General features: G+C 32.5%; 81 protein-coding genes, 3 long non-coding RNA genes, 6 other non-coding genes and 1 pseudogene across 133 annotated transcripts in view; 50 read left to right on the forward strand and 41 right to left on the reverse strand.

Annotated features, from left to right (window-relative positions):
* Positions 1 to 6,008: 6,008 nt before the first annotated feature.
* Positions 6,009 to 9,278, reverse strand: LOC101206648 (WAT1-related protein At5g07050). Its single transcript, XM_004151492.3, has 7 exons — positions 8,969 to 9,278; positions 8,743 to 8,805; positions 8,279 to 8,395; positions 7,929 to 8,169; positions 7,657 to 7,818; positions 7,384 to 7,535; positions 6,009 to 6,406 (listed from the first exon to the last, which is right to left on the reverse strand). Exons 1-7 carry the CDS (start codon positions 9,178 to 9,180, stop codon positions 6,178 to 6,180), a joined length of 1,176 nt encoding a protein of 391 aa, XP_004151540.1. The 5' UTR covers positions 9,181 to 9,278; the 3' UTR covers positions 6,009 to 6,177.
* A 10,981-nt stretch (positions 9,279 to 20,259) lies between these two features.
* LOC101204518 (transcription termination factor MTERF5, chloroplastic-like) lies at positions 20,260 to 22,188 on the forward strand. 3 transcript variants are annotated; one of them, XM_031886433.1, is made up of 2 exons: positions 20,260 to 21,523; positions 21,870 to 22,188. In XM_031886433.1, exon 1 carries the CDS (start codon positions 20,388 to 20,390, stop codon positions 21,507 to 21,509), a length of 1,122 nt encoding a protein of 373 aa, XP_031742293.1. In that variant the 5' UTR covers positions 20,260 to 20,387; the 3' UTR covers positions 21,510 to 21,523; positions 21,870 to 22,188. The 3 variants fall into 3 exon arrangements, with proteins under 3 accessions (XP_031742293.1, XP_011655533.2, XP_004135534.3); XM_011657231.2 differs by having other exon boundaries at positions 20,260 to 21,521; positions 21,755 to 22,188; XM_004135486.3 differs by having other exon boundaries at positions 20,261 to 21,521; positions 21,875 to 22,188.
* A 2,089-nt stretch (positions 22,189 to 24,277) lies between these two features.
* On the forward strand, positions 24,278 to 26,924 carry LOC116404132. Of its 2 annotated transcripts, none has more exons than XM_031886391.1 (2): positions 24,278 to 25,647; positions 26,497 to 26,924. In XM_031886391.1, exon 1 carries the CDS (start codon positions 24,811 to 24,813, stop codon positions 25,492 to 25,494), a length of 684 nt encoding a protein of 227 aa, XP_031742251.1. In that variant the 5' UTR covers positions 24,278 to 24,810; the 3' UTR covers positions 25,495 to 25,647; positions 26,497 to 26,924. The 2 variants fall into 2 exon arrangements, with proteins under 2 accessions (XP_031742251.1, XP_031742250.1); XM_031886390.1 differs by having other exon boundaries at positions 24,279 to 25,647; positions 26,451 to 26,924.
* Positions 26,925 to 27,936: 1,012 nt separating this feature from the next.
* On the forward strand, positions 27,937 to 31,357 carry LOC101219264 (transcription termination factor MTEF1, chloroplastic-like). 2 transcript variants are annotated; one of them, XR_969599.2, is made up of 3 exons: positions 27,937 to 29,168; positions 29,327 to 29,369; positions 31,290 to 31,357. XR_969599.2 is itself a non-coding variant. In XM_011657232.2 (2 exons), the coding sequence occupies exon 1, from the start codon at positions 28,032 to 28,034 to the stop codon at positions 29,154 to 29,156; it is 1,125 nt and encodes a 374-aa protein (XP_011655534.2). In that variant the 5' UTR covers positions 27,937 to 28,031; the 3' UTR covers positions 29,157 to 29,168; positions 29,327 to 29,506. The 2 variants fall into 2 exon arrangements, 1 of the variants encoding a protein (XP_011655534.2); XM_011657232.2 differs by lacking the exon at positions 31,290 to 31,357 and having other exon boundaries at positions 29,327 to 29,506.
* Positions 31,358 to 31,705: 348 nt separating this feature from the next.
* On the forward strand, positions 31,706 to 34,048 carry LOC101202822 (transcription termination factor MTERF9, chloroplastic). The gene is made up of 2 exons (XM_031885802.1): positions 31,706 to 33,670; positions 33,815 to 34,048. The coding sequence occupies exon 1, from the start codon at positions 32,534 to 32,536 to the stop codon at positions 33,656 to 33,658; it is 1,125 nt and encodes a 374-aa protein (XP_031741662.1). The 5' UTR covers positions 31,706 to 32,533; the 3' UTR covers positions 33,659 to 33,670; positions 33,815 to 34,048.
* Positions 34,049 to 38,724: 4,676 nt separating this feature from the next.
* LOC101223093 (protein MIZU-KUSSEI 1) lies at positions 38,725 to 39,944 on the forward strand. Its single transcript, XM_004135313.3, has one exon. The coding sequence runs from the start codon at positions 38,988 to 38,990 to the stop codon at positions 39,705 to 39,707; it is 720 nt and encodes a 239-aa protein (XP_004135361.1). The 5' UTR covers positions 38,725 to 38,987; the 3' UTR covers positions 39,708 to 39,944.
* A 1,813-nt stretch (positions 39,945 to 41,757) lies between these two features.
* Positions 41,758 to 45,722, forward strand: LOC101222857 (carbamoyl-phosphate synthase small chain, chloroplastic). 3 transcript variants are annotated; one of them, XM_004135312.3, is made up of 11 exons: positions 41,758 to 41,902; positions 42,095 to 42,309; positions 42,399 to 42,531; positions 43,072 to 43,160; positions 43,246 to 43,306; positions 43,408 to 43,475; positions 43,592 to 43,720; positions 43,805 to 43,914; positions 44,038 to 44,385; positions 44,493 to 44,658; positions 45,445 to 45,722. In XM_004135312.3, the coding sequence occupies exons 2-11, from the start codon at positions 42,165 to 42,167 to the stop codon at positions 45,492 to 45,494; spliced, it is 1,299 nt and encodes a 432-aa protein (XP_004135360.1). In that variant the 5' UTR covers positions 41,758 to 41,902; positions 42,095 to 42,164; the 3' UTR covers positions 45,495 to 45,722. The 3 variants fall into 3 exon arrangements, with proteins under 3 accessions (XP_004135360.1, XP_031741441.1, XP_031741440.1); XM_031885581.1 differs by having other exon boundaries at positions 41,815 to 41,902; positions 42,098 to 42,309; XM_031885580.1 differs by lacking the exon at positions 41,758 to 41,902 and having other exon boundaries at positions 41,990 to 42,309.
* Positions 45,723 to 46,074: 352 nt separating this feature from the next.
* Positions 46,075 to 52,256, reverse strand: LOC101222616 (protein ZINC INDUCED FACILITATOR-LIKE 1). Of its 3 annotated transcripts, XM_031885578.1 has the most exons (18): positions 51,990 to 52,256; positions 51,688 to 51,950; positions 51,311 to 51,351; positions 50,994 to 51,054; positions 50,786 to 50,888; positions 50,559 to 50,661; positions 50,386 to 50,439; positions 50,189 to 50,251; positions 50,030 to 50,079; positions 49,867 to 49,942; positions 49,310 to 49,525; positions 48,764 to 48,851; positions 48,378 to 48,463; positions 48,167 to 48,274; positions 47,463 to 47,507; positions 47,275 to 47,363; positions 46,878 to 46,921; positions 46,075 to 46,482 (listed from the first exon to the last, which is right to left on the reverse strand). In XM_031885578.1, exons 2-18 carry the CDS (start codon positions 51,836 to 51,838, stop codon positions 46,391 to 46,393), a joined length of 1,470 nt encoding a protein of 489 aa, XP_031741438.1. In that variant the 5' UTR covers positions 51,839 to 51,950; positions 51,990 to 52,256; the 3' UTR covers positions 46,075 to 46,390. The 3 variants fall into 3 exon arrangements, with proteins under 3 accessions (XP_031741438.1, XP_004135359.1, XP_031741439.1); XM_004135311.3 differs by having other exon boundaries at positions 51,688 to 52,256; XM_031885579.1 differs by lacking the exon at positions 51,990 to 52,256 and having other exon boundaries at positions 51,594 to 51,689.
* Positions 52,257 to 61,640: 9,384 nt separating this feature from the next.
* On the forward strand, positions 61,641 to 70,779 carry LOC101203785. Of its 2 annotated transcripts, XM_011657233.2 has the most exons (12): positions 61,641 to 61,790; positions 62,701 to 62,793; positions 63,428 to 63,562; positions 64,379 to 65,284; positions 65,517 to 65,607; positions 65,680 to 65,753; positions 66,454 to 67,441; positions 67,526 to 67,824; positions 68,703 to 68,809; positions 69,318 to 69,462; positions 70,059 to 70,211; positions 70,324 to 70,779. In XM_011657233.2, the coding sequence occupies exons 1-12, from the start codon at positions 61,752 to 61,754 to the stop codon at positions 70,456 to 70,458; spliced, it is 3,165 nt and encodes a 1,054-aa protein (XP_011655535.1). In that variant the 5' UTR covers positions 61,641 to 61,751; the 3' UTR covers positions 70,459 to 70,779. The 2 variants fall into 2 exon arrangements, with proteins under 2 accessions (XP_011655535.1, XP_031740900.1); XM_031885040.1 differs by lacking the exon at positions 61,641 to 61,790 and having other exon boundaries at positions 62,701 to 62,810.
* A 2,213-nt stretch (positions 70,780 to 72,992) lies between these two features.
* LOC105435554 (transcription termination factor MTERF9, chloroplastic-like) lies at positions 72,993 to 75,165 on the forward strand. The gene has a single exon (XM_011657234.2). It carries the CDS (start codon positions 73,069 to 73,071, stop codon positions 74,542 to 74,544), a length of 1,476 nt encoding a protein of 491 aa, XP_011655536.2. The 5' UTR covers positions 72,993 to 73,068; the 3' UTR covers positions 74,545 to 75,165.
* A 3,102-nt stretch (positions 75,166 to 78,267) lies between these two features.
* Positions 78,268 to 82,682, forward strand: LOC101222377 (protein S-acyltransferase 18). The gene is made up of 9 exons (XM_011657235.2): positions 78,268 to 78,439; positions 78,554 to 78,667; positions 79,178 to 79,498; positions 80,278 to 80,346; positions 80,434 to 80,505; positions 80,590 to 80,718; positions 80,904 to 80,984; positions 81,080 to 81,259; positions 81,980 to 82,682. Exons 1-9 carry the CDS (start codon positions 78,398 to 78,400, stop codon positions 82,502 to 82,504), a joined length of 1,533 nt encoding a protein of 510 aa, XP_011655537.1. The 5' UTR covers positions 78,268 to 78,397; the 3' UTR covers positions 82,505 to 82,682.
* Positions 82,683 to 83,101: 419 nt separating this feature from the next.
* LOC101203540 (protein translocase subunit SecA, chloroplastic) lies at positions 83,102 to 93,447 on the reverse strand. Of its 2 annotated transcripts, XM_011657236.2 has the most exons (20): positions 92,852 to 93,447; positions 92,546 to 92,618; positions 91,069 to 91,275; positions 90,819 to 90,922; positions 90,546 to 90,725; positions 89,247 to 89,465; positions 88,309 to 88,422; positions 88,108 to 88,221; positions 87,738 to 87,905; positions 87,188 to 87,363; positions 86,951 to 87,017; positions 86,635 to 86,781; positions 86,375 to 86,470; positions 86,222 to 86,290; positions 85,936 to 86,037; positions 85,602 to 85,853; positions 85,450 to 85,517; positions 84,780 to 84,897; positions 83,970 to 84,209; positions 83,102 to 83,558 (listed from the first exon to the last, which is right to left on the reverse strand). In XM_011657236.2, exons 1-20 carry the CDS (start codon positions 93,257 to 93,259, stop codon positions 83,403 to 83,405), a joined length of 3,078 nt encoding a protein of 1,025 aa, XP_011655538.1. In that variant the 5' UTR covers positions 93,260 to 93,447; the 3' UTR covers positions 83,102 to 83,402. The 2 variants fall into 2 exon arrangements, with proteins under 2 accessions (XP_011655538.1, XP_031741248.1); XM_031885388.1 differs by lacking the exons at positions 92,546 to 92,618; positions 92,852 to 93,447 and adding an exon at positions 91,784 to 91,934.
* A 591-nt stretch (positions 93,448 to 94,038) lies between these two features.
* On the reverse strand, positions 94,039 to 99,518 carry LOC101203295 (protein transport protein SEC23-1). Of its 2 annotated transcripts, none has more exons than XM_004135481.3 (6): positions 99,307 to 99,518; positions 98,502 to 99,190; positions 96,440 to 98,260; positions 95,401 to 95,517; positions 94,810 to 94,881; positions 94,039 to 94,582 (listed from the first exon to the last, which is right to left on the reverse strand). In XM_004135481.3, the coding sequence occupies exons 2-6, from the start codon at positions 98,961 to 98,963 to the stop codon at positions 94,445 to 94,447; spliced, it is 2,610 nt and encodes an 869-aa protein (XP_004135529.1). In that variant the 5' UTR covers positions 98,964 to 99,190; positions 99,307 to 99,518; the 3' UTR covers positions 94,039 to 94,444. The 2 variants fall into 2 exon arrangements, with proteins under 2 accessions (XP_004135529.1, XP_031741544.1); XM_031885684.1 differs by having other exon boundaries at positions 98,502 to 98,945; positions 99,307 to 99,517.
* Positions 99,519 to 100,222: 704 nt separating this feature from the next.
* On the reverse strand, positions 100,223 to 103,185 carry LOC101203058 (probable receptor-like protein kinase At5g24010). The gene has a single exon (XM_004135480.3). The coding sequence runs from the start codon at positions 102,918 to 102,920 to the stop codon at positions 100,419 to 100,421; it is 2,502 nt and encodes an 833-aa protein (XP_004135528.1). The 5' UTR covers positions 102,921 to 103,185; the 3' UTR covers positions 100,223 to 100,418.
* Positions 103,186 to 106,365: 3,180 nt separating this feature from the next.
* On the reverse strand, positions 106,366 to 116,141 carry LOC101202823 (ABC transporter B family member 4). 3 transcript variants are annotated; one of them, XM_031886296.1, is made up of 13 exons: positions 115,915 to 116,134; positions 114,765 to 114,822; positions 113,669 to 114,040; positions 113,050 to 113,104; positions 112,536 to 112,711; positions 112,127 to 112,348; positions 111,489 to 111,727; positions 110,885 to 111,410; positions 110,057 to 110,330; positions 108,683 to 109,557; positions 108,011 to 108,277; positions 107,650 to 107,913; positions 106,366 to 107,242 (listed from the first exon to the last, which is right to left on the reverse strand). In XM_031886296.1, the coding sequence occupies exons 3-13, from the start codon at positions 114,011 to 114,013 to the stop codon at positions 106,580 to 106,582; spliced, it is 3,906 nt and encodes a 1,301-aa protein (XP_031742156.1). In that variant the 5' UTR covers positions 114,014 to 114,040; positions 114,765 to 114,822; positions 115,915 to 116,134; the 3' UTR covers positions 106,366 to 106,579. The 3 variants fall into 3 exon arrangements, with proteins under 3 accessions (XP_031742156.1, XP_011655539.1, XP_031742157.1); XM_031886297.1 differs by having other exon boundaries at positions 107,134 to 107,242; positions 107,584 to 107,913; positions 115,915 to 116,141; XM_011657237.2 differs by lacking the exon at positions 114,765 to 114,822.
* A 4,785-nt stretch (positions 116,142 to 120,926) lies between these two features.
* On the reverse strand, positions 120,927 to 122,666 carry LOC101222140 (acyl transferase 4). Its single transcript, XM_004135309.3, has one exon. The coding sequence runs from the start codon at positions 122,432 to 122,434 to the stop codon at positions 121,100 to 121,102; it is 1,335 nt and encodes a 444-aa protein (XP_004135357.1). The 5' UTR covers positions 122,435 to 122,666; the 3' UTR covers positions 120,927 to 121,099.
* A 2,151-nt stretch (positions 122,667 to 124,817) lies between these two features.
* On the reverse strand, positions 124,818 to 129,961 carry LOC101221745 (peptide chain release factor 1). 2 transcript variants are annotated; one of them, XR_004216793.1, is made up of 12 exons: positions 129,498 to 129,961; positions 129,254 to 129,360; positions 128,339 to 128,437; positions 127,852 to 128,035; positions 127,696 to 127,744; positions 127,525 to 127,603; positions 127,380 to 127,454; positions 127,205 to 127,282; positions 126,944 to 127,102; positions 126,750 to 126,845; positions 126,404 to 126,664; positions 124,818 to 125,192 (listed from the first exon to the last, which is right to left on the reverse strand). XR_004216793.1 is itself a non-coding variant. In XM_004135308.3 (11 exons), the coding sequence occupies exons 1-11, from the start codon at positions 129,649 to 129,651 to the stop codon at positions 126,464 to 126,466; spliced, it is 1,281 nt and encodes a 426-aa protein (XP_004135356.1). In that variant the 5' UTR covers positions 129,652 to 129,960; the 3' UTR covers positions 126,150 to 126,463. The 2 variants fall into 2 exon arrangements, 1 of the variants encoding a protein (XP_004135356.1); XM_004135308.3 differs by lacking the exon at positions 124,818 to 125,192 and having other exon boundaries at positions 126,150 to 126,664; positions 129,498 to 129,960.
* Positions 125,192 to 126,743, forward strand: LOC105435555. The gene is made up of 2 exons (XR_969600.2): positions 125,192 to 125,861; positions 126,214 to 126,743. It is a non-coding gene; the product is annotated as an uncharacterized LOC105435555 (long non-coding RNA).
* A 529-nt stretch (positions 129,962 to 130,490) lies between the features above and the next one.
* On the forward strand, positions 130,491 to 132,799 carry LOC101221514 (chaperone protein DnaJ). Its single transcript, XM_004135307.3, has 6 exons — positions 130,491 to 130,648; positions 130,732 to 130,824; positions 131,910 to 131,940; positions 132,143 to 132,169; positions 132,247 to 132,379; positions 132,460 to 132,799. The coding sequence occupies exons 1-6, from the start codon at positions 130,583 to 130,585 to the stop codon at positions 132,512 to 132,514; spliced, it is 405 nt and encodes a 134-aa protein (XP_004135355.1). The 5' UTR covers positions 130,491 to 130,582; the 3' UTR covers positions 132,515 to 132,799.
* A 178-nt stretch (positions 132,800 to 132,977) lies between these two features.
* On the reverse strand, positions 132,978 to 137,860 carry LOC101220807 (tricalbin-3). Its single transcript, XM_004135304.3, has 8 exons — positions 136,785 to 137,860; positions 136,083 to 136,324; positions 135,808 to 135,826; positions 135,184 to 135,389; positions 134,924 to 135,033; positions 134,707 to 134,805; positions 133,456 to 133,921; positions 132,978 to 133,354 (listed from the first exon to the last, which is right to left on the reverse strand). The coding sequence occupies exons 1-8, from the start codon at positions 137,576 to 137,578 to the stop codon at positions 133,266 to 133,268; spliced, it is 2,025 nt and encodes a 674-aa protein (XP_004135352.1). The 5' UTR covers positions 137,579 to 137,860; the 3' UTR covers positions 132,978 to 133,265.
* A 1,904-nt stretch (positions 137,861 to 139,764) lies between these two features.
* On the reverse strand, positions 139,765 to 143,225 carry LOC101221039 (60S ribosomal protein L3-2). 2 transcript variants are annotated; one of them, XM_004135305.3, is made up of 6 exons: positions 143,096 to 143,225; positions 142,072 to 142,162; positions 141,479 to 141,589; positions 140,844 to 141,148; positions 140,290 to 140,699; positions 139,765 to 140,189 (listed from the first exon to the last, which is right to left on the reverse strand). In XM_004135305.3, exons 2-6 carry the CDS (start codon positions 142,154 to 142,156, stop codon positions 139,934 to 139,936), a joined length of 1,167 nt encoding a protein of 388 aa, XP_004135353.1. In that variant the 5' UTR covers positions 142,157 to 142,162; positions 143,096 to 143,225; the 3' UTR covers positions 139,765 to 139,933. The 2 variants fall into 2 exon arrangements, with proteins under 2 accessions (XP_004135353.1, XP_031742245.1); XM_031886385.1 differs by having other exon boundaries at positions 142,072 to 142,158; positions 143,096 to 143,143.
* A 1,382-nt stretch (positions 143,226 to 144,607) lies between these two features.
* On the forward strand, positions 144,608 to 149,627 carry LOC101221274 (tRNA pseudouridine synthase A). 2 transcript variants are annotated; one of them, XM_011657238.2, is made up of 10 exons: positions 144,611 to 145,040; positions 145,934 to 145,990; positions 146,873 to 146,950; positions 147,293 to 147,346; positions 147,730 to 147,812; positions 148,158 to 148,257; positions 148,427 to 148,489; positions 148,616 to 148,834; positions 149,061 to 149,121; positions 149,247 to 149,627. In XM_011657238.2, exons 1-10 carry the CDS (start codon positions 144,807 to 144,809, stop codon positions 149,354 to 149,356), a joined length of 1,059 nt encoding a protein of 352 aa, XP_011655540.1. In that variant the 5' UTR covers positions 144,611 to 144,806; the 3' UTR covers positions 149,357 to 149,627. The 2 variants fall into 2 exon arrangements, with proteins under 2 accessions (XP_011655541.1, XP_011655540.1); XM_011657239.2 differs by lacking the exon at positions 146,873 to 146,950 and having other exon boundaries at positions 144,608 to 145,040.
* A 320-nt stretch (positions 149,628 to 149,947) lies between these two features.
* On the reverse strand, positions 149,948 to 154,787 carry LOC101220569 (bromodomain-containing factor 2). Of its 2 annotated transcripts, none has more exons than XM_004135303.3 (7): positions 153,833 to 154,785; positions 153,292 to 153,369; positions 152,460 to 152,703; positions 152,085 to 152,175; positions 151,532 to 151,667; positions 150,811 to 151,152; positions 149,948 to 150,370 (listed from the first exon to the last, which is right to left on the reverse strand). In XM_004135303.3, the coding sequence occupies exons 1-7, from the start codon at positions 154,430 to 154,432 to the stop codon at positions 150,167 to 150,169; spliced, it is 1,695 nt and encodes a 564-aa protein (XP_004135351.1). In that variant the 5' UTR covers positions 154,433 to 154,785; the 3' UTR covers positions 149,948 to 150,166. The 2 variants fall into 2 exon arrangements, with proteins under 2 accessions (XP_004135351.1, XP_031742244.1); XM_031886384.1 differs by having other exon boundaries at positions 150,167 to 150,386; positions 153,833 to 154,787.
* A 1,860-nt stretch (positions 154,788 to 156,647) lies between these two features.
* On the forward strand, positions 156,648 to 163,830 carry LOC101223094 (probable ion channel POLLUX). 2 transcript variants are annotated; one of them, XM_011657240.2, is made up of 12 exons: positions 156,649 to 157,337; positions 158,460 to 158,528; positions 158,612 to 159,238; positions 159,526 to 159,708; positions 159,792 to 159,851; positions 159,939 to 160,142; positions 160,726 to 160,974; positions 161,745 to 161,843; positions 161,959 to 162,153; positions 162,273 to 162,365; positions 162,531 to 162,803; positions 163,111 to 163,830. In XM_011657240.2, the coding sequence occupies exons 1-12, from the start codon at positions 156,747 to 156,749 to the stop codon at positions 163,324 to 163,326; spliced, it is 2,859 nt and encodes a 952-aa protein (XP_011655542.1). In that variant the 5' UTR covers positions 156,649 to 156,746; the 3' UTR covers positions 163,327 to 163,830. The 2 variants fall into 2 exon arrangements, 1 of the variants encoding a protein (XP_011655542.1); XR_004216967.1 differs by lacking the exon at positions 163,111 to 163,830 and having other exon boundaries at positions 156,648 to 157,337; positions 162,289 to 162,365; positions 162,531 to 162,672.
* Positions 163,831 to 168,792: 4,962 nt separating this feature from the next.
* LOC101219382 (phospholipase ABHD3) lies at positions 168,793 to 178,079 on the forward strand. Of its 2 annotated transcripts, XM_031886186.1 has the most exons (15): positions 168,793 to 169,147; positions 169,238 to 169,327; positions 169,776 to 169,837; positions 170,574 to 170,674; positions 171,223 to 171,312; positions 171,862 to 171,984; positions 172,743 to 172,820; positions 172,906 to 172,944; positions 173,636 to 173,721; positions 173,872 to 173,920; positions 174,498 to 174,554; positions 175,135 to 175,265; positions 176,023 to 176,106; positions 176,524 to 176,593; positions 177,435 to 178,079. In XM_031886186.1, the coding sequence occupies exons 1-15, from the start codon at positions 168,891 to 168,893 to the stop codon at positions 177,870 to 177,872; spliced, it is 1,755 nt and encodes a 584-aa protein (XP_031742046.1). In that variant the 5' UTR covers positions 168,793 to 168,890; the 3' UTR covers positions 177,873 to 178,079. The 2 variants fall into 2 exon arrangements, with proteins under 2 accessions (XP_031742046.1, XP_004135346.1); XM_004135298.3 differs by lacking the exon at positions 172,906 to 172,944 and having other exon boundaries at positions 168,794 to 169,147.
* Positions 178,080 to 178,146: 67 nt separating this feature from the next.
* LOC101222858 (WEB family protein At1g75720) lies at positions 178,147 to 180,750 on the forward strand. The gene is made up of 2 exons (XM_004135477.3): positions 178,147 to 178,288; positions 178,439 to 180,750. The coding sequence occupies exon 2, from the start codon at positions 179,742 to 179,744 to the stop codon at positions 180,552 to 180,554; it is 813 nt and encodes a 270-aa protein (XP_004135525.2). The 5' UTR covers positions 178,147 to 178,288; positions 178,439 to 179,741; the 3' UTR covers positions 180,555 to 180,750.
* An 882-nt stretch (positions 180,751 to 181,632) lies between these two features.
* On the forward strand, positions 181,633 to 184,334 carry LOC101220338 (nifU-like protein 2, chloroplastic). The gene is made up of 4 exons (XM_004135302.3): positions 181,633 to 182,015; positions 182,097 to 182,190; positions 182,400 to 182,710; positions 183,887 to 184,334. Exons 1-4 carry the CDS (start codon positions 181,926 to 181,928, stop codon positions 184,076 to 184,078), a joined length of 687 nt encoding a protein of 228 aa, XP_004135350.1. The 5' UTR covers positions 181,633 to 181,925; the 3' UTR covers positions 184,079 to 184,334.
* Positions 184,335 to 185,028: 694 nt separating this feature from the next.
* On the reverse strand, positions 185,029 to 190,661 carry LOC101219620 (ATP phosphoribosyltransferase 2, chloroplastic). The gene is made up of 12 exons (XM_004135299.3): positions 190,429 to 190,661; positions 188,634 to 188,927; positions 188,480 to 188,539; positions 188,257 to 188,370; positions 187,945 to 188,010; positions 187,738 to 187,845; positions 187,535 to 187,618; positions 186,155 to 186,256; positions 185,905 to 186,018; positions 185,750 to 185,830; positions 185,527 to 185,646; positions 185,029 to 185,415 (listed from the first exon to the last, which is right to left on the reverse strand). Exons 2-12 carry the CDS (start codon positions 188,874 to 188,876, stop codon positions 185,320 to 185,322), a joined length of 1,188 nt encoding a protein of 395 aa, XP_004135347.1. The 5' UTR covers positions 188,877 to 188,927; positions 190,429 to 190,661; the 3' UTR covers positions 185,029 to 185,319.
* Positions 190,662 to 193,281: 2,620 nt separating this feature from the next.
* Positions 193,282 to 197,138, forward strand: LOC101219862 (probable magnesium transporter NIPA4). The gene is made up of 9 exons (XM_004135300.3): positions 193,282 to 193,845; positions 194,230 to 194,286; positions 194,647 to 194,737; positions 194,814 to 194,974; positions 195,088 to 195,215; positions 195,298 to 195,435; positions 195,699 to 195,791; positions 196,384 to 196,489; positions 196,764 to 197,138. Exons 1-9 carry the CDS (start codon positions 193,692 to 193,694, stop codon positions 196,871 to 196,873), a joined length of 1,038 nt encoding a protein of 345 aa, XP_004135348.1. The 5' UTR covers positions 193,282 to 193,691; the 3' UTR covers positions 196,874 to 197,138.
* A 1,626-nt stretch (positions 197,139 to 198,764) lies between these two features.
* LOC116403949 (transcription termination factor MTERF5, chloroplastic-like) lies at positions 198,765 to 202,180 on the reverse strand. The gene is made up of 2 exons (XM_031885899.1): positions 202,133 to 202,180; positions 198,765 to 199,724 (listed from the first exon to the last, which is right to left on the reverse strand). The coding sequence occupies exons 1-2, from the start codon at positions 202,178 to 202,180 to the stop codon at positions 198,765 to 198,767; spliced, it is 1,008 nt and encodes a 335-aa protein (XP_031741759.1).
* Positions 202,181 to 202,272: 92 nt separating this feature from the next.
* Positions 202,273 to 205,889, reverse strand: LOC116403869. Of its 2 annotated transcripts, none has more exons than XM_031885721.1 (3): positions 205,453 to 205,889; positions 204,008 to 204,071; positions 202,273 to 203,869 (listed from the first exon to the last, which is right to left on the reverse strand). In XM_031885721.1, the coding sequence occupies exons 1-3, from the start codon at positions 205,785 to 205,787 to the stop codon at positions 203,711 to 203,713; spliced, it is 558 nt and encodes a 185-aa protein (XP_031741581.1). In that variant the 5' UTR covers positions 205,788 to 205,889; the 3' UTR covers positions 202,273 to 203,710. The 2 variants fall into 2 exon arrangements, with proteins under 2 accessions (XP_031741581.1, XP_031741582.1); XM_031885722.1 differs by having other exon boundaries at positions 204,013 to 204,071; positions 205,453 to 205,887.
* Positions 205,890 to 206,969: 1,080 nt separating this feature from the next.
* LOC101220099 (protein EI24 homolog) lies at positions 206,970 to 212,227 on the forward strand. 2 transcript variants are annotated; one of them, XM_031885036.1, is made up of 12 exons: positions 206,970 to 207,183; positions 207,327 to 207,392; positions 208,205 to 208,355; positions 208,878 to 208,930; positions 209,221 to 209,349; positions 209,451 to 209,514; positions 209,707 to 209,771; positions 209,882 to 209,964; positions 210,793 to 210,869; positions 211,014 to 211,129; positions 211,572 to 211,681; positions 211,801 to 212,227. In XM_031885036.1, exons 1-11 carry the CDS (start codon positions 207,059 to 207,061, stop codon positions 211,636 to 211,638), a joined length of 996 nt encoding a protein of 331 aa, XP_031740896.1. In that variant the 5' UTR covers positions 206,970 to 207,058; the 3' UTR covers positions 211,639 to 211,681; positions 211,801 to 212,227. The 2 variants fall into 2 exon arrangements, with proteins under 2 accessions (XP_031740896.1, XP_004135349.3); XM_004135301.3 differs by having other exon boundaries at positions 206,973 to 207,183; positions 209,707 to 209,792.
* A 3,324-nt stretch (positions 212,228 to 215,551) lies between these two features.
* Positions 215,552 to 217,956, reverse strand: LOC101222378 (transcription factor TCP8). The gene has a single exon (XM_011657242.2). It carries the CDS (start codon positions 217,643 to 217,645, stop codon positions 216,032 to 216,034), a length of 1,614 nt encoding a protein of 537 aa, XP_011655544.2. The 5' UTR covers positions 217,646 to 217,956; the 3' UTR covers positions 215,552 to 216,031.
* A 7,028-nt stretch (positions 217,957 to 224,984) lies between these two features.
* Positions 224,985 to 226,894, forward strand: LOC101219144 (serine/threonine-protein kinase-like protein At5g23170). Of its 2 annotated transcripts, none has more exons than XM_004135297.3 (2): positions 224,985 to 225,753; positions 226,071 to 226,894. In XM_004135297.3, exons 1-2 carry the CDS (start codon positions 225,212 to 225,214, stop codon positions 226,528 to 226,530), a joined length of 1,002 nt encoding a protein of 333 aa, XP_004135345.1. In that variant the 5' UTR covers positions 224,985 to 225,211; the 3' UTR covers positions 226,531 to 226,894. The 2 variants fall into 2 exon arrangements, with proteins under 2 accessions (XP_004135345.1, XP_011655545.1); XM_011657243.2 differs by having other exon boundaries at positions 224,986 to 225,753; positions 226,068 to 226,894.
* Positions 226,895 to 229,556: 2,662 nt separating this feature from the next.
* Positions 229,557 to 233,928, forward strand: LOC101218905 (zinc finger transcription factor YY1). Its single transcript, XM_011657244.2, has 6 exons — positions 229,557 to 229,851; positions 230,314 to 230,372; positions 230,983 to 231,182; positions 231,620 to 231,709; positions 232,810 to 232,953; positions 233,183 to 233,928. The coding sequence occupies exons 1-6, from the start codon at positions 229,766 to 229,768 to the stop codon at positions 233,714 to 233,716; spliced, it is 1,113 nt and encodes a 370-aa protein (XP_011655546.1). The 5' UTR covers positions 229,557 to 229,765; the 3' UTR covers positions 233,717 to 233,928.
* Positions 233,929 to 234,759: 831 nt separating this feature from the next.
* Positions 234,760 to 238,417, forward strand: LOC101218667 (ubiquitin-like domain-containing CTD phosphatase). Its single transcript, XM_004135295.3, has 6 exons — positions 234,760 to 235,222; positions 235,578 to 235,710; positions 236,617 to 236,731; positions 236,850 to 236,913; positions 237,472 to 237,634; positions 237,894 to 238,417. Exons 1-6 carry the CDS (start codon positions 234,963 to 234,965, stop codon positions 238,143 to 238,145), a joined length of 987 nt encoding a protein of 328 aa, XP_004135343.3. The 5' UTR covers positions 234,760 to 234,962; the 3' UTR covers positions 238,146 to 238,417.
* Positions 238,418 to 240,414: 1,997 nt separating this feature from the next.
* Positions 240,415 to 244,959, forward strand: LOC101218435 (ubiquitin-like domain-containing CTD phosphatase). 3 transcript variants are annotated; one of them, XM_031884969.1, is made up of 7 exons: positions 240,415 to 240,774; positions 241,132 to 241,276; positions 242,144 to 242,258; positions 242,379 to 242,442; positions 243,086 to 243,251; positions 243,467 to 243,750; positions 244,732 to 244,959. In XM_031884969.1, the coding sequence occupies exons 1-6, from the start codon at positions 240,515 to 240,517 to the stop codon at positions 243,710 to 243,712; spliced, it is 996 nt and encodes a 331-aa protein (XP_031740829.1). In that variant the 5' UTR covers positions 240,415 to 240,514; the 3' UTR covers positions 243,713 to 243,750; positions 244,732 to 244,959. The 3 variants fall into 3 exon arrangements, with proteins under 3 accessions (XP_031740829.1, XP_031740828.1, XP_004135342.2); XM_031884968.1 differs by having other exon boundaries at positions 244,594 to 244,911; XM_004135294.2 differs by having other exon boundaries at positions 244,608 to 244,911.
* A 572-nt stretch (positions 244,960 to 245,531) lies between these two features.
* On the reverse strand, positions 245,532 to 249,168 carry LOC101218194 (uncharacterized protein At4g06598). Of its 3 annotated transcripts, none has more exons than XM_031885484.1 (4): positions 248,921 to 249,168; positions 247,117 to 247,840; positions 246,371 to 246,573; positions 245,532 to 246,241 (listed from the first exon to the last, which is right to left on the reverse strand). In XM_031885484.1, exons 2-4 carry the CDS (start codon positions 247,818 to 247,820, stop codon positions 246,021 to 246,023), a joined length of 1,128 nt encoding a protein of 375 aa, XP_031741344.1. In that variant the 5' UTR covers positions 247,821 to 247,840; positions 248,921 to 249,168; the 3' UTR covers positions 245,532 to 246,020. The 3 variants fall into 3 exon arrangements, with proteins under 3 accessions (XP_031741344.1, XP_031741343.1, XP_004135341.1); XM_031885483.1 differs by lacking the exon at positions 248,921 to 249,168 and adding an exon at positions 248,668 to 248,875; XM_004135293.3 differs by lacking the exon at positions 248,921 to 249,168 and adding an exon at positions 248,668 to 248,862 and having other exon boundaries at positions 245,532 to 246,217.
* A 124-nt stretch (positions 249,169 to 249,292) lies between these two features.
* LOC101222141 (cleavage and polyadenylation specificity factor subunit 3-I) lies at positions 249,293 to 253,114 on the reverse strand. 3 transcript variants are annotated; one of them, XM_031885481.1, is made up of 6 exons: positions 252,961 to 253,114; positions 252,625 to 252,813; positions 252,413 to 252,510; positions 251,945 to 251,990; positions 251,725 to 251,874; positions 249,293 to 251,068 (listed from the first exon to the last, which is right to left on the reverse strand). In XM_031885481.1, the coding sequence occupies exons 2-6, from the start codon at positions 252,772 to 252,774 to the stop codon at positions 249,431 to 249,433; spliced, it is 2,082 nt and encodes a 693-aa protein (XP_031741341.1). In that variant the 5' UTR covers positions 252,775 to 252,813; positions 252,961 to 253,114; the 3' UTR covers positions 249,293 to 249,430. The 3 variants fall into 3 exon arrangements, with proteins under 3 accessions (XP_031741341.1, XP_011655548.2, XP_031741342.1); XM_011657246.2 differs by having other exon boundaries at positions 252,625 to 252,785; positions 252,961 to 253,113; XM_031885482.1 differs by lacking the exons at positions 252,625 to 252,813; positions 252,961 to 253,114 and adding an exon at positions 252,226 to 252,283.
* Positions 253,115 to 253,150: 36 nt separating this feature from the next.
* On the reverse strand, positions 253,151 to 253,224 carry TRNAR-UCG. Its single transcript has one exon. It is a non-coding gene; the product is annotated as a tRNA-Arg (tRNA).
* A 798-nt stretch (positions 253,225 to 254,022) lies between these two features.
* On the reverse strand, positions 254,023 to 259,618 carry LOC101217957 (multiple organellar RNA editing factor 4, mitochondrial). The gene is made up of 6 exons (XM_031885485.1): positions 259,427 to 259,618; positions 258,713 to 259,342; positions 257,680 to 257,777; positions 257,539 to 257,604; positions 255,245 to 257,400; positions 254,023 to 254,537 (listed from the first exon to the last, which is right to left on the reverse strand). Exons 2-6 carry the CDS (start codon positions 259,327 to 259,329, stop codon positions 254,526 to 254,528), a joined length of 2,949 nt encoding a protein of 982 aa, XP_031741345.1. The 5' UTR covers positions 259,330 to 259,342; positions 259,427 to 259,618; the 3' UTR covers positions 254,023 to 254,525.
* Positions 259,619 to 263,429: 3,811 nt separating this feature from the next.
* On the reverse strand, positions 263,430 to 267,252 carry LOC101221902 (cleavage and polyadenylation specificity factor subunit 3-I-like). The gene is made up of 6 exons (XM_011657250.2): positions 267,094 to 267,252; positions 266,753 to 266,921; positions 266,538 to 266,635; positions 266,165 to 266,210; positions 265,945 to 266,094; positions 263,430 to 265,352 (listed from the first exon to the last, which is right to left on the reverse strand). The coding sequence occupies exons 2-6, from the start codon at positions 266,900 to 266,902 to the stop codon at positions 263,715 to 263,717; spliced, it is 2,082 nt and encodes a 693-aa protein (XP_011655552.2). The 5' UTR covers positions 266,903 to 266,921; positions 267,094 to 267,252; the 3' UTR covers positions 263,430 to 263,714.
* Positions 267,253 to 267,312: 60 nt separating this feature from the next.
* On the reverse strand, positions 267,313 to 267,386 carry TRNAR-UCG. Its single transcript has one exon. It is a non-coding gene; the product is annotated as a tRNA-Arg (tRNA).
* An 863-nt stretch (positions 267,387 to 268,249) lies between these two features.
* Positions 268,250 to 271,433, reverse strand: LOC101217718 (multiple organellar RNA editing factor 9, chloroplastic). The gene is made up of 6 exons (XM_004135291.3): positions 271,186 to 271,433; positions 270,708 to 271,085; positions 269,919 to 270,016; positions 269,778 to 269,843; positions 268,987 to 269,639; positions 268,250 to 268,551 (listed from the first exon to the last, which is right to left on the reverse strand). The coding sequence occupies exons 2-6, from the start codon at positions 271,070 to 271,072 to the stop codon at positions 268,540 to 268,542; spliced, it is 1,194 nt and encodes a 397-aa protein (XP_004135339.2). The 5' UTR covers positions 271,073 to 271,085; positions 271,186 to 271,433; the 3' UTR covers positions 268,250 to 268,539.
* Positions 271,434 to 272,813: 1,380 nt separating this feature from the next.
* On the reverse strand, positions 272,814 to 275,647 carry LOC101221674 (multiple organellar RNA editing factor 1, mitochondrial). Its single transcript, XM_011657248.2, has 4 exons — positions 274,437 to 275,647; positions 273,651 to 273,748; positions 273,509 to 273,574; positions 272,814 to 273,397 (listed from the first exon to the last, which is right to left on the reverse strand). The coding sequence occupies exons 1-4, from the start codon at positions 274,802 to 274,804 to the stop codon at positions 273,015 to 273,017; spliced, it is 915 nt and encodes a 304-aa protein (XP_011655550.1). The 5' UTR covers positions 274,805 to 275,647; the 3' UTR covers positions 272,814 to 273,014.
* Positions 275,648 to 275,884: 237 nt separating this feature from the next.
* Positions 275,885 to 281,848, reverse strand: LOC101221433 (multiple organellar RNA editing factor 4, mitochondrial). Of its 2 annotated transcripts, none has more exons than XM_031885108.1 (7): positions 281,590 to 281,848; positions 281,132 to 281,491; positions 280,248 to 280,345; positions 280,107 to 280,172; positions 277,431 to 279,969; positions 276,984 to 277,072; positions 275,885 to 276,392 (listed from the first exon to the last, which is right to left on the reverse strand). In XM_031885108.1, exons 2-5 carry the CDS (start codon positions 281,476 to 281,478, stop codon positions 277,781 to 277,783), a joined length of 2,700 nt encoding a protein of 899 aa, XP_031740968.1. In that variant the 5' UTR covers positions 281,479 to 281,491; positions 281,590 to 281,848; the 3' UTR covers positions 275,885 to 276,392; positions 276,984 to 277,072; positions 277,431 to 277,780. The 2 variants fall into 2 exon arrangements, with proteins under 2 accessions (XP_031740968.1, XP_031740969.1); XM_031885109.1 differs by lacking the exon at positions 281,590 to 281,848 and adding an exon at positions 280,796 to 280,935 and having other exon boundaries at positions 281,132 to 281,270.
* Positions 281,849 to 282,605: 757 nt separating this feature from the next.
* Positions 282,606 to 284,200, forward strand: LOC101217091 (transcription termination factor MTERF6, chloroplastic/mitochondrial-like). 2 transcript variants are annotated; one of them, XM_031885048.1, is made up of 2 exons: positions 282,606 to 283,252; positions 283,614 to 284,200. In XM_031885048.1, the coding sequence occupies exons 1-2, from the start codon at positions 282,794 to 282,796 to the stop codon at positions 283,623 to 283,625; spliced, it is 471 nt and encodes a 156-aa protein (XP_031740908.1). In that variant the 5' UTR covers positions 282,606 to 282,793; the 3' UTR covers positions 283,626 to 284,200. The 2 variants fall into 2 exon arrangements, with proteins under 2 accessions (XP_031740908.1, XP_031740907.1); XM_031885047.1 differs by having other exon boundaries at positions 282,620 to 283,252; positions 283,339 to 284,200.
* Positions 284,201 to 287,128: 2,928 nt separating this feature from the next.
* On the forward strand, positions 287,129 to 290,517 carry LOC116403976 (transcription termination factor MTERF9, chloroplastic-like). 2 transcript variants are annotated; one of them, XM_031886049.1, is made up of 2 exons: positions 287,129 to 288,001; positions 289,378 to 290,517. In XM_031886049.1, exons 1-2 carry the CDS (start codon positions 287,189 to 287,191, stop codon positions 289,723 to 289,725), a joined length of 1,161 nt encoding a protein of 386 aa, XP_031741909.1. In that variant the 5' UTR covers positions 287,129 to 287,188; the 3' UTR covers positions 289,726 to 290,517. The 2 variants fall into 2 exon arrangements, with proteins under 2 accessions (XP_031741909.1, XP_031741908.1); XM_031886048.1 differs by having other exon boundaries at positions 287,130 to 288,818.
* Positions 290,518 to 290,963: 446 nt separating this feature from the next.
* On the forward strand, positions 290,964 to 294,224 carry LOC116403950 (transcription termination factor MTERF9, chloroplastic-like). The gene is made up of 2 exons (XM_031885900.1): positions 290,964 to 290,981; positions 293,265 to 294,224. The coding sequence occupies exons 1-2, from the start codon at positions 290,964 to 290,966 to the stop codon at positions 294,222 to 294,224; spliced, it is 978 nt and encodes a 325-aa protein (XP_031741760.1).
* A 3,219-nt stretch (positions 294,225 to 297,443) lies between these two features.
* RPL5 (ribosomal protein L5) lies at positions 297,444 to 299,845 on the forward strand. The gene is given in 9 exon segments (NM_001280730.1): positions 297,444 to 297,467; positions 297,701 to 297,770; positions 297,874 to 297,965; positions 298,155 to 298,281; positions 298,366 to 298,445; positions 298,530 to 298,646; positions 298,972 to 299,106; positions 299,219 to 299,388; positions 299,506 to 299,845. Coding segments are annotated over 9 exon segments (909 nt in total). The 5' UTR covers positions 297,444 to 297,464; the 3' UTR covers positions 299,621 to 299,845.
* Positions 299,846 to 300,369: 524 nt separating this feature from the next.
* LOC101217329 lies at positions 300,370 to 301,313 on the forward strand. Its single transcript, XM_004135290.3, has 2 exons — positions 300,370 to 300,647; positions 300,857 to 301,313. The coding sequence occupies exons 1-2, from the start codon at positions 300,481 to 300,483 to the stop codon at positions 301,089 to 301,091; spliced, it is 402 nt and encodes a 133-aa protein (XP_004135338.1). The 5' UTR covers positions 300,370 to 300,480; the 3' UTR covers positions 301,092 to 301,313.
* LOC101221198 (ion channel CASTOR) lies at positions 300,576 to 307,088 on the reverse strand. Of its 2 annotated transcripts, none has more exons than XM_011657253.2 (13): positions 306,594 to 307,088; positions 306,405 to 306,476; positions 305,646 to 306,260; positions 305,279 to 305,461; positions 305,026 to 305,085; positions 304,759 to 304,962; positions 304,353 to 304,601; positions 303,727 to 303,825; positions 302,896 to 303,090; positions 302,675 to 302,767; positions 301,901 to 302,164; positions 301,397 to 301,643; positions 300,576 to 301,158 (listed from the first exon to the last, which is right to left on the reverse strand). In XM_011657253.2, the coding sequence occupies exons 1-12, from the start codon at positions 307,020 to 307,022 to the stop codon at positions 301,425 to 301,427; spliced, it is 2,682 nt and encodes an 893-aa protein (XP_011655555.1). In that variant the 5' UTR covers positions 307,023 to 307,088; the 3' UTR covers positions 300,576 to 301,158; positions 301,397 to 301,424. The 2 variants fall into 2 exon arrangements, with proteins under 2 accessions (XP_011655555.1, XP_011655554.1); XM_011657252.2 differs by lacking the exon at positions 303,727 to 303,825 and adding an exon at positions 303,573 to 303,671 and having other exon boundaries at positions 300,581 to 301,158; positions 306,594 to 307,087.
* A 1,078-nt stretch (positions 307,089 to 308,166) lies between these two features.
* LOC101216854 (U5 small nuclear ribonucleoprotein 40 kDa protein) lies at positions 308,167 to 310,678 on the forward strand. Its single transcript, XM_004135288.3, has 2 exons — positions 308,167 to 308,395; positions 309,220 to 310,678. Exon 2 carries the CDS (start codon positions 309,251 to 309,253, stop codon positions 310,283 to 310,285), a length of 1,035 nt encoding a protein of 344 aa, XP_004135336.1. The 5' UTR covers positions 308,167 to 308,395; positions 309,220 to 309,250; the 3' UTR covers positions 310,286 to 310,678.
* A 7,326-nt stretch (positions 310,679 to 318,004) lies between these two features.
* On the forward strand, positions 318,005 to 324,989 carry LOC101216623 (cysteine synthase). The gene is made up of 10 exons (XM_004135287.3): positions 318,005 to 318,413; positions 318,837 to 318,946; positions 319,191 to 319,248; positions 319,811 to 320,074; positions 320,944 to 321,081; positions 322,910 to 322,961; positions 323,063 to 323,142; positions 323,431 to 323,490; positions 323,712 to 323,792; positions 324,567 to 324,989. The coding sequence occupies exons 1-10, from the start codon at positions 318,177 to 318,179 to the stop codon at positions 324,657 to 324,659; spliced, it is 1,173 nt and encodes a 390-aa protein (XP_004135335.1). The 5' UTR covers positions 318,005 to 318,176; the 3' UTR covers positions 324,660 to 324,989.
* A 4,836-nt stretch (positions 324,990 to 329,825) lies between these two features.
* On the forward strand, positions 329,826 to 333,762 carry LOC101215260 ((+)-neomenthol dehydrogenase). Its single transcript, XM_004135283.3, has 4 exons — positions 329,826 to 330,099; positions 330,193 to 330,454; positions 332,932 to 333,114; positions 333,204 to 333,762. Exons 1-4 carry the CDS (start codon positions 330,053 to 330,055, stop codon positions 333,606 to 333,608), a joined length of 897 nt encoding a protein of 298 aa, XP_004135331.1. The 5' UTR covers positions 329,826 to 330,052; the 3' UTR covers positions 333,609 to 333,762.
* A 3,016-nt stretch (positions 333,763 to 336,778) lies between these two features.
* LOC116403839 lies at positions 336,779 to 339,314 on the forward strand. The gene is made up of 2 exons (XR_004216717.1): positions 336,779 to 338,978; positions 339,071 to 339,314. It is a non-coding gene; the product is annotated as an uncharacterized LOC116403839 (long non-coding RNA).
* Positions 339,315 to 339,574: 260 nt separating this feature from the next.
* Positions 339,575 to 340,046, forward strand: LOC105435556. The gene has a single exon (XM_011657254.2). It carries the CDS (start codon positions 339,599 to 339,601, stop codon positions 339,785 to 339,787), a length of 189 nt encoding a protein of 62 aa, XP_011655556.1. The 5' UTR covers positions 339,575 to 339,598; the 3' UTR covers positions 339,788 to 340,046.
* Positions 340,047 to 340,371: 325 nt separating this feature from the next.
* Positions 340,372 to 341,801, reverse strand: LOC101215502 (protein FAM136A). The gene is made up of 3 exons (XM_004135284.3): positions 341,583 to 341,801; positions 341,359 to 341,496; positions 340,372 to 340,854 (listed from the first exon to the last, which is right to left on the reverse strand). Exons 1-3 carry the CDS (start codon positions 341,709 to 341,711, stop codon positions 340,675 to 340,677), a joined length of 447 nt encoding a protein of 148 aa, XP_004135332.1. The 5' UTR covers positions 341,712 to 341,801; the 3' UTR covers positions 340,372 to 340,674.
* A 16-nt stretch (positions 341,802 to 341,817) lies between these two features.
* On the forward strand, positions 341,818 to 343,366 carry LOC101215017 (shewanella-like protein phosphatase 2). The gene has a single exon (XM_004135282.3). It carries the CDS (start codon positions 341,853 to 341,855, stop codon positions 343,119 to 343,121), a length of 1,269 nt encoding a protein of 422 aa, XP_004135330.2. The 5' UTR covers positions 341,818 to 341,852; the 3' UTR covers positions 343,122 to 343,366.
* Positions 343,367 to 343,916: 550 nt separating this feature from the next.
* LOC101220965 (serine/threonine-protein kinase BIK1) lies at positions 343,917 to 345,508 on the reverse strand. Of its 2 annotated transcripts, XM_031885523.1 has the most exons (4): positions 345,095 to 345,508; positions 344,796 to 344,926; positions 344,597 to 344,717; positions 343,917 to 344,477 (listed from the first exon to the last, which is right to left on the reverse strand). In XM_031885523.1, the coding sequence occupies exons 1-4, from the start codon at positions 345,477 to 345,479 to the stop codon at positions 344,083 to 344,085; spliced, it is 1,032 nt and encodes a 343-aa protein (XP_031741383.1). In that variant the 5' UTR covers positions 345,480 to 345,508; the 3' UTR covers positions 343,917 to 344,082. The 2 variants fall into 2 exon arrangements, with proteins under 2 accessions (XP_031741383.1, XP_031741382.1); XM_031885522.1 differs by having other exon boundaries at positions 344,597 to 344,926.
* Positions 345,509 to 346,106: 598 nt separating this feature from the next.
* LOC101220731 (4-coumarate--CoA ligase-like 1) lies at positions 346,107 to 348,971 on the forward strand. The gene is made up of 6 exons (XM_004135468.3): positions 346,107 to 346,898; positions 346,990 to 347,571; positions 347,784 to 347,982; positions 348,063 to 348,208; positions 348,347 to 348,414; positions 348,498 to 348,971. Exons 1-6 carry the CDS (start codon positions 346,356 to 346,358, stop codon positions 348,742 to 348,744), a joined length of 1,785 nt encoding a protein of 594 aa, XP_004135516.2. The 5' UTR covers positions 346,107 to 346,355; the 3' UTR covers positions 348,745 to 348,971.
* A 2,366-nt stretch (positions 348,972 to 351,337) lies between these two features.
* Positions 351,338 to 355,278, reverse strand: LOC101214779 (ranBP2-type zinc finger protein At1g67325). Its single transcript, XM_004135281.3, has 10 exons — positions 355,104 to 355,278; positions 354,639 to 354,684; positions 354,206 to 354,321; positions 353,499 to 353,772; positions 353,121 to 353,191; positions 352,609 to 352,660; positions 352,401 to 352,510; positions 352,234 to 352,258; positions 351,975 to 352,126; positions 351,338 to 351,695 (listed from the first exon to the last, which is right to left on the reverse strand). Exons 1-10 carry the CDS (start codon positions 355,110 to 355,112, stop codon positions 351,693 to 351,695), a joined length of 858 nt encoding a protein of 285 aa, XP_004135329.1. The 5' UTR covers positions 355,113 to 355,278; the 3' UTR covers positions 351,338 to 351,692.
* Positions 355,279 to 357,621: 2,343 nt separating this feature from the next.
* LOC101215733 (non-specific lipid transfer protein GPI-anchored 1) lies at positions 357,622 to 359,083 on the reverse strand. Its single transcript, XM_004135285.3, has 2 exons — positions 358,598 to 359,083; positions 357,622 to 358,087 (listed from the first exon to the last, which is right to left on the reverse strand). Exons 1-2 carry the CDS (start codon positions 358,950 to 358,952, stop codon positions 357,873 to 357,875), a joined length of 570 nt encoding a protein of 189 aa, XP_004135333.3. The 5' UTR covers positions 358,953 to 359,083; the 3' UTR covers positions 357,622 to 357,872.
* Positions 359,084 to 367,362: 8,279 nt separating this feature from the next.
* Positions 367,363 to 368,693, forward strand: LOC105435557 (probable methyltransferase At1g27930). Its single transcript, XM_011657255.2, has one exon. The coding sequence runs from the start codon at positions 367,474 to 367,476 to the stop codon at positions 368,326 to 368,328; it is 855 nt and encodes a 284-aa protein (XP_011655557.1). The 5' UTR covers positions 367,363 to 367,473; the 3' UTR covers positions 368,329 to 368,693.
* Positions 368,694 to 369,285: 592 nt separating this feature from the next.
* On the reverse strand, positions 369,286 to 376,668 carry LOC101214536. The gene is made up of 5 exons (XM_011657256.2): positions 376,285 to 376,668; positions 376,018 to 376,121; positions 375,281 to 375,394; positions 370,774 to 370,857; positions 369,286 to 369,647 (listed from the first exon to the last, which is right to left on the reverse strand). The coding sequence occupies exons 1-5, from the start codon at positions 376,565 to 376,567 to the stop codon at positions 369,591 to 369,593; spliced, it is 642 nt and encodes a 213-aa protein (XP_011655558.1). The 5' UTR covers positions 376,568 to 376,668; the 3' UTR covers positions 369,286 to 369,590.
* A 1,518-nt stretch (positions 376,669 to 378,186) lies between these two features.
* LOC101214298 (alpha-ketoglutarate-dependent dioxygenase alkB) lies at positions 378,187 to 380,540 on the forward strand. 2 transcript variants are annotated; one of them, XM_031885042.1, is made up of 7 exons: positions 378,187 to 378,442; positions 378,545 to 378,742; positions 378,837 to 379,146; positions 379,313 to 379,451; positions 379,598 to 379,664; positions 379,783 to 379,904; positions 380,056 to 380,540. In XM_031885042.1, the coding sequence occupies exons 1-7, from the start codon at positions 378,336 to 378,338 to the stop codon at positions 380,193 to 380,195; spliced, it is 1,083 nt and encodes a 360-aa protein (XP_031740902.1). In that variant the 5' UTR covers positions 378,187 to 378,335; the 3' UTR covers positions 380,196 to 380,540. The 2 variants fall into 2 exon arrangements, with proteins under 2 accessions (XP_031740902.1, XP_004135327.1); XM_004135279.3 differs by having other exon boundaries at positions 378,188 to 378,442; positions 378,545 to 378,696; positions 378,782 to 379,146.
* Positions 380,541 to 382,450: 1,910 nt separating this feature from the next.
* On the forward strand, positions 382,451 to 383,227 carry LOC105435558. Its single transcript, XM_011657258.2, has one exon. The coding sequence runs from the start codon at positions 382,686 to 382,688 to the stop codon at positions 382,989 to 382,991; it is 306 nt and encodes a 101-aa protein (XP_011655560.2). The 5' UTR covers positions 382,451 to 382,685; the 3' UTR covers positions 382,992 to 383,227.
* A 1,469-nt stretch (positions 383,228 to 384,696) lies between these two features.
* LOC101214055 (chlorophyll a-b binding protein 7, chloroplastic) lies at positions 384,697 to 386,239 on the reverse strand. Its single transcript, XM_004135278.3, has 4 exons — positions 386,052 to 386,239; positions 385,725 to 385,951; positions 385,023 to 385,537; positions 384,697 to 384,901 (listed from the first exon to the last, which is right to left on the reverse strand). Exons 1-4 carry the CDS (start codon positions 386,105 to 386,107, stop codon positions 384,884 to 384,886), a joined length of 816 nt encoding a protein of 271 aa, XP_004135326.1. The 5' UTR covers positions 386,108 to 386,239; the 3' UTR covers positions 384,697 to 384,883.
* A 19,197-nt stretch (positions 386,240 to 405,436) lies between these two features.
* On the forward strand, positions 405,437 to 407,407 carry LOC101213808 (F-box protein At1g67340). Its single transcript, XM_004135277.3, has 3 exons — positions 405,437 to 405,863; positions 405,956 to 406,118; positions 406,288 to 407,407. Exons 1-3 carry the CDS (start codon positions 405,613 to 405,615, stop codon positions 407,020 to 407,022), a joined length of 1,149 nt encoding a protein of 382 aa, XP_004135325.1. The 5' UTR covers positions 405,437 to 405,612; the 3' UTR covers positions 407,023 to 407,407.
* Positions 407,408 to 410,670: 3,263 nt separating this feature from the next.
* On the forward strand, positions 410,671 to 412,428 carry LOC101213251. The gene is made up of 3 exons (XM_011657259.2): positions 410,671 to 410,702; positions 411,049 to 411,346; positions 412,117 to 412,428. Exon 2 carries the CDS (start codon positions 411,062 to 411,064, stop codon positions 411,335 to 411,337), a length of 276 nt encoding a protein of 91 aa, XP_011655561.1. The 5' UTR covers positions 410,671 to 410,702; positions 411,049 to 411,061; the 3' UTR covers positions 411,338 to 411,346; positions 412,117 to 412,428.
* A 1,381-nt stretch (positions 412,429 to 413,809) lies between these two features.
* LOC101212846 (REF/SRPP-like protein At1g67360) lies at positions 413,810 to 415,566 on the reverse strand. 2 transcript variants are annotated; one of them, XM_004135272.3, is made up of 3 exons: positions 415,407 to 415,566; positions 415,041 to 415,271; positions 413,810 to 414,555 (listed from the first exon to the last, which is right to left on the reverse strand). In XM_004135272.3, the coding sequence occupies exons 2-3, from the start codon at positions 415,269 to 415,271 to the stop codon at positions 414,046 to 414,048; spliced, it is 741 nt and encodes a 246-aa protein (XP_004135320.1). In that variant the 5' UTR covers positions 415,407 to 415,566; the 3' UTR covers positions 413,810 to 414,045. The 2 variants fall into 2 exon arrangements, with proteins under 2 accessions (XP_004135320.1, XP_004135321.1); XM_004135273.3 differs by having other exon boundaries at positions 415,041 to 415,307; positions 415,407 to 415,556.
* Positions 415,567 to 421,377: 5,811 nt separating this feature from the next.
* On the reverse strand, positions 421,378 to 425,154 carry LOC101212611 (cytochrome P450 78A5). Its single transcript, XM_004135271.3, has 2 exons — positions 423,244 to 425,154; positions 421,378 to 422,197 (listed from the first exon to the last, which is right to left on the reverse strand). Exons 1-2 carry the CDS (start codon positions 424,156 to 424,158, stop codon positions 421,595 to 421,597), a joined length of 1,518 nt encoding a protein of 505 aa, XP_004135319.1. The 5' UTR covers positions 424,159 to 425,154; the 3' UTR covers positions 421,378 to 421,594.
* Positions 425,155 to 428,818: 3,664 nt separating this feature from the next.
* On the reverse strand, positions 428,819 to 434,790 carry LOC116404052. The gene is made up of 4 exons (XR_004216980.1): positions 434,560 to 434,790; positions 434,148 to 434,236; positions 429,686 to 429,756; positions 428,819 to 429,561 (listed from the first exon to the last, which is right to left on the reverse strand). It is a non-coding gene; the product is annotated as an uncharacterized LOC116404052 (long non-coding RNA).
* Positions 434,791 to 436,387: 1,597 nt separating this feature from the next.
* Positions 436,388 to 441,729, reverse strand: LOC101212364 (ELMO domain-containing protein A). Of its 2 annotated transcripts, none has more exons than XR_004216488.1 (9): positions 441,532 to 441,729; positions 439,660 to 439,769; positions 438,651 to 438,719; positions 438,162 to 438,277; positions 438,001 to 438,055; positions 437,718 to 437,838; positions 437,524 to 437,571; positions 436,896 to 437,097; positions 436,388 to 436,817 (listed from the first exon to the last, which is right to left on the reverse strand). XR_004216488.1 is itself a non-coding variant. In XM_004135270.3 (9 exons), the coding sequence occupies exons 1-9, from the start codon at positions 441,632 to 441,634 to the stop codon at positions 436,704 to 436,706; spliced, it is 831 nt and encodes a 276-aa protein (XP_004135318.1). In that variant the 5' UTR covers positions 441,635 to 441,729; the 3' UTR covers positions 436,414 to 436,703. The 2 variants fall into 2 exon arrangements, 1 of the variants encoding a protein (XP_004135318.1); XM_004135270.3 differs by having other exon boundaries at positions 436,414 to 436,817; positions 437,003 to 437,097.
* A 7,553-nt stretch (positions 441,730 to 449,282) lies between these two features.
* LOC101212121 (putative caffeoyl-CoA O-methyltransferase At1g67980) lies at positions 449,283 to 452,963 on the reverse strand. Its single transcript, XM_004135269.3, has 5 exons — positions 452,797 to 452,963; positions 452,424 to 452,512; positions 452,148 to 452,292; positions 451,230 to 451,361; positions 449,283 to 449,744 (listed from the first exon to the last, which is right to left on the reverse strand). The coding sequence occupies exons 1-5, from the start codon at positions 452,848 to 452,850 to the stop codon at positions 449,460 to 449,462; spliced, it is 705 nt and encodes a 234-aa protein (XP_004135317.1). The 5' UTR covers positions 452,851 to 452,963; the 3' UTR covers positions 449,283 to 449,459.
* A 6,141-nt stretch (positions 452,964 to 459,104) lies between these two features.
* On the forward strand, positions 459,105 to 462,279 carry LOC101211875 (60S ribosomal protein L17-2). Its single transcript, XM_011657260.2, has 7 exons — positions 459,105 to 459,208; positions 459,304 to 459,340; positions 459,476 to 459,516; positions 461,166 to 461,396; positions 461,483 to 461,585; positions 461,677 to 461,744; positions 461,837 to 462,279. Exons 1-7 carry the CDS (start codon positions 459,206 to 459,208, stop codon positions 461,903 to 461,905), a joined length of 552 nt encoding a protein of 183 aa, XP_011655562.1. The 5' UTR covers positions 459,105 to 459,205; the 3' UTR covers positions 461,906 to 462,279.
* LOC116404215 lies at positions 459,817 to 459,946 on the forward strand. The gene has a single exon (XR_004217150.1). It is a non-coding gene; the product is annotated as a small nucleolar RNA snoR74 (small nucleolar RNA).
* LOC116404216 lies at positions 460,085 to 460,214 on the forward strand. Its single transcript, XR_004217151.1, has one exon. It is a non-coding gene; the product is annotated as a small nucleolar RNA snoR74 (small nucleolar RNA).
* On the forward strand, positions 460,448 to 460,575 carry LOC116404214. Its single transcript, XR_004217149.1, has one exon. It is a non-coding gene; the product is annotated as a small nucleolar RNA snoR74 (small nucleolar RNA).
* On the forward strand, positions 460,736 to 460,863 carry LOC116404217. Its single transcript, XR_004217152.1, has one exon. It is a non-coding gene; the product is annotated as a small nucleolar RNA snoR74 (small nucleolar RNA).
* A 1,158-nt stretch (positions 462,280 to 463,437) lies between the features above and the next one.
* On the forward strand, positions 463,438 to 464,307 carry LOC101211317 (probable signal peptidase complex subunit 1). 2 transcript variants are annotated; one of them, XM_031885354.1, is made up of 3 exons: positions 463,438 to 463,594; positions 463,669 to 463,701; positions 463,825 to 464,307. In XM_031885354.1, the coding sequence occupies exon 3, from the start codon at positions 463,825 to 463,827 to the stop codon at positions 464,104 to 464,106; it is 282 nt and encodes a 93-aa protein (XP_031741214.1). In that variant the 5' UTR covers positions 463,438 to 463,594; positions 463,669 to 463,701; the 3' UTR covers positions 464,107 to 464,307. The 2 variants fall into 2 exon arrangements, with proteins under 2 accessions (XP_031741214.1, XP_004135313.1); XM_004135265.3 differs by lacking the exon at positions 463,669 to 463,701 and having other exon boundaries at positions 463,439 to 463,594.
* Positions 464,308 to 466,892: 2,585 nt separating this feature from the next.
* Positions 466,893 to 471,267, forward strand: LOC101211067 (nuclear pore complex protein NUP54). The gene is made up of 9 exons (XM_004135264.3): positions 466,893 to 467,523; positions 467,618 to 467,671; positions 467,818 to 467,877; positions 467,989 to 468,099; positions 469,695 to 469,760; positions 469,834 to 469,920; positions 470,083 to 470,184; positions 470,568 to 470,717; positions 470,902 to 471,267. The coding sequence occupies exons 1-9, from the start codon at positions 467,101 to 467,103 to the stop codon at positions 471,016 to 471,018; spliced, it is 1,170 nt and encodes a 389-aa protein (XP_004135312.1). The 5' UTR covers positions 466,893 to 467,100; the 3' UTR covers positions 471,019 to 471,267.
* Positions 470,251 to 484,439, reverse strand: LOC101210818 (mannosyl-oligosaccharide glucosidase GCS1). 2 transcript variants are annotated; one of them, XR_004216621.1, is made up of 24 exons: positions 483,942 to 484,439; positions 483,750 to 483,823; positions 482,938 to 483,189; positions 482,426 to 482,600; positions 481,773 to 481,859; positions 481,556 to 481,624; positions 481,337 to 481,433; positions 480,797 to 480,879; positions 479,942 to 480,049; positions 478,889 to 479,010; positions 478,643 to 478,750; positions 478,489 to 478,562; positions 476,148 to 476,273; positions 475,942 to 476,009; positions 474,991 to 475,140; positions 474,853 to 474,903; positions 474,646 to 474,702; positions 474,118 to 474,267; positions 473,935 to 474,026; positions 473,585 to 473,694; positions 473,428 to 473,491; positions 473,036 to 473,194; positions 472,832 to 472,899; positions 470,251 to 470,765 (listed from the first exon to the last, which is right to left on the reverse strand). XR_004216621.1 is itself a non-coding variant. In XM_004135263.3 (23 exons), exons 1-22 carry the CDS (start codon positions 484,239 to 484,241, stop codon positions 473,050 to 473,052), a joined length of 2,562 nt encoding a protein of 853 aa, XP_004135311.1. In that variant the 5' UTR covers positions 484,242 to 484,439; the 3' UTR covers positions 472,699 to 472,899; positions 473,036 to 473,049. The 2 variants fall into 2 exon arrangements, 1 of the variants encoding a protein (XP_004135311.1); XM_004135263.3 differs by lacking the exon at positions 470,251 to 470,765 and having other exon boundaries at positions 472,699 to 472,899.
* A 1,830-nt stretch (positions 484,440 to 486,269) lies between these two features.
* LOC101210576 (uncharacterized protein At3g27210) lies at positions 486,270 to 488,954 on the reverse strand. Its single transcript, XM_004135262.3, has 3 exons — positions 488,494 to 488,954; positions 487,690 to 487,767; positions 486,270 to 486,748 (listed from the first exon to the last, which is right to left on the reverse strand). The coding sequence occupies exons 1-3, from the start codon at positions 488,702 to 488,704 to the stop codon at positions 486,384 to 486,386; spliced, it is 654 nt and encodes a 217-aa protein (XP_004135310.1). The 5' UTR covers positions 488,705 to 488,954; the 3' UTR covers positions 486,270 to 486,383.
* Positions 488,955 to 498,319: 9,365 nt separating this feature from the next.
* LOC101220493 (receptor protein kinase-like protein ZAR1) lies at positions 498,320 to 502,650 on the reverse strand. Its single transcript, XM_004135467.3, has 2 exons — positions 500,941 to 502,650; positions 498,320 to 499,320 (listed from the first exon to the last, which is right to left on the reverse strand). The coding sequence occupies exons 1-2, from the start codon at positions 502,445 to 502,447 to the stop codon at positions 498,683 to 498,685; spliced, it is 2,145 nt and encodes a 714-aa protein (XP_004135515.2). The 5' UTR covers positions 502,448 to 502,650; the 3' UTR covers positions 498,320 to 498,682.
* Positions 502,651 to 509,024: 6,374 nt separating this feature from the next.
* Positions 509,025 to 513,085, reverse strand: LOC101210332 (proteasome subunit beta type-5). The gene is made up of 8 exons (XM_004135261.3): positions 512,942 to 513,085; positions 512,458 to 512,583; positions 512,247 to 512,376; positions 511,600 to 511,706; positions 510,518 to 510,652; positions 510,316 to 510,419; positions 509,604 to 509,704; positions 509,025 to 509,501 (listed from the first exon to the last, which is right to left on the reverse strand). Exons 2-8 carry the CDS (start codon positions 512,572 to 512,574, stop codon positions 509,377 to 509,379), a joined length of 819 nt encoding a protein of 272 aa, XP_004135309.1. The 5' UTR covers positions 512,575 to 512,583; positions 512,942 to 513,085; the 3' UTR covers positions 509,025 to 509,376.
* A 10,576-nt stretch (positions 513,086 to 523,661) lies between these two features.
* Positions 523,662 to 528,616, forward strand: LOC101210079 (U-box domain-containing protein 45). 2 transcript variants are annotated; one of them, XM_004135260.3, is made up of 6 exons: positions 523,662 to 523,894; positions 524,425 to 524,508; positions 525,149 to 525,334; positions 525,500 to 525,607; positions 525,999 to 527,176; positions 527,582 to 528,616. In XM_004135260.3, the coding sequence occupies exons 2-6, from the start codon at positions 524,458 to 524,460 to the stop codon at positions 528,360 to 528,362; spliced, it is 2,304 nt and encodes a 767-aa protein (XP_004135308.1). In that variant the 5' UTR covers positions 523,662 to 523,894; positions 524,425 to 524,457; the 3' UTR covers positions 528,363 to 528,616. The 2 variants fall into 2 exon arrangements, with proteins under 2 accessions (XP_004135308.1, XP_031741795.1); XM_031885935.1 differs by lacking the exons at positions 523,662 to 523,894; positions 524,425 to 524,508 and adding an exon at positions 524,770 to 524,788.
* Positions 528,617 to 528,688: 72 nt separating this feature from the next.
* On the reverse strand, positions 528,689 to 531,381 carry LOC101220262 (annotated as a pseudogene).
* A 1,421-nt stretch (positions 531,382 to 532,802) lies between these two features.
* LOC101209836 (OVARIAN TUMOR DOMAIN-containing deubiquitinating enzyme 4) lies at positions 532,803 to 536,156 on the forward strand. Of its 2 annotated transcripts, XM_031886218.1 has the most exons (6): positions 532,803 to 532,939; positions 533,178 to 533,299; positions 533,465 to 533,505; positions 534,473 to 534,571; positions 534,840 to 534,929; positions 535,085 to 535,517. In XM_031886218.1, the coding sequence occupies exons 1-6, from the start codon at positions 532,915 to 532,917 to the stop codon at positions 535,170 to 535,172; spliced, it is 465 nt and encodes a 154-aa protein (XP_031742078.1). In that variant the 5' UTR covers positions 532,803 to 532,914; the 3' UTR covers positions 535,173 to 535,517. The 2 variants fall into 2 exon arrangements, with proteins under 2 accessions (XP_031742078.1, XP_004135307.1); XM_004135259.3 differs by lacking the exons at positions 534,840 to 534,929; positions 535,085 to 535,517 and adding an exon at positions 535,701 to 536,156.
* A 2,312-nt stretch (positions 536,157 to 538,468) lies between these two features.
* On the forward strand, positions 538,469 to 548,083 carry LOC101209590 (urease). Of its 4 annotated transcripts, XR_004216973.1 has the most exons (20): positions 538,469 to 538,629; positions 538,806 to 538,983; positions 539,438 to 539,511; positions 539,629 to 539,674; positions 539,799 to 539,904; positions 541,760 to 541,902; positions 542,290 to 542,400; positions 542,739 to 542,902; positions 543,036 to 543,414; positions 543,489 to 543,597; positions 543,823 to 543,962; positions 544,175 to 544,312; positions 544,402 to 544,493; positions 544,704 to 544,833; positions 544,989 to 545,147; positions 545,586 to 545,741; positions 546,184 to 546,318; positions 546,901 to 546,972; positions 547,055 to 547,329; positions 547,362 to 548,083. XR_004216973.1 is itself a non-coding variant. In XM_011657264.2 (19 exons), the coding sequence occupies exons 2-19, from the start codon at positions 538,858 to 538,860 to the stop codon at positions 547,274 to 547,276; spliced, it is 2,502 nt and encodes an 833-aa protein (XP_011655566.1). In that variant the 5' UTR covers positions 538,469 to 538,629; positions 538,806 to 538,857; the 3' UTR covers positions 547,277 to 548,083. The 4 variants fall into 4 exon arrangements, 3 of the variants coding, with proteins under 3 accessions (XP_011655566.1, XP_011655565.1, XP_031742079.1); XM_011657264.2 differs by having other exon boundaries at positions 547,055 to 548,083; XM_011657263.2 differs by having other exon boundaries at positions 538,472 to 538,629; positions 538,838 to 538,983; positions 547,055 to 548,083.
* A 1,526-nt stretch (positions 548,084 to 549,609) lies between these two features.
* Positions 549,610 to 553,579, forward strand: part of LOC101209343 (lipoxygenase 6, chloroplastic) — a 5,069-nt gene continuing 1,099 nt past the window's right edge. Inside the window, exons 1-8 of the mRNA XM_004135257.3 lie at positions 549,610 to 550,401; positions 551,271 to 551,548; positions 551,656 to 551,893; positions 552,021 to 552,353; positions 552,489 to 552,574; positions 552,671 to 552,781; positions 552,859 to 553,160; positions 553,298 to 553,564. Coding sequence (XP_004135305.1) covers positions 549,990 to 550,401; positions 551,271 to 551,548; positions 551,656 to 551,893; positions 552,021 to 552,353; positions 552,489 to 552,574; positions 552,671 to 552,781; positions 552,859 to 553,160; positions 553,298 to 553,564 — 2,027 coding nt within the window. The 5' untranslated portion in view covers positions 549,610 to 549,989. The remainder of the gene's footprint in view (positions 550,402 to 551,270; positions 551,549 to 551,655; positions 551,894 to 552,020; positions 552,354 to 552,488; positions 552,575 to 552,670; positions 552,782 to 552,858; positions 553,161 to 553,297; positions 553,565 to 553,579) is intronic.

Raw genomic sequence — 553,579 nt, forward strand, 5'->3', positions numbered from 1 at the left:
ACTTAAGCAAAAAAAACTACAATCTTCATGGATCGAAAGGCTATTTCAAGACTCGTCATTCATACAAAAACCTCATTAATTATATTTTTATATATTTGTATTCTCTTAAATAAAAAGAAAAATAATGAACAATTTGTAGTGTTTTTGGCGTGGGAATATTGTTGAGTGAGTGATATATATCATGTGAGTGGTTTTTCTCGTTCTTATATTCTCTTCCCAATATTTGGGGTTCCCTATATTCTATTTTTAAACAATATATATATATAGTTTTTATATTTTAATTTTTCATCTATAGAAGTCTTTTTTTTTTTAATGAAATCGCAACTAAGTCAGTTTAATTAATGTTCAAACTGATACCTATCGACACTACCTCTCCTCCCTCGATTAACCGACCAAATCGGTTAAGTGAGTCTAGTTAGTAATATTTTCACATAGTATTTCTTCTTGTATTATAATAATACCCATTATTATTTAACCAATTCCAATATATATATATATATATATATATATGTTGGATAATTTTTAATTAGAAAGTTGTAAAAATATATGTAATGGACTTTTATCACTTAGTGGTTTCTCACGAAGTATAAGTAGTTAGGGTTTTTCTAAACCTTTTTAATTCAGTATTGATTGAAAATACTATCATTAAATTGAAATAGCTAAAGGTATATGGACTAATAAAAAATGTAAAGAAAAAAAAATGATGCTACAAAGAATAATAAAAGAAATAAAAAATAAAAAAGATAATTTTTGAAAGTTTATGTATTTTTATATTCACATTTAATATTTTGATGGTAGATGGCTATGTTATTGGCTTTCAAATGGAAGAATAGCCATCAAAAAAATTAAAATACTTCAAACATCCCCAACTAAATCTTTTTAGCAACATATATATATATATATATATATATATATATATATATATATATATATATATTAACCGTTTTACCAATTTTGCCCCTCATTTTATTTTGTGAAATATAAAAAGTATCTCATTTTCCCTCACTTATTTATATATATATAATATGATGATGAATAATAATAATATTAATAATTAATCTATTCAGACATTTTCACTTTTAGTAAAATAAACTAAAATATAGTAAATTTTTTTATTTTATTAATGATAGACACAGGTAAATTTCTATCAATATCTATTAATGTACTCAAAAGCATATAAGTGGTTATAATTGATATAATTTAAAATTTTGCTATATTTTGTAAATATTTTATTAAATTTGACATTTTGTACAATTTCATAAAACTAAATTCATTAGAATTTTTTTAACATTGCACATGCAATGATCAAAGCCCAATTTGCTTCAAACCCTAATTTAGTTTTGAAGTATGAGAAACTACGATTCTTGTAATTTTTATTGGGATTTAATTGGTTTCACTCGACTTGACTTGACTCGATTCTATTTATTTGAAACTTGAAATATATTCTACGTGTCGTCTCACCATTTCGTTAACTTTTTAAAACATCACACTAACATCAAAAACCATATAAAAATGAACGATTTAAAAAAAATACATGAACTAAGATAGTATTTTAAACATATTATAAAGTAAAAAAAAAAAAGCACAATAAATTGTGCTTTTAAGTGGTGTGTTTGGTTAAATATTAATTAATGATTAAGTTGGATTTTCTTTTTAATATAATCTCCTTTTTTTTCAAAAAAAAAAAAAAGAAAAGAAAAGAAAAGAAAGGAAAGAAAATTGTACAAAGACAACAAAGTGAATAGAAAGTCACCTTTAAATTCATAAAATTTGTTACATGAAATATGTCTATCAACTTTAAAGTAAGAGTAAAATAATCCTTCAAACAAAATTTTAATATATTTTTTAATTTTAAAAAGTTGGTAAAAAATATCTAAATTTATATATAACATATTCAATACAAATGTGATATTTTAAAAACCTATTAACCTATTAGATACAAATTAACACTATAATAAATCGAAACTTTCCCAACGTAAGAAAACTCGTCTGAAAAAAGGACGTTGGTAGAAGTCAATATTTCCCGACGCATCTTGGCGTACGTTGGGAGAATGTATTTTATCTGACGCATGCACATGAATGCCGGAACTGCCCATAATAATTAAATACACCTTTAGAGTTCCTCTGACGTCCTAAAAAAAGCGTCGGAAATAACCCCCTTCTGCCGACGTCGAAAGTGTCGCGTCGGAGGAAGGGCTAATAATTAATTGTACCATTTCGTCTTCCTCCAACGTGGTGCCTGACACATCGAAAAAATGGTACCTATTCCCGACGTGGAAAGCGTAGCGTTGGAAGAGGGGCATACAATAATTAATTGTACCGTTTGGTCTTCCTTTGACGTGGTGCCAGGTATGTCGGGAAAATGACACTTATTCCCTATCGTAGCCGTCGGAGGAAGGACAAATAATTAATTGTACATTATAAAAAGTGTGACATTCTAGCATTAATTTTTTAAAACAAAAAATCGATGAATATTATGAAATTTACTAGACACTATCATGACCAAATTAAAGTTTAAGAACATATTAAACAAATTTAAAATTCAAAAACAAAATGGAGACAAAGGTAAAGATTCAAAGACATATTTGTAATTGAATCAACTTTATACATAATATAATATGTAGAGAGTACTACCACAATGAGCATAACGCATAACTGAATTGAGATGAACCTAACAATTAACTTCGACTAATTGTACTCTCACTTCAATATTTATAAATATAATACATATAATTGGTGCATGAAATGTGGTGTGGCGAGAAGTGTGTTTGTAAATTATATATGTTTATATTAAAACAAATAATTGATTAGAAATCTTAATTTTTAATTAAGGATAAAACAAAAAATATATGGTTAATTAGTGGTATTGGAAATTGACCTCATTTCATAAATATATAATTGGTATTCAATTATTGTGGTAATTAGTTAGAAAGGAGAGTTTAGTGTGTTTGGCCATTGGCCATCATCACCTTAATTAATCCTTTATTAATTGTACTCTTTTATTTTTGGACTAAATTATGGTTTTATTATTGCTATCCAACACATTCAATCAATTACCTATCAACCATCCTTTTCACTTTTATTATTTACACATTATTAAGTCATAAAATATTTAAATGAATTATAATTAAATAATTTGATAGTTTTCATGTAAATAATTTCAATTTTTTTTATATAAATTTAAAATATCACTTGAAAAATATATTTCTTAACAAAATTAAAATGAAACAAAATTCAAAATACATAGAAAAAAAAGGTAGAAATATATCTAAAATAACACAAAATCATTAGAAATTAAACCCTAATGAAGCACTTTTCAAAAAAGAAAAAAAAAAAAAAACCATATTGAAGCATTCTTTTTAGAAGACCAATTGAAGCATAATTGGATGCAATAGATAGGTTAATTACTAGTATTTAATTACTTGGTTAAGATTGTTAAGTATATATTAATATATACCATATATTGTTTTCTTAATATAAAGAAAAACACTAATGGTTTTTTTTAAGGCTTCTTTCATTTTCACAACTTTTTTTTTCCTTTTTATAATTTTAAAATCCAAAAAAAAAAAAAAAAACACCAAATACTTGGTTGTATGGTAACCATTAGATAATTTTATAAAATAATTAAAAGGTGCAATTTATTTAATTACTAATTATTTCACCTAATTATGTTACGTTGAGTGATTGGTTAAGTAGTGGATTAATTTTAATATATATTCACATGGGACACTCAAAATTGAAATTGTAAATCCATAAATTTTCAAAAAAAAAATAATTATTATATAGGTGTATGAGCATATATATATATATATATATATAGATCACACACACAAAGTCATAATTAATGATGGATTATAGTGTATTAAGTTTAAAATTATACATATGTTTTAATTTTTTTAATCTTAATTAACAAAAGTTTATTCTATAAATGTTGGTGATCAATAATAACATTCCACCATCAAACTTTTAAACCATATAATATAATCATATTGACTGTCTTTTATTGCTATAATAGGCTACTTTATTATTCAATATATCACTCACTTATAATTAATTTAGTAATTAAGTGAGGTTTTTAAATTAATATTATGAATAATTTATTTTTAATAAAGACATGCAATGCAATGAAAAATATAATTAAATAAACTAAAGTTAAAGACTTGAAAGTTAAAAGAAGTCAATAGATACAAACTTAACAAAAATTTATTAATTTAACCAAATATAAGGCTTTTTAAAAAATTAATTTAGCAAAGACTTAAGAAAGTCTACTTAAAGAAATATATAATTACTTTATATATATATATGTATATATGTATGTATGTATATTTGTTGTTTTCAAATTAAGTAAATAGTTTTTGGTTGTGTGTTGTCTTTTTCCTCCCACTAGCTTTATGGTTGAGTTATTCATAAAGATTTTGAAGGATTTTTAATATTTGTTTATTTATGTATTTATTTATTAATTAATATATGCTTTGAAGGCCACTTGAGTTTTATTTCTAATTATATTATTTGAATTAATTTTCACAAAAGTAATTTAGAAAATACAACATATTTTTTAATTTCCAAACCTAATCAAGCCATATTGAGTTAAATTAGCATATTTTAGATATGAATAATTTTGGTTAAGTAGAAGATAAATGTTGAGTTAACTTTTACAGTTTATATTAAAATAATTTATATCTAAACTTTAGAAAATGTCGTATAAATTTTTTAATTTTCAGAGACGAGATATTAACAAGGTCAAAGTGATCAATCCAAAACAAAATTCGAGAATCTCAAATAATTAATAATTACAACGTATAACATATTATTTACAATTTCTACTTTTCCAATTTAGTTTTCATGTTTTGAAACTTTAGGAAAGGTAAAAGATAAAATATATATTATCGATATTGTTCAAAGAATAAGAATGTTTATTTATTTATTTATTGTAATTTTTAGTCTACGATATGTCAAAATTACGGCATCCATATTATGTAAAAGGTTATTTTCAAATGAAAAACGGGTTAGCAAAATAAAATAAAATATTTCGATATACTATAATTCAATTTTTACATTAGAATTAAAATCATACTTATTTATTAAAAATATTTTTTTAATGTAGAAAAATGAGTAAAACTATTTATAAATTATAAAAATATATTTTACATTTTTTTATTATCGTTATTGAAAATCTATCAAACGATTAAAAATTGATATAAATTTATTTATCATCGATAGAAGTTGTAGAATTTATTTCTTCATTTACGGAAATAATTTAATATATTTTCTATCCGTAAAAATAACAATATTTTAATTATATATCTAAGTCATTCACCATGAATACATTATCTTATACTAATGTGTGTAATTGTATACAAAATTGATAATTTTTCATATTGCAAATATATTTGGATGCATTACTTCTAATTGAATAAAAAAAAAACGAACAAAGATAAGAACGAATTTTTTTAATCAATTTGACAAAATTATTCACATATATATTTTAATTAATACAAAATTGGCAAAGATTAAGAAAATAATAATAATAAAAAAGAAGAATCTTAGTCATTCCTTAATATATTATTTGATATATAATAACTTTTTTATTATTACAATAATTATAGGGGTAATTCAAAGGATAACAATATAAAACGATGATCTACTAATTAATTAATTTGTGAGTTTCTTTTCATTTTTGTGAAGGAATCAGATGCAAGAAATTTGATGCAAACTTGATAAGCAATTGGTGCACTCAACAAAGGAATATCTCTATATATCTATGAACAATATATATGAATTAACATTGCTATATATAAAATGTCAACCCCACTCTAAGAAATTTGATTCTAGTGGGAATTTGCATCAATATTTTAAATATATGTCAGCAAATTCCACCACATGGATTCAAAAGGACTAATAAAGAAGAAGAAGAAAAAAAATCCCAAAAGTATCTTATTATTTATATAATTAATAATAGAAGACTATAAAATATATTTGGGACTGATTAATGTAATAAGATGAAAAGATTGGAAGAACTGGTATAAACTATATATATATATATATTATTGTCACTGATTAATACAAACTAGGAAACCCAAAAGTTGAAATTACATCATAATTAAGTATAGGAGAGGGAGAGAAATATGAAAAGACAAAAAAGCCCCTCCCAAACCCCCCTTTTGGCTTATAATATTGTCATGGCATTTGGTTGGGTTTGATGGGGTTTTCAGGGGTAGGCATGGAAATAAAAATGGTGTTATTAGTGTTATTATTATTAGTATTTGGTTGAGAATTAGAGGAAGCCTTGATCACTTCTGGTATTTCATTATCATCAGAACCACTTAATTTGTTCTCCAAACTCTCTTTGTGTTTCCCCCAAAGCACTGAGTATAACCCAAATACTATCAAGATGGATCCTATTATTCTGTCACAAAATAACAACAACAATAATACAAATTAATCTCATGGTGCAATTATTATTATATATATGTGCTAAAAAAGTACTTTTTTGGTACTTTTTTTTTTAAAAAATCGTTTCTTAAAATAAATATTCCTAGTAGAGATTTTTATTCCAAAGAATGTGAAAGGATTTATATACATATATATTGTATATAGAAAAGAAAAGAGAAGAAAAGAATAAAGTGGTTTTGGGGGTGTGAATATTCTTGATTGGTGGTTACGTATCATGTGTGAGTCTTAGTGCTTTCTTACGTTCTGTTATTCTCATTCTATATTTATTTCCCATTTTCCATTTTTAAAAATTTATATTATTTCTCTCTTTATATTTTTACTGAATTTTGTTCTCTATTGTTAAAGTTATTATTTTATTTTTTTTTCAAAACACTTTAACCATGTATCACATTAGGTCGTTAGAATCGATTTTCAACCAAACTGTCACTACTATAATCAGTTAAATAAATGTTCAAACCATCAACGATTTAATCGATTTGGTTAGCTAGGTTAGTTCTGTTTTGCTCGATTTTTCAATGTATTATTTTCTCTTGAATTAAAATTATTATTTTATTGTTGTTGTTTAGCTAATTTGAAGTAAAAAATAAATTTGGATAATTAGGTTAATATTTTTTATGAAAAATTATAAAAAAAATAGATCTTTTACTAATTTGTCAATTTTACTAATTTTGAAAAAAATTGAAAAAAATATATAGACTAATGGGAATATGTAAAGAAAAATATAGAATAAATTTGAGAGTTTTAAATTATATATCCAAATTAAATAATATTTTCAATTAATTAGAATGAACTTTTTTTTTTCAATATATTGTTATGATGTTTTAGATATATTATAGTATTGTTTTTTAGGATATTACTAAAAAGATATTCCTTAAATACACTAAAAAGGAATATTAATTGTAATGAAAAGAAAAAAATAAGAATAATTACCCTCCAAGAAAAATCTTTTCAGCAAGGATGAAAGAGCCCATGATGGCAACGATTATCATCATCAAAGGGCTAAATGCAGTTGCAAATACAGGTCCTTTCTTTTTCATCACTAATCCTTGTACATAGTATGATATACTTGATGTCACTATTCCCTACACAAATTTCAATCAAACACCCAACATCCATCATTTATTTATAATTGTAAGAAACAACTTTAATTATCATGATGATATCATTGTTGTTAACGACGAGAGATCAGAGAGAGAGATTTACAGCATAGGCAGCAGCAAGAAGATTCATATCCCAACCAATTCTCCAAACAGAAGCTTTGTGTTCAGCTACTAAAGTCACAGCTATAGCTTGTAAAGTTCCCACAAAGCACATAAGAGTAGTGAGAGTAAATTGATGGTTTTCGTACGTCTTCAACGCCTGATTCTGCAAGGGTTTGGAAGTGATTTTGAAGCAGTTAGAATCACTTCAAACAAAACTATTGATTTTACCACACATGCATAAACATATATATATATATATATATATATATATACCTGCAAGACGAAGAGAGAAGACCAAGCAAGAGTGGCAATGATGAGGAAAATGGAGCCTTTGAACCAATCTTTGTCGTTGGAGGACTCATTAGAATTCGTGAGATGAGAATTATGTTTAGTCCAAGGCATTTGAAGAGGTGGACCTTTGTATAAAGTCATTAGCATTGCTCCACCCACTGTCACCAAAGTTCCCAATACTTTTGCTTGGCATCTCAATTTCTTCATATCCAATTTTTCCATCCTTTCATTACCAAATTCAAAAACAATTAAACACAAAAAATATTTATTATAATTTAGAGTTCTTTCTTTATAATTGATATATACATATGTATACATATTATTGTAAATACCTAAAGATCACAGCCATCACAAACGTCATTGCAGGCAGTATGTTGCTCATGGCACAAGAGAAAGTTGGTGAAGTATACTTTAGTCCAGCATAGTAGAAATTCTGATCGACCACCGGGCTGCGAAAAGCGGGAAAAAAACAAAAACTTACTTATAAGTACAATTTTTGTCTCGACATGATCTATTTGATAACCATTTTAGTCTTTACTATTAAATCATCTATTGGTATTTATATTATTTGACCCTTTCTCCTTACTTGTAGACTTGTTAAAATATGTAGAATAAGTGAAAATCAATATTAATTGAAGACGAATTAATATTGTAGCGGTTTTTGATATCATGTTAAATTACTGACTGAGAGTGAAATGTAAATTTTAATATATTATTTTGTACGAGATTCTAAGAATCTCAGGAGAATAAATTAAACTCTACGAGAATATATTGGAGTAAACAAAAATCGACTCACCCAAGCAAAGCCAACATAAATATTTGTATGAAAATTTTGAATGTTATTCTTGGCTGTCCTCTCCTGAAAAATTGAAGTGAAAAGAGGGACAAAAGAGTCATTACAAGTAATGAATATAATACGCGAACCAATCGCATGACTGTGTGATTAAAACTTCAACTTATATTTCTCAAAACGATTTTCAGAGGTAAAAAAAAACGAAGCTTCGAAACGGTCGAAAAGTTACCGTTCGAAGAAGAGAACGAAGGGGGCAATAGAAGCGGTAGCAAAAACATGTCGATAAACGACGAGGACGTAATGACTCATCCCTCTACTAAGAGAGACTTTGGAAATGATGTTCATGCCAGCATATCCAAATTGCAAAGATATCATAGCAAAATAGGGTTTAGAATTCTCAAGAAAACCATTGCAGCAGTTGAAAAGGCTAAGCTTTCCCATTGAATTTTCTTGGGAAAATATATGAAGAAAAATTTGAAGTGATTTTCTAGGAAAGTAGAGAGAGAAAGAGGAGAGAGATGAAAAGTGGTTTGTGTGATTTTTTTTCTTCCTTAGTGAAAAGTGTGAAGCCTCAACTCATATTTATAACAGCTCTTGAGGGAATCTGTGTTATATTATGAATTATGATATATATGTGTATGTATGTATACATGTATGTGTACATATTAATTTATACATGGAATAGAAAATTGTTTTAATTATGATTTTTATTTGATATCTAAAATATTAGAATTGAGTGATATATAATATATGGTATGAGATAATCGGACCTCTCTAAGTTTGGTGTTACGTTACGATCAAATAAAATTAAATCGGTAGTATTCTTGTAATCGGATAAAATCGGGTTTTACATAATTCCTACCTAAAGACTTTAATTCATGCGTATTTTATTAAATTATAAAGGAATAAATTTTAATTAAAAATTATATATGAAATAAAACTTAATTTCTTCACATTATAATTAGGATCAAATTTACAAATATTTAACCTTTTTATTTTAGGAAGTTTATATTTTGAATCTTCATAATTTCTTTATTTCCTTTTCCTTTCTTTTTTTTTGGAAAACACAATTCTTAAAATTGCATTTTGTGTTACTAATTTTTAAAAATAGTAAATTATACAAAATATTTACAACTTATATTAAATTCTATTACGGATAATTATTGATAAATTATATTGATAGAAGACTGATAATGACATCGTTTAGTTTGTAAATATTTTAATTTATTTTGTTATTTTTAAAGTTGTTCCAATTTTAATTTATAACAATTTTTAATTTTGAGCATGCAAATCAAATATATACTTTGAAAGTCTAGAAGAAGAACTAAATTACATATCTTCTGATAGGAAGTTTTTTTTTCTTTTTTCTTTTTTCTATTACTAATTATTTTGATTTTTTATCTAATGAAAATTTTCATTAATTAATTGTTTTCTTTTTAAATACACCCTTACCAACAAAATAATACAAAAAGAAAAAAAAATTAAAACCATATTTTAAAGAGAATTTTGCTTTTTAGATCTCTTCCATCTCTTTAATTTATTCTTATTCTTTAATAAAATTGATGACATAAGAGTCTAATTATATTATTTACTATGTGGAAAATAAGAAAGGAGAAATAATATTTTTTATTTTAGAAAAATATATTATTTTTGAAAGAGTAAAGGAATAAGAAACTTGGTTACAATGAATAATGTTGGGAATCATGGGCAATATGTAGTGAATGAAAGGGAAAGATAATTATTATTTTTTAAAAAAATATATAAAAATAAACTTTTTTTTTAAAATATTTATTCATATTCTCACCCAAATCCTATATATATATATATATATTAGTGGATACTAATTCATCTTCCTCTTTCTTAGATTCTCAATCCTATTTGCTTCTAATAAGTTATTTGAATCTTCCCCTAACCAATATTATTCTTCACCTATTTCTCAAAACTTCCCCTCTTGGAAAGTGTTTGTTCCATTAGGTTCTTATAATATCTTATACCAATAACAATGTTAATTGTTAGAACTAGATTTAATAATAATGATAACATATAAATTTGAAATACTATTCTTTCTGCTTTCGATCGAGAAAAACTACATAACGCTAGTTGAATAATTTTTTCTCTAAATTTGGATTTTTGATATTATACACCAACTAATTAAATAAAACTAGCTCAGCTAACGTATATAATATGTTGCTTTAAGGTTAGAGGTTTAATTTTCTTCTCTTAATGAACCGTTATCGCAAATATAACCATTAGATTCAAAATGATTAAGTATATAACAAAATAGGTAAAAATTTATTAATTAATGATAGAAGTCTATCACTGATAAATCAAGAGTCTACTATGGTATTACTTTTAATTAGGAGCGAAATTTGTGTTATCACTGACTAAAAATTATCCCTATTTAATTTTGACTAATAAAAATCAATTGTATATGTCTCATTCTCTTATTGAGACATTCTACACAAAGTTTGACAATATTCTCTTTTAGAATTCAATTACTCTAATAATAATGTTAATGTGAAGACATTGAATTTTGTATCAAATCAAACACTATATGGTGTGGGATTAAAGTATTCTTTGTCTCTACAATCTTATGTAAAATAAACTTTCTAATATTTAGTTTAATAATATTATTATTATAATTATTGAATAGTTGCAAATCTATCTACTAAATTCAAAATAATTTAGTATAGTAAATAAAATAGATAGACTCGATTATATTTGCATTTTTTTAAAGGTTGTTGTTATTCGTAAAATTGTTACCCATTATAATTATCTTATTATTATTTTAATTTTTATAACCCCATAAAAAGTTTTCATGGGATTATATAAAAAAATTTGATAGATTTTTCTATACTTTGTAAATAGTTTCAATATTGGAAAATTTTAAAAATAATAAATTTTACAAAATAGAATTCAGAATGCTGGTAAATATTTTAATTTATTTTGTTATTTTAAAAAATACCTCTTCAATATTTTTATATTTTTGAAAATGTCCTATTAATAATAATAATAAATTCTAAAAATAACAAAAAAAATAATTTTAATCTATATAAATACCAAAATAGTTATAAAACAAGTTTACAGGAGTAGAAAAAAAGGAAGAATTTGTTTTACCACTAATATATATATATATTATATATAAGAAATTATTATAAATGAAAAAATTATTAAAATATTTATAAATATATGGCAAACTATCTCTAATAGATCACGGTATATCAAAATAGACTAACATATATATTAATTTGTATCTATCCTCGTACGAATATGAACAGGTATATATATATCAAAATAAACTAGTATTTATATCTATTATGATAACATATAAATACGTAAATGGTAGTTTACTGCTATCCATCGTAAATAATTTGATTTATTGTAAATCATTACTTTATTTATTATTAATAATTTAGAATAAAGGACAAATGTGTCAATAGTAAAATAGAGTTAATTTTTTCCAACATTTGCCTTGACATGTTCCTAAACCTATAATTGTTGCATGCAAAAAGTAATATTTTATTTATGAATTAAAGCAATATGAATAATGGAAATTATTATTTTTTTCTAAAAAGGAAAAACAAATAATATAATATATAGAGAGAAGGTTCCCAAAGAGCATAATATATATTAAAAATGAAAGTGGGATTCGCGTCATATATATACATATATGTATATATATATATTGGAGCCTCATCCAACTCCTCAAACTCAACTTGGGTTAGAATTTTTTTTTTAAAATAAGTCTATACGGGTCGTAAAATTTTGCTATATTTATAAATTATTTTAAAATAATTTTTAATAGTATTTTATATTAAAAATTAATTGACTATCTTTGTTATTAAGAACACATACAGAAACAACAAAAGAAAATTTATAATAATAGAGCCTATATCATTATATTTTCTAAATTGTAAAAGATTATAAACTCGTATATGCATTATAGATCTGAACACAACGAATTCACGTTGTTTTCTTAAGGAAAATTTACTCACCATAATGTTTGAGTTTCGAGAGTAATTGTCTCCCAAGATAGAACATATTAACTTTCTTTTAAGAGTAACACATCGATCGGAACTTTGTGGAACAACCGAACGACAAGATTGTGTATAATGGAAAAAATGTGTTTTTTTTAACCAAATAGAAAAAGACTTATTTATAAACTTATTCGTGGTCATTCGAATAGTCATGCATATTTCTATAATTTAGCTATTAATTTTCATGAAATGATGCATCCACTCATGAAACATCCGTTCGTGAATAAACACAAACAATATAATTACCATTTATTCCAACACCGATAACCCTCATAGTTGCAATATTAAAAAAAAAAAATATATAGTGTCGTAAACTAATTTTTTCTAAATATTTTTGTAATGTAATTTTACTTGTTATTATTATTATTATTTTAAATTGGGTATGAATTTTGTTTGAAAAAAGAATTCTATCATGGATGGTGAATTTTTGCTATACTTTTGAACCTTTGGTCACCTTCAAACAATTTTGATATTGAAAATTAATCAACATCTTTGCTATTTCTTATATATATATATATATAAATATGGTTGAAATATTATAACAAATTATTATGTGCATAAAATTGAAATGTAATTAAATGGTTTAGATGAATAAGAGATATTTAATATTATTGATGGAGAAAGAGAAAGAGAGAGGGAAGAGGGAAGAGGATTTGTAGCGACTCGACTCTATTAGAGATTTGAAAGAATCTCTACACAATAATTTAAAAGAAAGAAACACATTACGTTTACGTGGATTAACACACATTATCCACTATCTAATACTATCATCATCATCATCACATTTCTCTTTTATTACTTTCTTTCCTTTTCATTCTATTTTCTATAAACTTTTTTACATTATTTTCGATACACGTTCTTTTACACTCGTTCACCAACACAATATGTTTTCTTGTAATCACCCGTTAAACTAAAAGGATGCATGCTTGAGCGATATCCGATAGGGATGTTCATAAAATATTTAAAAACCAAATCGAATCGAAACCAATTGCATGCGGTTCAGTGTGGGTTATGTTATGTTGAAACCGCTTCTTAAACTGATTTTAAAACCGAACCGCTTCGTAAAAGTTCTGTTTCTAAAGATCGATTAAATATGTTAACCCAAGATACACTAAGATCTAAAATAGAAAAGGAAACTTGATGTTTTTGTGGCCTGAGATTGTTTGGAATTTAAAACACACAGCCAAATTTTTATCGAACTCATTGCTTTAGTGACCTAAGATTCAATGTGATTTAAACCGAATCGAAACTGAACCGCATCGGTTTGACACAAACGTTCGGTTTGGTTCGGTTTCGTATGGGATTCTTTTTGCATTTTACAGTTTAGTTCGGTTTCGGTTTCGTATGAACACCGCTAATACCTAGTGGTGCACCTACTGGCTTGACTGTATTAGCTTGTAATTAAGTTAAAAGAGTGTTAACTTGATGGAGATGTTTGTGTCCACTTATCGACTCTCTAATAATCATATCTATTTTCTTCTTTTGGAAAAAAAACTAAGTTAAAGATGACACATTAAATATTTGTTAAAGATATCACTTTTTAGTATATAATACTCAAAAGTGTGACGTTTTGAAAAGAATCTTGTTAACTATTTTCTCGAGTTTCAAATCTATTATCTAAGAGCGATGAATATTGAAATTGTTAAAAATCATTTTTGTGGAAGTATGTTTTAATAATTTATTAATATAAAATGTTATATACTTTTCTACGTGCATTTTTCATCCTATCAAAATTAGATAAATGATTACATTATGTATGTAGTAATTTTAAATATGACAAAAACGATCCTAACTATTTTAAAACATATTCAGAAACGTCCATCTCGTCCTATCGGATATAGGATTAATAATTTGATATTAGCCAAAGTTTAATTAAATTGAGTTAGAGTTGTTGGTTATAATTAATTAATTAATTAATTCTCTTTCAATTCAAATTATATAACATATATTAAAGCTTTGTTGGAAGTATATTGGCTACACACCCACATGTATTAATTAATTAGAATATACAAATATGATATGGGTAACCTAATTATTAGAGATTTGTAAAAGCTATGCCATACAGATAAGCATATGATTAGTGAATTAGTGAAGTGTGATTCCATTCTTAATTCTTATTCTTAATCTTAATTTTCCCCCCCCCATTATCCTTCTAATCTCTTCTTCATTCGCCTTCTCTTCTTTTTATATAATCAAATTAAACAAAGTTCATATTTTATAAATATAAAGAATAATATGAACAACTAATATTATATATATATGATTAATCAACAAAGTTTTAATAAAGTCCAATTCTATGAAATTGAAAGTTATAATAAATCAAAAGTTTATGGATTTTTTTTTTATATTTCTTGGGACTTCTAACCTTAGATTTGATTTTAAATTCTCTCAAATTTAGAAATCCCCACCCCTTATGTAATAAATATTTGTTAAATTAGATATGATATTGGGTGACCTATACATATAATCTTAATTGTGGATATGTTATTTCATTGATGAATTTTAGTGTAAAGAACAATATATATATATATGAAGTTGAATGGCATTCATATTGTTCCCCAAAAAATATACACACTATTATTTTGAAAAAAGAAATGTTTTATTCTCAAGATTTGGCCCAAAAGAAAGAAGAAAGAAAAGAAAACCCTATGAAGTGGAGCACTAGAAAGAACATTTTAAATACATGGATATCTAATCATCTCAAATAATAATTATTCATCAACTATATATATATATATATTACCAAAATGGATTGTGACCTCATGAAATAATGTTGTTCCTACCAATAATCATAAAGTTTGATTGATTATATCCAAAAGGAAAAGAAACAAAAGTAAAATTGTTGACAATGATTTGAAGGATTTGGAAGATTTTCTTATTGAAGATTTAGATGAATAATGTTATAATTAGAGAAGAAAATATTTCTTTTACTAACAATATTATCCAAACATAACTTAAATTGTTGCAAATTATATATCTATCGTTTTTGAGTAATTTTTAAAATTTTAGATGTGATCGTTCAACGACGATTTTTTATGTGGTAACTTTTTATAAGAATATTTGTGAAATTTTTTATTGTATTATTAAGGTGAGCTGAGAAAAAAAGAAGAAGATATTTTATGATAAATTATCCAAAACCGAGTTTGAGTTTGGTATTAAATTTGTTAGTGAAGAAGATAACATAATTTAGGTCAGAAAGTGACAACTACAAGATTGGTCTAGGCCGTATGACTTAACCCAACATGCTCGGCCATGGCCAAGCTTCAAAAAGTGGCACTTTTTTTTACTTAAAGCATTGGACCCGTGACTTATTCAGATTTTTTCATTTATTGTCTCACATGAAGGTCATATTGTATTGTTTTCTCCTATTCAAATTTTGACATCAACCATTAAAGAGAAAATAAACTAATTTTTTCAAAGTCGACCTTTCAATACACATTCCTAGCTCTATTCAACATTTTAACTAACAATAATTTCAATAAATATTGACATTTTTTTTTCCTTTTTAACATTATTCTTGCAATAATGTTCTCTCTCCATTCAATCAAATCACAAATTTGTTTTCATACCCAATTAATTTCTCTTCCAATTTATGGTATTCTAAAATTTGCTACACTTTTTTTTCAATTACTGGATTGAGTATAGATTATTTTTCTTCATATTCCTATAGGATAGGTTTAATCTTTAACTAAAATTAAAAAAAAAAAAATTTGTATATTCACATTAAAAATAAAGTATTGCTTTAAATAAATCAAATAACAATTTAATAGATCTAATCGATATAAAATATATAATTTTAACATCACCAAATTGAAAATATAAACACTGATTAATGTATGTTTATATATATATTAAACATAATTTAGTGGTGGATGAAGTAAAATTTTTATTTACAAAATTAGAAAAGAATATCATAATTCTTTTTTGAGTGGAAGAGCAAAATGCAATTTTATTTTTTTTCTTTTGCTTTTTATTTCCACTTTCCAATCAATTTGGATCTTTCAATATTCTCTTCTTGAAAGAGAAAAAGTTGCATAAATATATCATCATTAATAATGGTTTGTAAAGTAACATTTTTAAATAAACACAAACAAATTCATCCTTTTATTTTTCAAGTTCCAAAGTAGATTTCTTGATAATGTGATCACTCAATTAAATCAAAAAGTTTTGCTACAAATATTTTTTTTCTAAACTGTTAAACTTTTTTCATTTAAATCCATTTCTAAGTTTTGAGATAAAAATCTTCCTATATATATATATATATTAAATTAAAATCAAACCCTTCATTTTCACTTTCCTTTTTCGAGACTTAAGTCAAGTTCGAGTTACATTCTATTTTTTTCACTCGAACAAATCCTAAAATTACACCTTAACGTGGAAAACTCTAATCTTCACACTCTTTTTTCCAACTTCATCATGCATTTACATTTCAAGTATTAATCTAATCTTTAACTTCATCGTGCATTCAAGAAGAAGAATAGAAACAAATTACAGTCCTATAGTCTCATTTGAAGCATGTAAACACTCATTCTCATTTTCCGTCTTCTATCTATGATGTTCAAGTTTTACGGCCAACAGTCTTAAACACTTGAGATTGAAGAACATAAATCTTCACTCGGAAGAACAAAGGTACAAGAATTGATATGTTTTTTTTCTCTTAGGGGAGATTTTGGCAGCTTTTTTTCTCAAAATCATTTATATTATTTAATTAACAAAATGTAGACGGGATTTGGAGAGATTTTATCTAAAAACACAAATATCTTAGTATATTTTGTTGGAAAAAATAGAATAATAAATACTTTTTAAACCTTTTTATTTGTATAATTAAAAGGGACAAAAGAGAGGAAGACCATGACGAATAATGCAAGAAGCAACGATAGATTGAGAACTACATGAATGATTAGAAAATGACTAAAAAATATGAAACAATCGAATAGTGAATAAGAGACGTTCCCTTGAAAAACAAGATAACTATTTCAAATGGAGGATGAAGAGGTCGAAGATGATAAGAAGGAAGAAATTTTTTTTGTTAAATCTTGAGACGTTAAGAAGAGATTATAATAGAAAACAATGTTAAATCTCTGATTATCGCAGATTAAAAAGACCCAATTGAAAAAGCTCAAAACTAATTTGTAGTATAAGATAAACATGAAAATGGCAAAATTTAGTATAACAAACTGAAAAATATTAAAAATTTTGATAAAATCGATAGTTACATAAATATTTTTTAAAAAAATTATCCGCTTATACTCTTTGGTAGGATAATACGTGTTTTATTTGCCAAATATCACACGATCACATAGGTATATTTGCAAGTTTTGAAAATATTATCTAATTTATGATATTTACGAGATTAACCAAATTTCTACAATATCTCTTAAATATATTCCTATAATTCATAATAAATTTTCGAATTTTTAGTATTTAAATCAAATTAATTAACTTGTATTTATCTAATTCATAAAAATTTATGTTGAATAAATATTTTTCGTGAAAATTTGCTAAAAGATTTTCAAATATTACGAATTATTATTATTTTTGAATTAATATAATCTCTAAAACAATGACAAATCATACGTACCATTTATATTTCAAATTATTTTTTAAAAAGAATTATTAGATTATGGACAGTTATTTTAATTTATATTCTAAATTTTACACTCTAATTCATTGTTTTCTTATTAAAAAAATTAATTTTTTATTAAAAATTAATTTATTGTCACTATTTTATTAAAACAGTCTATTTTGCAAACAAATTCAAAATTTACCAACAACGGCCCTTAGTAGTAATGGCAAATATATATTGATTTTCAAATTTGTTATATTTTAAAAAATTTATTAAGTAATATATATATATATATTTCAAAAAAAATTTAACATTTCTTTTAATAACAATTTGAATTTAAATTTTAGAACTTAATTATGCTTCGATAACATTTTTGCAATTATTTGAATCTTTTGCTATTAGGTTTTATCATAGAAAACAAAAAAAGAAGACTTAGAGACAAAAAAAAGAAGACTTCGAGAGAAGCAGAACAAACATAGTGAGAGAGAAATTTTTTTCTTGATATAATTTTATGGTTTCATCTTTATTATAATATCAACAATACTCCCCTTTTCAACTTGAAGCTTTTGGCTATGGTTGTTTCAATTATGCAATTACCCATTTCAAATGAACGATATCTTGGATTGAATGTATCTCAATTGTGCAATTACTCATTTTAAATGAACGACGTCTTTTGGACCTTGAAATAGGTTTTGAATTTTGCAGTGTAAAACTTTTCATTAATGACAACTTTTCTAATCTTTATGCTTTGTTGGATAGGGGCATTTGAGAAGTTTTTCATTTATTTATTTGTCTAATTTTTACGTTTCGTTATTCTAACTATTTAAAATAATTTTTAGTATTTTTCTAAAATAAAACTCATAATTTGATATTTTTTTAAAGTAAAAACTTATAATTTGGTATTTTTCTAAATAAAATGCATAATTTGGTATTTTTTTAAGAGTAAAACTCATAGTTTGGTATTTTTGTAAAGTAAAACTCATAAATTATTATTATTTTGACGGTCTTATTTTCTACTTTGCTATATTTTGATAATTAAATCATTCATAATTGGTTTTCACGTTTCGTCTCCCCAGGGAGGGGTGGGGATGTTCGCTTCGTCATCGTGGACCTCAAAACCCTAACCTAAACCCTTTCTTCATTTTCTTCATTTTCTTCATTCGAACCCCATAATGTCATCCATAAACGTTTTCTCAATACCATTTCTACTTCTACATCGCCTTCACCCTCTCTTTCTACCATCCAATTCCTCACTAATTCATGCGGCCTTTCTTCTGGATCTCCTACTTCCGCAAGACGAAAGCTCCAATTCGATGAACCAAACATCCACAAGTACGAAGCCATTATCCGTTTCTTGAAATCACATGGATTCGAGAATCCACAGATCGCCAATTTGGTCTCCAGGCAACCTTCGATCCTTCGACCCCGTACACGACTTCCTGCATGCGCGACACGTGTCCACACCCCTACGGTTGACTGGACTGTTGACTCGTTGTACGGAAGTCGTGTACGGTACACGACTTCCACCATACGCGGCAAAATGTGCCAGCTGTACGGGAGTCATGTACCGGGTACACGACTCCAGTCAGAAAACGTGGGTCGGGTCCACGACTCCACTCGGATATCGTAAGCCCGGTCCACGACACCATTTTGATTTGTAGGGTACACGACTCCAGTCAGAAAACGTGGGCCGAGTCCACGACTCCACTCGGATATCGTAAGCCCGGTCCACGACACCATTTTGATTTGTAGAAATCGTGTACCCCGTACACGACTTCAGTAACCTATTTTTGAAAATATTTTCCCAACTATTGTAAATACTTTTACCAAACACATTATTTTTAAAAAAAATCCCGCATTTCCTAATAGGAATAAGTAAAAAGAAAATAAGTTAATTAGAAAAATCCTTAACAATTCCTCTATTCTTTGAAATCGTTCATAATTGGTTTTCCGGTTTCGTCTCGGCGGGGTGCGGTGGGGATGTTCGCGGAGCTCAAAACCCTAACCAAAACCCTTCCTTCATTTTCTTCATTCTAACCCCCAATATGTTCAAAATTTCCTCCACATTTCTTCTTCATTTCATCCACAAGCGTTTTCTCAATACCATTTCTACTTCTACATTGCCTTTACGCTCTGTTTCTACCATCCAATTTCTCACTAATTCATGTGGCCTTTCTTCAGGATCTCCTTCTTCCAACGGTCGAATGCTCCAATTCGATGATAAAAGCATCCAGCAGTACGAATCCGTTATCGGTTTCTTGAAATCGCATGGATTCGATAATCTACAGATCGCCAATTTGGTCTCGAGGCGACCTAACATCCTTGGATCCAGAGTATCCACCAATCTCAAGCCTAAATTTGAGTTCCTCCAGGAAATCGGGTTCGTCGGTCCTTTACTTCCTAAGATAATTTTAGCAAACCCACCGCTCCTTCTCAGGAGCTTACATTCTCATTTGAAACCATCACTTGTTTTCTTGAAGGAAATTCTTGAATCGGATGAACGAGTAATTGCTGCTATTTGTAGTTCTTCGTGGCTTCTGACTTATGATTTTGAGCGTGTTATAAAACCTAATGTTGATGTTTTGGCCAGTGAAGGAGTACCTTCAAGGAATATAGCAAAGTTGATTGCATTGGACCCTAGAACTATTATGCAAAAGGTTGATAGAATGATTCATGCAGTGAAAACGGCGAAAGAATTAGGCATCGAACCAAAGTCTGGCATGTTTATTTATGCAGTTGTTGTAAGGCTTTCAATGAGTGATTCAAATTGGAAGAAGAAAATAAATGTTATGAAGAGTTTAGGATGGTCTGAGGATGAGATTTTTACAGCATATAAGAAATATCCACCTTATTTAAATTGTTCAGAGGAGAAATTGAGGGATGTTGCAGATTTCTGTTCCAACACTGCCAAGTTAGATCCAGGAACTCTAATTACTTACCCTAACTTCTTCACTTTTTCAGTCGAGAAGCGGCTCCAACCGAGGTACAGAGTTCTTGAGGTTTTGAAGTTGAAAAATCTTCTTAAAAACAAAAAGATTGCTCCGTTTTTTGTCGAAGGGGAGAGAAGATTTGTGGAGAAATATGTAGTTAAGCATTTGGATGAAATCCCAAATCTGATGGACATATACAGAGGCAATGTTGCAGCCGAAACCAAATCTGTTCTATAGGATTGGAAAGTTGTAAGTTATCTATATATGTTCTTATAGTTTAAATTCTGCTGTATAATTCTTCATAGACATGTTAATCTTGAAATTGGTGGCCTTTTTGTTTCTCCCTTCCTAATCTTCTACTTGTGTAAGTTTGTAGAATAATTTTGAATCCCATGATGTTGAAATAAAGGTGGTTTTGTTCATTCATACTGTGAGATGAGAGAATACTCTTCAGAACTACTTAAAATATTTTGTTTTTTCAGATTGTTTATTAGTCCCTTTTCTAGTCACATCCTTGAAGCTCTGGGTGAATCACTACATCTTGCACTCAGCCATGATCTTCTTCTAAAAAAAATCCTTTCAATGCTTGTTTTCACTTGAAGATTGAAGATGGAACAGAAACAGGCAAACCCTAATGCGTAAAGACAAATGGAAAATGAGGAAGGAGGAAAGAAAATCACTTCAATGGTCTACAAAGGAGATGGAACCACTCCCACTTTGAAGGATAAGGGTGTAAGTATAATGATGTTTGAACATTTATGAAACTGATTTTGGGTTTTTGTAAATTCTTATTTTTCTTTCTTTTTGTAATTTTTTAAAAATAATTTTGCTATTTTTGCAACTTAAAAATTGTTATTCTAATTTTTAACTTCATCGTGCATTTACATTTGGAGTAATAATCTCATGTTCAACTTCATCGTGTTTTTTTAAGAAGAAGAATAAAAACAAATTATAGTCCCGTTTGAAGCATGCAAATACTCATCTTCATTTTCCAACTTACATCTTTGATCTTCAAGTTTACAACTCGTAATTTCAAGCACTTGGGGTTGAAGAACGAAAATCTTCACGGGAAAGAACAAAAATACAAAAGTTGCATCTTCTTTGTCTCTTGGAGAGATTTTTGGCGGATTTGTTCTCAAAATCATTTATAATATTTATTTAATAAAATGTAGACTTGGTTTTGGGACATTTTATGTAAAGAACACAATATCTTAGCCTATTTTGTTTGGAAAAAAAGAGAGGAGTAATTTCTTTTTAAACCATTTTTTTTTTATGATTAAAAGGGATGAGAAAGAAGAAGACCATGATGAATGCAAGATGCATTGATCGATTAAGAGTTACAGGGGTGACTGGAAAAGGGACTAAAAAATTGAAAACAATTGAAACTTTAAGGATATACAAAAGAGATATTTCAAAATAGTAATTATTTCAAATATATGATCAAGAGATTAAGGATATACAAAAGAGAATGAGTAAAAACAAACCATTGAAGAGATTGACTATGAGTTTAACCACCAAGTTCGGGATGGATTGGTGTGGTTCCTCTACGCCTAGGACACCAGAATATCGAACCATGAACGAAGAAAGGCATGAGAGAAAAGCATATTGGCTAGTGATTGTGAGGCCCCAATTCTTGACTGGAGGGGACACCAAAGGCCTCTGCTCTTAAAAATTAAATTAAGATCTAATAAGAAAACTAATTTTGATTTTCAAATTATTAAAGGTGGGCAATTCATGTTATTTGAAAATAGAAATAAGGGTTGAGATTCAACCAATAAAAAGTAATAATATGATTGTTTTTAAAATTAAAAAAAAAAACGATGTTAAAATCTTCAACCAAAATTATTAAATTCTGAAATTGTTGTTGCACTTTGCTCTGTATCTCACTTAAGGTATCGTTTTTCGCCTAGTCAAGTCGGGTACTGATTATCTCGCCAAGTGGACAAAACGTCTAGTGGTCAAAAAACAAAGCTGAAAAACAAAGAATAGTTAAGTAATGGCTGAGTCGCAGATCACGTTTTCTTTAAGACGTTTGCTTCTTTGTCCAAACAAAATTATTGCCCCATCGTTCACAGGATAAAACAACATTTATTCTTCAATTGATTTTGCACATAAATCAATTGAAATCTCAGCACTCAGATAAACACTTACAATTGCTCAGTAAACTCAAAAGAAGAATTTTTAGAGAGAGTTTTCTTGCTTATGAAAATTGCGCGCGTATAATGAAAGAATGAAGAAAGTGTATATATAGTGTGAGAGAATCAATAGACCGTTGAAAATTAATTTTGTAACATTTTTATTTATGGAGAGATCATGTATGTTTACTTATTAAATACAGTAATAAACGTTTGATTCTTTTAAATATGTAATAAAAATCATAACATTAATAGATCTTATCATGTTTGACAATCTCTCCTACGATGTCAACATATGCGATGAGATGTTCTAATATTTCTTGTAGCTATCTCACATAACTCATGCTATCGCATAGTCATTATAAATATTACATAGTTGAAAACTAAAACACGAAAAACTCTCAAATTTTCATTTGCATAGCATTTGAAACATATAGTTATCGCATAACTTAGTCTTCTCAAATCGCATAAAGAATTAACGTTTAAAACATAGCTATATCGCGTAGCTTGGTCTTCTCGTATAAAGAATTTTTCTTCGACACAAATAAACAATGTTAGATTTCTAATGATCGAGAGTGGATTAGAAATGCCCAATTGTGATTACTTTGCCATATTTTTGTCATTTGTTTTATTCTCACACTATTTTTTTGAATAAATTTACTATCGACCATGTTTTCGTCGTTGTGATATTACTTTTAGAATTAACTCGAGAATATGGAAGTTATGTGTAAGTAAAATGAATAATGTATTTTTTCTACTTCATTAGATTTTTTTAATTCTCCATAACAATTTCTTTATTATTTGAAAGTAAAATTAAAAATGATTATTTAACTAAATAACAAATAATAAATAATAAACAAACTTCAAAAGATTCATTCATCTCTATAGGGTGGGGAATGGGATGTTCGTGGAGCTCCAAAGCCCTAACCCTAACCCTAACCCTTCAATTTCTTCAATCCAATTCCCAAAATGTCCAAAATTTCCTCCACATTTCTTCTACATTTCATCCATAAACGTTTTCTCACCACCATTTCTACTTCTACATTGCCTTCCCCTCTATTTCTACCGTTCAATTCCTCAAAAATCCATCTGCCCTTTATTCAGGATCTCCTACTCCCAACGGTCCAAAGCTCCAATTCCATGAAATAGACATCCAGCAGTACGGAGCCATTATCGGTTTCTTGAAATCACATGGGTTCGAGAATCCACAGATCGCCAAGTTGGTTTCCAGGCAACCTTCGATCCTTCAATCCAGAGTCGCCACTCTGAAACCTAAATTTGAGATCCTTCAGGAAATCGGGTTCGTCGGTCCTTTACTTCCTAAGCTAATTCTGTCAAACCCTTCGGTTCTTCACAGGAGCTTAGATTCTCAGTTGAAACCATCATTTCGTATCATAAAGGAAATGCTTGTATCGGATGAAAAGGTAACTGCTGCTATTTTTCGTTGTACGTGGCTTCTAACTTATACTTCCAAGGGTACTATGCGATCTAACATTGATGTTTTGGTTAGTGAGGGAGTACCTTCTAGGAATATCGTGAAATTGATTGAATTGAACCCTAGAACTATTTTGCGAAAGGTTGATTTAATGATTCATGCAGTGGAAACAGTTAAAGAATCAGGGGTTGAACCAAAGGATGGTATGTTTCTTCATGCAGTTAGAGCAGTGCTTTCAATGAATGATTCAACTTGGAAGAAGAAAATAAATGTTATGAAGAGTTTAGGATGGTCTGAGAATGAGATTTTTACAGCATTTAAGAAATTTCCACCTTACTTCACATGTTCAGAGGAGAAAATGAGGGACGTTGCAGATTTCTGTTCCAACACTGCAATGTTAGATCCAGGAACTCTAATATCTTACCCTGTGTTATTCAAGTATTCAGTCGAGAAGCGGCTCCAACCGAGGTACAAAGTTCTTGAGGTTTTGAAGGTGAAAAATCTTCTTAAAATCAAAAAGATTGCTTCGGCATTTGTGAAAGGGGAAGGATATTTTGTGGAGAAATATGTAGTTAAGCATTTGGATGAAATCCCAAATCTGATGGACATATACCGTGGCAATGCTGCAGCCGAAACCAAATCTGTTGTATAGGATTGGAAAGCTTGAAGTTTAGATTTGAGCATCATGATCTTCAAAGGGGGAGAGAATTTTTGTGGTTATTGAGCCTTCTGTTTCAGCTAACATTGCTTCTTGAGCCTTTTCAGGTGGGAGAGTTGTGTTGTCTTTCCATCCAAATTAAGACAGGTAAATCTATTTGGTGTACATTTCTTCATAGACGTGTTAATCTTGAAATTGGAGGCCTTTTTGTTTTTCCCTTTCCTAATCTTTTACTCTTTGCTTGAACATTTGTAAGTTTGTAGACTAATTTAGAATCAAATGATATTGAAATAGAGGTGATTTTGTTCATTCATACTATGAGATGAGATGAGAGACATTAGACTTTTTGAATATTCTGAGTTGGACTCTTATTCTTTTGCTATTCCAAATAGATTTTCATATCTTGGGTAAATGACAAACATTGTCATGAAATTCATTTTTATTTAAACGGTTTGAAAATTTCAAACCACTAAAGCTTAATTATAAGGATCATCATAGGCAATATTCGTTAAACTTTCCCACCTCCGTTCGAGTTCTTTTTTTATTATATTTTGTAAATAGTTTGATGGTTGTGAAAATGTTTCCCGGTTATTTTTTCTTTCTTTTTATTCTTTTTATTGTTTTTTTTTCTTTTGGTAAATTCAAGGACTCGAGTCTTCAACTTTAGTGTCTTTATGTAATATGTATAAATAAAACTAATTAAGGTTTAATATTTGTAGGTAGCTTAGTGGTAACTGTGCTTGTCACATGTCAATAAAATTTTGGGATCTGGATTCGCCACTCTATATATATTTGAATGGTTCGATTGAACTTATTCTTAACTTTAGATTAGGGTAGGGAGTTTCGTCTATTAGCGTAAGTTCAATTCACGTAATTGAATATAGTATTGCCATACCATAATATTACATGTAACAACAAGATAAGTTTGATCTTACTTATTTTCTTTGTAGGTGAATGAAGACTTCCTATACTAACTTAAATATCCTAATGCAATAGGATTGGTACCGCATCGTGTGAGAATCTGTTTCACAAGTCAAGAAGAGAATAATCAAGACAAGACTCGCTAGGAAGGTCAAGCCTACAAGAACCTGTGGCAAACCCTAACTTCGGTGACATTCAAGCGCCAACGATATTCACAAAAGCAATGTCACGTATCCATACCCTATGATATTTTTGCAAAAATAAAAGAGTTCAAAAAAATATTTAAATGGATAAATTAGCATTTTTTATACCATTTAAAAGGTTTGTTATTTATATTATGTTTAGTTAGAAACACTTTTGTTATACTCAATGGTGCAAAAACTTGGTTTTTGAAAATATTGGTAGAGAAAACAATATATAGGTATATATGAACATTTTTCTATTGACGAGTACATCTACATGGTGCAAAGAGTACCATAAAATCGATATTGGATTTGCTTTCAGACTACTCCCAATTTACAATTGAGTAGACGTCGATAGGATACTATTGTGTTGTGGATGTTTTGTGAATGACGTCGTGGGCTGCTTGTTTTGCGAGAAATCTGTCATTTGCCAATTTATTTTATTGAGATGGACGTGGAAATGAAGAACATGAAGTTTGAGAGGAAATATTGGGATTTGAGGATGGAGAACTAGGTGAATTTTTTTTAGAGTATGAACATTTAAGGCAATTTTTCGTATTAACAATTAAAATAAAATTTTATCATTTATTCAAAGTAAACCTTTAAATTTGTAATTTTATTAGTCGGTCTCTCTCAGTTAATATTTTCTACTTTACCCTACTTTTGCCATTTGTTTATATTCTTACGTTATATAAATTTAGATGTATTTGTCATTTTTCTAAACAATGATATTAATTTTAGAATTAAACGATGAAAGTTATTTGTAAGTAAAATAAATAATGCATTTCCTAATAGGGATAATTAAAAAATATCTAATATCCATAACCATTCCTCCATTATTTGAAAGTAATTATTGAAATAAAATTATGTATCTATATAAATAATAAAATAATATACGAACTTCAAAATTCCATATCAAAATTCAACTTTTTAAGCTTTTAAATTTTATTTTCTTAAGTTTTACTCAAGGAAGGAAATTCGTCTTTTCTTCGCACGAAAAATATAAATTCATCTTTTAACAAAAGATAAAAGAAAAGTTCTAATATATTCCTTTATTTTTATTATTTAAGCCAAAATATAATATTCTTTTATTTTTAATTAGGTAAATAAACAAAATTTTTCTTTTTCTTTTTACATATATATTAAAAATAAAATTTATATTTATTCGCTCAAAACAAAATTTATTAACTACTTAGATTAAATAATATTTTTTAATACAAAAATTATAAACAAAATTTCATTTTAATATTTAATTTATTTGACTTATCTTTCAAAAACTATAATAATAATTTAAAAAACATTTTAAAATAAAGGGTGCGATTTTAGGCGATGGGCCAAACAACCCCAATTGGGGATAGATGTTCGCTTCGTTGAGCTCAAAACCCTAACCAAAACCCTTTCTTCCTTTTCTTCATTCCAAACCCCAATATGTCCAAAATTTCCTCCACACTTCTTCTACATTTCATCCATAAACGTTTTCTCAATACCATTTCTACTTCTACATTGCCTTCACCCTCTCTTTCTACCATCCAATTCCTCACTAATTCATGCGGCCTTTCTTCTGGATCTCCTACCTCCGCCGGTCGAAAGCTCCATTTCGATGAAAAACACATCCACCAGTACGGAGCCATCATCGGTTTCTTCAAATCTCATGGATTCGAGTATCCACAGATCTCCAATTTGATCTCGAGGCGACCTTCGATCCTTCAATCCAGAGTATCCACCAATCTGAAGCCTAAATTTGAGTTCCTTCAGGAAATCGGGTTCGTCGGTCCTTTACTTCATAAGTTAATTTTATCAACCCCATGGGTGCTTAGCAAAAGCTTAGATTCCCAGTTGAAACCATCATTTTTTTTCATTAAGGAAATTCTTGAATCGGATGAACAAGTAACTGCTGCTGTTATTTATCGTTTTCCAAGCCTTCTAATTAGTGATTGGCGGGGTAATTTTAAATCTAGCTCTGATATTTTGGCCAGTGAAGGAGTACCTTCTAGGAATATAAAGAAGATGATTGCATTGAACCCTAGAACTTTTATGCAAAAGGCTGATAGAATGATTGATGCAGTGAAAACGGTTAAAGAATTAGGCATTGAACCAAAGGCTCGCATGTTTATTTATGCACTTTTTGTAAGGCTTTCAATGAATGATTCAACTTGGAAGAAGAAAATAAATGTTATGAAGAGTTTAGGATGGTCTGAGAAGGAGATTTTTTCAGCATTTAAGAGATATCCATTTTATTTAACATGCTCAGAGGAGAAATTGAGGGATGTTGCAGATTTTTGTTTGAACGCTGCAAAGTTGGATCCAGTAACTCTAATTACTTACCCTGAGTTCTTCAAGTCTTCAATCGAGAAGCGGCTCCAACCGAGGTACAAAGTTCTTGAGGTTTTGAAGGTGAAAAATCTTCTTAAAATAAAAAAGATTGGTCCGGTGCTTTTACGAGGGGAGAGAGAATTTGTGGAGAAATATGTAGTTAAGCATTTGGATGAAATCCCAAATCTGATGGACATATACCGTGGCAATGTCGCAGCCGAAACCAAAAGTGTTGTATAGGATTGGAAAGTTGTAAGTTAACAATGTTCTTATAGTTTAAATTTGAGCATCATGATCTTCAAAAGGGGAGAGCATTTTTGTTGTTATTGAGCCTACTGTTCTGTTTCAAACAACACTACCTCTTGAGCTTTTCAAAATCTCTCTCTCTCTCTCTCTCTGTGTGTTTTCAGGTGGAGAGTTGTGTTGTTTTTGCATCCAAATCAAGGCAGTTAGGTACGTAAATCTATTTGATGTATATTTGTTCATAGACATGTTAAACTTGAAATTGGAGGCCTTTCTGCTTCAACTTTTGTAAGTTTGTAGACTAATTTTGAATCTAATGATCTTGAAATAGGGGTAGCTTTTTTTCATTCCTATTGTGAGATGACAGACATTAGAGTTATAGATAAACTTCACACACTTTCAACTATACCCTCCCGCTCTCAACATACTACAAAATCTCAAAACCTCATTCTTCCATTTATGTGTTCTCTCCCTGTAATTATCCTCTTCATCGTTCCAATCCCAACAATTAATATGTTTACAGCACTTCCGACCACCGTAATCCTTTTTCTGACCTCGAAATCTTATTCCTAACCCAAAAATACCAACCAAACTACCTAACTCTCCGGCCACATTCTGCCATATAATTTCTTAATTTCACCTCACAAATCTTAAAAAATCCAAGCCCTTCCATCTTTCAAATTGGCTGCCAAAATTTTAAATAAGCCAATCCAGGTTTCTTCACAGTGAGGGAAAAATTCCAACTTTCTTTTGATATAAACTCTCAAGATTTTCATTTGTTGCAGCAAGTTTCTAGAGAGGACCAAATAAAGAAAAGGTTTAAAATTAGATAAGTTTCCTTTTTCTAAAACAATTTTTAAGTTTAGTTTTGAAAATTGGAAATATGGAAACTTTTGAATTAAACCAATGGTTAAAACAATCATTTGCAAAATTAAAAGTTTAATTAACGATCAAAAGGGTGTAGATGGTCATCAAACAAGATCAACAACATTGATTACATGTAACAAGAAAGAACGATAGAAAAAACATAATTGAAAAATGGAGAGAAAACAAATATAAATAAATTAACTAAAAGGGAAAATTGAAATGATTATAACCAAATATGTAATTGATTCTTAGTTTAATTTTATAATCACCACTTTTCTTCATACATTTTAAATTTTACCTTAATTATATTATTTAACCTATATTACATATAGTTATTTGAAAAGGGAAAACAAACAAACAAATAAATCCTAATTAATAAAAACTAATTTCACTTTTCCTTTTTTATTAACAAAATTTGAGTAAAATGTGAGTTCTTATTTCATCCTTCCTTACCCTTTTCTTTTTTAAGGAAAAAAGTAAATTAAACATATATGTATATATATTCATTAATTTAAAAGTAGAATATGATTTAAACATTCTAAGATGATCAATAGTTAAAACCAGCCATTCTTGCACATGGTGACATTTCTTGTTAAAGGGAAAACCAAATTAGACAAAAACATTTTTAAAAAGATAACTTATGATATATATATATTTTTTGCATATCGGTAAAATTAGTGATATCATAGGACTATTAGACACCAATTAAATGACTATTGTTATTGACTCTTAAATTTTACTTTTAAAATTTAGAAAATGTAGTGACATGAATTTTATTATCATAATTTTTTTTTTTTTTTTACTATTTTTGTAAAAATCCCAATATAATGTCAGAATCTAAAGAACAAGATACACAGGAAGAAAAGCATAGCAATAAGTGTAATTATTCCTTATAGTTTACACAGCGTAACGAGAGACTGTTTAGAGGTTCTAAAGCCAAGTTCTCATGTTGCATACTATAGTCGATAAAAGTCTCATTGGTAATCCTAAAATGGCTCAAGAAAGTTATCAAGGGAAGAGAATACAATTTCTTTTTCACACTTTAGATAAAAGTTTAATTTATTATTAAGGATAGTTGCAAATTTAGCAATTAGATTCAAAACAATTAACATTATAGCAACATTTTAAAAATTTTGCAAATATAGCAAAATTTGTCAAATTCTACTCATGATAAACTATGTTGCATTATTATTCCGGGTCAATTTCAATTTTGGTTATTATTAATAGATTTTTTTTTTTTTTTTTTGTTTGGGTGTGGTTTAGGTGAAGCCTAGGTGACTAAGTGTGACGACGAGAAATGTGAAAGAATTGAGAGAACAACAGAATACACAAAAGGAAGAGGGGAAATTAACAAAAATAGGATAATTTTTAAGGGTTTAAAGAGTTTTAGGATGGATTTTAAAAAAGATGACATTTAGGACAAATTAACTAGGAAAAGTCTATATTACCCTTTAGTTATAAAAAAAACCTAAAAAACAATTTATGGAATTCCTTCTCCTTCTTCCTCCATTTTCTCACTTCCAAAAAGAATATTTCATTTTTCTATCTCTCTCTATCCGTATTCCATTTTTCCTCATTTTCACAAAACCTTTGATTTCCTTTTTCTTCCTTTCTCATTTTTCATTCACAAAACTACAAAAACAATGGTAGTTCCGGTGATTTCATTGTGGAACATGACTTGGTACTCGTGATCTTGCTGCGAAAATTGGATTCCGACGAGGAGGGGTAACAATTTGATTTTGAAAATAATAGTAAAAGTTTTGAAATGTGCAAGATAGGTGCGAGATGTGTACGAGATAGGTGCGAGATGTGTACGAGATAGGTGCGAGATGTGTACGAGATAGGTACGAGATGTGTACGAGATAGGTACGAGATGTGTACGAGATACGTGCCTTCAACCATTCAATGAAAATGCACAACAACAAAAGCAATCCGATCAAAACAATCCCTAAACAGAAAGTGCGTGGTTATAAAAAAAAAGACTGAGAAAGGAGAATCTTGCATGCCGCATCTTCGATGGAGAATCTTGCACGACGCGTACAAACTGACCACCAATGGATGCCTGAACGGTTGACAACGGTAAATGAGATGCGACAGCAACTGAGAAAGGAGAAGAGTTGAAGTCGGGCTGCCCTTTGTCTTAGTAGAAGAGAAAGTGAGGGAGAAGGAGAAAGCCGCAAGAAGAGAACGTGAGGGAGAAGGAAAAGGAGAAAATGACACAAAGTTAATTTTTAGGGTTTTTTAAATTAAAGGGTAATATAGACTTTTCACAGCTCATTTGTCCTAAAAGTCTTCTTTTTTAAAATCCCATCTCAAAACTCTCACTACCCATCGAAATAATCTCATTTTTGGCAATTTCCCAAGGAAGAGTTGGGCGATGGGCCAAACAGACCCAGTGGCTTTTCTGCTCTCTGTGGGGATCTTCGCTTCGTTGAGCTCAAAACCCTAACCAAAACCCACCCTTCATTTTCTTCATTTTCTTCATTTTCTTCGTTCCAAATCACAATATGTCCAAATTTTCCTCCACATCTCTTCTACATTTCATCCATAAACGTTTTCTTAATACCATTTCTACTTCTACGTTGCCTTCACCCTCTTTTTCTACCATCCAGTTCCTCACTAATTCATGCGGCCTTTCTTCAGGATCTCCTACCTCCGGCGGTCGAAAGCTCCAATTCGATGAAAAACACATCCACCAGTACGAAGCCATTATCGGTTTCTTGAAATCTCATGGATTCCAGTATCCACAGATCGCCAAATTGATCTCGAGGCGACCTTCGATCCTTCAATCCAAAGTATCCAACAATCTGAAGCCTAAATTTGAGTTCCTTCAGGAAATCGGGTTCGTCGGTCCTTTACTTCATAAGTTACTTCTATCAACCCCATGGGTTCTTGGCAGCAGCTTAGATTCTCAGTTGAAACCATCTTTTTTTGTCATAAAGGAAATGCTTGAATCGGATGAACAAGTAATTGCTGCTATTTCTCGTTTTCCAAGCCTACTAATTTATAATTTGAAGGGTAATTTTAAATCTATCTCTGATATTTTGGCCAGTGAAGGAGTACCTTCTAGGAATATAGCGAAAATGATTGCATTGAACCCTAGAACTTCTATGCAAAAGGCTGATAGAATGATTCTTGCAGTGAAAACGGTTAAAGAATCAGGCATTGAACCAAAGGCTCCCATGTTTATTTATGCACTTTTTGTAAGGCTTTCAATGAACGAATCAACTTGGAAGAAGAAAATAAATGTTTTGAAGAGTTTAGGATGGTCTGAGAATGAGATTTTTTCAGCATTTAAGAAATATCCATATTATTTAACTTGTTCAGAGGAGAAATTGAGGAATGTTGCAGATTTCTGTTTCAACACTGCAAAGTTGGATAGAGAAACTCTAATTACTTACCCTATGTTCTTCAACACTTCACTCGACAAGCGGCTCTATCCGAGGTACAAAGTTCTTGAGGTTTTGAAGGTAAAAAATCTTCTTAAGAACACAAAGATTGCTCGGGTTATTTTACTACGAGGGGAGAAAGAATTTATGGAGAAATACGTAGTTAAGCATTTGGATGAAATCCCAAATCTGATGGACATATACAGAGGCAATGTTGCAGCCGAAACCAAATCTGTTCTATAGGATTGCAAAGATGTAAGTTAACAATGTTCTTATATTTTTGAATTTGAGCATCATGATCTTCAAAAGGGAGAGCACTTTTGTTGTTATTGAGCCTACTGTTCTGTTTCAAATAACACTGCTTCTTGAGCTTTTCAAGATCTCTCTCTGTGTTTTCAGGTGGGAGAGCTGTGTTGTTTTTGCATCCAAATTAAGGCTGTTAGTCAGGTAAATCTATTTGGTGTATATTTCTTTCTTTGGACATGTTAATCTTGAAATAGGAGGCCTTTTTGTTTTCCCCTTTTCTAATCTTTTACTCTTTCCTTGAACTTTTGTAAGTTTGTAGACTAATTTTGAATCTAATTGCGTTGAAATAGGGGTGGCTTTTTTTCATTCCTATTGTGGGATGACAAACATTAGACTTATAGATAAACTTCACACACTTCAAAAATTCAAGTCCTTCATCTTTCAACACAAATATACACCTTTTTGAGCCAATAGTTTTAAATAAGTCAATCCAGGCTTCTCCACATTGAGGGAAACATTCCAACATTTCTTTTCAATATAAACTCAAGATTTGGGGCTATTGTTCCCCAGAAGATTACCGAAGTTTTCGAGTGAACGTTTCAAAATATGTATCGGCAAATGTTTGGTAGCTAATTTGGCTTTCAACTTTGGGAAGAACTTCGGTTAATAAATCAATCATTTGGTATATGAAGAAAAAGGGGTTGCATATCTTTTTTGTTTCTCTTTATATAAATAAATTAAGAATTTTGGAATGAATTAACTAAACAGATATATATTGAAACCTTTTGGATTTATTTCAAATAATTTTTCACATCAACAACGATTTTAAAAACACCTCATTAATTTACTTCCTTAACCCACTTCCCAAAAAAGAAAAGACTGAAACAAACCGAAAATTAAGAATTGAAAATTGCATATTTTAAAATCTCAATAAACAAACAAACAAAAAAGTATTATTTGGGTATAATAACAACAGTAATAATTATGAAAAAAAAAATTCCCTTGAAATTTGAGAGTTCAACGTCCTCGTTTTATTGTTTAATTTGAGTGAATGATGAATTAATCAAGGGAAAATGAAACTCAACTTATTTGTAAGTAAAATTAATCGAAATAAATAAAGAAAAGGTTTTATGGAATTGTTTCTGGATTGTTTGGTAACTATTTTGTTTTTTAAAATTATGCTTATAACACTTCATATTCAAAAGATTTATGTGAAGTAGAATCATTGTCAAATTTTAAAAGTAAAAACGGGTTTTAGTTTTTGAAACTACTTTTGAAGTGAGTTACGAAATATGAAAACTTAGGAATAGAAGCAGTGTTTAAAATCTTCACTTTTAAAATGAAAATGAGATAGCCATCAACCTCCATTACTTGTAACAAGAGAGACTTAACCTTTCTAATTTTCTTTGTAGCTGAATCGTACACTTTTTATTGAAGCATGGTAGCGCACAATAGAATCGACACTACATTAGTGCAAAAATATTTTATGCAAGTCAATTAGAGAACAATCAAGACTAGACTAGAGAGAAATTGGTTAAAGGTCAAGTCCACGAGAATCCGTAGCATGCAAATTCCAACTTTGAGCGAGATTCAAGCACCGAGCTAAGTTTAAAACGTTGATATTTAAAGAAAAAGAAATATATATATATATATATATGTGTATATAATTGAAAAATAAAATTAAAGAAAATATTTAAATGGATGAATAAACATTCTGTTCATATCAAAATTAAAGAGTATATAAGGAAAAAAGTAAAATTAAACATATACTTCATTAATAAAAAATTTAAGTATATAGAATATGATTTAAACATTCTAATTAAGATTATCAATAGCTAAAACAAAACCATTCTTTTCATTTAATTACAATTTAAAATGCTTACATGTATATATATATATATATATAAACTTCAACTTCACAATATGATTTTAATTACTATACCCTCCTCTTCTCAACATATTGCAAAATCTCAAAACCTCATTGCTCCATTTACACTGTTCACAAGTGTGTTCTCCATAATAATCGTCTTCATCTTTCCAATCCCAACCATTGCTTCTCTCATTAACCTTACAATTAACATTACTGCAAATTTCTTTCGACATTGATATCCTATTCTTTATCCAAAAATACCAAACAAACTCCTTAACTCTCCGACGACATTCCGCCATCTTATTCCCTAATTTCGCCTCACACATCTTCAAATATTCAACTCCTTCCTCTTTCAAATTGGCTGCGTACATAACCACACCATACACATAACATGCATCCACGTACCCTTTTTGAGCCGATTGTTTTAAATAACTCAATCCTGAAGCTTCTTTACCGTGACTGAAAAATTCCATCGTCCCTTTTCGATACAAACTCTCTGGATTCTCATTGTTGTTGAGAGTTTCCATGAAGGACCGAGATTGAGGTGTGTTGTTCCATAGAAGATTCCTAAAGCTTTTGTTCTCAAGAGACACGTGTTGGAATATGTATCCGTCGTTTGATGCATGGAGGAAAAGTTTGGTGGCTAATTTGGCTTGGACTAAGTCAATGTAGGAAGAAGCTGCGACTTTTGCAAGAACTTCGATTAATAGATCGTTGGGGAGTGATACAATGAGGGATGAAGAAAAGGGTCTGCACATCTTTTTTGTTCTTCTGCATAGAAACAAATTATCAGAAAAAATAAAATTAACAAATGTATTAATAACAACTAAACTATTCCACACATATATATATGCATGAAAAGTGATTAAACTTACGTTGAAATTTGAGAGTTGAAAGATGGTTCTGACTTTCTTTTCAATTGATTCGCCATTGTTAACATTGTTTTCGTCCCAACGGCGTCGAATGAAAGAAATCGGAAGAAAGATTGTTAATGTTGTTTGTTTTAGTGATTTGAGAGAGTGAAAGAAGATGGAAGTTATTTATAAGTAAAAAGTAAGAAAGTGTTTCCTAATAGGAAGAGAATGAGATTCTAAGTTTATTTAAGGAAATTAATTTCCCTTTTCCTCTTTATATTTGGATTTCCTTATTTACTATTACTTATAACAAATAATATCTTATTTTAGCTTTTTCCTTTTCTAAAAACTATTTTTAAGCTTAATTCATTTTTATAATTACCCGTCCTTAGTTAATCTTAAAATAAATATATATCATATTTATAATATAATATGATATAATATAATATATATCAAACTTTTATTAAGTAACGACTTAATTTTTATAATATAATGTGTTTAATTTTAAAATAGATAGATAGACTCAATTATTACTATTAGAATTGAAAAACTTAATTTTCACTCACCAAAAATATTAAAATTGTTTTCGGAAAAGGAAAATTGAAATAGAAAAGATAAAATTAGAAGAGGAAAAGGAAAAGGAAAAGGAAAGTATTTGATTATTAAATGAAACTCAATGTTAATTAACTATTTCCTTCTCCCATCAATTTAATTTATGAGAGATTTGTTAATTTATTTCTGATGAAATTAATTTATAATCTTTTAAACAATTTCAAGTTCCAATACTAAATTTGTGATTTAATTGAAAACAAATTATTTTAATGTATTGCTATAGAAATATATTGTCTGCTGATTTTTATAATAAGGTATAGTTGAAAATATCAATACATATACATATGTTATTATTTAGACTATCATCATTATTTGTAATAAAATACATTGCTTTAATTTTTTTAACAAGAGTCAAATTAAATTAGCAGCTATATATATATATATGTATGTATAATTTAATTCCCATGTTTAATTTTTAAATAATAGTTCCCATGTTTCCTAAGACTTTAGGATAGACATTTTCTTATCAAAATAAGTGACCAAATTAAATTATTAAAATTATTATATTGTGTTTAATTATAGAGAGGTTGATTTAATGCAAATTAATTTTAGGAAAGGTTGTATCTATTTTCGATGTGTTATATAAGTGTGGATTAAAGAAGATTGACGGTTATAAATAAACTCTTCTTGATTTATCAAATAGTTATATCTAAAATGTCGAATGATATTTCAATAGTAGATTTAATAAAGATGTAAATTATATATAATTCTTCCAATCGAGTTGTCCATTCAAATCTCTTCTATTTTGCTTGTAAATAATGTGAAGAATTGTTAGAATCATTAACTATCTTTTTTATAAACGACTTTGAACCGTGGTATTGGGTATAAGTTGATTATATTTGGAAAAATTATTCAAATCACTTATTAGAATAATAAAGTAATTAAATGGAATAAACACTGCAAGATTAAGACTAAACAATACGTGTTAATTAGGCAAAAGAGAAGAAAAAAAAATCATAATAGTCAACATTATATTATACTAATGTGTAGAAGAAGAAAAAACTATATTTATTTATATTATATTATTATCAAAATATGAATAAAAAAAAATTACTTTAGAACTTTTGTGTATGTTTAGTTAATTAGTTAGCAATTATCAAGATTTTTTTTAAAGAAAATCAATCCAAACTTAGTCTCATTTCTTATTATAAAAAATAAGATAAGAAACAAAAAAAAGAAAAACAAAAAACAGAAAGGAGTAAATATAAAAATTTATTTTATAATTAGGATGTGTTTGAAATACATTTTAATTTAAAAACGATGCGAATTTTAACAAAATTAGATTATAATAAGTAGATAATAGAACCATTTTTTAAAATAGCAAAATATATTTAAAATTTTAAATTCTATTTGTTGATGGAAGTATATCAATTTTTAATTTTGGTATAAAGATAAGATTATATTGAAATTTTGTAAAAAAGAAATTGAATTTGATAAACAAAATATTACCGAAATAAAAGAAACAAAAAAGAGAGAGAGATTGTGTACTAAAAAAAGAGAACAAAAATAGATATTGAAGAGATGCACTTTACTCAAAACACAAACAACTCTATCTATTAAACTAATTTGTTTCAAAATAACCTAATTTTTCCTAATTATAATATTCAAAACTACATTATTATTTTTCCAATTATCCCACCAAACATAATTTATAATTAATTACCTCTAAAGTTTGGATTTGGAAATACCAAATAGAGAAATAGAAATAGAAACAGAAATAGTGTTGAGACTTACACTTTCATATACATCTAATCTATCACTCCCACACACACCATTATCAAATATCCAATGTCTCCTCCTCTCTCATCTCAACTCTAACTTAGAACTTAATTATTATTTTGTTGAAAGAAAAAACCAATTCAAACCAATCCATCGTGCAACCCACAACCAATTCCCTCTTCATATACACTCTCCTCCACCACCCCCATTTCCATCCATTTCCCATTTCCCATTTCCCATTTCCTCCCACTCCATAATCATCATCATCATCATGGCCGAGCCCAGGAAATCTTCCTCCCCTTCACCGGCCCCGCCGTTTGGTTCGTCTCCATCGTCGTCACCACGTCCGGCTATTTCACTCCAACCATCTCCCAAACGCCCAGCTTTCTCCAAACCTACAAAGCTCCTCCGCCAAATCCGCGCCGTCTTCCGCACACTTCCTATTCTCTCACCTGCCTGCCGAATTCCACTCAACGGCAGTCGGCTTCACGACGGCCACGTCCACGGCGGCACTCGGATCACCGGAACGATCTTTGGATATCGGAAATCGCGAGTGAATTTGGCGTTCCAAGAAAGCCCTAGGTGTCTCCCGATGTTAATTATGGAATTGGCGATTCCGACGGGGAAACTTCTGCAGGACATGGGGGTAGGGCTGGTTAGGCTGGCCTTAGAGTGTGAGAAGAGGCCATCGGAGAAGAGGAAGATTCTAGATGAACCAATTTGGACATTGTTCTGTAATGGGAAGAAATCGGGATATGGGGTACGGAGAGATCCGTCGAATGAGGATCTGAGAATAATGCAAACTTTGAATGCGGTGTCGATGGGAGCGGGAGTGATTCCGGCGGAGGAGACGGGGGAGGGAGATCAATTGACGTATATGAGAGTGGATTTTGAGCGGGTGACTGGATCGAAGGATTCGGAGACGTTCTATATGATCAATCCTGATACCAACAATGGTGCTGAATTAAGCATTTTCTTGGTTAGAATTTAAAATCTTCTTTCTTTCTTTGATTTTCTCTTTAGCTAAATAATGTTAACTTAGAATCTGTAGTTTGTCATTATTAGGTGTTAATCTCTCTCTCTCTCTTTCTTCTAAAATTATGTTTGGTTTCCTTTGCCTTTTTGTATATTTTTCTATATTTAATTGTTGTTGCTAAGACTCTCTCATATATATCTCGACTTATATTTGTCTTTTTAGATAAATCGATGATTTAAGATGGTATAGTAATAAGTTCTTTCATATTTTGAACAAATTTAAGTTTTAGATCCGAGTCTATAAATCAAGCAGGCTACTATCGGATAGATAGACATAGATAGTAAATGAAAATATTTTGCAATCATATTTAACATAAGTTCGAAGCTCAAGTTCTAGCTCAACTTTATACTCTTTATATTATCTGTGGTAAAATTGTTTTTTAGCCTCTTTTTAACTAAACTCATCATTTCAAGCTTTATGATGAGTTTAGACTTTCTTATTTTCAAATAATACAACAAAATAAATTGAGATATTTATTAATATTAGTGATTAACGGCAAGCTATCGTTATCGTTAAACATTTTGTTAAACTTACAAGCATTTGAAGAATTTTATATAAACATTTTATGATTTTAAAATAACTATCTTAAAAGTATTTAAATTGATAAAATACATATGTATAGTAGCTTTTTTTTTTTTGTTGCTTATTTCTTATATTTAGTAAATTTTGAAAAATGTCGACTTAAAACGTAAACATGTTAATCAAAATATTTGAAATCTCTACGAACAATTAATTAATATTATGCATAATATAAATGGAGGTTGTGTATTAGATTACAAAGTTTAAATGCTTATGTTAGTTATTGTCCATTTGATTAAAGTTTATTTTAGTCTATTTACTTTTAATATGTTTATTTTAGTTTCTTAAAAGGTTAATTTTATTTGACGTTCTTTACAAACATTGTTATTTTGGTACCATAATTTTCATTTTTGTTAAATTAACAAAATGAACCAAAGTTGAATGGACAATGCCAAAACCAATATTTTAAAAGAGTGTTGGAGGAAGTGGAATATATTTAAAATTACTAAAAATCAAACAAATGTTGAAATGGGGACGAATGTGAAAATTTCCAATTTCACTACACACCAATCTAAAATATATAAATACTAACATAAATCACAATCACATAAAATAAAATAGGAAAATCGTAAAAAATATAACATTTGATAAAATATTTACGCTTCACAAAAAAATCAAATACTATAAATTTTGTCTTCTAGTAATTTCTTGATGTAAATAATTTATCAGTTAACAAAATTAGAATTTCTTTATGTAAATAATTTATCAATTAACAAAATTATATATAAGATTGGAAATTTAATGTATAAATAGTTTGTGAAATTTTGGAGGATGTATTTAGCCGTAAAGTTATACGTATAGTTTGAGGGTCGCGGCCTTTGGAAATCGTGAAAGCGTCATTACTTTATTTATTTATCATTGCTTTTATATTTTTGTGACATAAATCAACATTACTTTATAACAAAAATAAACAAATTACCAAAAAAGGATTGCCTTTGCTTTCTTCTTTGTATGTGAAAGAAAAAGACATTTTATAAATTAAATAAACCCTAAAAAATGACAACTTTTCATTCAAATTAATAATTAAATTACAATAAAAATCTGTCAAATGACGAGGATGCCCTCCACATTTTAAATTAAGAATTAGGTATATGAAGATGTCATGTCACAATCAATTAATATAAGTGTCACCTAATCAAAGTCTAATCAACTATGTTAATCATTCTTTATTTTCAAATTTCAAAGCATATCATGTCATCTTCTTTCTTCTTTGAAGAATAGAAGAAAAAAAATTGAATTAAATAAATTATTACGATTATATATATATATATATTTTATAACTTCTTTACGTTGAAATCTCTTTACCCTAAGTTTTGAGGATGAATTAACATGAAATTAAATTTAAACTTGAAGGGTAGATTTGTAATTAAGCAAATTCAAATTATTTTGTTGAAATGACGATAATACCCTCCAGAATTTGAGCAATTGTCTGTTTCGATAAAAGAACTAAAAGAACCCTAAACCCATAACTCAAACTCTGTTAACGCCATAGCCATTAGCTCCTCCACACGCACCGAACCACAACCAGAAATACCAAGCGAAAGCTTACAGAAGTTGACGCTTTTTCATACGTAATCTCTTTTTTTCGGATTTTTTATGTGATTATTTTCCCTATTTATATAATCCTGCTTTCCATTTTTCTAGTGCGCTTTGATGTAGATGTGTGTGTTTTGTAGCGATTCGTTGTTGTGTTTTCAATTTCAACTTGTTCTTCTTTTGGATTTCAAACTTTCTTTGTATTCTCCGTTTTCTTTTTCTCTCAGAAGGCGACCACCACTGTGAAGAAGATAAACTTCTCTTTCTGCTAATCACTGAAGCACAACCATTCGATCAATGGCGATCAGGGTTATGGACTTGGTTTCTGGAGCTTCCTTGAATTGTTTTCATTTCAAAAATCCTAAAGGATGTGTGAAATCTAGGGGTTTCTCTATTAGATGCTCTGTTCCTCTTTCTTCATCCCAGGGCGCTGCCACGATTGGTACTTGGAGGAGTTTCCCCCTTTTTTGCATGTTTATTTTGTTCATTTTAATTTTTGAATGATTTTGATTTTGTTTCGTTGTTTTAAAGATTTGGGAGAGCGGCCATGGAAGGTGTCGGATGCTCGGTTGGTGCTTGAAGATGGTTCAATTTGGAAGGCTAAGTCTTTTGGCGCTTCTGGAACACAAGTTGGTGAAGTGGTTTTCAATACTTCTTTGACTGGGTATGTATTTTTGTGGGAGCTTTGAGTAGATTTCTCCTCTAAATATCATGGCCCTTTAGCTATTACAGTCTGTTTATTTATTTAAGGCTTCATCCTGAATCATCGTCCATTCAACAACTTGTTTTGTTTTATTTTTTTCAGAAAAAGAGATGTGTGGGTATGACCTACAACATTTGGGTGTCAATAGAACTCGTAGATATTAAATTCTATATTGGTGGTAATCCTAGAAAAAATACATTTATTCTAAGTTCTTTATTAAAGTCATGGCCTTTATTGACCGCCAGATCATGATGGTCATTGAGGATCCCAAATTAGGAAGTAATGATAGTTCGTGTTCATTTATATCACCTTGTCCAATATCAGTTAAATTGTTATGTTACAATCAAATTGAATATGAGGTGGATGTTTAGATAGAACTTAGAAGACACCAGGGATGGCCACCTACACATCAGTTTTCGTAAGTTGATTTTGTTGGCCACCGGCACATCAATAAACAATCCATTAAATATATTGATGCCTCCCAATACGATGAATCTGCAGGTATCAAGAAATTCTAACAGATCCCAGCTATGCTGGACAGTTTGTGCTGATGACAAATCCTCATATTGGCAATACTGGTGTCAATTTCGGTAGGTTATGCCTTAAAACTCCTTGCGTTGTCTTGTCTCGAGAACTGTTTAATAATATTGACTTTGAGTATCTTTTTCTAATTAGATGATGAAGAAGCTAGGCAATGCTTTCTCACTGGCCTGGTAATCAGAAGCCTAAGCGTCAGGTGCATTTCTTTCTTTGACTTTGTTTAACCACATTATTTAAACAGGCAATTTGTGTAATCATGACTTATGGCCTCGTTTGTTCGACTTATTGTTCTTCCAGCACTTCAAATTGGAGGTGTAAGCAGACGCTTGGTGATTATTTAATAGAGAGAAACATCATGGGAATTTGTAAGCAATTTTATTTTAGGATTTCTCTGATGACAATATGCAGAATCGTTTTAAATTCATCAATGCTGCTTTTTTCTCTTATCTATAAACCTGTGGTTTGTTTTGTCATTGGGCAGACGATGTTGACACTCGTGCTATTACTCGCCGGTTAAGAGAAGATGGAAGTCTTATTGGTGTTTTAAGTACTGAAAAATCAAAATCTGATGATGAGCTGTTGGAAATGTCTCGGTCATGGAACATTGTTGGTAAGGATTTGGTGCAAAAATGCAATGTGTAACATTCGTAATATGCTGGAATCTATGAGTTATATTCTTGCTTCCATTTGGCAGGTGTTGACTTAATTAGTGGTGTTTCATGCAAATCACCTTTTGAATGGGTGGATAGAACAGATCTGGAATGGGAGTTCAAATCTGGTGGGCACAGTTCAGAGACCTTTCATGTGAGTGTGCTAGAACATAAGTATTATATTTATGTTTCATTTGTATTGCTACGAGCCTACGAACTGTTCGTATGTTGTATTATGACAATGCAACTTTACACTGATACTTTGTGTTTGAAAAAGGTTGTGGCATATGATTTTGGAATCAAGAGTAACATACTTAGGCGCTTGGCATCTTATGGATGCAAAATTACTGTTGTCCCTTCCACATGGGCGGCATCGGAGACCTTAAAGTTGAACCCAGATGGAGTTCTCTTCAGCAACGGTCCTGGCGATCCATCAGCTGTTCCTTATGCTGTTGAAACAGTCAAACAACTACTTGGAAAGGTACCTGTTTTTGGAATTTGTATGGGCCATCAATTGCTTGGTCAGGCGTTGGGTGGTAAGACCTTCAAAATGAAATTTGGCCACCATGGAGGCAATCATCCTGTTCGCAACTTCCGGAACGACCGTGTAGAAATTAGTGCTCAGGTGTGCCTGCCTACATCAAAATTTATCAACTTCATATCCATCATTCATGTTCCAATGGTTTTTATTGAGACTTCAGTGCATTCACTTATGTGTTTCTTTTCTTGCAGAATCACAACTACGCTGTCGACCCTGCATCCCTTCCCGAGGGCGTTGAAGTAACCCACATCAATCTTAATGATGGAAGCTGTGCTGGCCTTTCTTTCCCAAAGCTAAAGATTATGTCTCTTCAATACCACCCGGAAGCATCGCCGGGACCTCATGATTCTGACTCTGGTAACAAAAATTTTAGATTTACAAATGATTTTGGTACCATAATATACCTAAGTTAAAGGACAGAGAAATAACTTTAAATAAAATTTGTTATAGGTTGTCTAGAATTGAACATCAGTAGAAATTCATGGATCTTACCCATATTTAAACCGTGAATGAATACATCAAAGGTTCAGTCAATTAACAATATTTGAAATATTAAAAGATATAGAAAGATTTAGTTTGTTGTGACTACTGACTACCGGGAGATGTCATCCTAAAGCTTTAGGATTGTTCTAGAAAGAAACATTCAGTCCACTCATGTCTAGAATTATATATATATATTACATGTTTTCTAGTGTATCAGACAAGTGTTCTAAGTGTGTTTTCTAGTGTATCAGACACGTGTTCTAAGTGTTTTCAGATATACTGACACAACACATGGACACTTTGCCAAAAAGAAACAAAGTTCCCGTACTAACTTTAACTATTGGTTGTTACATAATTGGTAGTGGTACACTAGACTTTGAGCTTGTTGTTTGTGATTGGTCAAATGGTTAAATTCACATTTGTCATGTTCAAAGTCACTCCTATAAATGTGATTTTGAATGGTTAAAGACATGCTTGGGAAATGATTTTGTATATGACAAAATGATGTTGGCAATTTCAAAATCCCTCACACTTTACACGTGTAATATGTGCTATTGTCAAATCTAATCAACAGACAAAGCTACAGCATGGAATTTGCAAGTTCCTGTAGATTTTTTTAACGTTTTGTGACTAACCAAAACCAAAATTGTTTGGTTTCAGTTTTTGGAGATTTCATAGCGATGATGAAGCAAGAGAAGAGAAATGCTTGAGTTGATGTGATCAAATTTTGCTCTCAAAATGGGGGGAGTGGAGTGGTTGTTGCTGCTGCTGGTGGTAGTTGTTGTTATGAAGAGGGATTGTAATATATATTTGCCCTTTGATAAACTATTTCCTTCTGTATGATCAATTGTAGCATCTCAAGCCCATATGGTTTGCTTGAAAATATAAAAATAATATCTATTTAAATGGAGAGATTTCATTGTTGATCTCTTTCTTTTCTTCTCTTTTCTTGAATTTTGGAAAGGAAATAAAAAGAAATATACGATGCTGTGAAGAAAGCATATTAATTTTAACTGTTGTTGAGTGGGAACTTTTTTCCTATTCTTCTTTTTATATGACTCAGTTTAATTTATCTTTAGAAGTTTATTCTAATATTCAAATTTATGTTACAAAAATGGACTAAGTTGTAGAAAAATTCCTTAAGTAAGATCATCTTAGATGGTTTAACTTTAGCTTGCTTTCAACTATTAGGAAATTGTCATGGAAAATGAAGCCACTCAAAGATTATGTAAAAAAGAACACAAAAGGCAGAAAAAAAAACTCTCATCCTAGTGATTTGACAGAATGATGAAAATTTGAATGATAAAGCCTATGGATCAACTTATAATAATGTGGTAATTAATAAGTGAAGTATACAACAATAGGTTTTGATGTTACATATAACTAAAATCAACTTGAAACATTGGAGAAATTCAACTAGTATACATTGATCATATGAGCTCTGAAAGCTTAAAGGATTTTGATATGATACTTCGTTTGGTTAGGAAGAAGGTATAAGGAGTTTGTAGGTCCTTAATTCTGTAAATTGTTGATGACGGATCGACAAAAAAAAAGAGTCGAGATTTTGATACAGTTGTTTGATCAAACATTGTGGTTTAACTTCGGTCTAGTTTCGACGTGGAACAAGAAACGGTCTGAATGTCATCACCACTGCAATTGCTTCTATCACATTTAGTATGAAGAAAAGCATGTGGGGACCTAGAAGAAGAGATTATCAATTAGCTAGTTAATTTTCTCATCTTTTGTAAAAGGTAAAAGCATGTCGAATCCTAAATCAATCTTCCAATACTTGTGTGAAAATATTAAGTGTTTTTAATCTTCCAATACTTGTGTGAAAATAATAAGTGTTTTTGAGTTTGATGGAGGTAGGAGGAGTCAAACCTTCGACCTTTTTGAGTTTTACTTACTTTAGTAGCACTAAAAGTAGTCTTTTTGGTAAAAGTTATACCAAGCACACAACTAAAATTTCAATCAATAAATCCTTCACATAGACTACATCTCTTGAGAAAACTTGAACTTCTATTTATAATTGTATAATATATATATATCAGTGAACTAGGATGCGGGTGAAAGAATAAGCAAAAAGAAAGTACCTGGGAGAAAAGCAGCATTTAGACGCTTCTGTGACCAAGAGAGTCTGCATAGAAGAAGGCTGTTATCTCAATAGCCATCACAGAAGATGTAATAATTATTAGCAGTTTAATTTATGGGAACATAACAACATATTATTTCCATTTTTGCACTAAAAATACATCAGCAGCATCCACATCTACTTTTCTTCAATGTTTACATAGAACAAAAGTGATCACTGGCATTTTCATGAAATTTTAAGAGAAAGTAATACATAATAGGCGGTTACACGAAGCATCAAACATTCAACAATCCAACATCTTTCAAGACCAGTTACTGTTAAAATAACACTGATTATCAAAGCTTGTATGTGTATGTGTGTGTAGTGTTTAACATTCGCACAATGTAGAGTGTACTTACAATGCACCACCTGCAGCTGGACCAATTGCCTTGCAAATAGACATTCCTGTCAAAGCAATGCCATTAGCAGCCCCTCTTTGATGTTGATCCTGTACATAGATGGTCACATATATCAATCCAAGCTTTTATTTATGTAAGGAGAGAATGAACGACAGGAGGAAGCGAGGGGAAGGCAGATATATTATTACCACGGCTCTATTTTGTATGATGAACATTCCAGTTATAATGGAAACCTGAAACATATGAAATTTTGATTAATTTCGATAAATCATGCAAGATTAAATCATGGAAAATAATGAAGCTAAGCTTTGGTTATGCATTCAGATTAAGTGATAAGACAGCAAATTGACTGGTTTAGAATAATCTGTTCAACACATGCATACTATGTTTTAAAATTAAAAATGAGTCTTAAAATTATCTACTTTGCATTTCTAATTTCTAATCTCTTTCCTTTGGAAATGTAACTTAATTGATGCAATATGATACAATGGTTAGATTAAGCAAATATAATTGAAGTAAGAGATACATGATATATTGAAACTATATGAATATATAGTAAGGTGTCTACTATTTTACCTAATGAATCAACTTCAACATAGTTCAGTAGTTAAGACATCTCTGCCTCTAACTTCTAAATGATCTTTCACTGAAGCTTCACCCCCTTTCATGATGTAATATTATTTGTATTTACGGAATGATGGTTGAACACATGGAATACACAGTTAAGATTGTTTGTAAAGCTTAATGCTTCTACTGAAAAAAACTTAATATTAATTTTTCAACTTCGGTCCAAATATTTCACATTAATCCACAAAACGAAACAATGGAATCATCATCTTGCAAACTGCAGATCACTGGAAATGAGAGATTCAAGTTTTAGTACAGTACTCACAGAGAGAAGATTCTTCAAGATTGATGCAAGAGTTACGATGATGTGAAGGACAGCTCCTGAAAACAGGGATAACAAGGGATACATTGCCAGCAGGGGGATTGACAATATCTGCAACATATAATGTATTTGAATGTGAATTAAGGCTTGAGATGAGTTCCAATTGGGTTCGAAGTTCAAAGTACATATAATAGACTATAATATGGAAACTTACTCCAGAAACACGAGATACCATTATGGGTCCAAATATCCTCTCCACATATGGGTATAAAGCAGATTGAAACACAAGGAGGCTGAAACCTGTAAGCAAGTAAATAAAAGTTTGCAACACAATCAATTTAAACAAATTGCTGCTAAAATAAACTCCCATGCTTTTCACCACTTAAAAACAGTTTTGATAGAGTAATCTAATATATGGTTGTCATTACTCCAAGTTAATTTGGGTGTAAGATTCTTTGTTAATCTGAAATGTCAGCACAGCAGATAACTATATGTAAATTCAAGAATGCGTTTACTAATATGAAACTTCGAACAGGAAATATCGTAAACTAATGGAAAAATGCATGGAAGAGGGTGCATTCTGCCAGGGTGGGGATCTACCTGTGATGGCGAGTACTTCTCCAACATCTCCAGATGTAAAGCTCAGACCACCAAGCGTACGAGAACTGACAGTCCAGAGTGAAAATATCTACAGAAAAGAAGTTGGTCTCCAAATGGTTCATATTGGGAATCTTAAAAGCTTTAATCCACTCAAGTTAAAAGAATGCAAATAACAACTACAAAGGTCACCTTTCATAATGTTTTCATTCTTTTTTAAAAATCGAACTCGTTGCTACTCAACTCTTTGTCAAGTTTGTCATCCTTTCAATTGATATCGTGGTCAAATTTCAACAGCAAACAAAATTTTGGAAAATACATTTTCTTTCACTTCTAAATTTAGCTATGATTTTGAAAGTGTTATTAAAAGGTAGGTCAAGTAATTAAAAATATCAGTAAACAAGCACAATATTTTAAAAACATTTACTCTTTCAAAAAAATTTTTAAAAAAAACACTTCCAATTTGGTGCAAGAATAATAAATGTATTTTCATGTGTGAAACTGAATAATAAATCACGAGTGAACAGGCTAGACTTAGAGTAGACATACCTCCACGTAAGCCATATCATGAAGTGAGAACATACAATAAACAATGATTGATGACATTAACTCCCAATTCCTGAAGAGACTTGGCTTCGAAGGCAGTTCTTTACTTTCGTTTGTTAGTGTTGATTCATTCCCATTACAATCACCAGGTCGATCTTCCAAGGCTTCATATGATACAGAATGTGATGGAACATTTTTATCGTGCATGTGCAGTGATTCCTAGAAGATGAACAAAAAATGAGCATTATAACTAAAAATGTCAATAGGGAGAGAGAGAGAAAGAGAGGAAAAAAGAAAAAGGTAAACATTCTATCAGGTTGGGCACCAGTATATGAATCCTCCATTTAGGAGTTGCCCTATAAATGCAGAATGATTTAACTTTTAAAGAAACCAACATCCAGATTAAATTATATTTGGAATTGACTTCAAAATACACAGATAAAAGGTTAATAGTTATTAATAAATAATGAAAATAAGAATAGGCAGAAATTATGAGAGGAAAAGAAAGAATATATAAAATGATAAATGGGAAGAAACGACTGTCCAGATTAAGGGCATACCGGAAGCCAAAGAGAGATTATTCCTGTAATTAGTGCAAGGAGTGATGTACAAAGACAGGGCAGGAAGTAAGGAAATCTGCACCACCGAACCATGTTAAGAACACGTTACTGGACAGTGAACGCTAATGGTAGAACTGTGAAAATAAGGAATCGGCCAACTTACCTCCCAAACAAACCCTCACTGGAGAAAATGCCAGGAAATTTCTCTACTGGCTGGTGATTATAAGTTCGGAACAACGGAATGAAAGAAATTAGTCTTGCACAATGGAAAGTTCATGTTGATCGTTACTTCATTAAGTTGAGGGGGTGTGACCAAAAGTACCTGAGCAAGAAACCCTCCTATAGCCGGGCCTACTATCAATGCGATTCCCCATGATGTACTAATCTGAAGTTAAACCAAAGTCATTAGTGCCAGTGGTTAATTAAGCTAAACGCAATATCTTTAGCAACTGATCATGCAAGATCATGACCAGAAAACAGGAGAGAGAGTGATACAGTTTTTTAAAAAACAAAACTTACAGTCGACATTGCGATGGATTGATACTCTTCATTAACACTTTCACTTGCATATGCCTGGCAACAAAGTTCATAATTAAAAACACATAAAAACTAGAGAGGAGACAAAAAAGACTGAAGTAAGAACCAAACTTCAAGAAGCAATATTATGCCTTTATTGGTCCTGAAATGATTACCTTTATTGGTCCAAGTATGCCATTCAAACTTCCAAGAAGAAACCTGGTGATAATAGCCATCCAGTAATTTAAACTAAGGCCAAATAGGATGTTGAATGTAAACCTGAAACCAGTTGCCAACAGAGGAAAAATTTGAAGAAGTGGAAGAAGATTTGAACATTAAGAGACAAGAGAAACTCTATACCGAGATGCATCACTTCAATTAATATAAATGTTTGGCAACTAACACGATAAAAGTTCCAAAAAGAATAACAGGTTTTCGACCATAGCGATCAGCCACTATTCCCCAGAAAACAGATGTTAATGCTCTACCAACCATGAAAGAAGCTCCTACAAGTTGTATGAGGGATTTGTTAGGAAAGCACGGAGAATTCAAGTACCCTATAAATGACGGAGAAATAGAATGATAATGTATAGTGTTTATAGCATTCTTACCGATAAATCCAGCATAGAATCCGATATCTTCTACATTTTCTGCAATATTAAAATCCCGAACCTGCATAAAGATTGGGGTAACCAGATAAGAAACAAAAAGAAAAGAATGGTACAAAAACTTGTTGGTGACGAACAACAGGAGCATGTAAGTAATCATGAGGTTTGAAATATTACAACACCAATTAACAGATTTACTAGAAAACTCCTTCAAATAATGACTTTTGTTTTGATTTATTTACGATCGGTTCCTAAATATCTTAAACGGAAATGATTCAGTCTTCTCCGTCATATCCTACTCCATGAAATCGCAAACTTACCATGAAGTACAGAAACGGGAAAAATGATGATATCGGCAATCCTGGAAACGACAAAGAGGAAAAGAAAGAAGTAAGAAACTTAAACCACTCAACAAAGAAAAGATCGACGACAAAATTTTGCAGCTAAAAACAAAATTCCCTTTTGCACTTCTGTTTTCTTCGTATTTTCAACGAAAGTACAGAAATTCTGCTTCAGTTCATCTTTTCCAAACACTTCCCGTATATCTTAAAACTAAAACGATACAGAACATAGCAATACGCGAAATTCTTGAGTTGCAAGAACCTTATTGTCAATATTTGCAACCATACTCTCCACTAATTCCATGTTTGAAATCCACATTGAAAACTTCTACACGGTAAATGGAGAGAAATCGAACCCGTAATTAGAACAATAAGCGAAACCATAAGAAGTTGGCGGAAAGGAAAACCACGGTGCAGTTGATTGTATTGTTCCATCTTGCATCCAGGACAATTCTCGTAGTAATAATCCTCTTCCTTCAATAACCTCTCCCGATTTTCGTCCCCCATTTTTGAACAAAACAGAAAGAAATGGAAGTTTCTTCTCCTCCCTAAAACACAAGATGACACAATATGTCGTTTTATGCGGATTTCAAAGCACAGCCACGCTAGTTGGAAGAATTAATTTAGTTTCCTCCTATTGGGTTCCAGATTCTGGAATCAATTCCAGCATTAATGGCTGCAAACTGGCGCAAGTGAAATGATCATGAGGCAGAAGAGATGAGTTTGGGCTTGGGTTTGAGTAGTAGTGTGTTTATGGTAGAGGTTTCCATATGAAAATTTGGCAGTGGCCATGGGAGAGCGTCATTGCATGCGCCATATGGCCGCAATTTTCCAATAACTCCATGGCCCTACCGGCCGGAGAATTGGGCCAGAGAGATGGCAGTCGGATTACGTACAACCTTCCAAAGTTGGGTGCCCTTTTTTTCCATAATATAATACGTTTATTTTATTTGTTGAAGACAATGAGTCGACAATGTTGTTTAGAAGCCAAAATTAGTATTAATTTAAGTTCTTTACCAAAAAGAAGAAGAGAAGAAGCATATCTCAACTATACATCAATTAAGGGTGGGAGATGCGTACTCTTCCATTTTCGATTTTTATATTTTAATATTAATTTTGAAATGTTAAATTACAATATATATTAAATAAAGTATTCCATTCCCTTCAAGATTATAAATATGTGCATTTACTCTCCAGGTTTAAAATGACATATATTTTCAAAAAAAGAAAAAAAAAAAGTAAAAACAACATATCTCAAATATTTATTAAGTTTTTTAAAAAAAGTATTTTAAGTTAAAAAATGATAAATTTATATGAATATTATAGAAGTGTTAAGTACTATATCACAAAAATAGAACATCCCCTATATTTTTTATTTCTGGTTGTATAGAGATAGACAAAGATAGAAGTTTATTCTTTCTATCGCTGTTAAATAGTTAATTTATTTTCTTACATAATTTTGTTTTCATTTTATAAAATACAATATAATGCCTATTTCTATATATGTACGGTTGTATTCAATTGAGATTGTTTGTTAGATATGAAGTTAGATGGATATATATAGTGATCTATCATTGTCTATCTAAAATAGAGAGCATGCAAATATATATGTTGAATTAACATTGTGTATCGTATTAAAATTATTTGTTTAGAATGAAATTAGATAGACAGTGATATCTATCATAGAGGAAAGAAGAAGTACATATATGAAAACGAAAAAGCGTGAAGATTAATCGCGTGAAATTGCTAGAGGGTATTTTTGTAATTATACATGATTATACCTAGACTTTGTTGGACTTCTAAAATGTTATATAAAAGGTAATTATATTAGTAAATTGTTACATATTTTTTATTCATATTAATGGTATTCTATTCTTTTTGCATGTGTGTGTTTTGTGATTTTTTTTATGATATAAGGAAAATGTCAATTTGGTCTTAGTGTGTCAATATATTTTTTTTAGTAAAATAGAAGTTATAGGGTTTGAACTACAGATCTCGTCGCTAACACTAATTTATTAGTTGAATTATGCTTGTTTTACCTTAATTCTCACTTCGACGTCGAAGAAAAAATGAAGCATTTGACAACCAGTCAAAATGGTCTTTGATACACCTAAATTTATTTTAAACAGTTTTAATCAACAGAATTCAAATAAAAACAAACATTTTTAAAAACTTTTTAGTCTAATCAATTTAAACATGTTCTAAAATAATGATTCATTGAACTAAGACATTGTTTGAGGATATGCATAACGAAATAAGTTTGGAATGTAAAATAATCCAAAACTCATATGTACTTAGTTGAATGTTTTGAGTCTGATACTAAACTCATTCAATTCTCACTCTTCTCATGCCGATATACTATTCCACCATCTTCACCATCTTATACAACTACAAACCTATATATATATATATTATTTGACATATGGGTCATTTGTTTTCTGAAATATATTTTCGTGGGAGATCACAAAAGTTTGAGTTTAATCCATGTGCTAAGAAGGAAAAGGGAAGATTAGTTCACGTTAGCCATACGTACAAAAGAGAAAAGGAAAAGGTAATTTTGCTCTTGTTTGATATCTTTCTCTCTTGGCCTCTCGTTGTCCGTTTGGTGTCCATGGATAGCAATGATTCAAACACAATGATGTGACCCCCATTCCGAGGCCACAGCAGCTGCGGCACGAGGTTCTCCTTCTCTCCCCTTTGTATCAAATTACTTAGACATCCACGTTCCTTTTTTTTATACCTTCTTTCTTGCCACAATTTTCTTAACAACCCTTTATGAAGCAACACTTCAAGTTCGGATGCAACCAATTGTGGGACTTATCGTTCTGGAACTTGTCCTATAACCAATTCCTCTTCATTAATTATTTTCATTGATGTTACGAGTAACGTGGGTTCTACCAATTCTTTATTTTTAAAATATTATAAAAACAAAAAGTTCAAAAAATAATTTTGAATTCCACGTGTTCATTCCAACTAAAACCACACAGATTCAATCCAAGGATAAGAAATTTGGTATAAAAATTGTATCCATTCAAATGTTTTTTATTTTATTTTTATAAGTTTGAGATATTTAAGAAACTTTTTAATAGTTTATGGATGAATTTTAAATAAAATATTAATGGTTTTTTTTGTGTAGAAAAGTCCAAACTAACCATAAATGTATTTTTTTAGAAGTTTAAAGGTATTTTTTAAACTTTTAAAAGTTAAGGATATTATTTGTAATTTAAACTAATTATTTTCCTCGATCTTTCGGACAAATGACAATAACAATTCTTTTTGTATCGTTTGGATTACTTTAGAAAAAAAAAATGTTTCTTTTATAACTTTTTTTTGATGAAAAATGTTTAAAATACATCTAAAATTTTATTTTTGAATAGTTATCGAACATTCTTCTTTTTTTTTTTTTGCAAATGACTTATTTAAATATATAAAAATTTCATTCAATTTTTTTTCATCATGTACATCCTACTGCTTCTTCGTTAACTACTTTACATGTTTATCAATTTTTTCTGGTTATTACAAGGACAATTGCAAATATAACAATTAAATTCAAATTATTAAAATATATAACATAATACTTAAACAAAATTACAAATATAATAAAATCTATCAGCGATAGATTTCTATCGCAGATCTATTTGTTAATAGATTGATATGCACTTGATATATAATAACATTATAAAAAAAAAGTTATATAGTTGATAAATTTGATATGCACTTGATACACACTTGACATACCAAGTATTTGGATATGAAGAAATATTTTAAACTTTTGTTAAATGATTAAAAAAATAAAAATATACCTACATTTACGACAAAAGTGTCGTAAACCACGAATACACGTACTATTATAATTCAAACTATAATAATTTATTTTTTAAACACAAATTAATTATAATTCACTCATTATTCTAAAACGCCATGTTTTAGGATATCCTTCTATAATATACCATCTATTCCCTTTTTTCTACTCTAGAGTTGATAAAGATCAAATGACTTACAAAAACCTCATATTGCTTTATTTATCTCAAATATCATTAAACGTATTTACTTAATTACCATAATTATTTTTTAAAAATCTTTAATATTTTATCATTTTCAAGATTTATACTTAAATATCGAATGTATTGCTTAGATAGACTTGTTTTCTTTTTATCATATTTACAAAACAAGAAAAATGTACAATATATATATATATACCAATTTGTGAATTCAAATTATCATCCCTACAATTTTACATTAAAAAAAAGGAAAAAAAAACAACAAATTAAAAGAAAATAATAGAAAGAAAAACAATGTTTAAAATAGTGAGAAGTTTTAAAATTTTGAAGGAATGATTTGATTTAAATACTAATAAGGACAAATTTACAAATTGATTTTTGAATAATTAAATTTATGTTTAGTATAAAATTGTTAAAAGTAATTTTTATATATTTAAAATTGATTTAGAATTATTGTGTTTGATTCCAAGAAGAGCTGTCAAATCACTTAAAATTGTATTTTCTAATTGAGAAATTATTATTTAGTTTAACTAAACAATCAATGATAAATACATCTTTCTTGTTAAATTCTTATATATGTGTTGTTATTTTGAGCAAGATCAATATTTATAATACAAATCTAAAACTTACATTACTGTTTATTTTGTTAATAAATTCAATTACATATAATGTTTAACAAAAACTAAATTAGATAGTCATCTTTTCGACTTAATATCAATCAAGCACTTAACAAAAGTCACCTATCAATTCATTCTTCGATGAGTTTGAAATGGTTTAGATTTTTCTAAAATTGATTTTAGCTCATTCAAAATACAAGACAAATTGATTTTGACAAAAGAGAGAAAAAAAAGAAAGATTATGAGAATCACATGAAACAATAAACATATACCATTTATATTCTTCTAAAATTAATTTATATTTGATCTTATAAAAATATAAAATCTCGAATCTTTCCGATCAAAAGACAACAAAAATACGATATATTCAATCTAACACTAAAAGACAACCAATGATGTTGAATACATGTCATTATATATTTGGATTCATTCATCATGGCATATATATATATATATATCCACACACAAATGTATACCACAATAATCTTTTCTTTCATGTGTAAAATATTGTAATTGCTATTACTATTATAGTTTTAATATCATAGTTGAGCTGTTTTAGGACTACAAACGTGATTATGTTCGTAGGATATCATTTAATAATGACTCACAGTTAGACTTCAACTTGAGTTTGTATTCTTATATTCTATTTATCATTTCAAACTAGAATTCAATTTATACACTTCAACTTACCCTTTGTTTCGATAAACTTATATAAATGTATGTTTTACTTGAACACATAAGAGAGTTAAATATTTAAATTGATACATGTATAAAAATTTTAAAATTCAAATTAACAATGTCCAAAATAATTATTAAAGTTTAAGAGTATAAATCGATATTTGTTCGTGAATTTTCGAAAAATTTGAATCTCGCAAACGATGGTCATTTATTTTCTAAAAGTAAAAAAAAAAGGTAATTTTCTCATTGTTGGTTGAATTGAATTCTCTAATTGATTTTCTTGTTGTTTGGTTGTATATAGTATAATTAATATTTTTTGTCTTTGTATTTGTTATATTGTTTATCATTTTTCTTTTTCTTTTAAGTTCTATTCATTTTTATCAGATACTTATTTAATTTACATGCAATTTTCTTTTAAATAAATTACAATTAAAATATTATTTTATTCTCGAGTTTTAAATTTTGTTCTATTTTAGTCTCTATAATTTTAATCAACCAAAATCAATTTTCTAAATTTGATATAAAAACTAAACATTAACTTGTTTTTGGGTGATTTTCAGATGAATATTATCACTATTATACCTAAAATTGCTTTTAAGAGAATAGTGAAATTTCAATTTAAAAACAAAAGTTAATTGATGTTAATGTATTAATTTGTTGTACAATTTTGAGAATAATTAAGAAGTAATTAAAACAACATTAAATTTTTACATTTTTAAATACAATTTTAGTAATATGACATATTAAAAGCATAATAAATAATTGTTTTTAAAATAAAAGAAATGTGATTTCAATTAATATTTTACAATACTTTCAAAGATGCCCTTGATGTCTTATATAATTAGATGTCTACCACAAAATTTATCTTTCCTTTCTTTCTTTATTATTTTACTTTCATGATTTAATTAGCTGTCTTGGTTTAAGTAATTTAATTAACCATTTCTTGAAAATGACATACAAATGGGATGATTAATTATATAGCAAAACGAGCATAGTACAACGAATAGTAAACATACACGTATTGTCAAAATCAAAGATTTTATCCACTCAATCTCACACGTTATAAAATAATAATAACAGTAGAAGAAACACGTACGTATCTTTCATTATGTCAATCTTGAGATTTGTTAATGAATCTGTTCAATTGAGAATGCTGCTTATATCTTTTACTTTGGTTAATTATGAGTAGCATATCTAACTCTCATATCTTCAGTGTCTCGTTTAAAATTTTCATGTGTAGTGTTAGTACAATGAATGTATTACAGAGATGAATAGATATCAAACTCATTTTGGTGATATATTTGGAAACAACTTTGACAACCACGTGTATCACATTTAGCGTCGCTCCAAAACATCTATTTACCAATTCAAAATCTACCCTGATGGTACAACCAATACTTTTGGATTGTAAAAGAAAAGTCGGTCTTCACAAAGAGTTAAAAAGTGATTTCATCAAATAAAGTTAGAAAGGTTTCACAAGTGATTAATGAGGTGGTTGAATTGACCCTACCAGTGAAACAACACGTGCCTTTCCAAAAAGATGACAAATATCAACAGTTAAAACTTTAGGGGTAATGTATCAATTTAAACTATAAATTAATAATTTTGTATTAATTTATTAAACGTTAAACTTACATGAATGATTCAGTTTTAAATCCTATATGTATCAATATAAACCTTCAAATTTTATAATTTATAAGAGTTCTGTTCAAGTGAAACATAATTGAGAGTATAAATTGATACGTTTATATAAGTTCAAGGTCTAAATTGATATACTTGACAAAGTTTGTTTATGGTCTAAAGTTGATATAATTATTAGTTTAAGGTTTAAATTGATACCGCTTCTAAAGTTTCATTTTTTTAGAAATAAAATGAAATTAACAAATTGAGTTCAATGAACAACCAACACAATAAATAGAGGTAGGGTGAGCAAAAAAAATTTACGAGGATTCACAATTGAAGTTGAAATTGACATGACATGATTGAAATTTTGTAAAAAATCAAACAATCATATCATTGATAGGTAACCAAATTGAAAACTAAACGTGACAAATGAAATCCAAATGAAAAAGAACAAAAAAGAGAGTCATCCAAAAGTACTGATCATCAATCGATTAGGGTTTAATTAGAAAATGAATATGAGATAGAAAATATTATTGTCGGTGACTTCGATCCTTCAAATCAATAAATAATAAAAGACAATATTATTTGTAATAATTTTAAGATCAGTATTTTAATTATTGATTTTGAAACGAACAATCGTCATACCTAAAATCGCTATTAAAAAAAGGATGAAATTTCAATTTAAAAACAAAAAGTTAATTGATGTTCAATGTATTTATTTGTTGTATTGTATTCAATCACTCCAAATTAATATAAACTAAATTACACACTTTTAAATGGAATTTTTGGATTGTGGTTTACGTTAATATAATTAAATATTTACCCAAATTTTATTATTCCTTTCTTTTACTTTTTATTATTTTACTTTCATGATTTATCAAAACGAGCATAGTTCAACTGATAGTAAATAATAATTAACTTTACTAATTGATTACCAAAAGCATTTCTGCTTACTTTATCTTAAAACCAATAATAACATTTTGAGTGTCGTTTCATTAAAGACTTCTAGTGCATTTGTACCATGAATGTGGGATGATGAATAAAACAAACTCACTCATATATTTGGAAACAAATTTGACATTTTTTCAATCACAATTTTGACAATTAAAATCAACCATCATTTTGGACTCTAGTAGAAAAGTTAGGTCTTCACAATCAAGAAGTGAAGTGATGCTACCAACTAATAAATGACAAAGGTTTTCAAGTCATTCATGAGTTGGTTGAATCAGTTCTTCAACAAAAGATAAATATCATTTTATAATGTTGTAACTTTTGGAGTCTATCAATTTAAACCTTCAATTTTAAACACTGAACTTTCACACATGTATTGATTTAAACCTGAAAAAAATTATAAACGTGTTCAAGTAAAACATAATTGAGGTGTATTTATATAAGTTTAGGGTCTAAATTAATACAACTGACAAAGTTTAATGTCCACACAATAAATAAACCTTGTACTTGGGTGAGCCATTAATGAAAAATATTGTAAGGACTCATAATTGAAGTTGAAAATTCAACCATGGTCGAAATTGAATACCTTATTAAATTCAACTATTTCCGACACAAATTTAAGTCGATGAATACCGTATTAAATCATTTGATTCACCCGAACGCTTTTATAATCATATTAAAATCACTCGATCGATATGGTTTGACAAAAAAGTTTAGGATTAGGATAAATAGATAAAGAGATAGTTGCAAATTTAGCCATTAGATTGTAAAATAATTAAGTATATAGTAACATTTTAAAAAAAATTGCAAATATAGTAAAATTTGTCAAATTCTATCAATGATAAAAATCTATCACCGATAGACCATGTTGTAAATATTGGTTTATCAGTGAAAAGTTGCTCTTTTTCGTATGCACCACCACAAGGTGACAACAATTCTTCCCTCTTCAATCCTTTTCAGGTGGGAGTATAACTTTAAAGGGAAGATCCTTTCGGACCGGACCAGGGTCTCATCTTCCTAAAAAGATAGGGCATGTCCTTGCCTTTATTTATTTGAATAATGGGAACAAATCTATCCGCGATAGTTTTGCTATATTTGCAATTTTTTTAAAACGTTGATATATCTTTAATTATGAGAAATTGCAATTGATGATCATTTTATGAATAATAATTAATGATATAACAACATTTTAAAAAAATTGCAAATATAGCAAAACTATCACAAATAGACTTGTATCGCTGATAGACTTCCTGAGTGATAAACCAATTTTACAACATAGTCTATCGCTGATAGATTTATATCATTGATAGAATTTGATAAATTTTGCTATTATTTTGAATCTAGTTATTAAATTTGTAACTATTCCTTTAATTACTATTTCCAAAAAAGTGATTAATTATAATTACCCCATGAAAGATTAAACTTGCTTGCTAAGATTTCTTATATTTATCACACTCATTTTTGCTATGATTCTTAGCATATTGGGTTTGGGTTTTTTCATTTGTTAAAGCTAACTTATGGCTGTGGGCTTTTAAGGTTACCTAAGCCCAAATATATTGTATCATGTATTTGTTAAAAGAAAATCTTACACAAATTTTTTAAAAAGAAAGAGAAATTTCATTAGATTATATTATAAAAATTAGAGTAATTAGAATGGATAACAATTTTACGAATAATAATTAAGTATATAACAACATTTTTATAAAAAAACGTAAATATAGCAAAATCTATTAATCATGACTTTTATCGCTAAACACTTATTTTATAGTTTATCAGCGATAGACTCTTATTATGGATAAATTTTGACAAATTTTGCTATATTTATAATTTTTTAAAAATGTTTCTGTATACTTCATCATTTTAAATATAATTTTTTATATTTACAATTATCCTTAGAAATCACTATTGAACTTTTTTATTTGTTAAAAAACAATCACATGCTTTCCGAAGTTACAATATTGTTTATGCATTTTCATAAACGTCTAAATAATTTTTTTTTAAAATGGAAAGATTATATTATGAAATGAAATAGTAGTTACCTAAAACAAAAAATTGGATCATATATGCTCTAGATTATCGTTGTTCAATCTTAGGTTTCCACTGTGTTTGATGGCATTTACTATTTGCTATAGTTTTTATTACTTGACGTTATCATTTTTTCATTCTCTGTTACTTTCTTTTTATTTCCTTACAAAATACACTATACATATACTGTTATAATTCAAACTAAATTAATATACATATCAAATACAAACTATTATGATCAAACTATAATAATTGACCGTGTAATAACTTAGCCATATATAAAAATGGAAGAGTCATATAAGAAATTATAAGTAAGTTTAATTAGAGTTATTGGATTCCATAACTAAAAGAGAGTAATGAATTAAGATTTAATTAAGATTAATTAAGATACAAATACCCGCCACACCCAAGTTCACTTTGGCGCCAAATCTCTTTCTACTCCGCTGCTCTCCCAGCGATTCGTTCAATTTCGATTTCCATGGAGGACTAAGCCACTTGATCGTTGATTTCTTCCTCAGCTTACATATGGAAACTCTACAGCTTCGTCTTCCTCAATTTTCAGAGGTAATTTTTTCACATTTATTCTTTTGAAAATCAACGTTGCATCCATTATTACATCTTACTTTCATTGCCACTTCATTTGCTTTCTTGAAAACCGAAAAGCTAGATGATGAACCACGGAGCTTGCTGTGATTGATTGTTTTATTTTATTACACTGCTTGTGGAAATTAAGTTGAAATCGGTCCGATGCCGGAAGATGTTTTCGATTTCGTATTCGTTATCACTATTTTGACCTATGAATGAATTGAGTTGCGTTGATTTGAGAACAAATTGGGGAATGAATTTGAGAAATTTGTACGATTCTCCAGGAGAACAATGTAAATTGAATCATTGATTCGCTTTTTGTTTGAGATTTTGATTAATCTACTCTAATGAAAAAAAAAAAAAAAAGAATCATAAGTATTCTTTAATCATTCACGAGTGCTTACCAATTACTCGTATGTTTGTGTTTCTTTGTTGCCTGTTACTATAAATACTCAAAAAATGAAACCTCTTGGGGTTTTTTTTCAGTTCCAACAGTTCCAATAAGTTTAGCTTCATCAAGATTTAGTAATTTCGATCTCACTGTAATTCGTGTTTAACATATAGTGGAATTGAACGATGTATGGAGCTCGTTAGGACTGGGGATGTTTGGCAAGCGATTCTACAAGAACTTATTTTGTTTATCTTTATACAATGTACCGTCTTAGGATTTATAGGGACTTCATTCTTTTAGATGCTTCATGCATGGTTTTGAAATTCATCTGCCTGATCAGCTCCGTTTCTGATGGATATATTTGCAGTATTTTAATCCATACTTTTATAGCACTCTCTCGATCAGATAGATTAATTTTTTTCATCGGTTTTACACTTGGCACTATAGCCACCAGGCATCTTAGCTCCATTTGATTTTTCGAACATGTGCTAATTTCAGGATTTGGCTTGGCTTCCTTGCTGGCTTCAGCATAGTCAAACAACACCGTCCAGTGAGCAAGGAATAGAATGTAATTATGAGTCAGCAATCAAGGTTGGCATCCAACTCTGGTATTTACATTTACCATGGTCTTCTATAGACTAAGGATTTTCTTTTTGGCTTTTCCAATCGAACGAGTAAACATTAGCCCCAGTACCAGCTTAGTGCCTAGGAAGGGGAAAGAATTTGTAGAGCGTATTAACACAATCTAGAGATACTTTTCGTTTTGTTTCATAATCCAAAACCAACTGGGTTCAGGCACTGTACATCTGTCCCTGTCCTAAAAGTCAAATACACAAAACCTTGCCCCACAATTGTTGAACAAAAGAAAAAAAAAAAAAACAAAAGTGCTCTTGATCTCTATGGTTAAATTCAAGGGATCTTTTTAATTTAGATGTGGTACATTCCGGTGGTTTATGTTTCTACTGGGGTTGTCAGCGACTTATTTTAAAAATTGATAATTTTGGTTTGAATTTCATATCATGGAAAGAATGTGATTTGCTATTGTTAACGTGGGAAATCAGTATCAGTTTAAAAGAGAAAAGGTATCTCTATCTGAATATAGCATTGCATGGTTTTAGAGTCTTTGACCATATCTCCAGATCGGGTTAGCTCTGATAGTGTTGCACTTCCTGGAGAAGCTACATGGTAGCTAATGTTTTGATAGCGCTATTCATATTTATTGCAGGAAGTTGGGTACGGAATCATCAATAAACTGGAAGATGCAAATATGTATCCACAAGACAGTGGATGCAACAGATTTCATTTATTTCTATCAGGACAGGACAGCATACCTGAAAATGTAGCTCCATCATCCAATAATGTAAGTTTGTAGCCCACTTTACTGATTTGAGTTTCTTTTTTGTGGATTTCAAAATTAGGATTCTTTAAAGCTGGATGGTTGATTAAGCAAAATTTAGCAGAAACCAAACATTCTCTGACAAAAATAACCAGCTTCAGGCAGAATGCCGCAGATATGAATAAAACAGTAATTAGACATTTAAACTGAAACTTAAGGAAAATGGATTAGTTTTAGATGTATTGTTTAATACCAACTTCGAGGAATGTATCCCCCAAGACTGGGAGAGTGCTGTATGGCAATCTAGATGTATGGCAGACATAATTTCTGGGAACTTCGAGGAATGTATGTATTTAGTGAGAAGATCAACAGAAAAAAAACTCTTTAAAGGATCTTTACTGATGATGGGAACTGGCAAAAGAAGAAAAATTAATGAACTTAATTTAATTGAGTACTAGCTACAAGATTTCCACTCCATCCCAAGAATCAAGAAAGGGATGAAACTCTGAATCAAATTATTTACTATTAATCTACTCATGCATTTAAGTTCATCAACATGCTAATTTTCTCTTTAAGAAATTCATCAGTCTGTTATAAGGCAAAGCATTCCCTTCATCTATAGAAATGACCATAATTTTTACGATCTTGAATTAAATATCAACTAAAGAACTCAAAACTAATAAATGTTCATTTTAATATGTTTCCTATTGTTATTCTTATTTTTGAGGCTCCGTAGATTTGTAATATGGACATTTCTGCATGATTACCCTTTTCTCTAAATAAATACATAAGCAATATGGTGCCATGTTTTTCTCATTGTTTTTTTCACAACATAAGCAGGCCCTTCATTTTCATTTGCATCTTTCATCATATGGTGGCTCAGAATGTACTTCAAGTCAACATTTGGATGAATCTCACCAATTGCTTGAATATAGTAAAGTTCAGTTGATCAGTATGTTTGAAGCACCAGTTGATCCCAGGGAACATATTCCATCCCAAAAGAGCATTAATGCTGGTGACACAGATTTGGCACCTCATTCTAGCTACAAAGATGTGTTGCACAATGTTGGCTGTCAATCTCTGACCAATACTGAAGATCGTGAAAACCGACAGGGAGAAAAGTTGGATGTTGGGTGCCTTAAAAACGCCGAAGTTAGTGATGCAATTGAGCTCTCTGTTGTGGCATCTGAAGCACTGGTTATACACGAATTATTAAAGGATGAGCTAGATTCAGCAGCGGTATCAGTTGAAGCTGTTCTTGAAGCTTCCATTCAGGTAAAAAAAGCTCGTATTGAGTTGTTGGAAAGTGCCCTTGAAAGCATAGATGAGGAAGTGGACTTAAGTGACTCTCTTTCAGATTTGGACAACTCCACAATGAGAGATGCATTTGATGATGTAGGACTACCTTCGAGTATTTTGAACAGTGACCATTCTGGAACAGCATGTTTTGATGTTCAAGATACTCCTGTAAATAAAAATGAATTCACACATGGTAGTCAATGTAATTCCATAGATATGACAAGTCAACCAGACATTTTAGGGAATGGATTAACCTTGAAACAGCTCGAAGAGAATCTTGTTGTGACAAGACCTGTGGGTTTGCCTATGGAAGATCTGAGTTGTAACATTCAACATCAACTTTCTAATGATGACGTGTTAGGTTCAACTAGTACAAACTATTGTAAATATGATTCGATGTTGCAACACCCAACTCAAAATGAATCGGACGAGTTTGTTGTGAAACAGGTAAAAGTCCAAAAAAAGGACATTACTGTCTTGAGATTTTTCCATAGTATTTTGAATAAGGTTTAGCAAAGATCCTCCACTTCCTCCATCCACTTAAAAAAAAGTGTATTAGGTTTCCTTCACTATATGTCATTTTTCAGATAAATATAATAAATATTGAACGTTAGCATTACAAATAGCATCGAATACTCTTTAAGTTATTAATAACAGCAATATGATATCATGATTGCAGAAAATTGTGTCGTCTATAGTAAATACAAATTTGTGTACGATCCATGCCAAGGAAAACTCTAGCCTACATGAGTCCAGTAAGGTGTCAGCAAGTAAGTCATTTTGATCTGTATTTTTTATGCTCTTGAGGTTTAAATACTAAATAGTTTTCTTCCCATTTCCAGAAAATGATGAACTGGTTGCTTTCTTTACTCCTGAGAGATTTAAGAGTCGTTGGCTGGGCGGATGGTCAGGTAAGGTGTGTACTCCACTCTTATTTACCAGCTACCATGTTGATTTATACATTAGAGTTTAGACCATCGTGTTGAAATCTGGAAATGATAGTGTTAAACAGAGGAGGTAATTCAGTGTTCAAGATCAACAAGCTTTTTCTTTTGTGGTTTTTCTTATTATTTATTTCCAAGTGTTCTAGCAAAATAGATTCAATTGCAATTGAAGAACACAACCATTTTTTTTATAAGAAAAATAACAATAACCATATGATATACTGATTTATTGAGTTTACTAGGATATGTTTAGAAATTTTGGTCTAGTTTCAATATGTGAAAATGGTTATCAAAGGTCCCTATTCATATCCCTTTCTATCCACATATTTATTCATGACATAAAGCTTAATCTTCTCACCAACAAAATAATGAAGTTGTTGGTAATTTTTATGTTCTCTTATTGCTATGAATCCCTTCTCATTGTGGAGGGCTGCATTTACATTTCTCGTTGATGTAACTTCCTTAAAACCTTGTTTTTTTCACTTTTACTTTATTTAGGTCCAGTTTCATTTCTACTTTTGATACATAGTAATACAATCAAGTACTTCATTTTAACAGTCACAATTCTGGTCTCCTTCCCCGTTCATTTCCTTTTGGTTAGTATAATCAATTTTTTTCCTCATTAATTGTTACTCTTATTGTGTGTTTCCTCTTCCATTTTCGTCTTGTAAGGAAGTAGATGTTTCCGAGCAATTGAGACAAGATGTTGATGGAAAAACCATTCCTTTGATGTTTGTTAATGAGACAAGCTTTCTTTCTGAATCCGCTGATATAGCTCCAGATGAGAACTCTTGTGTGCAAAGATGTGAATCTAAGTTCCAAGTTGCTTCACAGTCAAGTATACATTTTGGTCATTTGGACGAAAAAGGTGATGACGGTTTGCTGGTAGCTGAAGAAATCGTGAAATGTAGCCTATCCTTGGTTGATCCTCTTTGTTCTTTTGTTCCATGCAGCATTTCCTTGGACACTGATTCTGCTGGACAGAATCTGAATGAAGGAAAAGATTGTACAGAAGAATTGTTAGGCACCTTTGTGGATGTTGGAGGTTCTAGGCCCTCAATTCGAAGGCAGGTAACTTCACTTAAAAATTACAGCACGATTTCACCCACTCATGCTACTATGGAAGGGGGCCTAGACAACTCTTATGCACATCAACTACCAGGCAATATGAGGCTGTTATCATCAGATTCTCAGTTGGATTGTACACGATTTTCTTCTAAAATAAATTTTATGGAAACTTTACCCTCTCAATCTACTAAATCTAGAGATATGGATACTGTGGAGGACAGCCAAACTGACGCTCGCCACAATTTGGTTGAGGAAATAACAGAACTGAAAAGCAAAAGTGATGAAGTTGCAGGTGATGTGAGCGAGTTCTTAGCTGATACAGTGAAGAAAAGTGTAACTTGTGATATCTTAAATGGGAGCCTGCAGCTATCAAAATCTACAATGAAGAAATCTTCTATCAAGAAAGATCATCTACAGAGCTCTAAAACTATATCCAATCCCCAAAAGGTTGACAACGTCGTGAAGATGCAACATGAAAGTAAGAATCCCCTTGAGCCATGTATGTTGGTGCAGAAGAGAGTCCGTTTCTTAGAAGCTAATGATCAGCCTCAAGAAAACTTGGACTTTCAAAAAGTACACCCTCCAATAAATTGTAAGGATTGGAGTATTGTTGGTGTTATTGACATGATTTACTATGTATTTTTCTTAAGAAATTTACCTTTTGGTTGGAATGCAGATTCTACTCTCAGGACCAGCAAAAGGCGGAAGTTTTCTAATCAATGTTTACTATCTCGTCATCCTGATGGGAAAGGTCATCTCAAGAGTCGCTACTGTAGCAGCAGGAAGAAATTAATATTTCAAGGTATACAGTTCTTGGTAACAGGATTTTCTAGCCGTAAGGAAAAGGATATTAATGGAATAGTATGTAATAACGGAGGAATAATTCTTCCCGACATTCCTTGTCCAAGTTCAAGGGGGCAAAAGATGTCAAAATCAGACTGCAAGGGGCCTCCTGTTATTCTCTCTTCAAAGAAGGTTGGTTCCATGCAACTAACGTCATTCTTTACTTAAAATACTTATGTTGATTTATTTTCCCCTCCTACTTTGCCTATAATTGTGTGATTTTGTTGTTTTAATATTTCTACTTTGATAAGGTTTTGATGAAAAATTTAGGACCCCTTAAAAAAAAAGGTTTTGAATTTTCTTTTTCTTTTGATGTAACTTTGCTTTCTTAAATTCATGGCAACATTCTACCTTCCTTCAATTTTCCTTTGCTGTTCTATGAAGAATCCAAGATCAATGGAAACTTTCTAGTAAAAGTCTCCAACAGTTGCTTCACTATCGTTAATGGAACAATAGGCGACCTTGATTTTCCTTTACTTTCTTATAAAGTGTAAACCACACGGTCCGAGTAGAGGCATCTTTCTTGCAATTTCACCTTATCTTAGCTCCTAATTTCCAAATAAAATTTTTCAAGGGAAAATCTGTTTGCAATCAAATTCTAACACTAAGATATTGCCGACACCCGTCTACAGGCCTGTGGCGATGTCCTCTACGGTTCCTTTTGAGATATTCTTGTTGGCCCTTCTTTTGTTGGTTCGTGCTTTCCATAAAAAAAAATGCTGCTAGTCTGTTCCTTTGTTAAGGCTCTATAATCTTCTCCCGGAACATTTGTTTCGTTTCAGTAAGATGAGCAAAAAATCAGACTTTTTAACACACGTTTGAGGCTATTTCATTCCTCCTCTTATTGTTTATTTGTTTTTATTATAACTATCCAATTAGATTCTAATGTTACTTGTTAACGAACATGAGTATTCCATTACCATTTGACTTTGAGATTTTTTTTAAAATATAGGTATTCTTTTAAATCTCTAAACTTTATTAATTTGATTAAATTTACTTATTTGTTTTAGCTCCAAACAAAAAAATTCTTGTATGGGTGTGCGGTGAATTCCCTTATTGTCAATGTCAGTTGGCTTACAGATTCAATTGCAGCTGGTTCTATCGTCCCACCTTGGAAGTAAGTTATTCCATTTGTGCGTTACTTGTTTTTGAGAAGAGTAGTGTATTATATTTTCTACTGTCTATAGAATCAAATACAATTTCTTATGTAAGAGATCACAATCTACAGGTATTGAAAAAAGAAAAAGAAAAAGAAAAAGTTGCACATATTGTTTAACTAAAATATTAAACATAAATCTAAACGACGGCTAATGTACTATTAATATCACACACACACAAACAAAATGTCAATGAAATTGCATAGTTTCTTTACAGCGCCATGAAATTTCCATGGGTAAATCAACATTTCATAGGTTTAATGCCACCAGACCTTTCATTCTGGCTGTTTTTCAGTGAAGGAAAATGCATTCATCCATGCTGTTTACTTGATATATCCATGTATTTCTTGTGGAATGCAATTGGACTGCTAGTTCTGAAACATCTTTAATCCCATCATAAATTGTTTACTTGATATATCCATGTATTTTCTTTAACTGTGGCTTATTTGATTTTTTTCCCTTGTTAAGATACATGATTATATCAAATCAAGCTGATTGTACTCAAATTGGAAGATCAGTTAGACACAGCAGTCGAAGATATATATTTGAGAATGTTGGAGTCATGCTTCATGGGAAACAAGGTTTCTGCACCAAATTGACAAACGTATTAAAGGTAAGGCTAGCCTCATTTTACCGATTCTTCAAGCTAAGTTTGTTTTATCTTTCTCGCTATCTATTAATTACCGAGCTCATCAACTGTACTGGTTGCACATGATTTTATCCATAATAAAGATACCACGTTGATCTTACCTTCAAGTTCACTGTTATAATATCTTCAAAAAGACTAATTGTGACACCTACAGTGAGATTCAAAAACAATTTCCTTAGGACTGATGAAGACATCAATTGCAATCTAAATAATCGATAGTTCAATCTCCCACCCACAATTGTTGAATTAAAGAAAATGGCACAAAGAGGAATAAACCATGCTCATAGTGTGGAGAGCTTGAAAAGTCATAATCAAGAAATAAAAAATAATTTACCCAAGGATGGTAATTGTTGGACAAGATTCCACTAGAGTTGCCAAGAATTTCTGTTTCTCAATGTATCCTTACCATTTTGCCTATCCACAAGCCTTGTATCTCCGATTCATATATTACATATGCTGCATTTAGTTTTGATTTTCCAAATTCTGTTTTCTTTTTGCGTACTAATTTCATTCATATTTTAGTACCAATTCAGTATTTTTCTATTTTTTGGTTCATCCAGCATGGAGGTGGACAGGTTTTCAAGACCCTACAGTGGTTAGTAAAGAGTCTAAACCAGGAGAAGATTTCAGTTGGAGTCATTGTAGTCGAAGACGAGCACAAGTCGTCCCGTCACCTGAAGCAATGTGCCTTGGAACAAGGGATACCCTTGATGGTAACTACTTGCTTTCCACTCATAATTATGTAATGGTTGAATAATTAGAAGATATAACACTCCACAATTCGGAGAAGTTAATCGTTTTCTCTTCCTCTCTGTCTTTTTACAGTCTACAAAATGGGTCATAAAGAGCTTACACTTGGGAGAGCTCCTTCCTTTGACAGAAAACAATCGATCCTCTTTAGTACAAACTACAAAAATGGTAAAAATTCCAGCTCTCAAAGAAACTAGCATGGAATTATGAGTTACCGCTTCAGAGATATTTATGAGGTAAATATGTTATATAAGCATTAACTTTAGAACAAAGATATATTGTACTTTGTTAATATATACTTCATAATTTGAGTCTAAATATGATAGGAGCATTACTACTTCCCTTCATTGTTGGTGTAATTGTACATATCTAGCATCAACGAGTGCTCTGCTAATTTTTTCAAGTTATGATATGTGATTATTGTACAACACAGATTGTTGGGGGTGGGAAACTCGCACGTGTGCGTTTGTTGTTATTTACATCTCATTCGATTCTTCCTTCCAACAATTTTAAAAGGTGTGATTTTTACTAGAGTAAGGACATTTAAGTCTTTTTTGTAACAATTTATTATTCAATTTTTCCGTTTTTGACATTTTTATAATTTAAATAAAATTTTGCAATTTTTCTACAGTAATTTTTTTTTTTTTTTTTTTTTTGCTATTCTTCAAGTCGCCTTTTTTAATTGCCCAAACTAATTTGTCTAAATTTCTCATTCAGCACTAACAATTTTTTTAAAAGAATTATAGTTTAATATGTCAACACTGATTTATTAGTTTAAAATTTGGTTATCTTTTACTCTAATATTTGATTTAAGATTCAAAACTTATCATTAAAAAATTTCAAAAATTCACGTGAATTACAATCTATAACGGAGAATTTTTAAAAATAGAAGTATTGACGAATTATTTATTGTCTATAGCAAAACTTTAGTCTAAATTCAAAATGAATAACCAAAATTTTGACCCTATTCGGTTTTTTTTGCTATATGATATAAATACTGTCCACTTTCTTCTATTTATATAAATTTTCCATCTTTAATTTGTTATAATCGAGAGGATCATTCATTTTGGAGTCAAGGGGATAATTCATTTTGGAGTCAAGAGGATATAGTCTTCAATATGTTAGAGCTAAGAGGATCATTCATCTTCGAGATGATGGAGCTAAGAGGATCATTAATTTCCAATGGAGCTGAGTGCATCAACATCTCAATTTTGATTGCAACCAAGAGTGCCATAATCTCCAAAAATCATTCATTTTCAATATATTGGAGCCGAGATCATCGTCTACAAAGTGTTACAGCCGAGAGTATCACTAGAGGATCGTTTATCTCCAATATGTTGGAGCAAGAGGATCGTTCATGATCTCTAATTTGCTGCAACTGAGAGAATCATCATCTTCAATATGTTGCAACTAGCATGACCAAGTTTCTTAGACTTTTACGGGGTATGTTGGACTAGTATGACAACCTTAGAGGATGTGAATAGGGTTTAATTAAATTTTTTTAACAAAAAAGCCAAAATTATACTAATTAGATAATTTTTAAATTAAATAAAAAAAACTTTTGCTAAACGATGTTGAATAACAAAATTGATAAAAGGTATGTAATAGAGTATGCAATCAAACTCAACCATAAAAAATATGAAACTAAAATTAAATGTAAAAATAATTTTTAAAAAAAGTTATAGAATAAGACACCATAATTTTATAGTGGTTTAATCAACTTATCTGTATCTACTTTTCCAAGCGCCTCTTGAGATTTTGATTGAAAACCTTCTTTGGACTCTTTTCACGGATTAGAGTCAAACGACTACTTACTCATTGTTTGGTTTTAAGAGTATATGATCCAATCGTTATAAAATGTTAACCCTTAAAAACACACAAAATAAAACTCTCTAGAAAGTGTGCGTAATTCATTTTCTTTTTAAAAGTTAATAAAAAAAAAGAAAACAAACAAAAGCCGCATACGTTATTTCTTTATTGCTCCAAGTGGGATTTCTGTAATAGTCACCATCTCAAGTATTTTTTCGTTAAGTTTTTTTCGTAATCATTCTTACAAGCTCTATATTGACTATTCAAAATAATAAAATTGTAAAAAAAACTCAAATTTGTATCATCAAAACATTAATTAATTAATTTGAGATCAAAGATAAGAAAATGTAAGAGAGTCATGTCATGAACCAAACTGTGATGCAGTAAAGAGTAAAAAAGAGTCACACGATTACCTTCCATAACGTTTCAGGGTCATCTCTATATGAACTAAATATTATATATAAAAAAAACATAGAGGCAGTAAGAAAAAAAATGATAAAGGAAAGAAAATTCCTTTTTTCTTTAAAAAGAAAAAGAAATAGAAAAGGAACTAAGGAGATCTTAAATTTATCACAAATTAAAATTTGGTTATATTCCAAATCCAAAAAATTGCTCATATTTTTTTTATCTTTTTCGAGATTTATCCCTCCATAAATCTTCGAAAGAACAATAAATTTTTTGATCGATAATAATTATCAAATACAATTTGAGAGTAATTAAATTTTAAATTTGAGATTAATTAAAAATTAACATAGTAGGAATTAAAATTGAAGACCAAACACAATCTATAAAATTTATCACTCAAATTAAAGGAGCTAAAATATATAAATATATAAACAATCTTCTGAGATTAATTTTTAAAATTTTACATAATATGAAAGTAATAATAACTCTATATTTTATTTTATATTATATTATATAAGAGAAACGCCCGAAGGTGTGGTCTTCCAATTCAAAACCCTAAACCTAAACTTAAACCCTTACTTCAATTTCTTCAATCCAATACCGAAAATGTTCAAAATTTCCTCCACATTGTTTCTACATTTCATCCATAAACGTTCTCTCAATACCATTTCTACTTCTACATTGCCTTTACCTTCTGTTTCTACCATTGAATTCCTCACTAATTCATGTGGCCTTTCTTCAGGATCTCCTACTTCCGCCGGTCGAAAGCTCCAATTCGATGAAAAACACATCCACCAGTACGAAGCTATTATTGGCTTCTTGAAATCTCATGGATTCGATAATTCACAGATCGCCAAGTTGGTCTCGAAGCAACCTTCCATCCTTCAATCCAAAGTACCCAACAATCTGAAGCCTAAATTTGAGTTCCTCCAGGAAGTCGGTTTCGTCGGTCCTTTACTTCCTAAGCTAATTCTATCAAACCCTGGGATTCTTCTCAGGAGCTTAGATTCTCGGTTGAAACCATCATTTTTTATCTTGAAGGAAATGCTTGGTGAAAAAGGAAATTCTATAAAAAATTCATGTGACCTTTCTACAGAATCTCCTTCTTCCGCTGGTGGAAAGCTCCGAATCGATGAAAAAAACATCCAGCAGTACGAAGCCATTATCGGTTTCTTCAAATCACATGGATTCGAGAATTCACAGATCGCCAAGTTGGTCTCGAGGCAACCTTCAATCCTTCTATCCACAGTATCCACCAATCTGAAGCCTAAATTTGAGTTCCTCCAGGAAATCGGGATCGTCGGTCCTTTACTTCCTAAGGTAATTGCATCGAACCCTGGGATTCTTCTCAGGAGCTTAGATTCTCATTTGAAACCAACATTTCGTTTCTTAAAGGAAATACTTAAATCGGATGAAAAGGTAACTGCTACTTTTTGTCGTTGTACGTGGCTTCTAACTTCTAATTCCAAGGGTGCTCTGCGATCAAACATTGATATTTTGGTCAGTGAAGGAGTACCATCTAGGAATATAGCGAAAATGACTGAAATGCACCCTAGAACTATTACACGAAATGTTGATAGAATGATTGATGCAGTGAAAACGGTTAAAGAATTAGGCGTTGAACCAAAGGATGGTATGTTTGTTTATGCAGTTAGTACAGTGGCTTCAATGAGTGGTTCAAATTGGAAGAAGAAAATAAATATTATGAAGAGTTTAGGATGGTCTGAGAAGGATATTGCTACAGCATTTAAGAGATTTCCACTTTATTTAACTTGTTCAGAGGAGAAAATGAAGGATGTTGCAGATTTCTGTTTCAACACTGCAAAGTTTGATACAAGAACTCTAATTAGTTACCCTGTGTTATTCAAGTGTTCAGTCGACAAGCGGCTTCAACCGAGGTACAAAGTTCTTGAGGTTTTGAAGGTGAAAAATCTTCTTAAGAACAGAAAGATTGCTTCGATATTCTTAAAAGGGGAGAAAACTTTTGTGGAGAAATATGTAGTTAAGCATTTGGCTGAAATCCCAAATCTGATGGACATATACCGAGGTAATGTTGCATCCGAAACCAAATCTGTTCTATAGGATTGGAAGGTAGTAAGTCAATTACTGTCATAGTCCTTCTATTGGTTGCTCTAAACAAAGATTGACTTTTGTGAATGGAGACCCAGTAGAGGAGGTCTACATGAGCCCTGCGTCTCAAAGAAAATACACCGTTGATTTGCTAAATGACACAGGTATGTTGGGTACCGTCGTGCTGACATTCATAATGTTCTTATAGTTTAAATTTGAGCATCATGTGATCTTCAAACGGGAGAGCATTTTTGTTGTTATTAACCTACTGTTTTAAATAACACTGCTTCTTGAGCTTTTCAAATGGTGGGAGGGTTGTGTTGTTTTTGTATCCAAATTAAGGCAATTAGTTAGGTAAATCTATTTGGTGTACATTTGATCATAGACATGTTGATCTTGAAATTGGAGGCTTTTTTGTTTTTCTCTTCCTAATCCTTTAGTCACTCCTTGAAGTTTTGCAAGTTTGTAGACTAATTTTGAAAGAAATGATGCTGAAATGGGATGAGAGACATGAGACTTCTACATAAACCTTATGCTTTGTGTTTGTAAGGTAGATGAGAATTGAATGAAATATTGTAGTTGAAGGAAGGGATGTATTATTTGCTATTCCAAATAACAATCTTATTATTTTCATATCTATGTTGCTAAAACCCTATATTTATAGATATATTAACAATAATTTTTCTTTTAACAATTGGATTAGATTATTTTCGAACCAGTTTTGTTTATTTTGAATAATTTTTCTATTCTCCATGAATTTGAAGCGAGAGATTTTAGGGGAAAAATATATATCACTCTCTTTTTCCTTTATTTTTTCATATTTCCTTTCCGATTGTGGGCATTGCTATTTTCAGCTTTCTAGTAGTTGCCTTCTGACCCAACGATATGGACCCTCGGTGGGTTCAAATTTTTGTATTTTAGATGTGTTGGATTAGGTATCGAGTTGGTATATCTCATCCTTTCAACCCAGTCCCGAGTCGTCTATAAAGGGTGTTTCTTAATTTGTAATCTAGATTGTTTCTTTTTAATAATAAAAAGTGCCTCGTAGTTGCACTCCTAACGTATTTACATCAACTTGATGTAACCATGATTAGTAACTTAACCCTTGAACTCAATTGCGTCATATTACCGTTTCATCCTTGAGATTACTCTTTGTTCCTTAAGTACCATTGATCTTCTCATGAACAACTAGTTTAAGGTCTAAACTATAATCCCTTTCGAGCCAATGAGAGAGTGAGACCTCTTTTTCAAGACTTGGATTTAGTGAATAGAGGAACAACTTATCTACTAACTCTAATGAGATCAAGAGTGAATTTTATTTTATATCTATGTTTCCAGTCATCCACCCAATCTTATCCATAAAATGGGAGACATATTTGGCTAACACTGATGAGCTGTCTTAACCTATGCCGATCTAAGAATTATCTCGTGTGAACAATAGTTAGCTCGGGATTAAAGTTAAGCTACCTATTTCATTAAATTAAAAGAAATGGTAAGTTTTAAAATGTCAATAGTTATAACATAAAAATGACTATTTAATGGTTCGGTCTTATGTAAACTCTTCACATAGGATCTTTCTACTTTCATATATTTACATGAACGATTTAGGATCACGTACGTGGCTACATCAATAAGGCGTCAACCTTATTCATATATGTATATATATATCATTTTAGACTATGAACTCAAACTTAATCTATGTCTCTACATAAAGTTAAGTTTACAAAATAACCTCAGAACTTCTTGGATTAAAGATTAAATAATCACATTATTAAATATAATTTATAAATTACGAGTTTTAGGTTACAACAATTTCTTCCGTTTTTTGCTTTCAAATTTGTCAAACCTAATCTCACCTCATTCTTAAAATAAATGGTTGTCACTAAAAATCCAACAATTACATAAAAGTGAAAAGAAAAACTTACTCTAACCGTGCTATTTAATTGGTATGATATATTAAACGTGTGGTTGAAATGTATTCTCAAGTGTTTACTTTGAAGAATAAGTTATTTTGAGGATAGTCAACCACTCAAACTTTAGAGGCACAATAGTCTCTTTATAAACACTTTTGGATTGATCACTAGATATGAATATGAAAATAACAAGATTGGTATTTGGAATAAGTAAAATTGACATGTATCATGTAATTGAGAAAAACCACGTCCATTTCAAGATCATTAGATACAAAATTAGTACACACAAACTTAGAAAAGTTGAAAGAATTATGTAAGAGCCTCAAGTTGGAAGAAGATCATGATGAAGATTGTTAACTTACAACTTTCCAATCCTATACAACACTTTTGGTTTCGGCTTCTGCTTCCACATTGCCTCTGTATATGTCCATCAGATTTGGAATTTCATCCAAATGCTTAACTATGTATTTCTCCACAAATTCTCTCTCCCTTTCTAAAAGCAACCAAGCAATCTTTTAAAAAAGTATTTTTGATAACTAAAAAAAAATTTTGTTAAAAAATTTAATTAAACCTCATTCACCCCTATAGTGTTGCCATACCGATCCAACAGACTCCATAACGGTATAAGAAACTTTGTCAAACCACTCCTTCCAGCTGGAATACATTGAATATGATGATCCTCTCTACTGCAACATATTACAGATGTACGATCCTCTTGCTGTAACATATTCGAGATAAACCATCCTCTCGATTGCAACATATTGGAGATGAATGATACTCTCAGCTCAACATTTTGTAGATGATGATCTCTGCTCCAATATATTGGAGATGATGACACTCTTGGTTGCAATGAGATTGGAGATGATGACCCTCTTGACTGCAACATATCAAAGAGATGACAATGCTCTTGGCTGCAACATATTGGAGATGATGATCCTCTCGACTACAACAAATTAAATATTGTAATTCATGTGAATTTTTTTAATTTTTCAATTATGAGTTTTGAAACTAAAATCAAGTATTAGAATAAAAGATGGGAAATTGCATCAAATGACAAAAACATTTAGAAAAAAAAAAGCTCATTGCACCAATTTTTTTGCCTAATGCAAATATGAAAAAATTAGTGATATCAAACAGTAATCATAGGACTATCAGAGAGTTAACATATGATAATCATAGAGCTATCAGAGAGTAATCATGAGGCTATCAAAGCTTCACCACTTTTAAATTTGCTACTTTTACAAATTTAAAAAATGTTGTAACTAAATTAGCAAAAACGAAAAGAAAGAAACGAAATACAAATTCTTATCTTCAATTTCAATTTTCATGTTGTAATTAACTCCAAATTTAAAAAGAAAAATTGTATCAAATGACAAAAACATTTAGAAAAAACAACTCATTACACATATTTTACATATTGCGAATATGACAAAATTAATTATATTAGACGAGATTTTTAAATTTGTTATTTTGCAATTTAGAAAATGAATATTATTTTTTTTTCTATTTTTGCTAGAGCTCATTTAATAATTTCAACTATATCTTTAATTTAAAAAATGACAATGTCTTTTAAAGTAATTTTTCTTATGATTGTTTCTTTTTTTTTGGTGAAATTATTGTGAATGAGAAAACTATCATTATTATTATTATTTTTTTTTTGCTATTGTAAATTTTGGTAAAATATTTTTTGTTTATAAAGAAAACAACATTTTTGTATTGTTAATGTAAATTTATTTAATTATTAGATGATTTAGTTGAAAGTTGAAAGGCGCCGTTCAAATTCAAATTTGGACACGAAGATATTCGACCGTTGGAGGGTAAAGACGAAACCAAATGGGTGTCCTCTAAACTCGACTCTGTCCCCTTCTTTTGCGAACTCCACCTTCTTCTTCTTCTTCTTCTTCTTCTTCTTCCTCTTCCTCTTCTCTCTCCCATTCTCCAAACAAAACATCATGAGACGCCATGGCTGGCAACCTCCTCTCCATCCTTTACAGGTTTAACCCTACTTTTCTAATTTTTCTTTCCCTGTTTTACCAACTGCATTTCCTTTTTCATTTCTATCATATTTTACGTAAGACACCCAAATTCATTTTCACATTTCCTTTCAGATTGTGGGCATCGCAATTTTCAGCTTTCTAGTAGTTTCCTTCTACACTTTCTTGGGGCTTTTCCTTGGGAACAGAGTTGCCGAAACTACAATCACCGCTCTCTTTTCCTTTGTGGTAATATGGAAGCTTTGGTTCATCCTTTCTTTTCATTTTTAATGCTTTAAATCTGATTTTTCTAGCACGGGTGGTCTCAACAGCTCGTGGTAATATGCCCTAGTGTTAAGAATGCACTATATAAACCTTGGGTGGTGTTCAAAATGACCCAACAATCTGGTCCATCGGTGGGTTAGTTTTGTTTTTGGGTGGGTTCAATTTTTTGTATGTTAGACGGATTGGGTTGGGTATCAGGTTGGTATGTAAGATCACTTCAACCCAACCCGACTCAACCCGTCTACACTTAAGAGGTGTCTCTTGCTATGTAATCTAGATTGTTCTCTTTAATAATAAGATTGCTCTCTTCTCTGCTCGTGGATGTAGCTAATACAGTGAACAATATAAATGTCTGTGCCGATTTTATCTTGTTTATGTTGTTCTGCTTAGTTCTTTTTTCTTTTGTCTATTTCATAACACTGTCTTTCCTACTCGTTGGATCTTTACTGCTTTCCGTTTGGTTTTCCTATTCAGGTTCTCTCAGTTATGTTTCTGTTCATAAGGTGCACTGCTATTGACCCAACTGACAAAACCCGTCTCCGAAAAAGGAAAAAGATTAAATCAAAACCAAAACTAAATTTTGGGTTCGTGTTGGTGCAAATCGTTTTGAGACGATTTAGGAATGTAGAGAGAAAGATTCTGAAAAGATTGATCCGGAGGAAGTATTTAGATCCATGGATGGGTGGCCCTCAAATGGAGCCTTTGGTTCCTTTTCCTCTTCTAATGAAGGAGGATGTGATCACTCCTGATCACAACCAGGATGATATAACATTTTGCTCTCTCTGTGATTTCGAGGTACGTAATGTAATGCAATGTTTGATTCCTAGGAGGAATAAATATTTGGTTGAATTAAATTTGGGCAAGTTAGAATTTAGTTCTCTTTAGTAAAAACTCATAAATAGTTTCCATAATCTGATAAATCACTTGTCAACCACAAGGACCAAAATTTCAATTTAACCTAAGTATTATTATCAGTATCATTGCCACACTCAATCTAATCCAAGCCTAATCAAAGAGGATACCCTCCATCTGAAAATTAATCAGCAACCAAGTGTACACTATGTTAACATGTCCCTTCTAGATGCTACCTCTTTAAGTTCACTATTCTTGGATTTGATCCAATTTGTATTTTTGGATTGAATGCATGTATAGATTTCATGGACGCTTATCATATTGAATAACATATAGTTCATCTCAATATTAATCGGTTGTGAGAGGAGTATCCATGTAACACGATTAATGTTTTAGTAAGCATTTCCTGGCACAAGCCTAGGCATATGGTGGCACATAACTTTTGTTAAGTCTTGGGGCTTGTGGTTTGTTCAGTAATAATTTGAATTTTTCCTTCTTTGTTAACTAAAAAAAATCAAATTTATCAAAGCTAAATGCAAAAGTTCTTGCGTTTAAGGGTCTTTTTATATTTTCACTTCAACAATGAACTCTTCATTATGTATTACTTTTATAAACAAGCCCCTCACAAAAAAGCCGCACAACAATAAGCTCTTCTTTGTTAACTATTTCTCCTTGAGCTTTAAAAAACATTGGTACTTATCAAACCCTTCCTTGCAATGCAGGTGCAGAGGCACAGCAAGCATTGTCGAACCTGCAACCGTTGCGTTGAAGGATTCGATCACCATTGTAGGGTAATATATAGATAACCCAAATCACATTCATATCCATGTTTCAACAGACAGCATTCTTGATTCACTGGTTGTGTCTATTTGTTCCAGTGGCTAAACAACTGTGTTGGAAAAAAGAATTATACCACATTCTTTCTTCTGATGATATCCGTGTTGTTAATGGTTAGTTGCTTTATTTACTTTTGAGTATTGTCAAACTATGGTTCTTTGAACATCTGATTGACAAATTGTTTGGGGCGAATGCAGCTAGCGATTGAAGGGGGAATGGCCATTGTCATATTCATAAGGTGTTTTGTAGACAAGAAGGGAATGGAAATGGAACTGCGAACAAGACTCCACGTAGACTTTCCACGAGAAGCACTTGCTACAATTTCCGTAAGTACATACATTGAATTGATTTTAAAATAGTTAAAATCACTTTTGTCAAGTTGAAAATTAATTTGAGAATGACAAAAGCACTCTTCACTATTACAAAATTAATCCCCATCATCATTTTCTCTCTGTGTAAATCGAGATTGATTCGACAAGAATTAATCGAATTCATCAAATGCCACTGACAGGCCTTGCTTGTGTTGATGACTGCTTATGGCTCAGCAGCACTTGGACAACTATTTTTCTTTCACATAGTTCTCATACAAAAGGTGCATTTTTATGATTTTCTTTCTCCACTTTCTTGATTTATTATGGAGTCGGTCTGTTCTTCAATCAAAATGTATTTAATAACCACTGGCTTCAGGGAATGAGAACATATGACTACATACTTGCCATGAAAGAGGAGAGCCAATCTATTATTGAGGAGTCATTTGATGAAGACTACTCCGATTTCTCTTCAGATGACGACTTCGATTCACCCGAGAAGAAGCCAACTTTGGTGTCGCGTCTTGTCATGTGCCAAAGAGGAGGACAAGTCTCGGAGGTAATTGTACTTTTGAAAAAATTTCCAGTACTACGATATCGTTACTTTCATAAATAAGTTGGCATGTCATCAAATATTATATTGATTTACGACAAATTGCAAAAAAAAACTACCTCTAAAGTATGATTTAAGTTGTAATTATACTTTCAGAACTATCAATTGTAAAACTTGAGCCATCCTCGAACTTACACAGGTGTTAGAATTGGACCCTCAACACTTAAACTTACGTAATTATAGAATTTGTAACAATTGAAGTTTAATCTTTTTATCATTTGAGGGTCCAACTTTAACACTTCAAGTTTGAAGGCTCAATATCTACACTTGAAAATCTAAGTGTTTAATTGCAACTATTACTAATCATACTTCAACGGTGATTTTTGCAATATGTGGATTAATTTATTATTCATTTACATTGTAGATTCCCACATAATTCTTAAATTCTCTACTCTCGTGGCAAGCAAGGAATTCAGTTAGTATAGGAAATTTTTTCATACTATCTTTTTAGCACAAAATTTCCCCACCCCATTCACTAAAAAAAGATTCTATTACAATTTCTTGCCGCAAAAGTAAAATTTAAGAATGGTATGAAGTTTACGAAATAAATAAATAACAAGTTAATATAACATTTAACGACGTATCAAATTATGGATGAAGGTAGTAAGTATTTTCGAATTTTCTATATAAATGACAGTCGCCTTTTATGTTGTACGTTGTGTTCAGGAGTCGAAGAAATTGTCGATAAAAATAGATGGAAATCCCCAGACTCCATCCACTAGAAAACAAGGCCTTCATATCAGTATCAATCCATGGAAATTGATAACTTTGAGCAGAGACAAGGCTCTTGCAGCAGCTGAGAAAGCCAAAGAAAAGCTTGAGAGATCAAAACACAATTACCTCAAGCCTTTGCCACTAGAGACCAAATCTGGCCTTCTTACAGATAATGTTACTACTACTAGTAGTTGTGATGATATAGATAGAACGAGGAGGATGAGCTGGGGGAATGCAAAGGGAAAGGTACCTACTGGTTCGCCGGGAAGTTTTTCAAGCCCGAGGAAGCGTTGCTCTGGCTCCACCCTAACGTCCGCCGCTTCAGCAGCATCCTTATCATCCCCTAAGCATAACAAATATAGAAGCAATTTTGACCTGAAGTTGACACAAGTGTCTAAAGAGCTTGAGACTTACATTTCAAGACAGGTTTTATGCTCTATCATTAAGAAAGAAGAAAGTGTGGCCTCCCCAAGATAGTGTTCTTTGTGTGCATGTGTGTGGTGGGGAAGTAGTTGTGAGTTTGTGTAACTATTCTTGAATTCTTCTTCCCAAAGAAATCTTGTTTGGCATCGGCATCGGCATCATATTTACTGTAATATTCCATTACAATACTTATTTACTACACACAGGCAATTATTATGTGCAGTCTAGGCTACATCTATCTCTTCATGCAACTCTCATTTACTACACAATAGAAAAATATCAATTCTAACTTCTTTTCTAAAACAATTATTTATCATATGACAGAATATAATCAAAGATATGTGAAAAATGTACTTGGAGCGTTAGAAACTTCATCTGACGTTTTCTAAAACCAGAACAAAGTTCACTGGCATTTTAGAAAGACTAATTTATAATGTAAACAAAAAGAGTATAGTTTGACAAGAATACAAACAGTAGAACTCGTCCAAAGAAAAGCAGCAGTAAGCACCTAATCATTTTTCTTTTCACACAATGTTAACCAACTGACGAGCAATACTTTTGTGCATTTCAAAATACACATCTTTGTACAACTCTTCAAATACCAAAAAAGAACAAAAAAAATTGAAATATCAAAAGAATGTAAGAATTAGCCACACAAAAACTTATGATCGGATAATTTCGTGAGAAGCACAAAGATACACTTTTAAATATTTTCCTTTTCTTATTACTCTAAAATTTCTACAAAATTATATTGTACACATCGTCTTGGATTCACCATTGCAGTTGAACAAGAATTGAATATACAAACAAAAAAACCCCATTTTAATCCACAAGTACCCTACTGCTCATCTGCAAGAATGGCTTCAAAAGAATCCTCCAATACTGAGAATTTATGCCGGACTACATTCTCCATACAATTTCTTAAACACATAAGAAGGGGAAACTGCAGAACTTAAGCAGTTGTTTTGGGATTAGTAGCTGAAGAAGATGATTCAGCAGCAACGGGGCCTGAATTATTATTATTTGTACCTCTACCATTGGTTACAACTTCACCTGATTTCTCCTTCCTTCCACCGTCCTGATCCTTCTTAACAAGCACCGGTTTGAACTGTCAAAACACAAGTAAAAAGAAAATTTGTAATAAAAATATAGAAGAGTGCAAAAAAGGAGAGGAACAACAAGTGAAGTGTACAGTCCAGTGTTTTAAAAAGCCTTCCCGAGCCGCATCTAAAGCTCAAGGCTGGAGCCTCACCTTTTGTGAAGTCCCAAGGCTCAAAGTCGTGTTGAGTGTTTTTCTTTAATATTTCCACTTTTGCCATACTTTCTCTCCAGTTGTACTTTTATATATAGGGGCTATATTTTTTCCTTTATGCTTAAGCCCTAGAAAACTATTGTCTTTTAATTGTGTGGTGAGCAAAGAACTCTAGAATGGTCAATCAAAATAAGCTTAGCTCAATAGGCAACAACCTGAAAGAAAAAAGGGGAAATGGGTAGATTTGTTACAAAATAGGATATATACCTGATAAATAGAATAAATAACATTTCTCCGTATCTGTGCCATCATATCCAAGAAGAGGTTATAGCCCTCAAGTTTGTACTCTATAAGTGGATCGCGTTGTGCATATCCACGTAAACCTACAGCTTGTTGCACGAACTTTATTGCTTGCAAGTGTTCTTTCCATAATCGGTCAATGTTGCTCAAGATCAAGAACCTCTCGGCTTCCTTCATTAGTCCTGGCGCTTCCTTCTCTACAATATCCTGAAAATAGAAACGGTACTACAATATCAATAAACTTGAAATTTTCATTTGTTGAAACGGTACTATATCCTCCACACTTGGAAATATGGAAATGAATAATTGTTCAGGATACAAACTTCTGAATAATTTTAATTATAATAAGCTCGACAATGAAGAAAACCAATAACCAACGACAAAAAGATAACGATCTCCAAGAGAAACTTTATCCAAGTTCTAAACCCTAAACCCTAGACAAAAGATCCAAGGCATCAGCAACAAAAGCAGGACATGAAAGTACTCAAAAAACGCTATTACACTAATAACTCACCACTACTCCAAGAATTTAGGCTGTTAAAATACCTATATCTTTTCATTTCATTCTTCAACACATGCGACTGTAAATTTAATTTCATAAAGGCATGGTAAAGAAGGTAAAGAAAAGGGAGCGCCATCAAGGAGGTGAGCATCGACTTAAAAAATAAGACACCTCAAAAGGTAAATTTAGGCAGGTTAGGGGTGGACCACAAGCAAGAATCTGATGGCGATAAACACAAATAAATGTGTATGTATATATATTATCGAAATACAAACCCTTTTCTGTAAGTATGCTTCACGCCCACGTAGACGAAGATAATTCTGCAAACTCTCATATGTTGGATATTTACTCCTTATTAAATCTGGGGTCAAATCGTCCAACAAATAGCAATACCTAAACAAAGTGAGATGTGAGTCAAGAAAACCAAGATCAGGTTATGTGAATATCTATCAGAAAGCATTTGTAAGGTTGATTGTTAAATACGACTTCCAGCAACACAACCATTTTAAGCCAAGGAAATAAACCGTTCTATCAATCTCAACCAACAAGACAGTGTTCCACAGCAACAATAACTAAGGAAAAGAGATCAACCACACATGCACAGGTCAAAAGGAAAGATAATTTAACCCAGTTATTCAAGAGAAACACTCTCCACCTTCAGCAACCTGAATGCTACAAACAACCTACCTTTCTCTGGCACGTACAGACTTGCTAACAAACTCCAGCAACCTGGCCCATCAACAGCCACATTGTGCAAAAAGCCATCTCTTACCCCTTCTTTTATACGTTTGGATACTTAAAGCATTTCATGCAGTAGATTTAATAAATTGATGCACAGGCAAATTAAACTTCATAAGGATTTTAATCACTATTATGCTTCATGCCTTTCTAGCCACCTAACCACAAAGCTGATGATAAACACTGAAAAGGAATTCAGCCCCTTACTGTTGAACTTTTGCTATGAGCTTCTCAAGATCCCAGCTTTCAGTTGGAGTATCAGAACCAATATTTGCCTATAGTTTTTAAAATCAATGAGACCTGTTATATTTGGATTAAATGAGGCCTCTGCAATATGAAAGAAAGTTCATATGACTTACTTCTAATATGTCATCCATTGTCAGCTCAGCATATTCAATAATAAGTGCCTGTAAACTGTCTGATTCAAGTGCACGCCTTCTCTCGGTGTACACACGATCTCTTTGGCTGTTTAAAACTTCATCATACTCAAACAACTGCTTTCGGATATCAAAAAAGTAGTTCTCCACTTTTCTTTGGGCTTCATCAAGTGCTTTTGTTAACATCTGGGATTCAATAGGAAGGTCTTCTACCCTAAAAGCTCTCATTAAACCCTACAGATGCAAATAAAAATTATATATCAACAATCATGGATCAGAATCTGAAGATAGTCCTAAGCTAAATGTAAATGATAACCTGAATTCGGTCTCCACCAAATATCCTAAAGATGTTATCTTCAAGACTTAAGAAGAAACGTGAACTTCCAGGATCCCCTTGTCGACCACTTCGACCACGCAGCTGCAATGATACATATTGAGAATTCAACTTCACCTCAAGTTCCGTAAGAATAATACACAAATCTTTTACAAGCATATAGAGTAATTGTGACAATGGAAAAATCATTGTAAGACGATAAATAAATTTCTAAACTTAGTATTTTACAGGATTACACTACGGCAACATCAAAATACATAAATTCAACCTGATTATCAATTCGTCGGGACTCATGTCGTTCTGTCCCTACCACATGGAGTCCACCTGCTAACACAACCTGCAAGGATGAGAAAATAAGAGATACAACAACACGAAAGAACGGGCAATAGATTTTCCCACTTTTTGAGAGAAAAAAACTGACCTTCTTCCTTTCTTCCTCAGTAAAAACCTTGTATTCTTTGACAATTTCTAAAAATGCATTCCGCAACTTAGCTATGACATCATCTTGAGCAGGGCCCTACAAGTTCATGAGATAAGAAAACAACACTAAAGAAAAAGAACCTAAAGTCGTGTTGTGACGGAATTATAAGAAGTGCTTCACGTAATTTTTAAAAAAAGTATATAAATTCTAGGAATTCTTCAGCTGCCGTTTAAAAAGAATACAGATTTCAAAGAATATACCTTCTCACAGGAATAAGATAGACGCTCTTCTGCTTCAAGTTCAGTTAGTGATTTCTGACCCCAAGTCTTCACAGCAAACTGTACGGCTTCTTCAGCCAATTTGGCATTCTCACTTGAAAGATCACATGGAAATAAACTTTCGTTCACCTAATGTATCATAAAATTGATGAAATGAGATACCATACAACGGAAAGATACAAACCAACCTAATGTATCATAAAATTGATGAAATGAGATACCATAGAACGGAAAGATACAAACCAAGCAGAAATATTGAGGAAAAATACAAAACAAAGAATAAAAATCGGTACTGCACCTTCCATGTTTTCTTTGGAGGAGGCTTCTTCACAGATACAAAAGCTCCATTAGTTAGTTTGACAAGTCTGCAATAAAATATTCCCACAAATTGTAAAGCTTGATTTATTATGCTTTAACTTCCACCCATTGTTTTGTTTTCTACAGGTCTTCCTAATTTTTTTCAATGCAACTACTTCGAGGACAAAAGAAGTTCAACAAGGGAAATATCAAATCCATAACATGATGAAGATGATACCTTGGCATAAGCAGCTCACGTAACTTCAGCCTTGCCATAAATTCGGCATTTCCACCCAGAATTATATCAGTGCCCCGTCCAGCCATGTTGGTAGCAATGGTCACTGCACCCAGGCGACCACTCTGAGCAACAATTTCTGCTTCTCTCTCAACATTTTCTGGTTTTGCATTGAGAACCTGCAGAAATTGAAGGGCACTAAATATCATCAGCCACAAATCCCTCTAAAAGATTGAGATGTTTCCAAAGCCAAATGGTAGCTTTAGAAGGAAACGCTACAAACTCTTGGCATTCCAATTGAGGCCTAGCACCCATTTTATTGATTGTGTAGAATTTTTCTCAATTTTCATATTCTATCAAATTTCACAAGTTCTTAACACAATGTTGAGAATATTAATTAAAAGATTAAAACTGAAGTATAGTAACTTATTGGCTTTAAGTTACTGAATTCAGTGGAATTAAAAAGGGTAATAGAGTAGCAGGTTCTCTCCATTTCATATAATAGCCTATTTGTTGACTGGTGTAAATTTTCAAGAAAAGTAAAAGATTTGACCTCGTGTGGAATTCCAGCTTCTTGCAACTGTGCAGAGAGAGCATCACTCTGCTCAACACTAGTTGTGCCAACAAGCACAGGGCGACCAGTCTTATGCATTCTAGAAATCTCTACCACGACAGCTCGCCACTTTCCTGCTGTTGCCCTGAAAACTACGTCTGACTCATCCTGATAAAAATGAAAAAAGAAAAAGAAAAGAGCATATTTGTATGGTAAGGCCAGAGATTTGGGTGAATCTTAACACTTCTAAATAAACTAAGGTTAAACTGCAGCCTTTGAGTATGTGAGCATATGGACACATGTAAAGCACATGACAATCAAAATTCTACAATTATCTATTTATGAAAATCAGGCTTATCATTATCAGTACCTTTCTGACCATAGGCTTGTTTGTAGGTACAATTGTGACTTTGAGCTTATATATACTCTCAAATTCAGTGCTTTCCGTTGCTGCAGTGCCAGTCATTCCACAAAGCTTTGGGAACTGCAAACAATGGAAAGAAGAAGCATCAAGGAGAATGAGAATTTTCTTTTTATTGAGTTTACAGAAGAAAAAGGTCCTGTAATCTACCTGGAGGAAGAAGTTCTGATAACTTATCGAAGCCAGTGTAACAGTTTCATTTTGAATTGGCAAACCTTCTTTTGCTTCGACTGCTTGATGAAGTCCATCACTCCATCTTCTCCCCTGGACAGTAAACAAACCATTATAATTCCATCACCAAATTGTAAAGAATAAATAAGTATGACGTACATTATATTAACATTACACTGTAATATGAATGATTGAATGCAGCAGCTGACATATATATTAACATTACATTATTTACACTTCACAGTATCATTAAATAAAAAATATGGTCAAATATCAATTGAAGGGGAATGGAGGTACAGTAAAAAAGAGGACATACAAAACTATAAGCTAAAACCAAACAAACAAGGTACAAAGAGACGAAAGAACCACTATTCAGAAATATACGTAACCCTGTAGGATGGCCCTCTAAGCTAAAACCAAACAAACAAGGTACAAAGAGACGAAAGAACCACTATTCAGAAATATACGTAACCCTGTAGGATGGCCCTCTAACTTACAATCAACAATTTGTAGCTTGTTTCATTCCTCAAGTTATTTTATACAAATAGGTAGTTGAAACCATAGAACTGATCATAAAAGAACATGCCATAAAACAACACTGAAACAAATGACCTACTCATGAGACAAGATCATTTTTCTTACGTGTATGGTTTAATTCTCAGAGAAAGAGTGAAAAGACAAACCATGCCCTTAGGTTTCTCTTTTATTTGATTATTCAACAACTGAAATGCCATCATTTTTTAGTTTCTTCTAGGGAGGGCACTCTTGTCCCTTGCCCTTAGGTTGTTCTCTTTTGTTATATGAATATACATGTTTCTTGTCAAAAAAATTCTCAGAGAAAGAGTGAAAAGACAAACCATGGGTACAATCAAATAAATATATCTTTTTGAGGGTACAGATGAATTCAGAAAAAGTACCTGCATCACTCGACCAGTGAACTCGTCTACAATTAGGACCTCTTTACCACGAATTATGTAATTGACGTCTCTTAGAAATAGTTCTTTAGCTTTTATTGCATTAAGAACGTACGATGCCCATTGTTCTCGAGGATCATACAAGTCTTTAACATTCAGAATTTCCTCAGCATCCTCGTAACCTTGTTCTGTCAGCAGTACAGTCTTCTGTTTCTCATCCACCTGCAACAATTACAGCACAATTATTAGAATTTTATATTCTTGTTTTTCCCTACTTCTTATCACTCAACTCGACAAAGCCAGAAAATCTCCATTCTGCTAGGGAAATATGCTATTTCTTAAAATCACATGTACACGAATCTGATCATTTAACACTTGTTAGGACTTCAAAGTCATGTAAGCCAGTAAAGGTCAGGTCACCTAAAAGATCAGACAAACCAAAAATTGCACAATCCAACAGCATATTCTCAAATTTCACTTGAGTAATGAAATTAAATTTTACTGTTTGATTGTGAGGTGCTCGTTGCTGATCCCTGGTGGAGCAATTGCTTGAGCTTGTTCCACTTATGTTTGACTCAGGGTAGAGAGTGAAGTGTCATGATTGAGGAGGTGCTCTTCAATTCACTGTATCATGATAAATGAAAAGTTGTGGTACTCTTGTTTCTTTACTATGATGAGGGGGTTTCAGCTTGAGAGAAATAGCAGAACTTTTTGAGAGATCAAGAGAGCTTGGGATGAGCTTTAGGAGGTTGCTCGATTCAATGCATCCATGAGGACGTTTATTATCCAACCTTTTGAAATTATGAGCTTAGTTTAATCCTCTTGAATTGGAGTTTGTTCCTTTAGTTAGGGTGTGAGTTTTAGTTTTCTTTTTTCCTTTTTGGTCCTTTGTATATTCTTTTGTATAGAAACTCAGTTCCTTGCCCCCTTTTGCTATTTTAGTTCTGAACTCCCTATGTGGAGTCTGATATGGAGACAGTACCAGAAAAAACAAGATCCAAAAAAAAACCATAAAAGAAGCCTAATTATGTCTCTGATAGCTAACAAATGGAAAAGAAGAACTAGTCAGATCTGGTTTAGCTTTTTTTTTTCCGAGAACACCAAATTTTATTAAGAAGCATTGAACAACAAAATGTAACTGAAATCTTTCTTGCAGTCTTGTTCTTAATCACACAGCCAAAGTTTTAAACAATATTTTCAAGAAATCTGGGGAATGGGGAGGGTTGTGGAACAAAATTCAGTTCTTGAGCTACAAAAGATTTAAGCAATTATAAAAAAACACAATTGGTAATCTAATCTTACAGTATAATGTATATCACGTTCAAAAGCAGAAGCCAGCTTTGCAGCTTTATAATATCTATCACTAGGTTTCTCTGCAGGGCCAGATATAATGAGTGGTGTTCTTGCTTCATCAATGAGGATAGAATCAACCTCGTCAATCACACAGTAACTGAAATCTCTTAAGACAAGCTCTTCAACACTCTGCACATGTCACACATGCATTTAGGTGATTTGAGTGGAACATACCAAATAAAATGTAACTCAAAGCAAACAAATAAGTCAAGGATTACTTTCCGTGGCAAGATTGTCCCTCAAGTAATCAAAACCAAGCTCGCTATTAGTGACATAGGTAATATCACTTAGGTAATTCTCTCTTCTTTCTTCACTTGTCATATTCTCTGTACATAATTTTGATGCGGGTTAAATGAGAGGGCAATGAAACACTATGAAAGTCCAAATAAATACAGATAAAATTTTAAAAATTATGGTGAGGCAGATGGAACCAGACAGTAATAATACAAATTTAAAAAGGAATGAGGCATACGTTGAATGAGGCCAACCTTCAGTCCAAGAAAACGAGGGACTTGTCCAACCCACTCACAGTCTCGCCTGGCCAGATAATCATTGACAGTAACAACATGAACTCCTTTTCCAGTTAAAGCATTCAAATAAGCTGGTAAAATAGCAACTAAGGTCTTTCCTTCTCCAGTTCTCATCTCTGCTATTTCTCCCTTATGAAGAACCATGCCACCTGCAAGAATAGAACTAAGAAACTCAAAAGTTTGTACCTTAATAGTGCATACAGTGCTTCAGTACCAAGAATTCCATATGCATTTGAACTTCAAATAAGCAAAAAGGAATGAACCAAGCAAACATTACTCTGTTTGTAAACAGCAATTCCAAAGTTAAAAGGTAGTAACTAGTTTATCAGAAAATTGATTAAAAAATAAAGCTGGCATTCCAATACTAATTCTTAGCAAAAAAACCAAACTTTCATAAGAATGAGTATGATGATACAAACAAAACCCAAAATAAAGGAGCCAACAGAAAATTATAAAAAGAAGTCCAGTTTTCAAGAATCAAAATAAAAGATAATACAAAAATAACCAGCCCTAGACACCGAAAGGGGGAATTGAAGTGAACAAATGCCCTTCTACAACTCCACAACTCCACACCCTATAGCTTTATATTCCACATAAAAATCAAAAGCAGCAACTAAAGAAGAGTCTCTTATTCAAGCTCGGTGAATATAAGCACACCTCTCCAACATCACGTAACAGAGCCTACTCAGAGCCAACCTCAGTCTGAACATGTCCAAGAAGAAAGAATCTTCCCTCAACTACTGCGATAAACTAACATCTCCATAGCATATCATCTAAATCCTCTTCTGCGTGTTTGTGGCAAACACACTACTGAAGCTCCTAGACCATAGATGAGGTCTTCTAAATAAAATAAATGGTGTTAATCCTGACATGAGCAACGAACAACGTAAGAATTTTACTGCAAGATTTTAACTTTCCAACAAGTCCTTCTAACAAATAGAAAAAGATGGTATCAAACAATTAATAAATTTCTAAAGCAATTCATTACATAACTAATATACCAAAAACCATTACTGGTAAACTAAAGTCGAGGCTTCAAGGAGTTCTTTTTACTTCTTACATCTTGAATACATGATTATTTATTTCTAGAAGTCAACTGGTGGTTTTCTTCTGTAACCCTCTTGGAGTACTCATTGGGTATATGCACTTATCTCTCATTCTTTTTTTTTTTTGGTTCCATCATCCAACAATAATATGAACCATCTTCGATCGAAATATTAGACTGTATTTTTTTCCCCCGATAAGAAACGTTGTACACTCTAAAGAAAGATCACTAAATAATTCACAGCAAATAACTCCCATCACGAACTTGTGGACACAGTAGCAATCAGGCTAAATTAAGCTAATACGTAACAGATGACAGACAGAACTATTAATAAGAAGAAAGGCAACAGAGAAAATGTAGACTAGATAACTTGCCTATCAGTTGAACATCAAACGGCCGGAGCCCCAATACTCTCTTCGAAGCCTCTCTCACAACAGCAAATGCTTCCTACAGCAGAAACTCCGTAGTTAGAATTTCGCGTTAGAGCATTCAGAACAAATTACCACCAAAAACGAACTTTCCGCATAAGTTGGACAGACTATAATTTCGAGTATCAAACTACAATCTAGTAAAGAAACAGTTATCATCAGAACTCTGCGCATGAACATACTACTGAAAATTGTAGCAAAGAATAAACATAAAAGCAGCAAGTTATAGGAGTACATGTTCACGAAACTTACAGGCAAAATAGAATCCAACGGCTCGCCGGATTGCGCTCGCTCTTTCAGCATAGACGTCTTATCCCTTAGTTGCGAGTCCGACAAGGCAGACATTTGCGCTTCAAACCCATTAATAACAGCAACAGTTGAAGCATATTGCTGTCTAGTAGACTCACCAGTGTCAGTTCCTCTAAAAATTCCGCCTAAAAAACCTCCAAGAGAAGCAACAGGCCCCGCATTTCGTTTTGTAGAATGCACCAATTTAGAAGTTCTGGGTCGGAATTGGAAGGGGGATATGTGGATAAATGCGGAACGGAGATGGGGTTGGAGCGAGAATGACTCAAAAGAGAGGAGAAGCTTGTGAGATTGAGATGAAAGGGAAGGGTGGTAGTGGTTCACCATTGGTGAATCACAAAGCGGCGTTGTCATACTGATTGCAATTATCAGACGGGAAATTGGATGAACAGAAATGGTGAGGAAGTTTATGAAGTTGAAACGGCAACGGCGAGAGTGGAAGTGAAAGGAAGCAGTTGGTCGGAGATGGTAAGCTGAAGCGGAGAGTCCATCGGCATAAGAGTATGGATAAGGCAACCAAATATTAAGGACAGGTGGCTTTAAGGCTTACCACTACGGCCCTCCCAGATTTTCTTTTTTCCCATTTAACCAATAATTCTTTTTTATGTGTACATAATTCGAACCACAAATTCCTTCTTGACTATCATTTTATATGTATATTTAAAATTTGCTTAATTTATTTAAATATTTATAGCTCAATTAACAAAGATGGATTGTGATATATATATTTTTAGTATAAAATTACCGTAATATCTTAGTTAAGTAAAAAATTACCATAACATTGGTGTTTTTATCACTAAACTAACTCATATTGGTTGATAGATTTCATGTAAAAACAATTTTTTCTTATAATTATTCTTCTGTTATTATTTCTCAATAATTTATCAATTGAAATTTTGTATTAATCATAAATGTCAATTTCATTAACCTAATATTTAAAAAAAATATAAATATGTATAAAAATAGAACGTACAAACACTTTAAATAATCTAAATTAGAGAAGGAGGATTTATGTATAACATTTCGTGACAATGAGAAGGGAACGCTGGCCTGACACCACCTCATTAACGAGGAAGAAGACAACGCACTAAAAGCACTCGAAAACCTAAAGTTAATAGTAAATTCAAGTTTAATTAAAGAAGAAATAACATGGCAAGATTTAACTTTACTGATAACCTATTATTCTATTACACTTGATCCAAAAACTTAAACTAATGAATGTGCAAAAATTGAACGCATCGAACACTGGAAAACAAATTAAAGAAACTAGCAAACTCCAGTCCTTGTATAAAGTGGGAAAAGAAAAAAGGGAACTTAACGATGCGTCCCACCTGCCTCGAAGGAGAATGCATGGTATAATTTTTGGTTCCTGCAAAAGCTTATTGCAACCATCCGTAAGAATACAAATGCGAAAGAACTTTGTTTAGTCAGTATAAGTATAAAATTTTGCCGTATGAAAAGAAAAGTGAGAGAGAGGGAGGAAAGACTGTGAGAAGTGATCCACAAAAAGAAGAAGAAAGAGAGAGTAAATCCTAGTTTTCAACTTGGTTCTGGTGGGATCAACTTCAAGCTTCGCATCCATTCACAGAAGCTGGGATCATCGAAATGAAGAAAACTACTTTTCAGCTTTGTTCTCTGTTCTGTCGATAATGTTCTAAGTTGTGGAAATCTCGCCTCCTACCACAATCAAATTCATAACAATCTGTTAGCTTCACCATATCGAACGACCCTTCACTAGTTTAGGTCCCATTTAGTAATCATTTTCGTTTTAAAAAATGATCCTTTTCACCTCTAAGAAAAAGTAGTTTTTGTAGTACACAAGTTAGGAGGAAATAAACTTAATTTTTAAAATGCAAAGGATTATCAAGTCAAAAAATTCATGAAGAATGGGTTTTATTACTCACCTGTTCGTAAGGAGGGTCCTTGTGTGCTGGAATCAGCCGAGAAACAAAATACCGAGCTTGAGAGCTCCCTTCCTGCTTCAAATTAAATATGTTCTTATTAATTTTAAATTATTATTATGACGCAGAAAAAATTAATTAATTTTAATAGTGACCGAAAGATAGTGAAGTTTAATTTATTACAACTCTTTAGATTCTGTTAAATTAATTAATAGTTATTAACACTAAAGACAAGTATTTAGTAAAAAAAAATGAAGGTTAAAAGTGTAAATCATGAATCTGGAGACCAAATTGAAACAAAACTAACATATTGAAACAGATGACTAAATTAAAACTAATGTCAAAAGTTACAGACAAAAAAGGACCTCATAGAAAGTGAGAATAGCTTACGGGACTTTACTATCAACTTTGAAATTCGATTCCTCCACCCACACATTGTCAAAACATTAAAAAGAGTAAAATAAAATTATTTTTTTTTTGCAAAAGAAAAAAAAAAGGACAACAGTAGAAGAACAGCAAACCAGGATTGCAAAAAACCGAATCCAACAAATAAGGAAAGAGCATATAGCATTTATAATAAATAAAGCTACAAACCTTGAATGCAAGAATCCTGGGAGCTGGAAACCTTGATTCGGTAAGCTCTTCTGCTAACGTTCTGCAAGCTGCTAAAGCAGCTGCACTTTTTCCTTCTTCAGCTGCAAGCTCAGCACCCTAAGTACACCAAAAGTAGAAAATGAATAATAAGTTACGCCAAAAGAAAGGACAAAAAGAAAAGCGAACTAGAAGATCAAAATTTGAATGTAAAAAAAATCAGAACATTACAAGGCCATGACTATAGAAGAATAGGAATAATCGTGCATAAGATTAAAATGTACGGGAGGAGCGAACACTCCTACCCTCTCTATCTGATGCTCATTACCATTCAATTGTTTTTCATCTTTACTAATTAATATATGTATGTATGTATTATATTTGAGTAGGAATAAACTTCAAAAATAATAATTATTAATAGTAAAATAAAAAAGAGATGATTTTAAATGACAACTTCTGAAAATATTTACAAACATTGCAATATATCACAATTTATCCACGATGGATCACGATAGAGACCAAGATAAACCAATACAACAAAATATCACAATCCACATGATGATAGATATAAATAGTAGTCTATCTTGATCTATTGTGGTCTATTATAGATAAATTGCAATATTTTGGTTCATTTTACTATACTTAAAAATAGCACTAAATAAAACATACTTGAAAGACAAATCTTCAAAATAGCACAATATTGTATCTGTTCTGCTACATTTTAGTTTTTTAAAATTGAATCTCTCTCGAGAAAAGACAAAAAAGTGGCAAATTTTTCCTTTTAAGCGTTTCCAACTATTTTTCTTTTTATTAAGACTGGTACAGATATCAAGTCATATTCCACTGAGCAGGTTGTCCGATTAAAGAAAAAAAATTCACGTAGCACTTGATTTTGAAGGGAAAAATGTCAATGGAAGCATTTCCAGGAAGAGATTAAAGATGACGCTGCAATATGTGAGGGTACAAAAAGAACATGAAGCATGCCAAAAATAAAAAAAATCTGCCAAAAGATAGTAGAGTAACTGAGCAAGCGGTGACATACCAACCAAATGAAGACATCTGTTCCATGGTCGAGCACAACAGCAGCATCTGACTGCATAGCTAGATCATATGCTGGAAGCTCTTCAAAAGTACCCCCCTCCCGATGCATTAAACAGCGAGGTGCTATCATGCGGAGGGAAAGGTCAAAAGATGCATTCAAAAACAAGTTCCTCAATACGGACCTTTCATCTTCATGACCAACAATGCTTCCAAGAAGAGGGCCTCTTCTCAAGTGAAACAGCAGCTCTGGCACTGAAGATAACTCCTTTGGAAACCGATAAATCTTTGACTTTGGTGCCAGGCTACCAAATTTCAAAGCAATATCTTTTACTCTTTCATCTATTGTAACCCGCATATCCGTTGAATCGGACTGGCTTTTAGCTTGCAAAGCTGTCCTCTTGGCAATAAGGACTGCAGCTATTTCATCTTGAACACTTTCAAGATATTCTGATAAGCTATCAACAGTAGGTAATCTGACTGTAATTACTCTCGATATGTCAGCTTGATAAACATTTGAATATTGTACAACAAACTGGAAAAATAAAAAATCACTCTTTAGGTCTCTTTTAGTCTCCATGGAGAGTGAGAAGCACTGGGATTCTTCTACACTCAGCATTTTAATGTAAAGAGAGGTGTCATTTTTGAAGGTTTCGTGTGTATCTACATGTGCCTCTTCGCCCGGACCAACAACTTGGGTGATTAGAATGTCATCAGAACAGCGTACTTCTAATAAACCATGAGAACCTGCAGCCCTAGCAGATGCCCTCTGTAAGTTTACACCAAAGGCCTCCCCAAAGTCATCATGAAGAACCAAAACACCACCAGAAGCTTTTGCAAGAGGCTGCAAGATAGGAACTCTTACAGGGCACGTTCCAGCACATAGAATGTCAACCACGGTATTTTGTTGATGGGCCTCATGACCAAGGTGCTCCATCCAATTTAGAGCAGATTTTTCCATGTGCAGGTAATTTGGGTGACTGACAGAATGGGGAACTGACCCAGGGCCATATGTATTCGGTCCACCAGCACAAACAATAATTCTACTATTAGCCCCCGACCTTCTAACCACTCCTCGAGACACTTCTGCTGAAGGTCCTTGGATTATGGCAAGAGCAACTTCAACTGCAGTACCAAGGCATCTATCTCTAGAGGCTTCTGGAACGCTTGATTTATAAGGTCTCAGTGATGAAAATATTGTATGCGCTACTGGGAGTGAGGCGTGCATTGGCGATAAATATATCCCTGTTCCATAAATTAATGCTTTTAAAGAATCCGGAGTTGGTGATTTATCACCAGGAAGCACATCAGCAGAGGCAACAGATTCTTCTGAAAAATCATATACTGATACAGTACGACCATACAGTATAATTCCAATTCTTGTTGTAGGGGAAACAGAATCAATAAAAGCATGCAAGGAGCTCTGGAGGTGCTGCAGATGTGGCTCATCCAAAGACTCGTCAATAACCAGAACAATAGGTGCAGATGTTCTCGAGTCAGAAGCTGGAATAAATCCTGGTCTCCGGTTCCCAGTTCTGACATAATCAACCATAGATGATGATAGTTCTGGAAAATGACAAAGGTCTTCTTTGCTCGGTGCCACGTATTCACCCTCACTTCCATTCAACTTCCGGCAAATTACACACTGCCACTGACCTGAACCGATTAAGATGTTGCAGTACAGATTTGAATAAGCCCCACAACTTGAGCAACGATGGGGTTCCCGATGTAATATTTGAGGACCCGATGACATCTCCCTCCCAGGCGAAACCAATGCTCCAAAACCTAAACTAGGAACATTAGCTAGTTTCTTTGTCTTCGGCACCTGTACCAAGGTCGATAAAGAAGTAGATTGCAAGAAAATTAATTCCAACTAGATTTTAGAAAAAAAACACAAAAGTTCGTGATAGGGCATTTGTTTAAGAAAACATATATACAAGGAGTCACTGAATCAACTGACGTTTAGCATTCCAAATGAGAGTGCACAATTAGGCCAGACTTTCAACATTCATTATAAGTTTACAACTAATCAGAGGAAAAAGAAAGAAAAAAAGAGAAAGCAATACCTTCTGCGAAGAAAATAGAACATTTGGCGATTCCGCTACAGACGTAGAATCCTCTGAAACATCAGACATCTGATGTTGCAACCCAGACGATGCATTAAAAAAATGTGGAGGTGTAGAAGCTGGTAAGGACGACGCAGAAGAGAAGACAACTGGCTGAGGAGATGCCGGTGAAGTACGAAAGGGGACAGCAGCAGGCCTAATGGGAGAAGTAAAAACAGGGGGTCCGGGAGGAGTACTCAAATGAGGAATGGGACTCCCAGTTTTAATTCCATTCGCCGGAGAAGCTGCACCTGGCGTTTTAATAGAAGGCGATGGCATCTGATCCTGTTGGAATTTTGGCGGAAATCTGGATGATCCTGTGGAGATTAAGGGCGGAGGAATCGAATTTGTCTCAGAGCTTGGCGCTGGGGTGTCGGGTTGCGTGGCAGAGAATCCAGGAGAAGACTGCGATGTATAAGCCATTTCGGAGACGATAACAACGAGAATCAACGAGTTCAACGATCGAATAACAATGAGGATGATATCATACAACAAACTAGTCGAAAAACTCCACAGGATGGTGGAATTCAGATGGATTCATTGTAAAGAACACGAAGAACAAGCACAAAAATCGAAGACTGATCAGATGAAAGGAATCATGCAATTAATCGAAATGAAGCGAAATTCAGTTCAAATTCGTATAATCTAACCTGCAGAAATTGTTCATCAACGAAATCATAAATGAGAAGAAGAAGAATTAAAAAAAAAACAGATCTAGGGTTTAAATTGAATTAGAAATTGAAATGACTGTACGCTGCCACAGTACCGGGAAGAAGCGTTCGCCGGCGTAAACAAAGCGAGTCAAACTGAGCAGAGACTAACAATGGAGTCGACCACCGCTGTAGTAGGATTTTCTCGGCAGCCGCGGCATCCGTCGGCCGTCATCTACAGTGAAAACTCAGTTTCCTCCTCTTTGTAATTAAATTTCAGCCTATTTTGGTTGCCACCCAACTCATGAGGACCAACAAAAATTTCCGTTTTTTCTCTTCGTAGTTGATTTCTTTTTATTATTCTATAGAATGTGTTCAATTTTTTTTAGGCAAAATAATATATTCGACTATAATATTAAATTTATCATAAACTAATAGAGTTTTTTCGATCTAAAATTTAAGTTCGAATAAATCAATTCGTTAAAGTTAAATTAAAATTAAAATTCAAGTTGAATGATAAAATATTAAATTTATCTTTATCTATTAAGTGAGATCGAAAGTCATTTGATTAGAATCGTCACCTAAGTTTAACAAAAAATTAACTTATTTTTAGTTTGTTTAAGGATCGAGTTAAAGTCATCTGAGCTTCTCATGTTAGCCTTTTTTTCTTTTTCTTTTTTATTTTTGATAAGTCCTCATTGTTTAATGGCTAATATAACCTTTATTTTGTGAAATTATAAATTCAATTAGTCTATTAAATATAACACGTGGCTTTATATACTCTCGTCTTTTTCCTCTATTTCATCAACGCTATCTTGAACTATACTCGATTCAATGACATTTCAATGTACATCTACTTTGAATCAAGTTTATGTTCTTTGACTTGATCACATTTTGGTTTGCATTGTCCTACATTTACATCATCATCTCGAACTCTTTAAGCATGCATTATTTTCAAGTGCTAATACATGCCATTAATTATGTGGTTGTGCATAATAAAATGTATTTGGTATTAATATATGCAATTACTCATTTGAAACAACTAATATTTTAACCCATGTATATAAGAGAGAAATTCAATAGATATAATACAATCTATACAACTTAACAAAATGAGTTTAGCTTGGATCTTTCTCCCTATAAATTGAAATTTCGATGTACATACAATTTGATATATAACAGAATAGTTTAAAACAGATTTCAACTAACTCACAAACGTATATAACATCTATCTGCCATGATCTGCCCTGATTTGAGAGAAAATTTCATTAGCTGTTAAATGAGTGTCTACATCTTGGCTCATATCTGGATCATCCCTTAGAATTGAAGAACCAATAGAAGGAAAACGTCTAATGACTGTGGAAGAAGCATCATTGACATTTGTTTCACTATCTTCATGTGGCATTCTAGGATGTGTACTTTGTTGGAGTTGCAATGCATATTCCAAATCCCATAACACATCTGCCATTGTTGGCCTATGAGTAGCATCATCTTGCAAGCATTTTTCTATTGTATCACTGTACTTTCTCAAAGAGTTTGGATCGATTTGACCTTCCAATTTGGGATCGATGATCTCTTCAAGTAAATCCATTTTCTTGCATCTCAATCCCCACTCTGCTAGATTTATTTGCTCTCTTGGTAGCGTTGGATTCAAAGCTGGTCTTGCACATAGAATCTCTAGAAGGAGTACTCCAAACGAGTAGACGTCGGATTTCTCTGTCAATTGTTGTGTTCGGAAATACTCGGGATCGAGATAGCCGAACGTACCTTTGATATCGGTGCTGACATGCGTTTCGTCAAGAGGGCCTGCTCTTGAAAGTCCGAAGTCGGAGACTTTTGCAACAAGGTTCTCATCAAGCAAGATATTGGTGGATTTGACATCACGGTGAATGATTCCCCCAGCTGAGCCTTTGTGTAAGTAATGCAATCCTCTGGCTGCACCAATGCAGATGTCAAGTCTTTTCTTCCAAGGTAGAGGAGCTAAGTTTGAGCTGTAAAGATGTTCTCTTAAAGTTCCTTTCTCCAAAAACTCATAAACCAAAATCATTTCCAATCCTTCATCACAATACCCAATGAACGAAACAAGGTGTCGATGGCGAATTCTCGACAAGATTGTGATTTCTCTTTCAAATTCAGAAATGCCTTGTCCTGCCCCTGGTTGGCTTCGCTTCACAGCGACTTTCATGCCGTTCTTCATCACTCCTTTGTACACTTTCCCAAAACCGCCTTCACCAACAAGGAATTTCTTGTTGAAATTGTTTGTGGCAGTTTTGATTTCAGCAAGTGAAAATTTCAACCCAAGATTCAAATCTGGGATGGGGGAACTGCTTGTAGTTCTTTCATGAAACCTGCTTTGAGTACTCCCACCTCCAAACCTAGACAATGGTGTCCATTGTGTATGTGTATGTGTATGTGAAGGTTCATCACTTCTTCTTTTCCTGCATTTCAAACCAAACCAAATTCCACATCCTAAAATGCAAAGCAAACAAAAACCCCCAACAGATAATCCCACCAAAAGACCAACACCGCTCTTCTTCTTTTTATCTCCAAAAAACTCCCTGATAAAAGGATCTTTGCTACCTTCATTCATAACTTCCATAATCTCAATCCCATTAAGAAAAGCAGTGAGTTGTCCAGATTCGCTAGAATTTAAACGACCAACACTAACATGAATTGACCCATTTTCACCTGAATCCACAGGGAAATCATGATGAATTGGATAAGGGGCTCCATTTCCGAAAGCAGGAGAGTCAATCCGGTAACTGAAGTTATTGCCAATATACAAAGCGAAGATGAGAAAACCATTAGATGCTATAGCAACGATATCATAGAAATGAACTCGAACAAGATGGAGAGTCTTTTTTCTCAAAGGAAAAGACCATGTTATATTGACGAAATTGAAAGAGGAGTCTGTATTCAACTCCTTGGCTGTTTGATATACCAAATCTGGCGCGAAATAATCGTCCGTCTCATTCTTGTAATTCGGTCTCGATGTTCTTCGACTGCTGTTCATTGCAGATCTTGGATTCAACAGATAAACATCATCATCCTGTTCCCATTTCCTCCATAGTTTATCCCCTTTGGGAGGAATTCCAGGACCTCCCACATTAATTCTGTAAATTGTTTTTGTAATCATAAAAGGTAAGTTAATCGCACCTTCATTTCTTCCATCTGACTCTGAGATGATTGTCTTAGATTCAGACATGAGGAAGTTTGGTGGAGTGGGGAAAACTTCAATGGCATTTACAAACGCAATAGACGAAGATTTAGGTACAAACACTATACGAAATTTTCCAGTTTTCAAACTCAGGAAGAATTCCTTAACCGAAGCAGCTTCGGTGGCATTAACATCTTTGAGAAGGACAAACCCAGAAGCCGAAACATCGAAAAGAGCAGAAGATAAATCGGCCGTGAAATTAGAAGGAGTGAAATGAAGTCGTACAATATAAAAAGCATCTTCTTCAATATCAAATTCGTAAAACGCCGGCTCATTAAAAACCCTCACGGAGTCATTCAAATGACTGAGTTCCTTAGTATTCTCTGAAGTGAACCTGAAAGTATCAGTAGCATTCAAGTCGCCTATGAAAATCCGGCCAGTGTCGTCAACGGCGTTGGTAGCTGATCCACAGTTGACAAAATACTTATCCGGAGGAGTATATGACTGAGAAAAGACTTTGAGGGAGAAGAAAAGAAGAGAGAGAAAGAAGTAAAAGCTTGTGAAGAACTCCATGAAGAGAACAAAAATGGTGGGTTTAGTCTCCGAAGAGGATAGTCACGGGGAAGAAGAAGAGACGAAATTTGAAAAATTCCACCATTCAATTCAAACCCCACATGAAAATAATTGTTCACCTACCATATGCAACTACTTAGAACTCCATTAAAGAATACTAGAGGAGGAAGGAAGACGACGATGATGAAGGGTCAAAAATTGAAATAAAGCTTAAACTAACAAGTCCAGAAAGACTTTGGGAAATTGCCAAAAATGAGATTATTTGGATGGGTAGTGAGAGTTTTGAGATGGGATTTTAAAAAAAAAGAAGACTTTTAGGACAAATGAGTTGTGAAAAGTCTATATTACCCTTTAATTTAAAAAATCCTCAAAGTTAACTTTGTGTCATTTTCTCCTTTTCCTTCTCTCTCACGCTCTCTTCTTGCGGCTTTCTCCTTCTCCCTCACTTTCTCTTCTACTAAGATAAAGGGCAGCCCGACTTCAACTCTTCTCCTTTCTCAGTCGCTGTTGTATCTCATTTATTGTTGCCAACCGTTCAGGCATCCATTGGTGGTCAGTTTGTACGCGGCGTGCAAGATTCTCTGTCGAAGATGCGGCGTGCAAGATTCTCCTTTCTTCGTCTTTTTTTTTATAACCACGCACTTTCTGTTTAGGGATTGTTTTGATCGGATTGCCTTTGTTGTTGTGCATTTTCATTGAATGGTTGAATGCACGTATCTCGTACACATCTTCCACGTATCTCGTCGTACACATCTTGCACCTATCTTGCACATTTCAAAACTTTTACTATTATTTTCAAAATCAAATTGTTACCCCTCCTCGTTTCGCAGCAAGATCACGAGTCCCAAGTCATGTTCCACAATGAAATCACCGGAACTACCATTGTTTTTGTAGTTTTGTGAATGAAAAATGAGAAAGGAAGAAAAAGGAAATTAAAGGTTTTGTGAAAATGAGGAAAAATGGAATACGAATAGAGAGAGACGAGAGAAAAATGAAATTATCTTTTTGGAAGTGAGAAAATGGAAGAAGAAGGAGAAAGAATTCCATAAATTGTTTTTTAGGTTTTTTTATAACTAAAGGGTAATATAGACTTTTCCTAGTTAATTTGTCCTATATCTCATCTTTTTTAAAAATCCATCCTAAAACTCTTTAAACCCTTAAAAATTATCCTATTTTCGTTAATTTCCCAAATACTTTCTCTCCTTCGGAGAAAGTGTACGAATTGAACCATACTCGATGAGTTATTTGTGGGCCGAAGGAGAATGAAAGCCATATGGTTAAAGTGATAGATTTTTAGAATGTCTTCCAGATTCTGAATTATTTTATTTTCAGATTTTATACAAAATTAACCTTTCTATTTTACTTTTAAATTATAACAATAATATCATATTCTACTCTTAAATATGATGTAATAAATGAATCATCATAAACTAAAATAAACTACATCTATCTTTAAATATTTCCATACATTTTATTATTTAAAATAATTTTTCTCTCTTTATTAAATTAAGCAATTCAATTAACCCAAGTTTTATCATTTATTTAGTTTTAGAACTATTTTTCTACACATACTTTGTGTATAAGTTGAGATAGATGATATTTTTAGATTATTTTTTTGAAATAAATAACTATATATATATATATATTAAAATATTCACAAGTTATACCAAAATTTTAGATTCTATCAATTATAGAAATTGATAGACTTCTATCAATGTCACTCATAGAAGCATATCAGTAGCTATTAATGTCTATGATTTTATATAACCTCAAAATTTTGCAGTATGTTGTAAATATTTTGTGAAATTTACTATTTTTGACAATTCTCTAGTAGGAAGATTCGAGATGTAAACTACGTGATATCATAGGGTGTATTTATTTCCATATGTGTATTTTCTTATTTCTATTTTATCATATTTTTTTCAAAATATCTCATGTGGGCCAAATTTTTGTGAAAAATAATAGGGAGTTGACCAAAATGTCATGTATATCCCTAGAGTTTGTGATTTTATTTTATTGATGATTTTTTTAAAAAAGGAACTTATTGTCGTTAATATTAATAATAAAGCTCATAATCAATGTCCAAACGATAGTCAATGGGTGAGTTGAAAGTTCGAATCTTCGTTTTTCTTTTGATCAAATAAACTTATTACCCTTAATAACAGGTTATTGTTAGAAATATTTTTAACTATAGTGAAATGACGTAGTATATATTAATAGATACTTGTTTTTATTAGTGCTACATAAGGGTGGTCTGTTGGTATCTTTCACTAACGACGATATTCTATCAATATTTATTAATAGATACTTGTTTATTATTGCCTTTCAATAACACTCTAGGGATGTGTATGGGTTGGGTTAGATTTGTCAAATCAATTGAATTTTCGAATAGATCGAGTTGATAACCTGAAATGACTTAAATTGATTGGATCGAGTTGTCTGGTTGTCGAATTATTTATTTTTATTTTCTTTTTTAAATAGTTTCTTTTGTTAATTTAAAAAACTTAAATTTGTGTACAACATATATTAGTAACTAAAATTTCATCGAATTTCTTTCAATTTTATTATTTCATTCAACTTTCACATTTTCAATTAGCATCGTTCAAGTTTATATTAATTAATTAAATAAAACAATATTAAAATTTTTTAAAGAGAAATTGTCAAAAATATTTACAAACTATAACAAAATTTCATAGCCAGTGATATCTTTATATTTATATCAGTGGCATTGATAAGTCAATAATAGAATGATATTACTGACTATCATTGATAGAGTCTAAAACTTGGATAGTTTGTAAATATTTTAATTTATTTTATTACTTTTAAAAATGTCTCTTCTTTGATAAAATCATATATTTTGTTGCCATTTATTTCTTTTTAAAAAAATAATAAAATTAAGTAAGTAATCAAAGTCAACATGTTATTTTGCCCACATAGATATTTCCTTAAAAGATAAAATAAATTACAATACAATATAAAAAAACAAATTGAATTGATGTTATTTGAAAATGTTAAAAATAAAAAAATAAAATATAGTATAATTATCTTTCAATTATAGATATTGATGTACTTCTATTCGTGTATATGTTTAACAATGTATTTTTTTTGAAGTTTTATAGGAGAAAAAACAACATATGTATTCTTTGAGAAAAAAAAACATATGTATTCTTTTTCATCTTATTTTCACTGAGAATGGAACGATTATGTTAATTTAGATGTTAATTAATTAAGCACATTAAAAGTCATATTTTCGTACTACTCGAGAAAAAGAAAACAAAGCAAAACAAACTTCATTTGATGACCATTTAGGTTTTTTAGTTTTTGGTAAAGACGGCCCTCTAAATAGTTTCTTAAAGACAATACTCAGACTAATTTTACACGTACGTTTGCATGACATCAATTATATTGTCTCACACCTTCCCTATGCCTTATGTTATAACATTAGGTCTCAAAATCCCTAGCTGCTTGCTAAGTACCTTAGTTTGTATATACTTAAATCATTGTTTATATTGCATCATACACTACATTTACTTAGGTTTCAACAACTTGAAAAGTAAAACTTAAACATACAATTTTGTTTGTAATATTTGAAGAAAAAGAAAAAGTAAGAAGAGAGAATTTATGAGAAGGTACAATTTTAGTTCTAAGGGTGGTTGGAATTAGGAAGAAGAAGCAGCAGCAGAAGTGTGGAGTTGAATTAAAGAAGCATAAAACCCATCTTTGATTGTAAGAAGTTTTTGATGCTTACCTTTCTCAACGATGATTCCATTCTTAACGACGGCGATCAAGTCGGCATTCATGATTGTTGAGAGACGATGAGCTACCACCACCGTGGTTCTATTCACCATCACTTTATCTAGTGCATCTTGCACGACTCGCTCTGACTCTGCGTCCAACGCGCTTGTGGCTTCGTCTAGCAACAATATTCTCGGGTTCTTTATGATCGCTCGGGCGATCGCAACTCGTTGTTTTTGGCCTCCAGATAATTGCACTCCTCTCTCTCCAACAACCGTGTCGTATCCATGTTGCAATCCACTTATGAAGCGGTGCGCATTTGCTGACTCCGCCGCTGCTATTATTTCCCCTTCGCTCGCCTCCCCATCCCCTCCTTTTCCATACGCTATGTTGGCTCGTATAGTTTCGTTGAAAAGGACTGGCTCTTGGCTCACTAGACCCATTTGTTGTCTTAGCCATTTCAGTTGTAGCTTTTGGATTTCTACTCCGTCGATCGTTATGGTGCCCGAATCAGGATCGTAAAACCTCTGCAATAGAGCGATCACCGTGGATTTCCCACTTCCACTTTCTCCAACAAGAGCTATTGTCTGAAACAAATATCACACCATAATCATAACCATGAAACATAGATATCACATCACAATCATAATCAAGGGAAATAGTCAATAAAATTAACCTTAAAAAGATTTCATCGTTCAGAACTAGCACTCTTCCGAATAACTCATTGAAATAGTTTTTCCAAATTTGATTCTATTAGATCGAGATGGTATGTAATATTTCCCAAAATTTACTTCTTTTCTAAGTAAGAAACCATATCACAATCATGCCTAGATTTTGAGTTAAGTTTTTATCGGAACATCACAAGAAGATTCAAGGAAAACTATTTCAATGAGTTCTAAAAAAAGGTTTAGTTGTGTAAGATAAAAACCTTTTAGAGTTATTTCAAACCATTTTCCCACAATCAACTTCTTCTTTCACAGATGATTTTGAATACCTTGCCAGGATGAATGTGCAAGCTGAGATCTCTAAATATTTGTATATTTGGCCTTGAAGGATACTTAAAGCTGATATGTTTAAGCTCAATTTCTCCTCTTAAATTACTCAATACCAATCCAGAGTCATTGCTTGGATCTATCTTTGATTCCCTATCTATTATTGCAAACACCGAAGCAGCAGCAAGTTTAGCTTTGGTAGTGTCTTGAGTCATAGAACTAGAATGAGAAATTCCAGTAGCAGCCATTGTCAAAGCAAAGAACACCTACATTGTCCACAAATTCCTCATATGTTAAAAAGAAGAAATGACAAATAAACAAAAAAAACCAGAAATAAAGCAAAAGGGGGATGGATTAATTTACTCGAAACACGTCGGAAAAAGTCGTTCGACCACTGTCTACCAAACGAGCTCCGATGTAGAATGTAAGAGCGTATACGTTGAACAATAAGAAGAAAGAGACTCCAAATCCAATTCCACTAATGAGGCCTTGTCTTATTCCTGATTTCAATGGAGCTTCACATTTGGTTTTGTACATGTTCATCACTTTATCTTCTGCACAAAAAGAAGCAACGGTTCTTATGCCTCCCACTGCATCATTTGCTACTTGACTTGCTTCTTCATACATACTCTGCATTGCAGACAAAAGATATTCATGTTGTTTCATGTATAAGTTGAACCTAAGACCTTCTGCATGGGTTGAGATATGCACACTGCTCATAACTAACAAAGCATTTTGGCCCCATTTTTCCATAAACAAGAAATGAGAGGGAGAAAAAGAAGGAAAATTGGAGTGAGAATCACTTTTAAGACTAATAATTAAGCAAATAGCAACATTTCTAAAGAATTTCAAATATAGCCAAATTTATTGGTGATAAACTTTATCATTGATAGACTCTTGTGAACTATAAAGTCTATCACGGATAGACTTAAGAATGGAATCTAAATTTTCTACTGCCTCAACATAAATACAGAAATGCAAGAAGAATGTTATCAAACAGGTAAAATTACACAAAATAAGGGATTCAAGACTCACCTTAGCATCGCCGCTAAATCCTCTCATGAATCGAATTTGAATAAGAGAATTAATCCCAATAAGAGGAATGAGAGCAAGAACAATGAGAGCCAATTCCCAGCTTGCAACAAAAGCAATCACTAAACCCGCAACAGCAGAAGCAACATTGCCTACATTTTGAGAGAGTGAATCCCCAACCAAGGCTCTTACAGAAGCTGCATCGGATGATAATCTTGCACCGATGGCTCCACTAGAATGTTCAGCCTCATCAAACCAACTCACTTCCATATGAACCACCTTCTCGAAGCACAGGGCTCTGATGCGCTCGATTAACTTACATCCTCCTACCGAAAAGAAGTAAGCTCGCCATGGATGAGCCACCAATGAAGCCACACCAAGAACTATATAAATGATAGCCCAAAACTTGGTATCTTTTTTGAGTTGGTTTGGAGGAAGGTAGAATGTCTTTATAACAGTTGAAATTAGTAGCCCAAAAATGGGAAGTATCACTCCACACACTACTGCTCCAATTGTTCCTATTAGAAGCACTGGAATCTCTGGCTTATTAAGTCCAGCGAGACGGCGGAGAGAAACGGGAGGAGCTTTTATGGATTGATCTTCAATTGTGTCATCAATGTCACCGGCATCTGGCAAGTCGAGTCCTGTTGTTAAACCGAACATAGATAAAGACCGACGGCTGCTGCGACCAACGGATGATCCTCTACTTATGGATCTTGGATAAGGTACCTTCTGACTTGATTGTCTCATTGATTCCAAAGAAAACTCTGGTCGATTTACGTCGTCTGAAGCTCGTTTTGTGTCTTGGTTTGCTTCTTGGAGGCGTATTAGTTGTGAGTATGCACCGTTTGGATTCGTGATGAGTTCTGAGTGGGAACCTGCTCAAGATGAAAGATTTTGTTAGATAATTCAACAATGAATACACCTTTCATCCATCCGACTAATGCACTTGGGTCAATCGTGGTTTAACAAATTTATTGTGCTTTTCATATGCATGACCTCTTTTCAAGGATCCAAATTTATTATGCTTTTCTAGGCTTTCATAAACATGGTCAAATTATCGTAACAATCCTGAGATGCGCACATGGTGTCCTTAACTACTCTATTTTCACTCTTCCTGCTCTATACTCAATCTGGCTAGAGTGAGTATTGAGTAGCTAGAGCAAGTATAGAGTAGCTAAAGCGAGTATTGAGCGTCAAACACTAAACCACCATACGTTAATCTCAGGAGGATTGATGATGCAAGCAAAAGGCCATAATACCTAACATTTTTAGAACCTATACCTTTTTTCATTTGAGCTCCTGTTACTAAATTCCCAAAAAGTTTTATACTACGAATAGTGAAAATGAATGAAATGAAGAAGATGTAAACAATACCTTTCTCAACCATTCTTCCTCTGTGAATAACAGCAATAATATCAGCATTCCTAACTGTGCTCAAACGATGGGCAACAATCACAGTAGTTCTATTCACCATAATCCTATCTAAAGCCTCTTGCACAACTCTCTCAGATTCTGCATCAAGTGCACTTGTGGCTTCATCAAGTAGTAAAATTCTAGGATTCTTCAAAATTGCTCTTGCTATTGCTATCCTTTGCTTCTGCCCTCCAGATAGTTGTGTTCCATGCTCTCCCACCATAGTATCCAATCCCTACAACTCATCAAATTAAACTTTAAGTAATATGTTCATGTTTTAAATGCATTCAAATATATACAAAAAATTGTCATAAGTAAACTAAAAAAGCTTTCATCTTTTGTCACTGGCACCCTTTTAGCAAATTCATTGAAATAGTTTTTCTCCATCCCTCCCAACTGACATTGACATTTGAATAAAAAGTATTGACTTCATCTTATATCTAAATTATAGATTCTTTTGGGCTTCACGGTGGAATCTCAGCCATTTGGAAATACAGGAAACTGAAATTGGGCATAAGGAGATTCGATATAAGGTGTGTGGTAAAAATAACAGAATTTTTTGAGAGATTACAGAATATTTAAAAAAAAATATGTAAAATCTTGGTGTTCATCCATGAGATTTCACCATGGTAGTTTGAATATGAGATAAAAAATTTAATTTTCCATTCAAATTTTGGTAGTCGTTCTCGACGAACAAATAAGAACTATTTCGATGAACTTTTTAAAAGAGTCCATTGTGAAAATGAAAACATTTTGATATCTATTTCTGATGGTCAATTATAGAATTACCTGAGGCAGTTTGTCAATAAATTTAGCAGCATTTGCTAGTTCACAAGCACCTTTAATTTCCTCCTCAGTTGCATCATCTTTTCCATATGCAATATTATCTTTAATAGAGGCAGTGAAAAGTATTGGTTCTTGGCTTACAAGACCGATTTTTGTTCTAATCCATCGAAGCTGAAACTCTTTCAAGTTAACGCCATCGATGAGTACCTCACCGGATTGTGGATCATAAAATCTCTCTATCAAACTGATTACTGTTGACTTGCCACTCCCACTCTCCCCAACTAATGCTGTAGTAGTGCCTCTAGGAATGTGCAGAGAGAAGCCATTGAATATGGCTTCATCTGGCCTGGTTGGATAACTAAAATACACATCTTTTAAGTCTATGTCCCCTTGAATATCCTCCAATGTTTTGCCCTTTGGATCATAAACATCAATATTTGGCTTCCTTTCGATTGTCTCGAACATCTTATAGGCAGCAGCTCGACCTGCAGCGAATGCACTCATACATGGCGATATTTGACCCAAGGACCTGAAAGAAATTTTGCATATGAATGTTGAACAAAATGGGATGGATTTGTAGATATACAAAAGATTGTTGTGCACTTACATTGAGCCAGCCAAAACAGCTACAATGACATTTATTACTTGGCCCCCATTATAGCCTTTCTCTAGTATCATCTTTCCACCAAACCAAACAGCTAAAGAGTATGAACAAAATACAATCATCATTACCATACCAATTCCTATTCCACCTCCCAAGCCTTCCTTTACACCAGAATTATAAGCATGTACTAGGAACTTCTTGTAACTTCTTATAGCTTGTTTCTCACCCGTAAATGATGCTACCTAAAAATACAACTATTTTAGTAGTATGAAATTAAAAATCAAACATAAACATTAGAGAATCGACATGAAGATTTACGTAGTTCACTGAGGGGGTGTTTGGACCAAGAAATTGGAAAGTGAGGAGTTGTGAACCCTATACCTTGTTTGGCCAAAGGAGTTTGCAAATCCTACCAAGAGTTCACAACTCTCACAACTTCACTCCTTGTCCAAAACACCCATTCACAGTGTGTATCAGCTACGTCATATTAGATTGTGTCTCCCTTAGATCTTGTCTCTTTAACATCGGTGTTTAGAACACTAGATAACATATTCAAGACATTCCAACACTTGAGTTTCAAGCTAAAATGATCACCTACATTCATCTTTCTAAGTAATAGAGAGATAAATTGCAATATATACCGTTCTTATCGAGCCAATAGTTTGCTCGACAACATTAGCAGCATTCGCATAAGCACTTTGCCCTCGAGCAGCCATTTGATACATGTATCGAGCAATGGTTGCTCCAGCTATCACAAGAAGTGGGATGGCAGATAACATTACCAATGCCAACAGCCAACCTCTTACAAAAGCAATTGTGAAGCCTCCAATAAAAGTTGTAATTAGTTGGACAGTTTTCCCAACCTATATAAGAAGAAGATCAACAATGTTAGTTTCTTCTTTCCTTGTGTTGAAGAATCCCACACTACAGGGAACTAAGTTTCCGCCCAATGCTTCAACAAGCGTCAGCATGTGGGTCTATACGGACACCGTAGTGACCATCATCGGGATAGAAATTTGAAAAACCTGGAATTGTGAGTTATGATTATACCTTTTCACCCATAGCATCTTGAATTAGGACAGTGTCACCAGACATTCTACCTACAACTTCTCCAGTATTTGTTTCTTTGTCAAAGAAAGCAACATCTTGTCTCAATATAGTTTTCAAATACAATCCTCTAATCCTTGCAGCTTGTCTTTCCCCTGTCACTATCCAGCATGACACCTCTGCACATAAGTTATCTGATTAGACACGTCCCGTTTAGTTTTATGATTAACACATGTTTGGAAGAGATTATAAAATAGTTAACATCACTTTTGTCATTTTCAAAATCACTTTTAAACGTGATTTTAATCATCCAAAACCAACTTTGACAATATGAAAGTTGCATTTAAAAGTATAAAATAAGAATTAGGTTAGTTTTGATTGATTAACGTTGTGTTTTTCAAAGCGTAATTTTGAAATTGACAAAAGTGATTTAAACAATTTTGAAATTACTCCCAAACAAGCACTAATACGTATATATATATATATAAGACTTTGATTGATTTTGGTATCTACTTACGAAGAAATGCTGCAACTGCAGTTCCAATGGCCAAGTACACAAATTTTAGGCACACCTACATGTATATGTATATATATGCTTAATGCCTCAACATGAGAAAACAACCAAGATACGACTCTTATAAAATGAAGGGAAAGTGAAAAGATCGATTTATACTCCTAAACTTTAGAGATTGTATCAATTAGAATTCTGAATTTCTTTTGACCTATTCATATGAAACTTATGATTTGAGTCAATATTAAACTCTTAAATGTTCATAAGTCAATCAATTTAGACATTGAAATCATCCATGCATTGATTCAACTCAATCATGTGCAGACTTCTTCAAATCTCAGTTTAACAAAAATGCACGACTAGAGTCAAATGCATGGACAATTCTCCAAGGAAGTTTTGATTAAAAAGTCTAAATTGATCGATTTATGAAAGTTTAGAAGTTTAATATACAATTAAAAAATTTCCATGAGATTTTCCGAAAGAGAACATAATGGAAGAGGTAAACTGACACACTCACAAAAGTTCAATGCTTAAATTGATACAAACCCTAAAGTTTAGAGGTATAAATTGATATATTTTCTTTAAAACGTAATAGAAAAAGTTGAAGATTATAAATTTGTTTAACCTTGGAAACTGCAGAAACAACATCGTGGGTACCCTGATTGCTTCCAAAGGAATTGATCAATTGTCCAAAGAGCACTGTCATTAAAGGCATTCCCACTCCATTTCCTATGCCTCCAATGCTTCCAACAAACATAAGTAAGTAATCATATGAATCTGCAAAGGAAAACAGCTTAAGAAAAGGGACAGATTTTGCTTTTTCCTCTTCCTCTTCTTTCTTCTTTTTATTCTCCTCTCCCTTTTGCTTCCCATTCATGCTCGGGCTGCTTGATCCCGTCGGCGATGAGTTCTCAGACGTATTCCTCTTCCAAATTAGGCCATTTTCTACCTTGTCATTTGATGTCTCCATCTAGTCTTGGATTACTTTAATTTACACCTACAAAATGCAACACCAGATGACCATGATTGTTGAGTCAAACTCACTTTGTCAATACATATTTATAGTTGATCAATAACTATGAAAAGCATATTCATTCATTCATTTGCAAGGCAAAGGCGAAGCAGTAGCAGAAATGATCAAATGTTGACTTTTAAACATAAGTTTTGTTGCAATGTAATGAAGTGAATAGTTTCGATAATCTGAACTTTTAAATCATACATATAGACAATATCAAATCGATCATCAAATTTGTACCGATATCGTTATTCTTCTGTTATATTTGGTGATAGAGAGCGATCCCCGGTCATAAAATGCATCAACATGACACATTTGATCTTGCTAAATGTCAAGTTATCTCAAGATGTCTAGTTCACAAACATTCACGTAGAGCTACCCAAGAGCATATGTCATATATGTGTAGAAGTAGGTTCAAAAGACTCTCTCATATACAATTTAATAAACAATTATTACGAACATATATTAATCTACGATTCAAGAATATCATATTTTTTCAATCATCCTAAAAATCATATTCTCTTCACTAATTTACTTCTAAACACGAAATATTTCTCACTCTTTATTTTCTTTTAGAAAGTTTGAAATAGTTTTATAAATAAAATATCTCAAACATTGTAAACTAGCTGATTTGAACAATTTTGAAAAATGTTAATGTAATTTTTATATAACATTCTATACGTATTTACTAAAATAGAATACTCACAAAATTGATACGTTATGCTTTGAATCATAAGCTTATGCTTTTTCTGCTTCTATCTAACCTGAAAAGTCATAATAACCATATAAGAGCATACGAGCAATAGGCGTGAAATCTTTAAAAACGATTGTTTGTATGCCAATAATAACTCAATGCACCGTGACAGTTTGACAGTTTGAACACATCCTCCTCTATGGTTAGAGTCGATTTGAACATTCATTAAATGGGTTATAGTCTATTCGAAACATGTTATCAAAAAAAACCAATAACTTTGATGTAACGATGCTTACCTCTCCATCAAATATCATTTTCTTATAACTAAAAGAAAAGTTTCCCTGTTCAAAAATCAAAACAACGCTCTTCATGTTGCCAATGTCGCGAAGGAAAAAAAGAGCTCGAGTGTGAGCTTTACCCAGCGCTTAGCCAACCATATGACGCCAAGCGTCAAGCCTTGTTTACGTTTTTCAATTCTCCATTTTGTTCCTTTCTATCTGACTTTTATAAATCATCCTTACTTTTTTTTCAAAATAAAAATTATTAAATTTTATTTTTGCGTAGGGTAGAGATATAAATTATTAAATATTTTTCTAAAATTTTATTAAAGATTATTTTTGTGGAGAATATATGAGATATGTGAACCTTTTTATTGCTCTTTTTTATTGGATCAAACAATGAAATAAAATAGCATAATTTTGAAGGATTCAAAGAGAATCATCTATTTAAAATATTAAAAAAAAAAAAAAGTGAAAATAACAACAAATTTTAAATTTTAAATTACTGAAATTTAAAATAAATCTATATATATATATATATATAAAGATTGGAGAAAATATTCTCTTTTTAAGCATCTCTTTTATTTTATGTTATTTTATCATACTCATCATCATCATCTTCCTCTTCAATTCACATCTTATTTCCTCTCTGCACCCTTTCCAAGTCCCATAAGTTCTTGCTCAAAAAAGAAATTAAAACAGAACCCTTTACATCATTTGATTACCATATAATTAAGTTTGATTTCTATTTTTGTCTAATCCCATTTTTTAAAAAAAGAAAACTACAACAAGAAGAAGAAGAAGGAGAAGGAGAAGAATTTGATTAAAGAAACATTGAAGTGATTGTAGAAAAAGAGAGGAGAAAAGAAGAAGCAAAAACTTACCAAAACATGAGCAATCCATAATTGCGTTTAAGCTCCATAGATATCCTTTCCAACTTCACCCCAAAACCTCTCCTTTTCCCTATTCCGATCCCTTTTTATAAACTAATAATTAGCCCTCCAAAGTCTCTCCTTTACCTACAATATAATGTAACATAAACAAATTTTAAAATAAGATGTCAAAAAAATTGAATAAGGACTTGGTCTGATCCTATATATATATATATATATTACACACTTCATCTGGCTTATGTGTGTATGTATGTATGTATATATACACATCTTGGTTTTCATTAATTATTTCACACTCAACAAATTTAATAAACCAATTAATCATAGTCGCTTGCTCGTATATATATTAATCAACTAATTATTTCATTTAAATGTAACAGTTGACTAATCTTTTAATCATCTTTTGTTTAGATATTAACCAAATTAAGTCCGGCCCCCCAGGAGGACTTATTTGTCTTTTTACATTTCTAAATTTTGTTTATTCTTTTTATTAAAAAAATAAAGTCAAATTGTTGGTTTAGGGCAAAAAAATAAAAATAAAAAAAAGGTTTAAAGTTGAGAGGCAAAAGTTGTTCAAAGTTTTTTCCTCTTTATTATTGTGTTCGTTTGTTTTTGTTTTTACAAAGCAAGACTCAACCACGTGTCTATCACACATCACACCCACCTCCAACCCACACGTGCCTTCCCGCTTCCTTTTCGTTTTTGTTTTCTTCTTCTTCTTCTTTTCCTTCTAAATATCTAAATTAAGAATCGCTTTCATTTTTCCCATGTCTTTAGTTAATTAAGAATAATCACATTGATGTTGAATGAAAAATTAAATCAATCCATTGTTGATTTTTTTTTTTGTTCATTTGGATTTATTTCGTTTTTTATTCGATAAATTATCGAAAATGGTAAATTTAACAAAATATTTATAATATATAGTAATTGAATTAATATGCTTTATAGAATTATTTTCACTTTTGATTTTTTGAATAAGTCATTTTTACTACTTTCAAACTAAATTTAATTTGGGTGTTTTTTATAAAATGAAATTGGACATTTTTGTTTTGTTTTTGTTTCATTGGCATTTTTCTAAATAACAAACATAAAACTTTTCTAATAATTTATATCTTTTTTTTTCTAAATAAAAAATGTACAAAAGATTATTTAATTAATTTTGGAGTGTACTTTTAAAGGTGTATTTATAAAATTGGTTTTTGTTTGCTTTTTATTGGTTTTTCATTTAAAACATTGATCAAACCAATATATTTTTTTTTGAACTTTATTATTACACATCAATTTCATTATCAACTAATCTTATTTTAACACAAAATTGGTACAAATATAAATTTAAACTTTTATATATATAAGAATAAATTTGATAACACTTTTACAAAGAAATTGTCGAACTTCCCCAAAGAAACAAACTATCAACCAATACTTAAGACCTAAATATATACTATTGAGTTCGAGATACCAAATAGAAACTAAACTTAACATCTATATATAATCAAACCACACGTGATTACATAATGTTTGCACACATCCTTCGTAAATGAGATGAATTCATACAAATTTCATTCTTCTTTTTTTTTTTTTTTTCATATTTTCCTTGTTTACCCAACAACTTTAACTCTTTTCTTTTCTTCCTTTAATGTACAAATTAAGTGAATAAAGAAATGAGTACTTAGAATTTGTACACAATGACTCCACCAAACTCAACCTTACATTTATAAATATGGTCAATAATTTTTCCATCTTGAAAAGAGAAAAATGTATATGTATATATTATATAGTTGATGATGTAATTGATACAAATTAAAGTGACTTCAAGTTGGTTATTCTTTATTACATTTGTTTTTTTGTTAATTAATGAAGCATAGTAAAATTACGTAAAACAAGACAACTTTTTTTCCTTTTCTTCTAATTAATTGCATATCTTAAAATTAAAAATTAAAAAAAAAATCATTTTTAAATATTCACACGAAATATAAGAAAATAATTAATTCAACACGATAATATAACAAAAATAATTATGTAATATCGTTATATTTGGCAAATAATTTTATAAAAAAAATTCTATAACTAAATAAAATGTGAGTCAAAGTTCATAAATGAATTTTGAAGTATTAATTTCTTATGTAACAGTTGTCCATTATGAAATATCAACTATGACTAATTTTATGATCCATCCTTTTCCTTTTGCAATATTTGTCTTATTTGATTTTCGAATTAAATATGCAATAATATCAATAAAAGTATATAAATGGAATAAATTAAAATGTAGAATAAGAACTTTTAGTTTTGTTTAAAAATACAACTTAGCTTCCAAACTTTTTCACTTAATCTAACATTTAATTTAACCTATTTAATGAACATATATAAACACGAATCTAAAACTTTATAGACTACACTTTTAACCTTGTATCGACGTCAAGAAGTTTACGGTTAAATCCACCACCTTTTATTATATACTAAAGAAAAAAAATTATTACATGATATAAATTGTAGTCGAGTCAACGAAGTAGCTAAACTTTAAATATAAACGTGAAAAGGTTTTCTTTTACGTCATTCAATCTCTAGAAGGTGGTCACTATCATTCATGGACAATGAACATAAGGAAAAGTCTTTGCTTGCTAGCAAGACTAATGCTCTAATTCTTTTTTAATATATTGCATACATTATGACCTTAATTAATTATATATATATATGGTTACGTTAGAGCCAGCTGCCATTATAAGTATTCTTCTTTTAATAAATAAAAACTTTAGTATATATAGGAATTAATTAATGTACTGTTTTTAATATAGTATAGTGTTTTATTATAATACAATTAGTAATTTTGAATTAAGTTTTAAGTATTTATTGAAATGGAAAAGGGTAATGCTAACTTGAATAAATTAATACGTTTTGTCTGTGAAACGCTTTAATCTCTATAGATATAATATTTTTAACGATATATGCTCTTATAATACTAAATTAACGTCATTTTCAAATATGTAAAAGAGATTCAAATTTATGATTGATAAGCATTAATAAACTCTTAGTAATTTTTAAAAATGTTATGATATTGATAGAAGTTTATTTAGTGTTTATCATTCAAATAATTTTAAATACATCATTTAAAAAAATTAAATTGTTTGTGATAATATGACGAAGTTAGTTAATACGACTAAATAAATGATGGCATGTATTAATTAAGTTAAGTCACTAATACGATAAAACGTCATAAGTTCAAATTTCTACCGTTTTAATTATAAAAATATATTTTAAAATTTTATTTCTGTTTTTTTCTTTTATAAATTATTTTGAGTAGTATGCAAATACTAAATTATATATATATAAAAATATGTCTTATTCATTTTAATAATTTAATTGATTGTTTATAGTTTTTTTAATAAATGAGAATGTGAATATTTTGGTAATATTGAGATCTGATGTGTGTAAGCTTTGCATATGCAATGAGGTGTAATTTAAATCTAGATCACGTGGCTAAACTGGCTGTTTAGTGTTTAATGATATGGTTGCAATGAAGCTTAGGAAGGCAGCTTGATGGGGAAATGATCTTTGAGTTTGAGTAAGAATCTCTATAATATATTTTCTTTCTTTTTCTAATCTACTTTATAAAACTCTTGTTTTCTTTCTTAATCTTTTATTTTTTTCTAAATTACTATATAATATAATCATTTTACCCTTTTTCATTTTTTATTACCTATAAATCTAAATCCTTTGTATCGAGTTCTATTTTCATATCAAATATTTCGAGATTCTTGTCGTTGTAAACGAATGATGAAGTGATTTTTATATTTGAATGATTAAATTGTCAAACAATGAACCTTGATAAATTAGAGCTATAAATTTTAATTAATGACATACAAATTTTCTTTTATTTATTGAGATGCTTTTTTTTTCTTTTCCTTTCATAATTTACTAGAAAAATAAAACAATTACAAAATATATTTATATATATATAACTGTACGAATTTGTAAATAAATATTTGTTTTATAAAATATATTTATATATATATAACTCTACGAATTTGTAAATAAATATTTTCACTATGAATCACAAAACACAAGAAAAACAAAATTTCAGTCAACATCAATACGTGAGTTTTATTTTATTTTTATTCTATTGAACGTTGTTCTTGTGATTTGCTTCAACATTTTCATTTGGGTATATTTGATTTAAATGTGTTGATTATATTTATTTCTTGGCATAAAAGATTAATAAAATAATTTAGCAAAATTTGTTGGTTATTTATCAATTTAATTTATATGATTAATATTCTAAAGCTTAATCATGAAAATATAGAAATCACGTCATCATTCTATTAAAAATTAATGGAATTCCAACATCAGTTTCTCAATTATTAATCTATATAAAATTTGTGAATGTTTAGCAAAATATTTTTCGACAATGATATTCATTGGCTTGACATTAACGTGTGTAATATTATTATTAAATAAATAAAATCAATCACTTGAGTTTACCTAAAACCAATACATTTGACTCATATCTAAATAATTGGTTGTTTACGTCAATCAATAAACTAAGTTGATTGCTATATGAGTTTATGTTATCCTTTTGCTCTAGTTGAGCTAAGTAGAGGAGACTCAACAACAACATAAATTTTGTAGACGGTGAACCAATAACGAATTGGAGAAACCGATGGTTAATCAATTTGGTTAGTACAATGCATGGTTTAGTTCGATTTTTTAATTATTAGTGATGATTTTGGTTTAAATTTCTTTAAAAAACTAACATAAACTGAATTGCTTATACTCTTATATGACAACATCATGATGTATTTAAAAGTTGAAACGGTATAGTATTGAGGTGTCACACATTTCATTCCAACGCATTTAGGTCTCGATTAATGAAACGATAAGTATTATAATAACAAAATTATAATTTAGATACTAAAATTTATTTTAAGGTAAAAATAATTAAACTTATTACGTGTGAAGATATATATATACATATTTTGGGTGTGGATATTTTTATTTGAGCAAGAGGATGACGAATAAACTATTGAGATAGTTTTTATTAATCACAAATTTAGTCATGGGAAGTTAAAAGTTTAATTCTTATATTATGAGCAAACTTTATTAAACAATGTGAACTAAATTTGAACTTTCTCATCCGACGATTGGTTATTTGGACAATAGAAGTGGAAAGGAAAAACGTTGATCAAAGGAAAAGGAGTTGAGAGATTTGGTGAAGAAAGGAGAGGCGATGGGGCTCTTGAACGCACCATGTCATCAGACGAATGCCTTTTCTTGGCAACGGAAGCGAGCCCACGATTCCCACGGGTATTACTGCCGAGCCTTGAATCGGAACCACATGCACCGGTGGTCCAAACCCATAGTCCACATCGTTGAATCCAAGCCTTCCCCATTCCGATATGAACAGTGTAGAGTACTCAAGTGGCGGAGCAAACGGGTCCGATACCAATTCCGATTCCCTCGTCTTCTGTGCTATGTACTCTCCAAATTCCCTTCCCACACTGCTCTTCGCTTCTTGTATCAGCTTCACCACTTCGTAAATGGGCATCTCCCCAATTCCCTTACTCCAACTGCTGATTCGCACTGGAAAGAAGCAGTTGCCGTAAAACCCTTTTGGCAGCGGCGGCTCCACCATTTGCCGGCAGTTCGCGAAGAAAACTAGCTTTATTTCTTGATTGTCGTCACCGGAAGCCTCGTAAACCGCCCGTGTTCTACTCCTCCAAAAACACGCTGCCACAATTTCAAAGGTGGAGCAGGTAATTCCTGTTGATTCTTGAAACTGTTTTTTTAGTGCGTTTATTCGATCTATGGGAATATCGATGTTGGTGTGTTGTAGGCTGTATTCGGGCAGGGGTGGGGGAGGGATAGGAATTGCAATTTGATGATTAATTAGGGCATTTTGAGGAGGATTAGGAAAGAAATCTCTATCCCATGTAGGCTTAATGGTGGGAGCTTGGTCAATTCCTCTAGCGAATTCCCCCACAGCCTTCAAGAATTGGGCAGCTCCAAGGCCATCACAGATACTATGGCAGAAAATCAAACCAATCACAAACCCTCCACAAGCAAACTCCGTGATCTGCATCTTCACAAGCGCTTCTGCTTCTGCTTCTGATTCAGATTCATGTTCCTCAGGAAGAAGAAGATGAAAGGGAATCGAACTAAGATCATCCAAATACATAAGGGAATCAAGGGTTGAGTCTGAAGAGGCTTCCACGAACAAAACTCCATTTTCTTGGTTAGAGCAGTCAAGTTGAAGAGGGTAAGTTTGTGGTTTAAAGCGTCCAGCAAGAGGGTAGTAAGGAACCAAAGCTTTTGATAATGCTTCTCTAACAATGTTGGCAGGGGAAACTTCAGCAGAAGGGGAATCTCTAAACACATGGAGAGTACGAGCATTGCATCTCAACACAGGGAGGCTGTCAATTGGGGATAAATGAAGAATGGTTGAAGGAGTTTCTCCACAAGGCTTAACCAAACTGGGCTTGCATCTCTTTACATTCATCTTGCAATTACTACAATCCATCAAGATCAACAAACTGAAATGGTACCTGCTTCTTTCTCTTGCTCTTGCTCTTGCTCTTGCTCTTGCACTCTATATATTTATGTGTGTGTGTGTGTATATAATAATAGAAATGTGGTCTTTAGCTTGAAGCAAGTCTAATCCTTGGCTTTCAAGTGCTCCAAAGTAAACTTCCTAATTGCTTACAGCACAATGTATGTTTCTTTAACTTTGTGTTAGGTGGATATCACTACTAATTTTCAAACTTCATTCGATTACATTTCTTACAGTGCTTTGGATCATTTTTGAACATCTGTGTTTTAAAGGTAGCAAGCACTTAGAACATGATGATTGAACTAACAATGTCTTTGCACTTACTGCTCAGATAAGCTCCCACCAGAATCCACTTTCCAAAATGGAGCATTTTATATCCTATCCATTATCCATTACTCATTAAATGACATCAGACATGGGTATTGCCAATAAAAAGGCAGGAAATTTTTGTATACTACGGTAATACCTACTACTTCTCTTCAGAATTTTACATGATATTAATTTATTATCCATTTATTTCATAGATTCTTAGGTTAAGATACTATACTTGCTATAGTTTCAAAATGTTCATTTACACTTTGAACTTCGCTTTATTTTGGTCCTCGGTGACAATTTTTGTCTCTTCATTTTCATTTTTTAAGGATCAAAATGATTATATTTTCTTAAGATTCATGAACCAAAATGGACCAAAGTTTAAAGTATAGGTACCAAAATGAATATTTTTAAAGCACGTTCTAAAATGAACCAAAATCAAAAGTATAGAGATCGACGTAATATTTAAACCTAATTCTTAAATTTTATTTTTGTGAAAAATAATGAACAAAGGTAGTATGAAAATTTTCTACACTATCGTAATACTAATCTTTTTCCCAAGAAAAACGCCCATTTTCCACAGATTCACGCCACTAAACTTCTGTCTACAAATATTTTCTGTGCAGTGCTGAATGGCCCTGAATCCCACCTGGATCCAAATCTCCATATCTTCCATCCATTTGTGAGAAGATGGGTTTCATGTCACTGTTTTGATGGAGAGAGCTATCCCTATTGAGGTTGAACTGATCCAACAAGAAGAAATGAACACACAAAGGAAACAGTGGAGAAGAATGATATCTGTAGGGTCAATAATCCAGGTAAACTATGTAAGTGGAAAGTTATGTTATTGTTTTTTTTTCTTAAATGAGAGTTGTTGGTTTGGTAATAAGTGGAAACTACTCGCAAAAATGAACATCGCATAGAAAGGAGTTCTTGGTGAAAAGTGGAAATCCGAAGTACATAGATTTCACGATTGTGGTAGTCAAAATTGTCTACTAATGTGGAATATTTTTTTGTACTATACATTTATTGCATCTAACACTCATGTGGGGTTAACTAAATAAATTATGTATCCAAACATAACTTCTTTTTTGCCTTTAGGTGTATGCCACTCTTTGTTTTTTAATTTTTAAGTTTCAAAATATTTCATATTTAGGCCTCTGGAGTTTTATTTTTGAGTTTCGGTTTTATATTAATCACTAGATTTCATTAACTTAATTTTATTGTTAATATGTATTATTTTAAGGTTACTATAGAATGAAGTTTTACGTTTAATTAGTGGGATGGAAATAGTGAACGTATTTGCGAAGACTAAAGTGGGTATTTATTGAAATCTAAGATTATAAATGTAAATTTTAATTATAAATATCAAATCAAAATCAAAATCAAAACTAAGGTGACCAAAAACATTTTTTTTCTTTCCAGATTTATTTAGCTGTGAATGGAGTGTTTTTGTCTATCAAAAGCATTCTATATTTTCCCTATCAAAGCATTGTAATCCAATGGGAGCCTTGATTTCTGATTTAAATCCATTTCTTGGGAAATTGTTGGACACAACGTTCAAAATGCTATCTTCTCTTCTATGATCTTTTCCAATCTTATATATTATATTTTAACTAATTTTCTTCATCTCTTAAATAATTCTTTTATACAAGATTACAATAGAAATCTTAATAGAATTAGGCTGGGCATAAAATAGATTTCGGTTCATCTCGTATAAAATTGTTGTATTGAAGAGTCAAATTATCATTTTTTAATGTTTTTTATACAATTTTATTTAGAATGGATCGAGATTAAAATTGTACTGAAAAGTCCAAAATTGTCAATTAGTAAGAAGATAATTCATCAACTTTTTAAGTTTTTTTCAGTACAATTTTGTCTCGAATGAACCAAGGTCATAATTTTTTTTCAAATATATCCATCTGTACGTTGGAATATTTCAACAAAACAATTGAAAAGTTAAATTTTTTTAATATTTTAAAAAAATCTAATGTTTAAACGATTCTTTTAAAGAGTACTAGTTTTACCAGACTATTAACCGTTTCTAACAATTTCTCCCATTTCTAGCATTTCAATATTTAACTCTTTTCCCTTCGAGACGATTACATAAAAACCCAAAAGAACTAAACATTACGAAAAAATTGGCTCATGAAAGTTAAGAAATTTGTCCTCAGGCTTACATCATCATCGATGAAAATCATTAAATTACTTATTTTTCTTTTTCTCTTGATGAAATCTTTGTTTTTTTTCTTTTCCTTTCCTCTTCTTTATCTTTCTTGAGCTTTGCCTCCCCCGTTGATCACATTCCTCCTTGCTCTCACGACATCTCTTCCATTTCAGCACCTCAGTGTTGTCATTGCTTCTCTTCACGAGATTGCGTTGCAGAGGGTCTCTTCTTCATGAGTCAAATCTATCTCTGTTGTTCACTCAAGTTTTCAATATCGACGTGTTTGTATTGGAGTCTGAGACTCAAACGAGAGAGAGAGAAGAGAGAAAAGAGAAGAGCAGAGTGAAAGAGCAAGAACATTAACGCAAGAAAGTGAGAGGATCAATCTACGTTTACGAAGTTTCATTTTGGCAATTTCTCCCAGATATAATGCAAGCGAGAAAAGAAAAAGTATGACATGTCTTGTTTTAGGCTCAAAATTTGAGTACTGAATCCTAAATAAGACACTATCAATGTGTGGCAAAAGTGTGTGTTTGTGTATATTAAAAAGTTCACCAAAATTTAATTCGGTAATCATTACCCAAACATGAAGATGCAACAACGATGTTTCGTGTTGACCAGGCAACGGAAAAACATGGAAGGAGAAGGGAGAGAGTACTTCCACCAAATCCCCCATTATATAGAGAGTACAAGTACTTCTTGCACATGCAGTACAACCATGAGTTGAAATTGGAGTTAGCCAAATAACTGTACTGTGTACTACATTCATGTATAGAGGGGAGAGTTGTACTTAGCACAATGTAGAATGTACTGAAACACAAGTCTTAGCTAGGGCTAGGCTATGCAGGTGCCTATTATTTAAGCCTGATATTCTCCAATGACCATGGAAATCCTTCAAACACACAGCACACAACAATGGTAAGTAGATCAATTTGGGGTTTGGGGTTTGGGGGTTGGGGGAGAAAGAGCAGCGGGGAACAGACAGAGCATGAATGGAGTCCTCAACAGACTTAAAATCAAATCAACACAAACCTTTATATCTTACTGTTGTGCCTCTACTCATGCACTGCCTCTTCCCTGGCTGCCCCTTATTTTTCTATCTCCATCCCCTTGTATCTAGATTTCTTTGCTTCTCTTTTCCTTTTAACTTTTGTTATCTATTTTAGGTAAGATTACCATTTTGTTAGTCCCCTATACTTGAAAGTATTAAGAACTAAAATGATAAGTTTAACCTTTGTTTTAACTTCCAACAAAGTTTTGCCTTTTTCAGGATCAGGATGACTTCTCCGACGAATTCAAAACTCCTGTTTACAGCTCTATCAATTCTACTACTACGACATACTACTAATCATTGTAAAATAAATGAAATTTAATCCCTTCAAAATTGTATTGTGTGTAACCCCCACCACGTTCTACTTGTGTTGTACTTCTATAAGAAACAAATTTTTTTCTTGTTTTACCTGAATCAAATGCAAAGTGGGGAGATCTTATTGATGCAATGCTTCTCCTCTTCACTACCACTACGAAGAAGAAGAAGAAGTGAAGGATGCAATTGCATCCATTTCCTGTTGCAATAACAGAGCGTCCACGAATATATCCAGATTCTCCCCCTGCATTACCTCCTCAATTGAGTGGTCGGTAATGCCTACTCGATGATCTGTTACCCGCCCCTGCGGAAAGTTGTATGTGCGGATGCGTTCCGATCTGTCCCCACTACCAATCTGTATTGCATCATCATTTTAACATAAAAATCACTAGGATTATGTTTATAATCATTCAATACTTTTTGGACTACTAAAATCTTACCTGTTCTGATCGAAGTTTCGATCGACTGCTCTGGATTCTACGTCGTTCCATTTCGTATAGCTTTGCACATATTAATTTAAGCGCCTTTGCTTTGTTCTGTCCCAAACCAAACAAAACAGAATCGAGTTCAAACCAAACAGAACTATCGCAACAAAATCATATAAGCAATAGAAACATCATTGTTCCTATCCTACCATATGTTGGGATCGCTCGTCTTGTATGGTCACAGTCAACCCAGTTGGAACGTGAATCACTCTAACAGCACTATTTGTGGTATTTGCATGCTGACCTCCTGAACCGCCTGATCTGAACGTATCTATTCTTAGGTCCTCGTTCTTCAACTCTACATCTACCTGCACATTACCTCAACAATATCACCACCCAAAACTAGAACCATAATCAATTCTTACTCTGGATATATTCATTTTCTAGGAAGAAAATGGCTTGGGTTGGACCTCGTCTGCTTGAGGGAGAATGGCTACAGAAATAGCACTCGTGTGAACTCGTCCAGCTTTCTCTGTCACAGGAACTCGCTGCTCAAGGAAGACAACGGTTTATCAAGATCCCATTGTAGCCGTTGGTAAATATTGAATAATGCTAAAAGGCTAATGACATGCATGTCAACAAAACCTGTACTCGGTGAATTCCACTCTCAAATTTAAGTCTTCCATACACCCCAGCACCTGATATCGCAGCAATGGCTTCCTGCGATAAACGATGATAAAGATACAAGATATTTACTTCAAATGAAATTAAAATTTGCTAATGATATCACCTTATATCCTTTTAGATCTGATTCTGTTATGTCTACCACCTCAAACTTCCAGCCTTTCTTCTGTGCGTATCTCTCATACCTATTTTGATCCACAAGAAATAATCTTTCAGGAACGAGTGGAATGATAATTAGAACAAGTGATACTGAACATACTATGTAACTCTCACTCACATTTTGAATATATCCATGGCAAACAAAGAAGCTTCATCTCCACCAGTTCCTGGCAACTCTTTCTATTAGCTATAGCTGTCAGACATAGGAAACAAAGAAAAGAAGAACCAGAAACAATGATGGCTACGTTCGGTAATATGCACCACCATGACCTACCTGCTCTCACCTCCAGGATGGAATCCCTCTCATCAGCATCATCTCTGGGAAGTAATGACTTGAGCAAGAACTGCTGTAATCTTTTCTCTTCTTCAACTGCTTGTTCCAATTCCTCGGTAGCCATATCAAACATATCTCTATCCTCTGAGGATTCCTCCATCAGCGTTCTCAAACCATTAATTTCCTACAGCAAGAACACAATCATAAAGATTTTTTTTATCTCCTTCTATAAATATTACAACCACACACTGTTCATTGGGGTAACGACTGCCTCGAAGACAGCCCACTTTCAAGAATTCCAATAGGCGTCTGGAATCCAAACAAATAGGGTGTATTGGTATAATTGTGACAGAACAGCATGAAAATGGATTATCTTTGCACCTAAAGGAAATAACCCAGTCATTTGTTCACCATTTCAGAGGTAACATCATAAGCAGTTCGTAATGTAAAGAAAGACAATATCCAATTTGTTGACGGTACTCCATACCTTCTGTTTAGACCTCAACTCAGTTATTAGATTCATCGTATCTCTGAGTTTTTTAAGCTCCTTGTTAGCCTTTGCGTACTCGGCTGGTGGGGCTTCTGGCTATCTTCAAATAATACCATGAACATAGCAAATTAAGGTCTAAAATTAAAAGAGAAAGGAGTAAAAGATAAGAGTAGGAAGGGTGAGAAGATTTTAATTATTCGTTTAATTTACTTTATTGTTTTTCTTTTGTGATGAGAAACAAAATTATAAGATTTATTAAGAGAGACAACTTGTACTAAGAGATAGCTAAGAAAACTATGTTATAAAAAATCCAGCTATAAGATTCTTTTTTCCTGGAGCATAGCCAATGATTTTCTTTAATCCAAATTGCCCAAAAGAAAGCTATAACCATGTTTATCCAAATTATTTTTTATCCTTATAGAAAGGATGTCCTGGGAGAGTGGATGAGAGGAAACCTTTGGTATGGTGTGGTAAAGCCACTGACCAACCAAAGAAAGAGATCATATCATCCCAAAAGTCTGGAAGCTGTGACCTTAAGATTCAGCTTCATTCATGCATAGAACCAAGATTGATAAATATGGCATACGGTGCTGCAAGGGGTCTTAGACATTGAAAACATTATGACCTAGCTCCCAAAGAAATAGTTTTACCTTCTTTGAAGATGGATCAATCCAAATGGAATACGATAAAAAGGTTGTTTCTAGAGAGCAATGATACATTTAAGCCAAGGAAAGATTTGGTAAGGAATCTATGTATTTTCCCAAATGTGTGTGATATATGGCTTCTATCTCATTCAATTTGTCGCATAGCTTTGAATATATTAACTAAACCTTTTTTTTTTTTTTTTTTGCAGCGATGACTAAAAACTAAATTTTCGAAGCTGAAGCATAAAAATTTGAGAATAAGCGGTACCCGATTGATTATATTTAGAAGAAAAGTGTTTCTGAGCTCAATAGCCGTCAACCTTTGTTCCATTATCTTGATAAGCTCCATTGATAGCTGCTGCGATTGAACTTCCCCTATTTTAAACAAATTTGAAGAAATCCTTAGATTATAACAGACTAAGCATCGAATAATACACTCAAACATTCCAAACAAAAGGCAACCGCCAATAACAATACAATTTCATAATTCAAAGTGAAAGAAGATAAAGAACCTTTAGAATAGAAACGGAGAGATAGAGAAGAAAGAGGATCAGATGGTAATGAAAGTAACGGATTTTTAGTAATGCCTGAAGAATCATTGCGGCAGTGTAGGGCAAGTGTTCGGACTTGTTCAACAAGCCGTATAGTTCCTCGATTGATTCTCATAATGCAATCTTCTCTATCGAGTCTGTAGTGATTGGTAGTAATAATAAATTAATCACAAAATTGAGAAAGAAAAGTTGAGAAGAAGGCTGAAGGCAAAGGCAGAGAGAGAAAGGAAAGAGAAGAATGATGAGGTTCTTCGGCTCCGGTACGGCTGTCTGGAATCGGGGAAGATAGGAGGAAAGCTAAAATATGGACGCCGGGAAATGGTGTATTAACTCTTCGCGTTCTTCTACGGACGCCCCCGCCAAATGAAAAATGACCTACACCTTACGATGGCGTGGAAGGAAACTTTGTATCTTCTCAATATAATTTGCTATTTTCTACTATTCATTCTTAACTCTAAAATTGTTATTCATACTCAGATTTGTAGGAATGATCCAAAAATTGGACTCAAAATGTCAATTGTGTTGATTTTAAAAAATGAAAAACAAGAAAAGGAAGAATTGTATAAGTTTATAGGTTAGAATGATGTGTTTAAGTATAATATTATAATTAATGTTTCAAGTAATTCTTCACTTTTTTTGTCAGTAAGCCTAATAATCTTCTAAAAGTTAAACGAGTATTAGGTGTATGTTATTCTCTCACTAAATTTAATTTGTGAAAATCATCATCTTGACATTTATTGTTCTATACAATGTTTACAATTTTATTTCATAATCGAGAAAATGATACTCCTTACCCATAGTAGTTTTCATATGTAGCTTTTAAACTTGTTTGTGATCATTTTTTTAACATTAGCTATCACTCTTTTTATAATAGTTTCTTTTGGGCTTGTTAATATTGGGTTTTGGGCCCAACAGAAGGCATGTCATTGGGCTATGGACGGAGGTCCGTTTGGACCCTCCCAGTGTTATTCGTTATTCTTTGAGATTTTTAAGGCGGGAGCTAAGCTGGACGTGGAAGAATGGGAAGCCACGGAGAAATTTGAGAAATGCAGGGCGACGAAGCCAGAACCTTGCTTGGGTTCTCTCCTGGTTCCCGTCCGTCTTCTTCCCAGGTGCAGCTTCTGCATTTACTATTCACTTCAATTCTGATCTCCAACCCTAAGTATGGATTGATTTTTCTGATCGCCAATTGCAGGTTAAAGAAGCTTACAAGAGGATGGTGTGGGATACTCATCCTGACCTCTTCCCTGCTCATCAAAAGCCTCAGGCCGAGTCTAAATTCAAACTGGTAAACATTTTATTTGGGCAATTTTCCTATGAAGCCGTATTGTTTTTACTTTTCATCACAAGTTTAGGACTGATTTTGAAATGGTTCAAGTCAATGTTCAAGATACACATTTCATCACTCAAAATGTTGGTTTGAATGGTTTCCGATTCCGCTTTGTTCGAACTCAATGGATTTTGGCTTTTTGCCCACTTTTTAAAACTTACGAATTTTGATATTAGCCAACATTATCAAAGGAAGAATGCTGAACTATACATTTCTATGTAATCGCTTTTGCCCTTTTTTTTACAACTCATTAAGTGCTGAATCATAAGTTCATGTGTCAAATATTTCCTTTTCATAAGAAGGGAAAATATTTGGTTTGTTTGTTTCTCTTTGAAACTGATGAGGGTACATGGAGATTGATACCCAAGTATTGCCCTTGTAAAAAAAAAACCTTTTAGCTATTTGGAGAGCTGGAATGTAATCAAAGATGTGTTGGAAAGCTTGAGTAATAAAAAATGGAAAGGAAATGAGATGATAGTGAGAGAGAGGTTGGATTGACCCAAAAGGTTTGATCCATGAGTTTTGGATTATCTTATATTACAAACTCATTTTATTACAAGTGGCAAACACCCTTGGTTTTCTCGTAGAGGTATCATTATAGGCTATTAAGGATCATAGTGGTCGAATGTGTCATGGGGTTGCTAGAGTGTCGGCCTCAGATGTGAGGGTCGCCAGAAAGCAACAAGAGCTATCAGAGCATTGGATGTGAAGGTGAGCATTGTAGAGATAAGAGAGCGAGAGGAGATCTGAGATGGGTGAGCGTCTGAAGTGTTGTCAAGGAGAGTGAAAGAGAGGAGATGTGACGTTGGAGAGGAGAGAGCGCGAGAGACCTAATTGCTTGTGATGTTCCATTTTGGTATTTTCATCCTGAAAAAATCTTAAAATTTTAAAACGGTAAAATCTCGTATGATTATTCTAAACACTACAATTGTTCTTTTATAAAACTAATGGTGAATCTGTTTTTTAATTATTACAATGCCTTCTTTTTGCAACTCCATATAGTTAACATTTTGTTATCTGAAAATATATGGCATGTGCTGCAGATTTCCGAAGCTTATTCATGCCTTCTATCCGGTAATTCTCTACTACTAGTCATAGCACACAGATTTTAAACCCGGTGTGAATTGACTTTTTAAGTGTTTGTGTACACTTTTTTTGCACTTGTAAACATTTATCTAAACACTTAGAAAATCAATCAAAATACACCATAAATCTCATAAACTGCAAAAAACTAATACCAAATTTGTGAATAATCTAAATAGCTTACTCCTTACAGGTTCCAGAAATGGAGATTCACATTCAGGTAATGCATAAACAAATCCTTCTTAGTTCTCCTGTTAGTCCATTCTAGGGTATGATTTGATGAGACGTTCTGGACAGCTACATATGAAAGAGTTGTTAGAAGGGGAGTTCCTGTTTCACATGGAGGAAGAAGAAACCATGCTTTAATCAAACTTCCATTTCTGTTACTCATTCTGGGGACTGTGTCACTGGGAGGACTAAATGTTTCGAGGTCAGTTTTAAGCATCAACATGGTATGATATATAATAGAATTCTATGGTTTGTTTTAAGGAGTTAGATTGCATTATTCAGGGCTTACAAGAAGCAGAAGGAAACGTATCCTTCTCACAATCCTTTTCTTCCTTGAGGCCAAGAATGATGTAAAAAGCAAAAGTTTCTGAGGTTATGTCCTTTGTTTGTGCTATCGGAAGGAACAAGAAAGACAATGATGGTTGCGAAGTTACATGGCCCAAGTTAGTTGAGTGTAAATTTGTTAGGGCTTTCTACACATATACATATAGCATATATATTACTTATAATTCGAGTGTCGATTATTTTACTTTAGTTTGGAAAGAAAATAAAAGTAAAATTTACTTAAAGTTGTATTGATTGTGCTAATTGAGAAATACAAAATAAACTAATATTGATTGCAGCCAAATAATACAATATTCTAAATCTTTTAAAAGGGATTTAAAATATCTTAAATGACAAAAAAATCAAATCAAATCAAAATATGAAAATGACATTGATGAGAAAAGAACTAAATAATTTATAAGTTCAAAATAACAATGAATATTAAACTGGTCTAAAGCTAAAAATTTCAACAAAAATAATTCAAAATCTAATGCATTTCATAAACATATGGTGTACAAAATATTTTTATTCCGTGTAAGAATCTTATAATACAAAGTCAAAATTGGCATGCCGCCAACAGAATATTGCTCTATTAGCGACTTATACACAAACCTAACAAGAGTTAAATTGACTGAACTCTCATTGTTCAATTCAATACGTATGGGTGAACGATATACTCAACTCAAGGCCAGCCAAAGGTTGCTTCCTCTATGATACAAAATAACTGATGTGATGCCTATGGTAGTCGAGAGTTTATCATAAAATCATGGATTGAAGAAACTCGAACCACCAATGTTGATAGCAATGAGCACAGAGATACTTGTGATCACAGTAAGCCAAAACAACGCTGAATCTGTCAAAAACACGCATTAGAACACTTCATCACCATCCAAACAAAATATAACACCAAAAGCATATATATGTACATGATTGATAATCAGACAGCAATATTACCGGCTAAACCTCCAGATCCGTTGCTTGAAACCGTGGGTTTGTTGTCTATAGCTGTATCACGAGATCTCGAATTCGTTGTCCCTGAGCTAGTAGAGATGGTGGGATCATTTTGAAGCTTCGTATTTAATGCATCAGATGCCACTATTCCCAGAAATTCTTCGCTCACTATCAAAGCGGCTAGTACATCCATAAACGATTCCTTGCCGGTTGCTTTCACTCCGTCGTTTTCACTCTCCTCATAAACACCATTTGGTTCATCAGTATCAGACGACTCGTCATCATCTGAGATATCTATATCCAAGGCATCTGATGCAGCCTTGTCATCTTCTTCGTCCTCAACATATGCTTTGTACGTCAATCTCACGAGTACTTCTCCAGAAGACCTGTTTCTGAAGAGTCCCCAACCTTCCCTTAAAACAACAATTGTATCTGTTGGCACGGTATCTTGGAGAGAACCAAGGTCAACCTGCATGTTTTGTATGAAAAAGGTAAGAATACACGAAAAGCAGCAAAGCACAGACTTTGCCTTCGGCGCAAGACACTGAATCAGTAAATTGATGGATTGAAAGTTAACAAATGTAAAACATAAACTTCGCCCTTGGAACGAGCATACTAATGAAATAAATCACTAGCATGTTTTTGAAGTTGTGCTTCAAGATGTGATGATTCTGTATGGTAACTAGATAATTAGTATGGAATTCGTAAAAGGTAAAAGGGTAATTAGATAGAAAGTTAGTGGATCTTGTCATAAATAAGAAGGTGAGTAAGTGGAGGAAGGCAATTTGCGAGTGATCTAAGACTTGAGTTAAAATAATCATGGGGAGGTTCCAAGTACCTTGAACTTCAACTTGGTTTAACTTGTAGTTCTCTATCTTAATATTTTAATATATTTCAGATCTTAATTCTAATTAGGAGGTATCCTAACAGATTCACAACCCCCAATTTATATTCTAAATAGTCGCAAACTCAAATTAGAAGACTATCCAGCCAAGTTTGGGAATTTAAACAAGACTAAACCTGAAATGACCAAATTGGCTATACATAATTTTTAGCAGTTTTAGTCCTTGACTAAGTTTGCACATTTACATAAGAGAAATAAAGATGTGATGACATAGTAATATGGTGGAGAGACAGAGAAATGTCGCAGGGTTTCGCTAGTTTTAACTTACCCTTTATCAAGATCGGTAATACCACAGAATCATAGATATTTCAAAATCTAAATAGCATAAGGGTAAAGAAAAGATTAGTTACCTCTGCATTACCAATGGTCAAATCTGCAAATCCAAGAGAGTCTTTCACTTGGATATACAATTTCTGTTTCCTAGGATTTGCAACAAGCATATGAAAATCCTGCCAATAATCCCAATGGTAATACATGTGAGTACACAAACAAGATTGAGTACTTCAAATGAACCAATATTGTTCATGGAACATATTCAGTAAAACAAAAATAAAAAATGAGCTTCACCTGATTCCAGATTGGCTCACCAGGCGGTCCAATCACAGTGGTTTGGCTGTTCTTTTTGCTACGTATTGTCTGATCGCCCAAGCTTAAAACGACGTATGGGTCTGTTTTTCCTGAGAGGTACAGGGGTTGATGAATAACGTACAGGGATCATAAATTAATGGGAATAAATAGTGATGCCAACATTTTGAAAGCAAAGTGGCAGTGTCACAAAATGTTGATAAGCACCACTACTAGACAGGATAATAGATAAAACAATGTACCATAAAACAAATAAGAAAGCTTCCGAGCATCTACAAGGGTTACTGAAAGTTCCCCAACAAAATCATTATTCCCTTCCTGCATGACTCCTGATTTAACCTCATCTGGAACGGGTCCAACTGCTTTTCCTTTCTGGAAATCTAGAACTATCTTCTTCGGACGCACAAATAATTTAGGTAAGTCCTCAGTGAGAAGTTTTGTCAAAAACCTATGCAAACAAAATAAGCATACAGGTCAGAGGACAAATAAATGGAGAAAATCAAGCCTAAAAATTAGTAGAACAATTATCAGATATATGAGCAAATCATGCCATGAACAAAAGACTCAAAACAAAAGGTTTCAGTAACAATAACTTGATTCTTTTTAAGTATACTCAGGTATTATTTCCTAATAGGATCCTCAAAAGTCAAAATAAAAGGTTTCAGTAACAGCAATCTTGTTTACTAGTCTACGGATTATTGCCAAGGAATTCAGACACTCATTAGCTAGCATATAAAATTCTTGAATTGAACGTGAATTAGTAAAATATTATCACAAAGCTAATATGGGAAGGATTGTCTCTATTTCTTCCTTGAACTAAAAAACTTATACAGCAACTACTCAACAGTTAAGATTAATCAACTTACATGGAGAGAACAGGAATGGCTGATGTTGTACCAGGCGGGCAGCAAAACAATTGAAAGACAGAGAGAAAGTTCCATCAGTATCCAAATGTCAAAACTTAAAGCAGAGATTAAAAAACTAAAGGACGAATGGAACCTCCACAAGCATGCCTACTAAAAGCATTAAGAGAAACCAGAGAATAGCATGAAAGTAAAACCAAGTTTCATGCTTCCTTGCAGTGAATAGCAACGAAATGTAATTCGTAAACAGTAATCAAAGTCAAAAAACAATAACATACCCATTAAATTGAACAAGCGGAACGGTGACAACTCAAATTTGATCTTCGGTAGTGAAACAAATGCCCATGAAACGGCACCTACCCAAGGTTCAGTGGGAATTAGCCGTAACTTGACCCATAATTCACCATCTATGTCAAAATCTCGGACAACAACTGGAACAACAATGGGGATGATGCCAAATTTTAGTGAAAGCATTAATAACATACGAGCACCACCAGTATACCGCAGACCTATTTGGTACCTGAAGAACATTGAACGAAGATACGACTATTGGTAATACTGTAATTCTAATAATGGAAAAGAAGAAATTAAATGTACCTAAATTGAATATAGCTATATATTGCGTTTTGAAATTGACGATCAAAAGAAACAAAAAAAATGCGAACAATATAGAGATCGGCATAGATATTCACACGATTCACGAACAATGTTGTTAGCTCTGTCCACAACCAGAGAGAGAAGTACTATCATTATAGAGAAATAGGAGATTACATATTACAAAGGCACACCTCACTAAACCTTGGAGCCAAAATGGTAAATAACATAATTACAAATACAGTTTTCCAACATATTGATTGAACTCAAAAAGAAAGAAATGTAAAAAACAATAATGACTGAAGCCAGTAAACATTGCAGGAAGGTGTGCAATCAGTATACCAGAGAGTACATAAAACTTGAAAGATGAGTTCAAAACAACTTACTGCAAATCATTGGCTCGACGGGACGTTCTCCGCTCAACATTCCTAACTGACAATGGTTCTTCCCCCAACGAAAACTGCTTGATTTCCACTCTCTCCACATAATCAGGTTTCTTCAAATTATCAATAACAGGTTGCAACAACCCAACAAGCCAATCCTCAATACCAGGTCTATATACTTTCCACAATTTACCCAACACCATATTGACCCACTCCACCGACTCCTTCCTTTGTAAATCCTTCTCCAAAAACGAAGAGAAACTAGTAGGCACCTGAGGCCATGTACCAAGACGCCCATCATTATTTCTAGATTTACTTCTCTTCCTAAATGTCCATAACTTGTCAAAAGCGACTCCAACAAAGAAAAAGAAAACGAAAAGTCCAACAATATTCCGATTAATAGGAGGCGAAGGAATAGGGTGTATGGCTCCTAATTGAGTCCTTAACTTATCAACAATAGGATCCTCTTGAAAACCAGTAAAATTGGACCCCACTTGCACAGAAGACTCCTCCTGGGAGAATTCTTCCCCTTCCAGTTCATTACTAATACGATTAACTACAAAATTTCTAACACCCCTTCTCGCAGAAGTTGCAAATTCTAAATCAAAGTTGCTAGTAACACCATCTGGAGAAAGAGAACAAACCAAGAACCATCTCCGTCGGAAAGTAAGAGTAGATGAAAAGGGTTTTCTGGATTTTCTGGAAAAAGGGACGAAGGCAGTGAAATTGTTACATGGGCAATGTTGAGAGAAGGAATTGGAGAAATCAAAGGTCGGAAATGGGAAGTGTGTAATCATTTAGATACGGAAAAGAAAAGAGATGAGAAATCATAAGGAAACAATGAACCTGAAGCTGAAGCTGAAGCTGGATTGAGAATGGGAAATGGGGGAAGAAAAGCAATGGAAATTGGTGTGGACTGTTGTTGTTGATGATGATGACATGAAATTGTTCCAAGGAAGAAGGAAATTGAAGGGATTATGGGGCAGGGGAACTTGGGCTTTCGGCTTGGAGGCCACAGCCTCAGAAAATGGAAGACTTACGTTTTCTTTTTCTTGGTTTGAAGAAAAGAAAATGAAAGAATGATAATAATATAGAGATCGATTCATTGTTACATGGAACTGCCACGTGGAATGGACGGAGCCGACGCGGCAACATCTACGGTCTTCGTCTTCTTATTTCATATTTTCTGTGATCCTTTTTCTCCTTCTCACCTCTTCCTCTCCACGACGTCGTTTTCATCCCTTTTCTTTTTCTTCCTTCTACTCCCTTTTTCTAAAAAGAATTAATATTAAATATACAAAAATGGTAAAGTGTAGAAAATATTTATAAGAAAATGAATATGCGTTTTATGTTCTTCAATTTTGAGTGTGTTTATTTATTTCAAATTTTAAAATATTAAGTTTCTTTAGTTCTTGGTTTGATTTTAATTTATTTACCATTTTGAGTTTTGTATCGATTTAGTTTATATGATTTATATCTTGATTTTCCATCTTTAATTAATACTCACTCTTGGGATTTAGTTTCAACCTACATTAACTAATTCAAGAGAATTAAAATTAATTCAACTTTATTTTTCCATCATTATTAAAATTAATTTATACACATTAACGACGATTGAAAAATCAAGGTTAAAAAGAGTAAATATTGACAAGGAGAAAACCAAATTGAAGTAAAATAAAAAATTTGCAAACCAAACTTCAATTCACTTTAAAACTTAACTGAATGAATATCATATTCTAAACTTAAGCATAAGAAGTGTACCATTCGAAACGTTATCAAATACAAATGAAACTTAAATTCTAGAAATCAAGCATTTACCCTTCTTTGTTCAAATATATTTTAATAAGTTAATTTATAAAAGAGTTTCATCACGAATGACAATCAACGGAATCACTTTTTTTAAAAGTTAGAGATTTGACGAACATGTCAAGAAAACTTTCCTTAGAAAAGAAAAAGGCAATTACTATTATTATTCTTATAATGATGTGCATTATTCAATTAATAATATGGAGTGGAGAATGCGTGTATACAACAGTGGGATTCAAAAAGTTGAACAGTCGTATTAAGAATTGGAAAGGGAAAAGACAGAATAGGCCGCAAGAAAAATGTTGCTATTAATTTTGGTATTGTAATTGATTATCCAACAGTAGAAGAAACGTGATTAAATTGGAATATATGATGTAAACACGCGGAATCTTCTTTTCTCTTCGCTATTCCAAATTGATTGACAATCCATTTGCGTCTGCCGTCCAAACGTACTTGTTGCAATTCTTGGCTAAACACATACAAAACTCAGATTTTAATATATATAATTCCACACGAGTTTTCTTTTTTCTGTCTTTTTATGTTCACTCTATTACTCCACTTTTTAATTATTACTCTTTCACTAAGTGCTTCAACAACACATATGGCTACAAAATAGTCTTTCTTACATGTGGGCACAATTTCGACTTGTTTAAAGATGGATGACTCAAATGTTGAAGAAATTATAAATGTCATACTTTTTCAAAACACACATTATTTGTTCACTTGCTTTCGCTCTCACGAAAAAGAGATCTAAAATATCGATAAAAAAGTGAGGAAAAATGAAAAAGAGAATCGAAAAATGATTTGTCAACAATAGAAACTTAACTTTAGTTGAGAATAAAATTGTTCAGATTAAAAAACAAAACATTTTGCCTTAAAATTGAGAGTTATATACCAACTTATTGTTGAAATTTACATCCGAAAGAGCTTGGAACATCTTGAAAACATTCTTATATCACCAAAACTAATTCACTTAACCCTTTTTAAAAACATATAATTTTGTTCATGATTGCATTAACAAAGTTAAGCTGTACATAGTAAAATGAAAAGGAAACGTTGGAGTATTGCATTTTCTATGTTGTACCAAGATAGAACATAGAAACTCATACAAACATGCAATGAACCAATGGTTTGTTCGGTTAGCACATTCAGTATGGAAGGAATTCAATACGAACAATTGAGAAAGGATCACGACACCAACAAAATGCCAAAATTAAATTAATGTTGATAAACTATGGGATATTTTCATTAATAAAATAAAATATACGAACATAAGATAAGAATATTCGTCACATTAGTCTGAAAAAATTGAAGAGAACCCCAATGAAAAAAGTGATCCATAAAACCTACTTGACTCGTCCATAAAACCTAGCCTTCTCCTGTGTTGTCTGGAACCGTCCGTGGCCGAACTTGGACGATGTATCGATGAACTTCAGTTTGATTTCCTCCATAGCAACTCTAGATGTTTGCTTGATCAGTGACTGCCTCAATGTGACCACACGCTTCTTTGGACCTGCACAACCGCCCTTGATCATCAAGTAATCCTCTTTGACGATACCATAGTGAGGGAATCCACCAATTGGAGTTATATCCTTCTCAGTCCTATATAAAATATCCACAAGCATTAGCAGCGGGAAATCTACAACAAGGAATTGATGTAAAAATATAATCCACAAGGAAAGATTGGCTTTGAGAGGCTTACCTATCAAATTCGGTCATGGCGGAGTGAGAATCCTGTCCAGTTTTCCCAATCTTATAAACTTTTTTGTTCATTTCTGTGCGGTGATGATAACCATTCTGTCCTGCCCTGGCAACTGTGAACGACACTCTAGCTGGATGCCAAGCACCAATACAAGCTACTTTCCGAAGGCCACGATGGGTCTTGCGGGGCAAGCGAGTGACACCCCAACGGGTCACAACACCTTCATAGCCTTTACCCTTTGTTACTCCAATGATATCAATCATCTCATCCTTTTGGAAAATGGCATCAACAGGGACCTGCTTCTCAAACAAACTATATGCATAATCAACCTTCTTAGGGACATCTCCGCCATTCACTTGAATTTCCATTAAGTGGGCTTTCTTTTGCTTTAGTCCCTGCATCTTTCTTATCTGAAAAACAAGGTTTGAAAATGGGTTATTAAACATAGGGTAAATATCTAATCTGAACCGAAATTTTAAAACGGTTTAGACCTTCAGGTGATCAACATCGCCTATAAGATGTTTTGAAAAAGATGAGAAGGAAACATAAAATACCTGTGAATGGGCAAGAACACGAATTACAGTGCTGTGTTTCCTCAAACTGTCCAACTGTGACTGAATATCTTTCTTACCATCTTCAGTCTCGTACTTCTTCGAGTACTTGGTGAAAGCCTTTTTCTTTGACATGCACCAGTTCTTGTAAAATCGCCTCTTTACCTCCTCGCTCAAGTGTTGAGCCCACACAGTTTTAAATGAACGTAAACCTCGGGGAGTTCTGATGTAGCCAACAACCCCAACAACCACCATGGGGGGAGCCTCTATAATTGTCACAGCTTCACATGTTTCTTTCTTGTGTAGCTCTGAGAGAATCATTATACTAAAATTAATAATACAGCGCCTAAAAACACAAAAGAATATAAACCTGCCTACCAAAAATTGTACTTTTCAAATTAAAAGTTGATGTCTCAGTCTAATCAATACGAGGATCAGAAATAGATAAATGATTAACAAAACAATAGTAAAAAAAATGAATGTCTAATCAAATCTAAATCAAGTGTCCACCGCAAACAGCAAGCCACACAACTGCTTAATATGGAAATAAAACTAATTGCACGTCAGATACTTAAACTACTATACGTATTTGTCTCATTTTGCAAAACTAGATTTAGATATCTTAGAACATGACTCACTTGAACCAGGTTTTTCGACTTCTCTGACTATATGGGTCATCCCAGCCTTGTATCCAAGGAAAGCAGTCAACCTACAAGGCTTTGATGAATCATCTCTAGGAAACGCCTTCACTGAAAAACACAAATTACAACGACAATATTTATTAATTAGCTCACTGGAACTGACACATGATTCAAGGATAATGATAATGTATGAAAATAATCATGCAACTGAAATGCGTCCAAAATGCAAACGCATGAAAACAAAGGCAAAACAAGCAATTCTAATGAAACTAAGTCAAGAACAGCATCCAGCAGTACGACGATGCTACAAATGTTCTGATCGAGAGCCAATAATTACACAGAATAAAACATTTAGCTTACCATAATAACAGAATAAACTCAGAAAAGCACTTGAACGGTCGTAGAGTAAATTATGAACGGCAAAAGAAAAATCCATATTCATTGAATTACACAAATACTATCAACAGAAACTACTATATGCAAATAAGAAGTGATTATGATTAATAAACAATGAATACATTACAAAAAATAGTCAGGGATCATATAAACTGCAACCATACACCCTGCATAAATGTTAAGATTGCCAATACCTTTTCCTCTATGCCGAGAAGCTCTCTTCCTTGGAAGAAACCCTAAGGAGCCATGTCTTGGGTGCTCAAACTTGCGGTGAGACATGTCTTCCTACAGCAATTAATAGTGAACTACCATATTTTAATGATGTTAATTGAACAACCAAAAGAGTCCCAAAAGGCCAGAATATGAATTGGGTTCCGCTTATATAGAGATAAAGATGATTATATTATCATAGAACACAATAAATATATAATGATGGCACCAGACCCGAAAACAAAACAATGTACAACAGAAGAAAACCATGACAGGAAAAATAAATAAAGGCATAGTAGTTTCATATCAACCGAATTTCCGTTAGCTAGAATCAAACAGAAGGTCAGTAAATACAAATTAGTTTTCAAATTGAGATACAAAAAAACGTTTCGGATGAAATAAAATCGAACGAATGTGTCAAATCAAGAGAAGAAAAAATAGCAGAACTTGTTCTGTTTTGGATAATAGAGTTCGTAAGTGGCGAAAAACAATTGTTAAAATTTTTTGAAAAAAACGAATGTGAATAAGATTTGGAAAGATTAGCAAAACAAAACAGGTTCCAGGTTCAAGTTTCTCCGAGTTCAAAGTTCCGAAATCCATCAGACAACAAAATGACCCCCGACCAGTGGCCTATGGCACTAGATAGTGCCAAAACTCAGGCTCCCTTGTGTTTCAATCCAAAAACCCAAAAACGGGCAATGGTGAAAGAGCCCGTTCTAGACTCCAGCCCTGATTATTAATAGTTTCTTAAGGGGGAAACCATTTTGACTGTCATTTGGAATATTGGAATTAGACCAGAAAAACATGATGGAACAACAGTCGTCAGTAAGTTAAATGAGAAAACATGTACATCGAATCATCCAGATGTATAAGCGTCGTAGCAGCAAGAAATGAAATACAAAACCAGCTTGTATCAAGCAAGATAAGATGAACGATCCTGCAAGAAGAAGTTAATCGAACGATGTAAAATGAGCATAGAGGCCACCATACACATTGAAACAAGTATACCTGACAATGGAAACCTCAGTTGAAATGGCTGAAGGGATGAGAGGTTGTTGGCGTCGTAACTAGGTTAAGGCTACACCTTTATATTTATAATAGGAACAATCGATACTGCGGCTGCGATGCGAGGGAAGGAATTAGGGTTTGCTCACACAAAATTGGGCTAATCCTAATTTTACGTGGCGAGGGCCGTTGGGCTTATAAAAGCATTAACAAATTTGGAAGTCCAAGCCCACGTGAACGTTGTCAGGAAAACGACACGTCGCTTTGTTTGAGTTTAAATGCATTCGACGAGTCGACTTCAAATGGGGTGATAAATTGAGTAGGAACCTTTTTCTTTTTTTAAAAAAATGAATGGCCCTTTTTATAAGTTTTAACTTAAATTAGATTAATGATGTGTTTGGATTTGTTTAATCTATAAAATAAGTTATTTTGAGAAAAATAAAAATGTCAAAGTCCATTTAAGGAACAGTCACGTCCATAGACACAAAGATAACACGTATAGTACAGTGGGTTATGTTTCTATTATCCTTTCCTTTTCCTTTATTTTCACTTCGTGTGTATATGTGTATTATAGTTTTCTTCTTCCTTTGGCTTCATTTATAGAGATGGTGAGACGAACACGAGATTTTAAAGTGGATCAACAAATATACATCCACTGTGTTTTTGGGAGCAAGATGTTATTTGAGTCATGTGTATAATTTCAAAACGATACAAGGTATTAATAGATATTCTCCAATATTAGTTAAAGAATAAGTTAAAATAAGACATTCTAACTAATTTTTAACTATATTTATTTTACACAATGATAACTAGTTTGTTAATATTTTTATGCCAATTGATGTTCAAGGCTCACACTTACAAACTCAATGCTTAAGTTTTGTTGGAAAGGAGTCACGTGGAGGGCAAGGCAAGTGGCCTTCTATTGATTCAAAATTAAACACATGAAGATCTCTTACTCTACACTTTGATCCTGTGATTGTTGGATCATAAAATAAGTAAGATACACATTGCTATGTCGAAAGTTTGATTCCTAACTTCTCGTAATGTGTCATATTAAAACAATACTACTACACTATTATTTTTTTTGTTGTCTTTCGTTATGTTATCAATTTTAAGTACAAGTAAGTGTTTGAGTCATCACATAGCAATAACAATAACAATGTGTGATTTGGATAATTAGAGCAATTTTAAAACAATTCAGAGAAAATGAGTGAAATTAAAACTATACATGGAGTTGTTTTTTTATTTTTGTCGGAGAAGAAACACACTCTACCTTTTTTTTTTTCAGACGAAAACAAGATATTCATCGTAACTTTTTTCTCTCGTGAATGCATATCTTTTTCATTAAGTATATAATCATTAGAATGTAAATATGAATTTGTGAAAAATTGTAGAAAAAAATGTATATAACTATTAATAAATCATTAAGGGATAATAGTGAAAAAAGAAAAGGAAGTAAAATGTGTCTATTGAAGAGACGCATAATGCCTTATTACCGATGAAGAGATGCAATCGAAAAGAAGAAGAAGAAAGTGATTTGGGCCTTCACAAACGGGCCAATGATCGAGTACGACCCAGGAAAGCAAACTACCATCGTCTACCTTCGGGCAGTGGCGAAGCAACTTCTTCAACATATGCCGGAGTTCAATAGCACTCATCTTTAACCTCTACAATGCTTTAAACTCACACTAGAACACTTGTTACGCTTCAATCCATGACGGAAAACCAGAAACATGGGCTAGAATTAAGTATAGACTCATCATCTCAAAGGCCCTTGAAAATTGGAAAGACCACAGACGAACTTTTTCACGGCGACGAGGAGGAAGCAGAAACCATGAACCCTAAACCTGGAATCCAGCGCTACCTTGTCGCAGTCGAATATATTGGAACTCGGTTTTATGGGTCTCAGCAACAGCCCAACTGCCGTACGGTGGTTGGCGCGCTCGAGGTACTTTCCCATTTTTCTTTCAACTGCCTTTTTCTTATTAACCAATGGAAAACTTTGAAATGGGACATGGCTTATTTAAACCGGCGCTCTGTGTAGCTGGTTTAGATGTTTTGACCATAAGCACTTTAGAGAGACCAAAAGGAAAGATGAACTTTTAGAGACATAGTTAATGCTTATTTGAGTTTGGGTTTGAGTTGCATACTATCTAGTCACAATGCCAAAGAGGAAGGGTAATAAATGCAACTAAAAGTGCATAATGGAGGATTTGAAATAGTAACGTTACACTTAATCGAAGTAATAATGGGAGATCAAAACATGGGTGGTTTATATTAGCCCATATCATCCACCTGTAGTTGGGGTGAGACATCCATTCAAATTCAACGGTTCCCTTCTCTCTCTCTTTGTTGTCTAGTTATCATCGATAATGAATATGAAACATCCGAATTGATATTATCTCATTGCCACTATGTATCGCTTCCAAGTCACGATAGTTTCAACTGTCATGGAGTTAAGCTAAAGTTTATTTCTATCTATGTTGCTGTTGTCATTTAAATGCTTTGAAAAGTAAGATTCTTTTTTTAACAATGCATCTCCTTAATTACACCATGTAGTAGTTGTAAGGAACCGATAGTTGTATTAGCGAGGGCATTAGAGTAAGTAGATAGGGAGCTAGTTAGGGTGTTTGAGGGAGAGGGATCGAGGGAAGACGTGCAATTGTTAAGTGATTAAGGACTTGGGTTAGGATACTCAAGAGGGGCGGTCACAGGGGCCTTATACTTGGTTTATCTTGTAGTTTTCCATACTTTGTATTTCAATATATTTCAAATCTTAATTCCTATTAGGTGGTAACCTAACATACCTCTCTTTCAAAATGATTAACTTAAACTTGTCAGGAAGCGTTCCAGAAGTTTATCGGTCAACCAGTCTCAGTGTTTTGTTCTAGCAGAACTGTAAGTTTATCTTATTTTGGATTTTTTTTGTCATACAAAGCAATCTTATTACTACTATTACTTATTAGAATGTACAGTATGCGTGTAGGATATTATTACTTATTATACTAGATGAAGATATAGCCGAATTTAAGTTGAAAAGTAATTTGAAGGCCGTTCTCTCTCTCAAGGTTCCACAACATTTTTCTTGTTGATTCTTCAGTCGTCTGGCAGTTTGTCTCCCACTAGATTTGATACGCGTAGAGAAGGATATGCAATTGCACTAATTATTTGGCTGTTCACTTATCGATGTTGAAATCCTTGAACTTATATTCATTTGAAATAATGGACTCACATTTATTGTTCTAAGTTGTATTTTGTAACAAATGAACTGTGGCGTTTTAGGATAAGTTACTTTCCTGGCTTGTTTGTTGCAGAGTGCAATTCATCTTGCTCCATATTCGTACATTCTGATATGTGGCAAATTTGAAGGGGATCCATGACTGAGCTGCTCTTTTGATTACATTGATTGTTAGCCAAAGAAAATTAATATTTTGATCTACTTGAAATTTATGGACCAATCATATTCTTATAAATTATGTTTAGTTTAGAACAAATATGCTAATCAGTTTCAGGGTAAGTTATTTTCTTTCTTATAAGAAAAAAGTTTCAGGATAAGTAACCTTGGGATTTTCTGCTGAACTGTAACCTTGCATCATATGCATTTACTACTGTAGTTGTGAAGAACAAATATTTGTCTTAATTTTATCAATGCAATTGTTTTTGTTTTCTTTGTTATTTGAATTCTCATGCGTGTAGTATTTTGTTTCTTTCTAAAATAATTGTATTAGGATATCTGATTCACGTTGTGACTTTCCTTTATTTTTTCTTGGTACGATCAAGGATGCTGGAGTACATGCCTTATCAAATGTTTGTCATGTTGATGTTGAGCGCATAAGCAAAAGAAAGCCTGGAGAAGTGGTCTGTCCCTTTATAAAAGAATATCAGCATCCCTATTTCCTCTCATTTGTACACTTGTAATGTTTGCTCAACTAGATGAGTAATTTTCCCTGAAAACGTTGGTTCACTAGTTGACTTTATTGTTCATTGGCTGTTGGTATCATATTCCATTGCCTTGTGGAGCAGCGTTGCTGCCTTTACTTCTTGGGATTGGCCATAAGACCTAAATTACTTATTTCTAATTCAACTAATTGACTTTATTGTTGAGATTGAAGTTTAAACTTCCTCATGCATATGACTTTGAAGAAATGGAGCTCACTTTGCCACAGAAACGCTAACATCTTTTTCCTAACTATGATGCAGTTACCACCTCATGAACCGGGAGTGGTTCATAAGGCCGTGAATCATTTCTTACAGGTTTGGCTCTTCGCTGACCAATCACTTTCTCCAGCTACTTCTGCTTCTCCTAACTTTCATTGTTTTGATTTTATGCTTCGTTTTTAAATGGTGCTACATGCAGTTGTCTTGTTATAATGGCCATCTTCAATTGATAATTTTATTCTGTTTGAATTTGCCAGCACGTTAGAATAAACAATCTTCCCTCTTTACTGTTACTAATGAACTTAGATTTAGAACTGCTATATATCCTCTTACCATTGTTATTGAATATTGTTTAAAGGCTATAATATGAGATAGCATCTGAGACATAACTTCGTTTATCCAGCTTGAGCCTTTTGGTTCTTTATTGCTTAACAAAGAAAATGATGAATGAGAGGTATTTATGTTGGTTTTGATTTCAGAAACATGAAGGTGATGTTACTGTAGTTGATGTTCGAAGTGTTCCCAATGATTTTCATGCTAGATATAAAGCTCAAGAGCGTACGTGAGTACAATTCATCCATGCTTTAGTAGCTGTCTAGTTGATACCGTTGTTGTATATTAGATAGTAGGATTAATTGTAATCCTTCGTAAGTTGGCCTAATGGTAAGAAGGAGATATAGTCTCAATAAATGGCTAAGAGGTCAAGGTTTCTATCCATGATGGACATCTGCCTACGAGTTTTCTTAACACCCAAATGTAGTAAGGTCAGTCGAGTTGTCCTATGAGATTAGTCGAGGTGCGCATAAGCTGGCCTGGACACTCACAAATATACAAAAAGAAAATAGAAGTATAATTAAATATACATACCTCTATAGAACTTGTTTTGTATCTCATGAAATATTTTCAGGTACTTTTACCGGTTAGTTTCTGGACCAGAAGCTCTCTCAAGCTTTGAGAAGGATCGAGCATGGCACGTGCCTGAGACACTAAATATTGGGGCAATGCAGGTATGAACATAACAATTCATCGCTGGTGATCATGTAGATTTTGAATTACATTATAGAACTGATGCAACTTTATTGGAATGTGTAACGACCTTATTTGAACATGATTTGTTCTATAAGTTGTATGAGTAACTTTTTGAGTTCTAAAAATGATTGGAACATGTGAATTCAGGAGGCATGCAAAGTGCTGGTCGGACATCATGATTTTAGCTCCTTCAGGGCAGCTGGTTGTCAGGTCACTTAGTACTAAAATTATTTATGTTCCCAGTTTATCATACATTTTGTTTGTAACAAAAGGTGGGGAGTGGTCGGGGAATGAAACGGTGTATGGTGTAGTTTAGATGTGCATTGTGCAGTGCAGGCAAACTCACCAATCAGAACTCTGGATGAACTAAACGTTTGTGAGGTGGCTTCAACTCCTTATTTTCCAACATCAATGGAGCGAAAGCAAAGGCAGGGCAAAGAAGAAAGTGAGATTGAAGTGCCATGTTCAGAAACTTGTGAGGTTGGATTTGGAATCAGGAGAAGGCATCGTTGTTTCGTGGTGACAGCACGAGCACGCTCTTTTCTCTATCATCAGGTTCAAAACCCCAACACTAGACCTGGTGCATGTATCAAAATCACTTTGAAACACATTTTTATTCACTTTCAATTAATTTAATATTTAGTTTTATGTTTTTAAATGTGATTTCCATATCATCAAATCTAGTTTTTGGATCATTAAAAGCATTTTAGAATCACTCTCAAACATGTCATTTCTTTATTGTTCATGAGATTGATCAATCAGTTAGTTATTCTCTTCTTAGGTGAGACTGATGGTTGGAGTTCTTAAAGCAGTTGGCTCTGGAGATCTAACCGTAGGAGATGGTAGGTGGCTAGGCAGCAACATATGCAATAGAAATACTTGAAAGTAGTTTTTATATTTGAATTAATAGAACATGGATTGTTCAATGTAGAACAATAATATGACGTACGTTTGTTATCCACTGCAGTAGGAAGAATATTGGAAGCGAAGAATGTGAGTTCAGCAAGGCCAATGGCTCCTGCATGCGGACTCTACCTCGGCCATGTCAAATACGATCTACCGCCAGCTCCCCATTGAATTCAATCTTGTTGCACCTAATTCCATGTTTTCCTTTTTGTTACTAAAAAGAAAAAAGAAAAAACGTTTAGAAAATCATTTTTTAAAAAAGAAGTTGCCACATGGTAATATTTTATTAGATGGTAGTCTAAATTGCACTGAGATAAGTCTAAATTGCATTAAGTACTTTTTGAGCTTTACTTATATGCAGCTCTCTTTTTTTGACATCCAAAATTAATAGTTGAGTTGAAGTGGAATCTCATTCCATTCTATACAAATTTATTCTCTAATATTTATGATTACTCAAAAACATTATTGCAGGGATTTTAATTATTATATTGTAGTGAATTATAGTAGATGTGTTTAAGAAGGTTCAATGTTATAAGAATTGGGAGATCTATACATATAGCTCCAAAGGCAAACTAAGAGATTTGCTTCATCCCATAAATCATACCTCAACGTAATAACATAAATTATTTTATCTCTAAAAGAACAGAGTTGGAACTACATTAATCTTGTTCTGCATTTACAAATTCATAGTCAAACACAACTTTCAAATTTTCAATTCAAATTTGAAGTTTCTCAATTGGAACTAAACATGTTTTTCAGACATAGTGATAATAAAGAATTTATTTTCATTTTCTACAAAAACATCTGTATTAACAGAATTTCACTTAAATGTTCCTAAGACAATTCAAAGGCAGAGTAATGATTTTGAATAGGAAGCCAATTATGATACAACTAAACTACACAGTCAAATATGATTTTATGATACATACACGAATGACGAAACACAAAAGCCTACTAGTATTGGGTAATACAATAATTAATCTACTGTTTCATGAACTCTTCTATGGCCACGTGAATGGAGCTAGTGCGAGAAGGTCTGCGATGCGGAAGCAATGAATGGGGTCCTCTCCACACAGATTTGGGATTCACTGGGAAAACGACTCCACACAACTCTAATACCATCGGGTTTTTAGTGCTCAACTCCTCCCATGCCTTCAATTTCTTCCTCTGTTTTTCTTCTTCCTCCTGCCATCAAATCATTCTTTAAATCACAAATTAACATGATAGGGGGAGGTAAATTTAATATTATATCATCTCATTCACTTAATCACTTGAAATATGCAATAGACCAAACAGGTGGAAAGGAAAAGGCATTGCAAGGATTTGATGTTCAAATCCTTCTAAATCACTTGCCCTAATATCATGTTGCATTGTAAAGACCATGCATGTAAATTTAATATTATATCATTTAACACCGTTACAATTTAATATTATATCATTTAACACCATTACAATATACTCAGTTCGTTTTTCCTCTACCTCATTGCCCGCCATCCTTGTTTTTGTTTCATGGTTCTTGTTTAATGAAAGCTGTGTTTGCTATCAATTAAATGAACTTTCCTAGTTCAATGATGGTTTGATTAATGGTCCTTGTTTTCTGAGCTAAACAAATGAAAGGAAAATACCTTCTGCTCGGAGTTATGAATATCTTGTGGAACGTCCTCCATTTTCAAGTCACCCAATTCCTCCATTGTTGATTTCAATGGTCTATCATAATCCTCCCTCGACCGTTCCGACTGCTCGTTTCCTTTAGAATCAGCGGCTATTCTCTGCCCCATTTCATTTCCTTCGTCTTTTTCCTCGTCAGCTTCATCTTGCTTATCATCATCTGGGGTGCTAAACTGTTGCTTTGAAACTTCCATTTTCCCCTCGTCTCCTGTTTCTTCTTCGACCCCTAGTTCATTGTCTGAATCATCAGCATTTGATGATGAATCCACGCTGCCAGGACTTTCCCCACGCAAAGATTCCTTAACAAAAAGAAAAAAAAAGAAAAGATGGAGCATTATTCTTTTTCTATCCTATAGCAAAGAGAAACAAATGGAAGTTATAAACACAAAGAAATCATTAATGTCAATAAATATCAAATTGTTTTCCCAATAGTTATGTCTTTGCAATCTCTGTTATGATCTCACGAAAAGGATGACGAAACTTGGTTCATTTCTGCAAAAGTGAAACATATACAAAGTACAACCTAAAATGAAAATGGAAACAACATTCCAAATTGCACCATTAATTTTATATTTTTAGTTTTACATGAACGATTGGATTAGAAAAATAAGAAACTGTTCCTGATTTTCCCTAAACATCAAGAGAAGTTTGAATAAATTCGAAGCACTTTTAAGTCACCTCAAACTTTAAGTCTCGCGCCAGGTTGTTGCCAGCTCCAGTTTGGTCTTTAGCAATTCTAGCAGTCTCTTCACGCTCCCTCCTACGGCGCTTTAAAACGCATATTGCACATAAACAATCAGATTTATGGCGCCGTCTGTAAAAAGAAGCACTTCAATCAGCTTATCACTTGAAAAGTTCTATGCGGAAGAGACAAAAGAAATAAAGAGATTTTATTTCATACAAACATCAATGTTAGTGACTTCACTACAAAAATGGGGGTAAAAACTAAGAAGCAAATTTCCAACTAGCTCGCCAGAGACTTTACTGCCGAGTTAAAAAGTTTTGTTCAACTAAACTCAATTGGTTCTTTTGTAGCTATACCAGCAATTGCCTTCTACCATCACGTTTTGTCCTATATCCAGACTGTTGCATTACAACAAAGTAACTCCAGTACTTTCCTCATCATCTAACCATGAACATAAAGGTTAAATTTTTGTTCTACTGTGCAACTCAAGAGCCATAAATGTAAGTTGCATCAGATGTAACTTTATGCAGATTGGCAGAATCATACCCGTGACGCTTCTTCGATTTCTGTTTTGACTGACCTTTCAGATGTTTCCCCTGACTGGATGCCCCACCATTCTCCTGGCTTATATCAACACCTGCGTAGGGAAGAAGAAAAACATAAATTCCATGCAGCAAAGAATCCCTCGACCACATTTGTCAAATGCAACAAAACTTTTATATGGATATGTCTCTGCAGAAAGTCATATTTATGCCAGTGAAAAATGCCATATGTGCATTTATTTTATCATCCAAATATAAGAAATAACAAATTCATTTGATTTGATGTCCACCTAGTCAACAAGAGATAACTAAGAAGTGTAATAAATTTAGTTCAGCACCAATGAATTATATGGCCCCAATATTTTGACCAAAATCTTACCATTAGTAGCTGTAGTTTGCCCATTGTACAATCCAGCAGCACTCCAATATTTTGAAAAGTTTTTCTTCACCCTCCTCATAAGATCCAGGATGTAGTCACCTTTATTATTATACTTATAGCAGTTCTCCCAGATGTATCGCACATCCTTGAAAACATCCTCTGAATTCATATATTTAACACCATTTTCAAGATTGCTGCATATTGTCCCAAAATCCATTGGTGTATCTATCACATCAAAGTAATCCTGCAGGAAAAAGAAAATTAGAAAACAACAATATGAAGAAGGGGAACAGCAGTTGCAATATAATAAAAATGGTGCCAGTATAAGAACAAGCAACCAGTCAAAAGTAAATGAATAAAAATGCAATATTAACAGTTTTTCAAGTTAAAAGGATGTCAACCATACTTGAGGAACGGCTACCCCATTCCTGTTCTTAGCTCTATAAGTTGAGTCCAAATGCAAAACATGAAAAATTAGAGACATATAAAGTTCCTTATCTTAATCTTCCCTGCTTTATTTTTCCGCTGCAATTATTAAGTGTACAGTGCAAACTCATCAAAGCTTCCGACGAGGAGTCAAGCTATTTGATTAAATACTTGCAATTTGGGGAGGAAAATCATTGAGAATATTAAAACTATCAGCTAGCTAGAACCTTCATGCCGCGCTTATAAATATAATTAGACATCCATAACCTCCATTTCACTAGTCTACCCACATAAAGACTTAAAAGAATGTAAGAAGATCTGTAAAGCAGTATGGGAATAGGAACACAGTTACATGTAATGACAAAACTGACCCAATCAGCCGATTAATATAATAATTCATACTTACGGGTATCCCTAAAGCAACAGGATTCACAGGAACATTAAACGGTTCAGCTGCATCCATTTTCATGACTTTCTTTATGACCTGAATATAAGAAAAGACCAATGAGAGATATGGATCGAGCAGGCTAAAAAAGTGAAGCAAAAACCTTGAATACTCATTCAAAAATATAACAAATGGTCGGCCTTCTACTAGATTTACAGTTTTAACATGTTATCAGTACCTACAGTTTTTCTTACATTTACATGCTCTTGAAGCCATTTGCGCATGTTCCCTTGGCTCTTCAGGTACATAACTAATCTACCACATTGGTACCGCATTTTCTTGGCATTAAAATCGAGTTTCTTAGAGCATGTTAGGGAGTGATCTTGTAAAGGTCAAAATCAAATCCACTTTTTTTTTATGTTGAACAGAAGCTCGAAACAAAGATTAAATCATATGACCATTTAAAAGTGTAAAATCAAACCTAAGCCAATTTTGATCGAACAAGGACTTCTTTCGTAGTTGATTTGAAGAAAAAGGGAAAGCGAAAGAAGAGACGACTTACCGTGAGAGCAGAATCCAACTCTTTCTTATTAGGTCGAGAATCCTTTGAAGGCATCCGAGTATCAGCTTGTACCTTCCCAACAGTACTTATCGAATTATTACTCGCTCCGGAGCTCTTGGAAGCCTTAATCTTTATGCTCCCAGGTTTCTTGGACGCAATTGTAGTATTCCCAGAAACACCAGTTTCCTTTTCGGACAACGAGTTGGCACAATCTTCCATTTTCTCAGAAACTACACTCTGCTTCTCTAAACCTATTTGAAGACTACTTTTATCAGTGTCACTCTGAGTGAGCGCATCGGAAGAATTAAGCTGAGTATCCATCTTTTTTGAGGTCTTTAGCTTCACTTTAACACGTCCAACTGATGACTTCCCAGCAGCTTTTTCGATCGAATCCTTATCAGTCGCAACATTGAGATGATCAGTCCCCGTGGACGAAGGCGTACGGATTTCCGTTGCAGAATCATATCTATCATTATCAATGTCATTATCAAACTCCTCCAAACCTGAATTCTCCTCAGTACCTAAAGAAACCGCTCCCTTCCCAGCCCCTTCAGTTCCCCCTTTACGCTTGCTCTTCTTGTTCCCTCGTTTACGCTTCATTCTTTTTCAGCCCTACTTTTGTTATCAATCAAAATCTTCAAAAATGCAATGACCAATGACAAAAATTAAGGAAGTAACCCGAAACTCTTAGTTTGATCGTAGGAATAGATGAACAAACAAAAAAACAGAGGGCAAAACAGAAAAACCCTAGAATGAGAGATGAAATTGAAGATTGTGAGGGAGATTTGAATCGGGAGACGTAAGAGTGGGAGAGTATTGGCGAAATTTTGCGGGAAAAGAATTGGAATCGCGGTAGTAGGAGAGCAGGACGAACCGGAAAGAACAGAAAATGAACAAACACAAAAGCCAAGTGAATTAACGAAACGAGAGAGATTGAATCATCGTACCGTGCTTGCGACTGTGATGATGACTATGAGCCAATAATTCAATCGATTTACGTTGTCATTGGGCTTTCCCGTTCTTTACAAAGCCCACAATTAAGACCGGCCCAATACTCGTAATGCAGATATTTGGCATAAAGTCATCAATAAACTTTATTCAAATTTTCACCTATACGATCAGCGACAACAACCCTAACTTTGTGATTTAAAAAATAATGTCACCTACAAGATCAAAATATAAACACACTTAAATTTTTGTGTACGCTAATGTGATACTTATCTCCTTCATACGCCTGTTTTGATGCTTATGTCATAAAAAGTATTAGGGTAGTAAGCAGAGAGTATTCAATTTGACTTAATTCTTATAGTTTGTAATTATTTATTTGTAAATTATGGGTTTCATAATCATGTTAGGTTGTCTTTTGAGCTAAATGTGTTAGGGTATAGCATTTAGCATACACCGTTCTTCAAGTTTAAGATTTGACGTCAAGCTTATCTTTGGGACAAAAATGTTGATTTGGTTTTTTACTCAACCTAAGGTCCAAATAAGTCATAATAAGTTTATTTCGTCGGATAGAGAGAGTCAACGCGGCACTGACTCATCATTGGACGAACTCAAATGTGTTCATACTTCTTTGGTTTGGAGCCCAAATAACATCCTTTTATTTATTGTTCTCATCATGGTGCTTTCATTTTTCATTATATAATACATCTACTAACATTTGTAAAAAACATAATATTGACTATCCATTTCTACTTTGTAAAATTAACAAATACACAATACACGAGATAGTATAAATATTCTTAATGAAAACATAACATTCTCCTTCTTTATCAGGCATGTGTAAACTCAAAAAAATAAAAGAAAAAACGTAGTGTGTTGTAGAAAAAATGAAGTGATGAAGAAAAATAAAGAACATTGTTTAATACATTACAACACCCCAATTGTGTTGTCGTGTAGAGTTCAATATATTGTATCAAATGGCTATTATAAACTTAACAAGCATTGTAAAGAAAACTTTGATTAATTGAATTGTAAATGGTCTCATCTCATCGTTGAGCACCACTTTGAACAAATATGTACGTAGTGTATTGCATGATGTAATGGGAGTTTGGCCTTTAGCAAATCTAAAGTATTGAATGATACTCATCATGTTATTCAATAATATACACATACCTAGCAGTTAGTTAGTAGGCAAAAGGGAAAACATACCGTAAATGATTCCATTTAGATCAATATGCAAATCAAGCAAATTTCCACCAAATGTATATCTATAAACTTATATCTAATTATCTTATTAATTGTTTGTTAGATTTGTATTAATTTATTTCACGAATCTTATATAATTTCCAAATGTGAATTCTTCCGACAAATTAATAAATGAATGTATTAAAAATTGTTTCGGAGAAAAAAAAATCACTTTTAGTCTTCAAATTTTGGTAAAACTTACTATTTTTAAAAATTTCCTTTATAAAATTTATATTTGATCTAAAACTATTTTTTTTATAATTTTAAATACGATATGAATATTTTAAAAAATTAAATCAAATAAGTATGTATGACCTTTTAAATCTATTTTTTAAAAACTTATATATTAAAAAGGCCAAATAAATAACTAACAAGAGAAAAAAAAGAAAGAGGAAGAAAAATGTTGGACTCCGATAAATCCAAAAGTAAAAGAAGAGAACAGTCCTCTTTCTCTAATATTTTTCAAAGCCATCAAAAAGCCTGCGGACCCAACAAAACCTTTTGCACGGCACGTGCCAATAAAAAACCTCACACCTTTTGGTTTCATCATGCCTTCCACGTCACATCCCTCTCATCATGTCCGGTCCAGATAGACCCGATTTCAATAACCCAATATTCCAAAAACGGAAGCAACCCGGGGGGTGGGGGAGGGGGAGGGGGACAATCCCCTCTCTTTCCCCCTCATTCCACTCTCCCATTTTCGTCTCACTCTTCCTCCCTCTTCATGGCTAACCACAATGAAAATTCCACTCTCACCAAGCCCGACTCCCCCCCTCTCCTCAAACGATCCAAGACCATCGCCCTCGATACTCCCCCTCCGCCCCAGCACTTCCCCGGCCCACTCTTCCCCGCCGTCCGCCGTCTCTCTTCTTCTCCTCCTCCTCTCTCTGCTTCTGCCTTCCGTCAATCCAACTCTGATCTCCGCCTCTCCCTCGATAATAATAATAATAATAATAATAACAACAACAATGATTCCGCTTCTCCCCCTCACGGTGCTCACTTCTTCAATCGGGATTATATTTTCCCCTCTTGTCTCGGTCCTTATGCGTCTAATTCTAGACTCTCTCTTAAAACCCCCAAGCTTGCTAACCAGGACGTCTCCACCACTACCACCTCATCGAATCGTCGGATTGGTTCGGGTAGGGTAAGGGGTGTGGCCGTCGAACAGTCGCCTTCGGTGGCAGCTACGTTAAAGGTGGGGGAATCGAAGAAGGAGGAGAAGGTCGTGAAGGTGATTGGTAAACCTGATTTGGATTCTCAGTCCTCCAGTGTGAAGAGATCTTGGAAACCTTCGCGTTCTTTAATGCAATATTGGGTTGGTGATTCTATTTTATTCGTTCTTCTCGTGTTTTGATTTTTTTTTTTTCTCTTGCTAGCTTTGCTGCTTTTATCTTCATTCAGCTTTCTTGAAACCGGAGAAAGTGGTAGTGTAAATCTAAATCTTGATTTTCACACTTTCCGAAAATAAATCTCACTGACATCATTCTCATTTATTACTGCCATGAAAAACGTAGGCAACAAAATATAACCAATGTATACTAAAAATTATAAAATGTTTACTTAAAAATTTCAAAATTTTTACTTGAATTTGTTGTTTTTATAATTGTTCCATAAATATCCATAATACATTTTAAACCTTGATTACTGCCACGTTTAAAGATTTTGTTCCGTTTTTATACCAACAAGATACACGGACGACACTGGCGGTTTTTTCCTATATCATTTTCATTACATTTTGCATCGTTTTTTTTTTTGTTTTTTGCGTCAAATTTTGAGATTAACCGACTCAGGGAAAGAAATACACACATATATCTATACGTATACATATGTAGTATGTATGTGTATTACCAGAATTGGAAATAAAGGGTGCTATTTGGCTTTGGAAATGAGTGCAATGTGTACAACTGAATGTATGAATATATTTTTTCAATCAGAAGATGAGTAGAAAATAATACCTTGAGTAGGCTCTGTTCTATAGTACAACCGCGTATCTGAGTTCTAAAGTAATTGTCTAGTCCAACAACAAAACTTCATTGGACGTGTACCCTCTTGATCAAGCACAGTGTCGTCTTATGCTAAAAAAAAGATACCCATGTGCTGGGGCACTTGAAAACTGCAGAAAATTAGTAACAGAATTGTTTTAGAAAGGGAAGAAATTGTGCACGCTGAAGGTATCATCCTTAGGCAAGTTTTAGAAAGTGAATCTCATTATATTACATCTGATTCTATTCAGAAGTTATTATTATTGTTTTTTTTTCATGTACATATGATATGGAAGCAGATAAATCAGTTTTCTTTTTCTAAAATAGGTACAAGAGCTAGAACATCTCTGAAAATTTACCATTGGTTTTCTCTGTAATGATTGATTTTAATTTTAAAGTTGCTTCAGCAGTTTATTTTAAAATTATTGATGTTATGGTTAAAATGATTTTTACAGCCCATTGTCGCTTGTATGTTCATGGGATTCTATGTAGTTTTCCTGCAGACGAAAGTTACGAAACTTGAGGTATATTCCGTACTCAGTTGATGCTATATTTTCCCTTTCAATACATGTGTTCAGTTTTTTTAAATCACTATACATTTCTGCAGGAAGAGAAATCTCACCTTCGTCAAATTTGTAGTAATGAAAACGTTATCAATGCAACTTGGGGAATTTCAGTACCAGGAGATAACAGTTCAATATTTTATTTTTTTAATGCTGACAGTCGAACTATAGCTTTGTATACCGTAGTGTGCACACTTGTTATGCCGTTTATATTGTACAAGTATCTTGATTACCTTCCCCGAATTAAGAACTTTTCCGAAAGAACTCAAAATAGCAAGGATGAGGTTCCTTTGAACAAGAGAATTGCATATGTGGTCGATGTGTGTTTCTCCATCTATCCTTATGCAAAGCTGCTTGCACTTCTTTTTGCCACTGTATTTCTTATAGGATTTGGTGGGTTAGCATTATATGCTGTTAGTGATGGTAACTTTGTGGAAGCTCTCTGGCTTTCATGGACATTTGTGGCCGACTCAGGAAATCATGCTGACAGGGTTGGCATTGGACCCAGAATTGTTTCTGTCTCTATAAGTGCAGGAGGTATGCTGATTTTTGCAATGATGCTTGGGCTTGTTTCTGATGCGATTTCGGAGAAAGTTGACTCACTGCGAAAAGGAAAAAGTGAAGTCATCGAAAGAAACCACATTCTCATTCTTGGATGGAGTGATAAATTGGTAAGTTACTTGTGTACCAAGAGTCAATAGCTGTGTCACCAGTAGACATTGATTTAATTAAATTCTTCATTTTGGTTTTTGTTCTCTGTTCTATACATGGTTTCTCTTTACAGTTAGATGCAAGCAGTTGATTTTTTATTTTCATTTGAAGTGTTAGATTATCAGATAGATTTTGGTTTAGTTAAGACAGAATTGGTGTTAACCAACAAATGACACTTCTTTAAGAGAACAAATTCACACGTACTCATATAATATCAAGCAATCATGGAGTGTTTCTCTTGTTTTAGGGTTCACTTTTGAAGCAATTAGCTATCGCAAATAAGAGTATTGGTGGAGGGGTAGTTGTTGTTCTTGCAGAAAGAGACAAGGAGGAAATGGAGATGGATATAGCAAAGCTAGAATTTGATTTCATGGGGACATCTGTCATTTGTAGGAGTGGCAGTCCTCTTATACTTGCCGACTTGAAGAAGGTAATTCAATTCTGCTCGTAGGCTTCAGATTTCTTTTGATTATCTGAAGAGAAATTTATATGGTATTCATTATAACTACTCAGGTCTCTGTGTCTAAAGCACGTGCTATCATTGTATTGGCAACCGATGAGAATGCAGATCAGGTTTTGTATTACTAACATTGTATGACTGTGATGCTTGCTTCATCTTTTGCTAATCAGTAGATAAATCACCAGTATCCCTCTTTCCAGAGTGATGCGCGTGCTTTGAGGGTAGTGCTCAGCCTCACGGGAGTGAAGGAAGGTTTGAGGGGCCATGTAGTTGTTGAGATGAGTGACCTCGACAATGAACCTCTTGTAAAACTTGTTGGAGGTGAAGTTATTGAAACGGTTGTTGCTCATGATGTAATTGGACGCTTAATGATACAATGTGCTCTGCAACCGGGACTTGCTCAGGTTATACAAGATGCACTTCTTAAAATATGTTATTTCATTGGTGCTTATTTAGACTATCCATCACTAAAAGATGTTGGAACATTGTGAAATTTTACCGGTTATATAATTTTTTTTTTTGTCTAAGTTACTATACCCCCGTGTTTCAAGTTGTTCCTTTCTTATTGGAGTTTTCTGCTGATCTGCACCCTCCAATAACCCCTCCCCCAATTAGATCATAATTGCAAATTAAAGTGGAAAAATGAGGAAATAAAGGCTGGTCTGTTCACTGTTGATGGAAAGAAATACAGAGGATGACTCTCTTGCTTCACCTAATATTTTCCCACCTCTCTCTGACCCCCAAACTCACTTATATTCATAACCACCAGTCCCCCAATGAACTCCAAATAATACAAACTAGCCCCTAGTAGCCAATCTCATGCCATCTTAATGTTACTATATCTTATTACCGTGGATTCTATTCTTTTATTGACTCTCACTCTCTCATATTTAATAATTTTGATGTTGATTCACACACTTTCAGCTTCTGTAAGCCTTAATTAAATTAATAGGTGTTTTTATATCCTCTTCTTATTTACTTGGCCAGATATGGGAAGATATCTTGGGGTTTGAGAATTCAGAGTTCTACATCCAAAGATGGCCTCAGTTAGATGGGCAACGATTTGGAGATGTACTGATTTCATTTCCTGATGCTATTCCTTGCGGAGTTAAGGTTGCTGCAGATAGTGGAAAGATAATCTTAAATCCAGATGATAACTACATTTTAAAGGAGGGGGATGAAGTCCTTGTTATAGCTGAGGATGATGACACCTACGCTCCTGGTCCCATTCCTGAGGTTATCCTAATTTCAATCATTAATGCTGTACCTCCCTCTTTTGATTGTCAATAAGATAGCATGCAGAGTTGAAAATTATAGAGTTTATATTAATGGGACGTTGACTTTCCCAATTCTGCTTTTAATCCTCCATAATTCATAGAAGCATTAACGGGAATGCTGATAATCCTTTTGGAGAGTAGCACCACACTACCACTATTCCTCTTTAACTAGACTCCCAAAAACTACTAGTACATTGCTTCTTATTCTAGGTAAACAAAAGGTGCCAAAGGAATTATGATAATAATTATTCAACAAATGGCTGAATTAATCTCATACTCTCATTGCAAGTTGAAAATATACAATCTCTACTTGTATTTTAAACATATGGTAGTCTTTGGAAGTTCATATTTTTATTCTCATAGTTCACAAGGTCCGTGTCTGATCATTACTTGCTATAAGTGATGATAAATCTTTTGACTTTTATTTATTTATTTATTTTTAATTTTAGAATATTACATCACATGTGGGTGGGGGTAGCAATTCAAATATACAACCTCATAGAAGAAGTAAATGTCTTAGTTGCCAAGCTATCCTCAGGTTAGCCAAATAAATCTTTAAACTTGAATACGTTAACTCTGAGCATTCTAGAATTAGAAAAGACATGATACTGCTCCAGCTTGAACCTAATAGAAATATAAATCAATGCCTTCATCTTAACTAGTTGAATAATTTGCGTCATGGTTGTCATCTTAGGTTTCACGCTAAATTTTTTGGCACTTTCTCCTCAGGTACGCAGAGGTTTTTTCCAAAAGATTATTGACCCTCCAAAATATCCTGAAAAGATACTGTTTTGTGGTTGGCGCCGTGATATAGATGATATGATTATGGTATATTGCTTATAACATTCTATTTCTGATTTGGTATCTGAAGAATGGGTGTGTTTAACTGTGAGTCTACGATAGAAGAATTACTACAGTATGAAATATGTTTTTCCCGTCTCAGGTTCTAGAGGCAATCCTTGCTCCTCGTTCGGAGTTGTGGATGTTTAATGAAGTTCCTGAAACAGAGAGAGAGAAAAAGCTTATTGATGGTGGACTTGATATTTCTAGTCTAGTTAACATTAAACTTGTCCATCGCCAGGGAAATGCTGTCATTAGAAGACATTTAGAGTCACTTCCACTGGAAACTTTTGATTCTGTAAGTCCTGTTACCGTTTTCATTCACAGTTTATCTTTAAATCTCTGATCTCATTAGACCATTTCAAAGTTAGAAGACTGTTTGACTTTAAAGTGGGATTCTAACACCATAAGGAACAGATACTAATTCTCGCAGATGAATCCTTAGAGGACTCCGTTGTGCATTCAGATTCACGTTCTCTTGCCACTCTTCTTCTTATTAGAGATATACAGGTAACTAGTCTCACCGTTCCTGGACTTTTTACCGCAAGCACATTATGAAATAACAAAATAGTTAATCTTGATATATGAATTGGTGTCTATTAAGTTGAATTGGAAATGTATATTGAAATGCTGGGATATGTGAGGTAAAAGGCTGCCAACCTTGTCATTTTTCAGTCGAAGAGGCTTCCGAACAAAGATATGAAGTTAACTTCAACATCTTTGCGGCTTGCTGGGTTTTCTCATCACTCGTGGATTCGAGAAATGCAGCAAGCATCAGATAGATCAATAATAATTAGTGAAATCCTGGATTCAAGGACCAGAAATCTGGTATCAGTTTCTAGAATCAGTGATTATGTGTTGTCCAATGAATTGGTAAGTATGGCACTAGCTATGGTGGCGGAAGACCAGCAGATTAATCGTGTCCTTGAGGAACTATTTGCAGAAGAGGTATTTTTTTTTTCTTTCTATCTAATCTAATGCAAGGGCTTATTTAAAGAAAGGTTAAATAATTTTGTCATCTTAGATAAAGTTAAATTATAGTCCCATGCTTTGATAAAACCTTAGCCATCAAACCAAAAAGACTAAATTCTAATTATTAACCATAGGAATTATATTCCAACTCCATCCAAACTATAGAGAGTGAATTTACACTTCAAGCCTTAAAGAACAGAACAAAAACTTGTACCTGTGGCTGTCACACCTTTGTTGTTTTCTTTTCTTGTGGTTTAAAATGAAGATGTACGTGTCATTGTAGGGCAATGAAATGTGTATTAGACCGGCGGAATTTTACTTAGTTGATCAGGAAGAGCTCTGTTTTTACGACATAATGATTAGGGGGCGACAGAGGCGAGAAATAGTGATAGGCTATAAGCTTGCAACATCCGAGCATGCAATAATCAATCCACCACAGAAATCTGAGCTGCGGAAATGGTCTCTGGACGACGTTTTTGTTGCGATATCGTCAGGTTGAGGAATTTAGAGACACAAGACACCAACAAAGGTTGTCACAGGTACAAGGTTTGTACTATTATTTTGCAAAATCCCTCTATGTGCTATCCATGATAATGATAGGAATGGGCGGGGATTATCTTCTCATAACGTACTCATCGAGAATAGAGATTATCTATGATTCATAGGCTCGATAACATAATTTTTTTTTTTGGCGGAAGGGATTTTGAAGATGATTTTTTTGGGGGAAGAAGAAGTGCAGAGGAATGGTTTCTTGTATTATTAGATCAGTGTACAGAAAAATAAAAAACTTTAGATGTCAGTCATCAAAGAATGTGTATGGCTAAGCTAACCAATGGAAAGTGACTGCGGCACTTTGTATAATTTTGATTGATATTGTAAAATCGATGGAGCTCTGTTTTGCAATGGGGAGGGGATTAGGAAACATACGCATTCTTAAGATGGTCATAATGAAGCAAGCTATTATGTTATGCCAATAAATTATATCATGCTGCTCCTTCCTTGAGGCCTTGTTATTATTTGGTAAATTGCACTTTTGTTCTCCTAAGATTGACGGTGGGTTTGGTTTATAGAGTTTTAAAGTGAACCGTCTGTTAAATTCTTCTAAATTGTATTGAGCTAATTTAACCATTAGTAGACTAATGTAGCGATGGAGGGAAGAGAAAGACTGCAAAAGGAAATGGAAAAGAAAAGGAGAGAAAATTTCACCTAATAGAAGAAAGGTAATAACAAATTAGTAAAATTATTTCCTTTGTTCAGTATCGATTTAGATTACATTTTTCAAGTTTTTAATTAAGATATTTTTAAAAGTAGCAAAATAAATTAAAATATTTACAATTTATAACAAAATTTTAGATTCTATCATCTATATATATATTTTTGTAAAATTTGCTATATTTTTAAAAAATTCTTTTAATTTAAAATATAAGTTATTTTTTAAAAAAATTGTTTGAAAGTTTCAGATTTTTTTAATGTATTTTAAATAATTCTTTTAAAAAAATTTAAACAAAAATGATTTTTTTTTTAATTTTGTTTTTGTTTAAGTCAATCCAAACATACCTTTAAAATTTGTTGACTCAAATTTATATTTATTTACCGTTAATTAAATTATAAAAAATATTTTAAATAAACAAAACTTATGAAAATATATACAAATATTAAATATCATACTCCATTTATAATAAATCATGATATACTATTATATTATGTGTCTATAGTCTATTTTGATTTATTACAATCCACCATAGAAAGATGCTAATATTTTACTCTATTTTTTAAAATAGTTTATTACATTATGGTATAAAGTGAATTTTGTTCAAAAAAAACACTAACAAATTCAATTAGACGTAACCATTTAATTATTAGACTAAGATGAATGCAAAAGTTGAACAACAATCTCTTATTATAACGAGGAAAATTGTAATTGATGACCATTTTATAAATAATGATTAAGGGTATAACAACATTTAAAAAAAATTACAAATACAGTAAAACTATCACTGATAGACTTGTATCGTTGATAGACTTCGTATAGTCTATCCGTGATAAACCAATATTTGCAACATGGTCTATCAATGATAGACTTATATCATTCATAGAATTTGACAAATTTTGTTATATTTATAATTTTTTTTTAAATATTGTTATATATAAATATTTTGAATCTAATTGCTAAATTTGCAACTATCCCTTGTAATTATTGTATTGTAATTATTCTGATTAAATAAATGTCTCGAAGATAAACTAAGTTAATTAATCACAATTATATATGGTATCTATGTAAATAATAAGGAACTCGAAACTATATATAACCACACAATTGTACCATTACGTAACCATCACTTTTAATAATTGTAACCCTTTTACAAGTTCTATCTTTTACTATTACACATGTCATGAATGAACGAAAATGTGAAAATATAATAAATGAAAAAATAACTTTTTGGTTCCAAGTTGGGCGTTGTTTCTATTTAGTTCTTATATTTTAAAAACGTTACACATTTAGTTGTTAAATTTTGATTTTGGTTTCAATTTAGTCTACGACGGTCAAAGTGTTACAATGTTACCTTGTTAATATTTGAGTCGATTTGGTTTATAGGGTTTAGTATTATACATTTTTAACTTCCAATTTTTATTAAATACTCATTTGTAAATATTGGTGTTAGTGTTTATTGCTTAATTTAAAGTGGCTATCAAGTACACTTTTACATTAAATTTTATAAGTGATGAAAAATAGTGAATTTTAATTCATTATAATTCGTTCAATTATTTTAAATTTATTAACATAACACTTAACATCGAAAATAAGTATTTAGTGAAAAATTAAGATTATAAATATATGGACTAAATTATAACAAAATTCAAATATCAATGATAAAATCACAATAATTTAAAACTTATGGTGTGTTTGGGAGAGAGAATGAGTTATGAACAAAAATGATTATGATAATCTTAAGATTATAATAATCGTAGTGTTACACTAATATATGTTTGAGATTATGATTATTATTGGTAGTGTTATGGTAATATGTGTTTAATGTAATAAATATTAGTTAATGTTAGTGTTATGATAGTATGTGTTTGGGGAATGAATTGTGACAGTAGTGTTATGATAATATGTGTTTAAGGGAAAAATTATTGTTACAGTATTATGATAGTATGCGTTTAGGGAAAAAGTTATAATTGTAATGTTAATATAACATATGTTTGGGAAAAGGACTATGAATTTAGTATTGTGATAAGATGAAGTATGAAAATTTGTAAGGCTATTTAACCCTAATTTTCAAATTTGCAAATTGTTTGGGCAAAAACCCTCTTTCTAATTCTCTAAATTCCCACTCGAGACTAAATTGAAATCAAACTGACCAAAATCTGTAACGTTTTTTTTTTTTTTTTCTTTCTATAGGTATTATTTTTAGTTTATTTATGTAAAAATGTAATAAACAATAGATAGCTTTAGCAATGATATGCAATAAGTATTATTTTTTAAAATCTCATCTAGTAAGTAAGTGGTTTAACCTAAAATAACCAAACCACAACCATCTAGGTTTGAAAATAAATGAAAATATTCTAAATTTAATATTTGGCAATGGAAAAAATAACCCAAAAACAAGTATACCTCTTAACCTTTTAAAATAATAATTTATAGATTTCGAAAGACTTTTATGAATTAAAAATGAAAATTTATAAAGTTCGGTGGCTAAAATCGAACTGCAAAGTTGAGATATGTTCGGTAGCTGATTTGAGAACATGATTGTAAAAACAAGAGATCTAAATAAAAACATAAATATATTTTATGTTTTCATATAAAACAAATTTATAAAATATACCTATAAACTATAAAACTCTTTTTTAAAAAACTATAAAACTAATTGTAGTTACTTATTAAACATTAAAGTGTAATATAAACTATTACTAATTGATTTATGAATTTATCTTAAGTTAACTTTTTTTTTTTGTTAATTTAGCGTAATCAACAAGCGAACAAAAATATTTATAAAATATTACAGAATGTGTCATTACTTTTATTCCATAAATTTGTCGATGTGTTTTGATATTTTCATCGGTAGTTAGTTTTAATTAATTACCATTTTAGAAATAATAATTAAGAATATAACAATATCTTAAGAAAATTGCAAATATAGCAAAACTATCGTTAATAAATTCGTATGGTTTATCAGTGAGACTTCTATTATCGATAGAATTTGACAAATTTCGTATTTGCAACTATCCCTAGATTTTAATAGTATATTTCTTAGATATATAATGTAGTATATTCACAACAACTTTTTTTTTTAATTAGATATAATTTGTGATCTTGTAATTTTTTTAATATATATTGCATTTTATATTTGAGTTATTTATAAATACAACTAGAAAATCAAACAAGAAACATATTTAACTAACAAAATACTAATCAATACCATAAAAATCAAACAATATAATAATACACATAAACTAATAACCATAAATAGTAATTATGGTATATATCATATTAATTATAAAATTGCATTTGATAATATTTATAAAAAGAAATCCGATCATTTGTCAAATTAATTATAAATATATCTATAATCCGATCATTTCAGAACTTTGGCTTAATTTAATGCATTGTTATCTTTACGAATAATAATTAAGTATATAACAACATTTTTAAAAGTTTATAAGTGATAGACTTTTATCGTTAATAGACTCTTGTGGTATTTCTATCATTGATAGATTTTGTTATATTTGTAAATTTTTTAAAATGTTGTCATATACTTAATTATTTTGAATATAGTTATTATATTTGCAACTATTCTTATATTATTATACTCAAGTTAAAATAGTTTATGATTTTTTGTGTAAAATATTTTAGTTTGGGTTATAATAGTATATGTTTGTGGTGTAGATTAGTTTAGTTTTAGAGGAAAATAACGATCTGGACACTGTCTCGGAGAGAGGCTCGGTGAAATAGATATGTCTGTGAAGATGCGGACTACCTGCACCTGGACAGAAATACCCTATGAAGTTTCACTGTTCCTTGGGATTGACTTTGGACCTTTCCTGCGCAGCTTAGGTGGAAGGCGAAGAAGACCCCTTTCGGAAGGGTCAGAGCCATCAATGAGATACCACTCTGAAAGAGCTAGATTTAAAAAAATTATAAATGTCAAAAAGTAAAAATTGTAGCAAATAGTAAATACGATACCAAAATATAAATTTTGAAACAGTGTTTACTATAACTAATTAGATATTTTTAAACATAATTTACTTTAGCTATAGATGATTATTATAGTCTAGCGTAATTGTCGTCTCAAATAGCATATCAAAGACACATAACACAAGCAAACCAATATTAGAATTGGAAGAATGATAGTATCGTTAAAATTAAAAAAAAAAAACATACATACACCATAATAATTTAAATATTATAAGATACCTATGAATAATTTAGCTTTTAAGATCGTATTTGTATGATTGGTTCGATTCAATATATATATAAATACAAACTAATAAGTTGAACTAAAAAACTAAACCAAATGTATACTCTAAAGTTGATTTCAAAGAGTTTGGTTGCCTAAATGGGTTCTACTTTCTAAATCTATTTTTGAATTTTGTGACTTTGAACACATTTTTCATGTCCTCTATAGGTTAATGCATTCGAAATTCAAATCCATAATTTCAAAAGAAAGACTTAGAGTTATAGCATAGTTTATGATCTATATTTTAGAAATGTCACTTATAGGTTAAAGGTTAATTTTCTCATTCTCTCCTCTAGTAAAGTTTCTAAATTTGTACCATTTTATAAATATATTTTATAATTAATTTGAATATTATCAAATGCAATTTTATAATATAAATATATATTTTGGAAAAGTTAAATTACATTTTTTTTTTCTACGAGGACCCTTTCAAGCTTTCAACGAATTAATAAATTAATCTTTCATTTGTTTCCTTCTATCTCTCTCTTTCTCTTCGACTCGGGCTTCCCTCCCTTTTAACGACAGATCCGTGCCTTTTATTCATTCATTCACTTCGGCCCCCGTGTGTCCATTTCTCTCATCCATTCCCATCTCTCCACTTCTCATGGATTCCTCCCTCTCCGACTCCTTCAATCCACCTCCCCCCTATCACCTCCTCTTCACATCACTCTCTCTCATTCCCCTCTCTCACTTCCTCTCTGCCTTCCTCCTCCTCTTCCTCCTCTTCCTCTACCACTTCTTCGAGATTCACTTTCTTCACGACTTCCTTCGTGCATTCAGAGGCGACCGCGTCTCCATCACTGCTTCCGATCCCGACTTCTACCAATCCGTTGTTTCCAAGTGCCGGATTCTTCACGGCAGGTTTCTTCCTCTTTCCTTTCTTATTCAACGATATTGATACTCCTTTTCAACTTAATGCCATTGATTTGCTTCAATTCCGACCATGAGCAGGTTTTCCTCGACTCCCTGGCTTTGTAGTCCTCATTTGCAGACTATTTTCCTCAGCATTGTTGGGAGGTCTCCACCTGTTTCCTATAAGAGGTCTGCTGTTTACACTTCGTTTGGATTTATGATTTAACAGAAAGAAAATGAATGAGAGAAGAATGAAGGAAAGTTGAAAGAAATAGAAGAAAAAAATATATATGTCGGTTAAGATAATGAAATGAATCCTACTTGCGGGATATCTATCGTTCAACTGCTTAGAACGTGACTATGAATGACATCGAGATGTTGAGATGAACTCTATTTCCTTTTAACATGTGCTGATTTTCTAGAAGATTGATTATTAATGGAAAAGAGTTTTCGAATATTAGTATTCAGTTTTCTGTTTTGTCTGTACTATGTATTACATCATGTTCATAAGTGATTAACAATTTTGGCGTGTTCTTATACTATTCGTTATGGCATAACTTCTGCAATTATTTTTTTCCTTTTCTATTGACACTTCTCTTACATTTTTATAAATTTTTTCCTATGCTTTTTACCCCAGACAGTTATTTCGTGTACCCGATGGAGGAACGATAGCTTTGGATTGGCTAAGGAGTTCTGATGGTACGTTTCGTTTATTCCCTCATCATTAAGAACGTTCTTACTTTCTCAATTATTTTGTCTCTGGTCTCGGTAATGCATTGTGTATTGATATTTGTCCGTGAATAGATTCCAAAAGTGTTTTAAAAAGATTTGCTTATCGTGACAATCTTGATATGCCAATAGTTTTAGTAATTTGGAAGGGTCTGTTTTATTCAATGTTTATACGACCTTTTTCAAAATTCAGCAACACTATCATTTTTCCTAATCTTCTTTTAACCTTTAGAGATTGGTGAAAAAAATAATACTGAGCTAAGTCACAAATTGTATTCTATTTGTCATTAGTGGTTCCCATCTTTATTCTTCCATAAATAACAGGCAGTTAGTTGAGGTTATCTCTCTCACCATCTCTTGTGGTATGAATTGCAAAATTTTTGGTCTTAGTGTGGTCTCATGGAGATGCAAAGCTTTTTTGGACGAGGTATAAATCTCAACAGGAGGTAAGTTTAAGGCTTAATATTTGTCCATGATCTTAAACCCAAGGCATAAGCTTCAAAAGTATGGAGCTGGACTAAATATTAGTTTTCTATGAGATCAAGAGGTCATTTGTCTCGTTTCCCAAATACATGTCATTTTCTTTGTTAAAACCAACATAATGTGATGCTGAACTTCATTTATTGGATGCTAAAAGCCGTCTATCTTTCAGAAATCACGTGATACTTGTTATTGGATACTTCCCTAATTTTAACCTCTTTTGCAGTTGAATGTGATGGCTTTGGAGTGAATGTTAGCACTTCTGACTATGAGAAAACACCAACTGTTATAGTTATTCCTGGACTAACCAGTGACTCATCTGCATCTGTAAGTTATATTTCATTTTTCCAACTTGTATGCTAATAACTGTTATAGTTATTCCTGGATTGCAACGTCACGTACATACCAGATTCCTGGAGACAGAAAAAAATATCATCATGTAAAAGGCTAGTGCTAGTAGGTTGTACATAGAAGGGGAGTTTCAATATAATCTGAAATGTTTGAACATGTTAATGATAGAGAGACACATTATTTTTCATAAAAAATGTTCCATTACATAGATGCCGAAATTGAAACAAAGTCATCTATTTTAATTATTAGATGTGATGATGTAGAATTTTATATTTCCGGAATATGAAAGAAATTATTGAAACTGTTATAATGATGCATAACAATTCCTTTTTCTTCTTTCTTTTCTTTTTATGGCAACAATAATAACGAAATTTGGTATGAGAAAATAAATTATCAACTCAGCTACACGTGCAAAACAGGGTGTACATCATGAGAAATTCTCACCGTTAGCATTTAACCAAAGCTTTTGTATATAATTTTTATGGTTGTTTTGTTGGGCTTAAGAAGGCGTACTCTTTTTACAGTACATTAAGCATTTGGCATTCAGGATTGCAAAACGTGGATGGAATGTTGTTGTGAGCAATCATCGTGGTCTTGGCGGCATATCACTGACTGTAAGATTGCTATTAAGTTTACAATGTAAGCATGACTTTAACCTTAAAGTGGAGATGCTGGACATTGTGCCAAATGATGAACACACCTTCCTCTCTGTCTTGATTTACTACCTTAAAACCATTTCTTTTACAGGTTATTCCAAACAAACTATTACTCTTCTTTAGTTTTCAAAAAAATAAGAACAAAAGAAGTTGAAATTATGAAAGACTCTGGTTGAGATTAGCTAAATCAAGTTACAGAAAAAAAAAAAAGATCACGGAGTTGTTACTTCTAGTAGGTGAGTCACAAGCAAACAGATGTGGCTAACATAGCTGTTAGAGAGAATGAGAATCTATGTGGAACCCGTTCATTTGTTGTAATGTACAATTTGTTTAATTTAGTTGCATGTTGTTTGACTAATGGTACATTACTACTAGAGTACCTTTGTCCTAAGCACATTTTCCGTACAGTGATATGATTTTCCGGATGGTTATGCATATATTATATGTTTTTATGATGATTTTCTGTATATTTGTGATTTATCTTGGTTATCCTTGGTCTTTGGTCAGTCTGAACGTGTCTATAATGCTGCCTGGACAGAGGATATAAGGAGAGTGGTTGACCATCTTCATAGTCAACATCCAGAAGCCCCTCTGTTTGTCGTTGGGACTAGTATTGGCGCTAATGTTCTGGTATAAGTATTTACCTTTGGAAACACTTTATATATTCATGTTCTCTTGACTGAATGGATTTAAAACAGCCAGGAGATGTAGAGAAGTAGGATAGCTCAAATTTGCTTTTAAACTCTTCTGGATTGCTAAGCTTATGGAGGTTCTAATAGTTTGAGAAGGTGGAGAATGGTTATGGGATCATTGGGGAACAAATTTATTCTGGACTGTAGAAGTCTTTATTGTTTATCCTCTTATCTAACTTTGCTTATTTTGTAATTAGAGTTATTTGGTGGGGTTCCGATTTCTTCTTTGCTGTTTCCGGTTTTCAATGTTTATGAAATATGAACATTTGGTTATTGTTTCTACTTCTCGTTTCTCATTTTAAGAAACATTCCCAAATTATGTATAGATTTGGAAATAACAAAATCTAGTTTCTTGTTCTTTTCATGTTTCAAGTTCTTTTAAAATATGAACAAAACATTATTTTATCATTTTGGACTTATAAGATACATCATACACACACACACACACACACACACACACACACATTAAAGCAAATATAACATAAGAATTTTGGATAAGTTTTTTCAAAAGATATTTAACTTTCATGTAAAATTTTATTTATTTATTTTTAATTGAAATTCTTAGAGAACAGGAAATGGTAACCAAATATGTTTTTATTTTTCAATAGAAAAAAAGAACTAGATACAACAAATAGAAACATTAGATTAGAAACAAATTTTCTGTTTTTCTTTACCAACATGTATTGCTTCCTCCAGGTAAAATACCTTGGAGAGGAAGGTGCCAATGTCCCTATTTCCGGTGCTGCTGCGGTTTGCTCGCCTTGGGATCTTTTGGTTAGTATACCAATCATGTTCTGAATAATCATTTTATGATCTAGTTGATGCATTATATTAGGGGTGAAGGTTTTTCAACTTGCAGCATGCGGCAAGGGTCATTTATTTTCTCAATATTCTTAAGGTGATTGTTATTTTGGTGGTATAGTTGAACCCATCTTATTCATTTCCCTTTTTTTCGGGCTTTCACTTTTTTTCCTCTTAATTTCCTGAAAGCCCTTGTTATTCTGAATTGTTTACTTTTGTGCCATCGGAACTTCAAATTAGGTCAATGCTCTTCCTCGAGGTGCGATGTTTATTCATATTGCATGTGTAAAGTTTATTAAATTGATTTCAAGATGTTTTAATGGATATAACTCCCTTTGTTCACAGCATTAATGTATTCATATATATTAGTGGGTCCCCACATTAATATCAATGAACCTCACTTTATTTTAAAAAACATGGTGACATTGGCACAAAATAAATGAGGGAGTATGGAAGTTTTTTCACACTCTCATAGGACAGAAAAATTTTCCGTGAAAGTTTGTTCTCAGGTTTATGGAAAAGGTGAATCATGACAAAGTTTGAAAACCTGGGTTGATATCAGTTTACTTTCTACTTTTCCTCAACACATGAGAAAGATGAAATATTAAAATCATTTAATTTGTTTTTTTGCTACGAGTGTTGTTGCTCAATACAAGAGAAGTTCACTCTTTTTTTTCTCAAGGTTTGATGTGTGTGAAACTCGTTACAATGTCAGTGTCATTATAAGATCAAATGTTCTGTTCTGTCTTTAATTGTCTAACACAATTTACATGCCGTTCCTTCTGTAGATATGTGACAGGTTCATTAATCGCAGGCTTGTTCAGAGTTTTTATAATAAAGCTTTGGCTAATGGCTTACAAGATTTTGCATTATTGTACGTCTAAGCATTTTTGTATAAACTTGACATGATTTTTTTTGTACCGAAAACTTAAGAATGCTTTGCTGATTTAACTATGAAAAATAAGCATTAACATCTTTCCAACTTTAAGTTTCTTACATAATGACCAAATTATAATTCCTGCAGGCATCAATCCAACTTGTCTCGACTTACGGAGTGGGAATCCATTAAGAAGGTCCTTAAATTTGTTTCTTTATACTTGGCATGAAATTATTTTAAGCCACACATTTGAAACTTTGTGAGCTCTGATATAATTCTCTTATGTTGCACACCCTCGTCAACGTCTCAACATAGCCTCATCACTTCAAATTGATATGGAATTTATACAAAACCAAGATTTCTAAAACTATTCTGCTTTGGTTTTTTAAATATTCAATGTTAACAAAACTACTTCTTGAGCTGTACGTGCGTGAGGAATACAAGAGTATACATTTAATTTCATGACAAATTGGACGATAGAGAATAAAGTTTGATACATGCTGCTCTTTTGGTGTACACTATTTACCCCCCCTCCCATTCGATGTGGTAGATCGGAGTAGTATTTTAAGGCCCTGCGAGGCTTTCTGAGCTTCAAAGTTCAGGATTTTTACTCACTTCTTTGATGCTTCTAAATGACAATTAAGACAAACTTTTATAATCGTATCACAGAAGTTCTATTTTGGTTTGTTTTATTTTTTTAGTGTCCAACCATAATTCATATCATACATACATATAAATATATATGTGAACCTTTTCTTCTTGTTCCATTGCAGTCACGTTCCGTTCGTGATTTTGACAACTATGCCACACGTGTCCTTGCAAATTTTGAGGTAAAACACACTATGGGACAGCAGCAACTTATATATATATATATATATATATATATATATAAATAAGTGGTTTTTTATCTTCTCATCCTCCTCTAATTTTCTTCTCTTATTTAGAGAATAATTACATAATAGGTTTTTCTTGCTACTTTGGTAGGTTTTTAGGAGAAAAATAATTTAATTTAGTTAATTCTGAATTGATCTAAATGGAATCAAGTGATACAATAACAATTTGAGGTTTTAATTGATGTAACTTCAAAATTTAGGCATATAGATTGATTTTTTTTGCTAAATTTCATATTAAACTAAATTGATTTTATGTCAAATTTCATATTAAACTAAATTGATTTTATGTCAAATTTCATATTAAACAATTCTCGGGGTAACTAAAGTATTCAGTGTGTTTTTCAAATTAACGGTTCATATATAATTATCAACGTGTAGGCATATGGAAGAAATAAATGAAAAAAGTATCTTTTCGCACAATATTTTCCCCCCTTTTTTACTTATTGTAAAATGTAACCCCAAAAGCCCTCATGTTTCCATTTTTTTTAAAATGGTGATACATGTTCTCCTTTCCCAGACCGTGGATGCATATTACAGGCACGCCACTAGTTCTAACTATGTGGGAAATGTAGGAGTACCACTTCTGTGTATCAGTGCTTTGGATGATCCGTTGTGCACAAAAGAAGCCATTCCATGGGACGAGTGTAGGTAGGGCATATTCCTAGTTCATGCTTCTATACACTTTTTTTGACATTAATGCTATACTATTTTTCACCTAGTTATCGACTTTTTGCCAAGTGATTCTTCCCCCTCCCCCTTTTCTTGCCTCTCTTTTTTAAGCGTTAACATTTTCCAAACATCTCCTTGCTCAAATATGAATGAGTTTCCCCACCTGTTCTTTGCAAATATTCAGTAGGAACGTTATCTTAGTTTTCTGCTATCTGCTCAACTGACTATCAATCATGTGATGGTGTAATAAGGAAAATGTTTCAATTTGTTTTTGCTTAAAAGTCCAAAATTTCATACCATCGACAATAATGGCTGTTTTGCTACATTCTGACATACTTTTCAACAGAACTAGAATTCGGAACTATTTTGAAAACAGTTTCCTATTTTTGTTTTCAGAACTGTTTTTAAAACTTGTGATTTATTTTACAAGTTATTCACAAAAGACTAATATTCTGGAATTATTATTCACAAATCCATGATTTTGAAGGGAATAATATTTTTATTCTTTTCAGAAAATAAATCATTTGTGAGAAATTTCATCTCACTTTTTAATGTATGATTATTCAAACTCATTTTTACCAAACGTTTCTTTCTAAATAAAGGAAAATAGTTTCCAATCCTCTAAAGTCCTTGTTTTTTCGCCTTTATAGCAGGTCCAGTACAATTCAGTGCTATGACTTGCCTAATGCTATCTTTCTTGGAGTTTGGATAACACTGTTTGATTAACTATTTACAGGGCAAATAGGAATGTCGTTCTAGCAACAACACCACATGGAGGACATCTAGCGTTCTATGAAGGGATAGCTGCTAACACCCTGTGGTAATATACATGTGCTCCCATTTGTTGCACTGGGAAAAATGAATTTTTGTGCAATTCTCCAAATTTTAATGAGTGTAGTAGTTAGAGAAAACCAGGTTATCTTATAAGACATTTTTCCATTGTCATAGAAGAGAGCAAGAGTTCTGATGTGATGAAAATATCTGGTAGAATTTCTTCGAAAATGTCCTAGTACTAAAAGTGATACCGGTCCTTTTTTATGGGTTTGGAAGCCTTGTTCATATAATTTGGTTGTGGGTCATGGTAACTTTGAGCATAAAAATGTATAAAAATAAAAATGAATAAATTATTGATTACCTAGAAGTCTTACTAGATCTTATCTGGGAGCCTAACTTTCATTTGCAATCTTGAAACTGAAATCATCTAATTGTGTTCTTCATGTCAAATCATATGTTGTAGGTGGGCGAGAGCTGTCGATGAATTCCTTGGTGTCCTGCATTCCAGCCCATACATTGGCATGATAAAGAAGGTGCAGTAACACGATCATAATTAAATTTAAAGCATTTAGTACTCAGGCACATTGAAAGAGAATTCGTGAATCATGAATGATCAGATTATCTACTTTAACGAGAGCCCTAGCATAGGAAAAGACACTGGGCCTTTTTACCTCATGGAAGGATCAGCTTTTTATCTGACTCTCCATCGATGAAATTGATGAGATCCAAGCTACCAGCTGCTATACTATTCGACAAACATTATTGTTAACTTTTTATCAATGTGCAGGCCTCCCCATCATCTAAGAGAATAGATAGGAATAGCTCTATCTAGTATTCTATTACAATAAAGAATAGTTAATAGATTCCTGAACTTTTTGAGAGATTTTGAGCCGCCCTCCCACTTCCCATAGCTTTCACTTATTGACGACTTACCTCTTTCTGCCCATATATCTTTATTGATATGATTCACACTGCTAGATTTTTCAACTCTTTCTGTCCAGTTCCTGTTTCCTGTAGAAGTGAAATGTACTGGTGGATTGGATTTCAATTAAAGAACTTGGCTTGTGTATAATGCCAATTCCCAAGTAAGTGCTGACCAAGAAAATCGTGTTGAGCTGGACAATGGGGAGTTTGAAAATCTTATTGCATCAATACGATAACCTTCCAGTTGTCCTTGAAGATTCTAAATTGGAGCATTTGCAGCTCTATTGCAAGGGAGAAGAAAAGTTTGATTGAAATTTTATACTTGATATCAGTTTTGATATTGTTTTCCTCTAAGAACCGAATCTCTTCTATTGACCGTTTTGACATCAAGTGTAAGAAGTTTTCTATCTCTATGTAATCTAGCCTTATACAACCTATATTTTCTTGCAGAAGCAAAAGACAACAACTCTTACTCCAAGCTTTTCCATCGATCAAGGTCCTTACGTGAGCGTTTTGGAAGATGGAATGGTGACTGCCGTAGGAGATGAGCAAACAGATGATACTATGCAAGAGCAAGATGCGCCAAACCAGGAAACAGCCAATGTTACTACAAATGACGAAGTCATTTTGGACAGTGTAGAGGCTGATGAACATGTTACAAAGAACGAGCAACCAGAGCGGTACGAAGTAAAGGATCCAAATCCAACGCAGGCCACAACTTTTGTAAGGAAATGCACACATTGTCTTGCACGCCGGAGCAGTAAATCATTTTGGCTGCTCGCATACATTGCAATTGTCACAACATGGCCAATGGTGCGCCCAGCTCTCTCTTTACTCTTTAAGAAGAGATCTAGAAATCCGGCTCCTGGAGGTCCACGTATAAGATAGGAATTGTTGCTTGCAAGTATTAATAATATTAAAGTTACCATTCAATTGAAATAAAATGGAGAAAAGAATAGAATTACATGTACTGTAGTTTATTTATTAGGAAGAAATAAGATGCCTGAAACTAGGTATGTAACTTATTGTTTGTCCAACTTTATCGTACACTGTGTACTATTATCAAAGAAATGAAATCGATTTCTATTTACTCTATTCTATTCTGTTATTTGATGTTTCTGTTCTGGCTTTTCACAGAAGCTTTCTTAAATCACCAATCGACCCAAAAGACAGGTAAAAATAAATTTAATATTATATCATCTAACACCCTCCTTCACTTGTAGAAGACTTCGTAATGCTGCAGGAGTTTGAATACAAGATTTTCTAGACCATTTGTTCTGATAAGTTTAAGCTGATGGGTGAAGGTAAGTTTAATATTATACCATCTAACAAGTTTGATTTATTTTGCATGATAGTTTCGTTCTAGTGAGTTTAGTGTTGCACCCAAGTGAACTTAAGCAATGAGATTCTTTTAAACTAACATGTTATGTTTTCAATTCACTCAACATTTGTAGTTGGAGGAAGCATTAAGTGATGTGGAAGGCAAGTAAGAAAGAGCAGGCATTTAAGCTACAGTGGACATTCTAACTACTGTACCAGAAAATCAAATATTTGGAGATTCAACTACAACTTATGCCAAGGTCCACCACCTCCCCCGAAGCAGCTGCTTAGATGAAAGAAACTATAAATTGCAAAATTCTACATGATAGCGTTGCAGCTAAAGGTGTGACAAGTAAGCATTTTAAGCTTTCTATCAATGGAAAGAATGCATGTTCTGCATCATTAATTTGTTAGTTGGAAAGATTAGGTAAAATTACCTGGGGTTTTGAGTTTAGTTTCTGTTGGAGATATTAAGAGTCTCACATTGGAAAAACAAAAGAGACTCGTACTCCATATAAGATAGGTGGGCTACTCCTTTCATTGCCAATTTGTTTTGAGATGAAACCTCATACTATCAAATTTAACCGTTTCTACTTGATCTCTAGGTTTTAAAATGTTATACATTAGGAAATGTTTGTGGGCTAAGTGAGTTATTATAGTTAGTAGTTATTATATAGTATGAGTTATGATAGTTTGTGTTTTGAGTGCATACGGCCAACTATTCTAGTTAGTGAAAATAAAAGAGGATGGATAGGAAATATTAAACATTGTAACGAAAAAGAATTTGAAATGATAATATTGTAGTTAATTGTGAATTATAATAATTGAAAAACACCAACTACATAGCCCATTCTACCTAGGTAAAGTTGGGGGCTCAAATAGTCTTGAAAACTCATTTTCTTAGCTGGGTTTCAATTTAGTTTCTAAGTTTCAAAATATTACAATTCTATCTTTCAAAATTTGAGTTTTTCTTTTGAATTTGATATGGGTTTCAAGATTTTTCATTTAAATACAAAAATTATTGTAAATTAATTACGTAGACAATAAGTTGAAAGTGAGTATTTAATGAAAAATTGAGATTATAATTGTGAATCTTCAAACCTATATATTGTAATGAAATAGAACTCAAATATCTATATGATTGTAACATTTTGAAAACTAGAAACCAAATTAAAACCAAATTGAAACAAAACTCTAACACTTAAAGGACTAAATATATAATATTTTGAAAACTAGAAACCAAATTGAAACCAAATTGAAACAAAACTCTAAGACTTAAAGGACTAAATATATAATATTTTGAAATTTAAGAATCGTATAGAAACTAAAGAGAAAAGCTAGGACCTGAAGCTATTTTACCTTCTTCATATATAAGCTTTCACCTTTCTATTAGTTAGGTGGTCATTTTCGACTATCTTCCCCTCACGATATGATAGGATGATTTTTGTCTTAACCTTGAAACAACAGCCATCCTTCTCTCTCTCCCCCCCTTTAATTTTAAAGCTAAAGCAAAGAGCTCAATTCTCCCACCAAACCAATCGTCAAATACACCCTCGTACACATCCCAAACTCACTAACTCTCCAACCATGGAAGACCCTGAAATACCTAGCCAAACTTCTGCCTCCGCAGTCGACACCTCCCGCCCCTTCCGCTCTGTCAAAGAAGCCGTCGCTGTGTTTGGCGAACGCCTTCTAGTTGGAGACGCATACTCATCATCTCCAAAACCATCCACGGACGCTCCATTGCCTGAAATAGGCACATGGGAGGCAATGCCAAGCTCTACAACAACAATAAAAGAAGAGAAAGAACATGTTTTGGTTAGCTTGAAGAAACTCGAGGCAGAGCTGGAAGAGACCAAGGAAGAGTTGAGGTTGCTAAAGGAAAGGGAAGAAGATACAGAAGTGGCATTGGCATCACTGAATGCAGAGCTACATAAGAACATGTCGAAGTTAGCCGAGGCCGAGGCGGCCGCAGCGGGAAAAGCTGCAGCGGCGAGAAGAATTGTGACGAGCGGAAGGATAGAAGAAGAAATGAAGAGGTCGGAATTGAAGATGAGGAGAATGGAGGAGACAGATTCACCTACATTAGCTCAGATATTGAGCTTTGGAGACAAAATAGGGTATTTTGGAGGGAAGAAGGAAAAGAAAAAGATAAAGAAAAAACCAATTATTCCTCTGGTGGGAGATTTGTTGTTAATATTAAGGAAAAAAGGGTCTTCTGAGAATGATCTTCGTTCATCTTTCAATTAAAAACCTTTGTATTTGCCTTCTCCCTTCTCTCTACTTGTATGTTTCTCTATCCGTTTGTGTGTCGGTTGTGGATTGTAATTTAGTATATGTTTGTAAGTGATTTTGAAATAGTTGAAATCACTTTTGTTATTTTCAAAATGGTCGTAGAACACACTCTCATCGCTTAAAATTAAATCGAGGGTTGAGTTTATGAACATTTAGATGGTTTGAAGAAATTTTAGAGTAATATGTTTAGTAAAAAATAATGTTAAAAGGAAATTATATTTAAAAATGTTAATTAATAGAATTTGGACTTTGAAGTTAATCACTATAAATTTACTAGTCAAACAATTGAACATATGCTTCACTTTCTTTCGGAAAAAAAAAAGTGATAGCAAATTGATTTGTGTATATCATCGACAATATACATGAAAATTCACGTTTTATGGTTTTTCCTATCATACAACACGATATAGGATGTGCTTGAAATGTATTTTTAGTGTTTAATTTTAAAAAGTAAGTCGTTTTTGAAAGAAATTTGATGTTTGACAATTGGTCAAAAAATATTTTTAAATGTATTATAACCAATTTTAATAAAAATGAATTTTTTAAAATATTATTTTTAAGTTAATCCAAGCGAATGTACCGTTCATGCTCCCTCTTCTCTTAGCCAAAGACTTATTCGGTATTCTCGTTTTCCTCCATAGCTTCGATTTGAGGATAGTTTTGTATTAATTTGAGATTTTCTCCACTTTTTTTTTGTTTGGATGTCATTTTTTTTTTTGATTGTTTGTTGTTTTACAGCATTTTTTTTTCATGATTATGAATTTAGATATCTTCTAAAATAAAATTGTCCAAAAAATAATACAAAAAATTAATGTAAAATTTTCAAATTTCTAAAAAATCAATAGTATCAACATAATGTGCAATCTAATTTCAAAATATAATTCTTCCGGGTATGAAATTAGTTCGTATATAATAAATCAAACAAAAATTATATATATAAAAACTTATAAAATAAAAGATTTAACTAAACACACAAACGTTGAAGTGTTTTTTTAAAAAGGTGTTCTTTAAAATAATTTTTTCATAAATAATCGAAACATTAGAATGGCATAGAAACAAAAGAAATTGGTATCTAAACCTAAAAAGTTCGAGTGGTTAGTGGTGAGTGGTGAGGGAAGGCTAAGATATTGTTAATTCCGGAGGGAATTAGGGGGAATTAGAAGAAGAAGAAGAACCTAAGCGGAGGAGAACGGTGAAGAACAAGAAGAAGCCAACTAGGTAGAAGGAAGAAACCAAATTTTGAAAACTCACTTTTCTCATTCTCTTCATCGATTCTCATCCAACTCATCCTTCTTTGGGAGAACCAACAGCACGATCGGTTTCAATATGCAAGCTGTGTTGTTGAATTTGAATACTTCCCCTTACACTAGATCTCCGCAAACCCTAGAATCTCCTTCTTGTTCTCGTAATTTCAAGGTTTCTTTTCATTTCATCTCTCTGTTGCTCAATCCTTTCTTGGGTTCCTTTTAATCAAATTAACGTGTTTATTTCTTGTAGGTCTCGAGATTTTTTGTTCTTCGTCATGTTTCACCTTGGCGGAAATCGTGTCGTTCCCTTCGAATTCGATTGCCGTCTAGCTCACGCACGCGATGTAGGATTCCTTTTATGTCTTCTATTGAAGTGATTTAGACTGCATCAAGTTCTGGTTGTTGATTCTGTTTGATGATTTCTTTTTATTATCTTACGCTTAAGTAAGTGCGTCTAATTAGAATGAAGAGGATGAACAAACCCACTCCCCCATCCTTTTTTCTTTTGAGATTACCAATCTTTGTTTTTTATTCGAAACTTTCTGTTTTTCAGTTATAAGAGCTGTTGCAACTCCTAATTCGGCGTTGGAATTGCCACTGACTGTGGAAAATGTTGAGAGTGTGTTGGACGAAGTTCGACCGTATCTTATTGCAGATGGTGGAAATGTGGCATTACATGAAATCGACGGAAACGTTGTTCGGTTGAAGCTACAAGGAGCTTGCGGTTCATGTCCTAGTTCTGTTACGACCATGAAGATGGGAATTGAACGCCGTTTGATGGAGAAGATCCCTGAAATTGTTGCTGTGGAACCAATAGCAGATGAAGAAACTGGATTGGAGCTCAACGAAGAGAATATAGAGAAGGTACGGAATGTTCTCTTTCTATCAATCTTATTCATTCTATTATTTAGATTCAACTTAAATGTCATTTCTGAATTGCTCTTTTGCCTTAAACACACAAAACCCAACTCATAACGAGAAAGGGCTGCTGCTGCCCACCAAGGTAATTGAACTCTTTTTTGTGAGGAAGAGGCACAGTGGTATTAGCTTCCGCGGGTTCTTTGATATGAGTGGTTATTGAGAAATGAAGGATCCAAATACTTAATTACATGCCACTCTAAATTAGCCTAGAAAAAGTTCTAAAAATTATGGAACCTATGGTCAAACTCCAATGGCTTGGCTAGCTAAACTTTTATGGATTTTGATATGTATGGTTATTGAGAGAAATTAAGGGTTGGAATAAGCATGCATTCCTTTTACTCAACTTCAACGAGACATCATCTGGCATCTTTCACTTTTATGAATACTCTTGATTAAGCAACACTTCAAGCTGTTTGCGAACCTATTATTTCTGATTTCATGATTACATCTTCCTTTCCTTCTTCGTAGCAATATCAATCAATTTAGTGCATCCTTAGGTTTGTGGGTCTGATGTTCTCATCCATGTGCCACTTTACTTGGTTTTGGTACAAGACTACGACCAGCTTGATTTGGCTTGCAGCATTAGAATTTGCTTCTCATAAAGGGCTGTATAATTGAACTGTACTGGTGTTTTATGTTCGAAAACCCTATCATTCCTCAAGTTTTATCAACTTTCTCTTGTTGTAGCGAAAAGTGAACTTAGCTCAACAACAATTGACATGATTTCCTTTTCTAAAGGTTGGACGTTTGATCCACCATCTCTTCAGCTGTACTTAATAAAACTTCCCCTGGCTGTAAGAAAAACACACTTTTCCCCATCCTGGCTTGTCTGGTTGATGATTTCTTTATCCCACCTCATCCTTGCATCCAAATTAGCTGGTATTCCTTACCACCACTTGGATTGGCTGTATTTCCATCGTTATTATTATCACCTATTCAACCTTGATGGAAATTTCAATTCCTCCTTCAACCCCATGAAATATTGGAAACAAATTAAGACCCATCCTTGTTGTACAAATGTGGTTGAATGTTATTATCCCTTATCTTTTACAGTGATGCCATGAGATCGATTTAGACCACAAATTTAGAAGCTAAACTTTCTCCGTACCCTTTTCGCAGGTACTTGAAGAGATAAGACCTTACCTTGTTGGGGCAGCGGGAGGATCTCTTGAACTTGTGGGTATTGAGGAGCCAATAGTTAAAGTGCGGATTACAGGGCCAGCCGCTGGGGTTATGACAGTTCGTGTGGCTGTTACACAGAAACTGCGAGAGAAGATACCATCCATAGCGGCGGTTCAACTTTTGTCATAATGAACTGCAATTGTAATGAGGGATTGTGTATAGTTCTTCATTATTCAACGAATAGGATCTCGTAGAATTTGTGTATAATGGTTCAGTTGTTGCATTGAGGCATCTTGGTTGGTTGGTTGGTTGTTGTACTGTATTTATGTAAGAAGGTATAAACAAAGTTTCTTAGAATATTTCAATTTCATACAGTTCTCTTTCTAAGAGAGAGTGGTCACAAATAATTTCCAAAAATCTTAAATCTCATTTCTTTAAAACTATAGATTACATTGCATGGAATATCTTCTGTTCTATGATTTTATTTTGTGTTTTGCCAATTATTAATAAACCTCATCTCAATACCTCAAAAGTCAGTCTTGTTTGCTAACTTTTTTTTTTATAATTTTATTTTTCTCTACTTTTAATAATTTGTATATTTTTTAAATACAATGGTGAAATCTTTATCCAAATTCTAAAAGCAATTTTTTTAAAACTTTCCTTTTTTAGTTTTAGAATTTTGGTTGACTTTTTAATACCAATGTGGATGACAAAAAAAAAGTTAGAGATGAAAGCAACGTAAAAACAAAAACCAAATGATAAGTTTAAACTTGAAAAGATTTTTTTAAAAAAAGAAAGAAAAGCCAATGGTGATTCAGCTAAATTGAAATTGTATCAATAATATGATCAAATTATTGTTGTAATAAAAGGGTAAAACAATAATAGCCTTAAAAAGTTGAGAACAGAAAACATGATTTTTAGAAATGAAGTTGATTAGCATGGAAGCTTTTGAGTTAAGATTGTTGTGATCAATTATCATACACCAGGTTTAAGTTTAATAATATAGTAAACATTTGGTATATAGTAATATCGGTTTGTAGCTAATGTGATTATTTGCACATAACTTCCATTTCATGTGTGTTTATGAGGATGAAGATCAACATAAAAAAAAGCTTAGAATTGAAAATATCGCATGAAAAAGAATCAAATCTCTCCCAAAGTCACAACCTTGAACTGAAAATTAGAAACAAAATATAATCCTTAACGAAGGCTACAATACATTTGTGAGGACAAAAGATGTAGATCAAAACGTCTAGGAAAAGACAATGACACATAAAGTTCTTAAGAGAATAAGAATTGAGATTACACATAAATAAGTGAAGTTGGAAGAGGAAGGTAAACTCTTTCTAGGGTCCACCAAAGCGGATGCCTTCTATAAACTCACTAAACATACCATCTTATTTCATGCATTACACAATTAGTAATACTGTTTAAAGCCCGAGTTCTTTGAGAAGTTGATTCCATCTCGGAGTCTCTTCGTCAAAAATGTACGTCAGCGGAGATATTAGAACCCCACTTCCTCCAATCTGCAACAATTCGTTCAACATGAGAAATAAAATGGTCTCATAATGCAATTAAGGACACTGTTTTTATAACATGGGGCTAATTATTGTTCAAAACAAAAGCTAATGGCTTACTGCTCTCAGTTGCTGAACCGACTTGTAGAGGGATTTTTTAGGGACACATATGACAATGGCATAGTAATCAGCTACTACCTTTCCGTCACGTTTGCAGAAAACTGGACTTATAGTAGGGCCCTGTAAAAAGAGAACAAAAATTATACACATTTTATAGCACAACAAGTTCGCTTTCTAGAGGATTATTATTCTTTTAGGGGGAGTAATGAAGAATTGCTTCCACCTGCATCCCAGACAATGATGGTTGACTTAAAACACGCTCGGCAACTTCTTGTGTGCTACTTCCTCTCATATTAGCAGTCACCTGACATTAGAGCATGTTAAATTTCAAGCACAGAAGGAAAAAGAATATTGATTACAAGTAACACAACAACTCACCGTGAACTGACCAACAGCCGTCAGATGTGCTTCCAGTCTTTCAAGAATCTCATGGGTTGTGTCTAAAGCACCTTTCCTTTGGACCAAGGACTTTCGGCTGGCAAGGAGAACAGCCTAAAAAGCATTATCTTTGTGGTAAGAAAGCATCTGATATAGAGAAAACCTATAACAATTATCAAATGGCGAGCTTCCCAAAGCAACTCAGTTTTACAAGATTCAAAGGAAAGCAGCGACCGATTTAGAAGTTCACCTGGCTTTCCAAAACCACTCCACCTTCAATTTCTTTCAAGTTGTTCTCTCTCAGAGTAGTCCCGCTACTTACAAGGTCTAAAATAGCATCAGCTATCCCCATCTGCATTTCAAAGGGGAAACATTGTTCTATAAGTATAATAGGAGCAGTGAAGGTTGTTCAGATTATTATGCCTTGTTCAGTCATGGATCTGAAAAGTCTTATCAGGAAATCAACATTATCTATCTAGGTATCAGACACACTCTTATTAGTTGCAGGAAGTTTCAACCTAATTAAACTTTCCACACCTGAAAACAGGGAGCGGAGCTAATGGTAAATGTATTATCATCCTTTATCAAAATGCATTCCAGAAGTTACATTTTAGTCCAATTGGCCAATACATATCTAATTAACAAGACAATATGTACGCAAAACGTGAGTTACTTGGGATGCATGAGTTAAGTTAAATAACTGATTGATCCAAAAGCATTTCTTTTCTAGTACAATAGGGGTGAGGAAATTCGAACCATGGACCCCATTATTGCCAATGCAAATTGCATGTCAGTTCAGCTATGCTTGCTTTGGCATTTACCCAAAAGCTCAATACTTCAACACTTTAACACTCCCTCTCACTTGTGTTAAAGGTTGTTTTTTAAAACTCAAGGCACGATAAAAAGCAATATTCTTTGGGGGATTAAGTGGAAGGTGCAAAAAGCCATCTGCTCTCTTTTGTGAAATGCACTATAGTATAATAGTACTACATAAAGAAGAGAAAGCATAAATGAGTGGAAATATAGAGGGGGAAAAAAGACCCCAAAACACAATAAATTTTAGATTTAAGCTTAGTAAATTTTATTTTCTAAGTTAACAAAGAAGAAAAAACCCTAATTATTACTATTTCTTAAAAATAATGAAAAAGTTCCGAAGGCCAGGGCTTTGAGCCCTAGCTTCACAAAAGGTAAGCAATCCTTATTTTGTGAAGTGAGGCATGAAACTTGCCTCTTCAGCCTAAAAACACGCTTGGGAGGGGTTTTCTAAACATTTGGCTTGAAATTTTTTAGAATACCCAACAAGTAAAAATCAATATTAATTAGAGAGAAAATGACATTACAAGGGATTGAACTCAAGATCTCCAATTCTAATGCCATTTTAAACCACCAATTGACCCAAAAACTTAAGCTAATGGGGCGCAGTGAATTTGATTGCATCAACACTATAACAAAGTAAATTGACGTTCATCCAAAAAAGAACTCCTACTAAAACTTAACAAAAACCTATAGGACATTTTCAAGGTTTGCCCACTGGAAAATGCATCAAATCACACTAGTGGAATACAAGCATAATGTAGAAATCAGCAAACAACTCAAGACGAGAACTTTAAATTTCAGAAAGAACTATTACCGCAGGGGCAGCCTCTAATGCTCCATCAGCAGTTGAAAAACTCACGTGTTTCAACCCATTCTCTCTAAGAAATTTGGGGCCAAGCTGTTGAAAAGAAGACATAAGAACGAATCCAATTAGAATCGCATTCAAACTGAAACAATTTTTTTTCTTTCGAGAAAAAGAAGCAGTGATGAGATAGACAATGAAGAAAAGCGTCATACATAAGTAAAGCCAGTAGCAACTCGAAGAGGCTTAGACTCAGTCCACTGGGGCATCTGGGCTAAATCCTGGATTGAATTTACATTCTCGAAAATGCCGTATTTGGGTATCTAGTTTGAGAGGATAAGTTGACAGTGTCAAAATATAACTCTTGACAAGTTCAATGCACAGCAAATCAACGTTGATGATGTGAAGGAGGAAGAACTTACAGCAAGTGACAATCGACAATCCCCATATTCAAGGGCCTCGTGAACAACAATAAGATCTTCACTACCCTGTGCGAAGAAAATAACAATTGGGAGAAATAGAATTTTGGCTGCTTATGATTTAAAAGAAAAAAAGAAAACAACAATTGGGAGCAATAGAATTTTGGCTTGCGGTTTTTCTTCATAATAGTTGTAGATAGATGGAAGTGAAATTTATTCTCGTAGTAATGAAAAAATGAACAATTTCGAAGTAGCACAAAGGGGGAACAGTGGCATTCCATAAAAACTAAGAGCATTTTATATTGAGACCCTCACTTGTCCATATTCGCTCACTGTATCGAGACCCACGATACCGAGGTCCAGGTCTCCAGATAACAATTTTCGAACGATGTCTTTAGGCCTTTGGAACCAGACTTCCAACCCCGAAAGCTGTTAGGAAAAAAGAAAGTGTAAACAATAAGATATGCAGACTTCTTCACATGGATTGTAGCTAAAAGCAAAGCTCCTTCATCAAGTGCATTGAAAGACTAGCAAGTACTTGTGGGATATTTGCAACATACTGCCGCGGATTGACTTGTTTTACGGATAATTGACAATCCTGGCATGCCAAGGAAAAAAAAAGTAAACAACCGAAAACATTTACTATAAAAATGAAAGAAAAAACAAAATAAAAGGGATGCAGAATAATGGACCTTGAGAAGTTCTAGGGTGTCAGTTGCCATCCGACCTTTACTAGGCAACCCAAATCGAATCTCACTTCTCTCAGAGACCCTCCCATCTGTGGTTCCATTAAGAGTCTCAACCTGAGACTGTAAGGAAGAGCAAATGAGTGTTGGCTTTGGACAAACACGAGAATGCGAAGAACGTGAGGTTATGGAAATTAAAGGAATGGGGGAATTCAGAGACGGCTGAAGATTTGCTGTGAAAGCCCACATCTCTCGCAATTCCAATTTGAGCTTCCAAAGCTTTATTGGATGAATAAAACCCTAGGATTTCAAATAAAATAGAATAAAAAGTGAGATTGCAGTGGATGAATATAGAGGTTGCCTCAAAAATTGCCAAAAATAGGACAAAATACATAACAGCAAAAGAGATTTAAGATGGTTTTAATTTTGTTGATTAATCGGACTTATGATCCTATAAATGGTTTATTTTTCCACTTCGATTTAACATCTCTTCACTAATTGACCAAAAGCTTAAATTGATAGGTGAAGGCAGATTTAATATAATATGACTCTCCCCTCACTTATGGGCTTGAAATATGAAGAAAAGTCCAACAAATGGAAATCAAGATTAAATGGAGAGGAAACAACAATGCAGAGGCTTGAACGCATGACCTCCCTGTACCACCTGTTTTAATATGATCTTAAATCACCTCATAAGAATTAATTTTCTACGAGTTTCCTTGACACTCGAATATTGTAGAGTCATATGGGTAGACTCGAGATTAGTCGAGGTCCAAGTAAGCTAGCGCGGACACTCACAAATATAAAGAAAAAACACCATCTTAAATCACCAATTGGTCCAAAAGCTTAAGTTGCTGGATGAAGGCAAATTTAATATAATATCTAACAAAATCCTTTGCTAAATTCAAATGCCCAATTTTTTTCATTTCACTCTCTCTCATCCCTCTAGTTTTTCTCCAATTTCTCTTAACCTCTCTCAAGCTCAAGTATCTCACTTCATCCCCCATTTTTACTTTCTTTTTCCACACTCTTTCCAGTTTTAGAGAGGCCCTAAGACAGTTGCATTTACACCAAGAAGGTTCCAAGAAATGGAGAAGGTAGAGGGATCGGATTATACTTCCATATCTCGGTCGAAAATAGTGGTGAAATAGAAAGGTTCGATTATATTTGCTATTATCGATGTGAAAATACACAAAGAGCATGTATATCTAGAACTGAATCTGGACATCAATTTGCTTCCAAATTCTGACATGTTATGTTTTGTGGATTTGAAAGTGAATCCTGATTGTTTCAGGTCGGGTGGAGAAGAGATTTGACGGATTTTTTTTCTATTCAATTTTAAGTTAGCTACATAAAGCAGAAGTACTCAAAGCAACCGCTGAATTACTCCATAGGTCTGTTTGACTGGATAAAGACAGCTATCTGAAGAGAAGACCCCAAATTGTGAAGGTCTCACTGTGTAGATTAACAAAAGTATCCATATCAGTAAGGAACGTAGAGGAAAAATTATTACAGCCCTCTATCACGGAATCGTGTTCATCATAGTAATGAGCAAAATAAATAAAATGTCGGAAATGAAGAGACAGATTGTAGATTTCATGCACGAACAAAAATGTAAAATTTCCTAAGTAGAGCTTGAATCAATCAACAACCTCCAGCCCGTCCATTTCAAACAATAAACAGCACCCCCACCAACCACGCATTGAAATCAATCATTCACAAGATGACATTCCCTCAGGAAATTCATTCTCCGATTCAAAACTAAAACAAATAATAAATAAGATTTCAGTATTGCGGTTACCTATAGCCGAACGACAAGAAACAGAGAGAGAGGATCGGCGGGAAATGGCTGCGGATGAAAGATGACACTGCCAGGAGGCAGTGGGGAATGAGGGCGTAGTGAAGAGAGAACGAATGCACTACTTGCGGCCACGAATGGCTTGTGTGGTTGCCGCCGGGGAGTCTGTCTTCGGCGAGCCGTCTCGTCGCCCGCGTGGATAAATTAAAGAAGCGCGTGTGAGAAGACGAAGGAAATACAGATTAGGGCTTTTTTTAAGGGGTAAAACAGTCTTTTCGCACTCCAATAATAAAATAGCAAAAACATCAATATTTTGATAACCACACGTGGAATTTCCCATAGAAAGTGATTCTCAAATTCATGTTTGTAGTGATTTTGTCATACCTAAAATCTTTTTTTTTTTTCACTACATGCAAATGCAATTATTCTACCACAACAATAAAACAAATCACTTAAAATTGATTTTTTAATGACGGTGAAAAAAGTGATTATTCAAAAATATTATATCTAAACTACTCTCTTTTACTAATTTGATAGTTTTGAAATCATTTCTGTTTTTAGTAATTTGATAGTTTTGAAATCACTTTTTTGGTATCGAAGATAATGTTTTGTCACGAATCATTACTCTCCATCTATCATTCTAAAACATGCTTTGTTTTCAAAATCTTTTCAGTTATGTAATTTAAATTTTTTAAAAATTATTGTAGATAACATTGATAATGTGAATTCGCTCATTCTATTAACGATAGATATCGATAGACTTCTATTAATTTATATAGTCGTGTTGATATACACTAATAGTATCTTTAATAGAATTAGTTTTGTTGTATTAGGCAAATTATTTTCCATCATTTTTCTATATTTGAAATTATTATTTTTTTATTTTGTATTTGAAATTGTAAAATTAAACATTAAATAAAATTTGAGAGATTAAAAAATGTACCTAGTGATTTTTTAGCATAATAAAAATGATTTTAACTAATTTAAAAACCGTTCTCAAAGTTACAAATATAATCTACAAAATACAAAATACAATGGTTGAATTTTAATTAGTTTCTATTTTGTCTCTCAAATCCAAAAACAAAAAAGTGCACTTTAGACGATGTTGAATGAGAATCTCGTCAATTGGAAATAGTTGCATCGTTTTAAAAGTTGATCCGGAGCTCACAATTTGAAATTAAAGACAATAAAATTGACAGGTCAACTATATAAATAGCAAAATAAACAAATAATCATACAAATAGCAAAATCCAAAAATTAATTAAAAACAAATAATATGAATCCATGCAAACAACCCGCTTCAACATTTAAATAAAACCTCGCAAAAATTAAAAACTCATACGATAACAAACCACATATAAGTAATCAATGTATCTGTCAAACATCAAAAATCAACCCTAATTGATAGATTGTGATTTCTATACACAACTCAACATTCTCTCCATATTACAATCTCAATACACAAACTAAAAAAACCATTGTGCACAAAGCTCTTCGGTCGAAATCCATAAAGCCATGAAGACAAACAAAACTTAAAAGATGAACGATAGAATCCCTAAACTTCTCAAAGCAAATATAATGGCGTTTTTATAAGCAAAGATAGTGTTGGAGCTTCAACACGTGATAGTTTAAAAGCTATATATATATATATTTTTTTAATCTAGATAAATTATAGTTGATGGTCATTTTATAAATAATAATTAAGGATGTAGCAACAGTTTAAAAATTTTGCAAATATAGCAAAACTATTGTTAATAAACTCGTATAATCTATAAGTGATAGACTTTTATCATTGATAGAATTTGAAAAATTTTGTTATATTTGCAACTTTTTTAAATTGTTGTTATATATTTAAATATTTTGAAACTGATTGCTAAATTTGCAACTATCCCTTACATTTATGTATTTATCCTTTTTATATTTTAAATTATCGAGTAATACATTACGACAATATGATACACGATACTATGCTTTAATTAACTTGATATTTTAAAGAAAACAAAACAAATCAAATATTTATTATTATTATTGGTGTAAATGTTGATTACGTGAAAAATCAAATCTATACATTTTCGTAAGGTGAAAAACCACACACACATATATTTGTAAAAGAGAATATACTCCGTTATATACTAATTCATCATCGTTTACCATCATCACAAAATGGATGTTTTGTTGAACCACATATTTAATAGAAAAGGACAAAACCACCGTTCTTTCATCATAAAGGCCGTTCGTTTAATAGATATTATATTCACAAACCTCCTTCTAAAATTAAAGCACTATCAAGTGATAATAAAAAGAGAAGTTATACATACACACAATCATACTAGCGAGCTCGACTTTACAAGTCTTAGAGGGACACCTATTAACGATTGTCACCCCCACTTTTAAGAGAAGGTTCATCAATGTTTTAACCTTTCTACTTTGAAGGAGCCATTTGTTTTATACATATTATCACGAATCTACAAACACATATTAAATATGCTTGTTTATTTCACGAGATTTCACTTTCTATAACGCAAGATATAACTTTATTTGTTGTAAAAAATTAAAACTCACGTTATATTTATTTTTCAATACCTTCCAAACCGGTTTCGTAGGATTTTTATACTAGAGATTAGTAGAGTATGATTAGTTAAAAGGTGATTTTGAAGTTGAGAACTTTCAAATGTCTAATTTTAATATATGGATTTTGATCAAAAAAAATTAATGGTGATTTGATGATTTTTCTTTTGTATTATAATAAAAATATATTTATTTAATTGTAGAAAAATTTGATTTAGGAAATTTAATAAAACATGAAGACTAAAAATGAATTTGATATTGGGAGAGTTGCATTGATTGGAGGAGGAAGAACATGTGTAGACCCAAATTGGATAGTGAGGCGAATTCTTTCGCTCTAAGTCCGAGTTGAGTTAGAGTCCACATTCTTTTCTTTTGAAAATTAATATTATAAAATAAATTTGGGGGAAAGATCTTCATCTCTCTCTCTCCTGGTCGGCCTTCCGATTCCGATCCAATCCCAGCAGCGCCCCAGCTGTATCCAGTTTCACTTCCCCACCGGCGGGACCTCTCTTATAAGCGCCGACATAACAACCCATTTCTAGTTTTCACCGTTCTTCACTTTCAAACCTTTCCATTTCCGTTAACACCCATTTCTTCTTTTGATCTTTGCTTCTCCTCGCCATGAACTAAATACCCAGGTTTTTTTTTTTTTTTTTTTGAGTTAGTTCATCGGTTTCTCAAGCATCTACTTTCTTCCTATGGCGGCGGAGCCTCCCAGTTGGCAAGAGGGTATGTCCTCTGACAATGTAAAAGGCCTCGTACTTGCACTTTCTTCCAGTTTCTTCATTGGTGGGAGCTTCATTGTCAAGAAGAAAGGCTTGAAGAAAGCTGGTGCTTCAGGAATCAGAGCAGGTATGCTTCTCCGGCGATTCTGAGATGTGTAATGCAATGTGGGTTTGGAGTTTATTATTTTGAGTTTTGGTTTAAAATTTCTTACCCCAGTTCGTTTTGGGATTGCTTTTAGTCGGATTTGGTAATATGGGTGTCGATTTGATGTCATTTCCTATGTGGGTTTAAGTCACTGGGTCGAGTTTATTAGAGATTTGATTTGGCTGTGTTGAAACTGTTCGAGTTTGTTCACACTAGTTTCCTTCTAAATTAGGCGAGAACGAGTGAGATCTTTGGGGGTTTCATTATATCTACTAAAAACTTCTCACTCTTGTAGTTCGTTTAGTTTTTGGACTTGTTTGATTTCTTTTAGTTTTGTTATAGCTTTTACTTATTGATTCATTACAGGAGCGGGCGGATTTACTTACTTATACGAGCCGTTGTGGTGGTTGGGCATGATAACAAGTGAGTTTCAAACACCCTTTGCGCTTGGTTATTGATGTCTGAGATGCCGATTGCAAGTTGCAACAGTATCGATTTTCGATTCAGCTAAAACATTTCAGAAGAAACTGATCTGTGCCCTGAAACCTGTGGAAGCATTGCTTCTTGAAACCCATGGATTCTATTATAGATGGATCTCTTTGATGTCAGTTGTCTTGTCTCTTTAACTAATCTGATCATTATGGATTTTACACATAGTTTATAAGTTTAAAAACAAGCTATTTTTATGTACTAACTAACTATCAAGCAAACAAATTCTTCAATGTTGTGTGACTTTAGTTGAAATGTGGAGTTAGATCTGATGGATCACTATCATTTTAACAGTGATTGTTGGAGAAATTGCTAATTTCGTAGCGTACGCATTTGCACCAGCCTTATTAGTCACTCCTCTTGGAGCTCTCAGCATAATAATCAGGCATGGCTCAGATATTGCTCAATCTGAAAGTTCAAATGTGTTGAACTCATTGCTAATTCTTGATCTTGTTCTACAGTGCTGTTCTTGCACATATCATTTTAGGGGAGAAACTACATATTTTTGGTGTTCTTGGTTGTATTCTATGTGTGGTGGGCTCCATAACCATTGTTCTTCATGCACCTCAAGAACGTGAAATAGAATCCGTGACAGAAGTTTGGCAAATGGCAATGGAGCCAGGTATAAAGGGTGCTCTCTGGAATCAGTTGTTTCGGTATATTATTTTCATTTCCGTAGTCTCATGCTTCATGAAGGTTTTTTTTTTTATAACAGTAAGCTATTTTTCATGGCAGCTTTTCTTTTGTATGCGACTCTGGTCATAACCTCTGCTATTATACTTATATTCCACTTTATACCTCAATATGGCCAGACACACATAATGGTTTACATTGGAGTTTGTTCCCTTTTGGGTTCTTTATCAGTAAGTACTATGTGTTCGTTATAAAGTGTTCATAATATTATCTTTCCTTTACATCCTTAGGAAAAATTCACGTGCCATGCAGGTTATGGGTGTTAAAGCTCTTGGAATTGCCATGAAATTGACAATATCTGGAGTAAATCAATTTGTTTATCCGCAAACTTGGCTTTTTGCTATAATTGTAACCACATTTTTGCTTACTCAGATGAACTATCTGAACAAGGTAACCGGATGTCTTTATTTATCTTCTTTTTCTCTTCTTTTCTGCTATGATCTTCCAGAGATTCGTTTTTCTTCATCTCCAATTCTTTATTCTACAGAGTTCATATGAACTCAACATTAAAAAATATTGCTCCTGAACAATTTGGTCCTTTCAACTTGAAAACTAGTGTTACGATTTTGATGTGATAATTTAACACGAAAAACAAATTGGTTATCAAGAATTCCATGATATTTGTTTACCTTTTCTTCTACTTCTCATTGCAGGCCCTGGATACTTTTAACACTGCTGTTGTATCTCCCATATACTACGTGATGTTCACATCACTGACCATTTTGGCTAGTGTTATCATGTTTAAGGTATATTCATAATGTGATCCATTAGTCTTTTAGTGATCAATTGGTCATTAATACACTTGTTAAGGACGTGTTTCTCGATCAGAATACATGGAAAAAAGAAAGTTTCCACATTTATTTGGGGCTTGTTTGGAATAACTTTCTAAATGCTTAAAAAAAAACGTGCTTTCAAGTGCAAAATATCTTTCCAAGGCTCTTAGTAACCATTAGGTTCTTAGCTTTTGAAAATTAATCCTATTTCCTCTCAATTTTGTAAGTTGATGTTCACCTTTCATAAGTAAAAGTGTTGAATTATTAGTGAAAAACAAAAGGTTATAAAGTAGAATCCTAAGCTCCTAGAAAGTCATTCCAAATAGCTCATTCATATCGCAATCTTTATCGTTGATTGAGTTATAATTCATAATGGGCTCATAGTTCAAATATGTGCAAATCTTAGAAGTGTACATCATATCAAGAAGCATACAATACACAACATATTTACAGTCTTTCGGATTATCTTTTTGCTCATACAAACTGCTAACACCCTCTTTGCTATTTGTCTATCGCAAGATTTTCAATACTGGAATGGTAACAAAAACTGCTTATTCATTTTCAGGATTGGGATAGGCAGAGCCCATCACAAGTTATCACAGAATTGTGTGGATTTGTAACTATTCTTTCTGGGACCTTTCTTCTTCATAAAACAAAGGACATGGTTGATGGTATGCTCTTGATATTATTCTACTGAAACATTGGCTGGCAATGCCACTTTTGGCCATACCCAACTTTTATCCACCAAACTTTTAGTTCATGTTTGCAAGTGAAATCACTCTTGTTAGGTTTAAAATCTCTCCAAAATCACCTCTTACGTTTTGAAATGCAAATACTAATAGTTAGGTTTTGTACCATCAAAGCCCTGTTTCATAGTAAATGTTGATTGCTTTTACGCACCTAATCTTTACTTCGAATATGATATTTGATTTTGATATTTTACAGGTGTATCGACATCATCGCCAATACGACTTACGAAACACATGGAAGAGGATGAATACAATGGATTGGAAGGCATACCTTTAAGACGGCAGGAAGCAATGAGATTACCATGAATTAATATAATACTCGTCGTTGAGCCTTATGAATTCGATTAATATTCTTTAAAGAAAAACTGCTATAGAAGTTGGGAACGTTTTCGATTTGTTCTCATTCCCCACTTCTATTGTAAAAGTATTCTTCATTTTGTGCATACAAAAACTCTCCCTGTATAAGAACATGATTGTAATTTTACAGCCAAATTAGACTAATTTGAGAGGGAGATATCAAACCTCTTTTTTTGTGATCCAATGGCCATGAAAACAGAAATATTTGAGTTCATAGATCCCACTTTCAATTTTAATTTTTTTTTTAAAAAATTACTTCTGTGTGATCACATAAAAGGGTAAATCAAAGGGCTTTTATTATTGTTTTAAGTTTAATAATAGTCGTGTATTTTTCTTAATACAATGTTTAAAGTGTAGCTTTAAAACCTAAATAAAATAGTAGCAAATTAATCAATACACATTGGTATCAAAATAAGAACTTAGAGAGTGGTTGAAATACTTTTTTCCAGTCATTTCTGATTAATAATTGTACATAGCACAATTATCATGTCCTCGTTGAACCTTTTTCGATCCGAATGGAAAATCGATCGAGAGATGTGGTCAAACCGAAGACACAGATTGTAATCTAATTCAAGTTTATAATGAAAATTATAATTAGGATCGGTTTGGATAATTAAAAAAGGAATCTGATGAAATGACAAAATTATTTTATACACAATCTACTTTACAAACTCATTTATGGAATTTTATCCTAACTAAATATGGATTCAAAATAACTTTTAATTTTTACGAACTACTTTTCCGTAAGAAAAATTTTCTTCTTTGCTAAGGCTTTACAACAAATAAGGTTGATTTTTTTATTTTCTCATGGTAAGTGGAAAGAAGGTAAGCTTTTTTGCTATTCCAATCTTTTATTTTATTAATCATCTTAAGGGTGATTGTTACAAAATCAGTGTGCACTTAAGTTGGAATCAAACACTCGTAGATATAAAAAGAAAAAGGGAAAAGTTGTTTATTTTAAACAAATGGTAAGTCAATCATTATTTCTAGAGATTAATTAAAAGATTTCACTGTCCCCTTTTCAAATATTTTTTAATAAAAAGTAAAGAAAAAATAAGATATATATTTTTTTCCCCTAAAGCTTCTGTCTTTACAAATTCATCTAAGATTTGAAAAAAACTATCTACTCATATAGCAAACTGTTCGTCCACAAATAGTGATATAAATATACAAGTGTGATATTGCAATACTTTGTAAATATTTCACTTCATAACATCCATTCAAAAAATGGTACTTTAAGATTGTTATTTGGAATAGCAAAAGAAATATGGGGAAATGGAAATGGAAATGTATTTGTAATACATCCCTTCCTTCAACTACAATATTTCATTCAAATCTCATCTACCTTACAAACACAAAGCATAAGGTTTATGTAGAAGTCTCATGTCTCTCATCCCATTTCAACATCATCGTTGGTTTCAAAATGAGTCTATAAACTTACTAAAGTTCAAGGAATGACTAAAAGATTAGGAAAGGGAAAAACAAAAAGGCCTCCAATTTCAAGATTAACATGTCTATGAAGAATTATACACCAAATAGATTTACCTAAATATTTCACTTCATAACCCTCCCACCCCATTTGAAAAGCTCAAGAAGCAGTGTTATTTAAGACAGTAGGCTTAATAACAACAAAAATGCTCACCCATTTGAAGATCACATGATGCTCAAATTTAAACTATAAGAACATTACCCAACATACCTTTGTCATTTAGTAAATCAACGGTGAGACGCAGGGCTGATGTAGACCTCCTCTACTGGGTGTCCATTCAGAAAAGTCAATCTTTGTTTAGAGCAACTAATAGAAGAACTATGACACTAATTAACTAACTACCTTCCAATCCTATAGAACAGATTTGGTTTCGGATGCGACATTGCCTCGGTATATATCCATCAGATTTGGGATTTCATCCAAATGCTTAACAATATAATTCTCCACAAATTCTCTCTCCCCTCGGAAAAACAACTGAGCACTCTTTTCGTTCTTAAGAAGATTTTTCACCTTCAAAACCTCAAGAACTTTGTACCTCGGTCGGAGCCGCTTCTCGACTGAATACTTGAATAACACAGGGTAACTAATTAGAGTTCCTGGATCTAACTTTGCAGTGTTGAAACAGAAATCTGCAACATTCCTCAATTTATCCTCCGAACAAGTTAAATAAGGTGGAAATTTCTTAAATGCTGTAAAAATCTCATTCTCAGACCATCCTAAACTCTTCATAACATTTATTTTCTTCTTCCAATTTGAATCACTCATTGAAAGCACTGTAGTAACTGCATGAACAAACTTAAAATCCTTAGGTTCAACGCCTAATTCTTTAACCCTTTTCACTGCATCAATTATTCTATCAACATTTTGTACAATAGTTCTAGGGTTCAATTCAATCATTTTCGCTATATTCCTAGAAGGTACTCCTTCACTGACCAAAATATCAATGTTAGATCGCAGAGTACCCTTGGAACTATAAGTTAGAAGCCACGTATAACGACAAATAGCAGCAGTTACATTTTCATCCGTTTCAAGCATTTCCTTTATGAGACGAAAGGATGGTTTCAACTGAGAATCTAAGCTCCTGAGAAGAATCCCAGGGCTTGATAGAATTACCTTAGGAAGTAAAGAACCGACGATCCCGTTTTCCTGGAGGAACTCAAATTTAGGCTTCAGATTGTCGGATACTTTGGATTGAAGGATTGAAGGTTGCCTCGAGACCAACTTGGCGATCTGTGAATTCTCGAATCCATGAGATTTCAAGAAACCGATAATGGCTTCGTACTGCTGAATGTGTTTTTCATCGAATCGGAGCTTTCGACCATTGGAAGTAGGAGATCCAGAAGACAGGCCACATGAATTAGTGAGGAATTGGATGGTAGAAACAGAGGGTGAAGGCAATGTAGAAGTAGAAATGGAATTGAGAGAACGTTTATGGATGAAATGAAGAAGAAATGTGGAGGAAATTTTGAACATTTCGGGATTTGATTGAAGAAATTCAAATAAGGGTTTAGGTTTAGGGTTTTGAATTTGAAGGCCACAATTTTGGGCGTTTCTCTTATATAATATAAAATATTAGTATTTCCATATTATGTAAACTTTTGTATATATATTTATATGGGAAATTGCAACATTAAAAAAAAGTGGTAAATTTAGCAATAATAATTAGAGTTGTAACTACATTTTAAAAAAATTACAAATATAGCAAAACTATCATCGACAAATTTTGCTATATTTATAAATTTTTTAAAATTGTGTTATATACTTAATTAATTTGAATTTAATTGCTAAATTTGCAACTATCCTTGTTTATATCTTTTAGATCGTTTAATTTGAGTGAAATTTTATAGATTGTGTGTGTTTTTTAATTTGACCAAAACAAGTAAAGTTAATGCAAATTTGACGATAAAAACACGTGAAGTCGTGACAAATTTATATCTTCAATTTCAATTCGAATACATATTAATTTTCAATTAAACTCAAATTTAACTTTTAGTTAGTTTCAAATTGTATTTTTCATAATTAAATTTTGTAAATGACGTGATGATTTGTTATCGGTAAATTTTTTTTCTTTGGTTCGAGATTTATGAACGTATGTGAGTGAATGAATCTTAAATAAATAAATATAATAGTAATTTTGTTTGAATCAATTTAACATATCAAACATAGTATGATTTAAATTTGGAAATGAAGTTTAGAATTAACCAAATTTTAATTTGAGATAAATTCAAGGTCTCATTCCTAATTTAATTTGTAGCACAAAAATTTGGAATATAGTCCATTTTAAAATTGATATGAATAGAATTTTTCAATTTTAGGATAAAGTTGAGATTATAGCTAATTTGAGATAAAAACTTAGAGTATATGTAAGTTAATTTGAGTTGAAATTTGAATTTGGTGTACTTCTTTTATCCATTTTTTTTTCTTCTTTGCACCTCTCACCTCTTTTCGTTCCTTTTCTATTTCTTTTTCTCTTTAAAGAAAAAAAGAATTTCCATTTTTTTTACCTCTTTTTTCTTATTGCCTCTCTATGTTTTTATTTGTATTTCTAGGTGTGTTGGGCAAGTCACCATATCATTGATGATGGTTTGCATAGAGATATCGAACAAAAAGTTTTGTGTTGGTTCATATGGAGATTGATCATGTCAAGATTTAGGTAACTCTATCTTATCATTCCTTTTGACTATTTACTATTATGTTAGATTTTTTGTCCTTAATTTTAAATTAATTAATTAATTAATTAATATTTTGATGATAACAAATTCAATCTTTTATTAATAAATTTATTATTTTGAATAGTTAGCTTGGAACAATTATTCTTACGTCTCTTGAATCACAATTGAAAGAAGCTTAATGAAAAAATAACCGAGATATGATGTGACAAACAAATAATCAACCAAGTAGAGAAAGTCACTTCGAGCAATGGAAGAGTAATACACGTGACTTTTGTTTTTTGATTGATTTTTAAAAAGAAAATAATTTAATATTATTATTTATCTTTATGTTTAACGACTAATGATAGTGAACTTGTTGTATTAGGCTTTAAACAAAGTATTTTTTAAAAAATATATATTATTATGTTATTATTGTGTTTGTATTAAATGCCTAATTGAGTTTAAATGTCAATCATTCAAATTTTTTTTACTTACATGACTCAAAATGATTTTGTATTTTAGTATCTTTCCCCTCTTTTGAATACTCCATTTCCCTCACACTTTTAAGAACTTTGTTTAACTTTACAATCCTCAAAATTTGCAAAAGCCACGGTTGTTATTCCCTTTAAAACTTTCAATTTTTGTTCTTGAAAGAGTTCTTATTGTATTGTGAAAATTAATTATTGTAAGCGTAAATTTATATACTCACTCTTTTTAGAGAGTTTTCTTTTGTCTGTTTTTAAAACTTTAACATTTCATGACTAATTTGTAACAGTTCAACTCCAAGTGGATGTAAGTCAAGTTTGACTAATAGTATCTTCTTTTCTAATTATTTTTTCATTTAATTTTAGATGTATATTTTTTGTGGTTGAGTTTGATTGCACACTCTATTACGTATTTTAATCAAATGATATGCATACATTTTTCATATAAGCTTTCCTCTTTTTGTGTGCCATCTTCTTTCATGTTATGATCAACCTGTTGGTTCTTTTTTTGCTATTACAGCATCTGTTTTGAAAGAAAAGCTTTCATCCTTGTGTGCATCTGGAATATTAGCTGACCATGAACTTCAAGCGCAGCTGCAAGAACATCATCTGAAAGGGTGAGCTTATGCATTCTGTACTCGATTGAAAGAAAAAGGGTAAAGAACACCCAAAAACCTTTGATGAAAGCAAAGAAAATGTCATTGAGTAGTATGCAAGATCTTGTTGAAAGAAACCACCAAATAGACAAAAACTTAAACTGAAGAAAGCTAAAAAAGCAAAGGTAGGGTGCAATATGTTAACTTTCTCAATAAGAACCTTCTCATGCATGCCAACCTAAGTAATTAGACTAAAACACAGCACCCATTGTCTCAACCAAACATAAATTGTTTAGAGATACTTAACCAAAAGCTCTTCAATCTAGTTGATGGTTGACCCAAAATAATCTGGAATTCCAGAGTTATCTGGAATAATTCATTGTATCCTCGTTTTTCAGATACTTTGATGGAAGGATTGATATTTTCACCATTCATTAAACATTGAGATCGAGAACACTTTGAAGGAAATGCAATGTCACATCCATTTTCAAAAACTGCACCAATTTTCTCTTCATATGACTCCTTGGATGACCCTTTGGCTACCAATTCTTGACTCAATGAACCAATCTCCTTCTTATCTGTAGTCCCTTGTTGGACATCCAACAAAATAGATTTGGCCCATGCAAAGATGACATGCACAAATCAAGAATAAATCAACAAATTGGAAGAGGATGGAACAGATTCTGAAATGAGGCAATATTGTGAGTGAATTTTAAGGGTCATGGACACAAGGTATTTTTGCAAATTTCGCTGCCGAGAGCATGGTTCCCAAAGGTCCAGAATGGAAACTGGGAAATCAAAACTCCCACCAACTCGAAGGCTAGACCACAATGGGAGCTAGTTAGCTGCAGAAGTGATGCCGTTTATATGAAAACAGATGATGGTTCTATACCTTCAATTGTTGCTGATCATATCGGTGTTTACCTTGGCTCAGTTAAAGGTAGAGGCAGTATCGTTGAAGTAGTAAGTGAGGTCAGCCTGGTCAAGTCTTTTGCACCCGCTGGTGGAAATGTTGATGCCACTGCGCTTCAAACACCTTTAGCAAAATCCATTTCTAATAAATCTAAGGCATCTTCTGATGGTGGGTGATTCAAAGGGATAATTTGATGCGTCTGGAAACTCTAATGAAAACAAAGTTCAGCCGCTGCAGATGAACAGGCTAATGCAGAAGAAAAGTTCAAGAAAACGTTGTATGGTACTGCTAATGATGGTAGCAGTAGTGATGAAGAGGATGTTTCAAAAACTCGAAAGCTACACATTAGAATACTAGATAAACCAGTTACATCTCCCACAGTTGATGTGAAAAAGATTAAAATTGGGAAAGATTAAACGGTTCTGCCAACTTGACTCTGGAAAGCCGCCTCCACCTCAAGCAACTTCTGTGCGACCTGGACAGGTTCACATATCCTTTTTAATCAACTGGTGTTTAAATTAGCTTAAAAATAAATAAAAACTGGTGGTGAAATGCTCAATTATCTGCAATGCATCATTCCTCTCTCTAGCTGTAACAGTAACGTTTCAATTGTTGTTTTAATTCATTTTTATCATTTTCAACCGGAATTTCCTCATCCAGCTTCCCCGTGGTGCTGCTGCTTCCATATGCTCTGTCTTGTTTCAGATGACTGTGTTAGCGCATCTAGAGCAGAATCATCTTTCAGATGCTCTGTTTTCATCTTGTTTAGATGAAGCTTTTCTGGCACTTGCCAAAGACCATTCTCGAGGAGCTAATGAGAGAGCAGACAAATGTATAAGTGCCAGCTTAAAAATGCCAAGCTTAGACAACTTTATCAGCACCAATCAGACTTGATATAAAACTCAATCAAGAAAGCAGTCTAATTGTTCTAGGATATTACTATACAAACCTCACCTTCAAGTTGTTGGCAATTTCCACCTGCCTTTCCTATTTTCCTCTTGCCTTTTCCATGTCTGGTAGATCAGTCGAGTCAATAAGAATAGGTAAGAACATTACTACCCATTACATTTGCAATCATTCTATAATTGTTTACTTTTTGAGAAAAAATTGAAAAACAAGCCAATTTCCAGGGTGTTATATTTATGAAAATTTCGTGAAAATAATAAGATTGTTATTTGGAATAGCAAAAGAAATATGGGGAAATGGAAATGTATTTGTATTACATCCCTTCCTTCAACTACAATATTTTATTCAATTCTCCTCTACCTTACAAACACAAAAGCATAAGCTTTACCTACAACTTTCATGTCTCTCATCCCATTTCAACCTCATCGTTGGTTTCAAAATTAGTCTACAGGCTTACAAAAGTTCAAGGAATGACTAAAAGATTAGGAAAGGAAAAAACAAGAAGGCCTCCAATTTCAAGATTAAAATGTCTATGAAGAAATATACACCAAATAGATTTACCCAACTAACTGCCTTAGTTTGGATGCAAAAACAACACAACTCTCCCACCAGAAAACAGGGGGAGAGATCTTGAAAAGCTCAAGAAGAAACAGTAGTCTTAATAACAACAAAAAAGCTATCCCCCTTTGAAGATCATGATGCTCAAATTTTGAACTTTAAGAACATTATTAACTTGCAACATTGCCCCGGTATATGTCCATCAGATTTGGGATTTCATCCAAATGCTTAACTACATATTTCTCCACAAAAATTCTCTCCCCTTTCACAAATACCGAAGCAATCTTTTTGATTTTAAGAAGATCTTTCACCTTCAAAACCTCAAGAACTTTGTACCTCGGTTGGAGCCACTTGTCGACTGAATACTTGAATAACACAGGGTAAGATATTAGAGTTCCTGGATCTAACTTTGCAGTGTTGGAACAGAAATCTGCAACATCCCTCAATTTCTCCTCTGAACATGTTAAATAAAATGGAAATCTCTAAAAAATCTCCTTCTCAGACCATCCTAAACTCTCCATAACATTTATTTTCTTCTTCCAAGTTGAATCATTCATTGAAAGCCTTACAAAAAGTGCATAAATAAACATGCGAGCCTTTGGTTCAATGCCTAATTCTTTAACCGTTTTCACTGCACCAATCACTCTATCAGCCTTTTGCATAAAAGTTCTAGGGTTCAATGTAATCATTTTCGTTATATTCCTAGAAGGTACTCCTTCACTGGCCAAAACATCAGCGCTAGATTTAAAATTACCCTTCAAATCACAAATCAGAAGCCTTGGAGAACGACAAATAGCAGCAGTTACTTGTTCATCCGATTCTAGAATTTCCTTCATGAAAAAAAATGATGGTTTCAACTGAGAAACTAAGCTGCTGCCAAGAACCCATGGTGTTGATAAAATTAACTTTAAAAGTAAAGGACCGACGAACCCGATTTCCTGGAGGAACTCAAATTTAGGCTTCAGATTGGTGGATACTCTAGATTGAAGGATCGAAGGTCGCCTCGAGACCAAATTGGCGATCTGTGAATTCTCGAATCCATGAGATTTGAAGAAACCGATAATGGCTTCGTACTGCTGAATGTGTTTTTCATCGAACCGGAGCTTTCGACCATTGGAAGTAAGAGATCCAGAAGACAGGCCACATGAATTAGTGAGGAATTGGATGGTAGAAACAGAGGGTGAAGGCAATGTAGAAGTAGAAATGGTATTGAGAGAACGTTTATGGATGAAATGAAGAAGAAATGTGGATGAAAATTTGAACATTTGGGGTTTGGATTGAAGAAATTCAAGTAAGGGTTTTGGTTTATGGTTTTGAATTCGAACGCCACAAATTTGGGCGTTTCTCTTACAATATTATATAATATGAAATAAATGTGTATTGAAATTTGAACAGAGCTTTTCAATAAAAATAATCAAACTATTAATACTTTATGAAAAACAAATCAAATAGTTTTTTTCTATATTACCATTTTTAACGATCCTTCCCTAAAATATAAAATATAGAGTTTATTACTACTTTCATATTACGTAAATTTTGAAAATATATTCTCAAAATATTATATATATATATATATTACCTATGAACAAATAATAACAATCAAATAACACAAAACAATAATAGAAATTAAATAATAACACAAAAGAAGAATAAGAAATAAAATAATAATAACAATGAAATAACGTATAAATAGAGTTGTGAAAATAATAGTTATGAAACAAATATAAATAGGAGACAAAGAAAATTATGAAAATGATAGGAAGTTAGTAGATAAATTTGTAATTTAAAAATCATCTAGTAATATTCAATTTAATTTAGAATAAGCATAACTTTTTTTTCTTATTCTTTTTAAAGATAATTTAAAGATTTAAACCAATTATCGAAATAATGGAAATTAAAATCATTACTAAAATCTACAAAATCTTCCCATTAATTTTTTTTGTTGATGAATAATAACAAATCTTAAAATCTCCTCAAATCAAATTATTTTTAGGAAAATTTGGAAAAATAGATTAAAATTATTTACCATAGTTTGTTATATTTTCATTATATTTATTTCAAATTATAGGAACATGTATTGTTGTATATTTAAAACAATTTTGATGAAGATAAAAACACTAAATACTATTTTTTTTTCCCCTCCAATTTCTCTCTTCAAATGCACACCATAAGAGGGGTATATTGTTTTATGAAATTAACCCCAAGCCTTTTTTGGAAAAATTTAAAGGCATTTGTGAAATATATGGTTAAAAAAATGGTTTTGCTTGGTAAAAATTTGTTTTGATATAAGGAGATATTTAAATTTATAATAAGAGAGTTTTAGAATATAAGTGAACCATTCTATTAAAACTAAAAACCTATTTCTAATGAATTTATTATAACTTCTATTTGAAATCTTTTTCCAAAACTACTTTTTGTTATCCTAGGGTCTAGCGTGAACGTCGTCGTTTTGGCGGCTGCCTTCAATGGGAAGCGAGCGAACTATATAGTTAATCTCCAAACTGTCTTTCTCCGGAGACATTGCGGCATTTTAACCATGGATTCTGCTGCCCACGCGTTGATCAAGGTCGTAGGTGAAAAATCAAGGAGGGCTTCTCAATTATGGCTTGAAGGTTTTATTGATGCTTGCTGTCTTCACCGTGTTATCATCCTCTGTCGCAGGTTGAACTTCTATTTTTAACTTCACTCTCTGTTTTTCTATCACTGTGAATACTGGACTGGGAGGATTGTACGAACAATTCTGAATTATGATTTATTTTTTTGTTCTGGGTATTTTTATAATTTCATCTGAAATTGAATTTCAGGTCGAAAAAGCTTTTGATCCGGACGGGTCAGTGTTTTTTATTAAATGGGTTAATCTTCTTAGGAAGGTAATTGTTCTCCGGTTTCTTATCTCTCTCTCTGCTCTGCGTTATTTTTGTTGATTCTGCTGTAATTACGCTATTTAACAATCTTATTTACTACCTTTATCCGCCTACGAGATTCTAACTTGTGTTAGGAGTGCAAATGAAGTTTCACATTGGTTAGGGAAGGTATTGGTTATTGGTGTATCTTAAGATTAGAGCAATTATCTCTGTTGGTATGAAGTATTTCGAAGTCGTACTGTTATGGGGATAGGTGTAGGTTATGTTATTCTTATCAGATTGTTGTAATTAGTCCTAATTGGATAGTATGGCCTAGTTTATGTTAGCAATTTGCATTCTTTCTGTCCCCACATTTGAACGAACTACGAAGCTAGATGATTTGAAATTTATAATCTCACTATGTTTCTTTGATTGATATGGAAATTTGCTTGTATCTTTGTCAATTTGTCCACTTAAGATGATGCTTCATAAGATAATTTATAAGTCTTGGATCTAATAAAAACTAAAATTTGTCTCTATGTCAGTGGTCTAAATGAACTGACTTAGGAACCTGCTTCTGGACTCTTTCCTTAAAAGTTTCTCTCCTCCCCTCTCTCTTTCTAGGGCATGGGGGAGATCTTCACATTCTTGTGTCTTGTGGATTATGGTTTTGTTTTGTATAATATAACCTCATGATATATTCAAGACACCTTAATTTGTTCAGAGATTATTTCAATGTCATTAAAATTTTGTCAGCACTTTCCCTGTATCATTTTTTTTATATACAATAATGTCAAACAATGAAAAGTCAGCATGTTTCTTGATTTTCTTTTTTGCAGTCTTTTGATCCTAAACTCAGTTATCATCCCAACACTACAATGGATATTACCTGATCAGCAATCTGTGATTAATTCTCACAAGTTGAACGCATTTGGTGCTACTTTAAAATTATATTCCTTCTTACGTCTTGGACTGATACAACTTTTTTACGTAAGTACGAATTTGATGCCGCGTTTATAATTGTGGAACAAATTAAGTTGTTTTCTATCTGCATCACATAGAGGCCCTCTTTGATAAGCATTTGAGTATTGATTTTTAGCTTTTGAAAATTATGCCTACAAACACCTTTTCCACCTCTAAATTTTGTGTTGAGTTTTATGATGTCTACCATGTTTTTAAATTCCAAAAACCAAATGGTTACCAAACGGGCATTAGATTTTCCAACATTTGCTGTCAAAATTAATAGTAGGAAAAGAGAACCACGTTTTAAATTACGCTTATGAAATTTTCTTTTTGTAAGCTTATGAATATTCTTATGGATTATAATATTGGTGTTTGACAAGACAATTTCTTTGCTGTTTCAATACGACTGCAAACTATGATTGTTGTACTCAACCAGTTTATATGTAATGACTAAAACGATTCACAAAAGAACCTTGAATAACATATTTATTATTGTGTTTGTTTCAATTATTTTTACTGACTGATTGTTTTTCTTAATATTGCTTGCAGTTGTTTTGGTTTTATCCAATGTACATTTTCAGCTTCATTCTGAGCAATATCTGGTATTTCTTTCCCCTCTATTTTCTTTAACATTTTCGCATTTTTTTTTTTAATCAATTTTGCCTAACTTTGGTCGAAGTGTTTTCTATTACTTATGAACTCCTCAAACCACATTGTTTAATGTTTGAGTTTTTAGTTGCATAATAAGTTTAGATATAACATTTATTCTGTTAACTTTTACATTTAAAGTTTGGACATATGTCGTTATACTCATTACATTTGGATGGAAGTTGTTTTCCCAAAGTAACTATTTGTTGTTCTGAAGTTTCTAAAAAGTTTCTATCTGATCCAGGTACAACGATATTGCTAAACATGGGTTTGCTGCAATGGAACAATCTGAACCAACAGCAGCAAACCCTTCAACACAAAATGAAGGGTCTTTCAATACTGCTCAAACTGGAAAATCAATTGGATTGGGGAGGTAGGTTTTTAATATGGTTATTGGTGATTTCTGAAATGTTCTTGGCTGCTTGTTCGATGCACTTTTCTGCTTGATAATTGTTGACCTAAAATTGTTCTCAGGGTTGTAATAGGAATAGGAGAGCAGCTATATTCTTTACTTCTGATCAACTCCTTCTTCCTTGAGGTAATAGCATTGGAAATTAGTTTTACACTTTTGCTCTTATGTTTTCTTTTCTACTTCACATGGTTATATGTGCTTATCTTTCTTTTACTTTAAGCACTTTTAGACGCTGATTTGCTTATTTACAGCTATATACGCACATCACATTCTTCTACTTCTATCCAATTTCTAAGTCTTGTTTTCTTATACATGTAGGTCTATGCTACTGGTTTCTTGCCTTTAGTGGGAAAGACACTCAATTTTCTGCTTCTTTCTTGGATGTATGCCTACTATTGTTTTGAGTATGTAGTTCTTTCCCTTATAAGTTTTGATGTCTATTGACCATTCACTTGACGAACTATTCAATTCAATTTTTTTAAAAAACTTGTAGATACAAGTGGAACCTTTCAGATGTGAGTCTTGATAGGAGGTTGGACTTTTTTGAGTCTAACTGGGCTTTCTTTGCTGGTTTCGGTAAGATTACATGACTTGATCAATTTATTTAGTTTAGTTTCTATATTTTGCTAATTTTGATTGTGAAGATTAATGAGAAAAATCTACTGTTAAATTAATTCAATCCAATGCAGCTCCATATTATTCCGATGTTGATTATAAAGATTAGTTTGTCTGTTTTTCAGTGAGATGACTATTTAGTTAGTTTGATAGAAGAAGTATTGAGTTTGATAATTATGATCAGAATACAATAAAACAAAAATGTGAACATGAGCATAACACAACTATACATAAAGACATATGTTTGAATCCTCACCTCCACATCGTCGAACTAAAAAAGAAATTACTATAAATTGTGGAGGGAGGGTGGGAAGAATTAAGAGTTCTGATATCAAGTGTTGCTCAAGGGATCGTTTTCCAGTTCCCTATTACCTTGATTTACCCATATAATACCATCATTTCCGTACAGTTCAATGTTTCTTTATTCTTGGCTTGTCTCCCTACCTATGTTAAGACAGCCACGATTATAATTCGCAAGTGGGATATCTTGGCCCATGGCAGTAACATTTAACTCTTTGGTTGACAAAATTCGTACAAATGTGAGCAATGGCTCCTTGAGCAAATATCAACAAGTATTTGTTGACGTTAGATTCTCTCATGACATTTTGCTTTTATTTCATATTTTGGAGTTTGGCTTTTTTGCACTTGACTGCTGTGTCTCTGATTATTAATTGAAATTTGAGCTCGTTTCTCTTTTCTTGTCATGTTATCATTACGTAGTTGTGAATTGTAGACAATATGATATACTTTTGAGAAGTTTGAGGCATGCCAGTTTAATTGTCTTTCCAGGTAGTCCTTGCGTTCTTGCTATATTTTTCTTCTCACCACTTGTGAGCTATGCAGTAATGGCTATCTTATTTCCACTGGTAAATTGAAACATTTTCCTTCATTTCATCTCTTCACACACACACACACAAACTCAATTCCTTTCAAATATGTAACAATGTTGTGCTTCCTGAAATACTCACTTCTTACTCTTCCTGTTGCTTTTCATCCTATGTACCTGTCAGTTTGTTCTGACAGCCACAGGCTCCGTTGCCGAGCAGGATATTTATTCACAAAGAGCAACTTGGAAATGTGCAGGACTGGGGAGGCTTCCAATTTTCTATGCTGCAAATACATTGTCGTAAGTTACCTTTCTTCACAGTTTACCCTAAACTTGTATTTGCAAACAATAATTTATTGCGATCTGTATAGAATAGAAGTTGACTAAATGAGACAAGAAAAAATGTTTTTGATGTTAAACAAATGTTGCAAAAATCTCTCTGGAATTGTAATTGGCGGGAAAAACAGCAGCTATCCAAAAGATGGACAAAAGAAAGAACATAAAGATCATAGATAGAGGTTATGACTTTGTGCTATGTATTATAAGTATTTCTAGAAAGCTGCAAATGGACAAATTAAATAGAAATTCATTAGTAGTACAACAAATTGTAGAGAGTGAACGGTGAACCACGAATGGAAAACCTGAAAAACATTGACTATGAGATATTTTGAACTGTCCCTGAAGTAAGGAAAGTCAAGTATAGCCTGCCAATGTTCTTTCCCCTTGTTGATTGACCTTGCAGGATGAAGCTCTTGACTCTCTTCCCTCACGAATCACAAGAAAAGATGCAGCAAAGCAAGGATCTATAACGAGCCTCGGAATCTGGGTCAATACACATACATTTTATGAACAGTAAGCCAAAATTCACTTGCCACTGCCCTCTATTCTGAACGTTTTCTGTTTGTTCATTTATTTTATAAAGCTGTCTGCCTACTGCATTGTCTCTCAACTATTAATGTCTAATGGAGCAGAACTCAAGTGGCTAAAAGTCAGATACTACAATCCCCCTTATCCACACAGAAACGATACAATAGGCGAAAACAAACCATAGCTCAACGCGTAGGCACAGTTCAGAAGATTGGTTGCTGTGTAAAATATCAAATAGGTAACAAAAGATTGGTACATTGCAATTCACGGGACGGATAGATAAGAATCTGTGAAGCTGAATGATAATATTGGTTTGGAAATCTATCCACCACTCTTTTGCTGTAACCTTGTTAAATTATGTACATAATCTATTTTTACTGGAAAGATTGTTCCAACTCTGTGTTTCACTTCCTTGTGTAAATACATGATTTAAGAATGGAATGCTTCAAAGTTGTTAATGAGACGAAAGCTAAATTGATCCTGGGCATAATTGGAAAGAAGAAAAAGGTATTGAGATGATTTTGCTTATCATGTTTTGACATCTTTTACGTCTGCAGAGAGTTGAAAGGCATTTGCAAAGGCCAAAATTCAAGTGAGAGAAGAAAATAGTAGTAAGGTATGAATTTGATGAGTTTTCCTTTTTCTTTTCTTTTTTCTGTATGGTCAATGAGAAATGAACATATTGAATCTGACAATGAATATAGAAATAGAAAGTTAAGAGTAAAAGTTTGGTGTGTGGAGCTCACGCGCTTTGTTATTATTATTATTTTATGTATTATTTTTTTTTATATAAAAAAGTTTATTATTAAACTTCATTGTTTGTAGCTACACCTAACAGGAATTTGATTGGACCACGTAAGCTCCATATTTAATTCTTCTCACCCGCTCCAGATGTTATGTAAACTGCTCTCTTGGCCTTACCTAATAATACAAACACCCATCCATCACCTCCACTCTTTTCTTTATATATATATTTACATCTTTGATTTTTCTTCTTCTTAATAATGATAATAACATTGTTGTTATTATTATTAAATTAATGTTAATACAAAGGCTGACTTATATTTTGAGTGTAGATTAATGATATGTTACTAAAAAAACAAGAAAAGTGTAAAAATCACTTTAAATTTTTTGTTAAAACTCTCAGACTTGGACTTCAATCTTACATGAATTGTAATGATTATATAGGTTTGAGGATTTCATTTTTATTATTTGTAGGTTTGGCTTTTATAATTATTGTAAATTTGAGGTATAATTTTAATACTTTTACAAGTTTGGAGGGTTCAATAGCTATTATTAAAAGTTTGAAGATGTAATTGCAACTATTACCGTATAACTTTTGAAACGATTTTTGTAATTTTCAAAAGACATCAAATCTGTCCTTTTCCATGATGTTAGAGAGATTACAATTGACCCCAAATGCTAAGGTTTCAAAGAATGAAGTTGAGAAGTTTGCTCTCTCAGCCCTTTGTTTGCTATGAAAACATTGCTCAACTCATGTGCTAGAGACATAGCTAGGCTTGAGTATAAAGCAAAAGACTTCGTAATGTTCAAATAGACGTTCAACACATCAACAACTTCTACATCAAAATTGAGTTGACAGTGATTTAGGGAATCATTTCTTTTTTGTAAAATGAAAGATATGAAGATTCTTTGAGATCTTTCTTTGAGGGTCATGAATGTAACATCTCATTTGTTTCCAAAAAGAAAAATGACAATTATTCTTTTCAAAAGAAAAATTCATAGGGAGTGTATACAAAATCTTAATATATGAATATATATATATATATATATATATATATATATGTATGTATGTATGTATATATTAGAGATTATTGATAGAAAGCAATAATGTGGGTGTGGGGACAACTGAATTTGAACAGGAAATGATGAGTACTCCATTAAACTACAATTGTCTATTTGGATTTTCTTTTCTTCTTCATCATATTACATAGAAAATGCAAACCCAATTAATGGCTTCTTCTTCTCCTCTGCCCTTTTCTCTTCCATTTATTTCTATCAACTTTTTAAAAACAAATCTATTTGTTTCCATAGCAATACTTAAATGCATTACTTGTATTAATCATATTCTCATCATATATATATATACAAAATAGATGAGAATTTCTTTTGTATCTTACTAAAAATATAGAATTTTTGTGTGACGAATTATATGATAAAACGAGAGAATGTGTATGTGGTTTTCAACGAGACTACTTTACTTGTTAGGGAAGTATGCTATCGACATGGTAAAATAAAATTCTAATATATTAAAATCGACAATTTGAGCATGGCTCGTATTAGAACATTAAGGGTATGTTTGAGAACAATGCTTAGGTCTAGTTACGGATTAGGACTAGGATTTAAAATAACTAATCATGTGTTCTTACTATTCTTCAACTCTAAGGAGTATTTGTTTTACGGGTTGAAATGTTGGTCGATCAACTTTTGAACACCACCTTCGATGATCGTCGTTGGCCAATCTCCACCCACCACCTCTAGTGACTCCATTGACAAACCTTTTATAGTCAATTACCGATCTTTGATCACCACTTTCGACGGCCACCAACCAACCTCTGATCGCCATCAATCAACTTTAAAAAATTGTAGTAAATACATTTTTAGCATATATAACAAATTTGTAAATACAAGTACTTTTTAAAAAAAGTTTTAAAACATATTTGTGTCTTTATTTCAAGAAGTTTTTATCAAAAGTCTTTAAATAAAAATGAATATTTGAAAAACGCTTTTAAAGGAAGATATATATTATAAAATTTAATGATACGTGTATCTCTAGTTTCGTATAATAATTGGTGTAAGGTATACTTTGAATTATGGTAATTTTCAAAAATGATCATATTTCATATATCCAAATATACGTATGACAAAAATAATAATGCAAAAAAAATAGACATGGTCTAATAACCCATAGTTATTTTATAGACCGCTATAACCAAACATAAACTATATAATAACTCAATACGAAAATTCTTTTGCACGGTTACACTCAAACTATAAGAATACACAGTTTATTATCTATTATAGTCTACCCTACACTGCAAACGCTGTAATTGTTGTTTTAGGTTTCGAAGTAGTGAAAGAAGCTAACACTAGTTTTTTTTTTTTCCTTCAAAGACAATTAATTTAAGTATGAAAGATTCAAATCTCTAATCTTTTTATGTATTCGAATTTATATGGAGATGAATTTTCAAACCCTATTTTCTTCCTATACTTTTTGTCACACACATCATAACAATTATGATATATATCTGATCTCCACAAGTTTTGGGAAACTATAATATATAAACGTTGGATGAATTAATGTGGGATTTTGATGATGTGTGTGTATGTGACCAAGCAGCCCTCTTTAGTTCTTTTCCCTTCACCTCTCAATTCCATTAATGGAGATTCCAAAATAACTTTTCTCTCACAATTTGTCACTTCAAAGTTTTTGAATCTAATTCTCAATTTTTTTTTAAAAAAAATTGTTAGTTCAAAACTTTTGCATTATTTGCATATAATGTAATGTAATTAAAAAAGAAAAGAAAAGAAATTGGTTCTTATTCTAACAGAGGGATAGGATATAGCCTAGAAAAAGGAGATGCCTTCTCTTTTCTTTTTCATTATCTTTTAAAACGGAGTGAAAGGGTCAAAAAGTGAAAGAAAAAAACAACTCAACTTAGCCTAAAGAACATTTCTCTTTTGAGTTTCACTTTTTCTTTTCTTCTCACATATTATTATATATTACAAAACTAATAGAAATATTTTGGAAATGTTTTGGTTCAATATGGTATATGTCTTTTTTTATTTTTCGAATTTCTTGTAAAAGAAAGAAAAAAAAACAAAGCCCAAATATATACTAAATAAAAACATATATAATATATAGAATAGAAATATCTCTCTCTCCTCCTATACATTCTCATTCTCAATCATATTGTACCTAATCTTCCATCAAAATACATCTCAAACAAAACAAAACAAAACTACCCTCTTCTCTCTCTCATCCTCATAATCTTCATCATCAATATTAAGAAAAAAAAAACAAAAACAAAAACAAAAAAAAAACCCTCAAATCAATAAGAACATCCAAAAAGAAATCACCCCCATATGATAAACAATGCTTTTGAATACTTGGAAGTTGATAGTTAAGCTGATAATCATATACCAGTTGAACTATTATGGTCAAGTTGGATAATTAAAACAACTTGAATTTTGGTTCTTGTTGAGATAATAATGAAGAAGGGGGGGTTAAAAATGCAGATTAGAATGTGATTTTATACACAAAGAATTATAACACACTTACTCAAGAAGGTGGAATTTGGGTTTGGTAATGTGTCATTGGGAAGTGTTTGGAGCTTCATCTCCACTATTATGATCAGTATTAGTATTATGAGCTGGATTATGATGATGATGATGATGATGATGATGCTGATGCTGATGCTGATGCTCCAATGGATGATTATCAGAATTAATATTGAAACCACTTCCCGATCTTGAATTATAAGCAGCATTAAGAGCAGCCAACATTCCCAAATTCGTCTCCGATACCCCCAAACCACCGCCGCCGCCTCCAGCTGCTTGTTGCATCAACATTGAACCCAATTGCAATTGCCCACCGCCGCCTCTTCCTCCTCCTGCCGCCGCCGCCGCCGCCGCCGCTGCTGCTGCTGCCTGAATTTCCACACCTCCAGGTATATTAAATCTCGGCATCAAATGCAACGGCGCCTGCAATGTGTTACCACTCGTCGAAAATGGCCACATCTGATGAGCTTCCAATCCCCCATCACCACCACCGCCGCCGCCGCCGCCTCCTCCAGAAGAATTCCCTACATTTCCCCCGCCGGAACCTGCCGTCACCGGTAACATCCAAAACGTGTTACTCGCTCCACTGCTCGGACCTGGTGCCGCCACCGCCCACATCGCCGCTCCAGGCCGGAGTAGTCCCGATGAGGACGCTGATGGTTGTTGTTGTTGTTTCTCTAATTGCAGATCGGTCTTCATTGCTTTAGGAGATCCACCGCCTCCACTACTTTCCCCTGGAGATTGTGTATCTTCTTTAAACAAATCCTCTCTGAATCGTTTTCTCATATAGTTATCCGTCGATTCTCCTCCGCCGCTAGGTAACCCTTCGCCGATTTGATCAGCGGTCATTAAATTGAGGTGATGCTGTTGTTGTTGCTGTTGCTGGTGGTGAAACCCTAACAGAGCAGCATGTGCGAAGCCTTCTTCGTAAGCGTGGGGATGATGAGCGAGAGCCAAAGCAGCGCCATGAAACGAATGAGGAGCGGATTTGGAAGGAGGAGCAGAGAGAGTAGATCCACTACTACGAATCGAGATATTCAAGGAGGAGAAATTAGCCGGAATTGTACCAGTACCAGTAGCCGCAATTATAGCCGGCTCAGCTTGTTGAAGAAGCCACTCAATAGTCTCACCGTCGGATTTATGGCCTAATTCACGCGTCAATTGAAAAACCCTAGCTGCACAAGTGGCCGGCATACGGATACGACGGCCACGACCTTCGACCTTCGTGTGACGATCTTTAGTAGAACGCTTGTTAGCAGCGTTGGCAGTAGAGGTAGATCGGGGAGAAGGATCGGCGGCGGCGGTAGTGTCTGATCTGGTAGCGATGACGAGTGATGCGTCGAGGTGGTGGGTGGCGGCGGAGGAAGCTGAGGTGGAAGCCATGAAAGTTGGATGTCCTCCTCCTCCTGCTCCTCCTGCTCCTCCTCCTCCTCCTCCTCCTCCAGCAGAAGAAGGTGGTGATCTGGCATCAAACGGGTGTCCATGAGATGGAGATGGAGATGGGGATTGAGATTGAGATTGAGATTGAGATTGAGAAGAGCCAAGTTTTTGGGTTTGGTTCTGATGGTGAAGATGATGATGATGATGATGTTGCTGTTGCTGCTGCTGCTGCTTGTTGCTTTGTTGCTGCATATCTGTAAGTTCCATTTTGGTGGGGAAACCCCTTTGACTCTCTCCTCTTTCTCTTTCTCTTTCTCTTTCTCTTTCTCTCTCTCTCTCTTTCTCTCTCTTTTACTTATTTTTATTTTTATGTTTTTATAATTTTCTTTCTCTTCATCATTCCATATTCCCAATTCTTCTGTTTTGAAACAAAAAAGAAAAAGATGTTAAAGAGGGGAGAAAACGGGGTTATATGATTTGTGTTTTCTGTTTTCTTTTCCTTTAACTACTTTTCACCTCACTCCGTTTTGCAAATAAACTTAATATTCATTCATTCCCTTTCCACACACTCTCTCTCTCTCTCCACTCCACACACCTTTAATTATTGTATATCTATTTTCTTCCTTACTGCTATCAAAATCCATTTTACATCTAATTTCACACTCTCTCACCAAATGCTCATTCCCTAGCTACTATTAAACAAAACGGGTTTGCCGCTCATTTTTAGGTCAATGGATTTCTTTTTCTTTTCACTAACTTCACAGTTTGTACGTTAGTTGGATCGTGTTTATCTTGACAGAATTTACTATTTGACCCCTTTGGGTCTTTTCCCAAACCCAACTCGATCGTCCACGATTCCACGTTATTATCGATAGCATAGGGGTCCAAACACACATACAACATGGTACATACCGAGCAACATCATTTCTTCTTTTGCTTTTCTAACTCATGGGCTTTACGGTCTTTCCCCCCCACCCCACCCCCCTCTCCTACTAAAAGCAAATCAGATTAAACTGAAAAAGCATCTATTGAATTAGTCCGCCAGCTCATCCCAACCCGACTCCGCATTTTATTTATTATTTTGTTTCTTTATTTTCTCACTCGGAGCACTCCTTTTCCGGATATCTTCACGCCGCCCCCTCATATCTTTCCCAAATATGCTTTCCCACTTTATCACTCTCTCTTTTTCCTCTTCCATTCATTCATTCATTCATTATATATATATATATTTCATATTCAATCCAACGTTATGCTCACCATTTCTTTCCTTTACCAACAAATCTCTTCTCCTCGTTCGACACGTTATTGAATGATTTATTAACGATTGAAATCGATATGAGAATGGGTCGAATCGATTTGGATGGTTGGTCGTTTTTAGCATTATATGGGATTGTATAAGAGGTTGAATGAGCATTTAACTTCTTGTACGATCGTTCAATAAAATACTTCTTTAAAATTTGATAAAAATAGAATGTTTTTTATCAAAAGAGAAAAAGAAAAAATTATAAGTCGGTTTAATCGGTTTTCTATATCAACCAATCCTACCGTTCAAACCGACCGACTTTAGATCAAATTTTAATTACCACCTCTACCATTTCTCCAACCGACCGACTTCAGTTAGGTGGAATCGTTTCAATTTTTTGACCTTCCATGTTCACTCCTAGTACTTAGCGTGTTTGATACACTAGTATGTGGAATAGTAAATTGAGTGAATGATTAATTATGTTGCATAATTACAAGCTTTAGGATAATAATGAAAGAGTAAATGTATAGCGTTTAAAGTTACTAAGGTATGAAACCAATGCATTTTTTAGCCGCGATGTTATTCACACGGTAAGTACTTAACATTGTAAGTTGATGTGTTTCGAAATATATCTAAATATTTTTCGAATTAATTAACTTACATTAAACAATCATTAATTTTCCCTCTTTCTTCACTTATTATTATTACCACTAAATTAATAAACTAACTCGGTTTTCCCAATCTCTACATATGTTTCAATTAAAATAATAGTGTTATCCACATTCTCTGTCACACACACACAATGGTTTGATCAAATTTAATTCAAAAGTCTTCCCCAACAATTGTTATAATACTTAACAATGATAATTCATATTATTATAACAACCAACACAAATGCGTGGAAATATTCTTTACACTTTCCAAAAAATAGGGGAATTAATTAAGAAAAAAAAATCTCTTTTAAACATATATTGAGAAGTAGAAGATAAAGTCCAAAATTGAATAAATCCAAATATCTGAAAGGCATGTATCTTAATACTGCTGCAGCTGAAGAACTTTATAATAAAATTGAAATATGAAATGGGCATTGAAATTTTGTTTTGGAATTGATTTTATAATAAGAACAAAAGAGGTGGAATCCTAGAAGAAAAGTAGGTGGGAAGGGGTATTACAAAATTAGAGAATCAATTAGATAAAAGTGGAAAGAAATAAGTACTTCTGCAGTGTTATTTGAGAGTACAAAGCAATTACTGTTTTTTCTTTTCTTCTTCTTTTCTTTATTCACATTTGTAAATAATAATTAAAATCTAAAATTAAATATCCACGTAACTATTTACCCATCCAAAATTTTACTAAAATTCGTAAACATTTTAATTTATTTTGCTATTTTTAAAAGTATTCTTATAATAATTTCTATAAAAATTGATGTTCCGTGTTTTATTGACGATTTGAATCGAAATATTATTATTATTATTTTATTATGAACACGGGGAAGTCTCTTTTATAATCTCATATGTTTATTAGATTAAGGCCTTAAGAGCACTGGAGTGTTGGATGGGATGAGGAAATAGATAAAAGTAGGTTTGTCAATATTTCGAGATCCACAACTCAGTCATTTTTTGTTTTGCAGTCGATCAATTGACGATTGATGTTTTGACCGGACGAGATATATATATATATATATTACGTGCATACGATATAATACGTATATTCTATTTAGGCGTTAAGGGTTGTTAAGAAGGAGGGATTTGGAAGAAGAATGAATTTAGAAAGATTTGGAAAATTAATAGATTTGGATGTGAGGGCCTAATGGGAATTGGAAAAGAGAAAAAGTGAGAGAGTGGGGGTAAAGAGTAATTAATGGTTGTGTCTGTACTGAGTGTTGTGAAATTACTAAACACACACACATTGTACAAAGAGAGAGAGAGAGAGAAGATATTTATATAATAATAATGTAAAATAGATATATATTATATTTGGAAAAAATGAAGATCCCATGAATGATATTATCCTCATTTCTTTCTGTTCCCACTCTCACTTTCTCACTTTCTCACTTTCTCACTTTCTCCCTTTTCACCCCTTCCCTTTACCTTTTCTCATTTATTACTTTTACTCTCTTTTACTTTTCTTTTTTTTAATTAAATTCATTCTTTTTCTTTTCATATTTGGAGTTTTCATTCTAATAGTTTTAAGAAGATATGTTTGAATAGTTTTATCGTAGATTTTGTAACTCGAACGTTAGTTCGACTGTAATATGTAGTTTACTTAATTAACCCAAAGTAAGTAATTACGTGTTTTTACCTCTTTCATTTTCATAAGCTTTTGTGTTTTCTCTTGAATAATATCATTTCTATCATATATGACTGATTTTATACCGCTCGTTAGCTAGGGACAGTAATAGATTCAAAAAATTTATTGACAGATATAGAAAATAATAGACAAGTAAGAAATGAACCTTAGTTGAAAATGAGACTAACAAGCATACTTATCACAAAACTGCTTAAAAATATTAAACATTATTTGGTTTTGTTTATACATGTTATATAAAGACAATAAAGTTGAGGGAGACTCGAGCCTCTTGAATTTATACTAAATGCGTCGAAGGTTTGTTGTCGAATCAAATTCATAAAAATCAAATTAATGCATTATCTGATTGCAAACACATTTCCTTACTTCCCATCACTCCCACTTGTTCCTATTTCTCCATTATCTCTACCTAACTCTTTATATTTAACCATTCCCATACATTATTCTTCATTTTTTTTTTTTAAATTTCCATTTAATCTATCATTGGATCCTCAAGATATACAATATCTCTTTTCATTTATTACATCTACTCACATAATTGTCTTCTTTTAGCTAGGGGTTACATATTTGAAATTTGTATGTGTCATTACATGTTTGTCAAGTAATGGTAAATTAAAAGTAGATCAACATTGGTTTGTATTGTATATAATTGTGTGTAAGATGAGCTATCTCTTGTGATTGATAGGACAATAGATGTTTACCCTTCAAAGGCAAAGAGAAATAAGAAACTTTGATGTAAAACTTACGTACAAGAGTCATCCATGCATCAAAAACTACCATTTTCTCCCCTCAACCTCAAATGATGAAAAAATTATCAATAATTTCATTTTGTCTCAAATAGCTACTAGTTTATGTTAGTAATTGAGATTAGTGATTATTAAATACATATACATGTGTATTTGTGTGTGTGTATATATATATAAAAGGGTTATATATTTGGTTGAAAAAGACACCAAAAGATGCCATGGGGATAGGGATAGAGATGGAAGTCTTGTAGATGTCAAAATCTCATTTACTTACTTACAGCCTACCAAATAAAAATCTAAAAATCTAAAGTTGTAAAGTGTAATAAAATTTTGGAAGGTAAAAAATTCGTCATTTTTTAGAAAAATCTTTATTTAATATGTTTCTAAATCATTTAGATTGATTGCAACTATAAAAAAAGAAAACTAAGATCTGACTTGGAAATTATTTCAATTTTTTTGTTTTTGTTTTTTCAAAATAATAACTATTGTTTCTTGTTTCGAAAAACAAAATGTATTTTTTGAAAAATTCTATTTTTTATTTTCAATTTTATTTAATAAATTTATAAATTTAAAAATAATTATACAATTTGTAGTAAATTGTAGAATAATAATTAAGTATGTAACAATATATTAAAAAAATTGTAAATATAACAATGTCTTAATAAACTTTTATTAAGTGATAGAACAATATTTGTTACATAATTTATCAGTGATAGATTTTGACAAATTTTATTAATTTTAAAATTTTGTTAAATAAAAATTAAAAAAGATTGCAATTAAAATCTAAATATATTAATTGCACTTTATTCTTTTTAATTCCAACGACCTTTTAGCTTCCTCGAGTTTTATTCATTATTTTTAAAAAGGATTTTCATTATAATTACTTTTAAAAATATCATTATGTCAAGTATGCGATATGAACAATGATATAGAAATATGAGAATGTTAGAAGTCACACCGTTCAAGCAAAGATGAATGTGTGAATCATTTGGGCTTTTTGACCCATTTTTGTACAATCACTTCTCTCCTAGTAATTGATTCGATTCTGGTTGTGGGCTTCGGCCCATCTCCCTCCCTTAAGCCTGCAAACAACCCCACCTAAAAAACTATGTATCCAACATTATTTCTTGAGAAAACAATTTTTACATAGTTGGAGTCCGTTTTTTAATCAAACCACTACTTAATCGATTTGGTTAATTTTGTAAATATTCAAACTATCATGAGTACAAATCGATTATTGGTCGATCAATCCATCGTTCGGTTTAAAACTTTGTAATTTTTAAAATGTTGTTAATTTATAATTTTTCCACTAATTTCTTCTTATTCTAACTAGTGACTTTCAATTCTGTTGACTCGATTATTTTTATCTATTGTATAAATCACTAAGGATGCATTTGAGGAAGAGAAAAAGTTATGGAAGAAAAGGATTATGATAAGTCTAAAATTATAATAGTTCTAGCGTTATGATAATATGAATGATAGCGTTATGATAGTATGTGCTTCAGAGAAGAGTTATTAGCGTAGTAAAAATTTGGAGGGTTATTTAACCCTAATCCCCAAAAATGCAAAAGCTTGGTCCAAACAAGGTTTAAGTCATAATCCTTTTCCTAATCCCCTGAATCCCAACCCTAAAAATTTGGTTGAAGTGTTTATTTCCTCCTCTAAATATGTTTTCGAAAAAGGTTTCAATTTTATTTTAAATAATTGTTATCAAAATAAAATAGTTTAAATAAACATAACTTTTATAAAAAGTACTTTCTTTTTAGTCCATTAAATTCCGATCCTCGATTATCTTGAAACGTTTGATCTTTGATTGGATATATATATATATATTAAAAAAATGTTTTGACTCTAAATTAAGTTTTGACTTTTGTTTTATTTTTTTTGGAAGGTTTGATTATTTTAATTCTATTAAATATTGAAAACGATTAAGTCTTCAGATTGAAATTTCAAATCTAATATAGTGATAATATTATTTTGTTATTGTACTTATCAAAATATATTTATTCTCATTTCTTATTATCATGGCAAGGAGGAGAGTTGAAAAAAAAATGGTAAACTTTAGTGTTTTATTTAGTATATATCTCTATATATATATATGTATACAAATCCAACTTACAACTATATGATATATCATTAAATTCCTACCCCCAATAATTAGAAAAATCGTAAATGATTTAAAACAATAATAGAAAAATGAATTCACTAGGTCATTATATACACAACCAACTCTTAGTTTAAAAATACACAAACACAAACATTAATTAAAATTCAACGCTTCCCATCCATATCCCACATTACAAAATTTATATATTAAGCAAACCAAGATTTGCGTCTTAACTACTCCCACCCACCCACCCTACACAATTTCATTCAAATAATTAAATTGATCAAAGTAGTATCAAATATATAGTAATTAAAATATAACCGTATGTCTACATAACATACACTTAACATGTATCACATATTGATTCTCATATTTTTCTTCTATCTATGAATAGGAAAAATCGACTTCTTACTATCATGTTTACGAACAATATTTGTGTTTGGTGTATGAGTTTAAAAAAAAAGAAAAAAAGTCTTTTTTGTCCTTCCGTTTGTTTTGAAAATGTACTTTTTTTTAGTTATTGAATTTTTGTAGAGATGTTTAAAATTCCTTTATAATCTTAAATTTAAAAAATAGTTCTAAAAATCATATCCTTTCCACAGCTATTTTTTTTTTCAAATATAGCTTAACGAACAAAATATTTATAAAATACAAACATAGAATATAATATTTTACTATTTTTAATTATTTTCTTAATTATTAGAGAATCTGTTAAATCTATTTTTAAAAGGGTAATTATAATTATGACCATTTTAGGAATAATAATTAAAGATATAACAACATTTTTAAAAAATTGCAAATATAACAAAACTATCACTTGTATTGCTGATAGATTTATATGATGTATGAATGATAGATCAATATTTACTACATGGTCTATATAGACTTCTATCATCGATAGAATTTAACCAATTTTGTTATATTTGTAATTTTTTATAATTAATTGTTTTGCATCTAATCACTAAATTTGCAATTATTCACTCGTTGTTTTGAAAATTCATGGTCGAAAGTGGGTATTCGTACAAAAGTTGAAACTAAAGAAAAGTATTTTTTTATATATATATATATATAAATATTTTGGTTGGTTTAGATATATTTAAAAGCAATGTTTAAATTTTATATATTTATTATTATAAAAGTAATGAACAAAATAAAATAAAAAATAAAAATAATAAAGGTAAAGGTAATGGAGATGAGCGTGGGAGCATCGACACAACTCTTCACTTCCCCTTTTCCCAAGATTCCTCCTTTTCCCTTTCTTCAATAATTTCCCACTTACCTTCCAAACCAACAAAGTCTCTGCAATGTAACGGGAAGAAGCTATCTATAGCAGCAACCCAACAAAAGCACTTCCATCTATATACTTTTTATTTTTCCCTTCATAGAAACTACACTACTCTCTCTGCACTACTACTTCAAAAAGGAAAACTATGATTGAACTCTTTGAATATCAGCAACTTTTGTACGCAACAGATGGTTTCTCATCCACAAGACTTATAGGCAAAGGATCTCACGGATGGGTTTACAAAGCTATTCTCGATGACAACCGAGTCGTTGCAGTTAAGAAGCCCTTATCCGAAACCCATTACTCCAAAGTCGACAACGAAGCTCGTGTTCTACTCTCCTTGCGCCCAAGTCCCTTGGTGGTTAACTTCCTTGGAACCACTTTCGACTCACCTTCTTACAAGAACAAGCTTTTGGTCATGGAGTTTATGCCCAATGGCTCGCTTCGTGATCTGTTGCTCCAACCCGTGCTTGCGCCTGTGCCAACTACTTCTTGGCATAGACGATTGCATATTATCACGCAGATTGCACGTGCGGTTTGTTTCCTTCATCAAGCTAATCCTATTGTCATTCATAGAGATATCAAGGCAGAGAATATCCTCTTTGATTCTAATTGGGATCTAAAATTGGCCGATTTTGGGCTCGCCGTCTCCGACGAAGGTGACGGAAAATCCACTCGAATAATCGGGTATCCATTTAAATCTTAAACTTAATTTATCCATGATATTTTTTATTTCCTAAAATTAAATTTGATTGATAGAGGAAAATAGATGTCTCTTGTAGCTAACTATTTACTATTTGATTAATGTATTTTGTTTCTAATTCACATTGAAACACTTAAGTGTGAAAAGCTATAGTTTTAAAATGGTATCTTAATGAATGATGCCTCAATTGTTGGCAAAATTATTGATATCATATTAACACTTTTTATTTTTTTTGGATTGATTTTGCTATATTTAAAATGGGTATAAGTAATAATTGACGTTATAATTATTTGTGCAGCAGCCGCAAGCCCGCGGGAACAATCGGGTATTTGGATCCTTCATACACGACGGCAAGCAAATTAAGCACAAAGAGCGACGTGTTCAGCTTCGGAGTGGTTGTATTGGAAGTGATTAGCGGCAGAAAAGCAATGGACATTTCTAAATCCCCAGCGTCGATCGTGGAGTGGGCAAGGCCATTGATAGAACAGAATAAATTCCAAGGAATTTACGATGAGAGAATGACGTTGCCGAAGTGGGCGGAGCGGAGGTTGCGGAAAGTGGTGGAATTGGCCGGACGATGCGTTTGTGCAGAGCCGGGGATGCGCCCTTCCATGGCGGAGATTGTGGAAGCCATGGAAATGGAAATGAGTGCTTGTTGTTTGTGTTGCATTCAATTTTTTCAACCCATGAAGTTCTTGAGATTTAGAAGGAAGAGACGATCCGATTTTTGTACAATGATTAATGACATGTCTAAGAAATAAACTAAAACTAATGCTTTTTATTGTCAAATTGCAACTAATGTAAGTATTGATTGTTCTTAGAAAAAAAAAGTTTTCTTATTTTTAAGGGTCAAGGAAGAAGGGGAAGGAAGTGGGATTGGGTCAAAAGTGAGTAGGTGTGATGTTGCTATCGTAGAGGAAGTGCTTACAAAAACAAAGGTTTGAAGAAGAGAAGTCCAATTCAAAAGATGACAAAACAGAAAGGGTATTAGTATTAGGTACACATTCACTCATACACTCTCTCCAATCCTCTGCTTTGGAAAGGAGTTGAGGTGTGTAGAGTTGTGAACTCAGTTTTGGTTTGAAAATTTGTGATGTTATGATTATCAAAACTTTTTTTCTTTAATTAACTTCTAACTTTATGAGTTTATATACTTCACAACTTCATTTAATGCTGACTTTGTCTGTTTAACATGTTTATAGTCGCGCTTATTTTAGTTGAATTCTTAGTACAGTAGCAAAAAAAAAAAAATGATGATGAGGGTAAAATAGTAAAACCTATAGTAAATAGTAAATGGAGTAGCAAATAAAGAGTTTTGAAATAGTATTTATAGTAACTAATTTAACCCTTACCTTATTAAACACCCTTTCCTCCGTCCCTATTAAAATTAACTTTTGACGTTTGAGCTTCATAAATATTCAAAATTATTTAACAACTTCACAATTATTCTAATAGACAATAACGCTAAAGATTAAAAGTTAGTGTTGTTCATTAGAAATTATGGTGAACAAAGTGTAAAGGTTGAAACATGGAATACTAAATTGAAACAAAATTTAAATTGAATGATAAAGTTGTAGCGTTTTGGAATCTCCATACCAAACGATAATCAAACTCAAAACTTCTCCAGATTATATATTTAGTCTGTGAAATTAATTAAAATGACATTTAATATTAAATTACTCTAGGTTTAGGATAGTTGGGATTTCAAGCATTATTGATGATGTTGAAGGTAGTAGGCCTATATAACCTTACAACACAAACATAAAGTCTAAATTTGAATGGTTGTTCACTTGTAAATAATAGACTATAGGCATACCCTTCACATGTTTATCACACACAAAAAATAAGAAAAAGCACTTCTCACCATTCAAGGCTTCAACCACTAGTTTATATCTATACCACCCTACAAAATTATCCCAATAATTCTCTTCTCATAATAAAACGTCTACATCAATCCGAGAATAAGATTTCTAATATCCTAATCTTAGTCATGTTGTGAGTCGTTTAGTGGTAATTGATATGATATTAGGTGAGAGGTTAGATATATGAGTTAGATTGAAATATGTAATAATACGTGAATGAGTCATATGGTTTTTAATTATGCATTCAATGGTGCTTTGTGACAATTTGGGATGTGCTCGCCATAATTGATCTTAAGTTTTGTTCCTCGGTGTTATGGGTGAAGCTCCTTGAAGATATAGCGATTTGTTTTGGGATTGAGAGCATCTTTGCATTACAAATCTTAAATATATCATGGTCGAGTTGGATATTAACTGGAGATGATTAATCTTTTGAATGAGGGTATTATCGAGATCTCTAAATCTCTTTCTCTACTGTAGAGGCAAACGAGCGTGTCCATGCATTTATTATTTTAGGGTTATGATTGGGCTTGTTTGGTGGTGCAATCAAATGAAAAATTAATTAAATCAATGTTCGATCATTGCAAGAAATCAACATCGAATTTTATACTGTATCTCGAAAAACACATTGACTTATTGTACGTTGATGCAATATAGTCGTCGGCACAGGTTCGCTGAAGGAGCCTTCGATTGCCGTCAACAATTGGATTGTCAACGTAATATTGGAGCTATTGACGGAAGTGATTAAATGAAACTATGCCAATGTCAAGCAAGAAGCTGTTGGTAGAAGGTATATTCATCAACAAGAAAATGTACTTTTGGTAGTTACAATGTTGACTATATAGGAATTTCATTCCGATAATTTAGATTTACCGTGGATAACTTTTCTACTCGAACGATTACAAATTGTTGCGAACTATCTTTAAAATGTCGATGTCTCACAATAAATGCGTCAAAATATATCATCCAAATGTGCTTTTTTCATTTTCTATATGCTTCCTTTGTCAATATCAATAATGTTAAGTATAGTATACATTTTGGTATAAGAGACAAATCCAAAACTTCAGTGTCAACTTGAAGAAATAGGAGGAAAAAGAGATTAAATCTCACTGCCAAAGAATCCAAATCTTAGTTTGATTTTATCTTAAATCAAACATTGAAAAAAGAATCAAAATTGAAACCAAAATATTCATTGGTTTAACTAAATGATAAACCACTTAAGAAATTAATTTTAAAAAAAAGTTAACATGAATTAAAAAAAAGACATGCAATTTTTTTATTTCACGTTTGAATTTGATAAAATATTTACAACTTATATCAAATTTTTTAGATTTTATCAATAATAAACATTGATAGATATTTATATCATTCTATTAGTGCATTGATATATATGATAGAATTGTATCAGTTTCTATAATTGATATAGAATCTAAAATTTTGCTATAGCTCGTAAATATTTTAATTTATTTTGCTATTTTTAAAAAAGTTCATAAAAAAATATATTTTTTAATTTAATCGTTTAAATTTTGATAGCCGAATGTTTTTTTCTCAATATCGTTTATATTTGATAGTTTAAATTAGGATAGTCAAAAAACAAAGAGAAGACAGAAAGAAATAATATCGCAAAAGAGAGTCGGTGGAAGAGAATAAAGAGGATGATAAGAAAGGATAAACTTAAATTTTAGAAAAAATGGTAAATTTCATGAAGTATTTTAATTTACCTAAATTATTTTATAGGATTTTTCAATTCGTGACCCGAGCTGTAAATATTTTTATTATGTTTATGAAAGGTAACCTATATATAATTAATTAACTAATGTTGAAGAAATCAACCACTAATAAATAAAAGGGAGAAAATTGGACCGATCGGGTGGAGAAGGGGATAATGAACCGGTTGTGTTTCGGAGAACCGGTCCAGAAATACCCGGCAGACTAAACCTGTAAACGGACATGAACACGAAACCTGAAAGCTTCCGTCTTTCTCCCCTTGCCTGTTCATTCATCTTCCTCTACTTTTCCCCATTGCTTTTCTTCTCTCTTCGATTGAGTTTTCTCTTCCTAAGCTCTTGTCGATTAGATTGAGTTTTTGTTCAATTTTCTTGAAGGTGTGAAAGGGGAGAGAGACTGAGAAAGAGACATGGAAACTCACTTTAATCACAATTTATTCGACAGGCGACCCATTGTGAAGAACAAGTCTCCTCCTGTTAAATGGATCAAAGAATGGTATTCTCATTCTTCATTCTTCATTCTTCTCTTTTCCCGCCACATAATTCTAATTTTTTGAGCTACCATCGATATATGTTTCCCTGCTTAGGGCTTAATTTAGAACTTTTTAATTTCTACTTCAATATTCGATTAGAGGATAATTATTAAATTTTTCTTTACAAGAGAGATGTGTAGAGACACATGCAGTTTCTATCATGGCTTGGGCTGAAATCAAGGGATTGAATTGAATTAGGTTCCTTTTGTTTATAGTAGCATTCAAAGAATGAGAAAGACAATCAAATAGACACTCGAATGGGGAAAATTTTAGGATTTTAATCATGCCTGCTGAATGAATATATGTGTATTCTTTTGTTCTTGGAATAATGAAAATATTGTCAAATATGGAAGACTTGTAGTATTGTATATATGCCTTGTGTTTAGGTTGTAAGTTCCCGACTGATCATGCTAGCTACTTTTTAGGGTCACCCAAGATGTTGTTGCAACTGGAGGAAAGTGTTTTCTTTTGAAATGGGTTACAGGTACTTTTCTTTTCATTTTTATTTCATTACTATACTGTTGAATGTTATCCTTAGTTGAATTAATGTTGTCTAGAACGATAATGTCAGGTTAAGGGGTTCACGTTAACCATAGTGGTTAAAGGCTTTAATGTTCGTCTTGTGTTGGTGCTGCTTTCTAACTTTGGAGCTCTATACTCGAAGTTGGATTATTAGACCATCAATTGTCCAGAGGAAGGAATTTTGCGTTTTGTTGATGTTTTTCTGAAAAAGATCAATGCTTTGGATTGTTAGATACCTGCTTATAGATACCATAGCCATAAGACCTTTATTTAACCAATAGAAAGCCATTGAGTGTTTTTGCTGATGAGGGGGATCTTGCCTTTACATATCTTGTGCATGCATCAGATATTACAGATACTTTGATTGAATGGCTGATTTTTTGTTATTTTGATTTTAATGATATCCGAAAATGGCTTCCCTCCCTCCTTTAATCAACTACCTGGACTCCATATGTGGAGTAAATAAAATAAATTCTGAAAACTTACTTCAATTTGGTCATTGGTTCTGTCTTTTCTATTTTTATTTGTTTATACCTTCTCATTTTTTTTCTTCCCTCTTTGTTTTTGCCTAGAGGATACATTAAAGGCATTAAAGGAGAAAGCAAAACAGTCAGAGGCACCAGAGCCTGAACCAGAACCCACCACTGAAGTGCTTTTCCTTTGTAGCTATGATGGCTGTGGAAAAACATTTATTGATGCTGGTGCTTTGAGGAAACATTCTCATATTCATGGGGAGAGGCAATATGTTTGTCACTATGAGGGCTGTGGAAAGGTACCGTTCTGTGTCCTCTTTTCAGATTTGTTAGAATTGAACTAAAACATTGCTGTAAAATTCCATGGCCACAGCATGGAATTCAACTTGGGCTTTTATTATTGTGGAGTGCGAGTAACTAGCCATTTATCAAAGATTCAAAAGAAAATAAAATTTCACTGATCCTTCTCTTTTCATATTTGGGAATAGTATTTTCTTCTGATTTTCCATTACAAAACTTTGTATGATAGAGAATAGTCAATGGGATCATATTTGGTTAAAACTCTCTTAATATCAAGTTGAAGTGGGTGTGCACTATTTCTAGTTGTCACCTGCCATCGATAGTATCGTATTATTATTTATCAAAAACGTTTCTCACATGGATTTGTTCTCATATTCTTTTTTATTTTCCTTTGTCAACGTTATGTTCACACCAAAAAAATATATCTTTTTTGCAGAAATTTTTGGATAGTTCGAAGTTGAAAAGACACTTCCTTATTCATACTGGTGAAAGAGATTTTGTTTGTCCTCATGAAGGCTGTGGTAAGGTGATCAATCGATCCATTGAATTTTGTCGTTTGACTTGAGCAATGAATTGTGTCCTTTCATTTTCTCTTTTTTTCTTTTTAACGATAAGAAACAGAAACAAAACATCCATTAATCGGCAGGGTAAAGGCACAAAAAATTGGTTATTTGGTTGTATAAAACTTTAGTATGGATCTTTGGTTAAAATGAAATAGCTGGATTTCTTTTTCGGGGGAAGAAATCTCAAGATTGGAAGGAAATTAGTCACTAAATATGTTGTCTGCCTGGTGTATTTTAAACAAACAACGTGTAATTATTCAATTTTTAGCTCCTTTGGAGTAGTTTCTTACAGGCTCCTTGGGTCGGTGTCTTTGTTCCCTGCTTTTGTTATATTTTTTCAAGCAATTAAAAGTCCGTTCCCCATGAAAATAAATGTACGGAAGAGAGCATGATAAGACATCCAACAATAACCAAGGAGATTATAAAAAAGCTCTCCAATTAGTCCAGAGCAATGAATTTGTTGCTTATCTTTAGCTCTTCCAGCAACTGTTTGTTAATTTTAAAGATTGCTATATTACAGGCAGTTGTATGCATTTCTTAATTGACTCTCAAAAAATTGAGCAATATCTGATGATTTTTCGTTTGCAAATAAAAAGTATGTCTCACCATTAATAACATGATAGTAACTTCGTATATTTTCCATTTGGGTAGGATTTTAAAGTGTATATTAAGTTAGAAACCCCTCTCCATGATTTGTGTTAACATCCATAACATCGTTTGGAGTTCTATGAAGTCAACCATGTTCTTCAACAAATCTCTGGAATGTGTTGTGAATGTGCTGAAGAAACAGCTGCAGACTTGGTTGCTTACTGGAAATTGTATCTCATCAGGTTTCTCGTTGTCAGGCTTAGGACTTATAATAGAATGTCCAGTCCTCTGAACATTTATTCTTTTTATCCTGCATTTATTTGGTTACTAGTTCGTGGTTTTGTTTATACTAGTTGGTGCATTACAATATAATCGGTTCAGCATGCAAGATAATTTTGTACTTTGTGAGCATATAGCTTCTTTCTTTTCTCGCAAGTGCAAACCCCAGACCCACATTTCATTTGTTTCTTTGTAGGCATTTTCCCTGGATTTCAACTTGAGATCCCATATGAAAACGCATTCACAAGAGAACTATCATATCTGTCCGTACGCTGATTGTGGAAAGAGATTTGCCCATGAGTACAAATTGAAGAACCACATTACGTCTCACCATGAAAAGGTAATACTAACAGTTTCTGTTTAGTGCATTGCTTTAGCTCTCGTGTACTTCTTGTTTCATTCTTATATTTTTGTTCAGAGTGTTTCTCTTCTAAGGATACCTTTTGTACTTAGATTCTCTCAATAGTAATACATGGTTTATTCTTGTTTATGATAAGATCATCTTAAAGTTGAGCTGTGAATCTAGTTATATATTTATTTTAGCATTTGATTAATTGTCATCTTTATAGAATGTGACAGCTGAAGTGGTTAAATATACACCACCTTCCGAGAAGCAAACTAAGGTTTCTAAACCTTCCGGAGGAGCTTACGCTTCTGCATCATCTGATCGTCCATATGCTTGCCCCTACGAAGGGTGCGAAAAGGCTTACATCCATGAATACAAGCTTAAACTTCATTTGAGAAGAGAGCATCCTGGACATCTGGTAGAAGACAATGGCAATGCGCAACATAATGGGGAAAACGAGGTAGAAGCCAGTGATCAAGATGTCTATGGTGGAAAACGGGCAAATGTAAAAAACCAGAAACAGAACAAACCTAAACCAAACTTGAAGTTACCGCCATCAAAAATATCACAACGGAAAGGCACAACTCCATCTCCTGCTCCAATGAGTGTAGTTAAAAAATCATGGCCAGTAAAAGAAGAAAACTATGAAGAAGAAGATAGCGAAGAAACGGAGGAGGAGGACCGCGATAACGTGGAGGAGGGATGGAGATATGCTGAAAACGAAGAAGATGATGAGGAAACAGAATATGAAGATTAAAATCCACAGAAATGGCTATAGAAATGGGCATGCTTGTATGTAACTTATTTTGCCCCTCTTTTTTCTAAAAAAAGTTCCATTGTACCTGAAAGAAACTAGTAGTTTTTTCTTCTTCTCCATTTTAGTAAAATCTTGAATGGATTTCACATGGAAATTATGATATCTTTTGATTGGCTTTGTGTTAATGAAATGATGCATTTCTATGTTCCACTTCCATTAGCTTAATTTAACCTATCTTTTGAACTCTAATGGACCCTTTATGAGATTTCTATCTGGAGGCATTTTTTCTTTTTTGTGAAATTGATATGATGGTGAAATGTGTAAAAGCTAGGAGTTATGTGTGACACATTTGATATGTGTATTTAAACAATTTGGAAGTTCAAATTTCAAGTTTTTTGAGACGTGGGTGGAATGGATATCTTATAAAAGGATATAAACGCTTTAATACATATACTATTGTTGACACAAAAAATACACATGTTTTCATTGTCTTTTCATGGACTTATCCTCCAATCTACTTCTTCAGTCGGTCTTATATTTCAAGACGATCTCCGTGAGAGTAACTTGTATCTCCATGATGTTGATTTAATCACACTATGCTCTCAAAGTTAGTACTTTGGGTGACAAAAAGTAAGGTTAAGGTTCTACTTCATTGATAATGCTTCTTTTTGTCCAGAGTTGTCAAATGAGATCATTTATAATACTCTTCCTCTAACACTTACTTGCGTTTACATATAACGCTGACGATTTACAAAATAACAACCAAATAGAGTTATACTCGATTATGATATACCATTTTGACTTTGTTGGTAGTCTGAACCCTAATTACCCATTTAGGACACCTGCCTCTCATTTTGCATCCCAATTTTTATACTTAAGAATGAATATGCATATATATATCGTAACCTTTATTGGTAGGATTTTAAAGTTGTATAAATGACAATGATTTGATTTTACGATATTCTTATTAAAAACTGCAATTTGATTTCAAACAATGCTCTATCAAATCATTATTATTTGATGGACGAGCCATTGATGGATGGACCGATGAGAACCGTAAACAATATGGACTCATTCCCATTGCAAATTTGAAGGTGGCCGTGCCTCTCATTAGGATTATGAAAAGAATTGAACAACAATAAAAGTACCAATCGGGAAGTTTAGTGGAAAAGGTTCCTGGGGTTTGGGAATTAGAGAGAGCAATAAAGACGAAAGAAACAAAGCTTCTGTACTGGAGAACTCAACAATGGCTACCTCAGCATCCAATTCGTCTTCTTCAGAGGAAGAGATAACACTGACGGTGGAATGGAGCGGAAAGGAATACACTATACGAGTCTGTGGTGATGACTCTGTGGCTGAGCTCAAGCGTCGAATCTGCGACCTTACTAACGTCTTGCCCAAGCACCAAAAGCTTCTTTATCCCGAAGTCGGATCAGAACTAGCCGATGATTCGCTTTTGCTCTCTCAGCTTCAACTCAAATCATCTCTCAAGATGACCACGATCAGGTTCGACTCTCTTTTTTCATTTTTCTTTTGCATAAAGAGGTTATCAATTCGATTTTTTTTGTTCGATTCGAGGCTGGATTTTTTTTTTTGCCAAACTTATTTGATTCCTTTGTTCGAGAAATCTGTGAGTCAATTCTGCTCCTGAACGCTGAACTACAATTTTAACTGAATGGATTCCAAAACGGCCGGTTTCTAATTTGTTAGTTGCATTTGGATATTCATGTTCTGGAGTGATTTTTTTGAGTTGGATGTTCTGCATTTCATTTCTCTTTCACGCATGCTTGGTAATTGAATTCGCATATTCTTATATTGAAAAGTTACCGAGTGTTTTCAATCTTACAATTCGAGATACCAGAACTGTTGAAGATGATATAATCGAATTATCGACGATTATTGACAATTTAAAACTTGGGAAAGATGAAGTCGTTGATATCGAGGAGAAGGATATCAATAAGAAGAAACTGATATGGCTTATTAGTAAATACAAGGTGAGTTGTCTCCTTTCTCCTTGAATGATGTTTAGACCTCAATTGTACTTAATGAATCTGAAAGTTCAAGTACCTGAAAAGTGAGTTCATATGGGAAATTTAAACCTCCAGCCTCAAGGTTGAAGGTACATTGTGTTAGTTGAGCTAACTTTTCTGTTAAAAAAAAAAATTTGATTTTAGGTATCTAGAGGAAGTGTATGCTTAAAGGCTGACATTTTCATGGTTTTAAACCTTCTTCTCTTTGAAATTACTCGGTGGTTTTCTCTGGTGGTGTACTTGTTGATTTCTTTTATTACTCAAATCACTTGGGTTTCGTTTGATAACCATTTCCTTTTTGGTTTTTGGTTTTTGAAAATTAAGCTTATTTTCTCCCAATTTCTTACGACAGTAGTTGAATTTTTGGCTAAAGTCCAAAACTGAAAACAAGTTTTTAAAAGCTAGACTCTGTTTGGCAAGCTATTTTTTCCCGTTTCTTAGAATGATTTGCTTTTTTTCTGTAGTATAATGATTGAATTCTTAGCCAAATTCCAATAACAAAAGCAAGTTTTTAAAATATACTTTCTTTAGTTTTCAAGTTTTCAAGTTTTTGCTTGGTTTTTTAGACCATTGGTTTAGAATTTAGATAATAAAGGAAGATGTGAGGTAGAAGTAGTGGATTTAGACTTAATTTAAGAAAGAAAAAAAAAGATAGTTACCAAACGGGACCTTAGTTAATTATGCATGCCAAAGAATTTTTGCTCATATATATCAATATGTGGGGAGGATTTAGATTGCATAGAATGAAGCTTTGTGCATTGTGCTTCCTTCCATTGATTTGTTTTTGAGTTATTATCATCTGAAAATCTTTATTGGAGTCATCTTGACCCATTAACTACAAATGTTTCTCTGGTTTTTGATGGAATGTAGATAGAACTTCGTAATCCCTGTCGTGAAGGAAAGAAATTGCTTGTTCTGGACATTAATTATACAATTTACTGTCGTAGCTGTGTTGGTGAAACTCCTCTTCAACGCATGCGGCCTTGTATGTTCTATCTGTAATTATTTTTTTCACTTTGATTCGTTGTCTTTGCACATGCCTTTTCCTTTCTTTTTATCTTTTTAAGTAAATAAATACAAAGTTCTTAGTTCTTCGTGTGCAGTTCTTCATGAATTTCTGACAGCTGCCTATGCTGAATATGATATCATGATATGGTCCGAATTCAGGTTAGTTCTTATTTACAAGTGTTTTCAACAAAGTTAGCTGCGACCTATGGAAAAAGGCGTAATGACGTGAATGAATAAATGAAATTTTGAATACAAACAAAAGATTTAGATGTGAAATTGTTTTGATAATGTAAATCAACATAGAGTCACGTCACTCATGTTAGGAGAAAAGAAGCAAATGGGGCAAAGAACATAAGGGGTGGGATGGAAATAATGTGAGATTAGAACTTTTTGGGGTTTTATTTTAACGTCATCAGTAACGGTAAGATATGCATGGGAGTAAGTGAAGAAGTTATTCGGATGTTGAGTATTGGTAAGGAATTGTGTGTTGATAAGGTTAGCAAAATCTTGAAAGATTTGAGAAACGAATACCATTCAACTTGAACCAATTTTTAACAACACCAAAATTTCAATAAATTAACACCAAAAAATTTTAAATCTTAATAAAATATGATTAATAGTTTGTGAATAAATACCTTAAATTTTGGGGGCGTTACAATAGTCTTTTCTTTAAATTTTTTTTTGGATATCTGAATCTCTTGTTCTTCTCTTCGGCAGCCGTGGGGGGGTTGAAAAACGTATGTGCTCGCTTGGCGTTTTTGGTAATCCAAACTACAAAATCACTGCTGCTCTGGACGCTTTTGCTACAGTCAGATATAACACAGGTCGGGGAATCTTTCATTGCAAGCCACTAGGCTTGATTTGGGCACAGTTTCCAGAGGTATGTCAATGATTTCGATTCAAGTCCAAATCCTTTTAGAATTTGGTTGTTTTTCTGGTAATGGAGTTCTTGTTCTTTTTCTTTTGAATTGGTACTCACAAACTGTTACAAGAACAACCATATTCATTAAAGAAGAGATCTTTTCTGATAACAGTATAAGATCTCTTCTAATGCTTTGGTTTTTCTTTCAATTCAAGTCCTTTTAGAATTTGGTTTTTCACGAAGTTAATAAGTTTTTATTTTCATTGGAAATTTGCAGTTTTATAGTTCGAGAAATACAATAATGTTTGATGATCATCATGACAATTATGTAATGAATCCTCAAAATGGGCTGCCGATCAAGGGATTCAGTATAACGCGTGGTAATCGTGACACTGACCAAGAGCTAATGAAGCTCACTCAGTACTTGCTTGCCATTGCGAAACTCGATGACTTGAGTCATCTTGATCATAACAATTGGGAGCAACATGAAGTATTTGAAAAAAAAAATCACATTGTGTCATCTATTTAATTAAGACCCAAATATTTATCTACGGCTTCTAACGGGGATTTATTAGAATCCTAATAAAGATACTTAGGGCTATGGTCCCCAAGATACCAAAACAATAACACTTACTTTCTTGACTTTCTTGTATCGTATCAAGAGAAAGATCCACTAAGCATCAGTTGAAAGATGAAATATGGTATGTAACATATTCTTTCCAATTTGGTATAGATGATATTGTGTTAATATATTATATAGATCGCTAAAAAGTGGTATGTGAGCATGAATTTCACGTTGAATTGTTGGTATATGTTTGTTTTTCTATTGGTTTAATTTTTATTCAAGATTTGATCAACCAAAATTTCTTGATTCAATATTTGGTTTTAAGTTTAATTAATCTAGATTCAAAATTTTATTAAATATGTTGTGAATTCAAGTTTAATCGATCATGTCGTAGATTCAAGATTTAATTATTTGTATTGTGTTTTTAAGTTTAATTGTTATAGATTCAATATTTGATTAATCATGGTGTGAATTCAAGTTTAACTTGATAAAGATTAATTGATCATCTTGTGAATTAATGATAATTTTTTAGATATTCACATGTTTATGTTGTATTAATTGTATTTTAATGTACCGAATTATGTGGTGAATTTTGGTAATGATTATTTGATGTTCTTCCTCCATTATTTTCTTACACTAATAAAATTATTATTATTGTGTCTTATATTTTAGATTGAATTGGTCATATGAAAAATAGTTGGTTCAAAGTCTACCGACTCAAATAAGGAGTCAGACTGATCAGATAAGAAGTTAGTAAAATGGGGATTTGACACTAATAAAGGGCAAATTGGCCTGAAACCCTGGGCTCATTCTCTTTTGCGAGCCTAATTTTTTTTACCGAGTTTACTAAGATTGATGTTTCTACTTAAAGATTGGACATCAATATTGTGTTAGGTATTTGTAAAATGAATTCACCATATATGTGAAATTATTTATTTGTTGATTTTTTATTGAGTTGGTCTTACTCAAATATCTGAAAATCAGAGTTCAATCTTTTCGTTGTACCTAAAATAAACTAGCAGTTTTTTCTTCATTCTCAGTTTTAGTAAAACCTTGAATGGATCTCATATGAAAATTATATCTCTTTTGATTGGCTTTATGTTCCACTTCTATTAGCTTAATATAACCTATCTTTTCAACTCTAAATTGACCTTTGAACACATGGAGATTTCTATTTTTTGTTAAGGTATAACCGAAATTGATATGAGGGTGAAATGCGTAAAGACTAGGAGATATATGTGATACATCTGATAGTGTAAAAATGATATTAATTGTGTGTATATTTAAACATTTTGGAAGTTCAAATTCGAAGTTTTTTTTTTTAACTAAGTAAGATGGAGTGGATATCTTATAAATGCTTTAATACATATATTATACTTGTTGGCATGAAAATTACACATGTTTTTATTGTTCTTTCGTGGGTTTATCCACGAATCTACTTCTTTGGTCAGCAAGATGATTTTCATAAGAGTAACTTGTATCTACGTGGTGTCGATTTGATCACACTATGCAATACTTAGAGTGAATAGTTTAGCTAAACAAAAAAGTAAGGTTGGGTTCTACTTTATAGATAATGCTTCATTTTTTGTATGGTTGTCAAATGAGACTATATACAATACCATTCCTCTAACACTTGTATTTACATGTAACGCTGACGATTTACAAAACACCAACCAAATATCACCTAGCTCGATTATGATATATCCTTTTGACATAGTTGATTGGTCTGAACCCGGACGTTTTGACTTTTCCTATTTTAGGATGCTTGCCTCTCACTTTGCATCCCAATTTTCATACTTAAGAATGAATGTATGTATATATATATCGTAACTATTATTTTGATTGGTAGGGTTTTTAAGTTGTCTAAATGGAAAGGGTTTGCATATTCTTATCTATGGTCCAACAACAATATCGTTACAAATTGCAATTTAATTTCATACCACGATTTACCAAACCATTTGTGTTTGATGGATGAACCACAATTACAATAAGTGTGCAAGTTGAATGAGATTTTATTGATGGATATTTCGTAATAGGGTTGAACGTAAACAGTAAACACAATTGGATTGTTGTAAACATAACGTGACGTTTATGAATTTGTCACATTTTATTTGATTGTTTATCATTATTATTTGATTCTTTTCCTCAGTAAAATTAGAAGTTTTGATTAAAAATTTGAAGGGGGTGATGCGTCTCATTAGGATTATGAAGAGACTTAAACAACAATAAAAGTAGCCATCAGGAAGTTTAGTGGAAAAGGTTTTTGGGGTTTGGGAATTAGAGAGAGCAATAGAGAAGAAAGAAACAAAGCTTCTGAATTGGAGAACTCAACAATGGCTGCCTCAGCATCCACTTCGTCTTCTTCAGAGGAAGAGATAACATTGACGGTGAAATGGAGCGGAAAGGAATACACTGTACGAGTCTGTGGTGATGACTCTGTGGCTGAGCTCAAGCGTCGAATCTGCGAGCTTACTAACGTCTTGCCCAAGCGCCAAAAGCTTCTTTATCCCAAAGTCGGATCCAAACTAGCCGATGATTCGATTTTGCTCTCTCAGCTTCCCCTCAAATCATCTCTCAAGATGACCATGATCGGGTTCGACTCTCTTTTTTCATTTTTCTTTTGCATAAAGAGGTTATCAATTCGATTTCTTTGGTTCGATTCGAGGCTGGACTTTGTTTGTTTTTTCTTTTCAAACTTATTTGATTCCTTTGTTCGAGAAATCTGCACTTCCGCCTCTGAACGCTGAACTACAATTTTAACTGAAAGGATTCCAAAACGGCCAGTTTCTAATTTGTTAATTGCATTTGGATATTCATGTTCTGGAGTGATTTTGTTGAGTTGGATGTTCTGCATTTCATTTCTCTTTCATGCATGCGTAGTAATTGAATTCGCATATTCTTATATTGAAAAGTTACCGAGTGTTTTCAATCTTATAATTCGAGATACCAGAACTGTTGAAGATGATATAATCGTGGATCAAGTGGATTCCCCTGAAATTGTTGACGATTTTGAACTTGGGAAAGATGAAGTCATTGATATTAAGGACAAGGATGTCAATAAGCAGAAACTGAGAAGGCGTATTAGTATATACAAGGTGAGTTGTTTCTTTTCTCCTTGAATGTTGTTTAGAGACCTTAGTTGTACTTAATGAATCTGAAAGTTCATGTACCTGAAAAGTGAGTTCATATCGGAAATCCAAACCTCCAGCCTCAAGGTACATTGTGTTTGTTGAGCTAACGTTTCTGTTAAAAAGGAATTTTGATTTTAGGTATCTAGAGGAAGTGTATGCTTAAAGGCTGACATTTTCATGGTTTGAAATTACTCGGTGGTTTTCTATAGTGGTGTACTTGTTGATTTCTTTTTTTCCTCAAATCACTTAGGTCTCATTTGACATCCGTTTCTTTTTTGCTGGTTGAAAATTAAGCTTATTTCCCCTCATTTTTACTACGGTAGTTGAATTATTGGCTAAATTCCAAAAATGAAAACAAGGTTTTGAAAGCTAGACTTTGTTTGGCAAGCTATTTTCTCCCGTTTTTTAGAATGATTTGCATTTTTCTTAAATATAATGATTGAATTCTTGGCCAAATTCCAATAACAGAAATAAGTTTTTAGCTACTTTTTTAGTTTTCATGTTTTGGCTTGGTTTTTTAGACCATTGGTTTAGATAATAGAGGAAGATGTGAGGGTAGAAGTAGCGCATTTGGACTTAATTTAAGGAAAAAAAGTGGTTACCAAATGGGGTCTTAGTTAATTATGGATGCCAAAGAATTTTGGCTAATGATATATGAATATGTAGGACAGGATTTAAATGCATAGAATGAAGCTTTGTGCATTGTACTTCCTTCGATTGATTATTACTCATACAATGATTTATTTTTGAGTTGTTATCATCTGAAAATTTTTGTTGTAGTCATCTTGACCCATTGACTCAAATGTTTCTCTGGTTTTTGTTGGAACGTAGATAGAACTTCGCAATCCATGTCGTGAAGGAAAGAAATTGCTTGTTCTGGACATTGATTATACACTCTTTGATCACCGCTCTCCAGCTGAAAATCCTCTTCAACTCATGCGGCCTTGTATGTTCTATCTGTAATTATTTTTTCACTTTGATTTGTTGTCTTTTCACATGCCTTTTCCTCCTTTCTTTTTATCTTTTTAAATAAATAGATATGAAGTTCTTAGTTTTTCGTGTGCAGTTCTTCATGAATTTCTGACAGCTGCCTATGCTGAATATGATATCATGATATGGTCTGCAACCAGGTTAGTTCTCATTTACAAGTGGTTTAAACAAAGTTAGCTGCTGATTTTTATGCCCCCATTTCCTTTATTTTTCATCCTTTATATGAGAGCGGTATCTCTCCACTACACTAACAGAGTTGCAATTTGAAATCATCTTCTTGACCTATGGAAAAAGGTGTAATGACGTGAATGAATAAATGAAATTATGAATACAAACAAAAGATTTAGATACAAAATTTTTTTGACAATGTAAGTCAACAGAGTCACGTCACTCATGTTAGGAGAAAGGAAGCGAATTGGGGCAAGGAAGATAAGGGGTGGGATGGAAATAATGTGAGATTATAACTTTGTTGGGCTTTATTTTAAGTTTTTAACGTCATCAGTAACAGTAAGATATGCACGGGAGTAAGTGAAGAAGTTATTCGGATGTTGAGTATTGGTTGGTAAGGAATTGTGTGTTGATAAGGTTTTAGCAAAATCTTGAAAGATTTGAGAAATATTATAAGGCTCCAGAGACTTGTACAATTCTTTTACTCATTGTTTCTTAGTCCTGTGTTGTGTTCTGTCGCACCCTTAATCAGGCTTGCTGCCAGTGAAGTTGACGTTGCTATGTTTTTTTTGGAAATTTTCGGATATGTGAACCTCTTGTTCTTTTCTTCGGCAGCATTAGGTGGGTTGAATTGAAGATGGGCCAGCTTGGCGTTCTCAGTAATCCAAACTACAAAATCACTGCCCTTCTAGACCATTTAGCTATGATCACAGTTCAGTCAGATTATCGTGGGACCTTTGATTGCAAGCCACTAGGCTTGATTTGGGCACAGTTTCCAGAGGTATGTCAATGATTTCAGTTCAAGTCCAAATCCTTCTTTTAGAATTTGGTTGTTTCTGTGGTAATGGAGTTCTTGTTCTTTTTCTTTTGGATTGGTACTCACAAACGGTTACTAAGATCTCTTCTAATGCTTTGGTTTTTCTTTCAATTCAAGTCCTTTTAGAATTTGGTTTTTCACGAATTTAATAAGTTTTTATTTTCATTGGAAATTTGCAGTTTTATAGTTCGAGAAATACAATAATGTTTGATGATCTTCGGAGAAATTTTGTAATGAATCCACAAAATGGGCTGGTGATCAGGCCATTCAGGAAAGCTCATGCTAATCGTGACACTGACCAAGAGCTAATGAAGCTCACTCAGTACTTGCTTGCCATTGCGGAACTCGATGACTTGAGTCATCTTGATCATAACAACTGGGAGCTATACTCTGAAGATGGTCCCAAAAGACGGCGGCATGCATGAGTAACAGTTCTATTTCGTTCTATCATCAACTAGTTGAGGTAGGTTATTCAGACAATTTTCGTTGCTAAAACTTTAGGGTTCTCTTTGGTAATAATTTAGGTCTACTTGGTAACCGTTTGGTTTTTACTTTTTTTGGTTTGTAGTTTTTGAAAATTAGGCCTACAAAAATCTCTTCCGTCTCTAAGTTTCTTGCTTTCTTATCAAATTTTTACTCAATTTTTCATAAACAAAACCATTTTGAATACTTAACAAATAGTTTTTAAAAACTTGTTTTTGTTTTAGAATTTAGGCAAGTTTTCAACTTTTGTACCTAAGAAATATGAAACCCAACGAAAGAAAATGTGAGGAAATAGAAAATCCAAGACGAAATGGTTGTCAAACGGAGCCTTAGTTTTTAGTTTTTTGAAAATTAAGCATCTATAAACATTTCGGTCATGAATTCAATCCATGGTGGCTACCTACCTAAGAATTAATTTCCTACGAATTTGCTCTAATGCTTTTAGTTTTAACCAAACCATAGTTAATGGATGACAAGTGGGAGTAAGTAAAAGAATAAAATCCTAAGACTACAAGTTTCTGACTTTTAATCGTGATGCTGACGTGGGTTGAGTCCAATTTCGAAGTTTGATGATACATAGAGAAAGATGGACCCTATAACTAGTCTAATATGGTAGTTTTGTTTTTTGTTTTTTGGTTTTTGAAATTTTTTCATTTTTACTTGTATTTTTAAAACGCACGTTTGTTTCCCTCTAATTCAAATTAATACGACCATTACCTTTCTTAGTTGAATCTTTAGTTAAATTTAGAAAACAAACACTACTCTTCCTGTTTTCAAAACTTAGTTTGATTATTGAAACAAAAAAAAGGTAACAAGACCTTAGTTTTACTTTTTCAGGAGGTGCTGATAGGGATTTGGATTTGAAGGGCTGTTTTGGTGAAATGGTGTAAACTTGGTGGAATAATTTTGAGATTGTGATAAATATGAACATGTACTATATCTATATTTTCTATGATTGCAGATATAATTTGCTTTTGGGAGATAGAGCTTGGAGTTATTTATATTTATATATACACACACACAAGGGCAGGCAAAGACAACCATGCTTTCTCTCTTTCCATATTGAACATTTAGCTATAATTGGTAACTATTCATATATATATTTGGCTCATCATAATGAAACTTTTGTACTTTTGCTCAAGTTTTTTTAGGTAAATGCTTACAACTGTCTCAATGGCAAAGTGACTCATTGACACCCTCAAAATCTAATTAAAGTAGTAATATTAATTTAATTTACTCAATGTTTGGTGGATATAATAGAATCGAGGAATTCTTAGTTTAATGCTTTTTTTAATCCTCTAAACTTGTTATTGCTATTATATAATTAATATTTGAAACTTATTAGGTAAATAAAGTTTGTTTTTCAAATGTTTGCATTATGGATTAAACCTCTTTACAATAATGCATTAAATTGGTTGGGTGTGTAATTTATGGACATACATTGTTAAATTCTTTTTTGTAAACATTTTAAAAAAATCATCATCTAAAATAAGTTTCTAATGAGTTTTGCTATATATATATATAAGAAAAAACCATTGAAACTATTTACACAACGTTGAAGAATTTGATAAATTTAGTTTGTTATATTTGTAAATAGTTTCAATTTTTTTTTGTTCATCTATATTTTAAAATGCTCCATCTTTGCAAAACAATATTTGCCCAATAAATTTCAAATCTATTATATAATACGAATAATAAGTCCTTAAAAAACAATACCATTTCAAAAGAAAAATAGATAAGATTAGTCCCATTACATCTCCATTTAATGGCTACAATGAGAAGGATATCATGTATGATCATTGAAATTGTTCAATAAGAATTTTTAGTTATTAGTACCATCCATTACCCCACAATAGTGATATCTATTTGTTTACGATGAAGTAAAACACTGATCCCCCCTCCCCAAAGAGCTATAGGGAACTTTAAAAACACTTAACTTGAATTTCAATGCATCATGAATATAATAAACCATACAACATGTGTAGAAATTTAGATCTCACCTCCGGCAAGTCACTGTCACTGGCCCGAAAGAGCTCATTTTTCCAGCGACGATAGCCAGGCGCATTGGAACATTTCTTTGTTTTCATTTCACATCTACCAAGAACCAACAGACAAACAAATGCTGGGTACAACAAACTTACTTTTGAATCTGATGAGGCCTTGGACTTGGTTATCCTGCACAAGCAATCCACAAACCACATTCCTTAGATGGCTTTGATTTGTACGTTCATTGTTGTTGTTACAACTAATCTAGATTTGGACGGGACCGGCCACTGACTCGGAACTTGAGCGTGCATCCTTCTGTCTCAAAGAGAGCTTAGCAAATTGCGTCTCGAGGTCTCGACTTTTGGTGCGTTTAAGGGTGGAAGGTGGTGGTTGTGGCTGTTGCTGCTGTTGGTATAACATTCTTAGTCTTCCAATCTCTTTCTCCAGTACTTCATGTTCCACTGAATATGATTTCAGATTCAAGTCTTCTTAGTGAACAAATTAAAGGAATTATTACATTTCTCTTCCATCCAAAACTAATTCAAATGTTCTTTTAAAAAAGTGAAACAATAAACGGACCGACAAAACTTAAGTATGAGAGTATGGAAGCTCACGGTATTTTATAAGTTGCTCCTGAGATAAACTTTCTAACCGTTGCTTGAGTGCTTTATTCTCCATGCCAAGAATTAAGTTTTGCTGACTGAGAAACTCGAGCTCGGCAGAAACTTCAGAACCATTTGCTTGTAAGGCTTGTACGTTCCTTTCTAGCTCTGCAATGTACTGAAGTTTCCTTACACGTGATCGTTGAGCAAATTGCCTGTGTTCATAGCAAGTCAGGTTAAATCATATACATAGATCATCTAATCATAACATAATGAAAATCTGCAGCTTTCTCTCTACAATGCTGCAAGTTATACTCGGCTTTCTTTAGCTACACACACATCCATCCAATATATTAGAAATTCTCTCCCAAATCCGGTATGAGCACACGCCCTAGTATTAGGAGTGAGGAAGGAGAGGGGTTCACTAGGTAGGGCGAAACAACAAGCATTTACAAGTATCCAAAAGAAAATTTTAGAACTTGCGGACCAATGTCTTTTTGGGAAAAAAAACTATCCAATTGTTTCCTGGCTTCTTCAATGTACTTTCCTTGGCAAAGAAAAGCATTGAAGCTATTTCAGTGGAAAAGAAAACCGTAAACCTTAAGGAAAACTCGAGCAGCAGGCTAGCTAAAGATGGTACAACACAAACAAATAGATTGGAAGCAAAGTGGGAGACGCAATTGCATAACAGAATTCAACAGGGAAAGAAGGCAATTTTGCATACCAATAATGTAGATAACAAGCAATGCAAAACTTACTGTTTAGCTCTTTTATTATCTGTATCGGTTGGACCTGGCTTAACATGTGAACTGTCCATTCTCTCTGATAACTTTCGATCAGGCACAACAGTTTCAGCTGAATCCAGCTTTTCAGTAGTCGTTAAAGAAAACTCATTTGCTTCGTGTGGTGTACTCAACGTCCTTAAGCTTTCAAGAAGAACGCTATTTTTGGCAGAAGGCAAGCCACCTGGGTTAGTTGTCAATGTAGTTCGAGGCAATTCCCGTGTCCTGTTCTTCTGTTTGTTCCAGCTTGGTTTCATATATAATGGAGCTTGATGGGAATCAAAATCTTGGGATGCCCAAGAAGGTAAATACATATTTTTACATTGGGAGTCGTCTTGTGTATAATTTTCATTCGAAACATTTCCTGCATCTAAGTATGCAAAGGAGTCACTTGATGAACGTCGATGGCCACCTCGTTGAACAGGCGTTTCAGGTTCGTTGAGGAGATCATCAAGCCAAGAAGGTTGTTCTTCCATCAAAAGACTTTCAGATGATGTTCTATGATGGTTCACATTTCCCACTCTGGGATTCTGTACTGCTCTTGACCCAATAATGGGATTAGGGAGATAATCAGAATATGTGGAGGAACCACTAGGAAATGGACTCTTAGGAGGAAGTAGAGCATGCTTTCCAGAGGAAATCATATTTCTCATGTTTGACAACACCTTGGAATTTTCCATGGCATTGACTTCACAAGTTTCTGCCAAAAAGCAAGCAAACAAACAAATTGAAGGGAGACACAAAACCTCAACATTTTATGTTAAATTTAGTTGTTGAATATACATCTTAATCAAATGAGCCAGACTCAGGATTTAAAACTGAAGAAAGCACCACGAAAACCAAAAGCGTTTGACGAACATGATACATCTTTTCATCAATCCAAAACAGTATCAGGTGAAAAATTCTTGCAACACCAACTACTGTTTGAACAAAATAAACTGAGGTGGGTACTGTTAATCAGTAGTCAGGTTACTTTAAGGGGGTTTATAGTGAAATCATGTCCATTATAAAGCATCAATGTCTTATCAAAATCAAATAATTCAACATCAAACTCAGAATTCTGACAACTATAAAGATGATACGAAGCATAGATGAAAAAACAGGGAGTAATTTGAAATTCTGGAAGTCACATGCAAGCAAAACAGGCCTCACTCTAAGCAAAAAGAAAAACAAATTCAAAGAAAACCTCGCAGCAGCATGAAAGGAGATAAGATGCAACATCTTCCTCCGAAGACGACACGAAAAAAAATGAGAAAGTTTTGCAGTGTTTGGCAGATCTCTAACCCGATCTAACCATTTATATTCCATAGATGCGGATTTCCAGTGACGTTAATACCGTGAGCAGAGAAATTGATAAAGAATTCTCCGACTCGACTCTGCACCATTTTACGATGAAAAATCGAATCCGAAGAAAAAGAGAAGAGAGATGAGATCGTCCAACACAAACATGCAGTCAGAAAACAGAAGAAAGCTTCATGAATTGAATTCACAGGTTCAAGAAATTAAGAACACAAGAAAGGAAAATACCAACGCTAGAATTTCTCCTCCCGCATTGCATCTACAATCAAACAGAGAGAGAGAGAGACAGGGACTAAAACAAGAATACCGGAGAGAGAAAAAGGATGTTACGAAGCAAAATGTAGCCCAATGCCGAGTCGGCCCATAAACGATTGAGCAAAAACAAAGAATTTGATACAATTTCTAACAAATTACAATCGGAAATGGCAAAATGATTCGAGAACTAACGAAAATTAAAGAAAAAGAAAGAGAGAGTTCATACCAACAATGCTCTGATTGGTAGACCGAGATCTTCAAAAATGCAATGGGAAATGGAAAGGAGTTGACGCAAAGTTAAATACTTTAGGTCATGAACTTACATTCTCTCTCAATCAAATCTCAGTTATTGGAAATTAGGTTAAAGGGGTTTGATTAAAAACGAAGACAAATCTTAAAGCATTTTTTTAAAAAAAAACTTGAATTTATTAAAAATTCAAGTTTCTCAGTTGCTGCCCTTTGCTGTCATTTGCTCAACACCATTCAAATATGATATGGCATATGACTTTTACACCTCCCTTTATCTCTCTCTTTCTTTAGACAATCACCAAAATCCAAGTGGACAAACAAAATAAACAAAACAATAATGATTAAAAAATGAAGTAAAAAAGAAAACTTGTTTAAAATACAGTTTTTTTGTCCCTATTTTTGCAAGTAGGAAGGGAAAATAATACAATTTACAAATTAGTTCTTTTTGTACATGCCAAATATAGAAAGCTAAAGCTAAAGCTAAAAGCTAAGATGATGATGAAAGAGGAATTGGGTTCACAGCGCATTGAATTCTTTGAAATGCTGTTTTAACTCTTTCCTTGAGAGCTTCATTTTCACTTTCTACTTCACCACTTTGTTTATCAACCTCTGCTATATTCCCATCTACGTTAATCACCAGCTTCCCATTCTCTCCTAACTTCACATCGCCGAACAGTGAAACAAGCAGGGCATGAATTACCTTCTCTGCTTTCTTCACGTTCTCTTCTTCTGTTTTTACAGCCTCCGACTCCACTATGACTTTCGGAACCTCGCGGTTGATGTTGAGAATGAGTGCTACCACGGAATCTGATACCATGTCGCTTAAAGGGTCGGATGTCCAGTGAAGTGAGACATGTTTCTCTGATTCCTGCTTCACGGTTACTCGGTCATGCACACGAATCATTGGAACGCCGGATTCATCATCTGTTGAAGATTCTACACTCTCATATACCTGTTTGAGCCTACGTACGATCACATTAAAGGCGTTGGAGTATGGAATTGTAATGCGCTGGTTGATGTTTGCAGTTGATAGCTGAGAGAAAATGTGTAGATCCTCTGGTGCCATTATTTGATATGCAAATCCTTTCTTCACTAGTAAACCGCTGACAGTTTCGCCAACGTCTGGAGTCTTCTCAGCCAATTTTCCAATAGTTTTTGCCATTTTCTGGGAGTTGAAATACATCTCAACAGACTGACAATTCTTCGGAGTGAGAATCTTTGTATTCCGATCAGCAAATTGGGACATAAGCTTCTGTTTCAGCCTCCCCATCTCATTAGCTTCTCCATGGACGAGAATTATGTTGGGTGGCATGAGCTCTTCCAAGAATGCACTCGTCTGCGCAAAGTCAGCATGGGCAGAGAAAGAAATGTAATGAACCTGCATGTTGAGAGGAGCCATGAGTCCACTCATGAGGGTGACTTCCTTTGGCTCATTGATTATAGTCTTAGCTAGTGTACCTTCAACGACATAACCAGGAAGCACACATGAATTTTTCTTATCAGAACACCACATTTCAAAGAGCTGTCGTGACAAACCGCTTTGAAGTCCACTAGGGCTGGCCATCACCACTGATGGGCCAACATCCTTGAAAACTTCAATGCTCTTTAGTGGGGATATGTACTTGAATCTGAAGGGGTTTGATTTGGCATTTTGGATCCTATCATTCATGGAGAGCGTATATGTCTCATAAACAGTCAAACATCTTTTTGCCAGAGGAGAAGCATAGTATATGGGAATATTATGGAGCTCAGGATGGTTTGCCCAATATTCATCAAGAATAAGGAGGAGCTCCTGGGCACGTCCAAGGGCAAAAGCTGGAATCAGTACACGACCACCTTGAGAAATGGTTGAATGAACAACATCGGTAAAACGCTTCTCTCGAATATGTCGAGGTTGATGGAGCTGGACACCATATGTGGATTCAATTATGCAAACATCAGGAGAAAACTGAGGCATCTCGGCAGCCCGAAGATGCCGATCTTCTTCACGTGAATAGTCTCCAGTGTAGAGAACTCGGACACCAGCAATATCCACCATAAACATGGCAGCACCAAGCACATGACCAGCAGTGTAACACCAAAACCGAATACCATTAACTTCTACTGTTTGGTGGAAATCAATGACCTGCAATTACTGTGCACTATTATTAAATAAGAGTAACCGATATCCATTTTCAACTATACAAATCAGGGTGCAAGGATATGAAACCCATGCAAGTTGACAACAACATAACCAATATAATGATTCTGCATTCCACCATAGCTGGCTCATTATCATTATTACCTCGAGGACTTACATGACTATCATACAGATATCTTTGCTATTTTATCATCTTTCAATAAGATTATTAGAAATGTAACAGCTGGTGATATATATTTAAATTTGCCTTCAACCACCAGCTTAAGCTTTTGGGTGAATTGGCAGTTTAATAGTAACATTTAAATGAAACTGAACTTCACAAAACAGCCAATTTCAATGAATACAACAAAAGACCACTTGTAGTTCAATCATATTTGATTCTGAAATTTTAAGGACTGAATTTCAAAATTTTAATGGAAAAAGTTAACAAACAACTAAAGCAGAAGGGGATAAGGGCAGAGGCAGACGAATGACAGATAGTGCGCGTGGAAAGTACATTTGATAAACAGTTACTAAATAAAACGTCAAGCAGATTTTTAATAGAAGGTACGATTTTGGTAGAATCACTGAAAATTAATTATCACCATGGATGAAACAGCAAGTCAAGACTCGAGAGATGTTCACAATGAGAAATAATTTACCTCAATCTTGTCCATGGAACGACTTATGTCCTGCTCATCGTACAACATATCTTCAACCGAAACTTTGCTCACTTTCACAAAGTCTAAGAGCAACAACTTGTAGATCGCTTTAGTAGCATAAGTCATAAAGACTCGTCCTTTGAATGTAGTCTATCAAATTAATGCTAGATTAGTTTCTGTACTCGAGCAACAATCACATTGAAATTCAAATAGAAAGTACCTTCTCCAAGAAATAAGGGAGAGATGCAGCATGGTCCAAATGAAAGCTGTGAAATAAATGTGCATGAAATTATCTTGGTTAAAAGAACACAAAAAACAATAAGAGGCAGAAATAAAGAGAGCTAAAAAGAATTAGAATCTCGTGCCATGATCAGATTTGAAACACTGTGAAAAACTGCTCCTCGGGAATATTTGCATTTTCCATGATTTTAATAAGGAGGCATGAGTTTTAACGAAATGTAGAACACGTGTTTCGAAAGAACGTGATCAGGAAGGAAAAACCTTTATGTTTGGGGCAAAGATGTTAAAGCAGTGACCTTATACCCATTCTAAAGTGCAACTGCAAATAACCATCCACCATCATTCACTAATTTTGCACAAGTAAAAAAGAGCAATATAATACAAAACGTCCGAGTTAAGAGCTGCATTGTTTAAAATTTTAAAAAGAACGAACGAATAAAACACATACTGGGTAATGAGCAGGACATCAATCGTTGAGGGGTCAATCTCATCAAAGTAAGGCAAAGCAGCCATGCCAGAGTAAGCAGGGTGAATTCCACAATCAAACTGTCAACCAGAGGAGAAAAGAAAAATTACCACTAACACAATTAAACCTCCATATGTTAAATTATATTTATACCCCGATAGTAAATGAGAAATAATAATGAGTTCAAAGCATACCAAAACAATTTTGCCTTTGTAAGACATATATACACAGGAACGACCCACTTCATTGCCAGCCCCAAGAGGAGTTATAATAAGCTGATCCTCCTCTCTGGTCGAGGATGCATCCCGTTTCTTAAGTGATGGCGGCTGTCCAAGAGAAGCCATTTCTCCAAAATCTTTCCAAAAGGGAAGACTGAATTAAATCTTACAATTCCAAAATATACAAACATAATAAGTAATTGCACAGAGTATGAGTGAAACAGAAACAGATCAAAAAAATGCTGAAGAAGAAGGAAAAAGAGAGTGAAGTTAGTAAGTAAAAGAGAGAACATGTGTAGAAAGAGAACTTACAGTGTTGTAGATGAAAGAAGAAAGAGAAGGAGAAATTCAAAAAAGAACTGTGAATTGTTTGTTGGGTTTTAGACGGAGAAATTCAACGGGAGAGAAGAGAAGAGGAGAGAAGGAAGGAGAAATTTTAGACGAGGAGGGTAGTTTGGGAAATCGGCCCTTGGAAAAAGAAGATGAAAAAAAATGAAAAAGCCGACCACAGTGGGAGTCGAACCCACGACCTTCTGATCCGAAGTCAGACGCGCTAATCCACTGCGCTATGCGGTCATTTGTTGATTACGAAGAGAAATTAAATTAATTATATGATAATTATATTTTCAATTATAAATTAATTAAGATATGATTCAATTTCCATAACACACAACAAATTTTCAAAATCGCTCTATTCATTTAAGTACTAGGACAATCATAAAAAGTGTTCAAGATACAAGTGTGATTTTTTTTGTATACCGAGAGTATTTACATATCTCAAATTAGTATAAAAAAATATAGATCATTCAATTTTGTATTTTAACACGTTCATCGACTAAAGTATTTTAATCAAATAGATCGTTAGAGTTAGTCATTGATAAGATTATCAGTGTATGAGCCGCTAGAGATGACTACTACATGTAGTCATCTAAAGATTGTCGTAATTAATAGTCAAAGTTGATCTTTAATAGATGGACAATGGTGACGATCAAGGTCAAAACAAGAGAAACAAATAAATTGTATAAAGAATCAGAACTTACGAATTGAGTTATTTTTATTGCAATGAAAACATTACAAGTTTTGAATGGTAAATAAAAAACTAACCACTGATGTCCTAACACACTGACTTCAAAATTCTTCACCCATTTCACTAAGCCAATAACTTAAGTTCACAAAAAAAATACTAATTTAATTACTTAGCACTAATTCTTGACAAAGTTATGTAATCCAAGTTGGTCATCAGATAACTGTCATCAAAGTGAGCTAACAGATGATGGCTGCGCCTAGACTAGATCACTAACATGTGGAGAAACTAGAGTTTTGTAGTCTTAACGTGCAAGTGGTAATTATGCCACAATAGTAAAGATCATTGACTAAAGGATAAATTTCAATCGTATGGTATAGAAAAAGTTCAAATTAGGTCTCCTCGTAGTTTGATTAAATATGATTAACTTATATATAATACAACAGATAAAACTATAAAATCTAATGACTACAAGGAATAACAAAACTACCAAAACTTGCCTTCAGATTTCTGTCAATATAACACAGCATCAGAATAAGTTAATAAGTTTAAGCATTATAAAAATTAAGTGCATCCCATCCTTGAAGGAGAAGAAGCAGGCTGACTCACGCTCGTTATATCTCAAATTCAAATGCAGTTCAAGCTCCTGCAGCAAAAAGACAACCTCCAAAGAAAATTTGCCTCCCACTTTTCACAATATTCTTTGCGCCTCCTTCCGAGTGCTCCTAACTACAGGGAAGCTTTCTCTGATTGTTCTTTTTCTTTTTTTTTCTACTAATGAGAAACATGATACAAAATGGAACTGGCCCAGAGCTTCTGTACAGATCTATTCACATTAAATATTCAGACAGCCTCAGAATTTCCACTGCAAAAATCAAAAGTTTTCGTTATTAAAATGTAACAATAAACCACATATTCTTGTCCACTTCCGAAGTGTTTTGGGTCACTGAATTGAATTATGAAGTGTAAGTCAATATGCTGAGTTAAGAGTTTGTACTTGGATGTTGAGTTGTATGATGGAATTCTTAGATGAAAGGAAAGATAGAATTTCAACAAATATGTGAACTTCATTGTTGAAGTCTGTTTAACCATCAACTTAGAAGTTGGTGGGTCAAAAACCAGTTTATAGAGATTTCTAAAGAGAGACAAATATTCTACTCAGAATCAGTGGCAAATATCAAGTCATACCATGAATTATGAGATTGTATCGATTAAGACCTAGAACTAATAATTGTATCAACTCAACTAAAGAACTTTGTCATATAAATTTAAACATCAAACTAATAGTTGTACAAAATTAAACCTGAACTTTCATAAAATTTAAAGCAACTTATATCAATTCAAACTCTCAACTTTCATAAGTGTATCCAAATAGAACATAATGGAAGGTTTAAATTGATACAATTATTAGTTAAGGGTTTAAATTGATACAATTATTAGTTAAGGGTTTAAATCGATACAAACTCCAAATTCAAGGATATAAATTGATATTCTCCCAAGAATTGATTATAATGTGATAAGAAAAATCAATGGACCATACTATTTAAGGTTTACTAAATTAGAATGTCTTACTTGATCGTCCCATGTTTGTCCACAGGAAATGTAGTTTCGTCGTTCTTCCTGCATGTTTCTTTGGAAACCTGGGGAAAATCTCTGACCTTCAATAGAACTTGGGTACTGTCCTTGACCATAAGGCATTCCTGCTCCATGACCACGATATCTACCTTGCTCATACGGTCCACCCTGTGCAGAATTAAAGCCACTAGAAAAAATACGCTGGCCTAGTCGAGGCACATAGTCTCTCTGCTCTCCTTGAGGGAGACAATTTTCTAGCATATCATGGGTATAATTTCCCTGCCCCCTTTGACTGTAGTTTACTGCATGATAAGGCATTAGACCTCTTCCTCCATAATAGGAATCTCTTCCTTTAGGAATATAAGTGTTCATAGGTGAATAATCTCTCCTTTCTCCAAGCCCTCCACTACCATAATTACTTGGGCCTAGTGGAGGCATATAATCTCTATGCTCTCCCTGAGGGAAATAATTTCTTTGCACGTCATGGTTATAACTTCCATGCCCCCTTTGATTGTAGTTTACTTGATGATAAGGAATTGGACCTCTTCCTCCCTGATAGGAATCTCTTCCTTCATAACTTCCATGCCCCCTTTGATTGTAGTTTACTTGAGGATAAGGAATTGGACCTCTTCCTCCCTGATAGGAATCTCTTCCTTCGGTAGCATAAGTGTTCATAGGTGAATAATTTCTCCTTTCTCCAATCCCTCGAGTAAAGCCACTACCATAATTACTCTGGCCTAGTGGAGGCACATAATCTATTTGCTCTCGTTGAGAATGATAATTTCCTTGCACATCACAATTATAACTTTCCTGCACCCTTTGAATGTCGTTTACTTGATGATAAGGCATTGGACCTCTTCCTCCCTGATAGGAATCTCTTACTTCAGGAGCATAAGTGTTCATAGGTGAATACTCTCTCCTTTCTTGAAGCCCTCGAGTAAAGCCACTACCATAATTACTCTGGCTTGGTGGAGGCATATAATCTATCTGTTCTCGTTGAGACCAGTAATTTCCTTGCATGTCATAATTATAAATTTCCTGCACCCTTTGATTGTAGTTTCCTCGATGAGAAGGCATTGGACCTCTTCCTCCTTGATAGGAATCTCTTCCTTCAAGAGCGCTAGTATTCATAGGTGAATGATCTCTCTTTTCTCGAAGCCCTTGAGTAAAGTCACTACCATAAGTACTCTGACCTGGTGGAAGCACATAATCTCTTTGCTCTCCCCGAGGGAGATAATTTCCTTGCACTTCATGGTTATAACATCCATGCCCCCTCTGCTCTCCCTGAGGGAGATAATTTCCTTGCACTTCATGGTTATAACTTCCATACCCCCTTTGATTGTAGTTTACTTGATGATAAGGCATTGGACCTCTTCCTCCTTGATAGGAATCTCTTGCTTCAGGAGCATAAGTGTTCATAGGTGAATAATCTCTCCTTTCTCGAAGCCCTTGAGTAAAGCCACTACCATAATTACTCTGGATTGGTGGAGGCATATAATCTATCTGCTCTCGTTGTGACGGGTAATTTCCTTGCATGTCATAATTATAAATTTCCTGCACCCTTGGATTGTAGTTTCCTCGATGAGAAGGCATCGGACCTCTTCCTCCTTGATAGGAATCTCTTCCTTCAAGAGCACTAGTCCTCAAAGGTGAATGATCTCTCTTTTCTCGAAGCCCTTGTGTAAAGCCACTACCATAATTACTCTGGCCTGGTGGAGGCATATAGTCTATCTGCTCTCGTTGAGGCTGATAATTTCCTTGCACATCATAATTATAAATTTCCTGCCCCCTTTGAATGTGGTTACCTCGATGAGAAGGCATTGGACCTCTTCCTCCTTGATAGTAATCTCTTCCTTCAAGAGCGCTAGTATTCATAGGTGAATGATCTCTCGTTTCCCTAAGCTCTAGGGGACCATAATTTTGGGATGGACCTTGCGGCGAATAGTTTTGTGAAGCTCTGGAATGGCATTCATCTCCTTGTATAGAACCCTGTTGATTAAAAGATGGATTAGCTTGCCTATTCGGTGTTGATGTAGCTGGCCTCTCATATCTTGGTTGATCCAGATTTCCGCTACGGTCTTTTCGCACCTGCCTTCCAGCATATTGTCCAGGTGGTGGTCTTGGTATAACCGTTCCATTGATATATTTATCTCCTGATTATTAAAAAATAATGTTGTAAATTCAAAGGTCATGAAACATCTAGTATTAAACAAAATTTTCATCAGGAGGATACATCACTTGGTTAACTATAAAAGAAAATTCAGTAATTGACAAATTGGGCAGTTGCATACCTCCATACTCCTTGTTTACTTGATCAACGTAAGAATCAGCCAATACAAACAAAACACCAGGTAGACCTAGTAAAAGAAAGATTTAAAATCAGCATTGCACATAGCATTTGAAAAGTGTACTTAGATGTCATCAACAACTACCGCGAAATTTCTCTGATTCTTCTTTTGTCATCACAGCCTGAAACCCTTGATACGTAGTCGTAGTACAAGCATAAATCCTTTTTTTTGCTTCTTCCACACTGTTCATGGTTTGGGAAAAGAATGTTAAACTAAAGCATAATTTTATCAAAATTAATCATTTCAAAATACTAGAGCTGTACCAGTTGCAACCCATTTAAATGCAAGGAAAAAGGTAAGAAACGGTCTGAACATAATAAAGAATAAACATTGTACGAAGATCATGCAACAGAAACAAAACCAATATTCTATTCAAGCATGCCATGGGTAGTTGTAGTTAGACAGAAAATACACCAAATTGAGATATGTGGGTGTTAAAGGCCAATTTAATGCATGGTAATCATATTGTAGGGCCGTCGCATAGCCATACAATATCAAAAAGTTAAGAAAACCAGATGATAAATATCCTGAGGCAACATTAAAACTTGAACTCGTGAACTTACAATTATATGAACTACAATAGCTTAATCTTGTCACTGCTGATTCAGTCCACAGTGGGGAACGTAATAATTCCATCACAATTCCATCAACTAAACCCACATACTCCAACAAAAACCAAAAAACATAGGAAGCGATATTGCTAGCATTAGCGAAGATGTCAAGAAATCAAGGTTTACTTGTTAATAATCAATTTAAAATAGTTTGGAGTCATTTCATATACGCGCCATTTGCATTGTGATCGAAAACAGTGAATGAATCAAATTGATCCTAAAATAATACTGGGGATGTCATATAAATGTCCTTATCAACATTTCATAGGTGAAGGATTGCAAAAAAAAAAAACCCAAAGTATGCATAGCAACACCTAGAGTAAGAAACGAAAATGCAAAGTAGAATGGTCAAGATTCAAGTAATTTCTAGAGGAAAAAACACGAATAATTGAAGAGACAGCTCTAACGAAGTTGCGCCTATCATGTACTATAGAGTATGGAGGCAACAGAGGCAGAATGTAAGTTCTAAACCTCAAAGTTTTTTCAGAAGTTAAAAGAAATCAAACCTAATATTTAGGCCTTTGGCACAGGTTTCTTCGTAGGTCCGAACCATCTCCTCTGTAGTGGGTTTTGAGTCCCTAAAGTCCATGATGATGAGCCAGTGGTTGTAATCGCAGCCCTCAGGTGTATCGGTCCATATGTCACCGCTCGCAATATCGTTCCCTATCTTGACATCTTGACTACCGCTAGCAATATCCTTCCCTATCGTTACATCTTCGCTACCGCTCGCAATATCGTCCCCTATCTTGACATCTTCGCTACCGCTAGCATTATCGTTCCCTATCTTGACATCTTCGCTACCGCTCGCAATATCGTTCCCTATCTTCACATCTTCGCTACCGCTTGCAATATCGTTCCCTATCTTCACATCTTCGCTACCGCTCGCAATATCGGTCCCTATCTTGTCATCTTCCCTATTGCTAGCAAGTGATAACCAGGAATAGGAAGAAATTGACGACAATCTCAGTGGCCAATGTGGTGAGATCATAGCCGGAGACTTAGATAATGACGGAGCGGAAGGACAAAATATAGAGTGGCTGGTTTGACCAGATACTGCCGCATAACGGTGGAAAGCAGAAAGAAAAGACAAAGTGCGGCGGAGACGAAGTGAATGAAGGGCCATGATCGGTGAAAGACTGTAATCGGAATGAAGGAGAAAAGAGACAGGTCGTTATTACACATTTCTGTTTATTTTTCAGTAAAAAACAAGAGAAAGTTACCAGCTACAAAGCACAGTGATTCGAAAGAAGATGAATCCAGTGGAGCGTCAGCCGCAAAACCGACGGGAGCAAATGCAACCGGCAGTGGCGGCATGCCGGAGTGCTGGAAGGTAGTCGGAGATATTAAGATGATTCCAGTGGGACGACGGGCGTGAAGAGAAGTAATAAAAAAAAAAAACTCGGGTTTAGGGTTTTGGGATTAAAATTACGAGAAAAACCCGTTTTGGAGGAAAAAAAATATCACAAATATCCCACAAGGGGTTTCTTCAAAAATAAAAAAGTATTAAGAAAATAATTCTATATTCATCTTGAATTTTGTATCTTATTCTATTTGTTCTGTTCGATCATATTCTCGCCTCTAACAAAATGATAAAGTAAATTATATGTTGATGATCACGATGGATAATTTGTTTTAAGAATATAGAATTTTAATTTTTAGTTAAAAACTAGATAGTAAATTTATGTTTAATAGTAGAACTCAAAAAGTTAATGTTTTCTAAAATATTCATCATCGTCATTTTGGCAGATTGTCATCATTCTATTTCACTTTCTCAACTCATATGTATAATTCATCCAGATATAATTTTTTTAGTACACTCAAGTTTGAGATATTTTGTGATTGATTGAACTGTTTTTTTTCTTTTTCATTCCGATTGATCTTTCGGTTGGGGGTTTTATGATTCAGTGTAGGAATGTTTGTTTACAATTGTAGAGCTTATTTTAAACAAGTGTGTATTTATTTTATTTTTTTGCTAGTTTATTTTGAACTGCGATGAATGTTAAACACTACTGTCAATTCTATTTTAAACACCAACATCTCTTCTGGATTCGCTTCGAGATTATTTCAATTTGAAAAATAAATAAATGGTGGGAGTTGGAGTTGGGGTTGGAGAGGAGATGTGAAAGATTTAAGTTTTGAAGAAAAAAATAATATTAGTTTTTAATTTAGATTTATTTAATTTGTTAATTATATTTTTATGATGGCATAAAAGATTTGTATAATAAATTAACAAAAGCTCTTTGATATTTATTAATTTAATTAATAGTGAATGTATAGTTTAATTATCCAAATATAGAATGCACATCATTCTATAATAGAATTCTAAAACAGACCAAAGTAAGCTTTATTTTCAAAAGTTTGAGGACCGAAAAAGACAATTTTAAAAATTTAAGGGCCAAAATAGAACGAACTAGATACAAAGTCGAGGGATCAGAATAAACTTACTTTGGTGCATGCCTTTAGAATTCCAACTTTTTAATCTAATGAAGTCACACGTAATTCGCTACACTAATTAAATTGAACCAAGAAATTTTACTAATTTATTCCTACAAATCTTTTGTGTTGTATGGAACAATTTTGAAAATAAAAAAGACTCACAGACTCACAATGAAAAAGACAAAAAATATCAACCGGTCAGATCCGTGTGTGTAATTATTCTCCTAAAAGATCACAATAGACGATCATGTCGATATTATCAACACGATTTTGTAGTTCTTTTCAACAACGATGGAAAAAATGTTTCAAATCTAAACGATCGTGTTGACTATGCTAAAAGATTGTGTTGATCAAGTAAATGATCGTTTAGATCATATATATATATATACACGATTGTGTATTCCTTTTTAAATGATAGTGAAAGGGTTTCAAATCTAAACAATTACATCGAGCATGCTAAACTATCATGTTGACTAGATAAACAGTTATTTAAATCATATCAAAGCTATTGACGATTATTCACCCTACTTTTGGTATTGAACCTCCATTGTTGTTTGTAAGAAATGGAGAAGTGTTAACGAAGTCCAGTGAATGACATGTGATTATGTATAAATACTAAAACTCAACCGTTAAAAAAAACTCCCAATAGAAGGAAAAATAATACCATATTGAAAAATTCAACAGGTTCGAAGCTACTAATCTTTTCATTAAGAGTTTGGTATCTGTGGAAGGAGAAAGAGATACGAGTAATAGTTTTTAGTATTTTCGGATTTTATCTGGTAAGTCATGTTCGTACGTTGTTTGAGTAATGAGTTGCAGTCTTTTTCAAACTAGTTTAAGTAAAGTTTAGATGGAGCAAATGACGTTGGTTACTTAAATCTTTCTTTAAACAGTGTATTGCTTATTGAAACGTATGTATGTTATAAATGAGATAATTTTCTTGAAAACGAAACAAAGTCTTTGAACGGAAAGGAATCAAATATGAATATAAATTAGAAATCTTTACACGTTCATGCAGTTACAAATCATAAATGTTAGCTATATAATGATTACATGATGGTTTCAAAACTCAAATCTCTATTGGGAAGGCAATTATTTCATTTTAAATATAGTATTTTCCTCTTTATGGTATTGGTGGTTCAATGTCACTTTCATAATTTTTTTCATTTGCACTTTGGAGGAGAAATGACCAAATAATTTATTTGCCAACAACAATCATGTTAGATGAATTGATATTAGAATTTCTTTATATTTATATCATTCTCGTGGCTACAACCTATTAGAAGGTGTTTGATTCAAAAGAAATTGCAATGGATGACTATTTTAACAATAATAATTAAAGATATAGTAACATTTTTAAAAAATTGTAAATATAGCAAAACTATCACTTATAGACTTGTATCGCTAATAGGCTTCATATGGTATATAGTGATAGACCAATATTTGCAACATGGTCTACCAGTGATAGACTTATATCATTGATAGAATTTGACAAATTTTGCTATATTTGCACATTTTTTAAAATTGTGTTATATACTTAATTAATTTGAATTTAATCGCTAAATTTACAACTACCCCTTGACTCAAGGGTTGGGATTGGATGGATTGGACATCTCGTAGCCCAACCCTTGTTCGAGACGTTCTTATAGGTTTTCTACTAACTTTTCCACAAGTTTGAATTATAAACAATATTTAAAACCATAAGCTACTTTTTAATTTTTGTACTAACAACAAAGATAGCAAATTTATTCGTGATTACCATTCTTTTAAGCTTACAAATTGAACGTTTGATTTTTGTTTTTAAGAAAGAAAAACTAATTATTACATGTAGTTGCAAGGCAGAGTACACATTAAGTCTATATATATATATGTTTGTTTGTTTTCATCTTATTCTCCATTTTCATTCATCTTCTTCTATTTTATTGTTTTGTTCTCTCTTCTATCAATTCTCACAATGACTCCACCTATTTTAATTATTTATTTCTTAAGCTTGGTGTTGTTCGTTAATGTCATTCCATTTGACTTCTTCCAGTTTGTTCAACAATGGGGACCAAATGTATGTAATAACGCTCGTGTCTCCTCGTGATATACTCCGCCTCATCAAGTCATGTTCACTATTCATGGCTTGTGGCCAAGTAATTATAGTAATGTTCATCTTGTTTTCCTATCTTTAGTGTTTTAGCTAATATATAATGTTGTAACATGCTTTAATGTTAGGTTATATCAGTTGAAGAACAACTGGATATATATTGGCCATATGTAAAATCTGAGATCAATTCTAAATTTTGAAGTCATGAATGGGGCTTTCATCACGGGAGATGTACAAATCCTCCTTTTAGCTTATTTCAAAATTTTCAAATTTCTTTTTATCTTCGAAAAGGATATTCTGTTGGCAATCGTAAACGTCGTCAAGCTCAACCCTCACATCTCCAAAGACCTTGTATTCCAAGCCATAGTCTGACATCTACACTGTGTTTTAGCTTTCAACTAAATTTGTGTGGCTCTTATAACAAGAGAGAAATTTGGTGATATTTGGCTTTAAGTTTCTTCTTTATATTAAATTGTTGTGTTCACTAATATTGTGACCATTAAGCAGTAGTTAGATAAATTTGAATAATTTGTTTTCGGATGTCCAACAGAGACGATTCTATAAATAGCCTTAAATGTTAATGAAGCAAATGAAAAATTTTAAATGTACAAATGGAATCTTATGCAAAAAATACAAATTTAATTTTGATAAAATCTCAAAGGAAGAGTAAAAGGAAGGTTGAAATGAAGCAATTCCGATGATGACAAAAATAAACTTTCACGAAACTGTCCTTTGCTGTCATTTGCTAAACACCATTCAAATATGATATGGCATACGACGTTTACACTTCTCTTTTTCTCACTTTCTTTAAACAATTACCAAAATCCAAGTGGACAAACAAAATAAGCAATTCAAAAATGAAGTAAAAAAAACTTGTAAAATACAGTTTTTTTTTCCCTATTTTTGAAAGTAGGCAGAGGAAATAATACAAATTAGTCTACTTGAACATGCCAAATACAGAAAGCTAAAGCTAAAGCTAAAAGCTAAGATGATGATGAAAGAGGAATTGGGTTCACAGCGCATTGAATTCTTTGAAATGCTGTTTTAACTCTTTCCTTGAGAGCTTCATTATCACTTTCTACTTCACCACTTTGTTTATCAACCTCTGCTATATTCCCATCTACGTTAATCACCAGCTTCCCATTCTCTCCTAACTTCACATCGCCGAACAGTGAAACAAGCAGGGCATGAATTACCTTCTCTGCTTTCTTCACGTTCTCTTCTTCTGTTTTTACAGCCTCAGACTCCACTATGACCTTCGGAACCTCGCGGTTGATGTTGAGAATGAGTGCTACCACGGAATCTGATACCATGTCGCTTAAAGGGTCGGATGTCCAGTGAAGTGAGACATGTTTCTCTGATTCCTGCTTCACGGTTACTCGATCATGCACACGAATCATTGGAACGCCGGATTCATCATCGGTTGAAGATTCTACACTCTCATATACCTGTTTGAGCCTACGTACGATCACATTAAAGGCGTTGGAGTATGGAATTGTAATGCGTTGGTTGATGTTTGCAGTTGATAGCTGAGAGAAAATGTGTAGATCCTCTGGTGCCATTATTTGATATGCAAATCCTTTCTTCACTAGTAAACCGCTGACAGTTTCGCCAACGTCTGGAGTCTTCTCAGCCAATTTTCCAATAGTTTTTGCCATTTTCTGAGAGTTGAAATACATCTCAACAGACTGACAATTCTTCGGAGTGAGAATCTTTGTATTCCGATCAGCAAATTGGGACATAAGCTTCTGTTTCAGCCTCCCCATCTCATTAGCTTCTCCATGGACGAGAATTATGTTGGGTGGCATGAGCTCTTCCAAGAATGCGCTCGTCTGCGCAAAGTCAGCATGGGCAGAGAAAGAAATGTAATGAACCTGCATGTTGAGAGGAGCCATGAGTCCACTCATGAGGGTGACTTCCTTTGGCTCATTGATTATAGTCTTAGCCAGTGTCCCTTCAACGACATAACCAGGAAGCACACATGAATTTTTCTTGTCAGAACACCACATGTCAAAGAGCTGACGCGACAAACCGCTTTGAAGTCCACCAGGGCTGGCCATCACCACTGATGGGCCAACATCCTTGAAAACTTCAATGCTCTTTAGTGGGGATATGTACTTGAATCGGAAGGGGTTTGATTTGGCATTTTGGATCCTATCATTCATGGAGAGCGTATATGTCTCATATACAGTCAAACATCTTTTTGCCAGAGGAGAAGCATAGTATATGGGAATATTATGGAGCTCAGGATGGTTTGCCCAATATTCATCAAGAATAAGGAGGAGCTCCTGGGCACGTCCAAGGGCAAAAGCTGGAATCAGTACGCGACCACCTTGAGAAATGGTTGAATGAACAACATCGGTAAAACGCTTCTCTCGAATATGTCGAGGTTGATGGAGCTGGACACCATATGTGGATTCAATTATGCAAACATCAGGAGAAAACTGAGGCATCTCGGCAGCCCGAAGATGCCGATCTTCTTCACGTGAGTAGTCTCCAGTGTAGAGAACTCGGACACCAGCGATATCCACCATAAACATGGCAGCACCAAGCACATGACCAGCAGTGTAACACCAAAACCGAATACCATTAACTTCTACCGTTTGATGGAAATCAATGACCTGCGATTACTGTGCATTATTATTAAATAAGAGAATGAATAACCGATATCCATTTTCAACTATACAAATCAGGGTGCAAGGATATGAAACCCATGCAAGTTGACACCAAAATAACCAATATAATGATTCCGCATTCCACCATAGCTGGTTGCTGGTTCATTATCATTATTATCTCGAGGACTTAAATGATTATCATACAGATATCTTTGCTATTTTATCATCCTGAATAAGATTATAAAAAATGTAGCATTCAAAAGAAACTAAACTTCATAAAACAGCAAATTTCAATGAATACAACAAAAGACCACTTGTAGTTCAATCATATTTTATTCTAAAATTATAAGAACTGAATTTCAAAATTTTAACAGAAAAAATTCACAGAGAACTAAAGCAGGAGGAGATAAGGGCAGAGGCAGACGAATGACAGATAGTGCGAGTGGAATGTACATTTGATAAACTGTTACTAAATAAAACGTCAAGCAGATTTTTAATAGAAGGTACGATTTTGGTAGAATCACTGAAAATTAATTATCACGATGGATGAAACAGCAAGTCAAGACTCGAGAGATGTCCACAGTGAGAAATAATTTACCTCAATCTTGTCCATGGAACGATTTATGTCCTGCTCATCATACAACATATCTTCAACTGAAACTTTGCTCACTTTCACAAAGTCCGAGAGCAACAACTTGTAGATCGCTTTAGTAGCATAAGTCATAAAGACTCGTCCTTTGAATGTAGTCTATCAAATTAATGCTAGATTAGTTTCTGTACTCGAGCAACAATCACATTGAAAGTCAAATAGAAAGTACCTTCTCCAAGAAATAAGGGAGTGATGCAGCATGGTCCAAATGAAAGCTGTGAAATAAGTGTGCACGAAATTATCTTGGTTAAAAGAACACAAAAAACAATAAGAGGCAGAAAATAAAGAGAGCTGGAAAAATTAGAATCTCGTGCCATGATCAGATTAAAAAAGACACTGAAAAACTGCTCCTCGGGAATATTTGCATTTTCCATGATTTTAGTAAGGAGGCAAGAGTCTTAACAATATGTAGAACACGAGTTCCGAAAGAATGTGATCACTAATTTTGCATAAGTAAAAAAGAGCTATAAAACACAAAATGTCCAAGTTAAGAGCTGCATTATCTAAATATTTTAGAAAGAAAGAAGGAAAGAAATACATACTGGGTAATGAGCAGGACATCAATCGTTGAAGGGTCAATCTCATCAAAGTAAGGCAAAGCAGCCATACCAGAGTAAGCAGGGTGAATTCCACAATCAAACTGTAATCCAAGAAAAACAAGAGGAGAAAAGAAAAATTACCACCAACACAATTAAACCTCCATATGTTATTTATACCCAGATAGTAAATGAGAAATAATAATGAGTTCAAACCATACCAAAACAATTTTGCTTTTGTAAGACATATATACACAGGAACGACCCACTTCATTGCCAGCCCCAAGAGGAGTTATAATAAGCTGATCCTCCTCTCTGGTCGAGGATGCATCCCGTTTCTTAAGGGAGGGTGGCTGTCCAACCGAAGCCATTTTTCCAAAATCTCTCCAGCTGCAAGATATCAAAAGCAAAAGGGAAGACAGAATTAAATCTTACAATTCCAAAATATGTAAACATAATAAGTATTTGTTAAACAGAAACAGATCTAAAAAGGTTGAAGAAGAGGGGGAAAGAGAGTGAAGTAGTAAGTAGAAGAGGGAAAATGTGTAGAAAGAGAACTTACAGTGTTGAGAGATGAAGGAAGAAAGAGAGCTAAACCCTAGAATTCAAAAGATAAAAAAAAACTGTGTAATTGAATTGTTGTTTGTTGGGTTTTAGACGGAGAAATTCAGCGGGAGAGAAGAGAAGAGAAGAAGGGGAGAGATTTTAGACGAGGAGTGCATTTTGGGAAAGTCGCGAGTAATTGAGAAACGAGGGAATGGAAATAGAAATAACAAAAAATCGACCACAGTGGGAGTCGAACCCACGACCTTCTGATCCGAAGTCAGACGCGCTAATCCACTGCGCTATGCGGTCACTTGATGAACATCGGTTGAGAGTAAATGGAATTATAAAAAATGTACTTTGTAACCATAAGCACTTTTAGAAGTGTTTAAATTGACCAACAAACTTACCATCCATGTAAAAACTGAAACCACAAATCATGAAAATTAAATCTTTAAACTTTGTATAATATGTATAATTTATTTATTTTTAAATTTTGAAATGGTAGAAATTTAATTGCAACTACTCTCATTCTCCATAAGTGGCTTTTACGATGTCTTCACCTATGATTAGGATGTGATTGATTTGATATTCTTGTTACATTTAAAAAAGAAACTTGAATCAATATATGTTTTCAAAATATTTTGTTAATTTAAATAAACTTTACTAGGACAATTTAAAATAAACCACAATTTGATTTCTATAACAATTTTAAAATAAACCACAATTTGATTTCTATAACAATTAAATTTAAAATAATTAATTAAGTATATAACAACATTTTAAAAAATTTACAAATATTGTAAATTTAACAATTTTGTTAAATTCTATTCGTAATACAAATCTATCAAATATAATTTTACTATATTTTTATTTTTATTAAGTGTTACTATATCCTTAATTATTATTCCTAAAATGGTCATCGATTACAATTATCGTTTTTGTGTTTTAAAACGCAATTCTTTTTAAAACTATTTTCATTAGTCTCAAGTCACTACAAAAAGATTGTTTTCTTGATTGGTAAGAAATAATAATTTTAAGAGAAATTGTAAAAAATAGACAAAAAATATTTACGCTTAAAGTGAAATTTTATTTTGAAAAAACCTCATTAATTAGATAATCTTAAAGTTAATCAGTTGAAGTTCAGCATTACAAAAAATTATAAAAATTGTATATCCCATAAATCAAAATTTATCATTGCTACGGCAGAAATAAGTGTTTCTAGTAGACAGCCTATTGAGAGATCAGAAGAAACTACTCATGTTGATTATATCTCAAATTCAAATGCAGTTCAAGCTCCTACAGCAAGGAAAATGACCCAACACAAGACGTGCATAATCCAATCCTTACATGAACAAACTCGAAAAGCTTTCCCCAATTGTTTTACCTTCAAAAAACAGGAGACAAAATGGAATAGCCCAAAGCTTATGCAAAGATCTCTTTCACCTTAAATATTCTGACTGCTTCAGAATCTCCCCTGCAGAAATCAAAAGTTTTTGTTATTAAAATGTAACGACAAAGCTTGTCTTCGTGTATGCATCAGGCGTTTTTGAGGCACTGAGTTGAGTTGAGTTGTGATGTCTAAAGTCAATGTGTTGGAGTTAAAGGGTTCTCATTTGAGTTGAGAGTTTTTAGTTAGATGGAATTAGTCAATAAATGTGAAAAATAAAACAGGAGAAAATAATGTGTTTTTCAAATAAATGTGCAAACTTAGACAAAAAAAAAATTACTATTGAAGTTAGAGTTGTTTAACACTGACTTATAAAGTTAGTGGATCAAAAACAAGTTCAGTTTACAGAGATTTTCCAAAGAGAGAGATAACTATCTACTAAAAATCAATTCTAATATGATAAGGAAAATCAATGGAACAAACTATTTAGTGTCTACTGTCTACTGTATCAAAATGCCTTACTTGATTGTTCCATGTTTGTCCGCCAGAATTGTGGTTTCGTTGCTCCCCTTGCATGTTTCTTTGGTCATCTTGTGAAGATCTTTGACCTTCAGCAGGGCTTCGATAAGACCCATGGCTCTGTCCTTGACCATAAGGTGTTCCTGTTCCATGACCACGAGATCCACCTTGCCCATACGGTCCACCCTGTGCAGGATTAAACTCAGTACCAAAATTACCCGGGCCTGGTGGAGGCACATAATTTCTTTCCTGATAATTTCCTTGCGCATTATGGTTATAACTTCCCTGCTCCCTTCGATTGTAGTTTTCTTGAGGAGAAGGCATTGGACCTCTTCCTCCTTGATAGAAATCTCTTCCTTCAGGAGAATAATTGTTCATGGGTGAAGGATTTCTGCTTTCTCTAGGCCCTTGGGAGGCGTAATTTTGGGGTGGACCTTGTGGCGGATAGTTCTGTGAAGCTCCAGAATGGTGTCCATCTCCTTGCATAGAACCCCGTTGATTGAAAGATGGATTACCTTGCCAATTTGGTGCTGATCTAGGTTCCCGGTCATATCTTGGTTGATCAGGATTTCTGTTCGGTTGTCTCCTCACCTGCCTTCCACCATATTGAATGGGTGGTGGTCTTGGTATAATTGTTCCATTGATATATTTGTCTCCTGATTATTACAAAATAAAGTTGTAAATTCAAAGTTCATGACAAATTTAGTATCAAAGCGAAATTTCATCAGGGAGGATATATAACTTGGTTAACTTTAAAGAAAATTTAGTCATTGATAATTTGAACAGTTGCATACCTCCATACTCCTTGTTTACAGGATCAATGTAAGAATCAGGCAATATAAACACAACACCAGGTAGACCTAGTAAAAGAAATATTTAACATTAGCATTGAACATGGCATCTGAAGGGTGTAAATAGATGTCATCAACAACTACCTCGAAACTTCTCTGATTCTTCTTCAGTCATCAGAGCTTGAAACCCCTGATACGTAGTTGTACTACAAGCATAAATCTTCTGTTTTGCTTCTTCCACACTGCTCATGGTTTGGGGAAATAAGGTTAAACAAAAGCACAACTTTATCAAAATTAATCACTCAAAATACTAAAGCTGCAGCAGCTTCAAGGCATTTAAATGTAAGGAAAAGCCTGAGAAATGATGTCAACGAGGAGCAAAGAATAAACATAGTGAGAGGTTCATGCAACAGCAACAGAATTAAAATTTTAAAGCAGAAAATACACCAAGTTGAGACCTGAGATGTTAAAGGCCCACTTCACTGCATGATAATCTTATTGTAGGAGTTACATAGCCATACAAAATTAAAGCTAAGAAAACCGGAGGATAAATATCCAGAGATAACATAACTTGAACTCCTAAACTTACAAATATATGAACTACAATAGCTTAATACTATTACTGCCGATCCAGTCCACAGTGGGGAACGTAATAATCCCAGCGCCATTCTATCAACTAAACCCACATACTCCAACAAAAACCAAAATACTCAACTTCTCTTATTTGGAATAATATATCAAGGTTTACTCTTAGCATTCAATTTAAAATAGTTTGGGTCATTTCACATATGCACCATTTATGTTGTGACTGAAAACTGTGAAGGAATCAACAGTGACAGTAATTGAAGAAACAATCCAAACAAAGTTGCGTCTCTCGTGTACTAGAGGCAACAAAAGCAGTATGTTTTTTCATAATTTAAAAGAAAAACAAACCTAATATTTAGGCCTTTGGCACAGGTTTCTTCGTAGGTCCGAACCATCTCTTCAGGAGTGGGTTTTGGGTCCTTCGGAAATTCCATGGTAATGAGCCAGTGGTTATAATCACAGCCCTCGAATAGTATTGTATCGGGCCCTATCTTGTCATCTTCGTTATTACTCCCAAATGATGACCGGGAATAGGAAGCCACTGACGACGATCTCACTGGCCAATATGGTGGGATCATAGCCGGAGACTTAGATAGTGAAGGAGTCGAAGGACAGAAAATAGAATGACTAGTCTGACCAGATACTGCCGTATAGCGGTTGAAAGCAGAAAGAACAGACAAAGTGCGGCGGAGACGAAGTGAATGAAGTGCCATGGTTGGTGCGAGACTGTAATCGAAATGGACAAGAAAGAAGACAGGTCGTTATTACACATTTCTGCTTATTTTTTCAGTGGAAAAGAAAGACCAAAAAAACAAGAGAAAATTACCAACTACAAAGCACAGAGATACGAAGAAGATGATTCCGGTGGGGCGTCAGGAGTGGCGGTAGGTCGTGGGAGGGAATAAGAAGGGATGGAGAGGACGAACGAAGAAGAAGATGATTCCAATGGGGAGACGGGCGAGAAAAGAAGAAATCCAAGTCTAGGGTTTGGGGTTTTAGTAGAAAGGGGTTTTTGATGGAAATTTTGCGTCAAATTATGATTTATTTTCTTCCATTTCTTCTCACACTAACTTCTTAGCTCATTTTTTAGTGTTTTTATATACAAGTGATTGAAGATCGGTTTCGAATGATCGTCAAAAGTTTCAAATCAGTGTTAGGGAGAGGACGAGTAAGTATAGTTTAGTATTTTTGAGTAATCTACCGGTTCTGAAAGATTAACTAACAAATGCTCATAAATTAGGAACGAAGATAAAAAATCATATCAGTACTATCAACCAACATATTTCATAAAGCTATTTTTTAAAAGAATATTTTAAGTGATTATCAAATATTAAACGCTATTTTTTAAAATGATTTTTCTTAAACAAAACTCGAAAGTTAAGCTAAACACACGTATTAGTCTAGGTAGTTCTTGAAATTTAATAAATATCAATTTAGTCTTTTCTAGTTTAACATTTATAACAACTTAATTCTTAAAGTGAAAAAAAAATATATTGCACAATTGACAAACAAATTATGAATCAAAACCATTTATAAATAATAAAGATGAACTCGTATCATAATAAAATTTGAAAATTAAGTTAAATTGGGAAGTATAAGAAAATTGTTGCAATTTTAGGTTTGGAGACCCCATTGTCACAAACTTTAAAATTTTTCACCCATTTCACTCGATCAATTAACATAAGTTACTAAAAACAACGGTTAGTTTAACTAAATTTTGAACTTGCACTAATTCTTAAATATGTGGTCATTGATGTATGAGCATGCCAATAATTGTCATCCAAGTGAGCCAACTGTTAATAATTGTTGTCGAAGTGAGCCAATTGTTATTGCCGATAATGGTTGTTGTTAGCGAAGATCATTGAAGAAGTTTGGTTTGAGGGTTTTCTGCATGAAATGGTTTATTTATGAACTAAATGTACGATAGTTTTTTATTTTCTAAAACAATGAAAAAAGTCCCTTAATTTTAATTATCAATTTCTTTTTTAAACAATTCATTGTCAATCACTCAATTTTCAAGTATTCATAGTTAAAATTATTATTGATTCCAAACTAATTGTTTTTTTTATCAATGTATCGTTCAACTAACGAATCAATTAAATTTATATAAAAGACATCTTATTCTCGAGTATACCATTACTATACAACTAACCAATTAAACAACTCTTAACCGACCAAGTTATCGAAGACATTGAAGAAATAGTAGTTTGATACGCCAAGTTGTAAAATATGCTACGATAGTAAAAATCACTAATTAAAAGATAGTTTAGGTCAATGATTAGAAGAAAGTTAAAATGTAATCAAACATAATTTAATAAAATGCTAATATAGTTTTAATAGTAAATCATAAGTATAAAATTTTATCAAACCATAAAGATTATAGTTTACCTTTATCAAGCTTAACGACCAAATTTCTAATTTAATGTAATCCAAAATCCATGTTTGAATTGAGCATTTTCGACTTGAATTGTAATATTAATCTTATTTCATTTATATCATTTTTATTTTTTATGCTTTAATTTTGTTCTTGTCCCCGATCCAACACATATTTGATCACTTTTTTATTTCTAGTAATCCTGTTTACATTCTAGCTCCTCGAACTCCTCGAACACCCCTTGATTGTTTTCTTACAAGAAACATGCTAGAATGGAATGGTTATAACTTACCTGCACCCTTTAATGGTAGTTTCCTTGATGGGAAGCCAATGGAAGTTTGATGGTAAGGCATTGGACCTCTTCCTTCAGAAGCATTGCTATTCATATGTGAAGGATCTCTCCTTTCTCTACGACCTGGGGGACCGTGATTTTGAGGTGAACCTCGTGGCGAATAGTTTTGTGAAGCTATGAAATGGCGTCCATCTCCTTGTGTAGAACCCTGTTGGGAGAAGGATGGATTACCTTGCCTATTCGACGATGATCTAGATACCCTCTCATATATTGGTTGATCAGGATTTCTTGTCTGATGTTTTCTCTCCTGCCCTCCACCAGATTGAATGGGTGGTCGTCTTGGTATAATGACTCCATTTATATATTTGTCTCCTGATTATTACAAAATAAAGTTGTAAACTTAGAAGAATCAAAGCGAAATTTCATCATGAGGATACATGATAGAAGCAAATTTAGTCATTGTCAATTTGGACAGTTGCATACCTCCATACTCCTTGTTTACAAGATCAATATAAGAATCAGGCAATATAAACACAACACCAGGTAGACCTAGTAAAGGAAATATTTAAAATCAGAATTGAACATGGCATCTGAAAGGTGTAATTAGATGTCATCAAACAACTACCCCGAAATTTCTCTGATTCTTCCTTTGTCATCACAGCTTGAAACCCCTTGTACGTTGTAGTACTACAAGCGTACATCTTCTGTTTTGCTTCTTCCACACTGTTCATGGTTTGGGGAAAGAAGAATGTTAGACAAAAGCATAACTCTATCAAAATTAATCATCATCTCAAGATACTAGACTAGAGCTGCAGCAGCTTCAAGTCATTTAAATGCAAGGAAAAAGGTGAGAAATAGTATGAACATAGTAAAGATTAGGCATTGTAAGAGGATCATCATGCAACAGCAACAGCAATAAACAAACAAACAAAGGAAGAGAAATGGAAACTCCACTTCTCTTATTTGGAATAATATATCAAGGTATACTCGTTAATATTCAATTTAAAATAGTGGGGAAGTCATTTCATATCTGTAGCATTTGTGTTGTGACTGAAAACTGCTTAGGAACAATATTAGTCATCCCAAAATACTGTGGGGAATGCCATATAGACAAATCACCTATCAACATGTAGTGAATGAAGGCTTCAAAAACAAAACATAAGTTATGCATAGCAACACCTAGAGTCAGAATAAAGAAACGAGAAAACAAAATCCAAATCAGAATATTCAACATTGAAAAGGGTTCCAATAGAAGAACAGAATACTGACTAACACAAGTAGTTGAAGAAACAATTCTAACAAAGTTGCGGCTCTCATGTAATAGAGAGTATGGAAGCAACAGAGGCAGAATGTAAGTTTACTTCTAAAAATAATTCAAAAAGTTTTTTTTCATAAGTTAAAAAAATCAAACCTAATATTTAGGCCTTTGGCACAGGTTTCTTCGTAGGCACAAACCATCTCCTCGGGAGTGGGTTTTGGGTCCTTGGGAAATTCCATGATGATGAGCCAGTGGTTGTAATCGGCGCCCTCCAATGCTAATGTGTCGGACCCCACCTTGTCATCTTTGTTGTTGGACCCAAATGATGATTGGGAATATGAAGCCATTGACGACGGTATCAGTGGCCTCAGTGGCCAATGTGGTGAGATAATAGCCAGAGATTTAGATAGTAACGGAACAGAAGGACAGAAATTAGAGTGGCTGGTTTGACGTGCCGTATAGTGGTGGAAGGCGGAAAGAGCGGATAAAATGCGGCAGAGACGAAGTGAATGAAGTGCCATCAGCGGTGCAAAAGTGTGATCGGAATGGACAGGAAACGAGACAGGTGTTATTTCACATTTCCGTTGATTTTTCAGTAGAAAGAAAGACCGAAAAAGGAGAGAACAGAGATTCGAAGTAGACGAGGTGAATGAAGAAGTGAAGCTGACGGGAGAGAAGACAACCGGCGGTGGTAGCACGCCGGAGAGATATGGAAAGGATGGTCCAGTGAAATCGGGCGACGGACGTGAAGTGAACGAATTAAATATTAGGGATTTGGGTTATAGGAAGTAAAAATTGCGAAGAAAATAGTGAACATTATAGATTATTGTTTGATGGAAACTAAGAATCTTTGTTATAAGAGCAACATGAAATATGCAGATTATTGGATAAAATTAAGAATATTTCAAAATTTTGAGCATTAGTTGAATTATAAAATCAGACAAATTTCATCTAATTTTTCTGAGCAAGTGTACTTTTATTTTATTAATAATTATCCAGTGTTCTAAAGATGTCATGGCAAATACACTCTTGGCTACCAAAAATTAACAATCAAATACTAACCGAGATTGAAGAAATTAACCTTATTGTGATGTTGAGAGAAAGAGTGATTAGAGATTAAAAGAAATTTAATGGAAGGGAGCGGAACGAAAGGGGGCAGCCAGCAGCCGAGGAAGGGTGGTGGACAAAGGAATAAAAGACAAATGAAAGAGGGAATGACTACTAACCTTATTGTGAGGCAAAACAAAAGATTAGGGAGGGGTAGCGAAAATTTTTAAAATGGGAGGGACTTGTAGAAAGGAAGAAAGAGGGAGGGACGGAGAGCGTTGAAAAGATGACACGGCTAGGTTGAGGAGCGAGCGAGTTTTGATTCTTTAGAATTTTGGGCTTATATATATATTGTAATTGACCCCTTATTTTTCCAACCCAAAGAACCGGCCCTTCTTTCTCTTTTTTTTTTTTTCACTTTTCTAACCCAACACAAAATTTAACCCCTACGGTTTGAGTTGGATAATTCGGATTAGTCAGATTATCGATTTTTTATAACAACAACGAAAGAAAGTTTATAAATGCTTAGTAAATCAATCTAAACGGCTCATATTTAACCTATATAATGCTTCAATATATATACATATCCAAACAAGAGAGCAATGTTGATGTGTATAACCTTGAGAGTTTGTCTTTTTCAAAAGCTAAGCTCGTAACTGCTACCAATTGCACATGTAAAACTATGTCAATATGAACAAAGTTTTCAAAAATATCAAAGGCTTTCCTGTAAAAGTGAAAATGTATACTCAAGCCTGTTTGGTTTGTTTACACTAGGAGACTTTTAATTAATCTCAAATTAATGTAAAAAGATTATTGTTAATCACCATTAACCAATAATTTCAATTTTGTGTTTAGAAACACTTTCATCAGCTGACTTTTTTCGGTTGAGTTGGTCAGCAGAATTAGTCGTGGGAGATAATCGACATAGTCACCAGAGTTGGCCGCTGAAAGTGAATCAAAGGTAGATGTTGTAAGTCGATGTGGAGGTGGTGGTCTTCGATAGAGATGAGGCAGCATAGTGAACACCAAACATAACCTTGTTGTTGGAGTCGAAAATCGGAGCTGTGTAATGGAAGAAAACAAAAGTTTAGAGTGAAATAAATAAAATGCACATAGAATCGAGTATTTCAAAATTGTGTTATTTTTATCGAAGTGAAAACAATACTTGTATTGAATGGTAAATAAAAACCAACCACTAATGCCCTAACAATATCAATAACACAGACTTCAAAAAATTTCAACTATTTCACTAGGCCAATAACTCAAGTTCACAAAAACATACTAAAATTTGTATGGATGACCCAAAAATTGAGCCTAAAATGCCATTGACCCGAATTAAAAAAATATACATATGTACATATATATATATATCTAAATGACATGACTCTAAGAAATAACAAAACTAATTACAATAGGTATGCTAACCTAATTAAATAATCTTGCAGTTAATCGGTTTAAGTTAAGAACTATAAAAATTAAGTGTATTTCATAAATCAAAATTTATCATTGCTATGGCAATAATTAATAGAGGGAGATGAATCAAGCTAACTCACGTAGGTTATATCTCAAATTCAAATGCAGTTCAAGCTCCTACAGAAAGAAAGAAAAAAGGAAAAAAAAACACAAAAAAGCCTTCCCTAATTGTTTTTTTACCAGCAAGAAACACGAGACAAAATGGAATGGCCCATAGCTTTTGTAAAGATCTCTTCATATTAAATATTCAGACTGCCTCAGAATCTCCCCTGTAGAAATCAAAAGTTCTTGTTATTAAAATGTAACAATAAACCACATATTCACGTACGCTTCATGAGTGTTTTGGGACAACGAGTTGAGTTATAAAGTCTAGAGTCAATATGTTGGAATTAAATGTTTGTATTAGGGTGCAAAGTTGTAAGCTGGAATTCTTCGTTGAGAGGACTGTGAACTTCACTATTGAAGTTGAGTTGTTTAGCATCCAAGAAGATGGTGGGCCGAAAACAAGTTTAAAGAGGTTTTCCAAAGAGAGAGGGACACAGCTATTCTACTAAAAATCAATAATCAAACGATAAGAAAAATCAATGGACCAAACTATTTAATGTTTACTATATAAGAATGCCATACTTGTTTGTTCCATGCTTGTTCACCAAAAGTGTGGCTTCGTTGTTCTTCTTGCATGTTTCTTTGGTCATATTGGAAAAGTCTTGACCTTCAGTAGAGCTTGGATAAATCTGTCCTTGACCATAAGACATTCCTGCTCCTTGGAAAATTCTTGACCTTCGGTAGAGCTAGGAAAAATCTGTCCTTGACCGTAAGACATTCCCTCCATGACCATGATATCCACCTTGCCCATACGGTCAACCCCGTGAGGGATTAAGGCCACAACCAAAATTGCCCTGACTTGGTGGAGGCATATAATCTCTATGCTTTCCTTGAGACCAATAATTTCCTTGCACGTGGTTATAACTTCCCTGTCACCTTTGATTGTAGTTTACTTGATGAGAAGGCATGGGACATCTTCCTCCCTGATAAGAATCTCCTCCTAGAGGAGCATAAGTGTTTGTAAGTGAATGATCTCTCCTTTCTTCAAGCCCTGAGGTAAAGCCACTGCCAAATATACCTTTGCCTAGTGGAGGCATGTCATAACTTACTTGCACCCTTTGATTGTAGTTTAGTTGTTCTTCATGCATGTTCCTTTGGTCACCTAGGGAAATTTTTTTACCTTCGATAAAGTTCGGATAAGATCCATGGCTCTGTCCTTGACCATAAGGCGTTCCTGCTCCATGACCACGATATCCACCGAGCACATAAGGTCCACCCTGTGTAGGATTAAAGCCACTACCATAATTACCCTGGCCTGGTGGAGGAACACAATCTCTCTGTTCTCTTTGAGGCTGATAATTTTCTTGCACATCATGATTATAACTTCCATGCTCCCTTTGACTATAGTTTCCTTGATGAAAAGGCATGGGATTTCTTCCTCCATGATAGGAATCTCTTCCTTCAAGAGCATAATTGTTCACAGGCAAATGGTCTTTCATTTCTCCAAACCATGGGGTAAAGCCACCACCAAAATTAACCTGGCCTGGTGGAGGTGCATAATCTCCCTGCTCCCCCTGGGGCCAATAATTTCCTTGCACATCATGGTTATAACTTCCCTGCTCCCTTTGATTGTAGTTTCCTCGATGAGAAGGCATTAGACCTCTTCCTTCATGATAGGAATCTCCTCCCTCAGGAGCATAAGTGTTCATAGGTGAATGATCTCTCCTTTCTCCAAGCCCTGTGGTAAAGCCACTATCAAAATTACCTTGGCCTAGTGGAAACACATAATCTCTCTGCTCTCCTTGAGGCTGATAATTTTCTTGCACATCATGGTTATAACTACCCTGCCCCTTTTGATTGTAGTTTCCTCGATGAGAAGGCATTAGACCAGTTCCTCCTTGATAGGAATCTCTTCCTTCGTAAGCATAGGTATTAATAGGTGAACAATCTCTCCTTTCTCCAAGCCAAGTAAAGCCACTGTCAAAATTACCTTGGACTAGGGGGGACACATAATCTCTCTGCTCTCCTTGGGGTTGATAATTTCTTTGCACATCATGGTTATAACTTCCCTGCCCTCCTTGATTGTAGTTTCCTTGATGAGACGACATTAAACCTCTTCCTCCCTGATAGGAATCTCTTCCTTCAAAAGCATAAGTATTCATAGGCGAACAATCTCTCCTTTCTCCGGGCCGCAGGGTAAAGCCACTATCAAAATTACCTTGGACTAGTGGGAACATGTAATCTCTTTGCTCTCCTTGAGGTTGATAACTTCCTTGCACATCATGGTTATAACTTCCTTGCGCCCTTTGATTGTAGTTTCCTCGATGAGAAGGCATTAAACCTCTTCCTCCCTGATAGGAAGCTCTTCCTTCGAGAGCATAAGCGTTCATAGGCGAATGATCTCTCCTTTCTCCAAACCGTGGGGTAAAGCCACTATCAAAATGACCTTGGACTAAGGGGAACATGCAATCTCTCTGCTCTCCTTGAGGGTGATAACTTCCTTGCACATCATGGTTATAACTTCTCTGTCCCCTTTGATTGTAGTTTCCTCGATGAGAGGGCATTAAACCTCTTCCTCCTTGATAGGAATCTCTTCCCTGGGGAGCATAAGTGTTCATAGGTGAATGATCTCTCCTTTCTCCGAGTTGTGAGGTAAAGCCACTATCAAAATTACCTTGGACTACTGGGAACACATCTCTTTGCTCTCCTAGAGGCCGATAATTTCCTTGCAAATCATGGTTATAACTTCCCTGCCCCCTTCGACTGTAGTTTCCTTGATGAGGAGGCATTGGAACTCTTCCTCCTTGATATGAATCTCTTCCTTCAGGAGCACTAGTGTTCATAGGTGAATGAACTCTCCTTTCTCCAGGCCTTACGGGAATGTAATTTTTGGGTGGACGTTGTGGCAAATAGTTTTCTGAAGCTCTAAAATGGCGTCCATCTCCTTGCATACAACCCCGTTGATTAAAAGATGAATTGCCCTGCGAGTTTGGCGCCGTTCTAGGTGGCCTCTCATTTCTTGGTTGATCTGGATTTCCATTACGATCTATGGGCTCCTGCCTTCCACCATATTGAGTGGGTGGTGGTCTTGGAATAATTGTTCCATTGATATATTTGTCTCCTGAATATTACAAAATAAAGTTGCAAACTCAAAGGTCACGATACGTTTAGTATCAAGCCAAAAATTCATCAGGAGGATACATCACTTGGTTAACTATAAAGCAAATTTAGTCATTGTCAATCTGGACAGTTGCATACCTCCATACTCTTTCTTTTCAGGATCAATGTAAGCATCAGGCAATACAAACTCAACACCAGGTAGATCTAGTAAAAGAAATATTTAAAATCAACACTGAACATGGAATCTGAAAGTTGTAATTAGACATCATAAACAACTACCGCGAAATTTATCTGATTCTTCTTCTGTCATCACAGCTTGAAACCCCTGATACAAAGTTGTACTACAAGCATACATCTTCTGTTTTGCTTCTTCCACACTGTTCATGGTTTGGGGAAAGAATGTTAAACAAAAGCATAACTTTCTCAGAATACTAGCGCTGCAGCAGCTTCAAGTCATTTAAATGCAAGAATAGGTAAGGAATGGTATGAACATAGTAAAGAATAAACATTGCAAGAGGATCGTGCAACAGCAACAAAACCAATATTCACTTGAGGCATGTCATGGGTAGTTGTAGATAGACTGATGATACACCGATATTCTCTTATTGTAGGACCCTTACATAGCCATACAATATCAAAAAAGTTAAGAAAACCAGAGGACACATATCCTGAGGCAACATTAAAACTTGAACTCGTGAACTTACAAATATATGAACTACAATAGCTTAATCTTAGCAAAATGAAAACTCCACTTCTCTTCTTTGAAATAATATATCCAGGTTTACTCGTTAATATTCAATTTTAAATAGTTTGGAGTAATTACGTACATCCACCATTTGCGTTGTGACTGAACTGTGAAGGAATCAAATTGATCTTAAAATAATATTGGGGATGTCATATAAATGTCCTTATCAACATGTAATGATTGAAGGATTGCAAAAAAAATCCCAAGTATGGATAGCAACACCTAGAGTCAGAATAAACAAAAATGCAAATTAGAATAGTCAACATTCAAATGATCTCTAGGGAAAAAAAACACGATTAATTGAAGAGACAATTCTAACGAAGTTGCGCCTCTCATGTACTATAGAGAGTGGAGGCAACAGAGGCAGAATATAAGTTCTAAAACTCAAAGTTTTTTCAGAAGTTAAAAGAAATCAAACCTAATATTTAGGCCTTTGGCACAGGTTTCTTCGTAGGTTCGAACCATCTCCTCTGGAGTGGGTTTTGAGTCCTTAAAGTCCATGGTGATGAGCCAGTGGTTGTAATCGCAGCCCTCGAGTATTAACTTGTCAGGTTCTTTTTTCCTCGCAAATGATGACCGGGAATAGGAAGCGATTGACGACAATCTCAATGGCCAATGTGATGAGATCATAGCGGGAGACTTGGATACTGACGGAGCGGAAGGACAAAATATAGAATGGCGGGTTTGACTAGATACTGCCGCATATCGGTAGAAAGTAGAAAGAACAGACAAAGAGCGACGGAGACGAAGTGAATGAAGTGCCATGATCGGTGCAAGACTGTAATCGGAAAGGACAGGAAACGAGACAGGTCGTTATTACACATTTCTATTTATTTTTCAGTAGAAAAGGTAGACCAAAAAACAAGAGAAAGTTACCAAGCACAGTGATTCGAAAGAAGAATTCCAGTGGAGCGTCAGCCGTGAAGTGAACGAAGAAGCGAAACTGATGGGAGAGAATATGACCGGCAGCGGCGACACGCCGTAGTGCCGGAAGGTCGTCGGAGATAGTAGGAAGATCCCGATCGACGGGCATGAAGCGAACGAATAAAAAAAAATAGGGTTTAGGGTTTTAGAATAAAAATCATAAGATAATTTCTCGGGTCGACCCATTTTGGAGGAAAAAAATGACAAATTTCTCACTTAAAAAAAACTTTGGTCAATTAATCTTTACCTAACATCATATGTGTATATATATACACATCAGATTTGATTTCTTATGCTAATGCATAATCCATTTCAACCATAGACTAGATTGATCAAATATATATAGATTATCGATTAAGATCAAAAACAAATATTATGATCAAATGTATAAGTTACGTATTTGTAAAGAACATTCATCATAAACTGGTACAACATACTTTATTTACAGCACGTAAGGTTTTCAAGAACATACCTTGCAACACACTTGCATTAAAAAAAAACTGCCAATGATACAAGGCAACCCATAAAAGCCAACCAAACAACAAGAAAGTTCAAAAGAGAGACATAACAACTACCAAATAATAAAAGAAGATTTTCGTGTTCGAACTAAGCAAACATAGATTTAGAATTTCTATGATTGAGTCATTGAGAATAAAGATGTACGTAGTTGGTATATGTATTAAGTTTTAATTCTTGTATGCTTTTCTTAACCTTGTTTTGATGTTTTAATAAAATTTGATGTATTTTTTAAAATCGAATAATCTCACGAGAACTAACTTTTTTTTTTCTATAAATAATTAATAATTTCAAACTTCCATTTTTCATCTAAATTTTCTCTCCCTTCTCTCTCTTTGTTTCCTTTTCTTTAATTTGTTGAACTTCTTTTGCTTTTTTCTCTTAACTTCGAATGTTTGTTTCCCTTCTTAAAAAGAAATTGATTTTTATCTTAATACAACACCTCTAGCTTTTGATTAACCTATCTATGTATATGCTTCTATAGTTTTTTTCTTTAGATACAACACACCAATTAGTGAGATTACGATAATTTACTACTCTTTTAAGAATTATTGATACTCATATATACATAATACCATCGTCTACAAAACTAAAACCCTGACCAAAACCCTTACTTGAATTTCTTCAATCCAATCCCCAAATGTTCAAATTTTCCTCCACGTTTCTTCTTCATTTCATCCATAAACGTTCTCTCAATACCCTTTCTACTTCTACATTGCCTTTACCCTCTGTTTCTACCATCCAATTTCTCACTAATTCATGTGGCCTTTCTTCTGGATCTCCTACTTCCCACGGTCGAAAGCTCCAATTCGATGAAAAAAACATCCAGCAGTACGAAGCCATTATCGGTTTCTTGAAATCTCATGGATTCGAGAATTCACAGATCGCCAAGTTGGTCTCGAAGCAACCTTCCATCCTTCAATCCAAAGTATCCACCAATCTGAAGCCTAAATTTGAGTTCCTCCAGGAAGTCGGTTTCGTCGGTCCTTTACTTCCTAAGGTAATTCTAACAAGCCCTGCGATTCTTCTCAGGAGCTTAGATTCTCAGTTGAAACCATCATTTCGTTTCATGAAGGAAATGCTTGAACCGGATGAAAAGGTAACTACTGCTATTTGTCGTTATTCAAGGCTTCTGACTTGTAATATTAAGGGTAATTTTAAATCTATCGTTGATGTTTTGGTCAGTGAAGGAGTACCTTCTAAGAATATAGCCAAAATGATTGCATATAAGCCTACAACTATTATGCATAAGGTTGACAGAACGATTCATGCAGTGAAAACGGTTAAAGAATTAGGCATTGAACCAGAAGCTCGCATGTTTGTTTATGCAGTTTTAGTGAGGCTTTCAATGAGTGATTCAACTTGGAAGAAGAAAATAAATGTTATGAAGAGTTTAGGATGGTCTGAGAAGGAGATTTTTACCGCATTTAAGAAATATCCACTTTATTTAACTTGTTCAGAGGAGAAATTGAGGGATGTTGCAGATTTCTGTTTCAACACTGCAAAGTTGGATCCAGGAAGTGTAATTATTTACCCGAAGTTCTTCAAATGTTCAGTCAACGAGCGGCTCCAACCGCGGTACAAAGTTCTTGAGGCTTTGAAGGTGAAAAATCTTCTTAAGAGCAAAAAGATTGCGTGGTTGCTTGTAGAAGGGGAGAGAATTTTTTTGGAGAACTATGTTCTTAAGTATTTGGATGAAATCCCAAATCTTATGGACATATACCGGGGCAATGTCGTAGCCGAAACCAAATCTGCTCCATAGGATTGGAAAATTGTAAGTTAAAATCTTCTCAAAGTCTAAATTTCAGCATAATGATCTTCAAATGAGAGAGCATCTTTCTTGTTATTGAGTCTACTGTTTCAAACAACACTGCTTCTTGAGCTTTTCAAGATCTCTCCCTTTTTTCAAGTGGGAGAAATCTGTTGTCTTCCCTCCCAATTCGAGGTATTGCCTAAATATTTTGCTATATATTTCTTGGACCTGTTAATTGCTTGGTTGTGTATGATTAATGTTGAAATGGGAGACCTTTTGTTTTTCCCTTCCTCATCTTTTTCTTGAACTTTTTAAGCTTTGTAGACACAACCGTTTAGTATCGATAACAGGATGATTACTAGGACGAGGGACTAATTCCTATACATTACTTGCATTGCAATTTAACCATAAATCACCCAATTCAGCCTCTTTAAAAGATTTTGGTTGAATTTTAGATACAAAAGCAATGCTATTCAATGCATTTAAAGAAGAGCAAGTTCTTATCCCTTGTGATACATCACCTATTATTAGTTCTTGAGGATGATGAGTAGAGAGAATGCCAATGTCAGTTTTGGGTTCAAACTTTTCAAGTTTTCCTTTGTCTTACAGAATGAAACAATTGCAACCAAACACCTTTGAAAGAGTTGAAATGATGTTGAAATGGGGATGCTTTTTTTTTTTTTCATTCCAATTGTGAGATGAGACATGAGAGTTGTAGATAAAGCTTATGCTTTGTGTTTGTAAGGTAGAGGAGAATTGAATGAAATATTGTAGTTGAAGGAAGGGATGTATTATTTGCTATTCCAAATAACAATCTTATTGTTTTGCCAATTTGAATAGCAGAGTTAAAGTTCCAATTCTTTTTTATTCCTACTTTTATGTAAGAAAAGATCGAACAACCTTTAACTTTTATTCCTTAACAATGCATTTAGTACAAAAACATAATGATACAACACACAACCAAAAGATAAAAATCAACCCTTAAATTTAAACATCTTGCAGCTTCTCGCTTAGCAAACCCAAACTTCCTCTTTTCTTTGGTCTTTAACACTTAAGCCCTGAAAGATAAATTTTAAGCAATAAGTCTAAAGACTTAGTGAGGTTTTATGAAATCATTTTTGCAATACATTTTTATGTACATCAATAACATCAAAATATTTCATTTCGGATAAACATTTATTTATGCTTTACAATCAAATCGCATAAACAAACATTAGTCAAATACTCTTTTCGCCAATGATCCTGAATCGTTCTTTAGGCTTGGTCTCATTATCTCATGTTTGACTATTGTATCAATAGCATCCGAGAACATATAGATATATCCTTGTTGTTCAAGCCGCTAAGCTTTATACGATGCTTTCAACGCATAAGCTCGCTTTTTTCATCATGTGGTTCATACACCCCACACTCCATGATGATCTTGACTCTTTATGTGCACATAAAAATTAACATCAAATCATACTTTATCAAATCAAGCTTCCACCATTATAAATCACGCTTGAAACACATAAACTTTTCATATAAATCATTTTCGAAATTCTTTTGTCTTTGAAATCGTTCTTCAAAACAGTAAAGTGAAATCACATAAACCATTCAAGAAAATCACTCACAGATCGCATATCAAATCCTTGGTCGATAAATTTGCCCGATTTCTTATTGTCCTCAAAATTTCAGCGAAAGATTCAATCGAATGTGTCTTGTAACCTCCTTGGAGTAAAGACTCTTCACTTTTTACACGAGAATGATATTCCTCTCTTCTTTTAACTCAAACTTAACTTTTCCTTGTTCAAATTAAACAAGCAGCCCTAATATAGAAAATAGACTCAAAATTTGAAACTTTTAAAACTAATTTTACTCAAAATGCTAGAGTGAATTGTGAGCAACTCAATATCGAAGTTGGCCTATTTATAGAGTTCCTTGCATGAGTACAAATTGACACCTCATCCTTGCTTAAATCCATCTTAAACCTTCTTCTTAAGGCACCTTCGGCTTATTTTACACCTTAAAATGCATGCTAACAAGGTTTTTACACCTCACTAAAACTTTAAGCTGCTTGCCCTTATCATAACATAATTGTCCAAAACGCATAGCTAACTTCCAAGGCCATCACGCCTAACGTCTATGACACTTATTTCTCGTCTTAAACTCTTTGGAGAATATAAGATACCTAAATTCCGGGTCTTACATTGCAATTATTAAACTTAAAACAACAATAAAAGCCCTTTGATGTACCCTTTATGTAATCACACAAGTAGTTTTTTAAAAAAACAACTAATTAAAAAATAAAATTAAAAGTGAGACCTATGGACTCAAATATTTTTGCTTTCATGGCCATTGGATCACAAAAAAAAAAAAAAAAGGTTGATATATCCCTCTCAAACTAGTCTAATTTCGTCGTAAAATTACAGTAGAAGTGAAGAATGAAAACGGATCAAAAGCATTTCCAATTTCTATAGCAGTTTTTCTTTAAAGAATACCAATCGAATTCAAAAGGCTCAACGACGAATATTATATTAATTCATGGCAATCTTGTTGCTTCTTGTCGTCTTAAAGGTACGCATTTCAATCCACTATATTTATCCTCTTTTTGTAAGTCGTATTGGTGATGATGTCGATATAACTGTAAAATATCAAAATCGAATGTCATATTCAAAGTAAAGACTATGCGTGTAAAAGCAATCAACATTCACTATGAAACAAGGTTTGAAAGGTACAAACTCTTATTTATATCAAATTTTAAATTGGGTATATTCCAAACTTTTATGCCACAAATTAAATTATGAATGATTTGAATTTGTATCAAATTAAAATTTGGTTATATTCCAAACTTCCCCCTCAAATTTAAATCATATCAAGTTTGATACGTCAAATTGAGTCAAAAATTTTAATTTATATTTTGAGATCCATCTCTTCATAAATCGAATAAAAGAAGGAAAAAAATTTAAATCGATAACAAATTGTCACGACGTTAATTTTGAAAAATATAATTTAGTACCAAATAAAAATTGAACTTAGAATAATTAAAAAGTTGTTATTCATTTGGTCAAATTAAAAATATATATATATATCTATAAAATTTGTCACTCACATTAAAAGAGCTAAAATATATAAACAATGTTATGAGATTATATTTCCAAAATTTACATAATATAATAAACTCTATATTTTATTTGTTCAATTTTCAATACACATATTTTTATATTATATTAATGGAAACGCCCAATTTTGTGCCGTTCGAATTCAAAACCCTAAACCAAAACCCTCATTCAATCCAATCCCGAAATGTTCAAAATTTCCTCCACATTTCTTCTTCATTTCATCCATAAACGTTCTCTCAATACCGTTTCTACTTCTACATTGCCTTTACCCTCCGTTTCTACCATCCAATTCCTCACTAATTCATGTGGCCTTTCTTCTGGATCTCCTACTTCCAAAGGTCGAAAGCTCCAATTCGATGGAAAAAGCATCCAGAAGTACGAAGCCATTATCGGTTTCTTGAAATCACATGGATTCGAGAATTCACAGATCGCCAAGTTGGTCTCGAAGCAACCTTCGATCCTTCAATCCAAAGTATCCAATAATCTGAAGCCTAAATTTGAGTTCCTCCAGGAAGTCGGTTTCGTCGGTCCTTTACTTCCTAAGCTAATTCTATCGAACCCTGGGATTCTTATCAGGAGCTTAGATTCTCAGTTGAAACCAACATTTTTTATCTTGAAGGAAATTCTTGGTGAAAAAGGAAATTCTATAAAAAATTCATGTGGCCTTTCTACAGAATCTCCTTCTTCCGCGGGTCGAAAGCTCCGAATCGATGAAAAAAACATCCAGCAGTACGAAGCCATTGTCGGCTTCTTCAAATCACATGGATTCGAGAATTCACAGATCGCCAAGTTGGTCTCGAGGCAACCTTCGATCCTTCAATCCACAGTATCCACCAATCTGAAGCCTAAATTTGAGTTCCTCCAGGAAAACGGGTTCGTTGGTCCTTTACTTCCTAAGCTAATTCTATCAAACCCTGGGATTCTTATCAGGAGCTTAGATTCTCAGTTGAAACCAACATTTCGTCTCATAAAGGAAATGCTTGAATCGGATGTAAAGGTAACTACTGCTATTTGTCGTTCTACGTGGCTTCTAACTTCTAATTCCAAGGGTCCTATGCGATCTAACATTGATGTTTTGGTCAGTGAAGGAGTACCTTCTAGGAATATAGGGAAAATGATTGAATTGAACCCTAGAACTATTACACTAAATGTTGATAGAATGATTGATGCAGTGAAAACGGTTAAAGAATTAGGCGTTGAACCAAAGGATCGTAAGTTTGTTCTTGCAGTTAGTGCAGTGGTTTCAAGGAGTGATTCAGCTTGGAAGAAAAAAATAAATGTTATGAAGAGTTTAGGATGGTCTGAGAAGGAGATTCTTACAGCATTTAAGAGATATCCACCTTTTTTCAATTGTTCAGAGGAGAAAATGAGGGATGTTGCAGATTTCTGTTTCAACACTGCAAAGTTAGATCCAGGAACTCTAATTAGATACCCTGTGTTATTCAAGTATTCAGTCGACAAGCGGCTCCGACCGAGGTACAAAGTTCTTGAGGTTTTGAAGGTGAAAAATCTTCTTAAGAACGAAAAGAGTGCTCAGTTGTTTTTCCGAGGGGAGAGAGAATTTGTGGAGAATTATATTGTTAAGCATTTGGATGAAATCCCAAATCTGATGGATATATACCGAGGCAATGTCGCATCCGAAACCAAATCTGTTCTATAGGATTGGAAGGTAGTTAGTTAATTAGTGTCATAGTTCTTCTATTAGTTGCTCTAAACAAAGATTGACTTTTGTGAATGGAGACCCAGTAGAGGAGGTCTACCTCAGCCCTGCGTCTCAAAGAGAAAATACACCGTTGATTTGCTAAATGACACAGGTATGTTGGGTACGGTCGTGCTGACATTCATAATGTTCTTATAGTTTAAATTTGAGCATCATGTGATCTTCAAACGGGAGAGCATTTTTGTTGTTATTAAGCCTACTGTCTTAAATAACACTGCTTCTTGAGCTTTTCAAATGGGGTGGGAGGGTTGTGTTGTTTTTGCATCCAAATTAAGGCAATTAGTTAGGTAAATCTATTTGGTGTATAATTCTTCATAGACATGTTAATCTTGAAATTGGAGGCCTTTTTGTTTTTCCCTTTCCTAATCTTTTAGTTATTCCTTGAAGTTTTGTAAGTTTGTAGACTAATTTTGAAAGAAATGATGTTGAAATGGGATGAGAGACATGAGACTTCTACATAAACCTTATGCTTTGTGTTTGTAAGGTAGATGAGATTTGAATGAAGTATTGTAGTTGAAGGAAGGGATGTGTTACAAATACATTTCCATTTCCCCATACTTCTTTTGCTATTCCAAATAACAATCTTATTATTTTCACGAAATTTTCATAAATATAACACCCTAAAATTGAAACCATCATTTTTTTTCATGAAGGAAATTCTAGAATCGGATGAACAAGTAACTGCTGCTATTTGTCGTTCTCCAAGGCTTCTGATTTGTGATTTGAAGGGTAATTTTAAATCTAGCGCTGATGTTTTGGCCAGTGAAGGAGTACCTTCTAGGAATATAACGAAAATGATTACATTGAACCCTAGAACTTTTATGCAAAAGGCTGATAGAGTGATTGGTGCAGTGAAAACGGTTAAAGAATTAGGCATTGAACCAAAGGCTCGCATGTTTATTTATGCACTTTTTGTAAGGCTTTCAATGAATGATTCAACTTGGAAGAAGAAAATAAATGTTATGGAGAGTTTAGGATGGTCTGAGAAGGAGATTTTTTAGAGATTTCCATTTTATTTAACATGTTCAGAGGAGAAATTGAGGGATGTTGCAGATTTCTGTTCCAACACTGCAAAGTTAGATCCAGGAACTCTAATATCTTACCCTGTGTTATTCAAGTATTCAGTCGACAAGCGGCTCCAACCGAGGTACAAAGTTCTTGAGGTTTTGAAGGTGAAAGATCTTCTTAAAATCAAAAAGATTGCTTCGGTATTTGTGAAAGGGGAGAGAATTTTTGTGGAGAAATATGTAGTTAAGCATTTGGATGAAATCCCAAATCTGATGGACATATACCGGGGCAATGTTGCAAGTTAATAATGTTCTTAAAGTTCAAAATTTGAGCATCATGATCTTCAAAGGGGGATAGCTTTTTTGTTGTTATTAAGACTACTGTTTCTTCTTGAGCTTTTCAAGATCTCTCCCCCTGTTTTCTGGTGGGAGAGTTGTGTTGTTTTTGCATCCAAACTAAGGCAGTTAGTTGGGTAAATCTATTTGATGTATATTTCTTCATAGACATTTTAATCTTGAAATTGGAGGCCTTCTTGTTTTTTCCTTTCCTAATCTTTTAGTCATTCCTTGAACTTTTGTAAGTCTGTAGACTAATTTTGAAACCAAGGATGAGGTTGAAATGGGATGAGAGACATGAAAGTTGTAGGTAAAGCTTATGCTTTTGTGTTTGTAAGGTAGAGGAGAATTGAATAAAATATTGTAGTTGAAGGAAGGGATGTAATACAAATACATTTCCATTTCCCCATATTTCTTTTGCTATTCCAAATAACAATCTTATTATTTTCACGAAATTTTCATAAATATAACACCCTGGAAATTGGCTTGTCTATCGGTGATAGTTTTGCTATATTTGTAATTTTTTTATAATGTTACTATATCCTTAATTATTATTGCTAAAATAGTCGTCCATTGCAATTTTTCTAGCCTTTATTTTGAGAGGTTCCTCGTAGGCTTTAAATGGGGTTGGGCTAATGGTTTTGTTGGATTTAAGCTTGAACTCAGTATCTTCTTCGACTCAATCTTTCATCATGTGCTTAAATTAGATTCGGCCTAAGCAAATTTAAATATTTCCTTGTAAATGGCATAAAATTGTTATAATTGTTAATATGAAGAAATAAAATATGTATATATACTGCTATGAAATTGAGGCCTCTATCCTGAAAAAACTCACCTTCTTCATCTCCAATATGTTGTGAGCAAGAGGAACATTCATCTTCAATATGCTGACCATTATGGGGTCTGTTGGAATGGTATGACAACTCTAGAAGGTATGAATAAGGTTTAATGATGTTAAATAACCAGATTGATAAAATTCAGTAATAGAGTGTGCAATCAAACTCAACCACAAAAAATATACAACTAAAGTTAAATGAAAAAATAATTAGAAAAGAAGATACTGTTAGTCAAACTTGACTTACATCCACTTAGAGTTGAACTGTTACAAATTAGTCATGAAATGTTAAAGTTTTAAAAACACACAAATGAAAACTCTCTAAAAAGACTGAGTATATAAATTTACGCTTACAATAATTAATTTTCACAATACAATAAGAATTCTTTCAAGAACAAAAATGAAAAGTTTTAGAGAGAATAACAACAGTGGCTTTTGTAAATTTTGAGGATTGTAAAGTTAAACAAAGTTCTTAAAAGTGTGAGGGAATTTGAGTATTCAAAACAGGAAAAGATACTAAAATACAAAATCATTTTGAGTCATTAGATGTAAGTATGATTGATATTTAAACTCAATTAGACATTTAATACAAACACAATAATAATATAATAATGTATTTTAAAAAAAAATACTTTGTTTAAAGCCTAATACAACAAGTTCACCATCTTTAGTCGATAAACATAAAGGTAAATAATAATATTAAATTTATTTTCTTTTAAAAATCAATCAAAAAACAAAAGTCACGTGTTTACTTCCATTGCTCGAAGTGACTTTCTCTACTTGGTTGATTATTTGATTGTCACATCATCATCTCAGTTATTTTTTCATTAAGATTCTTTCAATTGTGATTCAAGAGACGTAAGAATAATTGTTCCAAGCTAACTATTCAAAATAATAAATTTATTAATAAAAGATTGAATTTGTTATCATCAAAATATTAATTAATTAATTAATTAATTTAAAATTAAGGACCAAAAATCTAACATAATAGTAAATAGTCAAAAGGAGTGATAAGATAGAGTTACCTAAATCTTGACGTGATCAATCTCCATATGAACCAAAACAAAACTTTTTGTTCGATATCTCTATGCAAACCATCATCAATGATATGGTGACTTGCCCAACACACCTAGAAATACAAATAAAAACATAGAGAGGCAATAAGAAAAAAGAGGTAAAAAAAAAATGGAAATTCTTTTTTTCTTTAAAGAGAAAAAGAAATAGAAAAGGAACGAAAAGAGGAGAGAGGTGCAAAGAAGAAAAAAAAAATGGATAAAAGAAGTACACCAAATTCAAATTTCAACTCAAATTAACTTACACATACCGTAAGTTTTTATCTCAAATTAGCTATAATCTCAAATTTATCCTAAAATTGAAAACTTCTATTTATGTCAATTTTAAAATGGACTATATTCCAAATTTTTGTGCTACAAATTAAATTAGGAATGAGACCTTGAATTTATCTCAAATTAAAATTTGGTTAATTCTAAACTTCATTTCCAAATTTAAATTATGTTTGATACGTTAAATTGAGTCAAACAAAATTACTATTATATTTATTTATTTAAGATTCATTCACTTATATACGTTCATAAATCTCGAACCAAAGAGAAAATTTTTACCGAACAAATCATCACGTCATTTACAAAATTTAATTATGAAAAATACAATTTGAAACTAACTAAAAAATAAATTTGAGTTTAATTGAAAATTAATATGTATTCGAATTGAAATTGAAGATATAATTTTGTCACGACTTCACATGTTTTTATCGTCAAATTTGCATTAACTTTACTTGTTCTGGTCAAATTTAAAAACACACACAATCTATAAAATTTCACTCAAATTAAACGAACTAAAAGATATAAACAGGGATAGTTGCAAATTTAGCAATTAAATTCAAATTAATTAGGTATATAACACAATTTTAAAAAAATTGTAAATATAGCAAAATTTGTCGATAATAATTTTGCTATATTTGTAATTTTTTATAAATATTGTTATATCTCTAATTATTATTGCTAAATTTACCATTTTTTTTAATGTTGCAATTTCCCATATAAATATATATACAAAAGTTGACGTAATATGGAAATACTAATATTTTATATTATATAAGAGAAACGCCCAAAATTGTGTCCTTCAAATTCTAAACCCTAAACCTAAACCCTTATTTGAATTTCTTCAATCAAATCCCGAAATGTTCAAAATTTCCTCCACATTTCTTCTTCATTTCATCCATAAACGTTCTCTCAATTCCATTTCTACTTCTACATTGCCTTCACCCTCTGTTTCTACCATCCAATTCCTCACTAATTCATGTGGCCTGTCTTCTGGATCTCCTACTTCCAATGGTCGAAAGCTCCGATTCGATGAAAAACACATTCAGCAGTACGAAGCCATTATCGGTTTCTTGAAATCTCATGGATTCGAGAATTCACAGATCGCCAAGTTGGTCTCGAGGCAACCTTCAATCCTTCAATCCAAAGTATCCGACAATCTGAAGCCTAAATTTGAGTTCCTCCAGGAAAACGGGATCGTCGGTTCTTTACTTCCTAAGGTAATTCTATCAAGCCCTGGGATTCTTCTCAGGAGCTTAGATTCTCAGTTGAAACCATCCTTTCGTCTCATAAAGGAAATGCTTGAAACGGATGAAAATGTAACTGCTGCTATTTGTCGTTATACGTGGCTTCTAACTTATAGTTCCAAGGGTACTCTGCGATCTAACATTGATATTTTGGTCAGTGAAGGAGTACCTTCTAGGAATATAGCGAAAATGATTGAATTGAACCCTAGAACTATTGTACAAAATGTTGATAGAATAATTGATGCAGTGAAAACGGTTAAAGAATTAGGCGTTGAACCTAAGGATTTTAAGTTTGTTCATGCAGTTACTACAGTGCTTTCAATGAGTGATTCAGCTTGGAAGAAAAAAATAAATGTTATGAAGAGTTTAGGATGGTCTGAGAAGGAAATTCTTACAGCATTTAAGAGATATCCACCTTATTTAACTTGTTCGGAGGAGAAAATGAGGGATGTTGCAGATTTCTGTTTCAACACTGCAAAGTTAGATCCAGGAACTCTAATTAGATACCCTGTGTTATTCAAGTATTCAGTCGACAAGCGGCTCCGACCGAGGTACAAAGTTCTTGAGGTTTTGAAGGTGAAAAATCTTCTTAAGAACGAAAAGAGTGTTCAGTTGTTTTTCCGAGGGGAGAGAGACTTTGTGGAGAATTATATTGTTAAGCATTTGGATGAAATCCCAAATCTGATGGATATATACAGAGGCAATGTCGCATCCGAAACCAAATCTGTTCTATAGGATTGGAAGGTAGTTAGTTAATTAGTGTCATAGTTCTTCTATTAGTTGCTCTAAACAAAGATTGACTTTTGTGAATGGAGACCCAGTAGAGGAGGTCTACATGAGCCCTGCGTCTCAAAGAGAAAATACACCGTTGATTTACTAAATGACACAGGTATGTTGGGTACGGTCGTGCTGACATTCATAGTGTTCTTATAGTTTAAATTTGAGCATCATGTGATCTTCAAACGGGAGAGCATTTTTGTTGTTATTAACCTACTGTTTTAAATAACACTGCTTCTTGAGATTTTCAAATGGTGGGAGGGTTGTGTTGTTTTTGTATCCAAATTAAGGCAATTAGTTAGGTAAATCTATTTGGTGTACATTTGATCATAGACATGTTGATCTTGAAATTGGAGGCTTTTTTGTTTTTCTCTTCCTAATCTTTTAGTCACTCCTTGAAGTTTTGCAAGTTTGTAGACTAATTTTGAAAGAAATGATGTTGAAATGGGATGAGAGACATGAGACTTCTACATAAACCTTATGCTTTGTGTTTGTAAGGTAGATGAGATTTGAATGAAATATTGTAGTTGAAGGAAGGGATGTATTACAAATACATTTCCATTTCCCCATATTTCTTTTGCTATTCCAAATAACAATCTTATTATTTTCATGGCATATAATACCAATTTAAATAGCAGTGTTAAAGTACATTTTTTTGTTTGCAATTATTGGGTTCTCAATGACAGTGGTTTGTTTTAGGAATTGTCATTTTCAAAATATTTATTGACTATTGCAAAAATTAATATTAATATACTTATACTTATATGTTAAATTACAAAAAAAAATTCACACTTTATAGTTTGTGTTAAAAATTATCATCCAAAATTTTAAATTAGAACTAGTCTTCAATTTATTTAACTATTCACACATGATATTTTGCTATTACTGTCACCAAATTACTTTTTAAGAAATTGAAGGGAAAAAAAAAAATATCACCTTATTTTCCCTTTTCTTTTATTTTTTTAATAAAAAAATAGTTGAAAGAGGAAAGTGAAATCATCTAATTAATTTGTGGAAATGATGAAAGCGTGAAAAATTGTATTACAATTTGTTTAGAAGAACAATGGACTCTATAACATTTGATTGTTAAGAAAAACTAGTTTTTAGGTAAATGACCGCCACAAATTGAACTTATGAACTCTTGGTTAGTTATTGAGAATAAAAAAATAACAACAACAAATTACGGAGAAATTAAAGCAATTAATAGTTATATTCTCTTACAATAATAATCTTCTATCATATTATTTGTTTAGCTTCATTGTTTTGATTTGGATAATCATATTGCGAATTATCTATGTTGCAACAAGTAACGAGAAAAAAACTGGCATTGGAAACAAAACTGTACAAATTTACGAAGCATCTTAGTGATGGATAGAGAAGATACGTTTATTGGTTGATATGTTATTTCTTTGTTTACTTGAAGAGATAACGTGTATCTAATTCTTGAGATTTTATTTAAAAAATACATTGAACGTTTTTTAAAAACAAAAATTAAATAGGAAGATTTTGTTTAGTGCCAAAATATTGAAAATGTTGTGTAAGTGTTTGAAATAAACAATGATATGAATAAAAAGTTGACTTGTTTTAGTTTGGTAGGTTAAGTTATATAAAGTAAGCAAATAGAATTTGTAAAATTTTATTTCTTATGATAGGGCTCCAAATTGGTTTGTAAGTTTTTTTCCTTCAATATATACATGTATGTTATAGTGCATAATTTACATACAGTACTGTAGGAAAAACGGTATGAGTTTACAATATATATATATATATAGTAGAATATCACTAACCAATCCTACCTATTTACCTATTATGTGTTGGTGTCAATGCTTATGAAGAAAGAAATCACATTGACAAATATATATGAAAGGAACTCACGATGATGAAATCTATGAAAGAAATCCACGACAATAAGGTTTGAGAAAGAAACCTACATGGTTGTTGGATGAAGGCAAACGCAACATTGTCAACAAAATAGTGGACAAAGGGAGAAAAGCAGCAACAAGGTGGATGGAGAGAGTTGCGACATCGATAGTAGGAGGCGATAGTTGGGATGTCAATGTTGACATGGAGGAAGGTGGCGGTTGGGTGGGCAACGACGAGATCTTTTTGGTGGTAAGGTGGACGAGACTATGAGAAATGGTTTTAGAACGAAGGTTTTGGAGGGAAATAGTTTTGCAAAGTGGGTTTTGTGAGAAAATGATTTTGGAAAATGGTGGGTTTATCGGAGCCCTAAATCATTAATTGACATGCATATTGTGAAAATGTGGAGAGGTATAAATCTTAGGGGTGTAATCGGGTTGGGTTGGGAGACATTTTCAACTCAACTCATATTTTTCGAGTTATACCGGTTGACACCCGAATAACTCGAACTTAATTTCCAACCCAACCCAACGAGTAAAACATGGGTTGGATTGGGTTGTTGGGATCTATTGTTTTATATATATGCTTTGACTAGAATGGAGGAGATTTGAGATATGGGGAAGATTAGAGATGACAAATATTAGAGATATCAGAGGGGACGGAGGAGATGTCGAAGGAGACGAAGGAGATATGAGATCGGAGGAGACATAGGAAATTGAGATCTAAGATCGTTCTGACGGAGGAGACAAAGGAAGAGAGATGAAGTAAACGACGTAGGAGACGTCAAAGATGGTGCGACGCGCGAGGGAGAGTCAAAGGTGAAGTGTCACGTGACGACGTGGTAACTGAGAAAACCTAATTAGTAATTTTCTTTTCTTATTAAATAATATATATATTAATTCGAGTTGAGTTGACTCAACCAAAATTTTCAACCCCTAACTCACATTTTAACTTAACCTAACGTTTTAATTAGTTCGAGTTATTCAGATTCAAGTCATATTCTTACACGTCTAATAGTTGTAATAGAACCGTAATATTTGTGTAAACAATCAATATATTATACCTTTGTATAAATAAATAGGGAAATAAAAGATAACGTTGTAATATTAAAACCAAAGAAGAAAGTGTTATAATGTCCAATTTGGGAATTTCTGTAAACGTTAATTAGTCTAGATGGGCCGGGCCCATTTAAATAAGTAAATGGATCATCACTCATCAGCCCATTAACAAAGAAAAAAGAAAACCCTTCTAGGGTTTTTTATATAAGGTTTCACTTCTATTCTCTTCCGCCATTCTTCTTCGTTTTCCTCCTCCGCTCGCGGCTTAAGCAAATCTACAATGGTGAGTCTTCTTAACTTTAGCTTTTCTTTGTTTAGGGTTTTAGCTAAACTGAGGTTGAGAATCATCTTTTTTTCTTTTTCTTTTTTATATTACTGGTTCCTGTTTTTGGTCACTTGTGTCATAGGTTTAATTGTTGTTTTTGGGGGTCATTTTTTACTTTGCTCTGAATTCATAGCGATATATTATCTATGGCCGTGTGATGTGACTTAATGTTGACGAGCTGTTCATTGTAGGCTTTTGCCAAAGCTCAAAAAACGAAGGCTTACTTCAAGCGTTATCAAGTCAAGTTCAAGAGAAGGAGAGGTGATGTTTCCTTTTTCTTTTTTCGTTTTTTTGCCTGTGTAAAAACATGTAAATGGTTTGATTCTTTTCAAGCTTTTTGATTGTTGAATCATTATTTCTTCAGAGGGTAAGACTGACTATCGGGCCAGAATCCGTCTTATTAATCAAGACAAGAACAAATACAACACTCCCAAGTATCGATTTGTTGTCCGAACTGTATCCTTTGAAAGATCTGAATCTGAGTATTTTTTGGCAATTTACTAATTTTTTTCGTGTGCTAGAGCCTGGATAATGCAATGCAATATCACTTGTTTGTTGAGCTTTTTTTTTCATAGTTATTCCAGTTTTTACTTACCTAAGGCATATTGGGGTATGGGGTTGTATGTCCTTGACGTCATTCAATAGTCGAACAAAGATATTACCGCTCAAATTATTTCCGCTAGCATTGCTGGTGACTTAGTTCTTGCGTCGGCTTATTCCCATGAGCTTCCCCAGTATGGGCTTGAAGTTGGTCTCACCAACTATGCTGCAGGTGTGTGTTGTTACTTTACTTAATGTATAATATCTCGGTTAACATATCTAATATTGTGTACAATTCTTTTATAACTGTGTTCAGCATACTGCACTGGGCTTCTATTGGCTCGACGGGTCTTGAAAATGCTTGAGATGGATGCTGAATACGAAGGCAATGTGGAGGTATGTTGAATCTTAATGGCTTCTTCTATCTATATTTTGCTCGTATACATTAATTTATGAATGTCATTGATCCCACATGCATAGGCTACTGGTGAAGATTACTCGGTTGAGCCAGCAGACACCAGAAGGCCATTCCGTGCTCTCCTTGATGTTGGGCTTATCAGAACTACAACTGGAAACCGCGTTTTTGGTGCTCTGAAGGTGACTACATATTCATTTTGATCAGTTAGACTAAATTATCGTCATCTATCTTAATATATAGCTTTATCAATATTTTCTAAAGCAACCCTTCATTTCAAGGCGAACTGACTCTATTTGTGTGTTAATTGTGCCTGTTTTGTTATGTAAATGACCTTTTTTAAAACCATTTTAATGTTATGCAATTTGGTAGTTTATTGTATGTTTGGGTGAAGTTTGAATTGGTATAATGTAAAAGAATTGGATTCCCATTTTGTCGCTTTTAAATTTATCTTTGAATTTGAGGTTTTTGAGCGGTTGCAATGAATTTCAATTTTGTAAAATGCAGGGAGCTTTGGATGGTGGATTGGACATTCCTCACAGTGACAAGAGGTTTGCTGGTTATGCCAAGAATGGTCAGCAGCTTGATGTTGAAGTTCATAGGAAGTACATTTTTGGTGGACATGTTGCTGCCTACATGCGCGTAAGTCTATTTTGTTTTTTCTTTGATTTACAATTACTTCGATTTACAATTGTTTCGTATCTTGTTTCTTGGAAAAATCTGATTGATTAATTTTGCTATGCTTTACTTTTAGACCTTGATGGAAGATGAACCTGAGAAATATCAATCTCACTTCAGCGAGTACATCAAGAAGGGCATTGAGGCCGATGAACTTGAGGGGCTATACAAGAAAGTCCATGCTGCCATCCGTGCAAACCCAATAGCAAAGAAATCTGACAAGCCACAACCCAAGGCACATAAGAGGTAGAAACCGGGCTTGAGTTTTATACCATTGATAGAAAAATCGTTTCCCTAAGTCTTCTTTTGTTGTGTATGATTGGTTTAGATAACGTTTCTGTTGTGTTTGTTGAATGATGACAGGTACAACTTGAAGAAGCTGACATACGATGAAAGAAAAGCCCGCTTGGTTGAGCGCTTGAATGCACTTAACTCTGCAGCAGATGGTGATGACGATGATGATGAGGACGACGAGTAAAAATGAAAATTAGCAAAACAACTTGAGTTTTTGGTGTCTTCATCCAAGGATTTTATTCGAGTTCTGCTATTTATTATTTTAAGTTTCTTTTGTTGGTCTAGACTTTTTTTCGTCTTTGGAGTGTTAAGTTACTTTAGCTAATGATGCATTTGCTCATTTTCCGACCTTTATCACTTTTGAGACACAGCCATAATCTCTTCTAATGCAAATCAAGTTTTGACTCAACCGTGTTTGTTCGTTTTTTAAAATCAAAGTTATTGGCAACAACTATACTTACCTTTGAATCCCTTGCTACTACACTAACATTAGCATTACTATCTTTTCTATTGGAGATTATCCAACCTTTGTGTTGTAGTGCATATTTTAGTGCATATAATTCACAATTGGAATTAAGTTGTAGAGATTTGTCAAGAAATAGAACACAAAATATAGACAATTTAATTTCTAAATTATAGGGAAATGGTTAAACATATGGTTTGTCCAACCCATATACCTATATAGAGATTACTTTACACTCAATTTATTCTAAATCTATAGACAAGGAAGGGAGTGATAACTTGGAGCATGATTAACGGTTTGCTACTGGTTAATTTTCAGAGTGAAATCCATGAGTATCATAATTGTAAAGATAAATTTCCACTCCACTTGAAATTGAAATTGGGGTCCAGAGCTATATTGCCTTATCCACAACCGACCAATAGATTTCAATAACCATTCTCTAGAGAACCCCTATGCGATATCCTCTTTGAGAGTCTGTTGTTTACACATAAGAAATGTATTGCACAAAAGAAGAGAAAAAAAAGGTCTCTTCTATTCTAATATCATAAACCTCTCATATGGTGATGTGAGATTGAGAAACAATGGCACATTCACTATCTTCTATATCGGCTACAGCTAATGTCACAGCTACTCTATCGCGCTCTATCCGATTCAGCAACACACAATGTTCTTATCAAAGGCTTCCAAATCCACAAGCTTGCAGTAACGCTTGCAATGAAACTCAACATACCAATCTCATCTCACGCAGGTACAAGTCTAATACAAGTGAACATTATATTATCAACGATAGATTTTGAGTTGGTTTTAAATTTCGTAATATCTACAAATTCTTTTGCATAATTGCTATTAGATGCAATTGACCCTAATAATAAGTTACATGCATTATAAATTTTTTGTGTTCAAATTCCTCTAAGATCATTAGCCACACATCCAATGTGGTGTGGCTCAAAATTGCAGAAACACTGCCTTGATCCTGACAGGGGTAATGCTGGGTGTGAATGTGGTTGACCGGAGGGCGGAGGCAGCGGCAAGAAGACCGCCACCACCTCCACCGCAAGAGAAGAAGGACCCCAATCTGAGTGGGGTTCAGGCAAAAGTGCTAGCTAGTAAAAAGAGAAAGGAAGCCCTTAAAGAAGCTACAGCTAAGCTAAGAGCGAAAGGGAAACCTGTTGACCAGCCACCACCTGAATAATTTATGTGAATCCCAAACTTTTTGATGTTTTCGCATTTCTTCCGTCCGATATTATGTTAATCCCCACCTGAATAAAGAGTGCATATTTATATTAACAACTCTAATATTCGTTTGTGAAGTAAGAAATATGATCAAGGCCATGTGGCCATTCTATTGATTGTACTCTATTCTATGAGTTAGCTATGAGTACCAAGAGCCTAATGCGATTAGGGTTTTATGATTTTACTTTTTTTGGAGTCGTGATGGAATTAACTTCTAAATTCTATCATGAAAATCAGATCGCTGAAATGATGGAGAATAATTACCTACGGTGTAAAATTATCAGTATGGATGTCATTCTTTTTCAGCTATCACTACGAAAACGTCTCTCAAAGACCACTTCCGTCGCTCATTCTTGGCTGGAGGGTTGATGACAGCTCTTTCAGCATTTGCTGAACGATAACCAATTACAATCTCTCTTCGTTGTCGAGCTCGTAAAAGTACTTCATAGAAACTCAGCTCCTCACCTTCGCGAAGGTATAGATCAGCTTGCCTTATATGCAATTCATTACCCTGATAATAACAGAAATGCGGCAGGTTATGCGTATGACAGAGTACGACAGAAAAGATTAAAAAACAAAACTAAAACTACATGTTAGAACGGATATAAAGAGGATATAAATGTTCAGTGCCTATGAGAGATTGAGATGTAAAAAAAGGTTCATCATTTATCATATGTTCAGTTTTCTCAATGTGGGTTGGGAACACAAGCAATCGTGTTTTTGCTTATGATCATATGCATCTCAGTTCTGATTGGAAAGGAAACGTACCTCTTCTGCAAAGAGCTCCTCCAAAACATCATTTATCTGTCGATCCTCAGCCACCATGGCTAAGGCCATACTGACAAGTTCATTAGACAAGACATAATCGCTGATTTTTGACATTGAAAGGAGATTTTTAGTTCTTGGATCCAGAATTTCACTTATAATAACAGACTTATCAGAAGCCTGCTGCATTTCTCCAATCCAGGAGCCTTGTGAGAAACTTCCTTTGTGTGCTGTACCCTTGGCATATCTGACCGGCATACGCTTAGCCTGCCAAAAGCAAAAAATTTATTGAACAAATGGCCAAATGGAAAGATGAAACCATTGACATATATATTATAAAGAGTAACAGTTTCCATAGATATTGATTCTAGACTATTAGGCTTTCAGAACCGTGAAGATTCACGTGGGAAGTGCAACGAAATTTTCATGAAAGTGCTAGGATTTATGTCAATGCAACGAATCTGGTTTTGCATCTCTATATGAAAGAAACTAACCTTTGAAAGGGTATGTACAGATGGAGTCTTAACACTTTAATTTCCATGTTTCTGAATGGAATTTTTTGGCAATCTTTTGCTTATCAACTCAAATGAAGATTTTTTCATCAAAACACCAATGAAATTACGTGTTATTTCAGCATTGTAATCAACATGACCCCGAGAAGTGGAATGAGTAGGAAGTATAACATGATTCGGGGGGGGGGGGGGGGGGGAAGCAAAAGAAAGGAAAAAGACCATGAAAACAAGAATTTATACCCACATCAAATCTCAAGAGCAGTACCTGAATATCACGTATTAACAACAAGGTTGCTAGAGATCTTGAATCAGCCTGAATAGCTGAATCCTCTACAGATTCATCAGCAAGAATCAAAATCTGTACAGATCATGGTTATGTCACAACAGGATAAAATACAAAGAAGAAAACAACCTACTTGTAACACTAACAAAGTAGCTCTAAATTCATACTTCACTTCCAGGGTGAAAAGAAATCACGCTACTCACTGAATCAAATGATTCCAAAGGAAGGCTTTCCAAATGACGCCGAATTACAGCATTTCCCTCACGGTCAACCAAAGATATATTCTCCAATCGGCTGATATCAAGACCACCATCAACAAGTTTCTTTTCCCTCTCATTCTCAGGAACATCATTGAACATCCAAAGCTCTGAACCCGGAGCTAAAAATGCATCCAATACCTAAAATTGCAGAAACCAATGAGGGCAATAGAGTGCTCACTCTTATAAATAAAGCGGCATGCATGAATTTGTACAAGAAGTGGTGTAATACCAAAAACTTTTTGATTGAATGAAAATCTGTCTCTCAATATGAGAAGAGATGTTTATTTATAGATGAAATGTATACAAGTAGTTATTGACTAAGTAAGAAAATAGAAATAGTAAAACAGTCCTGAGTTAGTATCATTCTACCCCGAGATTGTCCCGAGTTTATATTATACCACCCTGGGTTTGTCCCGAGCTTGTATACATCCCGAGTTTGTCCCGAGTTATTACATAAAAAAGAAAGGACAAATATGGTATCTATGCTCAGTAGTTGAAATTTGAAAATGAAAAATGTGACAAATGCAACAAAATGATTATGAATTATGATCATGCCGTGAACGCTAAGACCTGCACCCAAGAAGCACTGGGAGCATGTTCTCAGATCTTAATAACATTACCATAATCATATCCTCCATATCTCGCCGCCAACCACACAACAGGATTCTTTCAGCAGATTTTGGAACAATAAAGTCTTTGGGAAGACTTCCCCTCCAGACCTGCAGCATTCAACGCCAAGAAGAAATAATTAGGGCTTTAATACAAAGTACTCACCACAATCATATCGTCAATGTCTCTCCTCCATCCACAAAGTAGAATCTTCTGTGGCTTTCTCGTTGGTCTTGCAATATGAATGAATGATGCTTCTCTTACCTGAATGATCAAATTAATTGCAATATTGTAAGTTTAAATTGTACGGTGTTTTTCTCGCTTATATCCATTATTATAGGCATCATCCAAGGAAATCTATCAGATCTTCCTTTTTTTCCCTCCTTTTCTTTTCTAGATAAGAACTTTGCCCCTCTCTTTCCTTCATCCACGAAGTAGAATTTTTTGAGGCTTTCATTCTGGACCTCCCAATATGCAGGTTTCTCTCTCTCTCTCTCTCTCTCAAGATTGCTCTTTGTCAGCATAACTTATTTGCCAAATAAATTCAGAAATTTTCCTCATAGACTAAGCTCAGCAGTGACTCTTTATCAATCTAATTCCTTCTTTTGGATTTTGAATTACTTAATCAAATCCTCCCCCCAACACCCCTCACCTGGCATGACTGTAAAATTCCTAAAGATACATTGGAGTATAAAATACCACTACATGAAAGGAAAAGCAAGCAATACAGCAACAGAACGTGAATGCCCATTGTATAGAATAAAAAAGTTCCTACAGGGAAATGAAAGCACCGTAGGTAAAGGAGCTGGAGCGTAAGTATCATCATCTTCTGCTATAACAAGAACTTCATCACCTTCTTCCAGGATATACGAGTCTTCAGGATTCAGTACAATTTTTCCACCTCGTGATGCAACCTTGATTCCACAAGGAATCGCATCAGGAAAGCTAATCAATACGTCCTCAAATTGCATACCATTCAACTGTGGCCATCTTTTGATGTAGAATTCACAGTTTTCAAAACCCAGGATATCTTCCCAAATCTACAACCGTATGAAAAGAAATACACAATTTGCTCATAAAAGATATAAAAAGAAAATATTTGAAACAGTAAGGCCGAACATGCGTGAAGAGAAGCACGAAGACAATATTTTATTTTATATTAAAACATAAAACAGGCTCGTTTGACTCAATAAAAACCTGAGCAAGTCCTGGCTGTCGAGCACATTGAATCATTAGACGTCCAATCACATCGTGAGCCACTACAGTTTCAACAAGCTCTCCACCAACAAGTTTAACAAGAACCTCATTATCAAGATCACTAAGTTCCACTACTATGTGTCCTCTCAGACCTTCTTTAACTCCAGTTAGGCTTAAAACAGTTCTCAATGCACGGGCATCACTCTGCAAATTACACGTATCAAATAAAAATCAAGTATCATAGCTCAATGATACCAATCCACTTACTTGATCAGCATTTCCGTCCTCAGCAATGACAATAATTGCACGGGCCTTTGACACCGAGACCTGTATGTATGGTGTCAGAAAAAATCCTAATGAAAATAATGATATGCACAATTCCAAGTTTACGGTATTCATGGACCAGAAAGACATTGTTAGGTTTAACAAATTCTGAGTTGTGCATTTTCGAGGGTGAAAACTTCTAGACAGATGGAAGAAAATCTCAGCACCACAAAGTTGGTGTATTACATAGAAGTACCTTCTTCAAGTCTGCCAGGATTAATGGACTTCCAGTTCTGCATATAACAGAGGTTCCCTTAAAATCAAACTCCATTTTAGCAATGTCAAGTTCCATTTCTTCTTTGTCTCGTTCAGCCATCACCACAACAATTCCTCCTCCCAAGCTCTCATTGGCTATAGAAATCTGATTCAGAAGTGACCCCTAGATCCACGTAATAGCATTGCACATAGAAAAGGAAGGAGAAAAAAATCAATTACAATGTCCTATAAATACTTTACCAGATTTTGCATCAGGTAATTCTTTAAAAGCATAAACCATGCAGATTAATTGAATAAATTTTAATAAATGAAACATCATCATAAGATGAGAAGAAATCAAATTTTACCAGTTTGTCGCTCCATCCAAGGATCAAAGTGTGATCTTGTTCAACAACCTCACTTCTTCCTTTTCTAAGTGAGTCAAACTTTTCAGATATTGAATCGGATACAAGGCCAAGCATCATAGCAAATATTAACATCCCACCGAAGCTAACAGAAACTGATACTAGCCTTGGACCAAAACCTTCAGAGTTTGCATGATTTCCAGAATCAGCCACGTACGTCCAAGATAGCCAAAGACAATCGACTAAGCTATCATCTGTCACTCCAAATAGTGCTAAACCTCCCAGCATAATCAATAGTAGAGTTGCTATCAACAATGCCAGTGGCTTAGCATATGGGTGGATAGAGAAAAAGACATCCACCTTATACGCAAGTCGTTTATTGAGTGAAACTTCTTCCAAATTATGATCCAACGATCTCGATTTAGAGACATAGTCAATGTACTTAAGGATAATGATAGGAGCAAACAGCAGTGTAAGGGATGCGATTGACGCTAAAGTTTTTAATTTTTTATCTGTAAAAACATCAGTAACTTCGTCTGGTGAACGTACATCATCTTCATTTCCATCGTCAAACAAATTGCAAACTCGTAATTTGCTGTTTAGATTAGAAATCCGGGTCTGAAAGTGGAAGAAACTTACATTGAAGAACCAAGCAGCACATGCAGTGGGAAAGCTCGTTGAATTCATAAAAAAATAACAGTAAAAATAATTATGGAATTAGAGTCAAACGTCCACCGAAATCACAATTGGAAAACTCAGTACCTCTAAATTGTTGACTTGCTCCTGTAAATATAAGTTTTCATGCACGATCGTTGCAAAACTCACGACAAAAATCTACACAAATACGAGCATGTCAACTTCAAATCGTTAACAACCGAATATACGTCGAGAGATAAGGAAATAGAGGAATAGAGAGAAAGAGAGAGAGAGAGAGAGAGAGAGAGAGAAAACCGATGCTGTAATAGCCAAAAAAATCCATCGAACTTTCAGCGAACTGTCAATCGACTTAGACAAACGAGAAGTATCAGAGACTTTCTTAACGGAGCTCGAGACGTCCGGCAGCTCCAACTTCCGTTTGGAAGAAAATTCAACTTCGGAACTTTTAAGCGAGAGATCACTACGACGATCAAAATCAAATCTCCGTCGAGTACGAGCAAACTTGACATCATTAGTGATGGTTGAAGAAGAATGCGAATCGGAAATAGAGGACGAAGTCTTGCGATACCTATGGTAATCGGTGTAACGCCGAGACAAGCGAGAAGTATCGGAAAAACGGCGGATGTAGTTGGGAGATTTGGCGGGGTGAGAGTGTACGAAGGATTGTGGAGGGAAGAACCAGTCCCTGCTCGAGGAAGGAGATGATTCAGAGTCAAGGGACATTGTGGTAATTACATGAAATTATTGGGGTATTTTAGAATAAAAGCGAATAGCGAGAGTTTCTTTTTTCGTAGTTTGTCTTCCCATTGTTAAATATATATATATAACACACAATGTTTAATTACTTGTGTACTTTTCTTATAACCATTTATATAACAATTCAATTCTAATCCTTCTTTAAAAAAATTCTAAATGAAAATTAAGTAAAAATAAAAACGAATGTAGAAAAAACGGCCGATTTTTTGAAATTTAGTCGTCGAAAGAAACATTTTGAAAGTACGTGACAAAAATGAACAAAACTACCATAACTAAAACAATTATTTTAGAAATATAATAGACAAAAAGTTAATAATACATGAACCAAAGCGTTCGTTTTTTTACCTTAAATTTGTTAAAATTTGATCTAACATTTCACTATTTGCATTTTTAATCTCGATTTATTGTTATTAAATATAATTATTTGTCTATTATCTAATTTAAAATAATTATAATTACTTAATTTCCACTTTCACTAGTTGTTATCACTGCAGAATTAATTTAAACTTTTAATCCTAAAAATCTAAGTGGGTATATAATGAAAAATCAAATTAAAACGTAGAAGCGACTAAATTATAACCAAAATCAAATTTAGTACTTACTAGGCTTAGTTAAATTTACATTTATTTCTAAAATTATAGTATTTGATGAAAATGGTAGGTAAGAATTCCAACCAATCATGTTCAAGGTATATACTTTGGCTTATGCTGATATTATATTTTTTACTGAAATAATATGCTCATATGATTTTAAATGATGTTGGTTGGTTGTACTTTATGAATAATTAGTCAATAATTAAATTTTATAAATTTATACCATAGTTTTCTCGAAAAATTAAAAAGAGAATATTCTACCACAGTATAGGTCAACACATTCTTATTGTTGTTTTTATTATTATATTTTAAACAAACCAATGAAATAAATTACGTTTTTTATTTGTTGGAACAATAAAGTATTGCAATTGACTTTGTATTGATGCGAATGCCTAATTTCCTTTTATATTTGATGGAGAATTGCATTAGAGAAATTGGGCTGGATGGCCCAAACAAAAGCCCACAACTTTAGGCTCAGCCCAAAATGTAAATTGCAAAAAAAAAAAAAAAAACCAAACCCTAGTCTTCATCGTTCATTTCAGGCTTGACTCCCACTGGAATCGTCTTCTTCGTTCGTCCCTCTCCCTCCCATCTTACCTTATCCGACGACCGACCGGCACTCCGGCGTACCACTAACGCTACTGCAGGCGTCCTTTGTTTCCGCCAACTTCGACTCTTTGTTCACTTCCTGTCCGACGCTCAATTGGTTTGGATCCATCTTCGTTGTATCTCTATGCTTCTTAGTTGGTAAAGTTCTCTTTTTTTATTTTTTTTGTTTGCTGTTCTTTATATATTGAAACATGAATAGAAATGTGCAATGTGTTTGGTATTTGTTTCTGTATCTTTGTTCTCTAAAATTTTGGAATTAAAAAATATAATACAAGAACTTGAATTTCATAATTTTGAGTGGAGAAGTTTATTAAAAATGAGAAAAATAAACGAGAACAGTTGCTAATGCTTCCCTCCGTTTCTGAAATCTGGAAACTAGAAATAAAGAAACTAATATTGGACTGCCACACTCTCAGCTTTTCCTTGGATGTGGAAATCGAGTTTGGCACAATCAGTGATTTGGCTAATTCGATTGTGCAGCTCATCCTCCTTGTTTTTTTGCGTATTATGTTACTTTGCTTTTGTAATTAGACTAGTTGGTCGGATTATTTTTAGAACATTTCCAATTGCTTTAGTTTTCGGTTTGTTTTTAATTGTTGGAAGGCAGTTAGGTTGGGATTTGGGAATAGGCAAGGGTGTAGCTGCTGATGTTCACTGAGATTTGTGGGTGAACGTTTTTGAAGTGGTGATTATAATGAGAGGTTTAGTGTGAAATACTCATTACTGTGTATATCAAGTTATCAACATTTGTTTTGAAAGGTTATCTTGTTTCAGACTAAAGAAAGTTGTTGGGTGGTGTAGTTTTTATAGAATAGTTGCACAGAAATATAGAAGATAGGATTCTCAAGTCATTTCTTATATTTTAATCATCATTCACGAGTCAAGTCCTGTCGTGTGTGTTCTATCTGAATCTTGTTCTATTTTCTTACACATCTCAATTAATTTTTTTTTTTCCATTTTAGAGGTTTTGTCAAATATTTAGCATAAGTCAATATGCAAGTCCCTTCAGAAGGAGAAAATGCTTTGGCTACGGTTGGTCCTCGGCCAATGGAATGGTCAACCGTTCCATATAATCCTCCTCAAGGACCTGGGCCGAATGTGAAACAGCGAACATCTAGTCTGGAATCACCAATCATGTTGTTGTCAGGCCATCAGAGTGCCATATATACATTAAAGTTCAATCCAGATGGAAACGTGGTTGCCTCTGGGTCTCACGACAAGGAAATTTTTCTCTGGAATGTACATGGGGATTGCAAGAATTTTATGGTTTTGAGAGGGCATAAGAATGCAGTTCTAGACCTTCATTGGACTGTTGATGGATCTCAGATAGTTAGTGCCAGTCCCGATAAAACATTGAGAGCATGGGATGTTGAAACTGGAAAACAAATTAAGAAGATGGCAGAACACTCTTCATTTGTCAATTCATGTTGCCCCACGAGAAGAGGGCCGCCACTAATTGTCAGTGGATCAGATGATGGAACTGCAAAACTTTGGGATATGCGTCAAAGGGGCGCTATTCAAACATTCCCGGATAAATATCAGATTACAGCAGTAAGTTTCTCAGATGCATCAGACAAGATCTTCACAGGTGGAATCGATAACGATGTTAAGGTTTGGGATTTGCGCAAAGGTGAAGTTATGATGACACTTCAAGGTCATCAAGATATGATAACTGGTATGCAGTTGAGTCCTGATGGTTCTTATCTCCTCACTAATGGAATGGATTGCAAGCTCTGCATATGGGACATGCGCCCATATGCACCTCAAAACCGATGTGTAAAGATATTTGAAGGGCACCAACATAACTTTGAAAAAAACCTACTGAAATGTAGCTGGTCTGCTGATGGTAGCAAGGTCACTGCAGGTAGTTCAGATCGGATGGTTTACATATGGGATACAACGTCTCGACGAATATTGTACAAGCTTCCTGGCCATACTGGATCTGTCAATGAGTGTGTCTTCCATCCCAGTGAGCCTATTGTTGCATCTTGCGGTAGTGATAAACAGATATATCTTGGGGAGATTTAATCTACATTCGAAATCGTCAATCTGTACTGTAAGTGCTCTTGTCAATTACTTAATTGCTTCTATTTTCCTAATGTAAGTGACCCACAAAAATGATTTTTGGACGTAGGATTCAAGGTGACATTTCTGGGTAATGTAGTAAACGTCTTCATGACATAAAAACTTGCAATTTGAACTTTGTTTCCATGTGATTTTGTGGGATTAATTTGTAGGCTTTTTTGCAGCCACTGTTTTCTATGGGTAATCTGAGGGACTACAATAGTTTAGTTGAGTACTATTCGAGGTTCAAATTATTTTAGTTCGAGTTTAGAAAGTATTTGTCCAGGAAGAGCTTGCAATACTAAAACAAGTTATATCATATGAATTAAATCGAAAGGGATAAATTGTTGTAAAAAATTCTTTGGAGATTTCTTCATCTTATTCTCTAGTTAAACTTCACATACACACTTCCTTGCTTTAAATTTTGGTGAGACCTGTATTAGAGCATGTTTAAAAAATATTTTCTTGGGTTTGGTTGTATTTTCTTAAAAATTATTATAGAGTACTCTTATTAACAACAAATTACTATAGAAGAACTATCACAGGTTAACTCGGTGATAAAATAGAATAGTCTCATGTGTTCAATTCATTGTGGTCACCTACTAGAGTTTTCTTGACATACAAATGTTGTAGGATCACAACCCCTCACAAATATAAAAAAGTAGGATCACAACCGCTCACAAATAAATTAAATATGTTTCTATAGTTGGTAAAGTATAAGTTTAATTTATATGGCTTATAAATATAATTTTGTTCTCATTGTTTCAATAACGAGCTTTGAAGTATATGAATAAAAATGTTATTAAAAATATTTTAAAAAAAGAATGTATACATAAATTATAATAATAAAAGAAGATGATCGAAGAAATCGAACATGAATTTTAACACTTTAATATTTTTAACGTGATATATATTTCTAAACTGTTTTAGATTAATTCAAAGAATTTGTGAGTTCCACGGCTATCAGAAGAATTGGGTTTCATAGTTTACGACTTCTTAGTATTTAACTTCTTATTCCAACCACTCTCAAAATGTTTAAAGACAAATGACTCTTTATGTTTAGGACATGTATTGTATTCGTTACCTTAGGATATTTAGTTTTATAGTTTTATCTTCATCCTTTTTGAAACCTATTTTTATAGTTTTATCTTTTTTTTTTTGTAAATGTATTGTAATAAATGCTGGGGTGGGGATTTGACATCTATTTTGATCTTTCTTAAGATACAAAAATCACCCCTTTCGCATCAATAACATAATTTCAAAGTTTTTTTACGATTTGAAAAAGAAAATGCTCGATCGTCTATTAACTCACAAACTTTAACTCATATGTCATTTCATTACTTAATTATATAAATACTTCAACATAGAGTATAAAAACGTGGATGAGGACAAATTTTTTTTGACATTTTTGTCCTTCCTTGGTATTATTTTCTATTATTGCATCGGTAACAATTTTGTCTTTTCACTTTCTTGTTTTAATGGTAATTGAAGAATAAATGAGATTGATTTTTTAAATACCTTATGAATTTATTAGGTTAATTATAATTTATAAACTACTTATAGCTCTAAGAAAACCGAAAGTTCATCAACTTCTAAAATAAAAATAATCAATAATTCATTTTCCTCTTTTATCTTGTTCTATTTGAAATTATGCTAATTGAAAAAGAAAGTAAATGATTTATAAATACCTTATTAGATAATTATTCTAATTGTAAATTTGTAACTTAAGAAAACTGAAAAGTTTATCCAACTTTTAAGTGCAAAGAATTAATAACTAAATCGGTTAACTTATATAGCATCAATTAGTTGAGTTTTGGATTATTATAAAAATCATTTTTTCTCCTTCCCAAGTTTGCAAACAAATTGGATAGCATTCAACAAAGAAAATATCTTTGTTTGATTGCATGATTCTAATCCTATAGTTTCAAGGTAAGCCTTTTCTTTTATTTCTCTGTTTTTTATTTTTATTTATTTATTTATTTTAGTTGTTATAAGGTTTTCGAGATATGTTTGTTTTAAATTTTTATCTCTACAAAGTCTTTTACATTTCATCAATGTTTCAAGTTCATATATCTCTCGATCTATCCATCAAAGGCTAGACTGATCAAATTGTGGGATTTCTAGATTTGGTCTAATATGTAAATCCATAGGTATCACTAAAAGTGAAAGCATATTCGAAGGTCCATACAAACAACAATAGAACAAGACCCACTGATAGAAAAATCCATCTTTAAATGATAGCTATTTGATAGTGATTTATGAAATAATTACTAAAAAAATCTCATCAATTGTCATGTGTTTAAGAATATCTACATGAGGAAAACTTTGTGTTTGTCATTTCTCTTGGATTTGTATTTTTACTCCATTGCCAACTTGCCTTTCTAAAAGTTTAGTATAGAAAACTAATGTAATATAATTAATTCATTTTTTTAACAGGGACAAAGTAGAATTGTATAAAAGTGACATTTGCATGATTTCTTTTGACACTGTGTTCATAAATTCACGTACAATTTCACTCGATAGCGCAACTATAAAACTTCTTTAACTCCTCGGTTTTATTTTAAAGTCTTTTAAATGCAATAAAAGTATAAAATTCGAATCACAAACCTCGAAATCACCAACTAACGACCAATCTAAGAATATAAAAATTAGCGAAAATCAAATCAAATTCGAAAGGAATAGAACAATAAGAATAAGATAAATGAAAAGAGTAATATAAAAGATTTAAAGGGTAACATTGAAGAAAGAGGAAAATTCAAAGGGCAATATTGTCATATTCTTTTAAAAATAAAAAGGAATACAATAGACATAAAAATATCTCTAAGCCTAATGTTCATTGAAATTAAAATCCAAAACTAAGCTTTGTTGTAAGCCACTAATTATGGATGAATAGATGTATGAATAATAATATCACATTTTGATAAAGACAAATCCAAAATTTCCACTCTTATCAGCATAATTGTGGGGACAATAAACACATTTTTGGAAAACTAATTATTTTCAATCGTATTCTATGCTTTTTCTAGTCTCCAATTTTGACGAAGATATGCATTTACTCGTTGAGTTTTAGAAACATGACTGTTTAGTTTTTAGATTTGAAACAATTGTCTCGTTTCATCCACAAGTTTTCAAAACATATATTTTTAGTCTTTAATTTTTTAAAACAGGTTTATAAAATCTGAACTGATATATTCTTACAAGTCTAGGGCTGGAAAATGAATTCACCCAACACGTACTTTTATCAAAATTCTGGGACTAAAAATGTATTTTCTTCCTCAAAGCAATTAAAAAATAAAACAAATTGATCGACTATTTATCCTTCACACAACAAAACCATTAAAAAATCACTAAAAACAAAATTAATTATACTCGACTTTTGTTGTGATGTCTAAATATTTTATCCAATTTTATACTTTTTACAATTTTCCTATAAAACTTAAAAATATATAATAATTAAAAATTGGTAGAAAAATATTAAAACTATTTATAAAATATATCAAACTCTTTCTAAATCATTTAAGTTTTATTTTTCTATATTTTATAAATACTTTCATCTTTTTTTTCTAATCATAAAAATTTCATAAGGTTTTCCTTTCTTTATAGTTCTAAAAATTATAAAAGCGAAAAATGAATCAGGAAGCAAACGAAATTTAATAACTGGAAGTAATTGTATAGGATAAAATCGACAAATATGATCTAATTTCAACATTATAATTTATGACGTCACTTTTAACATAAAAATCAAAGGGTATTTTAACTTTATCATCCAATTTTGGCTAAACATTCTAATTATGAGTTTTGTGATGAACCGTTAATTAACGAAAGGCCGATTTGTGCATCGAAATTTTGACTATGACATTTGAAAATGAAATTTGTCGAATCTTAAGAATTATGCTTTTCTTCTTCTTCTTATATTTTTCTCTCTCCAAAACATATATTTAATTTATTCTTTTAATCAAATAAATTACTTCAAATTCTCATCAATATATATATATACAGTAACTAAAAATTTAGCAATTTTTATTTATTTTTACAAAATTAAAATTGTAAATATAGCATACAATTGAACAAATTGCTTTTTTTAATTATTTATTATTATTCTAATTTTACCTTACATGTATTTACACTTTTTAAAAATAATAAGAAAAACAAACTATTTGATAGGGTGATTTTTGTTGAATATTTTGTAAACTTTATCATTTATTTATAAATTAAAATACTTTTATATTTTTAAAAAGATATAATACATTTTGGTATTTTAATAAACTAATACACTTTTAAATAAATATTATCATTTATGTAATTATTGTACTATAATTTTAGTTAATTGTGTGAAGGTGAAAGTTAATTTTGTTCTTTGTTTTTTCATAGGATTAGTTTGATTTTGATAGTCATGGTTTGAGTCCTACCCTTAGTTTTTGTTGTGTTCTCAAATAAAATTATTTTCTTATTCTAATATGGCGGAAAAGAAACGTTTGCGATCGAGAGTTTGAGAGAATATAAGAATATAAAATTATTAGAATGATTGTTATTTTAGTGCTACGTCATTTTTTTTGTTAGTCAACGTTAACCGATAGAGCATTTAAAACTATTTTTCAAACATCCAGGACTCAAGTATTATTTTTGAAACATTAGAGACTAAATAGACAATAACACTAAACTTTAAGAATCAAATGTGCATTTTTTTTCCAACTTTCTAAGATTAAAGGTGATGACGTGATATACGATATTTTTGATGTAGCAACAAGTGGCTCAATTATTCGGGTGTTCATCAATAAACCAAGAAAAACTAATTTAATGATGATAACAAAAAAAGTCAAATAATCAAAAGTTTGAAATTTTACAATATTTTATATAAGCCAATGAAAATTTGACACGTGGCAAAATATTTTATTTATATCATTTAGTGAAATGATCAAAATTCTTAGTATAATTTGAAATGCAGCTCATAAAAAAGTCGACCTATAATAATCAATCACTTGCTTGTTTAGCCTTTCTAACTCATATGTAGTTGAAATTTGTTTCGAAAAGCTTCTAAAAATTCTAAGAATTGTTATTACAAAATTTGTATTTTTTCGTAGCCAATAGAGAGATTTACTCTGAGAATTGTTCTTATAAAGTTTGTGAGATTAGATTTGTAAATCCAATGTGGAAGAGAGTATTTTTCATATTGTTTTTCATCCCAAAACATTATAAAAATAAAAATTCAAATATCTCACGTTTTATTGAGAGTAAGTTTGAACATAATCTCATATTTTTAATGAGTAAAAAATTGCGATATTAATAAAAAATAAGTTTCCTAAATTGACTTTCCGTTTACATTACTCATAAAAAAGAAAATCTATTACACATTATTTATAGAAAAATGGTAAAAAAGTAGAACATTTAACAAAATATGTACGCTTCAAGTAAAGTGTAATTTTTTAATTTTATTTTTAGTGATTTTGTTCTATGAAATATTTATATTTTGTCAAAATTTTCTATTTTTTTAAAAAACTTCTTATTTATATTCTAAATTTTATATGAAATTAAGTATTTTTTATAGAAAAATTAAGAATACTTAACTTAAATTGGAAAAGTTAAACAACAAATAGAACATTAACTATGAATTCGATAAAAAGTCTACGATACAAAACTATGAAAAAATGATAATCAAAACGAGCGTAGCTAAATTGGCATTAATATGTATTTGTGAGAAGATACCACTCTCCATCCTATTATACAAAGACTATGAAAAAAATGGTTCGAAGAGACGTAAATGACTTTTTTGGTTTTGTATTATTAAATATACAAAAGTTGTGTGGTTTTGAAGTTGTTTACAACTAACAAAGATAAGTAAATAATTACACAAAAGAATTAAAGTCAAGTTTAATAATTTGTGGCTAAATTGCTTTTAAGGTACGAAACCATATCATAACCACGTGAGAATTACTCCAATCCATCAGCTTTGTTTTCGAGTATTTTTAGAAGTCCAAGTAATTTTGTAGGGATGAGCAAGATAGATCGAAAAACCAAGTTGACCGAAATGGGTCAATTGAAAAACGATAAGGGTCGATCAGAGTTAAGTTTCAGAAAGTTTCGAACTTAAATTTTTTCAAAAAGTATTTTTAAGTGTTAAACCAACTCGATCGACCTATGATCACCCCTAATTAGTCGTGTATTTCAATCAGTAAAACTAAAACGACAACGCAATTTGACTCGTATAATTTTTTGTTGTGTTTTTTTAATATTTACATAACCAAATGGCAAGTCTTTAAAAGACCACTTTATTACTATTTTGATAAGAAATTATTTACATAATACATCAAAATCTAAGGTTTCATGAATAATTGACAGTAACATACTTAATTCTACCGATCTCGATTGTTAGTAAACAAACTTGTCAAAATCTCCGATTTCCTTAATAATTTTGTTATTTATTGTCATTTTTCATATCTTCATAGCATTATTGCCACGTCACTAGGGGAAGATTACAACTACAAGAAACCAATTATTGATAACAAAAAAATCAAAATTGCACCAATAAAAGTTAGAAGAAAGCAAAAATTGAGAGAACCTCACTCACAACCATCCACAAACAAAAAATCTTGAAAAGGAAATAACCAAAAAGTCTATGTCATTGGAAACCTTCCATAAATTATAGGTGTAAATGGTAAAAAGTAAAAAAAGTACTATTCACCCTCCATGCAAAAATTAAATGTAATAGATTCTTAGTGGTTTTTGAGAAAACTTTTATTTTCAAGGTAGAGAAATTTATATAGATATAAAAAAACAACGAAATATTACGAGCCCACGAAAGTCGACCTATTTTTTTTTATAAATATTCAAGGTTTGTTCCTTTTTCATCTTATTTTACCATTTTTCTTTTTCTCTTATTTTTCTGCAAATTTTATTTTATTTTTCCAAACGGTTATTTGGTTCAAGATGGTGTATATCTATGTTTTTAATATATATTTTTAAATTGTTATTTAGTTGTTTAAGATCATGTACCAAATATAAAACATCTTAAAAAATTGTTTGAAATATTAGTAAACAATCATCGTCTAGATTTGAGTAGTGAAATCTAGATGATCTGGTATGTGTACAAAATATATTACACGCGTAAGTGTCAATTAATCGTCCGTTGAGAAGAGATTTTTTTATATTTCTTATTATGATTGGTAGATTTTTTTCATTTTTAAAATTATTATATAAATATTTTGCCATTTTGTTATATTTTTCAAAAAAACCCCTCAATCAAATACTTTCATTAACATGTTCATACTTTTATTTATATTTTTAAATTTTTAATACTGATACAAAAATAAATCAATGTTTTTATTATATTATAAAAATAATAAGTATTTTTAGCTTGTAAAAGTGGTGAATATTTATTTACTAATTATATTTTACATTTTTCGTTAATAAATAGAGCTTTTACAAAAACAATAGTAAAAAAAATTTATGATAATAGAGTTGGTGTCAATTTGGAAGAGTAACAAATTTAAAAGTGAATCATTTTATAGTCATATAATTAACATGTGATAGTATGAGTTATTTTCTAAAAGTCCATATTTTACGCAGAAATATCCATACTTAAATGGAAATGTCATAGTACACGTGGCCCACTCATATGGTGGCAATAGAAAGAAAGGCCAAAAGAAGAAAAAAGAAAATATCTCACGAACGTTAATATTACTATGGAAAAGGAAACGAATAGACAGAAGCGGACAGCCTCACACACACAGTATAAAATCTCATGAAAGGAATAACGAAATAATCCGTCTCACTGGGAGCTCCAAGGGCCATTTCTGAGTGTTCGGATAAACAACACTTGTGAGCTTCACTACAATCCTCTCTTTTCTTCCCCCCATTAATGGCTTCCTCTTCTTTCATCAATTCCTCCATTTCCCCTCTCTCTTCCTCCGTCTCCAATTCCAAATCATCACTCCTCCTCTTCAATTCTCCCCCCACTTCTCTCAGAATCCTTCCATCTCTTCTTCACTCCAGTAAGAGCAATTTGCATGCCACTCTCTCTGTTACTTGCAAGGCGGTATCCATTAAGCCTCAAACTGAGATTGAAGATCTTAACATCGCTTCAGATGTAACTCAGGTGAACAAACTCCTCCTCCTTCTTTCACGGTTTCTTGATTTTTATTTGATTGCCTAAATTAAATTCCATGTTTGTGTTATTAAGCTTTGCCTCCGTCGTCGGTTATTGTCAATTCGTATAACTAATTTTTGTGGATACATTTTTGGATTGTAATGGTAATATCCTTCATTACGGTGGTTTTGGTATCATACCTTTGATTTTAGCATTTTTCTTGGTTCTGTTGTAGTAGTAGTAGTAGAGATCATGAAGAAGTCAGACTTCAGGAACCAAATAAATCGTGTTTTGAATGTTTAGGAACAGCTGTGTTTTCAGGAATCAAATAAAGTCACCTGGTCAATCTGTTTTCTCTTATTGTTTGAATAGATTGAACTTCACTTCACCCTATGTTTCTTTGCATTAATAGTTTATTTCCCTGAGATGCAGCTGGTAGGTAAGACTCCCATGGTCTACCTGAACAATATCGTCAAGGGGTGTGTTGCAAATGTTGCTGCTAAACTTGAAATGATGGAACCATGTTGTAGTGTCAAGGACAGGTGAGAAAATATAGCAGGAGGAAGTCAAGTGGTCAACTATTGTATGGCATACTGTTTTTGTCCGTTTATCCTGGTTATACCCCTTTCCAATATTCTTATGCCAACTATTGAGAGAATGATTACATGTCTCAGTGAATAGATTAACTGATGAAGCTAGCTAATAGGTTCATGTGAGTCATATACTATCTATGCTTATCAGAGAATGGGTGCATATTCTCACTATTTGTACTCATATTGTCTTCAGGATTGGATATAGTATGATTTCTGATGCTGAGAAGAAAGGGCTTATTTCACCAGGAAAGGTAAAATTATATGAGACAAAATTTTATTGCTTCTTGAATCTGCGTTTCATTACATATGTGATTGGATAAAAATGTGTTATTGAATAAATTATACACTGTATCCCTGTCTTCCCATGCATTTTTTGTTTTTAACATGTTTTCAGACCACGTTTAACACCACAACAGTAACTGAAAATATGACTACACGAAGCAGCTTGTCTTAGGGATTGAATTTTTTTAATGCCCTGTCTGAGTGTCATGTATACTTAAGCATATGGACCTTCTCATGGTTCTTTAAAAATAAGAACTGCGCTTCTCATTTTAGATACTTGTATCAACAAAGAAAACTTGCAGAGTAACATATCAAAACTGTTGGTTAGTTATGACATCTTCTTTTTATACTTTCCTACCTCCCATCATGATAGTGATTATCATTATTAAGCTGCATATCTTGGGTGTGCTATTTTGTTTTATAACTTGGAACCATTAGATAAATATTTCCGATCTCTACTTGATGTAAGTGCAGAAATTTTCTGGTCTGGCCCAGAATACTCAATAACATTATACTCTTGTGTATTTTCAGAGTATTTTGGTTGAACCTACCAGTGGAAACACAGGAATTGGTCTTGCATTTATTGCTGCTTCAAAGGGATACAAACTAATATTGGCCATGCCAGCTTCGATGAGTTTGGAGAGGAGAGTTCTTTTAAAAGCATTTGGAGCCACAGTTGTATTAACGAATCCAGCAAAAGGCATGAAGGGAGCAGTTGAGAAAGCTGAAGAGATCCTACAAAAAACACCTAATGCTTATAAGCTCAATCAATTTGACAATCCTGCTAACCCTAAGGTATGGCGTTTAAAATATTACGTGAAAAGACCTTGATCACCTAGTTATTTTAAATTTAAGACCCAATTAAAATTAAATCAAGGTTGCTACTTTTTCATAATAAGTATGTGGTCACACAGTTGCTCATGTACAAATAATTGTTGAACTCTAGAGCTAAAGTGTTTGAATATTTATTAATTAAAGATGCACGTACAGGAAAAGAGTGGGGGAAATTTTTTAAATTTTGAGTGTGAAAAAGACCATAATAGTTTTTTTAACTCATAAATTTATAGCACTACAAAACTTAATTTTTCACTTTCTGTTCTTTTATTTCTAAGTATGCCAAATCATATCTCGGAATTATATCTCCTGAGTGGATGCACTGAAAGTTATGCAACCCAATTGAAGTGGCAAGTGAAACTTTCCCATTAAGGACAACTATTTTGCATTAAGATTACGCAGCTAAAAACATACCCATACAAGTTATCATTGCCTAAGTTTCTACCTTGGAACATTCTGTATTTTGATGTAGCAAATATAATTAAAGATATGGAAGCTACTGTTTGTGAAGGTCCGACATGAACTCTACTACCAGACAAAATGCGAGTACAGTAGAGAAGAGTTCAATAGTTTTCAACATCTATAAACAAGAGTCGCTTTGTTTGCATGACATACTTTGAAATCTAATATCAAGGCCTAGACTTTGTTGTCACGGATGATATGACTAAAACAAAGAACAGTTCAGTAGCTTTAAACATCTATATAGAAGCATGGTTGTGATTTCATGGCATACTTAAAAATTTAAGTTTGTCTTGATTCTTTTGTAATGGAAGATATCATATGGCTTTTGCAAAGGAAAGCTTTGATGAAATACGAGTTTGAATTTTCAGGTACACTATGAGACAACTGGTCCAGAGATATGGGAAGATACTAAAGGCAAGTTGGATATTTTAGTTGCAGGAATTGGAACAGGTGGTACAATTTCTGGTGTTGGCCGGTTTTTGAAAGAGAAAAATCCAAATATTAAGGTAATATTATTTTCTAAGCAGTTAGCTACGTCGAAGTAGCATTATATTTATTTTATTTAAATTTGAGTTTGTTGAACGGTAAGGTATAAGGTAGAGCATTAATTAGCCTAGGTATCTAACAAGTAACAACGAGAATGAAGGGTGAGGGTCAAAGTTTTCTTTTATAGGCTCGTCTTCTTATTTATTTCTTTCATTTTCTCTCTTATTTTTACTTATTTCTAGTTATTGAAAAGAAACATCTTGAAAAGAGTGTTCTTTCTCAACCCCTCTCCAGACTTCTTTCCCACCCCCCCACCATTTGCCATCAACCATGACCCCTCCCTTTTCACCAACCTCTCAACAACATCAACACGACCGGCTCACCACACTCAGCTATCTTTGAGCTAAAGTAATATACCATTGAACTAGACCACATATATAAAGGAGAAGAGACTAAAATCAGAGTTGACGGAGAACCACTTACTTTTCATCTCCATTTGTCTACCATTGCTTCACTGGCCATTTGACTGCTTTAAAGACCTATAACATGCTTTGCTCAAACAACGTTTTTTTGGAAAGTTTTGAAACGAAGATCAAACTTTATGATGGGTAGAGAAGAGAGTCAATTAAAAGGGTACCTAGTAGTAGAGATCACAAAGTTTGATAGCAATGTTGGACTTGACAAAATTATTGTACTTATATGCATTGAAAGAAAAGCCTGGGGAGCCTTCCTAAATCTTTTATCCAATCATATAACTACTTCATAGAGCATTAGCCCGACCACACCCACCTCCCCCAATAGCTCTTTTGAAGACAGTGGCACATCCTGTAAAGAAGTATTGAAGAAGGAACAAAAAACTTCATTAACAGATGTCCACATTATCTTGATCTCGTTCATTGGTATATAATCACTTAGGAGAGTTGGAACAACATATCAGCCGCCTGTGCGGTAGATCCTTTCCAAGCAGACATGAGATTGTTGAAGTGCGAACATTATAGCAAAAATCTTTTGCAACATTGTAGACTGGTACAAGGTTGATCCTTTCAACCTAAAGTTATTGGTTTGGTTGCTTGAGATAGCCAAAAAGAACATGGCCGTCTCTTCATTTGGAGGTTGGACTAAGTTATTGCAACTTATCCACAATGCTATCAATACCCAAGAGAGAATGTAAGATCACGTCCCTTGTCTTTTTCTCCACAAGGTTGTATTATCTGTAAAGCTGCACAGGAGTCCCAAAGTCACTTATTTATCAACTGTCATTATGCCATAAGCTATTGGAAAAAACTGATTGATGGCATCAGAGTGGCACCTAACTTCTCCCTTTTGACGTCAATGGTCTTCTTAATTACACCCTAATGGCAACCCTTACACTGAAGGGAAAATAATTCCTTGGATGAATCTCAATCAGCCTTTTTCGTGGATAATTTGGAAGAGACACAACAAATCTTTTTTTCAAGATAGGGAGACTCTTTTGATTGTTACTTCGAAGATAACCTTTTTCTTGATATGACTTCGTGCAAATCACTGCTTTGGGTTGACCTAGTGGTAAAATAGGAGACATGCTCAATAACTAATTAAAAGGTCATGGTTTCAATCCAAGTGGCCACCTACCTAGGAATTATTTTTCTATGAGTTTCCTTGACACCTAAATGTTGTAGGGTCAGAAAAAAATCACTACTTTTTATAGATCTCACCTCTCTTTTGATCAATAGGAGAGATCTTTTATAACTTCTTTAATTTGGGCATTAGCCATTCTTTCATAAATTTCCTACACCCAATGAAATTTGCTTCTTATATAAATATATAGTTATTATAGTCTAAGAGCTTTTCTTCGGTTCCATTCTACAGGTTATTGGTATTGAACCTACTGCAAGTAACGTAATTAATGGAGGAAAGCCTGGTAAGTAAACCATTTAACTTCTACTGATTATTATTTATGCATTTTATTTATTTTTTATAACACTAAACAGCGGTGTCCATTATATTATTATGGAAACACAGGACCTCATAAAATTCAAGGAATTGGAGCTGGTTTTATACCCAATAATTTGGATGAAGGTGTAGTTGATGAAGTCATCGAGGTCTGTTGCACTCAATTAAGCATTTTTCTCTTCTAGTTAAACCTCTATGTGAGAATTGAATGTTCCAGCCAGCAACATACAACCTTGTTTAAGATTAATCCAAGTGCAGAATTAATGCTCCCTAGCACTATAAATGATCTGATATTCCTCAAGACAACACTGTGCACTGGAAACTAGTTGGCTGAGATATGCCTTATTTATATTGTTGGCAGGATAACGCACATAATATAACTCTTAAGGCTTATTTAGGTTTCCATTTAAAATTCTGACCAGTAGTGACCGATGCAGATATCCGATGAAGAAGCTATTGAGACTGCAAAACAATTGGCAATGCAGGAAGGCTTACTGGTTAGTGTACTCATTAATCTTTTTTACCAGTGTGAAATGTCAATCTTGAACCGATGAAAAAGTTTTCAATCTGAAATGATATGTCAAAAGACTCAAAACAGAAAAGAAGTGTTTTTTCAGCTAACTCAACTCTAAAAAGTGAGGTTACTTTTTTAGGCCCGTTCAATATTTTCCGAAGTGTACGTATAGTTCCTGAGGTTAACTCATTGACTTGTTATTAGGTGGGTATTTCTTCTGGAGCAACAGGAGCTGCCGCACTGAAAGTGGCAAAAAGACCTGAGAATGCTGGAAAGCTTATTGCGGTATGCACCCTTTTTGTGTATATAGATAAACTTTAATTGGTTTTCCCCTTCTCATGGTCAGTTACGAAATTTCTCTAGGGAGGGAAAATGGCAGGCTGCTCAATGTTTGAAGTTGGTTGGATAAGAGAGAATATCACGTATTTTTTTATCTATTTTTTGGAGTCAAATTCAGAAAGATATAGGATATTTCATTGTTGTCTTAGCATCTTTTACCCAACCAAAGAAGCTTTGGTAGTACGCAATACTGGGACAATTTTAAAGTCTTTGAGCATTGGGATTTGACCTGCTGATGGCATTTTCTTTTCTTTATTAAAGACATTGATTATAGGACGAAGCCTTTGGAAATATGATCTGAGGGATAAACTGCACAAATATCTTTTAAAAAATGTCTAAAAAATGTCTATTGCTTATAATCGTATATGAATGGGGTTGAGGATTCCACCTTGGAAAGGGGCCTCATATTCCTTTAAAGATAGGTGAGCTACTTTCTCTTGTTGCTAATTGATTTTGACACTTCTCTATTTACTAATTGATTTTGACACGAAGGATAAACCGTGCAGGTATCTTACAAAAAAATGTCTATTTCTAATATTAGTATATGATATATGAGTTACTTCTCTGTCAATTGATTTTAAGATGAAACCCTATACTATCTAATAAACAAAAGGACTCGTTTCGACTTATATATATATTGTCAACTAAAATCTTCTTGTCATTTTGTTTCCCATGAGTTGAATTAATTCTCTGTCACCTAATTAATCACTCCCTTTTCAGGTTGTATTTGCAAGCTTTGGCGAACGATACCTATCCTCTGCCCTTTTCCATTCAATCCGAGAAGAATGCGAAAACATGCAACATGAGCCATGAAAAACCATTTTAATTAGACCTCCAATTCATCACACCAATGCAGGAAGGAATAGAAGTGGAACGGTAGACAATCGAAGCCGGGCCAAGTGATAGGTTGTTGTTAGTTGGCTTTGTTTATTTGGTGTTTTGTTGGGAACTGTTGTTTTAAAAGGTAGGCTTTATGTTGGTGCAATTTGAATAATAATAATAATGTGTTATTTTTGTTGGAGAGAACGATCCCTTCTCAAATTCACTGCAGTCTATGCAACGTTTGGATTTTGTAAGTCGAACCCTTACAGATTTCTTCTCAGGAATTCAGTGACAATAAGAATTTTAGTGGTCATGTTTATCTCCATTTTTTTTTCTTTTACGACGACGATAACAAGGTTGGAGGACTGAGTCTCTAATTTCTAAAATCTAAGATTATGAATTTATCGTCCTTTTCATATTTTAGTTCGAGCTTGTCATGAGAGGTAAAAACTTGAACATATTTTTTGCCAGATGACCGAGGCATACAATCGGGTTGGAGTAAAATCATGGACCAACCCATATGTATCCGGGTTGACAATAAAATGAACCCAATCTCAACCCAATCCAAAAAACTCGAGTTAAAAAATTCGAATTGGGTAGAGTTAAGTTGGTGGGTTGGTTTTTATTATCTCTTACGAAGTGCAAGGTGACATTACTTTTAGGTTTATATATACATATATACATACATAATCGGGTTGGGTCGAGTCAGCTTGACTCCTGGCTCAATTTTTTTTTTCCTCTAATTTTCTAAATCAACTCAATCCTTACGATTTGGGTTGGGTAATCCGAGTTGGTCAAGTTATTGATTTTTTTTTAACATCTTTAACTAAATTATAAGTGAAGTAAAAAAAGATATGAATTTGATGAATGGTTTGTGTTATTTTTAAGCCTAGTTGAAGTAGATGTAAATAGAGAGATTAACTAAAACAATACTCTTTTCAAGTGTTTGAAATATTTTTAAATTTTCTTGTTGGGAGTGAATAGGGTGGCAATGGTGGGGGCATGTATGTGTTATTATTACTCACATGACAGTGGCACTCTCATTTGACCAAAAAGATAGTGAGAGTTATGTCAATCCTTTTCTTTGAAAAAACTTTTATATGTTTCCTATAAACTATAGCATAAAGCAAAGCTTGGGCATATTCCACTTAGAACAAACCCACCCAGAATTAATTTGATTGGTGAGGATATGAGTAGACTAGGGGTTTGTAATCTAGATGTGGCACTTAAATTCAGGTTATAATTGGTTCAAAACTCCAATCTTCTCTTTTTAAAAAGTTATAGCATGAGAATGTTGGCATGTTGTTGGTTGTTATACCATTCAGTAGGGAATTATATGGTCAAGTCTTGGATTTGTACAAAGATATGTTATTCAACTTCAATTCAACCGAGGAAGTGGTGTACGACTAATTGGTCAAGTTGAATCGGTTAAAGTAAGTATTAACTCAATGTTTAGCTTACTAACTTTACAAACTAAGCAAAATTTAGTTATTTTTCAATTTAATCTTCTTAATTCCTTAAGCTTGGTTGGTAAGTTTGAAAATCAAAGACATAGCCTTGACTTTTTTCCTTTGAGATGCGTTGTTTTCCATCCCACCTCTTAATTTTCTATTGAGTTATGGTCCACGTCGTAATCTTCATGCGCGTCTTACCAAATAATGCAACCACAAGGTCTACCACACATAATAAAAACAAAGGGTTACCTTTATATATATATAATTCTACACGTGAATCAAACATACATGTTAAAGTTATTATAATTAGTGGAGTGGGTTGTAGCATAGTATACTATATAATAGAAAAGATGTGAAAAGCAAAGAAATGTAATGAGAGAAGTAGTTTTATACAATAAAATTAGTTGGAAGTCGAAAAGTACATATAGGGCTATCACATTGCCTAATTGTAGCCTTTAATAGTTTATAGGCTCTCTCAAATGTAAAGCACATGGAAACTACAATTGAATTATAATCAAAGTTAAAAAACAAAGTATTTAACTAATCAACCAAAGTTAGACATGATCAAAAGTGATTATGACTAACATATATATGTTCGTTCTTAGAGATTTCACATTTGTATGTTTGGTACGTAGGAAATTTGAAAAGAAGAGATTTAGTGGAAATAAAGTTGTATTTTTTGAGTTTTTAAGTATGTGTTTGGTAGCATATTTAAAAATTAGATTATATTAGTTCGTAGTAAATTATTATTATTCTTAGTTAATTTATGAATATGGTTTACAATCACTGTTTTGTAATATTGTATAATTTATAGAAACGAGTTTAGTTTTTAAATGTCGTTCTCATCTTTATTTACTATTATTCTTCATTTCAAAACTTAAATACTATAAAATTGTTGTTTTTCAAAATTAGTCCTATTTGGATTATAGAATTCGTAACCGTTTTCACGGACACAACTTGAGAGTTGGTTTGCCTTACTCATCTTTGTAATAGTATCATAGTCTATAAAACTCAAACACGTACTCGAGTCAATAATTTTATATTGAAATATACGACCAAAGAAAGGCTCACCTAGATCAAGAATCATAACGCGAATAGTTCACTTTTAGTTTATACTTTGCTTGTCAATCAATTTTAGAATAAAACTCGTGTTATTTAGTTACTCACGTAACTTTAAAAGGCATGCAAAATGGAATATAATAAACTTAAGCTTTCATTATCTGAAAGCCTTAGTCATGCATCCTTTTGATATAAAGTAGTTTTACATGTGATTAAGAACATCGTCCCTTTTTAATTTAGGAATAGTTGCAAATTTAGCAATCAGATTCAAAATAATTAAGTATATAACAACAATTGAAAAAAAATTTGCAAATATTACAAAATTTGTTAAATTCTATATATAATAGAAGTCTATCACTGATAAACCATGTTGCATATATCGGTCTATTAATTCGAATCTATCAACGATACAAGTCTATCGGTCATAGTTTTGCTATATTTGCAATTTTTTTAAAATGTTGCTACGCCTTTAAATTTTTATTCCTAAAATGACCATTAATTATAATTTCTCTTTAATTTAATATTATTACACGATATATATCTATATATATATAAAATAATAAGTTTTTTTGTAATTAAAAGTGAAGATGTGAAATCGCCAAAACGCTTTGGGTAATTGAAATCGCCTTCCCACCGTCGTGAATGGTGGAGGAAAAGTTCGCCTTTACAACCATTTCCCCATATCCAACTCTTCCCTCCACATTTATCAAATACCATTTCTATACTTTTTCTTTTTTCTCTTTTCTAACCTATTTAAACCCGAAGACCAATTAAATTAAAAATAAGTTCGTTCTAATCAATTGTTACTTTAAGAATAATAATTAAGTATATAGCAACATTTAAACAAATTTGCAAATATAGTAAAATATGTTGCTCATAGATTTGCATGATCTATGAGTCATAGATCAATATTTGCAAAAAGGTCTATTAGTAGTGAAAACTTCTATCATCGATAAAATTTGACAAATTTTGTTATATTTGTAAATTTTTTAAAATGTTGCTATATACTTAATTATTTTGAATTTAATTGCTAAATTTACAACTATCCCATCAAAATGTTTACAAAGATAACAAAAATAGTACTGTATGTATTATGATACATTGTGTCTAACATGAAACAGATAGCTAGATATAGTCCATTTCGATCTATCTCAGATAAACTGTTATATATTTTTTTGTTGTATTTGTAAATATTTTTAATTATTTTGTCATTTAAAGTAATTTTTCTTGCTTATCGTCTAGAGAGATCGTAATTTAAATCGTACGTTTTTTAAAAAAAGAAACTCTTATGAATAGCAAAAAAATTGAAACTATTTGTAGAAAAGAAATGTAAATGGCTATAAATTAAAATGGATGAGTATTTGTTTGTTTGAGAGTATTATGTGCTTAAAAATGTAACAAATAAAGTTAAACATGAAATATAAGGTAAGATTATAAAAATCATAAGTAAAAAATACATAAAGAATAAAGTGTGAATGCACACACACCTATATAATCAATAATATGAAGCAAATTGTTGGGCACACATGTTTGAGTTGTTAATTATTAAACCTAACATAACCATATCATATATATATATATTATATGAATTAAGCCAAAGTTAGCATTGTTATTTCTAAAAACACATGTGTGTGTTTGAGAATATATGTTAATTAAGTACTTAACGATTAGAGATCGATACTGTTATCATATAATATTAGAAATTTGAGGATCGGATTGGATGGTAAGATCGATTTAATAGACAATTCAAACTATGTTTGATATATTGATCATAGTTCATTAAATGTGATCTGAATAGTTTAGTTTTAAGTATACATTCCAATTTTAGTATTTATGATATATTTTTTTTCTTTTTAATTTTTTCTGTCTAAAACTTAAATTTATTATTATTATTATTATTTGGTTCTATTACATATTTTAAATATACATTTAATATATATGGTTTTGTATTTTTTTTAACACCAATTTTCTTGGGTTCCATAACTGATTTTCCAAACTATACTTTTTAGGAATTTAAAATGATTTTCAAAAGTAAGTTGGGGAGATAGTGCCTAACTGTCCAATTAACCTTACTTTTCTAAACTTAAAAAGAGAAAATAAAAGTGTTATTTATTTATTTGAGTAAACAAAAACTAAACCATACCATATGGATTGAGTTGGAGTTGAATGAATCATCCGAATTTTTCAACAACTCTAATAAGAGTGAGTAAATACGAAAAACTGAAAAGAAAACTAACTAAAAATTGATCAATCAATCAACAATTTGTTTGCATTCTTCGATAACCAATATCAGTTTAAACGTTTACTAAAGTTGACTCCACGACAATTAAATTGAAAATGAAATCTATATCCAACCACTACACACCTTACCCTTTTGCACGAAAACAAAAAATGAATGGATTAATTGCATGGAATTTCTTCTTAACCTATATTTGGCCCAACAACATTAGAAGGGTAAGGAAGAAAATTTTGCATTTTTTTATTTGAATACATTTAATTTAATTCAAAAATATTTTGGAAATTTAAAAAATATTGTGAGATGGAATTTATGATCATGAATATTTGGACTATTTTTGGAAAAGTTTGAAAAAGAAAAATAATGATATTATTTAGGGGTGAAACAAAAGAAAAGGTTTAAGAATGAATAGAAGCGTAAAAAAATGATGGAAGGAAGAGTTTAGAAATGGCGGTGAAGGGCGGGGCCTAGCTTTCTCTCATCTCCCACGTTCCCTCTCTTTTCTTAATTTCATCTAATCTTCTTCACTTTCCCACTTGGCTTCTCCTCATTTCCCCCATCTATCTCTATTTACTATTTATTCTCCTCTTCTTCTTCTTCACTTCCTCAATCCCCCATGCCTTTTTCTTCATTCCATGGATTCCAAACAATTTGACCTCTCTTCTTCCCTCCCCTCACACAGGTATATATAATTCCATATTCAATCACCCCATCCATCTCATCCCTTTCCTCTCATTCCACTCTCTCAATTTTGTTTTTAATTACTCCCCTGCAGGTGGTGGTCGAAGAACACCGTTGCGATCGTCACCGGAGCGAATAAGGGCATAGGATTTGCCCTAGTTAGGAAATTAGCGCAATCGGAACTCACTGTCGTATTAACGGCTAGAGATGAAGTAAGAGGATTAAAAGCCGTTGAAACGCTGCGAAATGAAGGACTAGGCCATGTTCTGTTCCGGCGTCTTGATGTTTCCGATCCCGACTCCATTGTTGCCTTCGCCGCCTGGTTCGGTTCCAATTTTCAAGCTCTCGACATTCTTGTGAGTATTTCTTTCTTAATTTTTGGAATTAATCTTCCTTCCTTCCTTCACTTTCTCTCTCGCTTTGCATCATCATTTCACTTGCACGCATTCTGTTTCTTAGGGAACGCAACTACTCTTCGTTTTCTTCTTTATAAATTTGCAAATTCATCCCTGAAGTTTGGTGAAATTAGAATTGTTAGTGTCCTGTCACGTCACGGACTTATAAACAACACTTCACTTCAGCCGATGCTCCATTCTATTCTGTCTCTTGTTGTCACGTTGTGTTAATTAAAATTACGATCCTTCAAATCTCCACAAAATGTGCCCAAAATATCCATATATATGTATGTAGTAAGTGAATACTCATTGTTCTCAACAAATTATTATCATTATTTTCTTAGATTACATGTTCATAGTCTGTACTATTTTTTTAACATTAAAATAACTTACATATATCTTCCAAATACAAATTCTTATTACCCAATTCTTATAATTATGCTATCAGCTCCTTGCCATTTTTGTTTTCTAAATTATGGTTTGAGATTTTTCAAGTTCTCCTAACCATTTCATTTCTACTTTTTTTTAAAATTATTTTTTATATAATTCCAATAAAAAATTATTTGTTTTTTTTTTAAATCCAGTCTAATAATCGGACAGATTGGACTACCCAAGTTGAAAATTTTGGTTTTTTTTGAGTTGAGTTGAAAACTTTAGTTCAATGCACTCGAATATATATATATATAAAAGTAAAGTGAGAAGTATTGCGTTAAACAATTGTGTAAGAAGTTAAGTGATCGTATAAAAAGTTAGTCGATTATTTAAGAAGGAAACGATCGCTTGGATTAGGAATGAAAAAAAAATAACCCGACGACCAAACCCCTAAAATTAAAAAGTTAATTGGATTAATTTGGGTTGTCAATCCAACCAATTCGAAAATACGGATTGGTTGAGAATGTTTCCCAATCCAACCTGTTTACACTTCTATCTTTTTCTTTTCTTTATTTAGAATGTAAGTTGAGTATCTCGGATGGACGTCCTTGATGTAACTGTGTGTTTAGTTTTACTTTTTAAAGTGTTTGTTTTAAAGAATAGATCTTTACGAAAAAATTTAAAGTTTTTTAGAACCTTTCGTTTAAATCCAAACGATATTATTGAAGAATATAATTTTCTTTTATAGTCTAGGTATGCTCTATGTTTGCCTTGTCTTTTCTGTTTTTTGTTTTTGTTAATTCTGTTGGTTCTATTTTGTTTTTATGTTAGTTCACATAGTTAGGTATGAGACAAATAAATTTTGTAGGTGAATTTAATATAAACGGTGGTGAAGCCATTGGAATGAGTAATTTAAGATCTGTGTGACAGAGGATGAAATTCAAAATTAATTATTGATTAAAGTAAAAAACGAAATAAATGTCATATTAGATAATAGAAATAAAATAGGATTCAAACTGTTTTTTCAAACCTAATTAACTAACTCAGTGTTTGAGACACTCTAAGTTTTCCATTTAGTTGACAAGATGATATAGACTTTGACTTACAGTATGATTAAATTTTTCTGAAGTATTTATAAATTTAGGACATTTTCAAATATTTAGAAAATTTCTTTTAGGATGTTAGTAATCTTTAAACACGTTCAACCTTGAAAGATTTGTTATAGAGACCTAAGTAATTGTAGAGTTATTTTTGTTTGTAATTTATTATAGGAGACATGATCACATGTTATGCTATAATATTCTTATTTAATAGTTCTACCAAAGATTTTAAAAAGTGGAAAACAAAAGTCAAAGAATTATTGGGTTTCATTTCACGTTTCTTTAAAAGAAAAGTAAAAACTGTTGTCTTGTGGGGGACGACTGGCAATAACTTTATGTAACTCTTTTTTTTCCAACTTTTTTCGTTTTATTAATGTTTTACAACCCTTTTTAGCCATAAGAATCAACACTTTCTAAAACTTCAATATATTGCGAAATAAATAAATATACATATATATATTATTTGTTTGTATTGACCAATCTTCATTTTTGTGTATTTCCACTTGAGTTGGGCACAAAGTCTAGTCTTCATAACCTCAAAAAAAAGTTATGCTCTTTGACTACTACCTCCACGCCGCCCCCCTCTCGCCAGGATTATATCATACACACGCTACAATAATATTCCACTCAATTATGATAGTTAGGTTGCTTTTTTTTGTTTATTTTAGTTTCCCACCTTTGAAAAATATGTTCGTTGTATATTCCTAAGTTTTGAAAAGCATTCCCATTTAGTTAGAGTTTTCAAAATGCATTGTTTTTTATGAACTGTGGTTGAACAATTAGATGATTGGTAAAAACATACCATATCACTTCCTTTGTGCTATGTGGTTGGTATAGATCGCAAAAAAGAGAGATTGAGTCCCACATAACATATGTAAATAATTAAATTCCATTTTTTTTTTTTTTTGTTTAATAATAAATATTCACATAAGTGAGATTTGGTTGGGTCTTGATTTACTCATGCAGGTAAACAATGCAGCAGTGTCATTCAATGACATATACGAGAACTCAGTTGAAAACGCAGAAACAGTCATGAAAACAAATTTTTACGGCCCAAAACTACTGATCGAAGCTCTAATTCCTTACTTCCGCTCTTCTTCTTCCAAAACCCGAATTCTAAATATCACCTCAAGGCTGGGAACCGTAGATGTAAATTAAATTAACTTTTGTTTTTTTCATTGAGATGATTATATTTATACTTCATATTTGATATAATATTGTTATCTAAAATAATGCAGAAAGTAAGGAACGTAAAAGTGAAAGAGATTCTAGAGAGTAAAGATGTGAGTGAGGAAGACATTGAGGGTGTAGTGAATGCATTTCTGGAGGACGTGAAGACAGGGACGTGGAAGAAGGGAGGCTGGCCGGCACTATGGACTGAATATGCCATGTCGAAGCTGGCGTTGAACACTTACACTAGAGTTTTGGCGAAGCGATACGGTGTGTATGGGAGTGTGAGTGTGAATAGTTTTTGCCCTGGCTTCACACAGACGTCGATGACAGGTGGGAAAGGAACACATACAGCTGATGCCGCCGCACTCGTTGGTTCTAGACTCGCTTTGTTGCCGCCTCACCTGTTACCTACAGGCCAATTCTTCTTCTGGGGGCCTAACTATACAGTACCCAGAAAGTCTAAATTATAGAACCACATACTCTTCATCTTTGTTGCTTCTTGTTTTAATAATGCTGCTATATTATTTATATATTCTTGAATTTTCATAAACATAACGGTTCAAAATTACTATTGGAATAGAATTTTCTTATAACTTCAAATGAAAATTAGGAGATGGTAGTTGATAGTGACTTCTCAATTGTCAAAAAATTCTAAAAGACTTTTATGCTATAGATATAATCTTAAACAAGAGATTTTAGGCACTTTGAGTATAGTATAGTTTATGTTTCAAGGTGTACTACATTAGGTTGAAAGCTTGAACACTTACACCAAAGTTTTGGCAAAGTGACATACATTCATTAGTGTGTTGAATAGTTTTTTCATTTGCTTCACACAAACATGCGTCGTCCACACGACAGATATCGTTGTCACCTTACCGACTATCAGCTGGCCCGTTCTTATGGAGAACCTAACTATAATAATGTATCTATGAAACTCCAAATTATAAACTGTGGGGAATGGCAATGACACACCTTGTTCCATGCCATTCCCTTTTCTATAATAATTCAATTTCTTCAAAAGAAATTGTCATATAATAGACATTTGCTGTACTGTTTGAACACCACATAGATGATTGCTACTAGCTAGCTAGTCTTTTCTTATAAACATACCCTTCAACTTCTTTCATTCTTTTAAAAGTTACAGTAGCAAATATTACAATTAAATTTTTGAAAATGTTTCAAAACTATCTCATCAACTTTGATGGTTAACTAAGACATATTCGACATAAACATCTTTCGTGATTTAATACTAACAATCAATAATCAATAAACTATAAATTATAATATAATGTACCATAAACAAATTTGTATATTAAAATTGTGCAATAGAAAAAGAAATCATTAGAAAGATATTTATATTTGTGAAGATTGGGTTCAGGAAATATGTTGAAAAATGAAGTCAATCATCTTTCAATAATTGGGGACTAAGTCTAACAAAGTAACAAACGAGGAAAAGGCAAAAGTTTATAAATATATTGAATATTATTCGGACGTGAATTATATAATAATTAAATAAGATTATTGGCAATAATTAAGATCATGACAAAATATTTTCGTTCACACTACATGGGACTTTATTATATTGTTTATTTATTATTATCATTGTTACTTTTGGATTTATATTTTATTAAATTAAATTGTTGAAATGCTTACGACATAATATTTCTTATGAAAATTACTACAAAATGCCAAAATATTTAGATCGTTTATATAAATAATATTAAATAAATTATTTGATGTCACATAAGATATGTACACAACTATCGTAGTAGATAGTTTTTGTTATAGTATCATTTGAAATAAGAGAAAAACAATGTAAAAGAAATACTTTCGTTTTCAATGCCTTTGTGAGATCGATGAACATGAGACAAATAACTCATTCCCAAAACTTATGTTATGTACGTATGTGTTTAACTCCTTCAACAATAATCAAAGATCTTTTAGTTATATCAAACTAGTCATTTTAGCTTAAGTATATATATATTACCCACTTGATCTACCAAGTCGATATGGTGCAAATTGATCGATTGATAGGATTGACCTTGCAAAACCTATTGAAAATGTTACACTAAGTAATTAAATATGTGTTTATATACATCATGTCATATTAATTGATCACTATTTTATATTTAATTCATTTATGAGAAGATAGAATTAGCTAACATATAAAAGAAAATAATAATAATAATTAAAAGAGATACACCAACTTAAACTAAACTATTAATATATATTTGTTAATTATGCCAAGTTGCTATATTTTAAATCTTAAATCCATTTTTGGATCTATGTGTGAAAAAGAAAATTCACCTATGAAATGAAAAAATAAAATATAAAACTACCAAAACTTATACATCAAAATTAAACAATTAGCTACCGTAAATTTTGGCAATGTATCATTATTTTCATTATTTATAGAAAAGATAATCACATTGACTCAAATCAAGTTTGGTGTTCATGTCAAATCTCTAAATTGTATAAGTATTAAAATTAATAGTCGTTTGGTTTAATTTAAGATAAGTTTAACTTATTTGATAATTTTTTTAAATAAACGATCTCCTAAGAATAATTTCAATTCCGTTGAATAGGTCAAGAAGTTATATCTAATGTGCCTAAAATAATGAATATTTGGTTTGAAAACGATATATATACGTAAATAAGTGATGGAGAATATCTAACTTTCACAATGGAACGATGTATTTATTTATATCATACTAAGGAAAACATTTAATATCCTTAAAATCATTTACATTATTAGTTTTTATACATCGACCTTACTGTATTTTAGATGATAAATTTTTAATTGATATCATATTTCATGCATTTTGTTCAATCAATTCAAAATTCCAAGTCAAAGAATAGAATTCCTTCAAAGTTTTCTTCCATAGGAATTTTAGGAACATGTTTATTTTATAATACAACTAAAATGGTTTTAAATTAAGAATTTGGGAGAGGGCGTATGTGTACGCATATGTATATAACAAAAGTGGTAATCCGTCAAAATTAGAGGTGAGCATAGGAATTGAAAAAACCAAACCGATCGAATTGAATGCGATCGATCAAAGATAAAGAGAAGTTCGATCAATGTCGATTGGAAAAAAAATTAAGACTCGCAACTTTTCTAAAAAAATTAAATGTTTAAACTGACATATCGACTAACACCAATGCTCACTCTATTCAAAATATATTTTTTTACCATATTGTTACCTTCTGCAATTTTTCTAACCGAAAAGAACTCTAAAATTAAATTCTTTTACTCTATAATAAGTTCTTTCAAAATGCTTACTAATACAATATAAAATATTCATCCATCATATGTGATAATCATGATCATTAATACATTCATATAGTAGTTTATCTTGAACTATCCCGATCAATGGTAAGTAAAGTGTGATATGGTGTAATTATTTTGATTATGTGTTATGGAGGTAATCGTGTATATATATATACCGAATTTACCGAAGCGGAAAAAAAAGCCATAAATAAAAGGCAAATGTATGAGTGGGATTCGCTACGACTACAGCAAAGGTTCATTATACCAAAGGGTGAAGGGCATAACGACTCTACGACTACAGCCGAGCAAGACCCGAGTAGAAGCGCTACCGTTAGGGTTTTGCCTTTCGCGCTACTCCTCAAGGTTCATTTCTTCAATTTTCTTTCCATTTTGCAGATGATCGTTTCATCACTTATTGGGGTGTTTGCTTTACTGGACTGTGTATGAAATTTTAAGTAATTAGTTTGTTCGTCTTTGATAATGACCTTGAGTTAACCAATTTGTTAATTCTTTTGACTGGCCATGGCGTAGAGCTTAGTTTCTTTTATTAATGTCTGAATTGATGAAGAACAAGGTGTGTTTTTGAGGTTTTCGGCAAAAGCCCTAATTTCAAATTTGGGTATAATGAGCTACTCAAACCAAACTTTCCACCTTAGTTATTCCACCGAGCGTAACTCAAAGGCGTCGCAATTCAATTTGATTAGATTTTCATGGAGCATGATTTTAGTTCAAACTTGGGTTTTAATCTCAATTTGGATTTGGGAAGTTTTCTGTTGAGATTTCTTAGTGGGTATCTACCAGAACCAAGGAGAAAGAAAAGGAAGCTTCACTTTATCTCCTCAAACTCAAGAACAGATTCTTTTTTTTAGTCGGGGTGAATGATGAGCATGATTATAAGATAATTAGTATTTTAGTTAATATTTAGATTAAATAACCACTTTAGGTTTTTAGTAGAATGCTTTGGACTATCTTCTTTCAATATAGAGCATTGTTTTTAGAGAGTGTTCTCTCATCTCAGGGATGGATTTTCCTTCTTTGGCCATACATTTTGCTTGGTACCCTTTTCTGCTATATCAATATTAGGAAGTGTTTAGGGTGCGGACTTGTTATAGTTCGTTGTTATCATTGTGTTTTAGTTGCAGAGTGATTTAGTTCGGAAAGGAAATGGTGATTAAGCACAGTGACAGAGGGAAATAGAGGATGGGTAAGAAATAGTAAACACAGTAACAAATAGGAAATAGTGCAACAAAAAGGTTTTGAAATAGTAATACAACATGTTGTTAGGGGAAGCCGACCCTTTGATGGTTGAGCAAAAATCGTTTTAGTTAATTGTTGGATATAATATTACTGTTGAAGTCCCAAACATGGAGTGAGCTATGATAACTTACTCCAATGGGCTGGAGTTGGTGGCCCAAATGCCGCTCTAATATATAACATCTATTGTATCAAAGAATGAACAGTGAAGCAACAATGCAAATCTGTGAAGTTGATATTCCTGTATAACAATGAATTCAAGAAACCCTTTGTAAGGTCCATCTATAGGTGGGTTGTATATTGGTTCCCTAGGTCTCTATGAGACCCATAGAAAGAATAAAAATACATGTTAGTTATATTATTAGGATTTAGTAGCCATCCTTTCTTCATTCTTCAAGGTTGCACCCAAGACGACAAACTCACGCCTCACCTCAGGACTCTCACCCTATCTCATTCTGGATCGTCTCTGACCACAACACTCTTAGATCCAATTGTCTCTGCTCCTACCAAGTCACTCCCTCTTCTCTCACTCTCGCGGCCGGCCCTTCAATTTTAGTGAGTGATCTTTTGTTTCTGGCCATGCCACTCTCTCTCTCAGCCTTCAACTCCAATTTCAGTTTTTTGATATTTTTATTATTACTTATACAGGGATTTGTTCCCCAAAATTTGTTTCTCTATTTCAATTTATCACCAATCTCTTCCCTATCCCCATTTTCTCACACTCTGTATAAAGTCATGTAATAATTTTTTTTTCTAATGTAATTTGGCAAAATGGATTGATTAGTAAATGAAACCATATGAACATATACTCAGTGGTATTCTTGCAGATGTCACCTCCTATCCTATTTTTATATTTCACTATAGGGGTGTTAAAAAAATCCGTGATCCGATCAACCTTGATTATCCAAACAAAACCGTGGGTTGGGTTAAATTTTGGGTTGAATTAGAAAAGTGAAAAAAATAAAATAAAATGAGCCGGGTCGCCGAGTTGGGCTAACAGGGATTGGGTTGACCCAACTCTTATGTTATATATTATATATATTTATATAACCTAAACCTTAAAAACCCAAAAGCCGCTTGTTTATTTTGTCGTCTCTTCAACCTTCCGCAATCCCAATCCGCTCGACGCTCGACATCAATCCCAACCGTTCACCCTCGCCTTCAACCTCTTGCCGCCCCCCTCCCTCTTTCAATACTCGTTGTTTTCCTTCGTCCAACGGACACCCCCTCCCTCTTTCTTTTGTTTTTTTGCCGCCGGCCGCCACTCTCTTTCATTTTGTTATTTTGCCGTCGGCCCCCCACTCCCTCTTTCAAGGTGAGTCCTGATTTCGTGCTACTTGGTATTTAATGTGTTTTGGATTTGTTTTCTAAATGGCTTTTCGGATACTTCTCTTGATTGTTTCACAGAAACATATATTATATAATTTTACTTGGAGCAGGATATGGCTATAAGATTGACTGAACATTTGTAGTCGAGAGATTGATATGCAAAGGAGTGAACATTTGTGTTTGAGAGATTGATATACAAAGGAGTGAACATTTTGTATTTTAATTTTTCTTTCTATTCTTTTAGAAGCCAAAAAGGTATTATTTGATTTGTAGTAAAGTGGGCCTTTGACTGAATCTAATCAATTCTTGTATTTCTTAGTTATCGTGATTTCTTTTTTTTGGTTATTTTTCCTCAATTGTGAGAAGCTTTGCATCCATTCTCATCTTCAAACACAAGATTTCAACCTGGTCGTATTTTTTGGTTGGGTTGGCCCTGGCATATTGAACCAATTTTTGATCCAAGTGTGGAATGGATTTGATTTTCAGTTTTATCAATCCATTATTGATCTTTGCAATAATGTTTCCTTGTGTGGAAACCGCTATATTGGCATTGGATAGAGTCTAATTGATTCAAGTTTGCAGCGTTAAAAGCTCCAAGCCTGCTAAATGGCTGGACTTTTGGGATTTAGTGGCCTTGGACCTAAGACAAAGAATATCGTTGTTGCCGGAGGTTTGACTGCATTTGTCTTCGGGGTATATTTCTACACCATGAGAGCAGTTGGAGGTTCGGATGAACTGCAAGTAGCCATTGACCAGTTTGAATCGCAGAAAAGAAACAAGGAATCGAATGTGTAGGCTTCAAAATGAACTTTTTTTTCCTCATGGATATTTTTGTGACCACAACAATGAGGAAATATGTTCATTGGCAATAATATGTTTTCCATGAACTCTCTAAGAAGAAATATTATGTTGGGTTGGTAGGGATACGTTTTCTCAGTTTGGGAAGTTCAAATAATACGTTTTATACTTTCCCCATTTTATTACTTCAAGTGATTTTAGTACATTAACACAAATGAATTATTCAGAAGGCATTGTATGAAAAGTGATTTTGATACTTTTAACTTGACTACTAATCTAGTCTCATAAATTGACTTTAACCCTCAAGTTTTAAAAATAGGTTAGGTATATTTGATCTTAATTTTACATCAATCTTATTTACAAACATGGCCAGTTCAAAGTATCATTTTACTAATTTTCTTGGTTTAAAATGTCATTTAATTATTAAAAATAACAACAAATTGTTTGAAAGAATACTTTAAGATAAAATTTTCATAGCTTTGTGGCTAAAAAGACAAATTTTAGTACCTTAAGAACAAAACACGCTAAATACCTTCTGAAAAATTCCAGTCTCCAAAATTAAAAGACTAAAAAGATGAGTATAACGCTACAAATTCGTTCCATTACCATCGTCAAGATACTTGGAACTGCTCATATTTGAAAAAAAAAGAAACAAATGTATTGTGTCACAACTCATTAATGTATCCGATCGAATCAATAAACGGGTCAGAGTATTATGAAAAATTCAAGTTCCAGGGATGAACTTAGCAAGAACCCGTGTGATACTCCCAAAGAATTAGACTTACAAATAAAGGAAAATTGGAAATGAGTAGTAGCAAAATAAGCAATGATTTTATTATGCTCAACTGCCTCTTGAAAGTAAGCCCAGATCTCAATTATTTGCGTTAATTGGTAATATTGAAGGACGCTTTTAATTTGTTAGCAAGATGTGGCAATGTATTCATGCTTTCTTGTATTGATGCATCCACACACGACTCCAAATCATATACACTCCCAGTTTTCTGCTGTAGCCTGGCTGCTTCGAACTTGTCCTGACACACCATTAGTGATCTGTTCAATCTTTCCTGCATTCATAATAACACCACCATCAGAATGAATCAATATTCTAACAAGTCTTACACAATTGAAGAGTTCCTCCCAAATGTCGTTTTTTACGATTTGTCAGTGTGTGAGCTTTGTTTGGACCAAGAGGAAGAATATCCAATAGAGTGGTTGAAGGCGGGGAGGGGCTCTAGTGAAGCTTGGTCTTGATGAGGCTCATGTTTTCCTTTGGATTTTTCGGTTTCGGAAGACCTTTTATACCTCTCTTTGAGAATGCTCTTACATTCTATTTCATTGAAATCAGTTTCACAATTTGTTTTAGTCTTTGAAAATTCTCATCAAAATTAAGTAGAAATTATCCAAACTAGAACTAGATCTAAAATGTTCCTTCCACAAAAGCTAGCAATTTCATACTGAGTTAAATGAATCAAGAAATCAAAACAGAGGTGTCGTACCGAGGGAGAAAATGGAAGGGGAAATAGACAGAAAAGAAAAAGAACAGAGAGAGAGAGGGATAATAAACGTACTTGAAACTTAGCCATTTCATTCTCAACATGTTGCTGAGCTTTAACAACAGGAACACTACAATTCTCAACGCAGTTACTAATCTCTTCCTGCCTTCTTCTTCTATCGAAACACTCATAAGCACATTTAAAATACGCTTGCTGCACTCAAGAGTCATGAAAAAACAGTCAAGAATCATCAAACTAAAAAGAAGTAAGAATCAAGAGAGAGAGAGAGAGAGGAAAACCTGAAGGGAAAAGTTGACATGGTCTTGAATAGGACCAAGATGTGATTGTGCAGCCATGTTCACTTCGTTAAGCTTCTGCCTCATCCTCTCAGAAACTACTTGTTCTTCCATGGCTGCGATGTGATTCATCTTCTTCCTTCCAAATTCCCCAAAACAGAGAAAATCTGCTGAGAACGCAGAGAGGAAGAGAAGGGTTTAGGGTTTTTCTTTTGAATATTCGTTAAACATGGTGGTTTTATACTTTGGGCTCAGCCCATTTGAGCCCGGCCCATGTACATTTCGCGCTATTACACAACGATGAACGAACGATCTCTTCTGAGGGAGAAGCCAATCCCAATGGAGTATTTTGAAGATCCGATTTGTAGAGACGTTCCGAATTTTGTTTCCGCTTTCGTTGACTCCTTCGTCGACTTCTCCGTCAGCGGCGGTCTCTTCTTACCGCCGGCGAGCCCTCCTCCCGCTTCACAGAATGTGCCGGCTGACCCATCGTCCTCGCAGCTGCATACCTGGTTACCTTCTCCGGACCGCTTAATTGCTGTTGGAGACCTTCATGGCGATCTTTCGAAGTCGAAGGAAGCGCTGAGACTTGCTGGATTGATCGATGGCTCTGGAAGATGGATTGGTGGGTCCGCCACCGTGGTCCAGATCGGTGATGTGCTTGACCGCGGCGGCGATGAGCTTAAGATTTTGTATTTTCTTGAGAAGCTTAAGCGGGAAGCAGCCAAGGATGGTGGAATGATCATCACCATGAATGGAAACCATGAAATCATGAACGTCGAAGGTGATTTTAGGTACGTGACCAAGGAAGGTTTGGAAGAATTTAGGGCTTGGGGAGACTGGTTCTCCGTTGGGAACAAGATGAAGGCTCTTTGTGTTGGGTTAGAAACGCCTAAAGATCCATTTCAAGGACTTCCTACGGCTTTCCGTGGTGTTAAGGAAGAGTTTCATCCTGGATTTCGTGCTAGAATCGCCGCTCTCCACCCCAACGGTCCGATTTCAGGTCGTTTCCTGTCGCAGAACACGACCGTACTCGTCGTCGGAGAATCGGTGTTCGTTCATGGCGGCCTTTTGCCGGGACACGTGTCATATGGGTTGCAACGGATTAATGAAGAGGTGAGAGATTGGATTAAAGGATTGTCAGGCAAATTCGCACCAGACTATTGTCGTCGTAGCAACGCCGTTGTTTGGCTTAGGAAATTTTCCGATGAATCTGCGACGAATTGCGATTGTTCTTTGCTAAAGCATGTTCTGGATACGATTCCGGGAGCGAAGAGGATGATAATGGGCCACACAATTCAGATGGCCGGAATTAATGGCGTCTGTAATAACCAAGCAATTCGAATTGATGTTGGCATGTCGAAGGGCTGTGCTGATGGCTTTCCTGAAGTTCTGGAGTTCGTTGGGAATTCTCCGCCGCGTATATTAACATCAAATCCTTATATGAAACAGTATACAAACTCTTTAAATGTTGATACTAAGGATGGGCTCGGGCTGTTGCTTCATGAACATGCACAAAAACAAGTGGAGGTTAAGGCTTAGAATTTGCAAGAATTGATTCTGGGTATGTTAGATTATTCTGGTGGACTCTATAATCTTCACATTATAAGTTATTAATCACTCATTGGTAAATATGATTCAATTGAAATAAGTTATGTTGCTATGAGCTTTTATTGTAGCCTTTGGGTTGGATTTTTGGCTCTTGTCACTGTCTTTTAGGAATAGGGTGCCTGATCTGATGTATGTTCTTGGTTGAAAAGGTATTAAAACTGAGTTGTCCATATTCTGTTTTGGTGTTCTTTAGATCATATAGTTTTGTCTGCTTAAAGGTTAGCTACAATAGGAAAAAAAACATAATTTCTCACTATTCTCTTTCCCTTGAAGATTGTTCATGGATCTAATTTTCCTCTTTCAATTTACTTTTAAAGTAGCTCCATATACAACTCCTTTTCCATCTTAACTAGAAGTAAAAAAACAAAAAATGAATGCAGAATTTGAACCTGTATCAGTGCCGTGGAATGAGTTCTGAAGTTATATTGTTTTAATGAATATATATTGTCGTTTTTTTATTTATGAGTTGGGATCGATCCATTGGCCTTTGAGATCGTACTTGGTCCATTTTCAACCGAACTATGTTCAAATATAGATATTGTCATTTGTATTTTACCTTGGTTGAAAGGTGGAAAACGACGTGCATTCGACTTCTACTCAGCTGGAAACCCTTTCTTTAGAGAGAGGTTTTCTTTCATGGGCTTGTTTTTTCTATTTTGTATGTCCTTATAATCTATTCTTTCGTTCTTGTTATTTTCATCCGTAGAAAAAAATATATCAAAGACAGAAACTTCAAACTGATTTTCTATTTCTCTTCCTCAAGCTATATTGAAGAGTTACAACTACAATATTAGTCATGGTCTGTATTTGAAGCTTTCATTAATGTTAAGAGAGCTGAGAACTAGTGAGTACTAACTGCTATATAAATACATGACTCGTTAAGATGATGATTTTACATTCCTACAGAGCTACTAGGAAGTTTTCTTTCCTTTTTTCTAGGTCTGTCATCAGAAAGACGTCGAGTAACTTGCAACGCTTCGAGATGCTGAAGTATTTGCTTTATGCTCGGACGATTTCTTGGAAAGAATTCTATACTGTGCATTGCCAGCTCCGTGAGTTTGATCCCCTCTTCTGTGCTGTAACCCCAGTCTTTTTGCAAGCTTTCATGGACAAGTGAAACATTCGGTCTATATTCATTCTTTGCCCAAATGCTCACTGAGCTGTTTACAAATTCTTGATGATTTTGTTTTTCCAGATTCTGAGGCTCAACATCTCTTTTGGCTATAAGTCCCAGCAGAATTTCCCCCAACGAATATACATCAGAGTTCACTTTTCCTTCACTCTCACCTGCAATGCTTCACCCATTAAATTTCAAACAACAAAAACTAATTTTTTATATTATGTTCTGATGTTTTGAGTCTATTTAACGAGCGTATTGACTCTCATATCTACACCTAATTCAGTACCTCTTATAGATGGATGAAAATAGCCGGAAGGGAGCTGTGTAAACTTGGAAAGTTTGTAGAGGTCAGCATTCATTCTGTCGTCGCTAATCGGCTTGAATCTGCATAGTTTCGGCTTGCAATCCTGTTGGAATGAACAGATTAGCAATGTTGAAGATTCATGAGATAACTCTTCATTGTTTAAAGTAAGAAGACAACTAACCCAATCAAGCAGTATATTTGATGCACTAAAATGGAAGCCAAGACTTTGGTTCTCTTGACTGTGAATGAAGTCCAACAGTCGAGCAAGTTCGAGAATTACATCAACTCTTTGGAACCAATTAATACGATCATCTACAAAAGAAACTAAATAATCTTTACCAACTCTTCCTTACATCATCTTTGGTTAAAAGTTACACAGTTACTCTTAATTTTCTTTTTCAATGAGATTTCGAATCATCCATTTGACGAAAATCACATCAAAGACATTGGTTTTATGGCAATCAATGTGTAGTAAATTACCTCTTGCCATAAGATTTTGCAACAAACCCAATGGATTCAGATCATAAACGAAACCTTTAACCCCATCTTCGCAGCAATAACCAATCAATTTCGCCAAACTTGGATTGTTTCTTAGAGATTGGTGTGTTATTAACTTCAGTTCTTCCTGAAAATACAATTGGTTGACTTTTTCTTTCTCCAATTCTTGCTTTTGATCCCATATTTTCACCGTCACGATTCGAGTCTCTGTAATAATTGCAGCCAACCACGGTGGTCGGAGCTGCCCTCTGTAAAATCTGCCGGACTGAGTGATTCCGATCAGATTGTTGCCATTGAAATTGTTGGTAAATGATTTCAAATCCTCAAATGTAAAGATTAAGACATTCCCATTTTCAAAATCCGCCATGGAAACACGTCGAGAGAACAGAACAAGATCTGGGAGTTGCGGAGGCGTTGACTCTCAAGGATAAATAAACTAAAATTCTATGCCTCTTTGGCCTTAAAGACAGATGGGTTGTTCCATTTCTTCCCCTGATTAGAGCTGTACGAAGAAGAAGGTATAGCAGAAAAATGAAACTTTGATTTGACCAGCGTAAGTTACAAACAACTTTCGACAGAAATTGTGAAGAAGATGTAAATCCAATTTTCTTTTTGAAGAAAGAAAGTCAATTTCTTAGGATTTTGCTTTTATATTAATTGATATAAAATCCAGTTTGACATTATCTTAAAATATTACGTCAAACTCACATGAATGAATGATCCATCTTTGGTAAGAAAAGGAAAGATCTGAGAAGTATACGTGGTAGTTTTCCAAGAAGACAGAGTCACACCTTGTAATGCATATGAACGTATACTTAAGAAAAATTTAAAAGAATAGATAGCTACTGTCCAAGCCAATATTTTTTTGTGAATCAGTCCTATAGTTTAGATCTTGGACAAAACATTGTTGAAAGAACTCGTGTTAGTTTTTGTGGTTGATTTTCTCTTTAGTATGGCTTAAGACTAACTAGAATGTCGTTTTTTGATTTAAGAGAATATAGGAGAATGACAAGATCAACTTGAGATATTATGGAGGGCTTCGTTTTTTCAAATAATTTTATGATGGATGCTGCTTCCAACTATAATCAGTAAACAAACCACAGAGAAAAACATGTTATGAATAATATAATTCTATATGGTTCAATTAATTTTAAAGCCAAGCTAGCTTCTGTTTAGAAAGAGAGCTTATGACTGCCTGAATGAATGGCATGAATCAACAATATCCCACCAAAAAAAAGGGCTCATGCCAATCTCACCCTCAAGAACTCTACAAGTTTCTCATTCACAAAGCATGATACAACCTTTCTCAACTCTTCTTTTAAGTAGAGGGAAGTTGACGCCTGCAGAAAACTACTATTCTGCCATGGCTACTTGCAACCAAGATTCGGTACAAGACGAGGAACACATTTTCTGCAGCCAACTTCCTGAGGTCCAAGTGCCTTATGATATCACACTGCCTGAGTTTGTACTCCAGAATGCTGAATCATATGCCGAGAATGTGGCATTTGTGGAAGCCATGAGCGGAAAGGCATACACTTACCGTGAAGTTTTAAGAGACACAAATAGATTTTCCAAGGCCTTGCGCTCTCTGAGGTTGAAGAAAGGACATGTGGTTATTGTTGTTCTACCTAATGTTGCTGAATACGCCATTGTTGCTTTAGGGATAATGGCTGCTGGAGGTGTGTTTTCAGGTGTGAATCCGGCAGCTCACATATCAGAAATCAAAAAGCAAGTGGAGGTAGCAGAAGCAAAACTTGTCGTCACAAATGCCGCAAACTTCGAAAAGGTAGGATAGAATTAAAAACTATGATTGGTAACTTGATATCGAATGTATTTCTTTCGAGTTCATTGCTAACTATGTATGTTGTTGAGAACAGGTGAGGGAATTAAAGCTACCAGTCATCTTATTAGAGGAAGAACTAATGGAAGGTGCCATGAATTGGCACAAACTTCTTGAAGCAGCAGATCGTGCAGGGAACAATTTTGTTAAAGAGGAGATTAAGCAAACTGATTTATGTGCACTTCCTTTCTCATCAGGAACCACAGGAGTTTCCAAAGGTGTTATGTTAACTCACCGAAATCTCGTAGCTAATATGTGTTCGACTCTCTCTGGTGTCCCGCAAGAAATGGAGGGCAAGGTTACGACGCTAGGCCTCATTCCATTCTTCCATATTTATGGGATCACTGGAATATGTTGCTCTACACTTAGAAACAAAGGAAAAGTTGTGGTGATGGGAAGATTTGATCTCAGGACTTTCATTAATGCTCTCATAACACATGAGATCACATTTGCTCCAATTGTTCCTCCTATTATACTGGCTTTGGTTAAGAATCCCATTGTGGAAGAATTTGATCTTAGCAGTCTCAAACTTCAGGCTATCATGACTGCAGCTGCTCCGCTCGCACCCGAACTTCAAACTGCCTTCGAGAGAAAGTTCCCCGGTGTGGACGTTCAAGAGGTAATTTAGTTGTTACTCGAGTGTAGTAGATTGACTGTGACAACTCTCCATTCTTTGTTCATTCCTTCAAAAATTTTAGTTATGCCATATAGTCCAATTTCCTGTTTTTGACATGTAAGAAGAGAATCAAGCTCTACCATCACATTGCAGAGTTAATCTTTGGGATTCTAACTTGTATAATATGCTAACTAATTGTCGTTGATCAACGACAGGCATACGGACTTACTGAGCACTGTTGCATCACTCTTAACTATGGAAGTATAGGGAAAGAGAATCTCAGTGCAAAGAAAAACACAGTTGGCCGTATTCTTCCTAATCTAGAAGTCAAATTCATCGACCCAGACACTGGAAGGTCTCTGCCGAAGAACACTCCAGGTGAAATCTGTGTAAGAAGCCAATGTGTGATGCAAGGTACAGAACATAGTTCGATGCAGAAAATTTTTACGGGATCTCTAACTAAATGCCAGCTGAATCTCTTCTTCTTGTTTTAGGCTACTACAAAAACGAAGAGGAGACTTCAAGGACGATCGATACCAAAGGCTGGATGCACACTGGGGATATTGGATACATCGATGACGATGGCAACGTGTTTATTGTGGATCGTATCAAGGAATTGATCAAGTACAAAGGATTTCAAGTAAAGACATAACATAACTTATTTCAAATTGATCCATTGATTGATAAAAAGGAAATTAAAGATGTGAAAAATGGAAGTTTGCATCAAACATATATGTGAACATGAGATAAGGTGATGGATGCATTGATTTCTCTGCAGGTTGCTCCAGCTGAGTTAGAGGCAATCCTTCTAACTCATCCCTCCATTGAAGATGCAGCTGTGGTGCCGTAAGAATTCTCCCCTCTCATTCATTTCGCTTCCTGTTGTTTCAATCTAAAGATAACAATGCTGTGCTGCATTGGCGTTTCAGGTTGCCAGATGAAGAAGCCGGTGAGATCCCAGCAGCAAGCGTTGTGATGGCTCCGAACTCAAAAGAAACCGAAGAAGATATAATCAAACACGTTGCCTCAAATGTTGCACATTACAAGAAAGTTAGACTCGTTCATTTTGTAGACACTATCCCAAAGTCGCCTTCTGGGAAAGTTATGAGAAGGTTGATCAAAGAGAAGATGATCGAAAAGATTCGAGCTGATGAATCCGCTAGATTTATCTTCTAACTTTTATAATTGCCTGAGAGATGTTTGAGTTAAACCGTCATGTCTATATTTTACAAGATTTACAAGATGCTGTCCTAATATCAAGTTTGATCATTAATAACAGGGAACTAATACCAACAGGCTTTGATAAACAAAAGGTTACTTGATCCGTTGCTTTTAGAGTTACTTAAATTTGTTGAATTTTCTCAGTTTAATGCCTAAGCAAGGTGTTGAGTCTAAGGATTTAATCTGTTTCTTGTTTCTAAGTTTATGAATTTCCATGTTCAATTTTTTTTTTTTTAATTGTGAGTTAGTAGAACTAAATATTAATTAGGTTCATGTTAAAGGTGAACCACGATGTCTCTCTTGTGTTGCATTTGTTGCATCATACTTTTATACAATATTTTGTGAATCACGATTTTCAATACTTCAAAAGGCATCAATGGCAAACGCTTTTGAGATTTTTTTGAACTTAATAAAATGAGAAACTTGAAAACATGTGAAAAACGATTATCATCACAAAGAAGATTCTCTCCAACCCAACAATCTTTACTGTATATTTCGTTGGAACTTTCGGTGTTTGTAATTAAATTTAAGTAGAATAATGAAACTTCTAAAAGAAAAATGAAGACTTCATGAACACCCTTTTTCATTTACTTTTCTATTAGAATTGATTTGCGGCCCATTAATCCTCCATGACTAAACATGATTAAACTTGCAAATTTGTGACGAGTTTCGAGTTGAATTTGCTTATGGTGCATTTGTATGGTGTATATGAATCTAGCCTAACACCTTTTACCTTAGCTTATTACAAATTCATTTTATTGCAACTCAGAATATAAAATAATATTTTCAACATTTTTCTAAGACAAAGATGTTAAATGATGGGAACACAAGTTAGCAAAAGAATTAACTTTTTTTTCAAGTTAGCAAATGATGGTGTCAATTTTTAGTTACTAAAATTTAAACAAAAAAACAAGACTCAAAAAGGTAAGAACATGATAATAGAAAGCAAAGGTGGAGTACGTCCACCAAGCTCTACTTATTGCTGCGAACCTGTTCAGCTTCAGCAAGAGCTACTACTGGTAAGTCCCAACCAATAATCGAAGGATTTTTACTCTTCAACTCCAAAAGTTGGAACGAAGAAGGCCACTTTATCGTTACGGTGATAAGAATAGAAAATAAGACTTCATTTATTTAGATTAATATATCATTTTAATCCCTATGTTTTAAATGTTCAGCTATAATCTAATTTAGTCCTTACGACAAACTATTAGTTTATAATAAATCTTCCATTATCTTTTTCACCAAAAAAAAATTCAAAAAATTATTTTATGTATTGTGTTTTTTTAAAAAAAAAAATAGTATGATTCTTTAATCTAGCTAAATGGCTAAATTTAAGATTTACCAATTTTTCTTAACTTATAATATTGTAAATCATCCATCATCATAATTACAAGAGCTCTTGGAGAGAGTACATAAAGCATTGATTCTTAATTTTTTTTTTTACTTAAATTAACAAAAAGGGTAATAAAAGGATTATTGATACTTATTTTGTCTTTTAAACCATCATTAAATAAAGAGGATAAAGAGATTATGATGTAAATATACGATTCAACAAAATCTATAAAATATTATAAGCTCTTAATCTTGCACCCAAACGTTAAATTCACTTCAAAAAACAAATTCAAACCAACAAAATGTTAAAAAGATGCTTGTGCACGACTGACTTATAAAAAATTTATGAATGACTTCAAATGATGTAACGTTTTTTAAGTTGTCAACAAAGAGGGAAATATTTTGTACATCTTTTTAAAAAGCGAAAGCAAAAGCAAAAGTACTTCATACGTTTAAAAATTAATAATAAAAAATATATATATTTATAAAAACAAAACAGAAAGTGATGGGAGAAGAAAATTGAATTTGTTCTGAAAATATAAAATAATAATAATAAAGCAATAATGAAATTAGCAGTACACCGACTTCATCTTATGTTACCCATAAGTAAACCTCATAACACCCCTTTCTTCCAAGCGAAGCGTACATTTATCTATATACGATCTAACTTCAGCAATTATCTATTTCTAAACAATAATTGGCTCTCAATTGGTTTAAGAAATAATAATAATAATGAAACCATAGTTGAAATTACTGGGGGAAAAAAGGATTAATTTTAGCCAAATGAGAGAAAATGTTTAAGTAAATGTCATCTTCGCTACATTATCCCTTACCCGCCGCATCCCAAGCCGAGAGAAAAAGAGAAGTAAAAAACTACACGAAATATTTCCTGTCATGACTGAACGAAAATCTCAAGACAGCGAACGGAAACAACAAATAATAAATGAGATAAAGATAATGATGACGAAAACGGCTCTAGGCATTTAATCTAACAACATTTAATCTAACCTAAGTCATTCCCTCAATTTCAAACTCCATTTGGGAAGGCAACCATTACTTTTGACGACCATAATGAATGAGGACGTGACCCCACCAAATAAGGGTCAAAATCCTATCTAATTCAATGCATCCTTTCAACTTTGGGACCCTGTCCTAGAAAAACTATCAGTTTGGCGCGCGCACACACACACACCCAACACAACAGCACAAAAGACAATGAAGAGATCAAACCGTAACCCAAAAGGGCACAGTTTAGTCTACTCATAACATATTTTAGTGCACAAATTAACAGGCCCACTAGACTAAAAAAGTGGATTCAATGTTCCCTAATATCAGAAACCAACCATGAAATCTTTTGCCAGATCATATGTATTGTATAGTGCATTAAATTGAGTGAAAAGACCAGTACCACTAAAAATTGAGTTAATACAACTTGACACGGATCAAGAGAGGTAGACTGACTTGACAACAGCTGCAACATGAGGACGACAAGACTGACTTTCAGACACCCATATTGAGCAACGCTGGAAGATAAATCTGGACCTTCTCAACCCTCAAACATGTTCTAGAACTCACTGGAACAGTACACACAATGACAAATTAATGCATGAATGGGAAAAACAAAACAGAATCAAGAAAAAGAGAAAAAAAAAAAGAAAAGAAACGGGTATACACAACGAAAGCACCAGAACCACAGACAACATACCGAAAGGGTTCCGGTTCCCTTTTTCATGTGATTCATTAATTATCTTGTTAATTAAATTGTATGGAATCCACTTCATAATGCATACATATACGAACAAAAGCACAAGCAATTGCAAACACACAGAGATACATAAACTCATACAACAGACCTGATCATTTTCTTCCTGTGCCGGTGATGGGGATTTCTCTGATTCCGCTGGCTTGTCTGCTCCACAATTTTGTCTATTGCATTTGGTTCTGAATGGATAGTTTATGTTGTTACACTTCTCACACTTCCAGCTACCCTCTGGAGTCTTTTGTTCTGCAAGGCATTGACAAGTACGTTAGCAATCAAGAAATCATGAAAGTTTCAAGAATTTCGAAAAGGAAATGGGTTCTGATGGAAAAGGGCCATTATATTCAACTTACTAGAACTTTTGTCATTTTTAGAAGCCTGCAATTCAAAATAAAATAAAATTGTTAAAATTGCAAAAAAAATCAAGTGAACTTAAAATTTTACACAAGGGAGTTATGCATACAGAAATATGCCAGGCATGAAGAAAAACATTCACTCTTAAGAAAATAGCTTGACAGACCTGTGACCCAGGCTTTGGTGTATTGCACTTCCTCATGTTACAAACAGTTCTAAATGAGAAGTTGATATTTCCACATTTTGGGCATGCCCAATCATTGTCACGAGTAGTGTCTGGGTGAGCACAAGTAAGAAATTAGATGATAAAAAATTTCAATCACAATTAAGGTTGACCAAAGATAGCAGATAACAAGCAAATAAAGAATGATAACCTGCACCCTTCTTCTGAGACATTTCATCTGGAAAAAAACCTGGCCTTGGACCCTGGAAAATTCATTTTGCTCATAAATTTTACATAAATGGTGAGATAGACAGGACGGCAATACAAATTGCCTTCAGATAGATTTATGGAAAACCAACTACATTGTTCATGGTTGAGACCCGCAGTAAAAAACGTTAGGATTATCCACGAAAACTTCAGGCAATAAAATCATTTTGTTTACATCCAGGTTTAATATCCATTCAAAGAGGAAAGATATGACCCTTCAACATTCAAAGCAGTGAAAATCATTTCTTTAAAAAAAACATTACACTTCTTTGTTAGTGTATTAGTAAAACATATTTTCAAAACTAAACTGAATAAAGTAAAGTGATATATAATGCACTTCTTTCTAAAATTTTATATCTGCAGCAAACCAAAAGATTTAAAATTGTACACCGAACTTAATACTCCAAAAAAACCTGATGAGCCACCGAATCAAAAATTGACTATTGAAAGACCTACCATGGCACCAGGGCCCATTGGCAAAGCCATGCCATAGCGATCCATTATGGGTGGAATACCATACACTGCACCTATGGAAACAAGAAAGAAACCAAATAAACAGATAAATAGACGATTGATCAAAACAGCACCCACTTCTCATAAAATACTTGTGGAAGATAAATGGATTTTAAGTTATAGGGAGAATAATATGATGTATTAAATAAGAATCACAAAGAAATGCGAACATGTAATATCTAATAGGTATTATTCTTTTGGATTGGAGACCATATTAGTAGCTTTGGGCTCCTCTTGTGTGGGAGAATATGCACCCTTGTATATCCTTTAATTCAGTTTCTTATTTGAAAAAATATGAGCAGAAAAAGAAAGGGAACATACTGTTTCCCATCATAGATCCACTCGAATAAGGTGCAGGCCCAGATAAATGCAACGGTCTGTAGGGGCTGCCTGCAGAAAACCGGCTGCCATAGTTGTAATGGTATGCTGATCCCCCAGAAAATGGCACATCATAGGGAGGTATAGATGAACCGTTGAATATAGAAGAACCATATGGTGGTACACCAGGATACATTGAAGAGGGTGCACCCGAACCCATGTAAGGTGCAGAATAGGAGTAACCCTGAGGAGCTTGAACGGGTTTGGCAGCAGATTTCTGGAGAGAGAAAGCTCAAGTAAGGTTAATCGTTCATCAAGAGAATATGGTGTTCAACTTTGAGTGTATGGTGGTGATGTCGAAGGTTAAAACCTAACTTTTATTTTATGAAAGAAATGTATAAGAAGTGTAGAGAGACTGGTCAAGGAATGTTATAAGTAACTGGCGAAAGTGAACCCAAGATCATAGTTACAAGAGCTCTTGGAGAGAGTACAACAAGAAGAACCTAAACCTAAAACTTTCAATAAACTCCATAAAGCTCAAGTAGTGAATAATCAGTTTTTTTTTTAATGAAAAGTAGTTAATAATCGGTAGCAACTTGAAATTGCAAAACATAATGAACTCCAGAATATGCTGCTAATTGCAAAAAATGAAGAGTAAATAAATAAATGCAATAACTAAAGTCTCCCTAGGGACATCATTCATGTCTTACCGAATTATGATCAGCAGGACGTGGCTGAGTACAGTTGCGCATATTGCAAGTTGTTCTAAATGAAAAATTGACGTTCCCACAACTAGGACAAGTCCAATCATCTTCCCTTCGGCTACCTACAAACAAATAAACAAGTAAACAGACCTACACAGATGAGCCCACTCTTTATGACATGCTGTAGACTAAAGTAAAATATGAAATAAGATAAAGAAGAAGGAAGTGCAAACTAACGGCAAACGATGTCGAGTACATGAAATCTCACAAGACTCAAATGTCAACAGATTCAATTTCGTTATTGTGCATTCACTCAAAAAATCTAATAATAAGTAATGATTACATTTACAAATCCAATGTACATGCGTAATAATGAATGAATTACATCAAACATTAAACCATAACTGAATTACAAAGGAAACCTGTTGCCTATACATACCATCAGTTCTAGCACGTTTAGCTGCAGAGGAATTCCTGCTATCAACCTGTACAATACACAGAAAATTAAAAAAAAAAAAAGGAGAGGAGATTAAATAATTATTTTCCACAACTAAAGGATCCATTAATTCAAAACCAGGATAACTCAAGTGAGATTCTCAAACTCAAAATTCTCCTAAGTATCTCGCAATTCCTACCTGAATGCGAAACAAAAAAATCGTACGGAGAGAGACAACAAAGACAGACAGAAATGCGCAAGTAGATCGAATAGAGACTAAGTATCATCCAGACTACGATGAATTGGCACATATCATTCTAAACCAATCCCTTGAAGAACAACAGGATGCAAACTATGCTCCATTCAACGATAATAAATAATTAACAATGATTTTCTAGGGTTTAAGGAAATAGGACCTCGAAATCTTGGAGAAAACAAAACAATATACAATCAAGAGAGTGAGCAGACCTGAGACATGTTGCGACGTATGAGAAAGACGATGACGGAGAGATCTTGTTCTGAACTGGGAATAGCTGCGTGAATCTTTTCTTCAGTGGGGAACGGCGATGCTCGTCGGGTAATTGGGGAGTACGAACGCCGTTTCGTAGCGTGAATGAGCGCAAGTGGGCTTCCTTAAATTCATTCGCTTCTTATATGGTGCATAATAAATGGGCCTTTGTCCGGTCCAGTTCTTTCCTCCTTTATTTATTTTTTAAATAGTTAGACAACATACCTAAATCAACTTAAAGAATTTGTATTTTACAGATCTATTAAATTATGATTTATTTTATAAGGTTTCGTAAATTTTAGTAATTTAGACTATACGAGTTAAAAGATCCTATTATATGTATATTTTTTTAAGAAGGTAACAATACATTTAATTTAATATAAAGTCGAGAAAATGACATTTTAATATTTTTCATTTCGAGTCAAATATTTTACGGTTTATTTAAAAATATTCAAACAAATATATGAAGAATATTATAAGTATATTTGATACGTATTCAACAAATATAATTGATTTCACGATAACTTAATATAAGTATATTTGCAACAAATATATATTACACGATAAACAAATACGTACATTTTTTTAAATAGTTTTAATATTTTATTATTTTTTAAAATGATCTAAACAATTTTTTTTAGTATGTTTCAAATTGTTTTATAATGCTATGTATGTGTTCATATTCAATTATATGATTTGATTGATTTTTTTTTTTTTTGTCAACTAGAAAGTTTATTTCTCTCTAATAATATTGATATATAGTATGTAATAGTAACATTAAGTTATGAGATTTAATTAATCTACATAAAGATATGAGATTTTAATCATTTATTTTGCTATTCGTAATTATAGCAAAATTCTTCTATATGAATATCTATTCAAATAAGTAATCATATTTGATTTTATCTTATTATGTTTTCGATTTATCAAGTTTGGTTCTATCTCATTCTTTATCAATTTGTTTCTGCATTACGTTATCACATTCAGAATTTGGTAAACTTCTTCTTCCGTTTTATTCATTTGGTTAACAGTTAACTAATTTTGTTAATTTCATGCATTTTTTTCGTTTAAATTATTGTTATTTATATAATGAAATTACAAGAATCTGTTTCCTTTTAATTTTGTATTTTAGTGTCAAAACTGATATAATTGAGAAAATAGATAATTATTTTTTTTAATAAGAGATTTGAAATTTGTAAAATTTAAATTAATAAACAGTTAATCTCATTTTTTGTTATAATCTTTCATCCATTAGTTTTTAGTCCTTTATATGTATCTATATTGGCATGTAATTAATTAATGACCACTCAAATATTTAAACACAATGTATTTGTATTCGTCTAACTTATTTGTATATTTGATATTTTATATTTCGTTTAACGGATACTTTAAATAGGTAAATAGTTAGATGTTTATTTTTATAAAATATTTTAAATTATGTAATAAGAAAAAACTACGTATAATAATAACGTTATTATTTTAGAAAATTACGACGAATAACAATTTTGGTTATTATTTTAGTTTAAACTTTAAATAAGAGGTTTTGAGTGTTTTCCAACTGCTTTTGAAATAATATCATATTTCTTTTATACCAACAATATTTGTTTTTGAAATAATATCACATTTCTTTTATACCAACAATATTTCTTGTATACCAACAATCTTTTAAATCAGATACTATCTAAATAATATCATATTTCTTTATCTTAAATAATATCATATTTCTTTTATATAAACGAACTTTGGAGTAATTAAAAGAATAACCACTCTAATTTGTACAATTTTCAAAATTATCAAAATATATCCTAAATACAAAATTATCAAAATATATCCTAAAAGACACCTCTACCCCTTCCGTAATTATTATTTTAAATTATTAGTTCCCTTCGTAATTATTATTTTAAATTATTAGTACATATTATTATGTATCCTTCCTCCTTAAATTTAAGAATTATACATATTATCACAAAATAAATGAGTTATTTTTATGAGGAATCAATATAAATGAGTTCTATAAACGTAGACTATTAGAATCACGTAAGCCAACCTTTAATAAATAAAAATATCATTTATTAACATGTAAAATTACAAATTACGAATATTAAACATCACCAAATTAATTTTTCTCAAAACAGAAAAAAAAAAAAAACTAATAAAAAATCCAACACAAAATCACTAAAAAGACACACTCATCACAAATCCAATCTTAAACAAAAGATAGATACAAGGAGGGATGCTTTTAACCTAATTTACTTCTAAAAACTAGCTAGTGATAAGATGTGTATAATAACATAGATCAGATGGAGAGAGTTGGAACAAATCATTTTTCAAATCAAAATGTTTCTTTTAAAATTCTTCACATGTACTTACAAGATCATCATCCCACCAAAAATACATTTTACCTAATTAGTTCCATTAATTCTTTTAAACTTTTAATCTACGTTCTTGATTCCCTATAAGATTGAAAGTACAGTATAGTTTATGTAAGAGCGAGCTTTCTGATCTCTCCATATTCTTCAGAAATTTAGAAATGAAATGCAAATTAAACAAAACCCAACAGTGTCTTGAGAAAAAACCTAACAACATTTTTGTCCTAAAATATGAACAAAACACCAAATAACCAAAGTAAGAATGTAAAAACTCCAACTTCCAGTTTATCCCAATTCATATTCAACCAAAAAAAACTACCAGATTGGAAAAGAAAATTACAGTTTTTCCTCTTATGCTTCTCAGGCGTAAGTGATCGGCGAAAGAAATGCCGTAAATGAGATTACGACGACCATCGCCACCACCATCAAACCAACTGGAGAATTGGCTACTGTCTTACTTCCAGCATTTCCGTCGGGACTTGTCCTCGTCGTCGTTGCAGACGCCGGTGTCGCCGGTGAGGTCGAATTGCTAAAAATAGCAGCATCCGGTGAATTCGCCGGTAACCCGAGAAGCTCTGCCCAAAATAATAATAAGAAGAAAGGAAATTATTTACGTAAATGAAAAGTACAAATTATGAAATTTCAGATTCAAAGTCTATCAATATTCATTTATTTTTCTAGACAATTAAATTTATTTTTATTTGAAAATTAAAATGAAAATTTTGGATTTAAAATATAGTGAGACAAAAAATGTGATGAACCAAAAAACAAATAATTAAACAAACTTACACACTTTAAAAAACCCCCAGAAAAAACACTTAAAATAATTGTTTAAATTGAAAGTGCTAAACTCAAATATGGTTTCTAAAAACAATAAATTTAAAAAATCAGATTCTACTATTTTTTATTATTCTTGAAAACAACAGAAAACTGCAACTATTTTACAAAATATAGAAGAAAAAATAGTTCTTCAACTTTTATTCCTTAATTAATTACTTGTGAAAAACCAAAAACCAAAAACCAAATAGCTACTAAATAATCAAACAACCTAAAAGAAAAGAAAGAGGGTTTGGAAGAGAAATTACTTGGGCAATAGCTAACACTGGAGTTTTTCAAGTGACAAACAGAAGGAAGCTGTAAAAGCTTAATCTCTTGAATCCCTAAGCTCTTGATCTGCTGATTCCCATTATGAGTCTGTTGTATGAAGAAACACAAGCACTTTGGCTTACTTTCTTTTATACCTTCAATCGAATCACAACATTCCTCCGTCGGCGCCGCCGCTTTCCCCGTCGCGTACGCGAAACAACTCACCACTTTCTCGAAGTCATTGCTGCACTCCTCTTTCAAATCATCCTCCTGTGCTCGTCCCGGTACCACCCTTCCTAATAAACACACCGCCACCACCGCTAAAACCACACTCACCTTTCTTCCGCTCTTCATTTTCTCTCTTTCTCGCTTCTGATCTCCCAAATTAATGAACCCGAGTAGTCAGTGGTGGGCTAATTGCTGTAAAGGGTTCAGAATTTATATTTATTTTGGTGGTTATGGAGGTGGGTTGGTGGAACGGTGCATCCTATCGTGAATTTATGGCATGTACAACATTTTGCCTATCTCTTGGTCATTTTAACTAAACATGACGGTTAAAGTTACTTTTTTCAATTTTATTGAACAAAATATTTATCCAACGTCAAATAATTGAGTATAATGTTTTTTTTTTCTTTTTGCTTTTAATGATCATTTTATGGTTGATAAATAATTTTTTAATTATTAATTTAACAAATTATCAAAAATAACAAAATAAAATTTTCAAATTCTATAACTATCATTCATAGAATTCAACTAGTAAATATTTTGTTAAGTGTCGTCATTTTTATAATTTTTCTTAAGTTATTATAAAATTATTTTCAAGCATGTTTGATTTTAAGAAAAATACCAACTTTAGGGAAAGGAAATTTTGCAAATAACCAAACCTCATTTGGGTTCCTTTTTCCTACATGTAAACACCCCGATCATATGCATTTCATTCCATTTACTAAACGTCCAACGACTAATTCATACATCGTATAATTTTTTATTCTTTAAACAATAAATTAAAAGAAAAAGAAAAAGATACTTTTATTTTATTTATTTAACATACGGGACGATGCATGAATAACCCTACGTAGTTAATGCTTCTAAATAAATAAAAGAAAAAACTAACACCTACCATACAACCTAAACATATGCTTAATAAAATATTGCCATGTGACAGAAAGAAAGAAAATAAAAAAGAATCGTTTATATTTTATTTGTCTATATGCTTTTAAGGAATAAATGAACAGATTAATTAGTTGCATTGCATTGCAGCACCATACCTATATTAAAAAAAATGTAGAAATACATAATAAATCGTGAGTTTATAAATTACTATGTTGAAAGAGATGATGTGACATAATATCAATAGTGTTTCCATACACTACTAAGTATGGGAAAAATATCCCTATTTTACGAATTAATGAGAGGCGATGGAGGTGGTTGGGAGGGACTTAAATTCCGGGCCCGGCTACTTTTCAGCTCAACCGTGACCAAAATTTAATGCGGGCTGGCTCAACTCAACTGCACCATGACCGCGTGGCTTGGTTTTCGATACACGTGTCGGTCTAATTTTGCATGCAGCAGAGACTTTGTTGTTATGTTTTATTACGAAACGTGAGAATCAACGGCTGAGATGGATCCTTGGGAGGAATTAAATCGATTAAATGGTTGGGGGAGGCAACGTCCAATTGTCCATAATGGCCTTTCTTTTGTGCATTTCTATTTATTGTGATTTGTACTACGCACTATTCTTCCTTCTCATCTAACTATTTATTAGTGTAGCCGTTAAACATGACTATGGTATGAAATGAAAACTTTTCGTTTCTTCTTTGAATTGTTGTTGGTTTTAGTTTGCTTTATCTTTTGTTGACGGGTGTGTTCCGTTCAAAACTCGCGTATTGTTTTGGTTAGTTGAGTTCAAAAAATGATTGAGTTTGAACGACACGCTAATAATTTAAAACTTTGAAGGATTGAAATATTTGATTGTGGTAACTTAGACATTAAAAGAATGTATGCTTCGCTAACTCACCTGTGACGTGAGTTTCATGCTCTAAATTGTTTATGATAAATCAAAAATTGAAAATATAGTAATTAAAATCAATATTTTTAAAGTACGATCAACAAAAATAAATTAAAGACAAAAGTACGAACCAATATAATATTTAATAACAATTTTACTTTGACTATTCTTTTCTTCTTTTTAACGAAAATTTTGTGCGACAAAATGGGGCCTATAGTTCAAAGGATTATAGCACATGGTTACGAATCACACTGTCGTGTGTTTAAATTCATCCTCTCCCACAATAGAAAAAATATCTTACCATACCTTGAAGATGAAATATTATATCAATTAAAATTGAACTACGTTCATTTTGATACATTGTTCCATTTTTAAACCATGTTAAATACGTTAAGGATAACTATATCAAATATAATAATTCAATATGTTTTTTGAAATAAGAAATTTTGAAATTACTTATTATATAATATAAACTATAAAGTACCAAAACCAAAGTACGACCATTAATAAATATTAAAATTAAAACATAAATCGTTTGAAGTTTATTTTATTTGGTCCACCAACTTCCAAAACATATATTTCATATATACATTTTAATAATTGAAATAGTTATTTTTGTTTCAAAAAGCTTAATTATAAAAAGCATATTTTAATAACTTTTAACTTTTTCAAGATCATCCTTGCCATCCTTCATACACTCAACTCTTTCATTAACTACAATAAACGATATTTTAAATCACTCCATTTATATTTTATTTACTATTTACTATTTTTTATTAAACTAAAATAGTTTATACACCAAACATATATTATAATAATTGAAACTAAAATAATCTACACCTCAAACACAAACTATTCTAATCAAATAACTCAATAACTCTCTCTAAACCAAATAAACACCCTTTTAAAGTTTGACAAACGAGTGAAATAGTTTCAACTATGTGTACTATCTATTTCATGTGATGGAAGCAACAATGATATAACTTTCCTTTTGAATTTAGCATAACTAAGTTTGTCGCCAAACGAAAACTCTAAGTAAACGACATTTTAAGTTTAGACATGGATCACGTTTTCTTCTTCATGATATACATAAATTTGTTTAGTTTCTCATTTTTTAAAAGGTAGAGAAAGAAATTGGATGAAAAAACGATTAAATTTTAAAATATTTAGGGAGGACACTCAATTTAATTATAATTAATGTCGTTGATAAATTAGAAAGAGTATAGTTGTTAGATAGATCAGGTTTTGTTCTCATTTGTTTAGTTTCTCATTTTTTTTAGAGGTAGAAAAGGAAATCAAGACCATTAATCCATTTAATTTTAATTCGTCATCACATTGTTTTATAGTTCATATTCCTTTTTCAATTGTGTAGCCATCTAACTTATTAATTGAAATAGCAAAAATAACCATAAGACCTATTAATCAATGGGCAGTGGGCCTATAAGAATCTGTCAACAACATCATGCTTTTTAAAGTTCAATCATGTGAATGATTTCAAGTTTTTAGATATGTGTATACATAGTAAACACAAACTTAAGGTCACAAAACCCCCCATGATAAAGATTAATAAACTAATAATAATTCCAACTTTTGGTAAATAATGAACTTCAATTTAGGAGTTTAAAAGTTAATTAGTGTATTCAAATAATAATAATTTTTATGATAATTTTTCTTTAATATGATATATTTAATTTTTCTTTAATATGATATATTTACTAATAATGAATTAGGGTCTAAAAATATGAGTTTAACATGAATAACCCGCATTACCCAACCCATATTATTAGGGTTGGGTTGGATTAGGTTATGTTAAAACGTAGGTTGAGTTGGGTTAAAAATATATTTTTTTTTGAGTTGGAGGTTTGAAAAATTCGATTCGACCCAACCCAACTCGATTATATATATATATTATTTAATAAAATAAAATCTAAAAATTAGGTTTCCCCTCCTCAATTTTCATTACTTCGTGCCTCGCTTACCCACAAGAAGGTTTGAAAAATTCAGTTCAACCCAACCCGAGACCTTGGGATTTTAAAGGGGTACAACCACGGCAACAAAGTTAGGATATAATAAAAATTTGTATTATTTAATATAATATTGCAATTTGATACTTCAAAACTAATATTAAAAGTACAAAAATCGCGAATGTGAGGGGCAGTGCCTCGCCTGTCCCCTTAATAGATCCACCTATGTTTTCTCCCTCACAATCTCGTCATCCACCTCCGTTTCTGACTGTCGGTCTTCTCCCTATTCGATCTTCTTTCTCACAATCACGTTGTCCACCTCCGTTTTTGTTAGAAAGTAAAAACGAAAACACACACAACCCGAAAACCCAACCTATATTCTGCGTGTTTAGTTAAAAACTAAATTCGAATTGTTTGTATTGTCAATCCATATAACCCAAAATATATGGGTTGGATTGATAATATCTCCCAACCACACCCTTATCATCAATGACAATTTTAACGTCTTTATTTTTCTTATTCATTAATAAATAATGATATATTATTTTAAAAAGTGAATTATGAGATATCTGACAACTAGAATTGGAATGGTTAACTATAATTATAAGTAGAGTAATTAGAGGAGTTTAATCAAATAACGATGTTAGAAATTAGTGAATTCCTAAACAAGAAGCGAGTAAATTTTTTCGGAACGCTTATGATAATAGAGCTCATGTCACTACATTTTTTAATTTTAAAAAATAGCAAAATAAAAAATCGATAGCCTTTCAATAACTCTTCAATAGCCATCTAATATCACTAATGACTTGTAATATTCGTAATTTCTCACTTTTTTTTGGATAGTTGCAAATTTAACTATTAAATACAAAACAGTTAAGTATATAGCAACGTTTTAAAAAAATACAAATATAGCCAAAGAGAAATCTATCACTAATAGACCATGTTGTAAATATTGGTCTACCATTGATAGATCATCCAAATCTATTAACCATAATTTTTCTATATTTACAATTTTTTTAAATGTAGTTATATTCTTAATTATATTGTTATCGATAAAAGTGGTTAGTTACTTTTTTTACCCACCCGAATTGGGTCAAAGGCCTGAAATTTTTTCGAAAAAAAAGAAAGGAAGATCATGAAAAATTAGAAAGTTTTTGAAATACATAGAGAAGCACTATGTGTGTGTAAGATAGGCCCAAAAGGTTGGGTTGAAGCCCAAAGTGAAATGGGGCAGTTGAATAAGGGCGAGCGATGAGGAAGAGCTTTGGCAGAGGACAAAGAAGGGGAGAGATGCACGTAGTCAGGGCCACGTGTCTTCACGAACCAACTGATATACATAAATGCGTCGTATTTGCTGACAACTTCACTAATAAATTAAGCAAATATATATATTGGAAATGTCACACTCCATTTTCTAATATATTTCTTCTTTTTCACACTAACCCAAACTATATTTATTATTATTCCCATTTTGTCCCTGTATTCTTTTTAAGTTCATTCCATTTCAATCTTTTATTTTTAATTTCTACTTTTTTTACTTTTTTTTTTTAAAGCTTTTTTTTCCATTAAATCTGATGCATAATAATTTTGAGAGACTTACTAAAGTTGAAAATTTTAAAATATAGTGATTAAAATTGAAAAATATAAGAAATGAAATAATAATTTAAGGTAGGAAAATGAAGACATCAATATTCTATGGAAAATATAGTTGCAAAGAAAATGTGATAATTAAGAGGGAGGTAATTTAATTGAAGTTGGCATGAAAAACAATACCTATGGTTGGAGCTACTTTTTCTCTTCACAATTGACAAACAACATCAAATTTTTCATCCTATACTTTATTACAATTTATGCATTTTCAAAGCAAGTTATTATTATTAGGCCATCTTGATTGAAAATAAATGTAAATTAATTTCATTAAAAGTATAATATTTATTTTGAAAAATACATTACAAAGAAACATTTGGTTATAACTTGTTTTGTTTATTATATTTAATGAAAATATCAAAGAAACTACAAAATAAAATAACAAAAGCATTTGTCTTCCTTTTATGCCAACAATGGAATTTTTGTAACTTATTTTTATCCAAAAACTTAGGTATAAACTAAGTCTAAAAGTAGCATATTATTTTGTTAATTCTATTCGGAACTCTAACTTAGCTCCAAGCTGTCTCTAAGTTTCTTCAGGAATCATCATAAGTTACGTTATAAACCAACCCTATGAGTTAACTGGCTCTCGTGGATTCTCTTCAAGCAACCTCTAGACTCTCACATAGATTATGTAGGCACTTTTATAGGATTTTCATACATAATCTAAGCTCATTTAATGACTATCTAAGCTACCACTACATTCTCGTAAATCATTTGAGACTACCAGCAAGGCTCTTTCTCGCGGGTTCTCTAAGCTTTCATTAGGTTTCTTAGAGATCTTTTGGGCTACCACTGTTAGTCCCTTGTACGCTCTCTCATGAGCCATCTAAGCTATAGGGTTCCAGACTCCTTCATGAGTCTTCAAAGCTATCTTTAAATACGTTCCTTCGTGGGTGCTATCTTTAAATAAGCACCAAGTCGTGAGATGTCAATAAATCTTATGATAAATTGTTGCTGCTCAAATCTTCTCAATTGAGTGGAATTCCTTTTGATGCGAGAATTCATTCTTAATTGTGATTTTTTGACCCCGGAATGTGTGATTGGTCCCAAAGGCAACACAAATGCCTCTAGTTCATACCACTATCTCTACCTCTTAAATCACTAATTGACCCAAAAGCATAAATTGATGGGTGAAGTTAAATTTCATTAAAGATCGTTGTACGACCTCCCTCCTCCCAACTCGTAGGTTCGATATATGAAGAAAACCCAACAAGTGCAAATCATTATCAAACAAAAAAAAAACAATGATGGGCTTTAAACGAACAAAACTTCTTCGAACCACCTACTCCTATACCATATTAAATTACCAATATACCCTAAAAGCTTAAGTTAGTGTATAAAGACAAATTCAATACAAAATCACTTAACATTGCCTATGCATCTAGTCCTATATCTCTTTATACTCTTAGTTGATGTAGTTTATAAAAACCGTAAACCTATATCCAAAGGCTATATAAAGAAGGTCTATGTTGGATGAGATGAAAGATTAGGATATAGTAGTTCTCATTGTAGCTCTCTCATAAACAGGCACTTAAAGATATAAATGTGTGTTATGAAGATGTTGGTCTAAACATAGCGTTGTCAAGAAAAATAAACTCATTTGACCTTCTTCATAATAATTAACAAAGGAAATAATGAAACAACCCATGAGGAAAAATGTCGACAAACTATATTACCTAATGGGTTATGGGAGACATTGACATGCCTCTTTAATATGTTATAAAATTGTTGATAATAATTTTTTTAACAAAGTTGAAAAAAAGCCGTTCATTAATTTTGTTCGGATAGCTTAACTTAAAACTTTGCATAAATATTAATTTCGTTCATTAATTCTAATTTTGTGTTTCCGAAGATGTATGAATTTTATAGTAAACACTAACTAAAAGTTTAATTTAGCAATTTTCAAAATTCAACATCATTTTTTTAAAAAAATATGTATACATTACTAATTGAATAGCAATTCATGTAATTTTCTCAAAACTTCCTATATATTTAAGTCGAGAGGGGTCGAAAATTAACTTCGAAATGAACTATGGATTGAAGGTAAAAAAGAGATACATCTTCTAACCTATCGAGATATAAAAATATGGATGCCAAAATGTAGAAAAGCAAATAACCTTAACCATAACAACTATGAATTTGCATTCTTGAGAATAATGCAACCTCGAAGATAGAAAAAACTTGTGCAATAAGGTGGTACGGTGCTCGCTATTGATTCTTAAGTTAGCTTTGAACGTCTCTCATATTTTTGTTGCCTCTTTAGTTTCGGTAGCCCAATTCCGAATTGGGCCTTCGAGACTTGGTTTCTCTATAGCCAATCTCGAGTTGCAAAAAGATCAAAGATCATGTCATAGGCACAACCTATGTTGCACACCTAATCCAAGATTACAAAATCGATTCCTTTTGTGCCCAAACAATCTATTATATCATCTGGTGATCTAGATTTGGCCATAACATATACGTTCAAGTTCACATGTTCGAAGTTTGATGCATTCAAGATCAATTATTATCATTATTATTATTTTATTTCAATAGTATATACGTGGTTGGAGACATGCAACAAATACTATTAAACAAAACAAAAGAAATATTCTTATAAATGGTTTTTTTTTTCTTATTATAAAGAAAAAGAAAGAAAGTAGGAAGTTGCTAGGTTGTGGTGGCGGTCCTTCGTTCATGGGGTATGAATAAGATGGATTAGAGGATACGATTTGACTTTCTTTTTTCTTTTTTCTTTTTTGTTGTTAGGTATTTTAAAAATAAATTTGAAAAATTGAAATAAAAAGTCCCAATTGATTTATTAAAAAGAAAATAATAATAATAAGACGACAAGTTGGTAAATAATAATCTGAGATTTAATTAAATTAAATAGTAAATAGTATATGTACAAATTGGACTTGTGGATGGCTTTGGAAGAAGCAAGGACCAAGTTGATACACGTGGTGAGAGGTAAGTGGATGAACAATTTAGAATGGATCCCACAAGGGGTAAGAACATCCAATCATCATCTGAGTCAGCGAAACGTTGAATAACGAACCGATTTTACCAAAGAACCGGTCAACGACCATAGGGTAAAGCTCAAAATGGTCCTCATGAGAAAGGGTATTTCAGTCTTTTCAACTACCGTCCAATCTCAACACCGTTTCCCTAAACCTTTAAACGAACCGAACGCATCGCTCAGATTTCTTCATTTTGGAGAGTTTGAATTTTTGTTTTTTTTTTTTGAAATTTTTTGTTTCTCATCAAACTGCAAATGAAGAATCGAATATCAGCGAAGCCATGGATTCTCGGATTGGCCGTCGCCGGCTTAATCGCGGGTTCTTTATTGATTTCCGGTTACATAGGATTTGTGGACAGCAACTTATTCTGCTCAATCTCCCGCACCGGAGCACCTACAATAACCGGGTATTCACCGGCGGAAGTCCAGTTTCAGTCTATAATCCATTACGCAACCTCGAAAACAGTTCCACAACAATCAATCGACGAGATCCATATCTCATACGACGTATTGAAGGTACGATGTCCTTGCAACTTTCTTGTTTTCGGGCTCGGCCACGATTCCTTGATGTGGGCGTCGCTTAACCCACTTGGAACTACGATTTTTCTCGAAGAAGATCCGAAATGGGTTCAGACGGTTCTTAAAGACGCTCCGATGCTTCGAGCTTATCACGTCCAGTATCGGACGCAGCTTCAGGAAGCAGATCGGTTGCTCTCAACCTACAAATCAGAGCCATACTGTTCGCCGTCGAAGGCATTTCTTAAGGGAAATGAAAAGTGTAAGTTAGCGCTTCATAATCTCCCAGAAGAGATTTACGAGAAGGAATGGGACCTGATAATGATCGACGCGCCAAGAGGGTATTTTGCGGAGGCTCCTGGTCGGATGGCGGCGATATTCTCCGCCACCGTGATGGCAAGGAATAGGAAAGGATCCGGCGTTACTGATGTGTTTTTGCACGACGTTGATCGGAAAGTGGAGAGAACATTTGCACAGGAGTTTTTGTGTAAAAATAAGTATTATGTAAACGGAGTTGGAAGGTTATGGCATTTCAAGATTCCTCCGGCGGCCAATATGAGCGAAGCCGATCGATCTTCCGATCGATTTTGTTAGATCAGAAGGGATTTGTTCACCGGAAATTATTTTTGTCTAAAGATAGTTATCGGTCTAGGGACCGGCGGTGAGGGAGTTGAAGGGAAAATTTTCTTTGGATATCAATAAAAAACCGCCGGAGTTTGAGCTCATGGGTCGGACGGACAATTTTGGCCGTCAACTCCGGCTGTGTTTTCGGCCGAAAAAAAAGTAGAAGATTTCAATCTTCTCCTTAATTGACTTTTTGTTCTTTCTTTTACCCTTTTTCTGTTTTCTCTTTTTTCTTCTTGTCACCCCCCACTTTTTTACCATGTTTGTATAATGATGATATCTTTTAAGTTAAATTTAAGTATTATTACACCATCCATCTTTAGAATGTTAATCAATTCAAACTCGATTTTATAGCATAAATCTCTATCTCTATCTTCCTGATCGATGGTTGATTTCTCTAGCTTAACTACTAATTAATTCGAAGTAAGAGACAAAATTGCTTTAAATACACACCTGAATCCAAATCTCCACCATCAACTGAAGAGGGGATTGAATGCTGTGGGAAAAAAGAGTTGAATAAGAATAGTCATTATCAACATTCTCTTTATGGGAAGAGAAGAATTCAAGCAATATTATATATCATCATTCAACTAACTGTACAATAAAGTGATAGCAAAATAATGGTAGATATTTGTGGCAACATAGTTCATAAAGTTGAATTGATGATCGATAATTGTGGCAACATTGTTCCTAAAGTTGAATTGATTTGAAATCTGCATCAAGTTAGTTTAAAATTTTCAATCAAACTTTCAAATTGGAGGAGGAGACAAAAGAAAGAAAAAGAATCTATTTATATAAAAAGACAAAGATGGTTCATTTGTCTTGCCCTGTAGTAACCAAATGCTTTATCCAAAATTTCAAATGAAAGGCTTATCAACAACACACAAGCAAACAATGCAGCAACATGGGCAGCTTAAGACGGTTCGATTGTGAATATAGCCCCTGTGGTTGGAGAAAGTTTGAATTTGATCCTTCAGGTTTGATACAACTTAGTAAATAGTCTCTATAGTTTAATAAAATTCTCTTCCGAGACCAAATTAGCAATTTAACCTAAAACTAGTGGGGGTGGTAGGTTTGGAAATTATAGTGCAAAAGATGGAAGTCAGAGAGAGGGAGAAAAAATGACGTAAAATTAGAGAGCTTTTTGGGTGGAATAATCAACATATCTAGAAGGATAAGAGTGATTACATTACAAGGACTCGTACAAGTAAACCCTAATTCAAAAAAGAGAATTATAGAAAGTATTTCATACGGTCATCTCTCTTCATTGCATTGTATACAGCTTGAACCTGGAAAGGGAAACCACAAAACATTACACGTTACAAGCTCAGTCTACAAAAAGATTCACTTGCCATTATTTTCAAAATGCTAAACTATTAAACACCATTCCCCTTGGATTTTGTCGTTTGTTTAAAAATTACACATAAACAATCAAAAGTTACACAATATTACCGTTCAATTTTTACAAACGTTTCAAAAGTGCCCTTGAAACAATAATCTCTTTCAATTTTTCAAACAATTGAGATTTCGAATTGGGTGACGATAGTCCAAAATGATGTGATGGTCTAAATGTTGTTCTAGATCATTATACATCATTTTGTATCTAAGTTTTTGTCCAAAATTCAAAAGAATATATACTCCAAGGCAGTTTTGAAACGTTTGTAAAAGTTAGAAGTAAGATTGCAACTTTTGTTTTTTTAAACAAATAGCAAAATTTAAGAGTGTTTATATAATTTAACCATTTCAAAATAATTGGCCAAAAATAATAAAAATAATAATAATTTCTTCTGTTTAATACAGCCGATGATAATATTTAAGTTCGGATTACTTTACTAAAGTTCTTTATTTATTTCCTAATTTTTTCCTTAAAAAACTATTTTAATTCATCAAAAGTTCATTTGTTAAAATTCCAATGAATGTCAGAAAAATCTTTAGTGAAAAAGTGAACTAGTGATAAAGTGATCTGCAATTCTTTTAACAAACTTTTCTTAAACCTTCTATCTATCTCCTATTATTCTACTCTAACAATTGACCATGATTTAACCTATTAATTTCTCGATTTCCATGTATGTTGATGATATAAAAAAGTTTGTATTATAATCTAATTGGCAATCAAATAAACTTTGAATCTTCAGGACACGATTAAAAGTTGTAGTAACAAAAGCATTCTTTTTTACCATTTTCTAGAGTTAGGGCTTTGGACCTCAGGGATGAGATTTGATAAGGTTGGCAAATGTTAGATAGAAAAACTATATACAGTTAACCTATTGTTTATTTATTTTGGGGATGGGGTCGACCAAATCAAGAAGCATCATGCATCATGACCAAACATTGTTTGTTGGCGGGTGGAGGACATACTAAACAAACTGTACGGCATAATTAATGAACAAATAAATAGAAGAGAAAGAGAGGGACCTGCTCACTGGAAATTACTTGAACTGGTCCTATGTTTACCGAAATGTACTTCCCTTTCGCTGATAATTTATGCCTCACCTTGCCCTGTAACACGGAGATATATTTTTTAGCAAACCAAATAAATGCAAGAACAAATCTGGAAACTATCATCCTATTGAGGCATAGCCCGTTCATTTATCTATTGATAATTCATGTCGAACCACTTTCACAATGACTTAATTGTTAGATTTGTTGCAGATATTTTGAGATTATTAATTGAAATCATTTCATAAAAGAAATGAATATCGATGCCTATTTATAAGCAATGTACAGAAATAGAAATTACTAGAAACAGAAGAACAAACTATAACAAAACAAACGATATGTACAGCCAAATTAGTTAAACTAACCTCAATGCGTAAGATGTGGGGACTAAACAGAACATTGTTATCAAGAACAAAATGGAGGTCCACTTTATTAATGCATTAACCAAGCAAGGTTCTACCTCATTCCTTTACGGAAATTTGGACTTTGCCGTCGGCAATTTACTACATCAAGCATATCCTTCTATTTTCTGAATTTTACAGAGACATCAAAACAATTTACTAGTAAGAGAAATTGTGTTTGCTTAAAAAAGACCAACTAAACGTTCAATGTCTTTGATGTTTTTCCTCTCTTTTTTACCAACGATCTGTTTGACATTGTTTCTATCCTTCCAGCACAGTTCTTCAATGAAAAACCATAAGGCTGTGCTCACCAAGATTACGTTAAATCACCAAAAACTGTTTAGTAGTGGGTCTCTCTCTCTCTCTCACACACACACACACACACTTACTACTTGGATTAGCTTTTACATACTTTACCCAGTTCCTGCTATCTTGTCGTTTTGTCCTATAATTAAATGAAATACGGAAAGGCCTCAAAAAGTAAAATAAAGAAAAGAAAAAGACCTTGAAAATTGTACAAAGTGTAGAAAAAGAGTAAGTTATGAAAAAGAAAAGTAAGGAGCTTGCAGAAGAAGAAGAAAAAAAAAGCAAAAGCATCCCAAAATTCTTCAATTACAATTTACTTCTACCGACGATCAGATTCTTCTATCCCCTTTGCTGAAATCTTCCAATAGAAATCTCTAAAAGCATTACTCAGCAACCCTTAAACCTTATCTTTGAAAAGGTTGGCACGCAATCACAGTGAAAAGAAGCCTGCCACGCAAACATCAAACAGTCTCCAAATTTATTGCCGAATTATTTCCAATAGAAGGCACCATACTGAAAGGCCATCAACAATTTTATTCTTTTCTACGTGAAGCACATCATCATGAGGCTGCTAAAATTAAACGGATCCACACATGGATTTTATCATGTGTATCCATCCCACCAAAGAATAGTCTACAAGAAAAGGTTTAGACTTTCTTGGATAAAGCAGTTTCAAAATAGCAGTTAAAATCTCACGATGAACAGCTTCCTCCATTGGAACAATATCATGAGACAGAGATTTAGCAGTTAAAATCTCACGATGAACAGTTTCCTTGGAACAATATCATGAGACAGACATTTAGGCAGAACTATCCTCAAGTTCTCCCTTTTCCCGTTCACAATCCAAAGAGTCGTTGAAAGATATACCATTCAATTGCACGAGACTGCACCTCTAAATTAGTTCGGCAGGCTTCTTCCTTCCAAACTTAAATTCCAATCACCAGATAGTTGTTCCCACACTTAGAAGTGGTTTTATAATGGGATTGGGGGATAAGCTCACATGAAGGTATAGGTCTCTCGTGAATCTTCGAAAATTTGAAATTTGAACAAAATGGCAATTTGTTGGGTTTTAATTTCAGTTAATACTTGGGACTTAAGTAGCGGGGTTGTAAAGCTTAAAATAACGGATACAACAGTTATAAGATGTCTAAACCAAAACTAGATGATGGAGTCACGTAGAAAGTAGGGTTTGATAATCAATGAATATTGTGCAACATATGACAAGACATGAGGCTACCATATCTAACGATCTAGATTTAATTAAAAGAATAGTACATAGTGCTAAATGTGTCACCAGTGCAAGCTCATTCAATCAAAGAACGTAATTCTTCTGGCTTATTGAAGAACCTACAATCTTTACCCAAGGTATAATTGGTATGTGCACAATTGAACCCAGTGTACTTATATTCAAAGGTGAGCAGTTCACCGCTATGATGACCCATCTTGCTAAATTGATTATATTCCCGAGCAGATGTTGAAGAATTTGATAGCTTGAATGAATTGGAAGTTATAAATAATCTATCATAGAGAAAAAGCTAACAAGATCTCCTAACTACAAAGCCACCAAGAACACACACTTCAGGCCCTTTTACAAAGAATCCAACTAAAATAGTTGACCACCAGGCACCAATAAGAGAAAGAAGGGGAAAACAAAAAAGATAAGGTAAGGTAAACAGGGACCCAAAAAATCTAACTTTCTCAATAACAAGTTCTTTTCCTAGGCCCTTCTAATAATTGCCAACCTCCTATGCTGTAAGTTCTAGAATTATGGGTTACTTCAATAGGGACATGCCACTTACCACAAGTATAAAAAAAAAATCTTATTTCCATATTGGGCGACTAATCCCGAGATCTTTGGCTTGAAAGGAACAGTAGGGTTTTCATCAACAAAGAACAAAAATCTCAATCAATTAGTTCAAATCCCTCTATTTTGAAGCCCTTTCTTGGTGTAAACTTCATCATGGAAAAGGTGAATGAGGAGGAAAGCCAGGCTCCATACGTTCAAGTTGTTAGAAAAAGAAGTAAAACCGTTTATGTTGAAGGATCATTACAATATACACTAAAAAAGAGCCAAAAAATACAATGGTCCATAAAGCTCCTCGAGGGTTCTGAAGATCCTACTGTTCCTTTCAAGAGCCAGGAGCCAAATCAAGCTATCATAAATTGAAGACAAAAGCTTTCTTGGTGTAAACTTGTTGCCCCTTACAAGGATTGTAGCACGAATACTCCTATTATAGAGCTTTTTCTGTTCCCTCGGCATGGGGCTTGGCTTTCCTGTATTTCTTGTAAAGTTATACTTATAGACCCATAAGATCGTTTCTTAAGGAAATTCGAGAGAAGAAAAATAAAGAAGATATACAATTGTTCATGAGCCATAAAAAATGGACCCTGGGGCAGAGAGGCTAGTAAGTCAACAATCTAAGGTTGCAAACAAGGTTAAATTTCTAGAAGACTCCAGGGATGTAGGTTGCACTATTCAGTGTAACTTTGATGACGTTCCAAATTCTTCACTCAATATTCTTCCTTTCTGGGAAGGAACTCCCAGCTCCAAATCCAAACAAATGTCTCGGGGGGAGAAATTAACCCATGACTGATCACCTTTAAGCCATTAAACAAACTCACTTCAAAAGAGAGCATCTAGGAAATGAGTACATTTCTTTCACCCAACTGAAAGATAGATAAGAGTAGAATGTTGATCCACTTCATTCAAGTCATTTTAGCATATTTGTCTCCAAAATATATGTTCCTTTGGACTGTCCAGAAATGTCCTGTAATTCGCTAGGAATTGCTTTTCTAGCCCATTTTATTCATAAGAAATATGTTAGGTACCCAACCTAACAAAAGATTCTCAAGAACACACAAACAACTCAAGAACAACCAAATGTGGAAAATATATTGAAATATGTTATAATATCGAAAGAACAAGTAACAATGTAACCCTGAGCCTTTCGAGAGGGCTCCACTCTCCCAGATTCCCAGGAGGAAATCCCACAAAATTTTAAACCCCTTACTCCGACCCCTCTCCTTCTATTTATAGCAAAATAAACTGACCTTCTTACAAACTATTTACTAACACGCCCCAACTAACAACCACATTAATATTCTCCTAACAAGTCTACTATTTTCCTAACTAGGATTCTTACAAAATACCAACTGTTCCTCTAAACCATGCAACACATTAAGCTTTGAGAACTTAGAATTTTTGTGATTTTTTGAAGTTCAAATAATAGCATCCACCTTGTCGTTTAGGAGATTTGAAGTTTGATGCAGTGACCATCCGGGTCCACATATACAAGAACTTCTACATTGTTTTTTGTCGGCTATCATGCGCAAGGGATGGGGAAAATGACAGACTTTGCCAGTCCACGAAAGTTGAAAAGAGTTCAAAGAACGCTTCCAGCATGTTTAGGTTTGGACATTTGCCGGAGTTCAACTTTGATGGAAATTGTTACAAGACAATCTCAAACTATTTTGTACCTATCTTTGCCGTTTATGTCAAACTATCTTCTTAATCGATAACACCTATTTGATTTAGACTACTTTTTCCAATTTTTACTATTAAGTCATTCGGTATAATATTGTCTAACTGATATTAACCAGAAAAACTATGTTTCCCACTTAAAAAGAAAACACAGAAAACAATATTATCTGGCCTAATTTCATCACTAACGGCAAGCATTAATTTCAATTTCTAAGAAATTCTACACACGTAAAGCACCGCATATAACTGATGGATGAAGTGAAAGATAGACCCTGTGGAAACTGAAAACAATCACCTCAGGAATTGGTTGTTGGATGACAGATTCCACAGCAACGACCATAGATTGCACGAAATCATCTCCTCCAGTTCCAATCGCTGTAAAGCCTCTAACACCAGGGTACGAGTTCACCTGTCCAATAATCATGCAAAATCAAAGGTGGTGGTAAAAATATAGCCATTAGCTAGACAGTGGAGGTTTTTATACTGATGACCCAATCCCATAGGTGCTAACGCGGAATAACCCAATCCTAGAAGGCGAATAAAAACTATCCTTTTGTTGATATCACATAGCACTATCTTGAAATAATCAGAGCCCTAAAGCACATTTCAATCGTGATATTTAAAAAAAATTCAACAATCAGCCAACTGGTGATTAAAAATGAAATTCGTGTTAAGGCTCCGGCCGTTTCAGTGAAATTTGTGTTGGGGCTCTCGCCGTTTCACAGTGAGACATCTCTAACTCGATAATGGGTGGTGGGGTGCTCTATGACATGAGAAGAATGTTAGTCTTCATTGATTTTTTAGAACTGTGTCATTCAACATTAAAGCTCTTGGACTGGTTCATCCCTACAAAAATCCCTAGATAATATGATTTTCACAGTAAAATCCTCCCTGAGTTTTCTCTAGCTTCTAACTGCGGCAAAGACAGAGAAATAAATAGCTTAAAATACCCAAGTCTAATTGACCTAAACACCCAACATACAAAGCTGCCATTCCATGCATAAATCAGGTAAGGGAGCAACTATTTCGTACCTTTTGATCCAGAGCGAGCCACTCATTGGAAGAATCACTAGTCACTGTTCCTCCAAGTACCATATTCGTGGTATGCCCAACCCTCCCTTCTGTCTTAGATACCTCTGTACAACGCAACAAAACGAATTAACTATCAGAAGCCATCACGAAACACAAACACAAACACGAACACGAACAAGCCCAAACTCACACAAAAAATTACACATAATTAATCGATTTAAGGCTTACAATTCGGAAGCCTTGATAACATAAGGGTCAGGTAGAAACCTGAAATTGCCTTCAAAACAGCCTCCTGAGGGGGGTCCTGACCGTCCTGATTAGAGGAAGACGTCGACTGGGTGTCATCGTAGGAACAGTTCAGAAGAGTTGGTTTAGAGAAATGAAAACCTCGAGCGTTGATTCTCCGGGCATTGCAATACAATCTGTGAGAGAAGGATCGGTTGGTTCGGATGGAGGAGGAGGAGGAGGAAGAAGGAGAGAAGTGAAGGGGTCGCGATGGCTCCGTTAAGAAGATGGATAAAGAACGGGACATGGTTCTGGCTACGGCCATTTCTGGTTGTGGAGGTTTGATTGAGTCGTGGGAATGGGAATTGCTTGCAGTATTGGAATTGGGAAGTAGAGAGATATTTTGTTCTTTCCCACCGCCCTAATTGGAATTAATTTCGTGATGATTTGATTTATATTTGTGATCGTTTGGGATAACAAATTGGCGGTAAAAATATTTTAATTCTTTTTTGTTAATTATGTTATGAATTAATATGCCTTTTTAAATGACAAATATTATAAAAATGTTCGTAAATATAGAAAAATATTATAATCTATATTAGTACATAAAGTATGATGTTTTATTATATTTTGTAAAATTAATCTTGGTGATTATTTTATGCATGTTTGATTATGAAATTTGTCTGAATAATTAAACTTTAGAGATTTTTAAATTAAAATAAAATTGACCAGTAAAATTTTCAAACGAAAAAATGAGATCAAAGTAAAATAATATTTTGAATTTTCTATTTTCTGTCAAAAAAGAATTCTTAATATTGTTTGAATGTATTACTCATTAGCTGAAAAAGTCAATTACTTATAAATTGAATTTTACGTGAGAATGCAAGCGAAGTAAACACTTTGATTTGTTTTCTTTTTCTTTTTATTTTTGGCATGGGTTTGGACGAATTTGAGCCGTATAGATATGAGAATAGTGAAATTGCAATGAATGACTATTTTAGCAATAATAATTAAGGATATAACAACATTTTAAAAAAATTGCAAATATAACAAAAATATCCGATTTCATATGGTATATCAGTGATAGACCAATATTTACAACATGGTCTATCAGGGATAGACTTATATCATCGATATAATTTGACAAATTTTGCTATATTTACAAAAAAAACTTAAATTGTACTATATACTTGATGAATTTGAATTTAATGGCTAAATTTGCAACTATTCCATCAAAATATTATCACATTTTACGTGGGCTTAGTCTTATGGGTTTTAATGGTCACAACAATCTTAAAGTTGATCACATTCGCTTAATGACAAATTCAGTGCAACTGTTTGACTGGTTAAATTAATCGATCCTCATTTGGATGGCTCGTCTCCCCATTTGATGAGGACAAATCTCGTTGGTTTTGTTCTCAGCTCACTTAGATCATTGTCATGTTCAATGGTATTTCTATAACTCTTGAAGTTGACATTTCTCGGTTTTAAGTTGAATTTTAATTTAGAACTATTTGGAATCTTTTGGTAATGTCGATTAATACACGAGAGTAAAAAATTTGTAGATGACATTCGTGACTTCCACTCTCGTGATTTTGTCCTTAGCTAGACCAACTGTGAACGGTAGATGTAATTCTATTAGGCATGAGATAGTTAGCTAGTCGAACCCAACCATTTCATTATTCAACCAATTACTCTCTTATTTTTTACTTTTTGACTCAAAGGCAAAACTTGATGAGAAATTACAAAAAATATAAATATTTATAAGTTATAAAAATTGTAGTCATCCATTTGGGGATTGAATTAAAATTTTGATATGGACGCCTAAATAATTTATCAGTTCCTTTATTTTTAAAAATCCTAAAAAAATCAATAATAAAATTTGTGTATTAAAAAAAAAAAAACCAATTTAAAGACTAAATATAAAATTTTAAAATTAATCAGCCAAATGAAAATTTGGAGAAAAAGAAAAGTGTCTTAGCGGTCAAAACCCTAAGGTGGATTATCCTTCTCCCGTCCTCCGTCAGAATTCAGAAGCTTAATCTAACGTTGATCGATCATCTCGCCGGCGACAGCAAAACCTGGTGGATAAAATGTACGGATCAGACAAAGGCACCGACGATTCCGAGCGAACCGCATTCAGAAGAGCAGAAAAGAAATACAAACTGTACTACGATGACACCTACAAATCTTCCAAAAAGTATTCCTTCACAATTGCTCTTTCAGGTTCTATTTCATTCTATCGCAATTGAATTCCTTGCAAGAGACAATGTTTCCAGCTCATTTTTGTGATTCCTCTCAGGAAAAAACTACCGAAACATGTCGATTTGTCTGAGGTTATCGATTTCAAGAACATCCTCGAATCTTATCAACAAGATGGTTCACTTCCAGTGGGCGTCAACGCGACTACATGCGATCTGGATGGGCCAGTTTTCTGCTTGGAGAATCGTCCTGGTATGGCCGATTCTCCGTTTTCGACTCTGTTTCTCAGAAAAAAAAGGTTGTAAATTCAGTTGTTCTTCATGTGTTTAATATGTAGGGTTTTATTTTATTCCTGGTGCGTTGAGTTTACAAGAGCAATGCCAATGGATCAGGGAGAGTTTAATGGAGTTCCCGCAGCCTCCCAACAGAACCAACCACAATGCTATTTATGGACCAATTCAAGACCTGTTTATTGCAGCTAAGGAAAATAAAGTTTTAGTTGAACATGATGAAATCTCTGATTTCAAACTTGATTCTGATGTTGAACCTTCCATTAGCAATGGAAATACTCATAACTGGAAGTTTGTGGAGGAGAATACTGTTTCATCCAGAAGAGGAACGGCCTACAAATCAATTCCTGCTTCAGTATTACTTAGAAAGTTGCGTTGGAGTACACTTGGCCTACAATTTGATTGGTCCAAGGTGAGTTTATTTATAAAACTTCATATTGTGCTCGTATTATACCAATATAAACGCTTAATGTGTTGAATGTTTTTAATGGTTTCAAAACGCTTAAACCTCAGAATATTGTTTCTGTTGCTGGGTTTGATATGTTATTTTCTGAATTACTCACCTTGTTATGGCGTAGCGAAGCTATAACATATCTCTACCCCATAATAAGATACCCTCTGCACTATGTCAACTTGCCAAAAGAATGGCCGCAGCTGCAATGCCAACTGGGGAAGAATTCAAACCTGAAGCTGCAATAGTGAATTATTTTGCTTCAGGTAACTAAAGGAAAATTTGTTCATGGAAAGTTAACAACCTCATCCTTTCACGGGTTGCTCTACTTGCGACCGATTGTTTATTTGATGGAACCTGTGTTATCTAATAGTCATTACTCTTACACAATATTGAATCATTGATATTCCAGGCGACACCCTCGGTGGTCACCTAGATGACATGGAAGCTGACTGGAGCAAGCCAATTGTTAGCATGAGGTAGTTATCCCTCTAACTTATGCCCTTTCAATTGCATTTCTTGCTGATATGTTAAAACGGCATGGACTTGTTATTGATTCTGTTGTCTATTATATCTGCCCCCCTCCACTTCATCCAGTTTGGGTTGCAAAGCTATTTTTCTTTTGGGTGGTAAATCGAGACAGGATCCACCAATAGCCATGTTTCTTCGAAGCGGAGATGTCGTGTTAATGGCTGGAGAAGCAAGGGAATGTTTCCATGGTAATGTCACCTTAATTATCACTCTTACACTATATCAAGATGCATTTCTTTTGTTTATTATCACCTTGGATATCTGAATCCAAATAATATCAATTGATTCATTTGTAGAAATATCGTTAACTCCCCAACACGTGATGTCGGTGTCTTGTAGGTGTACCACGTATCTTCATCGATGAAGAAAGTGAAGAAATTTCTTTTCTTGAAACGCATTTAACAAATCAAGATGATTTGCACTGTCTGGAATACATAAGAACTTCAAGAATAAACATCAACATTAGACAAGTTTTCTGATTTATTGGACGTGTCTGTCATCTTTCAATCTTCGAGATGGTTTTCAGGTTGCTCCAAAATTTTGCCTGGATGAAGGGGGAAGGGAGTGGCTTTGCAAATTCATAGACAGATGCGAAAAGAGATCGATGACAATCTGATTGCAGACCGAAGATCTATAAAGCTCGGATTCGAGCAATGGTTTTGGTTGGCAATGGGTGGTGGGGATTGCAGGACAGGTTTGATTTTTGAAGTAAAATAGTAGAGTTTTTAAACAAAAAACAATAATGTAAAACTACTTTTTTAGTTTTAACTAAGTACTGATATTTACTACTTGAATTGATATGGTGCAAAACCACTTTTGAGTAACTTTTGGTTAGCCACTTCTACAAACAAAATCTCGTTCTTCTTGATTTTTGTCTAACATTAAACTTCTTGCTAATCTTTACTAGATGAATAAATGTTTGTGGATGGAGCAAAACCACTCTCAAAATCAAGAGATGAACATAGTCTTTATAAGTTGAATTTTCAAAACTAACTTACTAATCTTTACTAGTCGAATTGAGGCTCATACTCATGGGATGGAGCAAAATCAAAATCGCTTCAAAAGTAAACTTTGGCTATTCTCTTCCACCGACAAATTTCGGGTAAAGAAACAAAAATGAAGTTGAGTTTTCTACTATTTTCTTTTAAGAAAAGAATAGATTCCTTTGAAAAAGATAAGTAGTGTTCCCAATTAAATTAATTAGAGCTTTTTGAATTAGAAACTTAATCTTGAGTCTTGAAACTTAAAACTTAAGCTTTTAAATACAAACAAATTTGGCATTTAATTAGTGTTTTTATTGCCAATTTTATAAATAAAAAAAAGATGAAAGGCTATCTTGACTTTAGAACATAGAAACAAATTTGGCATTTAATCAATTCATCAATCTACAGATGAAAAGAAAAAATACAATAAATTAGTATTTTTCTTGAAAGAGACCAAATGATTTTTTAAAGTACTGTAAAAAAGACTAAATGATATCATATCAGAAGTGAATTAATTTTATTAAAGTTCAATGATTAGATTGGCATAGCCTTTCTAATATAAAAACACAAAAATGAAATCGTTTAAATGGTAAATTAGTATTTGTTAAAAGTTGAGAAAGCATCAATGTTCAACCCATTTTGTGACAATTCAAACTCTTTCATGAAAACATTATTAAAGTCTAATGAAAGGTCTTATCTACATAAATATTGATAAAGTAATTGGTACAAAAATAAAGCAATTCTTGATTTTTTAAAAAAAATCCACTCTTAATTAAATTTGATTTAAAAATACAATATAAGACGAGACGTTTAGGGTAAAAAGTAAATTTTCATAGCCATATCTAAATATTTATATATATAATTTACCAATTTATGATATTTAAAAATATTTATTCGAAATAAATTTTTCAAAAATTGTTTTTACTTTTTGCTTTATTTTAAAAAATAAAATAAATCGATAGAAAACTTCATGTTTTTTGATTTTTGTACCAATGACTTTCAAATAAATTATGACGTGCAATTCAAATTCTAATGATTAATGGCCTTATAATCTCATTTGCACCATTTATCTTTTTTGCATTTGTGAATAGTTTCTCTTTCTAGTTCCAAGAGTCTATTTCTTGTTTATAATTTACATGTCTAAATAAATATTTCTCTTGCTCGTGAATTGTTCTTCTTTCTTGTTTCTCTATGCTTTTTTTCTTTATCCAATATTGTTTGTTCTGTTTCTAACTTCCACAAAACGAAGAAAAAAATAAGCTAAAAGAATAAATAAAGCATAAAAATATATGAAGATAAGGATGCAACAAAAAAAAAAAAAGGAAAAAAGGAGAGAGAAAAAAACGACTGCAAGTGAAAAAAGAATAAAGAGTTAAAATAGAATTTATATATCAAAATCTACACAATTAATGTATTTTTAATACAACAATTATAAACAAACATTCTACAAGTTCCCTTTTTTTTTCTCTTTTGTTGCTTTTTTATTTTATAAAAAGTTGATAAAATATTTATCGTCTATAAATAATATAAAAGATCATTAAAAAAATGGATCTATAGCTAAATTTAAATCTTATAAAAATAGTTTAAAAACAAATAATCTTCAAAATTTTGATAAATCTTAATCAAATATTCAATATTTTGTCTATTGGTTCTATTTGTTAAGAGAGTGGGAGTATATATATATATTATAATTTGATTTGATAAAAAAAAAGAGAACAAAATCTACATCCACAAAGAGAGAGAGATTTGAAGGGAAAAGAGAGAAGCACCCACGCAAAACCCACTCTTCACTAAACTCCAATTCCCTTCTTCTCTTAAAAACCACCAACTCCTCTCTTTGTCTACGTGTTCTTCCTTCTCACCACTTTCTTCTTTCTTTTCTTTCCTTCCAAATTACATTTATCAAAAATCTCCCAAACTAAATTATTAAAAATTTTAAGAAAATCTCTCATCCATTCCCCCTTCTCTCTCCCCAATCCCTCCCCCATGGTTCCCATCGTCCTCTCCCAACTCGCCACCGGCCTCAGCGTCCTCGCCGGCGCCGTCCTCGTCAAATCCGTCATGGACCACAAGCCCATGGCCGGCTCCTTCCCCCGCTGCCCTTCCTGCAACGGCTCTGGCCGCGTCCCCTGTCTCTGCTCCCGCTGGTCCGACGGCGACATCGGCTGCCGTACCTGCTCCGGCTCTGGTCGTATGTTCTGCAGCAGCTGTGGCGGCTCCGGCACCGGCCGCCCTATTCCATCTCAAATCTCCGTTCGTCGATCCAATTACCCTTCCTCTTCTTCTTCCTGATTCACCTTCTCTCTCTCTCTCTCTCACTACTCTAATATTTCCTTATCTTCTTCACCATTAATTATTAGGCCACAACACCATAAAATCAAATCGCCTCTGTAATTTGGGAGTTCTTGTGATTTACTAAGAGCGAATGAGAGGCATTATCGTTTCCCTCAATTCAGATTCGTATATACAAATCTATACTTCTCGTAATTAATTATACTGATTTTGTTAATCATAATTCTTTCTTATTCCTTCTTCTTTTTCTTCTCCCTGAATCTATGTTTCATTATTGCTTCGTTTGATTCGTTGATTATCATTTTTAATTACAACCTGCTGCATTCACTTCATATATATAAATCGGATTAATTGTAATTTTTGGTGTTATGAATTGAATTCATGTTTAAATTATGGAATCTGATGAATCTCTTGATTTGTGGAGAGCAGATTATGCTGAGATTTTCCTCTTTTTCTTTTTGCTATGAATAAATTAATAACGAAAGAATTGATGAACAAGTTGCATATTATAAAATTTGGAGTCAATATTGTTATTTGTCTTTGTGTATATGCAAATTTCCCATTAACTATTTTATTCTTATTGTTATCTATTACTATTATTTTCACATCATATGATCATATCATATAATATATCATTGACTGTGTTTGGTTTTCTATTTATTTTGGTTTCTTCAAAGATATTCTTATCTTAAATAATGAACCTAAAACCTAAACTTTCTATTTTTGAAATTCATGCCTCTTTTTGTTCCAATTCTTTAGAAGGTATTTACCATATACATTATAAAACATGCCTAGGAACGTATGAATTTCAAATTCTTGAAACGAAAAAGTTTTCGATTTTCAATCTTGCTCGTTTTTGTTTGTCTTTATAAATGTTGGTAGAAAGTAGAAAACGTGATTTAAAACTATAATAGCTAATGAGTATACGAGTTCACTTGCTCCTTTTTGTCAACTCGATACTTCGTAATTTTTACGGTGTAGCCTAGTAGATAATGATCATACGAAGACCAATTAATTTGTTTGGTTAGATAATGTTAAAAACAATAATAATGATTAGTTATTAGATATAAATTAAATGGAAAGTTGAGAAATTTGTTCATTGACAACCAATTATAATTAAAGATGTAACAGGCCTTTATACCTAAAATTGGTATTTGGAGAAAGATAATAATAGACCTACACCTAAAATCAGTGAGAAAAATTAAAAAAATTCAAATATCTATGCAAATCATAGGTTAATTAATTTTTCCAAGTTTAATCATCACCTATTACACTTAATTACAGTCTTTCAAACAATACTGATTCAATAGAAAATTTAAGAAAAAATGAAAACGTAGAGGGAGAAAACAAAAGGTTACAACGTTGCAATGAAAATGTCTTTTGTCGTAATGGCATAAGTTAAATTCTAATATTCTTTTACAATATATAAAGTATGTAGTAATAAAATTGGTACATCAAGTTACTTGAACTATGAACCTAATTAAGCACAATAGCGATCAACATTATTGTCATAAGTTGCTAATAGCACCATACACTAATTATTGACACAAGCCGATTGAAATTAGATCCATAAACTATTGAGATTTGAAATATGTCGGGATTGGTCTCTTTCTACATTCAATTATATATTTATATAACTGAATTAGAATATAAAATTCAATTATTAGAACAATTTAGGATTAAATATTGTTAAAATTGGTTGATAGAAGTCAATAAGTGGGCCTAAATTTGCTTAATTTGTTGATCTCATTTTGTACATTAAATTGATAATGATATGGTCCATCATACACATAAACACAGAGATTAGATCAAAGTTGTGATTCAATACATAAATTTGTCCCTCAACCCACAACAAACATCACTACATCTCTCCTATTTGCTCCTCAATTTCTTCACTTTGGTGTGAATGCCTGCCAAAACAAAAATCAACCCATCAATCAAAGTTTTCAAATTAAAATCAAAACTCAAAACTTTATTTTAAAAAATACATTATGTTTAGAAAAGTTATTGTAAAAGAAGAAGAAAACTCACGGCGAAGACGGTGGCGTGGCCAGGATCAGCAAGGTGAGCAAAAAGGTTATCAATGGGACCGGTGCCGGTGTAAATGTGTTGGAACCAAGCTCCCATCACCGCCAACATAGCCAATCGTCCGTTCTTAATCTCTTTCGTTCTCAATTCCTTAATCTTTTCCGGTGATCCGCTGCCCCATCCGAGTGGGTCAAACCAGAGCCCACCAGGGTACCCAACGTCGGTTCCGGTCAGCTTGTTGTTAGGGAAAATCGGGTCGGTGTTGACGCATCCGGGTTTGAGGATATCGGCCCACCGTCTACCCTCAGCCCAACCGATGAAAATGAGTTCCACTATGAACAGAGTGGTGGTGTCGGTGAAATATTCCAATTCACCGGCAGTGTACCACGAAGGAGTGTTCAATATACCGATCTTTGTCAAGAATTCCGGGATGAAAATTCCAGCTGCCCCCAACATTGCCCATCGGCAGTGTACGAGCTCCGCCTGTTGGTTCCATCTCAGACTCTCCGGATCAGACGCTACACAGAATAAACCCCGTAAGAATTTTTATCTTCACAATTACCCCCCCCAGAATTTCTCTATAACTCTATCTCTTCTCTATACAAACCTCAACATTAATTAATCATTCTAAGAACATAAACAAACTAATCCTTATTAATCTCTTTGAGTCCAGTATATACAGCTAGCTAGTAGTTTAATACTAACCAAGACCAAGAGGGTCAAAGCCAAAGTCACCGGGAAGGCTGCCATCGAGCCACGGAGGAGGAGTGCTGCCAGGGAACCAAAGAGGTCTATCCGGATCGGCTGCTGCGCATACCGGAACCGTTCGAGGAGCAACGACAGCAGTAGCAGCAGCATTTAAGTTTCTGAGCCTAAGCTTCTTGCCAGTAAGGAAATTAGAAGCCAGCTTGGGGCAGCCATTCTTCGATGAACTGCAAAAGGGGGGAAAAAATTCATAAGCAATTAATAAAATTGGATGGGGAAAATGAAACTAAATTAAAGAAGGAAGAAGTGAGAAATAAAAAAGTTTGCCTTGAGGAAGAAATTGCCACGGCAGCAATGGCGGAAGAAGCACAAGCGGAAGCCATTAGTGGTGTTTTCTAAAGGAAAAATTGGGGAGTGACGGAGATGGCTGGATGGTTGTGTGGAGGATTGTTTGAATGGAAAATTCGGAGTTTGTTAATGTATGCATGGCCTTATCTTAATGGATAGGAGAGGGAATTTGTAATTGGTAATATTCATTGCCACGTGGATAAGAGAATCTGATATCTGCCACCTCATCATGCTTACCTGGAATAATCTCAACTTGTGGTTGTTTTTTAAAACCACGCGTCAATCATATCCTCAAATATCGGGTCCAACCGGTAGATAGATTTAGATTTCATGCCACCTGTCACTCTCTATATGGCTCCTTCAATGATCTCACCACACCCAGGATTATGTCAACTCATTCTCTTCATCACTTCACCCAACATCAATCTTTGCTTCTATTTATTTTTATATCTTCTATTAATACGTTACATACAAAATTTTATATATTAATATCCACCTAAGTATTTGTTTAAATTAAAATACTTAGCACGTTATAGGTACGCTTATACAAATGCTTATCATCACTGGTTGCATCATAATTTTATATTGTTAATGTTACTTTTTAATAAAACTTAAATTTAGCTATTCAAAATTAAATTTATTAAATTAATTACATAATATTTACTATCCGATTTATGTCAAAAAAAAAAAAAAAAAAGAAGAGAAAACTATATGCGAGTATACTTTCCTATCGAATATATTGAAGAAGACAATAAAATTATGTTGATTATTCGTTTAAAGACGAAAGTTATAAATACAAGACTAATAATGATACTTTAATTTCGATATTACAAAAAAAAAAAAAAAAAAAGTTGTATAGTTTTTAGTAAAGCTATGCATCCTTTACAATAGAGAACGGTTTGCATTGATCAGTAGTGCTTTGTGACTAATTCTCCGATCAAGTCAATAATATGAAAATAATAAGATAATGGACAACGCTTACTATTTTCAACGTAGTTATCTATAATTTATAATAGTTATTTGCTAATTGATTTCTAGATCAATTAATAATCTAACAGTTATTAACCATTGTAATTCGTCATCATTATTTCACTAACCAATTTATTCATACGTACAAAAAGTTATGCATGCAATTAGACATAATTGTATCTTCATTCTTTGTATCGTATTTTGATCTCCACGTTAAAACATTAATTCTCTTATAATCAATTCAATGACTCAATCTTCACGAGGTCAATGAAGATGCCCTATATTGCCTTTTGAACTTCCTTAATCGACCTTTGGAGTTAACCTTCATGGTTCTTGTTTGATGATTGAGTCTATAGACTTACCATATCATACTTAGTCAAATAAAACACTTTTATTGAAATTGTTCCACTCAAATCATCAATTTATAGTTAAATTCCGTGACATATCTTTTACCCACAACTCAAATATGATTTTTAGTTTTATTATTGTTGTGGTTGTGATTGAGTTCAACAAGTGAAACCTACGTTTTGCCATATTTTTTAAATGTTACCCGTAAAACTCAAAGGGGTCTCTATCTTTTTGTTTTAATTCTTACAAGGATTTGAGCTTTTCTCTACGTTCTTATTGTCAATTTGATAGCTTTTTTTCCATGTTTTTTATATGCTATCCTTCTAACCAAAAAAATCAACTTGTTTTTTTTATACTTATACACAAATATGTATACATATATTTAATATAACTTCATTTCAAATAAGTACCCAACAATAGACTACAAATTTGTCTTCTCGAGTCTATAGTGTAATGGTAAATTTTCAAATTTCCAATTTGTTGTTCTATATATACTTATTAGGAGAATCTTTACTATTTTTACGTAAAATGATTTTTTAGTACAACAATAGTTAGAACAAATGATCAAACCTACCACTTCTAAAATGAAATATTATCACATTTACCACTGAGTTAAGTTCACATTGGTGTAAAATGTTATTAAATTTATACAACATTTTAACTATCTCTTAAATACTCATCATTTAATATTTTGATTTTATTTTAAAAGAAGAAACGTGATGTGTGAGATATGATGAACGATATATTTATTTTATTCTCATAAGCTTTTGACTCTTAACTCATAAAAATCAATTTGAATTTAGATGTATATAACAGAGTTTCTCAACACTTAGTTAAATATATAAATATCATATGAATTCTATACTCAAAATCAACAATTTAAAACCTAAACATCAAATTGGTAACTGTTTTAAACAATACACTATACTTATTTCAATTTTGGTTGTATTTTCTTGGATTTTTTGTTTGTTTGTTTTTTTCCTTTGCTTTTCAAAACAACACCCTTTGTTTTTTAAATTAGAACGTTAAGTGAAGCTCTGAAGTATGATGTTAATATATGTTAGAGTTAAAAAGTCTGTGTTTAGAACGCAAAATCGTCTAACGTGGAATTAAAAAACAATTATTGATAGATTAATTTATCGATAACATATATATACAAAATTAAAAGAGTCATTAATGTTTGATTTAAAAAAAAACAACCTTATGTAGAATGATAACCGAACAAATGAAAACAAAAATGAATTCATCGAAAAACACGAAGAAGATGAATGACAAAAAAATACAAAATTTGACCGGAACAAAAAAAATGGACATAAGAAGAGTTTAGTTGAAATGTTGAAGATAATGTATTTGTTAATTAAATTCAAAATACAACTTTCCTAATTATACGAGATGCCATAAATACCATAATTAGGTAGGATCACTCATAATACAAACAAAAAAATTAAAGATAAAGAATAATATCAAATAATTAATGCTATAAATATGTAACTTTTAATATCCATAATAAATACAGTCCAAAATATTTATGAAAAGGTAATTGAAAATTTTTCAAAAATAACAAATTTTATAAAATATTTACAACTCATAATTCAAAATTTTAATGTAATTTATAAATATTTTACTATTTTCTAAAATATCTCTACTTCATATTTTATAAAATTTGATCTATCGATAATTGTTTTCCAATTAGATGAGAAAGTAGAGGGGTTCCCAACATTTTGTGATCAAGGCCCGTGAAAAGGAATGGGCTTTAGAAAGCCCATTTAAAGCAAAACTAGCGCAGCCCATGAAGAATTGAAAATGATAATGAAAGAAGAGAGAAATAAATTAAAATACATAATTTTGATGGTAAGCTGAGAAATGAAGGCAAAATGATAACAGTAAGGTGAAATATGTTAAGGGTTAATGAGAACCGAATCTTTGAAGTTAAAAATGAATGATTAGATGATATTTTGGAGTTAATTGAATCCAAAATCAGAAGAAAGCACCGACCTAAGAAAACAAAGATGTGTAGTAATTAATTAGTTAGGTGTACATATGACTCAAAATCAATTTATGTCCTCTTTAAGGAACCCATTTTTTTCTCCTTTATTATTTCCCTTTAAATCAATCTTACATTCATTTCCTATCAATACAACATAATCATTCCTTTTTCTTTTGCTTCAAAATTATGCATTCATACAACAATAAAACAGGAAAATTCCTTCTTTCTTCCTCTTCTTTTCATGCAATGCAGCCAAAGGCATGCATGTTATTGTTCCCACCCACATAATTATAAAAAACAAATACATTTTCTCCCTTACTCTCTTATTTGTTTCTTCTTGTTTTTATACTAACCAATACCAATCTTCAAAAAAAGTACTTGAAAATTGAACCGAGTGATAAAACCGAACCAAAATTGAATATATGTTGTTTGATTCGATTTGCATTGAATCGATTCTAAAATTAAATCGAATTGTTTTATTTAAAAATAATTACACACGTATGTACATACATTTAAATATATAAGTCTAATTTAGAGTAGGCTATAAATGAAATATATATTAAAATTATTCAGTGCTTATATTTTCAATTTTTTTTCTTATATTTTAATTATGTATTGCTCGTATTTTTAATAAATCTTAAACTCTATCGTTCAAATTTAATTTATTTTACTCAGAGAAAACAAAGATATTTGGATAAGAAAATGTAAGATTTATGGTAAAATATAAAACTAAAATTAGACAATTGAATTGGGAAGGAATTTGTAATTCTTAAGAATAATAATCACAACAACAATAGTTTCCATATTCTTTAAATTCATATATATATATACTTTCCTTTTTCTTCTATAGAAAATGGCAAAATGCAAACATTTTCTTTAGTTTCTTCTCCTTCAATTCCATCTCTCTCTCGTTTTAAGAAAAGGTATCCTTTTTCTACCACAAATGTACGAATTTTTAATGATGCTTTCTTGTATGTGTACGACATATCGTAATATAAACTAAAATCATTTTCTTCAATTTACACTTACGAAATTGTTCTCATCTTTTCTTTGTAAACGTGAAAGGAAGCTTCGGATTCCAAATTATTATAGCTTTTCATAATTACTATATATATATATTGATAGAAAGATTGCATCTAAACCATACAATTGTGGAACAGTAGAGTCGGTTTCAAATAGGGTTCTTTCTATACCATGTTCTTCATACACTATTGAAATTATTATTGTGTTCTTTCAAACAAATATTGAATAGTGAAATTCAGTTCATAATGTTAATGTGTTATGAGATATGAGAAAATGTAAATATTCTTGTGTTTTCCTTTATCGATTGTGAACGCTAACGAAACTATTAGGAAAAACAAACTATTTTGTTTTTGAAAAATCAATAGAGAATAATGAACATATGGATTGAAAAAGATTGACATTTCTCTTTTTTGTACAAAAACTATATATAGAGCGGAAAACTAAAACCTTTCATCTTTACGAATGCGATTGATTTTAATAATACTAAACCGTTCTCACTTATGACACTCCAAAGAAAAAGAATCGACGTGTTCAAAAACATTTCTATTATATAACAATATACAAATTGATACAACTATAGTGAAGGTTCGTGTCTTAGTTTAAAAGTTTTATTGAAATAAATTTTAAATTCTTATTTATAAATTTAGTTTTGATTCGCTCTCAATTTTATAACTTAAAATAATTAAATATTTTTTAAAAATAAATTTCTAAACATTCAATAATATTTTATATTTGGGACAAATGGATAAATAATATATAACGAAATCTTAAACTTTCGACTAACATTTATATTAAATAACCAACCATTTGTTACTCGATTCAACCTAATGTTTAAAATTATTAAACCATAGATTTAAAATAAATAAAAATTTGTAAGTACTGTGAATTATATAGGGTTGGAATTCTTTTTCTTTGTTTCACATTTTTAGGGTTTTTTTTTTTTTTATAAATATTTTCTCTCTTTAATTTTAATGAGTTTACATTTTCGAGTAGTTGCGGAGTCAAGAAGCGAAGAAAAAACCAATGGATGGCATCATTTGCTCAACTCTCTTTTACCCATGATACGACAGCGTTTTGATTTTCCATTTCTTTTTTGAAAATTTGCCCCAAAATAACAATAATAATAATTAAAAAAAAAGGTTAATGATTACATGGTTGGACTTTGGGGGAAGTTCCCCTACAAAAGTAGATATTATATTGTCGGATTTTATTTTATTTTATTAGAAGAAAGAAATTGACACCCACAAGTAATGTAGTGAATGAAACGGTGCGTTTTGGTTTGGTTTGAGGATAAATTTTGATTTATATACTCCCACATTAAACAACACAACATACTCATAATGTTTCCACATGCCACGACCTCTAGATTTTCATATATATATGTGTGTGAAATTAATTTATATCGTTGGTTCCAAATAATGTGGGACAATTCTTTGAGATCTTTTTCCAATTATTAACGAGACAAAGTTGGAAAGTTGTATGAGTAAGTTGGAAGAATTTTTAGCAAAACTTTTGCATTATTGGATTACAAATAATGGGGTATGTTTTCTTTTTCTTTTTCTTTTTCGTTTCTTTTATTGTATACTTTGTGTGTGACGAGGAGGATCTCGAGGAAATGAATGCATGTTAATTATTGAGCGTTATGTATATGTCGATCAATATCTCTTTGACAAAAATCACCAAAATAACGAATGTTTGTATTCATGTATATTAAGATTATGGATTTGTAGTGCATGGAGAAAACCTTCTACTATTGTCAATAATAAACAAAAAAGAATACTAACTACAGATAAAACAATTAAATTGACCAAACTATGGACGAATAAAAGTGTTGCTATAAAAATTTATTACAATCACATGAACATTTTTCTCCTCGAAACTTTATAACTAAATATTTTCCAAATACGAAATATCTATTTATCAATTAACATCATTGTTTTAGTTTATTTGAACATAATTTTTTTTTTATAATTCTCTTTAAACCAATTGGATAAGCTTCAACTATTTAAATAAATGTGCAGTGTTAGTTGCTCATGTTACAATTTACTTATATCTTTTAGTATATATGATATTAATTATGTACCTAAAAGTGTTTGACTTTATGCTATTAGTAATGTATCCAAAATACCAATAGAGATAAATAGAGATATCATATTCTACCCATCAATTTTCTCCCCCACCTTTCCCCAACATCATGTCTCCAATGACTTTATATATAAAAACTTGAAAAATGTATAAAACCTCATCAACACTCGATAGTTCATTAAGTGGTTCTAATAGAATCTAAATCACATAAATAAATAAGAAAACAAATACTCATTTAAAACAATTTTAAAATAAAAATAGTTAGTTCGTTCGGATTAAACTTATCGAGGAGAAAAATATATAGTCTCACATGTAGTACATACTCCCCGTATTTATTATTTAACATGTTATTAAATAACATATTTATTTACTTTATAAATTTCATGTAATTCTTAAATGCTACTATTTCCTCACAAGCAATAAATGCAATACGTAGTAATAAAAAGAAAATCTCTTCCTCGTTTTGATGCAGCTCACTCAAACATCAATTTACAATCTAAGAATTAAGAAGAAATTTGAGGCAATGAATGAGTTATTATAGTTTGATTAGAATACTTTGTGTTTGGAGTATAAATTATTTTAATTTGAGTTATAAGTGTGTATACTATTTTAGTTTGACATGAACATAGTAAACACTTTAATAGTAAAAAATTAAGAGTTTTGAAATAGTATTTACTATAACAAGATGTAATTATTATAATATTAAGTTATCTTTGCCCTAAACGACTTACAAAAATATGCATTTTACCTCGTTCAACACAAGAAACTATTGAATGAAACGATTCGACCAAGTTGGCACATACAACGCAACAAATTAAGTTGCTAAACTCTCAACTAAACACACAAACTTTTGTTTTTCTTTTAGAATGAGTCAAGTAGGTAGAAAAATATATAGAAAAGACAAAAATGAAATGAAATGGATAGTTGAAAAGGTAGAAGAAGTGTGTAATCCTAATTAATAATATAGAAAACACATGAAAACTAATGAAGTTTCTTGTAAATTAAGTATGTTTGCTTCCAAAGAGCAGAATTCTTTAGGGTGAAGTGATGCAATTTCTTCTCAAAACCTTTCTACTTTGGTTTGATATGACCCATTACAACTCGATAATCCCCCCGTGAATTTAGCATTACAAAAAAAAACCCATAACCCCAAAACTAAATTAATTAATAAATAAGTGAGATTTATATATATATGATATCATATCATATCATATAATATATTAAAGGTTGTGTGCTTGAGTTTGACCCAACATGACCTATGTACTAAGTTAAAGAATAATTAAGTAAATAAAAGAGTAAAGATTTTTTTAGATAAAGAAAGAAACAAAAAAGTACGTGGAAAGTATAAGACAGCATGCGTGAGATACGGAAACTATTAATTTTAAATATTACAACTTAAAGAAAGAGAACAAATTATTTTCCTTTTTATTTTGTTCATAGACTTTTATTTTATTTTATACCCAATTTTTTTTAATTATTTGATTTAAATAGGAATGGTTGAAAATATTACCATACATTCAAAATATTTAAATAAATAGCTTCTTTTAAAAAATGTCTACCTATCTAAGTCTATTACGAATACATTTTACTATATTTACAATTTTTAAAAATATTATGATATACTTAATTATTATTTCTAAAATTGTCACAAAATATAATTATCCATTTAAATAATTGACCATTCTGATATAAAATAAAATGACAAAAAATGACCATTTTTTAAATGTACATGAACTAAAATGAAGGAAAGTTAATTAGAGTGGATTGACCAAGATGAATATACATTGAAAATATATGGGTCAAAATGAAACAATTTCAAAACTATAGAGACCAAAATAGTATTGAAATCAATTTTTTTTCACATTTTTCCTCTATTTATTACTCGTAAAAAAGTAGCATGAAAGAATTATTTACACGAATTAAGTGAACAATCATCTAAAGATATGTTAATTTTTCTACTACTACGAGAGTATGATGTTTTCCATGCTCACGCTACAAATTTACTTCAACATCAACAAATCTCACGTTATTTTTAAAAACATGTCGACATGCATTACATATAACACGTAGTAAAAGTGATAGTAAAAAGAAAATTTGATAGTATGTTAGTATTATAAATTTGGTAAAGACATAAAAGATGGGGAAAATGTTAAAATGAAGACTTAAAAATTACTCAAACGTGGTATGGATTGGGGGGGCCAAGAAAGAGAGAAAGAGTGATGGATGGGTCATTATATTTGGAATTAGTGCACAACTTACGAGGACGGGCCTTTGGCATCGCCATAGCTTATTGGCTGTCTCAATACACCGTTTTTTGTTTTTGTTTTTTAATCTTTGTTTTGGTGTTTCCGAAGCTCTGCCAAATGCGTTAAGCAACAAAACTTCTTCATACTCCCCACCAATTCTTCTTCTCATTCATTATTATTCATTATTCATTCTCATTTATGTTTATGCCATTCCTTACGCTAAATTCTCACTAATCCCAATTCCATTTCACCCCTTCTTTTAATTGCTTCCACTCCCTCCTTCCTTCCTTCCCTCCCTTCTCTCTGTCTTTTTTTTAATGGTTTCTTTTGTGTCTTGTGATCTATACTTATTTGTTACGGTAGCGTATGTATAAGTGGTAAGTGCAATCGAAGTATCTTATTGATTTTGGTGTAGAATATTTTACATATTTTCAACAAGTTACGTTCATCTCTTATATACATCCATCTTCGATCACAAATAAATGAATTATAAGAAAAGACTTTTTCACTTTGTAATTTGTGAGCTACCCAATTTATTTATTTAAAGTTTATTGTTTCGTAAGTAGACTTAGGTTATAACTCTGCAAACTTTAGAATATAATAGAATATTGGTATAGTTGAGGAAAGTTGACAAGTATATTTTGTAATCCAACTACTTCACATTTTCAACCTTATCTTCACTTTTGGACCCCATTTTTTTCTCTTATCCAAAGAGAATATGGTAAGTGTTTGCAAGGGCATCCTATGTGGCACTATATGATTGGGTCTACGTGTCGTATTGAGAGACAGGTGGGTGAATGTGATTGGATGAGGGTAGAAAGGGAAAGAATGAAATTGGAATGGGTTGACCCCCTCTTTGCTTCCACCCCCAACCACATCATGGGTATTTATGTCATTTTTAATTTTTACAAATTATTCGGTGAGACTGTTACAATATACAAGTTATGATAGATAATTTTACTTTGATATGTTTATGAAGATAAATACATCGAAGGAATTTCATCATATACTCACTTTCTTTATCAATTCATAAGTGATAGAGTATGAAAATTTGTTATACTTTGTAAGTATTTTCAACCGTTTTACCTTTTTACAATAATTTTAATTAATTCAGGGTATGCTATGATATTGTTACTATTAAAATTAATTTATGTTGGAATAAATTGATGAATAGATGCATCACTTCATGAAAAATACTAATAACTAAATTATAGAAAATGAATTTCTATAAATTTTCCATCATCTTGACGTTCGATAGATTCACAAAATTTCGTTTGTTGATCTTCTAAACAGTTTGCTACTCTTAGAAAAAACATGATCCGTTTTATCCAGAAAAATAATTACTTTCAAAACTTAAATACTAGAGTGAGTAAATTAGTCTTAAAAAGGTAACGTGAATTCGTATAACTTAGATTCATAGTACATGGCATTAAAATTGAAACAAAACTCAAATACAAAATTGGAAGGATGAAGTGGAAATGTATATACAAAAAGCATGAGGGTATTTTTCCAAATGAAAAGAAATTAGAGTAAGCGTGGGAGAGATTAGATAGGGAGGGAGGTGGGGTGTCAGTTTTCAAAATTAAAACTCAATGGTCAAGGTCACGTGACTAATACCCTCCCAGTCAAAGAAATAAAATCAGTCAAAATCTGAGTTCGCATGTCACGTGCAATCAGGTCACGGTTGTTATATCAACGTCTCCCCACCCACGGCCCCACCTAACATTACTCTCTCTTCCTCTCCCTTTTCTACTCCTCTTTCCATGCAATTCAAATCAAATAACATACCCATTTTTATTTCTTCACTATCTTATGTTTATTACAAATATATATATATATATATATATAATTGCACACCCATTTGAAATTTATAAACTTATTAGAAGATCAATAACTTGTTTACAATAATCTACATGCCACTGTTCAAACTTTATGGACTTTGTCTACTGAACTTTATGGACTTTGTTTCCATTGTTTATCGTTTTAATTTTTTAACTTCTATCATTTTCAATTGTCTTTACAAAAAACCTAGTCTATCGAGTTAGTGTACCAACATTAACATTTCATGCATAGAAGTGCTACTCTACAATAATTATATGTACTAATATTTCTCGAGATCGTCAAAATAAATGTTCGAATCTTTTGTATCCTATACTTATTGTGTACTTGGAAATATTTGGCATTTTGTTACGTTAATTTGATTAGCATTTATCTTAGACGATAACAAACTTGAGTTTGAGAGGGAATACACGCCTTTCTTTTTCTCTCATTCCAATGGTTCAAACGGCCGTATTTGGTAACTATTTTCTGTTTGTTGTGTGTGTGTTAGTTTTTAAAATGAAATCATCTTTCTCTTTTTTAAAGTATAGTTGACGTTTTTCTTAAATTTTTAACCAACAATTGTTTTAATATTAAAATCTATTAAAATCTTCACTTGTTTTTAAAAAACAACTAAACAAATAGATAAGCAAATTAGAAATTTTCGAAGTAAAAAGAGTGTTTATAAATTTAGAAAAATAAATAAATAATTAGCAAATGAAGCGTGAGCTTTCATAATTTAGAACTATATATCAACCATTCAAGTCAAGATTTCATATTGGGTTTGTTGAACTATAATGGTAAAGAAATCATATATTTTTTAATTTTTCTAACTTTTAAATACTCGTTCGAACTTTAAATTTATTATTTTGTCATAGTAAAAAAAAATTAATAAAAGACTCAACTTTATCATTTAAGAACGAAGAAACTTAAAATACGTTTTCACTCGAAAAAAAATCTAACCGAATTATTAAAGGTGATCTTAAAAATATAATCCATGTTTGATTCATCATCACTCATGGACATGAGGTACATTTGAGGGAGAAGAACCATTGCTTATTACGTTAAACCTCGTGTTAGTCATTTGATTAAACCACATGTTCACAATAATGATAATAGTTTAAAAAAAAATGGAAAGGAGAATTAATTTAGACACAAGTTAAACAAGGAATTAAGAAGGTATATAATTAAATAAAATGATAGAGAGTTGGTTGGAGGAATAGGGCAAATGGGGATCACGTGCGGCTCGTGATTAGATTTGGGACATAGAGCTCTCTAAACCAAAGCAAAGCCTTAACTTAATAAGTTGTTGACTAATACGTTAAGCAACATCCTCCAACGCCGTTGCTCCATCAAATTCTCTATTTTAATTAACTTCAACACTATATTTCTTTCTTCAATTAAACCCCGTTTGTTTTCTTAGATCTAACAAAACATCCAACTATTTACGTTCTCTCTCGTAAGATCAAAAGGTAATCAATCATTTTTTTAAAATATTTCAAGTTTGTAAATCGATCCTGTAGCGATCAAATATGTACTAAATAATTAGGACTTTTTTTTTTTGTATTTTTCCTCGTGAGACGTATCCAGAAATCATAGGTAGGGAGCACAATGAGTATTGAACCCAAGACCTTGAGATTTCAAATGGACTGTACCAAAGACATAATATAGTAAAAAAGCGCATTTTTTAAGATACATTGTAATTTGACACTTCAAAACTAATATTAAAATATTAAGAAACATTGCCCCTCACCCCTTGATAGAACCGTTCATGGGTAAGTTAGTTTTTTTTTTTGTTTTTGAAATTGTTAGTAAATATTTTGTTATATTTTTTTAAAAAAACTTAAATATTTGTAAAATATATCAAATATTCAGATCTAATTTTCTAATTAAATCGGGATAAAAGTGTTTACAGACAATAGAATCTAAAATTTTTGTAATGTTTTGATATTTTTTTTATTTACCATCTAATTAATTATGGATTAATTAATTAATTAATTATAATAATGACACCCAAATGGATCTTTTTCGTTTTTGTTAAGTTGGGATATAATTATTTTACTTGATTTTTTGAATCCCAATAAAATAGGAAGAATGAAGAATGTGAGAGGAGGAAAAAAATCTAAGTTTTTTGTTTGTTTCATATTATTATTATTAATTTGGAGAAGCTTTTAAGGTACTCAATTGGGGTTTGCTTCTTTCTTTTTTCTTCTTCTTGGGGTTTGATTTTGATGCATAAATTAAATTAAATTTCTACACCCACACTCTTCTCTCTCTTTCTCTCTTGCTTTGTACATAAAATTGACATCCTTCAAAAGGAAACCAACGATGTGTCTTCCACATGTACCTAATGAATTTAGTGTCCTTTATTCACTATTCATCTATATATTTTTTTTCAACTCATTAATTATTAATATCAACATTGTACTAAGTGTTTAAGGGTATAATAATGTTATTAATATTTGCACCAAAATAAATATAATATATCTCAAAGAGTTTAGTAACTACTAGTTTAATATAGAGTTTAGTTTGAGTGTCAAATTGAGAGTGAACCACCCTATGACTTAAAAGTTGATGTAGAGACTACACTAGAACAAAAGTTTGAACATATCATATAGTAGAAAAATGTTGGGACTGTAACACGACTACATGAATGAAAAGTAGAAATTAGCAATTTCGAACAAAATAGAAGTAATCACAAATCGCATTAGCTGGTCTCTTTAAAATATTTAACTGCTCTATTTGATGTGTAAATAACTTGTAAATTGTCATGGTGTCTCTAGGATAAAAACTGCTTGGATTTATTGTTTGTTTGATCAATCAAATTCTATCGTTGGAATCTGATCGATATATATTCTAACACGCTTTTGATTGTGCTTGAGAATGAAATTTGTAGTTTGTAAATTATAAATCACACTCCGAACAAAACTCAGAGAGTGATTCGTTGTTTTACTTGGTTATGTCTAAACAATTTGTAAATTATCACGATATTCTCAAGATAAAATTGTTCAAATTTTTTATTGGTTTGATCACATCGAAAGTCAACCCATATGCTATCACGGTTCTAATTATGCTCAAAAAAGAAACAAATAACACAATAAGGTGTATGTATATATAAGTTTTTTTTTTTAAGTACCATATGAATAATGGATAAGTTTTTTTATTGTGCCGGTTCACGAAACAACTTACTCACATCATACACTCGACCAAACAATGACACGCACATCTATACATAAATATCAACAAATTTACATTTATCTACCTCCTCATTCTCTTTAAAACATAGATATCTCTTAATTTCGATACGCAACTTCATGTTTATCTAATAACACAATCTTTCACAAAATCAATTCCATAACTATAAAAAAGAACCTTTACTTTAAAAAGAAATTGACGTAAAATTCAACCCGGCCACTTTTTATGAAAAATCAAAAGCTATATACATATACACACACATGTATATATATATATTTACAAAGAATTAGACAGAGAAGAAAAATCAGCACAAGAAGTCTCTTTCTAACTTTCTTTTTAATTCAATTTTTGTCTAGAAGGAAGAAACATCTTCCAAAGTGGAACCCAAAAAAACCTACCTCTCACGAGCCCATTCTTATCAACTACAAAAAGGAAAGAAAAAAAAAATCAAATCTACCATATATTCCCTTTTTTCTTCCCCCCCTAAAGTTCTGTTTCATTTCTCTTTAAGTCCTTTATGAAAGCGATAATTTCCCCAAAAGACCCCCCCAAACCCTAGAGTACAAAAAAAGTGAAGGTCCATGGTATGGATATCATGTGACACTTCCTTCATTCATTAAATCTCCACCCTTGCTTTTCATCGCGTGACTACAAAAAATCGCGCCACTCATCAACCTTGCGTCGTAAGATGTCGCCACGTGTAAATATCATAGATCAGATAAATAGGAAACAAGTGAGCTGAGTTGTCCGTTACCCGCCTAACAAAATTGGACCCCACGCTAACTGCCCCTTTCAACAAAAATTTAAAACTGTCCCCCACAAAACAATATCAAAAATATAAATCAATTTATACCTTAACCTATACTATAGTATTAGATATAAATTGATTAACTTATATAGTTTTAGTAATTAAATTAACTCATCATATTATCTCAAGTTATCTGAGCCTCCCCCCTTTCATCCATGCATGTGGATTGCATGATACCCCATCATCTTATTTTGCAATAATTAATCATCATTACCAAACAAAATAAATCCCAGTTGGAAACACAACCCCCCCCAAATGTTAACGTAAATAACAAAGAACAATTTGTAATTACGACATGTCGTACAGGGTGTGCTCTTGATCGGGGGTATAATATTGAAAGACGACCGATCGATGGTATGTGGTAAATTTAAAAAATAAAAAATAAAAAACACTTGAAATTCACTCAAAATTTGGGATTTGGATCCCCCACTTTCAGTTGTACAGTGGTTAGCGTGTGAGTGAGTCTTGTTGCTTACTTTACCATACAATTTTGCGGGACAAAGTTATCACGTGACGGGCTGCCCGGAGCGGGGCCTTTTGCTTTTTGCCTTTTACGTGTCCAAGTACTTGCCTTTGCTTAGCTTTCCTATTTAATTTGGAGTAAATATCAATCCTTTTTTTTTCCCTCTCTTCTCTTCAAATAATTCACATCAAATTGCAAAAATAACCCTAAAATTTATTATTAGCCATAACAATCTTCCAAATATCTCTACAATTATATAATATGTTTTTCAAACCATTCCACAACATTTTTTTTTTTACGATTCTTTGAATATTTCTATAGTGATATGATATTACTCGTTTTTGATTTGTTGCACGAATTTGGGAGTAGTCACAATTAAAAGGTAGGGTTAGGGTTAGGGTTAGGGTTGATTTAAAAAAAATTGTGAAATAAATAATAATTTTTGTTCATACGTACACATAACTGTTTGATTGTAATGATATGAATTCAATATCCTACCCGATCTCCAAGCCTACGTAATTCTTTAACTCCTTTTTTACACTTACAATTCTTTATATATATATATAAATAAAAAGGAGAAAAAGGGAGAAAAAATCCAAAGGAATTTATGAGGTGTGTTTGAGATGCAAGAGACAGTACGACGGATGGATAAATACGTACACGGAAGTAGCCGAAGGAAAAAAGGGGAAACTGGCAAGACTTTGTCCGACACAAAAGAAAACTTAAATCAAAGAATATTATTATTATTATTATTATTGTTGTTGTTGTTATTATTATTATTGATATTTGATAAATGAATAAAAAGAAAAAAAGGGGGGGTTTTAATTTAGGGTTGTTGTTGTTGTTTATTAGTGAGGAGGAGAAGGTATCAGGTGTTTGTGGAGGTTTGCTTTGAAATGGAGAATGAGGTGGCGTTATCTTAGGATGTACAGTCTGACGCTACTATCTGTCCACGTGTCAGTTGGTTGAAGCCCTAATCCAAAACCCAATCCCTTTATTCATCAAATATCTTCCCCTTATTCATCATTCAATAAGCCGTCCACCTCAATCAACTTGCTTATCTCCAATACTCAACTTCCTCCCCATTTTTTTCCAACTATATCTCTATTCGACCATTTACATGTTTTTTTTCCTTCCACACTCACTAATTAAAACTCTTTTTTTCAACATTTATTACTATTTTACTTCTTTTAATCTCAACTAAAATTGATTACACTTTAAAATATTGTATTATATAAAAACTAAAATAATTAAACTTTAAAATATTGTAATTTGATCTATAATTGTTAAAAAACCCGATCAATTTCCAACTCAACCAATCATATTTTACTTATAATACAATTATATATACATACACTTTCCTTAATTAAATTTTTAGACAATTTATTTTAAGAAAAACTCTTGAAACAATCGTTTATCGTTTTAAATTGATTATTTAACAAAATTACATAAGTTGAACAAAATTTATCTCGACTAACTATATAGTTATTTTAATATTAGCTTACGAATTATTTAATTAGTTTTTGAAAATTAGGTAATGGACAAATTGAGTCCAATCAAGGAAGAGGATAATAGAGATACAAATCATTGAATAAACACCATAAGCCATCTCCCTCCAATGCCCCAAACACTAAAAGCACAATCTCTGCAAAATCTCCCTTTACACGGAAACGAAAGCGACTTATTTTAAATCAAATACTTTTTTCAAAATTAAACAACGTACGACGTCGCTTTGGTACTTCTTTGACCCATTCGAAGATATCCCCTTTTACATTCGTGTAATTATAAGTTCTTTATTAGGCAGACAAAGAAAAAAAGGGGTAAAATTAAAATTTCCCATTCCTCTTTTTACTTTCATTTCCATTTGGTCCATAGTTAATGGACATATAATTTGATTTTTAAAACAAGAATTTTCCACTTCATAAACTTTAGGAAGTTAAATTTTTACAATCAAGATTGATTTGATACTCATTTCTTAATTAATTGATATTAATAATTAGTCATTAATGAAAATAAAGAAAAAGAAATCCAAAATTCAATTTTAGGATTGTAGAGTTTTAAAATATTAGATACTAAATTAGTGAGTAATTAAGAATGAAATTACATAATAACAATGATGTAAAAGTTAGGATGAGAGAAGATGGGTGAATCTGGAACGTTGATTTAGGGAGCGATCTGCGGCGTTGAGTGGTAGGCAACTGGAACACGGCCCCCCCCTCCCCATGTGGGACCATACCGATTAATACCCATTTTCAAGTAGTCAAGAAATAATAAATAAAATGCTTCTCTACTTCCAGAAGCAGCCACGAAGGGGACACGTGGGCTCCACTTGTGTTACTTGAGTGGTCAATATCACTTCAACTCATCCACGTCATTTCCTCCCGATTTTATTACTCTTTTTCTTTTTTATTATTACCATTTCTTTTTGTAAAAATTAAAATTACGGTCACCTCACCCGCAAAAGTCATGCGTACATGTTAAGGCAATGTCCCGAGTAGCATTTTTAGAGACAATATTTTAGACATCGACAGATTTAGTAATGGTCGAGAGTTGAACTTTTTTCTAGAACTAATATCGTTATCTAACTTAGTGTTAAAATTGTTTTACAGCCTCATCTAAACATACTTTGATTATTGAGAATTTGAAAGAGCGTTAAAATGAGTGAGAAATTGATGGTAGAATGTAGATGAAAATGTGAAGCGCATAAATGAAAGTAGTAGAGAAGTAATTCAAGCTGAGTTGTGAACTGTCAATGAAATTAGTTGAATATGAACATGGAGTTTGGACTACTTTGTTTTATATGTCAATTTCGTTATGCCACTTGAGTTTATATTACATTGATAGACTGATGCGAGTAAATTGTATATTGCTAATACATTCGTTTGTTGAATTTAAAATTTGTTATATTTCGAAATTCTCATGCATTGTGTACGTATACTTTGAGTTAGCGTTAAATAACTTAAATTCACCGACTTAAACGAGATGAACTATTGAATTTTCATAAACAAAAACGATATGTTATTCTCTTTTTCTAATATTTTAGTTAAAAATTAAATATTTTTACTTTTGAAACACATATTTTGAAACATGTTAGACGTATTTAAATAATACGTATAATTAAAATTTTGGACTATGTACGTAAATTAATAATGTATCACATTAAGTTATTTTATTAAATTGGACACATTATATCATCTATTTAAGTAAGACTTAATATTTCTAGTTGAGTATGAATTAAATAGGTAAAAGCACGAATTTAATGAAAGTCGTAATTGAATTAGTATATAAACAAACTTAGAGTCATAGTCATTTATATATCAAAATAACGAGCATTTAGTATTTCTTGTATTTCAACAAATAAAGATCCAACTAGTGGCATTTAGAGTTTTAGTTGAGGAAGACAATAGTCATTTTATAGCCATAATCAATTACTTGGAATAAAATCTAATATGTAATGTATTCTATTTAACCGGAATGATCTTAGGTTAACCAAATAACCTTATAGTAAGACGTTAAAAGAGTGTGAGAAGCGTGGTCGATCTTTCTCGGTTTCTTGTTTTGGAATTAGAATTTTCAAATACAGAACTAATTCCTCAAAACAACTTTCTAAATAGTTGAAAAACGATGGTTAGAAAAATATTTGAATTCCACAAATAGATGGGAATGGAAAAACAATTATCAGGATGTTTTGTTTACTACAACCGTTGGAGAAATTTTCATCTCAAGACACCTCATTTTTTTCTTAAAAATAGTCCCATTCTTCTTCGATCTAGAAGCACTTTTCTTTCTCGATTTTGTTTTGTTGAAGTACTAATTTTAACACACATATAAAATTAGTATAATTAAAAAGAACGAACTTACCAAATTAAAGACTCAATTTCAACTTCCTGTTGACTCACCTACACGTTGGGAAAAAAAATAACGGAGTGTTAAAATCTTAGGAAAATAAACCTAAAAAATTAAGGACTATTACTAGTAGCTTTGACTCATTCTAATTGCACAACGACTTACTTTTTCTTCCTTATTCCTTGAATTAAACTAATCCAAATATTACAAAAATAATCCATTTCTAAAATATAGCCCTAAAGTTTATATAATAATATGAGTTCGACCCGTAAAATTTTACCATTAGAATAAAAAATAAGTACATTCTTACGACTTTGATACTGTAGGTCATTTATAAATTAATGGTTGGTGTTATGTAGCCAAATTTTGGGATGAAGTATGCAAACAATCTAAGTTTGAGAAGTTAATTTGAAAATAGAATAGTTGGGGGTATAATTGTAATTAGAGTGGGTTATTTTTGCGAATTGCAAAATAAGAAAAAAAGAGGCATAAATTTTTGGAGTTAGTGACAGCTGGGTATTCAATATTTTAGGATGGTTAAAGGGTAAGTTATACTTGAAAGGGGTGTGGTGGTGGTGGGAGTGTTATAGTTTGGTCTAACTATATAAAGCTTGGCATTTGCTTTTTGGGTTTTACCCTAAAGGAAGGAAGAGAGAAAAAAAACAAAGAAATTGGTGGATTTAATAAGAGGGAACAGCCACAAACAAAAGAGGCTGAAACAAGAATCATCATCTTCTTCATCATCCTCCTCCATGAGAACTCGAACAGGTCTATCTTATCCTCCACTTCAACCTACAGCCTTTGCTTCCGGCAACCGGAAAAGAAAACACCATGTTGCAGCCGACCGACCCTTTTGCCGCAAAAGAAACAAGCTCTCTTACCACATCAAAACACCCACCTCCGATTTGTTCGATTCTTTGCCGGACGACCTCGTCATTACTATTCTCTCTAATCTCAGCTCCGCCGCTTCTTCCCCCTCCGATTTCATCAATATCTTACTAACGTAATTCCTTTTCCTTTTTTAATTTAGGGTTTTTTTTAGTGTGATGGGTTGGATTTTAATTTGTTTTTTTGTTTGTTTTTTGTTGGTTTCAGATGCAAGAGATTAAACAATTTAGGACTTAATCCCATGGTTCTATCAAGAGCTTCTCAGAAGACTTTCGCAATTAGGGCAAAGAATTGGACGGAATCCGCTCACCGGTTCCTGAAACAGTGCTCAGATGCCGGAAATGTCGAGGCCTGTTATACACTTGGCATGGTGAGTTTTTAATTTTATATATTCTTTTAATTTATGCGGATTTGTTTCGTTTTATTATTATTTTTTATTCTAATCCCATTTTGAAAGGTATAAACATTCCTTTTCCGTTTTCTGATTTTAATGATTTTAATAACTGATAAGCGATTCGCGCATTCATTTTTTTATTCAGATTCGTTTCTACTGTTTGCAAAATCGTGGTAGCGGAGCTTCGTTAATGGCGAAGGCGGCGATTTGTTCGCACGCGCCGGCTCTTTACTCACTCGCCGTCATTCAGTTCAATGGTAGCGGCGGATCCAAGAACGACAAGGACCTCCGCGCCGGAGTCGCACTTTGCGCACGTGCAGCGTTTCTCGGCCACATCGACGCCCTTAGAGAGCTTGGCCATTGCCTTCAAGACGGTTACGGAGTTCGCCAAAACATAACGGAAGGTCGTCGGTTTCTCGTTCAGGCCAACGCGCGTGAACTCGCCGCCGTGCTTTCCTCCGAGGCGGCTTCCTCCGTTGCCGCATCGCGCTCGTGCCTCACGTGGAACACTCAACCTCCTCACCACCGGCACGTCACCGGCTCGGGATGTCCCTTGTTAAGTGATTTCGGTTGCAATATTCCGGCACCGGAGGCTCATCCGGCAAGTCAGTTTTTAGCCGAATGGTTCGAGGCACGTGGGGGGTCGCCCGGGAATGGGCTGAGGCTATGTTCGCACGTGGGGTGTGGACGTCCAGAAACGAGACGACATGAGTTCCGTCGGTGTTCCGTTTGTGGTGCTGTTAATTACTGCTCACGTGCGTGTCAGGCGCTTGATTGGAAACTCCGCCATAAAATCGATTGTGCTCCGGTGGAACGTTGGCTTGATGATAACGGTGACGGTATGGACGATGTGGCCGATGATATCATGGACGAAAGTTAAAATGAGAAATTTTTAAAACGTTAGTTGACGGTGACGAGTGCTGTTTATAAACGTTGGCGGCTTCTCGTAATTTTAGTCGAAGAGACGTAAAAGTAAAGGGAGAGAATAAAAAAAGAAAGAAGAAAAGAAAAAAAAGAACGGCCAATTTTCCTTTTAAGATATTAAATTTATCTTATAACGATGGCAATGGAATCGGCGCGGCGGGGCTGTTAATGGCCTTTTTTGTGTACAGGGTGGCGGTGCGTTTTTATTTATTTTTTCAATGTGGAGAAACCGGTGGGTTAATTTTTGTACTATAGAGGAATCAGTATTTTACCACCAACTCCCTCTTGTTTTCGTTCATTTTAATTTTTAAATTAACCATTCCTATTTTTTATTTCTTTTATTTTAGCTTACTCTCTTTCCTTTTGATCAGATCACATCAATAATTACCTCTATTTAACGTATCTATTTATTTTTTATTTTTCTCTTTTTTTTTTCCCTAACTTGGAAAATTGTAGAAATAGCACCTCAATTTTTTTATTTTAGTGATTATTAACTAATAATTAAACGGAGTTTAAAATTAATGAATTTTGATATACTTCTGTAAAAAAAATATTACTACGCGCTGAATATTTTCCCCTTAAAATCGTTTTACAAAATATTTAAAATATATGTATATGGTAAAATTCAATTAAGTTTCTATTTTTCTAATTTGTAATTCTTTCTAGAGTTGGACTTTCTTGAAAATACCATGAGCAATTATGTTAGATCTTTATTAAATATTATGCAATCTAAATTACTGTACATAACTCTGTTTTTTTAAAGAAAAAATTGGGATTATATTCAAATCATCACTCCTCAGTCTAAAAAGTTAAAGTCTATGTTGATCTTCATCTAAAATGCACATTGAAAGAAACGATTAAGAATTATGAGTATTATTTATTTGGGAAATATACGGTTGGTTTCCAGTAAACAATGAGACGGCACCGTTTTATTTGGAATTAGCAATGGCTAAAATGGTTCGTATAATGATGCACGAAAATTTGAAATGTTTCAACGTCAAAGGAAAGGGTGCATTTCCCATTTAATGCATTGGTACTGATTTAGCATGAAATTTGAAAGAAAGTGCATTTATTACAAAAAATTTATCTTCTTTTCTTTTGAAAATAAAACGTAAGTATACAGATTTAGAGGATTTTATGGAACAATAATTGAGAATGTAAAGAAAAAGGCTTTGGATTAAAATGTAAAGATGGAATAGAATAATGGATGGAAAGGGGCAGTGTCTTTCGGCAATTTCAAAGTAAAAACGGGATCGCAAGAATCAAGGGTTTGTCATAAAAAGGCATAGAGCTCACTGGAATTGTGCAAGTGAATATGAACAATAATATTAGGTAATCACAAAATTCGCTTTCTCATTCATTATAAAAATCATTTTTTATACTATTAATTTTCATAAAATTAATTGTTTGTATTCTTTAAAATTTATAACGATCTTGTCCATCTCATCAAATCTAGTGTTCAAATATGTATAAATAACGATAAATTAAGTAAGAGAATATGATAGATTGAAAAACCGAATCGATCGATCAATACTAATCGAATTAAAGGTAGTAATCGAAGATATGATTGGTCGGTGATGGGTTGGAAAAATTCAAACTAATCGATAACATTTTTAAAAAGATTTCAAAGGCTTAAAACGATTTAAACTAACCAATTGACCAACTGCCAAAAGTTGGTCGACTATAGCCGACCAATACTCAACTTAAAACTAGGTAAAGGCTCCACCTTCCATAATTGCTACAAGATTTGAAAGTAGGAAGATCCAAATTGTAAGGAATCAAAGTGGGTTTTAATTTTTCTTTTAAGTATATATATATATATAAGAAATTGTTGTAGTTTACTTTGTAATAGTCAAAAAGGGAAAGGAGAAGTGGAGAGGGCCAACATTTTCAAGTGGTAGACAAAGGTTGTTTGAGGCTTAGTTATTGGTCTTCAAAAAGGTTCCCAATACATTCACAAGCCAATAGTACTCATAATAATAATAATGATGATAATAAATTATGGGTATAAAAGAGGTAATTAGAGTAGGTACAATTTGAAAATGGCAATGGAATCCTTGACCTATAAATCTTAATTTTATGAGCAAAAATGAAAACCAAATCCTTTCACTTTGCCTTTTTATTTGATGGCCCATTCTTTGTAGACTTCACCTTTTGATTAGCTTAGCTAATGCATCATGTTCATACCTCTTTTTTAATACACATTCATTTTATTGGTTATGATATGTTAGTAATATAATATATATATTTGCAACATAAAGAATCCAATCATAGACTTTTAAAAGGGCATATTAGCTTATGCTTAAAGTGTTATGTATTTATAATCACTACCAGGGAACATTTTTAAATTCTTTTTGTATTAACCAAACAAAGAAAAGAAAAAGAAAATTATAAACCTAAAGGGAAAGGTAAATAGTAGTTTGCTTGTATGAAAGACGTATATATCTTAATCTTTTGTGGTTTAGAATGATACGTGTTTGGAATTTTAGATACCTCACCTTTATTTAGACAACCTTATTTATCTTTTCGGAATATATTTTTGGTTGATATTGATAAATACTTTATCTATTTTATGCTCTTTAATTTACATTGTGTTTAAGAATATTCTTTTTCGCAAAACAAAAGAGGCCAAAAGAGGGTAAGAAAATAGAGTACTGTATCTTAAATACGGATTGACCCAAACATTAAAAGTTTAGACGAGAGCAAATTTGATATAATATTTTACACTCTCTCTCACAAGTTCTTTCAATTTATTGCCACGAGGTTTGCGGATAAATGTGTTTCTCGAAGTTACATTTGTGTTGATAGTGATTTGATGCGATACGGTTCAGTCTTTAGTACTTCATTATTTAATTCTCTTTTAGTTGAATATGTAAGCTTGATGTATAGAAGTGTGGTGTTCTTGAAATTTGAGACTTGGAAGAGAGTCATGTTCTTGAAATTGGAGTATGAGAAGAAAGCTTGTATCTTTATAAGAACTTTTAGTCTTCGATTGTGGTTAGACAATTTTACACTCCAAAAAGCCTAAAAAGAATGGACCAACAAGTGAAAATGAATATCAACTAGGGATGAAATATAGTATTGTAGAAGATTGAAGACACAACGTCTGTGTTCTACCTACTCTTTGTAAAATCGTGGGTAGAGACAAGTTTTTGTGAAATAAAACATTATATATATGAAAATAGAGAAAGTTAAAAAAGTATAAAGTTCACCCTCAGTGCATGCTCAACTGATAGCTATATATACACTGAGAAGAAGAGATTTCGATTCAAATCTCTCACCCCAAGGTTGTACTCAACATCAGTATCTAAAAATGTTAATTTAAACCGCACATCCAAAACTTTTGAGATTCTTCGGCATCTATTAATTAAATGGGCCATGGGCCTGTTCTTAACGAACGCATTAGAGGCCGGAGCTAGTGGAAGAGTGAGTGTAATTGGGCCTTTGGGCCTTAAATACATTGAAGTTGGGCCTTTGGGCCTGAAATACATTGAAATTGGGCTTTGTTATGTTTCCGACTGTGAAAAACAATGGGAAATTAGATGGATTTTGTTCATTCTTCGAGTTCATTTTCTCCCGCGGGTGAACTTCAGTTTACTGAGGAAGAAATCTCAATTCCTGCAATCGACTTTCGAGGTAAGCTTTCGATTGATGTTCGTTTCTTATCGCATTCTCAATTGCCTTTTTCCAATTGAATTGAGAGAGATGTTCTTCAATATTTTTGCAATTTTCGTGTTTTATTAAACTTAGGGCTTTTTCTTGAGAATTTCTCGATCCGGTTTGTTTCTTAGATTATTTCCGAAATAAAAAATTTAGGAAGGAGAAAGGAGATTTCAAGATCCTTATTGTCGCCAATGAACTGAGTTTCTGAATCACCTGGATTTAGTCTCATGATCGAACTGTTTTCTTAGGTTTTCTTGAGCTGAAGCCACGAATTTCGAGTTTTATTGTATGTTCTTTGTTTAATTTGTTAATTTATCAGGAATATATTAGAAATGAAGTTCATTATGGAGTTTGCTGAGGATTTGGTATTGAGACTTATGGAGGATCCAAAAGAGAGAGATCGCAGATTCAGAGAGCATATTTATGCGATCAAGGATCGGTGCCAAAAGACAAAGGAGATGTGGAGCTATCCTCTTCGTCCTTATGGATTTTGGACGTTTGACCGCCACAATTCTCAGCTGAAGTGGGACCCACAAATTAGTCAAGTTCCTGGTAGGAGGGATCCTTATGATGATATGCTTCAGGACTTCAACAATAGCTCAAAGTGATTTGTGAAGGTACTGTTTCTTATGCTTTTTCATATACAATTTGATTCCTATAAAACTGTTCGAAACTTGAATCCTTTTGTTGAGCATTTTTTGCACGGCTGACCCAGTCTTAGAATAATATGGAATGACCGGTCCTAAAAATCAACGAATATGTTACAAAGCACTTTACTGCTTCGAACTTCTAAAATCAGTTGCAGTAGACCACCCTTCCCCGTTGTTCATTTGCAGTAGAGGGCGCCGTGCTCCATCACTGCCTAAAAGATGAGACTTTAGAGCCTCTCAGGATTCTATTTAATTTAAACTAGTCGTGATGACAGTTGAAAACCAATGATCCTGAGTTGTCCTCCATTGTGAAATCACAGCAGAAGCTCTCTAAAGCATTAATATTTTAGAAATTACGATAGGCTTTAAAATCCAACTGGGTTCTGCCATATTTTCGCAGTGTTTGGGTATCAGCGTGGGGGGTTTCTTTGAAAGAAATTGTGATGCTCATGAACTTTGTATTAGCCATCTGATTGTTTCATGTTGTTCCTAACCTAAGCAGAATGACATCGATAATTCTTTACTGGTTTTTAGGATTTGTTCATTGTGCATTGATGCCTCTACTTCTAAGATTTGGTCGTGTATACAAAAATTGCTTCTGTTGATGAGCTAACTCAGTTAGTCAGAGTTCTTATAATCTTATCATACCCTATAAGTAGGAAAAGGGATTATTTGAGTTTGGGAGAGAGATACCTCTAGTTAAATCCCCCTGATGTGGTTGTTGAAATACTATGCAGAATATTTGCAAGACCTCAATAATTCGGTGGTGGAAGCGGGGAAGCTCTCAAGCAATTTGTTTGAACGTTTGTTTATTGCTTTTTAATTTCTCGTGCTGTTAAGGAAGCACTTTGTGGGTTTGTATTGTCAAACAGAGATTTTGGTGCTGGAATAAACATTTTTAGCTCATAAGACTAAAAATTTCAAGTTGGTGAATTTGAGAAACCGATACCATCATTTTGTATTAGTGTTTTAAGTATACATCACTTGGAATTTCTTCTTATAGTTGATATTGATATCAAATGTTATTCATGGAGTTCTTGGTGGATTAATTCCTGATAATTTTTCGTGGAAGCCATCAAAGTAGTTGAAGCTAAGGTAATCTTAAGCCGAGCAGTGGGCTTTTGGAAATTGTACATGCTTTTCTCCTATTTTCTTTACTCTAGTTTTCATCTTTTTCAAGATTTTTTTTTTTCAATATTTGGCCGAGCTTTATATTTGATAGCCGTTTTGCTTTTTGGAATTTGGATTTGGTTTTTGAAAATTAAGTCTATTTTTCTTAATTTCTTATAATAATTTTCATGTTTGTCAAGTATAGTTATTAAATTCTTAGTTAATTATTTTTAATAGAAAAAAAACTTTAAAAATCTTTTTGTTCCTAACAAAATTTGCCTTGTAAAATAGGTGGATAAAAAGGGTGAAAAATATTGGGGGAAGGAATACTTGTAGGCTTAGTTTTCAGCAACTAAAAATAGCTATCAGATGTGATTTTTTTAATAAAAAAATTCGGTTTTTAAACAGAGAAAATGACTAAATTAACAATGTATGGGAATATTTTTAAAAGAAGAGGCTAATTATAAAATATAACAAAATTCATCCCATTCTTTTTAATTTTATATTTTTTTGTAAACAATACCATTTTTTTTCAAAATTTATATTTACCCAAAATCAAGAGTATTGAATTTTTTGTTATTGTTTTAAAATAAATCTTTTATTTAACTATTATTCTTAAAAAATCTATTCTAAAATTTTATTTTGTTTTTTAAATTTAGTATAATATCAAATATTTCCAATATGAGCTTCGCAAAAAAAATCCGAAAAAAATCATCTGAAATTTTGTTTGAAATGTCACCCTTTTATGTATGTATTCGGTTTTCTCTCTTTTTTTTTTCACTAGAAGAAAATTGATTTATTAGTAGATTTTATATTCTAATTAATTTATATATACACATAAAATGTCATCACTCATGCATTACTACCGTTGAGATTTATTGTCAAATTACATTTAAACCATTCTATACCCATATAATAATATAACATATGCTTTAATTATAAGCTATTAAAATACTTTCCTCAATCCTTTTCAAAAAAAAGAAAAAAAAAATGATTCCCTCAAAGTTGGGCTCCAACTACTTCCCTCTATTGAATTTCGTTGGACTGTGTAATCACCCCAAAGCATATATATCTTCATCCATCGTTGTATTGTACTCGTTCACTAATATCACTCCTGTTCTAGAAACAGAGAGAAACAGTAAGCACTCTCAACTAATTTTGCTAATTTTGCTAATTTTGCCTCTTGTTAGCAGAGACTTGCTCAAGCTATTCGTTTGAAGGAAAGTACACGAATTTCCCTCCCTTCCAAAACATACCTTTTCATATTTAAATGGCATTTTCCATACAGATTTTCGATGCCAAAATCGAATCACTCAAAGATGCTATGAATGGTATGTGCCTTTAGAACCATGGAACCTGAAAAGCAAGCATGCCGTTCTAAAACTTCACTTGTTCACTTGATATACACACATCACATGAGTTTTCCATAACAACATCATCAAATCCCATTCATTTACAGCCTTCTAAGGCTCCAACATTGTTGTGCTCCTACATCACGAATCATACAATCTTGCAAACCACACGATTGGCTAATCCAACAAACTAATCCCCAGTTTCTAATTGGGACCTGCAGCAACCGAAGCCGAGTCCGAATCAGAATCAGAATCGGAACCTGCTTCGTGCTTGGATGGAGCTTGTTCAGGAGTATTAGGAGATGTCTCTTCTTTCTTCTTTGACTCGTCCTGCTTAAATGCCTTAGCTATCTCACTCACGGGAACCTCGGGACAATAGTCGAAGACATGGTAACCCTTCTGCCTCAATTCTTTCACCTTGCTGTTGTAACTCTCCAACCACTGAGCTGTAGTCGGCACTGCCATGTCTGCGAACTTGTGGAACGATGGAAGCCGGTTGAGTCCTGCCCAAATCTTCACTCCTTGGTCTAGAACCAACTGCTTGTACTCATTTGCTGCATAGTGAAACGCTGCGCGTGGTCCGCCGGTTTGGAACTCGTTCACAAGTTGTTGTCCAGTTCTAGCAGCTTTTTGGATGAAATGCTGAGTAATTTGAGCGGCTTGTTTTGCTAGAGGAGGTGCACGCTTATCAAATTCATGTGTAGCTTTGTCGACCTGCAACACATTCATTCCACACCACAATTAAAAGTGTCCATTTCAGCTAGAAAATCTGTACTGTAGACTCTAATAGTCCTTTGAAGAAATTACGAAGAAACTCAGGCGTTTCATCTTCTCTAACTTGTTACGAACAAACTCTCATAGTTATCCTTACTCTCAAACAGATTTCGATGCATCTTTTTCCTGAATTGATCGTTGAAACTCAAGTTTCTAACAGGTAAGAACATATACGAATTGTAATTCAATTGGCCGGTTAAAGAAATGGAGACACTTGATTTATAGTTACATTCATTTCAAGAGAATACGGTTTATAGATAAATCTAATCAGAAAGCAATGCATCTCTATCCAATCAAACACAAGCCAGCCAACCGACAATCGTCCGTACAATCGATTAAATCATAAGATACTAAATTGATCCAAGAAAGCCATCTTAAGATCTAAAGAAAGTCCAAAGGATTAGAGAAGAAAAACAAAAAATTACCTTGCCGTCAAGAAAAACTAGAACATCATCAGGAGCGATTCGAAGCTTCTCATAAGCCGGAGTTACAACAGTGTTAACAGCACTCTCCACACTTTCAACCGCAGATCTCAAAGGTCCAGAGTTCTGCTTCGCATAATCGTACAGATTCGTAACACAAACAATCGTTTGAATCAAAGCAACCCTTACAAAACCTAGATGCTTCAACTCCAAATTCTGGCTTTCACTCTCCATCTGTCAAAACACCCAATCGATCACAAACAGTAAATCCTTGCACAGACAAATAAATAATAAGAACAATAATATAAGGAATTAAGAACAAAAAAATTGAACAGAACAAAGATTGAACAACAATCAACTAAATCTTACAGTGATTTTAGTCTTCGAGAAATGGGATTTTGTAGTAATTTCCTTTCCTTTCCTTTCCTTTCCTTTCCTGTTGGGCTCTCTAAAAGATATCGAAGATCATAACGGGTTTGTAGTCTTTATATAAAGGAAATGGAAGGATCCAAGGGCTGAGATGAAAAGAGGGAGAAAAGGTGGGTCCGGTGATAAAATAGTTATTGAGGAGAATCTTTTTATTTTTCTTGGGCGAAGGAAAGTGATAGAGTGGGTCACCCATAAGGAATGGGAAGAGAGCCAATTTTTTTTGTTCATGTGATTCTATTCCATATTCTAGTGAGCCCTTAGATCTTTCCAGAAAGGACACGTGGCTATTCATGACATGCCCATCCCCACCCCCCCCCCAAATCTCTCTCCTTTCTTTCCACTATAGAATCCTAAGTTATTTAATTAACTTTATACCATTTTATGATATCACGTTTATGACTAATAACATTAAGTAATCCAGATTCTTTTTTAAATAATTTTTTTTGTCAAATTACTTACTTTTCATATAACACTCTTATTGGATGCTATTTGATATAAGCTTTGAAGTTGGAGGTAAAAGGTTGGACCATTCATCCTTATAATTATAATTGTTTGTGTTGAAAACTTAGATATTTATTTTTATCCTTAAAATAAAATAAAAGGATGGGTAGTAGATTAATAAATAAAATAATTGAATTTAAAATATCAATATATATTTATATATAACAAATATAACAAAATGTCTATTCTAAATAGGTTATAATATTCTATTAGTAATAAATGATAGACTTTGTTTTATTTGTAATTTTTAAAAAATGTTATCTAAAATTTATTGAAAATATGTGAATTTGATCATTTTTCACAAAAACAAGCTATGTTTTTTAACTCGCGAGAGCCTCTACTTTTTAAGATGGGGTTAGGTTGGGAGATTTGGAAGAAAATTTAAGATAAGATTAGGTTAGGAGATTCGAAAGAAAAGCAATGAACAAAAAAAGGATAGCCATGTACTTGTTTAGTCGTTTAGGATTATAGTATTGTAAACAAAAGAAGAGTTATATAATATATGTTGTTAGCCTTACAATTTGTATTTAATAGAAAAGTGTTGGTCGGTTACGTTATTGGAGGCTTGAATTTGTCATTATTTGTGGCTAATTCTATTTCTAACCTAATTCAGTTTTTTCACTCATTTGATTTTTATATTTAACTGATTTACAAAATTAATAATATTACTGAAAAACTATATACTTAAAAAATAATACATATAAAAATATTCATGTTATCGATAAGACTTATAGTAATATTACTTAAAAATCATCCCATCATGCATACTGCTAGGGAGTGCAGTATTTTTAAGGACAATGTAACATTAGCTTTTAAATTAAATGTCTGCATTATATACCTTTGTCTAATAGATTAAAATTTTTAATTTTTGGTGTAGTCGAACTCGTGAAAAATAAATAAAAGTTATATTTAAATTTTCTTCGTTGTAAGTTTTCTAAATCGGAGTTTCCTACTTGTAAACCAATGTTTATATATATACACCTAGGTTTTTTCCTTTTATTTTTTTATTTAAGTTTGAATCCAACATGTTTACCATGGTTTCCAAAGTTTTTGTCATATGTTTTTCGCGATTGATATTTATTTATACTTCAAATTAATATTTCATTTATTTTAAAAATTTTCATTTATGTTATTTCATATCCTAGTTGGAAAAAAAAAACCACCTCTAAATTGATATCTCAAAAATATGTTAAAATTCAATTAGTAATATATTAGGAATATAGATATACATCATTTCTAACGTGACTTTTGTATGTGTTTACAAATATACATTAAATACATTGTTATATTTATAAGACAATGTATTTTAAAATTTATTGCTCAAATATACTTTTCTTTCTTTTAAAAAAATCAAATATAATTCATTTATATTTTTGCAAAAGTCTCTTCCCTTTATTGCTATAATTTCGAACGGCTTCCCAAATTTTGCTATTGTGTGGCTTACTGACATGAATAACCCGCTATGTTGATATGGGCTAGGCCCATTTATGTTTTGGACTTCTCTACTTGACACAAAGATGAAAAAAGCCCATTGGTAAAGTTCAATGCTCTATTATTGACAGTATTCCCATCTGGTCCATGAATCACAAAGAACTCTTTTGATGTTTGGGCTAGGCCCATTAACAGTTTGGACCAACTCTATTACAAATGTGAAAGAGGAACGATAATTGATTAACAATTAAAGACGTGTTTGTTTTCATGAAAGCGTAATTTATTTTGAAACGTGGAATCATATGAATGTGGAAGGTAATAAGATAATGCAAAGTAAATATTCATTGTAATCAAATTGATATCTGAGTAAACGTTTTTAAAAAACGATGTTTACCATTGTGATTGATGTCTATTACAATTGATATATCAATAAATTCTCATTATATTTACACCAAACTTTATTATAAATCTGTAAAGTCAATCAAAGTGTAAAACAAAGTTTAGCAAAAATCTATCTCTATACTCCAACTACCCATTCAAAGAATTTTGTCAGCATCTTTAATTGGTTTATAATACTACTATTATTGTAGTGTTTTTAGGGCATTGTTTTAAATATTAAAATGGTTAGGAAAAATATTTACAAATCTTGCAACTATCACTTGAAATTCATTTGGATAATTTGAAAATTCATATAGTTGTTTCTCTAAACTAAGATTGTGTTAAAAATTTGAAAAGATTACATAACATTTATGCCTATGGTGTACCTATATTTTGTAAGATGTACACATAATCTTCGAAACAATCAATAAATAAGAAAAAGTTAATTTTTAATTAATTATCGTGATCGATCTTGTTTGAGATAAACCAAAAAAACTAGTATAACTTATTTTTAAGAATGTGCTATTTGAAAAGCGAAAACTTAAGTGTTAATTCTAACAATTTTAATTTAAAAGAAAAAAAAAACTAAAACCAAAAACTCTTCTTCATCGATTTTACATTTCGTGTGTAAAAACAATTAACCAATAGTTATCAAATGAAACCTAAATAGATATTAAATGGATACAGAAAATTAAAAGTTAATATGAACCATAAAAAAGAATTAAACAAAAACGAAACATGTCCCTGTTGTACTAAATTAAATGAAACAAAAAGATCAAGCCATAAAAGTTTATGATTATAGGTAAACAATTTCTTATCAACGTAAAAACACGTGTGTACCTTTAATCTTACGATTTGGTTCTCAAATTGAATCGTTTTACATTATGCTCTTCCTTTTCTCTTGACATAATCGAGAGAAAGAAAGATTTAGATCGAATTTCAAAACATATAACTCGAGAGCAATTATATATATATAATTCAATTTTAAGTACCTACCATTGTACACATATCTACCACAAAGTTGAAGAAAGATTATTATTATTAAAAAAAAGAAAGAAAGAAGAATCAAATCAAAAGAATTTTACTTTTGAAAAAGAGAGCATATTTAGGAAGCACAATGCCGCAGTAGTTTAGATATTTTGATCATTCTTAGTGATCCAAATACACTATAAATCAACAAGAGAGAGCGATTGTGTGTGGCAATGGGCAAATCATGCAACTTAAAACAAATTCTTTCAAAATTTAATTCCTATACTTTCAAAAGTTACAACTTAAATGTCCAAAATGATCTATTCTATACTCTATGCTCGAGAATTTTTTGGAATAATGATTTAATTTTTTAATCTTAATTTAAAGATTTTATGTTTGTTAACACTTATTTACCTATAAATTATTGTTATTTTTATCGATGTTTTTTCAAAAAACCAAATTAAGTTTTAAAAATAAAAAATAATAGTATTTTTTTAATTGAAAATTTTGTTTTATTTTATAAATATTTTACATCATTTTTCTATATTTAAAAATGTAAGTTATTTTGTATATTTTAATTTGACAAAAAAAATCAAATATATTAAATAAATATGTTTAATTTTTAAAAATCAAATAATAATTATTACAAAAATATGAATTTTAGTCTCTAAATTTTAAATTATAATCTTAAAAGAAAAAAAAAAGCACTTTTCTAAAATCATTTTCATATAAACTATCTTAATAAAAACTCAATTCTAAAATATTTTAATTAATAAAAATCCATTTACTAAATTTAATACATGAAAAGATAAACCAAACGTATAACAAATTTAAAGTCTAATAAGAGAAAACTCAGTTTGCATAGACTACATGTTATCAAAGACTTCTTATGACAAATAATTCACAAAACTCTCTACCGTATGTACAAATGAACTACTAAAAGAAAAAAAAAATCATAATATTTTGTTAAATGTTATACTTTGGACAATTTAATTTAATTTAATTTGATTTGATTGAATTGGGAGAGGAAGAAAAAGGTGTAGAGAGAGAGCCAATAAGAAAAGAACAGCAGCAAAATTGGGAAGAGGAAAATGGTGGGATCCAGTTCAATGAAAGGAAAGATATATGGACTTATGACTACTTGACCATATCATTACCATTTCACTTTCTTCTTTGTTTAATAAAGTTATCTACCTTTTTTTGCTGTTTCCAAACAAAATCCATTACTTAGATCCCTTCCCCTCCTCATCCTCCTCATCCCATTTTCCATCCTATTTCTTTCTTTTAATTATAATAAATAATAATAAAAGAAAAGCCTAAACTTTTGGGGTTACCATTTCTCTTTCTATTTAATTTAACCCCATCTCATGTTTATCCACTCAATCTCCCATAATTTGGTTCCAATTTTAATTGATTGTGTTTGTGTGCTTAAAGCTACTTTAATCAAATATTAGTATAATAACATCCTCCATTCACACAACAACATCTTCCTTCTCTCAATTCATTCATTAATAAACATAATGTTTCAACATAAAAAATAAATAGGGCTGATGATGAAGATGACACTCTCACAAAGAATGAAGCACTTTAATATTCTAACCTTTTCTTGTAGAGATTATGAGAGCATGAAAAAGGAACCATATAGATGGATAGTTTTTGTGTGTGTGTGTGTATGTGTGTGCATTTTTTCTCTTATTCTAGGTTGTCATTAAAGAATCAATTTGTTGTAGTGCATTGTACTGAATTCATGTAAGTTTAATTTGAGTTTGTTAATTAATTCTTACAATACTATAATATATGATAGCAAGTCTAAATAGTTTTTATATATTACTTGTGTAAATTTTTAATCATTAAATGGTTGATAGTCAAATCATTTCTCTTTAATAAATATGGTAGAGTGAAGCAGTTTTAATTGCTATATATGTTATTTTTATTCGTAACTTGGATTTTTCTCCTATTTACTATTCATTTAAGATTGTGTTTGCATCTTAAATAAAAATATCTTTCTCATTTCATGTTTTAATTACTTATTAATGTTGCAAGATATAGTTGGTGGAAGTGAAATGCTTTTTCGTTGTTGTCATTTTTTGCAATGTTGACGATGATCAATCTTGAATCAAGAGATGAATGCATTTATTTATACAATATTTTAATAATTGCAATAACAAAAAAGTGTTCTCCAAAGATTGAGTGAGTCGACAACAAAAGACAAAGTGGATTACTTAAATCCAATCCAACAAAAGTGCTTTGTCAATTACTAAAGACAAGTGAAGACAAGTGATTATTCTTTGAAGTATTATGGCAGAAGCAAAGAAGTATATTTCGATATATCTGTTTATTGAAAATACAATTAAAGTCCTACATCAGTTAAATAAAATGATGATCATAAATTTATAAGTGAGGATAATTATCTAAATCCGTATAACATCTTTTGAGATAAAACCAAAACCAAAAGTAAAGTCGTGTGGATTTACATAAAAGAAACGATATTACCATTTATATAGTTGATTCGAGTGTCCAATAATAAGTTACTACTTGATAATTTTTTTATTATAATATTTATAGAGAAAATACCCCATATATGATATATTGTTATAATTAGGTAAACATGAGCATTATGGGATTAATATTCTTTTGGAAAAAAGGAAAAATAACACTATTTCATAATTCACTTTAACACTTAATCATCAATTATGATCACAACTACATATCCATCCTTCCCTTTTGTTTCTTAATTATCATAAACACAAACCATTATTAATAAATTTACACGACAATTAATCTACATTCCATGAGGTTTCTATCGCAGTAAATTTCCTCATTTTTACTAACTTAAAAATCCAATTCACTCATCGACCAACCACACAACATTTCAAAGGCTTCTTCATTTCAAGTGATAACTTCAAACACTCTGACAAATTAACCGACTTAGTGGATGAACATGGAGTCCATCTAAATCGGTGCAGAAAATTGGCTAGCCATAGGTGCACAGTGGCTAAACCCAAAGCCCTACCTGGACACGCCCTTCGCCCAGCCCCAAATGGCGCCAACCTCAAGTCCGAACCCATGATCGACATGTCATTTTCAATGAACCGTTCTGGCTTAAATGTCCATGGGTCTTTCCATATCGACGGGTCGTGGGCTATGGCCCACATGTTCACCATCGCCGTTGTGCCAGCTGGGATCAAGATCTTGTCCACATGGACATCGTGGATTGCCAACCGGGCCCACGAGAGTAATGGCCCCGGAGGATGTAGACGAAGAACCTCTTTCACTATTGCTTGGAGGTAGGGAAGGTTCGGTATGTCGGAATCACACACGTGCCTATTGCACCCGACGCACGTGTCAATCTCGTTCTGAGCTTTGGCTTGGATATCTGGGTGTAATATCATTCTCGCCATTATCCATTCTAGGAGTATTGCTATAGTGTCGGTTCCACGAAATATCATTTCCTGCATGAAATTTTTCACTAATATAGTTTATATTAATGTAGCAAACCTTATTATATGTATAAAATAAACTATAATTTATGTCCATTTTTGGTCAGTGGCTAATGTGCGATATTATGTGGTCAATTAAGCAATCATTTTTTTGTATTTTTTTTTCTTTTCTGAGGGATGGATACATATTATGATGATTATATCCGAATCTTGTAAAGCTTATAAAACTTTACTGAAAAAAGAATTTCATAATAGTCAAACATAAAAGAAGAATAAAGAAGTATGGGCTGGACCCATAAGAGATGGCAACAAGAAGACTGCTGATTCAACAATCAGCACACATATAAATGTGTTTATATATATATAAAGTAACATACATAAAAGGAGGAATAATATTTGTTCATTTTCATGCATGGCCATCAACAAATATTCCACAGCAAGGCATATATGTCTTCCGATTAATTACATGTATTTTTCTTTTGTTATTTTTTAAATATAGTAAAATAAATCAAAATATTTATAAAATATTATCATATATCTAGGTCAATATAGATCATTATTTGTATTTATCATAAGATAGTTATTTTGATATTTTTAAAAATATTTTTAGAGGTTTTATTATTTAAAATAATATATATATATATATATAATATGATAACTATCCAAATTACTTTAAATATTATCATGAATATAACCCACAATCAGTAAATTGTTCTCGTTTTAGAAAAATATTACTGTAACAACAAACATGTAAATAACAAATATTTTGTTATCGATAAAAATAAATAAATTATCACTGACCTAAAAAAAAATAGCATATAATATGGAAAAAACAAAAAGCATATAATGGAAGCATCCTCTTTTAAACAGATTTGACTAAAATATACCACCTTGTCACTCAAGGAACTTGTTAGAACATCTAAACTCAACAAGAAAAGACTAAATTATAAATTATTTTCATCTGATATATTTTAAAAATAATTTAAGTTAATAGCTTTCTTTTTCATCTACATAACAATGAATATATGAGAGAGAGATAAGAGTAAGAAATATGTTACCCATAAAACAGCCACCATATCTGAATCACTCAACTGATCCTCCTTTGGCAAAGTTAGCAAAGTAGTAAGAAAATCATTATGAAACTCAGTATTTTCTCTTTTTCTCTCTTCAACGATCTGTCCAATTACCACATTAACCCTGCCCGCCAATTCATTGCACCTTCGTTTCACTCCACTAAAATCCAAAAAGCTGACCGGAAAATAATCTTCCCAATTGAACATCGCTATCAATTCATACCCTTCTCTCACCATATCACTCAGCTCTCCCTTCCTTCCCATCCCCATACCACTCCCGAACACACTCTCTATTATGTTCTTCAAAGAATGCTTCTGCAGCACTTCTCTCAGCCTCACCACCCCCTCACTTGCCATATTTCCCGACAGCTCTGCCACCATTTCATCCGCCACCTCCCTACGGAGCCCCTCCAGGTCGGAGATTTTCCGTGGGGAAAACATGTGGTTGGCTGCAATTCGTCGAAGATTGCGCCAATAAGCCCCATTTGGAGCAAAGCCAATGGCTCTCTCGAACATCATGAGCCTAGCCGATTGCTTGACCGGTCGGTCGGAGAAAGCTGACCCACAGAGAATCTGTTTGGCCGTGTCAGGGTGGCTACTTATGATGGCCCGAGTAGCGCCCATGCTAAAGGACATGAGGCGTGTGGCTTTGAAGGAGTGAGCAATGGTAGCAAGATTCCGGTGAGCAAGTGGCCCCATTTGTGGAAGCGTGCCAAGGAGTGGCCAACCAGAGGGTCCAGGGAGGTTGACAGAGAAGCGGTGGTGATTACGCCACGCAAATCCACCGGGGATGAGCCAGTAGTTGAGAGAGAAGGCGAGGAGAGAGCAGAAGAGGAAATTGAGGAGGCTGAAAGGGAAGAGCAGTGAGATGGTGAGGGTGGCTAGAACAAGGAGCTTCATTTTTTTTTTCCCTTCAAGTTGTGGATTGGAGAAAAGGTATTGGAGTGCATGGGAATTCAGGTGTAGTGTGGTTTATATAGTACGTGGGTAGTGATTCTGGTTAAGGCTGCGGTTAATATTCTCCTAACTCTAGTTAAGCTTTTGGCCATAGATTTCGCTTTCATGTTGCTACTATTTTGTTTATTCTTTGAAAGTGTAAGTATTCTCTATCGATATGAATGGAAGAACTTTCTTTATCTCTAAGAAAAATGAACATAGCTCAACTAACATATGGATGTATTAATGACGAAGATGTATGTGATCCGAATCTCCTACTTTCCATTATATACCAAAAAAAAGTCAAAGATTCAATCATTTGCTCTACAGTGTGATATAATTCTAAAAATAAAGAAAAAAAGCCGAACCTAATTAGTTAAGGCCATAACAATAAGAGCCAATGGTCAGAATCATCTCCTTATTCCTATGTTACACAAGTTCAACTATGTTGCCCTACTCTATTAGCAACGGTTTTAGAAATGAATATAATCCCTTGTAGAGTATGAAGATTTAATTTAGACCTTTGACTTAAAAAAAGTACAATGGAATGACTAATACTCACTTTGGTGAACAAATAACCCTTGAAATAATAGAATTCTACATAAATGAACCCTCTAAGTATAAGAATTCCCACAATATCATTATTACAGATATTACATGGGGCTGAAATCACCATCAACAATTCAATTGGTTCGTGTTAAAGTTTTTCATACATTATTGAGAAAAAGTTTATACCACTAAACTAAACTAAAATGGAAAATGACATTATATGGATATGGAAAAAAACATAAAAACATGGAGCCATTTTATTATATTGAAAAGCAAAAAAAGGAAAAAAAGGAGAGCTCATATTGTGGAAAAGCAACTAAGATAGTGGAGACATACCACCATTTAATACAGCCAAGGCCAAGGGAAAACAGTTCGAAGCATACCAGTGTTTTTGGAAAACCCAGAATTTACCTAATGTTGCATCGGAATTTTATGTTAAAATAATTCAAAGCTGAAATGGGGAAAAAAATAAAACACAAAAAACAAAAGAAAGGCTTTAAAAACCAGAGAGTTGTCCATGTGACATCACTATTATTTCTTCTTTTTCAGCACAAAGCATCTTCAGACATTGCTTTTTCTCTTTAATATTTGTATGGTTTCTTTTGAAAATAAATCTTGTCAGTGTGTGACATGTCCATGAATTATATGCCGAATAATCTCCATAGACCCACAGGTAAAAGTTTGATTAGTTGTGACGCCTCCATAACAGATATAGACACCCTACTAAATCGAATGCACCTAATTCTTTTTTTCAGCAAAAATTTAATATCATATCATCTAAGATTTTCCTCACTTATAGACTTGAAATGTGAATAAGACTTAAACATGTAAAAATCTATAGAGGAAATAAATAGAACACAACCTCCAAGACTACCCTTATTTTGATACTATGGTAAATCATCAATTGATCTAAAAACTTAGTCATATCATTCGATACCGACCACACGATAGAAAATAATTTTAAGAAGAAAAAAAATTTGCTAGTTGGACTACTCGATCGAAATGCAAAAAACCAGTGCATCAAAATGCATGCAGGTGTTTTCAGGATTGTATCTAATAATCAGTCCTTTGTAGAAAAAAAAATAAAATAACAATAATTCTAATAAAACTTATATTTAGTTGTCGACAACAATCAAATACGTGGTACCTTCCACCGTCCTACTTGTTTTTTTGTTTTATTGTTTTCATGAAAGGAGGTCAAATCGAAAGAGAAAAAAAATTGTATTCAACTTTTTAAATTGATCAACTTCGGGCAAAGGAAATAATGTATTGTAAAAAACAAAATATGCAGTGATAAAGATAAAGAAACATCTAATTAATTGGTCAACTCCCTTTCCCTTCGAGATGAGAGGATTCTTCATGATTCATGTGTTAGGATGTCTTCCTAGTTTAGTTCTTTTATAAAATAGGTCTTTAACATTAATAATTTGAAACAAATTCAACCAAATGATATAAATATATACAAAATGGGATGTTTTGATGGTATGGTATGTCTTTCAATATGTTAAAATAAAAAAATAATAATAATAACAATAATATGAGTTTAGTGTCTAAATTTTCAAATTTGTAACTAAAATGTCAGTAACTATTTAAGAAAACACGAAAGAAGGGCAGCTTTGGAGTTAAATGCTTGTGGGTTATCTAATGGGGTTCTAACACCTGGATATGACAAAATGTCTGTGTTTGGAATAAGAGATTTGAAAATTTGGATTTATGATGCTCTGTTTGGGGTACTGTTTTGGATTCTTAAGTTTAGGCAGTCTATTTTTATTTTATTGTACATCTTAAATATAGCATCATCAAATTTTTAATTGAATTTTTTTCATGTTTTGTATCTCTAATTCAATTTATTTAACTCAATTCTATTGGTTTTCATGTTAGTAATGTAAAAACGAGAAATTTTAACATTCAATAATAATAATTTTGATTATTGTGGCATTAACATGAATGGTCGAATTAGAAATATGCAAATCATTCACAAAATATAACAAGTCATGTATGTTTATAAAAGTTTTAGTTAAGCAATATTAAAAAAGATATAATATGTTTCAAAACAAGCCAAGTATAGTTATGGTTGTCACGCTATGATAAGCATGCAATATATTTTAAACGACTTTTATCATCCGTTTAAATAGAAATGAGTTTTAAAAATACACTTTTTTCTTAACTCAATCTAAATAAAGTTTTTTAACTATTGACAAACGAAAAAAAATAAAAAATGCTATTAAACTAAAAATAAGTCATGGTATATTAAACGAAAAAAATGAAAAATGTTATTAAACAATTTCCCCCATATGACCAATATATTAATATTTGATTTATACTTTGATCACATTATCCTAGACTCTTTTTGTAGTTGGATCTCCAAGTTTTTGGAATGCCCCAAATTCTACTTGAGTGTCCAAATCTGGGTCAATCCCAGCAAAGACATCTCTGAACAAGGTTCTCGCACCATGCCAAATGTGTCCGAAGAAGAAGAGCAAAGCAAAGGAAGCATGCCCAAAAGTAAACCAACCCCTTGGACTGCTACGAAAAACCCCATCGGATTTCAAAGTAGCACGATCTAATTCAAAAATTTCACCCAATTGAGCGAGAAGAGAATTAAAAAAGACCAAATAAAAATTGTTATTTAAAAAAAGCTCTAGAAGAAAAGAAAATAAAAGAATGAGAAAATGTTTATTTTTAAAATTATTATTGTGATTAAATCAAATGCGTATTTGGAATGACTCAGAAAAAAAATCATTTTTATTAATTTTTCAAGGTTTGTGGCGGTCGCCAAAGTTGGTAGCCGAAAGCTCGCCGTCAGAGTTAGCTAATGAATTTTCTAGATTGAGTTAGAAAAAAAAAATACATGAGCTTGAATAGTGTTTGCTATTCAAACTCATGTGAAATAGTGGAAAAAGTCTTGTTGAAGAAAGCCATAAATCAATGGTGAAGACAATTGGTTGGTCACTGATCATCACTACGACCGTTTATTAATAGGCACGACGATCAATAATTTTAACGATAACGATTAGTCGCTAACGATCAAGATGTTCACTCGACGACAATGACATCCAAAGTTCTAGGTTACCAACGGTCAAGATGATCCAAAGCCGACAGAAACGATCGGTCGTCACGACCGTTGATCAATCATGATCTGTCATCGATGGTTAATTGTGAAGTTGGCCAACTTATGTTGTCAACAATCATCAATCATCATTGATAAGATGTTGAAGTAAAAAAAAATTTAAAACATATGACATTCAATAATTTTAAAAAAAATCTATTTCAAACACATGGTTTGGTTTCTTAATCCCAAGAATTTTATTTCAAATGTCCAAACACGTGTTTAGCGAATTCCAAACCTAGGCCAAACACCCTCTACACTTCCGGTTTTGTATCTAACAACTCTTTAGATGCTCAAAATTTTTAAAAATTAACTAGCACGTTAAATATAAAATGGCAGAAGTCTCTAAATTTTAGGGAGTAAGGACTATTTTAAGACATATCACCTCTTATTCTAAATACTATTTAAAAGAATTCAACTAGTTCTAGGCAACACTATTTCAAAACTCTTGTTTATTACAATATTTACTATTCTTTTTCTACCCTATTTACTATTACTTTCTCAAACTAAAATAATTTGCGGCTCAATACAAAATATTATAATCCAAAATAAAATAACTAAACACCAAACACAAAATATTATAATCCATCTATAATAACTTAGGATTATAAAAATTTATTGTCAGGGAAGCATGAAGTTTAAAAAATATTATATAGGTCAAGCATGTTTTGACTCAAAATTGAAATTTGAAGAATAAAAAAAGTAAATGACACTCTTTTTATGCATAGACTAACTACACGAGGACTTGTTAGTTTGATAGAGTCTTACACACTTTCTAAGTTTTGATACCAAATGTCACAAGTATAAAAGTCTAGTTATTCAGCTAAATAAATAAAACAGGGTCATTTTTCTACTTGTTTGGGATAAACATCCAAATTATTCACAAGTTAAAAACAAAGCGAAAGGACAGGCTGTAAAGCTACACATCAGAATGGGCTTTCCCCGGTTATTTTTCTCTCTTTTATCTTTTTTTTTTTTTCACATGATAAATTTTAAAACATTTGCCACTATTAATTATTTCCTCCCTCCATTTTGTTTGTCCAATTAGACGAGTTAGTCAGTTTATTTCGTAAACCCAGTAGTCTTTCCAAGTTTAGCTCGAAAGATAAATCCCATCCATTGGAGAAAAATCAATCAAGTTCCCACGCCTAAACAATTTTAATGTTCAAAATTGGTTTTTTGAGATTATTTTTCCTTAACAAACAATAATGATACTAATTATCATCAGCAGTGGAGAATATTTTAGGGGTTGTTTTGGATTAAAGTTGGTTGTTATAGTTTGTGGATAATGGTAGTCTTTCTTTTGTGTTTGGAGCGTAGAAGGTAGTATGAGTTATAATAGTCTGTGTTTAACTACAAATTGTTTTAGCGTGGATTACAAATAAGGAGAGATGATGGTTGGACAGTAGTAAACATTATAGACAATGAAGTTTTTAAATCATTTTATTGTAGCTAGGTGTGTTTTATAACTGGAAGCTTCAAATATTGTAACAAAAGATCCAAAAGTTAGGATAGCTAATGCCTAAGAATACATTAGGCCCATTATGTTTCTTCCTATAAATAAATCATGCGAGATGTGACTACTCTGTACACCGTAATAAATTTAATTATATATAAAGAAATGCCCGGGTTTCATACCTTTGTGCGCATGAATTGGTGTATAGTTGCCTGACATAAAAGGCCGGCGGCTGCCGTAATGATTTTTGTATCTATTGAAAAAGAAAGGATTCGATATTAGTAGGAAGATATTGACATGAAAATGAGAGAGTGAGAGAAAATGACCAATAATCGATCAAAATGTCCAACATGCCAAAACCAACTTTCCACTTTCACCTGAAATGGGCAATAACGGGGCCGCGCTTCGTGTTCATAGATCCGACGCTGACCAAATTAGATTCACAACGCTGCATACCACAAACCAATAGTAATAATTATTATTTTTCTTATTATATAAGCAAAAACAATACAAACCGAAAAAGGAAAAAAGGGGGGAAAAGAACACATATAACAGCGACCCATTTGCTGATATTAACTATGACATCTGTTACTGCACAATTCAATACTGATGAAAAAAGAAGACCACAAGAGAAGTTACCAATACGAGACAGTATTTTACAAGGACAAATTCACCAATAACCGTCAATTTTAAATGATTATGTCACCGGTTGATGACAGTCCGGCCCACACATAATACATCATCCCGTACGAATGACCTGTGGCAGTGCTTCCTTTTTTACCCCACCCCACTAATGAGTAATGAGAAATTAGATAATTGAGCAAAAGGAGGAGCCTCGCCGACAAGAGCACCCAGTATATTTTAATCCTCCGCAGTCCATCCACAAAGCATCCCCCATTATTGGGGCCTATAATCCACACTGCATATCATATTGAAAGAAACAAAAGAGTCCCCAATATGTACAAACTTGGATGTGCCAAACAAGACGCGTGGCTTCCTCTACTTGGATTCAATAATAAAAAGAGATCTTTCAATTTGGGAGGATGACGATTCTACTTTGCTCAAAGCATGGAATATAAAACCCCTCCACTTACTCCCATATTCGCTGGCGTGCTAAATGACCTGTGGTTTTCCCAGGCTGGTGATTAAAAATTTGGGACAAAGACCACCAATTAGAACTCGACTTGCAGGAATCAAAGAAATGATTTGTTTAGAACACAAGTGCTAAAGCAAATTGTCTTTGTTCTACAAAACAAATTCTTTAGTAGACTCTTCTTGAAGACTTTCCCCTCCTGCAACAGAAAATTAAAGCCGGCATAATTCGGAATGCTGGCTAACTTTTAGATTAGAATAACATCCCTATCCTAATCTTTCTTATATCCACTAACCCCCAGTCGCATGCACCACCCCCCTGGCTGTTACCTGTTACTTTCTTCCTATGAGACCTCTTTCCACTAATACCAAGGTAGATTTGCTTGATCGGCATCAATAATACTAATAATTTAATAAGTTCTCCTAAACCAAATGCTTATAAATAAAACTTAGAACAATACTTGTGAGTATCCCAAGATGCATCTCACTCTCATCACAAATATTAAAATAAAAATAAATGAAAAAATTGGTGAAATGCACAAAGACAAGAGCAGTATAAGATCAACTTTAAAATTTTTCTTAATACTTTAGCGCAGCAAACAAAACCAATTTAGTTGTTCATCTGCCTTACTGAAATGGGTGAAAAAAAAAGTGTAACGAAAATAGTAATCCTGACTGCTTAGCTTATAGCCACGAAAATTAGGCCGTGAATGATCCATACAGAAGGGAAAGGCTAGCTAAGAATGGCATAATTGGATGAGTAATGAGATCCTCTACCTTCATTAATGTAAAAAACAATAAGAAATATAGTCGTCACAAGATGTAAGCGTAGCTTTCTGAAGATAAGAACAGCAAAGTGCTAGCCCATATGTATGGGACCCCCCTAAATAAAGTATTCAATAAACTAAAAAGATTGCTTAATCCAGAACTTATATTTCATTGTGAAGGAAAAATATGTAGTGCAAGAGAATCACAATAAAATAAGCTTAATGGCCACTGCTTAATAGCCAAAAAGCTTCTCTACACCACTTTTCCTTTATTAGATTTCGAGTATCCAGATACATCCAGAAGGCCTGAATTCTGAAGCATATGGAAATGTTTTATTCTGATATCGTATAAATAAAGTAATTAGAAGCAATCTTATGAATAAGAATAATCGTTCCGTTAATTATACACAGATAATTTTATATATAACTAATGACATTGAGGAATATGTAACAAACACCATGTTTGCATATCATAAACGTTTCAATTCAACATTTGTTTTTCAGAATATTCTAGCTTAGTTTAGACATTGGAGAAAACAAATAGCTTACATCTTTACAACAACCCATTGCAAAAAATTAATTTAAAGTTCTTAGAATTAAGTTCAAATAGAATCAATTCGGCAGATATAGAAATCATATCTAATCTTCCTGGATAAGGCAAATCTTCTTCGCAACAAAACTAGAACAAACGATCACAGTCTCGGTCCCTAGTAAGGCAGGAAGTAAAAGCATACTTTCACAAGAAATATATAACAAAAAGTTGTCTATCCTCTCAAGTACCAAGTACAGCGACTAGCATCAAGACTATTCAAGAAGAAAAAAGTGGGGAGGTTTGAAGTGAGAAAAGAAGCTAAACTTACAGAAACAAAAGCACTTTTCTTTAATATAATATATATCTGTGGGTGTCTTAAGCATTTCTAGACTAATCTCATATACAGTCCAATCCATCATTTGGGTGTGAAAGAAAGTCGTAGAATATTAAATTCTAAGTGTAAAACATATTTCCTCTTGACCCTTTATGAAACGAAAGTCTTTTATTAATCACTAAGCCAATCCATAGTGGTTAAAAACAAAAGCACTTAAAACCGCTCGCCCTTCGAAATTTTATTTAATAGTCAGCTTCATTCTTTAGGAGAAGATGTAATGTGGGACCATTAGAAATAAACGTCTCTAACCTATTATTACCAATGAGTGGTTTTGTGCTCTCAAGAAAACAATGAGTGAATCAACCAGTGAAGTATGAAAAATGAAATCTAATCACGTTTTGTAGCACATTTGTGCCTCAGTATTATCTTGTTATTTAAATAATATTTACAGATACTAAATTCTTTTTTATATTAATTTTTAGATATTTTTCCAAATGGCTACTTTCATTCCATATTCTTGTTCCATACGTAATTTAAAACTATTGTATGCTAACATTTACGTGTATCATTTAAATAAAATAAATAATAAATAACAAACAACTTTCTTTGACAACATATCTCTCTGCGGACATTACCAACTGCAGCTCTTGGCAATAAAATGTTCCCTGGATCCATTATTGACCCGTTAGTTTAGCTATGCATAAAAGTTTCCTTTAGAACACAAGCAACAGATTTACCAGGGCACCCATCAACCAGATAACAATCAAATATACTAACGTTTGCTCATCATTTGTAAATACTAAATGTTAAAGACAACACTCTCCACATATCTCAACTATGATATGATATTGTCCACTTTGAATATAAGCTCCATTTGCTTTTGGAACCACCCAAAACAAAAGACACCATACCCCATGATCTTTTCCTTTTCTCGTCTATGTGGAACTTTGGTCGCATTTCCAACAACCCTCTCCTCTCAAATAGTCATCTTCCATCTAACTTTTATCCAAGCCAACTCCTCCTCGCTAAAGCAAAGCATATCGTCCATCCGACAAAGCTCAACCACAGATCATACCATGACCACATCTCCCAAGGTTCAGCTCACTTGAGGATTCAACTAGCATGGCTAGATCAAGGGCATCCATCTAATACACTAGTCAAAGACAAATCCTTCACATTTCTTCATAATGGTATAATATTGTTCCCTTAAGTCCTAGGCTTTGCTTTTGAAACCACCCAAAAGATCTAATAAGTAATACCATTGGAGTTTAAGATAGTTGTCTTCACTTATCTAGTTGATGTGTGATTTGGTCACATTCCCAACACTAATGAAGATTGAAGATCAGTAATTTTAAAAGAGGAGCCAGAAAATTCATTCATTTATGCGTCTATTCATTGACATGATAGATACTCGTGAGCGAGTAGGATTCTAATGTTTTTGGTATGTTCTTAAGGTAATATTTTAAAATGAAACCTTCATAATTGTTAAAAAAAAAATATCATAACAAAGTACTTATTTTTGAAAGAATTTTAATCATTATATTATTTTTTATTTTTTTTATTTTGAAGATTCGCCTTTTAAATATATTGTAAACAAACTATCCATCAGTTAGGTCATCTTCAGCTCATTGTCCTAAACTTCAACATCTGGAATGGGAACTTTAGGCCGTGAGGATATAATGCTAATGCCAAAACTAGAGAGAGAGAGAGAGAAAAACTTCTCTTTGTCCATATCTTCTTTTATTTCCTTCTTTTTGCCTTTTCTTTATTGAAGGGGAGAGGTTAATGATATGTCTATTTCAATGGAGAATATGTAAATCATAAAGCAGAAGTTCAGATGAAAAAATGGAAATATATTAAAAACCAAGAAGATGGAGAGAATATGTTATGCGGATCTACAATTGCATTCCACGATAGACTATTGGAATTTCAAATGACAACATGAGCACAAAAAAATTGTTGGTTAACAGCTTACAAAAGAAAAAAAATCATACAAACGAGTCCAGATAGATGCAGAGCAACGAAAATGCACGAATAAAATAATTACAGGAACAAAAAGTTTTGTATTAAATAATGAGAAAAAATATATGCATTATTATATGATCCCATCGCACCTGTACTGCACAAAACGCTCCTGTCTCAGCCAAAAATCCAAACCACATGATCAACCAACCAATTCTTCCCCAGTAGAAAGTACAAGCCTCTGATTCACAGAACCGACTATCAGGAAAACGTCCCACGCCATTTCTTTTAACCAAAACGTGTGTGCTAGACAAAGTATGAGAAGTTTTTTAAATCAACCGAAAGTAGAAGCTAACAAACGGCTGTGAAAATTAAGTCCAGATTCGTGTTGGATTCACTCATTCTATAATGGCAAATTTGGTGATGACAATTGGAAATCACAAGAAAATTTAATTAAAAAATTGCTGTTGTGTTCGTAGCAGCAGGCTGAAAAATTATAGTCAATTTGTAACATATATGAACCAAAAAAGGAATAAGAACATGGGCGTTGAGAGAGAACAATACCAAATAGAGAGTTCCGATGAGCGAACGGCGATCAATGTGTTGTGAAACTAAAGAAAACTCCATAGCTAATACTTAAAACTTCTTGCATTTCGTCTGAAATTCTTCCATGGACAAGAATCAGCATACAGTGTAACGATAGAAGACTGTTCGGTGCAATCGCCAAGCGGCTTTGCCGATGGTTTCTGCTCTCAGTTGGGAAACGTGGGAAAAAAAATGTGGAAAAATAAATATTGAATTCTTACCCCAATTTAATTTAAACAAATAAATAACTGTTTTCTGCCTATTATTTAAAAATTTAAAAAAAATGAAAAACTATTTCCACCTCACCACAAAATTGTGTAATATTACGTAAATATTCTATTTTTTTAGGATTTCCTTTTTTTTTAATAGTTTTCAAAAAATATCACAATATGTATCAAATAATAAGTAAGTTATGATATTTGTAATAGTTCAGTGGATTATCTTCCCTTCATGGTGTATATTATTTTAATTTTAGAATAAAATATTAAATAGTTGAGCAAAACAACGGTTTTAAAGTAATGTTTGTAGTTAAATAGAGATTTTCGATTGTTATTTATTAAGGAGTGGTTATTATAACCTTAAGTAATATGTAATCTTTAACCAAAACACTCTTTATGTTTTAGTTAGATTTTTGAGGCAACAAAATGAAAATACCACATCAATCAAAATCGATCTAACAATTTAGTTTGGTTTTGCTTTTAAGTTTAAAATTTGATATTTTGGTTTGTGTTTGAAGAAAAAAATGGTTCAAAATTTTGATATTGAAACACAATGGTATATATCCATTTAAAATAAACTTTTCATTAGGTTTCTTTTATTGTTTTAAATATTTTTCGCTTAGGATAACAAGATCAATTATTATGTAGGAACAAAAAAAACTAAAATGTATGTCAATTAATTGAAAAATAAATAGACCCAATTTTAATTTAAATTAAAAAAAAACAATTCAAAACGTAATGGAAATAAAAATAAAATTAGGAAGAAGAAGAAGAAAAAGTGCCAAAAAGTTAATAATCAAATTCTACTTAGATTAAACTTTTTCTTTAAAAAAATTGTTGAAATTCAGAATTCATGGGATACAAAATTTAAAATTGAATGATCTGTTCGATACAAATACCTGTTGGGACTAAAATTTAATGTGTTTAATTAAGGATAAAAATATTCGTTGATATGTTGATAAATTACTAAATTAAAAGGTTTGACATTAATATTGAATATTCACATATATCTTCAAAATATGTTATGAGCCTGGGTTAAAACATAAAAATATCATCAACTTTAAAAATACTAATAACAGAATCCACAAAAACTTACTTGATTATTAATCTAAACTTCTCAATAATAGGAAAACATTGGTTTTCTTAGGGTTCTTAGGGCTTTTTCCCTTCCCCCAAAGCTAATATCATACAAACAAACAAAAAAAAAAACGATAAACTAATATTTTGATTCATATACTTTCAAATTTGTTCAATAAATTTTAAATTTGTATTGTTGTTGTCGATCCAAGATCAAAATTGATATAATTATAATTAAATTATATTGATGAATCAATCACAATAGTGCCTCAATTGTAATCATAATTGAATTTCTCTTGATGGTGTGTACTTAAAAATTTTGGAAGCATAATCTAATTCTCCTACTACAACAAATAACAACATCCATTTACTTTTAACTTGCAATTGAATGATTAACTTAATCTTACCATTACCATTAATAGGTTCATAATCTACAACTACGATGATAACCTACAAATGAATAGTTCTCTTACTATAACAATAATGATAATTGTAACAATATCTAGGAAATATTTTGAAAAAATTGCTCAAAAGTATATTTTTAAAAAGTGGGTCCCACATGATCTTAAAACACAATCGCTAAGCAATTTGTTGATAGTAGATTTGATCGTGTTCCCTCATGTCATAACCATTACAATACATAGGGAAACAATTTAAAGTAAAATTCTAATAGAAAAACTAAAATTGAACAAACTTCAAAGTATAGAGATCAAAATAATAATCTTCACCTGTAGATATATAACTATATAAAGCGCACTACGTACATACAAACACACACATAGTTAACTTTAATTAACCCTTTCATTGAGAGTGGTTTGACAGATTATACTACCTGTAATCTAATGTTAGAAGAAGGTTGTAAGAAGGCATGTCTTCAATGCGTAATACATCCTCCATTAAAAGTTCTTTTTCCAACTGAGCTCTGGTGGACTTCAACACATCCTACCACAAATGGATAGTTCGATTTATTCATTTTTATTGATTTTCTTATGCTATAATTATTAAATAAGTAGATCTTACCTGAACATCGTCGAAATGTAAATACGAGTTAGAATTCTCAGAGAATTTTTTTTTTCCACTACTACAAAGTGAATAAGCTTGAGTTGAGTCCCTTAATTTATTCTTACATTGAACTCCATGTAGGTAGCATTTCTCTCCAGCCATTGTTTGTCCATAACAACGAACGCGACGCAGTAAAGCAAGTCAAATGCCCATTCATTCTCTGTTATCAGAAAATACCGTACCAACCAAGTCAAACTTGACATGGGCGTACCTTAAGAGACTAAGAAGCAGGAGTAAAAATACAATATAACATAGACACTGTGACACGTCCGTTTTAAAGAATCTTGAACACACACATAGTAAGGACACATTTATTAGAATATACATTTTAAAAAATATATATCATTTTATATATGGAAGGAAATTCAAAGTAAATAAGTTGATCCATTTGTATACTTAAAAAAACAATTTAATATTTTTCACTCAAAAATTTACTATTGTTAGTCTACTTAACAAGTACTCTATGCACGTCTAACACGTTTGTTGTACTATTAAGTGTCTTGATAAGTGTTCAACGAGTGTATATGCACACACAAGCACATTGGCCAAACTAAAGTGTTTGTGTTTCTTGGTTTAGAGATTATACCTGACAACATCTGCAGGAAAACCGATCTGATAAAAGTCCTTGGTTTTGCTGCATTTGAAAAGGGTGAGTTGCGTTAGTTCTCTTTCCTATAATTGAAGAGTCACCATAAAAATGAAGCTCTAATATTGGAGTACTGCAGCCAATATGGTATATTTATATGTAGAACAGTACACATGAATGGTTTTGCTACTCACAAGCATCTAGATCAAGCATTTGCATGATCATAAATGTGATATTTACACCAGCTACAGCAAAGGGATATTCCCAAGCAGCTGGCTTTCCTCCTTGTTTTCTCAACAGAAGTTGGAAAGACGTCTGAAACAATAAAAGGACAAGTAGGATTAGTGAAAGCATAATAACATGTTAGACTTAGGGACCTATGCTGAGTTTTTAATGAAGCTCATAAACTCTTTGGCCCATTCGGGAGAAAAGAAAAAAAGGAATTTTTTTTTTGTCATATGAAGTTGAGGATCTTACTGAGAACGTCTTTGCAAAGAACAACAAATTCTCCAAAGAGATAAATCCAGCTCCTCTGGATTAGGTAAAAGCTTTTCAGAGCATTTAAAATGAGATAACGAACCAAAAGGTAATACAAGAGATAAACAAGCAGTCCTCAACTCATATAGCAAAATAACAACCTAAAATCAGTTGACGGGTCTCTTCCCTGCCATCCCATTTCCTTCCATTGATCTGATACCAACGCTTGAAGCTCTTGACCAGGATAAGCTGCATACCACAGAGCTCTTAAAGCCTCCTGTCCTTGGTGAAAATTTCACAATAAGTATTCGAGAAAGCAAGGTTTGACATTTAACTAATAACATAAAGATTATTAAAATGACCTTAGAAGCAAATGTTACAAATAATTTAGAAGCTATTCCAGATATGAACTCAAGTTGAGGAATCTTCTGAGTACTAAACTAAGGCACCAAATTTCAGAATATAATATAAAACCTCGTGGTCTTTTACATAATACAAACATAGATATATAAGAAACCTTTCATTGATAAATGAAATCGGGGAAACTCCAATGCCAAAAGGCGAATTACAAAAAGATTTCCAATTGGAGTCTAAATAAGATAGACTGAAATGTGTAAAAGGGTGCTTATTTTTCCACCAAAAAAGCAAACCTGGTGGTTGATTCTTGAACCATCAAAGTAGACCTTCATGCGGTGCTTTAATCTTCTTAACCTATCTTCCTGAGATCATGAATGTAAATGTTATTCTAAGTCAATCGGCAATGCACTGATTTTCATCAAGTTAAAGTACTCACAGTACATGTATAGTTGGCTTGAAAATTATCGATTGGGAGGAAACGTCTTATTTTTAAGGAACGTCTGTGATTGTTGTGATTTCTGTTAACTTAGCCCCACATCATAAATTTGTTTCTCCAATAAAAATCTGAGACCAAATGTTTACAATGTATTTCTTTTTCAAACATAGCAATGACACTGTGTGACAGTGACATCACAAAAAGATCGAACTTCTAACTTGCTAGTTGCAACTTATGTTTTAAAAAGATATGGGGGCTTAAGGCTCTATCTAACTTTCAGCCTTGAAATTTAAGCGTTTGTTGAATCATAAGAAGCTTATGCCTTTGTGAAAACGCACCGAGGTTTAAAATCTCTAGACCACACCTAATGCTTAGAAAAATAATGTCGATTTGTCACATTCCTACAAAATATAAAGATTCAAATTGTGACAATTTGAAATATCGCAATTTTTACTGCTGTGACTTCAAGAACATCTAAGAAAAAGTTGTATAAATAAATCTTATTAATGATAATAGTATCCTTTTAAAACTTTTTATTTAGTAAAAATTGCAGGGGTGTTTCTTTTTCTACACTTTTATATGACTGCCAAGTTTGGCAATACTTGGTTATACCGATTGAGTTTTAATTCAATTCGAGGGTTGTGCCTCGCCTCTTCAAGAAAAGAGGCATCAAGGCCACCTTTGACCTTTTAAAACATTACTTGCAAGTAAAAGCCAGCAAAGAACAAAAACAGAAACAGAATGTCAATGATCGATGTAAATTCAACCATAATTGCATCCACGATGATAGTGATAACTTTATGGTTTATATCTCTACAACTTCCCCTTCATACCCCAATCAATTTGACAGTTTTTTATTTACTTGCCTGTACAGGAGTCAGGTTGATACAAATTCGTTCCAAACTTCCCTTCCGCTTGAAGCAGATGCAAGTGATTCCCTTCCCAATCCAAGTTGGTGTTCCACACGTAACATAATCTGCACATTAAATCATTTAGATTCAAAAAATTTAAGCTTAGACTTAAAATTATTCCCACTAAATCAGCCATTTCCTTTCTGCAGTTTGAATACATGCATTGCTGTCGTTCAATCCTGAATGAAATAAAACTTAAATAACTTGACTTGTGAACCACACTTAAGTGAAATCATAACAGCAACTTGAGTAGAAACCAGTCCTGATGATTTTACTATGCTCGTGGAGGATTACTTTTCCCATTTATCAATTAGTAACATGGGAAAAGAGTATCCGGCCTTTCTAGGTTCTACCTCATTTTCCATTTTTCTCATTCCCTTCTTTCATAAAGAAAAGCCAATCGGTGGGGGTTGGAAATATTTGTAAGAACAATTAGAGTAGAAATATCAGATAGTTATTCGTTGATTTTAATTCAACTTGTACTTGGTTATACGTGTGTCTTCTATATCATTCAACAAAATGTTCAAGTATGACTTACTCTCTCTGTTCTTAATAATAACAACCAGATTTGTAGAAGAAAAAAAACCACAGTATCAGTTGAGGTTGTTCTGTGTGCATCTGACTGAAACTTGCCGTAATCCCCAAAGAAGGCCAAGTTTAATGGTGTTTTAAAACGAGGTTGTTAGGGATCATACATTAAGAATGTAACGTTCTGAGTTTAGAACGGGATGTGAATGAACCAATATCACATCCAAATAAGAGAGATCTTGAGGACGTAAAAGTATGGTTAAGAAAAGCTTAGAAGAATCGAAAGTTATACTTATTATAACAACAATGTTTTCCTTCCTTTTCGATGCCAAGAACTAAGGTGCATTGGGTGACCCCTCGAGAATTTTTCTATGATGCATGTGAGGACAAAAGTTGGTAAAAAAACTTGTGTTAGTTTGTGGGGATAACTTTCACCCTTTCGAAAAAGTCTTTAAGACAAGGAAGAATGTCATAGTCGGGTCGACGGGAATGTCAGAACCATCAGTTGCCAAATCCAAATTCTGAATCCTAATCCTAGTCCTGATGCATTACAAAGAATGAGATGTGTATGCGTAGAACAGCATACATGTAAGCATTATTCAAAAGGATCAAAAGTAGCAATCGTTAAATATACGTGCTGATTTTACCTGAATAGGCAATAAACCTTCACCCCATGGCTCTGTTTCCAAAGGATTATGAAGTGCCCCAGAATAACTCAGATCCCATTTAATGACCATTTGGTTTAACTTATTTTCTTACCGTTCCTTAGTCATGGTTTTCGTCTTTCTTGAGTAGAGATTTGAATTCAAAACGAATTCCAAATTCCAACTTTAATTCTCAAAACTAGACTGAATTTTGAAAACAGGCAAAAAAATAACAACAAAACAAAGAAACCAATAGGAGGTAAGAAGTAGAGTTCATAAGCACAGTTTTCAAAAACCAAAACGGTTACGTAATGGAGCGTTAAACATCTCATTTCATCACACCTATTCATTATAAAAACCAAGTCCAGCATTCTTTCATTCTTCAAAGAAATGTAGTAGGCCCTTGATTTCTCTAATTAAGTTCCAAATTAGCCACAAAACCACAGTATCCCAGAGAACTCGACAAATAAGAAGAACGAAGTTTACAAATCCCTTCAGTAAAACGGTTCACGAGTTGGTTAGGTGAATTGAAAAACAAGAGAAAGTGTGTTGTTTCTATTCAGAGTAGAAGGTAGCAATGAGACAGCAATAAAGGGAGGACACAGCGTAGAGAACAACAAATAGAGAAGAAGCGTTGAGAGAGAGGATTACTTACCAGAAGAGGAAGTGAAAGTGTGGGAGCAACGGGAAATGGAGGATGAAGAAGGAGAGAGGGAACGAATCGGCGCAGAGCTTCTGTGAGTGTTGACCAAACTCATCTCACCGCCGAACGCCCGATAATCTCAACGATTCTCCGACGAACAGCAACTGAAATGAGATTATGAGAAACCAATATAGGAATTTAAATAATACCATTTTAAGACTTCCAAATGAGATTATAACATTTTTGTATTTTCAAATAAATTTTCCATAGAAATAATTTTCTTTTATTTTTTCAATTCCAATTTTCGATTGGATAATTTTACTCAATTTTAATTTTCTAAAGTTCGAGATTTTACCTTTTTAACTTTTTATTTTCATTTAATCATTTTTAACTTTGTTTTTCATTTAATATTTGCTTTCCATATCATCTCAAACTTTATTAAATAATTAAAAAAGATGTATTTTAAATTATAATTATAATTTGATTAACCTACATTAACTTTGAATATTTCAAATTAATATTTAGTGAAACGATAATTATATAGTTATAAGAAAAATAAAACGTTTTTACTTTAATTGAAATGATAATGACGCACTTGTAGGAGAGTTGACCTAAAGTTCATCTCAATCATTGTATGAATCTTTTTTTTCCAATTTGAATAAGTTGTGATTAATACGATTAATACACATTGTTAATTGTTACTATATTTGTATAAGCTCAAATCCATTCCATCCTCCACTTACTGTTCTTTGTTTTTCTTTTTTCATGTCCAATTCCACCTATAACACATGCTCTCCAACAAATCATTAACATAGCCTAAATTTAATATTTATTCCAACGAATTGTCTTCACGAACCAAAATAGTATTTCAATCATTCTCGATGATTTAATTTTAACACTAAGATGTTGCTATTTATACTTTAATAAAAATAATTAATGTACACTAGAAATGTTATCACGTAAATAAACTATTAATGTTTTGTTTAATATATTTATACATAGATTTATAGACTAGAACGACAATAATTTAATAAAAAAATGTATAAACTAAGATAGAAATAAAAATGGAAGTTGATAATAATTTATAAACATGGTTTTTCTTTTTCAAAAAACAATAAAAGAAACAAATTATTATATTTCATATATAAAAACACGAAATTAATTATGGAATGTGAATATTTTGTTCATTTTGCTATTTTTGACCATTTTTTCTAAAAGTTAATGCGTAAAATATTATTTTTCATTTTTCACTAACAAGTGAATTCACAGGATAAATAACTTTTCACATTTAGTCGAAGTAGTGATTCTATTTCATATTTAAATCGAACTTTAAAATTATTAATCAAAGATCTATCAAGGAAACTTCTATATTGTTAGTTCGTAAAAAGGTTCTTTTAGACTATTTCATTAATGTGAATAATTTATATATTTTGTTCTATTAACTAGATAAAATCACACCTTTTTACAACCATGTAAAATAATTTGCAACAACAAAGTACAAATACATCAATTAATTGTTTATTTTTTCTACATGGATGAAATAAAGCAAATAATATTTTATATGATCATAAAATATGCTTAAATATAATTTAAATACGTTGGTCTTTAAAATCATTACAACAATCTCGATATACAAGCACTTGTTGAAAAAAGAGAGACGACGTACATGTGGAAAAGATTCAACTGTCTATACAACAATATTTTGGAAGCTCACATGGAAACAAGCAAATCAAGATCTTTTGTAACAATTTAAAATTTTGTATACTGCAGTTGTATGAAATTTTATTTATATACACCATTCATTGTTAGTCATATTGTTAATGCGATTTTAGAAATAGAGCGAAACCCAACAATAATATTAATATGAAATTCACAAATTTCATAGTGTAAACAAAATAGAGAATGATATTTTATAGTACTAACAAAATTTTCGATATTTTTAATAGGGTTTTGATATGATCAAAGATATCGAATCTTTTACTTCACATGTAGGAAAACAAATGTTGTATAAATGTTCGGTACGTAGAAGTTTAGATCCCTATAAATTTTTAAATGCGGACTACATTAGAAAAGTATAAAGTAGAAAGCATAATGTAATAGATTAATTTTGATGTGAGATTAAAATGGAGGATTATTCATTGGAAAAGATGTTGAATTATTGGATTGATTATTTTTTAAATGCATGAAGGAATCTGTCCGAAAAATGCCCCGACCGAAAGCATCCAAAGTTACATGAAAAACGGAGGAATAAGAAAAAACGAAACACACAGCAACGGTTGTTGTAATTTAGGGTTATGAATCTCACTTATGCCACGTGGCCTTGCCGTGGGAATTTTTCAGCCGTACATTAATATATAAGATTAGGTCACTCTCTAAATTTTTATATTTGGAATGATTGTAAAGATGGGTTTTAACTATTATAGCCTAAATAGGATATTTTATTAAGTTTGATATAATGTTGCCAAATTTTTCATAAATGTATCAATGAACTTCAATTTTAGACAAATGTAGAGTTTAAAAGACAAAATTACTTATTTTAATTATTATTAATACTATATAAAAACAATAGAAAAATGAAATAAGGAGAGTGAACCATTAGATATTCAATATGGTATGCGATTAATTTTATTATGTTAATATTATAATCAAAATTATCCTATAATTATTTTTTTTTAGTGATTTTGTTAAAAAAAAATATTCCCTCCATCCAATTTCTCTTTAGTTCATTCTTTCTTATTTCGCTCATCTACTTCAAAATTTTCGGGTGAGTATGGATTTAAGGTTATATACAAAACTTGTTAGAGTATATGAAAAATATATAATATATTATGTAGTTTTTTTTGTCAACAAACTAGGGTTTGTGAAAAAATATATAGTATATAATGAAAAATATATAGTATATTATGTAGTTTTTTTTGTCAACAAACTAGGGTTTGTGAAAAAATATATAGTGTATGATGAAAAATATATAGTATATTCTGTATGTATATGAAAAATATAAAATGTGGGAACGAAAATGTGAAAAAAAATAGTTGAATGAGATTTCTGTAATTGTGTTGCTGGTGAAATTGAATAAACAACAAAATTGATCGATGACAACGTGGACGAGGTCAAAAAGGTGAAGGGTGATTTCTCTCATTGTGTTGCGGATTAAATTGAATAAAGTCAAACTGTATAAATTATTTAATATAATATTACCAAATATAACAATTAGATTCAAAATAATTAAATACATAATAACATTTTAAAAATTTGTAAACATAGCAAAAAAATATCAAACTTTATCAATCATGAAAATCTATCACTAATAAATCATATTGCAAATATCGTTCGGATAACTTATAGACCATAAGAGTATATAATGTAATATACTTGTATTTTTTTAAAAAAATATTACTATATACTTGATTATTATTCATAAAATTGTCACAAATTATAATTTTCTTTTCTATTTATTTCGATATTTCTATAATCACTAAATACAAAATTTTGGGTGCTGGTTGATGCACTTATCTCAATACATCATCTAATAAAGTGTAGTAAATGTGAAATTTTTTGTTTTTTTAAAAAATGTTTTTTTTTAATTCAATTCTTTTGTGCGGTGAAAAAGTAGAGAGAAAAAAGACGTACATACACCTAATCATTTCTTATTCATCAAAGTATTTTAGTGGTCTTACTCCGCTTGCATGCTTATCGTCACTCTATCTCTTTGCTCATTATCTCAATTCAACATTTTTTTGATCGGTTAAACTACTATTTTGCTCTTCACTTTTAATTTTATAATTTCATCTCGTAACTATATTTCCTTTATCAAAATTAATTAAATAATATAAAGTTTTCAAGTAAGAAAATAAAATATATGAATATGTTTTTCGAGTTAAGTCTATAGATAAAACAAGTCAACCAATATGGTAGAAACTAAATTTAAAATTTATTAAAAATAAAGAGACTAAAGATAAATTAATTTGTGTGTTTGTTTGTTTTCTTTTTCTTTCTTTTTTTTGCTAAAATAAAGTTTATTATAAAAGTCTACAAAGGGACAAAATAACAAGTCACCAGATATTATGCTAAAATCAAGAACCCATAGACCAACAATAGTTAGCATCTTTCAAATTAATTTGTTGGTTCATTGATGTGTATAATAGTGCCTAGCAAATTAATTAATGCTACATTCCAAAACTTTTGGACCTGTATGCTTCACATCTAGATTCTAAATTTCTTACTTAACCATTTAGTTTTTACAATTGTTTCACGTCTAAATTTCTTACTTTGTTGTGTTTCATATAAAAATTCCATACTCGGTTTGTGGAGGTTTGAGGGTAAGGGTGCATGCATGTGATCGATGTGTGGCTAGGTGTGGGTGTGTGATTTTAATAATACTGTAGGAAACTAAATTGAAAATATTTAGTATATGTGTTTCGATAATTTTTTTCGACTCTCACTCAAAGTTCTATTTTGATGTTTGTATTTTAAATATTATCAACTTTGAATTTAGCCACATATTGTCCATGATTAAATAAACGACAAATCAAATTGAATTTTTTAATCACTTGTTTCCACGAATTTACCATTTGCCCAATTTCAAATATACTAATAATATCATTTTATTTGAAGAGATGGAATTTATGTTTTTTCTTTTTTCATAATGGTTGGTTCATTGTTTTCGTTGTTATTGGACGAACTTTTCATAATTTGAGACGGTTGATTGCTACTCTTGTTAGGTAAATTTTTGTTAGTCGATATTTCTGCTTGGTTTGCATTTGGATTTTTGGTTTAGTTTGGATTAAGATGAATTAAATCGATTTATTATTTGTGGTTGATATTAGGTTTTGATTGGGTTATTTGAGTTATCCCTTCTAATTAAAATGAATCAAGATAATGAATTTTTTATATATATATTTTTGTTTTTTTTTTTTAATTTGTATATATATTTTTGTTTTTTTTTTAATTTGTAGATTAGAAATTTGAAATTAAGGATGTGTTTGATTGTGATTTGGAAGTATTTAATTTTGTCAAAAAAAATTAATTTAGAAAATATTGTAGTTTTTGACAAATTAGAATAATGTAACTTTTACAAATTTATTTAGAAAATAATTCATTTTCAAGAAATCGTTAAAAAAATATGATTCACTAGAAAATGTACCATTTTTTCTATTTATGAAAGTTACAAAACTATCCTCTCCAATCTTAGTTGCGTTGCTGAAAGAAACAAATTATTATTAAAAAAATATCTCACTTTTTTTCTCTTTTATTTTGAATAATTACTAAAACAATAAATTGTATTTATTTATGGTAACATTATTAATTTTCTTTTTTTTTATTTATTTATTTTTTGAAAATAAAAGAAAAATAAATAAATATCTTGACTATGAATTTAAATATCAATATACTTCTATTCCTAAAATAAAACTATCTAAAATATTTAATAAGTACCATTCATTTTAAAACATATTTCTTTTTAAAAAATTAAAATATATGTATTTTTTATGAAATTAAGTCACCGTGCTTAGTAGCCATTTATGGTAATTTAAGTTAAGTATAAACATTTTTTTTTGTATATGACAAGCTAAATAAAATTTACATAATATAAACACTTATAAAAATGTCTGATCAAACATGTAAGTGTTTAAATTTAAACTTATTTTCAAAAAAAGTGTTTTAAAAAAAATGTATTATTGAAAAATATTTTATTTTTAATTAAGTCCACGCGGATCCTAAGTCTCATATTTAGATTCTTTTGAAAAGAGAATATCATACTCATGATTTTGTGAAATTAAGCATAGTTAGAATTGTTGAGATAAATTTGATATAGACTCAAAACGTATCTCATGTATTTTTCAAATTCCTAAACTATACAAAATCGAAATGAATTTTGTATTTTGTGGCAAAAAATACCGAATTTTCAAATGAGAAAATGTTTAAGAAATACGATAATCACTCATTTTGGATGAGAAATGTCTATGTGTGTAAGAAACCCCTCGAAAATTTCAAGAGTATCCTTAAATTTAATTATAAATATATATATCCTTACAATTAGAATCAACAAATTGTCAATAGTTTTTAGTTCTCTGCTTTATTTCCCCTCTTCTTTCCGTACAACTTTTTTTTGGCTTGGCATTATTTGGAACGAAGACTCACATGACCTCATACTTAAGTAATTTGACTGTTGTTCTGGTCGATTGTTGGTCAACATCTCTGAGTGAATGAATGACTGATCTTGCCAACGTGTAACCATATATGTTGGACTATTTTACGTAACATCCTTACTTTGTGGTTTGTAAGTATTGAATGATTGAAAGTTATATCGTACAAATTATTGATTGAAGTTCTGTCTTGATTGAAAGTATATTGAAAGAGTAGTGTTTTAAAAAAGTATGAAAGTTCTATTTATAAGGGTGTTGAACAAGTTTCGCCTTCTTCTACCCTCAGTATTTGTTTTGTTATAGTGCTCCACCCTCATGTCTATGAGGCTCACCTTCTTGTATTGTTGTATAGTCTAAGAGTCAGGTCTACTGTGACAACAATAACTAACTCAAATTAAGACGCAGAACTTATATTTTAATAACAATGGAGAAGACACCATTAAAAGCTTCCATCACTTTTGCTGAGACCTTGGTCCATAGAATAAGAATGTGTCAGAGGGTTCATTTTCTCTCATCAAAAGAAGAGTGACACCTTTAGGTTTTGGAATGCCACGAACAATTTGATCAGATGAGGAAGAACATGAGCCAACTTGGTTTCTTGGAGAATAGGAGTATAGAATTCAAAGCTTTAACTGGTAACATTCTAAAATCTCTTCTTAGTTTTTTATAAATGTGAATTAACTTCTGATATTTTGCTCTCTGCTTTTCATCTATGTTAATAGAGGCATTTGGGCAACGACTCATGAAGTTGCACATTTACTAAGAAACTCTATCTTCCCCTCTTTCTCTAAACAACTTTGCACTCCAAATACAAATTTCTTTAACACCAAATTTTAAAATTCAACTTAGTGCCTCAAGCACCACTTAATATTTTTATTCAACTTTATGTTAGAATTGTTCATTTCTTCCTTGACGATCTGAGAGGAAGTGAGAAGGAGGGATGGTTATGACTTAATATAACAACTAAAACTAATTGCGTCCTACAAATCTTTCACCTAGTTTGTCCTTAGAGGATATTAAGAGTATATTAGTAAATAGTTAAGTAGTTTGTTAGTGAAGTTTGATCATACATGTAGTGGGTCGAGAAGAAGCTAGGGGGGATGTTCGACATTTGGTGAGTGAATTAGGGTTTATTAGCGATCTCAATATCAAGAGCGTCTATGTATTTTGAACACTTGGTTTATCTTGTATTTCCATTATCTTTTATATTTTAACATATACAAGTCCTATCACATTCTAAATACTAATTGTTTTCACATTCCTTAGGTTCTTTGTTCCTGAACAAAGTTCAACTAGATTTAAGTTTTAGAATAAATTGAAATGAGAAAGATGTTTTTTACTTTATGGTTTGATAATAAATAAAATATTAAAATGACCAATATCAAAATTAAATGGCATAGTCTCAATTTGTGAGTTTCAATAATTGGTCCATATGCTTTACACTTCTTTCTCAATTTGTCACTACACCTTTTCAAACTAAATTTAATATATGTGTAAAAAAGTTGTAGCAAGTGATAACGATAGCAGTAAAGATGTCAAATTTACAATTACCGTTGCATCCTTACTTTTCAAGCAATAGCAGTAAAGTGTCAAGTTAAACATTTTTAATAAGAACATTAGTGTAGCTGCAATGATAAAATACGATTAAACGATTCAATTTGACAATCAACATGCGTTTGTTGATTACAAGTAGACCTCCAAATGTTAATACGATTGAAAAACACAACGAAATACACAAAATTATCAGATATTGTCCATATTTTTCTTTATAACCATAAAAAGGAAAGATGACGTAAATTATTTGATGCGCCTGCAGAGAGTGACACCATCTCCAATGGAGAGGAGAGCTATTTCCACCCGTGAATCCTTTACTAGAAAAGCATTAAACCGTTGTATATGAACTTTGGACTCCCTCAAATGTTCATCGACCTCGTTGTCACTTAGTGCAACTGATCCAAACCACAATGTGTTATCGTAGGCTATTACTCCGCCTACCTTCACCAATTTTAGAAGCAACTCGTGATATTCTATGTACTCTGATTTCATTGCATCAACAAATGCAAAATCAAAATCCTTTTTGCCCTGTTTCAAACAGACAATAGTATCATATTTGGTTAACATACAATAGTATCATATTTGTTTGATAAAAAGTAAATTAATTTCCATCAAACTATTATCCATTAATTTGTAAACTAGTAATTATAAGATGTATCATTCTAAATACTAGAGGTGTTTGTGGATTGAGTTTGGTTTAAATATTTTAGATCCAACTCAAATTTTTTATTGTATATTTCTTTAACTTTAACCCAAATTTAACGAAGAGTCTAGCCTAAGTTGAGTTGGTTTCGGCAAGTGACCTCTCATCGTTTAGGTTTTTTTTTTCCTATTAGATATATGACTATTCTAAATTATTTATCCAACTTTTTGCTAGTCTTCTTTTATTTTAGGCTAAATTAAAAAAAAAAAACATAGACTTTGTTGTTTGTGTAAAAAAAACACCTATATACTTTCAAAGTTCAAAGAATGTCCATAAATTTTAAAAAATATTCAAAAGTACATCACGGATAGTTTTTAGTTTTTGAGGTAAACCGTGTTAAAGTTTTATTTTAAAAACCTCAATTATTAAAAAATTTCCTAACTGGGTTTAAAAAGAGTTAAAAAAAATATTCTCATTAATCCAAAATTTATACCAATTTTCTCTCAACCAAAATCAAAATAAAAATTTTTAAGTTAAAACTATAGTTTAAAAAAAATGTAATATACCACACCCAATGACAGATCATAAACATAACTAATTTCAATATTTATTTTTTGTAATCAACATATAAATAATTGTCAAATATAAAAATGTATTTGACTATTATCACACAATGATAGTTTGAAATATCTATCAATGTTGGATTTTTTTTTATTATCATTGGTTATTGTTTTAGTATATTTTAAGAAAAATTGTTTCATGGAACTCGGTAAGATTTTGTGAAATTATATGTTTTAACCAAGTTTTCAATTTCGATAGATATTTTTTAAAAAAATATAAAAACATATTTACTGTTTATATTATATTTATACTAGTGTCATTTATCTAAGTTTATGTTTTTGATTCGTGAATTTTTCTACGATGTAATAGAAATATCAATTAACCCTATATCGAATCCATCGAAATGTGAAAATATCTATAAAAATATCAACTTATTGATAAAAATTTAAAACTATAGTTTTAATTTGTTATTTTTATTTTTATTTTAGATGGTAAGAAATTAGATACCGCAATTTTTTAAATTCTCTTAAGTTTAAAGATATTTATGATATTTTTCTATAGTTTAGAATTATTTCTGAAACAAAAATTTATTTTTTTTATCATTTATTCAGGGATATTTTATTTTTTTATAATTTCTCTTTTATTTTTATTTTTATGAAGTGCGATACTGTATGCTTCCACTTTATTTCCAAAAAAAAAGTAAAAAATAAAACATTTCTTAGAATTTCACTCTATTTTTATAAATAGTTTAAACATTTTTGTTACTTTTTAAAATGCTGAATCTAAAAGAAAGAAAAAAAGGAACTTACATCATTGAGAAGGTTATTGAGGGCAACCAAAGCCTTGGATTCCACAAAATTGATCTTGTGGTCAACTCCTGCCTTTCTTATAAATGGCAAACCAAATTCGAATGGTTTTCTATCCATATCAATTGCCGTTATCTACACATTCCATATATACACACCACACAAATTAATTAAATAACCTTTCAAATTCATATTCAACCTTCTAACTATTAACATATTATTAACAAATCCCTTGTTTTTTAAAAATTTGTTTACCATCTAATCCAATACATGAAAATCTAGAAAGTTGAAGTTCATACATACACATAACAGTTTATTACTTTGTATCATCTTAATTTTAAAACTAACCATATTTATTTAAAACTTTGTTTGTTTTTTAAATTTGTCTTAAAACACTTAAATTATAGACAACTAAACGAAAATAGATTTACAAGCTTAATAAAAAGAATGGTTAGCATATCGGACTTTAGTGATTATATATTTTTATGTCTAACTATTTTGATTTAAAAAAAAATGTTTAAAATACACTCTAAGTATATAGATGTTTTTAAATATATACATATAAAAAATAGTAAAATTTATGGAAGTATGTTTTAGTCAATTTAAACTTCTTGCTATGTTGGGTAAATAAGTCAATTTTTTTATTATTCATGAGATTTTTTAAAAATAATAACTATTTTGATGGGTTGTCAAATAATTTATTTGTTTTGAAGTACTTATTTCTATAATTACACAATTAAAAAATTATTGAAACTAATTATTGCAAGGAGAAAAAATGATAAAAGTACAAACATGTAAAATTGTACAACAAGAAACTTTCTTGTTCAAGATGATGATAGAAGATAATATAATCAACAAATTAATTAATTAGATTAGCTGAAGATTAATTAAGGGGGAAACTAATTAGGCCCTAACACTAACCCGGCCATCGGCGGGCAATGCAAGCGCCGTTGTGAGGAGCGAATAGCCAGTGTACACGCCGACCTCTATCGTTTTCTTTGCATTCATCAATTTCAAAAGCATTGATAGAAACAATCCTTCATCCACCGGTACATTCATCACACTCCTGCAACTCAATCCCCAGAATTACTGATCTAAACTACTAATCACTCTGTTGATCTTACATGATTATCCGACTTAATCCGTATATCCAAAATCGAATCGAACTACCTAATGAAGAGTCAGAATTAAACTCACCCGGACTTATCAAATTTATTGAACGTCGATTCCCTGAGTTCCTTCAACTGTTCGTGCTCCCTCGGATAGGCGTTGGCTTTCAGAATATACTGCAATAAAATCAAACAATCAATCAATCATTCAAATTCTTACGTTTCAACTTCGCAATTAACCTAATTCATCCATTTCTTCAAAAACTCAACAATCTGTAGCGTAATCGCGAGTAATCAACGTAGTCAGATTTCAAGGATTTAGGTTATTTAAAAATCTGTAGCGAATAGGTAAGTAATTAACGCAATCAAGACGCGGTGTATGGAATAATATTAATTAGTTCAGGAATCGGAGTGAAACAAAGAACGGAGTTGAGATTGGAATTTAATTAGTATGAACGCACCTGGAGAAGAGCGGTGCTCTTGAGGATGTTCTTGTCGGAGTGATAGTTTGCCATTATTTGGTTGAACTGAAACGAAGGTGGTTGGATTGGATGCTTGGAATGAAGGCGTGAGAGGATTTCGGGCAAATGTGTTGTGCGTTAAGTATTGTGTAGAAGAGGCTTTAAGTAGGGGAATGTGGGCATTGGATAAACATTAGTGGATGGAGCTCTGTATTACTTTTTAGCTTAACCATTACGCATTCCCTTTAGAAATGTATTTTCAAAAAACTAATTTTAAACGTGTTCGAGTCCACTTCTGAACTTTTATAGGACTTTTTGGGGAAAAATAGTTCCCAGTTAGTCAAAAAGAAAAATTCTCATTTGCTAGGTTATTCATTTTATTATTTAGCATTGTTTATTATTTTTTTGTCCAAACTAAAATGATTTATAGTTAATTTTTATAAATATAATATATCGAATGATTTATAGTTAATTTTTATAAATATAATATATCGACAAAATATTTACGGTTAAATAAAAAAGAGACGAAGTTAAAACATTTTTTAAAAATATTGTAGATTTTTCTTTCTTTTATTGTCTTTCTTATCTTCTTAGGTGGTTTTTTCACTTTTCAACATTGTCTATTTTCTTATATTCTTCTTGCCATTTTTTATTTTTAAATAATAAATTTTTTCTTTTATATTTGGTTCAAGATCTTGAACAATTTAGATTGACAAACCAAATTTGAACGATGATAGAACAGATAATAGCCAAAGAACTCTTGAAAAGAAAAAAATTCATTCCAAATCTAAACAATCTTGGTACAGTGTTTACAAATGGATTTGGTATTTTTTCATTGCAAGTATGTGCACTTTTTTTTCGTTTTCAAAATTGTTCTATATCATGTAAATATTAGACTCATTTGTTATGTTTTTTTAAAAAAACTCTATATTATAATAAACAAAATTGAAATAATATAATCAAACACAAATTATTGTTATCTGCATTATTCTAATATTATATATAATAACTAACAACGACGGTTATGAAGTTGTAAATATAAGAAGTTTGATAAAGTATAAAATTGATGTCTTTTTAGTTATAAAACTCACGTACTTGTCCAACTAAACTAAAAAGATTAACGACTTCAAACTTTCCAACTCCTTACCTTAAACACGTACTAAATATTTCATTCATTTCTTTTATAAAAAATATATGATTAAAAATTACTTTATATAAAAACAATTAAGAAATTAATGTATCACATATCACTCATGCATCTCAACGATATGATCATGATTTCGTTACCGGATAAATTATCATTATAATTTTATTTGAAATATTTGAATTCATATTTTATGGGTGTGTGATGATACCATTACAAACAAACATATGCATATACTTGGATCTGTAGGCCACGCCACTCCAAAAAGAAGTTAAAAAATCTTTGTTTTTTAAACGAAAACAAAAGCTCATTCACGTGAATTGTAAGTTGTAACAAACAAATCAAAGTATTCATAGGTTGCATCCACATCCCTTCCATCAACTCATCATTCACAAAGTATTGTTCAAAATTATACATAATAGTACATGCAAATAAAATATATATATGTCCCTATGTAATATGAAAAAACTAAATATACATCCATATTTCATATTACACATACCAATATATATATATATATATATATATATATATATATATATATATACGGACGAATTTAGTATAGGTTACGGAACTCGAGTTCCCTAAACTTTATCGTTTTTATATAATACGTATAAAGAAAACGAATTAACGTTTAATATTGGTAAATAGCTTAGTGGAGTTTTTTTTTTAGATTTTTATTTTTTTTCTAAATTACAACTCAAAGTCTTTTGTGAATATATTCTGTTTGATCTGTCACTGTATATATAATTGTCACACAATTAAAAGATTTGTATAGGAGAATAATTTTCTTTTTTGGGACATGTTAAGAATGAAGTATGCATTTGGTATTTCAATTTTATATTAGTACTGATTCAAAATGCACTTTAGGTATAAACATTTAGTGTATTGATATTATACCGCCGTTTGTTCAAAATGCAACGTCAAAGTATTACATTGGTGTATAAGTAGTTATTTGACACATTCAAAATTCATTTTAAGTTTTAGATGAAAAATAGGCTAAGTTAAAAGAATTAAAAATTAATATAAGAAAACTCAGAATTCCTACTAATTTATTATTTATTTCATACTACATTGAGAAGAAGAAAAAACTAATAAATGATAAATGGTGTGTTTAGATTACATTTTTAAATGTTTAATGGATAAAATAAGTTATTTTTAAAAAAAATTAAAGTATTTGGATTACATTTTCAAATGTTTAATTTATAAAATAAGTTATCTTTAAAAAAAAATCAAAGTGTTTGAAAGCCACTAAAGGTATTTTAAGCAATTTGTCGGAAAAATAATTTAAATAAAAATGAATTGGTTGAGAAACTTTTTTTTTTTAATTCAATCCGAACAGACCCAATGTTGTAAGTGTCGGAAAATAATCATTTTTATAGTGTTTAGGAGAAAGTTACACAATTTGCATTCCTAAAAATATTTATATTATATAGACAAATTTTGAAAAGAAAAAAGTCAACAACATGAAATAACAAAAATACCTCCGATCATATGTTCGAAAAAACGATCTTGATACATGATTCTTATACCAAATCTAAACATGTCAGTACACATATTGTACAAAATCTAACTAATATTTGTATCCTAAAAAATAAGAAAAATGACAATATTTTATAATAAATATAATAATAATATATATATATTAAAAAATGATGCAATATATTAAAAAAAACAAATGTAAAAATCGACATGAGTTTAGCTCAACTAACACCTATATATTGAAGAGATTCTGAATTCAAATCCTCATCAACCATTTATTACAATAACGTTCCAAAAAACAAAAAGACAAATGTGAAATTTATGAAGGAGACTTCATTCCTTTTATATATATATTTAATCTAACCTTTATTTTAAGCAGTAATAATAACTAATAAGCAAAAGTAATTCAAAAGTTTTATTGAATAAAATAATTAAATTGAGTAAATAAATTGGTTGTTTTTTTATTTAATGCAGATTTAATACTACCTACAGCAAAAGAGGATAATTTAGTTTTAAAATATTTTGTAAGAATCAAAATATAATATATATATAGTTTAGTATAGATATAATATAGTATAGACATAGATATGATAGCCATAAATATAAATAGTATAGATCATTTAGTCAAAACATGCACAATAAGTCTTAAACATGGAGGTTTATTTTAAATATGGTAAAGTTATGTACAACTTCAATAACATTTCGTAAGAGATGATAAAAACAGTGCAAAGAAAAGTATAGTTTGAATTCCACCGGCTTATCTATGAGTAATTATTTAATCAATATGGTATGCTAACAAATTTGACACGCTATCTTAATATCAAATTTGTCAACCTTAAAACGTGTTTGAATCAACCTTCTTATGTATATTTAAATAAGTGATCGTAAGTGTAAAAAGATAATTTATTTATTTAATACGTTAGTAGAAAACGAAGTCATCTCCCGTTACGAGAACTATCTCGTGTATGACTTCTATTATCTTTCAAATTTTTAGAAATGACGTCGTTGCTCAATGCTAATGGTCGAGCAATATCACTCCACCTTCATTAACCAATTTTAAAAGTAACTCGTGATATTTAATATACTTAGCTTTGTTTGCATCCACTTATTCAAAATCATGCTCTCCTTCTTTCGGGAGTTAAAAAAAAACGCATTGTTTCATTTGAATGAACTAAAAACCAAAGAAATACCATATTACTTCACAGTGGAATAGTGTATTTATATGGACTAAAAAATGATTAATTTCCAAGTATTATTATTGATTTGATTGATTTAATAAAACTGTAACAAGTATATTTGAGACTGATAGTTGAAGTATTGATTTTAGAGAAAAATATACAATTGTTTTGTAAAATTGATTTCTAAACAGTGTTTGGTAACAATTATTAAAATTGACTCTTAATCGTTGGATTTGATACTAAAAATGATTTTAAAAGTTAAAACTATCAAATTACTAGAAATAGTATTTTGGGTATTTAAAAAACTATATAAAACATGGTGGAAATTGTTGGCTTTTTGGCCCTTAATCTCAAATTAATTTGTTTTAATTATTCAATTAATTTATGTTTTGATGATAACAAATCTGATTTTTTTTTATTGACAATTTTATTAATTTGAATAGACCATATCGTAGAGCTTGGAAAAATGATTCTAACGCCTCTTGAATCACCCAAATCGAAGTTCAAATGAAGAAAATATTGCTAAAAGAAGCTTAACGAAAAAAATACCCGAGATGGTGACGTGGTGACCAAGTATTCAATTTGAACCAATTAGAGAAAGTCACTTGGAGCAATGAAGAAGTAACAAATGTGGCTTTTTGTTATGTTTTATTGGCTTTTATAAAGAAAATGAATTTAAAAGAAAAATTATTTTAATATTATTATTTTTTCTTGTGTCTAACGGCTAGTTTTTTTAAAAGAGCGTGAAGTTGCTTTATTGATTTCTTTTTAAACAAAATATTTTGAAAAGACATATTATTATATTATTATTTGTATTGTGTCTAACGGCTAATTAAGTTTAAATCTCAACCATTCATTTTTCTTTTACTTATATCTAATGACCCAAATGATTTTGAATTTATCTTTCCTCTCTTTTTAAATACTTCACATTTACACAAGATCACAAGAATCTTTATAATAATCCTCAAGCAAAAAGCCAACATTGTTATTCTCTCTAAAGCTTCCAATTTTTATTCTTTTCATCTTATTCTTGAGAGCTTCTTATTATATTGTGAGGATTAAATTTGTGAGCTTCAAATTGTATACTCACTCTTTTAGAGAGTTTTCTTTTGTGTGATTTAAAAATTTCAACATATTGTAACGGTTGGATCCTAACCCGTGGAAAGGATCAGGTTTGCTCTTGAACCCGAAAAAGGAGCAAGAATCGGTTCGGCTCAAATCCGTGGAAAGAGTCCAAAGAAGATTTTCAATCAAAATCCCAAGGGGTGCTTGGGAAAGTGGATGTAGGTTGAGTTTAACCGAACCACTATAAAATTACGGTGTCTTCTTCTCTAACTCTTTTCTAATTATTTTTTAATTTAATTTTAGTTACATATTCTTATTGGTTGAGTTTGATTGCATACTTCCATTCATATCTTTTTATCAATCTTGTTATTTAACAAAGTTTACAAAGTTCTTTATTTAAATTTTAGAAAATATCTAATTAGTTGATTTTACTTTTTATTTGTCAAAAAGTTTATTTAAACCCTATTCACCCCTCTAGGGTTGCCATACCGATCCAACAGAAATTTCCCACGGATCATTTTTCCACGATCACTAAAGAGGCCATGATTCAAAGATTATTTTGAGTTATTTCTTATTTTTCTACAATTACTGTTTTTAGGTCGTCAAACACCATATTTGTTGTGCCAAAGTGATTTTGGACAGTAAAAAATAACTACCAAATACATTTTCAAACACCTTTGAGATTAATTAACACTCAAAACTAGAGCGAACGCAACAACAATGGTCATATTGAAATATGGTATGAATTGAGAAGTGTGGTGCGATGAGTGGTGTTCTTCTTGATAAGGAGATTGTCTAAAATAAAATCAAACAACCTACATTTTTTTTTAAAAAATCAATAAATCAGGTAATTGATATTTACATGCAAATGGTGAAATTAGCGTAACAATGACGCATACATGGTGTCGTTCACATTCGTTTATGCTATTGCTCGTTTTGATTGTTGTTTTTGTTGTTCATTCTCAACTTTCACTCCATTTATTGTAAATTTAAACAACACTTAAATATATTTTTTCTTTATTACTTTCTCATCTTTACCACTTCAACTCTCTCAACATAATCGTGGTAAAAAACAAGTAACATGAATGAAAGCAAGAATAAGTGTCTAATAATATTTAGTAACAATAAAAGTGAACAAAGATGATAAAATATGAAGGATTTTACTCAACTTAAAAATAGACGGTACTTATTTGAAAATGTAAAAACGAATAAAGGAAGAAAAATTGAAGTATATATTGGAAACTGAACATTTAAAAAAACCCATACATTGAATATCATATATTATTGCTCACGAGCTTAACTCAATTAAGCTCAATTGAGATATGTACATGTCAAGAATAATATATATATATATAAAATTTAAAATTAATAGGAATAGTAATAAATAAAAAAATAAGTGGGCTTGCTAAACCCGGCCCAATTAGAAGGCCCACTACTACACAACTAGGGTTTCTGTTTCCATAAAGGTTGAAACTCTTCTCCCCCATTGTTCTGCTCGCAGGAGGGTCTCAAGTTTTGTAGAGAACTAGCATCCGCCGCCATGGTATAATGCATCTCTTAGTATCTATGCATGGTTATGATTTTTCGATACTAGCCAAGTATCTGAATTCTGTTTGATGTTCATTGTCTTCTTAACAGGTTAAGTACTCAAGGGAGCCGGATAACCCCACCAAGTGTAAGTTTGATCGTATTCTTGTTCGTGTTACGTTGATTATTCGCTATGTATTTAGTTTATTTTTCACTATTTCTGAAGCGTTGGAGTAATGTAAGAAGTGGGTAATCTGATACTTGTTTTTTTATTTCTGCTCAGCCTGCAAAGCGCGAGGATCTGACCTCAGAGTCCATTTTAAGGTAGCGTAGCAGCTCAACGTGTTTTCTCCCTTCATTGTTTTTCTCACAACGTTTTTAGTTTTTTATTACGTTGTTATTTTATTGCACACTCCTGTGAAATATTATGCTCTACGAGGTCTGGCGTATTGTTTTAAAATTTGCTTCATTGAGATTAATCATTTGGAAAAATTTTGTGGTTGCTAGTTTTCGAATCTGAGTAATGCCTTACATGGTATTCTTAATTTTGCAATGATATAATATGATATGATGTTATTGTATTGATGGTCTGAACATACATGATTGCCTGTGAACAACCTGATGAAAAAAGCAGGGCTCTGTTGCCTATTTTGTGAATAGTGCTCTCGTAAACTTCAGGAAAACTGAATGTATCGTTATTGGGTGAACCTCTGTATAGATAATAGCTGAAGGTTCAGTAAATGATGCAACATACTCTTTGTAGTTATGTGTCATAATATATATTTGGTTGATAATTTTTTGATTGTGTAAGCTAAATATACTAATTTGCACTAATGTAACTTGGTATTGAGGATGTGGTGATTGTCTGAGATGTCCCGTTATCAACCTGATGAAAAAAGCAGCGCTCTATTGCCTATTTTATGAATAGTGCTCTCGTAAATGTCAGGGAAACTGATTGTATTGTTATTGGGTGAACCTCTGTGGAACTGATTGCTGAAGGTTCAGTAAATGATGCTACATTTTTTTCTTCATATAATCTATAAGTTAATATAAAGAAAGATAAATGGTCCTTTGAGGTACATCAATTGCCGATGGGCCCTATCTTGTTTAACTCAAAGAACATGGTCAACTTTATTAATGATTTATTTTTAGAATAACAATTCGTTAGTAAATGGTATTCTATTCTACTTTTACATAATATGTGGAAACTGTTATACATTTAGTGCATTAGATTATGATTTTCTGTATCCTGATGAAAAAAGCAGGGCTTTGTTGCCTTTTGTGGATAAGGCTCTCGTAAACTTCAGGAAAACTAAGTGCATTGTTATTGGGTGAACCAATGTAGATTTAGTTGCTTATGGTTCAGTAAATGATGCTACATTTCTATAGATTGAATGCATAAAAAGAAGAGTGACTTTTGTAGATGGAGCATTACATTTTCACTCTTTATCAGATTTCGTTTGCAAATGTTCAGATGTTAATGTTATTGTTTCATTTACTTAGAATTATATGAATGGTCCAGTCGTGATTATAATACCTGATTAAAAAAGCAGGGTTCTGTTTCCTTTTGTGAATGGGGTCCTCGTTAAGTTCAGGGAAAATGAATGCATTGTTATTGGGTGAACCTCTGTAAAGTTAGTTGCTAAAGGTTCAGTAAATGATGCTACATGAAAATAATATACAGCTTAGTGTGACACAAGTGGTTCAAAGTCCAACTGGTAACACTCCCATCTTAGATTGAAAGTTTTTTATTATAAAAGATTCAGTCTGTCTCTGGTGATTGAATTGATTTACAAATGTCCTTGAAATATTCTTTTCAAGGCATGGCTCTGTCTTAGGGTTCAATCATAAAATTCCTGTTCTTGTGTATTTATGGATTTTTTTACAGTTTTATTGAGCATGAATAAATGGATCCGTATTTCATTCCTGTGCAGCATTATTTACTGTATCCACTATGTTTTTTATGTTTGCAGAATACACGTGAGACTGCTCATGCCCTCAGAAAGTTGCCTTTGGCCAAGGCAAAAAGATACTTAGAGGATGTTCTTGCCCACAAGCAGGCTATACCATTTCGACGTTTTTGTGGAGGTGTTGGACGAACTGCTCAGGCCAAAAATAGGCATTCAAATGGACAAGGACGCTGGCCTGTTAAATCTGCGAAATTTATTTTAGATCTTCTTAAGAATGCTGAGAGTAATGCCGAAGTACGTATTTTACTCACACATCCTAGTCGCCTTTTGGTTATTTTTTAATTTCTCCTTAATTCGAACAATGCTGTGCCTCCATTTAGGTTAAAGGACTGGATGTTGATTCTCTCATCGTATCCCACATTCAAGTGAACCAAGCTCAAAAGCAAAGACGTCGCACATACCGTGCCCACGGAAGAATTAACCGTATGCTTCTCAATATCTCAAATATAAATCTTATCATTTCTGATTAGATCATTACACATCCAATATGGATTTTGATCATTTTGTTTTGCAGCCTACATGTCATCTCCATGCCACATCGAGCTTATTTTGTCAGAAAAGGAAGAACCTGTTAAGAAAGAGGTAAACTCTAGACTTTAAAATTTAATGGCATCTATGTTGTGTGTTTTGTTAAGGGCTTCTCCTTGAATTCTTTTTTTCCATTCTGGTGGCAGCCTGAGACCCAATTGGCAACGAGTAAATCCAAGAAATCTCAAGCCCTCCGCAGTGGTGCTTCATCTTGATCAATATTATTGCTGCATTAAGTGTTCTTTTTTTTTTCTTTTTTTTTTTTCCTTTTAAAAGATTCGTTTCTTTGATCATTATAGAATGAGTTTGTTACGAATCCCTTGCCCCCAACTTTGTAGTTTATTATCAAATCTCATCGATCATGTTTTATTTGTTAGGAATCATTTCCAAATTTTGGATTTTCGTTCCTTTTAAGCAATAGAGCTTATACAACGAAACTTTCTTTCACTCTCCCCTCTGTTGGTTCACGTTTGCTTTAGGTAATTGTGGTTCAAAACGTGAATGATGATTTTGTTGTCATAACTATTTTTTTTGGTTGTATTTGAAGATTATTGTCATAATTTTCAACAGTTCATAGTCGAATTGTAAATTTACTTTGGCTCAATTTCTGATTCAGTTGTGTCAATGGTAATTTAGAGATATAAAACGAGTAAGACCATTTATGAACCGAATGTCCATAATATATATTTTTTCAAATACGAGGGTTGGGTGCAGTGTCGGACTTACATTAGCAGCTTTCAATATCACTGAGCAAGCTAGATTCAATTTAACAATTTGTATGGTTTGAATATTCTCACTAGATAAATTGTAATTTTACAATGTGATTGATATGTACAAAAACATAAATTACAATAACATTTAATGAAAATTTCCAATGACCTTTTGCTTTAACGCTTGGAAGGTTAAAAGTCTGCAATTTTTGGATTCAATGACACCATGTCTCAAAAATCTCAACTTTAGCCAATACGGGACTTTAGGTATATTAATCATACATTTGTTTTTACTTAGAATATTGTTAATAAAGAACTTCTTTGAGAAATTGGATGAGATCGTTGATAGTACACATATATTAAACTTTTCAGCTCCATGAACAAAGGTTGGGAAACTTGTTTTTAGTTTTTTGGTTTTTAAAATAAGTATTTCGTTTTCCTTTTCATTCCTTGCAAATATACCAAGTTGGTGTTATTGCATTTTAATTCACCAAAGAGAGTAATGTTACGTAAATCATACATTTGTTTTTACTTTCGAGTAAAATAGAAATGGAAACAATGGTTAATATGAGAAGAGAAATTTTTTATTGGTTGACAGTTAACAATAACCACCTAAACAAAATTTTCAATTGATTGCGTTTTGTCTGTAACAAATAACAAGTGAGATTTGAATATTAATTTCGGAGGATGGCCTAATGAACAATGCAAGGCAGTGACACGCACATTAATCATACCTTTCCAAAAGTCTGATTTTGTTTTTCAACCAACATTTTACCCTAATTAATATAGATTTGAAAAATATAAGAAAGGTGAAAGTTTTGTTAGAGGAATAGTAAATATTTTAAATTGCAATGACATATACAAAATTTATGAAAAAGTGTCAGCCTGTTATATGTTATGAACTTTTGTTAGACAAATAGTAAATATTTAAAATTTTTGTTTGTAAATTATTCAAAAGAAAAAGGGAAAATTGTGTTTTGTAACCCACTTTTAGTCATGGTTGGGTCGTGTGGATGTGGGAATTCATCCGACGGCTGAGATTTTACGTGTTAATTCTTCCAAATCAGGACCGGTGAATACATACCGCTCCCCGCTCTTCTTCGGATTCTCGAAAGCAATCGACAAAATCCTCTTTTCTTCCCGCCGATCATTCCCCTCTGGACTACACATCTCCGTCTCCGAATTCCCCAAAAGGTTACTACTCTCCCTCTCTCAATTTTCGAATTCCTTCCTGTTTCATTTGTTTAATTCTAAATCCTTGTTCATAGCGCGCTTAGGATTTTCCGTTTCACCAGGTGTAGGTAGGGATCTTCATTATAGTTAAATCTTTCTATTTGAGTTTTGACTAATCTTTCTTCATTCACGTTCTACGCCACCTTCTGGGTCGGATCTAACGATTATATCCTTATAATTCCATGTGTTAGATGGACTGGCAAGGGCAAAAGCTAGCGGAGCAGTTGATGCAACTTATGTTGGTTGCATTTGCCGTGGTTGCCTTTTTGACTGGCTATGTTATGGGATCATTTAGGTTGATGATCTTGGTTTACGCTGGCGGTGTGTTTCTCACCACATTAATCACTGTTCCGAATTGGCCTTTCTTTAATCGCCACCCTCTCAAGTGGTTGGATCCTAGTTTGGCTGAAAAATACCCTAAGCCGCAACCGCAGGAGCCTGTGGTTTTGAAGAAGAAACCTGCTAAGAAGTAGGTCAGTTTGATTGCTGTTGTTCTTGTATTAACATACACTTTGAACCTTGAATTTTCTAATGTCCCCAAAATGATGATACATACACTCGTTTTATGGATTATAATTTTGAAGGTTTAGAGAATGACAGATCTCTTTAAAAGAGAACCCTTGTGTTTTTTCTGTTATATGGTTATAATAGATTAGATCATAATTGTCTATCTACTCACAATTATAAGCTATTGCTTGTTTGCTGTTTTTTCTTAGTTATTATATCATACATTTGAAGAGCATTTTGAAACTAAACTGAATTAATTCATACACGCGATGAGTTTTGCCTGTACAGATTGTCATCGGCACACCATAATATATTCAAGGGCATTGCAATTTACATTATTGGTGCATTATATGCTATTTCTATGATGTGTTGCTTGATTGTTCTATATGGTAAATGGTGGAATATAGCTTGGCTCTGAAGTCACACTATTGTGAAATTGGGATTATTGCACTCTTTTAGTTGCTTGAGTTTTTTAAGGCATTCTGCAATATGATTTGTGTGAATTTTGAGTTCTTTGGTTTTATCTGGTGACTAACTCCAATGGTTGGAATGGAGGCTGGAAAGTCTTTGGATTCAATCAGGAGATCATGTTTTCATCTCACTTAAACTACATAATTAGAGTAGGAAGGTCTTGTTGGATAACCATTTGATGTTTTAAAATTGAGCTTATAAACACTACTTCCACACATTAATTTGTATGATTTGTTATCCACCCTCTACCTGTGTTATAAAAAAGCAAACCAAGTTTTTAGAACTATAATTTGTTTAGCAATTCAACTATTTCTTTGATAAAAGTGAATACTTTGTTTGAAAAATAGGATGAAAGAAACATAAATTTCAATAACACGAAAAACAAAATTGTTATTGAATAGGTTGTAATAGTTAGTGGCTTTACTGGCCATCAAATGTCATGAGTTGGCCTGGGTGAAAAAAGGAGACATAGTCTCAATAACCAAGAGACAGTGAGTTTAATTCATGGTGGTCACCTACCTATAAATTAATTTCTTATGAGTTTCCTTGACATCCAAAAGACATTGTCCTATGAGATCAGTCTTAGAGACTCACAAATATATAAAAAAAAGACTTACGTAGTTAAGTTCAATACTTTTGCCGATTGAGCAGGTAATTGTCTCATCGTGTTCAGACCATTGATATTTTCAATGCTATTACTGAATCGAGTACTGAACCTTCATTAAAAATTCTATAGCAGTTAGGAAATTTGTTGGCATTTCACATTTTTACTGGTTTGGATTGTGTTTCTCACATCAAAATTAGACAATAGATCCTTCTCTTTTGATTAGTTTCTTCTTGCCAATGATTGGGGTTATTCTTCTTATATTATATACATTAGATATATTACATGAAATTTTCTCTTTATAATATAATATGCCATTCATTCTCCTTGCCATGTTTATCAACTTATTTTCTTCTCTCTTTTATTTTTTCTTGTGACATTTGTTAGTTTTGTTACATGAATTAGAATGAGAATGATCTGCTCTGTTTGGATTTTCTTGTTTTTGTTTGTGAATGCTTACTCCATGTGCCCAATGAAAAACGATGATAATACCTGTGAGTAGAATTCATCGATAGTTATTATATTAAAGTGACAGATTTTTGCGGCTTTGTTAGCCTTTATATGTTTCTTTAGGCTGAAATATAAAAGCTGTTGTCTGTTGTGTAAAGTTGGATTTGGTTTATTATTTATCTTAGCGTGAGATTGGAGTCTTATGCCAAAAACTCCCAAACTGCAAAACAGAAAGTGATTATTTTGTGGAGGGATGGCAATGAGTAGCAATATTACGGAAAATGATAGAGTGTATAACAAAATTTGAAAAAGAAAAATTATAAATATAACAAAGTCTATACTTACAGTTTTTAAAAAATGTTTAAGTTTATTTAAGAATGTTCGAACCAAATTTGTGGAATGTTTTTCAGATTTTTTTGGCTTTGTTTTGCAATAGATCTCTTAATTAAATATATTTCAAATTATTTACTTTCTGTCTAATATTTTTCTTTTTGGAAAAAAGGGAAAAAGGAAAGTCATCTTTGAGAATAAACAACCACCTCCAATCAACCTTGGGATTTTCACATGTTTGACAAGACTTTTTCAAATGACTTTCCAAGTGTTTATAAATTTTTTTTTTTACAATTCTAAATCTACAAATAATAATTTCAAGTCTAACAATTTAGTTAATAAACTTTGGTTTGTAACGAATGAGCACTTGTACTTTCAATTTTGTTATAATTTAGCTTTTGAACTTTGATATAAAAGATAGTTTATATACTTACAAACTTATAACAATTTAATCCTCATTAATCGATCGCTATTTAGTTTTGACAATTACATCACAATTTAGTCTTCAAACATTATAATTTTAGCATGGAATAATTTTTTTCAAATTTGTAATAAATTTCTTATTTTATTACGTCAAATTTGTAATAATTTAGTCTATATAGTTCTCTTTGATTTCCATTCGTCTATGTACTATGGTATGCAACAATCTAGTCTATATATTTTTGGTTCTTAAATTTGTAACAATTTTTATTATAAACAATATTTTATACTATACCATACAAGTGAAATTGTTACAAATTTTGAAATGGAAGAATTAAATAGTCACATGATAAGATTTAGGAACTAAGTTAGTTATAAAATAAAAAATTAAAGACTAGATTCTTAGAAAGCAAAGTGAAGGAATATTATAGGACGGGTCGGGTTGTTCATATTTATTACAAATTGAGAAGGGGACGGGTCGGGTTGTTCATATTTATTGATTTTAAAAACAATTCCCAAATAGTTCGCGGCAAAAGGATTGGATGCCCTAGACTTGCTTCTTCCCTAAACCCCAACACTGAAATTCCGAGAGAAGCTCCATCTCCTCAAGAACGAGTTCGAGTCTCCAATGGCAATTTCGGTTTGAGACGTCAGGGTTTCTCTTTGATTCTCCAGCGCAAATACAATGTTCGGAGCTCAACCGTCCTCCTCCGCCTTCGGCACTCCACAATCAAGTCCGGCCTTTGGCACTCCGCAATCAACTCCGGCATTTGGCACGCCGGCGTCCACTCCTGCCTTTGGAACTCCATCGGCGTCTCCTGCATTTGGCAATCTTTCCTCAACTCCTGCCTTCGGAACTCCATCTACGTCGTCGTTTGCTACCGGCTTCGGCTCCTCTCTCTTCTCTACTCCATTCTCTTCTCAGCCTTCACAACAGCAACAGCAGTTGCAGCAATCGCCGATGTTTCCGCAATCATCCGCTACAGGATTCGGTTTCCAGACTCCGTTTACTGCGCCTCAGTCCACTCCATTTCCAAATGCTCAACTGACCACTCAAATGGCTCCGGTCGCACCGCTTCCTTTCTCCCTGGCAGATCGAGATATTCAAGTATGTTTCTGAAAGTTATCGGCAAGAAATAGTCATATATCTTTTCGCTTTATATATCCGCGCCTTTTGATTTTGTTTCCATCGTGTGCATTAGGCAATTGTTGAGGCTTACAAGGACGACGCTGGAAACCCTAAGTATGCTTTCAAGGTTCGTTTCCTCAATCTTGACTGGTAATTGGAATGCCTCGTGTTTTTACACTAACACCTCAGAGTTGTTTGATGATCGTGAAGGGAGGATACTATAAGCTTTCTTATCCAGTTGCTCCGAAGTTAATGATTGTATTTATTTTGCAGCATTTGTTGTTCAGTGTAACTGATCCTCAGTATAGGACGAAGCCTCCTGGTGTATCGGATGTGAGTTCAATACGGCATGTTTTCCCGACTGAAGAATTCTCATCTCTTTGTATGTACTTTTTCTTTTTGTCTGATTCTACACTAAGTCCGGATAATAGTTTGCATTGCCAGATAATGTGGGCTGAGGCAATGGCAAAGCTCGAAGGCATGGAAAGTGCTGATAGAGAGCGATTGTGGCCGCAGCTTGTTCAAGGTTTTAAGGATTTATCTCAGCGCTTGAAGGTATTTCAATTTACTGCAAAATGTGTTGTGCAATTTATTTATTATGTTTTAAGATATTTGTCTCAGAGCTTGAAGGTTGTGTGTCGTCCGTATTTTTTTCATATTTGATTATGCTTTATGACTTTTTTGCTGATGTTTTGTCATAGCTTCTAAATTTGTCACTGTCTCCATGAGTGTTGGTTGATTTGCAGGCGTTTTCTTTAGAAGCCTTAACCATTTGTTAATTAACTTTTAGCTGCTATATAACACCGTAGATCTAATTTAATACTTTGAGCCTTTTGATATATTGATATGAGTGGTGACTTGTGATCCAAAATTACATCTGAGAAATGGCACTGATGAATATAGAATCATAAATGATGTTTGGTCTGCCAGTTTCATAATTTTAAGAGTTAGTTTTATTTCAAACTGTTGAACTACCTGTATTATATTTATATCAGTTATTTATTTTTTGATGATTTACAACATCAATAATAACGATTAAATGAGAGAAATGCAATAATGTCAGGGCTTACAGAACGTTGAAACTAGCCTTAAACTTGATTGTTTATTTGAATAAAAAATTTCTTATTTTATTATTCTTTTTTATAATTAATGACATTATAGTTCCATTCCAATTATGATGGTGAGAAATCAAATTTATGAAAACTATATATGTTAGAGTAAGCATCAATAGTAAAATAAAAGTCAAACAGTAACCAAGATTTTTGTAATGTTACATGTTTGTACGTATGATTTTTTCCCTTATGTATATTGATAAATTTCAAATGCCTCGAGGATAATGCCTCCTATGCGCCTGTACTGTATCCACCCCTTCGGAATGTTTATTGCTGTGATAAATGTGTTAGGTACCAAGGTAATATGGGATGTCGTTGTCCCACATTGGTTAGAGTTGGATGACCAATGTGGTACTTAATTGACTTGGCTCTCCCACACCAATATCCAGGAACGAAGACATCCCATACTTATACTACTTTGGTACCTAACAAAATGCGGAACCTGAAGCATATGGTATAGGGGAGTAGTCTTTTTTTCCCCTTTCAAATAATAGAATGTAGGGTATGCTAGCCTCTGGCCCATATGTTATTGCCATTCAAAACTGTGAAGTAGGAAACACACATTATATTTGATAGGATTGCAATCGTGTTTTGTTTCATCTATCAGTTTCGGTTAAACAAATGCAACAGCCTTGTGACAAATTTAGTTTTCATTTAAAATTTTTAATATGTTCATGGATAAATTCGATTATCTTGACTAATTCACAATGTCCATGATTTATCAAATATCAAATATGCTGAAAGTCATAATCTGCGGAACGTTAGTAACTTCTACATGTACTTTCAGCATTCCTTGTAAATGTAAATATTCTTGAAAGTTGTCGCATAATAAATGGATTTTGTTTCAGTTAATGTTTATGAAAATAGTTTTAACTTCTAAAACTATCTTCAATTTCATTGACATTAGCTTATCTTCTTCTTCTTTTCTGCATACTTTTCATCCTATTTTAAGTTATTTTTCGTTTCCACACGTTCTTCGTGCTTGCTGCGTGAAGTAATCTGGTTTGTTGCACTGACACTTCTGTGGGATTAATGCAGATTCAAGATGAAGTCATTCTCTCTGATTCCGAGAGACTACGAATGACCCAAAGCAATGTCAAAATGGTAATCTTATGCTTCGTTAAAGTTATATTTTATAAATTTCCTATTTCTAATTAATGCTTGATGCATGACGCAGCTTCAGAGGCATTTTCTAGCCGATACTCTACCTTGGGTTCAAAGATTGAAACAGAAGGAGCAAGGTCTGCAAAGGCATCTGTTGAGAGTAGGTTTATTTTTTTAATCAGGGGGCTAATATGAAAATAAGTGCTATGGATGTGATTATCAAATTCTTCTCCTATCCCGCCTCCTCACCCTCTAAAGATAAAGTTCATAATGCTACCACTGCAAACTACTATTTTTAATTTGATATTTTCTTCAATAAAAGGTTATGAGAATTGTGGAGGCACTAGAAAGTAAAGGTTGCCGAGTGCCTGTAATGAAAGGAGAGGCTGAATTGGCAGAGAAGTTAGCCTTGATAACGAGGCAGGTACGTATCATTCATCACTTTTATGTTAAATGGAAGAGGTGATAGTGATATTGAAAAACCTCCGGGTAGAGGGAATTCCTAGGTCTTTTTCATTTAGTTCAACTAAATTTCACTTTATCCCAACTGTTGAACATATACACCATTTCAAAATATAAGTAACTTGATTCAAAAATTTGAATGATAGGAAGAAGAGAAACTTAAGTGATAGTAATGACTAATGAAGGCTTATTTTTCTTTTCCAAGCACATCGCTTGATTGTTATTATCCTTAGTTTTCTTTTAATGATCCATAGGAAATCATAAACTATAACTTATAACTAGGGAGAAATATGTTACTTGTCTCCAAAAGTTGCATCATAATGATATTCTCAAGACACTTTTCAGTTGAAAGGCTCTGGGGCAGAACTTTCAAGGAGGGTACAAAATTTGCTGACAGTTACTCGTGGGCAAGCAAACGGCTCCGGTCCTGGTAATTCCATCTATTTTCAAGGATCTGCAAAAATACACGAGCAGAGTCTTGCCGATATGCAGGAGGTGCGAACATATTTTTGCTTGGAGCCTGCTTTATCACTTCTAGTTTTGCTGGAAATAAACATTGTGAAGTTTACTAAAGTTCTATAAACAGTCTTTCAAAAAGAAGTCACGGTGTAATGATCATATAAGTGAAAATTTTGATTAACCAACTTTGTGTATGCCACGGCTCCATGTTGTGTGACAGGTTTTACAGCAGCAGACTGAGGCCATTGCTAGACTTGGAAATGTTTTAAAGCGAGATGTTAGAGACATGGAAATCATAATGGCTGAAGATAAAGAGATGGCAGATGATGCAAGTTGAAAGAGATTGAGTTTCCCATTTCTAGCCATTCTTCTGCTGTGTTGTTCGTTATTAAAGTATACTTGGCTTGATTATTTTTCCAAATGGAAAAGTTAAAATTCGTTTCTGTAAAACTTTTATGTACTAGTCTGCTCAAGGGTGCTATCCCACATCTTATAGAGAGAAGTGTGTTAGTACAGTTCGGTTAAGATAGGTTAAACTTTTAACTGCTTAATACCTATGCAATTTTGATTTGATGCAGTGTTTAAAGGCTGAGAACTGTAGTGGCTCTTAAAGTACTCAGCATCGTCATGCAAGGCCTTGGATTCATCTTTCCCCCTTGTCAGGTGCGTGAGATGGCCTCACTTTAAAATCTTACCATTTGGGAGTGTTACCTCTCTTATTCTATCATCTAAAAAGCTTTTGAAAAAGGGGGTAACGTATAGTATATTTAGTTGTTAGGTGTTCTTAACATGAGAGCAACTACAAAGGGTGGGAGAGATGAGCAATTCTTTGAAAGTTAGTAGTTACTGTAGAATGTGTTTGGGATGTAGTTTTACTTCAGATTGAGTTACAAAATCAGTAGAGAGCTCAAATAATTTTAGTGAAGTATAAGTGAGTATTAATAATTGAAACTTTCAATCACTATAAGATTAGATTGGGATATAATAGGGCCATTTCTAGACAAGAATTGTGGGAATTTGAATTCGTTTCCATCGAGGCAATGTTGTGGAAATATTGGATTGACAAACGTTAAGGGTTTTTAAGTTAGAATATATAGTAAATATCGATTCTTTTTTAAATCGATTCTTTTTAATTTTATTTAAAATTAGAACTCGTATAATAAATTATTATTTATTTTGGTAGCACGTATTCTAAAGAACTTTTCTTAAGATTTGACTTTAGAGGGAAAGTTAAGAGGTCAAAGAGATAGTAAAATTTTGTTTTAAATTACAGAACTGTTTAAAAGTGTCTATAAATATAATAAAATATTTAATCAATTAAGATTTACGCTTTTTTTTTTGTTTATAGATTTTCTTATGTAATTGAAAATGTTTTGAAATTTAGTAATTAAAATAACGTTTTGACATTAAACCTTGTTGGATGTTTGCTTATAATTGAGTTTTGGGTATTGTTTTTATTTTTCAAACTAGGATTTATAACTTGCATCATTTAAACTATTAGGTCAAACCATAGATTTATTCTCTTGGGTCTCATTCAGTTTAATTATTGGATTGAATTTTATTATTGATACCTTCAATTACGTATCCAATTAAAATTCGATAATTGGAATTTGAAAAATAAATAAATTACAGCATATCAAAGGACCCAAGGATTTAATAAAAAGATCGAAAAGATGAAATTTGTCGAAAGTGCTTTTACCATTTTTATTTAGTGGGTTTGTAATTTTTACAATCGTGAGAAGAACGTACGAATGAGTAGAACAGAATTAATTCTAAATCTTGATGATAATATCAAGTGCGTTTGTCAATGTGATATTTCAGAAGGCCAATGAGAAAAGCATTTGTTATTTCACTTTAGAAAAAATTAATTGACCTAATAACAAATTTTTTCTTTTATAAAACCTGCAATTATTTATAATGTAATGATTTTCATTTTTACTAATTTATAAAAACAATTTTTTCTTAAACTAGCTTCCAAAATTTGACTCAAACTTTGAAATTATTTTAGACGATAATCTTCAAAAACTAAAAATAGAATAGTTACTAAAAAAAAAGAAGAGATTAGGCAAGTAAAATTGTAATATGATGGAATTCTCAAATAAATCTATGATAAATAAATGCTCCTACGTATCACTAACATACCAACGTACCGAGATAAAGTCCACTCTTTCCTTGCAGGCACTCTCTCCTGTAGTTCCACAGTCATAAAAAATGTTTCCTGCGCCCAGAAGAGTTAAGATGTACTAAGTTGTGTCCATAAAATTATATGATCGACCACAGATATCATGCAAGGGAACGGGTTAAAACAACAAAAAAATGTGAAGATTACGTGAGGAGGGATGGGATATGAATACCAAAGAAGCTTCTGCTAACTTTCTGTATAAGCTTCAGCCATGATTAAGAGTAGTAGAGATGTCCAACCGGTAAATGGGTGAGCGCCTTTCCCTTTACCCGTCTTTTGATTATACTGCTCCCAAATGTATCCTGTCTTCTGATAATTTCTAACCACATTTCTGCACAAATTATTAACATGTCTGCTTTCAGTATTACTGTTCATGGTTCGATTTGGATTATCTGAGTATATCGTGGTTCATTGCAGATTGACAGATAGTTTTATAAACATTTTGATTCATTTTGCTATATTGAAAAAAGTTATAAAATAAAAAATAAAAGAAAATAATAAGGGAAGCGTATAATCATCCGAAGACAGAACTTAAAAGAATGGGGAAAAAAGAGTTGTAATTACCTAATTATATTGCTTCTCAACTCATCACGAATATCTTTAGCTTTTTCTCTATACGGTCCATGCTCTGCACCATTCAAGTCACGTTAAAAGGCACTAGCCAAAAGAAAAAAAGATGCTCACATGAGATTTTCAAAGGGATCCGATGGATTGAAAATACCTGTGGCGTAGTGATTGAGTGCTGAAAGAATCAAGTAATTCATGTTCATCCAAATTGTACCTCTCCAATAAGGTGCATCATGCTCTGTGTTGTGCTTCATGTATAATGAGCTACACAACATACAATTTCAAAAACCCAATTAATCCACATACCTATACATTGTACGTTTTTGGGTTCGGGTTCATCAAAAGAAATGGAAGCTAGGATACATGGCATCATAACTTCTATTTGTTAATATATGTTCATCAACAAACCCAAACCGTTTAGTGTTGTGATTCCGTGGAAGTTTTTTACTTTTCATCAATTGAAAACCATGATTTCTTTTAAAAAAGAAGATAATGTAAAGGTACCTTGTTTTAGATAGGGAGCGGAGCCCATAATCTGTCCAGAATATGCTTCGATTTGAAATAAGATCAAGCTGTTTTTCAAGAATCCAAGATTCCTGTAGGAGAGATGAAGAAAAAAAATGATCAAGCCCCTTAGCGACAGGAAAATAAGCATATGAATGGTGGTTTCATGTTGCTAACACTTACAGGTGGAATGATTCTCCCCATGAGTGGAAAAAGACTGACATAACCGATATGAGGAACCATTCTTAGCCTTGGCGTTTCCGACACTTCCCGGATAAGTTGACGAGTTGTAAATCCTTGCTCTCCCATCACCTCTTTCCAAATTAAACGTACCTACACGAAAGCAATTCTTGCATTAAGAACACAAGATTGGACAATTTTTTAAGGTATAAATTTCCATCAGTGCAATTGAAAATTTCAGTGCCAAGTTATTTAGTTGATGGAGTTTGGGAGCCTTTGGGTTACTGTTCGTTTTGTAATTTATCTATTAATAAAGGAAACAACTTTACAAACTCATCAAAAGCCAAATTCGTTGCGGGATATATTAAAAAAATCAGGAAAGTGCAAGAGAGCGAGTGAGAAATCATGGGAGTATTCCAATCGACATACATAAAAGTAGAGAAAAGTACACTCACACATTGAAAGTTGATTTCTGGGAGATAACTAAATGAAAGTCGTATGGTAAAGACGATGGTAACAAAGAGACCGTACCTTTTCAGTGTGATTTCCAAAATCTAAGTAAGTTCCATGGGCATCATCAAAGTGCATCTGGCAGGCATCAATCATAGTCAAGTTAGAGGTCTGGAGCTTATTAGCTATTACCACTTCAAATGTTCAACAGAAAAGACCACTTGGATAAATAATCATCTCCATACATTGTAAAACAATTTTCCAGCAGAGATGAAAGTGACAACCAACCTGATTCAGAAGCTCAAATTCAGAGAGAATTTTTGTTGCTGAACTATAAACCTGCAATGTCATGAAGTTTCAAAACTTTTGAGGGGAAATATAAAGGAAAAAACATAAATGAAAGCTAAGTTGATCATAACAATTTACCGTTTCAAGTCCCTTTTCCTTTGCGGTTAGCTCTGAAATAGAATGCATGCAATCTGCAGCGAGAAGCATCCAGCATCGGAGGTCCACATGACGCTCATCTTCAGTGGGGTGTGAAGCACGTGGATAATCATCCAATCCAGACATTAGTGTCTACAAGTGTGAACAATTGAAGATCATCTAAACCTTAATTGGTCAAATCTAGGATGTTGTTGAAAAGAGAAATACACTTTTGTAATATCGTGTTAAATCATTTATTGATCCAAAAGCTTAAGCTAATGGGTGAAGACAAATTTAACATCATATCAATCTAACACAAAGATCCAGAGAAATTCCCTTATTCTTTTAATTAAGACCTGCTGATTGTTTCCCCCATACAGAGCTCCAGTTTGGATGGTTGTCTCTGAATGTCTACAAACACCAAACTTGACTTAAACGCATAACTAATCTACTTTAGTTTCCTTTATTTACTTTACTTTTAAATAGTTGAACCAAGAATGAACTCCCCAGTTCTTCCCAGCACCTATGGTGAAAAATTCAATTTTGACAACCACGAGACCCATTACCATGCAGAAAAGAGTTGATTTCAAACAAGGTTATCCCTTCAATATCACCTCGTCGCATACCAACAAGAGAACTAGAACACTACAGACAATTTCTAAAATTCACTCATTTTTTTTCAAAAATTTTAAATGAAATGAAACAAGAAACTAAAAAAAAAAAATATTAAAAAAAGAGCTAGAGTTGTTAAAAGGAGCAATAATTTTACACCAAATAAAAAGCCGCAACAAGAGAGGTCTCAAGGACTTCTTGAGATACTTGCCTACAAAAACTTTACGAGAAAGTAAATAAATTGATATGTTTATTTGTAAATGAAAATGTACGAAGTGATGAAGGGGCACTATTTTCTCAGTCACCAACAAAGTAAGGCAGCGAGAGTTCAGAATAAAAAACCTTAGGGTTTAGTTCACGAATTGTAGAGCTGTCTCTTCCATGCCAGTAATAGCTGCTTGCCTCCTTCCCTATGTTCCTCAAAATGATATTTTCAGTGAATCGGGGAGAGAATGTAAAATTTCAAATCACTTGCTAACTAATATATTCTCAAGCATAGTGAAAGAACCATTAAATGCCCTTAATAATAAAGCACGGGATGCAGACACCTGGCTGTGTAGTATTAAACCACTGGAACCATGCTTCCAAGCGGACAAAAGACCGTTCGAAGAATGAAGATATCTCTGAGCTTTCTGTCTCGGTAAATGCATTTTTCTTTAGGCCATGAATCAATTCTACAAGACAAAACACATCTAATCACGAACATCACAACTAAAGATTCAACCAAATTATTTGATAGTGTATGTTATGGACCACAAGAATCTACTATTACCAGTGTACTGTGAGCTCATATTCACAGTTGATATTGCATAGAAAAGAGAAAATGTAGAGCTTGTTAAACAACCACAGCACCCATGCATGATCAGATCTCTCAATGCACTCAAATGTAAATGGGAATGTAACCAAATGCTGACTAGATAAGACTCCAAGAAATAAGTTCTCATCAAATAAAAATGTAAAATAGCATGAATAACTAGCAAGGTACTCGTTATCAAAGGATCCATAGAAGTTGTATGGATCCTTTGATCAATGGTCATCAACGTGTTTTGTCTCTTTTTCAGATAATAAAGAAAGAAGAATATCAAACTTTTGTGCTTACTACAACGTATCTTTCGCGTAGCAGACTTATTAGGAAACCTCAGCGTTGTTAAAAAGGATTCCTCCATCAAAAAACATTTTAAAAAATTATTGGAGTTCAAAACTTAAGCTATTATGTCTCAACAGTCAACACCATAACCATCACAATTTTTCTGTAATTATTGCCCCACAGTAAGAACATTTTTAGGGAAACAAAACTTTCCATTGGAAAAATGAAAAGAGACCAATGCCTAAAAATACATTAGCCTTCAAGAGAATAAAGATGAAAAAAAACAAAAAAAGACAATACTACTGAGATACAAAGAGGATAAGACATCTCAAAAGGCAAACACTTAAAACATAACAAACCAGATCCAGAAAGGAAACCAAAGCTAGAGAACACATGAGCGTTAAGCCAAAGCCAACAGAAGACCAACAAGCAAACGAGGCAAGAAGTCCATCAAGACCAAGAGTTCGAGTGTCAAACCACAAAGTCAACCAACTTCTAAACTGTTGCTTTCAAGCTTGCAACTACTAGGAAAAGATGCAACTTCTTAAGAACAATACAGTAAGGCTTAGTCGTACCAACACAAGAATTCCACTATAATAGTTCAATTTCTGGACTAAACCACCAAGCTAAACTTTAACGGAAGGAAAACGAAGTGGAATTGAAATCATTGCCGAACCACATTTTTTAGTCAATTTTGCTTGAACATTTTCATAATATCAAAACCTTGAAGTAAACAGCTGAATTTTCCACAACAAAATCATCTTATGCTAGAATGTCATAATATCCTCACTACTTTTCACTAATAGCTAAATCTCCATCAAACTGGTAACCAGAAAGATTGTCCTAAGGAGATGGATGACTATAAACTTCTTTAATGAAAAAAATAGTTGATCACAGGATTTTAGTGATTAATTGCCTAAAATTCAATCAGAAGGCAAAGGATGTGGATTGTCTATGGGATGTGCATCTGCCAATAGGAGAAATGTACAGGATTTCTCCAAACCATCTGAATTGAACTTTGAATGTTCCTTCGCAGATGGTTGCTTTTTCTTTTTTTTCAGCTGTAAGAAAGAGGATAATAAGGAAAGGAAGATCTTTCAATGTTCACATCCCCTTTGCCGCCCTTTAAATCAATAAACTATGGAATGCTAACTAAAATTTCCCAAGGACAATTAAGTCTCCCACAGAGACTCTGATATGCCTCATTCAGAGCTGAAACAAACATGATTTCCTTGTCCGACCATATGGGAATGCCCTCTTCAACAAAATCAGATACCTGAAGCATATCCTCATTGTGCGTAATTTTGATCAACCTTGCAATCCAAAGAGTTCAAAAAATCTTTGAAAAATAATTTGCCTTAAAGGATATTTGGAGGAATATCACCATATCTAAGGTGGAATTTACCATTAGTAGGATCTTTAACTTCAATTTCAATTGGGAAAATCACATAAATTTCTTTTAACTTCAATACGGGCTTCAAAGCAATCCAATAACTTCAGTGTTTGAGAATAAATAATAAGCAGACCCAGGGTTTTTCCCAATGACATTGATAAATTTTTTATTGAAAGCCAAACTCACAATAAACTAAGAATGTGCTTTGTAAGACTGGCCATGGTTGTTAACGTTGTACTCCTAGCATTATAACCATGGTCCATCTCACTGATTCCATAGAGGCTTACACCAAAGTCTTCTTTTAATATCTATAGATGGGACAATAAAATGGTGGAGGAAGGAGCGAAACGGAGACAGAGAGAAGATAACTTTACACAAACACTATGACAGGGAATTGAGATATAATTACCTCGCAAGACTAGAAAGAATGCTGGCGGGTTAGCATTGCTTGGATACTGAGGAATAAATTCTTCTGGGACCTTGCTGCATTGAGAAAAGAAAGGGAATGGTACTGATTAGAGATCAACAGTAATTTAAAACCACAAATTTAAACATGCTATCACCTGAGAGCTTCAGCCCCTAATATTTGTTCACGTGGAATCCATCCATCGATGTTCATTAAATCCAACCAGTGACCAAGAATATCTAAGCTGATGTGAATATCCCATCGCCTGTTCCATATTGAATAAGAAGGTCCGGTCAAGAATGAAAAATTGTGAATCTTTGTTGCCTTATCCAAAAGACAAATAATCTATCTTTTGTTGAAAAGATAAAAGTGAGCTGCACGTCTAGAAACAATAAGCACTTACCAGATAAGCAGCTGATGAAAGCCTTCATCCCACAAGAATCCCCTAGGGAAGACAGGACGGCATGGAACAGCAGTGTAAAGCTCAGCAGGCCAGTAAAAAAGGAAACCATTATGACTTCCGAGCTGCAATAAATGTGGTGTTGTATTCACAGGTTTCAAAAAAGGAACAGAATAAATATGCATGAAGACTGAAAAATAGAAAAAGAAAAAAACAAAAATTACAAAACAAAAAGATTAATAATCTTGAAGCAAATATGTTTTAGAACTCAAGGACACAGAGGTACAACCTATAGAACAGATTCTGTTTAAGTAAAAGGTCGTTTGTAAATTATGTTAATTTCTTGGCCTAATAAGAAAATGAAAGATTTTATAGCTAGTAAAAATGGAAATTTTAAATGAAAAATTTGAGTAATGAGTCAAATGAATAGTGAATAAAGTAGTCTCTAATTTGATGTGCATTGTTTTGAATTTCTTGTGAGGAAACATTGCCCCTGTTTTCTTTTGTTTTTGTCATATTTTATAGGAACATTCTATCTCCTAATCTGAGCACACACATCATGTAAAACTTTGAAGCAACCAAACAAACATCATCTGTTTTTTTTTTGTACCATCCAGTACGTATGTCTAGCACTTCCCACAAAAATTCAATCCTTCAATTCTATTGGAGATCTCCTTTTCAAGCATCTGATTTGAACAAACATCATCCGTTCTTTTGTATCTTCCAGTATTCATGTCAAGCATTTCCCAATCGCTAAAATCCAATCCTTAACCTCAATATCTTAGGAGATTCCATAAGAATTCTCGAATTAAATATGGATATTGATGAAGCATCTTCTAAATAAGGCAAAGTTTGCTATTGCGATGAGAGGTATGCATATTTCACTACATGGAGATAATTTAATGATAATATAATTGAAAAATTAGTAGACTAATTAAAAAAAAAAAGAAAAAACATCTACAATTGTGGGTTGGGGTTTTGTAACAATCATATGAGATCTACAAAAAAATCGTCAAGACATGCTAACAAGAAATGAGAAAAGGCTCAACAACTTACATGGGAGGCACCTGGGAGTGCAATTTTTGACTGGCCATAGAAATAACCAATGCCACCTAATAAGTTTGAAACAGCAGCCTTACCAACAGTTGTGGATTCTAAATCAAACTGATCATAATTACAAAATTAGATCCATCCAAGAATAATTACAAGATTAAGGACTTCAACAGAATATAGGTATATAAACTGGAAACAAAGAAGAAAATATCATTTGGAAGATGGAAATCGGTTTTTGCTTTTGCCAGTTTTTAGAGGAACTCATTACATATTAATTGAACTCAAACCATGAAAAGCGTTACCAAACATGCATTTTTCCATATGGAGTAAGCATATCCAACTTTTGATACCTTAATATATCTTGAATCACAGATTGACCCGAAAACTTAAGCTGATGGGTGAAAGCAAATTTAATTATTTATCATTTAACACTTCCTCTCACTTGCGAGCTCAATATATGAAGGAAGACCCAATAAGCACAATGAATATTAATTGGGAAGGAAACAACAATGCAGGGGCTTGAACACATGACCACATAACCACCCTGAACCACCTGCTCTAATACCATCTTAAATCACGGATTGATGGGTGATTTAAGCTTAAGCTTATGGGTGAAGGTGAATTTAATTATATATCATATAACAATATAGTATCCAACTATGTGCCATATTCTATACAACAGTTCTCGTTACCCATTTCAACCAAATATTATTTTACAAAAGTTTACATTGATGATTAAAAAAATCATGCATCCATCTGTTAATCCAGTCCCAGCACGTATCTAAGATGTGATTATTATTATTGTGCAAAATATAGAAGATAAAATGATGAAGAGATATATGTCCAAACTATAAATACCTTGTTTGCCAAACCAAAGCACTCCTCAAATCTGGTATCAAATTCTAATTCTTTCTCCTTTAATCGATCAGTTAATGATGAACCTAATTGAAGTGGGAACAAAAATAATACGTGAAGCATGGAAGCCAAGAAAAATAATAACCCTTCTTGTGGATAATCGACAAGTCCAAACAATGTAAACTTACGAAATAAGAAATGCGACTTAGACCCTCCACACATACATAAAATGGATTTTTTAAGAGATCAGACAAAAACTTCAAATCAGTTCAATTGCTTTTTTCTGTTCTTCTTTGGTTCATTGTTGAAGCAAAGGATTCAGTAGCCTCACTTATAATTTCACAACTTTTAATGATATGTAGTTGTATCTTATAAACATAAAGGCACACAAAACCTTATAGAAAATGGGAAAAAAAAGTATTTTTTTGTGGTAGAAGTGTACCAAAAAGATTTACTTCTTTTCCTAACTCTAAATATGGGTCATGCCAATTGCCAACTACTAACTGGATCTTGTGGGTCCAAATAAGGATTCAAAGTAAACACCTGTGAGGTTGTTGACACGTTCCTCTTCTCTAGAACTTGGTAAACCAGAGCCAGAAATGAAAGCCAAATCTGTTCTAAATGGAATTCTGCCAGAGATCTGTGAAATAAAATAAATAAATAAATCAAACCGATGAAAACAAGAAAACGATGCCACCCATATATTTTGGATATTCCAACTTTCTCCATGCTATAGAAAATTTCATCTGCATTAAAGCATACCTGGAAAACTAAAATATTTGAGGAGTCATCAGATGTGTCAGAGAGCTGCAATCGACCAAATTTTCTTGCCTGGTAAAAAAGATAATACAAAGACATGTTGGTTCAGTGTCCAACACAACCCAGATATAAAGTCCAAAAACTTATCTAGGGGGAATCAGACATCACGAGGCATCCAAATGCATTTAAAAATAACAATAAGAAGAAAAGTTAACCTTACTTGTCCACCAATATTTTCCTGAACAAGTTCAGATAAATTGTGATAATGCTCCGTCTTAAACCCACTAAAATGGACTTCGAGATCATCCTGCAGGGGGCCATATGAAAAGAAAAATGAAGTCACCAGATATATAACAATGATTAAGTAAAAAAAATACAAGCGCCTGATCAAAGAAAGCAGAGTATGTCAGAGGCAATTCCTATTCCAATAACAACACAAACTCTAAGATTTTAATTGAAGAGTTTAATTTCAAAAAGCAATAATGAAAAAGAGAAGTCAATTAAAATGTTTGATTGAGATGAGAGGGGTTGGAGGAAGAGACTACAGCAGAACAAATGATCAGGGAGATTTGTCATTCTGTAGCTCGTTAAAAGATAAAGTGTAGAAATGCAGAAAAAAGATAGGCGATGATTAAAACAATATGGAGCTCAAGAGAATCAGGATAGGCTGAAATTACTACTTGCAAGTGCATTTGAAGTAGTAAATGCCAACACTAGCCACTATAAGAATGCATATAAATCAAATATAGAAAACTTTAATTACTCGGGTTAGAAGAATCCAAAGAGAGAAACTGAGAGAAGTAACTTTTTCTAGATAGGACATTTCAGCGAAAAAATTGGAGAGGGATCACACTAATGCTTTCAGGAATTTACCTTAGATTCTAAATGTAACTGCCAATTTCCTACATCACTTCGTGAACCTGATGCTAGGAGTGAAGTCTCATGAATGTTCATGGCATCTCTACTTAAACTTAAAGCATTTCCATCTTCATCTGCCAAGTAGAAAAAAAGATGCCCAGTTTTCAACAATTCCTCAGTCTCCTCAGATCTGCAAATTCAACAAGAAATAAGAAGAGTGTGCATCAATTATCCTCAAAGAAGAAACATGATAAAAAAGGGGAAAATCTATTATAGGCCTTAAGCCCAAGTCTCGTGTAAATAAGAAGTTAAATGAGATTGAAAAAATATTCACATAGTTCACGACTCATTAAACTAATAGTCAAATTCTGAAAAACGCATGAAACCTTCCAGTACAGGTGACTCAATAATAAGACAGATTACACATCAAAAGAATCTGTTAGATGACATAACCATTCAGCCCTTCAATATTAAAGCCACGTTTATGAAAAGAATGCTTAAAATATTATTGTATTAACGCCATTTACTTCTTGCTATTAACTTGAATGCGAACAGCCCAATCTCCACCATAGCCACTACCACTCTCCTTCGATTTCAGAAAGCTTGTTCCCAGAGTCATATCCTGGTCAACAAGAACTTGATGTCCAAAATCACGTGCATTGTGACGAGTCCAACCATATGTGCTTAGTTCATCGGAACTTTGGCACACATGCCTCATGACATATCTTCCATTCTGAACACCTATCCACATCAAGCCAGCAAGCAATGAACGTGGAGTCCTGATAAATACAAGATATACTCATTAGCTAAAGAACTAGGTATTCGCATAAAACATTTGATAGAATGAGGAAAGAACAAAATAAATGTAGAAGAATTCGCTGAAGTCAAGACTATTATTACAGTGACCAAAGTTATATACTGATAATCACAGTGATTGAACTCCAAATACTCAAAAGAATTTATGTTCAGTATTAAAAACTAGCCACAGAAAGATCATAACTACCTTGCGAGGTTTGAATCAAAGAAATTCGTTCATCAACTATTATCCAAAAATATACGGCAACTATTTACAATGGCTTGGAGGCATAAACCGACTTACAGAACACAACTCAAAGAATCGAGCCACTCCCGGTTTTCAGTACAGAGATTGTATTCCTAGTAATACACATTTTGTAAATGGACCATAAGAATATGTGGTAGTTAGCAAACTATTTCCTACGTACTCATTAAATATTTAAGCATCCTAGAACTTCGAAAACATAAGTAAACTCAATTGTTGAAAAAAATCATAAATCGTACAAATATATGACGAAACTTTATTTTCAACTCAATGAAGTACCTAGCTCGTATTCCAAGATAGACATGAGGTCGATAAGTTCCCCAATACAAGCTCTCTTTATGTTCACCTTGAAACTGTCTCCAAAATCAACGAATGTAGGATGACATAAGAGAACAAAAATATGTTTACATACACAGCGAAAAAGAAATGATGGAGAAGAAAAATGAACAAATAGTTAAATCAACAGTCTACCTGAGGAAGGTCGGTAACTTTTGGAGCAGGAAATGGCGTAATAACCCTAGGAGTCTGATGATCTCCGGTTACGATCAGGCTACTGATCAGATACAAGATGACGAAGAATGCGACGAAGCAAATACCTACCATGACCTTGAGATTAACATTGAAGATGCGAATCGAAGAACTCGATTTATTCCTATCACGGAGGCGTCTATAATTATCAGAAGCTTGACGGACGGCGCTGTCGTCATCGTCGTCGACGGCGGAAGCTGATTTAATTCGGCTTCGAGGATTCCGTCGACTTTGTCCAGCCATATCGAAATCAAAGTGTGCAAAGCAGTAGAGGAAGTGTGATTACCGATCGCAAGAAGGAGTGGAGTGATAGAGAGAAGTGTTGTGTTTGAGTTGGAGATTCCTAATTCTGAGTTATCTCCGGCAATTCCTTGACTTGAGGCTTCACTGGGTGATATAAATAGGTTCTTTTTTCGCGCTAAATACTCAATTGGAAAATAAGCTTTTTAAAGGAAACAAAAGAAGAAAGAAAAAGGAAAAATAAGTGCATTATTTAGAAAGGGCATTTTCTTCTTAGCTTTGTTTGATTGACTTTTGGTGGAACACAGTTTCTTAGAATATGGACTATTACTAAAATATGGTATTTTTACAAACTTATTACAATAATATTAAAGTATTACCAAAATATAGTTGATTTTTATGTTTATTATAAAAAAATAATAACAAGGAAGGCCGAATCTTCGGTTTATTTTTTAAAGAAAAAATTAAAGAAAATGGCTTCTTGCTCTTTAGTTTTTCTATTTTATAAAAGAAAGACATGATGGACCGTTCGCAGACCATATATTTAGATAAAGTTTACATGCATAAGTCATGTCAAAAGGCTTTCTCGTGAATTTTTCCTTTAAATCTTCTTCCTCCCCATTCATTCTTAGAGCATTCTTCTCCATTTTTCTTCCTTCTCCGCCTTCTAATTTTTCACAATTTGTCTTACATTTTTTTCATTCTTCTCCCTCCTGGCCTTCTTTCCATTATTCACAATTTTTCGACATTTTTTCTTCGTCATTCTTCTTTTGTCCATTATCATTTTCTTATCATTTTAATGGATGGAATTGATTCAATTTTAGTCATGAACAATAATAATATTTTTGATGTGAAAAATGAAATGTTTGAAAATGTTTTTTAATTTTGGATCAAAAATGTAATAGATAATAAATTAGGATATCTTTTAAAATAAAAAATAAATTAAAATATTTACAATAAAATTTTGGATTCTATCAAACATAGTTACTAATAGACTTCAATCACTGTCTATTAATATCATTGATAGAAACGTATGAGTGACTATCAATGTTTATTATCCATAGAATCTGAAAAATTTATTATATATCGTAAATATTTTATTAAATTTACTATTTTGTATAATTCTTCTACCAAAATTTTATGAAAAGAAAAAAGAAAAAAAAACACTAAACCTACTATTGTCGACTGTTACGTTAACTAGAAAACTTTTGAGAAAATGTATAATAACGACGATACTCAAGCTGTCTAGCTGTTGCACAAATTTATCACGAATCCTCAAAAATCAAACCAAACTCATTAAGAACAAATAATGGGCCACAAATTTAGACGTAAGATAAAAGAAAGTTGAATTTGTATTCAAATATCGCTTGACTACAAATAGCTATAAAAAACTATTTTAGTGATTTCTCTATAACAACATTAGTGTTGAAAATTGAAAACTTTCCAAAGTTGTTTTTGATAAAACTAAAAAAAGGAATCAAAGTCATCTAAGCTAAAATTCAACCATAAAATTTATAAAAAATGTCCTTGTTATTTAAAAAAATTATCATATTAAATACGTTAAATTATTACTCTAACTACTCTATTAGTGATTATCACTCCAAAAACCTTTAATTAACCTCTCAAGTCAATTTAATATTGAAAAAGTCACAATTGTTCGAATTATCGATAAAAACAATTCCGTGCAATCAAGTTTAGAGTCGTTTTTTTCACAATAACACCAACCACTCAATGGGTGAATGATTAAACCTACTCAATTTATTTCTCTTTCTTAAACGAACAAATTATAAATATTACAATTTATAATTAATGGTCGTATTAATATCAATCAGCCATTTTGTTAGTACATTAAACATGGAGTACAAGCATTTTGACCAAGTTTAATGTAAGGAATATGGCCATGAAAAATGTTCTAAGAAATGGACGCAACACGAAGTGTGTAGTTTGTTATTTTTTTTTTCCTTCAATTATGCTACATTATATTCATTAAGAATTAACAAATTTCTTCCAAATGAATTGAACAAAAATCAGAGAAGAAATCAAGAAGGATAGACATAAATATTATTGAAGCAAATATTTAATGTTAAGAAACATTCACAATTTAGAAATTTACATACGAATTCACACATTGGAAGCATAATGGGCTCAATGGTGTACTTGACCACCACCGCGACAAGGGCTGAGCAGCCTCTTCTTTTTCTCGCCGAGGCTGAGGCTCCGTGCCAACTTTGGAACCGGAATGCACCATGGTTTCGACTGTGCCGAGTTTCCTTTCACCGATTTGGAAATTGGCTTCTTATTGTTAGTCTCCATAATTACGACCTCAATGTTATTGTGACGGTTACTAATTGTTGTGCTTGTAATCGATCTTCCATGATCTCTATTAAAACTTTCTTGAAACAGCTCAAATAGCAGTTTCTTTGTTTGTTTCGGCGATGATGGATCGGTCGGTGGTGCTTCAATGGTGTTAGGACGCCATATTGGAGTACTGCCGCATGACGGTGTATTATCTACATGTATACCAAACAACGAAGTTCAAAGTTGCACTTGTTTCTCCCAATTTTTAAGCCTTCATTCAAGCACATGACTTATGAATTCTGAGTTAAATTCTAAAAATAAAAATAAATCGTTTGAAATATTATTTTTTTATTTTTAAAAGGTTTTTTCTTACTTTTAATAATTTAGTTAAAAATTTAGAAATAAAACTATTAAAAATATTTATAAATATAGCAAAATTTTATCGTTTATTAGTGATAGACACGGATAAATTGTCAATATCTATAACAGTAGATGATGGTAATCTATTAGTTATGTTTAACTATATTTATGAATATTTTAATTCATTTCATTATATTTGAAAATATTTTGTTAAAACATATAGTTTGAAAAAGTAACCAAAGTTAATTTTTTAAAAACAAAAGCATTAGACGAAATTATTATCGAACATGCTTTAGTTTTTAAAATGTAAAAACAACAAATAATAAAATCAATGGATAGAAATGATGTTTATAAATTAATTCATTTAAAAAAACTAAAAACTAAACCCTTAAAAAGTAAAGAAAATTGTAAAAAAATAGAATATTTGACAAAATATTTATTCTTTATTGAAAAATAGTGTTTTAGTGGTTTTGTTCTATCAAATGTAAATAGTTTGTCAATTTTTTCTATTTTAAAAATCTCTTAAAATAATGTGGCGTTAAATATAAATTTCGATATCGAAAACTCTTAAATTTCTTGGTAACAGTTTAATAAATTCATGATATAGTTATTATCAGTTTGACATTTTTTAAAATTCAAGTTAGTATATGATCTTGAGTTTATAAACACACGTAAGTCTCGATCAATTTATGGATGCAATAAATTTCACAAACCTTAAAATTTGTTAAAACGTTCAAAGTAAATTCAAACCTCCATTAACTAATTAAAATTGCGAATCGTTTAGAATTCTAACCTCCATTAACACTAAAGTAATCATCGTTGTCAGAATCCAACCAAGCTTGTGAATCAAAAAATATTTCGTCGCCTTTACCTACATTAACACAACAATCAAAATGATATGACAAGAAATTTCTTTGAATGTATGAAAAATTACTTTTCAAAATATAAAATCAAACATGAACAGAAAAGACCAAGAGCAAGAGCAAAATGTTTGTGAAAGATTGTATAATCCTTCATATTTTCTATATAGGTTTTTCAATACATCCCTAAATTAATTTTGAGGTTTTATCCATATAAATCTTACACTTTCATCCACCAAATTTCATCATATCCATTTAAATGTATTTGTTTAAATTATAGAAAGATTACGATAAATGATGAAATTATTAAAAATTTAACAAAATATTTCTATTAGCATTAGTATACATTGTTAATCTATTAGTATCCATCATTCAAACTTTTGTTATATTTTGTAAATATATAATTTAATTTAAAAACGTCCGTCAATTATAAATCAATTAATTTTTTAATTACTTTAAAAAATTATTTAAATGTCGATATGACAAATTAACTAAGTACACATGAACGGCTCTCGAAGAAAAATTTGTCCAAAAAACTAAATTAATTAGCTTAAGAAAATTTAGGATTTTAAGTAATACATATTGTTTTATTTGTGCAAAGTTTAGAAGTATAAATTAAATTATGTCTTTCCCAAATCTTTTAAATGGAGGATAGTTCCAAAACTTAAACATCAAATTACAAGAAAAAGAAATCAAAAGAGAATTAAAAGAAAGAAAAGGAGAGGGAGGAGTCAAACCGAATGGTGGAGAAGAGGGTGGTAGATGTGAAGAGAGAGGAGGGGGGCTAGAGCAAAGCCTTCCTATGATCTCCTTTTCGACCCAAACGTCGGGTTTGTTGCCGGGTTCAGTACTCGAAACATTAACATTGACGATAGTCCTAGGACCGACCGACCATTTGAATTTAGAATCAGATTTCTGGTCTCTACGAACAAGAACACAGTTTCCCATGACGTCGTCTTGGACAGAAACAAATCGCTAAAAATGTCCACTGCCGAGATCGTCTAACATCGACGATACAAAGACGAAGACGAAGATTGTTATGTGAAAATGGTTGGGTTTAGGTTTCAACAATGGGAAGAGAGGAAAAGGAAAAGGAAAAGAAAGTTTGTTTCTGGGCAAACAAAGCAAAAGATGTGGTGATCTGGGTCCTGTTGGGATGGAGGGGGGTTGTTTGGTCTTCAAAGTGAAGTAATGGCATTTACTCGGAGTGGGTCCTTGCTTTGTATATATTTTCATGCTTTTGCTTGTTGAAACAAAACTATGATCTAACATTGAGTGTTTGGAGGGCTATGGTTAGTGGGTTATTATAGTTTATATGTTGTAATAGTGATTATATAATAATAGTATGTGTTTTGGGTGCATTTGGTTATTAGTGTGGCTATTGTAGTTTATATGTTGTAACAGTGATTATATAATAATAGAATGTGTTTGGGTGCCTTTTTTTTTAATCTGCATGTTTGAGATGTGAACTATTTCAATATAAAAATTAGTACCATTGATTAAATCCATAATCTCTTATATTAAAAGCTTGTTTAATACTCTGGTCTTTTTAAACTCGAGTTTTGTTGAGTTTAGTTCATTTTGATTATTGTAGTGTAATTTGGTCCATTTAAAGTGAAATGAAATATTCAAATAATTCATTATTTTAAAGTGAAAAACCAAATTTGTATGGTTTAGATTAACTTTTAAAAAAAAATTATGAGTTATAGGTTGGCTCATCCGTTCATAAACAAGAGCTTAAACCAATCCAAACTAACTCAAACTTATTATTAATTTAAAAAAAAAGACATATTTTGTTACCTACAATTTTATTGTGTTATATACATATATTTATTATCTTAGTTTTACAGAGTCGTTTGAATAATTTCTTATCCATCAACGCCTAAAACCAGTTTGATAGACTTTGAAAAGAAAATTTTGATAATGTAAAGTGAGAATAAGTCATTATCTTTAATTCAATATTTAAAAATAATTAAATAAAGTTTTTACATGCTAACATTTTGAACAAAAATTGATCCGACTAACACAAAAACACCCAACTCCAATGTTACATGGTTGGATTGGATTTGGACTAAGTTCTTATTCAATAAAAGTTATTTAGATTGAATTTATGAAATGTACCACCCGAACAATTGAATTTAGTCTAGAAAATGTTCGACCCAACCAAAGTGAGAAAGGGAGTAAAGTTGTATTAGAACCTATTTTGCAGTGTTGGGTAGACGACTTAGATCGGAATCCAAGATAGAGAATCATTGCTTCACCGAATCAAATATTTTCTTACCCACTCAACCTTTTTACCACATTTATTTGTGGCTTTTCCTACACCCCACTTGTTGACAGCGCAATAGATTCAACTTTGGTTTGTGCAATAAATTATGGTGGGCGGGTGAACAGGTAAAAGGCTTTTGTTTCCTTTTTTATTTAAAAAAAAAAAGGGGGAGAATGCTATGCATATGAATTTAATTGGACAAATCAACTCACCTATGGTAAATCAACTAACCTATGGTTTGTTTGTATTCATTCGTGGTTAAGACATATTTTTAATATATACTAAATCGATCATAGTTAGTTCAATGTCGGGTTGATCGAAAAACTTACTTCGATCAACTGATTATTATCTCTAAGTTTATGAATAAGTGTGAAGAAATACCTAAGTGCTAGTTAGCTAAACTTCAAATAATAATTAGTTACATCTGATTGGACCATGAATTAAACGTGACTCGAAGTAGATGCTGCTTAAGAAACAACTAATTATCACTCTCAATCGATAAGATAAAGTTTAAGAAATAAGAAAAAAAATTACGGTACTAATTACTCAATGAAATTTAACCTATTTTCTACTTCTAGAAGATTGCATAGTTTGTAGAAATATTGAAGCAAGACAACAATCTTTTCAACGGAGTTCAAGCATGTGTTTGGGAGTGATTTTGAAATAGTCAATTTTTCTCCCAAAAATCTTTTTTTTTTTTAAATGATGATGTTTGAAATGAATTGATTTTAAAAAGATATAAAATTATTTCAAATTGTCACCGTATTTTTATTAGGTGATTTCGGATCAATCACTCCCAAAATGTTTATCTAATTCAATTTTTTTATATAAAATATTATTTATTGGCATTTTTTATTTTTTTAAAATTTTAAATATTGAAACAAGAGATTAAACATTGTCATTAAATTGTTAATAAAACAAACAATTATATATGTTTAAAATTTTCTTTAAATATCATATATGAACCATGTATATAATAATTTTTGACAATGTAATAAATAAAAATAAACTTTTATCGTAATTATTATGAGTTTGTTCGAGAATAATAAAATTAACAAACTATTTAGAATTATAGTATAATTAGTGGGGCTATAATTCTAAATTAACTTTTAGAATCAAATATAACTATGGAAATTAATTTTAAATATATGAAACTTCTTTTACATCATCCTACTATGTATGTCTGAATTTGATTGTTTAAAAATCAATTTTATCTAAATCTCGTTTTCTAAAACAACCCATCCTAAAATTTTCTCACTAAATCGATGCATCCTAGGCAATAGGATGATAGGAGGGATGAGCTATAAAATGAAATAATGTGGGCAAGTGAATAATTATTTAAAACTAATACATGTGATTGTCACTTTCATATTCATTCAAGACTACAAAAACAACATAAATTCACACCGCTCAACATTTTGGAATGGCGGAAGATAATTCTCATACCAAAGTTGATATTGTCCTCATCATATCAATGATTAAATATATGTGCAACTTGTTTGCACTTCCAAAGGAAGAAATGTAAGGAAATTGGGATGGCAGCTATACAACAGTGACTGTACTATAAACAATGTCTCTACATAAACAATACATTGGTCGTTTTCTTTTGTTCAGTTACTAATAACTGTCATATATAGCTATTTGAATTTGTTGGAATTTTCTCGTAAAACATACTGTAGAGTCACCGAAAGTTACAGTATTGGAAGTAATTCTAACTATCTAAAATAAAGTTTATTTAGTATGAAAAATTCGTTCGAAAGTGTAAAATCAAACATTAAATTGATTTTGAATGATTAAATGGCTCTTGCAGAGCAATTACTCCATCATAGATCAGTTAGAGATGTGTAATGGAAAGTATCATTTTTGATATGTCCAATAAAATTAAAAGAAACATACTCATCTAAATTTGTTAGAGATTGTCTTTAAAAAGATCAATGCATTAAAGAAAAGTAGAAGTTGTCAATTCAAAAGTGAGAAAACAATACATTAAGTGTACTTTGCCCAATTTTAAAGGTAACAATAACTTAAAAGGACATGACATTCATAAGGTATTAAACAAACAACGATAACCAAATTTAAACATAGTTATGGTATGTTTGAATTACATTTTCAAGTATTTAATTTAAAAAGTAAGATATTTTGAAAAAAAATTAAAGCCTATGTAAACCACGATGTTAAATAATTTTTTAGAAAAAATAATTTAAACAAAAATGAATTCATTAAAAAACTTTTTTTTTAAATTCAATCTAAACATACTCTTTTAATCATATTTTACCGATCCGATCGGATTAGCTTTTTCAAGTTTTTAATTTTGAAAATAGAGTGGATCTTCAACTCTAAATCCTATCTATATTAAGAAAAAAAGATAAAATAAGATTTTTTTAAAAAGAAGTTAAAAGTTAAAATATTTATAGGTTGAATAGTTTAAACTATTTACTCTACTCATGACTTAACATAAACGATAATTAGGTCATGGTCCTACCAAAAGAAAGCATAGAAAATCCATTTGATAGACCTAAAGTAATAATATACATATATATATATATATATAACATTCTTTTTAAATCTCATTAATTGCGTTTGCATTTCTTAAACTTTACGACTTCCAAATGCAAACCATACATTTCATCATCTCACGCACGCTCTTGACTAGTCAAACAACTTCACTATCAACAAAGACAACGAACTACCTATATGTTAAGGGAAATGGGGAAAAATGAAAAGTAGCACCTATGTTCCAAGCACCTATTTGACACCTTTGTGTGTATTTCAATCAATTGTTCAATAAAATTCTGTCGTATGAAAAAATGTTATTATTTTTTTGAAATATTTGAATGATTTGCTCTGGGTGAGTAATGAGAAGGGAATGTACCTTAGTATTATGCAGAAAAGATAGGTGCAAATTGGATTGTATATATGAATGTGGTAAAAGAACGTTTTAGAAAAAAAAAATATCAAATACAGTTGTAATAAAAATAAATAAAAGTATAAAAACTATGGATAATTGTAAATATAACAATTAGATTCAAAACAGTTAAGTATATAGCAAGATAATATGGCAAAATCTGTCAAAGTTTATGAATGATAGAAATCTATAATTGATAAAACATATTGTAAATATTAGTTTATCACTGACATTTTGCTATATTTGTAATTTTTAAAATGTTGTTATACAATTAATTATTATTCCTAAAATTACCACAAATTATAATTACCCTAAAAAGTACTACAATAAGATAACACATCTACTAGAAGTAATAGATACATATAAACTCTCGTAATTTTACTTTTAGAACAAAAAAAATCATCTCATATCACGAAATAATTATCTTTAAATTATTTTTTATTTTCTTAATTATCGCGAGACTTTATTTATATTTTAAATTAATATATAACAATGCCATATAATTTAATTTTCTTCATCACTTAGTCACTTTCCTTCTTTTTAAGTTTCAATTTATACATGTAAAGTCCACCAAAAAAAAGCAACTATTGAATATTAACCAACTCTATAGGTATCAAAGACTTACTTTATACATATCACTTAGAGGACCTCAAAGGAACCACCCCATTTAAAACAAGCCTCCATCATAAATGCACAGAAACTTTAATTTATAACCCAACAACAGAAAAAAAAAAACATCAACTTAGACTCGAAGTTGTATCAATTTAGACCATAAATGATTAACTTTCGTAACTCTATCAATTTACAGTTATCTTCGGTATGTTTCATTTGGAAAATTTTGTGTGAAACTTATGATTTTATCAATTAAACTCGCAAGCTTTCATAAATCAACAAATTTTGACTCTTATACAAATTTTTCTTTTGAAAACAGTCAATTTATTCTAATCGTTCATTCTATAAAATCAACCTTTGAAAAAAAAATCTACATATTTGAGAGTTGATGTATGGATGGTTTTCAAATGTAATTGTAAAAATTTGTTCTTATAAAAGTTTAGAAGTTTAATGGACACCGTATAAATTGATGATTTAAGTGTTAATGGATACTGATACAATTATTAATGGATAGAATTCATAAGTTGATGGGTATAAATGAATATTTGCCAAAAATAAAACAATCAATATTTCCCATTTCCATTGTAACCTATAAGACACATATCCAGAAACCACCAAGGGCTCAATAATTCACCCGTTCCAACGGCCATAGTACGGCGAGTCATATTGTAATGAATGCTGGTAAGAGATAAGGAGGAAAATATGATAGCCGTCGATATCATAAATGTAATTCAATAACATGTGGGCATAATTCTTGAAGTTAAATCAACTTTGACCATCAAATGAATGAGTAATGACTTCACAATAAATAAAACTTGAATACATCATATGAGTTTCCACCAATAATGATAAATTAGATTCTGTTGAGCTAGCTGAACAATAATTTGAGTTCGTCTTTGTTTGCCCATTCTCTTTAGGTTGAAAGTTCGATCTCATTCAATTGTCATACTAAAATAGTAGTTGAATCACTTGAACTGTTTTTGAATTGTGTCCATTGAAAATGACGATAACTAAATAAGAATCCTAAGAACATATTCAAAATGATACAACTAGTATTAATTAAATAGATAGATTCAAAATTGAGCCTGGAGACTTCAAGCTAAGAAAACCATAAACTACTCTAATTGATAACATTAATCTGATACCCATTGCACTTCAAGCTCCAAAATTAGTATCGGGCAAAAGAGAGGATATCTCGATCGGGGAAGAGAAAAGACAATTGTCATTATCATTGTTGAATAGAAAATAAATTAAACAAAAACAATTATGGATAATATAATGAAAAGATCACCTTCCTTGATACAAATCAACATCATCATATATATTATAGACGTACAGAGTTAATTCTAAATCTAAAAGGATCATGAAAAGAGATGGAAACAGCTTATTATTAGATGGATATTTATCAGATACAACTAAGCTACGGATTCTCAATCTTCCAGTAAGCAAAAAAATTTATAGCAAAAGTAAAACAATAGCAAAGAAAATGAGCATGGAAAGGTAAGGCCAACTGCCACGAATGCAGCCCTTCTACAGGTAAATTTTTGTCATAAGGTGAAAGCAAAGCCAGAAGCTATCCCAAGAGCCAATAACAAAGGGACCCTAGAAACTAGAAAGATGTTAACACAGTTATTAGAAGTACATGGATAGAAGAAACATACAAAATCTCATTTAAAGCTTTTCATAGTTTCATTAGCATGATATCGAGTCTATTATACTCTATCAGAAGGCTACAGCCAGAGGTTTAGTTACATTATTCATATGAGTTTAAAATAGCTGAAGGACGATTTGATAATTTGATCCAGTTCAAAGTTTATATAGGAAAAACCCGAAATGCTTTCTCGTGATGAGAACTTACTTACATTGATGCAATTCAATGATCTCGAGCCTAGAGTGGTGTAACCCAGATTGAGGTATAGGGAACAGGTATGATATCTCCAATTCTCTATTCAAGAATAATGTCAGGAAATTGTATTTTCACAAGGGTACTTAATTACATATATTCCCAACAGTTTAGCTGTAAGAAAATGACTGGAATTTGAAGAGGTCCGGCTAAAATTCTCCCTCTTAACTGAAGTCATCTTCAATGGTTCACTTTGCAGGTAAAGTTCTTGTTACCATGCATGGTCAAAAGGGATAACGTATCTACTAAAGAGATAGTAGGCTTCAATTTAATTTAGATCTGTTAAGTATGCTTCTTGGACAGAAAACAAATTTAGCTCTTTTTCTATGACGACCATAGGTTACGGTGCATTGATCCAACTGTAAAATTTGTATCTCTACATATATCATTTTCGATGAGGCATCAATGGTAGTCGTCCTCCAAAGCTGTAGTGCTACAGAATTCCAGGATGCTATATTTCCATAGGCGTGCACAAGCACAAGCACCTAAGCAACAAGAGCTTGATATTGAGAGTGCTAACTCTAACCTGAGACAAAAAATCAGCTACACGAAGCCATCCTATGTTGAAAAAGGAAAAAGAAAAAGCCCAAGCTAAGGCCTGCGACCCGTCAACCAACCACAGTTAGCATGGGGAAAATGCTATTAACACGAGACTACCTACTCCCTTTTGTTTACACTATGTTTTTGGTTTTACAATGAAAGATCATAAACAAGGATTAAGAATGTAGAAGATCTTGGACATATAAACGAGGATAAACCAAGAGCTTCATAGGGAGCTAGGAAGACCTAAGTCAACTAGTTGATTCACACACTCACATTTTCTACTCGCTACTTAGAGTTTCATCTTTGATAAAACAATGTCTATGTCGACAATACTAAAGATACAATAAGGTGCAGTTAGTAACACAAGATATTGTTAACTCACATCGATAACATAGTATCTGTATGTTGTGCTTAACTCGAAATCATATATTTTATTACTTTGAAATATGAATCATAATTACATCATTATAATGATCATAAGTACCGAAATTATAAGACAAATTCTTCATCCAATACTAATAGTAAATCAATTGCTAATATATTTCAAATATAACATAAATAAAAATTTCTCCCTCTTAATTATGTATATATATCTCATCAATCATCTGATTAAGATTTTATTTTTCTTCATCATAGTGAAGCTCGATCTTATTGATTGAGAAGCCGAATGACTTTACTTCAAAACATACTCAACTACAATTAATTCCCGACAATCGAAATCACTTACTTGCCTTTTCGATTGCTTCACAAAATATGAAGACTATTTCGATTTCACATGCACACATGTGCGACCAAGAATTATATACTCAATGAAGATTCGGCCAAAACCCACCAGAAAAAGGAAGAATCATAATCTTGGAAACAGGATTATGACCAAATATTTTGAAAACCCGCCACACACATTCTAACAATCCTTTAATGAGTGATTTGAATTTTTAGCAACTATATACAAGTTTTTATAAACTATTAATTTAAGCAAAAAAAAAATCATGATCTTGGAGTTGATAATACATAGTTTTATATTGATTTAGTTATCTAATATTAACAAAGCATGTTGTAATTTAGTTTAAGCAGTTAAATCGGCTAATTTGGAAAATGATGATTAGTTGGATAGTTGTTACCAAAAGGCTTTTCTATTTATAGGCTTCGCTAATTTGTACAGAATATATGGACATGAATGAATGATCATCATAATACCTTTCACAAATTGGTGAAAGATTTCACTTCACTGAATTCTTTTTTGTCACTTAGTTTCATTGTTAGTGACATTACATCTTACTTTTTGGTGTCACATTGCAGTGTTTTGTTCTTTTATAGTGTTCAAATAGAGGGTGGTGGGTGAGATTCTAAACATCTTACCTTTATGAAAGTTACGTTACTTCATACTTTAACCCTATCTTTGTTTGTGCCAACGATATCTCCCATGCATGTGATGAAATTTTTGTTTTTACAATTGAATTGTTATATTTTTATTTATTTATTTATTTTAACTAGGTGAGTAAAAAGGTCGTGTAATCATTGTGTTCGCACGAAAAAGACTGTCGACTTTATGCTTTATGACGATTTAAACTATGGGTGAACTTTGATATTGAGTTGAGTTATGAGATTTGAAGTTAATGAAATATGTGTTTGGAATGCAAAAAGTTGTATGATAAAGTTTCTCGATAAATTTGTAAAATATAAAAAGAGGTGAAAATGAAGTTATTTGAAAATTAAAATAGATTTTGCTAACCAAAATCTCTCCCTTTTCTCATCAATCAACGGATTAAGGTAGTAAATTGAAGGAACTCGCCTTGAATCACCTTTCTCATCAAAAACAGAAAACAAAAGTTCTTTATATCATCGTACAAGAGAAGCTTGAACTTTAGATCTTATAACTTCGGCACTAACCGTCACTAAACAAAGTGCAACATCTCTCACCACAAAGATAATTGATTCGTGTGCAGAATAATGAATATCCAATACAAAAACAAATCTTCTTCTTTTAAAGAAAAATATCTTACAAACTTTACTTAAACAAAAGTTTTTTTTGTCAGGTCAGCTAAGAAGAAAATACTGAACAAATAAATACATATCCACGTCCCCCGCAACTCCTAACATAATCTTCAAACTTCAAAATACCTTGATTTCACAACTTCACTATCTCTTTTATCTCAAACCCTTATTTGAAGTTGAAAGCTAATGTATATGTTGGTTGTCACAAACATCGTCTCATACAGTACAATCAAATACTCCCATTTTTCACTTTTAGAACCATTTTATGAATGAATTGATTTCATTTCCACCATTAAAATCAAGGCATCAAAGATTGGGAACAAAAATGCAAAAAGACACGAAGAAGATACCGTATAGTCATTTATTATTTCCATTATCTTATAAAGAAATGTGACAGAAAATTTTCAAGTTGCAGAACATTTTATACCTAACTTTCCTCATTCGTCATTGCAAAATGTAAAAGCAAAAACAAATTATACCATAAGAGATACAATAAGAACAAAAAACAATTACAAAATCAAAGGAATTAAAACCCCCTCAAATCTCCATGGACAATTCTGACCTCAATCTAAATTTCCCTGTCGTCTTCCCAGACTCTCCTCTAAAAAAAATTATAGGCTTCTGCATGCAAGTTCATAATCCCAATTACATCAGAGAAGCTTGAGGCAGCATAACAATGGCGGCCGGCCAATCATTTTTTCACGATCCAATCCTATCAAAACTCTCCGACACTGTCTTCATTCTGGGCCGAACCTCCGGATCGCTCTCTGTACAAGCGAGCGCAACGTGGAATACGGCGAGCACTTCTTTCTTAGCATGTACTTCTTGTAACAGAGCAGGATCAACCAAATCCGATAATGGCTTTGCTTCTTCAAATCCTTTCCTAACCCATCTCACCAAATCTGGAATTTCCAAAGAAGTCGACGTGTTCGGCGAAAGCTCCGGGGACTTTCCGGTGAGTAATTCGAGGACCATGACGCCGAAGGAATATACGTCCCATTTTTGGGTGGGGCGGCCGCCGGGGGCTCGGGCCTCCGGCGCACAGTAGTTGTTGGTGCGGTCGGTTTGGACGGATTTGAGGTAGGAGAAGGCGCCGCCGATGAGGCCGCCGGAGGAGGAGGGGTTGTTGCCGGTGATGCTGATTAAACGGTTGAGGCCGAAGTCAGAGATGTGGGGATGGAAATCGTTGTCGAGGAGGATGTTGGAGGGTTTGATGTCGCCATGGACGAATTTTCTTGGGCTGCATTCATGGAGATAGGCTAATCCTCGTGCGGTTCCTTTGGTTATTCGTAGTCTTGTTGACCATGAAAGGCTTGAAGATGGCTGCCCGTTTTTTCCTGTTTTATTCACACATTGTTAATCAAACATTTCAGTTCCAATTTTCTGTATTATATCCTCCAATTTAAAAAAGTAAACAAAAAGAGAGAAATTTATTTACCTAATCAATTAATAACTTTTTTACATTAATGGAGTTATAACTAATTTTCATGGTCAACTTTTCTATAAAAAAATGGAAGAATAACTTTTTAAAAATGCCTAGTGATAGTATTGATTGGTGAACTATTCAAGTTGCACAAACAAAAGTAAGTGAAATTTCTGTCTAAAAGTTAGAAATATTATTTTTAATTCAACCTAAATCAATGGACTATTTTTCACTTGTACTTGGAAATAAATGTAACCTGTTTGTGATTTTTATTGAAGTCCGACCAAAGTTAATTAGGAGGAAAAGTCAATTTAGTTTAGTTAATTTTGAAACTAACAAAGAACAAAGTAGGAGTCCAAATGATGTCCAATCAAGAAAAAGAAAAGCTAATGAATTTATTCTTATTCAATTCAATTTGGTTGTCATTTTTTACCCTTTTTAAATTTTTCTTCCAAACTGTTCTTTTTACTTTTACTTCCATTTTTATTAGTAATTTTTGCTACTTTTAAGTAAGTTTTGGTAATTCTTTAGCAGAGCCAATAATTTATTGATTTCTTCAAATAAAAACAAAAAGGTTCGATTTTATAATAAAATACTAACCATTCCAATTGGTTTTTGGTAGATGATAAAACTCCACTAAAGTTGAAAAAGGTAATTTCTTACCCACTTTCTAAATTAAAATTCTTATGATTTCCTTTCTTTTCTTGACATTTATTTATTTTAAAACCGTAATTAAAACATGGTGTTTAAGTAATTAATTATTTAATTAAGTAAAGTAAAAGGTTTGACTATTTGTATTTGGTTCGTAGACACAAAAGATGGGGGGATGCGTATGGAGCGGAACAGCGCCTGCAATGCAGGGCAGGCAACGTGGAAAGTGCTATGGGCACAGAGCGTGGGGACATCCGTTGTTGGATCTCACGCTTGGCTTGGCAATCATAATATTAGGCAACCAACAATTATGCCCCAACAATACCCATCCGAATTCCAAAGTCAAGTACCCACCCAAAAGCCAAAACTTAAAACAAATATCCTATATGGGAAGGAATTTTCTCCCTCCACCCCAACTTGATAAAAAAGTTAAAAGAAATTAAACAAGTTCGGATTTAAATGTTGTGTTTACGCCGTCAAGAAGATCATTCATGGATGGTCCTAAATTATCAAATAGTAGACCACGTGGAACCCACGTGTCCAAAATTAGCTCACATTACTTGCTAACTACTACTAAAATTCTTAGTTTCTAACCAGATTAGATGTTGAGTTTTTAGTTTTGCTTGAATTTAATCTGTTTTAAATTTTAATTAAATTTTTTTAAGTCTACAAATTTTCAATTGTCTATGATCAGAAGATTCACACTATACAATGGACTTTTAATTTCAATTTTAGTAGTGAAATTAGTAAAAAAAATCTAAGTTTAAAGAGTAAATTTTGAAACTTTTGAATTATTTAAGTGGCCGTTCGACCAGCAGATTCAGGTAAAAGAAAGAACAGAAGGAATCAAATAATGAAATGCAAAAGAAATTATTGAACTCACCGCGAAGAGCAGAGGCCAAGTTTCCATTGGAGATAAAGTCACTGATCAGAAGCTTCTCATCCGGCGCCCAATAGTAAGCTCTCAATTTCACGATATTCGGATGTTTTACCCTTCCAATGGCCTGTACCTCCGCCGCGAACTCCTTATACCTCTGTTCTCCCCCTTCTCCCAACCGCCGTACAGCCACCGGAATCCCATTTCCGAGTACCACTTTGTACACAATTCCCAGTCCACTCTTTCCCAGCACATACGCTGACGCTCTCAACAGCTCATCGAGCTCGAACGTAAATCCTTTGTCTACGGCTACAAGCCCTCCTTCCTCTCTGCTTCTGTCACTGTTCTCTGGTTCCTCCATTTCAGATTCCTCGTTCTTATCATTCCCATTCATACAAGGAAAATTACAGAGACCGTCTTTCTGATTCCCGCCGAATTTTCTCTTCGACGTACAGCTACAGCCGTTTGAACTGTCCTTCCGTCGCCAGTATACGTAAACTATTACCAGGCCGATGAACGCTACTCCGGCGGCGTCGGCTGCGGAGATGAGAATAATTAATCCGGCGCTCAATCCTTTTCTAGGGGTAATGTAAGATGGTTTAGAATCGGGATTTCCCGGTGAGCCACGTTCCGAATTCTCACAAGATTTCTGAAGAGGAAATCCGCATAGCTCGGGATTGTTGAGAAATGCAGTCGGTCCCTGATTCGCAAACGAACCCGTTTGAGGTATACTTCCGCTTAAGTTGTTGCTCCGTAGGTCGAAACTCACCGTCACCGGCAAATCTCCTAGAGTTTTCGGGATTTTACCCGATAAATGATTGAAGGAGAGATTGAGCGTACCGGAGAGTGTCTTCAGTTCCCCTAGATCCTCCGGAATCGATCCACTGAAATCATTGGAAGAGAGATCGAGTTGAACTAAATTATCCATCCCAGACCAAACACCAGACGGAATTTCTCCATCGAATTGGTTTCTAGCGAGTATTAATCGCTGCAATTGCTTACAATTTCTCAACTCGTCGGGGACTGGTCCAGCAAGGGAATTGTTGGAGAGATCGAGGTTTTGAAGCCTCGGAATATTGCAGATCGATGGAGGGAAAGGACCGGAGAGATTATTACTGTAGAGAAACAGGCTATGCAATGAGGTAGCATTAAACAGCTGTTCAGGTATAGAACCGTAGAGATTGTTGTTATGAAGGTTCAATCGGCGTAGATACACAAGCGAACCAAGTTCAGAAGGAATGTAGCCACGAAGATTCTTACCAGAAAGAGCAATTCCAACGACTCGCGAGTCACCAGAAACATTCATGCAAGAAATGCCAGACCATTGGCATGGCGTAGAGTCATTCTCGTTCCAATCGGAGAAAACAGAGGAATCCGGCGACTGGTCGACGGCTGACTTAAGAGAAAGAAGCGAGAGACCATCCGGTGAGAGGGCTAAAACCCTAAAAGTGAAGTGAAAGTTAAAAAACAAAAGAAGAAACAGCAGACTCTTCTCCACCATCACCATCACCATCCCCACCGTCGTCTTTCCTCTAGACGGCGACCGGCGACCGGAGAAGGAATCAGTAATCAGTAATCAGTAATCAGGACTCAGGAAGAAATTATTCCAAAAAATGGAGAAAATGAGGAATTGAAATGCAATGAGGAAGAAGATGAGTGAAGCGAAAAAAAAAAAAAAGGAAAAGAGAAAAGAGAAATGTTGGTAAGGAAGAAGAGAGGTGGTTGGGTGTGGAAGTTCTATTAAAAGAGAAAGAGAAAGAGACATTGGATGAAAGGGGAGATTTTGACGGCTGTGATCTGCCCTCCCGCCATCTTAAAATAAATAACAACAGGATTAACTAACCGTAAAATTACTCATTCGATTTTTAAATTAAACACAAATATATTAACTCTTAACTTAGGGAGTTTATTTATTTTTATTTTATAAGTTCACAAAAAGGGAGAAAATCCGAATGTTTTTTAGGTTTTCTTTTAGTAAACAGAATTTGCAACACCTAAAAGCCTAACTTTTCTACGCTTTTGGGTGTTCTTTTTTAATATGGAGTTCTTGAACTCTTTGTTCTTTGCTTTGGTTGAGAAACTTTGGCTGTTCTTATTTTAATATATTTCTCTCTCTTTTTTTTTAATTAAAAATCGGTTAATTTTGGATCTTTTGTAAAGGAAAACATAGCTTAAATAGTATAAGATTTTGTTATTAAAGATTCGTGGTAAACAAATTTATTATTGAATGAAATTCTGTTGATATAATGTAGTATAAGAGTTTCTTTAAACAAAATTTTAATTTGAAAAGGTTAGTCCAACTCAATTGTTGCAACTTGACCTAAACAATCATAATAATAATAATAGTTAATGTAAAAGAAAGAGACAAAGTTATGAAACAAAAAGGATTAAGGGAAGTAGAAGAAAAGCAAAGGGAGAGCGATGCTTTCTTTAATGTCGGCCTTTTTATCATTAACTTTGGGCATAATGCGGACGTTTGGTGTCTTAATAAACTCTAACAACCATTCATAAATGTCAAATTTTGATTCCCCTTTTTGGTTTAATCTTTTCTTTTTTCTTTGTTTTTCTTTTTCACGTTTCCGGAGATTAATCTAATAACTTACATAATTATTTATTTATTTTAAGTATAAACTGGGATAGAGGTTTGAACTACGAATGTTTTTAGTACATACACGTATCAAAATTGATTAAACTATTTTTTAAAAATTATCAAAATTAGCACAATTAAATTTTAGGGAAAATTGTCATGAACAACGTGCATGGTTTTTGTTTTACAAAACCGATACTTGTCAATAGGTACGTTCTCAAACTTTGAAAAATAATTTTAGCATTTTTTTAAAAAAAGATAGTCTTGAATAGACAAAATAACTTATCTAATAATTTTTTAAACTTTAGATAATATCTAGTAATCCCTTAAACTTTCGGTTTTTACTAATATACAGTCGCTACTATTTCTAATATCTTCGAGTTATTTTTTCTAGCCCTTTTAACATTTTCTAAAGTTCATGGAACCACGAGATACAATATTAAAAATTTAATATTTTATTAGACATTAATATTTCAAAGAATATTAAACACGTTGAAAAAGTAGACGTTAAAAATTAGACATTTCAAACACTTACAAATCCATATGTTTTTCTTAGTTTTTAAAAGACACTTTTTAATTTTAAAAAAATAAATAGGGTATATTCCTCACCAACTTTCCGATTAAACTTCATAATTAACGAAAAAATAACAAGATGATCGATTTTTTTCTTTAGTAAGTTAGAATAATCTTGGTATTTAAGAATATCTTAAAATTTTAAAACAAATTGTATTGATTTATTAGAACTATCTAAAGATCTTAATATGTCTAAAAGAAGTATCACTATACTCCTTTTTTTAAAAAAAAGGTGTATCACTATATTACTAAACAAATAAAAGGAGTATCACTATATACAACTTTTGTGCTGTATTGTCAAAATTCTTTATCCATTTATCATAATATGACAATCAAACTAAATGGCAATTATAATACACCATAGTTGTAGAAATAATAATTAAACAGTTTAAAAATTTATAAATATAACAAAGTCTATCAATGATATACTTCTATAGTCTATCAATGATAGACTCTAACAAAACTTTTACATATTTTTTTAAAAAGAACATTAGTGTATATGTCATACTTTAAACTTAATTGTTGTACTTGCAACTGTTATTTATTAAAAATAACAAAATAAATTAAAATATTTACAAACAATAGTAAAATTTTAGATTTTATCATTATTTATCAATGTCACTAAAATATGTATATCAATGTCTATTATTGATAGAATCTGAAATTTTGTTATATGGTGTAAATATTTTGTCAAATTTGCTATTTTTGACAATTCACCTTGCTAAAATGAGATTGAAATTCAAATGTTATGAGATTTCTCATTATCATGCTAAGGATTTTTCGAAGAAGATGTCATTCGTTTTATGAGAAATAAAAAGAAATATCAAAATTTCGAGTGGCTGAAGCAACGACGGGAGTGGGAGAGTCATAGTCGAACTTTCTTTTATCACTTAGCTTACGAGCCATGTACCTTTTTTAGTTAATGTTCAAATAACTATCACACTTTATATGTAAATAATATTACGTATCAATTGAGCTATGGTCAAATATTAGACGAAAGTAAAAAGAAAATAAAATTAAAAAGGAGAGAGAGAAGTAATCAGGTACGTGAGTGAGCAGAGTAAAAGAAGAGGTCAACATAAGAATCAGCCATCCATTAAAAGCAATCAATATTCTACAACTAACACCAATAAATATCTGGCGTTCCACAATCACTCCTCCATTTCGCACCAATAAATATATTTGTATATATATATATATGAAGTGAGTAGGCACTAACATTAAATGCATTATGACATAGTTGAGTGGGAAGATGTAGAAGATGATTATATCTTCTTTACAATCATGAAATCATGCTTAGAAGCTAAATAACTAAGAAATGTTCTCTATCTCTACTTTTAATGGCCTATACACCTACACTCCCATATATATATATTTTTAGCTTCTTCTTATATCTTCCTTTTTAGTTCATTAACTTTGAAACTAATTATCGAATCTTCAAATTTTAAGAGTTTGGAATTTGAAGCATGAAAATAGTGGAAGAGAGAGTTGAATTGACAACTTTTGAAGTGGAATAAGTTTTGTATTACAAATAGAGTCTAAAATGCTTAATCAAAACATAGATTTTGAGTTATATTACCTTACAAACTTGTTTCGATTATCATATATCTCATGAAATAAGTAATTACTATAAACTTATTCTAATATAAGTTGAAGAATATTGAAGATTTGAATTTTAAACATAAACTCGACTTGGAAAACAATAAGACATATTTTAAGGATGGTTTTTGAAAATGTTATAATCCTTTTACATTATGTTAGTAGTAACCATTCAAATTATTTGGTTAGAATGAAAATATGTACAAAAGTATAAAATCAAGCTGAAAATGGGTTAAAATTATTTTTCTCACGTTTCAAGTGACTTTGAAACATACCTTTTGGACATAGTAAATTTCTTATAAGTAATAAAATTAAAAATATTTACAAAATATAATAAAATTCAAAATTCAACTAATGACATGCACTAATAGAATCTAAAATTTAGTATAGTTTCTTTAATATTATCTAAAACATATCGAGATAACCATTTATGTCAACAACACACAACTTCAATAGTTCTTTTATCGCTCGCTTCTTAATTAATCATTCAAACAAACTAATGAATGATGATCTATGTAACCTACCAAATTATGCAGCAGTTACATTACAGATTATAATTACAGTTTTACAACAAAGGAACAAATAAATAAAAATGTATTGGGAATTTCAATAGTTAGGAACAATATTCATTAACAATAATTTAGTTTAACAAATGATAATTAACCCAACAAATTAAATAAAGTCATACAACATATTTAGATAAAATAATATAGAAGGTGGAATTAGAAGCTTTATTCTTGTCTTGTGTATTGCTTTAATCTAATTTTTAATGATTATTGTTGGAGTAGTTGGAAGGATTGGATCTACAATCCATTCTAATTTATTATCAATGTCTTTTTTCTGTCCTGTCCTATGTAGGAGGCTACCCAGCATGCATGTGAAAGATTTTATATTAAAACACATCTATTTATTTTTTTCTCTCATCTTCTATTGGGGGCATTCCTCAAATCATATAAACATTCATAAATTCTCTTATCCACATCATATATAATTTAAAAATAATACCGTTTCATTCAACTACCTTTTCTAAATAATGATTTGTGCAAAAGAACTTGGCATATAAGTCTATTAGGTGCTTCTATGTTCCACTTTTTTAGTTTGAACATGTCATTAACGTTGACATGTGTTTATTGATCTTGCACCAACCTAGTATTGAGTATAACACACACTCGTGATGGTGTTTGAGTTAGTACATGAAGTTGTATTTAACTAGAGAAAGCACAAAGGGTATTTCTTAATCATTGAGGTTGTTGGTGTGGAGGTATATTTATTAGATCTATCATATGGTTTATAAATTTTTTTGAAGATTATATACATGCACTATCTAGAGTGTTTGAATGGATGTTGCTCTTAAAGTTGAGCTCAACTAATTGACTTGAAACCCATGAGTTTGAATTTTCCTTTTGAATGTACGAATCTTCCCTCGAGCTTGGTCAACCCTAACACACACACACATTAAACCTAGACCTCATTAAAATGGAAAGAACCAATCTCAACCAAACTTCAATCCCTCTCGAGGATGAGAGATGAGGGATAATACATAGGAGGACAACTTTGTTATGGACAACTTTGTTACTCTCTTTAGAAATTTTATGAAAATTAGAAACATTTCTAGTAGGGGCGAGAAAGAGTCTCCTCAATAAAAAAAAAAGAACAAATATCAAATAAGTTAAATTTCTCAAGATTCAAAAGCTGAGTTTCATTCCACCTCCTCGAAGATTTTACCCCATTCTAGAAAAACCATGATTTGTTTTAAACCATCAACAATAACCTTAGCTTCTAGGATTTTAATCCATGAACGGGTAGATATTAGAATGCACCCACCCTGATAGAACCACGAGTAAATCATTTTTCAAAGAATCAATCAGCTTCTTCAAAAATATTTTCAATGAGTTATGGCTTGTGTGTGTTTTGTCCATCATCATTTGCTTTCTAAAAGCAATCTCTCTCTAAGAAAATAACAAATGAAGTTTATATTATTCATTTAAAAAGTATAAAACATAAACTCTCAATTCCAACAAAATTAATTTACGTACTAAGTTGAGAGATAAAAATCAACTTTTTGTTTCAAAGCAGTTCACCATCATCAACATAAGACTTACAAAGAGACTATCATCTTATAAGTCGTCAAGACCTCAACTGTACGATAACATGATTTTTCCTAAGAGTAAAGTGCAGACAGCTGTCAAATAAGCATAAATAGCTTCGGGGCCAAGGGATCAAATTAAAATCTCAATGAATGATGTGATATAGAATTGATGTACTATACAATATAAAGTCTATTTGCTACACTTAACCAAATAAGCTAAAATTCCCCAATATGCATTGCACAGTGGGGTCACCAGTCACCAAATAAAAGAGATCAAAACCATCATTTCCATTTTCATTTATATGTCCATTTTCTAATAATAAACTGTTAAGATTCAAATTTTCAAGCTGTTAAATTAAGTTTTTTTCATTAGAAAAAAGCTGCTAAATTAGCAAAATTTCAATTATTGAATACATTTACAATAGTAATTTAGATGATTATGGCATTCTAGATCCAAAGAAAAAAAGAAAAAGAGAGATTAGGACTTTCTCTGTCTGCTCATACTTTCCTAAGTTATGCATATGCCAGAATGATTAGGGGGATGGCATCAACATAATAGCAGCCAACATAGAGTAACATTGGCTCAGGGACAAAGTGTTTACTTTTATTAGTACCATAATACCAGCCAACATAGAGTAAATTATGTTTTTCTTTTGTTTTTTTTTCTTATATAAAATGTAGTACACTTTTATAACAAAAATGTTCTAGTTTGTGTTGGTGTGTCAGGTTAGACTTTTTATTAATATAACTAGTAGTTTTTTTATAGAAGAAAATAGATAAAATTATTTGTTGGATAGACGACTTTAAGTTGAAATCTTGTCTTCCTTTATAATGGGACCAATATAGGTGTGTTCATTTATTCGTTTTGTTTTTGTTTTTTGTTTTTTGTTTTTTATTTGAGGAACATGTTTATTTATTTGTTAGACAGAGTTCACGTTATGGTTTGGCCAATTGGGTAACAAAAATGGTTTAATCTTTAGAGGATATATTACTTTGGTGTGGTAGTTAACTCGTTTTAACACCAACTCCAAGCAACTAAAGCTAGTTAATTAGGATTTATGAAGATAGGTATTCTTTTAAAAGAATGAAGATATAATAATGTATGAAATTAATTCATGTACTGATTAGTTTATGAATAAAATGGACCTAAATTAATGAATAAATTAGTTTGTTGAAAGTAAATTTATTTCGGCATTGCCAATGCCATCCCCATAAGCAACCCAACAGAAAGAGTCAGGTAGCTATCATAATTTCAATTCTTATAGAATTTGACTTCTCCTTTGTCATAAAAAACAAAGAGTTACCTAAAAGCACTATAGTACATAGATTTTCAACCAAACAAAGAGCAATAATTGAGTGCTATCGCTACCCTGCTCTCATCACACACATACAAAAGAGAAAATAAAAATATTTAAAGAAGACGTGAGATGAATTTACAGCATGACAGATTATGATCGGACAATTTGGTATGATGCATAAAATAAGATGCATCTAAGTAATTTTCTAAAGCGAAATGTGTTTGCTAGTTAACAAAATACATCAAGTAGTTTGTTTGGAGAGAAGGTGAAACCTGGGATCCATTTGTTAAAAAGATCTACACGGTGACTTCAATCATTTCCTGTTCAACTGTATCATGCACAACAGGATAATATTTGTAGTGAAGTTCTCCAACATCATCACCAGATAGTTTCTTCCATCCATTTGGTCCAACATGATAAACTGAACAAAGGACAAGTTTCAAATAAATATATGCTTGTAAACCAGAAATCAATACACAATATGCATATCAACTTGAGAATGAGAGGAGCAATCAGGAGATACCACTCGCAACTCCACCACTGGCCCCGTCTCGGAATGTTGCATGATAAATTGCTCTTCTAGCCAGTTCAGCAGCCTCTTCAACTGATAAATCGTACTGATAACTGCACATATGTTGGAAATTAGAATATCTTGAATCCAAGTTTAAGTTTGGCATATTTTAAGAAACTTAACTTTCATTATCAAAAGGAAGATATAAAAGAGGGGAATGAGATATCTCCAAACACCAACCGGGCATAAAAAAAGAAAAGCCCAACTGGTGGAAAAATATGAGCTAGGGTATAGTTACAAAAGAATTTAGAAGTAGAAGACCAAGTAGAAGCAGAGAGTAATTAAATCCCAAGAAACAACCCAGTTAATTCTAAACTTTGGCATAGTCAAGAAATTACCAATTCATAAAGGAATGACAGACCAATAATGTAGGTTACAAGTTTCTAATTTGTTGAAACTGAAGCATATGCTAAGAAGCATAAAGGGATACATATTTAAAAATATATATTATTTTTATACTAGAAGAAAATTTTAAGTAAATGGATCGATGCATTTATATGCTTATAAAATAATTAGTTTAATGTAGAATGTATTTCACACTCAAAATTTACTATTATTTCGCATATGTGTCTTTTTAGTTTACTCAATCAGTGTTTTATGCATTTCTAAAGAATTTGTTGCAGTAAAAAGTATCCAATCAGATGTAATAAGCAAAGATGATTACCCATTGTCCAGGACACAATATGCATAAGGTGAACCTGATCCAACTGAGAATCGAGTTCCTTTCAGTCTTCCTCCTTCACTGTCAACATAGTACAATCCAGGACCCTGCAACCCCATAAGATATAAATATATGTTCTGATAATTTAGCTTAAATTACTAGAGAGCGTTAATCAAATCCGTTAGGGAAGAAATTACAGACTTACAGTTTCATCCCATCCAGCAATCATGGTACCAACTGAAAGACCCATTCCCCGATACGAATATAGAATGTTAGCTAGCAACTTAGATGCACCCGTCACGGAAATTCTACGCTTGTTTTCCAACTCATGTCGTCGACACTGTATCGTATCAAACGATTTCCATCAGCAAATCATGTAAAATGTAAATTTATGACATCAAGTTTAACAGCCTATAATAGAAAAGATACACTACATGAATGTCAACGTCACCATCACTCAAACTAGTCATGTCATGTTAATCCAAACATTAGAGTAATGCAATAATCTATCATATCTAGAGAAAAGACGTTCTCATGAACTATTAAAATTCAAACATTCAAGATCTCATGGCTCTGGAATTCACCAGGGAAAACACGTGAATACACAAGCTAGGAAGATTTGTTCAATGTTCCAATCTGATTATTAGCCACAAATTCACCATGGAAAACAAGTGAATGCACTCAAATACCCAGGTCACCAATCATTAAAAATGAACCTCGACACCAACCATTAACCAACCTTCAGGCTTTCAATGACTAATGTTTTTCAGAAGGAAGACCAGTGAGATTCTTGGAATGGTAAAATCAAAACGGAATGGGTACCAATTAGTTTGCAGAGTCCAAAAGGATATCTCCTGAGTCTGTCTGGTTAACTACCATAGAGTTAAATGCCCAAAATCTTCCCTTTCTTCCAATTAAAAAGAAAAAATAACGTTCACAAGACCTTTCTAATTGGTGCTGAGAGAAAAGAAAGGCTGGAATCAATAGGAATCCAAACGCTAACTTCTCCCCTTACCAACAAAATGATTCTGCCAAAAAAGGAAGGCATGGAAATGTCTAAATATGTGTTATTTCAATCAATAACCAACTTGATAGACTTTCTATGGGAATTTCAACTTTCATTCCATTCCTATCCTAAGGGATTCTGACTGAGCAAACAGTACACAAACACAAACTCATGTGCATCTCATTGTCACGGAAATAGTCGGGTTCAAGTTGTGAAAGCTGTGATAAAATAGGTGTATAACAATTCATAACCCTTTGATGCTAAAGGAGTCCATAGATCACCTTAATTCCAAGATTTCTGTGCCAAAACTGGCAATCAGCAGCTCCTCCAGCCATTGTGCCAAGCATGTATGAATTTATTTCAATAATCTTCTTCGCAGATTGGGATGCTGAAAATATCAGAAAACATAAATGAATTATTCAGTAGCAGATAGCATAGTGAAAGGGTAGATGTTGCACAGTAAGTACACAACTAAGCTAAATGTAAGTAGTTAGGTATATGAGTGTCATTCAATGTAGAAAATAACCAAAACTTGGTTTAAGTCCACACCACCCCCAGTTTTTTTTTAAGCTAAAATGATAGCAAATTTTCTCCAATTGCAACCTCCCCATACAAGCAGGGCACAACTCCCCTTAACTAACAGTTAAATTTCTCTTTACCCTTTTTACCTCTCTCACATACATTGACCACTAGATGCCAAGCAATGATGTTTATGCGTTGTTTCTCAGATGGAATACTGATGTACCAAAACAAACTAAGGAGATTCATCTTCACATAGACAGACAACATCTAACAATTTTATACATGATAGTTTCGCACTCAAATCAAATCCACTTAGAACATTAAGAAATAGAGGAACATAAAGAAAATCTAGAGAAACAAGTGGCAAAATATATATGTAAAAGAATTCAGGACTTTCAGAACTGACATATGTACCCTCCCATGCTCGCTCGGGAATCAGCAGCAACCATGACTCCTTCCTTGAAAGTGAAGGCCAGAGTGGTTGTCCCCTTTGCTGGCTTCACCATCTGAATAGCCTCTTTCTGAAACCCATCAAACTGAAAAGCGAAGTTCAGCGTTAACATTTTGCAAAAGAAAAAGAATCAATAAGAACTAAGAATAACATAATTCTCACTCACATTCCTAGCATTTGGAATACCAAAAGAAGGCGCCGAGGATAATCCATCGAGTAGCTCAGTACTGCCCGCGCCAGAGAGAAAAGTAGCCGATTCAAGACCGCTAGTGTCCAGCTTCATGCTCAAGATCTTGTGACAGGAACCCAATTAAAAGATTGGCTATTAATAACCACAATATACAAAAAGAACTCCCAAAACCATCTAACATCATCTAATCCCAACCCGAAAGCTCCTCCGTACTCCATTGAACGCTCAATTATAAACAAACAATGAAGAGCACAGAGAAATAAACCCATAAATTAAATTAGAGTCTCAGCTAACTATCAAATCCTCTATCTACATAGTCTGAGTAACCAAACTGATACTTCAACTATTGCTGCAAATCATAATTTAATGTGACACAAGAAATGAAGTGATCATAATGAAAACTGAACGAAAATTTCGACAATCACCACCATAAAGAATAGAATGAAAAAGTACACGATACCGTTAAGGATTGGAGGCGTATGTAGAGAACGAAGAAGACAGAGGTGGACGAAACGAATCGGTAACTGTTTGATTTTCGCCATTGGGACTTGGGTGAAGGTTTAAGTAAATCGGTTTCTTGGGCTGCAGGAAAGAAGAAGAGAAAGTTTTGAACATTCCCGATTTATATATGTAATTTGATGTGGTTGCTCGAAGCGTCAAAATAGATTAAGTTAGAATAATGCTTGACTCCTTAAAATAAATACATATTTAAATCCTTCCTAAACTTTTAAAAGCATATGTTTTAGACTCTAATCTAATAGATTATTTAATAAAACGTTTAGGTGAGTTATGTATTAATTTCACAAACAACTTAATCACTCTTTAATTTTTAATTAGATGTTTTTTGGGTTGTTATTCATTATGGAAATATATACTTATTTTATTTTTTAAGTGTTAACACCAATATCTCACAAAAATAGTTCTTTTAAAAAATATTATTTAATAAATGTGTTATTATATTTCCATCTTCACATAAAACATTTATAAAATAAATTGATTTTTTTTATAATTGTCAATTTAAATAATAAGATGAATCTAAAATTTAGCCATCTAAGTATAGAATCTACTGATTAACAAAATCCTAACCACCAACCAAACTCCAAACTCCAACTATATGGACCAAAGTTAATCGAATTTCAAAGTGATAGAGATCAAAATAAGACTTAAACCAACAAAATTAAAAATATTTAAAATTTCAACATGAAACATATAATTGAATAACATTAATATTTAGGTATATATCTAACATTCGTGTATTCATTCTCACCGTTAATATAAAAAATATAAAAATATTCTAAATAAGATAAAATTTGAGACGTAATAAATTATGATTGAATCATTTGATGGATGACACGAAAATAAATTTTTCAGTATCTTTTTTTTAAATTAATAAAGTTCTAATGTCAAGTTGATAATTTTAATGAGTGGTTGAAATCCAAAAGTCTAATACATTATACTATTCATCTTTCAAAAAAAAGTCATCATTACAAATTTAACTTTAAATACCAACTATAAATTAAATTACTAGTTCTATAATTATATGTTGGGGTTAGAAAGTATGAATTATAAGTTTTAAATTACAATTTTTTAGTTATGGCATATTTTGGTCCATTATTAATTTATATTAATAACTCTTGAAGTGACTTTGTTAATTTTGTAATTATTTTTTTTTTGTTGCTATTTTTAAAAATAAAATTTGTATTATGATATTATTTCTATCAACATCTTTATTATATCAATTTCTGAAATTTAGTCTCAAAGCTTCCAATCCAAGTGAAAGGGTTAATGGGCTATTCTCAGTTTTTAGCCCAAACTCAATCATGTTTTAAAAGTTATTTGGTTGAATGAATTAGCATATAAAGCCATATACAAAATTTAAGATTTAAAATAGAACTTAAATTTAATTATAAATATAACCAGATATATTATTAATAGACTCGTTTGAAAATACATATCTACTAGTGATATTTTCTATCACCGATAAACTCTCGATGCAATATGATCTATTATCTAAAATTTGATTTTTTGACAAAACCATCATTAAACCGACTATATTTTTTTTAGTAAGTTTAGTAAATCCTTCAAACTGTTCTACCATCAAGTATTAAAAAGTCAATTGGTTTAACTTTTTAAAAATGATTTTGAAATTTACGAATTAAATTTTTTTCAAAACTAACACCAATCCATCCAATCTCACTCTCCTACTGCCAATCAACTTTGGTTGGGTCCGTCAACTCCATTTTTCATTCTATTACATTCACTCCTAATTTATAGGTCCAATATTTTTTTATAATAACAACATTTAAATTTTTTTGCAAATATAGCAAAACTATCGCGGATAGATTTGTATGATTTATCAATGATAGACCAATATTTACAACATGGTCTATCGGTGATAGACTTCTATCACCGATAGAATCTGACAAATTTTGCTATATTTACAATTTTTTAAAGATGTTACTATATACTTAATTGTCGTTAAATTTGTCGTTATTCTAAATTTTTTATATTTTTAGAAAATTAAACTGTCTAATTGTTATTATTTAAAGATGAAGAATATAATTACTACACAGAGGTGTGGTTTTTGAAATTTGCACTAAAATTTGTGTACTAAATAATTATTTAAAAAATAGAAAAGGAATTGTTGCTTCGTCGACCTCCATAATCTGACCAAAGCATTGATGAAAACATTAGAGCCGCACTATACATCAAATTTAATACCAAACAAAATCCATCCAAATCCATTGCCATATACTCATTGGTGCAATTCAATTCCTCTTTATAATTTTTACAACTTTTTTCTTTCCACTCCTCAACTTGTTTCAATATAAACAATTAATCTTTTTAATTTTGTTTATCATTTATCATTTCCAATTCATTCCATATAATCATTTCCCATAAAAATCACAAAAGTTTTAAAAAAATGAACACAAACTAGCTCATGTGTTACCTAAATATTAACTAATTATTATATGTCAAGTTTAATTAACATTGTTAACATAGGAACATTAGTGATTTTGTTATAGGTTAAAAGCCTAAACCATTGTACCAATGTTTTAACAATTCATCAATTTTGTAGTTCTTATTCACTCAAACAAAATATCACTTGTTGAATAACCCATTAGTAACGTTTATGTGTTGGTTGGGGTTTACAAGCACTCGAGTGCAATTTAAAAATCGTCAAAGTAAATTTAACTTGGCAATAATTGACATCCATTCTCACCTCTAAAAGTTAAAGGTTCGTTCTTCCAAAATCTCTACAGTTATTGTACTAAAGGCCTTCAACAACGTGATGAACCATTGCATACTCTTATAATCCAATGTTAAATAAAAGAAAAAAAAATCAATTTAAAAATTTAAACTAATGAACTGGTTAAGACATCTATATTTAGTAATTATCTCGAACAACATATAATATTTAATATTTGTACAAAAATTGGTTAAATTGAAAATACTAATGTTTATAATATGGAGATAAATTTTATGGATTTGTATAAATTGTATTTATATTTATAGCAAAACTGTTGAAAATATTTACAAAAAAAAAATATAATTTAATATTCTATGGGTGTCTATTAATAAGAAATTTAAAATTTTACTATATCAAAATTCATTTTTCTATATTTAATATTTAATATTTGTACAAAAATTGGTTAAATTGAAAATACTAATGTTTATAATATGGAGATAAATTTTATGAATTTGTATAAATTTTATTTATGTTTACAGCAAAACGGTTGAAAATATTTACAAAAAAAAATATATAACAAAATTTAATATTCTATCGGTGTCTATTAATAAGAAATTTAAAATTTTCCTATATCAAAATTCATTTTTCTATATTTGAAAATGGGAAGTTTATGTTTTTCTTCTTATTTTGATTGGAAATCCTAAACTAATATTGATTGATAATTGTGTAAGTGGGATGATGATTGAATTAATGTTGGAGAATACATAGGAATAGGAATAAGAATATGAATATATGAAGAATACAAAGGATTTCACTAAGGAGAGGGCAAGTGGGTTGTCCATACAGAGAGATAAGGGGTTTGATTTATGGAGCACTAACACAGTGATATGCCACTTGGTGTGGAAGCAATTTTTAAGTGCTTGTGGTCAAAATAGGATGGGGTTGGAAATGGACCACTCCAAAATGATAAATCACTTCACCTAACTAACTATACCTTATTATTACATAATATATATGTATATATTTAACCTCTAATTAAAGAAAAAGTCTGACCTTTTCAACTCATTTAGAGTCGACCTACATTTATCGGTTATTACGATTCACACGTGAAGTGGATTGATTCTAGTCAACTTTTATTACGTCTCTTTATATTTAGATTTAATGTCATAATCTTTACTTTTTTTAAAAAAATAATTCTTATGTTTTGATTTTTTCAAGTAAAAAAAAGTAGTTTAAAAATGGACAAAATAGAAAGTGAAAAGTAATTCATTTTAGAAATTTTGAGATAGACCTAGTATGAGAAGGTAAGACATTAGTAACAAAGTTACGTTGATAGTTGACGAAAAGAATGTCGTAAATAGAGAGACATTTATTCGAATCAACCTAAATTTGTTCCTCATTAGTGTAGGTTTTATATAATTTAGGAATTGGTTTCTCGTTAGAAGTGAGATTATGTTCGCTTCAAGAGCCTTTGTAATACCCTTATACGAAGATAATAGCTTATGCATAGTCTAGAAAATTGAACCAAAAGAAAAAGGAAAAGAACTTTCACGGTAAACATAATAGTGTCACTAATCGAATCATGAACAATGACTCCAATCTGACATCCATTAAGAAGAATGCCACGACACAATTCAAATTGAAGTCATTTCATTTTTTAGATATCTATGTCATTTTATAAGTTATTGCAAAACGTACTAATTTTTTTCCAAAACAATTTATTTTTTAACTTAATTAAACGCTTGATAATGTATTTTAAACACATCTTTTGTTTTACATCTATATACTCACATAAACCATCTTAATTCAATTCAGATCGTGACATATGTTTATATTTCTTGAAAAGTATTTGATTATATGGATAGTAAACTGTTTGAAAAATCATCATTATCTAAAATTAAAATATTATAACAATATAGAGTAGTCAGGAAGACTACTTGATCTATTTTGAATTTAGTTTCTATTTTGTCTCTCTATTTCAAAATCTAATACATTAGTCTTCCAAAATTTAGTAATACTCAATTTCATAATCTCGCCGTTAATTTAACAAATGGATGACTAAACTAATATTGAACCAAACTAAATTTAAATACCAATTTTGATTGCCAAAAATAAACATCTTAAATAACTCTCTTTTTTACCCATGATTGGATGCATTATTTCAAAGAGAGAAATGGGTAGCAAATCAAGCCAGCATTAGATGCACTAGCATAGACATGATGTTTGGTCCAACTCGGAAAATGATGGATTTTTTATTTTCTTTTTTTTAAATAGAAAAAAAAATGGTTGAATTGTTGATTAGAATTTGGAATAGATTGAATGATATGGATATGTTTCTAATGTATGGTTTATTTAATTTAATTATATCATAATGTATCTTTCAACATGTCACGTAATTAATTTTTAAAAAAATTATTAACATTATTGTACACACAAATTATTTTGCTTCAAAATTAATGAATTCCTCCTCTAAATGTTTTGCTTCATTTTTTGTCTTTAAATTTAATTAGAAAAAGTTAGAGACGTTGATATGGAGAAAAATATTAATTTATTTCTTCTTCCTCTCTTCGATGGTGACAGAATGGTCGACGTTGATGATGGTTCCTCCAGCTACTCCTATGCTGCTGGTTGACTCAGATCGATCGATTGGTATAGGAAACAGCCTCTGCGAACTCCATGGCCACTATAAAATCCTTGCCTTACTATACTGTTCTACGAAAGAGGAGTGTTTAGATGTGAATCATAGTAAGGAAAGTAGAATGTGGAATAGTGATGTGGTGTATTCCATAGTTTTGATGGTGAAAAGTTAGAACAAAACGTAGAATTAAAATAAAAAACTTTATTGGGTGTTTGATCAAGGGAGGGGTTGTGGTTTCTGATGGTAATAAATGGCTAGGGAGAATGTGATGATTGTTGAAACAAATGGCTATGGAGAGGGTACACTTGGACTTTTAATTCCCATCGGGATTGTTCTAAAATAAATGGTAATGGAGATAACGAAAGAGAGGCAACAAGGAGGGAGAGAGGATGAAGAAAGAGGGTAAGAAGGAGGAAGGAATTAAAAGATTAAAATATAATTTTCCATGTCATCAACATCCTATAACTTTTTTTATATTAAATTTAAGGTTTTTGTTAGAGGGACCAATTTTGAAAAAATATTGAACTTAAATATAAAATATTAAATTTTGGTTAGTCTGCAATCTTCAATTTTATAACAATTTTGGGTAACAACTTAGTCTTATTTAATTAGAACATGAATACGAGGATTTAGTGGAATTTATTGTATAAATAAATTAATAAACTAATTAGAGACTCGATAAATTTATAAAATGTAATTTCTACTTCATAACATATTAAAAATTGAAATAGTTTTTTCATGAGTAAACTGTTAAAAATTTGAAAATATAAATACTAAACTGTTGATATCAAAGTTCAAAGACTAAATTCATAACCAAACTGAATGTACATGATTACTTTCCATTAAAATCTATAAATAAAAGTACTGAAAGTAACACATTAAAATCTACAAATAAAAGTATTAAAAAAGTCAAATAGTAAAAGTTTATGTAAATAGTTATAATCTTTTAAATTTTATTTTAATAATCAATGACAAAATTGATGAAGAAAAATATTGATAATTAAATTAGTGTCGAGATAATCTACTATTTCCACCTACGTGACATTTTTACTTTGGATTGCCACGTTAGTGGAAGGAAATTATGTACATCTTATATCTTAGTTCGATTCATTCCAACACGTTTTTTTTTCTCTTCGTTTTCAAATTAACATTTGTTTTTTTTATAATTCTTCATCTTTTAACTAAAATTTTTCTTTTTAATATATAACTTATACAAATTTTAAGTTAAAATCTATGTTTTTAAATGCTTTTTTATAATTTATTTTAAACATGGTTTATGGAGTACCTCAGCATTTTGTTTATGTTTATAAAACAATAAAATCAAAACAAAATATTAGTCAAATTATATTTAAAAAAAAAAACACACATCTCAACACAAACCCACGTCCATAGATAAAAAAAAAAAAAGAATAATTTAGTCGGAAATTGAACCCAAGACATACGTTAAGACACTCACCATATTGTTAAAAAAATAATTATACCAATGACTTCTTTAAAACTGACGTAATAACAACCTTTATACATCTTAGTTGAAAATGGTAGACCAGGTCACAATTGTTAGAAAAATTGCATTATATGACAAAAATATTTAGAAAAAAGTAACTCATACCAATTTTTTTACATATTGTAAATTTGGCAAACTTAACGATAATCTGCTTTTAAACTTGCTATTTTTTTACAAATTAAAAAAGGTAAGTCACATGAAGTCTTTTATCATAATTTTTTTCTTTTGCTATTTTTACAATTTTTTCCAAAAACGACTATCATGATTTCATTTCAATTTTATCAATATTTTTTACTTTGCTCTATTTTATCATTTATTTATATTCAATATATATATATTTTTTGTCTTTTTTATTTTTCTTTAATAATATAAGTAAGAAGTAGGAAGCCGACCTCGAGCACCACGTCATTTCCAGATCTTGTGTGGCTTTCCTTTGTCATTCTCGGTGTAAACGACACGTGTCCTCAAGAGAATGTAAGAATGCGATATTTTTTCTTCAGGAAATCAGGAGAGACTTTTGGATGAAATAATTCAATTCTCAAAAAAAGAAAAGAAAAACAAATGAATAATCCAAAAGACGCTGAAGTTCATAAATTCAACTCGTTATATGGAAGATAAAAAAAAAAAAAAAATCGGACGTGTAAAGCCACGTGGGGACGAAGATCCCTCCGAGAATTACTCGTTGACAACGTGTACACAGATGGGGAAAAGGATTCCAGCTTGGAAATTAATATAAAATGAGGGGGACATTTGAAGTCCATTTCTGTTTCTTTAAATCAATCAATATAATTATTAGTTATTAGTTATTAATTATTAATTTTATTATTGTTTTAGTTTTCAAAATTTAAATTGTTCATCCACATTGGGAGGGAGGAGTGAGTAAGGTTTGTATTAAGTGATACTATTTTTTTTCCCCTTCTTTTTGAACTTGACCACGCCATTAACGGATCTGGTAGCCGACATGCCAAAGTCGGTCACTGTCGGCCGAGGAATTCATTATTTAATTTTAAAATCGTCTCTCTCTTTTCTTTTTCTTTTTCATATTTCTCTATGAAATGATGGTTATGGAGTTCTTCAAATCTTTAGAATAATCCAATTCATTATGAATGTTTTAAGGTTTTGGTTTCGTTCGTTTTTATTTTGGTGGAAAATGGTTGTCATTTTGGCTTTATTATCATTAAAAAAAATAGGACTTCTCACTCTTTCAAAACCTATTGATGAGAGTGTCGTAATAGTAATTCAATCTAGTACGAGAGAAATTATTGATTCGCACAATTAGTTATTGCGCTTGGTTGAAAATAGAAGCGACACATTGCTTGATTATTGATCAACAGTAAGAGCATTTCGACTACCTTCTAAATTGAGTCTATTAATACAATCAAAACCATATGTTACGTTGCATAATTGAAATTAAAATAAGATTTTTATAATGGTAGAATATTAAAAATATTTAAAAATCTAAAAAAAAAATCAAATTTTATAAAGGGTGCGTATATTACTATCAAACCTACTCATAAATATTTATAAAAGTCCATCGTTATAAATATTTGGGTATAATATAAAATTTTGATATATTTTTATTATATTTGAAAATGTCCCTAGAAAAAATTAAATAATATATATATAATAAACAAATAAACATTTGAATTCTACCGACCATTGCAAACATTTAAAACATATAATTAAACAAATAATTTTCTCTGTCCAAAGTTTTGAAAAAGAATAGGTAGGTTTGGATCTTAGATTTTCAAAAAGTATTATTTCAACTTTCAAAATTTAACGATAAAAACGTTTTTGGTCTCTACTTTTAAAATGAAAAAGTTTATATTTTCAAAATCTTAACGTATATGACAACATTATAGTAAAATTGTAAGTATATCAAAATATGATAAAGTCTATCAATAATAGAAGTTTATCACTAATAAATTATTTTACAAATAATAATATATCAGTGATAGAAATCTATCACTTTGTTACACTTACATGTTTTTCAAAATATTTTTGTATATTAAATTGTAATTTACAAAATTACTATTCATTATAATTAATCTTTACAAAATAAATATATTTAGTTTTAAAATCAATCTAACAATTCAAACTATAGAAGAAGGGACAATAGAGATGCATATAATATTGCATGTTACTGCAATTGACGTTAGAATAATTTGTACTAACTATTATAACCTACAATAAATTATAATGTTACTATTTCAAATCATTCTCTCTCGATTGCATTGTTTATATCATGTGTACCACTTACTGCCTATCCTCCCTCCCATTATTTGTTAACCCAGTTCATTTATGTATTAAACACATAAATTAGAAATAATACGCCATATATTTTTTAAAAAACTTTTAAACTATATTTTATAAGTTGGACTATTTTTTTCGTCGCTAACCTAATATTTTGATTCATCATTGATGTCAATGTGAACATAATTCCATTGACATGAATTCGAACTATATCAATCTAAAGCGAAAGTGATGTTGTTACTATTGAATTAAACTTATTTTTATGTAAATATACACATATAGTAATAAGATATTTAATTTAAAAAATACAGATCATTCATGTCAATCTCATCATAAAATAATTGAATTCATCCATTGCAACCACTGCTATTAAATAAAATGACATTGCGTGATTTAAATTTTAAATCACAGCTAAATCCAAAGAAGTAACTTAATAAAAACCGAACCATTAATTAAAAATAATCACTAGCTAGGCTTCATTATTTATAGTACCTTGTATTATGTTTCAAATTAATTCTCTGTATCAAGTATAATCTTACCAAACTTATAATTAAATGTAGTTCAATAACCCAGATACGATCGTGGTACATTATTGTTTCAAATTTATGACTCCATAAATCAATTATAAAAGAAATATAAAAAAGAAAGGTTAAAATGTCATACATTCATTTTTTTTCAAGTTCAGTGTAATTTTAACTTCTATAAATTTTTTATTATTGATCTTTTAAATTTTTTGTTTATTTAAAAAAAAAAACACTTTCACTAACAACTTTGAAAGCATAATTTTCAATGTTATACGTTTTTTAAATGATAAAAATTATATTTAGCAGGTGGGAATGAAAATTAGTTTTAGTTAATTAAATTTAAGATTTATTGGAAATATAGTAAAATAAACAAACTTCAAAGTATATTATATAAAACTGTGTGTTTTCTTGTTTTTTTTATAAAAGAAATCATTTCTCTAGTTAATTTAACACACCCTTACCTTTAATACGATAAATTTATTATTATTTTTTTAATGTTTAATAAATCCAACTATTTATAAGTTAAAGATTTCTGCCATATTTATAGTTTAGTTAAATATTCATATAAATTTATTAATAATAAAAGTTTATACAAATCTATTAGAGATAAATACTAATAGTGACCGATAAGAATCTATCATTGATATTATCGACAATTAAATGTTATACCAGTGGGACATTTTTCTATTTTTGTAATGAGTCTTGACATATTTTTGATATGTGAGTTTTCTTAAAAGGAAAATGTATTTTTTTGAATTCGTAGAAAGTAAAATATTTAATGTTAAATGGTTTTGTTGGTGGTAGGAACGTAAATAGTTGGTCAAAATTATTTATTTACTTTTTGTCTTTTTTGTTTATATTTATTTTTAAATGGCAGAAATCCGAGACCCGATGGATGCGATTTTTTAAAAAGAATATTACGGAATCATCCCCAACACCAACAGGCAGAGGCAGCCACATCCGAAAGGGTAAAAGAGGAAAATCCTTTATTTATTAAAATCCTGCTAATAAACAAACTGGAATTTCAAAATTAAAAAACTATTTTTTTAATTATTTTTTTCATAATAGTCACTTGCCACTCACGCCCAACTCTCTCCTCTCAAATCTTACAAACAAAGAAATTTTCTTTTCTTTGAGTTGATATTGCGCTTTCGAATAAACTCTCTCTTTCAACAATTTCACCCTCCGATTTGATGCATCAACTGCAATGAAACTCTACAGATGATTCACCAGTGTTTAAGCTTCTCCTTCATTCTTCTTCTTTTATTGCTTTTTTATGAAGCCTCCTTGGTCGATTTCTTCTGGTAATTTCCAATCTTGAATCTCTCATTATTGCTTCTGATTTGGTATTTGTTATTGTTTTTTTTTTTTGTTGATTTTGGAGTATTGGGTTTTCGTTCCTTGAATCTTTATGAAAATGGAAGGTTAGTTGCTGTTTGGGTTATTTCCGCTTGGGATTTCTGGTTAGGGTGTCCTTTTCAAATCGATTTAAAAAATTATTTTCAATGAAGGGAGACGGGACGAAATTGGAAGTGGTTTCGGGTGCTTGGGATTTAGGTGGGAATATGAATGGACGGTTAGTATTCATGTGGGAGTAATATGATATTACTTGGTTTTAGTTGAGGAATAATGAGTATATTCATTCAATGACTTATGTTTGAAATTGGAAATTTCTAGATTTGATTTGTTTTCATTGAAGAACTCTCTAATGGGTATTTTAGGGATATGTTTTAATATTTGAATATTTGTATTGTTAATTGAAGTTTCAACTGCCCGTTTTTTTCTTTTTTTTTGCCATTTTATTCAGAGTCTTTTATCTTTTTTGGCAACTCAGATGACATAGATTTTCCTTGATGAGCATAAAATTATGGATGTTCCCGAGGTTGAAGAAATATTTTTTGCTGCCGGTGATGCCAAGGTATGAGCTGAAATATATTTTCTGCCTCTTATATATGGTTTCAAATGAGTATTGATGATATTGTAACTTCCTGGTGGCCTTAAGCCCGTTTTCTTTTGGTACGTTTATACATTGGCAGGTTTATTACTAAAAATAAATACATGAATAAGAAAAGAAAGAAAAAGAACGTTGATGTGTTTGTTCTGCATAATAATTTCAAGAAGACCTCCTATGACTTTTTTCTATGTTCAACTCACAGAAGTTATGAACTCTTGGCTTGTAGCCACTACTACCTGTTATAGTAAGTAACTGTTTTCATTTGAGACAGAAGATTTTTCAGTTTCTAACTAAGCACTTTTTGTTAACTCAAAATTTTGTAGAAATCAAACTGTATACGTAATTTTAGTGGCGTGATGTAATCTGGTTTATATGCTTGGTTGTGACTGGGGTGGTTGAATGTGTGAGGAGTTAAGTTTCCTTGTAAGTTAGTAGTTAATAAGTTGAATTCTTAAGTTGTAATACTTTATGTTTTGTAATGAATGTTGCAACCATTTAAATAGTATACCGGCAGTCAAAATACTTTAGTGTAGTGATATCTGTTTCTACCAGATGCATATTATCTTTCTCTGGTGTGAATTATTTATTTTCCTCACATTTTCAGTTACATGGAGAAATGTACAAGAAACTCGCTGCAATTTATGGCCAAGTTATGTCAATTTTCCCTTCCTTGGAAGCAGCACGACCTAGAAGCAAAACTGGTATCCAGGCTTTATGTTCATTACATGTAGCTCTTGAGAAGGCTAAGAACACTCTTCGGCATTGCTCAGAATCCAGTAAACTCTACTTGGTATGGCTTGACAATTACCATTACTCCAACAATTCTCTTATACAACTTCTAGTTTTAATCACAAGGAATAGCCAACTAATGTATAAAACTATTATGCTCTACTTCCTTTTTCTTTGTCTAAGTCACTATGGATGCCCTGTGTATGGGTTTGCATTTGTATGACAGGCAATAACTGGAGATGCTGTTCAAGCCAAATTTGAAAAGGCAAGATGTTCTCTTGAAGTTAGTCTTATATGCGTTGAAGATATTGTTTCACAATCAATTGGATTTCAGGTGAAGATTGCTCTGTTTCATTTCTTGTTTTCCTTTCTCTTGCCATGCTTTTGACTGAACCTGTCTCCTGACATGATTATGGTGATTAGAATGCTGTTCAAATCCATTTCATTGGGCAGAGTTCTGGAAGCAGCATAGTGAAAGTTCATAATTTTGATTTTGAAAGAAGCTTAATCTCGATTTGTTATTCATTCTTCCTTTATTAGATCACATAATGAACTCAATCACGTCAAACCTCAGTCACTTTGATCATTTACATTTGGAATATGCTAAAAAGTCCTAAAAGGCTTAGAGATGAATTTTAGTATGATCATAACTGTGTATCTTGTGTTTTGTTTTGGTTCAAATTTACGGTATCATCAATGGCTTATGTAAATGGTACTTTTTCCAGATTCAGCAGATAGTGAACGAACTCAAGGACACTGTTTTCTTACTTGACCCACTTGAAAAACAAGTTGGTGATGATATCATTGCATTACTCTTGCAAGAAAGAAAATTTGATGATTCCAATGGTCACAATGAGCTGGAGCATTTTCATCAGGCTGCCACAAAACTTGGAATTACCTCCTCCAAAGCAGCCCTCACAGAGAGGAGAGCTCTTAAGAGGCTCATAGAACGAGCTCGCTTAGAAGAAGACAAGCGAAAGGAATCGATTGTAGCTTACCTTTTGCATCTAATGAGGAAGTATTCTAAGTTATTTAGAAGTGAGTTGACAGATGACAATGACTCACAGAGTGGGTCAACTCCTTGTTCTCCTACTGTTCGGTGTTCTCTTGAGGATAATGGAATTGCAGCAAATGGTCAAGTCTTTGAACAGCAGCTTTCAAAGCTTAGTTCTTTCAATTTCAAGCCAAATTATAGGATATCAGGGCAGATGCCTCTACCACCTGAGGAGTTAAGGTGTCCAATATCATTGCAGCTTATGTACGACCCTGTCATAATTGATTCTGGGCAAACATATGAAAGGATCTGTATAGAGAAGTGGTTCAGCGATGGTCATAAAACCTGCCCGAAGACTCAACAGAGACTCTCCCACCTGTCTTTGACACCTAATTACTCTGTCAAGGGTCTCATTGCTAGTTGGTGTGAACATAACGGAGTTCCAATCTTGGATGGCCCCCCAAAGTCACTTGATCTGAATTATTGGAGGCTTGCATTGTCTGATTCTGAATCTGGAAAATCACGATCTGCGGATAATGTTGGCTCTAACACGTTGAAGGAAGTTAAGGTAGTTCCTTTGGAGGAAAGTGGAACAATTAAGGATGCTGAAGGAAATGAAGCAGATGATCATACGTACATGGAGGAGACATCAGATTTTATTACAATTGAGAGTTGTGTAAATTTTATGGCAGTATTGACTGCAGAAGGAGATTTGAGAAAGAAATGTAAGGTTGTGGAGCAAATAAGACTTTCATTGAAGGATGACGATGAAGCTCGAATTTTGATGGGAGCCAATGGCTTTGCTGAAGCACTTATGGACTTCCTAACTTTAGCTCTTATTGAAGAAAATAGTGATGCTCAGGAAACTGGAGCCATGGCTCTCTTCAATCTTTCTGTCAACAACAACAGGTCTGTACTGTTTATCTAATCCTACATTTGAAATGAAAGTACATTTCGGCCATGCGGTGGACTGGATAGCGGTCAATCTAGCATCTTATATGAATAATTGTCTGCATATTTCATGTTTATGCCGAGGAAATCATGGTGGAATCACATGTAATTGAATTTCTTGTGACTTGCATCATGCATGTCAATTATTATCATTTCATCATATTTCTCGCTTCTAATGATGGAGTCTGGTAATAGTTTTTTTCTTTTCAAATTTAATCATTCGGGATATAAAATTGGTAAGAATTTATTGGATGATTGGTTACTGGTTGAACTCCTGGTCCCTCTCTCTCTCTCTCTATTGTGAATTGATGGCTTAAACTGTCCAATAAGTATAACATAGTTGTGATTTGTAAATTTCATCAGAAACAGGGAAATGATGATAGCAGCAGGCGTAATCTCGTTGTTGGAGAACATGATTTTGAAATCCAATTTACATGGACCTGCAACAGCTCTATATCTGAATCTTTCCTGCCTAGAAGATGCTAAACCAATCATTAGTTCGAGTACAGCGGTTCCTTTCCTGATCCAGCTGCTTACTAGTAATGACGAATCCCAAACTAAGCTCGATGCACTTCATACCCTTTATAACCTTTCAACCACACCTTCCATCATTCCTATTCTTCTTTCCACTGGTATTGTTGGCGGACTTCAATCTTTCCTCACATCGCCCAGTGACAGCATATGGACAGAGACTTCCTTAGCTATCTTAATGAACTTAGCTTCAAGCAAGTTAGGGATAGAAGAAATAACTTCAGCCCCGGAGCTTATAAGTGGATTAGCAGCCATTGTTGATGCTGGGGAACGTGCTGAACGGGAGCAAGCGGTATCATGCTTGTTGGTTTTGTGTAGAGGGAGTGAAAAATGCAGTCAAATGGTGTTACAGGAAGGAGTTATTCCAGGATTGGTTGCGATTACGGTAAACGGGACTTCGAGAGGGAAAGTAAAAGCGCAAAAACTTCTGATGTTGTTTAGGGAGCAGAGGCAAAAAGATACTGATATCACTCAACAGCGAGATGGAAATAGTGACACAGCCATGGCTGCTCCAGATCCTAAGCCACTATGCAAATCAGTGTCGAAGAAAAAGATGGGGAAAGCGCTAAGCTTTTTTGCGAAGAGCAAACGATTTTCACTATACCAATGTTGAGCTCATCGTCCTTGTAAATGCTGCTGTATCATATGTATGTATATTTCCTTTTTGTTCCACTGGTTTCTTATCCCTATCAAGTGTAAACCACTCTTAGTTTGGTTTCTTGGTTAGTTTTTTCTTTTTCTAATAGGACTAGAAATGTACAGGTTTCTGTAATTAATGATTTCTTATCATTTTCTCCATTTTTTGAGTAGAACATGTTTATGTAAAAAAGACACAATTTTTTAGTTTACTTATCACCTCTCTTGCTATGCCATGACAGATTTTGTGCTTTATTGATTTGATTAGGTTTGGTCTTTTAGTATTTGAAGAATACTAAAATGTATTGGTTCAGATTGGTTTTGTATTGGAAAAAACTAACCAAAAACAACAAAAACGAAGGTAATATATAACCCTAAACCCAAATATTGAGTATTAGTGATACAAACATTCATTCACGATTCATTGTCGTCCTCATCTGTTTCGCCTTCTTTTGTTTACCTTTCTCTCCTTTAAATCTTCTTCCTCAATATCTTGAATACTCTTACCATCGACCTTTGCAATCACTTCAGAATTACACTCTTTCTCCATCTTCTTCCTCTTCTTGTTGTTGATGAATTCAGTGACAGATTCAAGTACCACATCAGCATCCTCACTTTTCATGAGCTCTTCTGCATTTTCTGCAGGTGTGACCTCCACCTCCATTATAAGGTCTTGGATTTCTTTGAAACGTCGATGGTGATTTATTTGCAAATAATTAGAGGCTAAAGTTTCGAATCCAGAAGGAGTCAAGTAAGTGAGGTGGACGTGCATGTCCATGCGTCCAGGTCTTAGCAATGCAGGATCCAATTTTTCCTTATGGTTCGTTGTGAAAACTATTATTCTTGCATCCCCCAACTTGACCATAAATCATCTATCACGTTTAATACTCCAGATAAAGTCAACTGCATTTTTTCAACATAAACACAAAATGTTGGTTAAAAGTTTAAAAAGTTAATTTCAATTACAACACTGCCAAAAATATTTATAAATATACTTAAATATTGTGAATTTCTTTTTTTATGTTTTGGTTTATTTTACTATATTTGAATATAACACTTTTTCATTTTCAAATTCTGACTTTTATATAATATTAGTGAAAACTAGCTAGAGGTAACTCTTGTTAGTCTTTGGAGAACATGTTTGTTTTCAAGTTATTTCTTGTATAAATGTTTTAATTTTTAAGACAATTTTAAAAAAAATACTCTTTTAAAGATAGAGAAATTATCAAAAATAGCAAATTTGAGAAAATATTTACAATATATAACAAAAAATTTTAAATTCTGTTACATTGATAGACGTTGATGTGTGATATTGATAGAAATTAATAGAAGTCTATCAATTTTTATCGTTCATAGAATCCAAAATTGATAAATATTTTAATTCATTTTGTTACTTTTAACAATGAATTTTAAAAGTATATTTTTTTAAGTTTATAAAGTTAGCTTTTGATTTTAAGGATTTGTTTGGATTAACTAGAGATATTTTTTTTCTTTCAAAAACTCATTTTGATTTAATTTCTTTCTTTTCTTAAAAAAATATACTTAATAATGGAATAGACACTTCTATCCTAGATTTATTGTTCGTGATAAAATACATTAATAGATGTTTATCAATTTTTTCATTAATAGATTCGAAAATTATAATATAGTTTACAAAATACTTTAATTTGTTTTGTAACATCTTAAAATTTGAATTATTTTTTATCAAAACTTTTTTGATAAAAAAAATAGTAAATTTGATAAAATAATTAAACTATACCAAAATTAAATTTTAGATTATGTGAATATGAAATATTGGTTAGATATTAGTTTCACATTGACAGTCAGAATAATTTTTTTAATATTTTAATTTATTTTACTATTTAAAAAATGATTGTATTACCATAATTCATAATTAATAAATTATGCTGTTCCAAATTTGGGTGTGAAACAAATTGGCTCACCTGGCTGTCACCGCCGTCACGTCTGCCATTGGTACGGTCCTGAAGCTCAGCACTGCAATCAATATCCTCAATCACAATAATGGACCTATCAGCAGTGGACAACAGCCATTGTTCTAAGCGTCGAGTTATTCCGAACACTGGTAAGCTCCAAATCATAAATATTAAACTTCAAATAATCGGCCATGGCCGCCACCAAGCTCGATTTCCCTGTTCCTGGTGGCCCATAAAGAAGGTACCCTCTTTTCCAAGCCTTCCCAATTCTCTTATAAAATTCCCTTCTCCTCACAAACCTATCCAAATCATCCATCAATTCCTTCTTCTTCTTCAAATCCATAGCCAAATTCCCAAAGCTACAACTATTCTGCAAAACAATCGAATCCTCATTCGCATGTCTTATCATTAGCGCATAAAGCTTCACCACTCTGTTTTCTTCCTCTATCGCTTTTGCTCTTTCCATGATGAACGGAAGGTAAATCTTCATTACCGAGTCTTTATTCTTCTTGTTGAAGCTCATTTGGTAATGCCGTTTTTCAAATGTTTCCGTTGTTTGAGCAGGAATATCAGAATCGAAATTCATGATCTGTTTTTCTGTAGAAATCATTTCCCAGGCGATTTCGATCCCTTCGAATTCTTCAATTAGTAATTCGCCTTTGTTGATTTTGAACGTTACATTGGTTTCACCTGGAGCCTTGAAAGCCTTGAGATTCTTAAGAGATCGGGAGATTTTTGTAGAGAGGTACGTTTCGGATGCTGTGTAAAGCTCGTTAATGGCGATTCCGTTGTTCTCTTCGATAATGATAAGGATTTGAGACGAGATTGAACTGAAAATGGGAGTTGAATTTGAAGGAGATTTGGTCACGGAGTTTTTGGGGGATGATACGGGAGATGATTGATTGGGTTTCGGAGATCAATGTCCGAACCACCATTGTAGAAGCGGCGAAGGAAGTGTAAACTGTGAAAACAGAGGATGTTGATGGCATTTTAGTTAGAAACGACATTTTGAAATTTGGAATTTGGTGGGAAACTTTTTAGGGTTTGGGGTTTATAAGGAGAAGAAGGAGGGATTTGCTTGGGGAGGAAGATTTAGGATTTGATTGGTTTTGTTTAAAGTGATGAAACGACGACATTTTTGTGGAATTTTTGTAGTCTTCTTTGACAAGCGAGCTAAGACTAAAGCTTCTCTTACAACTTAGAGGTGATCCCAATTTTTATTAGCAATTTTTACCTTTGAAAAAAGTTTCAACAAAATTGTGGGGAAATTTGTACAAAATAATCTAAAAGTTTGTATGATTCATCTCTTTCTAAACACTTGTTTATCACCAAATACCACTTTTACGTAAGTACTTTTTTTTGTATATATTTTTCCTTTTCCTCCGAGGACAACAAAACAAAAATTAGAACTCATTTAAAATTAAAGATGCTTAAAATTTCTACAAGAACGAGTGATCATTTAGTTAAAACAAAGTTGTGTATAATCAAAATATTTGTCAACATGAGTCTAGCTCAACTAGCATCTATTTGTTCATGAGAACAAGATGTCTCGTGTTCAGAGACATACCCTACTACTTGTTATATTTAAAAAGACCTTTTTAAAAAAAGTGATTGTTGACATCAACGTGCGCAATCCCTTAGACGACAAGAGAAGAAGAGGGCAATCACACGATGAGAGGGGATATAATGAGAAGAAAATAATGTTCTTCTTTTCAAAGTTGAGGTAAATATTACATTTTACATTGTAAAAGGTCAATGGTAATAAAGTTTTTAGAAATAGCCTAAAAGATTGTTTTTCTTAGTTCACTTTGTCAATTTTTCCAAAATGTGGATATGGAGAAATAAACCTAATAAATTTAAAAAATGGCTCGAAATGACTTAAAATCCAAAAATTTCTTCACAGATAACTTATTATTTTTAAATCATGTTTTCTTTTTAGTTTTTATCCTTTTTAAGTGGAGTTAGCTATTATAACTCACACTGATTTATCTTTTTCTATTCTTATTTGTAACTCGATCCAAAATAATTTGAACTCTAACTCGTTTTATAATAACTTCAAAACTATAATCACTATGGACTATAATAATTAATTCATCTTTTCAATAAACCCCCTAAGTTTGGTGAGGCTAAATCTACCATTTGAAGGATGGAACCATCAAGTAAACAAAAACCCCAAATTACCATACATGGGATTGGGCAAGACAAATGGGCCTATTGTATATTGGGCCGTATAAGTGGGCTGAAATTGAAAAAAAAGACCCATATAGAAACATTAGTACGGTTCACTCCACGCGTCCTGCGCGCGAGAATCTTTCAAGCAGAATACAATGGAGGGAGATGATAAGTAAAGGCAATAAAGTTCGTTCAAAACTGAGCTATCGGAATCATCTCTTACCTGCGCCTGAGAGAGCACCGGATTCGATTCTCCCTGATAGCAACGTTAGGGCGTACTCCTTTATCGTTCTCACATTCTTCAGGTGATCTTCCATTTTTCCTTCTGTCGAGTTTTGAATTTGTTGCATCAGAGGGAGTAGGCACTGTATTTTAAGCGTGTTTCCGTATGGTGTTGAGTACTTGCTAACCTTGATTTTGGTGATGCGAAGTCAATTTCAAATAATCCGTATGTTTTTTTTCATTGATCTCGAGGTTTTGGAATTTTCTTTTCGTATGTATGAGGTTTTGAAAATGATTGATTGCAGCCGTGCGTGCGTAACTATCAGATTTATGAATTTATTATGTTTTGTTAGAAGTTGTACATCGGTTAATTCCTCCTTTCGAAAATGAAAAATAAGTTGTAAATATGAATGATATGATTCTGCTACGTCCTTTATTATGAGATGGTCTTTTGTTGGGGACAGGAATTCCTGGTGATGGAAGATGTTTGTTTCGATCGGTGGTTTATGGTGCTTGTCTCAGATCGGGCAAGCTGGCTCCAAGCGAGGTTCTTCAAAAGGAGCTTGCAGACGAGCTCAGAGAAAACGTGCGATTCAGAATTCATTTCTATTGTTCTTTTTGTGTTAAATATATTATTGCATTGCAAATAATACAATCCTCCAAGTTTCTGATTAATTTTACTTCACTTCTATTGCTACCTTTCCATTTCGTTACCCCAATCTGACGAATATTTGTTGATTGGTTTGAACAGGTTGCAAACGAGTTGATGAAGAGGCGTTTGGACACTGAGCGGTAAAGTTTCTTGAGGTCTTTTTAGTTTATATTATGCAGAGCTTTTTATACATCACAATTCACAATTATTTACCACAGTTAACAAAACAACAACAATCACTTTATGATTTTCAATCAAGTTTTGAATTGAACCTGAATTCAGCAAGTATTAAAAAATTGGGTCATTCCATTTATTTATGTGATCCTCATTGACCCAAGATGATATGTGTTATATATTATTTGTTAATAATCTGACAGTTTATGTGGTATGATATAGTAGTAATAATAATAAAAAAGGTCAAAATACCTTTTCAATCCTTGTACTTTGAGGTCCGTTCAAATTTAGTTCCAATGCTGGTCCAATTTTAATCTTGTATTTTTAATAAATATTAAACTGCCCTAAGTTTTTTTTTTTTTTTTTTTGGAAATTGGCTATATAACAACAACAATTTTTATGAATGTGTTTTCAAAATTTATTGTAAAAATGTTATAGCAAATTTTTTTTTCAGAAAGTTCAACCATAAACTAGTGGTAGGACCTCAATTTAAGATTTCTTGAAAATTACAATAACTAAAATTGGACATTGGAAAGTATCTTCAATGTATAGAGACCAAAACAATATTTTAAAAATGGATTAGTTCTTTCGTAGTCTTTGTTCAGAATTCCATTTCATTTGATACACTTAAGTATCAACTGCTATATGTTTAAAATGTTGAGATAGTTGCTATTTATGTTATTATGGTACCATTAATTTATTTGTTACCGGTTCTATATATGTCATCTTACTTATAAGCTAGTAACAATCTAGATGAGATCTGCTGTTTGTTTATTTCATTCTCCATTCTCTTGTTATTGTGGAGGCTGTGTGCTGTTATACATCTGTTCTCTAATCTCGTTGGGCCGTTGCTCTGCCGAATTTCTTATATTCTTGCATTGAAATTAAATCGTAATAGACAACAGAAAATATCCAAGTTGCAATGGTTGGCAGGTTTATCGAAGGTGACTTCGGACAGTATGTTAGACACATGCGCCAACCACATGTATGGGGTGGAGAACCTGAGTTACTCATGTCGTCACATGTCCTACAGTAATCTCTCTGTTTAATTATTCTCCTTGCTGCAGTTTTCTCATTGATACATCTCTCAATTTTGTCACCACATGCATTTGATTTTAATTATTTGAAGCAAACACCTACATGCATTATGCTGGGTGTCACGGACCTCTTGGGGGTCTGACACCGGGCTTCATATGGATCTTAGGTGAATTGGAAATTGTAAAGAACATGTCTTCTTCTTTTTCCTTATTTTCTAACCAGAAGTTCCTATACTGTCTGAACTTTCTGAACCTTGATATAGTTCCTCACGTATTCTCCGCCCTAGAGTTTTCTGCTCACAAGTTAGACTTGTGTCGTTTGAAGTTGAGAAACTGAACCTAGATGTGATACGGTAGGTTTACCTATCTTAGATTACGAGTTTGTTAATCCTGTTGGTTAACTCAGAAGTATAAGACCTTTTATTACTATATGCTATCTTTGTTGACGGCTGCTCATATTGGCATATGCTTACACTAACACAAACCAAGTTTGTATAACCTCTTGTAGTTCCAAGTCGAGATTACGTACGGACCTCATAAACCCAAATGGGGAATGTTCCGTTTGGAGTTCGAGTCATGGACCTTCAACATTTTGATACATCCATAAGTTGAAGAGTTTGACATTGATATTAAATATGAAGAAACACGAATATGGATAAGACAAACGCACACGGTGACACGTCATTTTTTCTCTTATAAATATAGGGCATGGCAAGAACACGACAAGGACACATTTATTAAAATATATAAAACTTTTATTGTAAAAGAAAATTAAACGTAAATGAGTTGTGTTTATGTGCTTAAACAACTTAGCTTGATGTATTTAACATTCAAAAAGTTATTATTGTCGTATATGCGTGCGTCTCTTTAGCCTATTTAACAAGTGTTCGATGCATGTCTAATAAATTTGTTGCACTAACATGTGTATGATATGTGTTCAACAAGTGTCAAATTATCCAAGTTATCCAACACCCTAAATTGTTCTTATTCTTATAAAATCTATCGATATCTTCTACATCTTTTATAAATGCTTGTAAAACATATAAAATGATCGGTATATTGTTGTACTCAGAACTACACATCATTCTTTTGATAGGTTGACTAGTTTTTGTGTCTTTTTTAAGGATGCCAATCTCAGTGTACATGTGTGACAAGAAGTCAGGAAATCTTAAGGTCATAGCTGAGTATGGGCAGGAGTACGGCAAAGAAAATCCTATCCGCGTCCTTTTCCACAGCTACGGACATTACGATTCATTGAAGGCTCCATGCAATTAAAGAAGTAATATACTTTGCTTCCCTTTCTATTCGTATTTGCTTCCCTATCTATTGGTATTTGCTTCGATCAGAGAAAAGATTGTGAGGGATGTGAATCATAACCATTTCAAAATAGCTTTTCCCCTCTTAGAAAAACCAATTTCTTATAATAATTACCGATAGATCGGCTATGCTGGGAAGATAGTAGGTAAGCAAACAATTATCATCACAAAAGTTAATGGTTTTGATTTCCTACTCCCATTATTATTGAACTTGAAGAAGAAAAAACTATATATAAAGTTTCTCACTTGATAATTTGTGATTGACACTTGATCTATAAGTAGATAGTACGGTGTACGTGATCTCCGTTTCACATATCAATTGAACAAAACACGCAACAAAATGAAATATATTTTAATTAATTAACCAAAGTCACCGTTAAATTAAATCATCCATATATATTTTAAGAAATTAGTTTGATCGTTTGGTTTTGAAAAATGACGAATATGGTAATAATAAAACAAAACTGTTTTGTACTAGAAGACGGTAGCCAATACAAGCCTTTTGTGTTGTATATATTGTAGGGTTGTCCAAAAAAAAGAAAAAAATCTTCGAAAGCTAAATTGGATTGACCAAAATCAACTTTGGTTCGATTGACTTAAGAAGCAAGGTAATTGATGTTGGTTTTTTATGCATTCTAGAATTAATCGATTGACTTGGAAAGATTTCATACTAATGAAAGCAATGGTTCTCACTCACAAGTTTTTATTAGTTCATTTTTCTAATCAATGCGAGAGTTTATTTGCATTCTTAATATCGATAAGTTACAAGATGATTTCACTTTGCCGCAAAACTGTGAGTTATTTACTTTTCTCAAAACTATATTTGATTGGTAAGAGAAAAAATGTTTTCAAAAGACCGTTTGTAAATTTATTTTAAAAAGTAGGATGGTAGTTGCAATTATACTCTTAAATTTTTTAAATAAAAAAATTAAACCTTCAAATCTGTTTGAATTTTAAAATTAAACATTGACTTTGTATGATTGTATAAATTGTATTGATTAATAAGTTTTCAATTTAATTTTTTGTCATTCCTGGGTTTAGTTTTTTAATTATTGAAGGTTGATGATACAATTTTAACACTTTTATAAATTTATAAGTCTACTTGTTACTTTTCAAAGTGTAATTATAACTATTATAATATTTATGGTGGTTTTTGGAATTTGACTATTTTAAAAAACACACTTCTATTTAATTTTTTTTTTTTATAAAAAATCTTTAAAATACATTTAACAATGTTTCAAAAAAAATAAAAAACAATTATTTTGAGTAGTTGCTAAACTCAATTTAACATTATTTCTTGTTTATCTCTCTTCTTTTTACTCTCTTAGTTCTCCCACTCCTTCCTCTCCATTTCCTCTTCCCACCTCTCTACTCCATCAACCCACCTATCACCTCTACTGCCCATTGCCATCGCTAATCGCACTTCTATGCTCTTTCCCCTCCCTTTTAGTTCTTCTCATCAATCTATTTTTTCCCTTTCTTATATTTTCATCTTTCTCCCTTTCACCTCCATTGCTGTTGCTTTTTCGTTTTCTTTAATTAATTCGTTGGAGACACAAAATCGATCAATTATATGGACAACTGATCGGAGTTTGTGGTCGTCGATTTCAGCTCAAAATTGATTCCACTTATCCATGATTACCTCTAATGATTCCTAGATGGATACACTATTAAATATTATATTGATTTAGAATTTTAATTTCTTCTTCTTAACAAAACTTTGGTTGCACATTGTGCACCAAAATGTACCACAAACAAAATCAATTTTTTTTTGCATTGATTTCTTTATAAATATTTTCCATTCTTCCAACAACCATAATATTTAAGTGCATCCCAAGAACGCGTTCTCTTATCTATTCATTTATATAAAAAAAATCACAATATTATAAAATAATTGTCCATAGATAATAATTTAGTGTAAGCATATTTTTTAAAAAGTTAAAAGAAAAGAATTTGGTGGCTCGCAACTATTCATTGCTAAAATTAAAGATATATTTAGAACAAAAATTATCTAAGATTACAGGTAATGGTAAAAGTACTATGTAAAAGTCTTCGATTAAATAATTATTTCAAAACGGTTGATTTGTTATAGTGTTTATTAAACATTTAACTCAAACTAAAATAATTTATACAGCAAAGACAAACTATTCTAATCAAACCTAAAATTATAATAACTCTTGACGATCTCATGTTTGCTTCAAAGATTATGATAATCATAGGAAGTTTAGTGTACTTTTTCTCCTTATTCTTCCTATTTCTCGTTCTCTCTTTTTACTTTCTTCATTCTCCTTTTTACTATTATTCACCCTATCTTTCTTCCGTCATTATTTCACTTTCTCACTTGTTAAGAAGTGTTATATTGACTTTTATAAATCAATAAATACATTTCCCTTCTTTTCTATTGGAAATTGGGATAAAAGGTTTGATTTGAAAGAAGAAAAAAAGGGAAAGGATCTGAACTTTTGGATACTGATTTTCTCTCATTAGAAAATCAAAATGCCTTTTTACATTTGGTGATTGCGGTCCCAATCCATCTGACAGTAAATAGTAAATAAAAAAAAGCGAATAGATTCCTCAGCCAAAATATCAAATTATTTTCTGCTTTCTCTACTTCTCTCGGAGCCTCCACTTGCACCACACTACGAGTCAATGACTTCCCGCTTCACAATCACCAAACTTCATTTTCCTTCGCTTTTCAACAACCTTTGCATCTCATAAAACCACGTTCTTCCTCATTGTAAGTTTACAATTCTGATTATCTTTTATGAATCCAAGGCAAACTAATCTGTTTTCTGAATTTCATTTCCAGCAACACACACCGATTATAGTTACGGTTTCATTATTTAAGATATTAATGTAGAGTCGTAGTGAGATGTATTTGACTTCTTCGGGATTCATTTTGGTTGGTGATAGGACTTTTGTTCTGTTTTGATTTGGAATTTGAGGTGCGGTAGTGACGAAAAGAATGAAGCTGAGTCCAAAGGAGTTGGATAAGCTAGGTTTGCATAATGCTGGATTTCTAGCACAGAAGCGTCTTGCTCGTGGTTTGAGGCTGAATTACACTGAAGCTGTAGCACTTATTGCCACACAGGTTAGTTGGTGATTTATTCTGCTTTAGTAGAACTCTGTATTTTGTTTCTTCTTAACTGTTATCTAGACTCCAGATGTAAGATGGAGTTGACGCCGAACAGTAAAAGTTCCTTTTTAGCTTACTGAAATTGCCCATCCTTCAACCTTGTAAGCGCTTAAGAGTCAGTCCTGTTATGATATGGTTTTCAAATCCATCATTTTGGACTTGTACGTGCACGTTTGGGAGTGATCTTAAATTTGTTAAGATCGGCTTGAAGAAACTAACTCTTAATTACTAAAGATCAATTCAATGTTCATTTCACACATTTAAATGCAATTTTCATGCTATTGATATTGATTTTGAATGATCAAAAGGTTGATAAAAGAGATTTTATGTTACTTTTCCTTTTAGCAAGTTCACGGGTTCAGGTTGATTCTAATGAGATTATTATTATTCTTCCCCCCCTCCCGCGTAGATTCTGGAGTTTGCGCGCAATGGTGACAAGAGCGTGGCAGAATTGATGGAATTGGGACCGAAACTCTTAGGAAGGTTTGATGAAATTCTTTTATTTTATTTTGCTATGATACTGTTGAATATTGTATTACGTTTATATGAACCTACTTATTATTAAAAGCTATAGAATTTTAATAACTTTCTTCGTGACAGGAGACAAGTTCTTCCAGCTGTTCCCCATCTTGTGGATTCTGTGCAGGTATTGTACTACCAAGTGCCAAGTATTGTTTTGAAGTCTTCTATAAATTCAAATTCCAAATTATCTGCAAAAGTAGTACGGGAATCGTTAAATATCTTGCATAATGCCGATATTGATATTGTAGGTTGAAGGAACTTTTCCTGATGGGACTAAGTTAGTCACAGTTCATAATCCCTTTGAAGAAGAAAATGGGAACCTAGAACTCGCATTGGAGGGTTCTTTTCTTCCAGGTGGATCTCACTTTCACAAAGTTTTTGACTTACATTCTGTTGGATATATTTATTATTCTGTCTTCTAGGTTCCATACGACTCCAATAAAAAATCCTCACGATTTCTGATTTTCTGATTTCCTGCTATAAACCTTTGCTCTTAATTCCCTGCTGATTAAGAACGAATTGTTTTTTTTTTTTTTGGTTAAATTACAAGTTTAATTATTGATGTTTCTAGATTGTGTTTAATAGGTATCTGAAATTTAAAAATATGTAATAGGTATGTGAGTGGATCACCTTTTCTTCTTTCTTAAGCCGAGAGTCCAACAATCAGCTAATCCTCCCTTTTTAGTTTGGTCATGAAGGTTGGACGTACATCTTGTCAACTTTTTTAATTTGGTTTGGTGCCTTCTGAAGAGAGTGGAAGATGTTTTTTTTAATGGCTTTCCAGTTGGTGGTTCAAAAAGCTAGCAAAAGTCTTGTGCCGTAATGAAAGTAAATAGAATATGGTTCTCAAATAAGGCCTCTACTTTTTTTTTCCTGTGAAACTGTACAGTACCCAACCTCTTTTTGTTGTGCTTTACCCAGTTCATTTTTCAATACTTGATATTCTCTCGTTTGTATAGGCTGGAAGCCCTTCCTTTTTTTATCCCTTTTTCTAGGCTTAGGAGCTCTCATCCCAAAGGCCTTTTGAGGTTTGCTCTCTTTTGGTGTTGGGTCTTTCTTCCTTAAAAAAACATATGGGAGCTTTCATTTTTGTCTAGTAAGTCCCAGACTGGGTTTTTTGAAAGATTATTAGATGCATTAGATACAAAATTGAAAGGTGTGAGTTCTATTAGCAATACTAACTTAGGGGTGTTTGGGGTAAGGAGTGAGTTATTATGGTCCTAGGTTGTTATAGTTGAGTTATAATGGTTTGTGTTTGGGGTGTAAGATTATTTTAGTTTGAGAAGAAAATAGTAAACGTTGTAGCAATGAATAAAAAAATGATGAATATTGAATAGTAAAAACTGTAGCAAATGGAGAGTTTTAAAATAGTGTTTACTGTAGCTAATTGGAGATTTTAAACAGTATCTACTGTAGCTAGAGGTAGTTATAATATTCTTACATAATCCTCGCCCCCAATGGCCTCTTAATTTTGTATCTCACAAGTTCTTGACTTTCAAAAAATGACAAATGGATTAGGGAGCTGTTGAATAAAATATTCAAAGTTTGGAGACCTATTAGATATAAAATTGAAAGTTCAAAATCTGTTCAAACACTTCAAAGACTCAATAGTTACAAGTTAAAAATTCAAAAACTTATTTAGAACAATTATGTAAGTGTAGGTACTAAATCTGTAATTTAACAACTTAGTTTTTATGGCCATTTTAATATATTTGTTCTTCTACAATCCAGTATATCAAATTTACTTCTAGTATATCTAATTTACTTCTTGTTGAACCATTCAAATAAACTTGTGGTTGTTTATTACTAATAACACGTGCCGGCCTTGTTTCCTACCCCTTTACTCCAATTTTTTTTTGTCCTTTCTCCGTTCAGTTTTATCAGCTTTAATAAACAAACAATATTAGTGGAAATTCTTACCAAAACTGGAATGATGGTATAACATTTTAACTATACCCTTGATTTTTGCTTCTCACATGTCATTTAAAGGTTCAAATGCTCTTTGTAAACTTGTAGTGTTCTACAGTGTTTTACTAACTTGAGTGTTGTGTATTGTTAAGTATAATATGAAACTGCTTGCGAGTAAAATTTAGCATAGCAGCCCTAGCACTTTCGTTACTCATAGCGTTTTAGGTGGTTTTTTTTATGGAATGTGGTTTTTCTCTCCATATATTTTAGTTGATTTAATTGCAAAAGAATTGTTTTGCAGTTCCTTCACCAGAAAAGTTCCCTTTGATGGAAAGTAGTGTGGTGCCTGGTGAGATTATCTGTCCAAATGATAAGATTTCAATTAATGTTGGACGGAAAGCTGTTAGACTCAGTGTAGTCAATAAGGGAGACAGACCAATTCAGGTGTTTACAGTGTTCTCATTTTTTCTATGCAAACTGGTCAAGGGTAACTTATACCTCATGCCATGGCAATAATCAGCTGCTAGTTTAGTAGTGAGACAGACTAATTAAGGCATCTGACAGGCTTGAGTTTGATGATCGACATATGTGTGATTCCGGATTAAAATGCTACACCACGTTCACCTTTTGATATCTTGGAGCAAGTGCCTCAAACAAAATTCTCTCGTGGGTTGTTTGTTTAGCATTCAGTTTAGTTCAAGATGTCAATGAGTTTCAAATAGCTTCCCATTCGTTTCAATTGTTTCTAGATATGAATTCCATAGCGAAGCCTGCTTTTTTTTTCCCTATAAACAGTAGTTTTCTAACATGCTAAAAGTAATATTGTCTTAGGTTGGAAGCCACTATCACTTTATTGAGGTGAATCCTTCCTTGGTTTTTGATCGATCAAAAGCTTATGGAATGCGCCTTAACATTTCAGCTGGATCAGCTACACGGTTTGAGGTTGGACATTTTAATCTTGTTCGGGGCTCTTAGTTATAAATTATTGTTGAGATTGTATTTTTCTCTTGGTCTCTTATTTCCATAGATGTTCCAATTCTTGCTTCCCGAATACTGTAACTAATGTGGCCATGAACATGCATTTATATATCCCTATATTGATTCACTATAATCTAGTGACCTTTTTAAGTGTAATTGATCTGCTTCTTTCTTTGTCCAAGATATTATTAGGTGATAGAAAACCATTGCTTTGGTACACATGTTGATGGATGTTCAACTCTTTAATCTAACCTCACATGCCCCTTCAGGCACTTTGCTGATTTGTTGTTTTTTCCTAGTAGCCAGGGGATCCAAAATCTGTCACACTAGTAGCTATTGGTGGTAACCAAGTTATCAGAGGGGGAAATGGCATTGCCGATGGTCCAGTTGATAGTTCCAAATTGAAAGATGTGATGGAAGCTGTGCATGCAAGAGGATTTAAACACGTGGAAGAAAACAACGCTAGGTCTAGACCATCTAATATGCAAGATTGTTGATTGTATTGTTTTTAATTTGTTGGGTCATTTGCATTTTCCTTTATGACTAGTTCAGTGTAGATCCAAGCAAATGGAAGTCTTATCTTAGAAGTCATTTTGCAGAGAAGGTATAGCTGGAATAGATGACGAATTCACCACAAGACTTTCTCGTGAGGATTATGCCAACCGGTATGGTCCTACCACTGGCGACAAAGTTCGACTTGGTGACACAGATCTATATGCAGAAATTGAGCATGATTTCTCCGTCTATGGAGATGAGTGTGTATTTGGAGGAGGAAAGGTTATTAGAGAGGGAATGGGACAATCCTGTGGGCATCCACCGACTTTGTCCCTTGATACTGTAATAACCAATGCAGTCATCATTGATCACAGTGGAATTTTCAAGACAGATATTGGGATCAAAGATGGCTTCATTATGACCCTTGGAAAAGCTGGAAATCCTGATGTCATGGATGGTGTTTTTAGTGACCTGATTATTGGGGTAAATTTTGTCTCAGTTCAGTATTATTTCGAAGGTATATTTGAATGCTGACCCCTCTCTTTCTATATGATCAGGCTAATACTGAGGTTATTGCTGGAGAAGGATTACTTGTTACTGCAGGAGCTATAGACTGTCATGTGCATTTCATATGCCCTCAACTGGCATATGAAGCAATATCAAGCGGTATGCTTACTGATCCTGGACAAACGAGAATTTATAGATGCCAATTGGTGACAGCCTCATCAGTTGGGGTTGTGACCTTGTTGACTTTCTATATTTTCATAATTTGTTGGAACCAATATCGAAAATGGAAGCGTTTTGATATTTTATGCAAGTTGTCTTTTTTTTTTAAAGTGTTTTTATTTGTTTAAATTTAGTTTTTTGTACATGAACTCTGCATTTAACTAGGCATCACAACACTGGTGGGAGGTGGAACTGGGCCTGCCGCAGGAACTTGTGCTACTACTTGCACACCATCTCCAGTGCAGATGAGGATGATGCTGCAATCAACTGATGACCTCCCCTTGAATTTTGGCTTTACAGGAAAAGTACGTATACTTACTTTTTTTGGTTTGCCAAATTTTGTTTTCTGCATACCCATTCGTGATGGTTCTTCTTTCCATAGTTCATATATAATTGGAAAGGATTTAAACTATTATTTCGAATATGTTTCTTCCACTCTCTTATAACAACTTGAGCAGCTAGTTGATTGCACATTTCACTTCTATGTTCTAATGCACCACCTTTTCGTCTGTCTCAGGGGAACAGTTCGAAGCCAGATGAGCTGTATGGAATAGTGCGTGCTGGAGCAATGGGGCTGAAGCTACATGAAGATTGGGGAACTACTCCTGCTGCAATTGACAATTGTTTAACTGTGGCAGAAAAATATGACATTCAGGCAGTCTTCGAAAATTTCTCTCCATGAGTTTGAAGAGGTTTAAATCGTGTTTATTGAAGTTGCATTGTTGCTTTTTTTTTCTTTATTAGGTGAATATTCACACCGACACTCTGAATGAATCTGGATTTGTGGAGCATACAATTGCGGCTTTTAAGGAAAGAACTATACACACATACCACAGGTAAAAGGTCCTTCCTGCTCTTATGTGTTGACGTGATATGTGTTGCTGTGTCGATGTTGTGAAAGGGTTCTTTCGTTTTGGGTATTCTCTTAAGCTATTTTTCCTGGAAGTCCCTTTAACTTTATGATGGACTAGACAATTATATATGTCATAAATTTTTTGATAGAACTGTTACTTTTTTCGTGCTTTGTCTTTGTATTGTTTGGACAGTGAAGGAGCTGGAGGTGGTCATGCTCCAGATATTATTCGAGTGTGTGGTGTGAAAAATGTGCTGCCTTCATCAACTAATCCTACACGACCATTCACGATGAACACTGTAGATGAACATCTTGACATGCTGGTATAAAATATAAATGAAATTATTCTCTGTGGCAAACACTGTTTCTTATCTGAATTTCCCAGCACAGTTTCTACTTGCTAAATTCTCTGTCGTTGAAGAACTATAAAAGAAAAAATGGTGGAGTAAAGATTGAATTTGAGTTTTATTTCTTACAGATGGTGTGCCATCATCTCGATCGCAATATTAAAGAAGATGTAGCTTTTGCAGAATCAAGGATAAGGAAGGAGACAATTGCAGCAGAAGATATTTTGCATGATATGGGGGCAATCAGTATCATATCTTCTGATTCACAGGCTATGGGTCGCATTGGAGAGGTTCTTAATACATCTATGTTCCTTTCCTTTTCTCCATATTTAACCATAAGTGCATTAGAAGGTAGTCCACCCTCCCACTTTACTGTCACTGTCGTCTGTTTCCCGTTAACGATGATTTGTCTCAGTTAGGTCAGAGGAGATGGTTATTGGATTTGTTATTGTCAAGCAATTGGGTATTTCTTAATCCTGAATAAGGAATATGAAATTTGAAACTAAGTAGGGTCATGTTAGCACAGAGAAGCCCTCATAGGCATAGTAATCATATTGTCAGCTCATGGAAATAGCTGTTAGCTTTATAGGAGAGCATTAATCTCAATGATTGCAAATGACTCACTAATTAAGAATTTTAAAACTTTCTTTTAGTTTAATAATTTTCATCCTAATCCCTAAATGAATGTTTTCATCACAATTTTAATCCTATATGTGTGGTGGGAGCAGGTTATTTCAAGAACGTGGCAAACTGCACACAAAATGAAGTTGGCAAGACCATCTTCATCAGACAATGATAACTTGCGGATCAAGCGATATGTATCCAAATATACCATAAATCCAGCCATAGCAAACGGGTTTTCTCAGTATGTTGGTTCAGTAGAGGTATTGTACTTTTTACTCTTTTAGTTCATTAAAGTTTACATGATGAGCACATTGCCATTAAATATCAACGACACCTGCAGATGATAAATTAATTTTGTGCTGAACGTTAGCACGGTGTATTCAGTTTGGTTTCTTCAATCCAAAATGCTTCCAACATATTTATAACTTGTTAATGAATTTTATTTCTAATTTACATTGTCTTGTCCACTGTTGGAGAAATCACTAAGGTAAAGGTGAGGTGACCCAGGTCGACCAACAAATTCTACATGTCTCTATTTGTTCACTATCTCGTGCTTCATAATGTTCTTATCATCTTTCTCTGTGTTTAATATAGGTTTATTAGCCCACTAATTCTTTCTTATTGTCAGGGTTTCACCATTAATCAAGTTTTTATAATAGTTAAAATTTTGGAACGACCTTATTTATCCTGTCAGTACCACAGGTAGGGAAGTTTGCTGATCTCGTTCTCTGGAAGCCAGCCTTTTTTGGGGCAAAACCAGAAATGGTGATCAAAGGTGGCATAATTGCATGGGCAAACATGGGTGATCCAAATGCAAGCATACCTACTCCTGAACCGGTAATTTTAATTGGATTACTTGAGACAATAATTCTATTGTGTGACAGAATGAAATCATGATAGTAAGAAAACTCAGCGCTTGGGTTGAACTTTTAAGTAAGGATCCTTACCATTTGGTTGCAGTTCAAGGCAATTTATCATCATTTTTTGACTGGAATGTAATTTGTTTCACAACATTATCTCAGTAACCAAATTCTTGCGAGTTTCATCTCAATTTCTAGTTTTTTTTAAAGTCCACAAGAATGATATTCTATTAGTTGAATAAAAGTTTTTTAATGGACAAGCAGAAAACTAATAAAGTTGCCTTCTATAATCTCTTATCAAATCACCTATAGGCACCTTGGAAAAAGTGAGATTAATTAATGATATAATAAATTCTGTTTGTTTATGCCAAAGTGAGCTCAGCTTAACTGTGATTAGCATGACCTTCTTCCTAGGTTAAAGGTTTGATCCCCACTCAGCAGTTGTACTCCAAACAAAATTATATTTGTTTATGGCAAGCTTGATCACATTTCCTTTCCTTTTAGCTGTTTTATTCTTTTTGGTGTTTCCTATAATTGATGGTTTCATTGCTTTTTTCAGGTACTGATGAGGCCAATGTTTGGAGCTTTTGGAAAGGCTGGAAGTGCCAACTCAATTGCCTTTGTCAGCAAGGCATTTCTCATACTCTCTCTTTCTTCTGCTTTGTAGTAGCCGATTTGCTCTATTCTGATCTTTTACTTTGTCTCACACACAGGAAGCTGTTAACATCGGAATTAAAGCCATGTACGGACTCGAAAAGAGAGTTGAAGCCGTAGGCAACGTTAGGAAACTCACCAAACTTGACATGAGGTGGAATGATGCCCTTCCTCTCATCGAAGTAGATCCCGAAACATACACGGTGAAAGCCGATGGCGAAGTTCTTACCTGCCAGCCTGCAACTTCTGTTCCACTTTCTCGAAATTACTTCCTTTTCTAAACTCGCCTCAACTCTCCATTGTCTCAACTTTCCTACTTCTAACTTTCAAGTTGGTGATACTTTCAGAATAAGTGATTTCAAGTTGGTGATACTTTCAGAATAAGTGATTTCAAGTTGGTGATACTTTCAGAATAAGTGATTTCAAGTTGGTGATACTTTCAGAATAAGTGATTTCAAGTTGGTGATACTTTCAGAATAAGTGATTTCAAGTTGGTGATACTTTCAGAATAAGTGACAAAGAGGAAGGCCAATGGGCTTCAGTTTCTTACCTCTATTCTCCTGTGTTTAAATAACATTACATTATTTGAAAGCAGGTTGGTTGAAATCATTGCATGAAGTCGACAGTCGGTAATCTCGAGACTTCCTTACCGGTGTTTCTTTTGACATTTGTCACAAAATGTCAGCAGTTTCGTCTACAAGTCGTCCAGGTTTGATTTTATTTCACAGACCTGTCAAAATAACCTTCAGGCTTCATTTTATTGATAAGATTAAGAGCCGTCTTGTATTCTAGAATGAGATTGGTAATTAGTAGGCATTTGGCACGAGTTAAAAAGTTTGTGTATAAGAAGTTGATTCTTTAATATATGAATTTTTTTCTTTCACAAATTCAAACCTTTTAACACTAGGCTATAGTTAATTCAAGCTTAGAGGCCAAATTTCTTCTTATTTGTTTGTGAATAGTTCTATTCCACTGTAGAAAGTAGGTGCTTTCAGACTATGGTCAAAGCTTGATGGTTTTAATGCAGGGCATGATGTATATGAAGACAACAAACTCTAAATTCTTCTATAATCTTTAATTCTTATTTATATGCATCTCACTCATCATTCAAAGCAAAAAGAGAATTGAAATGTTTTGAAGAATAAATAAGACAAAATTGCATATTATGATTGGAAAATGTGGTTGGATGCACAAAAGATAGATGTTGCTCTCTTTGCATATCAATATTTTGTTGAACATTTATTTCTTTATTAATTATTAAATCAATTATTGTTCTTAGGTTGATGAAAGTAGACTTAGGCTTCACATGGCTAATATGCTATTGGCCCATCGAGGGGAATGGTTGAAGAGTTAGTTCTATCAATTTAAATGGGAAATTACCATTATTTGTTGGGCAAAGGGTCTAACTTATATGCAAATAGAAGCAAAAAGTCTTCATCTTTCTATGTTGTTATTTTTTTATATTTAAAAATATTTTTAGTAATTTTGCTATTTAAAATATTTTTTAAATTTTGTTGTTAATTATTATTTATGTAAGTGAGTTTAGAGAACTATCTAATTATTAGGAATGGTACTGTCTAAAATTAAAAATAAGAATGTTCTACAAATGTTAATCAACAACATATTTTAACAAATTGTTTTCATGTCAATATCATCATTTTAAAAGAAAATTAATTTTAAGGAAGAGTAATTATTTGGTAACTATTTGTATGTTATGGTATTTAACATTAACTTACAATTAACTTATTGTTAATTATTTGGTAACTATTTTTATGTTATTGTATTAACATCGACTTACAATTAACTTAATAAAACTATATTCTTCTAAAATTTTAGTGCAGTGAGTAAAAGTTATCCTACAATATTAACCAATGAAAAGAGAAAAGAAGATGGAATTTATATTTTTTTGACACTTCATAGTTTTGATTTGGAAAATTGAACTCTTTTGAAAATACCTTTATACCGTTTGATTTACTGACAAAGTTTTCAAATTTTTCTTTGAGTCCATCAAAAGGATAACCAAAAAATTGGGGGTTAGGGTTTAGGGTTTAGGTTGCAGTAGAATGTTAGAGTCGACACTTACTGAATGTTGATCTCAACCTACTCGCATGAACTTGTCGTGCTAGAGAAGAAGAAGATGATGCAAAAGAAGGAGAAGAAGGAAAGAAAAAAAAAACAGAAGGAGAAAGAAGTGCAGAAAAGAAGAAGAAAAAGAAAATGACAATATCGTAACTTCACACGATCACGACACCAACGAAGAGGCACTTATTGAAAATACTATGAAAAATAGTAAATTTTCTAACAAATAGTAAATATTGAAAAAAAAATACAAGGAAGATGTTGAAATAATATTGAAAATACTTATAGCAAAGGACGCATTTAATCAAAATCTTTTATGGTAGGTTATAAATAATTTATCCACTGACACTATTATTATAGTCATCAAAGAGAGAGCTTAGGCGATAGTATGAGAATAATACAATTTTTATTTAAAAATATTAACGAACAAACTTTTTGGTTGTAATAAAAATGTCTTTTCAAAAAAGAATAAATGAAAAATTCAAACTTAAGAAAAGCAAAGAGAATTGGGAGAGAGCACACACTTGACATGTCTTAACAGAACTAAACAAACACACTCGAATTCCATTGTTGGCTCGCACGCTTTTTTGGCACGCTCACTCTTATTGTTTTTTTAAAAATTGAAGGTCACCTCCATTTTTCCCGCGTGCGAAACACTGCCTTAAATTACACCCTCCTTCTATCGCTCCTATTCTCCAAGTTCTTTGGCACGTAGCTTCACGCGCTACTCCGGGTGACTCTGACAGCTACTCTGCAGAAGGCTCGCATTACAAACTAATCGTCAACGACGTTGCCTTTCTCTTCACTGTTGCACTGATCTCACCACTTCCATCTTCTTCGCCACTCGAGATCGCGCCCGTCGCCGTCTCCCTCTCCGTCGTGATTCCCTCCCTTGCTGAATCTCTGCATACGCTAATGATGTTTACGGTCTCGCCGAGCAATCATTTTCACTTACAGAGACACTTTGAGTCATCCGGGAGGCTATTTTTCTCGATCTCCGGCGCCGGTAGCAAGTTCAGAGTACAGAAAGCTAGGGTTTCGCGATGTGATTCTTTGGTCGGCGGGAATGGATCGAGTCGGAGGGTGATACGCGGGCAGAACAAGACTGTGGAGACTGCTGCTTCTCCATCGGAAAAAAGAGGCGGGAAGGAGTCTAGGATTTCCTCTGCTTCTGCTTCTGGAGGAATCGATGTTAGGGCGACGATAAAGATCAGGAAGAAGATGAAGGAGAAGTTGACGGAGAAGGTCGAGGATCAGTGGGAGTATTTTGTCAATGGGATTGGCCAAGGGATATCGATTCGTCTTATTAGTGAAGAAATTGATCCTGGTTTGTGTTCTTCAATCATTGTGAATCAACTATATTCATCTTTCTCTAATTGATTTTCTCTGCCTTTTAGGATTTTTTCTATTTTGAACAATTTAAAATAAAAACGAACCTGTTGTGCCTAACATTGTGTTCATCATAACTGGTTTATTTCATGATCACAGCCTATATTGTGTGTTTAATGAAACTCATACCTTCATTATTATTATTATTACCTTTTCTTTTAGGAAACTTCATTAATATATGTTTTGATCCATAATATAGTGTTAGAAAAATATATCCTTCGAGGAAGATTCAAAAATATTTTGATCCACAATACGTGAGTTTTTTTTTTTTTTTTGTAATTTTTGTTTTCTGTTTTTTCGGTATTTAATTTCTTTTGCATATATTTGAGGCTAATCGCATTTTAGTTCGTAGTCTATAATTAGAATTTAGTCAAACAATTGTTTATAAAATGTTATCAAATTGTAAGAACTAAATTATAGTCTCCAAGATTCTCAAACATTAAATTATAACTCTCCCTAAAATTTTAGGATCCAATTGACAATTTAAAGTCATATACATAAAATATAATATTTTGATTTAATACTGTACAGAAAAAAAAAAAGAATTGATGAACATGGCCAAAAGTTCACTTTTTTTTTTCTTTTTAAATATAATTTTATTTCAAGCAAATGTAGGAGCAAAGCAAAACAGATGAAAAGAAAACAAACTTTTGATGAATAAAGCAAAAGTAGGAGCAAGAAAATAATATAAAAACTATTTGAACTGTTTTCAATTTTTGGGTCCATTTTTGTATCCTCAAGGAGCTTCTTTGAACTTCTTCCGTTCAATCTTCCCCTTTTCTGATTAATTTTTTTTTTCTCTTACAGAAACCAATTCAGGAAGAAGTATTGAATCTTGTGTGAGAGGATGGTTGCCGAAACCTCACAATGGTGTTCACGCTATGGAATACGCTGCTAATTTCACTGTACCGCGTGATTTCGGCAATCCTGGGGCTGTTCTTATCACCAATCTTCATGGAAAAGAGTTCTATCTTTTGGAAGTTATCATTCATGGTTTTGATGACGGTCCCATTTTCTTTCCAGCCAACACCTGGATTCATTCAAGAAAGGATAACCCAGATAGTAGAATCATCTTCAAAAATCACGTACAACCCAAGTTTTTGTTTTGTATTTCGATGATCAATTAGTTCCTTTCTACATTTGAACCGTGTTTGTCAAGAACCGTCAATTAAATCATACTGCTATTTGACAGGCTTACTTGCCATCACAAACCCCGGCAGGTCTTGTAGATCTTCGCAGTAAGGACTTGTCAAGTATTAGGGGCAATGGAAAAGGTGAAAGGAAGCCGCACGACAGAATTTATGACTATGATGTTTACAACGATTTGGGTAATCCTGATAAGAGTAAAGATCTTGCTAGGCCTGTTCTGGGTGTTGAAGATAGGCCTTATCCTCGACGCTGTAGAACCGGTCGGCCTTCAACTGTCTCAGGTATGTTTGATTGGATGCTTTTGACTTTACGGAGATGCATTACAAATCTGAGTTTTAAGATTTCTATTTCTAACTGCGAAATGTAATTTTTTTTTTTTTGTATTTTCTTGAATTGACATCCGAATAGATCCGCTTACTGAGAGTAGAATTGAAAAGCCGCATCCGGTTTATGTTCCTCGGGATGAAACTTTTGAGGAGATAAAGCAAAATACATTCTCTGCTGGGAGGTTGAAGGCTCTGGTTCATAATCTTGTACCTTCTATTGCAGCTACACTCTCAAAATCAGATATACCCTTCAAGTGTTTTTCAGATATTGATAAGTTGTATATTGATGGCGTTGTCTTGAACGATGAAAACCACCTAGAGTACTCTCAAAAGTCTTTTCTTGACAATATTATGAAGCAAGTTGTTAACGCTGGTCAGACATTGTTGAAGTATGAGATCCCAGCTGTGATAAAAAGTACACTCGGTGTCCCTGTTCTTCACAATCATGAAATTACTGACACTGTCCAATTAGATTTTTCAACTTCTTTCTGTTTATTATGTAGATATGCAAAAGCACATCTCAAGTTTTCCTGTGGCTTTCAATTTGCAGGTGATAGATTTTCTTGGCTGAGGGACCATGAATTTGCACGACAGACTCTCGCTGGTGTCAACCCAGTAAATATCGAGTGTTTGAAGGTATGAATGACATTTTAAGGCTTTTTGTTGTGTATTGATTTTTGGTAGAAAAACGACTCTTGTAAGTTGTTATTGATGTTGAGGTGTGCATCTTAGGAATTTCCAATTCGTAGCAAACTTGACCCTAATGTTTATGGGTCTCCGGAATCAGCCATTACAAAAGAAGTAATAGAGAAGGAGCTTTTAAACGGCATGAGTGTAGAACAGGTATCAGTAACTCCATCTCCCATTCAATAAATAGCTTTCCTTACACAATTGTAACTCTACTCTATCCTTTAATGCAGGCCATGGAAGAAAATAGATTATTTATACTTGATTACCATGACATACTTTTGCCATTTATCAAGAAGATTAACGCATTGCCAGGGAGAAAAGTCTATGCCTCTAGAACAGTGTTCTTACATTCTCAGACTGGTACCTTGAGGCCTATAGCTATTGAGCTTTCTCTGCCTCCAACACCTTCTTCAAAAACCAACAAACGTGTTTACACTCATGGACATGATGCTACAACCTATTGGATTTGGAAGCTAGCAAAAGCTCATGTGTGCTCTGTTGATGCCGGAATCCATCAACTTGTAAATCATTGGTATAAGAAAAATGCATTCGTTTATCCTTAGCTTACACATGAACTTTAGATTGCAACTTGTCTCGATTACGAACTTCACCAGTGACATTGCAGGAAAAATGTGGTATTTTAATGAGATTGTGATCTGCTTCATCCAGGTTAAGGACTCACGCAAGCATGGAACCTTATATAATTGCAACTCATAGGCAACTCAGTTCCATGCACCCTATTTACAAGCTGCTTCATCCTCATATGCGCTACACATTGGAAATCAATGCACTGGCTCGTCAAAATCTTATAAATGGTGGGGGAATCATTGAGGCTAGTTTCCTTGGGGGTAAGTATTCCATGGAGTTAAGCTCTGCAGCATACAAAAACTTGTGGCGATTTGATATGGAAGCATTACCGGCAGATCTTATTCGAAGGTAATGGTTATACAC

Source organism: Cucumis sativus, chromosome 5 (assembly GCF_000004075.3).
Source record: "Cucumis sativus cultivar 9930 chromosome 5, Cucumber_9930_V3, whole genome shotgun sequence".
Lineage (NCBI taxonomy): Eukaryota > Viridiplantae > Streptophyta > Magnoliopsida > Cucurbitales > Cucurbitaceae > Cucumis > Cucumis sativus.

Coding starts and splice junctions, on each gene's coding strand:
- LOC101206648 (XM_004151492.3), bottom strand. CDS start 9,180: ATGGGAAAGCTTAGCCTTTTCAACTGCTGCAATGGTTTTCTTGAGAAT. Junction 8,170..8,278: donor GTGATGGCTGTGATCTTTAG/GTATTTACAATA, acceptor TGGTAATGAAAG/GATGGAAAAATTGGATATGA. Junction 7,819..7,928: donor CTTCTCTCTTCGTCTTGCAG/GTATATATATAT, acceptor AAACCCTTGCAG/AATCAGGCGTTGAAGACGTA.
- LOC101204518 (XM_031886433.1), top strand. CDS start 20,388: ATGTTCAAAATTTCCTCCACATTTCTTCTTCATTTCATCCACAAGCGT.
- LOC116404132 (XM_031886391.1), top strand. CDS start 24,811: ATGCTTGTATCGGATGAAAAGGTAACTGCTGCTATTTTTCGTTGTACG.
- LOC101219264 (XM_011657232.2), top strand. CDS start 28,032: ATGTCCAAAATTTCCTCCACACTTCTTCTACATTTCATCCATAAACGT.
- LOC101202822 (XM_031885802.1), top strand. CDS start 32,534: ATGTCCAAATTTTCCTCCACATCTCTTCTACATTTCATCCATAAACGT.
- LOC101223093 (XM_004135313.3), top strand. CDS start 38,988: ATGGCCGAGCCCAGGAAATCTTCCTCCCCTTCACCGGCCCCGCCGTTT.
- LOC101222857 (XM_004135312.3), top strand. CDS start 42,165: ATGGCGATCAGGGTTATGGACTTGGTTTCTGGAGCTTCCTTGAATTGT. Junction 43,721..43,804: donor TCGGTCATGGAACATTGTTG/GTAAGGATTTGG, acceptor TCCATTTGGCAG/GTGTTGACTTAATTAGTGGT. Junction 44,659..45,444: donor ACCTCATGATTCTGACTCTG/GTAACAAAAATT, acceptor GTTTGGTTTCAG/TTTTTGGAGATTTCATAGCG.
- LOC101222616 (XM_031885578.1), bottom strand. CDS start 51,838: ATGGGGGACGAAAATCGGGAGAGGTTATTGAAGGAAGAGGATTATTAC. Junction 51,352..51,687: donor GCTTATTGTTCTAATTACGG/GTTCGATTTCTC, acceptor TGTCGTTTCCAG/GATTGCCGATATCATCATTT. Junction 48,464..48,763: donor AGAAGTACTCGCCATCACAG/GTAGATCCCCAC, acceptor ACTTGCTTACAG/GTTTCAGCCTCCTTGTGTTT.
- LOC101203785 (XM_011657233.2), top strand. CDS start 61,752: ATGGAAACTCTACAGCTTCGTCTTCCTCAATTTTCAGAG. Junction 67,442..67,525: donor AGTACACCCTCCAATAAATT/GTAAGGATTGGA, acceptor GTTGGAATGCAG/ATTCTACTCTCAGGACCAGC. Junction 68,810..69,317: donor TCTATCGTCCCACCTTGGAA/GTAAGTTATTCC, acceptor TCCCTTGTTAAG/ATACATGATTATATCAAATC.
- LOC105435554 (XM_011657234.2), top strand. CDS start 73,069: ATGTTCAAAATTTCCTCCACATTGTTTCTACATTTCATCCATAAACGT.
- LOC101222377 (XM_011657235.2), top strand. CDS start 78,398: ATGAGACGCCATGGCTGGCAACCTCCTCTCCATCCTTTACAG. Junction 80,347..80,433: donor GATTCGATCACCATTGTAGG/GTAATATATAGA, acceptor TATTTGTTCCAG/TGGCTAAACAACTGTGTTGG. Junction 80,506..80,589: donor TGATATCCGTGTTGTTAATG/GTTAGTTGCTTT, acceptor GGGCGAATGCAG/CTAGCGATTGAAGGGGGAAT.
- LOC101203540 (XM_011657236.2), bottom strand. CDS start 93,259: ATGACAACGCCGCTTTGTGATTCACCAATGGTGAACCACTACCACCCT. Junction 88,423..89,246: donor TCACTGGTCGAGTGATGCAG/GTACTTTTTCTG, acceptor TTTACTGTCCAG/GGGAGAAGATGGAGTGATGG. Junction 88,222..88,308: donor ATCAGAACTTCTTCCTCCAG/GTAGATTACAGG, acceptor CATTGTTTGCAG/TTCCCAAAGCTTTGTGGAAT.
- LOC101203295 (XM_004135481.3), bottom strand. CDS start 98,963: ATGGCTTATACATCGCAGTCTTCTCCTGGATTCTCTGCCACGCAACCC. Junction 98,261..98,501: donor TTCTATTTTCTTCGCAGAAG/GTATTGCTTTCT, acceptor ACCTTGGTACAG/GTGCCGAAGACAAAGAAACT. Junction 94,583..94,809: donor AGGACCCTCCTTACGAACAG/GTGAGTAATAAA, acceptor TGATTGTGGTAG/GAGGCGAGATTTCCACAACT.
- LOC101203058 (XM_004135480.3), bottom strand. CDS start 102,920: ATGGAGTTCTTCACAAGCTTTTACTTCTTTCTCTCTCTTCTTTTCTTC.
- LOC101202823 (XM_011657237.2), bottom strand. CDS start 114,013: ATGGAGACATCAAATGACAAGGTAGAAAATGGCCTAATTTGGAAGAGG. Junction 113,105..113,668: donor TTGTTTCTGCAGTTTCCAAG/GTTAAACAAATT, acceptor ATATACATGTAG/GTGTGCCTAAAATTTGTGTA. Junction 111,728..112,126: donor CTATTGGCTCGATAAGAACG/GTATATATTGCA, acceptor TTGTATTTTTAG/GTAGCATCATTTACGGGTGA.
- LOC101222140 (XM_004135309.3), bottom strand. CDS start 122,434: ATGGATTGTAGTAATTGCAAGATGAATGTAAAGAGATGCAAGCCCAGT.
- LOC101221745 (XM_004135308.3), bottom strand. CDS start 129,651: ATGAGAATCAATCGAGGAACTATACGGCTTGTTGAACAAGTCCGAACA. Junction 128,438..129,253: donor TTCTAAATATAATCAATCGG/GTACCGCTTATT, acceptor ATTTGAAGATAG/CCAGAAGCCCCACCAGCCGA. Junction 126,846..126,943: donor ACGAGCGATCCCAACATATG/GTAGGATAGGAA, acceptor GGTTTGGGACAG/AACAAAGCAAAGGCGCTTAA.
- LOC101221514 (XM_004135307.3), top strand. CDS start 130,583: ATGCAGGGCGACGAAGCCAGAACCTTGCTTGGGTTCTCTCCTGGTTCC. Junction 130,649..130,731: donor CCCGTCCGTCTTCTTCCCAG/GTGCAGCTTCTG, acceptor CGCCAATTGCAG/GTTAAAGAAGCTTACAAGAG. Junction 132,380..132,459: donor GGAGGACTAAATGTTTCGAG/GTCAGTTTTAAG, acceptor TGCATTATTCAG/GGCTTACAAGAAGCAGAAGG.
- LOC101220807 (XM_004135304.3), bottom strand. CDS start 137,578: ATGATTACACACTTCCCATTTCCGACCTTTGATTTCTCCAATTCCTTC. Junction 134,806..134,923: donor GTGAGCCAATCTGGAATCAG/GTGAAGCTCATT, acceptor GATTATTGGCAG/GATTTTCATATGCTTGTTGC. Junction 133,355..133,455: donor CGGATCTGGAGGTTTAGCCG/GTAATATTGCTG, acceptor TGTTTTTGACAG/ATTCAGCGTTGTTTTGGCTT.
- LOC101221039 (XM_004135305.3), bottom strand. CDS start 142,156: ATGTCTCACCGCAAGTTTGAGCACCCAAGACATGGCTCCTTAGGGTTT. Junction 141,149..141,478: donor AGTCGAAAAACCTGGTTCAA/GTGAGTCATGTT, acceptor TGATTCTCTCAG/AGCTACACAAGAAAGAAACA. Junction 140,700..140,843: donor GTGTTCTTGCCCATTCACAG/GTATTTTATGTT, acceptor CTTGTTTTTCAG/ATAAGAAAGATGCAGGGACT.
- LOC101221274 (XM_011657238.2), top strand. CDS start 144,807: ATGACGGAAAACCAGAAACATGGGCTAGAATTAAGTATAGACTCATCA. Junction 145,991..146,872: donor TGTTTTGTTCTAGCAGAACT/GTAAGTTTATCT, acceptor GGTACGATCAAG/GATGCTGGAGTACATGCCTT. Junction 146,951..147,292: donor AAAGAAAGCCTGGAGAAGTG/GTCTGTCCCTTT, acceptor ACTATGATGCAG/TTACCACCTCATGAACCGGG.
- LOC101220569 (XM_004135303.3), bottom strand. CDS start 154,432: ATGAAGCGTAAACGAGGGAACAAGAAGAGCAAGCGTAAAGGGGGAACT. Junction 152,704..153,291: donor CTGTTGCTTTAGGGATACCC/GTAAGTATGAAT, acceptor TTTTTCCTGCAG/GATTACTTTGATGTGATAGA. Junction 152,176..152,459: donor GCAAACTACAGCTACTAATG/GTAAGATTTTGG, acceptor TTCCCTACGCAG/GTGTTGATATAAGCCAGGAG.
- LOC101223094 (XM_011657240.2), top strand. CDS start 156,747: ATGGCTAACCACAATGAAAATTCCACTCTCACCAAGCCCGACTCCCCC. Junction 158,529..158,611: donor CGAAAGTTACGAAACTTGAG/GTATATTCCGTA, acceptor ACATTTCTGCAG/GAAGAGAAATCTCACCTTCG. Junction 159,239..159,525: donor TTGGATGGAGTGATAAATTG/GTAAGTTACTTG, acceptor CTCTTGTTTTAG/GGTTCACTTTTGAAGCAATT.
- LOC101219382 (XM_031886186.1), top strand. CDS start 168,891: ATGGATTCCTCCCTCTCCGACTCCTTCAATCCACCTCCCCCCTATCAC. Junction 170,675..171,222: donor CCAGTGACTCATCTGCATCT/GTAAGTTATATT, acceptor CTCTTTTTACAG/TACATTAAGCATTTGGCATT. Junction 175,266..176,022: donor ATTCCATGGGACGAGTGTAG/GTAGGGCATATT, acceptor AACTATTTACAG/GGCAAATAGGAATGTCGTTC.
- LOC101222858 (XM_004135477.3), top strand. CDS start 179,742: ATGATTTTTGTCTTAACCTTGAAACAACAGCCATCCTTCTCTCTCTCC.
- LOC101220338 (XM_004135302.3), top strand. CDS start 181,926: ATGCAAGCTGTGTTGTTGAATTTGAATACTTCCCCTTACACTAGATCT. Junction 182,191..182,399: donor GTCTAGCTCACGCACGCGAT/GTAGGATTCCTT, acceptor TCTGTTTTTCAG/TTATAAGAGCTGTTGCAACT. Junction 182,711..183,886: donor ACGAAGAGAATATAGAGAAG/GTACGGAATGTT, acceptor CCCTTTTCGCAG/GTACTTGAAGAGATAAGACC.
- LOC101219620 (XM_004135299.3), bottom strand. CDS start 188,876: ATGTGGGCTTTCACAGCAAATCTTCAGCCGTCTCTGAATTCCCCCATT. Junction 188,540..188,633: donor ACACCCTAGAACTTCTCAAG/GTCCATTATTCT, acceptor TTGGCATGCCAG/GATTGTCAATTATCCGTAAA. Junction 185,647..185,749: donor CATCATTGTCTGGGATGCAG/GTGGAAGCAATT, acceptor CTCTTTTTACAG/GGCCCTACTATAAGTCCAGT.
- LOC101219862 (XM_004135300.3), top strand. CDS start 193,692: ATGGCGGCGGAGCCTCCCAGTTGGCAAGAGGGTATGTCCTCTGACAAT. Junction 194,738..194,813: donor GCTCTCAGCATAATAATCAG/GCATGGCTCAGA, acceptor CTTGTTCTACAG/TGCTGTTCTTGCACATATCA. Junction 195,436..195,698: donor AGATGAACTATCTGAACAAG/GTAACCGGATGT, acceptor TTCTCATTGCAG/GCCCTGGATACTTTTAACAC.
- LOC116403949 (XM_031885899.1), bottom strand. CDS start 202,180: ATGCATAAGCTCACCCTTTCAGATGATGTTCTTGCAGCTGCGCTTGAA. Junction 199,725..202,132: donor TTCTTGCAGCTGCGCTTGAA/GTTCATGGTCAG, acceptor AATGGTCGAAAG/CTCCGATTCGATGAAAAACA.
- LOC116403869 (XM_031885721.1), bottom strand. CDS start 205,787: ATGTTCAAATTTTCATCCACATTTCTTCTTCATTTCATCCATAAACGT. Junction 204,072..205,452: donor GAGTTCCTCCAGGAAATCGG/GTTCGTCGGTCC, acceptor CTGATCTACCAG/ACATGGAAAAGGCAAGAGGA. Junction 203,870..204,007: donor GCCAACAACTTGAAGGTGAG/GTTTGTATAGTA, acceptor CTCTCTCATTAG/CTCCTCGAGAATGGTCTTTG.
- LOC101220099 (XM_004135301.3), top strand. CDS start 207,059: ATGGATTCTGCTGCCCACGCGTTGATCAAGGTCGTAGGTGAAAAATCA. Junction 209,515..209,706: donor TCAACTCCTTCTTCCTTGAG/GTAATAGCATTG, acceptor TTATACATGTAG/GTCTATGCTACTGGTTTCTT. Junction 209,793..209,881: donor TATGCCTACTATTGTTTTGA/GTATGTAGTTCT, acceptor AAAAACTTGTAG/ATACAAGTGGAACCTTTCAG.
- LOC101222378 (XM_011657242.2), bottom strand. CDS start 217,645: ATGGAACTTACAGATATGCAGCAACAAAGCAACAAGCAGCAGCAGCAG.
- LOC101219144 (XM_011657243.2), top strand. CDS start 225,212: ATGATTGAACTCTTTGAATATCAGCAACTTTTGTACGCAACAGATGGT. Junction 225,754..226,067: donor AAATCCACTCGAATAATCGG/GTATCCATTTAA, acceptor TTATTTGTGCAG/CAGCCGCAAGCCCGCGGGAA.
- LOC101218905 (XM_011657244.2), top strand. CDS start 229,766: ATGGAAACTCACTTTAATCACAATTTATTCGACAGGCGACCCATTGTG. Junction 230,373..230,982: donor TCTTTTGAAATGGGTTACAG/GTACTTTTCTTT, acceptor GTTTTTGCCTAG/AGGATACATTAAAGGCATTA. Junction 231,183..231,619: donor ACTATGAGGGCTGTGGAAAG/GTACCGTTCTGT, acceptor TCTTTTTTGCAG/AAATTTTTGGATAGTTCGAA.
- LOC101218667 (XM_004135295.3), top strand. CDS start 234,963: ATGGCTACCTCAGCATCCAATTCGTCTTCTTCAGAGGAAGAGATAACA. Junction 235,711..236,616: donor GGCTTATTAGTAAATACAAG/GTGAGTTGTCTC, acceptor GATGGAATGTAG/ATAGAACTTCGTAATCCCTG. Junction 236,914..237,471: donor ATGATATGGTCCGAATTCAG/GTTAGTTCTTAT, acceptor TCTCTTCGGCAG/CCGTGGGGGGGTTGAAAAAC.
- LOC101218435 (XM_031884969.1), top strand. CDS start 240,515: ATGGCTGCCTCAGCATCCACTTCGTCTTCTTCAGAGGAAGAGATAACA. Junction 242,443..243,085: donor ATGATATGGTCTGCAACCAG/GTTAGTTCTCAT, acceptor TTTCTTCGGCAG/CATTAGGTGGGTTGAATTGA. Junction 243,252..243,466: donor TTTGGGCACAGTTTCCAGAG/GTATGTCAATGA, acceptor GGAAATTTGCAG/TTTTATAGTTCGAGAAATAC.
- LOC101218194 (XM_031885483.1), bottom strand. CDS start 248,698: ATGCAATGCGGGAGGAGAAATTCTAGCGTTG. Junction 246,574..247,116: donor GATAATAAAAGAGCTAAACA/GTAAGTTTTGCA, acceptor CTATGAACACAG/GCAATTTGCTCAACGATCAC. Junction 246,242..246,370: donor GGAGCAACTTATAAAATACC/GTGAGCTTCCAT, acceptor TTCACTAAGAAG/ACTTGAATCTGAAATCATAT.
- LOC101222141 (XM_031885481.1), bottom strand. CDS start 252,774: ATGGCTTCTCTTGGACAGCCGCCATCACTTAAGAAACGGGATGCATCC. Junction 252,511..252,624: donor ACAAAGGCAAAATTGTTTTG/GTATGCTTTGAA, acceptor TCTGGTTGACAG/TTTGATTGTGGAATTCACCC. Junction 251,069..251,724: donor GTTCCATGGACAAGATTGAG/GTAAATTATTTC, acceptor CAGTAATTGCAG/GTCATTGATTTCCACCAAAC.
- LOC101217957 (XM_031885485.1), bottom strand. CDS start 259,329: ATGGCCCTTCATTCACTTCGTCTCCGCCGCACTTTGTCTTTTCTTTCT. Junction 257,778..258,712: donor GCCAAAGGCCTAAATATTAG/GTTTGATTTCTT, acceptor AACCATGAACAG/TGTGGAAGAAGCAAAAAAAA. Junction 257,605..257,679: donor AGAATCAGAGAAATTTCGCG/GTAGTTGTTGAT, acceptor TTCTTTTACTAG/GTCTACCTGGTGTTTTGTTT.
- LOC101221902 (XM_011657250.2), bottom strand. CDS start 266,902: ATGGCTTCGGTTGGACAGCCACCCTCCCTTAAGAAACGGGATGCATCC. Junction 266,636..266,752: donor ACAAAAGCAAAATTGTTTTG/GTATGGTTTGAA, acceptor CTTGGATTACAG/TTTGATTGTGGAATTCACCC. Junction 266,095..266,164: donor TCCCTTATTTCTTGGAGAAG/GTACTTTCTATT, acceptor TTAATTTGATAG/ACTACATTCAAAGGACGAGT.
- LOC101217718 (XM_004135291.3), bottom strand. CDS start 271,072: ATGGCACTTCATTCACTTCGTCTCCGCCGCACTTTGTCTGTTCTTTCT. Junction 270,017..270,707: donor GCCAAAGGCCTAAATATTAG/GTTTGTTTTTCT, acceptor AACCATGAGCAG/TGTGGAAGAAGCAAAACAGA. Junction 269,640..269,777: donor TGTAAACAAGGAGTATGGAG/GTATGCAACTGT, acceptor TGTAATAATCAG/GAGACAAATATATCAATGGA.
- LOC101221674 (XM_011657248.2), bottom strand. CDS start 274,804: ATGGCACTTCATTCACTTCGTCTCTGCCGCATTTTATCCGCTCTTTCC. Junction 273,749..274,436: donor GCCAAAGGCCTAAATATTAG/GTTTGATTTTTT, acceptor AACCATGAACAG/TGTGGAAGAAGCAAAACAGA. Junction 273,398..273,508: donor TGTAAACAAGGAGTATGGAG/GTATGCAACTGT, acceptor TGTAATAATCAG/GAGACAAATATATAAATGGA.
- LOC101221433 (XM_031885108.1), bottom strand. CDS start 281,478: ATGGCACTTCATTCACTTCGTCTCCGTCGCTCTTTGTCTGTTCTTTCT. Junction 280,346..281,131: donor GCCAAAGGCCTAAATATTAG/GTTTGATTTCTT, acceptor AACCATGAACAG/TGTGGAAGAAGCAAAACAGA. Junction 279,970..280,106: donor TGAAAAGAAAGAGTATGGAG/GTATGCAACTGT, acceptor TGTAATATTCAG/GAGACAAATATATCAATGGA.
- LOC116403976 (XM_031886048.1), top strand. CDS start 287,189: ATGTTCAAAATTTCCTCCACATTTCTTCTTCATTTCATCCATAAACGT.
- LOC101217329 (XM_004135290.3), top strand. CDS start 300,481: ATGGCACATTCACTATCTTCTATATCGGCTACAGCTAATGTCACAGCT. Junction 300,648..300,856: donor ACCAATCTCATCTCACGCAG/GTACAAGTCTAA, acceptor TCAAAATTGCAG/AAACACTGCCTTGATCCTGA.
- LOC101221198 (XM_011657253.2), bottom strand. CDS start 307,022: ATGTCCCTTGACTCTGAATCATCTCCTTCCTCGAGCAGGGACTGGTTC. Junction 304,602..304,758: donor GACAGCCAGGACTTGCTCAG/GTTTTTATTGAG, acceptor ATACGGTTGTAG/ATTTGGGAAGATATCCTGGG. Junction 303,091..303,726: donor ACATTGACGATATGATTGTG/GTGAGTACTTTG, acceptor CTGCAATTTTAG/GTATTGGATGCATTTTTAGC.
- LOC101216854 (XM_004135288.3), top strand. CDS start 309,251: ATGCAAGTCCCTTCAGAAGGAGAAAATGCTTTGGCTACGGTTGGTCCT.
- LOC101216623 (XM_004135287.3), top strand. CDS start 318,177: ATGGCTTCCTCTTCTTTCATCAATTCCTCCATTTCCCCTCTCTCTTCC. Junction 322,962..323,062: donor AATTAATGGAGGAAAGCCTG/GTAAGTAAACCA, acceptor ATGGAAACACAG/GACCTCATAAAATTCAAGGA. Junction 323,793..324,566: donor ATGCTGGAAAGCTTATTGCG/GTATGCACCCTT, acceptor CTCCCTTTTCAG/GTTGTATTTGCAAGCTTTGG.
- LOC101215260 (XM_004135283.3), top strand. CDS start 330,053: ATGGATTCCAAACAATTTGACCTCTCTTCTTCCCTCCCCTCACACAG. Junction 330,100..330,192: donor TCTTCCCTCCCCTCACACAG/GTATATATAATT, acceptor ACTCCCCTGCAG/GTGGTGGTCGAAGAACACCG. Junction 330,455..332,931: donor TTCAAGCTCTCGACATTCTT/GTGAGTATTTCT, acceptor TTACTCATGCAG/GTAAACAATGCAGCAGTGTC.
- LOC105435556 (XM_011657254.2), top strand. CDS start 339,599: ATGGCTGGACTTTTGGGATTTAGTGGCCTTGGACCTAAGACAAAGAAT.
- LOC101215502 (XM_004135284.3), bottom strand. CDS start 341,711: ATGAATCACATCGCAGCCATGGAAGAACAAGTAGTTTCTGAGAGGATG. Junction 341,497..341,582: donor ATGTCAACTTTTCCCTTCAG/GTTTTCCTCTCT, acceptor TCTTGAGTGCAG/CAAGCGTATTTTAAATGTGC. Junction 340,855..341,358: donor ATGAAATGGCTAAGTTTCAA/GTACGTTTATTA, acceptor TTATGAATGCAG/GAAAGATTGAACAGATCACT.
- LOC101215017 (XM_004135282.3), top strand. CDS start 341,853: ATGTACATTTCGCGCTATTACACAACGATGAACGAACGATCTCTTCTG.
- LOC101220965 (XM_031885522.1), bottom strand. CDS start 345,479: ATGGCGGATTTTGAAAATGGGAATGTCTTAATCTTTACATTTGAGGAT. Junction 344,927..345,094: donor GCAAAATCTTATGGCAAGAG/GTAATTTACTAC, acceptor TTTCTTTTGTAG/ATGATCGTATTAATTGGTTC. Junction 344,478..344,596: donor TTTTCATCCATCTATAAGAG/GTACTGAATTAG, acceptor GAAGCATTGCAG/GTGAGAGTGAAGGAAAAGTG.
- LOC101220731 (XM_004135468.3), top strand. CDS start 346,356: ATGCCAATCTCACCCTCAAGAACTCTACAAGTTTCTCATTCACAAAGC. Junction 346,899..346,989: donor ATGCCGCAAACTTCGAAAAG/GTAGGATAGAAT, acceptor TGTTGAGAACAG/GTGAGGGAATTAAAGCTACC. Junction 347,572..347,783: donor CCGGTGTGGACGTTCAAGAG/GTAATTTAGTTG, acceptor GATCAACGACAG/GCATACGGACTTACTGAGCA.
- LOC101214779 (XM_004135281.3), bottom strand. Junction 352,511..352,608: donor GTCTCAGAAGAAGGGTGCAG/GTTATCATTCTT, acceptor GTGCTCACCCAG/ACACTACTCGTGACAATGAT. Junction 352,259..352,400: donor CACCAAAGCCTGGGTCACAG/GTCTGTCAAGCT, acceptor TTTGAATTGCAG/GCTTCTAAAAATGACAAAAG.
- LOC101215733 (XM_004135285.3), bottom strand. CDS start 358,952: ATGAAGAGCGGAAGAAAGGTGAGTGTGGTTTTAGCGGTGGTGGCGGTG. Junction 358,088..358,597: donor CAGTGTTAGCTATTGCCCAA/GTAATTTCTCTT, acceptor TATTTTGGGCAG/AGCTTCTCGGGTTACCGGCG.
- LOC105435557 (XM_011657255.2), top strand. CDS start 367,474: ATGAAGAATCGAATATCAGCGAAGCCATGGATTCTCGGATTGGCCGTC.
- LOC101214536 (XM_011657256.2), bottom strand. CDS start 376,567: ATGGCCGTAGCCAGAACCATGTCCCGTTCTTTATCCATCTTCTTAACG. Junction 376,122..376,284: donor TGTTTTGAAGGCAATTTCAG/GTTTCTACCTGA, acceptor TGCGTTGTACAG/AGGTATCTAAGACAGAAGGG. Junction 369,648..370,773: donor AAGTAATTTCCAGTGAGCAG/GTCCCTCTCTTT, acceptor TTCCCTTTCCAG/GTTCAAGCTGTATACAATGC.
- LOC101214298 (XM_004135279.3), top strand. CDS start 378,336: ATGTACGGATCAGACAAAGGCACCGACGATTCCGAGCGAACCGCATTC. Junction 378,697..378,781: donor CTGCTTGGAGAATCGTCCTG/GTATGGCCGATT, acceptor TTTAATATGTAG/GGTTTTATTTTATTCCTGGT. Junction 379,665..379,782: donor AAGCCAATTGTTAGCATGAG/GTAGTTATCCCT, acceptor CACTTCATCCAG/TTTGGGTTGCAAAGCTATTT.
- LOC105435558 (XM_011657258.2), top strand. CDS start 382,686: ATGGTTCCCATCGTCCTCTCCCAACTCGCCACCGGCCTCAGCGTCCTC.
- LOC101214055 (XM_004135278.3), bottom strand. CDS start 386,107: ATGGCTTCCGCTTGTGCTTCTTCCGCCATTGCTGCCGTGGCAATTTCT. Junction 385,952..386,051: donor GTGGCAATTTCTTCCTCAAG/GCAAACTTTTTT, acceptor CCCCTTTTGCAG/TTCATCGAAGAATGGCTGCC. Junction 385,538..385,724: donor CTTTGACCCTCTTGGTCTTG/GTTAGTATTAAA, acceptor TATTCTGTGTAG/CGTCTGATCCGGAGAGTCTG.
- LOC101213808 (XM_004135277.3), top strand. CDS start 405,613: ATGAGAACTCGAACAGGTCTATCTTATCCTCCACTTCAACCTACAGCC. Junction 405,864..405,955: donor TTCATCAATATCTTACTAAC/GTAATTCCTTTT, acceptor TGTTGGTTTCAG/ATGCAAGAGATTAAACAATT. Junction 406,119..406,287: donor CCTGTTATACACTTGGCATG/GTGAGTTTTTAA, acceptor TTTTTTATTCAG/ATTCGTTTCTACTGTTTGCA.
- LOC101213251 (XM_011657259.2), top strand. CDS start 411,062: ATGAAGTTCATTATGGAGTTTGCTGAGGATTTGGTATTGAGACTTATG.
- LOC101212846 (XM_004135272.3), bottom strand. CDS start 415,271: ATGGAGAGTGAAAGCCAGAATTTGGAGTTGAAGCATCTAGGTTTTGTA. Junction 414,556..415,040: donor TAGTTTTTCTTGACGGCAAG/GTAATTTTTTGT, acceptor AATGTGTTGCAG/GTCGACAAAGCTACACATGA.
- LOC101212611 (XM_004135271.3), bottom strand. CDS start 424,158: ATGAAGCTCCTTGTTCTAGCCACCCTCACCATCTCACTGCTCTTCCCT. Junction 422,198..423,243: donor ATATGGTGGCTGTTTTATGG/GTAACATATTTC, acceptor AATTTCATGCAG/GAAATGATATTTCGTGGAAC.
- LOC101212364 (XM_004135270.3), bottom strand. CDS start 441,634: ATGAGTTTGGTCAACACTCACAGAAGCTCTGCGCCGATTCGTTCCCTC. Junction 438,720..439,659: donor TCAACCTGACTCCTGTACAG/GCAAGTAAATAA, acceptor TCATGATCTCAG/GAAGATAGGTTAAGAAGATT. Junction 438,056..438,161: donor GACCCGTCAACTGATTTTAG/GTTGTTATTTTG, acceptor TACCTAATCCAG/AGGAGCTGGATTTATCTCTT.
- LOC101212121 (XM_004135269.3), bottom strand. CDS start 452,850: ATGGCAAACTATCACTCCGACAAGAACATCCTCAAGAGCACCGCTCTT. Junction 452,293..452,423: donor AATAAATTTGATAAGTCCGG/GTGAGTTTAATT, acceptor ATTGAGTTGCAG/GAGTGTGATGAATGTACCGG. Junction 451,362..452,147: donor CATTGCCCGCCGATGGCCGG/GTTAGTGTTAGG, acceptor TGGAATGTGTAG/ATAACGGCAATTGATATGGA.
- LOC101211875 (XM_011657260.2), top strand. Junction 459,341..459,475: donor GCCGGATAACCCCACCAAGT/GTAAGTTTGATC, acceptor ATTTCTGCTCAG/CCTGCAAAGCGCGAGGATCT. Junction 461,745..461,836: donor AAGAACCTGTTAAGAAAGAG/GTAAACTCTAGA, acceptor TTCTGGTGGCAG/CCTGAGACCCAATTGGCAAC.
- LOC101211317 (XM_031885354.1), top strand. CDS start 463,825: ATGGACTGGCAAGGGCAAAAGCTAGCGGAGCAGTTGATGCAACTTATG.
- LOC101211067 (XM_004135264.3), top strand. CDS start 467,101: ATGTTCGGAGCTCAACCGTCCTCCTCCGCCTTCGGCACTCCACAATCA. Junction 467,524..467,617: donor TGGCAGATCGAGATATTCAA/GTATGTTTCTGA, acceptor CGTGTGCATTAG/GCAATTGTTGAGGCTTACAA. Junction 470,718..470,901: donor GTCTTGCCGATATGCAGGAG/GTGCGAACATAT, acceptor GTTGTGTGACAG/GTTTTACAGCAGCAGACTGA.
- LOC101210818 (XM_004135263.3), bottom strand. CDS start 484,241: ATGGCTGGACAAAGTCGACGGAATCCTCGAAGCCGAATTAAATCAGCT. Junction 475,141..475,941: donor TTCGTGAACTAAACCCTAAG/GTTTTTTATTCT, acceptor TCACACTTGTAG/ACACTAATGTCTGGATTGGA. Junction 473,695..473,934: donor CGCTCCCTATCTAAAACAAG/GTACCTTTACAT, acceptor TATGTTGTGTAG/CTCATTATACATGAAGCACA.
- LOC101210576 (XM_004135262.3), bottom strand. CDS start 488,704: ATGGGAAACTGTGTTCTTGTTCGTAGAGACCAGAAATCTGATTCTAAA. Junction 487,768..488,493: donor ACCCTCTTCTCCACCATTCG/GTTTGACTCCTC, acceptor GTGTTAATGTAG/GTAAAGGCGACGAAATATTT. Junction 486,749..487,689: donor TTACTTTAGTGTTAATGGAG/GTTAGAATTCTA, acceptor GTATACATGTAG/ATAATACACCGTCATGCGGC.
- LOC101220493 (XM_004135467.3), bottom strand. CDS start 502,447: ATGGTGATGGTGATGGTGGAGAAGAGTCTGCTGTTTCTTCTTTTGTTT. Junction 499,321..500,940: donor CTTGGCCTCTGCTCTTCGCG/GTGAGTTCAATA, acceptor TGAATAAAACAG/GAAAAAACGGGCAGCCATCT.
- LOC101210332 (XM_004135261.3), bottom strand. CDS start 512,574: ATGAAGCTGGACACTAGCGGTCTTGAATCGGCTACTTTTCTCTCTGGC. Junction 512,377..512,457: donor GTATTCCAAATGCTAGGAAT/GTGAGTGAGAAT, acceptor TTCGCTTTTCAG/TTTGATGGGTTTCAGAAAGA. Junction 510,653..511,599: donor ACAGAAATCTTGGAATTAAG/GTGATCTATGGA, acceptor GATACGATACAG/TGTCGACGACATGAGTTGGA.
- LOC101210079 (XM_004135260.3), top strand. CDS start 524,458: ATGGATGTTCCCGAGGTTGAAGAAATATTTTTTGCTGCCGGTGATGCC. Junction 525,335..525,499: donor AATCCAGTAAACTCTACTTG/GTATGGCTTGAC, acceptor TTTGTATGACAG/GCAATAACTGGAGATGCTGT. Junction 527,177..527,581: donor CTTTCTGTCAACAACAACAG/GTCTGTACTGTT, acceptor AAATTTCATCAG/AAACAGGGAAATGATGATAG.
- LOC101209836 (XM_031886218.1), top strand. CDS start 532,915: ATGCGAAGTCAATTTCAAATAATCC. Junction 533,300..533,464: donor CAGACGAGCTCAGAGAAAAC/GTGCGATTCAGA, acceptor TGGTTTGAACAG/GTTGCAAACGAGTTGATGAA. Junction 533,506..534,472: donor AGGCGTTTGGACACTGAGCG/GTAAAGTTTCTT, acceptor AATGGTTGGCAG/GTTTATCGAAGGTGACTTCG.
- LOC101209590 (XM_011657264.2), top strand. CDS start 538,858: ATGAAGCTGAGTCCAAAGGAGTTGGATAAGCTAGGTTTGCATAATGCT. Junction 541,903..542,289: donor AGGGAGACAGACCAATTCAG/GTGTTTACAGTG, acceptor ATATTGTCTTAG/GTTGGAAGCCACTATCACTT. Junction 543,415..543,488: donor TTAGTGACCTGATTATTGGG/GTAAATTTTGTC, acceptor CTATATGATCAG/GCTAATACTGAGGTTATTGC.